Source organism: Carettochelys insculpta, chromosome 9 (genome assembly GCF_033958435.1).
Source record: "Carettochelys insculpta isolate YL-2023 chromosome 9, ASM3395843v1, whole genome shotgun sequence".
NCBI classification, from domain to species: Eukaryota; Metazoa; Chordata; order Testudines; family Carettochelyidae; genus Carettochelys; species Carettochelys insculpta.
In genome coordinates this window covers 52,043,422-52,620,137 of record NC_134145.1, presented here as the reverse complement: position 1 = coordinate 52,620,137, position 576,716 = coordinate 52,043,422, and the positions used below count along the sequence as shown (strand labels likewise).

The 576,716-nt window shown below is 42.3% G+C and overlaps 1 protein-coding gene across 2 annotated transcripts; it reads right to left on the bottom strand.

Annotated features, from left to right (window-relative positions):
• Window positions 1–111,864: 111,864 nt before the first annotated feature.
• BRINP3 (BMP/retinoic acid inducible neural specific 3) lies at window positions 111,865–362,191 on the bottom strand. Of its 2 annotated transcripts, XM_075003055.1 has the most exons (7): window positions 361,956–362,191; window positions 221,319–221,509; window positions 208,353–208,543; window positions 184,394–184,499; window positions 179,634–179,870; window positions 157,430–157,652; window positions 111,865–112,981 (listed from the first exon to the last, which is right to left on the bottom strand). In XM_075003055.1, exons 1-7 carry the CDS (start codon window positions 362,189–362,191, stop codon window positions 111,865–111,867), a joined length of 2,301 nt encoding a protein of 766 aa, XP_074859156.1. The 2 variants fall into 2 exon arrangements, with proteins under 2 accessions (XP_074859156.1, XP_074859157.1); XM_075003056.1 differs by lacking the exon at window positions 221,319–221,509 and having other exon boundaries at window positions 361,956–362,076.
• Window positions 362,192–576,716: the final 214,525 nt, after the last annotated feature.

Below are 576,716 nucleotides of genomic sequence, written 5' to 3'. Positions count from 1 at the left end.
TCTGGAGAGAGCGTCTCTCAACCCCCCCAGCTGATGGCACCATGGAGGACCCGGCAATTTCGACGTTGCGGGACACAGATCGTCTACACTGTCCCTACTTCGACGTTGAACATCGAAGTAGGGCGCTATTCCTATCTCCTCATGGGGTTAGCGACTTCAACGTCTCGCCGCCTAACGTTGAAGTTAACTTCGAAATAGCGCCTGACGAGTGTAGCCGCAATGGGCGCTATTTCGAAGTTAGTGCCGCTACTTCGAAGTAGCGTGCACGTGTAGACACAGCTTAAAAGTGCAATTTCAGTTAAATCATGAACATATATTTTCATCATATTAGTAATGTATATTATAACAATATATGCAGAAATATTTTTATGTGCTACTTTAGGAAGCAAGCCTGCATGTAATAAAACTCACTGTAAAACTAAAACTAAAAATAACGCATAGAAAGAACGTTCTTGTCTACAATTTTGCAAATGGTTACTGACCCAGTACACTTCTGAAACAAGGACTTTAATTTGAAATTCTGTGCCTATTTGCCAGTAAAAACAGCAATACAATTACCACAATAATGAAACAGTCTGTGAAATGACTCCAGGTACATCCTTACTAAAATGTATAATTTGAAATTATGTATCGCTATATTAGCAAGAACTACTGCACACTTAAAGTGAAATGGAAGGGCAGACTAACTGTATTAATATGGCATCAACAGACTGTACATGAATGTATCAAAGTGATGTTCTTAATGTAACTGAAAGGGTTGCAAAAGTAAGTAATTGAAATGGAAAATATTGGAAAGATAAGTAAAAAGTCACGTGAAGACAATGGAAAAGCGGTCACAGGTTGCAAGTACAAGCAAGAGGATGAGATAGATGATGGGTTCCCAAACTGGAGGCGCACTCCCCAAGGGTGATGGAGAAATTTGGGGAGGGACGAGGCGACTCAGCCTCCCTCCCTTTATTCCCCCCCACCCCAAGAAAGAGTCTGTTGTCAACCATGGACTCAACTGGCTAACTAGCAATTGAGTCCTTCTTCCTTCAGTGCTCAGGGGACCAATGAGCAGCCCCTGCCATTTTATGTGGGTGACCCTGCAGCTGCTATAAAAAGGAGGTAGCTGTGAAGGGGCACATGGTGTGCCCTTCTGCAAACTTGAGTGAGTGAGTGTGAGCTGGGGGAGGGGGAAGGGATGGAGAAGAAGGTGGAGGGGTTGGGGGTAGGGGGCTGGGGGAAGGGGGTGAGGCTCATGGTGCCTGGCTGGGGGAGAAGGAAGGGGGAAGCTCTGGCAGCTCGACCATGAATCCAGATGGCAGGCAGCTTGCACGGCATGGAGTGGCGGGGTATGGCATCTGGCATGCGGCAGGGGAAGTCTGGCTCGGCGGGCTCACGCATACGCCGGCCAAGGGGGAAGACTCTGGTTCAGGTGGCTGGTCCCAGCAGTGCGCAGCCCATAGCTCAGGCGGGCGGCTGGCCCACCGCTGGTGGGGGCTAGGGCCAGTAGTCCCGTGGCTTAAGTGGCTGGCCTGCAGCTCACAGGTCTTGGACGGCAGGCCTATGTCTGGTGGGCTCCAGTGGCTGGCCTCCAGCTTGTGGGGCTCAGGCTGGAGGATCACGGGGCTTGGGCAGCGGGCCGGCAGGACTCTGATGGTGGGCCAGTGGCTAGGATGGCTGGCCAGAGCTCAGGCAGCTCAGGCCTGTGGCTCGCAGGGCTCCAGTGGCTCGGATTGTGGTCCCATGGGCTGGGTGCCTGGCCAGGGCTCATCATCCTTTACATTAAAATGCAGCAGCATCCTTCACATTAAATTCATTTTGTTTCTGCCATTACATCACATTTTTATTAACTTTGGGGCCAAGAAAAACTATTTGTACTTACTTTTATTTTTAAATTAAATTTTTATCAATGTTTTGCGTTTCTTTTAAACTATGAATTGAATTATTTCTTAAAAGGAGGAATGGATAATGGTAAAGAAGAGGTGCGGGGTGTGTGTGTGAGGGTTTCTCAAGCATCAAAAGGTGGGCATGATGCCGAAAAGTTTGGGAGTCTCTAGCTACGTCTACATGTGAACGCTACATCGAAGTAGCTTATTTCGATGTAGAGACATCGAAATAGGCTATTTCGATGAACAACGTCTACACGTCCTCCAGGGCTGGCAACGTCGATGTTCAAGATCGACGTTGCGCAGCACCACATTGAAATAGGCGCAGCGAGGGAATGTCTACACGTCAAAGTAGCACACATCGAAGTAAGGGTGCCAGGAACAGCTGCAGACAGGGTTACAGGGTGGACTAGCGCTTCCGGGGCAACAGCTAGACGCTCCCTTAAAGGGCCCCTCCCAGGAACACGCAGCCTGAACAGCACGCAGTCTGCAGAGCCATAGGCATGCACACCTTGAGCGACGCAGTCATGGACCCCCAGCAGCAGCAGCAGCAGCAGCAGCAGCCAGAGGTCCACCCAGCCTCCCCTGTAGGAGCAGTGCTCGCCCTGCTCCATGCTATGCAGGAGGCAGCTGAGCACACCCTTGGCACAGAGGAGGAGCTGCCCGCAGGGGAGGAGAACTCAACCCCCAACCCTGCAGCACCTCGCCCCCGCCACACACGCCGCCGGCTGTGGAGCTACCCCACCAGCACTGACTGCTGGGAGCGGCTGGTGCTTGGAGAGTGGGATGATGACCACTGGCTCCGGAACTTTTGGATGAGCCGGCAGACATTTCTGGGGCTATACCAGTGGCTCACCCCCGCACTCAGGCACCAGGACACCGCCATGCGGTGTGCCCTAAGCGTGGAGAAACGGGTCGGCATCGCTGTCTGGAAGCTGGCCACTCCAGACAGCTACCGATCCGTGGGCCAGCAGTTTGGCATCGGCAAGGCCACCGTCGGGGCTGTCCTCATGGAGGTAAGAGGACCCACAGGGGAAGGAGGAGGCAGCCCTGGCAGGGGAGGGGAGGGGGGCCCTGGCAGGTGAGGGCCACACACACCCCTCATTGGTGCTGTCCCATGTGCTTCCCCTGCAGGTCGTCTGCGCCATCAATGCCCTGCTCCTCCACAGGCTCGTGGATGCTGCCATCGCGGGCTTTGCCACCCTGGGCTTCCCCAATTGCTTTGGGGCTCTGGATGGGACCCACATCCCCATCCGTGCCCCGGAACACAGTGGAGGACGCTACATAAACAGGAAGGGCTACCACTCAGTGGTCCTCCAGGGCTTGGTGGACAGCCGGGGCCGTTTCCTGGACATTTTGTGGGCTGGCCTGGCAGCACCCACAACGCCCGGGTTTTCTGGAACTCGGGCCTGTGCCACCGGCTGGAGGCGGGGACCTACATCCCCCAGTGGGAGATCCCTGTGGGGCACACCACCATGCCCCTCTGCGTCATTGCAGATGTGACATACCCCCTCCGGCCCTGGCTCATGTACCCGTACACGGGCCATCTGTCAGCCAGCCAGGAGCGGTTCAACCAGCACCTGAACCATGCGCGCCAAGTAGTGGAGCGCACATTTGGCTGCCTCAAAGGGAGCTAGAGATGTCTCCTCACCCGCCTTGATGCGGGCCTCACCAACATCCCCCAGATTGTGGGTGCATGCAGCGTCCTACACAACCTGGTGGAGAGCAAGGGGGAGGCCTTCTTACATGGCTGGGCTGTGGAGGCCGGTAGGGCTGATGTGCAGCCACCCACTGCCCCCAATCGCTAGGTGGACCGCGAAGAGACCCGCGTCCAGGAGGCCCTGCTGGCCCAGTTCGATGAGGCCGCGGGGCAAACGCTGGCAGGCCCCCCACTGCACCCCCCCATCCTCCACAACTCTCCCTGCCCCTACGCCCACACCACAAAGCACCCAAGAGCACCCCCCCCACACTTTTCTTTGAAAAATAAAAGCAGGCAGTTGTTTGTCAACTCAAACATTTTATTTACTACAACTCTTATACTATTAATATTATTATTATAAATATTCTGAACAAGACAACCTATGTACAGGGGAAATCAAACTGATAAATATATATGCATTATAAAAATCGGGATAACATGAAAGGGGAAGACAAGGAAGAGGAGAACTATTTACATGGGGGGGGTAAGTATCAGCAAAGTAATGGGTCACAAATACAAACTACAAGAAAAGAACAATAAACTGAGGGGAATATATACAAAGGGGGGGCACATCCTGGGCCCCAAGCCCCTACAGTCCAGTGCTGGGGGTGGGCGGCTGGGATCCCTGCCTCGGCTGCAGCCCTGGCCGGGGCTGGCTGGGGGCCGGGCGGACCGGGAGATACGGCCGGCGAGTGTCAGCTGGCCCCAGGTCCCCCTCGGCGGAATGGCCCTCGGTGGCAGGTGGCGGTGCAACAGCGGATGGCGCAGCGGCTGGAGCAGCGGGTGGAGCAGGAAGGGCAGGCGCTGCGGTGGCCGGCTCAGCCTGGGGGGCCAGGGAGTCCGCGATGCGGTTGAGGGTCCGCATGTAGGCCCCCCATGCCTCCTGGCGCCAGGCCAGCTCCTACTCCTGGAGGTGGAGGCGGCATTCCTCCACCCGCAGCCACTGCTCGGCGACCTCCAGCTGCCGACGGTGCAGTGCCAGCAGCTGGGGGTCCGTCACCGGCAGCTGGTGGTGCTGCGTCCGCTGTCTTCCCCGTCGTGGGGGCCGGTCGTTGCTCTGCCGAGGGGCTGGCCTGGAGTGATGGCCCCGGAGGGCTTTCCGGGACCACTGACGCCTCGCCAGCGCTCTCCGGTCCTTCCGATGGTGCAGCCGCAGAACACAGGAGGCGGGGAAGAAGAGTGGAGACAGCCATTAGTGTGGGCCCCGAGTCGTAGCCCTTGTCCCCGCAACCCTGTGCTGCAGGTTCCCCATCCCCGTCCCCGGGAGATGCTGCTGTGATGGGGTTCAGGGGTCCCCCTGCACTGCACCCCTTCAGCTGGCAGGAGTGACTCTCAACTCAGCAGGTACGACAGGAGGTTTATTAGGCAACAGATGCCCTGTTTCTCCCAGAAGCGACAGTACAGCAGTCAGAGACAGTCCTTCCAACCCGTCCTGGGGAGAAGACCCTGAGGGGTGCCCCTCTGGGGTGTAGATTTCCCCCTCCTCAGGCTGGCTGCCTTCCAGCTCTCCCTTCCCCTAGCCTCTAACTGCGGCCCCTGATTCAAACCCAACTCGGCTCCTCCCTCCTCTTTGTTCAGGGCAGAGTTGTAACCTGCCAGTTGTAGCCCCAGGATCATCCTTAGCCACTGGGAGCTATTCAGCTTGTTGCTCACATCTAGCCTGAGTCTCGCATTTGCACTCCCCCCACTCCATCACATGCTGCTGCTGCTACTGGGTGTCCCACCCCCTCCCCCCAGGGGACCCTAGAGGTTCTGCTCCCCCCAGCCCCGGGGATGGGGCATGGCACTGTCGTGCTGGGGGGGCCAGGGGCTGATGCACTCCTGTGAGGGACGTGGCACTGCTATCCTTGGGGCCATGGCCATCTGGGCATGTGGAGGGCCCTGGCCACATATCTATTACCCCCACCCCTCAACCCTGGGGGTGTACACCGGGGCGGTACATACCTGACGGTCCACTCCCACGGTTGGGGGACATCCGGGGGGGCAGACGCCCAGCTGGAGCTCCTCGAGGCCATGGTTATGTGCATCCCTCCGTCACTCGAGGAGGACTCCCCCTCCACCGGTGCCGCGGGGGTGGGCTCCTGGGGGGCCCCCGGGGTGCGAGGCTTGCCTCCGGGGCAGATTCCGCCTCCGGGGCCTGCTGGGGCTCCTCAGCAGAGGTTTCAAGAGTGGCCGGAGGGAAGGAGGTGTGCCGGGGGCCCAGGATGGCCCTGAGCTCCCTGTAAAAGGGGCTAGTGACGGGGGCAGCCCCAGATCGGCCGGCCGCATCCCGGGCCCGGGCATAACCCTGCCGCAGCGCCTTCACTTTACTCCGGACGTGATCCGGAGTGCGGGCAGGGTGACATCGCGTTCCGCCTCTTGCTCCCCATTACCTGGAGCACCTCCTCCTCGCTCCGAGCCCCAGCAGGTCCCGAAGTTTGGCCTCTGTCCAGGAGGGGCCCCGGTGCTGCTTCCCCGCCTGGCTGCTGGGCTGTGAGCCCTGGCTCCCCTTGAGGGGGGTGTCCCCTGGGGGTGCTGGGGGGGGCTGCCGGGCTGCCATCGTGTTGGGTGGGGGTGTGGGTGGCTGCGGAGGAGCGTGCAGGCTAGCCGCGTGTTACTTCTGCTGCCTGCACGCTCTCTCAGCTTCCTGCACAGGAAGGCAGGGAGTGGGGACCTTTAAGGGGCTGCTCCACATGGCCACCATTGAGCTGAGGGGCTGGCGAGAGTGTCTCTCAACCCCTCAGCTGATGGCTGCCATGGAGGACCCTGCAATTTCGATTTTACGGGACGCGCAACGACTACACGTTCCCTAGTTCGACATTGAACGTCAAAGTAGGGCGCTATTCCCATCCCCTCATGGGGTTAGCGGCTTCGACGTCTCACCGCCTAACGTCGATGTTAACTTCGAAATCGCGCCCAACATGTGTAGCCGTGACGGGCGCTATTTCGAAGTTGGTGCCGCTACTTTGAAGTAGCGTGCACGTGTAGTTGCGGCTTCTGAGATACATGATGGAGTGAGAGACTCCCAGTCCGGCATGTAGTTTTTAAAAAAAAGTATTTATCACACTGCCATGGACTGGTGAGCCATTGTCCAAAGTCACTCTTATATGTACCATGTGACATTTTTTCTTATTTGTTGTTTATTATTTCTATTTTGTGATAGTCAGTCATAATTTACCTATGTAAATTTTCAAAGAAGAAATCAGGGAGAGGAAACTGCACTGGTCACAAAAAACAGAGCCTTTTTTATCCAAAGAAGCCAATGTTAGTAAGTGGAAGATATACTTGTGAAACTCAGAAATGGTTTATTAATGATTCCATAACTAAGAAGCCTAAATTTGTCAGATATTATTGGATGTCTAGTAATTATCCTATTCTATAATCTCTTTTCATTGTATATATAAGCTACATCTACACGTCCTCCAGGGCTGGCAACATCGATGTTCAACATCGACATTGCGCAGCAGCACATCGAAATAGGCGCAGCGAGGGAACGTCTACATGCCAAAGTAGCACACATGGAAATAAGGGTGCCAGGCACAGCTGCAGACAGGGTCACAGGGCGGACTAGCACTTCCAGGGCAACAGCTAGCCGCTCCCTTAAAGGTCCCCTCCCAAACACATGCAGCCTGCACAGCACACGGTTTGCAGAGCCATAGGCATGCACACCTTGGGCGATGCAGTCATGATGGACCCCCAGCAGCAGCAGCAGCAGCAGCCAGAGGTCCACCCAGCCGCCCCTGCAGGAGCAGTGCTCGCCCTGCTCCATGCCATGCAGGAGGCAGCTGAGCACCTCCTTGCCACAGAGGAGGAGATGCCCACAGGGGAGGAGGACGCAACCCCCAACCCTGCAGCACCCCGACCCCCCCGCTGCCTCATACGCCACCGGATGTGGAGCTACACCACCAGCACCGACTGGTGGGAGCGGCTGGTGCTTGGGGAGTGGGATGACGACTGCTGGCTCAGGAACTTTCGCATGAGCCAGCAGACATTTATGTAGCTATGCCAGTGGCTCACCCGCGCACTCAGGCACCAGGACACCGCCATGCAGCATGCCCTCAGCGTGGAGAAACGGGTCGGCATCGCTGTCTGGAAGCTGGCCACTCCAGACAGCTACCGATCCATGGGACAGCAGTTTGGCGTCGGCAAGGCCACCGTCGGGGCTGTCCTCATGGAGGTAAGAGGACCCACGGGGGGAGGGGGGAAGGCAGCCCTGGCAGGGTAGGGCAGGGCAGGGGAGGGGAGGGGGGCCCTGGCAGGTGAGGGCCACACACACCCTGCACACCCCTCATTGGTGCTCTCCCATGTGCTTCCCCTGCAGGTCGTGCGCGCCATCAACGCCATGTTCCTCCACAGGCTCGTGAGGCTGGGGGACCCAGATGCCACCATCGCGGGCTTTGCCATCCTGGGCTTCCCCAATTGCTTAGGGGCTCTGGATGGGACTCACATTCTCATCCGCGCCCCGGAGCACAGTGGAGGACGCTACATCAACTGGAAGGGTACCACTCAGTGTTCCTCCAGGCCTTGGTGGACAGCCGGGGCCATTTCCAGGACATTTATGTGGACTGGCCTGGCAGCACCCACAACGCCCGGGTTTTCCGGAACTCGGGCCTGTGCCGCCGGCTGGAGGCGGGGACCTACATCCCCCAGTGGGAGATCCCTGTGGGGGACACCACCATGCCCCTCTGTGTCATTGCAGATGTGGCATACCCCCTCCGGCCCTGGCTCATGCACCCATACACGGGCCATCTCTCTGCCAGCCAGGAGTGCTTCAACCAGTGCCTGAACCATGCGCGCCAGGTGGTGGAGCGCTCATTTGGCCACCTCAAGGGGCGCTGGAGGTGTCTCCTCACCCGCCTTGATGCGGGCCCCACCAATATCCCCCAGATAGTGGGTGCGTGCAGCACCCTACACAATCTGGTGGAGAGCAAGGGGGAGGCCTTCTTTCAGGGCTTGGCTGTGGAGGCCGGCAGGGCCGATGTGCAGCCACCCGCTGCCCCCAGTCGCCAGGTGGACCCCGAAGGGACCCGGGTCCGGGAGGCCCTGCAGGCCCAGTTCGATGAGGCCGCGGGGTGAATGCTGGCAGGCCCCCCACTGCACCCCCCCATTCTCCACAACACTCCGTGCTCCTACGCTCACATCACGGAGCACCCAACAGCACACCCCCCCCACTTTTCTTGGACAAATAAAAGCAGACACTTGTTTGTGAAATCAAACTTCTTTACTGCAACACTTTTCTTACTAATAATAACTAAAGGAACTTCTAAGTAACTGAATATTATATATGTATGTATATATTAACCAAAAAAACCAGGGGTAACAAGGAAGGGGAGAACTATTTACATGGGGGGGGGGAAGGATCAGACTGTGAAAACGGGGGTCACAAATAAATAAATACAAACTATATACAAGGCCGAACAGCAAAGCAGTGGGGGGGAATATATACGCCGGGGGGGGCACATCCTGGGCCCCACGCCCCTATAGTCCAGCACCGGGGGTGGGCGGCCGGGATCCCCGCCTCAGCTGCATCCCTGGCCGGGGCTGGCTGGGGGCCGGGCGGACCAGAAGATACGGCCGGCGAGTGTCAGGTGGCCCCAGGTCTCCCTCGGCGGAATGGCCCTTGGTGGCAGGTCGCGGGGCGAAGGCGGACGGCATGGCAACAGGAGCAGCGGGTGACGCAGTGGGTCGAGCAGGCAGGGAGGGCGCAGTGGCAGCCGGCGCGGCATGGGGGCCAGGTAATCCGCTATGCGGTTGAATGTCTCCATGTAGGCCCCCCATGCCTATTGGCGCCAGGCCAGCGCCCGCTCCTGCAGGTGGAGGCGGCCTTGCTCCACCCACAGCCGCTGCTCCGCGACCTCCACCTGCCAGTGGTGGAGGGCCAGCAACTGGGGGTCCATCGCCGACGGCTGCTGCTGCTGGGTCCGCCGTCTTGCCCGCTGTCGGGTCGATCGGTCCTCCATCGAGGGGCTGGCCTGGAGCGATGGTCCAGAGGGGATTCTGGGACCACTGAAGCCTCGCCGGCGCTCTCCGGTCCTTCCGATGGTGCAGCTGTGGAACACAGGAGGGGGGGAAGAAGAGTGGAGACAGCCGTTAGTGTGGGCCCCGAGCCGTGGCCCTTGTCCCCCCACCCCTGTGCTGCAGGTTCCCCATCCCCGTCCCCGGGAGATGCTGCTGTGATGGGGTTCAAGGGTCCCCCTGCACTGCACCCCGTCCTCTGGCGGGAGTGACTCTCACTTCACTCAGCAGGTCTGACAGGAGAGTTTTCTTAGGCAACAGAGGCCCAGTTTCTCCCAGAAGCGACAGTATAGCAGTCAGAGACAGTCCTTCCAACCCGTCCTGGGGAGAAGACCCCGAGGGGTGCCCCTCTGGGGGTGTAGCTTTCCCCCTTCTCAGGCAGGCAGCCTTCTAGCTCTCCCTTCCCCTAGCCTCTAACTGCGCCCCCCGCTTCAAACCCATCTTGGCTCCTCCCTCCTCTTTGTTCAAGGCAGAGGTGTCACCTGCCAGTTGTAGCCCCAGGATCATCCTTAGCCACTGGGAGCTATTCAGCTTGTTGCTCACATCTAGCCTGAGTCTCGCATTTGCACTCCCCCCACTCCATCACATGCTGCTGCTGCTGCTGCTGCTGGGTGTCCCACCCCCTCCTCCCAGGGGAACCCTAGAGGTTCCTCTCCCCCCTGCTCCGGGGATGGGGCATGGCACTGTTGTGCTGGGCGGGGGGCAGGGGCTGATGCACTCCTGTGAGGGACATGCCACTGCTGTCCTTGGGGCCATGGTCATCTGGAGGGCCCTGGCCACATATCTATTACCCCTGCCCCTAAACCCCAGGGGTGTACACCACGGGGGGGTACATGCCTGTAGGTCCACTCCCACGGTCGGGGGACACCTGGAGGGCAGACGCCCGGCTGCTGCTCCGGGATGGCAGGAGGATCTGGAGCCTGGTGTCGGTGGAAGAGGAGTCCCCCTCCTCCTCCTCCTCCTGCTCCGGTGCCCTGGGGGTGGGCTCCAGGGGGGGCCCCCGGGGTGTGGGGCTTGCCTCCGGGGCGGACTCCGGCTCCAGGGCCTGCTAGGGCTCCTCAGCCGAGGTGTCAAGCGTGCCGGAGTTGAGGAGCTGTGCCGGGGGCCCAAGATGTCCCTGAGCTCCCTGTAAAAGGGGCAAGTGACGGGGGCGGCCCCAGATCGGCCAGCTGCAGACCGGGCCCGGGTGTAACCCTGCCGGAGCTCCTTGACTTTACTCTGGACATGGTCCGGAGTGCAGGCAGGGTGACCCCGGGCGGCCAGGCCCTTGGCCAGCTGAGCGTACGCATCCGCATTCCGCCTCTTGCTCCCCATTACCTGGAGCACCTCCTCCTCGCTCCAGAGCCCCAGCAGGTCCCTAAGCTCAGCCTCCATCCAGGAGGGGCTCCGCTGCCACTTCCCGGCCTGGCTCCTGCCCCGGCTCCCCTTCGGGGGGGTTCTCTGAGGGGGCTGGGGGGGCTGCTGGGCAGCCATGAGGTCCTTTGGGGGTCTGGGTGGCTGAAGAAGAGCGTGCAGGAGAGCTGCGTGTTATTGCTGCTGCCTGCACGCTCTCTCAGCTTCCTGCACAGAAAGGAAGGGGGTGGGGACCTTTAAGGGGCCGCTCCACGTGGCCACCATTGAGCTGAGGGGCTGGAGAGAGCATCTCTCAACCCCTCAGCTGATGGCTGCCATGGAGGACCCCGCAATTTTGAAGTTGCAGGATGCGCAACGACTACACGTTCCCTACTTCGACATTGAACATCGAAGTAGGGCGCTATTCCCATCCCCTCATGGGGTTAGCGGCTTCGACGTCTCACCGCCTAACGTCGAAGTTAACTTCGAAATAGCGCCCGACGCGTGTAGCCGCGACGGGCGCTATTTCGAAGTTAGTGCCGCTACTTCGAAGTAGCGTGCACGTGTAGACATGGCTATAATCTCTAACAGATATAAAGGTTGAAAATATTTTCTAGGTTTTTTTTATTCCTAATAATTCTATTCCACTGTTATGAATAGGGAACTTCAGAGAGCAGATTACTTATCCCATAGACAAACTGAAGAGTTGAATGTAGCTATAAAGATGCATAATTCTATTCTCACTTTCACTTAAGGGTTGAAGCTTGATGGAGTGAGTTGCTGTGATCTTCCCCCTATCCCAGAAGCAGAGGAATCCTCCTGCAGCCCGTGATGGGTGAAGCCACAGCACTCGTGCCCTGCCCCCATATTTTGACATACAAGACAGGAAGTGCCGGAGGTGGGGCACAGTGCTCATTAAAAGGGAAGCTTCTGAGCTGAACTGAGAACCCAGGCCAGGCTCTTGAGAGAAGAAGCTGAATTGCCCACACCAGGCCAGAAGACTGGCCAGACTGGTCAGCTCGCTGCCCTGACCTGACCCCAGAGGATCTTGCAGGCCTGCTACCCAGAAAGCCCCACCTACCTGAGGCCCTGGACCTACTGTGGACCCACTACCAGGAAGGTCCTGACTTGCCTGAGTCTGCAGACCTGTCATCTGCTTGCTACCTGGAGGATACAGACCTGCCCAACTGTCTGAACCTGCCACTTGCCTGCAACCCAGCAGATATAGACCTGCCTGACCTCCTGGAAGATTTTGAGTGGGGCCCCACAATGATGGAGGTAAGAAGCAGCCCAGGGAACACCCCACCAGAACTGTGTCTCTGTGTTGTGGCCTGGATCCCTGCTGACTGCTGCCCTAGGGTAAGGTGCTTACTCACTGTTTGTTTGCTCAGCCCTGCTGCAAGGAGCTGAGACTTGTGATGACTGCTGCCCCACTTTACCCCAGGGCAAGGTGTTTACTTACAGTTTACTGGCTCAGCTCTGCTCCAGCCTGCTCCAGGGTAAAGAACCAGTTCACTTTTTCTCTGCTCAGTCCTGTGGCACGGAGCTGAGCCTTGCACTGACTGCTGTGCTGCCCTGCTCAAGGCAAAGTGTCTACCTACTGTTGGTCTGCTGCAATTTATTTGCAAATTTGACTCCATTAACCACGGATTAAACAGAGACTGGGAGTGGCTTGCAGCTTACAAAGGCAGTTTCTCTGCTCTGGGTGCCAATAGCTCCCCATTAGACTCTGACTCATTAGGCTCATATCCCCCATCTGATCTGACTTGTTTTTCCTCTTTTGATAACTGCTGTTGATACTGGGCCATTTCCACCTTGCTGAATAGACCTTGTCAGCTCTGGCCCTCCCTCTTACTGGGACCCCACTCTTTAAATACCCCTCTGAAACCCCCCCCCCCCACTCATGCATCTGATGAAGTGGGTCTTTGCCCACGAAAGCTTATACTCCAAAATATCTGCTAGTCTATAAGGTGCCACAAGACTTCTTGTTGTTCGCTGAGCCACATAATGATTGGTGCCCCACCCTGAACCAGGGCGGCCCTCTGAGTGTAGTGAGGTGGTGTGGCCTTCTCTCACCCAGGAGAGGGTGAGCCTTTGACTTGTACTTCTACACTTGACAATAAGCTAACAACATGAAGAAATAAACTCCATCTCTAAATAGTTATAACATTTATTTTGGACATGAGTTTTTGTTGATTCTGGCTCCAAATAGTGAAGAATGACTCCTCAGTAAGAAAGCATTGTAACATGAGAAAGTCCATGAATGTCCCTTCTCTTTAACAAATCAAGTAATATACTTTCTTTTTGCAAATGCTTGTGCTGATGTCGACAAAACAAAATATGAAAAATGTTCACGGATAAGAATAATTAGTTTAATCAATGTACACTGAAACATGTAGGGTGTGTCTACCCTAGCCCTGTGTTTCAAAATCAATTTCAAAAGGGGACCCAATTTTGAAAGAGGCCATGCAGCATCCACACGCATAATGAACTCTTTCAAAATTGTTTTCAGCGAAAAGGGGTGAATATTTTGAAATTGCTCTTCCCATCCAATTTCAGGAAGAGTGGCCACTTTTGAAAATTAGTTTTGAAATATGGCATGTGTAGACACTCTGAGGCCGTTATTTCAAAATAGCTGGTCCTCCATGGCCACAGCTGCAGGGAGCACAGAGGTGCTCTAGCAAGTCTCAGCAGGGCTCTGTTGTCTTTGGGGCCAGCTTCTTAAAGCTGCACAGCCCCATAAACCCTGTGCAGGAAGCTGAGAGCGTGCCTAGAGCCTCAAGATCATGAGCTCTGCCTGGCATACGCTCCAGCAGCACAGACACTGCAGCCACACAGCCCACTAGCCAGACGGCGAGCCGCATGCTCCCAAGACTCCCAGGAGGCCCCCTCCTCCCAGCCTGAATGGTCACTGGAGGTAAGCCAGGGCCAGAAGAGGAGGGGCCCCTCCTGGACAGAGGCCAAGATTAAAGACCTCCTTGGCCTCTGGGCAGATGAGGACATGCTGTTGCACAGCACTGGACAGCCCCAAAATGCTGCAGCCTTTGATTGGCTGCCACTGGGGCTGTGGAAACAGGGCCACCCCCAGTGCACAGCCGATCAAGTAAGATCAAAGGTAAAGGAGCTAAGGCAGGCCTATAGCCAGGCTAGGGGCACCTGGAGGCAATTGGGGCAGGGGCTGCCATGAGGTGCCTGCATTACAATGAGCTGGACCAGCTCCTCAGCCTGAAGGATGCCCCCAAGCCAGTAGCTGTGGCTGACACAGCCAGCCCCTACTTCAGCCCCAATGGAGAGGCACATGACTGGTCAGGACCATCCGGCCAGACCAAGGTGGTGGAGACAGGAAGCAACTCAGGGGATGAAGACCCCTTCATCGTGGTCAGCTCTGGCTCCTTCAGCCATGCACCCTCATGGCAGGCATACCTGGATCTCTTCTCTGGAGCCCCATGTTGGTAACAGGCAGATAGGACAGCCGGAGAGGGGGCATCCTATTCTGCATCTCCTGACCTTGTCCTAGACCCAGGTGTGGTGACATGCAGCACCTGTGCCCAGGCACAGCACATTGACCCTCCCAATCAGGTAGGGATGAGGGGGCTGAACCGCAGACAGCAGATGCCTCATGGCTGTGGCCCCAGTGGCCACACAGGACTCCCTGGAAGGGTTGTGTGAGTGGACACAGTGTTGGGGATGGTCACGGATATTGGGGGAGGGGGTCTCTGGGGCCAGACAGCGCTACTGACGGGTAGCCCCTATTCCCCTTGTGTTTCCACAGTGTCATCGTCCAAAGACGTTTCCCCTTTTGAGATAGTGTAGTGCAGAGACAGCCACACTGTTTGCAGGAAAATTAAATCCATTCCCCTTTTGGAAAACTGTCATTACAAGTGTACCTACTCCAAACTCTCCTTTTATTAAAGTACTTCACAATGACAACCTAATTACATTCTAGTAAGGGAGAAGACGCCTAAGGCGTAGCTAGTTCTCCTCTAGCTTAAGTCTCATGAGACATGGTGACCTGCTGTAATTTTCTATCATGCTACAAGAAAGTGCTTTCTTTCCAGTAACACACCTTGTTTTATTTATTTAGGCTTTTTATGTCCCTTTAAAGCATGTCATAAATATGTTCTAATAATTTGCATGGTATTATTATTATTTAAGTATTGTGCAGTCTGTTTTGGGAAGGGTGTACAATGGAGGGAAGATACAACTTCAGTGTCCAGTGGCAATCTTGCCCTACATTTTCAAGAATGTATTGCTGGTGAAACCAAAGAAACTTCTCTTTTAATCCCTGAGAGAGGTTAAAAATGTCTAAAGCCGTCCATTATTATATGATTTGCAAGATATGGTAGTGAAAAACAGGAAATGTGATGAAAGCTAATATTCTGATTAAATTAAGTTAAATATAAAATGGAACTAAGAAGAAGTGATGGGGGCTTTACATAAACTCTTGTAAACTTTAATTACAGAAGGTGCAGAAGGTGTTCAGTCCCAGGTAGTCTTATATCGTCCTCTTTTTTTTTTTTTTTTTGAACTTGAGATATATGCTGTTATGGGGTTTGAAGACTCTTATTTCTTATTTCCAATTCTGTCCTCATAAGATCTTTGATCCAGGACCCAGCTTGTGTCCACTTCATTTATCTAGGTCTTTTTAGTCTCTTCCAAGTGATATCCAGTTTAAGGCTCCTGACCATCCATCACCTTGGATTATATAACCAGACTAGCTTCCCCTCTTTTAAAAATATGTAATTTTTTATTTTATCAGATGCTGTCTTCACATTTCCCCAGTGAATATGCACACTTTTTAGTGTTCGAGCGTAGGTTTCTCTGCACTCCAAATCTCTTTAAACCCCTCCAGGACAATTATACAAAAGGTTGACTGTGCTCCTGAGTTCATGCCCAAATATGTAAAATACTGCAGCCAAGTTAGGTTCCTAGGTATGGGTCTGATCTCTGCTATGTTGCTGGGGAAAGCCCCTGCCAAAGGTTCTACCATGTGCCAGAATCCAGCTACCAGTCCTGACAGATTGCGAGAGAGACAGACAATAATTCCTCTTCCCCAGTAACAGGCCAGTTCTGGGGCTGAGTTGGAATCACCACCGCAAACCTTCTCCACCTCCAGAAAGCTCCTTGGCTTTATTTTTTTATTTACATAATAGTAGGGGAAAAATAATTTCCTCAGCTGAAGAAAGACTTTGAATATAATCAGTCAAGAGTAGGTGACAATCTCAATGATTTAATTAAGGTCAAAATCAATTTCTTATAATTGAATAATAAACCCAATGATCTTTGATCCTTATAAACTAGATCCTCCTAGTCTTTGGAAACTTTAGTTACTGAAAATATACATTTATCAAAAATATTCATGAGATACTATTCAAATATTTCTAGTTTATTTCCATATCGGCCCATCCTAATTTACAGGTGTATTTTTTTAATGTATATATACGAAAGAGAGAGAGACAGACAGATAGACAGACAGAGACAGATAGACATAAGGACCACTTCTGACCATTGAGAGCATGGCATTAATATGACTTTGTGTCATCCCAGTGACAGTACTCAGAAAATAGTATGGTTTGGTCACATTGCCTTTCCTGCTCCATTCCTGTAGCGAGACTTTGGGAAAAATTTACTGCAAACTTCAAAAGGAGACAACCTTTTTCCTTCTGGCTTCCTAGCCAGTTCACTGGCTAGTATGCTACTGAAGCAAAGTGTTGATAGCATCCATTTCCTTTTCCTTTTAGCCTGTGTTCTCTGAAAAGGAAACACCAGCAATACAGTGATCTACAGTCAGGGATTGGATGTCCAGACACAGAGAAGGAAAAATGAGGGTAGCTTGACTCTCTGGCATAGATTCTATAGAGCTGGTGACAATCTATCCAAAAGTTGTTAAATATGATCACTTTTGTCGAATATAAGTTGTCATCAGTGTTTCTAATAGAACTGAATATGGAAGAATCAAGAGACTACCCATTTCAGACAATTTAAAACTAGAGAGGAGTCAGAAGGGTGTGATGAAAACAAATTTCACCCAATTAGTCTTGTAGAAACCAAATATTTCACTAAAAGTAAGTATTCATAAACACTTTGATACTGTATATCCAGTACTATAGTACATATTGTGATAAGGGCAGTCAGATCAATATCGATGACGTAACAGTGACCTTGAAGAGTGCTACACCACCACTCAGACACCTCAACATCAGAAATCAAATAATGAATTTGTATTTATAGTGTATATTTTCAGCATTAATGGGTGTTTTGCAAAGGCTAAATTAAGGCCACAAGAGGTAGATGGGAACGTTGCTTAGTTCTCTTGCCTCTGGTGGTTGTAAATTGGCAGAAGGTGGCTGGGTGAAGAATAGTGCTGCTTTCTTGGGCAGTGGGTGCTAGCTATGGCCACGTTCTCGGCAATGCCAGAGGTGCCAAGGATATCATAGATTCTGAGGTCAGCTGACTTCAGTGCTACTAAGGTAGATCTGGTTGGTGATCATTTCTTGTGGTCCGTTTCCCATGTCTCACCAAAGGACTCTCTTTTTAGAAGAGGCTTTACATTTGTGGAGCAGGACAGCAAAGAAGCCAAAGTAGTTTGCTCACTGGGATGTGAGGATTTTTCCATAAGTATTAGCCTCTGCCTCAGATCCCTGTGTCTTTGAGATCTAGCCTGGAGCTTGCTGCAGTGAGGGTATTTCTGGGGTACATATGACTCCCCAAGGCAGCAAATACATTGGGAGTGTTTTCAGATACTGGTATTGTGTCCTGTGGGAGGCACAGTGGTAAAATCCTGGGGAGCCTGGAATGAAGAAACCAACTGACAGGATACATGGCCATTTCAAATATTTGGGCTAGTGTAGACATAGCCATGGTGTTCTCAAACAGCCAGCACCAGGTGCCTTCCTGGCACATAGGCCTCCTCCTTTAGGGGCCTGCATAGCTTGCAACCACCTCCACCTCCCACTCCTCTCCTGCCCATCGGTAACATGGGGAGCAGAATCCAGCAGCTACCCCAGGAAGTGGTGCATCCCCAGTGATCCCCAGTGATGGATTGCCCAGGACAAGGCAGGCCTGCTGAGGTGCAGGATGCTCCAGCTGGTGTGGAGCTCTGGAGAACTCCATGAGCACTCTGAAGTGTGCAGGCATGCTGAAGCCGGAGGCAGCTGGACAGAAGTGCGCTGACTTCAGGGGAGGGGAGGAGCCCCACCATTCAGGGCAGGTGTGAAGAGAGCAGAAGCAGCAGGGTGAGGCCCCTCCATGGGCCAGCTGGGAAAAGGAGGCACCCGTGAAGGAGAAGGATAGTCTGGCAGTGCACCTGATGGTCAGAAGAGCTGCCACACCGGCCAAGCCACAAGCAGGAGGAGCTACTGCCCTCCACAAGGTGGAGAAGGAGGAGCCTAGGGAGATCACCGTACTGCAGAAGGAGCAGGACAAGAGCCCACTGCAGGCAGGCATGAAGCCACAATAGGGACCATCTGGTAATTGGAAAATCTGGAAACCTCCAGTTCCCAGGGTTGCTGTATATGAAAGAGTTTACTGTATAAGGGGAAAGTTATTTACACTGCAACAATTCAGAATGTATCAGATCTGTTTATGAAATGAAATGCAAATTTAATAAGAACCCTGGTGATTATTTCAATGAGCCTGAATCTAGCTGTTTTGAAGTCAAATTACATAATAATATTCTTTACACGGAAAACAGGATTTGTCATTTATAACTTGCACAGATAAACTCTGCAATATATTAATTAGGTATACCTTTTTAAGAATGTACTTTGTGGCAAAATTCATTTGAAGTCAAAAGGTCAACTATAAAGAAAAAATTGCATGAGAGACTGTAGACCACAAATTCACCATAGCCTCCTCAGAAAATTTCTAGACAAACATCACTGATTATTTTATAAGTATACCCTGGAGCAACAGAATTCAAATGAAGAAATTAATGACCAAATGCTTCAGGAAATCTTTAGGGTCAAAAAACTCAAAAATGACTTAGGCACTTAAGATCGTAAGTCTAATTAAAAACATTGGGGCTTAGGCATCTACTGCAATATTCAAACGTTCTTAGGCACCTATCTGCACCTTTTTAGGACCATGAATAACTTTAAATCTGGCTTTTAGGAGCTTAAGTCCCACCAGTTGCAAAGTAGTTAGACATTGATGTACTTTTGAAAATCCCATTGAGTGCCTATCTGAATACTTAAGCACATAATGCCTAGGTCACATTTGAAAATGAACCAAAGTGGAAAAATTATTTAGGTTCTTTTGGAAATGCCACCTGAGCAACATGATAAGGTTTAAGATTGGGTACAAGTTACATTGCAGAATTTACCTTCTGTATTTAATTGGGATGACACCACTGCCTTGAACATGAACCTAAGTGAGCAGGAGTATCACAATGTTCATGACAATCCTTAGGATGGTCCTGATGCAGTTTGGGAATCCCAGCCACATCTGTGTCCATTTCTCTCAGCCAGATAACACTCCACAGCAGGAAGGTGTTGCTTGCCATCACAATCTTCAGAGGGAGGGAACAAAACACACATACCAGGGATGGAGGAAGAGAGCCTCTGGGTTCCTGGGGACTCCCTGTCCCCTCCCATCCCCCTCCAAGCTCTTCAGGAACCCCTGAAGTCAGCCCCTTGCCCCAGAGGCAGGGCTGTGTGAGGCTGGGACAGCATGGTCCGCTGGGGCTGGGGCTGCCCCCCCCCATTCCCAAGTCCGCTCCTCACACACCCAATCACACTTCCTGAAGGGCCCACTTTAGTGTGTTCCACACCTCCCCTTGCAGGAAGTGCAGTCTGAGAGTGCCTTACCTCCATGAGGCGGGCCCTGACATGGACTTCCCCACACCAAAGTGGTTTCCCACTGAGTGGTAGTTGTTGGGGGTCGCAAGCTTCCAGAGGGCCATTGAGGCCTGCTTCTCCACAGGAATGGCAGGCTTCAGCCAGGTGTCCTGTCTCCAGAGCGTGGGAGCAAGCCAGGCACAGAGCTCCAGGATAGTGGCTTCTGCATGTAGATGTTCTAGAGCCACTGCTGGTCAGCCCACTGCCCCAGGACCAGCCAGTCCCCACCAGTTGGAACTGGGTCTGTGACTCCAGACCTGCCTGATCATCTGGGTGAGGGGAGGGGGTGTGACCATCTGGCAGCAATGGCAAGATCCTTAAATGTAACGTCAGGCTCACCCTCTGTGAGGAAGAGGAGAAAGAGAAGGACTGCCATCACGAGGTTGGCACCATGGCTTGCTGGAAAGAGTTGCATCTCCCAGAAAGCATCAAAGACCTGCTCTAGCATCTGTGTTGGACTCATGGAGATAGGCACCCCTCAGCATGGTCAGAAATATGTGTCCGGGAGTGGGGGGGGTCCTTTAAGGGCACATCTTGCTGGGGTGACCAAAAGGAAATGCTGACTTGTGAATTGTCTAATGTAGTTCTGTGTAGCTGTTTTATCAAGAGAGCAGCTGGACAGTCTGGCTGTTCTCTGTCAACAGAATGTATTGAAAGACTCTGCAGCCCGGACATGATCTGTCGACAGAGATTCTGACAAAAACTTTTGTCTCCAATCTAGAGGAAAGTTGTATTTGTACATACACCATAGCTTGGTTTCTTTACATGCGGTGTATGCTATTCATCTGTTCATTTTTTTCCCAGCATCATATTTTTCTTTAAAAGCATGTTAAATTGATTATTTTTTTCTGTTATCTCACTTTTTCTTCGTTTGACAGAATTTACATTATTTTAATTAAGTGCACTGGGAATTGTATGCTAGAGTGGAGAGGAAAAAATGAAAAGGATTAACATAAACAACAAAAATAAAAGACTCAACTGGAGAAATAAAAATAACTTTTCATGAATATCATTTTTTTCTGGCAGAATAATAATGTATTTCATGTAGTCATCACTTACAAGTTAACCTTTATCTGCTCATATGAATAAGATGTCTTGAAAGGTTTTGGGGATGTTGTTTTTTAGGTTGAAGTTTTGAATGTTGGGTTCCAGCTTTTTGTTTTGTTTTTACTTTGACTTTTGATCTGCAGACATTCTCATCATGAATATTTATTTTTTGTCTACTGTATGTATGTATCAGTAACAGAGATGCTATTCACACTACAGCTTCTTCTATGTATCATGGCAGTCATCAAATTTTACCCACAGGTTCTAATTCCTCCAGTCTGATTTTTATCAGAATCATAATATTTGTTTAAAACTGAACTGGATTTATCAGTGAGTTTATAAATAAAAAAGTCTGGAGAAAGTCATACTGCAAAATTAAATGACAAAGACATTCCAGAAATTGAAGTGTAGTAAGTCGTGATAGGTACAACTACACATATGTCCTTGAAGAAATAAATACTGCTGACTGATTATTTTAATTCATGCTCAGAATTTTTTTTCTTTTGAAAAAAAAAAAAAGGGGGGTTGTGTTTTGTAGCAGTCCATGACTCGAGTCTGCCTCTCTGGGTTGGAATGCTCCTGGCACCTGCTAAAGTCACACAGGAGAGTAAGCCCAGCCTGGACAATGATCCTTCAGTCTCACAGACCTTGGGAGGCAGGCCAGTCCTTGCCTACAGACAGCCTGCCAACCTTAAACAAATTTTCACCAGCAATTATAGACCAAGACACAGTAACTCTAAACCTGGAACCAATCCCTGCAACAAACCTCGGTGCCAACTCTGCTCACATGTCTACACCAGCGATAGCAGCACAGTACCTACCACATCAACCCCACCATCAGAGGCTCTTTCACCTGCACATCTACTAATATAATATATGCCATCATGTGCCAGCAATGCGCCACTGCAATTTACATTGGCCAAACTGGACAGTCTCTATGTAAAAGAATAAATGGACATAAATCAGACATCAGGAATGGTACCATATAAAAATCTATCAAAAGAAAAAAATCAGTCCAGTGGTACTTTAAAGACTAACAAAGTAATTTATTAGGTGGTGAGCTTGCGTGGGACAGACCCACTTCCTCATGGCTATCTCTTCACTTCTAGCAAGGCTATCTCTCTGTTACTATACAAAAATCTGTAGGAGAACACTTCAATCTCCCTGGACACTCAGGAACAGATTTAAAAGTAGCAGTCCTCCAACAACAACAAAACCTTCAAAAATAAACTGTAGTGCTGCAATTCACTTGCTAATTTGTTACTATCAACCAAGGACTGAACAGAGACTGGGAATGGTTGGCCCATGACAAAAGCAGTTCCTCTGCTCTTGACGTTCACACCTTCACATTAGCTACTGATAAAGGGCCACATCTGCTCTGAATGAACTGACCTGATTTCTCCCCTCTTGATGTTCACAACTCCACATTAACTGCTGATAATGGGCCACATCCTCCGTGACTGAACAGACCTTGTCAACCATGGACCTCCCCTTGACTGAGACTCTCTCTTTAAATTCTCCTCTGGAACTCCCCAGCTCAAGCAGCTGACGAAGCAGGTCTTTGCCCATGAAAGCTTATGCTCCAAAATGTGTGTTAGTCTATAAATTCTCTCCTCTCAATTTCCCCTGTTAGCCGTGCTGTTTGCAGCCCCCTGCTGGTCACAAGCTCCAGATTAATAATAATAGGCTATGTAGTGGAGGGGTAGCCATGTTAGTCTGGATCTGTAACAGCAACGAAGGGTCCTGTGGCACCTTATAGACTCACAGAAAAGTTTTGAGCATGAGCTTTCGTGAGCACATACTCACTTCATCAGATGCTGGTCCAGTAATAGGCTATGTTACTTCAAATGAAATAGACCTTTTACATCTAGGACTTTCCAAATGGATTTCCTCTTCTAAGTCCTATGGATGTTTTTAAATTCACATCTATGGGGAGTTAGGGAATGTCATTTAGACATGTTTGCCTACTATGGGCCACTTTGAAAAATCTCTTCTTTTTGACACTAATCAATAGAAACACAATGCGAACTGTAACAACTTAGAAGGCATAAAAAGTCCCTCCTTCTTTTTCACACTTTCATAAGAAGCTATTTCATAAGAAAATATTTAATCACAAGTACCTTATTTCTTCTAGAGACTATTAAAAATGTATTCAATCAAAGTGGCACCTGCTATCTTGTCTAGAAACAATGTCATTTTGATTTGTGTGATGTTCCTAGAATATGTCAGTGTATGTAATACCCATAATCGTGAAACGTTGCAAAGAAATGCTTGATTTACTGGGATCCTCAGGGAAAAAAGAAAAACATCACCTTATATTGGAACCTGTTACATGATAGGTACATGTAGTCTAATATCCTTGATGCATACTTTTCAGGTTTCCAAATTAAAGGCTATTTCATGACTGGCAGTGTGTCTGCTGTATATGAACAGCTGGTGGTTATAAAGCTTTAGGAGGTTGCAAAGCAAGATTACTATGCAAACAGTACATTATTTCTCTGTTTATTCTGGGAAGTACAGATACAGAACAGATATCTTTATTAAGAACTCAAAGCTAACTAAGTTATTGATTTTGATGGATTTTTGTGCCTATGATCATGTAGCTTGTTCCTGTGCATACCTACAATACAAAAGAAAAAAAAAATGTGGCTTTCCATCAGGTTAACAGGTTGTAAAACAATGGTGATAACATATTCAATTGGCTCAGAACAGCATGTTATAATAGTTAAGCACTACAAATTCTTTACCTTTCCCTGTTACATCATGTGATCTTTTAAATCACTGTGTAAGACATTTTAATGAAATTGGGGCAATAATAATGTTGTTGTTTAATAGTGACATTGGAATTTTTCCATCTTGGAAGCCAAGAATGACATCAGTCAGTTCTTCATAGAAATGTCCTGAAAGGAGAAATTACCGAAGCATTTACACATTATTCCAAAAAAGAGATGTAAGTTCAGAGAACAACTGAAAAGAGCTAAAGGTGCTAAATAGCACTGCAGAAAATGTTCTTTACTGCATACCATCAATTCCTAACATCCAATAAGTATTTTAATGAGCAAATAAGCACTGATAAGATGACTAGACAGAAAGCTTATTTGAATTGTCTTCTGTTTTGGAGCATCGGTCATTTTAGTACTAAATGCAAATGCTAATGCTATAAGGATGAGCAGTCCTTTAGTAATAGAATCTACTCCAAAATCTGAAGAAGTGGGTCTTTACCCATGAAAGTTCATTACCTAATATATAAACATATTACTCTTTAAGGTGCTACAGGTTTCTTTTTCTTTCTTTCTTTCTTTCTTTCTTTCTTTTTTTGTGAACTTACAGACTAACAAGGATACCCCTCGGAGACCATACAAGGATGCTTAGTTGAAGTTAAGCTGCGTTAACATCCTAATGAGAATTACTGTGCAAATCAAGTAGCCTTTGAAATCTTTAAATGGAATTCAGACCAATTATGTTTTATTCTGCTAAACTCCAATTCATGGTATGTGTCAGGGTCTTTAACTTCTCTTTAGCAAATTTTCTGAGTGGGTCAGTGATTATTAAAGGAATTTTGCATATGAGTATATTGAAAGAGAGAAATTATCTCTGAATATACTGAAAAAAATTTGATCCCTTCTGTTGTATTGGGAACATAAGAGTACTCAATTTTTATGCTCTGGAACATGGATGGCACGCTATTTGAATGAACTTTAGCTATAATATATCCCAGTGTATTCTGAGCCCCTAGGTACCTGACCTGAATATATCGGAATCTCAGAATATCCTTTTCTTCTAGAGCTAAACCTCTACTCTAAGTTGCTTAAAAGTCCAGAAATACTAAATTTGCATTCAAACATCACAGGGTTTTTGCCAAAGTGACTATTTCTTCTTAAAATCATGAGCCAAATCAAATCAGCTTTATCCATTTCCCTTTAGGATAACTTTGGCTTAGAAATTAACTTTTGATTTATTTTGAGACAAAAATCTAAATCCTGTTATTCATCAAAGCATCTGGTGCATTTAATATTCTGATGTTATTTGTGCTGCAGCTGATCATTACTATGTTTATTTGGAGTCAATACAAGGATATTCAATCCCAAAAAGTAACTTCCAAAAATAAACAGTAACAAACTCACCGTTTTCTAAATTACTAATGGTGTCTGTAGGCTCCATGCACACATAAATAAGTCAATTTGTTTTACTCCCTACTTGAATATCAAAGCAGATGCGATTGGCACACCTCACATCCTCTCCTATGGACTCATCCTTCATCACTAATTCTGAGTCCTGAGCATTAGGCTGTTCTGCAATACCAAATAATTTCAGCGAAGGTCAGTGATATTACTATATCATCAGTATAACTCGGTCATAAAAACTAACTCATATCTGATAACTAATAGAAAAAAAAAAACTTCAAGCCAATTACAGTATTGATCGTTTCTCCATACTGGGGTATTTTGGCAAAAGAAACATTTTTGTGGGGATTTTTCATTCTTTGAATTGGTTAGCACTTTCAGTTCCCAATGAACTACAAGTTCTCATAAACATGTAAAAGACATTCATCACCACACATGTTCAGGCCTTTTATCTGTCAGTTTCATAATTGCTGTGGAAGAAAAAAACATGTAAATAACGTAAAAACAACTGAGACAAGTGCTCAGTTAATAATATATAATTATTATTTTAAATTTTCAGTCTCTCTGGCTACATTTACACTACAGGGTTTGGTTGACAAAACCCGCATTTTGTTGACAAAACCCATGGAATGTGCATGCTAAAATTGCCTTCTGTTGATATATTGTCGACACAATGCATCACTTTTCTTGACAGCCTTCTGCCTCTCCCCCATGAGGCAGAATGACTTTCTCAAAGAATCTTTTGACATAAAATTAATGTGGATGGTCTGGGTGGCTCTCTGTTGACAGACAGGGCTTCCAGGTCACTGGGCAGCCCTGTCTGCTGCGCTTCCGGTTGGCCATTGTGTTGAGAGATCAGCCGGGCAGTCCAACCACCCTGTCAACAGAGTGGATCGACACAGCAATCCACTAACGTGTGTGGCAGCAATCTGTCAACAGATATTTTGTCGAAAGATATCTTCTGACAGTACCTTCTGTCTAAAGATCACTGTAGTATAGACATAGCCCCTGAGAGAAGGGAGGGCCATGCTGGTAGTACACATTGGACAAGAATTCAAGTACATGGTATTTGAATATAAACTAGCTCTCACAGCTTTGTTCCGGGGCTGTTACAGTATAAAGTATTCTATCTCACAAAATCTCTTGTTTCATTGGACAGCATGCAATTAGCAGATGTATTGTCTGGTGAGGAAAATACTTAATAGTTGAGTTACTTGAAACTCTTTCCAAACTATAAGTGATGCCTACACCAATTTTTGCTGAAGATGTTTGAAATTAATCCTGATTTACTCTTGTATTGAATACACAGAGGACTAGAGTAATCATGGATTTGGTACTAGCAACTAAATAATGTATTATATTACCGTTGGAATATCCCATATGTCTATATCTTCAGTATCTTTACATGTCATGGTCTCAGTTGCTAGGGGAAAACCAAGGAAGAACAGTGAAAAGTTGTATATATTAGGTTATTAAAGTAATTGTAAATGTTATAGCTTCACAATTATAATCTAAAAATGTAATCTAAATATAAATTCTAATCTAAATGTAATTCTAAATCCAACCATCCAGTGAAGAAGAAACACCTTCAATAATAATCTTGTTATATAAAGCTGTGTCTTGGAGAGCTGGAAAGCAATAGCTCACTCTTGCTCTTGTTTGTGGGTGTATTTTTTTTTAATATCTAATAATAGAATTAAGAAGCCATCTGAACCTTGTTTTTTGGCAAGCAATCCTGATTTCTGCATATACAACAAGCATTGTGGGTGGGGAGTTAAAAATAGACAAGCACTGTTGTTCAGGCTATGTTTATATATTTAACAGCTTGTAATGGTAATTGGCAAACAAAAAACAAAATGAAGGTAGAAGTGTTCTTTGGCTTTAGAAGTAATATTTGTTAGTTGTTTGCCAAGAGTAGGTAGCAGAGTATTATTCTGTGGATATTAAATGTGTAACTGAGCATTATCAGAGTTGTATAATTTGCCCTGTAGCCATCTGGACTCAGAAATTTATTTCTGGTAAATTACTCCATTACTATTTTTGCCTTGTCTTTTTCTACATGGGCAAGTTGATTTTCTGTCTGAGATAGAGGGTTTAGTAAGATCACACCTACATGCTGTTGGTATGTTCTTAACAAATAGAGGAGTTTTTCTGTGTAGAGGGTTTAGTAATATCTGGAAAGGCATCCCCTTCGGCTGAGTTCTTTGTTATGTTGAGCTTGGGGAGTTGGAGTTTTCATACTGCCCTTGAGGACTGCTGAAAAAATAAAGGCCAAATGCGAGTTTAATCTGTTAACCAGTATCTTCCCAACACCCATTTTAGTTACGGAATCCCCAAAGTTGAGAAAAAGTCTTTTTTTTTTTTTGTTCAGGACTGGTTGACTATAGCTCACACAAAGCAGAGGGCTATACTCCAACTCAGAGTACACACTAGGGCCAGGACTACATTAGGGGATAAATTTGATTTTTAGATACGCAATCCAGCTATGAGAATTGCATAGCTGTAGTCAACATATCTAAAATGTGATTTTTCGCCATCATCTCCACAGCAGGAGGTTGACAGGAGAAACTGTCCCATCGGCTTCCCTTACGCTCATAACTGCCAGGAATACTGGGATTGATGGTGGCACATGAGTTTGATTTTGCATGGCTGCCCTAGGCATGCCTAATTGAACCCCAGAAGATTGACGGCCAGCGTGTCCCGTAAGTGTAGATGTACCCTAACTCCAAGAAAGGTAGCATTTCCCTCAGTCAGTTATACATGCTATCTAGGGTCTAGGTTTATAAGCACAAAGTGGAGCTACTTTCCTGCTTACTCACTCTCTGTACTAGCCATATAGGGAACGGGGAGCAGGTTAAAGCCCTTATTTGGACTAGGCCTGAAGTAAGTTGTTACACCCAGAACTGTGAGGGCAGTTGGAGAGAAATCATGATTCAGAGTTCCAGAGGAGCATACTCTTGGACTTGTGCAGTTTGTGCATCACAACTTGCTTGGGACATACTGGAATGGAGTTCACTCACTAGAGTGGTTGCTTTTCTTGGCCATCGTGGGGATTAACTCTATGAGCTATTGAACTCTTGCCCACCACTTTCTTTGCCTGCAGATATGTATCAGCCCATGACCTGAAGCTTACTTTTCATGATTCAGCCTTCCTGCTTTGCCAAGATCTGCATTTTTTCCTCTTCAGGGGGAAGCATCCCTCTGTTCTATGGTCCACCCACTTCACAAGTTGCGAGTGGGAAGGGGGTTACCAGGGTCCACCCACTACTTGAAGTCCCAGCCCATGGATTCTGGGGCTAGTAGTCTTCTGTTGCTTCTTCCTAACTTCTTCATCAGTGCTGCTGCAATTTGCTAGCCCTCTTCCATGTAGCTCCTGAAACTTCTTTTCCTCCAGCCGACAAGTTCCAGTAGCTACCCAGGAGATCCCTCTTACTCCCCAGGTCACAGCTATTAACTGCTCTGTCCAGGGTGCTGCCTGCCAGTGGCTCACTAGGAAAATCATCCTTTCTCCTTGGGCTGCAACAAATGACCCAGTTCTGACCTGCTGCTCTATTTTTTGTGAGCTTACAGGACCCTGATTGGTTGACCCATGCAGCCCTGTTTGATGATTGGCTGATCCCTGCGCAGCCTCCCTTGGCTGCTTTTAGATCCTTCCTCTCTTGAGGGGGATGAATATATGATCACACATGCCTAAAGTCACAATCTATCCTATAATTTAAGTAAATCTCAGATGGGAAAATAAATACCAAATGTTTGGCCACACACTGATTTAAAAAAATAAATAAATAATAATCCATGCAGACAGTAGTTATACAGTCCTTATTATTTTAAAACATTTTGCCTGTAAAACATTATTTAGTTCTGTAAATAAGTGCAACAATATGTTCACACCGGCACAGGGCAATTTTTGCTTGAAGCAATTGTACACTATAATTAATATGGAAAGTGTTTGCTGCCAGCCATAATGAAATATCACCCTGACAAAGTAAACTATTTTCTGGGCTGTATTTCTGGACCATATTCTGATCTCATCTACCCAGTTCTTAATTCTAAATATATCTGTTGACTCAATGTTCAATAGTACTTCAGTAAGTTCCTGTCATACTTCCAATTGCCATGAGACAAGTATAATTCATTTTACATCATCCATTTGATGTTTTTTTAAAAGGTTGAGCATTTACTGTACTGGGAAAAAATATCTTGAAACAAGTAATGGGCCCATAACTTTTGACAATTTTTATTAAATGGCAGGAGTGCAAGAGCATTTTGAATGGTTTCTGAATTATAAATCCCATCCAAACCTGAGCACTTTTAATGAAGGTGAGAGAACACCACTGTCCTTTATGTAGCCAACATCTGTCTTTCTATTATACTAAAGGGATAGCTGCTTTCATTAAGGTTGCATAAAAGCTTTCATTTTATGTGTTGTTTTCATTTCTTCATAACTTATGAATTTTATTCAATTCACTGCTTCCCACAGAAAAATCATATGCACTCATAGTGACGCTGGAACCCTATCTTTTTATGGATTTTTTTTTGAATATGAATAGGTGTAATTCAAATATGCTTTATGCAGAATGGATCATGTGACATATCATTGGAGAGCTTGTAATCCTCTGAATGTGTATATTCTATTTGTGTGAAAGTATCATTCCTGTTTTTGATGTTAGATATGGGTAATATAAACTCTGTTTATTAATATATTAGGGCTAGTGTTAGCTATTCATGGTACTTAAGAAACTTAATGGCCCGATACTAAAGACAATGACCTGTGAGTAGTCTTTTTTCCTGTAAATTTGGACTATACCTCATCCAAACAATGGCTAGGTGGACTACGTCTCACTTGGGTGATAGTGGCAATTACCCACCAGGGTCAGGGAATCTGTGACCTGGGGGAGCTTTTTTAAGCAGAGTCTTTAAAGACAAGGTATTTTTAAGGTTTTTTATGAGCCCCCATCTTCTGTGTTCAGAATGCCAGAGTGCGGAGGCAGCCCTGCCATAGTGGCAGTGAAGGTGGGATCATTTTGACCCAGGAACATAGACCTCAGGATTTTAAAAGGTCAGACTTTTTCTTTTGGTGTTTGAAAGTTTGGGGATTTTTTTTTCCTTTCAGCTTGTATTTTTATTGCTGCCTGAGGGGGATCACAAAGAGGTCAATTATAAGAGAGTCCATACCTAACATTGTATTTTTTTTTCTAGCTTTCAGGACAACTGGATAGCTAGGGTGAAGCAGGGCAGAAAGCAGCCCAGTGCATGCATTTGTGCTCTGGCAAAATAGCCCTAGGGAAAACAATCTTCCCAAGGCAAAGAAAACCCCATACATGAGCCAATGACCCAATCCAGAAAGGACAGACTGGGCCTGCCTCAGTGAGGGCAGTGGGAAGTAACCCAATGGAGGAAGACAACGGGGGAATCACCCTATCCCTACCACAAAAGGAACTTCAGGTTGGGAGGCTGCCTTGCAGACAGGCCATCAGCTCAGTAAGGAGGAGCTGGAGTTCTAAGTAGAGATGTTATGTGCAGAGGGGAGGTACACAGAGGTTGAAACAGTGAAAAAGCAGACAGAAATTGAACTGGAGAAAACTAGGAAACAGGATGCTCAAGGGACACCGCCTGATTCCCTCGCCCCAGCTCCAATCATGATTCAGCACCCTGAAGTTCCACACGTACCACGTGGGAGATAACATAGAAGACTTCTTTGTAAATTTTGAGAGGGTTTCTCAAGGGTACAATATTCTCCCAGATCAGTACACAATCAAGATAAGATCCCAACTCACTGGGCCTTTAATAGGAGTGGCGGCGAAAATGCCTGTGGAAACATGAATGATTATGACCTCTTTAAACAGAAGGCCAAAATTAGAATGGGGGTCACTCCCAATGAGGCCTATCATGGGTTCAGAGCCCTAAGTAGGAGAGCTGATCTGCCCTTTGCAAAACATGACTGCAGTTTTGACACAAACAAAGAAGCGTGGGTAAAAGGAGAAGAGGCTACAACTTGGGAAGAGCTATTTTTCCTGGTGAAAATGGAACAGTTCTTGGAGGGTGTTACTACTGATGCCCAAAGATACATCCTAGATGAAAAGCATAAATCCATAGTAGAGGTAGGGGGGATTGGCACCTAGTGGGTGGAAATACCAAATCGAAACAAAGTTATCAGCAGTTTATGGGGGCACCAGGTGGGAGCACCTCAAAACTGGGTGCAATCCAAGAACCTTCCTTGCAAGGAAGGGCCCTATCCACCTCACGGGAGGCCACAGACACACGACCATCCCACCTCCCACCCCACACCCCCCCATTCTCCAATAACCCTCCTCACTCTAACGATATGCCAGTAGGGCACTGTTATAAATGTAATAAGCCAGGACACATAAAGGACAACTGTCCCAAGAACATCAGCAGAGTGCAGTTCATTGCACTGGGGTCAACCGACAGGCCTCAGGCCTAAATACCTCGCAGATACCCCCAGAGTGAAGGGTAAATATGAGTGTATAGGAAGAAGGTTATTGCATGGAGAGACACTGGAGCACAGGTGTCTGAGATCCACCAACCCCCAGTGGACCCCAAACACAATGATCCAGGGGCTCAAGTAACTGTTCAATCCTTCAGAGCAGACTCTTTTCCCCTTTCTACAGCCAATTTGCTTCTTACATACAAGGGTTGGTCAGGAATTTGGATTTTTGCAGTCCGATCCCTATGCTGGGGGATAAGACCTAATCACAAGAGACAAGCCCACAGGGTGAGAATGGTCATGCATAGCAGGGCTAGGCAGGTCTCCACACATAACCCAATTCCTGAAACTCCTACCAGGGACCAGTCTGTGCACCTAGACACTTCAAGACCAGAGATCCTGATGGAGGTGACAGAGCCAGACCCCAGACCAGAAATCCCAACTGCTGCAGGGAATCCTGTTCCTGAAATACAGGAGAAACCAACTTCAGAGCCAAAGTTGATGAATCAACCAGTGCCAGGACTGGTGTCAGCAGCAGACAGTGCCATGGAGCCTACAGCAGTGACTGAACCTGTGAAAGATGCCTCACCGGTGTCTGCAAAGCACTCCAGTACAACAGTGGAAAGTGGTTCCCAACCAGCAGAGATACTCACCTCCCCTGCATCGCTTCCAGAGAGACCAAGTCCAAGTCCACAAACCAATGAGGAGCTGACATCTCTGGCATCAAGAGAGCAGTTCCAGGAGGAGCAGAAAGCTAATGAAAGTCTCAATGGAGCATGGATGGTGGCCCGGAGCAACCTGTGGCCCCTCAGCTCTGCTAACACATCCAGGTTTGTTGTAGAAAGAGGGCTTCTATGTAAAAAGAGACTTTCTGGTGGATGCAAAGAGGACTGGCATTCTCAGAGACAGTAGTTCCAACTAAGTACAGGGAAAAACTCTTAAGCTTATTCCACAATCACCCTAGTGGCCATGAGGGGGTGAATAGAACACAAGACCTACTGGGAAACTCATTTCACTGGTCGGGGATGAGCAAGGAGGTGCCTAATTATATCCAGTCTTCTGAGGGGTTCCAGAGGTTTGGGAAGCCCCAGGCCAAGGTCAATGTACCTCTCCAGCCACTCCCTATAACAGAAGTTCCATTTTAGCATGTAGCTATGGATAGTATGAGTGCTTTCCCTAGAAAGACCCTTAGAGGAAAACAGCTCATACTGACTCTTTTGGATTTTGACACCCAATGGCCTGAAGCAATACCTCTAGGGAGCACTCTGTCCAGGACAGTGTGCCAGGCTCTGTCTGATATTTTTGCCAGGGTAGACTGGAACTCAGAGATCCTCACTGATTTAGAGACTAATTTCCTAGCAGAAACTACAAAATGTCTCTGGGAGGCTCATGGGGTGAAACACCAAGTTGCCACCCTGTACCACCATCAAACAAATGGCCTGGTGGAGAGATTTAATGGAACATTGTGGAACATGATGTGCACACTCATGAATGAGCACTCCAATCATTGGAACTTGGCAATAAACAGCTAGTGTTTACTGATAGAAATGTCCCACATCCCAGTTTGGGATTCTCACCATTCAAACTTGTGCATGGACTTGATGTTAAGGACCCTTGCAATTAGTAAAGAAGCAATGGGGGGGGGCTTCTCCAGAAGCTAACATTTCGGATTTTGTGCACAACCAACAAAATGCCACTAGTGATGCTTTAAACCTGTCTCAAAGAAATTTGCAGAATGCTTATCAAGAGCAGAAGACCTGGTGTGATAAACATGCCATAGAGTGCTCCTTCAAGTTACAGGAACAAGTTATGGTCCTGAAGGTGCTCCAGGCTAATAAGATTGGTCCATCCCAAGATGGTTCTTTCACAGTCCAAGAGTGCTTAGGTGCAGTTAATTACGTCATAGTTTTCCCAGACCCTGACCTTAAACCTAAGGTATATCATGCTAATTCTCTAAAGCCCTTTTATTGCCAAGGAGTCAAGGTTCTTCAGTTTACCTCCCAGGAAAAGGAAGATGCTGAATGTCTGCAAGGAGCCTACTACAATGGGAAAGACAAGGATGTAGTAGAAGATGTAACCTTGTTCATGAATCTTAGCCATGAGCAGAAACAGCAGACTGTGGAGCTGTGCACAGGTTTGCCCCAGTGTTCTCAGCCACCCTGGGTCAAAGAGAAAGGGTGTTCCATTCCACTAACACATGCAATGCTCACCCAGTCAGAGCCCAACCCTACCGAATGGCTCCTGTAGCCAAACATTTATTGAGAAGGAGATCAAGGACATGCTAGAGATGGGTGTAATTTGCCTGTATGAGAGTGCATGGGCTTCTCCAGTAGTCCTAGTTGCCAAACTGGATGGAGAAATCTGATTTTGTGTGGAATACTGTAAGCTAAATGCTGTAACTGTCTAAGACAACTATCAAATGCCACATACAGATGAGCTACTGGAGAAACTGGAATATGCCTGGTTCATCTCCACCTTAGACTTAACCAAGGGACACTGGCAACTACTTCTGGATGAATCCGCCAAGGAAAAGTCAGCCTTCCTTACTCCTGCAGCTCTGTATGAATTTACCGTTCTCCCTTTTGGGCTACACAATGCACCTACAACCTTTCCAAAACTTGTGGATAGTCTGCTAGCTGGTGTAGTAATGAAAGGGGCTGCTGTGAATCCTAAAAGCATAAGGCCTGAACAATAGTTAGCTTTGCTGTTTGTTAACAAATAATTAACAGGCCAAAACTGAAGCTAAAGTCTGAACAACATAGGGTTAACTAGGCTAACAGAAAAGATTGAACTGTGTGCAAAACCCAAGTCCTGCTTACAGGAATTTGGCAGAGACAAGACTGATCAGAACATTACCAAGAACTCAGTGATACACATAAACACATTCCAGTAAGGCAGGACATGTTGTATGGTACCAGGACCCTCCTCATAGATAAAAGCTTACCACCACGTACATTCAGACCCAGGCTGAGTACAGGTCAGAGTGACAACATGATGGATAGTGTTGTTTTGATGGCACCTTGTACAGTCTACAAGATAATGGGTAAGATCTAGTTACATTAAAGGGTGTCAACATATTACAGTTAGGAGAGGACCCTGGAAAATGTAATGTACACGTAAGTTGCTTGTACCTGGGTATAAAACTGTATTCCTCCCCCAATCAGTGTGTCTAGGCCATTTTCAATGCACATGCATGTACTAGCATTCAAGCTGGGAACACCACGTGTAAGGACAATAAACCTGGTTCCAGTTCCGTCATACCTTGCTTGATTTGTGGCTTTTGGGAGCTCCCAGATGTCTGTTGCATTGGCTAACTGCAAGAAGCCAATGCAGCAGTCCACAGGGAGCATACATGCAGTGAAAGTTTAGCAACACAGCCTGGAGCAGAACAGATGTTTGGCCCCCACACCAGTAACGGCGTCTGGCTATGGCTGGATTTGGTGAGTTTGCCATAGCCTGTGTGGATGGTATGGCCCGTATTCTCCGACTCATGGCCAGAACTCCTAGAGCACCTCAGTGTTGTCTTCCAGTGCATAAAGGAAGCAGGGCTGACTGTTAAGGCAAAAAATGTAAAATTGGCTAAAACAGGGTGACTTACCTTTAACACCAAGTGGGTCAAGGACCTAGCAACCCTCTACGTGCAAAAGCAGAAACTATCTACAATTGTCCGATACCAAAATCAGAGAGTAATCTGGAATAATGGACCCACAGAGCATTCTTGAAATTTTTCCAACATTGTACCAGGACAGAAAAAGTAATCTTTCCTGACCTTTTTTTTTGTTTGTTTGTTTGTTTCTTATTCTGAGGAGGCTAATGTCTCCTTTGGCACCCTAAAACACATGGGACATTTTGTGACTCACTAATAATTTTTTGCCTGGGACCCACCCAAAACTCATGTAGCCTGACTGGCTTTTAAATCATTGTGTGGCTTTAAAATCCAGGCACTGCTTTAAGAAGCCCACTCTGCAGCCACGCCCCCCTCCCCCTGGGCTGTCATCCACTGAGACACACGGCAGCCCTGCCCCGGCCAGTTGGTGATCAGACGATGCCTTGGTTCATACACATGCTTGCAATTACTATTAATAATGTTTTTAACCGCCTGGAGCAGCCTGCTTTAAAATCCAGGTACCGCTTTAAGAGCCCATACTGCAGCCATCCTCCTCCCCCATAGGGCTGGCAGCTGATCAGAAGCTGTCTTGTTGCAGGTGCATTCCTGAAATGATTTTTTTTTCACTCCTGGAGCAGCCTGCTTTAAAATACAGGCACTGCTGTAAGAAGCCCACAAGGCAGGCCCTCCCACCCCTGCAGGGATGGCAGGTGATCAGATGCTGCCTTGTCACACCTGTGTGCCTGCCATGACTTTAAATGTGTGTTTTTTTTGTTTTTTTTTTAAAAACTCCTGGAGCATTCTGGTTTAAAACCCAGGTTCTGCTTTAAGAAAAACCAAAGAATAGCCCCCGTCTTCACCTCTGGACCACACCGCTGGCTGATGAGACATACAGCAAACACACACACACCCTGAACAAGCCAGTAGCCGACTGGACACAGCCATTTTTCTTTCCTGTGAACCAAAGCTAGCTTACCATTGTGTTGAAAGTTAAAGGTCACCTGCAGAAGAGCTTAAATCATTCTACTTGGAATCAGTCTAAAGAGTCCATGGGGCGGGGGGTGGCCTTGCAGTTGCAGTATGTTCGTCCATAGAGCCAGACAACCATTCATTCTGTCAGTATACTCATTGTTCTGAGTAAAAATAAAAATGTTGCTATTGACAATGCCCTTAATATTGCAACATGCTTCCCCACCCCACCCCCAGGTCAAGAAATGACCTTGAAGCCAGAAGTAGAATCCCCAGTCCCTCCCCAAATGAGGTTGCCACAAAGACAGAGGGGGAAGAAGTCACATCAAGAAATGATGGAGAATTATTTTAAAGGGGCAGCAAAGGAAAAACATGGACTGAGTGAGAGGAGAAACAACACAGTGGACAGTCAAGCAAAGATGAATGGTTCAATTGTACCAACAAAAACAAGGCAGATTGAGCTCTTGGAAGCAATGCTTGAAAAATAAAAGCAACGAACTCTTCACCTCCTGCCCAAAACATGTCCCATTGCATGTCACCCTGTCCATACTCATTCCCCTCACCTGGTCTGGGCTCTATATTCCCCAGCCACCCCTCTTACATACCACCCTTACCACATTCATTCGCTTTCCTTTGTTGTGGCCCTGTGTCTCCCATACAATCTATATACCCTTCCATGCCAACTCCTCCACTCATTCCACCCACCTCCTCACATCAGGGACTCAGAACAAGGAAGAAGGGGCACAGAACTCCCTGCACGTTACTCTCATGGAATCACCCACCAGCAGAAGGCTAATATATGAACCAGGAGGTTATTACCCTTTTGTTTTCCCTATACTCACCATGCTACCTTTACGAGCCGCTAAATAAAAACATTGTAGCTTGGAAAAGAAAGCTTTTTTTGTTAACAAGCTTTACAGTCCATGCTTTGGTGTTGGGTGTGGTGGTGAGGGTTGTCATATGGTTGGAGGGTGTTTCATGAAGGGCAAGGAAACAGTATAGGTGTGCGTGGGGATGCTAGTTAACACCTTTCATGCTTGTTCATAAGCTTGGTTTTCAAGGCATCCCTGATTTTCATTGCCTCTTTCTGTGTGTAGGAAGAAAATTTCTGAGGCAGCCATATGAGAACCGAGACATGGCCACCTCTGCTGTGCTGGCCAGGCTGGTACTCAAAATAAATATGTTATTGATCTATGCTGCTACTGTCTTTTGCCTGAATCTTCGCGCTAAACACCCCGTATGTGCCTGTGTGAAGTCACCTTCATCCAATTAGCCACATAGATGTTGTTGCATGTCGACTTTGTTTTAATAACTTGTTAAGTAAAACCACCTGTATGAAGGATAAAATGTTCTATAAGCAAGGGGCAGGGATAGTAAGCAATCTTTTTAGATTATTGGCTTATTGTGCTCATAAAATTTTCTGTAAGCAAGGGGCAGGGATAGTAAGCAATCTTTTTAGATTATTGGCTTATTGTACTAATTTTTTTTTCCTGCTAGGAACTATCCAGGCTTGGGTGACACCAATGCTGTAGGTCCTCCCCCGCCCCCCGTCCCCTGCCCAGCAATAATCTACATAATCAATTGTAATCTATTGTCTGACAGTGATCACTGAGCCTAACATGCAAAGTGACACCCCACCAATGCTGTGTGTAATAAACCCTCCTGCTTGCTTCATATACGGTGTCCAGACTTTGTTCCAACACTGTGCTTTTCTGTTTGCCCTTTTGTTCAGTTACTAATAATTTCTTGCCAGAATCGCTGCCTCTGTCCCCCACACTGGCATGAAATTATCCCTGTTTGCCTCACAAATGTTCTGAAGAACACAGCACTCCTCAGTGACAAGGGTAGTGTTTTCTTCACTGAGGTCAAAGCACGTCAGGAAGTACGTGAACCTTGTGAATGGCACATTCTACCACCAGTCTGCACTTGCTCAGCTTGTAGTTGAAGAGCTCCTTACTGGTGTCCAGCATGGCTTCATGAGCCAAGGGAACAAGGGTTAGGCAGAGTCACCAAGAATCATTATGGGCATTTCCATTCCCCCAGTGTTAATTTTCTGGTCTGGGAAGAAAGTTTCTGTCTGGAGCCATGTAAACTGACCAGAATTCCAAACAAGTCATGTGTTATGCATCCTTCCCAACTACTACCCCACCCTGATGTCAGTGAAATCACCTTTGGGATCCACCAGTGCTTGCAATACCACTGATGGGGATGTGCATTCCATCCATGACCCCACCACAGTTCGGGAACCCCATTGCAGTAAACCTGTAAATGTTCAGCACATTTGCCAGAGTCACTGTCTTGCACAGGAGAAGTTTATTGATTGCCTTGGCTACCAGCATGACAACAGCCCCCACTGTAGATTTACCTGCTCCAAACTGAGTTCCCACTGACTGGCAGCTGGCTGGCATTACAAACTTCCACAGAGAAATTGCCGCATACTTCTCAACTGACAAAGCAGGTCTCATGCTGGTATTGCTGCACTTCAGAACAGGGGACAGCACCTCACAAAAGTCCATGGAAGTGACCTTACACATGTAGAAGTTTCTCAACCACTGATGATCATCCCATGACTGCAAAATGATGCAATCCCACCAGTCTGAGCTGGTTTCGTGGGCCAGAACCTGCGCTCTACATTGTGCAGTACTCCAGTGCTGCCACAAGTGCCACAGTGCTATTCTCCAGATCTTCACACCTGTTAGTGTCCCCCAAAGTCTGTTCACTTGTAGTGTGCGGGCATTACAATCAGAGTATACTGCATCACAGTGTGGGAAGTCATCACAAAACATTTTTTTAAAAAAATGTAAAAGTAACACGAAAATGCCCTTGTCCATTTCTTTTCAGTGGGAAGTTAGGGAAATGCAGTCTGGGATGATATCCAGAAACACTTTTTTTGTTCCGCACAAGACACTAGCACAGAATCTCAAAACACAACGGGGCTGCAGGAATTGTGGGGTAGGCTCCCACAATTCACTGCTGCCACAGTTGAACTTAGGCAATCTGGTGAGGACACATTAAGTCAACTTTGTGAGCAGCTCTGAACACTCAAATTCGACTTTATAAAATCTGGTATTCAACAGTCCTCTTCAGTAAATTCAAATTTATTCTGAAGTGTAGACGAACCCTAATAGAAGTCTCATATTGAAATAGTCTCACTGGAAAAGGAAAAACAAAAATTGATTTGGTGCTCATACATAAAGTTAAGATATTATTACCTAAACACATGTATTGTACTTCTCCTCAGTGGTGCTTTCTGCAAAATTACACGATCAATATTCTTTTAGGAACTCAGTTGGAAGTCGATTGAATTCCAAATCAAAATTCAACCTGATGGCACCCATTTAGCTTTGTTTTGAAAGCAGAATTAGCCATGCAAGCAATTATTACAGGACCTTCCCCCAATCACATTAGGTTAACTATTTTAAAATATTCCAGATTTATAGAATATCTTGTCTAGCTAATATAAACAATAATTTGTTCAAACTACCAATGAGTAGTATGGAACAAAATACATTCTAAAATATCAGTAGCTATATTGTTTTTCAGGTCCAACACGTCTCTTAATTTTGGCATACTGGAATAAACTAAAGTGTCATTTTTTGTAGACTTGTCCAAACCACCAAAGTGATTATTTTTCTCATTTTTTTCTTTTCTGTTTTCCTTTCAGGATGGATGCTATTAATCCTTCTGATTAAGGAGAAAAACAAATTAATTGATGAATGTTAAGATTTGTGTATATATTGTACAGTAAACTCTAATACTGTTGTCCAACAGACCTAATACTCTGACTATGATTAACAATTTCCATGTAGGCAAAGTTCAGTTGACATTGGACGGCCCATTGTATTATGCAAAGAGCATGAAAAGAATGAGTTTTTGCCCACATTATTTACAATCTAATTGGGCAGAAAAACAAGGGAAAGGGAGAATTATCATCTTCACTATTTTTACAACTAAATAACAAAGTTCAATTGTGAGTCTTTCTATTTGCTGATGCACAAAGGTGTGAGCACATAAAAAGTCCCCTATTTTCCTCTGGCGATTATTTGCATTACTGGACCTTGTAAGGACAGGCAACAACTTGTGACTCAGAATGTGTTTTTAAGGTAGTGCTGGGGCAGCACACTAATAAGCTGCCCTACACACTACAGGGATTTCAAGTTTCCAGTTAAGCCTAGATAGCTTTCAAATGTTGCACAGTCTGTGGCACAAGCCAGAAAGTGAACCCAGGTCTCCTGAACCCTTGATCGATGAGTTCCCTAAAAAAAAAAAAATTAAAATTGAAAAAAAAATCCTTCTTTTCTGTTGAAATCTGGCCTCTCACTGTTCTAATACACATACTCCATGAACGTAATTTCACTAACATAATCCTAACAATAAATCTGCTTTTGGATTAATACAATGTATGTATAACACATGTAATTTAGATTCCCAAATGAATATGCTCCATACAAATGAATTAACAATATATATGGAGTACGAATAAAACTGGATATGGATCCTGAGGCCCAGAGAATTATATTTTGAGTACTGTGATGAGACTCAGGTGTCAGAGTCACCTCTGATTTTTTGCTACCAAGCAGACCTGGTCATAAATTACAAAAATTTATTGCACTCTAATCTCTACTCATTACAGATTCTGCCCTGGCAATAAAATATCCAAATATTTTGTCATAAATGTATGGCTCCAGGATTTTAATACCTGCTGCATTGCAAATCATCACATTATGTTGTATATTCTGAAGTTTAATATTTCATACATTGATTAATTGGCAATTATGATTCTGATATCAGTTTTATGAGAGACAGTCCTAAATTAGCAGAAAGTGACTTCTATCCATTTTCAGGACTCTAGTGTCATTCCTGCTTTTATTTCATGCAGATCTGTCCTTAGGTAAATGAAATCTGTGCAGTGCCCCACTTTTCAAGGGAATCCTGTGCCTCAAAAATACTACAGGGGGTCCGCCAGTATACAAATGCAAGAATTATTCGTAATAGAGATTTCTGTCCCAGTACCTTCATTAGCAAAAGCTTTTCCAATATATACCACTTGCATTATTGCTGTAGCCATGTTGGTCCCATGATTTTAGACAGAACAAGAGGGTGAGGTAGAGAAGCATGCTTTCGATCTCAACAGGGCTCTTCTTCCAGTCTCTTTCCCTGACCTGAATAACAACTTTGGAGCTCCGAAGCTTGTATCTTTCACCAGTGAAAATCAGTCCAACAAAAGTCACCCACCTTATGTCTCTCTTAGGTCCTATATTATATTTTACATTTAGACTTCAAAGCACATTACAAAGGAGGTAAACTGTATCCTCATATTGCAACTAGGGAAAATGGAGGCATAGAAAGCGAAAATGACTTGTCCAGTCTCATATACCAAGGCACTAGTAGAAACAGAATAAGAATGTAAGGACTCCTACACTCTGAGGCATGAATAAGTTACTGTTTGTGCAATGTGAATTATGCCAATTTAAATGGCAGCATAGACAGAGGTAAGTGACTAGGAGAGTTTCTCCTGCTTACACAGCTACCACCTCTTTCAGTGGTGGTTTTATTATGCCAGATGAAGACCTTTTTCCCCTTTATGAGGTATCTTCCCCAGATGCCCTACATCTATAGAGGAGACTAGCCCTCAGCATCTCTGAGTACCTGTCTCCTACAGTCGCTGCCATTCTATGATAGACTGCAAAATTTTGATTACTGTTACTAATACCAGATGCTGACACTGAACATCATTTTTTTAAAGTACACTAATAGAGGTAACACAGGTAAGTAAGCAGCCAGTTGTCTGAAACCACTGGAAAATGGTAGAAAACTTACTTGTGACCCTTCCAAAGGGAACAGAGAAAGGTGTAAAAGGACTGTTGTTGCAGTACTATCTATCCATAAAGGAAAAGCTATATTAAAAACTGAGTCTAAAATGTAGAACAACCAAGAAGCCAGATATCACATATTCCTTTCATGTAACTTACATCTCAAAAGAATCTTACTGATCCAGGCATCTGTCTGTTAGTGCACAAATGACAGGTGTAAGAGGGGAAGTATTCACTTGAAAGTCTTATATTTGAATACAGCAAGAGAAAGAAGTAATGAGTCAATGGCATAAAGTGTAAACAAATTTTGCCATTTTCAACTGCTGTAAGCTTTGGGAACCAAATCATCAACTTGAATATACTGATTAAGGCCAGGTGAAGTTGTGTTGCTAGTGTTTAATATTAGTTTTAGTGTGTGACGGTGCAATGGTTTCTCAAGAACACTTTTAGAGTACTTGGTTTGAGATGTAAGATGTTCTAGATCGCTGAAGAATTTAGTAGAATCCTGTGGAGTTTTGTAGAATGTTGCAGAATTTTCCAGAATCTGGTGAGAAAAACATGGTAGAACCTTGCCCAGGCAGAAAGATGGATGGACACAGCAAAAATAATACATATGATATGTTGGTTCTAGAAGAAATCTATGGAATTAGTCTGCATTCCAATATACATCTTGGCTGGGTCTTCAGTATCCCAGGAAGCAGGACTCATGTAAAATAGATAGCTAAGAGTTCATCCTTTTCTAGTACTGTTGAGTTGAGGGAAAATAGCTGTGCCGATTGACTTTCCCAGTCAGACCAGATGGGCATCATCATCCTGACAGCTTATTAAAGGATGAATTAAAAACTTGCTTTGGCATGAAAAGAAAGAAAATATGGGCCTGTATTTAGAGACAATGGGTTAATTGACGTGCCAGCTATGCACAGTTACACAGCAATAAACCCTAGTGAGGTATGAGTATTTGCAATGCTGAACCTAAGCTTTTTGGTACACCCCATGCCCCCACACTCCAAAAAGCACATGAATAGCACTGCTTTAACTTTGCCTCTCTATGGCTATGTCTACACTAGCACACTACATTGAAGTAGCCTATTTTGAACTAAGAACATCGAAATAGGCTACTTCAACATGTATTGTCTACACATCCTCAAGGTCTAGTGCCGTTGACATTCATTGAAGTAGTGACAGGGAGCATCAAAAGGAGCTGCTCCGGAAGGAAATGCGGTGCATCCACACTCACACAAGTGCTCCCCATCGAAATAAGGGGCCAGCCAAGCCTGTGGATGGGGGTCACAGGCTGGACTAGCTCTTCTGGGGCAACAACAAGCTGCTCCCTTAAAGGGCCCCTCCCAGACACACTCAGCCTGCACAGCATGAGGTCTGCAGAGCCGACAACCAGTTGCAGACCCCATGCAAACAGCATGAAACCCCCAGCTCCAGCAGCAGCAGCAGCAGGAGCAACCAGAAGCCCTGGGCTAAGGGCCGCTGCACACGGTGACCACAGAGCCCCACAGGGGCTGGGCAGAGCATCTCTCAACCCCTCAGCTGATGGCCACCATGAAGGACCCCACTATTTCGATGTAGCAGGATGTGGATCGTCAACTCATGCCCTACTTCAACGTTGAATGTCGAAGTAGGGTGCTATTCCCATCTTCAGATAGGAATAGCGATTTCGACATCTCGCCACCTAATGTCAATTTCAATGTCAAAATAGCACATGGCCCGTGTAGAAGCGATGCGTGCTGTTTCGACATTGTGCCAGCTACTTTGAAGTAGCCAGCTAGTGTAGATGCACCCTATGTTTTTAAGGGTGAAAACAGATTCAATGGAACTCCAAAGAGTATTTCCAGGGAAGAACGCATGTGAGGTAAGAAATTATGCAAAAATTCCCTTGTTAATTTTGTACTATAACAGATAGGATTAAGTTTTCTTAGTGCTCTTCACTTCTTTCTACTTATTTTAGTCAATCTACCAAATGATGCTCTCATAGTTGCTAACGTGTATTCCAAAACATTAGCTAGTAGAAAAAACAAAGAATTGGAAAGTGGCTCAGTATGGTAGTAAAATCCCTGTTGGCAGTAAGCTTGAATTAAAACACATATTGCTTCATGAGCATTCAGCTATGGTTACACTGTGCCCTAAACTTGAAATAAGATACACAATTTCCACTATGCAAATTGCTTTTCCTATTTTGAGTTTATTTTAAAATAGGTTATTTCAGCATTTGGCACTATTTACACAAAACACTCTGCTATTTTGAGATATCCCTTACTCCTCCTTCAATGAGGTGCACAAGGATGCTGAACTAATAGTGCACTTATTATTTGAAAAAATATTTCCATATAACAGGCACACTTCATAGACACAAAATAGTATTTTGGGATGCATTAGTATCTCGAAGTAGCTCTATAGTGTCGGAACAGCCTTAGGGCTTGATCCACAGAAGTCAATGAAAAAAATTGCATTTACTTATTTGCCTTTGGATCAGGACAGGTTCTATGTATATAGGAAAATGAGAATGTAAGCTGTTAGCGTGGGCCAAGCATTTTATTGAATTGAATGCAAGTTTACTTCTCATATTGCTCAAATTCAATTTCCAAGGATTATTTTATTCATATAAATGATACATACTATATTGTAGGTTCCACTGAATGTGTAAAACATCCAAGAAGGACAAAAAATATTGTGGGGAAAGATAACTCTCCAACATCTTGTTCTTGATCTTTTAATAAACAAAACAAAATCCAGATTTTACAAAAGCAAAAGATTAAGCCATGAACTTTAAAGACCACAAAATTACTGTAAATTAGGAAATTACTTCAGGCAGAGTAGCTCCTTAGACATGCCCACTAAATATATCAATGGGCAATTTTATTTTTTTATAAATAATTTTCAGCTGTGTCTAGTACTATATAGATAACATCAGTTTGAAACCAGCTAGACATCAGCCAGGCTATTCAAAACTGAGAGAAAATATTAAGATAATTGTTCCATTTAAGTATATTCTCAAATATTTTCTATTTATATAGCTGTCCAACTTGCTGATGTTAAAATAAATTAAAGAGAGAAACTAAATTGTTTGTTTCGTAGTCCTGGAGTCTTCTCAGTATATGAAAGCAAAGGTAGCCAAATGTTTAAATACGAGTTTTGAAAGGCATTTATTTTAGCCCTTCTGCTTTTTTTTTCCCATGGATATACATCTTTTTAAACCATGTGTCCAAGGGGCAGGAGATTTTTTTTTTCATTTATCTAAATTAGTATCAGCTGAAGTCCATTGTAAGCAATCAGAAAATTGATCAAAATACATTTGATTTTTTTAAATGATTTGCCATCTATTACTGATAGAAGAGAGGAAAAAATTTATCTACTCTTTCAAAAAAATTAACTTTGCTGTTTTTAACCAAAAAATTAACTTATTTGCTGAAAGTATCCAAAAGTTATGTATTAGGTTATCTGTCAGGTTCTACTTTTCTATCGTTAAGTCATCTTGAACCAGAATATCCCTCCCAAAGTAAAAATCTCAACTATCCACAGTGATTGAACTCTGAAGCTTGAGTTGAAACCAAGAAATCTGTTCAAGGTCAGAACCATTTACAAATAGGTTCTAGTTCTGGTCCTGGTCAGTGGCCCGGATCCACAAAGGTCATAATTTTCACTGATTTCAAAATACATGATCTTGTGGATTTGGTCACAGGTTTCTTGTAACGCCTTACCATGGCAGTGCAGATCCCATGAAGCACTTCCCCTGGCTGTAAATCCCTCTGAAACCAGCTACTACAGAAGGTGCCACATGAGAAGAATAATACATATATCTCTTAGCTTTGAAGCGTGAATAAATTAATGCAATAATATAAGAAAAGAAGGGTCAGATTCTAAAGTAATCACCTTTGGTACACCGTTCAATGATAAAAGTTGGATATAAGCACTTTTAAAAAGTGTCAATTTTGTGTCATTGACCATTTAAAATATTTCTCCTCTGATAATATTATTAGCTTAATTTTGTTGTGAAGGCCGCTGGTTGGCTAATGATCAGGCATCAGCAACGAGGCCTTTTATAAATCCCTGTAATGGTTCCCTTACAGTAAATCCACGTGTCCCGAGGTTATAAATAAATACAATTGGCCTTTGGTATATTCAGAGTGCATGTTTAAGGAGCTACTCTGCCTGAAGTAGTTTCCTAATTTAGAGTAAGTTTGTGGTCTTTAAGGATCATGGCTTAATCTTTTGCTTTTTTAAAATCTGGATTTTGTTTTGTTTATTAAAAAATCAAGAACAAGATGTTGGAGACTTATCTTTCCCCACAATAATTTTTGTCCTTCTTGGCTCTTTTACGCATTTTCCTAACTGAAAATTTTAAAACATTATGGGCATTTCTGAGATGGGTGGCAGAAAAGAACTACTCTCAAAAAGAAAGAGAATTCAGATAATGATAGTCTTTTGTATATTCAATAAACTAATTTGAAAAATGGCTTCTCTCTTCAGAAAAGACTCATGCTACAGAAGAAAAAAGCATTTTCATATGCCTACTCAGGGAAATCTCCCATGACACCCTTTCAGGGTTTGAATTTTAATGGAAGAAAGCATTTTCGTTTTAAAAATTTAATTTTATAGGCATTTACTCCAATACACTAAGGCCTTAGAAACATTTCAGATATGTAAGCTTGAACTGTCTTGAACCAAATAATGCTCTGAGGCCATGCCCGCATGGCACCCTAAACTCAAAATAAGATATGCCATTTGCACTATGCAAATGTAGTATCTTATTTCAAGTTTATTTCTAAATAGTCTTTTTCAGTAGTTGGCAATGTCTAAACAGCATCAAATGTCAAACTAATGTGTTATTTCAAAGCTACTTCTCCTGCAATGAGGAATACAGAGAGGTTGAAATAGCACACCTATTATTTCAAAAAATATTTCAAAATAAGAGGCATGTTTCATAAATGCAGAGTACCGCAGTATCCTGAAAAAGCTCTGTCATGTAGACATAGCCTGAATCCTGCCCCCCGGCCCCCATCTAGTAAAAATGATAATCATAGAATCATAGAATACTAGGACTGGAACAGACCTCGAGAGGCCATCGAGTCCAGCCCCCTGCCCCAATGGCAGGACCAAGTACTGTCTAAACCAACCCGGATAGCCATCTATATAACCTATTCTTAAATATCTTCAGCGATGAAGATGCCACAACCTCCCTTGGCAATTTATTCCACTGTTTGACCACCCTGGCAGTTAGGAAAGTTTTCCTAATGTCCAACCTAAACCTCCCTTGCTGCAGTTTAAGTCCATTGCCATTCTAACCTTATGACACCCTTTTAGGAGGAGGGAGAAACTTGTTCTTCTTGTTAATTTGTCTTCTTCATGTTAATTTGTTTAATTTGATTTCCATTAATGTTGTTATAAAAGTAGCTGAGAGTCATTCCAAAGCTTTGAGTCATCAGAACAAACACAGCATATAAGAGAAAACATGCTCTTTCATGTTGTGAACCTATTTTGTGATACAAAGCTTGTATTAGCTATTCAAAGCTGGGTCCCTCATGATAGCCAATATTTGCAAAAGGGACAAACAGCTATAAATAACCAGTAGATAATTTTCCTGGTGTAGTGTTCTGGGTCCTGTATTGAGCATCTTCACACCATCTTGGCACTAGAAATGTTTTGGGGAATGTTAAGGGGCATTATTTCAGGCACAGGTGGGAAAAGGAATAGTTTCATTACACCTATGTTCCATAGACATTGGGGTCCATAAAAGACCCCTAAGAAAGGAGTAGGACTCAGAGATGCCTACCATGAGCCGAGGGTGACATCAGACCAGGGCTAGGTGAGTAGAATCAAAATCTGCCTCAATACCTTCCTTCTCGTGTCTGTGCTCTGTAATCAGCTCTAACAGCTCCCATGCAGGCAAGCATTTGAAGCAATAGCACACCCCAGTTCCCTGAGATGACACCATGAGACCACTCCACTCTTAGGCAGCCTGCAGGAATGAATTTTAATTTTAGGGGGGTGGGGCACATTCTGATTACCTATCTGTAGAACAGCAGAGTTCAGGCACTGGCCAGAGTGTCTACCTGGGCATGATGGGAAAGCCCCAGCAGTTCTCTAAGACTGACAATACCTGCTGTTTCGTATCCATTTCATGACTGGCCATAGTAAATGGTGTGTGAGGGACAAATGTCCCTCAGGGAAGTGGAAGTATTTTGTCACCAAACCTGGTCTTTTCTGGCAAATTTTATTGTGTAACTGTATGAATGCTCTCTGTGTTTTGTCACCAAAAACAGGTTTTTGGCGATAAAACTTCAGTGAACACACACTCTTAGAAGAATGATGAAAAGGTTTGTTATCTGTGTAGTTGTCTTTAAATCAAGAGGGTAGACATGGCCCAGGTAAAAGGATTTTGCTCTCAGAATTAAAAAAAATAGGTTTTATCTCTGTCTCTATTTTTTTTTACAAGAAACTATATTTTTGGGTAAGAATGGACTCAGAGGATATGTAGCCATTCTCTTCATGCTGGTATTAAATTGACTTCCTACACAATAGGGCAAAAAGCCTTTTTGGCAAGGGAAGTATCAGTCAAAAGTTTAGTGGTGAAAAGCAGCTTTTTTTTAACACAGCTATTGCTTTTTGTCAAGTTTTGATGGGCTCTGAATGATCACAGCTGTGTTTGGGCATTTAACAATGCCAGATAATTTCATGTTTAAACCTTGCAATTGTAATATGTAAATCAGAGGATCACTTATAGACCAACGGCATTGTTTATAATATTGATTCATTTTTGTGTCCTCTTACACATTCAGCGTACTACAAGCAATGATTCTTTCATGACCACAGAATACTGCTTATTAGCCTTCTAACTGTAAAGAGATTTTCCCCACTACATGTAAAAGACTGTAGCTATTGATTTAATATATTTTAGTATTTTTTTTATAAATTTGTCTACTTTACCAATGACCTAATGTCACAGTAGGAATGACGTTTTCTGATAATTTAAAATGGTTACTCACATAAAAATATTCTTCATCCCAGCACTTCCTGGCCTTCTCCAGAGACACTTCCTGACATAAGTAAATCATTCTTTTTGCACTACCTTTGAATAACTCATGAATGCAAATACTGTGAGCAATTTATTAATCCCACCTCCTACCATTGAAAAAACCTTGCAGACAAGCATGTATATTCAGGCTTACTGTAAATGGTTATCCCAAAGGAAATTTGCATTGAAATCCAAAGTAGTATATTCTAAAGCTAAGATTATGTATATCGTATTTAACCATAGTCTTACATGAATAAGATTCACCTAACGTGATTTTTTTCACACTTGCGTATACATTAAGACCTGATAGGAAGCTCACTAAGTCAAGGGGAGTCTTTTCACTAAATTTGGACCAAGCTTTTTTGCCTTTTGTAAAATGCTTTGAGATCTGCTGATAAAAATGTTTTCTAAAAACTAGGCATTATTTACTACTGTTATTATTATGTGTTTTTGTGTATCTTTGGATCACTTGCTGTCCTATAAATGTAATTGATTTTTGACTCGTTACATCTGGGTCCACTACATATCCAAACACAGAGCTATCCATTGTTTCTAATTCTCCTCCTCTGATTCTTCACTCTGTTGCCTTATACAAGTGGTCCATTCAGGCAATCTGAGTTGACAATTGTCGTTCTTCAGTGATATTCTCTAACGTATTTAGATATTTATGTTCAAATTTCCAGAAAGCAAAAGGAGGGAATGTTTGTGATGCATCTATCTTCAGACTTGAAATGTAGAAGGAATTAGGCAATCGTGACTGAAAAGGCATCTCCTGCTGCAGACAAGAAGAACTGTGCTGAGCTTCTTATTATGGACAGATTACAGATGACTATTTTAAATGAAGCTCTATCAAGGAGGCCTTGAACCCCCTGTTCACAGATCCCAGGACCCAGTCAGTGCCCTGCTGCAAACCCAGGATGGAGGGTTCCACCCCCATTCACACTAGACCCTGCCCAGGCCCCCTAGTGGGAAGTGGCTGGCAAGGAAGAGCGAGACCAAGGACAAGGGTTACGGTTGAAACAAAATAACAATGCTTTTATTGATACCACACTACTAAATTAACAAACTACAAAGACTAAACTGTTTCTAAACACTTATGCAGGACACTGTATCCATGTATTTTTGTTTTCTTTAAGTTTTATTTAACCGGAAGGCAAATCAATGGTAAGTCCGATTATGTGTTGAGGTAAAATTAAGTAGGGTAGGGTATATAAATCCCTTCTGTGTCATTATAGAGGAGGAGCAGGGGTGCTACTCCCACTACCAACCGGGGGCAGGGTGCTAATCCTGCCCGAAGTTGTGGGACCCTAGAGCCGGTCAAGGCTGTTCCTCTTTTTTGGGAGGCCTTCTGTCACTCCGTTTGTGTTTCCCACTATATTAGTGACTCCAGGAGGCAAATGGCTCTTCCTGGGTCAATTGAGGTACATGGGAACGGGAGGCAGGGCCTTCACCTGCAATATTTTGGGAAAAAGGTAGGATGGGAAAGAGGTTTTAGGGAGGTCTAGCCTTCCCAATAAACAATTATAACTTTAACACACTTTTACTAACTTTGTAATAAACCCCAATTAAGAAGAAGAAGAAGAAGAAGAAGAAGAAGAAGAAGAAGAAGAATTAACAGTATTAATTAATAATTAAATGTGCTGTTGTTGTGTAGATGTATATTAAACTCAAGCCTGGGCTTATAGGCCTGGCCCCAAGGGTCAGGCCCTCAGGTACTGTGCCCCCCCACCCCCGTCGGGGAAGCGCACCGCAGGGATGCAACCCCTAATCCCCCAATAGGGGTCTCGATGTCCCAGGCTACTGTAATTCTAGGTGTGTAGGGAATTTTACGTGTCTTGTCCAGTTGAATAGTCGAATCCAGTGGTTTGTCGATTCCAGTAAATTGACATAGTTTGAGTGAGGTGGTGGTTGGCGATGCTGATGTTCAAAATGGAGGCATCGCAGGTGGGGCGGTGACGCCGGAGGTATGATGGCGGCCTCAGGGTTCTGTGACTGGGTACGCAGTACCTTCCTTGCAGCAGGCCAGTTCACCACCCAGTCACTTCCCCTCTGAGGCCGCTTACTGCTCCTCAGTGGTGCAGGGAGACGCTGCTAGCATGCAATGGTGCCACGGTAACAGAGCGGCGCTGTGTGATTTGAGCTCTGCCCAGGTGAGATCAGCTCTGCTCTGATGAGTCTTCACAAAGCCTTCTCCTGAGCGGCTAGCCTAAAGGCTTGTGGATGCCACAAGTGGCCACCAGCTCCCCGTACAGGGTGACGGAATCCTGTCTGTCCGCAAGGGCCGCAGAGCGCTGTGCTGCACCTGCTTTTATTCTGTGTCCTCATACATTATTCATTAAGGAATTTAAATATTCATGATTCTACCTGTGGTTCTCAACCAGGTCCTCCGATCCGTGGAAGTTACTAGAAACTCCCACTTTCGCCCAGTCAGAGGCCTGGATTCTAAACCATTGATCATGAATTATTCATGAGTTCAGGTTGCTGGGGGAGCTAACTGACAAAAAGTGACCGTTGGTAATGCTGCCAAATGGCAGCCTGTGAGACTTTAGATTTTTCATGTGCCTGCACTGATTTTTCATAGCCAAAGGCGTGTATTCCCTGGCCCACGGGGACGATAATGTCCTTCGATGTTATAAAATCATGACAAACTGGAAGAAGAAATTTCAAAGCTAAGACTTGCAGAAAATAACAAAATTGATTTTTAAAAAAATACACAAAATTTGCTTACAGAATGTTTCACTGATGATGGCTTTAAGACTAAAGTTGGTCTTTCAGGGACTCCTCTCTCACTGATTTGATATGCAAAATGGTATAGCTTTGTTCAAAGCATGTGTATACGTACTTGCTAATCATCACTAGGGAAGATTATTTAGCTAATACCATCAGAGCTACTTGAATGCAGAGTTATAAGCTTGTAAGGCAGTCTTCAGAAAGATTGGAATTAGCTCAGATGCACTGGTACTTTCATAGTTGAATATTTTCAGGGCTCTTGATTACACTTTAGCTTTTTAGTTAATAGAGAAAACATTCAAGGTTCTCATTGCAGCACGCATTCTTTTTTTTCTGCAGGAAGTTAAAATAGTGAACTTGTTTCACATCAAACTTTTCTTTACACATGGATGTTCCATCAAATCATTCAAGGACAAACCATTTATTTAAATGTTTTTCACACCAAGGCATTGATTTCTAAGTGACATTGTTATTGTTATGCAATTACAGAAGCACTGCAGCAGGTGAGAGAATGAGTTAATCTCTTCTTTTTTAGAGTGAAAAACAAACTAAAACATGCCACCACCGATCAGGTACTGTACAACTGAGCTCAAGCAGCAGCAGTGCAGTGGCTTTGTCTTTGATCTTGCAGTTGGTGAAGCATTGCTTGTTCTACTTTAATTTAAATTGCTTTGAGATTATCCTTTTCTCAAGTTTCAGTTTACCTTTAGGAACTACAGATCTAATCCTTGAACACTGTAAAACAAGCGGGTTCATCTTCAACAGGAGTGGGTAATAATTTTTGATGGGGGCCACTCCAAGAATTTGGTAAGTGGTCAAAGGATTCATGCTTCCATGTTATTAATGCATGAGGTTTGTGGGCTCTGGGATGGAGGTAAAGTGCAGAAGGGAGCTTGGGATAACGCAATAGAGTAGAAGAGGGATGAAGGAGCTGGGAGGGAGGTTGGGTGTAGAAGGAGATCATTACTTGGGGCAAGGGACTGGGGTGCAGGAGGGGATTCAGGGACCGGAAGTAGGTATGGGTACAGGAGAGTGGGTATTGGAAGGAGTACAGGGTCTGGGAATGAGTTGTGACCTGGGTCCTGACGCCAGAAGGGAATGAAGGGATTTGTGACTGGCTCAACTTAACCATTATCTGGCTGATTACATAATCATGGTCTCTTCAAGGATTCAACTTGGATAAAGAAGTGACTCAGAGTCATGTGCTTGTTCTGGGCCAAACTCCTTAGCTGGGTCTACACGTGAGCGCCCTATTGAAAAAGTGAAAATCAAAGTTTGGCAATCGAAATAGCGGCCATTGAAAGGGAGCACCCGCTGCCATTATTGGATCAGCATTTTGATCTGCTCTTTTGAAGTGCCACCACGGGTCTTTCGAAAGAGAGTATGCACATGACTCCAAGCCCTCTTTTGAAAGAAGGGAGGCAGGAAACATCATGGACGGGGTCCCATAGCTGACAAGCCCTTCCAGGGCCGCAGCCAGCCACGCCCTTTAATGTGCCCCTCCCTCTTCCCTCCCCTCCGCATGCGCTGAGGGCTGCCCAGCCTTTTCCAGCCCAGCAGAGCCCACCCATGCCCACAATGGAGGCAGAGTGACAGCTTGTGAAGGAGGACACCCTCATTATGGCCACTCTGGTGGTAGTGCTGTGCACCCTCTCCGCAGCTGCACCCGATCTCATCAGGTGGTTGGGTGATCCCCCTGGGGCTGTGGGGTCTCCCCCAGCTAGGGACCTGCCAGGTGCCCTCCCCCGCGGGTGCCCCGACGCCTCTGGACCCACCCCAGCCACACCGACTGGTGGAAGCATCTGGTGTTGGGGAAGTGAGGTGAGGAAAGGTGGCTTCAGAACATCCGCATGTTCAGGCAAACCTTCGAGGAGACCTGCCACTGGCTTACCCCTGCACTCTGGCACCAGGACACCTGCATGTGGCCAGCCCTCACCCTGGATAAATGGGTCACGCTTGCCATCTGGAAGCTGGCCACCCTGGACTCCTACCGCTCCATTGGACAACAGTTCAGGGTGGGCAAGGCCACCATTGGGGCTATACTTATGGAGGGAAGGTGAGACTGGATCACGCATCCGCCATGGGTGGGTAGAGAGGCTGGAGCGAAGAGAACCCACTGCTGCAAGGAGTTGGATGGGACGGGGGCTGGATGGGATGGATGCTGGATGGAGGGGGACAGAATGGTCCCAGGGGGTGGGAGATGGCCACCACACCTGAAATAGAGCACGTGTTCCCCCTCCTCATCCGCGCCCCGCAGGTCATCAGGGCCATCAACGCAAAGCTGCTCCACAGGGTTGTCTGCTTGGGGGATCTGGACAACACTGTCACTGGCTTCCAGGACCTGGGCTTTCCGAAGTGCATCGGCACTTTGGATGTCACACACATCCCCGTCTGTGCCCCGCCACACAGCACCGGCCAGTACATCAACAGGAAGGGCCACCATTTGGTGGTGCTCCAGGCCCTGGTGAACACGAGCGGTCAGTTCACCGACATCTATGTGGGCTAGGCTGGCCGCACCCACAATGCCCAGGTCTTCCGAAATTCTGGCCTCTGCTGGCACATGGGGGCTGGCACATTTCTCCCCCAGTGGGAGATCCCAATGGTGGAGGACATCACCATGCCCCTCTACATGGTGGCAGATGCAGCATACCCCCTGCAGTTGTGGCTTATGCGGCCGTACACAGGACACCTTGCCCCCACCCAGGAGGCATTCAATCAGTGCCTCAATCACGACCACAACATGGTGGAGTGGGCCTTTGGGTGCTTAAAGGGGTGGTGGAGGTGCCTCCACACGTGGCTGGAGGTCGGGGTCCTCAACATGCCCCAGGTGTTGGGCACCTGTTGCATCCTCCACAATGTTGTGGAGGGAAAGGGGGGATACCTAGGTCCCCAGGGGTGGGAGCTCTGGCTGGCACTGTCTGTGAGCAGCCAAGCAGTGCTCCCATCCACCAAGCTCACACCAACATAGCCACCGCACCAGGGAAGCCCTTAGGCAGGCCTTTGCCAATGGCCACCTCTGACGCACATGCACACCCACATCACATGCACATCTGCCACCCACTGTCCCCGCCACTCCCACCAGCACCGCACCCACACATCCACCACTCATCATCCCCCTGAGGAGCACAGCACGGAGTGGTGAACATTAAAATAAACATTTATCTACACTAGTCTTGTTAACTATGTACAGGGGGTGAGAACCTAACTTGGAGCAGGGTGGGGTGCTCATTCCAGGGCAGGGGTGGTGGGCCACGAGCCCCATCAGTCCCTGGAGCCCCTGCCGCCTCAGGTACAGGGACCCTGGTGGGGAGGAGAGGGTGTGGGTAGCACCTGCAGGTAATGCCAGAAACTGGGCCTGGAGGGGGCGGGCTTGGTGGGGGTGGAGGGTGCATGCTTAGTGCGGGGAGATGCCAGGGGGCAGCGGGAGGAAGGCAATGGTGGCTGCATGGTCCCGGAGGGTGCAGCCAATGCCCTTGAGTCAGCAGCTTCTCCCAGGCTGCCCTCTGCTACTCCATCTCAGCCTGGGAAAGCCACAGGTGATGTTCAGCCACCTCGGCCTGGTGCTGGCTGGCTGGGTCCTCCTCGGCCCCACAGGGGGCCCTCTGGCCATGGCTCCAACAGCGCACCACAGCGGGGGTGGTGTCTGGACAGGAGGAAAGGATGATGGGGAGGTCCCCTTCCTCACTCAACCACTCCATGGTCCTCTTACCCTCCTGGGTCCTCGGTCCAGGCTACTCCTTCTCCTCTGGCTGCAGCTCCTGAGCCAAGGTGACCAGGAAAGATGGGGGTGGGGAGCTGTCCTGGGGTCCAGAAGAAGGGGCATGTGGCTGGAACTGTCCCAGAGCGGCTGGCCTGGTCTCTGACCTGGGCATAGCCCTGCCAAAGCTCCTTTACCTTGGAGCATACCTGCTCTGTGGTATGCTCTGGGTGGCCCCTGGTCTGGAGGCCCTGCGCCAGGCGGCCAAAGGCAGCAGCATTGCATCTCTTGACTCCCCAGCTCGTGCAAGACCTCCTTCTCCTTCCACAGGCTGAGGAGGTCCTGAAGCTCCCACTCTGACCAGGAGGGGGCCCTTTTTTTTCCTCCCCTTGGGAGTCCTGCGGGGGCTTGCGGGGTGGGGGGCATGGGCTCATGGGGGAGCTGGCTATGCTGCAGCGCTGGAGCATGTGTAGAGGCTGCTCCTAGCACACTCTCAGCTTCCTGCCATGGGTTTCCTGCATGCATGCAGCTTTAAGACAGCTAAATGCAGGGACCATACAGCCCTGCTGGCTGGAGCAGCCCTGTGTTCCAGCTAACTGGCGCCATGAGTCTGACCCATATTTTGAAAAAAAGCAGACTGTGGAGCATCTACACCTGTGCTCTTTCGATTTAGTATTTCGAAAGGGGCTGGTCTTCCTGATCTGGGATCGGGGTTCAGATTTCAATGGCTGCACCCTGTTCTTTCGGTTTCCTTTCAAAGGATGGTTTTTACATGTGTGGAGGCGCCTCCCGCTCTTTCGAAAAAGGGATGCTCATTTCAATATTTTGTGCACGTGTAGACATGGCTCTTATGATTTAGTAATTGCAAGAAAAAAATACCAAAAGAACCTTTTTGTGGGTTTCAAAACACTGTTGACTGATCAGAGACCTTGTTGGTGTTGTCTCCAGTAAGCATACAAGCATTCTTGAATGTCCCTTTTTTTTTTTTTTTGTTTTGTTTTAGTGTGTTTTCTCTGTAAAGCTTTTCTACTTCAAGGATAAATATGCTTCTTGGAAAGTATTAGCTAATAACTGTGATAATAAAACTGTTTATTGTCTCTGAATTCCCAGTATTTACAGGGAGCTGTGTATCCAGGTAGTACCCTGGTCAGGAGGGAGTGAGATGCTTATCTAGACTCCTCCAGGGAATAGTGGTGAATAGTGAACTAAACACCTACGTCCTCTTTGCAGAGCCACAGAAAAGGAATACAGGTTAGGTGTGTCTATACTTGCATTCCTCTTTCAAGAGGTATGCAAATGAGGTAAATCAAAAATGCAAATGATGTATACATTTGCATATTCAGCACCTCATTTGCATATTTTAATTTTAAAAGAGTTTCTTTCAGGAAAAAAGCCAGTGTAGATGCTTCTGTTTCGAAAACGGGGTTTACTTTCGAAAGAGCAGCGTCTACACTGGCTTTCTTCTTTCAAAAGAAGCTCTTTGGAAATTAGAATATGCAAATGATGTGCTGAATACGCAAATTCATACCTCGTTTGCATTTTCAATTTACCTCATTTGCGTACCTCTTTTGAAAGAAGAATGCAAGTGTAGACACACACGTTCAGTCACCCTGAACTTGAACGTTAACTGAATGTCTTATAATCTTTTGAAAAAAAGCGCTGCATTTTTTTTATTTACTTTTGACAGAATGCTTTTTGTGTGTAGACACTCTGCGGGATCTTTCGACAAACCCCCCCTTTTTCTGAAACATCTTTCCAAAGGACTCGCTACTGCGGATGCAGCCCTACACGGCAGCCTTATTTCAAAACAAGCTATTCCAGACTAGCTATTCCAAAACAGCTATTTCAAACCACTCAAAAATGGGGTCCGCCATGGCGGCCATCAGCTGAGGGGTTGAGAGACGCTCTCTCTCTCCAGCCCCTGCGGGGCTCTATGGTCACCGTGTGCTACACTCAAAAATGTATTTCAAAATAACTATTAAAAAAATAACCGACAGTAGCTTATGAACCTCTGAGGGGTAACAAGTTCAATAGTTAACTGGCAGGCTGGCAATTCCTGCCCATCCCAGAATAAAGGTGTGGTTTCAGAATGACTACAAAAGACTTGGTATGGTTAGGCAACGGGTGGAGTGTGACCTTTGCTTCTCACATTGCTGATTTTCTCCTTAAGCTTCCTCTTGCACAGTGCTTCCTAAACTGTTTAGTAACATGGCACACTTCAGTGAGACAAACAATTCCCTGGCACACCCACCTTTTCAGCTGAATCGACTGGTCATAAATGTTGCCCTTCCTGCCATCCCGTTGGAGCCAGCACACAGCATTAAACTGGGTTCCAGCTCCAACAGGCTCATGAACTCCCTTTCTCTTTGCTTACTACAGCAGGGAACAGACAGGCCTGACGTATGAGCCCCAGCTGGTGCAGGGTCATGAATATCCCTCTGTGGTGGCTCTGCAAAGAGCTGAGGTGAAAGGAAATTGATGAAGTTTCATGGCACACTTGGACAGTTCTTACAGCACACCAGTGTGTCACGGCACACAGCTTGAAAAGCTCTGTTCTCGCACATCTACATCTGTACTCTTAGGCTTAAGACATAAACGGTCCAGGGTAAGGACTATCTCTGTATAGTGCCTTGCAATGTAACTGTAGGCACAAAAACAAACAAAAATATATATAAACAAAATATTCATCTTGTATTTTCTGTCCCTTTCTCCTACTATTTATCTCTCTTTGCAACAGGGATTGCTGAACACTGTGTTTGCACTGGATCTAGCCCAATGGAGATCCATTTTCAGTTGGTCCTTAGGCACTTCTGTGATATGCAGGATCATTGTCAACCTGTTCATTTGCAATGGATGGGTCAGATGTTTTGAGAAATATGCGAGGAATGAACATTTTTATTCTCTATGGCAGTCTGTTATATTTGATCCTTTCTACATAATATGCAGAGTATTTAATATCACTGAATCCCCAAACAGCAATTTGAAAGGACAGGTTATGCATATAGGCAAGGGCCTACGGGTGGTCTGAGCTCTATTTGTCTTTTCCCAAGTAGCATTCACAGAGTAGTGGGTAATTTGTTCCACTGCAAGAAAATTTCAGTATTTGTGTTTCTATTCAACTGAAAACAATAGTATTCTGTGTAAGCCATTTCTTATTGTATTTAACTACAGTTAGAGGTCAATATGACATGCAAACAGAAATGTTAAGTTGTGGCATTGCTATACAGTGTCAGTGATGGTTATAAGTGCATGATATCATTGGCTTTAGTACATAGCCAAAGGATTAGAGAATAACAAACATAATTCTCAGTAAAGTGTTTCTATCTATATTTGCCATCTTATTATCTTGGTGCCTCTATGCCCCACTCACGCCTCGTCTACATGTGCACGCTACTTCGAAGTAGCGGCGCCAACTTCAAAATAGCGCCCGTCACGGCTACACGTGTTGGGCGCTATTTCAAAGTTGAAATCGACATTAGGCGGCGAGACGTCGAAGTCGCTAACCCCATAAGGGGATGGGAATAGTGCCCTACTTCGAAGGTGAACGTCGAAGTAGGGCACGTGTAGCCGATCTGCGTCCCACAACATCGAAATAGTGGGGTCCGCCATGGCGGCCATCAGCTGAGGGCTTGAGAGACACGCTCTCTCCAGCCCCTGCGGGGCTGTACGGTCATCGTGTGCAGCAGCCCTTAGCCCAGGGCTTCTGGCTGCTGCTGCTGCAGCTGGGGATCCATGCTGCATGCACAGGGTCTGCAACCAGTTGTCGGCTCTGTGGATCTTGTGTTGTTTAGTGCAACTGTGTCTGGGAGGGGCCCTTTAAGGGAGCGGCTTGCTGTTGAGTCCTCCCTGTGACCCTGTCTGCAGCTGTTCCTGGCACCCTTATTTCAATGTGTGCTACTTTGGCGTGTAGACGTTCCCTCGCAACGCCTATTTCGATGTGGTGCTGCCCAACGTTGAAGTTGAACGTCAACGTTGCCAGCCCTGGAGGATGTGTAGACGTTATTCATCGAAATAATATTTCTATGTCGTTACATTGAAATAAGCTATTTCGATGTAGCGTGCATGTGTAGATGTAGCCTCAGTGTAGTAAATGATTACCACTCCCCAGTATTTAAAAATAGAACTCACTTCCTCCTTTTCCAACCTCCAGGTAAAATAATTTTAATAATTTAGGCAGAAGAGGATTGTTGTTTTCTTGGTTATGACCTTGTGTGCATATGGATTTGTGGTTTTGTATGAAGACATTACTGCAAGAAATCTGTGTCAAAATGGATTACACATTTCATTATGAAAGTAGTGAGGTGCTTTGCCATAGTTATCTTTTATTTTAAAAAAGAACAAAAACCTTTTGGGATCAGTAACAGAGAGGGAGCTGTGCTAGATGATATACTATCAAAACAAAAAAGCAGTCAAGTAGCACTTTAAAGACTAACAAAATAATTTATTAGGTGAGCTCTTGTGGGACAGACCCACTTCTTCAGACCACAGCCAGACCAGAACAGACTCAATATTTAAGTCACAGAGAACCAAAAACAGTAATCAAAGTTGACAAATCAGAAAAAAAATTATCAAGGTGAGCAAATCAGAGAGCAAAGGTGTGGTGGGGGGAGTCAAGAATTAGAGTAAGCCAAGTATGCCAAAGATCCCTGGGATCAGATCCTCTGTGATGACCAAGGGTTGCTCTATGCATCCCAGGAAAGGGAAGCAAATGTGGCTTGTAACCAATATTCCCTCTAATCTTTTCCTTCCATCTGCAGAATATTTTTTCTAGGTGCACTGAAGAATGTGTACCGCTAACAGAAACACAAAACCCCAGTTGTGGACAGTCTGCTAGTCAGCTGGGCAACATTGGAATTTAACCAGAGCAGCTGTACAAACCCACAACTTCGAAGGAACACTGCTTGCAACTTCACATTATCCCTGGAATTGGTCCAATCTTTGCCATCAATTAGAAAAAAAACTGAGGACTGCTCTGAATGATGTTAGTTGCCAAGAGCTTCTGTGGGAACACCATCAGCTAAGGATCAGACAAATGATCAAGAGATCTCCTTTTTCTGGCCCTTGACAGCTGCTTCTAAAATTCTCCACCATTCATACATTCATCCTACTCTGGGAGGTCTTCCACTGGGCAGCTAAGTTGTCTAAAGAGTAGCTTTATACTGCAGAGATGCCCCAAATTTCATGAAGAAAGGGGCTTACAATATTTAAATTAGAAAAGAGAAGACCTACTTCAAGATTCAATATGGCATCAAAAATATTTGCCTTCCTAGTTTTGAAAGAGCAACAAGAAGCAAAATATAAGGATAAATTGCTGCTGGAAATGCTAAATAATAATTCTAAAAGGAGGCTTCCCTGAGTCAAGTATATTAGACTTTATCGGAATACCAACATGTACTACATAGCCTATGTCTTCAATAGAAGTTACTTTGTTAGGATCCTTACAGAAAAATTACTTTTGTGCTGTTAGGCAGGATATATGAAATTCTGCTTGAGACAAATGATAATAAATGTACAATAACTATTATGGAAAGGCTTTGAATATATTGCAGCTAAGATATCCTTGCTTTTGTTATCAGCTTCTATTACAAGCAGTGAACAGAAATATTGTTTTTGACTATACATGCATATACAAATTGAGGCTACCAATTACAGAGGAAACTTAGCCAGAAGTTCTCTCTTTTCTGTGTTTTTAAAGGTCCCAGTTCCAAACCTAATATGAGACCTTCAGGCAATACCATAACAGGAATATTTAATAGCGATGATGATGATAATAATAATAAAACTTGTACTAGCTGATGTAGGCAATATATTTCTGAAACAAAAGGAGCCCTCAAAGATGAAAGCAATATTCTGATTATTATTAAAATGAAATACAGAAAATTACATGAGCTACTAAGACAGTACAATTAGCAGAACTTAAGTGAAATATCCATTTTTACCAGCAAGGACTTGGAAGTGACCACAGATACTTGAAAATGAAAAAGGCCCATAATGCTCAGAAGGGAAGACAATTCTACAAGGAAGAAATGTTTCAGATCTTGATAATACCATGGATTGAGATAGCCCCACTGCCTTCCACTAATTGATGGTGCAAATAGATTTCTGAAACAAAAGGTTAAATTTTGAATGGGATTATTGAATGATACTAAAAGATGGACAAACTTCTTTAGGGTTATTGCTTTGGTTCAGATAAGCCCATAGTTTCTCAGAAATAAGATTTTCAAAGACACGTGGAACACCTGGACCCTCAGTTCTGTGAATGTTAATAGCAATTATCTCTAAGGCAGCATGCAGAATCTCCGCCCAGGTGCTTATTAAAGGATCAGAATCTGAATCATTTGAAATCACCAGTTTCCATTTGAAATCCTCCTCCAACTCTTTTTCAACATAAGCAGATTCTCCCTGAAGTCTGACCTGACCCACCGTTTTCTCTCTCCAAACCCAGATAGGCTCCTACCATTACATTCTCTTCTGTGGGCCTCTACGCCTTTAGCACGCATATGCAGAATACCCTTCTCATTGAACACCCTGTGCACTACTATAATGATGAGGTAATGAATAAAGTTTTTAAAAAGAAAAAGGTCTAATTTCTACCTTTGTATTCAGCCAAGGACTTGATTTTTTTTTGTAAGCTGTATTTTTTCTAAGTCTATAAATCTGTTCTTTGCTTGTGGTACAATGTGAGTCTTTGCAAATGCATTACAATAACATGGGAACCATTTCTGATTTCTGTTGCTTTGTAAAGACAACTTTGCACAAGAACAAAGCATATGCAGACACTCTGTTTGCAAAGTATTATCATCTGGAAGAAAGGATTCCCACAAGGATGACCACTGGATGATTACTGCTGCTATTGCACCTGATCATCTCCTCCCATACGCAGTGCTTGAGGGTAGGGTTACCATATGAAAAAGAGAACATCCTTGAGAGAGAGTGTAACTGTATCAGTACCCACCAACCAACCTTATATTAATATGTAATACACTAATACAACGTGAGTTAGTAGATACTGATACAGCTACACTTCCTCTCAGGGTTGTCCTCTTTTTTTGGAAGGTCAGATCTGGTTACCTTACTTGAGTGGGAGGGGGAATTTCTGATAAGATCTGTTTGCAGAGATCTCTTCAATAGCATCAGATTTGGATTCTCAGTACAGAACTTCTAGGGCAGTGGTTCCCAAACTTTTGGGCATCATGCCCACCCCCTTTTGATTGTTGACAAACCCTCAGGCCCCCACACCTTTTTTTTAACCTTAGGCCAGACACCCCAGCTGCCTGCCTGAGCCCCTCCCATCCACCACAACCAGCCCATCATCTAAACACATCCTCCTCGTCCCCCTACAACCCACACTCACTCACCTTTGCAGAAGGCAGCTATCTCCACGTGGGCCTTCACCAGCTGCCTGCTTTTTTACAGTGGCTGCACTGAGTCACCCATGTGAAATGGCAAGGACTGAGAGCCAGAAGCAAAGGCTGTCTTTCTTGGGGTGGGAGGAATGACCGGAGGGGGGGTCCTCCCCCAAAATTTCTTCATGCCCCCCCAGTTTGGGAAGCCATTCTGTAGGGTCTCATTTTTCCAGTTTCCTTCTTATCTCCAAGGAAATGATCAGGCAGAAACTCTTGAGGGTTTGCAATGCAGCATTCATATACCCTACACGGGAATAATTTGTGCCTAGAATGTATGTTTAAATTCCCTATGTCCTTTGTTAAGTCATTCCATTGGTTCATGTATAGCATAGAGGATTCATTTCCCTTAAGAACACTGATTACTGGGGGCATATGTATGTTCAAATACAGTATATCATCTGTCATGCTATTTTATGATTTGAGAGAGAGAGAGAGTAGACAAAGTTACTATCAATGCTCATTAGATGAAATGTATTAAAATAGGGGTTGTTAATCTAGTATAATCATGTCAAAATACAGATTTGCTTGCTTGATTTTTCCGTATGTTATGGTTAAAATTAATGGCAAGCTGCATACAAATAAGACCTTCTTGTTTCCTTTGTCATGGTTAATTACCTTTGTGTTAGCACTGGGTTGAATAGGGTCCTTTCATGGGACATCAGAAAGTAGCACTGAATTTAGTTATTGTTTAAATGCTGTATTGTCCGCTCTTAGGTAAAACCAACTAGAAGTCCTGTGGCACCTTATAGGCTAACAGATTTTTTGATGCATTTTTTGGTGAGCAAAGACTCACTTTGTCATATGCATCTGGACTTCTTATTTTTGAGGATACAGACTAACATGGATACCCCTCTGATACTTGCTCTTACGTGAGTTCATAATGAACTGCCCAATTGCAAACTTTTAAAAGATGGGACAAATAATTAAATTTGTGCCTCCAAATTGAACTGGTGTAGACAAATTTGAGACAGCCCAGTGGATGGTAATGAAAGTGATTAGGGGGCTTGAGCAAATGACTTATGAGGAAAGGGTGATGTATTTAGGCTTATTTAGTCTGCAGAAGAGAAGAATGAGGGGAAATTTTAAAGCAGCCTACCTAAAAGGGGGATGCAAAGAGGATGCGGTGGTGGAAGATAACAGAACAAGAAGCTATGGTCTCAAGTTCCATTGGTGAACATCTAGATAAGATATTAGGGAAATATTATTTCACTAGGATGATGGCAAAGCACTGGAAGGGTTGCTTAGGGAAGTGTTGAAATCTCCATCCTTTCAGATTTTTGAAGGTGAGGGCTTGACAAAGCCCTGGCTAGGATAATTTATTTTCAGGTGGTCCTGCTTTGAGCAGGGGGCTGAACTTAGGGTAAGTCTGTACAGCAAAGTTATTTCAAAATAACAGCCACTATAACTTTTGAGTATCTACACAACGCTACTGCTATTTTGAAATAATTTTAAAATAGTGGACGGCTGATTTTGAAATTGGTAAATCTCAAATAGGTATTTCAAAATAGGGGCTACATAGACAGGAAGTGGAGCCTATTTCAAAATAAAGCATGATGTGTACAATGGCTTTATTTCAAAATGTGTGTGGATGCTCTATTTTCTATTTCTGTGTTCTGTTATGTGTGGATGCTCTGTTTCAAAATAGACAAGCGCTATTTGGAAATGCATTCTGTGTGTAGCTGTGCTATTTCAAAATAAGCTGTTCTGGAAAAATCTGTTCCAGAATCGCTTATTTTGAAATAAAGCTGCTGTGTATGCGTAGCCTAACTGACTATGCGTAGCCTAACTGACCTCCTCCTAAATAAACTACAATGATCAGAATGTAAAAAATACAGCAATAATACTCCATGATTTAGAAAGTAGCCAAGGCTGTAAAATAATTACAAGGGAAGAAGAGAACTGTGGAAACACTGTTCTAAGTGCTGAGCTTGCTTTATGAGCTAAAAGGAAAGATAATGATGAATATGGTATTAGCAGTATCTTTACCTTCCATCTGCATTGTTATCACAGAAGTAAGCAAAGAGGCAAAAAGACTTGCGATGGCAAAGCAGAGAGCACTGAACATATGGCTGAGGCAATATGTGGTACATATTCCTAGCTCTGTTTTCTTTGCAGCTGAACAGGAGAACGATACAGCTAGTTTTTCTCCATTCATATTAAACAACCACATCCCCTGCAGACTGCAAAACCATCACCTTTCTCAGATTCGCAGTTGCTGCAGTACCTGAGTACACTGTGAAAAGAAGAAGATAGAAATAAGGAGGAGATGTATGCAGTAAGTCATTTTGATATCCTGAAGCAACATTTTTAAGGCCAACACACAGAGCCTAATCATTCCCTTTAGTGGTGACATCAGGGTGAGAGCTCAGAGGAATTGTGGAATTACCTCCTCATTCTCACCTGTCCAGAGAAGTCTGAATCCACATAGAAAGGAAAAAATGGTGTGGCCTTGTTGATTAAAATGCTTTTCATCTGCATTTCAATATCAAAGGAGATTTTCACGAATGTTAAGTCTATGTTTCAACCAGCTCTGAATGCAAAACAATCACAATGGCATAATCATAGTACCCTGCAAGGGCAACATGTGAGGGGTGCATAAGAGTTCAGATGTATCTCCAGTTCCCATTCTCCCCACTGCACTCACCCTCCATTCCATGTCAAATCGGGTGGGTGTGGGGGTGGTCCTGCCCCTTCTCTCTTCAATCAGGATGCACCATGATGGCTGGGATTGGGGGTGGGGGAGGCAGAAGGGTGGAAGGGACTGCACCTGCCCTGTCCAGAAGTGGTACAGCACTTCCAGAGGAAGAGGTAGAAAGAGGGGGGCAGGGGAGGGAGCAGCAGGGGGGTACCTAGGCAGTGCCCCCATGGAGTTCTTTCATCACTGATACCCTGAGATTTCCCAGATATCTGTTCCCATAGAACAAGCTCACAGGGAAGAATTTTGGGACCAAATTCTCAGCAAGATCTTCCCTGTCAGTGCAGAATTCCAGTGATTTTTATGGGCATGCACAATTTCATGGATGTATACCTATGTCTGCACTTTGCAGGGACTGTTGACTTTGCACACACTTTAAAAAGTCTGAACATTTGAAAGGATACAAGTGTTAAGATTTTGTATTCAGAAAACACAGTAGGACAAGTAGGTTACACAGGTTACTTAGTTTCACAGTTTCCCTTGGTCGGTGAAGTATAACATTTTTTGCAAGAAAACTAAAATTATTTTGAAATATATTTTAAATAATTCATTAGAAAATTGAGGGGGATAAGTCCATTGCAAATTGGATTGGAGATATAAGATTTAAAGTTAAGAGCAATATAATTTATTGATTCATTTTTCCTGCAACAGTAGAGCTCAAATATTCATCTCTTTCAGATTAATCCCATATATAAATAATATAAACTATAAAAGATACATTACATGGATTTGCATGAGATCTATAAAAATAAATAAAAATGCTATGTCAATTCTTGAGTATCATTGTGAGACACCAGTTGTCTTTGTGAAACTTGGTGTCCTTTAATATCCTGAACTTCATATGCCTTGAGGATGGCTATTTGCTATATATGATGGTTTGGTTACTTAGAGGGCTCACTCCCTCATCTTTTATTGTGGTGCCTTCTCTACTATGGCTATCTGTCATCTGGATGGATGATTGATTAGCTAATTGTCTCATTTCCTTCATAGTTAGCTGGATGTTCGGTTCCTACACCCTCCATTCAAGCTATACGTAGCTGTTACCTTGATTTGCCCTGCCTCCCTGTGCAGGAGGGAAGGGGGTTCATACACAAATCTAAACTGCTGAGAAGAAGTTTCTTGGTGTGTTATGCAAGTATGACCCCCCCCACCACAGACTTGTTGACACGTGGTACGGCAGGGCATTGGCTGACACCAGGCAGAGCACAAAAAAATAACAAGTGTACAGACTAAACCACGAACTCTCTGCAGGGCTATTTGATGAGCTGATGTGCTCACAGCGCTCATAGCAAAGAAAGAGAGAAAGACATTTCTCAGGCTCTCATACTAACATGAGCCAACAGCTATAGGCTCACTGTTCCCACTTGGAAATTCACAGTCTGCCTGTTACTGGAGAGCAGTGGCCATAGTGGAGCAGTGAGAGGGGCACTGTGGATTACATATGGGACACCTCTAGAGTCCAATAAATTCTATTTTAAGATGTGACACTTCCACACTGGCCTTTAATCGAACTTCTGAATTCGAGCTTAACACTATACCCATCATGTAAATGCAGTTTTGTAATCTCAACATTAGTGCACCCTAAATCGAGCTAATGGTATTTACACTGAATACAGTCACATGGTAATATCGAGCTAACTGCCTTAAATTTGAATTTATCTTGTAGGGTAGATGCAGCCTTAGTCAACCTAACAGCAATTTTCCTGTCTCTTGTTTTCCATTCTGAAGGTCAGTACAGAAACATTCCCCTTTGGCTCGCAACAGGGAATAGAAAAAATGTGTTTGCAGCATTGTTGTAAGTGTACTGATCTTAGAACATTAGAGAGACAAGGTGGGTATGATAATGTTTCATTGAATCAGCTTCTGCTTCCGAGAGACAAGCTTTTCATCTTACATAGCGCCGTTCAGGATTGCATTTGTACCTAAAAAACACAACTAAGATGCTAGCATTTGTTAGGTATACATAGTAAGAGACAGTCACCACTCTGAAAACATTAGAACCTAAGTAGATTAGACATCTATAGGTCAGGGAAGAGGAACAAGCATAACCCCCCCATTTTACAAACACAGAAGAAAAAGACAGACTAGTTAAGTGACTGAGAAAGTCTAGAATTGAAGTCACGGTCTCTTGCCTCATTATGGCCTTATACTCCTGCTTATCTTTCTCTGTTCCAATATTGCCTCTTCTATATTTAGACTGTAAGTTCTCTGTGTGCATGCATGTGTGTACTCAGTGCCTAGTGTAGGTGCTACTGCAATAGTAATAATTAAACAGAAGGGTATCTTTTCTGAATGCATCCTGCTTTTCCAATGGGAAACATAATTAGGCTTTTCTTTTTAAAGGGTGGGGGTATTATGGTTCACTGATCCATGTTCTTTGGAAATTCATGTGGGACCCTCTTTCTGCCTGCATATTTGCAGGATTCAGTGTTATTACAAAGAGTGATCTTTTATCTATCTAATACTTTTCACTAAAATGTTGTAGTTTTTTAGGTGGCAGGATATTATGCTTTAAGATACAGAAAGCATTCTAACTTTCTCCTTTTGAAAGCTGATCCTGGGCACACTTGCGTGCCCTATGAACTGTGCAAAACATCTGAGTTCTTGAAGCTCACACAGGAAGTTTGAGTGAAAATCGATACAATACACAGGAACAGTGCACACATCCAAGAAAAGAAACTGCACATGATCTTAGCCACAAAGGCCAACTGTCACTAGGAACTATTCCAAGAAACTGTGGGAAATATTACTGTTTTTAATATTAAGTATGAATCAAGAGCTTGTATTCCTTAATCATACAAAAACAAAAACAAACAAACAAACAAAAAACATTCAAGTCACTGGGAGTGTTGATTGAACAAGGATGGCATATCTATGCTGTTAGTGAATTCCAAACTTGCATAAGGACAGGTAAGCAATATTTTAAAGGCAGTGAGTTGTGGGTGATATTTTCTGGTTGTTTTCCCTGAACAGTAAATCACCAAGCTATTTTAAGACCTTGGAATAGTGAGAAAAAACTCAGTTGTTATTGTGACTATTCTACTGAGACATATGAAATTGTTGTCTTCTGCTGAATTTAACTAAAAAAACATTACTCACCTTCTAGTCAATTACACTGGATGAGGAAAAATCTCTGGAGCTCTGCTATCTCATTTCTGCACCTGCCAGATTTCCCAAAAGACTGGCAAAGCTTGGAAATTTTTATATTTTAATAAAGACTATGTATGTTCACACCATTTTATAGACAAACAATAGGCAGGGCTAAATGCTATAAAGTGTTTTAATCTAAGTACAGGCATAAATTGACAAGCAATGATGAACAGTTATGCGTGGAAGGGAGGACAAAAGTTACAATAATAAGATCACTGTCTTCAGTTAATGTTGCGCTATGCTTCCACTCTGATACTTCCACTCTTTCCTGCCATTTAATATGGTGGATGTATTCATTTGTCATAAGTAAAAGTTTTGAGGAGTGAGATCTTGCCAGATGATGGTGAAATGCTGGGGAGGGTGAGAGCTCAAGAATGCAAATGAAAGGGAGAGAATAAGTTGATGGATGAAAGAAAGCAAAGCTCACCATTCACATATATGGCCTGATGCACAGGGCACTGTAGTGGGATGTCAAGAGACCCATGTTAATTCGGTTACATGGTACAGACCTCCGGTGTGACTTTGGGCAAATCTCTCTATCTACGCGGAGACTCATTTTTCCATCTGTATAATGCAGACAATACTTCTATACCTCACTGGGTTGTTGTGAGGATGAAATCCAATTAGTGATCATGAATCCTTCAGATATTATAGTGGTGAGGTCCATATATTGTATGCCTATACATTTAGGAGCAAGAGCATAGGGCTATGTCTACACAGCCAAGTTATCTTGAAGTAACAGCAGGTATTTCAAAATAACTTTGGCAGTGTCTAAATGACACTATTTTGAAATAAATTGGAAATAGCAGATGAGGTATTTCAATTCTGGCAAACCTCATTTCCTGAGGAATGAGGCCTATTTCAAAATAAGCCAAAATAGGGTTCCAATGGCACTATTTCAAAATAGCACTGGGTGCTATTTTGAAATTCATTTTGGGTGTGGTTGCGTTATATCAAAACAAGCTCTTATTTTGAAATAGGGCTGTCGTGAGACGTAGCCTAGGAGTGCTGCCACACAGCCTGACTTGAAGTGGCTTCCAACATATTCAGGCTTTTCAGTTTATTTCAATGTCTCTAAGGATCCTAATTGTGCACCTCGGTTGAGCACCCTTGTCTATGCTGCAGGTAGACACTGGAGGCCAGCTCTTATCAGCTGAGTCAGCCTCATGAACTTGGGCTATGGAACTCTTTAATTGTGCTGTAGCCAGTCCAGCTCAGGATGCACCTGAGCTTTGGGAGTCTACCTTCTTGCAGGAACCTACAACCCTCTCCAGACCAAGCCCAGACATCTAAATAGCAATTATACTGCCCCATAGCGCAAGCCCCATGAGCTTGAGACATCCAACCATGACATCTCAGTTACAACATAGACATATCCATAGAGGCTTCAAAGCAGGAAGTAAGAGCAGAATGAAGTAGGGCAGACAAGAGGTCATGAATAGTGTGGGAATCAGTGATACAGATGACATTATCAGCATTCAGAGGTTTCAGGGAGGGTGGAGTCTAGAAATGACTGACTCTTGTCTCTCTGTTCTTACAGTCCCAATATATGGCTATAACTAAGGCCAATTTGTACACTGAAGGTTCTGACACTTCAGAATCTTAAAAGAAAGAGCACTGACAGAAGTTCTTATGAATTCTGTCATTGGCTTCTCTGGTGTGTGCTTACTGCCACCTCAGCATAAAGTGTCAGAATCAGTCATGAGAATAAATATAATTCTAACACAACAATAACTCTAACCTTAAACCCCTGTAGTATCATTGTAACACATACTACTGCTGTACACAGAATTGTGAACTCCAGAGAGTCAGGTGTACTGATGCTCTTGTCATCGGCAATTTAATTTAATTTGCACAGAAAACTTGGTTGTCTTTTTGCCACTGTTTTAGTCAGTTTTATCATAGGGTGACCTTGAACCAGCTTTTCAGGGAAACTAGTAAAAAGCATAATAAAATTCCCAGGACTAATAAATACATTTGCCAGCTATGGGCAAACTGCTAATCAGCTGGGAGCCATTTGAAGCTCTCCTGGGTGGAGGCCCAAGCACTCAGCATACAGGGATCTCTGCTTGTAGCTTTTAAACCACAACCTTATTTCATACCTTCTTTCAGTACCGCACTATATTGCACACAGAATAACCTTCCAATACCTCCTGTACACAGTATGCCATTACCACACCTTCCAGCCCACCACCCCTGTATACAACAGATCTACCTTCTAATACCCCACTCTGTAAGCAGTATTTTAAGATCTTGTGACTTATAAACCCCTATGAGCTACAGCCAGGCTTCCCAACCGGAGCAGGGGGAGGTAAATGGGGCAATTTCCCAGCAATGAGAGGTGCCCAGCTTCCTGGACACTGCTAGCGTGGCAACAGTGGCAGCCAGAGCCAGGTGTTCCACGCAGCTCAAAGGAGGGAGGGTGGGCACATGGTGCAGTCCAGGCTTCACTAAGGGTTGGCCGTACCTAGCTGTACCCTTTCTGGCTGAGCCCCCCCGAGCCACTTCTAGGGGTGCGGAGCCAAACCCACACGCACATCTTGTTCCAGGGCCTGTGGTCACTGTGGGCCTCATTGGGTACATCACTGAAAGGCTCAGAAAGACTCTTCCGTTGCCACCTCCTCTAGTCTCCCACTTGAAATCTCCATTGTGGATTTATCTCCTCCAAACAGTGACCTGACCTCTCATCTAACCCCTGGGCCCAGAAGCCCCTCACCACCTCAAAGATGACAGGTCCATCCCCAATGGTTCCTCTTTATTTTCTAGTTGTACTATGGGCCACCCCTGTCCACACCCTTCCCAGCTAGCATGTCCCTTTCACCCTAGTCCAGGCCCTGATTAAGGAAGGGGCTTTAGCCAACTGCAGCCCCAGCCCCCAGCTAAGGAATTTTGTAGTTCAGAAAATTATGCTTCTTGTTTGCTTCTGATCTGCACGCATAGCTCAGCTTTAAAACACTGAACAAATCTATGACTCAACTAGAAACAGTCATGCTCTCATTGCAAATATCAGTACAATATTTTCTCATACTGGAAATGGGTAATAAAGCAACATTCACGCTTCAAACAAACCCCAAAACAAACATACTGTAAATACAAAGGGAAGTAAAATATCAAGTAGTTGGTGACTGGATATTTTAAATGAGTGTTTAAGACCCATACTGTCCAAGGGTATGTGTGAATGTGTATGTGAGCATGTAAAACTACAATAGTCAGCAAAGAAGCCCTGCTTGCAAACAAGACTTTCATCATCCAAAATACCTAACACCACACTTGATACTTATGGCTCAATGGGAGCATGGAAGCATTCTGAAGAGCCGGAATAGTAAATAGCAAAGATCTGCCCTTAATGATTTACAGTATTTCTTCCTAAGCAAGTTGTAAAACAATTGGAAATCACTTGCCTGGATTCTAACTCTAAATCAAAAGCCACACAAATAAACAGAATCCAAGGTAAACTTTTTCCAGTTTTAACAATTTACCATATATAGGCTGAACCTCTCAAGCCCACCATTCTCTCATCTGGCAACATCTGTAATCTGGTATGATTTAGTTAGACAGATGACCACTTATCATGGGTGTGGCCAAGTTTCCTGTGGTCTCATAAAGTTTGTTCACAGACACCAGTCCTGGCTCTTGCTGTTCTGTGCTGTTATCTAGCTGTAATTTCCCCCTAAATGTCTCTCCCCCCCAAAAAAAAAGAGGTTCTGGTACTCACCATCTGGGGTGCCTATCAGCCACCCCCCTTTATCCTTGCCCTCACAGGATTCTGCTCCTCCTCCCGCATTCCAATCCCATTACCTGGCAGCATGGCAGGGAGAGGGGAACTCTGGCTCAGTCAGATAGATAGTCCTCTATCTTTTCCAGGCAACATGACCAGAAGCTGCCTGAGAGAATGCAGCATCTAGGCAGCCTGGCTTCTCTCTCTTGATCCCTTGTCCCGAACTCCACCCCAGGCATTGGGGTGCATGTGACCTTCCATGCCCCCACATATCACCTCCGATTGGAATAAGTGTTCATTTACTCTTCTGCACAGCTAATGAATGTAGCTAAAATCAATTTATCAGGAGTGACTTCCTGCCCTTGTGTAGATCAGGGCTCTTGGAGCGGGCTTGAGTCGTGATAGCGTGGAGTAGCAGGATTGACGGCTGAGCCCATAGAGATCGATTTTGCCACATCTTCACAGAAATCAAACACCAGAGGAACAATCGCAGTGCTTCGACCCCTCTTCCACTCAAGCATAGACATACCCTGAGAGACCTGGGTCTCTGAACACTGCTGGAGCTGAGCATGGTGCTGTGATTATTCACAGGGCTGGGGCACCAGCAACCCACACAACTATGGTGGCCGGGAATCTTGGCCCGCCCCACTTAGTATTTCTATCCTATTTCTTGCACCTACCTTCATCCACACACTTCACCTTGCACCTCCTCTCTGCAGGGTGCAGAAGGCACCTAACTAGAGGGGTGATGTCCACCTTCATTCTCTCATGCACAGCCGTGCACATGACGGGGAAGTATGGTGATGGTGGTTACTACAGACAAAAGCGCTAGGCCACACACAGGACCTCTTGTCCTTTCCCCTTTCTAGGTCTGTGTCAGCGATAGGAAGCTGCCTCAGGTAAGTGCACCACACTCCCACCTGCTGCCCCACCCTGAGCCCCTCCTACACCCTAACTCCCTCCCATGTCCTTCATCCCCACCTCCTGGGTTGAATTAAGAAAGGGAGTTTTGGAGCTCTAGCCTGGATCCCACTAAAAGATCTCTAGGTTGCCCAAAGTGCAAATCTTTTTTAAAGGTCCCTGTAAGGGATGGGAGGGAGGGTGGGATACAGCCACCAAAGCCCCTGCATTCTGATTCTCCCTGGTGGGAGGAGTGGGGAACTCAGCTCTGCACACTTCTCTCAGTCCTTTCCCTCACCTCCCATGGTTGGCTGAAGCACCACATGCTGGGAAGCTCCATCTGTACAGAGTCATCTGCTCCCTCATCTCTCACTCTGGGACATGAACCATCAAAAGAGAACTGCCCCAGCAGTGCCCCACATGCCAGTGCCCTACTCCAGCCCTCAGCCTCCTGCACCCTAACTCTCACCTGCCCCTGCACCCCACGCCTGACCCGAGTCCCCTCTCATACCCTAATTCCTGCCTAGACCCTGCAACCTACGCTAACCTCCTGCCTTGAGCACCCCCCCACACTAAAACTTACCTTCATCCCCACCCCACTCTGCCACACCTAGTGCCCCGAGCCTTCTTTTGTGCCATAAATCCTGCCTGGATTCTGCATCACAAACTCCTCCTGGGAGTATCCTCCTGCATCCAACACTTGCCTAACCCCACAGCCCCCTACTACACTCTGAATCCCCTCAGTTTTGGCCCCACACCAGAGCCCAGGGGAACCAACCTAAATATCTAATACCCCTGTTCCTCCAGAAGAGTTAATCTAGCCCTGGTTGCAGACAGATAATTTTAGTGACTTCCGGTGACTTCAGCAGAGTTACACCAATAAAAAGCTAATGCTACAGAATTGAAGTTAATTGTTCTATAATTTACAATAGCCATATCACATTATTCAACACAACATTCATACCCCTTCTCTCGAATGTGGCCTACAGATATTATGTTTCATGTGTATTCTTCTATTATCTAAGAAGACTGGTATGAGAACTGACCTGTGTCTTTGTCCATATGCAAAACTTTCTATCACAATTTAAAAAAATAGATTCTATTTCATAGTCAGTTCTCATGGTCAACACTTGACAAGTTCACTACTTCCAAGCTGCCTTAAGTTAATGATATAAGAGCTTTGAACACCAACACACAAAACAATCAATCCTGTGGTTCTCCCTGGGGTTTTCACAGGCTCTCCACTCTTATCAGGCATTATCCTTTCCCTGTAAGACTGTATTAGAGAAAAAGGATTCTGAGAGCCTTATCAAATAACTGATCAATTATTGTCACAAATATCTTATTTACACAATGAATCACAGATATTGCACATTCAAATTAATGGCTTTCTTGCTTGTACATACTAGGAAATCACCCCCTTTGTCCCTGTCTTGATATTCCAACAACACACATATATGGAATTTATTTTCTTCCATACAATTTCAGGGAAACCGTATGTGGTGTCTGTAGCAAGATAAGAGCAAGGTGGCATATTAAATCTGTTGATTAAACTAAATTCTGATGTGCAGACTGAAGTACTTGGTGACAGGCATGGTCTCGCTTAGCAGCAAAACATTTTGAGTCATTTTTGGCTTGTTTCTCTAAACTGAAGCAGATTGTAATCATTCCCTTTCATCTTATTTACTGTTAATTTCAGAGTAAACCACTTTCTCTCTGATCACATTTTGCCTCATCACTTAAAATTCACCCAGAGTGGCTAATGATCTGTGCAATTTTCTCATAGCCTAGTGCTGCATAAGTCTCTGCATCCATCAATGGGCAAAGAATTAAGTCGAAGACACTAACATTTATTTCCTACTGAGGAACTTGAAATAGTTTTAGTGTAGCTAATTGCATCATTATTTTTTTTCCAGTTCAGTTTCTTTATCCCTGAGATAAGCTCATATACGAATATTTTTAAATAAATGTAGGTTGGGGTTAGGTTTCTGACTGTTATCTTCCAAACATACACAACAAACCTCTGCTAGATGGCATCCATTGATATCCTTTCAGTTATGTCAATGCATCAAAGCCGGCAATGCAAACATTTAATTAAAATAGACTTTTCCCCTTCCCTTCTACATTTTTTCCTCCAACTTATCTATAAATCATAAGATATTAATTATAGAGAGTACAATAATAAGTAATAAAAGTATTTAAGGTTTGTACATCAGAAAATTCCATCACTGGCAAAAATTACACCAAATTTCTACTGGCGTTTATCTTAAGGGTACTCTATTCCTTTCAATGGATTTACATATTTTAGTTTCCTTGCTACAGAATCACTTAAAGGGAAAGATAGAACAATGGAACAAAATCAGTTTGTTGTCTGGTGTTTTGATAGACAAGAAAGAAATTGAAGAGAAACTTTTTTTCTGGGCAGGATAAGGGAAAACCATGAAAGGATATAATACTCTGCCAAAACCCTTATATATACATATTTTTTTTTTTCTTTTTATTTCTCATAGGAAGTGAAAGAGAATTTTTTTACATGCCTAGTTAGACACATAATTAACATAGGTTTGGTTTTAGACTCTTTACAAGAAGACCTATGGACTTGAATTTTTTACATAATTCAGTATAATCCATGACGGTACTGTATGCTTTCAACTGCAACACTAATAACCTCCGTGAAAATATATATGCATGTACAGTTTGTAAGAAAACAGCATTACAAACATTTTCTGGAAGAGAGTAGGAGTTGATATTGGATAAGTGAGCTGCACAGAGTAAATAAAGTTTCTCTTTGGGGGGAAAAATCATATTGGCCAGATGGGACAGGAGGAAGAGCTCAGCTTGTGCTGACAGAGCTCTTGCAAATCATTATTGATTTGCAGGAAAAAGGTTTGCTGTAGATTACATGAGTAATAAACCTAAATGGGATTTCTTTGCTCAGGACATTGCTCATGAGTAGCTAAACTGTGACTATAACTCCTGTCTTTAGTAGACCTGGCAAAGATATTCAGAAGTTGCAGCCTCTCCCAAAGGAAGACTAAATGCATTAGGAACTAAAATGTGGGATTTCTGATGTGCACAGCTTTTTGGTCATTTTATCTTGAAGCTATGTGTAATAATCCAAAATTGTGATTGATACAGTATATTGAAAGTGCTGCTGCCTGGAGCTTCCATTCACTTTACTTAGAGGTTAGAGATGTCATTCAGAACAGCTTGTTGCTGATTCTCACTGCTAATGGTAATACTTAGAAATAAAACCACTGCACTTTTTCAGCAACTTTACAGCCCTCTTTCAAGAGAAGTTATTCCCTAGGTAAGCTCAGCGAACACATACCTGGGGATTCAATTTTTAAATTTTATTTTTTGAATAATTTTCTGGTTATTTGAATGCATTATAACTTAGTCTCCGTAGCCGCATCTACACGTGCCGCCTACTTCAAAGTAGAGGCGCCAACTTCGAAATAGCGCCCGTCACGGCTACACGTGTTGGGCGCTATTTCGAAGTTAACATCGACGTTAGGCGGCGAGATGTCGAAGTCGCTAACCCCATGAGGGGATGGGAATAGCGCCCTACTTCAACGTTGAACATCGAAGTAGGGAACGTGTAGTCGTTGCGTGTCCCGCAACATCGAAATAGCGGGGTCCGCCATAGCGGCCATCAGGTGAGGGGTTGAGAGACGCTCTCTCCAGTCCCTGAGCTCGATGGTGGCCGCGTGGAGCGGCCCCTTAAAGCTCCCCGCACCCTGCCTTCCTGTGAAGGAAGCTGAGAGAGCGTGCAGGCAGCAGCATTGCCACGCGGCTAGCCTGCACGCTCCTCTGCAGCCACAGACACCCACACCCGACACAATGGCCGCCCGCCAGCCCCCCAAGTGCCCCCAGGGTACCCCCCTCCAAGGGTAGCCAGGGCTCCCAGCCCAGCAGCCAGGCAGGGAAGGGGCAGCAGGGCCCCTCCTGGACGGAGACCGAGCTTCGGGACCTGTTGGGGCTCTGGAGCGAGGAGGAGGTTCTCCAGGTAATGGGGAGCAAGAGGCGGAATGCGGATGCGTTCGCTCAGCTGGCCGAGGGCCTGGCCGCCCGGGGTCACCCTACTCGCACTCCGGATCATGTCCGGAGTAAAGTGAAGGAGCTGCGGCAGGGTTACGCCTGGGCCCAGGATGCAGCCGGGTGATCTGGGGCCGCCCCCATCACTTGCCCCTTTTACAGGGAGCTCAGGGATATCATGGGCCCCCAGCACACCTCCTCCCCTCCGGCCACTCTTGATACCTCGGCCGAGGAGCCCCAGCAGGCCCCGGAGGCGGAGTCCACCCCGGGGGCAAGCCCCGCACCCTGGGGGACCCCCCCCCAGGAGCACACCCCCAGGGCACCAGAGGAGGAGGGGGAGTCCTCCTCCAGCAACACTGGCCTCCAGATCGTCCTGCCATCCAGGAGCTCCAGCTGGGCATCCACCCCCCCCGGGTGTCCCCCGACCATGGGAGTGGACCGTCAGGTATGCACCCCCCCGGTGCACACCCCTGGAGTTGAGGGGCGGGGGTAATAGATATGACCAGGGCCCTCCACATGCCCAGGTGACCATGGCCCCAAGGACAGCAGTGGCATGTCCCTCAGAAGAGTGCATCAGCCCCTGCCCCCCACCAGCACGACAGTGCCATGCCCCATCCCTGGGGCTGGGGGGAGCGGAACCTCTAGGGTCCCCCGGGGGGAGGGGGTGGGACACCCAGCAGCAGCAGCAGCATGTGATGGAGTGGGGGGGGGTGCAAATGCGAGACTGAGGCTACATATGAGAAACAAGCAGAATAGCTCCCAGTGGCTAAGGATGACCCTGGGGCTACAACTGGCAGGTTACACCTCTGCCCTGAACAAAGAGGAGGGAGGAGCCAAGCTGGGTTTGAATCGGGGGCGGCAGTTAGAGGCTAGGGGAAGGGAGAGCTAGAAGGCAGCCAGCCTGAGGAGGGGGAAAGCTACACACCAGAGGGGCACCCCTCGGGGTCTTCTCCCCAGGGCGGGTTGGAAGGACTGTCTCTGACTGCTGTACTGTCGCTTCTGTGAAAAACTGGGCATCTGTTGCCAAATAAACCTCCTGTTGTACCTGCTGAGTGAGAGTCACTCCTGCCAGAGGACGGGGTGCAGTGCAGGGGGACCCCAGAACCCCATCACAGCAGCATCTCCCGGGGACGGGGATGGGGAACCTGCAGCAGAGGGGTTGGGGGACAAGGGCCACAGCTTGGGGCCCACACTTACAGCTGTCTCTACTCTTCTTCCCCCCTCCTGTGTTCCACAGCTGCACCATTGGAAGGACCGGAGAGCGCCGTCGAGGCTTCAGTGGTCCCAGACAGCCCCCCGGGGCCATCACTCCAGGCCAGCCCCTCGGCGGAGGACCGACCAGCCCCACAGCGGGGAAGACGGTGGACCCAGCACCACCACCCGACGGCGATGGACCCCCAGCTGCTGGCCCTCCACCTTCGGCAGCTGGAGGTTGCCGAGCAGCGGCTGCAGGTGGAGGAGCGCCGCCTCCAGCTGCAGAAGCGGGTGCTGGCCTGGCACCAGGAGGCATGGAGGGCCTTCATGCGGACCTTCAACTGTATCGCCGACTACCTGGCCCCCCATGCTGCGCTGGCTGCTGCTGCGCCCGCCCTGTCTGCTCCACCTTCTGCTCCACCCGCTGCTCCAGACGCTGCGCCGTCCGCCGTCGCACTGCCACCCGCCACCGAGGGCCTTTCCGCCAAGGGGGACCTGGGGCCAGCTGACACCCGCCGGCTGTATCTCCCAGTCTGCCCGGCCCCCAGCCAGCCCCGGCCAGGGCTGAGGCCGAGGCGGGGATCCCAGCTGCCCACCCCCAGCACTGGACATTAGGAGGTGTGGGGCCCAGGACGTGTCCCCCCTCCTCCCCCTTTGTATATATTCCCCCCAGTTTTAGGTTATTTTGTAAATAGTTTGTATATTTGACCCCTGTTACTATGCTGATCCTTGCCCCCCCATGTACATAGTTCTCCCCTTCCTTGTCTTCCCCTTTCATCTTATCCCTATTTATAATACATATAAGTTAGATTTTGCCTGTAAATAGTTAGTCTTGTTGATAATAATAAGAGTTCTATGGATATTTGATTTGATGAACAACTGTCTGCTTTTATTTACAAGAAAACTCGGGGGGGTGCTCTTGGGTGCTCTGTGGTGTGGGCGTAGGGGCAGGGAGTGTTGTGGAGGATAGGGGGGCAGTGAGGGGCCTGCCAGCGTTCACCCCGCGGCCTCATCGAACTGGGCCAGCACGGCCTTCCGGAGCCGGGTCCCTTCGGGGTCCACCTGCTGACTGGGGGCAGCGGGTGGCTGCACATCGGCCCTGCCGGCCTCCACAGCCCAGCCCTGAAAGAAGGCCTCCCCCTTGCTCTCCACGAGGTTGTGTAGGGCGCTGCATGCGCCCACAATCTGGGGGATGTTGGTGGGGCCCACATCCAGGTGGGTGAGGAGACACCTCCAGCGCCCTTTGATGCGCCCAAATGTGCACTCCACCACCTGGCGCGCGTGGTTCAGGCAGTGGTTGAAGCGCTCCTGGCTGGCAGACAGATGGCCCATATATGGGTGCATGAGCCAGGGCTGGAGGGGGTATGCCGCAGCTGCGATGATGCAGAGGGGCATGGTGGTGTCCCCCACAGGGATCTCCTGCTGGGGGATGTAGGTCCCCGCCTCCAGCCGGCGGCACAGGCCCGAGTTGCAGAATACCCGGGCGTTGTGGGTGCTGCCAGGCCAGCCCACATATATGTCCAGGAAACGGCCCCGGCTGTCCACCAAGGCCTGGAGGACCACTGAGTGGTAGCCCTTCCTGTTTAAGTAGCATCCTCCACTGTGTTCCAGGGCACGGATGGGGATGTGAGTACCATCCAGAGCCCCAAAGCAATTGGGGAAACCCAGGGTGGCAAAGCCCACGATGGCGGCATCCAGGTCCCCAAGCCTCACGAGCCTGTGGAGGAGCAGGGCATTGATGGCACGGATGACCTGCAGGGGAAGCACATAGGAGAGCACCAATGAGGGGTGTGTGTGGCCCTCCCCTGCCAGGGTCCCCCTCCCCTCCCCTCTCCTCCCTTGCCAGGGCCCCCCTCCCCTGCCAGGGCTGCCTCCCCCCCACTCCCCTGCCAGGGCTGCCTCCCCCTCCCCCCATGGGTCCTCTTACCTCCATGAGGACAGCCCCGACGGTGGCCTTGCTGATGCCAAACTGCTGGCCCATGGATCGGTAGCTGTCCAGAGTGGCCAGCTTCCAGACAGCGATGCCGACCCATTTCTCGACACTGAGGGCACGCCACATGGCGGTGTCCTGGTGCCTCAGTGAGGGGGTGAGCCACTGGCATAGCTCCAGAAATGTCTGCCTGCTCATGAGAAAGTTCTGGAGCCAGAGGTTGTCATCCCACTCTCCGAGCACCAGCTGCTCCCACCAGTCGGTGCTTGTGGGGTAGCTCCACAGCCGGCGGCGTGTGCTCCGGGGGGGGGAGAGGGCGGGGTGCTGCAGGGTTGGGGGTTGCATCCTTCTCCCCTGTGGGCATCTCCTCCTCTGTGGCAAGGAGGTGCTCAGCTGCCTCCTGCATGGCATGGAGCAGGGCGAGCACTGCTCCTGCAGGGACAGCTGTGTGGACCTCTGGCTTCTGCTACTGCTGGGGGTCCATGACTGCGTTGCTCAAGATGTGTGTGCCTATGGCTCTGCAGACCGCGTGCTGTGCAGGCTGAGTGTGTCTGGGAGGGCCCTTTAAGGGAGCGGCTAGCTGTTGCCCCAGAAGCGCTAGTCCTCCCTGTGACCCTGTCTGCAGCTGTTTCTGGCACCCTTATTTCGATGTGTGCTACTTTGGTGTGTAGACGTTCCCTCGCAGCGCCTATTTTGATGTGGTGCTGCCCAACGTCGACATTCAACGTCGACGTTGCCAGCCCTGGAGGACGTGTAGACGTTATTCATCGAAATAGGCTATTTCGATGTAGCGTTCACGTGTAGACATAGCCCGTGTGTGTTATGGTCATGTAGGGATGTCACCAATTCTTGGACTTCCTCAACCTCTGTGACTTCTGCAGCAGCCAGTACAGCTGACCCAGGGCAGCCCAAGCAACTGGGCCCAGGGAGAACTGCTTAACTGGACTTGAAGCTAAAGCACTGGCTGCCACTCAGGCAATCCCCAGGGTCAGACACATAGTATTGGTGCAGCTGGACCCCTGGAACTTCCGAGCAAAAATCAGTAAAGCTGGTCCCAGAGACACCCTAGGCAGCAGACTGTGGAGCACCCGGAGAAGCTGCTAGCAGCAGCCACCAATGTGGCAGTGGCCCCTAGCGGCTGGAGCTGCTGCTTCTTGTCTCCAGCAGTGGTGCAGTGGCCCTGGGCCCTCACTTAGCAGCAGCACCTGTCCCCTCCTCCGTAGCAGCCTCCAAAGATTTAATTAAGCGTATTTATAGTACAAGTCATGGACAGATCACAGGACATGAACTTTTGCTTATTGTCCCTGACATATCTATGACTTTGACTAAATCGTAGCCTTAATTATATCTTTCTAGAGTATACTCAGTTTTGTCCTTAGCTTTAGCTGAGAGCCCTAATCATTTCACTTCCTGAAGGTAAATGATTCCCCCACTGTATTGATGGCTCTTTTTTGATACACAGTGAGATGTTGTGTTATATTAGAGGGGAGAAGAGGCACAAAAAATATTCAAAGCTTCAAAATTTCTTACAGATACTGGTATAAATGGTCGGGGGGGGGAATCCTTACATAGATAATAAATATATCTTCAGTAAATGCTTCTGTGTATTAGAAATGTGAATTCTTTTTTGTCACAAGTCAGCCTGATTAATCATGTTTATTGTGACCAGTGGATGGGAAATCCCAGTCTCCATTAAAAGTCACTCTTTGTTTATTAGTAAGTGTAAAGACAAATGTTGAAAGGTCACTTATATACATCTAGCTTACACATTATCCAGAATTTGTGTTCAGACAACCATGTTTCCTCCATCTCCCCACGTTTCTAAAACACTGACTCTTACTTTTTGTCCATTTTTTGGCTGTCACCATTTTTCATTATTTCAGATTCGTCTCTTCTGGTTTCCCAGCTTCTGTCTCATTCCCACTTCACTCAGTCCAAAAAAGGTGCAGCTAAAATCTTCTCTCTCACCCATCAGTGAGATTTACCTCTCCGCTGCATACTGCGTTATGTTTTAACATTGTCCAGATCCAGAAAGTTCCAGAAATGCTGGGGGGGTTTATACCAGTGCAACTATGTTGCTGTAGCAGTTTTAGTGCCCTAACTTTGCTCTCTTGAGGTCAGTAGTAAAATTCCTATTGATGTCAAGGGAAGCAGTATCGTGTCAAGGTCAAGTAGTCTAGAAAAGCCCACAGGCAATGTTCAATGCACTTTGGTGACCAGGAAATATTGTAGCTAAAAGCTTTCTGTTCTTCACAGTGGGCACAAGTCAGTGTTATGGTTGCAATACATAGCCTGTCCATCAGGAAAGTCATAATGTTTCTTGGATCTTGCTAGCTTTTCATACTCATATCTTACTAATAATATGGTAGTGCAAATTTATGCCTTATAAAAGAGGTGTATTGTTTTTCTGTTCAGCGTGCAAAACATTTTATTACAAATAATTTGGCATGAGTGATTATCTGAATAATTGGTGAAATGACCATCAAATACCTCTGAGTTCTACTCAGAAAAGTTTCTCTTCAGATATTGCTTTGTGAAGTTCTGTGTCCCTGAACAAAACAGCTAAGTTAATAATTAAAAAAGAGCTGATTTTGGTCTCTCCGAACACTCCACGGGGAAACTGAAAGCCAGCAAAATTACAGTAAATCAAAAGAATCCAGTTTTTTTAGCCTTGCTGGCTCTGAAATAGTAACAACAGAACTAGCAATATCCTATCTTTTCACAAGATGGCCAGAATGTACACTTACTTACTGAGCATGGACACACAACTTAAATCTAGATGACCCCAGCCCCTAAATATTATGGTCTCAGAGACAGGCTTCTGTATTACCTGTTTACTCACTGTCTTTCAAATCTTTATTTTTGACATAAACCTGCTTTAGATGTGTGTGTGAAGATATATTATCTTGTTTTGAACCACCTAATTTAGGGATGATTGTATTTATCCAAGAAAGTATTTGAAATAAAAAAAAATTAAATAAAATTAAGGATTGCTGCATTTTCTCCATTTCTGTTGACTTTCCCATAAAACTGCCAGTAAAATCCAGAACAGAAAGCAACTTTAAAACCAGAATTTGTGATCTCCTAGTGAGAAGAGATGCTTGCAGAACCCCAGAACTTATACTCCTCTGCTTAAGCATACCCTACTTAATAAATATTTTAAACTCCTCTCTTCATCACTCCAGCTTCCATCCGGCACACACCACATGATCCATCACTTATAGTCGAGCCCTTAGATACAAACACATCTGCTCTGATCCCACTGATCAAAATCAAAATCTTCAAGCTCTCTAACAAGCATTTGTGAAACTTAATTACCCACTGGGAGAAGTTAAAAAAAAAAACAAAACAGCTGCTTCAAGATAGGCCCAAGATGATCAATAATTGAACACCACTTGTCATTCTCTAGAGTCCACAGTTCAACCCCCTGCAGTGCATCATCAAAAACCTACAGTCTATGCTGGAATATGATGCTACACTCCAAGAGGCCCTAGGTGAGATGCTTGCTCTCTCTTTTAGACAGCCGTCAAACCTCAGGAAAATCCTCACTAGCAACCACAGGCTGTACCACAGTAATACTGATCCTAGAACTTTTCCTTGCAATAAACCCGGTACCAACTTTGTCCACATATTTATGCTGGAGATACGATCATTGGACCTAACAAAGTTAATTAGAAGATCAGAGGCTCATTCTCCTCTACCTCTACCAATGTTATTATATGCCATCATGTGCCAGCAATGCCCCTCTGCTATGTATATTGGACAAAGTGGAAAAACACTTTGCCAAAAATATGGATGGGCACAGAGCAGACATTATGAATCTGAATACACATGCCTGTCAGTGAGCGTTTCAATGGAGTGGGCCATTCTGTTGAAGACTTGAGAACATGTATCCTACAACAAAGAGACTTTAACACCAGGTTATAAAGGGAGACGTGAACTGGAGTTCATGCTCAAATTCCATACATTGACTCTTGGCCTTAATAGAGACAGCAATTACCTCAAGCATTACAAAGACAGTCTCCCTACCTTTAATACTCATAATGAGCTCAGGCAGGACACTTAGGCTGTGGCCACGCTTGGCCAAAACTTTGAAATGGCCATTTTGAAGATTACTAATGAGGCACTGAATTGAATATTCAGTGCCTTACTAGTATGAGGACGCTTCTGGCCACAGCGCTTCGAAAGCGCCACTTTCGAAAGCGTGTAGCTCGGCACTGATACACAGGGGTCCTCTTCAAAAGGACCCTACACGTTTCAAAATCTCCTTATTCTTCTCAGCTGAAGAGAATAAGGGGATTTCAAAATGTGCAGGGTCCTTTCGAAAAGGACCCCCATGTAGCCATGGCAAGCTGCACACGTTCGAAAGTGGTGCTTTCTAAGCGCTGCGGCCAGAAGCATCCTAATGCTAATGAGGTGCTGAATATTTAATTCAGTGCCTCATTAGTAGTCTTTGAAATGGTTATTTGCATGGCCATTTTGAAGTTGTGGCCAAGTGTGGCCACAACCTTAGTATTTTGCACCCCTCACCCCTCTCCTTCACTTTTATGTATCTGATTTGTCAGCTTTTTACTCCAATTTTTTTGGATCTCTGTATTATAAAACCAACAATTCTGTACAGGAAATGTTATCTCTTGAGATCTGAAAAAGTGGGTCTGCCCCATGAAACCTCATCACCTAATGATTTTTTTTGATAGTCTTTAACATATTACATGACTTCTGGTTTCTCTTCATGCATTAAATGATCATCAAGAAATGGAAATTTCCAAAAGCTTTAAAACACAGACAGTAAAAGCTGAACTGATTTTAGTAACATCAGTATCCCAGGTTATCCAAAAACAGAAGTTTATTGCTGTGCCTCAGGCATTTCATCACTGATTCTTCAGTAATATCCTGCCTCAGGACAACAGAATCATCTCAAACAAATCAAGAAGAAAGAACAATAAATCCCATATCACACCTTTTGGGACAAATACTGTAAGAGGAGGAAATAAATATTCTAAGTACAGAACATGTCTTGAAAAACATTTTCTTTACATCAGCAGAGATTTCATGCATACATGGAATACATAACTATGTTTTGTACTGTAAAACAAATTACTCATTAAAAGTTATGATGTAATTTTATTTTGATACATTAAACAGTAAGTCATTTTATACACTTTTCAAACTTTACTGTCCTCTTGCCTAAAGTATAACAGAGATACTACAATTTATTTATCTCATGACAAATTTATTGCTGAGGTAAGCACGTAAAACTTCAATCAATGTATTCACACCAGAAAACAATATATCTGCATTCTCAAATTTGTACTAAAGTATTACAAATAACTTCACAGTGGAGTGAAATATGAGCATGCGGCTAAGTAGCTGGGTCTTTTTATCTCCCGCACAAACAGGTGAAATGAGTGCTATATATAGCTATGTTACTTTTAAAATTGAAGCCACAAACAGAGGTAGAAAGGAAAAATATTGCTATTCCATAGAAGTATTTTACATTTTTTCCCCATACCCCAATAGGAATGAAAAAGCAAAATCTTAGAAAAGTCTCAAAAAATCTATGAACTGATAAGCAGAAAAAAATCCATCTACAGCAAAAGAAAAGTTTCATTTAGATACATTTTTAAACATTTCACTTAAATTCCAAATCTTTTCAAAATGTTAGGTCACTTACATTGCTAAATGAAAAGTTGTTCAGAGCTAACAAAAGCTTTTTAAATATAGAAAATATCTAAATGGGATAGTTGGACCATTAAAATGTTTTTTTTCACAAGAAGTTTTCAATTAAGAGAGTCATCAAAACCAGCTCCTTCCCAGAATAGAAATATGAAGATGTTTTGCAGAGAGGTTGAATCTCTTGCTATCAACAAATGCACTTAATTTTATAAATAAGTGGCATATTCTTCTCTTGCTTAATAGGATCAGTACTTTTTTAGTTCTGGTACTTGTTGGTACTGAGTACCCACACCTCGGCACTACCAGCATGGGATTGGCTGGGGGTGGGGTATGGGGATCTAGCTGAGTACCAGTTCCTCTTCTTTTTTTTTTCTTTTTTTGAACAAAAAAGGCAGTGAATATGATTGTTCACTTTTTAACTTTTGTCTTGTGTGTACCACAGCCTATCCTTCCCAACTGGTTGCCTTTTGCATATTGTAGTCTGAGATGTATTATGGAGGTTAAAAAACTTGCTTAAGACTTTTACTGTCCTATAGACACCTACTACACTGACAAAAGGGTTTTGTTTCCCCCTTTGGTGTTGGTAATTTTCCTCTCAGAAAGGCATTAGATAGCTGTATACACAGTGGGAGTTAGATCGACCTAACTACATCAGCATGGCTTGTCCATACTTAACTGGAGGCTGACACTCTGAAGATCAATCACCAGGGTTGCAAGCTCAATACATGAAATGGGCCACTCATTATTCTCCCATTCACCTTGGTGTTCAATGGGGTTGTAATAGGTAAGGGAAGTCAAAACTCTTCCAACAACCTCCTGCTGTTAGGAGACCACAAAAATTTGTCTTAAGGTACATTGACTCCAGCTATGCTATTCACATAGATGGATTTGCATATCTTAAGTCAACTTTCTCCCTAAGTTTAGACCTGGCCACAGAGCATGAACTTCTTCACAGCCCAGCTTGATCTTAACTAGGTTGGCCTAATGTTTCCAATGCAGACCGTGTCTGTGTTTGCAGCTGCTGCTACAATATACTCTACAATCTCTGAGAGACTTATTTCCCTAAAAACAAGACATCAGCTGCAGAGGTTAAAACCAAGTCATTTTGATGTTTGCTTATTGGGTAAACTAAATAAGCCTACCAAACTTGGGGTTATGACCAACATTGAATGGCTACAACCATCTTTCCTATTTGTTGATGTTTTAAAATCACTTACTATTTGTTAAAAACTGTGACTGGCATTATACAAACAAACAATGCCCTAAGACTATTAGTTCTAAACCATGGTATTTAATACAATGGAGATCCTGAAAGAGTTCAGCCTCAGAGAATGTTTGTTTCTTTGGCTGCCTCTGCACATTTGTGACTCTCCCCATTTGTCATTTTTAAAATGCATAGTGAATTGTTTTTGTATTAAATTCAGTGATTGAAGGAGGAATGAGAAATTCAGATATGTACAGTAAGTACAGCACATGGAAAAAAACAACCCCTCCCCCTACCAAAACAATCCCAGAGGTGATTATGGTTGTCAGAGAGATACCTGAGACAGTTTGCTTCCTTGAAATTTAGTGGAAAAGACTGTTAAATAGTATTTCCCACAGAGACAGACTTTCAAATTGGTAGAATCCTGCAGAGCATCACAAAGGAATCTACATGACATGACATCTTTCTTGGAGGGAGCAACTCCACTGAAATTACAGGTTGTCATTGGAGACCTTTGAAATATTTTGAGCATGATAATGCTGAACATTTAAGGTTCTTTTAACCAGTTAAAAGTTACAGTAGGCAGTAGAATTACAATGTTGACAATATGCCTGTGGTAGATGAGCTAGTGGATGCACATTAATTTTCAAAGCTGTTTTTGGCAAAAGGACTTGGTTATCTGTAACATATCTCCAGCCTTCCAAGGATATATTTGGTAGACATCTGCCACAGATTTGATCCTGTGAAACAAGTTACTTAGAGAAAATACAGAAGTTGAGCATAAATACAGGTACATCCAGAGGTTCTGGAAAGTATGCTGTTTTGGTAGATACGCTTGTTTGTCAGCTGAAGACCCGTTGTTTAATTGTCAAGTCTTGAAAAACAAAACAAAAAACCCTGAAAGATTGGTAAGTAGCTCTGCTCCTACACTCCTTTGCTGCCTGCCTCGGGGCACCACTGAGCTCATAATCCCTTCTGAGAAGGTGGGATGACAGCGAGAAGTCAGAATCACCCCCTGCTCCTTCTGCACACTAGTCAGCACAGCTGAGCCAACGTAATTGAGGAAGTAAGCTTCTTCTGTAAAATGGCTGAGGCAATATGGTTCCCCATGGAGCCAAGCCACAATCACTTGTTAGTCCCCATGGGGTTATTTTTTTGCACTGGATTGCAAGGTACTTCTCCAGCCACAAATAAGATGGATTTGGTTCTCCATTGACCCTTCTGTAGTGGTTAACACCTGTGCAAGATTATATACCTACTTTGTATGATGTAAACCAATGTAAATGTCTTATCAGGCCACCATGGTAATGTCTTCAGCACATTTAAATATGGTTAAAAGCATCTAGATATTATACAGGGGTAATTAAATGTCTGTTCTCTGGGTGACAGCTGTATAAATCTAGCATAGTTAAATCTAAATCAAAATCACAGTTGAGCTGGGTGCCCTAGGCCAGATTGGTTTGCTTCTTATCTCATTTCTATTGTTTCTTTAGCTCTGTGCATCCTTCCATACCAGATTTACACTAGGTAACTGAGATCAGCATCTAAATCAACTCTTTGTAGCAGTCTTTTAAAATATCTAGTTCACGATAAGCGTATCATACCTATAAAGACAGAATGTGAGTCATTTCATTTGCAAGAGAGAGAGAAGGCCCGTTTGAGAGGTTAGAACAGGGATTCGGGGTGTTGTTCTCTCAGTAGCTAGTCATAGAGAAGTAGCACTCCCTTGGTAACAACGAGAATTCTTCATTTGACAGCAGAGCTGAAAAGGTGGACACAAAATAAACAGTGCTGCTAACAGAAGCTGTCACCATGATTAATGCTGATGAGCAGTAATTAATGTGGGTTCACTGAAGCAAGGCCTGCTTCAGACTCAGAGATCAGTGATTTGTAAACGGAAGGCACACGCACAAATTTTTAGTAAAAGATGATCTGACAACAGTATGCAGCTGCGATCCAGCAGTGACTGGTTCCATGGAGCAAGGATTAGATGTTAAAGGCAAAAGAAAATACTGTCCTTAGAGATGGGCCTGAATAATCTCTTTGTAACCCTTCACCTCCGGGCTACAGCTACACGAAAGGGCTTGTCAACAAAACCCGTGCAGTGTCTACACACAAAATGTGTTTTGTCAACAGCTTGTCAGCAAAACTCAGCACATCCACCAACAGCATTCTGCCTCTGCTGGTGTGCTGGGGTGGGGGATCCTGCTCACAATGGATGGGGGGCTGGCTCTTAGGGGCTGCATGGTGGGAATGACTCACTGTGTCTGATTCTCTGCTCCCGTACGGCTGCACCTTTGGAGGGTTAGGACAGCACCCCTGCACCACCAGGTCCAGCCAGTCCAGCACTAAAACCCACCGCAGCTGGAATGCAGATGCCACCACAACCAGGGGAGCAGGCCCACACACAACATTCCTGCTGCACCACCGGGGCGAAGGGCTGCACCTGCACATGGCCACACTGGTTTGCCAGAACCAGCTGCAGGAGCAGCCCCTGTGAGAGGACCAGGAGAGGTGGGAGTGGGCACTTGAGGAGTCGTAGGTGGACTGGGACCCGATGCTGGATGAGGTCCACAGAATCAGGACAGAGTGGGAGGACACCCATACTCACCCACTGATCCCACTGCCTCTGGTCACCCTCCCACTCCTTACCCCTGAATGCCCCTCCCTCAAACCCCAGCCCCCACCCATCCAATTCTTCCTCTCCCTGCCCCCGTGCTCCATCCAGCCCTGCCGGCCAGCCCATGTCCTTTCAGTCCCCATACCGGAGGCTATGCTACAGGCCGTGCAGCAGTGTTCAATGGCCATGGCCAGTGCACCAGTTGGCTAGGCTCCCGCTGCTGCTGCAGCTGACTCTGCTGTGCCTGGCTTGGCTCTGCAAGCCCTGTACCTCCCCATGTTCCCAGCCCCAACCCAGCCCTGATGGGTGCCTCAACCCTGTGGCAGGGGGAATCCCACAGCAGAAGCTGCTTGGGGGGTCCCAGTTCTCTTCAGGTTCATGGCCCTCCATCCTGTCCCTAGACTGAAGCACCCCATGTCACCCTTTCCAACCTCGCCCTCCAATATATAGTTTCCAAAAATTGTATATGGGACTTGATGTTTATTTTAACTCTCCCATATCCCCATGCCACACCCCACAAACCATGTTCAGATTCCTCCTCCTATTCCTCCATACTTAGCTACCCCTGATTGTCATTTGTAAATACTTTGAATCACTGATGTTTTTTATACGTGTTCTTATTTTTTAGTAAAATAAGTTTCTTGTGTCACCAACCCCATGACCCTCTTTATTGGGGTGGAGTCAGGGGTGAGGGGTCTCATGGAGGTGTTGAAGAGAGGAGAGTCATGGCAAGGTTGGGTGGGACTGTAGGCTCAAGGCCCCCATTGGGGGTACCTGGGGTGTCATTGGAAGAAGGTTACCTGTAGGGACTTCCTGATGTGGACTCTGTCCACATCCACCTGGTGTGCCTAGGCCATGGCCAGCTGCTCGTAGTCATGGTCCATGTGGATCCCCAACCTCTGGAGGAAGACTTTCCCTTTTCCTTCCACTAGATTGTGGAGGGTGCAGCAGGCGACCACCACCAGGGGGATGTGGTACTCCCCCATGTCTAGGCATGTGAGGAGGCAGTGAAACCTTACCTTCAGAAACCCAAAAGTGCACTCAAGCAGGGGGCAGGCCCGGTTCAGACAGGCATTGAAGAGCTCCTTTGTGTCATCCAGTTGGCCAAAGTATGGCCATATTAGCCATGGCATGAGGGAGTATATGGCATCCCTAATAATGCACAAGGGCATGCAGACATCTCCAATGGCCACATAATGCCGGTGGACTTACGTGTATGCCACCATCCTACGGCACAAGCCAGAGTTCTTGAAGACCCTGGCACCATGAGACCGTTCTGCCCACTAGAAATAGATGTCAGAGAACTGACCACAGTGGTCCACTAGGGCCTGAAAGATGACAGAGTGGTACCCCTTCCAGCATATGTAGCATGTTGTGCTGTTGTCTGTGGCATGGATTGGTATGTGCCTCCCATCAATTGCCCCAAAAGAGTTTGAGAAGCCCAGGCCACTGAATCCAGACACAGCTGCACCCAGGTCACTAATTCAGATGATCCTCCTCAGCAGGAGGCTGTTGACAGCCGTCACCACCTGGATGTGGAAGAAAGCAAATGCACAAATGAGGGAAGTGGTCCTTGGGCCCCAGTGGCCTCCCCCACCTCCTCCCATCCCCTGCCACCTCTCTCAAGGCCCTGCCTGTGTGGTGTCTCAGCCAAGGGACTCTCTCAGGGTGGGATGGCCTGGCACTCTGAGGATGGGGTGTCCCTGACCCTCCCCTCTCCTGCTTCCCAACATCCCCTCCTTAGCTGGGGCTCCATCCTTCTCAACCATACCAAGGCCACAGCCTGGGAATGGCTTACCTGAACCTGTATGACCCTGACAGTGCACTTCCCTCCCTCAAAGTAGTTCACCACCAAGCGGTAAATATCTGGTGTGATGAGCTTCCACAATTCAATGGTGACACAGTTCTCAGTTTGGGATAGTTGGCCACATTTGGGTTTCCTAGCACCGTAGTGCAGGGGTGACTCAGGTGCACAGCTTCCCTTCTAATTTGAAAGTTTTGGAGCCAATGGTGGTTGTCCCATTCCTGCATCACTAGGTGCTCCCACCATTCAGTGCTGGTGTTCTGTCACCACACTCACTGTGACATCCAGGGAGGCAAGGTCACATGGGGCATGAGGGCAGCAAGGTCATCCTCACCAGCCTTGGGTTCCCGAAGTTCTCCCCAGACAATGCAAAAGTAGCCCTGTATGACAGGGAGCAGGACCTGCTGCAGCTGCTGGCCAGAAAGGAGTCAGCCTGGGGTCTGCTTTTGGTCCATGCTCTGGCTGTGGCCTGTTTTTGATCCCTTAGGAGGACTGCACAGGCCTAGCCTCTGTGTGCCTCACAGTGGTTTGGGAGTCTCAGAATGGGCAGGCACTGGCTGTGGGGGGTGGGGCAGGGGGAGCTTAAGGGTGCACTTGGCCAGAGTGCTCAAAAGAGCTTCCCAGCCACAGAATCCTGTTTGCGGGGCTTCCAGGGCCTTAATATATATATATATATATATATATATATATTTAATTTTCTTAATATGTGGAGATATGCGTATCTCATAAAACTGGAAGAGACCTTGAGAGGTCATCAAGTCCAGTTTCCTGCCCTCACAGCAAGACCTATCACCCTGACAAATTTTTTTTTTTAATCTATTTGCCTCAGATCCCTAAATGACCCCTGAAGGATTGAACTCACAACCCTGGGTTTAGCAAGCCAATGCTCAAACTACTGAGGTATCCTTCCCCATTCTGTTGAGAAAATGGCCAGGAGAGCTGGCACTTTTCTGTTGACAGAGCGTAATGCTCTGTTCAGCCACTTTCGTGTATGGCCACAATCTGTCAACAAGGGTTTTGTCAGGAAATATCTCCCGACAGTGACCTCTGTCAGCAGATGATTGTAGTATAACTCTAGCCTTTATGCACTGGGAAAAGCTGTGGCATTGCTCTTTCAGGATACCTCTGTATCCTGAAATAGCACACAATCTAAACAAAGCCCCTATGATCGGGGTGTGCATTTCAGAAAAATGAAAAGAATATCAGACAATGCCCTTTCCATGGATGCATACAGCCAATGGCCAACTTGTGTGACATACCTTCAACTTGGCTGAGAGGCATGCCGTGTGTCATCAACTGCCCCAACTCCTAACTGCAACAAGTTGCAATTAAGTATTATCCAGGTATGTAATATCATTGGGAGCATTGTAGTTTAGGATTATGCTAGTAGGACATGAGAAACAAGGAGAGATATTACAAATGTTGTTTTCTGACAAGCTGACATATTAATGTGGCTGAAGTCGGTACAAAATACTTATCTCAGATCTGTGGCCAATGCACAGAAGTTTTTTTCGAATCAGAGCTTAAATTTGCCAAGTGTCTTTTGGGAAATATATCCATGCAGATGCTATATAAATGTAATAATATTACCATAATGCATTTTAAAAACCTGAGAATTTTTCCAAATGTGGACCATTCATGAACCCATTTTGAAATAAAATTGATGGCATTCCAAGCTCTCATCCTTTCACACCACTAGCCTTCGCTAGATACTTCTCATCTTTTGGCCAAAGAAAATCTCCAACCGTGACCTGCTCCAGAAATGCCACCAAGAGGACATGACCACTATCATCATGAGAAGGCACTGGAGATGGATAGGGCACTTGATGAGAAGGGAGGCAGATGCCATTGTAAAGATAATACTTCACTGGATGCCTGAAGGATGACAGAAACACGGGAGGCCCAAGACAACATGGCGACATACCGTTGAGGCAGACACGAAAAGAATGAGCTACAAGTGGGATACACTGGAGAAAATGGCCAAAGACAGACAGAAGTGGAGGACCTTCCTTACTGCCATACATGCCAGCAGGCATAACAGGCTTCAACTAACTCATTAACCTTAATTCTACCATAAGGAAAACACTGCAATCTCCATGATCATTCTTGGAGGTAATATCAATCAGTGTCATATCAGAAATCGGTTCTGAAAGCCTTTTGGACTTTGTTTTATTTATTTCATTTGATTTTGTTTTAACCTTTCTCCCCCACCATCCGTGGCAATTCCATTTTATTATACAGGTTGAACCTCTCTAGTGCAGCACTCTCTTGTTCGGCAACACATATAATCCAGCATGATTTCAGTTAGCCAGGTGTGGCCAAGTGATGTTATTGTCTCTGTGATGTTATTTAGCTCTAATTTACTTCTAAATGTCTTCTGAGAGCCCAGTAAGCAGTGAAATTGTTGGTAATGTTGCTGGACAATATTGACCTATCTCGTGGTCTTCTTCTCCAGCAGCGGTTAGGTCCTGAGAGTGCTGGACTAGAGAGGTTCAACCTGTAATACGACTGTGATGTAAAATACATTTTGTGTATGTCTGTATTCTTTTAGAAGGTTTATATTTGTTTATATTTGAAAATCATTGTATTGTTTTTTCCATTGAAAAATGAATATTTACTGTACCATAGAAACTATAGAATGAACTAGGATAACTCCATTAATATCAACAGAGATGTGCCAGTTTACACCATTAGAACATACACCGTAGTATTATGTGAACTAGGACAAATATAGGTGGTATGAGGTCACTCTCTTCCTAGCAATATTTTCTCCCTTTGCAGGGATAAAGAACATTACAACATACTACAACCCACTATTTGAACCTAAAAGTGACAACCACAAGTGAGTGTAAGGCAGAAAGGGGGCTATCATCTGCCAATGAGACAATAGCTTCCCAGCAAAGCAGGAAAAAAAAGAGAGATTTATCATATCTTCAGCCCAGCATTGCTAACCCCCAGACATTTGGAAATGAGTCATTCCCTCTTCAAATGATGAGATCCACTTATAAATAATAATTTAAAAGAGAAAAACATAAATGTGAAGGTTTATTTTAATTGACTTCTGAATTTTGAGCCTTTAAGATACATTTGTCATGTTTTCAACTTCATCCTGACCATAAGGGCTAAAAACCTACTGTTTCACTATAGAAAGCTGATGTTCTCACTTAAGCATGAGACTTCAAGAGCTGGAAAATCATGAAAATTGGCAACACTATCAACACTTCCCAAAGGAGTAAAACAGTAAAGTACTATTGAAAAAACTGAAAAAAATACCCCAAAACTGTTTTGATTATTTTTTCTGTTTGTGCCTTTGGCAAAATGTCAGTGTCTGATTGCTCTTTCTCTGTTTAGCACTCCCACCCCCATAGAACTAACTTCCCAAAGTGTTTCCTGGATTACTAATGATAATAGGTTCTCTCAGTGAAGTAGTTCATGCCTGGTGTGTAAAATTCAGCTTCTCACCCTCTCAATTTAAAGAGTTTAATAAAACTTAATGGGACATTTTTAAACTTAACAGAGCACTTTGAAAGTGCTAAACAAGGAATTCAACTCTTCCTACTAGGGAGCTGGAACGTCTGACTTGGAAGCATAAGAGTAGCTGAGGACTCTCAGTAAATTTTTAATGTACCTCTGATGTTAATGTGTTTATTTTCACGGTGGGAAGAAATGTGTACCCTGGAAACCTTTGTTGCTGTAAACCAAACCAAACCAAGCCACAATTTTATCAAAGAGAAATTGCCCACCTCAATTACATCCATGGTCAATCTAGTTCAATATCATACTTCCTGCCATGGACATTATCAGAAGTATGACATAATCCATCCTGCACATGTCTCTCACTACTATTGAATAGTCAGAGGTTGGCTTTTTTCCTTTGTAATATCGAGACCCCTAGAAACTCGATAGTCTTTACAAGGCATTTGCTCACTACATTATTAAAACAAGATTGAAACAAACCCAGGAGATGACATCACAAAGATCCACAAACCCCAAAGACTAGATTGTGACTGAACTACAAGCCCACCCAAAGAAGGAAGGAGAAGTAGAAACTTTTCTTATGTCATTGCATGGACAGCCCTGACTTTAGCACTGCTTGTGCAGGACTCCATAGGATACTGTGTGTCATTGGTGAGGGTGGAAAGAGGGGGTGAAGAATGGCTAGTTCCTTGGCTCCAGATCCCCCTGATTGCTTGCCAAATGCAGGAGACATATTTTGCCACAGGCCAGCTGCAAACAACCACCATCATAGACTAAGAAGGAAGCGGAGGAGTAGATAACAGCTGAGAGATGTGTTGCAGTGATTCATGGTGCTATTTGTGCAGTGAGGCATCTTATGCACCACTTAAGGCAGAAGCTATATTTAAAATCAGAAACTGGCCTAACATAATCATGAGGTAAATAAAGAATTAAGCAATGCTGAAAATACCTTTATGGCCCTTTCAGAATAAGAATTGAAATATCATTTGTTTTATTGTATGAAGGCCCAATCTAAAAAAGACCCATAAACTTTCAACATAAAAGTAGTCCAATTTGCTTGATAGGAAAACCTGAATGTTTTAATTTAAGCAGATGCTTAAGAGCCTTACTGACTTGAACCATAATGAGGAAGTGTTATTTAAAAAGGCAGCGAGGTATAAGAGACTTACCCGGTGCTTTTTTACAAGAGTTGTGTCTGGTCCTCCCTTTGTGCAGGGAGGCTTGTCCACCCACTTTTGTGCCGGTGGAGGAGGCGATAAGAATTAACATGTATTCTTTCCTAAGAATTCTTACAAGTGATCAAATTTTGTGGTGATAGACTGCATATTTATTACAAGCCCAGTTTACGCAATGGCATAAATCCCTCCTTGAGTCTCTGTTTGTTCCAAATACCTTTATTCTATACCATCAGCAAATTATTTCCTCATCCATTATGGCTTCTGCTGCCCTTGCAAGACCAAACATTAATTATGTTTGACTATGAGTCAAAGTTCTTCCATGTTCTTTGTCCATCTCATGACCCCTTGTTTTAGCTATCCTTCAATGCAAGGATAATGTCTGCCAAGGGGATTTATTGGTGGGTTTTAATATGTGTCCTGCAGATTTTCCCCACAGAAGTGACATATATAAGAGTGGGGGAGACCATTGTTGGCTGGACTTTTTTGCCCTTTTTTCCCTTCTGTATCAATTCTGTGTCTGAAGCACTTATCTGTTCTCTTCAAAGCAGGTTGTGTTTTGATGTGTGGTGTTGCACTGCCATGCTTTGTTCCACACTGAGTCCTCCCAGTTCATTGTGTTGATGCCTCCCTTTTAAGATGAAGTTTCAGTATGTATTTGAAGTGTCTTTGCTGCCTTTGTGAGACTTTCCCCTGATTTATTTGAAGAAAGAGTACTTGCTTTGGGAGGTGAGTGTCAGGCATACGTATACATGGCCAACCCAACAAAGATGGTGCTCATCATCTGTGCATCTATACTGCTGAAGCTGGCTTCACAGAGAACAATGATGTTAGAACATCAGTCTTCCTGGCTGATTCTGAAAAACCTGAGGCAACACTGCTGGAACCATTTGAGATGTTGTCTACTGGTTACCTAGGCTTCACACCCATAGAGAAGGGTGGGAATGACATCGGCTTTGTAAATCAAGATCTTGGTGCCTGTCTGTAGATCCCTATCATTAACCACTAGTTTAAGTAATTTTCCAAATGATGTGTTGGCACAGCAGACCCTGTGTTCAATTTCTGTGTCAAAGCTGGCTGTTTGAGAGCAGCTGCTGCCAAGCTGTGGAAAATGGTTCATATTTTCCAAAGGTTGCCACTAATGGTGTTTTGTGGAATATGAGGTTTGTGCAGGTGAGAGCTGGCAGAGTACCTTGGTTTTACCAATGTAGATAGACACACCCAGACTGTGATAGCCTGGGTTCAGGCCACTGTAAAGGCTGGTCACCCACTCTAGTATGTTGAGTGCAAAAGGTTGGGACCTGCAAGAACTTTTTAAGTACATTGTCACTAAAGACTATATTTGGTTTCTAGGTGTTACAAAGCAACTAAAAGATAGATTAAACATAGAGATTTGCTTCTCTGGGATTCAGTTTAAAATTTAGTGCATACAGTATAGAGCCTGAGAAGTCCTGCAAGCCAAAAACAACATTAAAAAAAATCGATCACACCTGATTAAAACTCTCCTTTCTACTCAGGTATCATTTGTTCCAAAGTTCCTTTATAGTTATAGATACTACTGGAATTTCCAGGCCTGGTTCCAGATTTAATCCATCTCAGTATCTTGTCCTCTAGCCACACAAAGGACTGTTGAAAGCAAATCACTGCTTCAGTTAAAAAAAAAAATCCCACGCTCTCCTCCCATTGACTCACCTGTGTTCTTGCCAACACTTCCTGGAGATTTTCAGGAACACATTATCTCTGGGTTTAACCCTTTACAGGAAATGTAGTTAACTTAAGAGAGGAATGTCTAGATAGGAGGTAGTAGCCATCCCATTCATCACAACTACTTTGCAGATCTGCTCCATCTGTGAAAGAATGCATCTGCATGCAGTGATGCCATGATCTTAGATTTTGTTTGGAGAGTCCATCAAGAAAGTGATCATGTATGAGAATCAGGATGATGTCAAAGTAAAGCGTGTTAGAGCAGTGACACAGCCTTTCTTGACACTAGTGCAAATGAGGACTGATTCAGTTTCTGAGCCACTGCACAAACGGTGGCAGTCTGATCATGGCATAGCTAGTTTGAGCTCATTTTGTGCTGTGACCTTTCTAATTTTGCCACTACATACTTTAGATATTAGTGTGCACTCATCCTTCGTAACTTGACACAGTTTCCAATATTTGTAGGATTCCTTTTTGATTTTTAGATCATTTGAGATCTCCTGGTTAAGCCATTGTGATTGATTGCCATACTTCTTATCTGCCCTATGCAGTGAAATAGTTTGTCCTTGCACCCATAATAAGGTCTCTTTGAAAAACTGCCAAATGTCTTCAATTGTTGTCATTCCTATTACTCTTGCTTCTTATGTGAACTTTCCCTGCCAGCTCCCTGGGTTTGCTAAAGTTTGCCACCGTGAAATCCATTGCCTTTATTTTCATCCTAACCTTCCTCAGAATAATGAACTCTGTTATGTCATGATCCCTTTCACGTAAGCTGCCTCTAAACTTCAAATTCTCAGTCAGTTCCTCCCTATTTTTTAAAATCAAATCTAGAGCAGCCTTCTCCAGAGTAGCTTTTTTATTTTTCCAGAAGATGACTGATCTCCAATGCATTCCAAGAACTTGTTGGATAATCTCTGAACTGCTGTGTTATTTTTCTAACAGATATCTGGATGGTTGAAGTACCGCATCCAAGTCTTCTGCTTTGGATGATGATGTCAGTTGTTCAAAAAGCCTCATCCACATGTTCTTCCTCTTGTTACGATATTCAAGAAAGGGCCAAATAACTGTGTGGGCGCTACAGAAATATTATCCTCATCTCCATTACAGAGAAAATCCTTGCCTGGATCCCACTAAACCTTTTCATCACCTTGCTGAGGAATTTCTCCCTGGATCCCATTGTGTCTTCAGGCAAAATGAATCTAGCACACATTCATTGATCTAACCAAGGCCTCTGACTCTATCAATTGAGGTGCCCTACAGAATGTGCTAGTTACAGAAGCCCATTTTTATCACCAGACTCTAAAGACATAATGGGTAACAAGAAAACATTCTACTAATATGTTAGAAACAAGAGGAAAACCAAGGCCGTGGTAGGACTGCTACTCGATAAGAAGGAAAAGTAATAACAGAAAATGGTGGAAATGGCATAGGTGCTTAAGATCTCTTTGTTTCGGTTTTCACCAAGAAGGCTGATAGAGATTGGATGCATATGCCGGTAAAAATGAGGTAGGTTCAGGAAATAAAATATGAAAATGAGTTAAAAATTAGTTTACCAAGTTACATGCCTTCAAGGCACCAGGGACTGGTTAAACACATCCTAGAATATTCAAGGATATGATTGAGGTGCTATCTTAGATATTAGCTTTTATGTTTGAAAAGTCATGGAAGATAGGAGAAATTCCAGAAGACTGGAAAAAGGAAAATATAGCTCCCATCTATAAAAAATAAAAGAGAAAAAAGGATAAATCAGTAAACTGTGGACCAATCAGATAAACCAGTACAAATGAATATAATAAGTAAATAATTAAGGACTCCATATGCAAATAGCTAGAAGATGATAATGTGGTAAGTAACAGTCAGCATGGATTTGTCAAGAACAAATCATGTCAAACAAACCTAATAGCTCTCTTTGATAGGATAACAATCCTTATGGATAAGGATGAAGTGTTAGATGTGATATACCTAGAGTTAAGAGAAAGCCTTTGATACAGTCTCACATGACCATCTCATGAATAAACTATGAGAATAAAATATACATGGGGATATTATAAGGTGGGTGGATAATTTGTTGAAAATCTGTTTCCAGAGAATAATGGTTCACAGTCATGCTGGAAGGGCATAACAAGTAGAGTTCCTCATGGATCAGGTTTGGTACTAGTTCTGTTCACCATCTTCCTCAGCCAATTAGATAATGGCATACAGGGTACACTTATAAAGTTTGTGGATATTACTAAGCTGGGAGGGGTAGCAAAATACTTTATAGAGTAAAATTATAACTCAGAACAATCTCACAAACTTGAGAAACACTTGCAGGTAAAGAAGATGAAAATTATTAAGGACAAATGCATAGTGGAACAATGTTCCAGCCTAAACTTTGCCAACTACTCAAAATCTGGACTTGCAAAGTAAGGAGCATTCAGTTTCACACATATGAAATGGGAAATGACTCTAGAAATGAGCACTGCAGAGAGGTGTCTAGAAGGTCATCATGGTCCACAAGTTAAATATGAGTCAACAGTGTGACGTTGCATAAAAGCAAACTTTCTGGGATGCGTTAACAGGAGTGTTGTAAACAAGACAAAAGGAGTGATTCTTCTCCTCTATTATATGCTGATTAGGCCTCAAATGGAGTACTGTGTCCAGTTCAGGACACCATACTTAAGGAAAGATGTAGACAAACTGGAGAAGGTCCAGAGGAAAGCAGCAAAAGTGATTAAAAGTCGAGAAAATATGACCTAGGAAGGAAAATAGAAAGAACTGGGTTTATTTTGTCAGAGAAGGGGGTTAAGATAACAATTTTCACATATTGAACAAAATTACAACAAGGAAGCAGTAGAAAATTTGTGTTCTTTAATTTCTGATGACAGGGGAAGAAGTAATGGGCTAAATTCCTTGGGGAAGTTCTAGAATTTTCATCATTGGAGATTTTTGAAAAGCAGGTTAGACAAGCACATACCAGGAATGGTCTAGATGGTGATTGGTCCTACCATGAGATTAGAGGCTGGCCTTGATGACCTTTTGAGTTTCCTTCCAGTCCATGAGCCGATGAATTTTGCATCCTTAAAATTACATAGCATATCTTTGAAAGTCCAGATTTTGTTGAGAAGTTGGCAAAGTTTGTGCTGGAGCATTGTTGTACCAGCTTCAAAAACTCTAGTTTGAAGGCTGTCTGGACCTAGAGTCTTGTGTGGTGTTTGCCTGGGTAATGGCATGCTGATCTTGGGTGGATGGGGGGTGGGCAGGGGAGATGGAGAATATGCAAGATTTTCCATTGCTGCACATTGTGAAATTGATTCGGTGATTTCCTCCAAAATTATGTATTCATGGGTTAGAAGGCTCCGAAAGCACTTGTTCCAGAATTAAAGGAAACATTGTTCTTGAGGACCTTGCAGCTATCCTGGGAATGTAAGGGGATTGGACTTTGGCGCTAGGCCCATGTATAGCTTTTGTTGATTGAAAGAAAGTTCTAATTTCATCCTGGTCTGTGAAACCCTGGAAATAGAGAGGTGAGGTTAGCAGGCATGAAGCACCTACTTACCTGAGTGTACCCAGGCACAAGCAGCAGGGCATCCAGATGTACGCGCAAGCACAGTTCTTTTCCCCTGATAAGTTCCTGGTTAGATGTGCAGCGAATCAAGCCCTTGGACATAATGTGGTATGGCAATGTGTCTTGCCATATAGAGACACTTCATATTGGCTGTGTCTACATTATCACCTTCCTTCGAAGGAAGGATGGTAATGAGGCTGTTCAGAGTTTACAAATGAAGTGCTGTCATGCATAGGCAGCATTTCATTAAGCAAACTCCCCCCAGCGGCAACTCCGAAGTTTTAAACTTCGAAGTACCGGCGCGCATCCAGCCGCTGCACTCCCGCCGGTACTTCAAAGTACTGGGGCATCTTCGAAGTCCCCTTATTCCTTTGAAGGAAGGTGGTAATGTAGACACAGCCATTGCTACATGACTATTCCTCACTTAGAGTTGCCACAGCAAGATTTAAGATATGCCCAGTCACAGTTTTATCCAATACTAAATGGCTGTGTTTATGATACCACATTTATCTCCATAGTTCATAACTGGGACTTGGATCACCTGAAGATAGGATATTTAAGACAAATGGTCTCTGAAGCATAAATGATCTCACTCAGTTCAATTTAATTTGAAGAAATTTCACAGCCTCTCTGATGAGAAATATTGATATTTCATGAGAGGCTTTAACACTTTTTTTTTCTAATGTGTTAAATATTTCTTCAGAGTCTGATTTAAATAATGTTACACTGAACTGTATCATGTTCAACTACAAACCCCACTGAAATTCAATCACTCAGAGGTGGTCAAATCAGGCCCTTAATAACTAGATGTATAGATAATATCTCTGAATATTAGGTTGTTATTTTCAAATTACAGTATTTGCTCAGCATGCATGGATTGCATGGACATGATTCTGTGCTGACTGAAGAGCTGAACCAATAGTTGACACAAGCTAGAGAGCCTCTGCCTCCTCACATCTGATATGTAAAAGCATAAAAACATGGGCTAGACGGGACCTTGAGGGATCATCTAGTCCATCCTCCTCTGCTGGGGCAGGCTCAAATATACTTAGGCCATCTTTGACAGGTGTTTAGCCAGTTGATAAAGATTCCACAGTTTCCTTTGGAAGTTTATTACAGTGCATAAATATTCTGAACATTAAAATGATCCTTTTTAACCTCAGGTTTACTGCAGACTATGTCAAATCCTTATTTTCCTACTTTCAGCAACTGTGGAGAAAATATCCTCCTCCTCTTAATTACAACCCTTAACATATCTGAAGACTGTTCTGAGGCCCTCCCCTTACACTTAATTTCTCAACTTTAAATATATCCCAGTTTTTAAACCTTTCTTCATATATCTGGTTTTCTAAAGCTTTTATTATCCTTATCTGGATTTCCTCCAACTTGTCAATGTCTTTCGTAAAGATTGAGACCCAAAAGGGGATATAAATACTCGAGCTGTTGCTTCAACAGTTCTGCATAGATAGAGTAGGACAATTAGCTCCCACATCTTAAATGCAATACTCCCATTAATACACCCCGGAATTGTTTTAGTCTTTTTCACAGCTGCATCTTATGGTTGACTCATTCTTTTTGTGATCGGCTATAACACCCTCATTTTTTTGTGGTATTAACAATTAGTTATTTTTAACTCCACTTTTGTGACAGAATATTTGATTTCTTCTTTAGTGTAGTGCTTAGCATTTACTTTCATTAAATATTATTTCATTGATTTCAGCATTCTTCATTTTTTTAGGTCATTTTGAAATTTAATTGTGTTCATATTAGCAGCATGTACAGTTTTATATTTCACCTTCTCTTCTTCACTTCCCCCACTTCACATCAATCTGGTTGTTTTGGACAGGCATTCTTAAATAGGAGGTTCTTTCAGAAAAATAGTCATACTTTGGACCACTTTTGAGGAAGCGCTTTCCTTTGCAACCGCTCCCCACCTTATAGTTAACCATTTTAGATCTGTCTTGCTAATGTTTCGTAGTGGGCATTATGGAAAGAGTTTGTCTAAGTTGTCATATCATGGACAGAGATCCAAATATTTGTGTAGATGTTTCCAGGGCTAACAATATATAATAATAACCACATTAACCTCCAGTAAAGTTTATTTAGCAATATTTCCATTTAGTATGTTAGCACTTTGGGTAACGTTCTGTAGTGAAGCCATGTATAATGGATGGATGCACTTCCCAAGAAAGACTTGTGGTCCATGATCTCAGAAACACATCAAGCAGGCCTAAATTTTTCCAAGGATACAGTTGCACTGAAAGAAGAACAGTAGCCTTCATGGGGTATGCATGCTGGACAACTTGCTCCATGCAGTGAGGTTAGAACATGTAGTGTCTACTCGTGAAGGTTCTATTTGCTGCTGTAGCATTCTTCTTTCCGCACCTCCCTCTTTCCCAATTGACTCCTGCTACAGTTGCTTGACCACTTTATTTTAAACCACTGGGCTTCCCAGTTTTCTCATCCTTCTCTGTTTCCTAACACACACCTATCTAGCATATGCTGGGTAGCTGGATCAGCATTTTCAGTGATGATACAGTGTCTGCATTTTTACATATAAATACTCATACCCATGGTGGTGAGAACACTTCCCCGCACATATTTGTGCAAACATATCAGTTGTGTGATTTTTGTGGTGAAGGAGAAATAAAAAGTGCCCTGAATATGATTGGACCAAGTCCCATTGCAAACTGTGACTATTTCCCCCCAAAATTCAGTAAAATATTATATTCCACCTTACTTCAGCATGAGCTTTTAACTGTTATTCAACTGCTCTCTGAAGTCACATATAACTACAAAATACGAGTTAAAAATAAAACACACAGGAAAGAGATTAAAAGGAGAAAGAGTGGGAGCTATATAGTTAAGAGATTAAAAATAGCATTTTTTTGCAAAAATCATACTCCAGTTTCTAAAATAATACTGGAAAAGACATCTATGAAGTTGTTCTTCATCTCAAGTCTGATTTCTGTCTCAGTAATGACAATGAGGTCTAAAACACACTCTGCACTAGAAGGAATATTATGTTTCCATTCCAGGCATTTAAACCTGGACCATCCCCATGTTATCCAAGTACAGTAGGTCCCTCACGTTTACTGGACAGAACCAAAAGGAGCATGTTTCACCCTGGGTGGCCATCTCTCATCTATAGATGCTTTGGACTGACAAAACTCACTGGCTTTCCCAGATTGGCTGCTGCAGTTTGATCCTTTCCGTCACTCCTCAAGGAGTCCAATCTCACAACAGAACATTCTGCATTTTATTTGGGCTCCTTTGTGTTGGACTACTGTCTGGGAATGCATTGCCTAATTTGGAAAACAAATCTTACAGAAATCGAATGGCAATTAGTTGCTCCTGGCATTTGGGGAAGGAGTCATATGTTACCATCATCGGTTTCATTATTACATTTATAGTCACAGGTTTGCCTCTGCTGGCATGGGTCTGTTGTATGTGCTACAATTTAGTCCTTCTGTTTATTTATTTTTTTATAATGACAGATATACCAACAGAGGCAGATGAGCTGGGAAGTGGTGGGCAGTACAGCAAAGAGCCAGGGGCATTAGCTTTTGAAAACTTAGGTTGAATTGCCACAGTAGGGGAAGTGAACCTGCAAGTACTGTTTGAAAGTGATTGTCTATAGAACATAGAATCAGAGAACACTAGAACTGGAAGGGACCTTGAGAGTTTATTGAGTCCATTCCCCTGCCCTCAAAGCAGGACCAAGCATCATCTAGACGATCCCTGATAGATGTCTATCTAACCTGCTCTTACGTATCTCCAGTGATGGAGATTACACCGCTTCCCAAGACAATTTATTCCAGCGTTTAACCACCCAGACAGGAGGTTTTTCCTAATGTCCAACCTAAACCTCCCTTGCGGCAGCTTCAGCCTGTTGCTCCTTATCTTATGCTCAGAGGCCAAGGAGAACAAATTTTAATTCCTACTCCCTGTAACCACCACCATGTCTCCTCTAAGTCTTCTCTTTTCTAAACTAAACAAGACCAGTTCTTTTAGTCTTCCCTCATAGCTCACATTCTCTATACCTTTAATCATTGTTGTTCTTCTCTGGACCGTCTCCAATTTCTCCACATCTTTCTTGAAATGTGGTGCCCAGAACAGGACACAGTACTCCAACTGAGACCTAATCTGAGTGGAGCGAAAGAATGACTTCTCATGTCTTGCCCACCAACTCCTGTCAATGCATTCCAGAATCATATTTGCTTTTTTTGCAATAGCATCAAATTGTTAACTTCTATTTAGCTTGTAGTCCACTATGACCCCAAGATCTTTTTCTATGGTACTCGTTCCTAGACAGTCCCTTCCCGTTCTGTGTGTATGAAGCTGATTGTTCCTTTGTTCATGGAGTACTTTGCATTTGGCCAGTATGGTGGCCATTCTATTGTACATCTCTGCATTTCTGCAGTGGGCCTTGGGGTCTGGAAGGCATTCCCCTCTGCCCACAAGTCCATGAGAGCCTGGATATCTGCTCCACTCCAGGAGGGGACATGACATTTGGACCCCCAGGGTGGGTCCTGGGACCCTCAGGCAGCTTCCTTGCAGGTCCTGGGGGATTTCAGAGGACCTCTGCCATAGCTGCTCACTGTGCATGTGCAGCTGTGTGAGTATGGGACACAGCAGATGATAACTCTGCTGTTCATATGCTCTCAGCTTCCTGCCACAGGGTTTCCCGGAGTTCCTGTGACTTTAAAAATGGCTGGAGGCAAGAAACATAGAGCACTGCTTGAGGTGGATAGGGTGTCCAATGGGGCACCTGCAAGTTGTCTGGGAGGCCTTTTCTCCTGATAGAACACCTCCCCCCCTCAATCAGGACATCCAGACTCAGCATTTTGTCAACTGATCTGAGTCCACGGTGGCGTTCTTCCTCATGGCAAACAGGGTAGAGCTCTTGACAAAAGCACTGCATTTTGTTCACTTACTGTCAACAGAACATGCTTTGCAATCTGGATGTTGGGGTTGTTGACAAAAGCCTTTAATCGAGTCATAGCCTAGGTTAAACTTCAAAAAAAATTGCCAAAACATAAAAAACAACCTGTCCTCACACAATAGAGCTTCTAAGCCTGGGTCTACATGGAACTCTGCTCAGTGCTGCTGGTGGCAGAGCTATGCCAAGTGAGCTTCTGGGGATTGCAAATGGCTGCATATTTGCATATTCCCAAACCTTATTACCATAGCCACACAAGAATTTAATGCCAGCAAAGCAGAGGAGGGATAGCTCAGTAGTTTGAGCATTGACCTGCTAAACCCAGCGTGGTGAGCTCAATCCTTGAGGAGGCCATTTAGGGCTCGGGGGCAAATAGATTAACAAAAAAAAAAATCTGTCAGGGATGGTGTTTAGCCCTGCCAAGAGGGCAGGCGACTAGACTCAATGACCTCCTGAGGTCCCTTACAGTTCCATGAGATATGTACCTTCTTTTTTTCTTGTAATAGTAAAATTATCTTATGGACCACCTCTCTCTTCATTTTTGACTTCACAGACCACTAGCTTTTCATTCCCAAAAGTTTTCTGTGGCAGATTGAGGACCTACTAACCTCAAAAATAATATTAGGAAATTATTTAGGTATCAACCTGTAGGTTTTAATTTTTTTTCTGTTCATTGGACCCCAACAAATTCAGTTGTGCTGATTGTGAAAAGACACCGTCCAAAAGATGCTAGGTACTACCTGATTCATTATACATTTGCTATACAAATAGATAATCAAAATAAATATTCTCAAGTTTTAACATGAGGGTTGTTGAGAAGAGAAATGTTAGAGTGAATCACTATTTAATCCCTAGTTTAAATGCTGTGGGTTCAGACTACAAAACAGTTACTGCCTGAAACAAGGATTGTGCCTATAATTCAGAAAAATGTGTACTTACTGTGTTTCACTTTAGGGTGTGAAGAAACCAGATCCAGCTGCTCATAGTTTGAATAAAAATCAGTTACAATTGTTATTGAAAGAACAATCCCCTTTCCTCTGGGTTTAGTGAACCTAAGAGTTGTCATGAGCATTACATAAATGTGAAATCACAAGAAAATTAGATTTTCATTTTAACCATAATGCCTTCCTTTTGTGTATGTAATCTAGTATATATTTTACAATTATCTGTTTTTCTGTCTGTTCAAGAACTGCTCCCAAATGGTAAGAGCTAGGACCACCAAATTCAGTACACAGATTCCTTTTATTGGCTATGTCTACACTAGCACCCCCCTTTTGAAAAGGGGATGCTAATGAGACATTTTGGGATATGCTAATGAGGCACTGCAATGTATTCCTCATTAGCATAATGGTGGCCACAGAACTTCAAAGGTGCTGCTTTCGATCACATGTGGCTTATCTACATGGTATCTGTTTTGAAAGGACCCTGCACACTTTGAAACCCCCTTATTCCTGTAAGCAAATAGGCAAAAGGGGATTTCAAAGTGTGCAGGGTCCTTACAAAAAGGACCTCATGTAGACAAGCTATGCACTATCGAAAGCGGTGTTTTGGAAGTGCTGCGGCTGCCATTGTGCTAGGGAGAGGCTGCAATGGATATGCAGCACCTCATTAGCATATCCCAAAGTGTCTCATAAGCACCATCCTTTCAAAAGGAGGGTGCTAATGTAGACACAGCCATTATAATTTAAAGCAATGCAAGAGGTTGCTTGTGCCAGGAAAATGGGATGTGCCTAGAATGCGATTGCATCTCATAAAAGCCAAACAGAAAAAAATAGCATTACCAGATCAAGTACAGTCCCCCAAATGGACATAACTGAGTGAATGTAGAACCAAGATGAGCCATAACAATGTATGAACCTGGAATAAAATTGTGTCTTCATAAACCTTACAGAAAAGAACTGCAACAGAGAAATTTGGAGTCATGCTTTGTTAAGGAACAGCTAAATCAATGTTTAAATATTAAAAATTAGAAGAAAATGTTATCAGGAGCAAAATTGACTATAGCCCTTTTTGTTAAAACATAGCAAATGATAAGAATTTATAGGATAAAAAGTACAATTGATGGAATTCCTATCTAAAAATACTCAAATAATTTTTAAATATCTTTTTGAAAAAATCTGAAATTTAAATTGACAATGAAAATAACACTGTATTTTTAAAAATACAATAATTTAAATAAAGCATGTATACTTTCCTTTTATTTGAGTTAAGGACCCAAGTGGTGCTGGGTAAATCTGCTAGTACATCACAAAATGGATGTTTGCTTGTAGTTCACTTTTCTTAATCCAAAATCATTTTGCTGTGTAAAAGGGAACACAGAGTGAACTATTTGAAGTAATTACAATATAACTGAGATCAAATTGACAAAGCCTCTTTCTTTATTGCACATGCCAGGAGAAAAAAATAGGAAGAAAAGTTTAAAAAATACTGATATACACTTGAAGGTGAGTCTTGTGAATCCAGAATGAGAAATATCTTACCAATACCAAGATTGAGACATAACTTTTGGTTTTCATGTTTAACAGAACATAGAGGTATTTGTTCTAACTGTCTCAATTAGAAAAGAAGCCAGGAACAGAGCCTACTAATTTTGAGTGACAGTGCTATGTAAATTATCTGCTACACTGCAACATTTCCAGTGTCTATCAATTGATCTTTTCTTTTTGGTTCTTTACTTGCATGACCACCAGTATTTTTTTTTACTTCTGTAATTGTTTCCATTTCATAAACCTGTTAACATTTCTATCAAACACCACTGAGAACAATTTGGTTTTGGAAAAAGTGGGTGCAGTGCAACTCATTTAAAATGAGTAGGGCTAAACACACCTTATGTTCTTGAAGTATTGTGAGGTACATCACTTATTAATAAACAAATTCCTTTTGACAAACTACAAAACGCTTGCTATTATTGCAGAATACAGAAAAATTTTCTTGTTGAAAAGCATTAGGTCCAGAGAAAAGTTCTATTTTAACTGCTATTATAGCAAGTCAATTTTAAATTAAGCCCTTTTTATTTTTAAGACTTTTGGGTTATATGTGTTTGAAAGACAGCAACTTTTCCACATTTCATTAATGGCATTTTCCCTACTGGTTGGCAATGTGCTTCAGTTTTTATAATATCTAAGATTTGTTAGTCTAACTGCATCCCTGGTGCAATGCCAGTGATGTCATTGTGGTTGCTTCAGAGTTGAACTTGGAAGCCCTCTGACAACAAACTACTTTTCCTTAATGCTAAAATCCCTTGCTTTTGGAGCTTAATTAAACAACTAATTCTTCTTTGCTATTTCACATTTTCTTCCAAAGAAGTTATAAAAGAACTCAGGTTCTGATTCTGACCCTCTCAGGGTATACATATCCCTTGTAACAGTAGTTTACAAAGAAACAGGATAATCAAATACACTTTCTCCTCATTAAACTAAATTTAAACTAGGCAGTTAGCTACATTTACAGAAAAAAATGCTTATATGGGTCCAAATCACTGCACTACAGGAGAACCCTGTATAACCATGAAGTAGAAAGCATGAATCTACCAAAGGCGAACATATTTGCAGAAAAAATGGGGGGAAAAGTTACCTGTATTAAAACCATCCACTTGGCAGTCTCAAGGAAGCTATTCAACCATTCAAAGACACTATGGCTGTGCATACAATAGTTAGTTTTTTTTTTTTTAAATGTACATTTTCCGAAGAACCCATGAGGCATCTACCTACAAAATGCACTCTTTTGATGTGAAATCGAAAGAACATAGCATTCTTTCCAGCAGCCCGCTTTCTCCCCCAGATGAGGAAGAGTGCCTTTTTCTGAAAGACTCCTTTGGGAAAAAAAAAATGTGTACATACCCCAGCCACCAGCCCCTTTATTTTAATCAGTCCCTATGGGGATGGATTTTTCTATCCCCAGCGCATTCTTACAAAAGAGTGGGGCTGTGTGGATGCTCTCTATTGAAAGAGCAGATTGATTTTTGATTCACTTTTTTATGTGGAGACTTGCTCTGTTGAAAGAAGTGTTTTTCGGAAGAGATCTTCCAAAAGAACTTCTTTTGAAGAATCACTGTAATATAGACGCAGCCTACATGTATGCCTGATACCCCCATTCAGATAGACTGAGACAGATAGCTCTAGATAAATAGTGAAAAAATGTAGATACGTATTACAAATGCACACACACCCCTACAGAGATTACAGATTATATGATGTTTCTTTTTAACGATTTTTCTCAATTAACATATAAGCAAATAAGATAATCATGGAAGCTGAACCTGTTCAGAGCGGAAAGGGATTTCTCTGCTACCAACTACTAAACAGTAGTAAGATAGCAGGCCTTTCCTATGCTTATATATCGTAACCAAGGCAACATTTGATTACTTTGTAGCCCACCAGTACTAGCCTCCTGTCCATCCAAAAATGGACAGTACTGGGAATCTGTATGCTACTGTAATATATTTTGAAAAAGTCATGCTCTTCGCATGTGTGTCCCAGGTTGCAGGGACAAATGACCCATCAACAACAGATATCAGTTTCCTGAGACATGAATATCCGGATTTGTGTCTCATTGGGAGGTGGAAGGATCTTAAATGTCTTACAGGAACTGTTGTATGTATTACAACCCCCCAGGAGGGGTATCTCTGGGCCAGGGGATGCATTTGGCTGTAGGAAGGCTTCAAGGATGGTGTGGAGGTGTATACAGTGTAGATGTCAGGGCAGGGGGTTGGGAAGTGGAGGACTCATGAAAGGGGATGAGGGGAATCAGGGAAGAGTCTGGGATGGGGTGGTCAGAGCAGTGGATGTGAGAAGGGATCTCAGGGGCAAGGAGATGACTGTGTGTGGAAGAGTTTAGGAGCTGGAGGGGAGTGAAGGTGTGTATGCCAGATGGCCCTGGGAGATATCGGAAGCCCAGCTGGAAGTGCACTACACTTCCTCCACAGGCAGCAAAGCACCTCAGTGCAATCTGGCTCCTCCTTACCAGAGCAGTGCACCAGGGCACATGGCCTTAATTTCATCTCTGTGTCTCTCTATAAAAACTATTTGTGGCTCTTCTCTCCCCACCTTCTTCTCCAATACACTGCACACACAACAGTATATTAAGGACATTACTTATTTTGAGGAGAGAAAAAAAAGAGAATCCCACAGCATTTCTTTTTAATAACTGTTCAGCTACAAAATTTTATTGGTATCCTTTTATGTTCCCTCTAGAGGATGTAATGCACAAAAGCATTGCCACGGAACATATAAAATTACAAATGAAATTTATTGTAAAAAGTATAAGGTCTTCAAGACTGGTGTCAGTATTTATTTCATTCATAAACCAAAACTGCAGGTATAATATATTCATTGTCAGCAAGTTCATGTGTGTAAATTGCCATCCAATGGTATTGACTGATATAAGACAGATATTGAAAAGACAATTTACATTTACTCTTCCAAACATAAGCGGTTCCACAAAAGCACTGTAAAAACTCCTTCAAGGTTTTGTGTTGTGCTTCACATTGATGGTTAACTACATAATTTGGTTGTGTCATAATCCACTGTGTTTGGCAATTTGGCATTAAAAGCCTGCAAAGCGGACTGAATCCTCACCACCTCACTGGTAGACAGTTTGAGTCTATGACGTAGTAAGCAAGAGAAAAGATCTAGACGACGCTGGCCAGGTGGGGAGAGTTTATTTACGCGGTCCCGTATCTCTAATAGCTGCAAAAGTGCTGAGTCCTGTGATCCCTGAGTATAGGGGTAGTCCAGCTGCAAAATTAAGTCCCGAATTGCTTCTGGGTCAAAGTGCATGCTGTAGCCAAACACTTGGATGTTGTTGATTTTCATGTAGCCTAGGTTCCGTGAAGGGTCAATAAATTCCAGAGGTTCATAGTAGATGCTTTCATTGCCATTTTGACCATTTGACTTAATTCGACTCCTCAAGTAGATATGCACAGTTTCAAAAAACGTCTTCCACTTGTTGCCTAGAGTCAGCGTCCAGTTATAACACTGAAGAGGTAAGTCCAGCTTAGTCCGCTCCCAGTCTGGGAAACTGTTTTCATTCACAGGCATGAACCAGCTCTCAGAGTGGCTGCCTCCAAAAGGGTTGACATAAACCGCTAGAACAGGTTCCAAGGTACTGTTTTTTGTGAGGCAAATTTGAAGAGAGAGACCCAGCATCATATGAACCAAGCTGGACTTGTATTTGTTACTCTTTAGGGTAAGGAGCATCCGTTTGCGCCAGGAGGGATCAAACCAGCTATTGAGGCGCATGTCATTGCTGATGAAAATGGCATGGACTTCAATCCTCCGATCTGTTTTTTGTAATAAATACTTCATCTCCAGGTCCTGAAGATCAGTCTCAAACCCAATGTAGTGCTCTGTGGAGTCTGCCACTTCTGGCTTGCAAAACCCTTGGCTCAGCATGTATCCAGTATTACAGTTTCCACAGCGGGTGCGGTTGTCAGTTGCACAGGTGAAACAGGCAGAGCCATCTCCCACAATGCAGGGAAGGAACCCATTGCAGGCAACCTGATCATTAGGGCAGGTACATGTATGAGTCTCTTCAGAAAAACTTCCCAGAAGACCATTTTCATTGCAGTACAGAAAAGACTGGATGCGGTTTAGCCAATAGATTGACGATCTGTCGAGTTAATAATAATCATCATCATCATCATCATAAATGAATACAAAGAAGGATTCAGAACCCAATCAATAAAACCTTGCAATTTTTTCACATTGGAAAATAAAAAGAAAACTGGCACTGACATTACAAGCATCTCTAAAATTTCAGAGACAGATATCTAGTATGGAATTTCCACGACAATGAAAAATCACACAGGAAAGTTCACTAATAAATTCACTGGCATAACGAGACTATTTGTTTATACTTTTCATCCATTGCACCCTGTCAAGTAAATAGCTAATTTTCTGCATCTGACTTCACTTTAGTACTAGATCCATAACGGATTTTTTTTCTTGTGTTATTTTTCTAATTACGTTATTATCTATGCATGTGGATGTCTACCACCTTTCATTTTTGTTATGTAGTCTTTATAAGTTTACATGATATCTTGAACTGTCCTGTTATTGAAAGGAATTGTTGTGATTTAAAATTTAAATTTAAAATTTATAGAGCAAAACATTTAGCTGAATTACCAAGCAGGAAAAAAATCATTAAAATAGATTCAGACATAATTATCTTTTTCACTCCTATTGTTAAGCATGGGTGAATGTGTCTTTCATTTTTTCCTGACTGGACTGGTAAGGCACAGTTGCCAGGAGAAAGACAACATGAACAAACAGAACCTGGAAATGGCTCAGAGCAAAAATAATCTTGACTGTTTTTATATTTTTCAGCTTTTATGCTTGCTAGTTCTTCTGATGCATTGCTGGGAAAGCACATTTAAGGTGCTGTTATACCAAATTCCACCCCTCCAGTATCTATAAAGATGTTCAACAATGCGTCTGTCCCTCTAATTATGCAGACATGAATGGTCTCAATATTTTGCATTGTAAAAGTGTCAGTCTGAAACACAATAAAACTACTTATCATGAACCTTGTGATTTTTTTTATTTATTGCATATCAATATTTACATGAATAACTCCTCTTTGTGCAAGAATTTTTTTTTAATAGGAGCATGGTTGCCTGTATGCATTCATTGTAATTTCTATCTAAGTTAAAGCAGGCAACAAGCAAGAACGTTATTACTAGGGCTGGTCAAGAACTGGAATGTCCATCTTGCTGAAAATGATATCTTTTGTTATTATCAAAATCAAGACACAAAGTGTATGACATGGAAAGTTACAAAATAATTTAATTTAGAAAGTCAAATTGTTTTGTTTGTCTTAGTTCACAATAGAACTGTGTTTGTGTAGGCTAGAGTGGTGCTTCATGTAAGTTGTAGTTTTGGTTAACCTGGCAAAGCTATTTTGTTTTATTTAACAAAATCAGAATGTTTTGTTTTCGAATCAGCATCAATTTGTGTTTGTCTGAGTTGTTCTGGTGTCTCATGAAAATAGCACTTAAGGTTACTTTTGTCCCAGTTTGCCCTATAAGGTGGGTACTTAGCCAGAGAATATCTTTCACAATGAATCATCGTGACGTATTGTGGCAGGCCAATCAGAGAAGAGACTGAGATGCCACAGGAAATGTTGTCCAGCCAAAGAGCTCAATCTGTAGAGGGGAATAGGAGCATGAGATAGCCAAACTACAGCTCCCATGAGTCATCTTAGCAGTTCAGGGGGACACAGCTTAATGTCAAATTGACCTAGACCTAATTATTTTGATTTAACAAACCAAAATGTTCTGATTTGGCTCAATCAGATGTCAAATTGAATATTTTGTTTAGATATACGTGAAAAGTGAAAAAACGCAAATTTGAAATTTTCATACAGAAACTATATGTCAGTGTAAAATTCTTGACCAGATGATGATGATGATTTTATTGTCTCAGAAGTAAACATGACAAAGCTTTGTAACATATTTACGATTAGTGCTGGATGGGACAGGATTTTCTTGCATTTTTTTAAACTGCCAGACAAAATTAAGACAAAAATATCTCAATTTTCATAAATTGACAATCCAATGGTAAATCAAAATGAAATGTCTTATTTAGATAATGTCTGTGTGCTTTGCTTCAATATTTTTAGTATAATTAGTTTAAATTTCATTGTTTAGACAATTCTGATTTTTTTCCCCATTTCCTACAACAAGAAATAGGTCAAAACTGACTCGCTGTGTCAACACTAGCTCCCACCTTTGAAGGGAGCATGATAAGTAGGGTGTTGGGAGATTATTAATGAAGTGATGTGGTGTATATGCAGCACTTCATTAAGCTAATTCTCCCCCGTGGCAACTTCAAAGTTGCAAACTTTTGAGGAGCAAAGGGACTTTGAAGTAGCCCGGGCACTTCGAAGTAAAGGCGGGTTAGCCACGGCTACAGGCAAGCCGGCACTTCAAAGTTTGCCACTTCTAAGTTGACACGGGGGAGAATTAGCTAAGTGAAGTGCTGCATATGGACCACAGCACTTCATTAATAATCTCCCGACACCCTACTTACCATGCTCCCTTTGAAGCTGGGAACTAGTGGAGACGCAGCCACTGTGTCCTGTAAAGTTTCAGTTAAGATGGATCAGCATTTTCCAACAACAAAAAACAAAAACAACAAAAAAACTGGCCAAAAATTCCCAGCCAGATCTAACTTTTCAACTATAGTCTCCAGATTCTGCCAGAACAGACCTACAGGTAAAGCTGCTAGACAATACTGACCTCCCATGGTTCAAGCAGATTCTCTGATTTGGCATAAGTCAGGCTCCAAGGACTAGAGAGGTACAACCTACACTGTGATAGTGTGCGGTTCCTCATAAGGATAGACAAAAATTAGCTTATTTTAAACATTTGGGTAATATAACATTTAAAAATGGTGGTAACAAATTGGTATACACCTTTTCAAGTATCCCAGATTAAAGTGAGGTCCTATTATAGAGAGAAAGGATGGCCTGGTGGTTAAGGCAACAGATGGGGACTCAGATTCATAGAATCATAGAACCCTAGGGCTGGAAGGGACCTTAGACAATCATCTAGTCCAGCCCCCTGCCTAAAGCAGAATCAACTCTAACTAAATCATCCCAGTCAGGACTTTGTCAAGCTGGGACTTAAACTTTAGGGATGGAGATTCCACCAACTCTCTAGGTAATGCATTCCAGTGTTTCACCACTCTCCTGGTGGAACAGTTTTTCCTAATACCCAACCTACCTCTTTCCCTCTGTAACTTGAGCCTATTGATCTTTGCCCTACCATCTGTCACTATGGAGAACAGCCTCTCTCCATCCTCTCTAGAGCCCCCCTTCAGGAAGTTGAAGGCTGCTATCAAATTGCCCCTCAATCTTCTCTTATGCAAAGTAAATAAGCCCAAATTACCCTCTCCTCATAGGTCATGTGCTCCAGCTCCCTAATCATTTTCATTACCCTCCATTGAACCCACTCCAATGTATCCACATTTTTTCTATACTTGGGGGGAGGTGGGCAGAACTGGACACAATACTCCAGACATGGCCTCACCAGTGCCGAATAGAGGGCAATAATAACTTCTCTAGACGTGCTAGAAATGCTTCTTCTAATGCACCCCAATATGCTGTTAACCTTCCTGGCTACAACTGTGCACTGTTGACTCATATCCGGCCTCTCATCCACTCTAATGGACAGTCTGGCTTCAATTCCCACCTTGGCTACCTAGCTTCTGTGTCAGCTTGGGCAAGTCTTGCAGTGAAAAACTCTGTCTTATAGGAGAAGGCTAACAACATTTTTCTAAACAAAAGGATAGAGTTCAAAATAAAGGCTGAACCACTCTAGTCTGCCAAAAAATTGACAAACCATGGGAAGTCAATATTATTTAGCATCATTACCAATACTTACACTGCTTAATGGTCTCTTAGACAGCATTTAGGGGTAAATTAGAGCTAAATAACAGCATACAACACCAAGACCCATGACTGGTGGCTGGAAACAAACTTTATAGGACTGTGGGAAACTTGGCCACACCCATGATTAATAAATATCAAGCTAACTAAAATCATGCCATACTACAGATGTTGTCAGATGAGAGAGTGTCAGGTTAGAGAAGTTCAACCTGTACTATTCTTCACCAAAGGGAGGAGTGGAATGGGGCAAATTTCCTCTTGAAAAGCCAATGGACACAGAATCTCAGAAGAAATAATTATTTTGACTTTTGATGTCATGTACACATAACCATACTGGGCTGTGCCTAGAGAGTGGGCCAGGTTTAACAAAAGTTGAAGGTCATCTAGGGAAGAGGCCTTTCAGAATATTATAAACGAACGAAATTGGGAGTAAAAGGCATCTGGTTGATGGGATGGGGAAAGTGAGCTGGTTTTTGGCCTGGTTGAGCTGGAGGATTTTCTGATCTCCAAATAAAGTCACTCTGAAAACTGAAGATGATTCTCTTGAAGAGAGAAAATGGATACCAAGCAGGGTTAAAAAAATTGACTAAGAATTTGACCATGATGATTTCAGCAATAAACAAAGCTTGGAAAGGAAATAAATAAAAGTTTGTAATTGTGAAACCCCTAATCAAAACAATAGGATTAGATGTGTGAAAGTAGCTAACTGGATTTTTAAAAAAACACAAGGGATATAGTAAGAGCCAGATGGTTGCAAGATGGTGACTTTTTAGTTGGATGTAAAGACAAATAACAAGCTGCTAAGCTGCTTAAAAACTAAACTACTAGGGGAAATTAAAATACTTTTCCAGTTACCAAAGTATTCTCTGGAAAATGAGATAACATATGTAGCACCAGGAGAACTGATCAGTGGTGAAATAGCAAAAGCATAGAAGAAGAGAAATAATTTATTAATGTCTAACAAACAAGGAAGAAAAAGCAAGCCATCTACAGCAATGCTGATTACCTTTCAGAGAGGGACTCTATATAAGGAAGATTTCAGATCTTTAGAACTAAGTCACATACCCCTCATCACCTCTAAGCCAATGTCACGGGCATGTAGCAAAAGCTTTTAATGAGAAAAATGAGATATTGTATGTGTGTGGGAAAGCATTCCTAAGACACTACATAGAAAGGGTGTAGGTCAAATGTGGCAACTGTGACGATAATCACAGTCAAAGGCCATGTGATTTCCAAGCAAGGTCTTTTGGAAAATCAGGCTCTTTTTCGAAAGAAAAACTGAAGCATCCACACACAAAATGAGCCCTTTCAGTCTGAAATTGAAAGAATGTGGTTCTTGTCCCAGAAGTCCTCTTCCGCTGCTGAATCAAGAAGAGCACCTCCTTTTGAAAGCTTGTTTCTAAAAAAAGCATTTATAGATGCTCTGTGGGCCACTTTTTTGAAAGAGCAGTGCTCATGGTGCCAGATTTTTTTTTCATCTCTGGCCAGTCCTTTAGAAAGAGCAGAGGCTGTGTGGATGTTCTCTATCGAAGAAGTGGATCAATCTTATGATCTGCTTTCTTGTGTGTGGATGCACTCTTTCGAAAGAAGATGTTCCAGAAGACCATCTTTTGAAAGACTGCTGTCGTTTAGACACATCCAAGCATAGAGTGCTTGTGTTATGGCAAGATGAACTAACGAAATAAAAAAATGTAAAAACTTTAATAATATATATTTATCTGGAAGCTATAACAAAACCCTCAAACATCAGGTGGAGAAGGAAAAGAAAATCAGCACAGGAAAAGGGAATTTGCACACACAACCTCACTCTAAAAATATAATAAACTGGACATAGCAGGTGATGGTGAACTAAAGGTGAAAAGAGACTAGAGGGAGTTTATTGCATGTATGATGTAAATGGTAAATTGCATATCATAAGCAGAGAAAAAATAGGGGAAAAAGAAAATTATATAGGGGGTACCAGAAAGCAATGTGTTTACTAACAAACATACAGATTTATCAATAGAGGGGATTCATGTGATTTGAAATTAGGTTATGGGTAAACTGGCTACTATGGGGGCCACAATCTTTTGTTGGAACACACACAGTCTTGTAGGACTCAAAAGAACTAAAAGAAAATATCCTGGAAATGAAAAATTAACCAGTTGTCCTATGAGTCCAGGAAACATAGCTGGTTTAAGACACTTCCCTTTAAAATTACAGGTTACTGAGACAAGACTGAAAACTAAGAAGAGGAGTCATTTATAACATACTAAAATTCAGAGCAGTAGAGAATGAAGAAATAATGGCAGGACTGCCAACAGGGTGGTGGGCAATAACATGGGTAATTCCGCAGGGCCCCAGGGGCCCTCTGGCTGCCACCACTAGTAATAGCAACTGTGAGACCTGAGGACCTTTATGTTGCCTGAGTGAATTGCAGGGCTCCTAGGCACACACCGTGGACTTTCAGTGCCTACTGTGGACTTCAGACCCTCCCTACAAAGCAGGTGGAACACAGTGCCAGGGCAGAAGTGGCTCAGGGTGGCCAGAGCGAGAGTCAGGACAATAGTCCACCAGCTGCGCTCATAAGGCAGAGCCAGGGGAGGAGCCAGGTCAGGAATTCTGCAACTTTGTAGCCATGTGAGTGAGCAGGGAGGGGAGATCCAGACTGGGAACAGTGGGGAAGCTAGCAGGGCTAGGAAGAGATGGAGGGAGCTGAGGTCTGGGGGGCAGAGCCAGATACAGGATTGTGAGGAACTGGGCTGGGAAGGGAAAAGTGCAGAGGAGTACGCACAGAGGTAGATAGGGATAGGTGGGAGAAAGGAGCTGAGTGGGAGGGGCACAGGACCTCTGGAGAGTAGAGCTGGTTGTGGGTGACTGGGGCAGAGAGCAAAAAAGCTGAGCTAAGCACAGGACCACTGGGGGACAGGGATAGACTGTGGGTGGTTGTTGGGTAAAGGGGAAGGATAAGAGTTGGGCAAAGGACTGCTGGGGATAGTCTGGAGATTGGACTCAGTATCCAGCAGACACTATTCAACATCTTCAGCAAAGCCACTAGCAGTATCCTGAGTGCTAGCTTTCCTGGGTCTCACCAGGGAAGAGAAGGGCATGGTGAGTTTGGGAATGGGAAGGCACCTTAGTGAAAACAGTGGGGGCGGGGGTTGAGGTTTGTTGGTGTAGGGCTGGTTCTTTGGTGCCATGTAGCTGATCCTGGGATTAGGAGTGGTATTTGGACATAGTTGGGGGTGATGGGATGGCTGAAGATTGGAGACTGGCATCTGGGGCATCCTCAGAGCTTCTTCCACACTCCAAATCATGTGACCCTATGCTAATGAGGCACTGGAAATTTATATCTGTGCCTCATTAGCATTTTTGGGACGTTTATTAGCGTTCTACTTTTGGAGAAAGTGGCATGTATAGAAATGGCCTAAGCTCCCTGACTTATGTTGATAGAAGGCCCCTTTTGAGAAAGTGGCATGTGCAGAAACGGCCTTAGGCTGGGTCTACGCTAGATAGTTTTATTGACAGAAGGGGCTTTCCATCAACAGAACTCGGGAGGCGTCTACACACTTAAAGCACTCTGTCGACTGTTTCTCCACAGAACTCTGCATTTGCCTCGACAAAAAATTGAGTCATAACAATCACTCAACAGAGTGCTGTCAACAGAAGTGCAGAGTAGACACTTCTGTCAACAGAGAGGACTTCTGTTGGCCGGGTAGCCCTCTTTGAACATCTGCCTTTCTGCTTTCTAGCACCAGTGAGCAGAGCAGTCTGACAGGTCCCTGTCGACAGAGTAAGTTATGTCTAGATGCAATCTGTTGACAGAAGGTCTGTCGAGATATCCCTGTCGACAGTAACTTGCTTTTAGTGTGGACATAGCCATTGTATCCTAGAAGTGCATATGTATTTCTGAAAGTACTTTTCACGCAGAGATGAAGGCTGGCCCTGGGGTACAGCAGTAGGAGTTCTGTGTTCAGTTCTCTGCCCTAGACTTCCTGACTCCTATGGCAGGAGAATTCTGTGGATGCTTGTGTGCTGGTCCTGATTCAGAGGCAGGAAGGAAATCACCATCTCTCTGGGCCACAATCTCCTATCTGTAAAATGAGGATAACAGTCTTTCCTTTGTTTGTCTTGCCTCTTTCAATTGTAGTCTCTGTACAGCACAGAACTGTGTGCATGAGTGTGTGCAGCACCCTGCGTAACAACACCCTGATCTCAGTTAGGGTTCCATAGGTGCTACTGTAATACAAATCCATAGATAATAACAGCTTTGCATCTGATGAAGCAGGTCTTTGCCCATGAAAGCTTATACTCCAAAATTTCTGTTAGTCTATAAGGTGCCACAGGACTTCTTGTTTTTGCAGACACAGACCAACACAGCTACTCTTCTGATGCTAATAATAGCTTTAATGCTTCCCCATTGGGAGCTGATTTAGGGCGTCTGCATGCTCAAACTGCTGCAGTGAATGAATAGTCACAGATGGGTTGTTGTGTTAGTCTGTAGCTTCACACATAACAAGCAGTCTTGTAGCACCTTAAAAACTAACAAATGTATTAGGCGATGAACTTCTGTTGGAAAGACCCACATCCTCAGATTATGAATGAATGGTTTTGTTAGTGGGAAAAAGCTGTGGCTGGCAGCACTAATACAGCCTCCGCTAAAAATAATCTATATAACTTTTTGGAATATCTCTTTAAAAGTAGTTCAAGATTTCCCGTGGATTTGTATGATCAACTATATGGAGAAGGAGTAACACCACCAACGTGCAAACATGTCATAGTAATTCCAAGGTGAAAACCGAGCAAACTATCCGGACAAGTGACATTATGTCCTGTTTAGGTAAAAATATAAAGAGAATAGTGAATGAAAGAATGATCATCAATTTGGAAAATTAAGGCATTCTAGCTAAGTTGTAGCCTGATTTGTGGACAGGAAGATGTTTCCATTGATCACATTACTAAATTAGAAATTCTAACCAAAATATGAGGCCCTAAAGGTTTCATGATCGTGTTCTTTCTAGATACTGAAAAAGCACATGGCATGAGATGGAAGAAAGGCTTGCACAAAATAGATGCAGTTAGGAATAAGGGAAAGAACGTAGGATAGGTTAGAGACTTTATTTGAGTAACAGGGCTTTTGAGATCAGAATTGGGAAAAGTGTCTTGACTATAGCTAATATTAAAAATTGGTATCCCACAGAAAAGCCTGGCCTTATTTAATATGATGAATGATCTCCCCAAACAAATAAATAGAGGGGTCAGTCTATTTTTAGATAATTGCAATTTCTGGATGAGGAGCAGGAATAAATGAGAATAAATAAAACATTACAAGAGACCACTGATTAGGGAAATGCATGAGCTGTCAAATTCTCCATTGCCAAAACAAATGACTGATCTTTACAAAGAGGAAAGTTACAAAGGAATTAAACTGTATCTGTACAGAGAACAAATAGATAATGTTAAGAGGTTTAAATTCCTGGGGGCACGGTTTGATGCTAAATGACTTCGCAAAGATCATATAGACTATGTTAGAGAGATATGTACAGGAAGGATTAAACCACTTGAAGGTCTTTCTGGGTTAATTGGAGAGTGGATGTGCAAACATTGCCGTTCAGCATAATCAGATCACTGCCAAGCTTTTGGATAACCATCAAAATCAGAACTTTAAATGTCTGGATCTAACTTTCTGGGCCAAAGTTAATGGAAATTGTACTCATGAAAGCTTCAAGAAAACACATGAAGACTGTTGAGAATTTGACCGGATTTTAGAACTGTATATACTATTTAAGTAAAGAGGGATACTGAAACTGAAAGAGAAGAGAAAGCTAAAAGGCATCAATATTTTTAGTCAAGGAATAATTTGACGTAGATGGGAAGTCATATATTCAAACAAGGATTTAGATTGTTATAAACTTAAGTATAATGGAGAGACAATGGGCATTAAAACTAATGTGTAACAGTATCTAAAGGAAAAGTGAAGTCAGTTCTGTCAAATATATGCAAATGGTTCCAAAGGCAAGAAAACAGGAATAGTGGAGATGCCATATTGTATCTCAAAATCTGGATTAAGTACATCTAAAGTCATACCAAATTTTGTAGATATCACAACAGACATACTAGTACCAATACACAAGCATGCAATTAGATCAGGCCTTTTGGTGATAAAAGAGGGGGTGTCAATATGCTTTTGTAATTTAATAAATTAAATTAAATCTGTTTCACTACTGAGGGGAAAAAGAAAGACAGAAAGAAAGAGAAAAGGGCTGTAGAGAAGAGAGGATGAACATCTGTAATCATTTTCTGGAACTGGAGAGCACCGAGATCATGAAGATAACCCTGGGGACAGATTTGGCCCTTGGTATCCCCTCATACATGGAGAAGTCTTGTAAGAGCCAGAAGAGAAACACAGTGACTGGGAATAAAGCAGGCTATCCAAAAGTAAGCAATTGTAGAGCCCTGGAAGGCATTTAATAGAAGCATGAAGAATGCTCAAAAGAGATGAAAGATGAAGCACAAGGAGAGAGGGTTCAACTTGGGTTTTATTTTTTATGTTGGGATTTTGTTCCGGGTAAGTTAAGGTAGGTCCAGCTCTGAAAGAAAAATTAACATAGAAAGTTTGTGAGGCAGAATGACTAAGAAAAGTTGGATAGAAAGAATTCTGGGAAGTAGCAGGAATGGGTTGGATGGAGCAGTCCTTGTCTGCTAATTACAGGATCCTTGGACTGGAACCTAGTGTAGATTATTGGGGCTGGGGTCACCTACTAGCAAAGACAGGTTGATGTGAAACCAAAAAGTCCTGAGACAATAGTGTGAGGACAGCGGGGTCTGCAGTTGGGGCCAAAAACTTTTTTTAAGGACATTTAGACTTTTATTTTTTGGACTGAAATCATGACCTGGATTTCTGGAGGACTGAGTTACAGTGAAATACACCCTTGCAGGGCCAAAGTGATCTTTGGCAGGGGGTATTAGAGATGAGAAACCATGATTCATCATTTCCAGACATGAGAAGATGCATTAGTGGACAGGGCCCCATATATCTTTGTCTCATCAGCAATCCAGGATTAAAATTGTGTGCTTCCTTATTTCATTAAATAAGACAAGTTCATGATAATACTGGATTTATGAAGTATGCAAGTTTTTTAATATCCTACACCTACTCCCACCCCAGCTTTTTCCATTAACTGAAAACTTGCCACACTTGACTTATGTTCCAAGAAAATATTACCATCTATATTATATGATGCTTTTCATAAATGTTAAAGTGAACAGCTCTGTTCAGGGGAAATTTAAGTATATGCCATAGGCTGTCTTTCCATTGCTTTATGTCCATGTTTGATTTTAAAAGGAAACAATTTTCTTTCCATCTTTAATAACTCTGTTGTAACCATTGTACCTGTGATGAATGTGGGAACCTATGCTGAATTTCAGTGTACTTAGAACATAGAGCAACACCAGAATATCACTTCATTCGGATAACTACTTTTCTTACCTATCATTCAGACAATACTACTTTGTACTGGATTCCTGCCATTGGTTTTCCCTTTGTCACAACTCTTTCCATATTTTTCGACCAATTTTTTTTCCCAGCTCAGCTCTAGCATGATTGTCGCTTGTGCCCTTCCCTGCATTGCCAGGGATGACAGCCCTAATGCTCCATTTCCCCTCTTCTCTCATTCATCATTTACTGATGCTAACTCCTCATGGAATGTCCTCCCAGGACCTGCTCACTAAAACACAATGCTCTTCACATCTCAGAGTGACTTCTTCAATCCTGCCCACCAGAAATGGAGAAAACATGCCATCAAATATAAAGCCTTTTTTCTTATCCCATTTTATTAATCTGTTGGAGGAAAATCTGACTCAACAACGGAAACAGAACTTAAGACAAAAACAGAAACTCTCCTTTGCATATTTGGAAACGGACCCATTCAGCCTTAGATTCTAATCTCTTCAGGACATGTTTATTTGTTTGCTTTGCTGTAGCTGCTCCCCTAAGCATTAATGCATCCCCACTGTTGTCCATCAGGATTTTTTTTAAAGCCTGTGACTGCACTACTGAGGTAGTATATGCAATTGCCCCAACTTATTCAGCAAACGGTATCATTCCCACTGGTAGATGTGGAACTATTCAACAAGTGACGACTTATTTATTCCTAGATTCCAAAACCAGAAGGGATCACTATAATCATATGGCCAGACCTCCTGTATAACCCAGGCTATAGATCTTCTCAATATAATTTCTAAAGTATAACTTTTAGAAAAAAAAAAGTGTATTTAAAAATGGCTAGTGAGGAGAAGCCACCATGACCCAATTGTTAATTAATCTCAGAGTAAAGCTGGGTCTACAATTACCTGTAGTGACAACAGCTTCATGGAAATGAGCAGTCTTGCACTTGCAAATGGCTGCTCATTGGTACAATCGTGTGGCTAATTAGCATAGCTGCACAAGGATCTCCCTGCCGGCAGAGACTTTGTTCTCACCCACAACTATTTCTGATCTGGGGACAAATTATATCTCCAGATTAGTGGCACTGCTATGGGCACCTCATGGCCCCACAATATGTTAATATATTTTTGGCTGACTTAGAACAACAGTTCCTCAGATCTTGTCCCCTATTACCCCTCCTTTACTTAGGATACATCAATGACCTCTTTACCATTTGGACCCATGGTGAAGACACTCTACAAGAGTTCCACAAAGACTTTAACAATCTGCATCCCACCATCAACTTCAGCCTTGACCACTCCAGATGAGATACACATTTCCTAAACACTATAGTACAAATCCCTGGTGGCCAGATCAATACTACTCTCTACGAGAAACCTACTGACTGCTACACTTACCTACATGCCTCTACCTTCCATCCTGTACACACCACATGATTCATCATTTACATTCAATCACTTCTGCTCTGATCCTACAACAAATACAAGATATCTACCAAATATTCATATACCTTAATTACCCACTGGGAGAAGTGAAAAACAAATTGACAGGGCCAGACGAATACCCAGAAACCCACGACTCCAAGATAGGCCCAACAAAACCAATAACAGAACACCACTTGTTATTACCTATAGCCCCCAACTCAAATCACTGCAACGCATCGTTAAAGACCTACAATCTATCTTAAATAATGATGCCACACTCTAGGAGGCCTGAGGTGACAGGCCTGTTCTCTCCTATAGAAAACCTCCTAATCTTATGAGAATTCTCACTATCAACCACAGGCTATACCACAATAATATTAATCCTGGAACTTTTCCTTGCAACAAGCCCCGCTGCCAGCTTTGTCCACATATCTATTCTGGAGATACCATCACTGGACCTAATCATGTTTATTATAGAATCATTGGCACATTCTCCTGTTCCTCAACTGACATCATATATGCCATCATGTGCCAACAATGCCCACACACCTTGTATATAGGACAGACTGCAAACACTCTTCATCAAGGAATGAATGTACATAGAGAAGACATCAAAAATGTCCAAATATGCAAACCTGTCAGCCAGCACTTTAATGGAGTGGGCCATTCTGTTAAAGATCTGAGAGTTTGTGTTCTGCAGGAAAGAGACTTTAATAACTGTCTACAGAGAGAATGTTCAGAACTAACATTCATATTCAAATTCGACACATTAACATGTGGTTTGAATAGGGATAGCAGTTACCTGACCCATTATAAGGACTCTTTTACATACTTTGATAGTTGACCTAACCCTTGCTTCCCACCCCCACCCACCTCTCTTGCTTTTCTATCTGATTTGTCAACTATGATAACAATTTTTCTGATTTGTCAACCCTCATAACATTTTTTGGATCTCTGTGCTTTATATATTGAGTCTGTTCTGGTAGGACTGTAAATCTGAAGAAGTGGATCTGCCCACAAAAGTTCATCACCCAATAAATGTTTTGTTAGTTTTTAAAGTGCTACATGACTGATTTTTTATTTTGATAGAATACAGACTAACACAACTATCTCTCTGTTACTATTCAGGGAGATCTTGTGTTGCTATGAAAATTAGCCACACAATTATGCTAATGAATAGCCATTAGCAATTGAGACACTGCTCATTTCCATGAATATTCCAGCACTCTAGGTCCACGTATACCCAGCCTCAGTGTATTCCTTCTTTACAGTCTGAATTTAGCTAGTAGCCACTGCTTAGTCATTTGACTGTATTATACTTGTGCTATATAGAAAAATCTGTTGTCAGTTATTTGTTCCCTATGTAGGTAGCATTACAGGTAATATAATCAAATCACTCCCTGTTTCCTAAACTAAAATATTAAGCTTCCTGAGTAGAATACAAACCATGACTTATAGTCCTTTAATCTTCCTGGCAGCCCTAGTCTAAAGCCTGACCAACTTATCCTGTGTTCAGAGTAGGAGTATCAGAGTCTGGTCCTTTATATCTTGTATTGTCCCAAGCATGCTGTCAGCACTTAATAGTTGTAATTATAAAGATAATTGGTACATTAGACAGCAGTGAAAGTGCTTTACAATATGCGGCACTACATTTTATGACAGGCTGTCATTACCATTTCAATCACAAGACGTGCTTTAGAAGTAATGTGTATTTTTGGTTTTCAAGTGTGAAAGTCAGGTAGTGAAATAATACCACTTTGATGCAGGACTTGATGAGCAAAGTTTACTGAAAACAATGGTCACCTTTCCATTGATTTTAATGAACTTTCAGATTAAGTTTCAAATGCACATATTCTCCCCAATTTGACCATTTCTGAATAATGATAGTTTGCAATAAAACATGAAAAAGAACTGTTGTTTACTGATCTACTTTTAAAAAATCCTAATTTTACTTTATTAAAATGTTTTAAGTTAAATTGAACATTTTTCTACAAATGACATTCTATTATGGTCATAAATTCATTTATTTTATTGAGAAGCTCTGCTACAATCTTGCTTTGTCATGTATGATACTATTTACCCAATCCTTTCAAATTTTAAAGTTGATTGTGACAAAACTGTATTTTTGGCATCTCCTTATGGAAATGATGTCTCTGAACCATTAGCTTGTGAGAAATGAAGTAGTTCTTTTAACTTCTGAATTCTTCACATTTAAAAACTTTTTGTTTCTCGGAATAGATTTAGTGAATTCTCAGACTTGTGTATTCTTCTCTTTGTGGAGAATATGTAGTGTGAGCATCATAATGCTTTTTAATGCTGTTTTATGTAAGTTTCATCACTGTCCAGCAATAAGAACTTCTAAGGATAACAAGAAGATTGAGTTAGTGCACTTATCATTTAACGTTTTCCTGGAAGGAGAAAAACAACAACATTCTTGCATTTGACAAAGCAGATCTTTGCCCACAAAAGCCTATGCTCCAAAATATTTGTTAGTCTATAAGGTGTCACAGGACTTCTTGTTGTTCTTAGAAGATCTGGGTAGGTAACCAGATACAGCTAGAATGTGATTTGATACTATCTAAGCTCTGTCCAGTGGATAAGCAGTAATAGCCTCTAAAATACTCAGGTTTTTCTCTCTCTCTTTCTCTCTAGGTCTACGTGCATAGAATCGACAAACCAACGCCATGGAAATAAAAATCCATGCATTTGCATATTTTAGTATGTAGGTGTTCAATGCAAGCAACAACAATATGGTTTCATCTTCCATTTTAGACATGATACCAAAATAGATGCTGGGCTGAAGTGGTACAGAAAGGTACAAACTACAGTTACCTGAAACAACAAGAATTGCTGGTTCCCATCACAGATTCATCTTAGGTCAAGAACAAGAAATAAATGAACACTCCTCTCCCCTTGAGTGTTTCACCAGGTACGATATTTTCAAATCACAGTCAGAACTCAGTAGCTTCTTTACTGATTGATGATGAGTGAAGGATGGACTAAACCGTAACTTTCCTCAGACTTCCATCCTTCCCCAAAGTGTGTCACCAACTTTTTAGGCTATTTGGGCTGGAGTGTGCCATCAAAGTTAACTTCCAGGAGGACCTTCTGTTTCTGGGTTCCTATGCAGTGTGCTACAGTGCTTTCAGTTAGGAAAACCAGATGCTGAATTTATGTCAGTGTGTATCTCACCAAACCCATGAGTGGGCTACAAAAGATTAGGGGACAGATGATCACCAGCATAAAAGAGGATAATTTCATTAAAGTAAAAAAAAAAAATTACACCAATTAACATCAACTTAGATTCTGTCCCAAGTAATCTTTATAGATGTCCCAGTGCAATTTACAAATATTTACTATTTGTACTTAGCAATTTAGTGACAAACAAATGAAATGACTGAATGTGAATTCATCTTGCACTCCACACTTATGAAATGTTTCCTTAATTATTTATTTTTCTATCATGTCTTAAAAATCAACAACTTGCTAAATATGTGTCTATGATATAAACATAAAATAAAGTTAGTTGGACAATAGCACTTGTAAAGTCTTAATGCTTTCCCAAAGCACATAGATATTAATGATAAAAATGAAAACACATGGTCTCTGTATGTAATAACCATAGCAAGTATTTAATCATTATGTGACACTTTTGCCTCCCTCTCTGCCTTGCTGAGTGCTTAACATCTGCTGTACATCAGATGGTTCACTAGCAGATGATGAGTGTTCAGTGAGGCAGATACTGAGTTAAAAAAATAACAGACAATTTAACAAGACATGTGGGCAGTAAAACACCCACTTTTGGGGAAAGGGGGAACTAAAATACAGTGGAAACTCACAGAACAAGAACAGTAAAAATAATTGCAGTACAAACTCTAAAATGTCCTAAACCTGATCTGCCTGGATGACCTCTATAAAAGATGAACATGGAAGTCTTCATGCCCTTTGTTTCTTCACTGAAGCTGCTGATAGGGAGATTAATTAGCAGTAAATTAAGGGTGGTCTTGAGATGTGGACTTTTGTTCTTTAGGAAGTAGACCGAGACTATCATTATAGCATATGCCCAAATAGGCCACCAGGTGATAATAAATGATAATTAACATCTTTAGTTGAATTTGCATTTGCAGAATAGAGGTGCAAGGCTAAGGGACCTCATCAATTCCCTAGGCAATTTGAAAGACCAGACATATGCTGGAGAGTTGCCTTTTTTTTTTTCTTCCAAAACTGAGGGAACATAGGTATAAATTTACAGCATGCTAATCATCAGGGTACTAATGGAATTTTCTGGAGCTGATAAATGTTGTACAATGTAATCAGGGATTGTAACTAGAAAATAACTAGATATACATTTTACACTCGAGGTAACAAAGTACGTGTGGATGACCAGGAGCAGCCACTTTTTTTGTCCCAGTGGAACGGCTTCTAATTGAGGGACGGCCAAGTTGGCTGTTTGGAAGAAGAGGACGTGCTTGGATATATAAAAATCTCAACTGGAAAAAAGGCAGCCAGCTGGATTCCTGCATAGTGCTTCTGCTTTGAATTGCTGGATATTCCAGAACACTCTGAATCCTGGTTTCATTTGATATTTAGAGCCTTCAGCTATATATCCATTCAAAAGGGAAGCACTATCTGAGAAGCACAAGATGTAGCTGGACTTTGGTGTAAAGTTGTAAATCAGAGTAGGAATAGGTCAAGTGGTTTGGAGATGAAGAAGGTCACAGGATCTGCAGTATGTTGGAGACATGCAGATGATCCTTTCAACCATTACTCTACACACTTTTCCTTATCCAACAGCTTTACTGAAATCCCTACCACGCTTCCTAGAACCCAATATCATACCACAAGCTGATCATGCACCCACCGTCCTGGGAGAGAGCTCAGAGGACTGCAAAAGGGCCTATGACTTCCTAAATCATTCCACATTCTCCTGTGAAAACATCTTTACAGTAATTTAAACTTTCATTGCACCCTATGTCCATTGTCCCTGACATAGGTGATGTGTGATAGATGAACAGTGGTCACATACACCCTCCCAACATCGCCCGCCGCCACACTCACCAGTCAGCTCTGGTCCCCAACTCATTTCCTCCATTTACACCTCACTTCATAACATATGCCCACTACCATTTCCCTGTGGATGTTCCCAGTGGCCTTAAAGATATTACAAAACACTAATTAAGTCTTTGTGTTGATAAGTACAAAGTAATACACATTGAAAAATATAATCCCAGTCACATCTCTAAAATGATCGGTTCCATCTTAACTATTACCTCAAGAAAGAGATCTTATTCTGGTAAAAGTTTAGCAGCATTTAAAATTGTTAGACTCCATTAAGAAAAATACAGAGAATGAAACTGATTCCAGTTGTGGTTGCCCCATATCAAAAGACCAATGGTACTGCAAAAAAATAACCTCAGAGAAGGTCAACAAAGATTATCAAGGATATGGAATGGCTTCTGTACAGTGCAAAATTAAAAAGGTCAAGATTGTAAGGCTTAGAAAAAAGACAAATAAGGGGGAAGATAATTGATTTCTATAACATAGGAAACAGGGTGGGAAAAGTGAGGAGAGACATATTATTTCCCCTTTTCCACAATGCAAAAAACAGGGGTCAATGATTGAATACAGTTCAAATACAAACATGAGTTGTACTTTTTCATCCAACTTACAATTAACCTGTACTACTCAGTGCCATGGGCTGCTGTGATGGTGAAAAGTATGACTATGTGGAAAAAAGGCTACAATAGAAAGAAAATAAGTCACAAATTATTGAGACAAATTAGATGTCTTTCTGTCAGCAAGACCTGATGAAATACATTCTAGAACATTTAAGGCTTAGCTTTAAAGATATTTGAGACATTAGTGATTATCTCTGAAAACTCATCAATGATGGGAGAATGCTCAGAGGACTAGAAAAGCAAATATAGTATTTATCTGTAAAAAGGGGCAATTTAGACAAGTGTACAGTCTAGGCACCCGGAAAGATAATGGGGCCAATAATATATCAATTGATCTGTAAGCACCTGGAAGAATGTAAAATAAGTTAAAACTTATTTGTTAAGAATAAATTTTTTCAAACCACCATAACATCCTCCTTTGACAGGGTAACACCTTGTGAATGGAGGGGACCCAGGAAGTGTTAAATAATTCAAATTCAGTAAGGTGTTTGATAGTGTCCTACATGACTTTTTCATAAACTAACTGGAGAAATACAGCCTAGATGAAACTACTATAGAAGTGGGTGCACAACTGGTAGGAAAACATACTTAGAGTGAAATTATTAATCAGTCATAATCAAGCTGGAAGGCCATATTGAGTAGAGTTCTGCAGGATTCTGTCCTGGAATCTGTTCTGTTAAATATTATCATAAGTGATTTGGACAATGACACAGAGGCTGCAAGGTGACTCTCAGCCCTGGAACCACAAGATCCATATCATCCTAGTGTATGTATGGGACTAGTGTATGTATGGGACTCATAAAGTCCATTAAATTCCACAGATACCCATTGACTTCAAAGGGCCTTGCATTATGCACTATATTTATAGCATAAATATTAGGCATCTGTATCCTACTTGAAAATAATCTAAAGGAATAAAACCTATTCCTATCCCTACAACATAACGATACCCATATGGATGGGCCAGTGATTAAGGTGCTGGACATGGACTTGGGATGTAGCTTCAATTCCTGATTCTATCATGGACTTTTTGTGACCTTGCTCAAGTCTCTTCATCTCTTTTTGTTTCATATTCATTCTTTTACTTTCTTAACCCTTCAAAAGTCTTATCTCATATGATTCTAAGATATTTAATTCAGAGGCTCGATCTTGTACTGCAGTTTTCACCTCTAGATGTTACTGTGATTCAAATAAAAAGAAGGTGTTACTTCCTATTGCACAATTAGCATCACCTGAAACAATTAATTTACCAATAAAGAGTCAGTTTCAATTACACAACATGGATGTCCATTCTGCATTCATTATTCAATATTTTTGATGCAAAAAAAATATATAAGGCTCGGGAATTAGTGAGGTTTTTCTCATCTTTGTGAAGATGAACTAATCAGAAAAATCACCTTATTTTCTCTTTTAATAGAACCCTAGCCAAATTCCGGGCACTAACTTACCATGAGTACATTGTATAGAAGCATTTTATACACAGCTGCCATGACATTCATCCAAAATTGGAAAGGATTGCCAAATCTTTTGTGAGATAAGCAGCAGAGGTTTCCTGAAACTGATATCATACTTTACTTCACAAAGGTGTTTGCTGACTCCCCAAAATACGGTAAGCATTAATGTGACTGACTGGCAGCTAATTTTAGAGCTGTATGATACCAAGCAGAAGTTTGTGAAGTTTCAGGAAGTCTTTATGTGGCAATGAACTCTACTGTTATATAAGCTGTACACAATGTTTTCTCTCTTTGAGCTCTCTTATTCGTCTTGCTAACCCCCACCCCCAAATGTACACTAATATTAAATTAAGAGTGGGATGTAATATCTAACATAGGTAAAATCTGCAAGCACCTAGGTGGTCGCGGAGTTTGAGTCCCTTGTAAAAAGGACTTATATCACTTTTTTGACAGGCTGTGTGGTGATGCATGTGAGATGTAGATATGCACAAAATGATCATCATCATATGTAGGGACTAGAGCATTACTCTATGATATCAAGATATCTTCTCTCCAAAGCAAAAGAATTATGATTTTGTTTAATTTCAACTGTATTTCTGAAGAGTACTCCTGTGGATTACTGCTCTTGCCATGTTATTAATGAATTCCAAAACCTCCCGTCACCAGCAGCACTGAGTTTTTCAATCAAGGCAGTTCAGGCCTCAGTTACAAGGATGCAAATGGAGCCAGCAAATGTGATGGGTCATAATACTTGCAGCCATGATGCATCTCAGTAACCCACCAGAAGTTCTTGTTGCAGGAGCAAATTTATCACAAGACATTGTTTAGCTATTGTTTAAGCTAGTCCATATCCTTCCCTCAACTCCAGGTCCTCCATCACACCCTTTCCCTCAAGCCTCTTCTGCCTGAGACTGAGAGGGTGGTGGAGCAGAGCAAGCTGCTGCATAGCTCTTCTTCCCTGCTGCTCATGCTAATGTGGTGTGTGTGTGTCTGTGTTGGGGGGCAACTCCAGCTGCTATCCCCATCCCACCAATGGCCCCTCAGGCTAACGTAAGTATGGAAGATCGTCACATCCATAAGAGCGTTGGGGCAGCCACCATGGGTCTCCCCAAAGCATAGGACCTGGGTCAGCTGTGCCAGACTGTCTAATGCACAGGAGGTCTCCTCACATGCCTGCACCAGGCCACAAGGGATATGTCGGCTGTGGTGCAGAGCTAGCAACCGGTAGCCATCTATCGCCTATTGCACTATTGGAGTGGTACAAGGGCCCTGGGGGGTGTTGTATTACACAGGAGTGGCAGCAGAGCCAGAAGATACACAGAACAGGGAGTGTATGGGCTGGCAGGTGAGGCTGGGAAATACAGGGAGGGGACAATGCATGGAGACTCTCTCCCTTGAGCCCTGCCGGGGGGGGTGCCTGCTGGCCCACTGGAAGGATTTGAGAACAGAGATTGGCCCCAAGATAAACTGAGTTTGAGGCCCTATAAGTAAATAGATTAGAGTGGATACCATTTTCAGCCAGAAAAAATAATTAAAGAATATTTTTTTTTCTGAAAATATGCAGATTACATTATACGGTGGTATACAGTCGTGTCCTGAAATAGCTGCCCACGTCTATACAATGTGCCTGTTCTCTTGAAACAGTTTTCGAGATAACAGGCATGTAATTTCAGCATCCTTGTACGCTTCATCACATAAAGAGTAAAGGGATGCCTTAAAGTAGGGCTTTAATTCGACATGTGGCATCGTTTAGAGGGTGCCATATGCTGAAATAGCCTATTTCAAAATCTAATCAAAATAAGCTATGTAATTTTTGTGGCACAAATTGCGTAGCCTGTTTTGAGGATACAGCACCATCTAGACATACCCTATGTGTCATAAGAGTGAACACATAGGCTGGGTCTACACTAAAGAGTTTTGTCCATAGAAGGTACCTTCTGTTAACATAACTCAGGGAACGTCTACACACTTAAAGCATTCTGTTGACAAAGTCTTGACAGAACTCTGCATTTTCCTCAACAGTATCACCCCTCAAAAATTTGAGGCATACAACTCTCTGGACAGGGTACATTCGACAAATTTGTGGTGTAGGCACCTCTGTCGACAGAGAAGACTTCCGTTTGCCGGGTAGCCCTCTTTGCAGTGCTGCTGTTCTGCTTTCTAGCACCAGAGAGCAGTGCTGTCAGGCATTTCTCTGTCAACAGAGCAAGTTGTGTGTAGATATGCAATCTGTTGACAGAGATTCTGTCGAGATTACTCTGTCAATAATAACGTCTGTCAACAGATGCTTCTAGTTTAGACATAGCCATATAGTTGCAAGAAAAGTTATTTTAATAGCTCTGTCATTTCTCTAATAAGCAATATAGGATACTAAAATGCCTAAGAGAATCATCCTGACCATGGTACCTTCAGTAAAACAATTCCCCCACAACAACCTGGACATTCTCTCAGAGTGTTTGTATATGTTCCCTTGAAAAAATCATCTAATAGATGTTATCAGATATTATCTCACAGAGAATATCTTTTCATCCAGCTCTGAAAACAAACAGTTCCCATCCATGTTGCTTCCTCCAGAAAAATATCCAAAATCCCAAACCCTGTGCCTTTCCCAGTAACATTAAAGGTGGAGATGGTTGAAATTGAGTGAAATCCATACTGATTACAACTAATGAAAATGATTGATAAAGTGGAAAATAAAGGAGGTGGTGACACAGAAATGGTCTAAAGTTTTCTGAACAAAAATAGTTTGAAAAGTACTGTGCTATGAGGTGAAATACTCTCCTGAGCAACTGCAATACAAACACCTGGTAACAGTGTGGAACTCCAGGAAGACAATATGTACAGTTAAAATTAACCTGCTAAGATGTCCATTTTATATTATCTTATTAAAAGAGGGCACTAGTGTGAAAGCTGTTCTGAAATATATATTAGACTTCTTATTTTGTGGGAGCTACCTCAATATTCTCCTCCACTACTCCAAAATGAAGTGTCACATATAGAAACTTATTCTCATTGGCTGTGTCTACACTACAAAAAATAACTTCGAAGTTGAGTATCTACACACACCCTACTTCAAAATTCAACTTCAGACATGGAGTAAAGACTTTGAAGTTGGGCTCCTTTACTTCTAAGTTAACTTTGAAATAAGGGAAAATGCATGTAGACTCTCTGCTGGTTATTGGAACTTGTGCCTAACTTCAAACTAAGTTCCTAATGTAGACATAGCCATTGTTTAATACACGTATGTATCTTGGAATCTATATACAGAACTATTTTTCCTATACACAATAGAAACACTGTCCATGTGTTTCAGTAATATCAAACCTTAACCAATAATGATCCAGAAGAGTTTAAGTCTCAAAGAGGTAGCCATATTAGCTTGTAGCTTCAGCAATAATAAGTGGTCCTGTGGCACCTTCAAGACTTCAAGTGGGTCATGAAAGTTTGTGACCTAATAAATTTGTTAGTCTCTGATGTGCTACAGGAGTGCTAAGATGAGTAATTTAATAGGTACCCATAATTCTTACTTTATGAATTACTTGTCTAACAGTAGAACTCATTGGCTCAAACTAGGATTGGGTTTGTCTTGTTCTAGGCTTGGTCCACACAGTGACCTGTGGCCAGGAGGGACCACAGCCTCACAAACAAATTGATAGCCTCTGCTTTAAAAGTCTTCTCATCTAAATAGACAAGATAAAAGGTATGGCTAAGAGATGACAGAAAGAGAGTAAGAAAGTTAGAGGGGTGATGATGAAGACTGGCAGTAGATAAATGCAAAGTACTGCTGAATAGCTAAAGAATCTTCCTTCAATTCCTTCTTGCTGGCAGAATATTTCCTGCTGTGCTGGGTGAATTCTACTAATTAACAATGAATTCTTACGTCTATATAACCGTTTTTTTTTTAAAAAGTCCTGAGGCATAACTCCCTTAACCATTAAGTTCTGAAACTCAGTTTATCAAAATAGGTTTGATATTGCAGTGACAGGTTTTTGGTAGAAAATAGTGCTCTACATTTATATTGAAAGAGCTTTTGCAGCTGAACCAGATATTTCACTTGGATTCTTTTCAGCCCATTTCTTATATTTTCTTCACTAAATTGTAATCCACTCTCACCCCATGTCAAGCAGCTACAGTTCTGTAGTACATCTGACTGGCAGCAAAGGTGAGCACTTAGTCACTGGAAAGGTAATGAGGAGGTAATATAAATACCTTCACCTTCATGCTTAATGATATTATCTCTTAAATACAATCATTCTCTACTGAAAATCTTAAATCCACTCATAATCCAGTGTTTTCCACAAGGCAGCTGGATGCTTCACTGCTAGACAAGTGGGACTGACATTACAAGAAGGTTAAAGGAAAAATGATCCTGTTCAAACACTGAATGCTTGATTAACTTGAAGTTAACCCTCTAAAATGAATACTCACTGAGTTAAATCGAAAACAAATTCAAGTATAGTTGGCTAATTCTATCATTTCTATTTGTTTTATGCATGGCAAAATAAAACAACTACTGTCTGCTGTTTGGATTAGCAATTGCCAAATTTTTGTCATTTATGAGTGCTTAACCACTGTGTTCTCGCAAGACAAAAGTTTGCCATTGGCAAGTGGCAGAGTAAACCACTCGTTGGCACAAACATTCTCCTGCCTACAACGTCAGCTGCATTTGTAGGGGGTGGAAATACTTCCTCAGCAAACTGCTGACAAACAGCTTTTATTCTGCCCAACATTTGGGAAAACAGTATAATTCCTAAAAGCTGTGTAGTGTGGACAATGATTAAAACTATACTGAAAGCAATGTAATCTTTTTGGGTGATTCAGAGCACTTCAGACTCTTTGTAGTGTCTAAGGGTCATCATTATCAACATTAAATAGTGTAATTAGCATTTCATCATTCTCTGAAAATCACTGAAGGTATAGGAGATAGGATGAATCTGCAGTGGCCCTTTGACACAGCCTGGAAGCTGCTCTTTGGAGTAAATCCCTAAGTTCAGCTTGCTTACTTGTTGTCTGCCTCTTTTGCATAGAAGTAGAGAGCAGAATATGCAACTGCATGACACGCTGGGCAGCATACTTGTTCTGGTTACTTTTTTTAATGAAGCGTAACCACAGGTAATTTATGTGAGCTACCTGACACTTCCTCTTTCCTTTTAAAAAACAAGGTATACAAATGTGCAAAGCTAAGAATTCTGTTAGCCAAGATTTTTTAACATAAATAATGTAAATAAACTGTGGAAAATGTTATTTTCTCTTCAGCTGTGTCTACACTTGCATTTCTCTTTGAAAAAAGGACTGCAAATGAGGTAAATCAAAAGGTGCAAGTGAGGCGCTGATTTACATATCTTGTGCTTCATTTGCATAATCTCTTTTTAGAAGAGATTCTTTTGCAAGAAAAAAAGCAGTGTAGATGGTGGTCTTTTGCAAATTAACCCCATCTTTGAAAAGACCATTCTTACTATTTTATTTCAGGAAGAAGAGTTCTTTCGAAGATGGGATGTACTTTCAAAAGAGCTCCATCTACACTGTTTTTTTTCCTTTCGAGAAAATCTCTTCTGAAAAGAGATTATGCAAATGAAGCCTGAGATATGTAAATCAGTGCCTCATTTGCATTTTCTATTTCCCTCATTTGAATTCCACTTTCAAAAGAGGAATGCAAGTGTAGACACAGACATCCACCTTTTAGCTTTTATTGCATTTGTTTATTATTATTCTTTGCTGAAGCTGGCAATGTAACAGAGCATGAAGTTACGCTATTCACTCTGCAACAATGAGACAAGAGGAATTAATGGACTTCAGACCGATAAGAAGCAATTTTTTTTCTCATTTAACAGATAATAGAGAGAACGTTTCACAAAGAAAAACTGCTAATCAAGGAAAATGCTAGTTTTGAACCAAATGGTTTCATTCTGCAAACCATTTGCCACCCAAGAATATTCACAGAAGATTATTCTACTACATTCATACTTCTTGTCAACAATCACACCTCATACGACAAGGTGGCAGAAATGGTGCTTTATCCTCACCGTCCTGGTTGGAAAACACTTTATATAACATACAATCAACAGTATACAATATGCATTTCATCTGAGCACATAATTAGGCTACAATTTAATTTCAATCCAATTTTGTTTCAGGAAGAAGGATTCTTTTGAAGATGGGGTTTACTTTTGAAAGAGCTGCGTCTACACTGCTTTTCTTTTGAAAGAAGAATATGCAAATGAGGCACCAGATATGTAAATATATGCCTTATTTGCATTTTGATTTCCCTCATTTGCATTCATCTTTCAAAAGAGGAATGCAGGTGTAGATACAGCCCCTTTGTTTGGGGGAATGTCAAAGGCAGAAATGGCATCTCAAGGCCAGATTTTTAAGAAGTATTTAGGTGCCTCTCTTCTAAGTAAAGCGATGAAAGCTGGACAGCTAAATACTTTTTAAAATCTGCCCCCAAACGCTTCACCCCCATTGAGTTTCAATGGTATTTAGGCAGGATGACACTATTTTTGCACTTCTTCTGCCACAAAATAGAAAAATCAATGCTGAAAGTCTGACACACTTGATTTCTCAGGATACATGGGCACCTCTCCCAATATCAGCTGCAGCTCTGCCAAGCTGCATTCACTAATTCTGACAGCATTCAATATACTACTTCCAATACAGTGAATGCAAGTGGAGAGCCTGTGGCAAAATGTCTGTATTCAGATCTGCAGAACACAAAACAAACAAGGCTCTCCAGTGTGGGGGAAGTGGACAGAGCCACAGCTCCACCCCGTCTAATGCCGCTGAAGCAGCCTCAGGGTGGAGAAAGTGTTTCATTTTGCAGTTGACCTAAGCCGTGCCCTGGTAGTTCACCAGGGAAAGGAGGGTGGAACGAAGGAACTGCTTTTCAGAGATGAGCACTCCGAGACACACTGCCTGAGACTTGGTTGGTATAATTTATGAATCATTCACAGTTAAAGTAACGAGGATTCAAATCTACAAATTGAGGCAGTTTTACTGAAATCCCTACATGGGAGTTTGGGCAACTGATATGTTCAAAGTTTTAAAAATGTTGTCCTAAACATGCTGGAAATACCTAGTTGAACAAATTGGTGTAGGCAGTTGCACAGAGTTTCAAGCATATTTTTTGAGGATCATTCCTAATTAAAATAAAATATATGTGCATCTTCGTATTTGTATCAGAGTTGGGCATCTGTGATACTGTCAGAATGATTTTCCTGCAATTTTTTTAAATCTCTTTAGCCCTGAGTCCATTAATTCATATATTAAAATGTTGGAACAGAAGCATATATTATGCAAACACTAGAAAGTCACCTTCCATTCTATTATTTTTCTGGGAATACAGCTAGACAAAAAGCTCCACCATTTCTCCCTCCACATCCTCAAAAATGTGAGAAAATTACAACAGTTATAGTTTTGCAAATGTAATTAAATAGGTGAAAATTGGCAAAAAATGTGAAGTTTATAGAATTTATAGTCAGAATTTCATGTCTCTATTCATCTGAAATTATCAGTAGACCTCTATACCCAGATAACTGTAAGCCATTCAACAGACCAAGCAGGCTAAGGAATTATATTTTGCCAAGATTCACAGGTGTCCAATGTAGAGAATGTCTTTGTAATACTTCCCCCACCCCCCAGCATTTCAGGACACTAATCTCTATTCACTAGATATAAAAACTTGCTTTATTTAAAGAAAGAGTCTATTTTGATTTCTCACGTTAATTCAAGTCCAAGTTGCAGCAACAATTATACATCCTCTCAAGCACAGATGCAGAAATTCTACATAGACTTCCTTTTAAATATTCATGGCTGGAAACCTGGCCCTCTTAATTCTACAATTTAAAGCTGAGGAGGATTCTCTGGCATTTCTAAATCCTTAGTTATCTCCTTACAACAAATAAAATAATGCTTCTCTCATTATGCTTCTGTCATTATCCAAATGGAGTGCACATGTGTAGCCTGAATACTGCACAGGGTGGAATCTTATATGAAAAAAGTGAATAATCTCATGCTGCCTTCAGGGTTTATTGGATCACATAGATTGGACTCAGCAAGACAAAAATGATAATCAAGTATATTGCAACATCCTGAAGTGGAATGAAACAGGAGAAAGCAATACTGCCTTCCAAACTGCTAAGTTTCCCTCTAGTCTGGGTTTCACTGACATTGTGTATAAAATTATTGCATATAATACAGTCAACAGGCTACCTACCTATTTCACAGTACAGGAGGAAACTCTCAAAAGCTATACTCTCCGATTTGGCTACATCCATGGTCTGGCAGGACCACAGATGTTTTTGGACCACAGAGTCCTGGTGAAGGGCTGGTGGCTGGGAGCCCGGCCAGGCCAGCAGCAAGTGAGCCAGTGGCTGAGCTCCTGGCCAGGCCAGCAGCAAAGGGGCTGGCAGCCCTACTGGAGCTGGTGGCTGAGAGCTGGGTGAGCTGGTACGGCAGCAAGCTGGCAGGGCCAGGAATCCAGTGTGGCAGTGGGGCTGGGAGATGGTTAGGGCTGGGAACCAAGTGGGCAGGCAAGGCCAGGAGCCCAGCAGTGCCATGAGCTTGGAAAGTGGAAAGGGAAGAGCCAGCAACTGAGCCAGGAGATGTTCTGAGTCAGGGGTGGAGGGAAGGGGCAGAAGTAGGGAGCAGAACTGAGCGCCCCAATCCAGCAATCTCCCTGGTCTGGGACTGGTCATGTTGCAAGAGTGCTGGAAGAGAGAGGTGCAACCTGCACCTCAGCTATATTTGTGCCATCTATTTGGTGTATATTTAGACTTTAATCTACCCATCACTCAAGGAATAATGTAAACTAATGCTCTTTTAGGCAGATAATACAATGATGAAAGCAGTCCCAATGTACAACTCTAAGTTTCCAGCTCAAATTAGAAAAAAACATTATTTTTTAGTTTTTTTCTATATCAAGGAAATAATGCCAAAAAGAATGTATGGAACAAACTCTCATTTTTCAAGGTCCTGCTGTTTTCTTAGGTCACACTGTGAAATACTGGGATTTCTAATTTTGTGAATTGCTCTGGGAATTATGTCTTCAGTCTGGACACTAATGGAGGATTTAAAAATATGACTTACACTATTTATTGATGTTTTCCTTAGATATAGAATAAGAAATGAAGCCGACCAAAGCAGCTATGCTTAACATTTCTACCTGGGTCATTGCATAAGTATGTTATGGATTGTAAACTTGAGGCCTTCTCAGAGTACGAGGACACTGGAATGAGTTTAAAATGATGCAAAAAATGAGCATTTGTGGTTCCAGATATCTGTCTGACTGCAGTGAAACCATTTCTGTGACACACAACCTGACTAGGAGCTGATTTTGACAGAAATTCTTCAGAAGATATATGGTTAAAGACTCAGATAATCAAATAAATAAACAAAGAAATAAATATTCTTTTTAACAAAGGAAAAAATGAAACCTTTTTATTTTGACAAAAGAACACATGAAAACATTTTTGTTTACTTCAAAAATTTGTCTGAAAAAATTGGAATAAGAAATGTTACTCTTTTTCTTCCTCTACATGTAAATTTAATGTATATTGTTATGACCTCAGGCCGAACCAAATGCACAATCTTGCTGTGGACTGAGCAAGAAGATTCTTCCAGATGTATTTCAGATTTTGTTTATTTGTTGGCTTAAGTACTGTATCTTGTTTTTTGATAGAAGTCAGTCATAAAAGATAATAAATGAGACTATAAGAATTGTCTGACTTGGTGACCAGAACACCTGCTTAATATTCATCCTCTCTGCTTCTAAATAAAAGCCACTAGATAACTATATCTACAGTTGGGTCTTTCTCCTGCCACATGAACAAGAACAAATTGTCTTCTGTACTCCAGTAGCTGATTTGTTTCATCATTTCCATCAGTTCTCTTTAATACCAATCTAGTTTGTTAATTATGTCCAATTTTAGGACTTATCATAAGCATATACTCAGAGAAACAGAGATGTCATGTTCTGAATCTGATTTCTCACATTCTTAGTAGACAACTAGAAAAAATGTTTAGTCACAGAAAAGTGAGGATATGGGGCCCTAGGTTATAAATTCCATTTTATTTCCTGTCCTGTTTTCTGCCAAGAGGCCATGTTGCCATCGCCTTCAGTGATGTGAAGGTCCAAGCCAGAGATGAGGGCATACATAGATGTCTTAGATAATTTTCTTCATTCCTTTTGACCTGTAGGTAGCACTCAGAGCTGGAAGATGTGAAGACCCCTCTTTAACTTCAAAACACTGGTCAAACTGCAACTGTGGAAAAAGGAAACAGGACAGAAATGGATTCTTGTTTTCACTTCAGATATGGTTTTAAGGCATTGGCCTCCTTTCACTTAGTTATGGAAGGCAAATAGAACTTCAGTTGCATCTCCATTGTTCTGAAACCTTTCTATTTCCATCCTATCAAAAAGACAGTAAAAGAGATTTAGGAAGAACTTCACTGTATAGCACGTCTTCTTCTCATACTTCCTGGCATTACTATGGCACCTTTCCAAGATAATGGAAGTCTGGGAAGAAACTCCTGCAAGCCTAATCTTCCTATTGGAAGGGATACACCTTTGCCTCCATTCTGCCTATTGATAACCTTCTGAAGGTAGTGAAGAGAAAGACTTCTGAGTGAAGATAGTATCTACCAAATGACAGTTGACTTTTTCCACAACATTGTGCAAAAGAGACAGATGATAGTATGGTTTTATCTCCTGAGATACTTATTTGCATCTGAACTCTTCACATACAGAGCAGGATAATGATTTCTCATATAGAATTATAACACTTCAAGGAAGGAAATGGTTGCATTAATAGTTCTACTATCAATAAAATGAAAAACCATCCTTACTCAGGTTATGTAGTGGCCTACTCTGGAAATAGACTCAGTGTAATCAATGATATTATTTGTGAATGATCAGTGAAAGAGGTAAGCTGTTGAGTGTGCTATTCAGTATTGTTTATGCAAATAGGATCTAGTTTATCTTTTTCAGTCCTTCACTAGGCAGGTACATTATAGAGCATTTTGCAATTTATATTTTAATTGCATATTTATTTTAAAAAAATCAAGTAGTTTCTTATGTTCTGTATATGGAACTTCAGCAGCAGACTTTTTTGGTATTTTTGTTCACAGATGAAGCTAACCTTGAGATTATCCATACAATTACATACCATAATGTTGGCTAAAATGACATTTTCAAAGCCATCAGGTATGCTTGTCTGCCTGTTGTACATTCCTTCCATCACTTTTCTTTGTTCTCATAATGGGAAGAAATCTTGGAGGATATATTATATACCATAATTGGAGAATCTGTTACATACTGTACACTCTTTAATGCTCTTGGTTTGTATGAGGTAAAATAGCTAATCCATAAAATGAAATGGCAAACTTTGAAGACAGTGCAATGGAACATCAAGAAACTGAATCCCATTTAGATAGTTTCTTGATTTGTCTGGGTCATACCTTCCAGACGGGAAACACTGCTGCATCAGCTATAAATGAATTAGAATTTATGATGGAATGAATTTGTTGTTTTCCATGTGCCAGAAGGAAGGTCAGGTTTTTATGGGGAAAAGAGAAAATAAAGATGAAAGGATGATAGTTTCAAAGGCAACGTGGTAGTACTTTTAAAATAAATCTTCAGTTCAAAAAGTGAAACTCGGCATCAGGAGGGATGGATCTAGCCATACCCCAGATTAATCTAATGACAAAGGTTCCGTCATTGGACTGTGACCCAATACACAGCTCAGAAGATTTGACTTTAGTGTCAGTTGTCCAGTATGAAAAGCTAACACTTTAGTTTTCCAGTGAGGTAATAATGTAATTGTATGTGGTATAAGATAGGACTAGAAGCAACTTGTTAGTGTGTATCTAATACCCACATCAATGCATATATCACAGCATTCTTTTATGATGATTAAATCAAAAAGTCCCGTGTGGGTTGTCCCCTGGTGTGCTGCTCATGCCACTGACATCCACATTCTTGCTATCTGGGCTCCCCATCACCCTGTTCTGCTGGGCCAGATTCTTTGGTCTCCTGCAGACAAGGCACCCAGAATTGGGTCTACCACCCCCCACTGCAGAGCAAAACAGATACTGAACCAGTTCTGATCTAGGAGGACACAGCTATAAGGGCTCAGCATCCAGGAAACCAACCCCAAATGGGACCAAAACATCATATAAATCTGTCTTACTGTGTGTAAAATTTTACAGAGAGAAAACTTATAAGGATGCCTGGCCACTTTTTAGCAATAAAATAGAGATATATACAGTAATTGCTGCCCCCCCCCCAATATATACCAGGTAACAATTATTTATATTGCGTTTGATAATAAACAAAAGTATTTTGATTAAATATAAAAATTTGGATTTAAATGGTTGTAAGAGAAAAGTCACAACAAAGTAAATTACGAAAAAATGAACAAAAAATTCCTGCGACTTCTAATCCACTAAGAAACCAGTTACATGCAACTTCTTACCCTAAACCACTATTCTTATCAGGTAAGGAGCTTCAAATCAGAGTTGATTTTTATTTTGACTTTGTTCCCCAGCTTCTTCTAAGGCATTTATGTCCCCTTTGGGTCAGCCAGGCAGTTTCAAAGGCCAGCAGCAGACAAAACTCAGATGGCTTCCCATTGCTTAAACAGACTTCCCCGCAGGGCAGGAACCCTTTGCACTACGTCCCACATACCCATGGAAAAATACAGGTTCAAGATGGATTCCTGTATCAAGTAGCATGGTTAAGTCTTTCTAGGATCAACCACAGCTTGGGCTTTTAAGACAAACACAATCATGCAGAAGTTGTCAGTTTGAGTATTGAGTCTTTAAGTACCAGAGAAACATAAATTGCTCCAATCAGCACATTTAAAACTATAAACAGATCCATACCTCATACTTCTAATGTCACATGTAAGAATGAGATGCACAAAGAGTAAGATGCACAGATTCAACAGTAAAATTGACATATTACATGAGCTGTTTTGCAGAAGGCATATTCAAGTTATGGATATTCATATCCATAATCCATTTTTCATAAAGCATGGATGGGGCCTACGACACCCTTCACTGAAGAATTGACTACATTTTGAGTAAGAGCCTAGAATAACCTGTTCTGACAGGTATGATTTGACAAGGAGAAATCTTTGTCAAAATGACAGGTATTGTCTGAAACGTGGGCATGCATGACAATGCTTTCTGCCCCCAACTTTAACCTTTATCTCCTTTTTCTTCCTCCATTCACGTCAAAGCTCTGTAGTTCACCATTAGACAATTGTTCCCATACACAAAGCATATTTGTATAAATTTCTTAAAATAGCACAACATGAGGATCAGAGAATTATTTAAATTACAGTAGCACCTACCAAACCTGACTGAGATCAGGGTCCTGTTATGCTAGATATCATTATCCCTATTTCACATAGGGGAACTGAGGCAGGGAAAGGACACGTCTGGCAGAGCTAGGAAGTGAATTCAGAGTTTTTGAGTCCTAGTCTAGTGCTTGAATGTCTAGATCATTGCCCCTCTTTCTAGGTCTCTTTTTGTCATGGCTTGTTTAGTAACCTACACAGCAAATAAGCTGAACTGCCTGTTTCGATGAGGTATATTTTGTGGGGCTTGCATGATTTTGAGACAGACACAACCTCAGTTTTGCATTCCATCTTTTCTTAGGCCTGAATAGCAAGACCCTGTAACCACCTCAGCAAATGTCCTGGATTTTGCACTGTTCTGGTGGAAATTTAGTTTAAAAACAGTAAAGCATTCATTTAATTAAAACTATGATTTCCTTAATTAAATATGTTGAATTTATTTTATGGTGGCCACACATTTGCAATGTTCAGTAGAGATATTTTCAGTGTTGTCAATGCCTAACTGAATCATAATTGTTATCATGAGGAAATTTAGAGGTTTGGGCAGCAGGATGGGTGACGAGCAGAGCTTTTGTCATCCCACTGGAACTGTAGAATAAACATATTCTTCACAGCAGCTTCAGAATGCAGCTGAAAGAGGTACAGCTGCACTGGAATTGAGAGGACAAAGTGTGGCCCAGCAAAGGCAAGCCTTAGCCCTCTAAATCCTGAACTGTGCAGGAGAGAGGTCTGTCCTCTGGGGATGCTTGGATCTGTGCAGCCTCCTTCCTCCCCACAGCCATGTTGCTTTTGGGAAAGAAACTGCATGACAGAGACAACCAGAGACTGAAGTCAGCAGTCCAAGCAAGGAATTTTGGACAATGATGATGTCAGATGAGCACTTTCTGCAGTTTTCACTGTGGGTATTCTCTCCCCTGTGTTGACTGGCTATTTGTTGTACCCCTCCTGCACATTCTCTTCCTTTGTCTTTCCATCTGACAAACACCCTCTGACCTGATTCTACTGAAAGGATTAAATAACAGTAATAAAAATCCCTACCCCAAAATCATAGCACTGACATGAAATTTACAATCGGTCACTCTATTTGTATACAATACACTTCTTCCTTATCCTGTGTCCTGTTTTACCTATTTAGATTGTAACCACTATGCATTTGATAGCCTCTGGCTACGTCTTCACTACCACTGAGATCAACGCTCCAGAGATAGATGCATCAGGTTTCAATTTAGTGTGTCTAGTGAGGTCCCACTAAATCAACTGTAGATTGCCTTCTAGTCGAACCCCATAATCTATCCCAGACTAGAAAATCTGACAAGAGTGTGACTCTCCAATCGACTCAGCATGGTGCATGTACCAAAGTAAATCAACTTCAGGTATGTTGACTTCAGCTACATTATTCACATAGCTGGGTTTTCAGCTTTTTATCTAAGAAAAGTTCCATTAATCTGAAGTATAACAGGTGATCACACAAAAGATATATAAATCCTGTTGAAATCCTAAGAAGTAGCAGGCCAGATTATCAGTTGTGAAATAGTATTACTGTGCTGAAGTCAAAATAATTTTGTCAGTTTACAATAGTTAAGGCTATGAGGAGTACTGTGGCACCTTCAAAACTAAGGGTAGGTCTACACAGCAAAGTTACATTGAAATAACTATGCTGAAGTCTACACAATGAAACTGTTATTTGAAAAGTTTGATATAGTGATGGTCTTATTTCAAAATTGGTAAACCTCATTTGATGAGGAATAGCACCTATTTTAAAATAAGCCATAGTGTGTCCAATGGCTTTAGTTTGAAATAGGCTGTACGTACATAGATGCTGCAATTGAAAACAGCTAAGTGCTATTTTGAGAGGCTTTTATGTGTGTGTGTTTGTGTGTGTATTTTTTCAAAATAAGCTATTTTAGAATAGCTATTCCAGAATAATTTACACTGGAATAAGGTTCCTGTGTAGACATACCCTAAAGCTACAGTTACTGAGGTTTCTATTTTGGGATACATGAGATACTCCATGGCCAAGGCTATTTCACATATGGTATTTTATTCCTGATACCCGTTGTTGTGAGAAGGATAGAAGGAAGTTCGAAATAGGCACTTATTTCAGACCTTGGTGCCATGTGGCTGGCACCAAATTCGAAATAAGTTACCTCAAAATGACTTACACAATTTGTGCAAAAGCTTATTTGGGCATAAGATTTTGTGGGTAAATACCCACTTTGGCTGAGGCAATCAATATATCATATCATATCTGTTTTAACTAACTCTAATCTCCAGGCCAATTAAAGGTATCACCACAAAGGTTACAAGTATGTTTCCTTGGAGAAATTTCCATGGAGACTTTCTATTGTATTAAATAAATCAAATAAATTGTATTAAATAAAAGCCTCACACAGCCAAACTGACCTTCATTTTATCTTTCATCCTTTCAACTAAGTATTGCATGCAGATTTCTAATGTGCACTTGATGAGTGAGGTAGGTAACTTTGATGTGTATTGAAAGTTCTCTTTTACCTTTTAAACCTGTAAACCCATTTTAATTCCCACATGCAATATCTTAATAAAGTGGATCAAAGAAAACTTTTTCCTTTTTGTTGTTCAAAGATATGTGTAACAGACACTTTTTCCTTCATTCCTAGGGCAATTTGTATTTGTTGTGTATTCTGTTCTAGAAACAAAGGAATTTGGTAATAAAAGAAATAAAAAAAGTATTAACTTTTAATATATTTTGTTTTTTTAGATGTTCTTCCAGAGCAGCACTTGATGAAGCTCTGTAGAGTGTGACCAGATGTCTCAATTTTATAGGGATAATACTGACATTTGGGGCTTTTTCTCATGCAGATGCTTATTTTTCCTCACCCCCTGCCCCAATTTTTCATTCTTGCTGTCTGGTCACCCTGTTTCAACGCCAGTCCATTCAATGAAAAGGGCTTTTGCTTGCTTCTTCTGTTTTGGTCTAAAGTAATGGTCAGTTGCTGTTTTCCTTCAGCTTAGTGATCTGCTGAATAAGGCTTTTTCATATGACAGGTTCTATAAATACCCTGTAAAAAGAAAAGGCCATCAATAGTGATTCAGTATCCTCTTCTGCATATTAAGATTTACTTTTTTGCTGGGAAACTTTATTCCTTGGTAATCTTGTAACCAGTGCACTAATCAACAATATTTTTAGTGATGTTTTCTAAGGTAAGAGTAATTAAATCTCAAACTTGTGTGTATCAGCAAGTTATGTAGTATTGCAATATGTCCCAGTTGTAGGGTCTCAGCCCAACTTTGAAGTATCCAGGGTCTGTGCATTAAGAAAAGCAGAGTACAAAACATTCTTTGCCAATCTGCTGATGATCTATGATAAAGTCCATTGCTCAGATTTCCCATGTCTGTTTTGCAAGTGTGTAATGAGGAGCGGAAGAAGAAAGGAGCCCCTTCACTCTATTTTGCTTCTACCATCAACCTAAAGAGATGTTAGATGAAAATATAAAATAACCTATTAAGATTTCAGTGCAACACTATTTTATGTCAGAAAAATTCCGAACAATGACGTGGAAGAACCCAAAACCAGAGGCGGGGGGCGGAGAATCTGCTTTGTAATGGCAAGAAGCACATCTTACCTCACCTTACTTAAGGATGGCTACTTCTAGGCTCAGGTTGCATGTTTTTGTACAGAGCTCTCTAGCCTGCAAGCAGGACCAGACGTGCTCCTTAGCATTTAGGGACAGACTAAAATATACATTTTTGAATATGCTACACTTGTAACTACCTTCGAGGCAGATAAGCACAACTAGGGTATATCTACGCAGCAGCATTATTCTGAAATAAGCTATTCTGGAAGAGATATTACTTTGAAACAACTCTGTTGCACACAAAATGCATTTTGAAATAATGCTCAGCTATTTTGAAATACAGTGTCAATACACAATAGGCCCTATTTTGAAACTGAGCCATCAGATGCATTATGGCTGGTTGTGAAATAGGTTCTGTTCCCTGTCTTAAGAGCACTTATTACATAATAGCTATTTTGGAATAGGCACTATTATCCACGTAATTAGGTTTACCAATTTCAAAATAAGCCAACCACTATTTCAAAATTGTTTCAAATAATGGTTGCATTGTGTAAATGCTAGAAATGTTATTTTGAAATAATCAATGTTATTTAATGATGGAACTCAAACTCTGCTCCTTCTGTTATATTGCTGGGGTACAAATATCCAAAAGGGAACAGAATGAAATGATGAGAAGAAAGCTGCATGGCTCTTTCTCCTTACATAGCAGCCAATAGAACTTTTGCTTCCTGGGACTCATGCTTTGAGGCACGTGTTCACTCTCCCTAACACTAAGCTGCACCTTGTGGACAGTGAACCCTGTTTCCCACACTAAAGGAGTCCTACATGTGGATGCACATGTTTTGGACAGGGTCTTCAAATTTATGGCTGAGACTATACAATAGATCAACAATGTGATTTATTTCTAAACTCTTTCAGAAAGAATAGCAAAATAGCTTGCTTGTTTTTCACACCTGGCTTTCAAGTTGCAGTGAATGTTGTGATAATGGGATAGAATTTTGCCCATTACATGCAACTGGAATAGATCCTAAGCTAGTGTTCATTGGACTAGCTTCTCTTACTTTGGAGGAGTCAATTCAATTTGCAGTAGGTGAGGATCAGGCCCAATGTTTTTTAGGTGCCTCTGCTACAAATTACAACATAAGATTAAACACAGACTTCAAAAATTCAAATACTGATGTTCTACCAATAAGGTGTGCTTCCCTGTACAAATTTTCTACATATATTTTTAAAACTGAAATTCATATTTACTCAAGCTGTTTAATTGTGCATTGCAATCTTTGCAATAGATTTCCATTTTGCTAACGTGACAAAATTATAATCTTTTTTTTTTGCTTAACTGCTATATTTACATTTTTCCCTTTGTCATATTTTATCCTTTTATTAGATGACAAATTATGCTATTCAGATTTGGCACAAAATAATGGCTTTTTATTAGAAAAAATTAAATTACTTACAAACTAGGTGATTGCAGCTCACGTCCATGATGTAATATTCTGTACCTCATGCATCCACTCAAACAAATTGCATGATAGCCTTGGAGTCATCATAAATGACATAGAAGTGTTAGCTGAAGTATTTACTACCTAGATATTTTCAAGCTGATTGCTACTTTGACATTCAATGTTACACGGGGATTGGGTACCAGGTCCCTTATCTTTGTTTTAATGAAGACATAGTCTTTTCCTTTAATGCTTCCTATAGTCAGAACACACTCTTTGTTATGGATCACTGTATTCTCTCATTGAAGTTAACAGAACCACTGCCCAAGCAGCCAAAGCAAGTTTGGACCTTTAATGTCAAGGGACTTAGTACCTGAACTCATCAGCCAATACCAGCGCTGGAAGTCCCATTTATGCCAAGAAAGAAGATTGGTGTTTCATGTTCCTATGATTTGCAGGTGCCCAGACTACAGCTATTAGAATATAAAAGGAGGTGTTGGTGCTATGATAATCCATAAAGACGAGCAGTGACAAAAAATGATTAGTCACCTTGGTGAGGAGCGAACTACAATGTCCTGTCATAAGTATTTCAAAGCTGACCCTGTTAAACATGGGCCATTTTCCCAAATAGGCCAAATTACCACAATGTTAAATTTGCATCAGTCAAATATTTTAGTTTCAGCTACAGCCCACATGGATTATCTGGAACAATAACATTTGGACCAGCATCCTAAAGTGGAACAAGGTTCAGAACCTGTGCTCCAGTTGGTGCTCCTCTGTACATTTCACTTTATCTGTGAAAGATGCTGCTACACCTAATAATTTCAAGTAACTATCAGTCTCACCCCATGCACCTATATGTATAAGACTTACAAGCTTCCATACACAGGCCAGTTTAAAACTCTTTCTCAACTCACAGTCCTTCTTTATACATGATTATCTTCCTACGAAAGCTCTCTGTCCACTGCAGCTAGTGTTTTGATACACAACATATTTTGCCATCTGCAGCATTGCTGTATCTTTGTGTTATATCAACTGTAGCAAGAGCTGGCCACCTAGTGGAATTCAAACTAACGCTGGCCCTGGTGCCAAGTCAATGAAAGAAAACACAAGAAATGGGTATGTGATGTCATATGATTCTTAAGGCAAATGTAACTGGTAATGTGTGAAAGCATTTTAGTGGTCATCCTTGACCCATTTGAAACAGCAGACCCCAAAGCCCTTGCAGAGGGTGTCTCATTCTGTGACATTTCACAGAAAATTATGAAATATTCTTTCATATTGTAACTTTTTCTTAACATGCTGCGAATGATTTGGATAATATCTATATTATAAAAGCTCATGCCTGTTACTTCTACAGTTATGATAACTTTTTATAAAATTCCAACTATCAAATCATAAGGAAATCTAACTTGTTTTCACATTCAATGTAAAGTGTCACTGTATCACTCACCAGATGGAAAACCCTTTGTCAAGGAGTCTCATGATATGTCTGAGAGGAAAAAGACTCTACACTATGATAAACCCTTTCCACAAAACTGTCTTAGAATGTATACTATATAACAAGTAGTAGCCAAGAAAAGCAATGATAAAGAAAGAAATGACACACAATACATTGGCAATTTGTTTACTTATCAGCGTATAACTAATTTCAGTACAATTGCCTGATGATAGCTCCACAAAAGCATTTCTCATGGGTGTGTTAAACATATTGGACTCTAGCCAATCACACTTGAGCACCAAAATATCTTACTGAAATGAAGTTCTTGGTGTGCAAGGAAGGCAGGTCCTAGTTTACACACTTCTACCTTTTGTTTACCTCAACTTTTCTATTTCTATATTACTAGTTAACTTGTTTATTTTCCTGAAATGATTTACCAAGAGTTGACACAACTGCTATGCAGAAAACAAACTTTTTTCTGACACTTCATCTTGCAGCAACAGGGATAGGGAAGTACATTATCCCACACCTCTCTACTGCGTGATTCTTACACCATCCTCGGTAGGGCAACCATATCTCTCTGTCCCAAATACGGGACCAGGAGATATGTGGCAGATGGGCAGCTCCTCCCAGCTCCACTAAGCCCCAGGGAGCTGGGAAGGAGCCGGCAGCTGTTAGCCCTCCTGGGGAACCCCAGGGAAGCCACAGTCCCCAGAGCTTGGGAAGCAGCAGCCCCTGGCCCTCCCCCAGAGTCCTGGGGAAGTGTCAGTCCCTAGCACTCCCCCAGACCCCCGGGGAAGTATCAGGTACACAGCAGCTGCCCACACTCCCCCTGCTTCCCTGAGGATTGGATAAGTGACTCCAGCCAGCAGCTGCACCTGCAGCAGCTGAAAAGGTCAATGGGAGAGTGCCCATACATGAGACAATTCGTCCCTTTTTAAAAATAAGTAGGGAAACATTTTTGGATCCAAACACAGGAGGGATGATCACCCTCTTTCTCTGAAACATTTGCAACTTGTCACCAATGGCTACAGGATAATGGACCAGAAGTACATGAGCTCTGATCTAGTCCGGCAACTCTTATGTTACTGTTTGATTTCGCATATTTATTCCCAAAAGTCTTTCTGTTGCTGAAATTAGCCTAGAAAATGAACTTCACTAATGAAGCAAATGCTTCTTTACTGACTTAGAGGATTTTAAAAGGTAAGAATAAATGACATCTAAACATTGTATAAAAAGCTTACTATTGACTTGCATAGTACATCTTAATGCAATTCTAATAACTGCATCATTAAATCGGACATTGAAATAATACCCTTTTTAACTTAAATTTACCTTAAAATCTAGAAAAAAAATCCAAAATTAGAAAAGAATTTACACTGAGAAGAGAGTGAAAATGGGATATTGTCCTTCGGTTTATGCTGAATCAGTTGTGACAGTATACAGAAGTATGAGGATTGTTACTTTTTTCTCATTATAATGTATTCTTTCTATGTTACGCTGCTTATAGTTTCTAAATTGTGAGAAGATAGCTTCTGCCGCTCAGGAGTCAATTAATTTCTGTTAAGAATGTTGAGGAAAATATATAAAGCTATTTGGGTTTGAAGACTATAAAAGGAATTACTTTAAATTGCTTGATTCTTTGCTACAATCCAGGGCCAGGGGTGGGGAATCAATTTCAATTAACTTTCTTTTTTCTTTTTCTTTGTTCCCAAATGAGGCATAGTTTTGAAACTTAGCAAAATGTGTACTCCATGTTAGGAAACAAGATGTAGGCCAAGGAAAGAAACTTGTGCTTTGTTTTTTTTCACAAGGAAGTTTTATAATAAATATTTATAGCTATCTTTTCTAACACTGACACAAAGATTTCTCACATGATTGCATTTTGCAATTCCTGCACTTTGGTAGTATAATTAATGAGCTCTTTCTAAATATTTAGGATATTCCTCCTGGCTTTCTACATGAGAAAACAAAGTCTAATCTTTAATCTATATTGTTATAATGTTACAGTCTGCTCATTTTCAGTCTGCCGCTGTTCATTAGTAGGGGGGTGAAACCTTCTACTGTTGTATCACAGAATCGCAGGACTGGAGGAGACCTCAAGGGGTTATCAAGTGCGGTCACCTGCACTCATGGAAAGTCTAAGCATTATCTAGAACATCCCTGATTGGCATTTGTCTAACCTGCTCATAAAAATGTCCAGTGATTGAGATTCCATAACCTCCCTAGGCAATTTATTCTAATTGTTAATCTCTTCGACAATTAGACTTTTTTTTCCTAATGTCTAACCTAATCCTCCTGTGCTGCAATTGAATCCCATTGCTTCTTGTCCTATCATCAAAGGTAAAGAACAACAATGTTTCTTCCTCCTTCTTGCAAAAACCATTTCTGTACTTGAAAGTTATGTCCCCTCTCACTCTTCTCTTTTCCAAACTAAACAAACCTATATTTTAATCTTCCCTTAAAGGTCATGTTTAATGACCTTTAGTGATTTTTGTTACTCTTCTCCAGAGCTTTACAGCTTTGTCCACATTTTCCTGATCTGTGATACCCTGAACTGGACACAGGACTCTGGTTGAGATCTCACAAGCACCTCTAATCAACAGCATGGAAGAATCACTTCTTGTGTCTTATTTAGTTCCCCCAAGCTCTGCCCCTGCTCTTTCCCCTCATATTCCCTCTGCACCTCTTCCTCCTACTCTCTCCCCCATTTGAGGTTTCCAGGGCAATTTTACAGGGAGGCTTGGGACTACTAGGAGGAGTCATGCCACCCTTGCACTCACCATGGCAGCCAGAAGTGGAATGACTGGCCTTCAGCTCACTGTACTCCACAATCCCAGCTTGCACAATGGGAATGGGATAGGGCACTCCACTTCCAACCACAGCAATGAAACACAGCCACCCAGCTGGGAGGTATCTGGCAGGCATCTGGATTGCTCAGCTTCCCACAGCTCCCACCACCACAGGCAAATCCCTCAAGCTGCTTTAGGCCCTGCACCATCCCACCAAAGTGCAGAGCCTGGGAAGTCTTCCATGAACTGATATATGGCTGGGATGGCTTTGACTCAATTATAGGTTGTTCCTGCATAAGACTTGCAAGAAGGACCTGATCAAATAATTGTAGCAGTCAGTGAAAGTCCTTCCATTGACTTCCTGAGGCACTAGCTGCAGGATAAAGAGTAGAATGAGTGTGTGTGGGTGGTGGTGGTGGTGAGGTGGGGAAGCAAGCCAGAAGATACAATCCTTTGGAAAACCCAGGGAAAATGGTCATCTGAATCAGGAAAAGATAGAATTCCAAGTTATCACTGATGAGCTACACCTGGGAAGCAGAGTCTTGTTACTGGTACATTACAAACACAGTTATGTTCTTTTCTTACAACAGGGAAACTTGGTTCATTTGGTTTTGTGCCAGTAGGAAATTACTGTTAAACATACTCTCTTTTTAATCAATTTAAAAATATTCTCCCTCAGAATATAAAGACATGAGAAAGTTAGCTCAATTGACTTTTTTTTTTGTTTTTTGTTTGTTTTTTCCTGTTCTTATTCCCACTAATAGTCTGATATGGGGAGGTATTCAATGGTGCTATTGCACATTTGTCGCATTAATATAGAAGCAGAGCACCTTGCAAAAATTCTTACTGTTAGTTATGGTAGTCTTGTTTTTAAGGAATCTCCCTCGGTCACTGGGAAAAGATAGTTTCCTGCATGGCTCAGATTGAACCATGTCTCAGGTACAGAGTTCACAATAAAAGTCATAAGCAACCAACACATTTGTTTATTTATTACGTAACCATTCTACCTGCAATCCTTTCTAAACAACAGATGAATCCAAGATAAATAAAAATGTCATATTACAAATGCAAGATCACTAAATCACAAAACATAGTTGTCCTAAACGAGTATGCCAGAAGTGGGGAAAAAGAACTGGGATTCTACTGCATCAAGCTGAGCAAGAAGAAAATATAATGTTCCTGTCTCTCCTTCTGCAGTAGGTGAGTGGCTGGATAGTGTTCCCCTGAAGACAGAAGGAAATAGCCTCATCTTCATTTTCAATAGCTTATGGCTGTTGGGCTGAGCTGAAAGGAGCAACACCTTTGCCATTCTATCAAATGTAGGAGCCCTAGAAATATGGGGTCTGTTTCAATATCTGGTCCCATGATCTTTTGTAGGAATTGGGTCAAGGCCATTATGCTTGCTGAGTATAGCAGCAGGTACCATGTCTCTAGGTAACCCCAACGCACTGTGTCTCTTAAGACAATTCTTACTCACAGACTGAGATGCAGCCCTTGACTCTAATCCCACATCAGTGTCATTCCAATAATTTTGGTAGAGCTGTTCCTCCTGAACATAATGTGAATGAGAGGGAAACCAAAGAATACATAGCTCACTTACATCTTAGAAATATGGATTTCATCAGTTTGGCCTCTGACGTACCATTCTCTCTTTCTGTGTTGCTAGGAAGGACAAACACAACCCCACCTCCACGCTTGTCTCCCACTCTTCCCCATCATTCATTTCAGTGTGCCACATCTTGAAATGGAAAGGAGAGCTCCAGCTCTAGGGATCTTATTAAAATAGTTCCAGCTTAAATGAGGGACAGATTTTACCTCAGTGGTGATGTGTGCACAGGTCACATGTTACACTGAGTTGTGGATTCCAAAAGTACATGGGAATACTCCCCTGTAGTCTGTGTTTTACTTTTCTTATTGTGGCATTATATTTGGGAAGGTCTGAACAGTACAATATTAATGACTTGATGACTCAAAAGCATTGCCTTGCTATTATGTCTTAAAAGCCACACACTGTACACATTTGCATACCTGTACTCTTAAGCAGGCTTCATTCTCAAAACAGTGTCCTGAGTATGTCAAGTTTTCACAGCATTTCTTACCTCTGCCTTGGCAAGCTGATGAGTGGCTGTTTATGGCACCTCTTACTGAGGCTAAAGAGCTTGTACACAATTTTCTGTGCCTTAAGGAAAAGTTGTTTCATGTTGCTTTCCAGTTGCTCATAGCGACGCTGAAAATTAGAATCCATTGTCCACAAATGCATAATGGTAGATGTGTTGAGGAAATAGTTCATGGGCAGCCTTTTCATAAAGAACTTGAATTCATCTGAAAAATGGCAAGATTCAATGTTTTGTAATTACGTATCTATGGTTATTTTTGGACACAAACTAAGTCACATTTTGCTGCAAAATGCATCATTTTAAAATATAAAAGTTGCATTAGCAATGAAGACTATATGACAATGATGCAATAATAGAAAATTACATAAATATTAAATTATAATTAATAAATACACATTAGCTGTATTCTTCAATTCTGTAACAAAGTTGCCTTTGTGTAAACAATAATCAGGCCTATGTATATTCAAATGTAGGACCTGGTTTTACAAACATGTCACTACACTATTTTACTGAGATGAGGTATGGAGATGGATAGCCAGTGATTAAGGCACTACCCTTAGACAAGAAATGTTTGAATCCAAAGCCTTGTTTTACCACAGACTTTCTGTGTCACCTTGGGAAAGTTACTTAGGGCCAGATCATTAACACCAATAGATACCTATTTGAAAATTAACTTTCAAAAATCCCGCTGTATGCTTATCTACCTTTTTAAGAAAGAATCCTTTTAAAAACCTGACTCTTTAGCGGTCTCAACTTCATTTCTCTTTCTCTAAAAGGATAATAGAATTTTCTTATGCCTCAAGAGTATTGTAATGATAAATACATTGAAGAGTGAAAGGTACAAACACTCCTAATGCTACAAAAACACCTGACAGTCGATACATTAAAATCCTCCAGACCATGCCCTCTGATAAGGAATGGGATAACTCCCCACAAAAAGTATTAAGTTCATGTGTTGGAGTGGTAAAGGGCTATCATCTTTTGTGAGTTTCCTCTTCATGTCTGTTTCATGGGGAAGAAGAAAATGTAACAAACCTCTGCATTGCTCCTTTGATTTCTTAGTCTTTTAAGCAGAATGTTCACGTAATAATTTTAAATCACACTGAAAAAAAATCTTTCTACTTATCCCTGGTATTTTGAATGCCGATTCCTAGCTATAAATAGTACACAGTTGATTTAGCTAATTTTGAGTTTGGAGACTTACTGGAACCTTTGCAGACTGTTTCACAATTCCACTGTGCAAAGAAACTCTATGCCATGCCAATATGAGAGGTGAATCAGGCACAAGGGGTTATTACTGGTGCAATAGACCAGAATCTGACACTGTCATGTAAATTCCATATATTCTGCTTCTAGTAAAGCTGAAAATACCATGAAATATCATTCCAAATGAAAGGTCCTACTCTTGATAAATTCGACAGCAGCTGAACTGTGTCCCCTAGTGTATGTCAAATTATCTCTTCTAAACTGTTCTTTGACAAAATCTTGCAGTATTCACCCTTTTATTCAGTACAGTAACACAACACAGAAGTATTGTGGGGTGGATAACTCTGGCCAAGTGCATAACTGAGTCTGAATTGAGGAACTTTGTTCCTCTTACATGGGTCTGTGAGTGGCACTCTCATATCCCACAGGTTCAGAGCCATATAATAAAAAAAATTGAACAGGGACAGGAGGAAGCATGTCACTCAGAAACAAAGTGCAATATTGAAGTCAAACATGTTAACTTTAGATATTTCAGCACTTAGTACTATACACAAGGTCATCATTTCCCCAAGTCATTAACTTGCCCTTTGCTATTTAAGTGTGGATTTATCTTGGTGTTATCTAGGGAAAGAAAAAAAGAATAAAGTATCTCTTCTCTTCTGCCTCCTCTTTGATCTGTATTAGTGTTTAAATTAGTATACATATGGTCTGTAGTATTGAGACAGGAGGATATAGATCCTCCCACAACTAAAGAACTATCCCCTCAGTTAAGGAGGATGAACCACTAAGTCCTGACTACTGGGGAGAAAACAGGAATAGACTGAGGTTGAAAGTATGAAGCAGCCAAACACAGAACCATGGAAAACACCCACCACTGCTCAAGACCATCCAAAGAATGAATCGGTCACTCATCAGAAGAACTCTATCCAGAGACATAAGCAGACAAGGGACCTGAAATAGGCTCCACAGTTCCAGACTACCTTTCACTTCCCATCCAGCTTCAACTTCCTGGATGGAAGGGTAGCCAGAAATCTTAGCCAGTCATAGGAAGAATTTGAAGGGGAGGTCCTGCAACTTTGATGGGGGCTACAAAGAGAATGTGAAAATAGCAGGAGATGTAGGGAAGAAATTTGCTCAAGAGCGAGAATATGTACAACACAAAGGGTAGGTGCAACGTGATAGTTGAATAAGGTGGCAGCGATTCATGCTTTAAATTAAAAAAGAAATTGGAGGGCAGCTGCTGATAAACTTAATTCACAGTAAAGGCAGCTCTGTAGACAAACGTACATCCCATTATATTTCTTTGTTAAATTATAAAAGGATAAAGCATCTTAACAACAATTTCAGTGCTCTGTTTTGTCACTTCTCAAAACATTGACACGTGTCTAAGAAAATGCTCTAAATAAGTAGAGAAAAGTGCTGAATAAAAACAGACAAAATGTGTGCAAAGGTTGGAATGTGCACTTATGCACTTTCTTTGTTTTCAGTTGATTGACAGTATTATCTTTAAGTATTGTCAAAAACATCTGTCCTTACTACATTTTGACATTAGAAGCAAGCAGTCCTGTACCACCTTCAAGACTAACAAATCAGTAGGTCATGAGCTTTTGTTCATAAGCCCCACTTCTTCAGATTTTCAGTTTGGAGTGGATAATAAGAATCATGGGTTTAGATAGCAGGGGAAGGAAGGAAGCAGAGAAAGATCAAGGGTGGGAGTTACCTGCCATTAGTAGGACCTGTGGAAGAAGTAAATTAAGTAGGATGTGTGCCGTTCCTGCAAATATCAAAGGTGAGGAAATTGCCTTTGTAATGTGGAAGATAATTGAGATCTCTGTTAAGCCTGAGGTTAAATGTGTCAAACTTGCAAATGAATTCCAGGTCAGATGTTTCCCTCTGTAATCTTATGATAAAATCCTGTTGTAGAAGAATGGCTTCTTTCAAATCCTTCATTGAATGTCCAGAGAGGTTAGAATGTTCAACTATAGGTTTACGTGTATTCCAGTTCTTGATGTTGGATTTATGTCAATTTACCCTTTGGTGCAGAGATGGTCCATTTAATCCAGTGCATATGGCAGAGGGACATTGCTGTCACATGGTAGCATATATCACATCAGTGATTGTGCATGTGTATGAGCCACTTATGGTGTGGCTGACATAGTTATGTCCAATAATGGTTTAACATAGATATGTGGACAGAGCTGGCAAAGGGGTTTGTTGCAGGCATAGGTCCCTGGGTTAGTGTTTCTGTGGCATATTGTGTGGCTGCTGGTGAGTATTTTCTTGAGGTTGGACGGCTGTCATCTTTGTCTTATCTCTTGGCTGGCTGATTAGCTCAGCAGTGAACCTCACTATGGGGGATGTCCTGCTCTGACACCATACAATATAGTGCAATCACTGAATTTAAAATGAGTTAGGAAGATTCAGTTGGTCCTTAATCTTGTCCTGGGTCAACTGGAGCAACCACTGAGATCTCAGTGAAGACAGACTTTGAGCTATGTCAGAGATCAGGGCAATTCAGCAGGAATATCCAAGTGGGACTGGACTTCCAAATTCAGTCCTTCCATGTGGTAGTGGTTATGGCAGCATCCATCTTTGAACAGAGATCCCGTGAAGATGGGCATCATACCCAAGCATTTGGGATCTTCCTGCATGGCAAATACCGGATATCCTCTGGATACTAAAAGGATAGCGTATATGTCAGTTATGTAGTACGACAAAAGATTTTGTAGATTCAAATGGCTGTTTAAGGAGCCATAAGCCAATTATCTTCTCCCTGACATTGGGAGCATGTCATGTTTGGCATGAACTCAAGTGCACAACATAATACTAATTGCCAGTTTGTTAATGGTAAGTGAGAAGATACATTCCAGATGTTCTTGTCAGCTCAGGCAGTCTGTAATCAGGTTGCTGCATGTTATCTTTCACCACTATAGGATTCCAGAAAAAAAAAAAACTCTGATCTGATCAGGAGGCTTTTGGTCTTCTGCTCAGTGCATCAATGAAAGGTCACTTTTACAAAGTTGTCTCTTCCATCCAGCATGGAAGGGTATTTCTGTATGTGAGCATATCAAAACTTCTGATGACTGATTCCTGGCAGATGTAAAAGATTCAAATGATTTGTGGCCCATGTGCTCTAATGGCTTTGACTGTGGCCTCATATTTATCCAGGGTGACTCAATTCTCTATTCTTTCTGTCGAACTCAGAATCCACCTTGGATTTGGCACTCATGACTGGGCTTCTCTACTTCATCTTCAACTGATTGTTGTCTCACCCTCATGGAACACTTCCTAAAGGTTATTGTAACACTAGAGATTTTTGTCCACAAAACACATGGAGTAACTATACTCAAAATATTTTGTTGACAGTGTTGACAAAACCCAGCACTTTTGCCTGCTCCAAAACTTTGAGACATAATGCTGCTGTTGACAGATTTCTGTCAACAAAACAGCCGTGTAAATGCCCCCGGGGGCCTCTCTCAAAAGACAGGGCATCCGCAACAAAGGGCAGCCCTGTCTGCTGTGCTTCCGGGTGTTTTGTGAAGAGGGCATCCAGGCAGTCTGGCTGCTCTACTGACAGAGTGGATCTCTCTTCCGATTTTCTTTTGTGTGTATGTGTGATCTGTCAACAGAGGTTTTGTTGGGAAGACTCTCCCCATGGTGAATTCTGTAGACAGATAACTGTAGTGTAACCATACTAGAAAAGGAATGGGCTGGACATGAAGGAGGGATTTGAATGAAGAAGGGACTTAGAATAAATGTTAAAAAATCATAGGATCAAGTTATTTGGTAAGATGTGTCCACTTTATGCAGCTCAGGAGTAGGTGGATTCATGCCAGAAGTATAGGGTGACAAACCATCCCATATTTGGGATGCCAAAAAAGCATCCCACTTATTGTTTAAAAGGGATGAATTATCCCATATTTAGTTCCTTGAATGCTGGGGGTGGGAGTGTCCACAGCCACTGCTTTCCTGCATCTCTGCACTGGGACCACTCATAGCCAGCAATCTCCTGGGGCTGAGGGGGCAAGGAGAGTGGAGAGCACCAGCTTCCTGGGGCTTAGGGCAGCTAAGAGGAGCTGCCCCTCCCCACCTTAGCTCCCTGTTCTGTATTTGAGACAGGGAGATACGGTTGCCCCACATAAATAGCCAGTGGGAAACTCCCTCCTGAGCATCACCTGGTCCGGGCAACGGTTCTGCTGGGAGCTCCTCCCCCAGCCCTACCTAAAGAAGAGAGCTGAAGACAGCAGCATAATTCTGGGAAAACAGCAGTGCTTAAAGAGGTGGCTGATTTCACAGCTGAAGTAGGTCATGAGGGAAAAGTCACAGAAGAGGATAGTGAATTAATTGATTGATTCCAGAAAGGTGGTTCCTGTGTAAGAGTCCATGTGGAAGAAAATGTGGAGGTGGTTGTGAAAGAGGATGAGAAACTGAGTTTTCAAGACTGATGTCATTGATGGAGTGGAGGGGACTTCGTAAGAGGGAGAAGCTAAGAGGAGAATAGCCTTGAAGAACTAAAGTATGAACCTTGAGTTTTCTCTTCTTCAGATGTTTAGTTGCCTTTTACTTGGGATAATAATGATTTACTTAAGTATTTTTCCTTCTCCTAGAAAACATTTGTTTGCACCATCTGACACTTATGGAAACAAAAATGAAGAAGCCACTTTAATGGGAACCGTCCTTCCAGCGAATTATGGACCAGTTTGACTCACCTCAGTCCCCAGAAAAATCATGGAGGAGATCCTCAAGGAATCCATTTTGGAGCACCTTGAAGAGAGGAAAGTGATCAAGAGCAGTCAACATGGATTCACCAAGGGCAAGTCATGCCTCACCAATCTGCTTAGATTCTATGATGAGGTAACTGGCTCTGTGGACATGGGGAAGCCAATGGATGTGATATACCTTGACTTTAGGAACGCTTTTGATACAGTCCCCCACAATATTCTTGCCCAAAACTTAAGGAAGTACGGATTGGATACAGTAAGATGGATAGAAAACTGGCTTGATGGATGGGCCCAACGGGTAATGGTCAATGGCTCAGTGTCTGGTTGGCATTTGTTTCAAGTGTAGTGCCCCAGGGATAAGTTCTTCTGTCCAACATCTTTACTAATGGTCTGGATGAGGGGATGGATTGCGCCTACAGCAAATTTGCAGATGACACTAAGGTAGGGGGTCAGGTATATATATTGGAAGGTAGGGATAGGGTCCAGAGTGACCTAGACAAATTGGAGGATTGGGTCAAAACAAATGTGATGAGGTTCAACTAGGAGAAGTGCAGAGTTCTGCGCTTGGGATGGAAGAATCACAAGCACTGTTACAGGCTGGGGACTGACTAGCTAAGTAGCAGGGCAACAGAAAAGGATCTATGGATTATAGTGGATGAGAGGCTTGATATGACTCAACAGTGTGTCCTTGTATTTAAGAAGTTCTAATGGTATATTGGGATGCATTAGGAAAAGCATTTCCGGCAGATATAGAGAAGTTATTATTCCCCTTTACTTGGCACTGGTGAGGCCACCTCTGGAGTATTGCATCCAATTCTGGGCTCCCCAGTACAGAAAGGATGTGGATGCATTGGAGAGGGTTCAGTGGAGCGCAACAAAAATGATTAGGGGGCTGGAGCACATAACCAAAGAGAAAAAAAAAGCAGTCAAGTAGTACTTTAAAGACTAGCAAAATAGTTTATTAGGTGAGCTTTCGTGGGACAGACCCACTTCTTCAGACCATAGCCAGACCAGAACAGACTCAATATTTAAGGCATTTGCTCACCTTGATTATCTTTTTCTGATTTGTCCTCCTTGCTTACTGTTTTTGGTTCTTTGTGCCTTAAATATTGAGTCTGTTCTGGGCTGGCTATGGTCTGAAGAAGTGGGTCTGTCCCACGAAAGCTCACCTAATAAACTATTTGGCTAGTCTTTAAAGTGCTACTTGACTGCTTTTTGTTTTGATGGTGTATAGACTAGCATGGCTTCCTCTCTGTTACTAATAACCCAAGAGGAGAGGCTGAGAGATTTGAGCTTATTTAGTTTGCAGAAGAGAAGACTGAAGGGTGATATGATAGTAGCCTTCAACTTCCTGAAAGGGGGCTCTAAAGAGGACCGAGAGAGACTGTTCTCAATGGTGTCAGATGGAAGAACAAGGAGTAATGGTCTGAAATTGAAGAGGGAGAGGTGTAGGTTAGATACTAGGAAAAACTACTTCACCAGGATGGTGGTGAAGCCTTGGAATGCGTTGCTTAGAGAGGTGGTGGATTCTCCAACCCTCAAGGTTTCTAGGTCCAGGCTTGACAAGGTCCTGGCTGGGATGACCTAGTGGGGATTGATCCTGCTTGAAGCAGGGGGCTAGAGTAGATGACGTCCTGAGGTCCCTTTCAGCCCTATGGTTCTACAATTCTATGATTCTTTGTGAAATGAAAGTATATTTAAAAAAATGACTCTGTAGTCCTGTGGTGTTGGTGCTTAGCCCAGGAATAGAGAGGGGCTGGTTCATATCCCCTTTCCTGTTGGTAAGTGGAAATTGGTAGCTTGCTTTCTTTATCCTTAGATGTTTTTATGTCCTGGGGAATAAGGAGATTTTGAAATGTGCGGGGTCCCTTCAAAAAGGACCCCTGTGTAGCTGCGCCGAGCCGCACATGTTCAAAAGCAGTGCTTTCAAAGCGCTGGGGCTGGAAGCGTGCAAATGCTAATGAGGTCTTTAATATTCTTCAATTTGGCCAGTAGCATGGCCATTTTGAAATTTTGTCTTAATGTAGACCCAGTCCAACTGAAAAAGAAGCTTATAGCATCTTTGGACCACTTTAAATGAAATCCTTCCAGCATTCTTAAATAGAATACTATAGTAAAGGAGATTACTGGTTATGTCATAGGCAAACATCAAAAGGTTTAACTCAAAAATGATCTCAAACATTTGGCAGCTTATTGGAGGTTAGGAAAACTCTCTCTTCCTGACCATAACTCTCTGAAAGAGTCCAGCCATCAGAAGGTGGTGGACTTGCTATCTGCACAAACAGATTCTAGTCAAAATAAAGGGAATGGTTATCTAAATTATTTCAGCCTTAAAAAAAAGATTTTTAGAATTTGGAATTGCTTGATTCATTTCAGGTCTTCAGACTATTAGCTCAATATTTGCATGTGTTGTGTTACGGTTGTTTTAGCATTTCCGCTGAAACAATATTTTATTCCTCAGAAAAAATGTAGATTCTACGTAATAGTTTCCCAGAGACAAATTCCATTTGATCTTTGTTTCATTTTTTTATTAAAAATAATACCTTTCTGTTTCGGTTTTGTTCAAACTGAATCCACACATCAGAGGCTGAACTGACTTGAAACTTTTCACATTAGTTCAATATTAAACAGCCTCTCTTTAAACTGTGCGGTTGTTTATGAGCTATAGTTCCAGTTCCCTATGCCACACCCACTTTCTCTGATAAACTATGTATCTTGGCCAGAGCACACCTCTCATAATACACCATAGTTTCTTTATAACTGTGCAATGTGCTGGATTATGGGAGTCACACAGTTACAGAGACATCACGGAATATATAATCTTTACAGGAAGCCTGAGCCATAGGAGAAAATGGGGAAATAGTGTAAGAAGAACTAAAACTTCCATGAGATACTGAAAGACACTGAACATCTTAAGATGTTGTTTAAAGAACTCACTCAGAGCAGTGTGCCTTGACTTAGTTCAATAAACCAAAACTAAATATTTTGCTGAAATTGTGTGTTTGATTTGGACGGGTAATAACAAAAATGAAATATTTCAACACTTCTCAAACAGATTTTTTGTAGAACTCTTCTTCAGTGACTATCTGTCTTCACTTTTTTGTCTCAATTTGGAATGAAAATGTGAAAATATCAGAATCCACTGAGGGATGGAAATTCTGATTTTTTTTCTCACCTCTTACAGGCCGCGTCTACACGTGTACGCTACTTCGAAGTAGCGGCGCCAACTTCGAAATAGCACCCGTCACGGCTACACGTGTTGGGTGGTATTTTGAAGTTGAAATCAACGTTAGGCGGCGAGACGTCGAAGTCGTTAACCCCATAAGGGGATGGGAATAGCGCCCTACTTCGAAGTTGAACGTCGAAGTAGGGCACATGTAGACGATCCGCGTCCCGCAACATCGAAATAGTGGGGTCCGCCATGGCGGCCATCATCTGAGGGGTTGAGAGACGCTCTCTCTCCAGCCCCTGCGGGGCTCTATGGTCACCGTGTGCAGCAGCCCTTAGCCTAGGGCTTCTGGCTGCTGCTGCTGCAGCTGGGGATCCATGCTGCATGCACAGGGTCTGCAACCAGTTGTCGGCTCTGTGGATCTTGTGTTGTTTAGTGCAACTGTGTCTGGGAGGGGCCCTTTAAGGGAGCGGCTTGCTGTTGAGTCCGCCCTGTGACCCTGTCTGCAGCTGTTCCTGGCACCCTTATTTCAATGTGTACTACTTTGGCGTGTAGACGTTCCCTTGCAGTGCCTATTTCAATGTGGTGCTGCCCAGCGTCGAAGTTGAACATGGACGTTGCCAGCCCTAGAGGACGTGTAGACGTTATTCATCAAAATAGCTTATTTCGATGTCGCTACATCGAAATAAGCTATTTCGATGTAGCGTGCATGTGTAGACGTAGCCACAGTCATCAAAATATAATTTCACCAAAACTGCAGGCTAATACACTGCTTAAAATAGAGACATAAGCTGATGCCTCAAAAAACAATTCAGATCTAAGGCCCCAAATACTACAGTGAGCATCATGTTGGCTGACTCCTCCAGTCTTTGTTTTAGGATTTGGGCCTAAATTAAACAAAGTAAACAAATGGAAAAGTTGTTCCAGAACAATAGTTCATGAAAAGGAAGGAGAGAATACCAAGGCAATAAAAAATGAGTCTTATGCACTGCAAAAGATTAAGAAATGACTAATCACAGGAGACAAACTCCATGAAGTGGTAAGAGAAGCCAGTACATCATCTTGTGTAAAACTGAGTTTGAGGCTGCCCTAATGGATTAGAATCATCCCAAGAGTGAGATTTGTTACCAGCTTTCAAAGATGCTATATATGTCCACATGTACAGGACAAATGTAGAGTCATACTGGATGAAACCTTCTTCTTCACCTTCATTACAATGTCATCCTACTTTAAGCATTAGCTGAGCAAACAACATCTTGCATAACTTTTAAGTAGATTTGCCAGGTGCTAAACTAGCAGGAGGCACATAATGCTTTTAGGTTTGAAAATGAGGCAATTATATTGCTGGCATCTGATTGGCTGTCCCTTCACTTTTGGAATATGAGATTAACAATTTGGAAATTAGCTCTCTGAAGAAATTCTGCACATTGCACCTGTTCACTTTATTAAAACACTGACACCTCTACAAGGTGAGGGGATAATATTGGTCACAGAAGCAGTGGCATCTGGGTCTATCTGTTCTTACTTTTGATTAAATTGCCTGACAACCACATGGGGAAGTTAATTACTGGGAGGCAAATTAACACCCTTGCAAAAGAATAAACAATAATTACATTAAAAACACAGGGTGCTTGAAGTGTCTCTCCTCCCTCCCCTTCCCCTGGAGCCTGAAGCTCTAAGTTTCATCTTAAAAAAAAAAAACTGTTATAAAGCTCTGGGGCAAATGGATTGAACCACACTGATTAATGTCTTTATTTACATTCTTTAAAAAGGAACTTCAGTGGTCAATGATTCAGTTCAGACTCTTCACAAGGAGTCTTTCAATTAAGCTTTAGAATAAAACTTTCCTGGCATAGCAACTGGATTCCAATCCCAATTTAGCAATTGGTTTGTTTTGATCAAAAGGGAGGCAATGGGTTCTGAGTGAATGATGCAAATAGTACAAGGTTATAGCTGTCTTGTTCACAGATTAAAGGTGTCCTTCACTTTCCATTTTTAATGTTATGTTTGATTTAGTAAGTTTATGCAGCATCTTCCATCCCAGTTAAGACATAGTAATTGAATACTAGTAATAGATCACCAAGCTGCTGAACAAAAGCACTTCTGTTTGAGAGGGAAAAAAAGTTTTTCTTTGCAAAAGGGTTGTGAGATTCCAAATGCATTGTCTTACTATTTCCAAGTAGCATTGTCTCATATTACATAAGGGGCTATATTTTGCTCTGACTATCAGAGCGGGAAACTCAATGTGTGATTTCAAAGCCAAGCTGCATACCTTTCTTTGCATCAGCACAGTAGAAAAATTCTGCCCATCAAAATATATTCATAGTGACACCAATGCAACTCCACTGTCCCTAAATTACATTGTCAGTAATGCTTCTACAACCTTGTTACCTTTTAATTCATGAGATAAGTGCAAATGAGGACATGTTTTACAATGGCGTTGCTTAAAACTTACTTCTGATACCATCCTAAATTCTCTCTCTCACTACTAGAGAAGCACAGGAAATAAGGAAAATATAAAGGTAATTTTAAAACACAGGTCAAACCCCTCTAGTCTGGTACACTTGGGACCAGACCAGTGCCAAATAAGAGAATTTGCCAAACCACAGAAGGTCAATATTGTCTTGCAACATTACCAAGACTTCCACTTCTGACTGGTCTCTTGGCAGACATTTAGGAGTAAATTAGTGCTAAATAACAGCTCAGAATCCTGAGTCAGGACTGGTGTCTGTAAACAAACTTTGTGGGACAGCAGGAATCTTGGCCAAACGCCCGATAATTGGATATCTGACTAACTAAAATCATGCCAGACTACAGATGTTGCTGGACAAGAGTGCCAGATTAGAGATTTTCAACAAGTAGTTTTTAACTAAAAGTTATCTGGAAATATATTAATCATGAATGCTTCACATTACAAAGAAATGAGGCTACATATGAACTATTGAGGGCATAATTTGGACATCAGGGTATCTCATTACCAGTGGTGATAAGGGAGAAAGAGCTGCATCACAGGTCAACTGCAGTGTTGGCACTACAGGAAAAATTAAAATATAAACTGTGCTAATTTGATTTTGAGTTATTGAGGCATTAAAATAAAATCCCATGGTCACCATTTTTCCTGAGAGTATTCTCAGAGATAACCACATACAAAGAAATAGCAAATATCAGTGGCTTATTGGGGTGAAGACAGTCTTTTAGTAAAAGACAAACAAATTTGTACTGGATTTTTCTAGGATATCAAGAGTGGTAACAGATAAACATTACGGGCCTAATTCAGCCTTGCTGTCACTTCACTAGAGTCATCCACCAGCAAGCATCTGACACCCAGTAATTACTCTAAAAAGTGTTTACTTAATGGGAAAGCAACACTTCAGGTTGTCCCCATTGTGTAATTTTCTACTGGAAGATTCTAAAATAATACTAGAAGGATGAAGGAAGGATAAATACCTTGCTAGAAAGAAGAAGGGTTTTGCCTATTGAAAGTTCACAAATCTTACTCCCCTAAACATAAACTTCCTCCATGTCATTATTCTGTCTTTTCTCCCCAAATCCTCCTATGTTGTGATAAGATTCAATATTCACACTTTCATTTCAAATTGAGAGTGTAAGTCACCTGCTTTCCTGGAGGTCACCAACAAGGCTGAAATTATATTTGCTTTTTATAAATTTAAGCAACATTTTATTATTACAATGATAAAATAGTTGCTAAAGTCAGGGTAACTGGCTTCATGAAAACACTCTACAAAGCTGTAGAAATACATGCTTTAAAATATGTTAGTATTATTTTGTAAACTATGGTGTTTGCAAGTATAAGTTAACTTCAAGGTTTCTGTAATAGGAAAGAAGATTTAAGGAGCAGATTTTCAAAGGCACAAATTCCAGTTATGTGTTTAACTTCACTGACTTTCAGTGAGTGCTCAAACTGCTACTTGAGCTTTTGAGACTCAACCCCTGAAAGCTTCTTTGCTGGTGATAGGTGAAACAGCAAATCCAAGACAGTGTCTGAAAATAACTGTGGAATTTTTGGTCCCCAAAATGCAGTGGACAAGTTCACCACACTATTAGTAGATAATCCCCTAAATCCTCCTCTGAAAAATATGACTAGATACTTCAGAGCTGTTCTCTTCTGTTGATTTATGTGGATTGTATATGGAACAAGATTATTTGAGATACAAACACTGTCCACAAAAAAGATACATTAACTTACCTAACATTTAATTCAATAAGTAGTTTGCACTTTCTACTAGAGTCTCCTAATCAATTTCCTTCTGACCTTTAAATCACATCCTTTTAGACAAGATGCTTTCAGGAAAAGAATGTTAAAAATTCAATCTACCCAAAGACATAAAAATACAGTTTCAGGCTTGATCATTGGTTGGTGTAAATCAGCACAGATCCACTGATTTCAGGAGAGTTCTTGTGCTTTACCTGCACAATACAATGGTCCTGATCCATTTAAGCAAAACCTTAATATGTAGCACACCTACCACCTCAATTAATTCAGTGGGGCTACTCACCATGTGTTCATTTAAGTATATTTCAGCAATGTCATTTCCTGAACACTTGAGAACAAGATGAGTAATAATATATCTATCCAGTTTGTCTGTACATGCACTACTTTTGCTTGCAGTATCTTGAGAGTTATAGCATGTTTCTATGGGCAAAGCTTTGCAGGGGTCTTTTTTCAAAGTGTCTTTGAAAATATGACTGATGGTATTTTTTAGAAACAGTAAAATGTAACTTAGAAACTGAAAAAAAGAGATCATTCAAAAATGTTTACTTAACATTTGATCTCTTACCTAAGTCTCTGTAATTCTTTACAGGCATCTTCTCCCTTTTTTATTCCCTCACATCCTTTTCAAAGCAAATATATTAAATGAAATTTGTTTCTTAAGGGGGAAATTCATCAGCAGCAGTCCCACATTCAAGAACTGACTAAATAAACAGAAAGCAAGCATTTCTTGCATATGCATAGCATGAAAATAAAATATCAGGATAAAGAAAAGGGTTCTCAGGAGTTGTTATTCATAAAAGTACATCTTTAGAAAGATTTGTTCCACTGTGCTTTTAGGGCAAAGCCTTTGCATCTTCCATGCTGAGCCCCAAAGATGAAACACTTGTCTGAGATAACAGCCCAGCTGCAACAGAGACCTTGAAGACTGTTGAAACTATGTTTGTTAAAACTGTAACCCTCCTGGATTCCATGGTCTTACAAGAAGTTGTTTTATTAAACTGCTACCTCTGCTTTGTTCTCCCTTTATCTATAGAATTAGTTCACTCCCCCTCTCATCTGTAAAAAGTAGGCCTTTCTCTCCCTCATCCTGGCCCCATACCTTTATACAAGATCCATTCCTTCTTGATCAAAGAACTGATAAAACTAACTGTAGGTTGTTTAATGATGTATGTAACCAATATATAAAGGAGTGTAGTGCTGGTAGGTTTTCTTGGAATCTGCTCGTCAAGCCCTCCCGATTATATTGCTCATAAACTGCTTAGTATTATCTGTGTGGCTGAAAAGAATTCCTTTGCTTAACAGTGTTAAGTGCCATAAAAATGTAGACAGACAAGCTCCTGCCCCAGTGATAAGGGTTTAGGCTTTCTACGATCACAATGTCTACCAGTGAGGCCAAATGTCCAAAAGAGCTCCCTGCTCCCATATAGGCAGCTCAGTGAAGTGGCTGGCTTTTCAGGGACACTAAGTGCACCCTAGGGTAGAATTAAAATACAGAAGTGCAGGATCCTGCCTCTCTCCCCCCTGCTCAGGTCTTTACATGTCACCTCTTTAGCCATTATGGAGGTAGGTATCAACTTACTGGTTCATATGTGCTATGAATAAAATCACCTTTGTGTGCTGAGGTGGGGAAGGGAGACTCAAACAGGTGCCAACACCATCCAAAACTGGGCAAAGAACCTGGAAGGGAAGTTTGTAGAGACGTCCTCAGACCTTCCCTCTAAAATGGCATAACACCATCCATGTACTCAAATTGCTACTGGGATTCTGTAGGTGTTTGTGTGCAGAGGATGGCGGTGCACTAAGCAAAGTGACTTGAGGATGAAACCACATATCTGCCAGGAGGTCAGGCAAAAGCAAACAATGCTTATTGCTGTATTAACTCTGAGTTCTGCCCATCAAATGGGATGATGTGGAAGAGGGCACAGCAGTGATCAGGTTGCTCAGTAAACCTTGCTGCCAAAGCAGGGGTTGCGGGACAAGTAGTAATGCACAGAGTTTAGCCCTTTATAAAAATTCACTGGCATTGGCAGGTGTCTCCATGGATTTTAGGGCAGACAGCAGCCTGTGTGTGTCCTTACAATAACCTCCCTATGGAAAGGGTGACTTTTCATGTACTCTACAGATCTAGTAGCTGATATAGCAGAATACTAACAATATTCTCTTCACATATGCAGTAATTTTTATTTTTGCTTAAGAGAGTCCAAAAAGCCTTTTAAAAGAGTAATGTAGCATTAACAATGTCATGTTCACAAATAATATTTGTTGTGCTGGTATGATAGTCAAACAGTAAGCTGAGTTTGCTTTTGATCATCTCAGTCCACAAAGCTCCAGGAACTGATTCAGCATTACTTAGAGCATCCGTCTGTGGACATCAGCATATATTGAATGGAGTCAATGGACACATGGGTGTCAATGAGATAGGCACAAACATAATTTTCAGCACAGAAGCTAAGTGCTTTCCTGAATATTACAATAAGTACAGGTGAGACTGGGAAAGTCAAACAGTTTTCAAATCCATTTGTAGCTGCTGTAACTTCATAGGCATAACACATACCAAAATAGGCACACTGTATTATATGTAATATGTGATAATCAAAATATAACTTTGTTTTGACCAAAAGCGTGCACACTTCCATTGCTAAAATAAAACTTCTCATGGAGGATCCTGCTTAAATATGAATTCAGTCACGGTCCTTGAAACACTAATGAAATGTACTAAGAATTTAGGACAAACAGTTTCAGCATTAATTTTTGATAGGAAAGTAGCTGCTGATCGTGCCAGATGGTAACTAAATCTGAAGGCCAGAAGATATGGCTGTGTGTATAAGATATGATAAGGAATAAGCAGATGGCTTAGAGTAAACAGTTCAAAATAGCTCTCTCAGGTCTTTAGGTGAAAACACAGTATGTTTTCTGATATTAAGAAGTTACTCAGAACTCAAAGAATTAACTATCTGTTGAGTTTCTCGAAGGAAACTACCATGATAAAGCCAGCTGAGCACACTTCGGGAAAAGTTATAAGGGGCTAGAAATGTTTGTTGCCCAAAATTGTGTCTAGAGTTCTTACAGTATGTCAGAAAAAAGTGTATTAAATTAAATCAACAAATAACAATGATATGGGCATTTCATGTTTGAATTTTGCTAGCCCACCAAATCTAGATTAATCATCATTGCACAAAAGGAGAAATTATTTCTAACTATGAATTGTTCATAGAAAATTCACTCACAGCTCAGAGCTTCCTATCCCTGATTTTTACAATGATGTGTACACTAATTGCTCACATAATTTGTATACAACAGTCTGTTATTTATGCATGTGAAACTGCAGTATGAATTTACAAATTTGGTTTTCAACCGTACTCAAACTGTGTCATACACATTTTGGTAAGTCAGGCCTTAAAATTCTAATTAAATAAACTGTCTACTTTTCTTTGGGAGAAGTGGAGATAAGAGAACTATTTAGAGGGTTTTTTTTGGTGGTTTGTTTTTTGGGGAGGGCATAGTTACTAGTACTTGAGATTCAGCAGGAGATTTCGAAGAACAGTTAGATACTAAACTGGTATTTCTGCTTCGAATATCTACCCCTTAGTTGTTTTGTCTGAAACAGACAAAATGAGAGAAGGTTGACAGTGGACAAAGATTCTTATAGAGAATGTTTGCAGTCATATTACCCAAGACAAATTTTGGTCATGGACATGTGTGCATGACCCCAAGTGAGCTCAACAGCAATGACAGATCTGTTACTCAAGACAGAGTTTCTCCACCTGAAAACACATGTTTTATATTTAAACTAAAGGGGAGCAGGAGAGTTAGAAAATTAGTAAATTCACATACTCATATTTAACTGGATTTGAGTTACATGAATTACACTGAACGAAATTAATTTTGTGTGCAGAAAGCCACCATGAGGATAATACACTGGGTTATGCTGAAAGGACCTGAGGTTTTAGCCTTTAATTCAACAATGATGCGTAGTATGACCTTGGACAACCCAGTACCCCTCGCACCATCATTGCCTTCTCTACAGTCCAGACTCAGAAAGACAACAAAAGGCCTCTGCATCCCCTATGCCCTTAAAAAAATTAAAATGGGATGTTGGTCTGAGGAAGGATGACAGGAATTTCCGTTATTTTGCTGCAGAGAAATGAAATGTCAACTGTTTAAAATGGCCTCTTCATTTATGACAGGTTTTTTTGTTTTTATTCTGAAATATGCTATTAACAAGTGTTAAGTAATATCTCCTGTTTCGGAATATCCAAAGCATTTATAATGTCTCATAATAACCAGTTTCATTAGAAAGTTCAGACATGAAATGACATTGCTGTTGGAAGGGCTTTTCAAACAGTAACGTGATTTATGCAGACTTTGTCATTCCCCATAGTAATGCTACTTTCTTCTGTCAAACATCATTTTTTTGCCGTCTCAATTCAGAACTGTACCAAATGCAGCACAAACATTTCACACTTATGTTGTCCTTGCTTTCAATGTATGTCTTTATACAAAACATTCTAAATGTATAAGGTGAAGATTTTCAGAGCTTGTCTAAAGTTACTGTTGCACTACAGTGATCTGTTGACAGAAGTCACTGTCAGAAGGGATTTCCCAAGAAAACTTCTGTCGACAGAGTACGGCCACATACAAAAGCCAATTGTGAGAGTGCTCCGCTCTGCTGACGGATTGACTGGACTGCCCGGCCACTTTCTCGACAACACAGGCATCTGGAAGCACAACAGACAGAAGGTTGTTGGTGGAAGGACCAACTTTTGTCAATTAACTGTCCGGCATATGGTGTGTAGATGTTCCACCAGTTTTGTCGGCCAGCAAAACCAGGGTTTTATCAGTAAAACTCGCTAGTGTAGCCATAGCCTAAGACTGTTAGACACTCAGATTGCATTATGGACTTTGCTTTTTCCCCACACTGGGCACATGTGCCGAATTGTCCAACCTTCTACTGTTACTGACTGTTGGAGCACTTGTGTGGGGCCCTCCTGCCACCGCTGTCAGTACTCCCGTAGGTTCTGAAGATGGTGCTATGAAAAGAAGCCACTGCCATCTGAGTTCTTCCTACCAATAATGCAGCTCAGTGTTTCCCACCATTAAGGGCTCTACTGGTCCTAAAAAGAAGGGAAGGAAGGGTTGGATGGTGGATATGCAAGTCCATCTCAAAGAACCTCAGCAACAAGTAAATAACCTTAATTTCTTCTTCAAGTGTCTTCTGCATATTCCCAATCTTTTGAAGGTTTAGTCAACTGATCAGACTAGGATTGGGGGAGGGGATTACAGAGCTTTATTTTATCTGATGCAGTTTAGATATATATTGCATAAAGCTCAGTAAAAACATTCATTGAGCTCTCGATGGATCTACCAATTTCAGCTAGTGGGACGTGCTTTAAATATTCAGGATCCAACAAGTAGACAATTGGACATGCCACTGACATGGCGATCTGCAACAGAGGTGATGCTTTGTCACATAAGAGAGCTATAGTTTTTTGAAGAGGGAAAGCATTAGCAAGGACCCATACGGTGAATCGCCCTTTTTTTCCCCCCTCATGAACAGGGAGAGATACTGCAAGATACTCTCTCTTCACTGCTTCATTTTCTCTTTTTGTCATGCACCTCCTCCCTTGCCTATGCAAAGATCCAACTGAATCTAAGGAGTGCAGATTAGAGTGAAATTGTTTAATTATTACTGCTGATAGAATAGTAACCAGATCCAACCACAGACATAAATCAATGATCAGTCAATGTCTTTGACTCCAGTCCCTGGAGTGCTTCAGCTCTGCAAACTCACGTGTCCTTTTAGTGATAAGTGTTTTGTTTTGGCTTTCTTTTCCTTCTTCAGATCTTTCAATATGGTTTCTCTGTCACAACCCAGTAACTGTCCATACCTGTTTCTGTCATAGACTTGTACCTTTTGGGAATCAAATCTGAGGCTTTAATTACACAAACCACATCTACACTTGTGAGATCTTTCAAAAAACCTGGGGTTCTTTTGACAGATTCTGTTGAGCATCGACATAAAATGCATCAGGAAGAACACCTCCTTTAGAAAGATTCTGTTGGGAAAAAAAAAATCATGTGTAGATGCTCTGTGGGCCACTCCTTCAAAGGACAGTCCTCCACGATGCCGAACACCCGGAGCCCAAAGACACCCTGTCCAGCACCCGCAGAGTTCTATGTTCTGTGTCCAGCTGCTTTTAAAGTGGCAGGGACACAGCAAGCCCACAGCAGGAAGTTGACAGCATGGCTGGAGCACAGACATGAGGTGCCAAGTGGATGCTCTCGCAGCCACCCCGTGCAGCCAAGAGATGCACCATAACAAGCAACTAGTCCCCCGCACAGCCTTCAGGGGGTCCCCACCAAGCTAGCCCAGGGGTCCTAGGAGCCAACCCAGCCACAAAGTGGAGTGCATCCTCCTGGAGACAGCCCGAGCTCGAGGACTTGCTGAGGTCCTGTGCACAACCAGGGCCTGGCTCCCACTTATGGCTACCTGGCCAGCGGGCTCTCCACTTGAGGCCACCCTGCCTGCACCTTGGAGCAAGTTCAGTCCAAGGTAGAAGAAGTGAGGCAGGGGTATGTGTGGGCCAGAGCCACTGCCAGGCACTTGGGGGCAGGATTGGCCACCTGCCACTATTATAGGGATCTCCGTGCCCTACTCGGGAATGAGGGCAGTTCCCCTCAACACATCCACCATCCTCAACTCAGCAGCAGAGGAACAGCAGGTAGTGGTGAGTGAGGAACAGCAGGGGCCATCTCCAGAGCAGCTTAGACACTTAGAAATCTCTGACTTGCAAGATTTAACTGATGAGATTTCCTGCACTAGGTAGGCTTGAAGGTTATTTTGCCTCCTGTTTCTAGCTTGTCCTGTAACATTTCTGCAGCTAGGAGAAAATGCTTCTCCAATAGACTTCAGACACAGAGAGGTGGTGGTCTTGAAACCACACTTCTTGTCTTTGATCAGCTATCAACCATCTAACTACAAACATTTAACAGTTAAAGTCTTAGAACATTTAGGGTAAGGCAAAATATGATGCATATGAATGCTCACATGCATTACAGGTAGAAGCTTCCACCATTCATTGACACCAGTCAGAACATATCTCATGAAGGAGCACACAAAGAAGTGAAGTCACATCTATATAACTTGCAGATAAAATGAGAATATTGTCAGATCGTAAGTTCTAGGTACTTGCCATTAAAACGTAGCTTCATATATCATTCCTTAATTGATAACCCAATATTGCCTCATATTCAAACAGCTAGGCAAAATTACATCTTGTCAGTATGTACAATGTTCTAAGTGAAGGTGTGATTTCAGATATGTTCAAAGGGTATCAAAACTGACTAACTGCAAAGAATTAGGCTTTCTAAAACTAAAACAAATGTGATTATTTAAATAACCATTGATTCTTGCCACCCTCTCAGAACACCACTCAGGGGCAGGACCAGTGCTAGGGCCCTGAGCTGGAATTTTCAAAGAAGCTTAAGACAATTAGGCATCCAAATTCTATTTAATATAAGTAGGAGGTGGATGGTTAATGGCTTTGGACATCTTTGAATTTCCCAGCCTCAATTAGTTTGTCGAAGAAAAATAAGGATTTTTAGTACAATATCGAGTATAGAAAACATAATACTTATAACAAACAGATAGGTAGCCTTCTTATAGTCTGTGTCCACAAAAATAATGAGAAGTCCCGTGATACCTTATAGACTAACATTTTTGGAGCATAAGATTTTGTGGGCAAAGACCCATTTCATCACATACACTAGTACTTATAGTACTTATAAATGTTTCCCCATTTACACTCAGGTGTTTTAGGGTTCAATCTTTTTCTTCCCTTGTTTCCTGTTCTTGCATCTGCTTTTTTATCTCCCAATCCTGCCACCTTCAGACTACATCTTTGTGTTCCATACGTTTGAATTTGTTTCACAGTTTCCACTTTTCCCTACTCATTCCTCAAATCCCTTCACTTTTATTTTTCTGCCTGATCTTTTTCCCCACCAAGCTCTCCTTTTTACTGCCAGCTGGCTAAACAGCTGTTCATGATCATACTGAGTGAATGAATTGTGAAAACAGTTGTTCAGAAGCCAATTTTACCTGCAATTTTCATTCTCTATGGGACTGAAAGTCCTGGGGATGAGAAGAAGGGAAATGGTGTGTGAAACAAACCTTGCTGTTTGTATGAAAGCCAGTGTGACACAGAATGTGGTGGGGGAATGAAGTTGAACTAATCCAGTTTAAACAGTCCTCATGAATTGTAGAGAAGCATGTGGGTACCAATTCTTACATGGAAGATTCACCCAGTCCATGTTACTTTAGGGACACATCCATTTCCCAGTGCTCAACTTAAATATGCCAGCATGGTACTGTGGATCTCTATAGGAGTGTGGGTGTAGAAAGTGTGGAAGAAATCCTCTATCCAAGGCTGCAAAGCCAAAGGTAAGTGGTAGCAGCAGCTGCCATGCTATAGTATTTCCACTGCAGAAGGAAAGATTTAGTATGTCTGTAACAACAAACTGGCCAACACTGATCTGCCTCCTCTCTTCCGCATATATCTGTTCAAACTATCATGGAAGGGCTACTCACAGAGCTGCAGATGAATCTTTTCTAAGCAGCTTGCCTATACCCAAGACAAATTCCACTGCCCTCACCACCTCTTGTAGGCTGGAATAATACTTGTTCTTTAGGGATCCTAAAGCTATAAAAGGTCCAGATCTAGCAACGCACTGATGCATTTGCTTACCTTTAAGCACATACATAGCCCCAGGGACTTCAGAAGGACTGTTTACCCCTCATTGTTAAGGAAATTCTGTGATGCTCAGTAACACAAATAGAAACATTTAAAAAGATCACACCTGACTCTTCAAATTCGCTGTTGTAAGCATTCCAGGTTTCACTTATGCGTAGCAGGGTTTCTTCCATGGCTTGAATGTCCATGTACGGACAGTTGCACTCTGGGAATTTGGGGCCACACTGACACCAGCAGTCATTATCTTTGCAGATAAACTCGCCTTCTGAATTGCAGGCAATATAACTTAAAGCTGCCTGCACAAAATGCTCCTGCAGATATTCAGGCAGGATGAGTTGAAGACCTTTAGAAAATAAAATAGGAATAATCTCATTGAAATGTGAATTAGGGTTGACCCAAGCAGATTCACCAATCTATATATCATAGTGACAAAGTAATACTTTAGGTACAGGAAACCAGCTGGGTTAATTAGCTCAACTTACTTAAGCTATAGCATTCACACAGTGTAGTATTCTTCCCCTTTCAAGTCTTAACCTCATGGCTGCATCTACACTACATTCTCCTTTCAGGAGGGGAATGCAAATGAGTGCGATTGGAAATGCAAACAAAGTGCTGATTTACAAATCTCGTGCTACGTTCGCATAATCTTACACGATGGCATTTCCAGAAGTGATTTAAAAAAAAAAACTGTTTTTTTTTTGTTTTGTTTTTTAAAGAGCTCTTCTTCCTGGAACAAAATTGGAAGAAGCATTCTTTAAAAAACAGGTTCTTGTTTTGTTTTGTTTTCTGAAGGAACACCATCCACACTGCTGTTTTTTCTTTTTTTTCTAAAAAAAAATCACTTCCAGAAATGTGATCACATGAGATTATACAAATGAAATGCAAGATTTGTAAATCAGTGCTTCATTTATATTTTCAATTTGTATCATTTGCATTGCCCTTCCAAAAGGGGAACGTAGTATAGATGCAGCCCACATGAATGCCTTATTTGCATCTGAATTCTGAATATCAATGCAAAAAACTTGTGCTCTCCAGATAGAGTAGTAATACCCTTTTGAAGGAGAGACTTAGGGGAAGGAAGTTTAAAAATCAACCACATATTGTTAAAAACTGATGAATAAATAGCTAAATAGCTGGAGGGAGTGGAGACAGTGAAACTCCAATCTTGATATTAGGAGTAAATGTAAACTTTGGAAAAATGCATGCAGGAAAACCAATTGTGAAGGGCACGGGCAAAGGGAAAGAATCAGGAAATAAAAGCAAGTAGTCACGTTCTATCTTTAGTAGAAGATCTTTGTTACTGCCATTTTAAAATGTGATGTCTCATATATCCCAGTTATCTGTCCATGAAACTGTGAAAACAAGTGAGGAAGAAAAGAAACTACAAGCTAACCCTCCCCATTTTTTAATTCCTATTTTTATGCTTTGTACATTAATAATTTTAATATAGGTGTTTAGTGTCTTAATACAGGTTGAACCTCTCTCATCTAGCACCCTTGGGACCTGATTGGTGCTGGACCAGAGAATTTGATGAACCACAGAAGGTCAATATTTTCTAGCCCATTACCAACACTTCCACTGCTTACAGTGCTCTTAGATGACATTTAGGGATAAATTTCAGCTAAATAACTGCACACAACACTGACAGGCAGGACTGATGGCTGTAAATAAACTTTATGGGACCTCTGGAAATGGCCTTATCCAGCTAACTAAAATCATGGCAGATTACAGATGTTATCAGACGTGCTATTTCTGCTTTAGAGAGGTTAAATCTGTAGTATGATGTTCAAATATATTCATGACAATTTGTGCGAACTGTATTTCTATGATGTGGCACAAAATAAAAATCAAAGATTTCCTATCTGATTTATTAAGTGCTGAAAACCCAATTTTCACTGAAGTGTCTCAAAGGAGCAAACTCAGCATCTTGCACATCCATAATTTCAGGAGTCATGTTAACTATGGGGGTATATTAGAACAGGAGCAAATAATGACCACAAAACTGGTTCGTAAATCTTAGAAGAGATTTTCAAAATGCCTAAGTGAGTTAAGAGTGCAATTCCTGCTGGATGTCATTTAGACTTGTAGGGCAGATTTTCACAGGCATAAATGGGAGCTAGGCCCCAAACTCTCACTGAAAGTCTAACTGACAGTCATTGGGGGTTGTGGGCTAAGGGCCCTTGAAAATGATCTCCCCATGCTTCTAACTCACTTTTGAGAACAGCACCCCTGTTCCAGAAAAGTGAAAATGTAATACACACTTTGACGGTTAAATATATTTTGGTTTTTTAATATACGTAATTAGCTAGAATTCTTGCAACTGGAAGTTAAGATCTACTATTATAATGACTGCATATTATTTGCATGATGCCAATAAATAGCATGAATTATTAGCAACAGCATTTACTAAATTCTAAATTAGTTATAGCTGTCAGTCATGCTAGTTACAATATTAAACAGGAACAACAAAGTACAACTGACTACTATATTAATATTTATCTTTTACAAAAGATTTGGGACCAGATTGTGGAGCAAATTGCTCTTCAGTTGAATAAGAGTAACCTAATCTAGTCCATAGATGATTTGTTACACATTCATCTGCTATATAGGAATTTGTTCAAGTTAACAGGGAAAAAATCCTTATTTTTAATACATTAATAACAATATTGTAAAATTTAAAAGTTGAAAGTTATACCATAATGGTTTGAGAATACTGATGTCACTGCTATTTACAGTTATCTTTGCACTGGTCCTCTAGCTCGCATCAAAATATGTAATTTTTTTTTTTTGTTACTTAGACTTGATTATAAACACATTGATGTACTTCTGAAAAGCCCTGAAGTTGCAAAGGGCAAAGAAAATCTCAGTAGGTAATACTGAGTCTGGGCTCACCATGACTGCATTAAAATATAAAATAGTTTAAGCAGCAGTAATATTGTGATTTTTAACTGTAAACCAATGGCATAGATCAAATCTGTCTTTGATGAACATAATAGCCACTTTTCTAACTATTGTATTGACAAATGTCAAAGAACATTCTAAAATGGCAAAATTATTTCTTTAGATACAATGGAAGAGGTGAGCCCCAATGAAAACATCATCAGACAAACTGTTTTAAAATTGTGATGTTTAATCTATTCACTCCTTAGTGTCCTCATAAACAGCTAGTGAGACAGGCACAGGTGAAAAAAGAACATGCACATATCCAAACAGGGACATGAAATAATCCTGATACTCTACCTTGACAACCAAAAAACCAAAACCACTTTTTAATATTATATACTGTCAATTCATTGCCTGATACGGAAATCATTTAATACAATAAATATTTGAGAATCTCAGCTGAACTCAGGGGTGTTATTTGGACATTAGCAGCAAGTGCTTGAAGGACTAAACTGCAATTTTCAAAACAAGTCAACTTTTGTTCCCTTTACACAACAGGTAATCCCATACATGTGACTAGGCCTACCCAAAAGGAGTAAAGCAACCACATTTAGATCTATTAGCCGCAATCATTATGACTGCTTCAGAAAAGGGCAACTAAAATGATTAAGGGTTTGTAACGGCTCCCATATGAGGAGAGGCTAGAGAGACTGGGCCTTTTCAGTCTAGAAAAGAGGAGACTGAAGGGTGATATGATAGAGGTATATAAAATAATGAATAGTGTGGAGAAAGTGAATACAGAAAAGTTATTTACTTGTTCCCATAATATAAGAACTAGAGGACACCAAATGAAATTAATAGGTAGCAGGTTCAAAATTAATAAAAGAAAGTTTTTCTTCACACAGTCAACCTGCGGAACTCCTTACCAGAGGACGCTGTGAAGGCCAGGACTCTAACAGAGTTTAAAAAAGAGCTTGATAAATATTTGGAGGTTAGGTCCATAGATGGCTATTAGCAAGGGGTAAGGTATGGTGACTAGCCTTTTGTCGAAGGTGGGAGATGGATGGCAGGAGACAAATTGCTTGATCATTGTCTTCACTTCACTGCCTCTGGGGCACCTGGCATTGGCTACTGTCGGACCTTTGGTCTGACCCAGTATGGCCGTTCTTATGTTCTTATGACTGTTTATACACAGTACCAATGGTAAAACTGAAATAAAAAATGATTAATGGCTAGATTCCGCCACTATTGTTGATGTGAGGTATTACACATGGATAGATTTTCCTCAACCCATTTAATCACTTCAAATGCACATAAGCACCTAATAAGATTTTCAAAAGTGCTTTTGCAGATGGATGTCTCAGTTTCCTAGGCAGTTAGGCACCTAACCTCCTCAGGTACTTTTTACTTTAGACAGCATGACCAACATTTTCAAAAGTATTTAAGCACCTAAAGATAAAGATAGGTACCCAGCTGGATTTTCAGAAGAGCCTCAACACATTAGGTACCTAACTCCCATTGATTTCAATTGTAGTTATGTGCCTAGCAAGCTTATTTTTATTTGAAAATTTCACTAGACACAAATATTTTTGAAAATCTGGCTCCAAGTAGCTCCCTCAGCATCTTTGAGCACATAAATACCTTTAAAAGTCTAGCCTTTACTCTTCAAATCATCACACCAATTTCAATCAGGACTACTCAGAGTGAGTCCAATTGAGTTTTGTCTCAGTTAAGAACGTGTATATGACTGATTGCCATAAAAGCTGTAAAATGTTAACAGCTTTACATTATTTTTTTATTATTATTATTATTCCAATGCAACCTGAATTACTGACATTTCCTTAATTTTTTTTTTCCAGAATTTACTTACTGTGCAAAAAATGAGGGAAATGAACTTGCATGAGGCAAACAAAGGTTGAAACAGAGAAAATAAAATATCCTTCTGTTCCATAAAAGAAAATTAACGGAATTGCACTTACTTACCTTGTAACTGAATCTTATTTTCAGGACTCTGAACCAGAACAGAGCTGACAGAATCTAGGTTGTCATAGTTACTGCAGCCGAGCGGTCCAGTCCGGGTTTCTGTTACCTGTTGGTAAGGGAATGGAAAACCGTTTGCTACGTTATACAAAGCAAGCTGTGGTGTTAACAGTTTAGTTCATGAAATTCCCATCCAGCTCAGTAGGTTGTATATTTTGTATGTTGTTTTTGCAACATTCTCTCATTTTATCAGCAAAATGTATCACTGCAAATAATTTACTGGTACAGCAATTTTTTTTCTGTCATTTCCATAACAAGTGATTCCTTCAAATAGGTTTTATCAGCTGAGGAACATAAGACACTTTATATTTCTTTATGACAGAGTTCAAGTGAATTCACTATAAATTAAAAAATAGTTTGCACCAAATTTAACTCTCACACAATAGTGCAAATCTACAGCAAACTCATCAGTAGCAATACAGGCTTTATGCTGATCTAACTCATTTCAGTCTTACACAAGACTAACTCCACTGGCTTGAGTGGTACATTACAGATTAATTTCAGTGTAACTTACAAAAAAAAGAAAAAAGGGTTTTTAGAACCTTGATGTTCCCTTTTGTGAAGTGCTCTTATAAAAGCTCCTGAACTTGCTGGATGTCTTTTAATTAGAAGCTGATCTAACATAAGGCTAGACCCCTATAGAAATTCAAGCTGTTTGTAATCAGACATGCCAGCGAAGCCTAAGTACAAAGTCAAATCACATCTGAACTGATCAAAGCAAAATAATTCCAGATGGAGCTGTGTGAGATCATATGACAGTCAGGCTCTGCAAGGAAAGAGATGGGACTGGGAACGAGAAGTTTATTACACACTTGATGCAACAACATGAAAATATAGTCTAAGTTTGTAAAATTATGCTAAGGGCTAGATCATGACATCAAGTGCACCACTAAGTAAAGAGTGGTATTTAAATTTGGTCCCCAGCAGCAGCCTTTGAAGCAAGGAGTTGCATCGTCCCACTCCCTCTTTGCAAACAGGAGCTGGTAATTTCTCTCAATTTTTATCAGCATCACTTGAACTTCTCCAGTGACTCCTGGCTCCCTGCCTGCCCCAGCCATAGAACAGGCTGCAACCTGATAATTGAGCCTTCAGTCTACAATTGAAGATGGGGATCTTGTGAAAAAGACTGTTCTTGTGATTTCTGCAGTATGTCTGAGACTATTCCCCTGGGTATTTCTACTTCCAATTCTATCTGATATCCTGATGCACATGAACTGTTAGCTTGTTCATTAAATTGAACTCTTTTTACCCAAAAGGGTGCTTTTTCAGTTTGAGCCAAAGAGTCAGGTTGTTTTATTTCCAACCTGTTTTGTCTGTTGCTAAACGGACGCTACCATTTTTAAAGACATTGGTGCATTTAATAGAGTTAATTCCAGCAATCAGGAGTTTGTTTGCTTAATTACTATCTGTCACCAGAGTCTGTGCCTGCTTTTCCCAGTCCTACAGCTTTGTCCTGACTCAGCAGAAAGAATAAGTTAAAACTGTGTAGTTCTGTTTTGCTTGGAGTTTTTTACAATGGTGATATTGTATTCACAGGTTAGGGACCCCATTAAAATAAAACAAAGTCAAAAAGCACAAAGCATAAAATAAACCAATCTGTATGCAGCTTAATTCATTACCAAGAGGAAGCCCCCTTTGTCAGTGCAAACCTGCCAACCCCTGTGTTGCAAGTGTAGGTGTAGTTGTTTCTGTGCCATTCTGCAACAAGAACTGTCCAGCAAGGAGGTGTGCTGTGCTTATGGGGTCATGGCTATTATGCTGCTTCACTACTGCTATTCTATTATTCTGAATTGGGCCAGAGAAGTTGTTGTGCTCTGGGTCTGAGACTGGGCAGCTTCTCAAGGTTCTCTAAGCTGCAAAGAAGACCAAAAGACCAAAGAAGCCACAAACACTTCTGGGATAGAGAAGGTTCAGGAGTTGAGTAAAGCTACCTTCTCCCCCATCCAAGTCCAGCTCCAGCACTGGAAAGAATACTTTTCTTTTTCTCTGTGGAAGTGTTCTAGGTACTAATATGTGGGACAGTTGCAGCAGTGAACTGGGCTCTGAATGTTATTTTGGCTTTCGATTTCAGAGCAGAGAGAAAGAGTAATAAGAAACTAGTAACAAAAGTAATACTAGCAACTTTTCTTGCCGTCTACCCCAGCTATATTACTTTAGGATAGGAGGCAAATTCAAATTACTTTAGATCAAAGGCAAATTCTTGTGCACTTCCAGCAACATTATATATGCCATTATGTGCCAACAATGCCTTGCCGCTATGTACATTGTACAGACTGAGCAAAATCTTCTCCAAAGAATAAATGGACACAGAGGAGACATCAAGAAACTCAATACTCATAAGCTCGTCAGGGGACACTTCAATGGAGTGCGCCATTCGGTTAAAGACCTCAAAATTTGCATCTGAGAGCAAAAAGAATTTCAAAGCAGATTACAGTGAAATATTTGTGAATTGGAATTCATATTCAAATTCAACGCATTAACATGTGGTATGAACAGAGACGTCAATTACCTCACACATTACAAGGACCGCTTCCCTTCCTTTGATGGTCATAATTATCTCAGGCAGGACAATTAACATCTCCCTGCCCCTCATCCCCCCCTTCAGTCCTATGTATTTGATTTATTAATTTTTACTGCATTTTTTTTAATTTGTTTGGTCCTCTGTGCTTATGCCACTCTGTATTGGAAATGAAATTGATCTGAAGAAGTGGGTCTGTCCCACAAAAGTTCATCACCGAATAAATCATTTTGTTAATCTTTGACGTGCTACAATTCTGCTGTTTTGTTAGTTGGCTTTAAGTTCATGCAATAGTGGTTCATGCACTAAGCTGCAGAGGTGCCAGGTTCAATTGCATCTCTTGGTGTTACAGATTAATTAGCTAAATCACTCATGCATCTGACGAGGCGGGGCTTTGCCCATGAAAGCCTATGTTCCAAAATATTGGTTAGTCTATAAGCTGCCACAGGACTTCTTGTTGTTTTAGATAAATCAGTTACATACTGTCAGTCAGTTCAGGTGCACTCTTAAGCAGGAGAAACATTGTATTTTAACATTTTTTTCTAAAAAATGAGGAATTATGAGGTTCTCTATAATATGTGTTTCTACATTTACATGCTGCTTCACACACCCATTCACACACTGCCACCTACAGAGCAGATAGGAATGTCTCATACCACCATGAGACAGACCAGAAAGGGATTGCACTTGATTATCCTTTGCCCTGAACCTCATTTAGACCTGTACAAAGTGAACATAAAAACACTGTAATTCTGATTTTTTAACTGCTGAAAGCAGGTTCAGTATATTCAGAACCACTCGGGGAATGCATGAACCATTGTGTCTCCACACTGCAACTAGCAGCATGCCTCTGTGCCTGGGTACAGACACATACTATTCTACTGAATCTACAACGCTAAACATAGCAGCATGGATGCGGTAGGCTAGCCACTGGTGTACAAGCACACCGAACTCCAGGGTGTGAATGCAGATGTGTAGTCTATGCCATCTGCTTACACTGCAAGAGCCCTGTGCTATTTTTAGCAGATCAGAAAACCATTCTTCTAGGGGCAGGGTAGAAATACCCTACTACACTTTTCAGCATGGTAGTGAGGCTAGGTCATGACCTCTCCATACCCCATCTGAGCTATCTATCACCAGGGATTGTGCCTGATTTTTCAAATCTTTTAGCTTCATCCTCAACCAGCACAAAGACTCCCCTTGACTTACATGGCCATGGAACAGGCCCAGGAAGCACAAGGTCTGGAGCAGTGAATGGTTCTTTGCTCCTTGTGTTCTTTTCCTGCTTCTGTGCTCAACTTCAAAGCTTAGAGACCGAGGCCCTGCTTTCTGTAAACTCTCTCTCATGTGAGTGTGACCACAGACAGGCAGCCTGGAACCTGAGACGGAGCTTAGTGCAGGATCCTCTACAGTTTGACCAAAAAGCCAGATGGCGCTCAGCTCCAGCTGTAGAAGAGACTCATTCTTTCTCTGTGTAAGTCTTCTAGGTGTCACTGCATGGGACAGTGAACCACAGCTAAGTGTGTGGGTTGAATACTTCCCCTAGCTGAGAAAGCACCTCTGGTGCTTCAGAGACCCAAGTGAAACCCCAAACAAGCCCCCACTCGTAACCGTCAACAGGCAGACACAAACCTGGGACTGCTAGAGCTTAGTGCATGAGCCTCTACAGTCCGAGCTAAAAGCCAGCTGGATCGCAGGTAGTCTATAGGGGAGAATCACTCTTCTCTCTCTCTGTGTAAGTGGTCTAGGTGCCACTACATGGGACTGTGAACCACACCGGTGCCTGGGTTACACAAACGAATCTTATCCATGTGAGCAGGCCTAATTCAACGAATGAAAATTATTCTGTGAGAAAAGATGGTTAATAATTTTGAACACCTTTTTCCATATTATGTTATTTTTAGCCTGCTGGGTTTGAGGTCATTTGTCTTGAAGTCAAGGTGACCACATAATGTAACGATAAAACTAGGATTTATGTGACAAAATGTATAATGCTTATTCATTCTCATTTACTGCTTGGATCTCCTGAGGTAACGGACTAAGTAAGATTAGTAATTAGCATCATTACAGGCTCTCCTTTTGTGCACACAGATTCATTTTTCTTTTAGATGGATGGTCCAAAGCAATTCAACATAGTTGGGTATGACTACTGACTTGATTATGGGAGCATCAGGAGCTGCTTTGCTGAGGTACGGGTGGGGAAGTGCAGAATGGTTATCCATAAATCACATCTGACTTCAGTGCTTATGATCAGTCACCAAACTATAAAACTATTAGTTTTCTTCTTATTCTTAACCCCTGCCCCTCCAAAACCTGTGTGTCTCCAAATAATTTTGTGCTTGGTTGTGGTTTGGGCTACAGACCTTTATAGGAGGGGTAAAGGGGAGTAGAGGTGAACATGCCATGTTCAAATGTGCAGCAAGCATAAGCTGGCAGAAACTACCACCACTTGGTTCCCCTCCCTAAAAAAAGGAACTGAGAATTCTGAAGGTAAACAGTAGAAGGTAGACCTATAAACAGTACAGGATAATGCATACAATATAATGTAAAGGGCCTACTACATGGCAACACTCATTCAAAAGTGGTGGCGGATGAAAGGAAAGTATCTTGGTTTCTCTATTGTTCTGAAAACACCAGACCCATCATCTGCAAAGAACACCAGCTCATGAAGTAAAAATATTACATAATAAAGCCGCTTAATAATCAAAAGCTCCTCAGTATCAAAAAAAGAAAGGTGCATAAACTAATCTGATGTGAGGCAGGCACTGGCAGGTTACTTTCAAGTGCCTTGTTTCCAAGGATTATCACAGTACAGGTTTCCATGGTCAGCGGGGCTTTTAGTTCCCAGAAATCAGCTGTAACATTTGGCATTAATGAGACAATTGCTTAAAGTTTTTGGTCAGTTAGGCGTCAGAACCATGGTGATAATGACCTGATTATAAGTGCACTGAGAACATATCTCATAGCTCTGTAGTCTGAGATGAATTCTGTGACATCAGTAGGAAGGTTTTTCCCCCTCTAGGAAAAGTGTACTTTTTTGTCAATGATAATTAAGCCTATTACAAAGCTTTCTTACCAAAAGGGAAACATATACAGAGGTTACTGAATCTTTGAAAATTTATGCTACACATTTTCCTACTTGGCTGTGGAAAGGCTGTGTCTCATCTTGCATGAAGAGCTATCCAATTGTGGATGTGTCTTTACAAATGTATTTGAATTCTAAGAAAGGTAACTAAGCCAGCACTAAGGAGAATGAGGCAGTACAATTTATCTATGATCTAGCTAAGTGCACATCCGTCTTGGTGTCCGTCAATACCATTTACCATTTTAAAGTTTAAATGAGTGGTCCCAAGAACAAACTCAGCACTTAAATTCCAGTTGTGACAAAAGTGTGTTATGCTTTGATTAGCACACAAAACTTGGCATCTGTCTCCAGGATTTAATAATACTAAATTAGGACACACACAGTTTCCTTGTTTATAATACTTCTCCTTCACTGTGGTAAGGTATTTAAATAATGCTTAGGAAGGACCAGGTTCTCTGCCACTGTCACTCATAATCAGGAATACTGGTCTGTCTGAGTGAGAATAGTACTGTGTGGTTCAAAGTGATTTGCATTCCTCTTATATAAGGGCAAAGCATTAGTTAATAAGGGGAAATTTCAGCCTGGATGCAAAAGGGCTTCCCTGCCCATTAAGCTCCTCTTAGGGACTGCACTTTGAGCCTGCTGGTGGAGTGAGTACACTTGGTGCTGCATCACAGAAAAAGTAATAGCTGGGTATGGAAGGCCAGAATAGAGATTGTAGCAGCTCCATGGAGAGGCTGCAAAATCACGTTTGCATCGTGGCATCAATACAACCACAGAAAAGGGGGCTGAAGTGGTTACTGAAGCTAATGTCAACTAGTGAGATGGCAGGAAGGTCTTTATAACAGCTCCTCACCCTTGCCATGGTTTGAGAGGTGGGCCTCACCTTCTGACAGTTCCACATTCCAGCCACATTGCAGAACGTGCGGGTGTACCTGCAGGCAAAAGCTAATGTGCCCTGAAAGGAAAATCAAATGAATATGAACTGTATCTATTTAAAGAAGTCTTAGGATCTTGCTTCCTTCCAAAGTCTATTCCTTCCACGTGACCCAAGCTTTTTCTGAGTTTATCATCTTTCCCAAGAGACTGTGGATCCCATTTTAACAAATGTACATGAGAGCTGTCCCATTATGATTGCATTATGATTACAATATTGCAAATAGCTGACCCTCTTAAGTCTCCTTAAATGTTTTAATTTAGCTCAACAGCTTGATGATTTTAGAAAATGCTCAACCTTTATCCTTCATAGCTCTCCATCCATTCAATATGTATCAATAGCCATTGACATTTCACCTATAATAGCTGAATAAACCATGATGCATTTCTTTTTAACTCTGAAGCACTATAGTGATTCATGAATATTGGGTAGCTCATCTATAACAAAAATAAATTTTTAATTTATAGTCTCCATATTTCATAAATTTTAAACCAGAAATTATGAACAAACACATCATATTGGAATCCAAGCCTTAAAATATTTCAGTAAGAATATTATAGGCTTTCTTGCTCACTAAAATATCTGTACTCTGATATTTATCACAGGAAAAAAATATGCACTGGCAAGGCTCACTGAATAGAGGGCTTAAAGGGCACATCTTCCCCAGTGCCTGGCAGTTCACAAGGGCCCAGGGCTGCTTGCCGCCAGTACTACTACTGTAGCATCAGTAGCAACTAGAACTCTAGGCCACTTAAATCACTGTCAGAACCCTGGGCAGCACACTGTGGGAACTAAAGGAGACAGCATCCGCCAGCCCTGCCCTTCCACCTGAAGCCCTGTATCTTCTATGTGCATGGAATGACCTTCCTATCTTACTCAGGGGCCTGGCATTTCTGTCAATCTTCCTGTCATCAGCTGTCAAATGTTATTCATGAGGAAAAAAAATATCTACCAACGCTTACCTCCCATATCACTAAGTAGTTTTCCTAAAGCTGACTAATAGCATTCCCAAAAAAAGTTCAGTGAAATTCCAGGGTCTCATCACTTAAACAATGCTGCTTGATGTAAACATATGTCTAATGCAGACTCTATTGGAAGTCTGTGCAAGTATGCTAACAATTTCAAAAGTGCCTGAATGACTTAGGATGTACTAAGTCACATTTTTAAAAGCATGACATAAATGAGGAGAATCCTAAGTCTCATTGGGAGATGAGAACTGCTAGCTGCTTTTGAAAATTTTACCCTTCATCTCAGTTCAAGATCTTCTCAGCCAGTATAAACTGATACATCTTCATTGATGTTAGTTGGCTTTGGAGGGATCACCCAATAATGTTCAAATTATTCTGCCAGGTGTTATACTTTATCCTTAAGTGTTGGGACAATGATTGTGTGACTGTAAAACTGTCAGGACTCATATTGGGAAGTTTGGTGCACAGTGGTTGGAAATAAAGAAATGTTTCACGCTTGGCTGTAGGAACAAATGTATTATACTTGATCATCCAAGGGAAACTGCCCACAATAAGCACCTTTCTCTCCCATCTGTCCTTCTTTCACAATAGGGTCTTCAGTCCACATCTGTGTAGAAAAGCTGCATACTTCAGACATAGCTTGGGAAAAAAACGTGTGGAAGAAGGCAAGGTTTTAGGATTCTCAACTGTGCAAGGATAGAAGAGCTTCTGGAAGCATGAGGTGAAGGTTAGGATTCCAGAGATCTTCTTTGCTAAGGTTAAGTTTGCAGAGCATACCGCATAGTTATATGCCACATAGCTCCAGCTGGGCCTCTACAGTTTCAGCCAGAATTAATTAGACTATTTTTTTTCTACAGGGAATTCTCTAATTCAGTTGTGTCTACACTGGAACAAAACTTTGAAATGGCCATGCAAATGGACATTTTGAAGATTCCTAATGAGGCGCTGAAATGCATATTTAGCGCCTCATTGGCATGCTGCTGGCCATGGCTCTTCGAAATTGCTGCGTTTCACTCCTGCTCGGTTCATGCAGATGAGGGTCCTTTTCAAAAGGAGATAGGAATAAAGGGATTTCAAAGTTGGCAGGGTCCTTTTGAAAAGGACCCCCATCTGAATGAGCTGCATGGGAGTGAAATGCGGCAATTTCGAAGAGCCGCAGATGGTGACAAGCTAATGAGGCTCTGAATATGCATTTAAGCACCTCATTAGTAATCTTCAAAATGGTCATTTGCATGAGTATTTTGAAGTTTTGCTCCTGTGTATACGTAGCTTTCGTGATTAGTGAGGTGATCAGTTTTATTTCAGTAAATAGTAATAGCAAAGCTTTATTAAAGCAAGACTAAGCAAGGAAATGAACATAGGGGAAAGCTGCAGGTTAAAAATCATCTCAAGAAACAAAATATGCGGGGACAGAAGGATCTATGCTTAAACCAAACTAACTACACTGTCTTTGGGCCTCACATCTTCCCCTTCATGTTCTTCAAGAGTAGAGTTTACCTCTAGGGCCATGCTGCTATAGTGAGGTGGAGGGTGGGTTGAAAAGTTATGCTGTGTGAACCTGTGTAGCATCAGGATCTAATGAGGTACAAACATCACATCACTTTTTGTTAATGGTCACCCCTTCCCGAAAAGATATTAAGAATGGGCAGCTCATTGTTGTTGACTCTGTTTTGAGTGAGAGTAACTGAGAGGTAAAATAATTTGCCTAAAGTCGCCTAGTGGGCCCATGCCAGAACTGGAAACAGAACTCTGCCCTAGTCACAAAATCATAAACATTTCTCCATTGCACTTCTTGAGCTGGATTACCAGACTGAATAATTAAGTAGAGTACATGTATTTTTGAGTATAATCTAACAGCAGTTAGTTACCACAGTGAACCTTAGAATAATATCAGATTAATAGCAATGTATTAACCAGATAAAATAGAAAAGGAAAAAAAAAAGGCCTAAAGACACAAAACACAGAATGTCAGTCTCACTCTTGTAAAATCTCCAAACTCCAAACATCCTGATGTACAAAATCCTTCATGGAAAGCGAATCTTAACCTCGTATCAACTGCAGGAGCTCTGTGGAAACAAATCAATCTATGTTGATTTACCCTAGGTGAGTTCTCTAGCCGATGAGTCCACAGTGCTGACATCTTCCAAGAATATACTGGTAAGGCTGCTTTATGTAGCTTAGCTACCAGCCTCTAATTCATCCCCCATCTAGCAAGGTAAATGAAAGAGCAACATTGCTACCCTTTGGAGAGTTCTGATAACAACTTAGTGCTTCTTGATATCTGTATTTCATGAACTAGACAAAAAGAACACATTTAATATAAACAAGGCTGCTCTTGGTATAAGGCTCAAGAGATAACACTAGTCAGGCAGACTATGTGCTCAACTGAAAAATCCTTCAAATCTTTTGATTCGCCCACTCCTGGAGCTCCACAGGCCTATCAAATTTTAAACCTATTTGTTAAGTGTTACTTGGATCTTTTGCAAGTGTGGACCTTGCATTAATCTTTTAAGGGTATTCAAAGCATGCAGGTTTCTGCCTGAATGTTTTTATTTTTAATCTCTCCTTGACTCTGTGACAAAAGTCAAACACTGTATAAAATCCTACAGTGATCACTGCTGCTTCATAATGACAGGTGCATTTTTTTCTTACTCCATCCAGTACAAAAGAGAGGTTGACAGGCTTCCCTGAGAATGGGGAAATACAACTGGGACAAAGAGACCCTACTAGGAAGAGACAGGTTTGAGGAGAAAAAGTCAAGCTATAGAATTTGGCACAGCTATCTGCCACCAATAAAACTGAACCCCAGGAAGGATTTGGATTACCCTCTGTTCAGAGACCTCCACTTTTCACAGGTTCATTTTGTCCCAATTAAATTACTTTTGAAGATAGAACATGGGTAGTTTTGTTGTGGTGAATTGGTAGGCTGTAGTTGCAGAGGAGGACTACCAACTTCCTCTCAAAATATTTTAGATTAGAAGCCCTAGACACAATTAACCATTGTATTACATGTTGCATTCCAACACTTGGAAACTGCACCAGCTGGACATCTTCCTTGATGTGTCTCTCAAACCTTTTCATTTTAGAACCACTGTTAGGTTAGATATGAGGAGACAGCCTTTGGTCCAAAATTTTGCTGTGTTTATATTTCATACAATTTAATCGTGCTTTTATTTCTAAATTAAGCTCCCTTATTCTTTAATTTTACAGTTATAAATAAATGTATACTTCACAAACTGCTTAGTTCCCTTTATGGTGACTTTTTACCTTATACTATAGATGTTCAGTACTATTTTTGAAGGAATCCAAGAGATGACTGTGATGCGGATGTTCCTTGTCACCAACTGGGAAAATGTTCATTGTTTTTTACAAGCAGCTACTTTCTCAGACCTGACAAACTCACTACAAACAATACACTATTTTCATGCCATTTATCCATCAACAGTCAAATGTGAGGTATCTACTGAAAGTCTGTAAATTATCAATATTCATAATAATTAGGATATGCTGGTATAGGTAATAATGAAGGAATAATACAGTTTTATAGAAAACTACACCTCATGGAGTAAAAAGGAATCCTATGTCACACAGATAGACCAATGAAGCAGGAAAGAGTCCTCATCCTTACTTTGTGAACCAGTGACTTCATGCCCAAGTCTTTCGTCTAAGCTTTTTCCATCTCTTAAGAGTCAATGGAAATCCATCAAAGACAACTAAAAACAATCAAAATCTCTTGGAGGTGAAAAGGAACATTATGGCATACAGGGGATTACCCTGTCTGTTACTACAGACTAAAGAATATTTGGCACAAGGTAGAGAAAGATACTTTTCATCCATTCACTTTTCTTTTTAAGTGCTCACAAGTGCATATTTATACTAGAACAGTAATTTAAGTCAAAAATGTCCAACTGGGGACCAGCCAATCCGGGGTTTCTGTAAGCAGCCAGTGTTGGGCGGATGATCACAGGAAAATGCTTCCAGGGGCTCACAGACTGGGGTGCACCTCTTGTTAACCTACTTACAAGTGAAGACCCAACTGCCATAGTACTGAAGGGAGTGCTTGAGTGGCTGACAAATCGGTGGTGTTTAGTATCTACCAAGGAGTTAACACCCCAGCTATCCAAGGCAAGACTTCCTTTTGCTGGAGGCAAATGAGTCACAGCCCTGGGCAGCCAAAGAATTATCACAATGATAGAATTTTGGAATGTAATCAGATGTTACAAATTGGGGAGAGTGATTCCTACCCACAGTTCCTCACAAAAAGCACCTTTCATTTGAAGATTGCAAAGTGCATTGCACACTTGAGGGAATTACATCACACAACTCCCATATGAGAGAAGCATTATCACTCCCATTTCAATTACAGGAGAAATTGGCACACCAAGAAGTGTGAATGACTTGCCAAAGGTCATATAATGAGCTAGGAATAAAGTCCAGAACTCTTGACTAGATCTCATTCCCTTGTTTTAGTATTATTACAACATTCTGTAGGATAAAGTATTCACAAGGGGCTATGGGCATAAAAACAAACTTCCGGAGTCAGAGCAAATAACTCTAACAGTTCTCTGAGGCAGTAGAGCTGTGTGAGGGAGGTGTCAGGGAATTACTCTTCACCTCTACAGAGCAACAAGAAATTTATCCTGATATGGGAAGGGAGACATAGTAAGACAAAAAAGCGTCTAGTATCTATATATGCTAAAGCTGGACTTTAGGTACAAAGTGCTGAAAAGGGTTTGTATGTAGAAAAAACATCTCCTTACAAAGCATTTTAATACCATGAAAGATCTTGACCTCTGAAATGAAAGCACTGAATGCTGGACATTAATTTGCATTTATGAGGGACTTCTTCCACTGAGGAAAACTGGACAAGCATTTCTTTATCTCTTCCCCATTATTTAGGCTGTGTGTTTTCCGTTCCCTCAGAAGTTGGCTTTTCTTATTTGAATCTATCATGAAGTTAGAATTACGTTTTTATTTGACATCACAATTTTATCCTATGGGGAAAAATGTTACTATATAACCAGTATTTTGAGACAGGGTTGAATAATAGAAAAGAATAGGTTTAAGCAATACTGGATCATAATGGCCTTGGAAACTACGAACTTGGGTCATTTGAAAGGGACGGTGCTTCTTAGATTGTGGTGTGGGAATCCTCCTGTGGCAGACTGGGCTGAAGGCTGATCACAGATGAGGAAGCAGCATAAAATATGTAAGCTCTACTGGTAGAAAACTGTGCTGCTGAATCTTTGTGCTGCTTTCCTTTTATTTTGACATATCGGTTTGATAGGAAAGAATTCAAATTACATATGCCCACTTCACTTGCTGAGCCACAATGCTGCAGAGTATCCATGAAGAGCTTTGACAGCATTTGAGAGATATATCATTCTATGCCGACGGTTAAGGGTACACTGCTGATGTTAAGCACACGCTTAAGTGTTTCGCTGGACTAGGATCATATTTCCTTAGTATCTGTCCCTTCTCCTAACTAAATGCATTTTGCTGTGTTTTCCAATATGCATTCCATTTGTTTAATTTAAAATGATCTATAAATACAAGAAACACCTTCTTCGTTATGTATTTTTCATTGCTGCTTATTTTTATTACACTAGAAAATCAATTTCTGTCTAAGAAAGACACCATGGCCAACTGAAGAACTAGGATGATAACATCAAAAGTAATGAGCGAAATTGAACAAACAAGGATTATTTTAGAAACATTTTTTTGCTGTTCTTTGTTAATATTGATTTAACTCAAATGACTGACAAACTCTTGAGAAAGTAAGTTCTTACTGAAAGATCTGAGCCCCAACTATGTAGGGTGGGAAAGCTTACAAGATAGTTTTATATTGTTTGCAAAGGCCTCCAGTAAAAACAGTGAAGACAACATGTTATTTTCTGGTACAGCTAAATTAAAAATGCCTTTAAAAAAGTCAACTATACAGGCCTCTTTTATAAATCATGAAGAAGTTTAAAAGGTCTATCATAACCCTAACCTTTCAGAAAAAAAAAGTTTTCCTAATTGCAAGATTAAATTTACCAAGTAAATTGACATAGGGTTTTGAATTTTCAAAAGCTTTAAAACATCAAAATTAATACAAGGGCATTTAGTTTCTTTTGTAGGTAGTAGTAGTAGTAGGCATCCTTCAGTCTGCATAGACTATGGATCGCACCCTTTATAGTTTCAATTGAGGACTTCATTTACAGCGTCTACTGCGACTATGAAGGCCCACACGAGAGTGACAGTCCTTGCTGCATCTCTTGCAGATGTGGTGGGTGTCTGGCAAGTCCTGATTGTGCTTTCTGTGCGCACGCTTCTCCTCTGCTAGCTGTCTGATCTTCATCTCACCCTTCTGAAGGCCCTTGTGTAACCCCTGCCTCCATCTGCTGCGGTCGTCTGCTAGTTCTTCCCAGTTGTCCAGCTCGATGTCTACCTCCCTGAGGTCCCTCTTGAAAACATCTTTGTAGCGCAACTGGGGGTGTCCGGGAGGTCTTTTGCCAGAGGCTAGCTCACCATACAGGATGTCTTTTGGAATCCTTCTATCACTCATCCTGTGGACGTAGCCAAGCCAGTGGAGTCAACGCTGCCTGAGGAGGGTGTGCATGGTTGGGATTCCAGCTTGCTCGAGGACGGCTGTGTTGGTCACTCTGTCCTTCCATGATATTCCAAGGATGCGCCTGAGGCATCGCAAGTGGAAGACGTTCAGCCTCTTTTCCTGGCGGGCATACAGGGTCCAAGTCTCGCTGCCATAAAGGAGGGTGCTGAGGATGCAGGCTCTGTAGACTTGCATTTTGGTGTGAGTGTACAGCTTGTTGTTATTCCACACTCTCTTGCTGAGCCTAGACAGAGTTGTGGCCGCTTTTCCGATCCTCCTATTTAGCTCAGTGTCCAACGACAGGGTGTCAGTGATGGTGGACCCGAGGTAAACGAACTCGTGGACGACCTCTAACGTATAGTTGTCAATGCTGATTGATGGGGATTCAGCAACATCCTGACCGAGTACGTTTGTCTTCTTTAGGCTGATGGTAAGCCCAAAGTCCTTGCACGCTTTGGAGAACTGATCCAGCAGTTTTTGAAGCTGGTCTTCTGCGTGAGACACTACAGCAGCAGCATCTGTGAACAGCATGTCTCTGATGAGGACTTCCCACACCTTAGACTTAGCTTTCAGCCATGCAAGGTTAAACAGTTTCCCATCAGATCTTGCGTGCAGCAAGATGCCCTCTGTTGAAGATCCAAAGGCATGCTTCAGGAGGAGTGCAAAGAGATCCCAAACAATGTCGGAGCAAGCACGCATCCTTGTTTGACGCCGCTCCAGATTCTGAAAGCATTCGATAAAGCGCCGTCACATTGGATGGTTCCTCTCATGTCTTCGTGGAACAACTGGATCATCTTGAGTAACCATGGAGGACAGCCTATCTTGTGGAGCAGTTTGAACAGACCATCCATGCTGACCAAGTCAATGGCCTTGGTCAGGTAGATGAAGGCTATGTAGAGTGGCTTCCTCTGCTCTCTGCTCTTCTCCTGCAGCTGCCTTAGAGAGAAGACCATGTGAACGGTAGAACTCTCTGTGCAGAATCCACACTACGATTCGGGGTACACCCTCTCAGCAATCTTCTGGAGTCTGCCAAGGACGATGCGAGCGAACAGTTTACCGGTGACACTTAGGAGGGACATTCCATGGTAATTGTTGCAGTTGCTTCTGTCTCCTTTGTTCTTATACAACGTTACAATGTTAGCGTCGCACATATCCTGTGGAACCTCACCCTCTTTCCAGCACAGGCACAGTAGCTCATGTAGGGGTTCCAGGAGTGTGTCCGCGGCACACTTGATTACCTCTGGTGGTATACCATCCTGGCCAGGGGCCTTTCCTGCTGCAATGCTGTCGATGGCTCTCTTCAGTTCATCCACAGTCGGTTCTTGATCCAGTTCCTCCATTACTGGTAGGAGCTCGACGACATCGAGGGCTGTGTCAACCACAACGTTCTCGCATGAGTACGGCTCGGACTAGTGCTCAACCCAGCGCTCCATCTGTTTGGCTTTGTCAGCGATGACTTCACCAGATTTGGATTTCAGAGGTGCCATCTTGTTCTGGGTGGGTCCTAATGCCTTCTTCATACCCTTGTACATTCCTCTAAGATCAGCAAAGTCAGCACAGGTCTGGATGCTGTTGCATAGCTGGAGCCAGTGGTTGTTGGCACAGCACCTGGCTGTCTGCTGTACTGTTCTTCTGGCCACTCTAAGCACTTGCTGGGTACTCTGGCTCGGTGAGCGTTTGTACTCCAGGAGTGCAGCGCGCTTCTTTTCAATGACTGGAATCATCTCATCAGAGTTAGCTTTGAACCAGTCATTCGTGTTTCTAGCTCTTCTTCCAAACACCGACAAGGCCGTGTTGTAAACTGTATCCCTCAGATACTGCCATTTGGATGTCGCATTGGTGCCCCCAGGGCCGCTGTGCAGATTTTCCTGGAGGGTCTCTCTGAACTTTTCAGCTTTCTCCGAATTTGCCGTCTTTCTGGCGTCAATGCAGGGCCTTCCAGCAGGTTTAGAGCGGTACAGCTTCTTGGGTCTCAGCTTGAGCTTGGAGCAAACTAGCGAGTGATCTGTATCACAGTCAGCACTATGATAGCTGCGTGTCAGAAGGACGTTTTTGAGGTTATTACTCCTAGTGATGACCACATCTAGTTGATGCCAGTGCTTCGAGCGTGGGTGTCTCCACGCCACTCTGTGTTGTGGCTTCATTTGGAAGAATGTGTTTGTGATGCACAGATTGTGGTACGTGCACAGTTCAAGGAGATGCTGTATTGTCATTCATTTTTTCCACACCGAAGTGTCCTAAGCAGGAAGGCCATCAGGCCCAGTCAGCTCCAACTCTTGCATTGAAGTCACCCAAGATATACAGTTGTTCACGAGCAGGTATTTGTGCTACAGCAGCACTAAGCACATCATAGAACTTGTCTTTTACTTCTGGTGTGGCGTACAGGGTTGGAGCATAAGCGCTGATCAGGTGGACGGGACCGGCACAAGTTTGAAGCGTGATCTGAAGAAGTCTTTCTGATCCGCCCATGACTAATTTCACCATTTGTAGAAGGGTGTTTCTGACAGCAAAGCCAACACCATGCTGTCTGGGTTCTTCTTGGGCTTTACCCTGCCAGAAAAAGGTGTAGTCCTTTTCCTTTAGAGATCCCAAATCTGCGAGTCGCTTCTCTTGCAGTGCAGCGATATCAACTTGGAGCCTCTTCAGTTCCTCATTGATGACAGCGGTCTTTCGGGTGTCACTGATGGCCTGAAGATCTTCAGTCAAGCCGGTCAGCATGGTCTGCACATTCCAGCAAGCAAGCTTAAATTGTTGATGTTTCTCATTTCTTGTTGATTTTCTTATTGGTTTGCCTGGTGCCCAAATTTCAGTCACCTGTCAGGTTCAGGAACCTTAAGCCTCACACACCCAGCGAGGCAGGTGAACTGTGGCGGGACAATACCCTATTGGCTGGGGGCTGCCCAGCTTGAGGCGGGCAGTGACTGTCCAGCGAGATGCAAGGATCTCTCCCACCGTCGAAGGCAACCCCTGGCGCTCGTTCTCTACGCCAATCGAGCAAGAGCTTATAACCGGTATCTTTGCCTCCCGTGTTGATGCAGCGCTGTTCAGCGATGCCGGAGTACCTCTCCGGGCGTGAGCCTGGGCACTTATTATGGAGACCCTGGGCTGCCCAGCACCAGTGTCCCCCTCTCGGCTTTACTGATATAGTCCAAAGGAGAGGAGTTATATACTAACTGAGAATGTAAATTACAATACTCAAATTAAAGAAAAGTAATATTTTTGTATGTATTCTACAGGGATCAATGTAACTCTGAATGATATATTTCATCTGGAGAGTTGGGTTCAGACTAAATTCCACTTACTAAGCCAAAATATGAAGGTGGAATGGGACTCTTCAAACTGTCTCCTCCATTATCTCCAACATTTGAGTAATCACTTATTGTTAATTCAAGACAGACAAGGAAGAATGATTTTTGCTATACTCTGGGTGCACCTTGAAAAGACAGCATTATTTGCCATTATAAATCTGCATACTAACTAGTCATTTGTATAGTAATGTTCTCTATTGGTATTACCATTGTATTGGAGTGTGATAGACTGACATAACTAAGTCACTCATGGTATGCCTTTATTTATTCAAGTAGAAAATAAAGAAATAAAATGTTAATTACCTACAAGGATATGAAGGATGTTAGTGCCAAGAAATGAGAGGTATTATTTAGTGTCGGCCAACCAAATGTTAGCTAAGAATGAAGGCTGAATGGAGGACACTGGTTTCAATGCCATAAATGTCAATCTGAGAAAACTTCATCCATTAAATTGGGGTTTTCTCTGTGTATAATTGAGATCAGAATATGTCATAAGACCACTGGAAAAATTATAGTTCATAGATCTGTATCTCTAGGATCTATTCCCAAATGAAAAATAGGTGATATTTAAAATTTAGTCTAGGGAATACACTGAACAATCAATATCACATAAAGATATAATACATAAGGCATATTAGTCAGTAGGTCTTTTCCATTTCTAACTTTTTGCATTCTACGTACAAATTATCATTGCTAGTGTGTTGCATGCGACAGAAATTGTAAATCTTACCAAAATACTACATGTATTCACAGCCTAGTAGGGGGGAAGTTAAGCAGTAAGAAAGTGCAGAGTCACTACATGGTCCTTAATGAATAAGGACTCACATTACCCCCTACAGGGAATTTCTACGCTTAGGCTGGAAAATATCTATTCTTGGGCATCTAGCCACTCCCACCATCCATGTTGCCATGGCTACACTTCTATTTTTAGCACACTACCTCAGTCAGAGCTGACACAGGTTTGTCTAGAAGTTAAACTTCCAATTCCAACATTGACATAGCCATGCTAATAATTAGAAGAGGGCCTCTAAAGAAAGAAGCTGAGAGGGCTCCAAAGACAATTGTCATAGGACTGAACACTAGCTGAGGGGACTTCTCTGTTCCTCTTTTGCTTACAGTAGCTTTCTTTGATTTCTAATATTATGATGAGATATTCACCAGTAGTAAACTACAGTATCTATATCAAAGTCAATATTAAAATTTCAATTTACATCAGCTGGAAGTCTGGCCCATGGAATATACACTTTGAGAGAAAGCATCTACTGACTGTAGCTAAATTTTGTTTCTGTAGAGTTGGTCCCACAGTTTTAAAGTGACATCCCTAGCCCACCACACAGTTAGGAGAGGAGAGGAGTTATCTCAGCATTGAAGGAGTTGCTAACCCACAAGCTAGTGTAAATTCCATAGCAAAAAGCATTTTAAGATGATTATACAAGCGGAAATCTGGAATACTTCAAACATGACAGGATGTACATTTATGCAAATGCATATGCAAATTAGATGCAGGCTTCTGGCAAGTTGCCAGTGAAGCCCTTGAGGCTGCAAACTGTTAATTCTAAACATTAATCTAACCACTTAACTCAAATGCATGCATTAAAATACTATTGAAATAATGTATGTATCAGACTCTTTTCAAATAAGGTAAATATTGATACAAGCTATAGCTAACACCCTTACACACTTGGCTTCTAGTTGGAAAATAAATATCACAAATGTTATGGCTTGATGATTTTTCACCTCCTTACTTGTAGAGAGTCACACTGACAATATTCTGTTGAGTTTTAATAGCAAGGCCTCAATCAATTCTGCACATAGTGTATTCAAGATTAATTGCATCACAATTAACAGACTTGATTAAATTCATCAGATACTCTGGCACCAGTCCCTCTTGCATTGTACGTTTTCATTCTTGAGAAAACACTGTACTACTTGAAATAACATTTTTTTACCCTACCTGATTAAAACTAAAGATTTAAAAGATAACTTCCCCCCACCTTTGATGACACATGTTAAGTGTGGGATAGAATAGCTGATAAATTAGCAGCCTAATGCATGAGAAATTCAGTTCTACTCCACCTCCAGTTCCATAAATTAGACATCAAGAATGGACAGAAAATATGATTTATCAGTATAATTTTCTTCTTGGGAATGTAACGCTGTTCAGATGATGTGATGAATCTATGTCAGTTCCTCATTTGTAAAATGGAATTAGGTTAGGAGACAAATAGGACTGATATGTACTGTACAAACCCCAGGAGCTGTGGAACTCCTGAAGTGGATCATAGCTGGCCCAATTCCTGCACACCTTACAAAGCCAAAAGTGGGCAAGGGTTTATAGGAGCCATTGCCTCAGCCCTTTATTATTGTTATTACATATGCAATCCTATATTCTATAGCAATTACTAATTGGAATTGGAAGTTTAACAGAACTGCTTCACAGGATGCACATGAAAGATAGGTCCGTGTGCTAAAAAACCAGATACGCTACAAAAGAAAGTTGTAGAAGAATAGATTAGAGATAGAACTGTGTGAACAATGCCTGGTAGTTGAAATGGTTTGTAGTCAATGATTTTTCAAAATGCGAACACTTTTTTGTAGATGATTCAGCAGGAATGAAATTTATAGTGTTATCTGAGTAAGGCTTAATAAACAGATTTTTGAAAGGGTGCTATTACCATAAAGGGAACCACCCAAGCATCCAAGTATCCTTTTCTTCGAATGTGTTGTCACTATGCTAAATTGCAGCTTCCTATCCCTTAGCCAGTTTGATAGCAGATCTATTCAAAGCAAGCTCGCTATTAGAGATGGTTGGAAATTTTGTGTCAAAACAGATTGCTATCAGAAGACACCACTGTCTTTGAATCATAGGGTTAGAAGAAGCCACACGTCATCTCCTCAACCTCCCTGCTAAGAAGCAGAAGTTGTGTCCAAATGGTTGGAGAGACACGGCTGTTCAGACGTCTTTTGAAAACCTACAATGAAGGAGCTTCCCCAGTCTCTTCAAGCAGTCTGTTCCATTGGCCTACTGTTTTTACTGTTAGGAAGTGTTCTCTCAGACCAATATGAATCTTCTGTGATGTTCTTTGAACCCGTTTACATATTGCGCTGACCACTGTGGCCAGAAAGAACTTTTCCATCTTCTTTTCCACACCAAACGTGCAGTTGCTTGAATATTTGCTCAAATGGCTTGCATCCTGTTGCTTTAATCAATTGACTCAATTGAGATTTTTTTGCAAAATTCTATCAATTTGTATTACAACTTGTTTAGGAAAAAAAACTAGCAAAAAGTTTCAAAAATGTCAAAATATCCTGGAACACAAAATTATTTTTTTTCATTTCAAATTATTTGCTTTCAAAATTGACTCTACCTTATTTTTTTTTTAAAAGGAGGAGGGCTAAGAATCAAAATTAAACATTTCAAATGCATTGCAACAACCTTTTTTTTTTTAATTGACCCAAAAGGACTTTAATGACTGCTGAGGGGCCTGCTGTTTTATATCCACTACAGAACAGGCATTATATGATGTAAAAATAACACATGTTCCTGTGATCACTGAAACACTTGAATCTTACTAAACTCCAAATCTTATATTCTGTGGCAAGAAAAGTTTTTGTATCTCAATCCTAATCATTGTTTATCTCTATTGCTAAAATAATATTTCATTTCTAAATTAAGTTTACATAAACTTAAAAAAATTATCTTTCAGTCTTAAAAATCACTGTTGCCAACTTTTCCCATTTTATTATGTATATATGAGTTTTTCTTTAAATGCCAGCATAATGAATTAATTATGCAAGAATCTCAGGGGCTGTGCAGTGTGCGCGCACGCGCACGCACTCACGCACGCACGCATGCACGCACACACACACACACACACACACACACACACACACACAGAGTGCGCGCTCTCTCTCTCTCTCTGTCAATATGTTTCTGGCCCCGCTGATAGCAGAGAAAATACTAATTATACTAATTTTAAAATCTGATGTGTATATAACAAACAAACAAAGAACCTGAAAACAGGGAAACTATGGCTGAATTTTCAAAGCTATCTCAGAGACTTGTATGCTGAATTCCCATTACATTTAATGTGAACAGTAAGTCTCTTATACTTCAGTAATCCATTTATTTATTTGACTCTTTCGCAACAAATCATATAAAACAAGGATTTTAGACACTTTTGAAAAAAATGTGGTGAAATGATCACCTGCTGCTCTAGTACCTGAACATTTATTAAATGTGCTAAAACATCATACAGGAGCCATAAATGCTCTGTGTGGAACAGTAGGCCCTATGTAAGATAATTATACTTCTGTCTTCAGATGACCGCGCCCCCAAAAATCCCTGGACTCAGAGGCTGTGTCTACACGTGCCCCAAACTTCGAAATGGCCATGCAAATGGCCATTTCGAAGTTTACTAATGAAGCGCTGACATGCATATTCAGCGCTTCATTAGCATGCGGGCGGCAGCGGCGCTTCGAAATTGACGAGCCTTGCCGCCGCGCGGCACGTCCAGACGGGGCTCCTTTTCGAAAGGACGCCACCTTCTTCGAAGTCCCCTTATTCCCATGAGCTCACGGGAATAAGGGGACTTCGAAGTAGGTGGCGTGCTTTCGAAAAGGAGCCCCGTCTGGATGCGTCATGCGGCGGCAAGGCTCGTCAATTTCGAAGCGCCACTGCCGCCCGCATGCTAATGAAGCGCTGAATATGCATGTCAGCGCTTCATTAGTAAACTTCGAAATGGCCATTTGCATGGCCATTTCGAAGTTTGGGGCACGTGTAGACGTAGCCAGAGAGTGGAGATTCTAAGCGATACTGTGCCCATAGCACACACCAGGGAATGTGTTGTAACTTAGACATGTTTAATTATTCAGGTTCTGGAGCACCGAGGATTAAAAGTACACAAAGCTGTTTAAAAGCCATCAAATCTACATTCTCTTTCTGAACAGTGACTCCTGTAGAATTTTACCCATGGCTGTGATTCTGGATGAAGTACCACGTTGCATGGAGCTGCCTATGGGGATTATTTTAACTATGATATCATCGCAATTTGTATAAATAAGACAGCTGAGATATAAGATCAAAACACAGGTGTGAAAAAACCAATTCTATTTGATACCCCTTTACTGTAAAAGAATCAAATGAAGTATTTTGAAAATTTGTCAAAATAATGAACATATGTCCTTCCTTTCAGTGCTTTTTCATTCCAAATTTCCATTACCATTAAAGATTTCTAGTGAATGAAACGTTCTAAAAAATGGAAAACCTTTTGGCATATGCTAACAAGTGCTCAATCAAAGTGATAGTACAACAAAGAATTTCATACATTCAAGTTGTCACATTTGACATGTTCTGTTTTCTAGAGGCCTGCTGTAACTAAATTGGTTATGTGCTATCTTGAATAACTTCTTCGTAGTTTACTGATGTGTTGATAAACTATACTTTCCATTTGTATGAGTCTCATTAATGGAGACAGGGCAGAGGGGAAACAGGTGATTTTGCTCCGTTTGCTAAAAACTTTGATAAAGGCTGGACTTCTCTGGGTCTGGCAACCTCCGGACCTGATAGTTCCCAAACCAGGGAGTTTGCTGGACCAGAGGAAGTCAATTGCTACTGGCCTGGCTCCATGCCTGAAATTGCTAAGTAAGGTCCTGATTCATCAACCACTCCAGTAAAGTGCGAGATTCCTATTAATTCTGGTAGATTCTGGAGTAAAAGCTTGAGATGAAAACACTTTCTATTAAAAGTGCAGTTCAATTTGCATCTCTGTGTCTCATATGAAAGCCTAACAGAGGCTACCTATTTCTGCAAAGTAAGCTCATGCTAAATATTTCCATCAAGGATGTTTATTATTTCTATACTTGTTTTAAAAGTACAAATGGGTAGCTGTACGAGTGCACAGTTATTGCTTCACAGAGCACACGCACCTATACAACTTGGCATGCTCCATCCCCAGGGAAATCCTAAGGCAAATGAATAAGCAGGGTAGGCAAACCGGTGTAACAGAAAAAAGGGTGCAGCCAAAACACTGTAATATGAAGTAAGCTAGATCTAAAATTCTCCAGACTTAGAACATAAAGTGATATCTTTTTTTTTCCAGAAATGAGTTTCTACATTCAATTTATTTTTATGATGACTGATAGATAATCACTGAAAAGTTGAATGGAAAAGTCTTTTTACACACAACTGCATAGTCAGCATATGCAAGTAACAGCTACATGTTTTTCAAATGTTAGTCTGAAAGGCTGACTACCTGCAGTAACATTAACTACCTGTATTTCTGAAATTATATACCTTGCCATCAACCAAAATGTATGTAATGCTTACTTTCCAACACCTGCACTTTAAATTAACTAAGATTAATTTCCTAACAAGTCTGTGTCATTAATGAAAGCCCAAGCCAGGCATGTCTGGTAAGGGGAGAACCTCTTCAAGCAGAGGACCTACTCAAGAGAAAATATTTGAAGTTTGTCTCCAGAGCAATTTCTCATACCTTGATGGCAGTTGAGGCAATTTGAATATGGTGAAGTCTACGAAGGGTACTATCCCTGTCAATGAAATAAGAGGCTGCCAGTTGGTGCAGAGTCTCCAGAGTCACAGAGGAACTGTTGGTGCTGGGATCACTTCCTTCTGATCGCTTACTCAGCTTCCGCTTGTCCACAAAAATTGTGAGTGATTCCTCTCCTGTATAAACAATAAATTAAAACAATCAATTACATCTTCCATTTTGATATGATCACTGTAAACTTTTATAGGAGATTTCCATAATGTTTATGTTTGTGTCTCACAGAGGACTTTTTTTTTTTAAATGATACATTATGATGAAAATCTTTGTTCCATCGAGTTCCCTGGGTCGAAGTTTCATGCTTACTTTTGTGATGAGTTTAAAAGAAATCATAAAATCTCACAGCATGCCTAACATCTAAAAAGACTGTTGTTTCCTCATTCCCAGAAGAGAGTCTGTCTCATAATAGAGTTGCTTGTACTAGTTACATTGTATACCCAGCTGTTATGGTGGCATTATGCCCACTCCCAAGAGGGTATGCCAGTTTCAAGTGGGCATATGTGCCAACAAATACAGCTAGAGAAGGATAACATGTGTGATGCAGAAAAACTGACAAATTCTTAAAGAATATATTGTTGGTGTAGCAATTCCAGATTAAGAACATGTTTCAGTGCAGGAGATCACTTCTGGTGACACTTCCAAAGATTATACAGTCAGCAAACATTTTTAACTGGAAATTTTGTTTCTAATTTTTCATTTGGAGAGAGAAAAATATTTTAATCTAAGGCGATCAATGGTCTTTATATTATATTTTCCTGAAGACCACTACCCTGGAAATTTGCATGCAATGGTAAACCTATTCTGCCAAAACTACCACAAATTGAAGGAGAGTTTTGACTGAGTTAAGATCAGCAAAGCTGGACCAAAAATTCTGGTTTTGCCAGGGAGCAGAATCTATCTACCTGATTTTCTGAAGTGGATCTACTTGACAGAATCTGCCAGAATTCAATATATTGTATTTATGCTATTCTTCCTGTAAATATCTGCAAGAGGGATTTTTGTACATAGCTTAGCATGCAAGGAAATGTGAATTCTCTTGGCCTCCATAGATACAAGGATTGTTCCCCTACATTTCCTGTCTCTCTGTTACTAGAATTACTTTAATTGCTACTACAAACTGCTCTACATGAGTATAAAGTGCTTGTGGGAAGGCTCAGCAAAGCCTACTGATTCTGCCTGGAATGTAAAAGAGATGAGAATATGGCCCCAATTTTTAGCAGATTCTGCCTCCAAACTACTTACTGTCAAGTTTCAAACATAGCTGTAAAATGATTTTACAAACCATGCCACAAAATAACCAGGTTAAATCCTTTACAAGATATGAAGTGACAGAACAAGTCAAGGTCTACGCCTCAACCTTTCACTTCATATAATTACTCTATGGATTTGTTAGTCCTTTTGTCTTCCATGTGACAACATCTTCATGCCATTTGCAAGGGACAGCAAGTACACAATACCTTGCTTGAGATAAGTAACTGTCAATGAGTAACCTGGAGTGGAGCATCCATCATAATGCATTGCAAAAAAGTACAAAAATTCCCTGTGTAAATTGGGAAATTTACCACAGATTTTTCACTTTCCTGCAATTTTCCATTACTCCTAATCAGGGGTTTTGTCTCTTAAAGTGACATCACAATGAGCTTGAGCATCTTTTCATCACAAGAAAGCTACCATCCCTTGCAAGATAAATGACAACATTCCCCACAGTAAAGAAAAATCCTTGCAAAACAGGAGACAATTCCTTTGATTTTTCTGCATATTTTGCAATTAAATATCTTTTCAGGATCCACTTTTAAAGCCTTAATTATTCTATGATAGTTATAACTAGGGCTCATTTATATTTTTTCTATCAAAAAAGCTTTTCATTGGAAAATTGGGTTTAAGACAGAATGAAACTTTTCACAAAGACTATGTCTATACTAGGAACTAACTTCAAAGTTAACTTCAAAGTTAGGCACTACATGGAAGTAGCCAGCAGAGAGTCTACACACATTTTCCCTTACTTAGAAGTTAACTTCAAAGTAGGGAGCCTAACTTAAAAGTCCTTACTCCATTTCCGGGAATAGAGTAGTGCCCTACTTCGAAGTTTAACCAACCCAATTTAACTTTGAAGTAGGGTGTGTTTAGATGCTCAGATTCGAAGTTGTTTACTGTGAAGTTATTTTGTAGTGTAGACACAGCCAAAGAGAGTCTGTTTTGCCCAGAAAGTTTATAGTTTTATAGCAATATTTCAGCAAAAATATGAGGAATTTCCTATGGATAATCTTGACAAAAATAATGGTTGCTCTTCTTTCCAAAATTTTTCTGTGGGAAAAATTTCCTTGGGGCTTGGTTCTAGTTAGCACATCATGCTATTGTCTATACCTTAATGTTCTCACCTACAGTCCAATTCCAACCATTTCAGGCTTACGTGAGGGATGAGGTGACATTTATCACGGCAAGAAAAACATTGTGTTCATCCATCTCTCTTTATGCTTCGTGTTCTGTTTCCTGAGAACTACACTTGGTTTCAGAGCCACTGTAACGAGCCTGGAAATAGCTGAATACTTTCACTGAATCAAATCAAACAAAATTATGTTTTGTGCAATGTTAAACTCCACCATGCATCTAGAAGAATATTGATTCAGGGGCATGCTGCAATGGTTTAGACAAGAGGCTCTAACAACATTTTTCTCCATTATCACATGAGAAACCAGATATAACTATGCATATTAAAATGTGTTTCTGTATATTGGCTGGGACTGTCAAAGAAGGCTTAAGGATTTAGGCTTAAAATTCTGCTCCCATTGAATTTTAGTGGGCTTGGCACATCTTGCTGCCATAAACTCCCTTAATAAGTCAAGCCATTATTATAATTATGTACATTTATATCCCAGCAGCACCAATAAAGTGGTTCTCAAACTGTGAGGTAGGAACCCAGAGTGAGTTGTGATCCCACTTTTATGGAGTTGCCTGGGTTAGTATTAGCCAGGCTAAGGCCCAAGGCTGAAGCCAAAATCTGAGACCCACTATGGCTAACAGGGCTCACCTTACAGATCTCCTGCATGGGGCTGAAGCCACTGAGCTTTTGATGTGCCCCCTCCTCAGACAGGGTGGCAGTACTCAGGCTTTGGTCAACCCTCCTGTGGTCATGAAGTAATTTTGTTGTCAGAAGAAGGTCCTGGTGTAATTAAGGTTGAGAACCATGACCTAGATGCTTCAAGCAGGTAAAGATATATAACCATTGGGTAGTCCTATATGAAATTTGTGGCAACTATATGAGGAAAAAGGTGCTCCACAACATGAGAAAGAGGATGGAGTAGAAATTTATCTTAAGAAAGGAGAAAATACTGCAAGATGAAGAAGCACTTTTCTGGAAATGTTTGTAACTGGTCATGAAATCTATGTTGTGTGCAATGATAAGTTAGCATAACATATGATATTACACACACACACACACCATGAAGTCTATGTGGCTATGGTTGCATTACAGCTCTCTGTTAACAGAAATCACTGTTGGAAGAGATTTCCTGACAAAACTTCTGTCAACATAGTGCGGCCACACACAAAAGCCGATCAGGAGAGCAATCTGCTCTGTTGACAGAGCAGCTGGACTGCCCAGCTGCTCTCCCAACAAAACTGACACCTGGAGCACAGCTGCCCATTTTTGGCTGTTGAGAGAAGGCTCCCCCCAGAGTGTCCATGAAGCTCTTTTGTTGACAGCCTCTGTCAACAGCAGTGTTATGCCTCATGGATGAGAGGCAGAATGCAGCCAGCAAAAGTGTTGTGTTTTGTTGACAAACTGTCAAAAATGCATTTTATATGTGGGACTTTCCACTAGTATAACCATAGTCTGTGTGTCTAGGGCAGAGTGAACATATTTTAAGAGAATCCAGGCCTATTTTTCCTCAAGAAATTTGGGATGGATATATAGTTACATGGCAGGTAAATGTCCATTTTAGGCCACTTTAGTGGTTAACATGACAAAGGGGTATATCTTATGAACACATCTCTCACAAGGCTGATTTGGTACTAGGCAGTGATAGGGAGAACCACACAGAAACACCACAGAATTTCTCAAATCTTTCTATTTATTTATTGATGTGGTTCCAGAATTGGGAGAAGAGGGCTCTGATCCACAGCAAATACCTGCAGCATTTTAAGAAAGTTTGAGTGAATTGAATCTAATACATGAGAAGTTAAATATTCTCTCTCTCACACACACACACACACCCACCCCCTCTGAATAGACTTCTCTGATCTATTTGAAACATGGATGAATGTTTCTTACCAGATGTAGTCTGCAACCATGAAATAGGCTAAGATGACATGTAAGCATTAGCTAAAAAATAGATGTGATTTAGAAAACTATTCAAGGTTATGAGTTTTAAGAACTCAAAAGGATTAATGACAGTGAATAATATTAGGAGGTTTTTTTAGTATTCAGCATTAGATGCACACAGCTGTGCTTCCTGGAATCTCTAAATGCAGTATTTTGTCTCAGGAGACAGATTGCTTCAGCTTCCTAAGGTTAAAAAAAAAGATGTATCAGAAAAATATATTTTTTTCCTGATCACGAAACAACTCCATATAGTCCAATAACTGGCTCAAGAGATCAGCATAGATGGTCTGTTAAGGCTTTATTAGCATATAGCTGCTGACATGAACAGATACCCATCAGTGTGCAGTAATTACAGACTGACCTTTTCGTGACATATTTTGATGTCCCTTTAAGTCCTGGTATTTAAAAAAAACTATTATTTAATCTAGATATTTAATTATTTTTAGGTTTATAAAAACATATTTTCCTAGATTTATATTTGAAATTTAAACTTTTGAACTGAAACAAATCTCTCAGAAAAAAATAGCTGCATAATAAGGGTGGCCATTTGAAAGTTAACACAGAGATCTATTCAATTTGTGGTCATTCAGCTGAGAAAAGGCTGTACAAAAGTATATAGAAGGAATTCAAAAGTAAAGAATTAAAGCTGTGTGGGTCTTAAGAATACCTTTTAAGATTTTTCCTTTTACATAACAAATGCAAATAGCCAGCACTGATTCAAGTGGACATAATATGGTAACAGCTGTAACTACATATACATGTCTGTGGCTAGGGAAAATGCCTTTTTTATAATGTGCAACAATATGATTAAAATACTTAGAACTATTATCTGCCTCAGGTCATCTAGATGTGTCTCTGAGCTGAAAGACTGTCTTCTTATATCCTCTTCCTGCTGGATCCTAAAGTTCAGGGTTTCAAATTATAGTTAATGTTATAAGTAAGAATTACGTGATACTGTCAATGTACAGGAAGATTAATGATCAAATTTACAGACCAGAATTTGTTTTTATTAATACTCATGTGTCCTTAATAATGATCAGTTCAGAGTTCTGTGTATGTGTGCTTCTTATATTAGGTGCAAATATTGTTGGTCTGTGACAAAAGTTCTCATTAAAGAGAAATCACAGGATAACTGTAACTTCATATTGTATGAAACACGAAAATGAACAAGTTAGGGTTATCTTCTGCCCCTTATCTTATGTTCAGTTCTTTCATTGATATTAATGCAATTTCCATTTCTGTAGGAACACCCCTTTTGAGTTTTATCACATGATTCTTCCCACTAGTAACACACACAACGGGAATGGCCATGTCCAAAATGTCAGTAAGCTAAGCCAAGAGTAGATGTGCCAACATTTCTGTGGTCATGCTAATTATCAGTGTTTTATTCCAAACATTTATGTATTAATTGCATAACATATTTGTATAGTAGAGTAGGACTGACAGTAAATTTTTTTTAGCAGAAACTGAAATTTTCTGTTATTGAATTGTACAGTGTTAAACACTGCAAAAAGAAAGTGAGTCTAATGAAAAACATCTGTTTTTCTCTCCCATGTCATACAAACTATATGGATCATTTAGGATCAGATTCTGCCTCTCAGATAAGTAGTACCTTTCCATGTAAAGTGTGTAATGGAAATCAAAACAAGATCATATTGTCATAGCTCAATTGAAATCAACGGACACCAGATACAGAGTTTTATGGTTGTCTGTATGTTCTCTGTGAACATGAGGTAAACTCTCTCCTTATTAATGACATTTTAACACAGTAAGAGTGTAAATGGTAAACCTACATATGAAGCTATAATTGAAAGAGAGGATAGTGGCAAGAAATTTGGATTAAGCTGAGCTAGCCATACCATATTGTGTGATGTAAAGATGAAATGTATCTTTCTCATTTGTTTTTCAGGGCCTGCAACACAAGTGAGATGATTTCTACCGGTGGGTATGAACATCATGCTTCTCAGTTACAGAATTCTAATTTCTGACTAGGATCAACACTGACAAGTTCTTCTCTACAGCAAGTAAACAAATCTCAAGCTCCTTTATAGATCTGGCCTATTACGCACTTCTGGCTGGCCCGAATTTTATTGCAAGCCCCTGGCTCCAGCAAACATCCTGCATTGTAGTTATCTTATCAACAATTCCTGTCAAAGTAGTTGCGGGGGGTGGGGGGGGGGAGAAGATCCTCTCTCTCTATGTATCTACTGTCCTCATCACAGAGTAGTACTGAGATAGGTGCTTCATCTCACTATTAGTAGAAATAGAGACTCTTCGCTTGTAAATGAACATTATGACTTACCCTCTCCAGGCCTATACCTTTGCTGAGTCATCTACGACCCACATTTCCAAGGATCAACATCGACCTTCACCTCCTTCATTGTGGCTCCTGAAGTATCACAGTCATTCCTAATTCCACAATAAAGGAAATACACCCATACTGGTTTATAATTGAGGCTGGACTCACTGTGCCCTTTATATATAGTAGTATGGAAATCTGAATTTTTGAGTCATTGTGTTTTGTTAAAAAAAATCAGTGGAAAAATGAGGTGACTTCTTGCATTGCATGGTGCAGAAAGGACAATCTTTGCATGTCTCAGGACTTTCATCCATTCTCGGCCAAAGCCTGCATGAAAGTTAAAAATAAAAACTCTTTCAGCATTCTCTTGCAGAGTGTCATGCTGAAGGGACGCAGGGGGTAATTGCCACTTTTCTTGTTTGGGGCTACTCTGTAACTTTACAATCCAGCCTGAATAAGGAGGATCTATGCTGTCCTAGGAGCTGGGCAGCGACCAGATTCCATTGCACAGACTGGCATAGGGCTAAAGAGAGGGTAACACTCGTCTCTACCCACACACCTTTGTGATGTTCCCTCACAACTTCTGGACATTCAGATGGCCCATGCAGGGACACAAAGGGGCATCTTACTCCTCTGCCAGATGCGCACAAGAACTCACAAATGTACCTCACTGATGCCAGGTGGGTTAGTGTAATATACCATCGCATCCTTCTCAACAAGTCTTGTACCTGGCGCTTTTCATTAGAATAGTTTACACTTTTCTTAGCCACTAGCAGCCACAATTTCTAAAAGAAATAAGAACAACTAGAAATTCTGTCTTCCATGTTATCTCTTAACAACATGAAATACTGGGTAACTTCACAGAGGTCTCATTTTAGAATACCCTTGAGGAGTATATTTCTATGTTTGTGAATAAAGAATTGAGAACATTTTACAGACAGCCATGTGCAAGCATTCCCTTTATGGTCAAAAAGGGATATTCCTGCATGCCAAATGGTCGCAGAGGCACACAAATCTTACCACAAGGTCAGTCATTTGCCAAGTTTTCTTTTATGATCATGAATACAAATGTTCTGGAGCACTATTAAATAAAAGAAATGTGCGTATTTGGCTTAGTCTTTTCTTATCTGAGAGTATGAAAGCAGGAGGTCTTTGAGAAGCCTAATTAAATGAAAGGTAAGAGTGGGATTATGTGAGGGAACTACTACATCTTTATGTTAATGAAATAGAGAAGTGCATGTTTTAAGATTTCTCATGTATGCTAATCCCCAAAGGAATTCCAGCTACAGAAAGGGAACTGTGCATATGATACTAGATGTCAACTGGCAGCCCTTAAAATTAGTAATTCCACAAATTTAGTTTACATGGCCTAATTTTCAAATATACTCAGGGGCTGTGTCTACACTAGCCCAAATCTTCACAATGGCCATGCAAAGGGCCATTTCAAAGATTACTAATGAGGCACTTAAATGTACATTCAGCACCTTATTAGCATGCCGCTGGCTGCGGCTCTTCAAAATTGCTGCTTTTCACCTCTGTGCGGCTCGTCCAGACAGGGGGTTCTTATTCCTATAAGGGGATTTCAAAGCTGACAGGGTCCTTTTGAAAAGGACCCCCATTTGGACGAGCCATGCAACAGCGAAAAGTGGCAATTTTGAAGAGCTGTGGCTGGCGGCATGCTAATGAGGCACTGAATATGTATTTCAGCGCCTCATTAGTAATCTTCAAGATGGCCATTTCCATGGCCATTTCAAAGATTTAGGCTAGTGTAGATGTAGCCAAGGACTGCTATAGGAGGCCCAGACATCCCCAGCAAATGCATCTATAAGGAACACACCCCCAAATGAAGTGACAGTGCTAGGAAGTAACACAGTATGGTGGGTTTGTGCTGGGAAGACCTGATGTCTAGTGTTTGACACACACAGGGCCCTGCACTGAGACTCAGTGGAGTGGGAGAGCCCAGGTTCCCTGACCCCATTGTCTAAAAGACTCAGGAACCTTGACCAGAGAAACTTGGGGCTCACGATCAGGCACACCAGCCGCCACTCTGCCTGATGCTCCATTCACCAGTGATATTACAGGCATCCTCCTCAAATGGTATTGAACAGAAGCAAATCATTTGTGATCCATGAGAGATACAGATGATCAGGTGGATCAAACCCTATCATTTTTACTTTATGGCTATGTCTATACTGGAAGCATCTGTCAACATAAATTACTGTCGACAGGGAAATCTCGACAGAACCTCTGTCAACAGATTGAATCCATACACAGCACACAACTTGCTCTGTCAACAAAGTGCCAGACTGCACCACTCTGTTGACAGACTGTTATGCTTCAAATTTTTGAGGGATAATGCTATCAAGGCAAATGCAGAGTTCCGTCGAGACCCCTTCTGTCGAAAAAACTCTCTAGTGTAGACAGCCTATATGAACAAGATTGTGGTGCCTGACCTGATGTTAAACACATATTAAAAAAACCTTTTTTCTCCACTCTGCAAAGCTTTCAGCTACAAAACTCCAGTAAAAGGAAGCAGAGGTCCCACACAAATTGGCTTTCCAGGATATGGACTTTTATGAATTTTATGGACATTTTGAATTTTTTTTTGAATCTTAATCAAAATATCTAGGGTTCCTCTGATCTCACTTTCATCAGTGGACTTTCTACCAGTGTATTGAATGGAGTCAGGATGCCCCCTCTAATGTCAAAGTATAGATCATATCCTGAAGAACTCCCTCTTAGCTCTGGGAAATTATCAGAAATTCTGAAGGTCTTGTACTAAATGAAGTGTCAGTAACAGATTGCTGATCAACATATATACAATTTGTGCTTAAACTTCCATTAAATTATTAGGTATTTGCCAGAGAAATTCTATTTTCTTAAAATAGTGATATAATTTAATGTTTTAAATTATTAAAATGGCACAGAAAGTCAATGTACTTCTGGAATGCTCTTTTCCAAAAATCACATTTTGATTGTTTTGGAACTGAGTTATCTGCCAAAGGAGAATAGGGTTACTGTCATTTTATTAATATATAGTTGGAATTCAGTTATGAAACATAGCAAAGAAAATCATTCCTCAGGTGAATAAGGGCTTTTGACAGGATTGCCCTGCAAGAAGAACACTCAATCACTGGAATTAACTTTATTATAATTACCCGCTAAGGAATAAAACTGCATCTCTAAAATGTCATTTCATTTTGTAATGTCTGGTTTGTAATCTTGTGTGCTAATTCTTTTTTATGGAGAAAAAATTTGCTCTGTAGGCCTCTATGATGGACTGTATAAGCTCCATATGCGTGATCCAAAGGTTAATTAACCACTTTGGGCCCAAAAGGCCTTGCCCAGATGCATCTGCTGGGCATACTCAGAGTAGTGGCAGACTTAAAGCATAGCTACTCTGCTCAGTCATGATGGATAGATCAAGGAGATAGTCCTATGCTGTTATCTCCAGCAGACAAGACAGAGCTATACACTGGAGCTCTTTGCTGCCTGGAACAGACCCTGCCTGTGTGCTTCCAAAGGTCATGGAGACCAGGAATGTTGGGCTACAATAAAAAGAAAAAAGCCCCTAGGCCAGAGTCGATAGGAACATAAGTGACCCTCTGTTGTGACTTTGGGGTGGGGAGGGGAATAAAGGCAACAGTAGGTGATGACCAAGGAGTAGGCTTAGTGGCATTTACCATGCAGGCCACATAGCCTACTTGCTAGTCAGAGGGCCCTGGGCTGGAACCTGCTGGAGCAGAGAGGCTTTGGGTTACCCTGTCACTAGCCACAGTCCTTCAACCCTGAGCAATACAGCTGGATTTAGAGCCAAATGCTCCTATCCTTGAGTTCTTCAATCTGTTGTGAAACTAGATCCAAATTATTTACTGAACCTTCAGATTCCAAAACATGATGCAGGGATTAGACACACAGGTTCCATTACTGTTAAAAGATATCAGGTTTAGGTACATACCTTGCCACTTCTGAAAATTTTCATTTGACAGACTAACTATAGCCTAATCTTCAGAAAAATGGAGCAATAATATGTAAAGCCTACAGCTGCTGAAGTAGCATAAATATGTTTCCTTGGTGGATATCCATTTGTTGATGGACTGCCTTGTGTTGATGATGAATCTTTTAGCTACAGTAGTGGGGCCAAATATTTGTATGAGTTGTAGTAAGGAGTTAAAAAATGTCATTCTGCTTAATGATTAAAAATCACAGCACAGACTTTCTGAGGTAAGTGGATGGCAGAGAACTTAGGCAGACCCCTGTTGTCTTAGCCATTGTGGGCTCTGTTCTCTTCCCTCACAATTGCAGAAAAAAGTGTCCTTTGTGTAGAGAGTTACTTATGGTCCCCATAAAAATGCGTGTTTGGGCAACATGATGGCTTGTGCTGACCCCTGCCTTTGATACCAAACACTTTTTCTTTGTAAAGACCTGCCCCAGAACACAATTATACAAAGCAGGGTGTGGGAATTACCTTGAGAGCTCATCAAGGCCAATGCTCTGAGGTGAGGCAGAGCCAAGAAAACCTAGACAGTCCCTGTCTTTGTCCAAAGTGTGCTTTTAAAAAAAAAAAAGAACCTCCAGTGACATGGATTCCATAGCTTCCATTGCAAGCTTATTCCAATGCTTAAAATCCCTATAATTAGCAAGAGCTTCCTAACAGAGCATATAATTCTATTTTGCTGTAGATTAAGACAATTTGTTCTTGTTCTACCCTTAGTGGACATGGAGAACAACTTATCACAGTCCTCAACGTATCTGGACACTTATCAGGTCACTTGTTCATCTCCTTTTCAAAACACTAAACACTTTTAAAAAAATCCTCATAGGTCAGGTTCTCTATTTTTTTTTTTTTTTTTTTTTTACTGTTTGCCTCTGAACTATGCAATGGAAGCTGCGTTGGCCCAACCCTCACCACTTCCCACAGCTCCCATTGTCCAGGAACAGCACAGTGCAGGCACTGGGAGCAGATGTGCATGTAGAAGCTTAGGCAAAAAAAGCATCTGTCAGCCTCCCAGCAACTACCATGATGAACTGTGTGCAGCCTGCAGGCCACAAGTGCCATGCTCCTGCTTATTGTTTAATAATTTGTTCCAGTATCTTGCCAGTTATCAAAGTATCATATCTGAGCTCAGGATGAGTGCAGTGAGAAATTGGGCCTCTGAAATTCATTGTTTCGTAAGCCAATTGTTTTTGTCCAATTTTCATGTTTTATAAAAAAAATTGGAAATGTTCATGACTAAAAATGCAAAATGTCAGGTCTTTGAATTTCTATGAAATGCTTTAAAATGTCCACATAAAATAGCTTTGTGGTGGTTGGTCAAACATAAGGTGAGTGAAATAATGGTTAAGGGTTGACATTTCAGGTGTTGGCAGTTGTCTCTTCTGATTTAAACTAATTCTAGGAAACATTAAATTATAATTATGGCCCAAGATGAAGTTCCCTGTATTCGTACTTGAGTGCTTGTTTGTAGTATCCATGCTATGTTAGTGAGCTTCTCTTTAGGCATTATTTTCTATTCCTCATGAAACAAGTTCTGGGTCTAGCTGGACCCTCTCAGAAAAAAAAAATGGTGGGAGGGGAGCAAGTGAAAAGAAATTCTTCATAAAATTCTCCATGCAGAATTTCTTTCACACTGTTCCATTGGAAGGTTCCCTTCCCTTCAGTAAAAAGGCCATAACACAAAAACAGCTACCTATACTCCCACTGCTTCTACAGTGGTTCTGTGTCCCTTATACTCCATCCACCAATCTTTGAGAGAGAAGAAAGAGTTTCTGCAGCCAGTGGCTGCACCCACAAGATTTCTGTCTTTAAGGGAGGGAGTTTTCTAACCACACAGTAGCGTCTGTGAAAAGACACTACAGTTTCTCTGTATTAATTTTCACAGAGACAGGGAGGGAACAATGAGCAACCCCCAAGTGTTATCATTCTCCTAACTTTCCTCCCATGGGAAAGGTACTGCCTAATTCCTCTCCTATACCAAATGAGACCCCACTCTCAGTCCAAGGGAAGAGGAGACTGATGCTACAGAGTTTCTTTCACATCATTCATCTGATTAAGTGAGTTGCAATTCACAAAAGTTTAGGTCGTAATAAAATGCTTTGTCTTTCAAGTGCCACTGGACTCCCTCTTGCTTCAACTAGAGAAGTTCGTTAAACAATTTAACTTTAATAGTACTGATAAAACAAGGTAGCAATTTATACCCATTCTGACTGTTTGTGGTCATTTTCAACACAGAGCTGCATGAATAATGAAGCTGTTCCATATCACTAACCATACCTCCCAGAGTAGCTGACAGTAAGAAATGTGTCCCATATTTCTTGATAAGGTTCTCTGTGATCTGCTGAAGGGTTGGGCGACGTCCTAGGAGTCTTATGTTCCGAAAGAATTCGGGTGCTAGAGGCAATGGGGAGCCAAGAAAATTTCTTCTTTCAACAGCTAGATTGTTTACTTTCCAGCGGCCAAACTCTCTGGAAAACAAAACAATTTGCATTCAGAAATGCATCATTCATACAAATGTTTTCATTAGCAAAGTACACCACTCTGTTGCCTTGCTGGGGGCAATGTGTAACAACAAGCTTTGCTTGGTGATCCTCTGTCATGTGTTTTAAACATAGGCCAAACAGCAAACATTATTTATTAGAAATGGAAGGAATACGCTATAACAAAATTGTCATCTGGAGAAAAAATAAATAAGCCACTTAGGATGCAGCAATTCCTGTTGCTTTTGTTCAGCCTGTGATATGACCTTAATTACAGAACCACTTGATTTTGTTAGGCACTGAATATAAATTCAGAATTATTCAAAATTCAGACAAAAGCAGTCTTATTTCTTAGCATTTTGTAAGGGAAATTTTTAAAAAAGTCCTTTCAAAAAGTAAAATTTCCTTTGCACAACAATCATGTCTACTTTAGCTCACTATTTTAAAGGCTTTAGAAAGACATAGTCAGACCACACAAGGCCAAGCAGAGCTCTTGCAGAAGTTTCTCGAGGTTTAGACCCTGCTTTTGAAACATTCTTCCAGCAGATCAGATTCTTCAAATAAGAATGCACTTTTTTTATTCAAAGATGAAGCTAAATAAATTCAAAACAGCATATGCAGCAGGCACCATCTCCTAATCCACCCCCTCCCAAAAAAAAAACAAACTCTGATAGCAAGGAAAGTAAACAAGTCAATTAAGCAGTAATAAATATATTTTATTCATTTACTTACCAATTAAGATTCAGCATAGAATTATTCACAAAAATATGTGTTGTCCTCAAAAGTCTAATCAAGGGACTATTTTTATTTCTCAGTGTCTGCAATAGCATTACCTTTATGAGGATCACTAGGCATTTGTCTTGCTTTATGGCTTGCTTCAGATTAAAGTCATGGTCTGATTGGTGGCTACTGCAGGGATATAATATATGGGACGGTTTTAAGGTAAAAGGATTATAACTTGGATGGATATGTCAATTATGGCTTCTCCACTTTTGAAATGGTATCATGTAAAAGAAAAGATTCATCTGAGTGTCTGACAGACAGAAGGTCTCTGATAAACAAACAGATGGTATATATTTTCATTAAAACGTCCAGAATGAAAGGCAAGAATAAACATTGAAGGCTCTAATATACATGGTTACCAATTAGAATGGCTGGGATAGGCCACGTGAAAAATAGCTCTCATTCTTTTTGTTTTTTGTTTTTTTTTATTTTATTTGGCAGATTATTTGGAGTCACTATCTTCTCCATCAGCAGAGTCGGCATAACCAAAGGGCCTATTGACCACAATTTAGAAATGACTGTTTTAACCCTGTGTTCATTTTTTAAAAAGATTGTCTCCCATAAATGCATTCTGAAGCAGACATGAGACAGCAGAACAAACCATTAAAAGTCCGGACTGCTCCTGCACAGCTAAAATGGATTGTGTTCCCTTTAAGTTAATACCAAAAGAAATTAAACAAAACATTTTTGTCATACAAAGGTTAGCAACCCATCTACTGAACAACTGAATACCCAAATATTACATACCACTTTGTTTTGCTTGGACAGAGATAACGATCTATTAACCTGATTTAATCAATAACTAAAACACAAAAAATGTTGGAAAAACCTTGATTATTACGTATTCTGTTATGTGTAGGTACAGTTGCGTGCTTTCATTTCAACTACATCAGTTATAGAACCTGGATGTAACATCAAGATAAAACTGTTTCAGAGCAAGATGACAATGCAAACTTGTAATTAAATATTCACATAAAATACATTTTACATCATTCTGGAATGTTTTCTTACAAATTCACTGTGTGGTTAATGATCTGCATCAAAACAGTTTAAAATGCATGGAAAATAATGAAAAAGAGGGAAAATATAAAAGATAGTTGACAACTTTTCCTAGGATTTTCAGTGTCTTTTTTTTTTTTTTTTTTTTTTTTTTTTTAAGATGGAAAAGATCATTAGGATCACATAGTCTGACTTCCCTCATTACACGGACCATAAAATGTCATCCAATGATTTCTATGTATATCACAACAACTTGTTTTTGAACAATAGTATGTTGGTTGGAGAGATAGACAAGCTTGATTCAAAGACACCAAGTAATAAACAATTTAAAAAATCTTAGTAGTCTGCTCTGATGATTAATTACTTTTAGCGTTAATTACTTTTAGCATTAACTTGAATTTTATTTACAAGTTGAACTTTTCTGACTTTAACTTCAAGCCCTTCGAGCTTGTAATGACCTTGTCAGCTAGATTAAATGGACCTCTAGTGTCAGATATCTTCTCTCCATATAAATAATTAAAGACCATAATTGAGTTGCCTCTTAACAGGCTCCTAGATACATATAATAAAATCCTTTAGAGTCTCATTGTAAGCCATATTTTCCAGACTACGAATCATTCTTGTTGCTCTTCACTGAATCATGTTCAATTATTTGTTTTTCAAATGTCAGTGCCAGAATTGGACACTGTATTCTACTTGGGCTCAACAGTGCCAGATTTAGAGACAAGATCACCTCCTTTATCTTTCTAAAAAGTCCTCTCTTTATACATTCAGATATTGTATTATTCTAACATAATATAAAATTCATTTGGTTTTATTATCCAAACTTGAGTTACTGTCTCTAACAGCAGTTCCAATGACCAGTGGGGTCTTATCTCTCTCTCTCTTTATACGTATCTAGATCCCATACAAAGAGATTGTTCCATAAATATAATGACAGGTCAATTTAAAACAATTAAATTGAAAGCGTATTTTTCATGAAGCAGGTAATCAGACTTTGGGGCATTCTTTGTTATAGATCATCAGGAAGCTAAACTTGTAAGCTGGATTCTAAAACTCTCTGGACTTGTTGAGCTTGGCCTGCTACAGGATTCAATGCCAGATCTGATTTTGGCTTGGTCTTCCTCCTAAACTGTAGTATTTGGAAAACAGAATGCAGACCTCATTTACTGAAAGACAGATAACCAATTCTCAGCAGGTAAAGGATCTTAAAGAAGCAAGAGTATGTTGTCCTGGACTTGGGGACTGACCAAGGACGAGCACTGATTCCTAGCTGAGGAGCAGTGGCAGCTGCTTAGAAGCCTCTTGATAGGAAAGTGTGAGAGGAGACTTATGAGACAACAAATTACTGACTTGGCAAGGGGGAATCTTGAGAGATCTCAGGCATCCTATCTGAGATACTGGCTACGTCTACACGTGAAGCCAACATCGAAATAGGCTATTTCGATGAATAACGTCTACACCTCCTCCAGGGCTGGCAACGTCGATGTTCAACTTCGACGTTGCGCGGCACCACATCGAAATAGGCTCTGCGAGGGTACGTCTACACGCCAAAGTAGCACACATCGAAATAAGGGTGCCAGGCACAGCTGCAGACAGGGTCACAGGGCGGACTCAACAGCAAGCCGCTCCCTTAAAGGGCCCCTCCCAGACACAGTTGCACTAAACAACACAAGATACACAGAGCTGAGAACTGGTTGCAGACCCTGTGCCTGCAGCATGGATCCCCAGCTGTGGCAGCAGCAGCCAGAAGCCCTGGGCTAAGGGCTGCTGTCCACGGTGACCATAGAGCCCCGCAGGGGCTGGAGAGAGACCATCTCTAAACCCCCCAGCTGATGGCCGCCATGGAGGACCCGGCAATTTCGACGTTGCGGGACGCAGATCGTCTACACGGTCCCTACTTCGACGTTGAACGTCGAAGTAGGGCGCTATTCCGATCCCCTCATGAGGTTAGCGACTTCGACGTCTCACCGCCTAACGTCGAAGTTAACTTCGAAATAGCGCCCGACGCATGTAGCCGCGACGGGCGCTATTTCGAAGTTAGTGCCGCTACTTCGAAGTAGCGTGCACGTGTAGACACAGCTACTGTGTGTTGATGTGAATTCAGATCCCAGAAGGAAAAAAATGTCACTATTTGAAACTTTCTTAAACCAGACTGAGGAGAGGCAAGACTGATTTGGAGTGTATTGGGGAAGAAAGAACCCCCTCTCTACAAAAGAGGGAGAAATTAAGGTTGCAACCCCATAATATTTGTAGATATAAATGCTAAGCTACATATAATCAAATATATATTTCATTGGCTCAGAAATTCAGGAAAAATCCCCTACCCTCAAAACACACACATAGCTTCCATTGAGTCATAACAGATGATGGATTAGTCATTCTGTCCATCTTACTCTCAAGAGTTGTTCCCTATTTTCTATTGTCTACTTATTTCTAGTGTGTCAAGTAATGGAATTTCCACAAACCTGGGTTATTGTAGAATTATAAAAATGTAGGACTGGAAGGAGCCTCATGAGATCATCTAGTCCAGTCTCCTGCACACAAGGAAGGACTAAGTATTATCCAGACCATTTGTGACAGCATTTAACTTGTTTTATAAACCTCCAGTGATCAAAATTGCAAAGCCTCCTTAGCAATTTGTTTCAGGGCTTAACTACCCTGACAAGCTTTTCCTAATGCCCAGCCTAAACCACCCTTGCTGCACTCTAGGACTACTGCTTCTTGTCCTCACCTCATAGATTAACAAAAACAATTTTTTCTCCCTCTTCCTTTTAACCACCTTTTCTGTCTTTAAAAACTGGTAGCACGTCCTGCTGTGAGTCTCCTCTCCTCCAGATCAAACAAACATTTATTTTTAATATCATAGGTCAAATTTCCTAGAATGTTGAGCATTTTCATTGGTCTCCTCTGGACTTTCTCCAATTTGTCTACATCTTTCCTGAACTGTGACACGCAGAACTTCACAAAATACTTCAGCTGAGAGCTTACCCGCACGGAGTGGAGTAGAAAAATTATTTCTTGTGTCTTGCTTAGAACAACTTCTGCTAATACATCCTGGGATGATGTTCGCTTTTTTTTTTTTTTTTAAACAGTGTTACGTTGTTGATGCATATTTAGGTTGTGATCCACTCAAACCCCACTGTCATGTTCCACAATAGCCCTTCCAAAGCAGTCATTTTGTACATGTGCAGTTAATTATTCCTTCCTTATTGGAATAACTTGCATTTGTTCTTTTTGAATTTCATCCTATTTACTTCAGACTATTTCTACAGTTCGAGCAGATCATTTTCATATTAATCTTATCTTCTGAAGCATCCTCACCCCTCCCAGCTTGGTATTGGGCTCAAACTTTATAAGTATATCTCTATGCTATTATGAAGATACTGAACAGAATTACACTGGGACTGATCCTGGTGAGAACCTGTTTGAGATGTCCTTCAAGCCTGACTAAAACAACAAGAAGTCCTGTGGTACCTTATAGACTAAGAGACTAAATCTACAGAAGATACAAACTAAAACAGCTACTCCTCTCATACAAGCCTGATCATAAATCACTGTATGGGATGCCAGACAGCACACAGAAGAAGCTTGTTTACTTCTGGAATTGTGCCGCTTTCTATTCTTTCTTAATGTTATTACTATGCAACATATATTTTTTCTTCCCTGATCTTTTATACCCTGAGTGTATTATCATGTCCCTGAATAGACATTACTTAGCCAAACTTGAATATATGGAATAATATAATCTTACAACCATTGTTTCTACTACAGTCTCTCCAGCCCTCAAACCATTTTTGTACTACATATGCATTACTCTTCCTCTGACATATGAAATATCCATTTTTGTCTACTGCCAGAGGCAGAAAACTGATATGAGACCTGAGAATTGTACCAGTCTTCTTCCTAATATGGTAATGCCTGTGTTCCAAAGTCAGTGGAGGTACCATTCATCAAAAGAATACTTCCCACAGCTAGCAGAGCATCAGTGTTGGCTCCCAGCCAAGAAAAATTGTGCCATGAATACAAACAGTGCAGCTATTAGATCCCTTCCTCTTCCATTGTTCAAGAGCCAAGACCAGCAGCATGTTTTGGAGTAAAGATTTAGCAGCAGGTGTTACCACCTTCACTGCTCATCTATTTTCAGTCCAAAACGTGTGTCAAGGAATAGATAAAGTTGCCTAAAATTCAGGACCAAGTCTCTTTTAGAAGAGCATGATGGCTTTGAGCTGGTTGGCTTGCAAGATAGAATAGAATTAGGCTATGTTTACATTGCCATGTTTTGTTGTCGGAAACTGCCTTTTGGTGACAAAACTTTGATGGCATATATACTGCTAAATGACTTGGTCATAAAAATACCCAGTTTTGGTGGCAAAATACTTCCACCTTCTGGAGGGACATTTTCCTTCCCCTTCCTTTTACTGTCAACAAACATTCACAGTGTGGACACCATGACGTCTTTAGGTCTTCTTTTTTTTTTTTTTGGTCATATTTATTTGACTCTGGGAAATATTCTGTAGTGTTGGTCAACATTTTGAACTCCATTGCCATGGAACCTGGTTCACAGCAATCTACACCTCCCCCTAACAGGCCCTGGGAACTTTAAGCTGCATTTTCATTTCTTGGTGGCTGACTCGGTGTGGAGTGGCATCTATCACTCCAAATGTTTTCCAGCTTGGATCACAGTGGTGCTTTTGGATCAAATCAGCATTTGTGAGGAGAAGAGTCTGTGTGATCCAAGATGTGAGTGATCCAAAGGAAGAGCGGCACATACAGACATAGTTTAAGAAGCTGGTGTGAAAAGGGCTGAATGGGACACTGAAGAGCAGAGTGAAGATAAAGGAGCAGAGGCAATCATACCATAAGATGAAGGGAGGAAACTGTCCTTCCAGTGCTGAACACAAGACCTGTCCTGTTGGTTCTATAAGATGCTGATTGCTATTCTGGGAGCAACTCCACCTCCAAAGCCAAGATCCCCATGGATACTGCAGAGGGCTTGGAATCACTGGAAAGAGGGCCTAAGCTGGAGGGTAAAGTTAGAGTTAGATGAGGATGTACGGCTCCCAGAAGGGCTCAAACTCTGCAGCCAAGCACTGTATCTCAGTGCTCCATCTCTGAGCAAGCATGTCACCCTCAGATTCACAGACATTATGCAAAAGTATTGCATATGGCCACAACCAAAGGCATATTATCCTCTGTAACAGCTAATTTTCTAAAGAGATACCTCCATATCCCCTTCAGTCTGCCAAAGGCACATTCCACAACCATGTGGCACTGGCTGTTAAAAATACTCCTTTCTGCTCTCTGGGTGCCCTGCGTAAGCTTTCATTAGCATGGCTGTAAGGGTTAAGCCAATTCTCCCAATATTACTATGGGCATTTCCACATCCCCCACTATAACCTTGTCCCTGCCTGCATCTTTATTTATAGGCTACCTTTCCTGAAGATCCGTGCATAATGCACCTTTCCAGACCACCCCGCGCTGATGTCTGTGAAATGCCCATAGTAATTCACAAGTGCGTACCGCACCATTAAGAAGTATCCCTTCCAGTTGCTTCACTGGCAAGGTTGGATGGTTCTAATATCAGAATACGTGTGGCATCCATTGCCCTCGCATTTTAAGAAAGCCCACCTCTTTCCCTGCTTCTTTACTGAGAAGGCGACTCTCACTCTGGTGTCCTTGTCCACAGTTTGGGAGGATAGCTCAGTACAGAGCTCCAGAAAGTTTGCTTTGTGCATCCTGTGGTCATTGCTGTTCACCCCAAACCTGCATAAGAGAGCGATCCCACCCTCCACTGATGGCTTCCTTAGCCCGAGAGCAACTGTCTACCTGGAACAGCTGCTCTATTCATGCCAAATGCAATGACAGGTTGCTGCTGCCCATCTCACACAGAACCTTGGCCACCAGTGAGTTGTCTTTGTCTGTCAGTGACTTCAAAAGTAGCTCTGCTGCAGTGTATGGTATTCTCATGCCACTGAACACATCACAAAAGAGAAGTGTGGATTCCAGGTTTTCTTATTGCAAATGCTGGCGAGCACAGCAAAGAATGGCAGGTGGGAGAATGGCATGAAAAGAAACCAGAAGACCCTTAGAGGGCTAGGAAACAAAGCAGTGTCTCATGGGTCATCTTCCATGGTCCCAAGATGCTTTGTGCTCCAGTCAGCATTCCTATAGTGTCTAGCAGTGCATTGCTCATGCAGCTGAAGCAGCTAAAAATGTAGACACAGTCTATCAACAGAGGGAGGAAATACAAACATGCTTTGGTCACTTTTGGGACGGGGCAACTTTTGCAAGTCAACTTGGCTTTTGGCAACTAAATTTTGTGGTGCAGACACAGTCTGAGTAACTCTAGTTCAGAGAACTGAGCCTCTTGTGGAAATTTGAGCAAAAGTTATGGTGAGAGCCAATCAGCACTATTCATTCATTCTTCTAAATAAAGCAACAATAGGTTTCTGTCACTTCCCTCCACAACAGGGTTGAAGACCTAGCCTGGGCTGGCTGCCTCAGGGTGGAACACCTGGCAGAAGCTGGTTGTGTGGGGCTGGCTGCACTGCAGGAGTTGGCAGAAGCACTCCCCTGCCTCCAGTCCTCAGGAGCGGTGCATATTTCTCCATGCAAATATGATTATCGGGCAATCCTTGTTCCCTAGCGATGGTAGATAATCAAGCTTTTACTGTACTGTTACCACACAAGGCTGTCCATGCTAGGTTTGTGGACAAGGTACTGATGGCATCATTGATACTAAGAAGTTCATATTACCTGAAGATTGGTAAATAATTCTAGAGCAGTAGGCATAGAAAGAATGCCTACATTTACCCAATTGAAGGCATTAGAGGTTTATATGTGTGTTTATACATACACACACACTCTGTATAGGTATCCTTACACTACAGACACCTGTCAACAGAAGTCACTGTCAGAAAAGATTTCCTGAAAACACTTCTGTTGACAGAGTGTGGCCACAAACAAAAGCCAATTGGAAGAATGCGCCACTGTTGATAGAGTGGCTGGACTGCCCAACCACTCTCTCAATAAAATAGGCACCCAGAAGCACAGCAGAAAGGGCTGTTCATTATCCTGGATGCCCTGTCTGCCGAGAGAAGGCCCACCAGAGTGTACACACAGATTTTTTGTCAACAGAATCTGTTGACAAAAGTCACTCTTCGTCATATGGAAGAGGCAGAAGGGTATTGGCAGAAATGTCAAACTTAGTCTAACAAAATGCATTTTGTGTGTGGATATTCCACCGCTTTTGTCAGCAGAACTTGCTAGTGTAGTTGTAGTCTATTTCTTTCAGAAGCTATACATAAAAAATCTAAGGTCACATTTTTATTTCATTTGTCTAGAAGTTGCCATGAATAGGAAAATATAAAAGCAGTGGGCCAAGAACATAGGCTCCAGTATGCATTGCAACGGAAGTGTGTGGGGTAGCTAACATGCTCAGAAAGAGTCCCACAGATATCCTCGCAGGCAGAACATTCTGTCTTCAGGCTTCAATTTCAAGCTCAGGTTGACAATAAGGAATTGGATGCATACAGGGGGTGAACAGGGCAGGCTGAAGGTTGTAATGAAACAGGTTTCTATTCTACTGAAAAAGGAGTTTAAAGATAGGCCATAAGAATTCCTTTTTTAAAGACACAGATAAAAACAAAATACCATCATACATGCTCTTAGTCATACCTCCACCATAAAAATTAATTTTATTAATGCTCAGTCAACAGAGTTAGAGCTGGATCCTCACCTGGTGTAAATTTGCAGATCTCTATTGTCCTCAACGGTGCTACAGCAATTTACATGTGCTGGGACACTGTCCCATAACGTACATTGAGGGTGTTCTGTCAAATGTGCACCACATGAGGTTTTAGCAAATGGTTATTACAATTGGGAATGCTAAACATGGAATATACTCTCTGATAAGTTCTTTCACAGCCTGTTTTAAGTCTTTGATATCCTGTACTTTGCACTTACCCTTCCCTTGACCAATAAATGATACTGTGTTCTACACTTGGCAGATCAAAAAAGTGAGTGCTGCTAATAGACTGAAGTGACAGTAGACACTAATAGACTTTAAGGTCAGAAGGTATCATCATGATCATTAGTCAGATATTGCCAGTTGCAGCACATCATCAGCAATCAGTGTTTCCCGAGCAGCTAGAAGTTAAGCTGTTGGTAGAACATGGAGGTAGTAAGAGTTACAATGTCACTCTGCCCTTCTCCAACATATCCCCATCTCACCCATTTTCTTTAGGTGCAGTTGGATTTGCTAATACTTGCAGCCATGCTTGTAGAATGCCAAGACAATGGAAAACGGAATCTCAACCACATTAAAATTCAGAAAGGAAAACCCAGTAAACCCTGACAAGTCTCAGAGGGGTAGATATGTTAGTATGTAGCTGCAGAAACAATGCAGAGTCCTGTGGCACCTCAAAGACTAACAGCTTTCTGTAGGCGTGAGCTTTTATTTGAGGAAGTAGGTTTTACCCACAAAACCTTATGCCCAAATAAAGCTATCAGTCTTTAAAGTGGCACATGACTTTTCAGTGGTTTCTCAATCATCACTGCTTTTGTATGAGATTCACAGCATGAACTGGTAAGTAGGCATATTTCTGATGAGCTGCCAGCTGCAAAGTGAACATGACCGACAAAATTATGATGGGTTCAGCTGTGCCTGGGCCTTAGTGGGTTGATGAAACCACCTACTAGATTTCTTCACTCCTGGTCTGAGCAGAAGTTAGGTACAAATGCAGTTCTTGGAATGGGAGCTGACTGTACAAGACCTAGGTGAGGCTAGCACTGCTTCATGTGTTAGTTCCTCTAGATGAGGGAGTGAACTGGCCCAGCACAGTGCACAATATATCACACAGACTCAAAATCCTACATTTCTAGACAATGCTCTAGAAAATTCCACAGCAGCATCTTTTAATGACTCTGTTTATTACCACAAGCTGAGGCTTAAAGGTATAGATGAGTCCAATAGGAGCAAAATCTTTGCTAGTGTAGTACAAAACTTTAATGTATTGGCTGTGGGGTCGGTGTACCGGGTGCCAGATGTCTGCCGGTGGAGGCCACACCACCCCATGCACCCTCCCTCGCCTTTCTGAGGAATGTATTTTTTGGACTGGGGTGAGGAACAACTTTAAACCTCCAGCAACTGCCTAGAGAGGCCACCCAGAAGCAGCTACCAGAACAGCCAATACAAGTTTGTTCTCCAGTGGTTAGAATGTTCATGGAGACACAGAAATCAACCAAGAGGCAACAGGCACTGTAAAAAGGGCTGGCTGGCTGCTGCCTTCCAGGAGCAGTTCTGGGTGAAGTCAAGACTAGGGCTGCTACTTGTTCAGGGCTGTTCTGTTTGTGTGGTAGTTTTGCTGAGAAAGCTGTAAAGCAGCTCACTACACAGCGTCCTCTGCAGTTTTATGGGCTCAGGTTCATGTTGCACGGCCGGCTTTTTTGTATCTCGGTATAGGCAACGCTGTCTAGAACAGGAAAAGAGGGGGCTTCCCTACCATAATCCAAATGCCCAGCCTGCTTAGGAGCTTAATTCAGATCATACCTCTGATGGGGGGGCGATGAATTCTGTTTTGTTTTATTCTGTGGAATTTAAGGCCTGGGGAGACACAGTGGGAATCAAAGCCTGCCACAGAGACAGTCTCCAGGCAACCTAAAGAGAGCAATTGTCCTGCAGTAGTCTGCTTAATTGGCCACACCATCCACTCATGTCAGCAGATCAGCTTTGGAGCAATTGAACAGCATTCGTTTGGTGGATGTAACAGCTCTCTTACCTCCTTATTCCTAGTGTTGATCTTGTCTGGCCTCTGAACAGGTAACTGGAGTCTAACCCTCAGCTCTGGTTCCTGCGTTTGGATCTGGTTCCTGTTCTGTCTCCTGACTCTGAACTCATAGAATCACAGAACTCTACGGGCACTTGCAAGTCATCAAGTCCAGACCCTGAGCACACGGCAGGACCAACCACCCTCTAGATCACACTGACTGGTGTTTTTCTAACCTGCCTTTCGATATCTCTAGTGAAGGAAATTCTGCAACCTCCCTAGGCAGTTTATTCCAGGGTTTAACCACCCTGACAGTTAGGAAGTTCTTCCTAATGTCCAACCTAAACCTCCCTTACTGCAATTTAGCCTATATGAATGTTAAAATGGGCATACCGTTTCGTGAGGCAGCTGTAACATGAGGTTGCTTATACATAAATAAGAGTACTGATTGTTCATTTTTTGTTATTCTCTGTTGAAAGAGTTTGTCACCAGTTAGGCTAGGGAGAAGAAGTAATACAGTTTGACCTAGATTACCAGTCAGACACTATGAATTACAGAACAGGCTATGTTTACATGAGAGAGTTTTGTCAGCAAAACTCATGGAGCATCTACACATAAAATGCGCTTTGTCGACTGTCTGTAAACAAAATTCGGCACTTCTGCCAACAGCATTCTGCCTCTCTGGGGTGAGGAATGGCAAACTTAGTTGACAAGATCTTTGACAAAAAGCCGTGTAGGTGCTCCAGGGGGTCTTCTGTTGACAGACAGGATTTTCAGTTCACTGGGCAGACTTGTTTGCTGAGCTTCCAGTTGGCTGTTCTGTTGGGAAAATGGCCAGGTAGTCTGGCTGCTCTCTGTTGACAAACTGGTTTGCTGTTTTGATCCACTTTTCTGCATGGACAAAATGTTGACAGAAGTTTTACCGGAACGTCTCTTCTGAGAGTAACTTCTGTGACAAATCACTGTAGTGTAGACGTAGCCACAGTGTACAGTAAAAGCAAGCACTGTGCAGACAGCATATAGTTTGAAACTTGTTTTCCTACCCCTAAACTAGTCAGTTAGTAATGATAAATGGTAAACTATCTATATTTTAAACAAATAATACAAACAGGTCTATAAACAACTATATTTTTCAACAGTTGGGTTTTCCTGTCTTCTCCTTCAGAATTCTATCTGAAATGATGAAAATTCTTGGATGCTTGGAAAAAGTTTCCAGCTGGTAATCTGGACAGTGTATTTGTTTAGCTGGGACTGGCTGTGCCCAGCTATGAATAACAAAATAGGAATTCTATTTTTTTTTAATTTTATGACAATAGCTATATGGGGCAATGGTCCGCAAGATAAGGTAATGGCAGTTTGGACTCATAATCAGGAAGCTATCCATCCAATCCATTATGAAACAGGCTAATTTGCCTTGGTTATGATTCTGGTCTGTGCCTTCATTCTGTACTGTGTGAAGAGTAATATTGATTTCAAGGCTACATAACCCACTGTAATAAAAGGTTGCTCACCTTTCATTTTAATTTCTGAGGCAGAGGTTTCAACAGTACACCAAAATTACTAAGAGAGATCCAGATTTTCTATGAAGTCTTGCCATGATTAAAATATTTCCATTTATCCGCTGTCATCTACTAGAAGTGGGGATACACTAGCTAGGTTCCATACTGACCAATTGCAAATATTAAAATGCATTTTAAAAGGTATGTGAAAATCAGCATTGATCATATCCATGAAGGCTCCAGAAATTCACCTCACCTTTTGCAAGACTCATGAAGCAAATGACTAGCAATATTGCTGAGATTCAGTTAGTATATATTCAGAGTTCATGCTTTTTTAATTTTGCCTATTCCAATCATTTAAAAGATGTGTAAGTTATTAAATATCAAATAAAGTGAAAAGCTATGGATTTCTTTACATAACCTGATATAACAATCCTTGGAATTATTTCATGCATATGTACAATACATAGAATATTTTCACCCTTGGGTTCCCAGCAGACGTAGCATGAGCAGATATCTGTAGGTATAGCTGATTCACTGGCGCTATTGTTAAATGTTAGACTCCTCCATTTTCTATATAGAAAAATCCTTTCCAATACCAAAAGGGAGAAACGCTATAAAGCAAGAAAAATAGAAAGTAACTGTATAGTCACTTCAGATAAAATTCATAACCAACTAACAATGGTGGCTCCATTGTGCTAGGTTCTGTATGTACACACAGGAAGAAACAGGCCCTGTCCAGAAGTATTTACATCTTTAATAGACAATAGGCAAGAGAACAAAATTAACTGGCATCTTTCTTGTGGGGGAAACAGATATACAGATACTGTCTTGTCCACGGTTATGTAGGAATTTACAAGAAGACAGATCTCCTGAGTCCCAAACCAATACCTTAGCAATAAAGCTAAGGGTCCGGGGTCTAAGCTAGATATTAGGAGAAAGTATTTCACCAGAAGGGTGGTGACAGTACTGGAAAGGGTTACCCAGGTAAGTGGTGAACTCCCTATCCTTACAAGGATTTTAAAGTCAAGTTTGACAATTCCCTGCTGGGATGATTTAGTAGGTGTTGTCCTGCTTTGAGCAGGAAGTTGGATTAGATGAGATTTTGGGGTATCTTCCAACTCTAATCTTCTGTGATTCTATAATAAAACTATTTTCACTCTCCAGGTTAGTGCCACTTCTTAAAACAATGAATGATATCTGAACAGTGTGTCTCGTATAGTACATAAATGTGAAATTTAAATATATAACTCAGCTGTAGTTCATCAGATTAGTTTTGGTGATTTCAGTGTAGCTATGTTGATTTATATTAGCTTAGAATTTAGCCTATGCCCCATATTGTTTACATATGACTTATTCTTTTCTGTTCCATGTCTAACACTTGACAAAGAAGAACTATATTTCAGAATTATTGTTTATGGTTATTTTATGGTTATGCAATTTTTATTGCTGAGGGTTTTACACTGTCAAGAATTTCATATTTGAAGATGGAATGCTCCTAGTGACATCAGATTTTCCTAGGTGTAACTCTTACAAAAATTGGCCTTCACACTCTGTTTTGACATTCTGGAATAACTTAATCCCCTCAAATACAATCTATTTGTAGGATGAATTGATTGGCAATATGGTAGTTACATAATCATCTGCAAATTCTCTGTGTGTATGTTCATTTATTTTACTAGTCTTTCTTTGTGGGGAATCTATGTCTGCTATTTTTTGCACTTAACTTATATACAATGATACAGGTATGCTCTGCTGTTCACACAGATGGTATTAAAAACATTGATTTCTAACTGCACAAAAATGTCAAGCAGTTTTCTTTTGCTATTTCCCTGTATTGTGTTTCTCACACACTTCAAAACTAGAGAAATAATTATTTCTAAAGCATTCAAAAAGAAACACAGAATCTGGTCTAAGTACAATGATATTGGTACACCTGCAGTGGTGTAAATCAGAAGTAACTCCATTGAAGTCAGTGAAATTATATGAGATCCAAAGTACAAAAATAGATGGTAAAGTGAAATTTAGGCTACATCTACACTGTATTCCACTTTCAAAAGTGGAATCCAAATGAGTGACATCAGAAATGCCAATGATGTGTGGATTTACATATCTCTTGCCTCATTTGTATATTCTCATATGATTTCGGTTCTGGAAGAGGCTTTTCTGGAAGCAAAACCAGCTGTGTAGACAGGGTTTCTTTGAAAACAAACCCAGTTTCTGAAACCTTCTTCTGATTCTGTCTCTAGAAGAGGGGTTCTTTCACGGTTTGTTTTCAGTGGGCACAGTTTGTTTTCAAAGGAACCCAACTACATGGCTGATTTTGCTTCTGGAAAAGCCTCTTCAGGAAGTGTGATAGTGCATGAATATGCAAATGAGGCATGAAATATGTAAATCCACACCTCATTTGCATTCTGCTTCTGAAAGCAGGATACTATATAGACGAGCCTTAGGTTGGTTTTTCAGAAGAGGATGAATAAATTAAACACTCAGATCCCATAGAGTTTCAGTAACAGTTCAGCACCTCGCTCCCTTAGGTTCTTGTAAAAAGTTACGTCTCAAAATATATATACTGGTTAGAGACTTTATATGAAAATGGGTCTGCAATGAGCTCTGGATAAAAACACCCAGATAGTTCATCTCTCTTCATGTTTCAACTATGGGATTCTTTTCAAAGCAGGTGTTGAATAAAGTAAACTTTTTAAAATTGCTTTACAACATATGCCTATTTTTTATTCATTTTGTTATATCGCACAAACTTTTCTTTAAAAGGTCCCTTAGCAGAACAATAATGACCAGCAAGTGTATGTTCAAATGAGATATATATACTGGCGAGTTCGATAAGGCACTTGTTAATTTAATTATACTACCACAGAATTTGCAATTGATTGGAAATGATCAAGACTTTTAATAATTGAATTGAACTCAGTGATGTTTTAGGGGAAAAAAGAATGAGTTACAGAGTCATAACGCACTGTACAAGCTCCGTAATTGAATACTGTGTCTTATTTTAATAAGTCTGATTTTTTTTTCTTCTTTTCACATGCATCCGGAATTGTAAGCAGATTACAATCATATATGCTGGTGTTCTGACACTGCTTCTGGAATTCTAGTCATAGACCACGGCCTGATTGTTCTAGCTGTTGTGCAAACACATAATCAAAAGGTGATACCTGCACCAAATAATTTACAATCTAAGTATAAAACAAGAGGTGAACTTAGAAAATGTTGGCTGTCAGGATAAAGTGTAGTCTCAGCCTGTTAACAATTTTCAGTTTTTTCTAATATGTATCGTGAGAGATTTGAAGGAGGACATGTTGTGGACAACTATACGGAGTTCCTCCAATGGATGAATGAGTGCATGGGGAAAAGAAGGAAAGTGCTTATTTAAAAACTTAACTAGTGGGGACTGGAAGCTGATATCATGAGCTGATCAGAGATGAGAGTCGACATTTCGATATTAAGTGAGAGGTGATGGATAGGGATAGGCCGTGAAAAGACTTCACGATGAAGACAAGTAGTTTACTTTTGTGATGTTGAAATGGGGGGTGGGTGTAGCCAGACAAAGTCTCCCCCTTACAAGCCAGCTTGCTCGCTGTCCCGGCCCCCCCCACTGAGAAGCACACAGGGCACAGAAACAGCTGCTGACAGCACAGTCTTTGATGCCCTCATTGAGGCCCAGATGTGCTAGCTCATCGTGACCCTAAGAAGCAGAAAGTACAGATAGAAGGCTAACAGGCCAAACTGTCAACAAGGGAGGGGGGGACCCTCAAGAAATCACCCCAGCTGGCACTGATGAATTTGATGACCACACACATACCATCCCAGAAGGGGAAATCTCCGCCCCCGCAAAAAGAATGTCCTGTACTCCCAAATTGCTTATCTCCTGTCTTACATGTGCAAATTAAGTAAGAATTGTCCTTGTAACAAACTGGCATCACAAAGACAGACCAGTGTGATCTGGCACCTTAGATAAGAAAGAGAATAAGTAACCTAAAAGGGGTATAAAAGATGGGCCCAGCAGAACTCTAACTTTGAGTGCATTCCACCAGCTACCTGCTGGTCGGGTCAGGTGATTGCCTCCCGAGGTCCACAACTGGGGATGCCCAACCTCATATTCGTCTTTCCGTGGAATTGAGTGACCGATCCAGCTTGGCTACGCTGGTATCGAGAGATGCAGAGAGGGTAAGATATACCCATGCTAGGTCTCCGTTCTTTTTTGTGCACAGCTAAAGAATTAGAGCTCTGTAACTAGACGTCATTGTATCAAGATATCATTGTGTTAGATGGTAACATATCTTTGTATTGGATTGTAACGTAACTTGTTAACACCTGTACTTTGCTAGCATATAAGAAGTAGACAATAGCCTTTTGTAACCACATGCTTGTAACTGTAGCTTAATAAACTTGTAACTAGTTAAGATCCAAGCCTGACCCTGTTATCCTTTTATCAATACAACACAGCCGGCACAACAAAAGAACTTTAACCATTTGGTTACTACAGCCTGGCCATAGGTGAGAGTGCTAGTAGCTCCCTGCTCTAACAGTAAAAAACTGGGTTGTTTAGGACCCAGGGGGGATACCTTACCGCACATTACCCAGCCACCGGCTAACAGTGGGGTGCAAAGTGATATCAACAAGCCAGAAAAGTGACCTTTCCAACCAGATTCTGAACAGATAAGAGCAGAGCGAGGCTGCGTTATTCAAAATCAGAGAAGAGGAGGTTGCAGGAGTTGAGATGTGACACAAGGAGAGCTGAGCTGGGAGTTTTAGCTGTGTGGTTGAAAGGAAAAGCCCACATTTTAGAAATATCATGGTGATTGGATGAGGGAGATTTACATAAGGGACCATATTTCCCCATGCTGAATATGGGACAGCTAGTAAATTGCTCAAATTCAAGTGAGTTCAATGGCAATCAGTCAAAACAGTGGTATCCTCCCTCAACCAGACTCAATCAGATGCAGGGGACAGAGGGGAGCAGAAAGCCATTTGACCTCGACCTCAAGCTTAAAGGGGGACTCAGATTTAGACACTTGTTAATTCTTTGGCATGTAATAGGTTAGAAAAGCATTTGTTAAATTAAAAAAAATAAAAACCTTATTCCAATCAAGTTTCACTCTTTTTGGAATCTTATTTTGTTTTCTGCGTCATCATTTTTATTTGTATTATGATGAGGGATCTCAAAATCTTGGAGTGGCCCAGGCTTCTTTGGACTTGTGAGAACCTCTGCTCCCAGCATGCTTTAAAAGCTCCAGAGTCCTTTGGGAAAGGGAGGCCATGAGGGCGTGGGCTGAAGGTGGGGCTTAGTTATAGGTGTAGTATGACCTTTGTTTTGGGGCAGGGCCCAGCAGGCTCAAGCCAGCTCCATGCGGCAGGACTAGGGAGGTAGTACCATCTCCACCCTATGCATGCCAGCGGCCACCCAGACTGGCTTGACTGTGGTGGATGAGGGAGGCTCAGCACAAAAAGTTTGAAAACAGCTCAGGATGTGGAGAGGGAAAGCTCAGGGTGTGGAAAGAGGAGTGGTCAGGGGCTGTGTGGGGGCAGGACATAGCTAGGGGCTGTAAGCGAGCAGCTCTGGGTTCAGGGAAGAGAAGCTAGGGGCTGGGTGTATATAGGCAGCTAGCTCAGAGTGCAGGCAGGGTTAGCGTAGGATGAAGGCAGGAGATAGCCTAGGGGACAGGCTGAGGGTATCTTGGAGCTATATGCAGCCAGAGGGTAGATCAGGGTACAGGGAGGAAGCAGTTAGAATGAGTGTGGGGACAAGGGGCAGTTCATACTGCAGGGAAGGGGTAGCTCGGGGCATTTGCAGACAGGGTAACCCTGGGTGCAGGCAGGAAGTAGCTAGGGGCTGTGGGCAGGTGGGCTTGGCAAGAGATTGTGTGTGGGCAGGAACGGGGTAACTAGGGGCTGTGTGCTAGGAGGGTTCTCCTGCAGCTCCTGTTCTCTGAGGGCTGTGCAACTATGGAACCAAGTTTCCCACCCCTTCAGTTCTTACTGTCTGTGTGAGAAAAGGGGGCTGGGAGCTGACCAGAGGCAGGAAAAGAAGAGAAGTGGGTCTGTCCCTGGGATTGCCCTGCACTGTTACTTAAGTTTGGATGAGGCAGACAGGCGTTGCCAGGGCTCAGGCATTCAGTCTCTCAGCTTCATCGGCGGGAGAGAGGGGGAATAAAAGGGATCAGGGCTCCAGCCTAGGGGGAGGAGCACACTGGGGATTGAGGACCCTCCTTTCCTGTCCTCAGCCCCATGGGGTCCGTAACTTGGGCATTCAGCGCTGCAGCTCTCAGCTTCACTGTGGGGAGAGGGGATGCCAGGGATTGGGGCTTTAGCCCCAGAGCCTGAAAGGGCTGGAAGACTCCCCTCCCCCTCCCATTGAGAAATGCTTCTTTAGGACACACAGGGGGAGGGGTGACACCCTCCACATACCCTAACCCTCCATTAACACATGCTGCCTCTCCTCCAATGGGCTTCGAGTCTGTCTGCCTCTGTGCCCTGCCTGACAGCACCACCTTCTGGCCTCAGTCTGCCCACAGTCTCCTGCCAACCACAAACAGGAGATTGCTACAGCTGCACTGACCACGGCTGCTCAGCATGAGGAGCACAGGAGCTGAAAACATGGGACAATTTGACTTTTTTTTTTTTTTTTTTTTTTTTTTTTTTTTTTTAAGTGGGGACGGTTGAAAGAGGCCTTAAATACAGGACAGTCATGTTAAAAACGGACTGGATGTAAGGGTCATGAGAAATTTCCAAGTCTAACATGATGCCGAGGTTACAGGCCTGAGCGAAAGAGACGACAGTAGAACTGTTCACAACAATTGAGAAAGAAACAATGAGAGGATTTGGTGAGAAGCATTAGGGGGTTCTAGATTTTGTCCATGTTGGGTTAAGTTTGACAGCTGTTGTGTTTCAGGTGCAAAGAATTCCATCCTGCTGAGCAACACTGCAAGCATTGCAACGTCACTATAATAACGTACATTCCAGTATCTTACTGATGTGAAATAAAATAAATTAAAGGCAAAATGAACGTATCAATCTTTTACCTAAGAATAAAGAACAATGTGTAAAAAACAGTTCTGTTCAACAAGCTATGGTAGAGACTGGGAGAACACAGAACACTGGTAGTGGATTATAAAATCTTCCCATTTCAGATAGTCAGATGTCAGCCTGGCTTGGTGATGATGAAATATTTCTACTAACTGATGGCTGTTTAGGGAGCAATGTGCTAGAAGCTGGTGGTCTCAGTCTAGCTCCTAGCGAATGTGTATCTCTTTTCCCACAATACACAATTAAAATGGATGCTAACTGGCATCTTGCTCTGACTGCTCTCACCACAAGAGACCAAGAATTATTGCTGGGGATACCCGTTATGTGTTTGTTTGTTTTTTTTTTATTACAAGAGGGGGTAACGGTAAACAAGGGATAGATCAGAATATTCAATGAGCCCTGCTTCACTGTTCCTTTACAATCTTCCCTGAATAAGGCTGCAAGTGTGCAGCCACACTGCACCAGCAGCAGGCCGGAGAGTCATAGCAGCAAAGGTGGGAACAACCCTCCCCACACGTTATTAACCAAAATAAGGCCCTGAAATGAATCAATCAAATGAAGACCATTTAAATGCTAACTTTAAGAGCCTCACAAAACAAAGGACCAGTCCTGTAGCACTTTAAAGACAAACTATATAATTTATTAGGTGATGAGCTTTCGTGGGACAGACCCACTTCTTCAGAATTTACAGATCTGAAGAAGTGGGTCTGGCCAACGAAAACTCATCCCCTAATAAATTATATAGTTTGCCTTTAAAATGCTACAGGACTGCTTGTTGGTTTTGTGAAGATACAGACTAACACGGCTGTCCTTCTGTGACTGTTAATAGCTTCAAATTTCTAACACAGAATCATCTTCTTGTAAAAAAAGAAGTAAGTTGAGGGAGAGCAGTAGTCTCTGACTGTTTTGTACAATGTAAGTTGCTTTTTCATGATAGCTTGTTATGTAACTATAAAGGTTGTGTCACCTTGTACAAATAAATACATCTATTAAAACTTGGGGACCAACAATTCTATCTTAACATGCAAAAAATGCAAAACGGAAGGTTCCTACAATGTTGGCAGTTCATCTACTTTTTCTTATATATATGAACATAGATATACTTATTCTTATATATATGAATTTTTATTCCTTTCTCTCTAGCTAAGTGCTTACACTATTGTGGGCAATGTTGGAAGGTAAATCATAGGGGATGTGCAGTCAGAATATTTACTTTTATAGTATTTTGTAATATTCTGCAAATATAAAACAACACTTTCATAATATGCTTGAAGAGAAGATGATTTAGCTGAACATAATTTACACTAGTGGATCACTACACCTCCCGGCAAGGGCCAAGATGTAAATGAAGCACTATGTTATGGGGTAGTTAAGCTCCAAGCCCAGTCAATTGCACATTTTGATCATGTGTATCCAGCCAAATCACCAATAAGTTTGAAGACTGTAATGAATCTTTGAATGGGACAGATCTGCTGATATGTCTGATTGCAGCACTGGAGACTAAATCTGATTAGTATCACTCATCAGGCCTTCCACTATTGTTTTGGTGCACTCCCCTGCCTCTCTACAGGCATTTGTCGTTGCTTGTCTTATACTTGAAATGTTTCCTGGGGCAGAGGGGTGACAGATGACAGAATGAGGAGCAATGGTTTCAAGATGCAGTGGGAGAGGTCTCATTTGAATATTCAGACAAACAATTTCACCAGGAGGGTGGTGAAACACTGGAATGTGCTACCTAGAGAGGTGATGGAATCTCCATCCCTAGAGGTTTTCTAAGTCCCAGCTTGAAAAAGTCCTGATTGGGATGATTTAGTTGGTGTTGCTCCTGCTTTAAGCAGGGAGATGGACTTGATGAGGTCTCTTCCAACCCTATGTTTCTATCATTCTATTACTCTACAGTGTTTGTACAATGTCTAGCACAATAGCTCAGTTGTGCACTACGGAAGGGCACATAGCCCCATGGCTACTGCATTGCGTTCCTGGACCCACTGCTGCCTGCAGCACTGTGCTCTTGGGCTCCAGCTATGGAGCTCTGAAACCACCTTGCCTCTTCCCTCAAGTGTTCCTCCCATCTCTGTTCCTCCCATCAATCCTTCCCTAAGACTGAGTGCCACAAATGAGCGATTTGAGATACTCCTGAAGCTCTGGAAGAAAGGGGGAGCAGTTGCTGAGCATGGGGCCCAATTTTTATGCATGATGCTCCAGCCCAGAAGCAGCAGCAGGGACGCCGGACCACCAATGTTGCCAAATGATGGAAGGCCAGAAAGAGAGCTCCAACCTGTATATACTTGTATCTGAGTGTATATGGCCTGATTATAATATTGACAAAAAAGAAAAGAATCAGATACTGGTAGAGTGGGGAGAGTAAATACAGATTTTTACCCCTTCCCATTGTCTCATAGAACTGCTTCTTGCCGTGAAATGTGGAAACCTGCAGATTCTCCCTTGCCAGTACAAAGGCATATTACCTTTCAAGCAGAATCAGGTGGAGGACAAGTCTGTGTATGGGTTCTGAGGATCAAACTCCCCGGCTCTGGCCACACTTGGCCAAAACTTCAAAATGGCCATGCAAGTGGCCATTTCGAAGATTAATAATGAGGCGCTGATTCATTAGCATTAGGATACTTCCCGCCGTGGCGCTTCGAAAGCACCGCTTTAGAATGCGCGCAGCTCGGTGCAGCTACATGGGGGTCCTTTTCAAAAGGACATCTCACATTTCAAACCCCCCTTATTCTTCTCAGCTGAGGAGAATAAGGGGATTTTGAAATGTGAGGGGTCCTTTCAAAAAGGACCCCCATGTAGCGGTGCTGAGCCGTGCGTGTTCAAAAGCAGCACTTTCGAAGCGCCATGGCTGGAAGCGTCCTAAAGCTAATAAGGCACTGAATATTTATTTCAGCGCCTCATTAGTAATCTTCAAAATGGCCATTTACATGACCATTTCAAAGTTTTGGCCAAGTGTGGCCACAGCCCCTGTTTGTTCTGTTCTGGAGGATAAATCAGAATCCCTGACTGACTGACCTGGGGAAACTGCCATGATTTGTTTTTTGTGGCAAAATTCCAGACGTACATTGTGGTCTTGCATTTCTAGGTGGTTGTTGACTTTTTGGATGCCTCAAAGGCTCACTGTGACCCTCTACACTGCCTGTTACCTCCTTCTAGAGACCAGGGTCACAGCTTACTGAGCCATCCTCATCATTAGCACAGTCAAAGGACTGGAGTGAAACCACTCCATAATCTCGGTTCCCCTTTCCAGCAGCTGACTTTTGGGGTGTGGGGAGGGCTGGTATCTTAGCAAATCTTCCCTTCTTGAGCACTAGCATTCTTTCCTTAGTTCTCCAGCAATGTGATTCTTCCTTTCAGTCCTTCACTCAACTCCTTCCACACTCCTTACCTGAGAGAAAACATTTTAAAGTAGCCAAGTGAGACCTAAATGGTTGTATGTGCTTGATTAGCTTCCTGCTCCAGGCTAGCTTTTAAGTAGCCTCAGGTGACTGGCTGCCTGGATTATGTAGCAGAAGTCTCTGACAATTTATTCAGAAAACAGAAGACCATTCACTCAGACCCCAGTATACCTGTCCTATACCAAACTATAGCAGTGCTTCACACACTCCATTTCCCCATACCCACTTTCTCGGTTCCTAATCAGACCAAATTATTTAGTCAGCTGCCATGGGTCTATCACAGTTTGCATGATGGAATTCCTCTTCCTTGACTGTATTTTGTGTAGGTTATGCTGATTCCTCACAATTGTTTACACTACTACTGCAATAACAGTAATTCTCAAATCCTAAAGCTGGTAATAGTGATACTTTTGAAGTCTAGGTCATTATTAAGCAAAGCTTTGTTATCTTTATTACTGCAGTTACAGTGATTATTATGAAATAACAAACAGAATTATAAAGACTTCAGGTGGAGCCTTTAGATAGCTGAACACTTAACAAAACATTTCTTTCTGATTCAATGGCCTTAGTAGGAAAGAGAGTATGAAAAAACCTTGCACCGTATATAGTAACAGAATTGTTTTCAAATAGGAAGTTTCCAAAGTTTTCCATATTACTCTTTCATTCTTTATTAAACTATCTATGCAGCAAAATCAATCCCTGGCTGCCCTTATCTACTGTAATTCAAATCTGCCTGTAACTAAGTGATGATGGCTATTTTGACAGCTGTAGATAGTATGACAAATAGCTCTCACAGGTGAGACAACAACATAATTGAAATGTGTTGTCAAAATGGATACAAGAAAGAAAATGCGTCAGTAGTCACAAAACACAAGTCCTGATTATACTAATACACCCTTTCTAGATTTTCTGGTTGGCTGTGGTAATTTTGATGCCATAGTCCTGAAAACAGATTAAACACATAAATTAACTATCTGCAAAGAGCAAATGCTAGCTCAGGGAAGGAAATGAAGTGCTGTAAACATGGTATAGGCTGGGAGAATGTCCAGCTTTTAGCACTTGAAATGACAAAATATTAGAAGTTTATATATGACACTGTCTTTGAGGAAATAGGGCTTTTTAAAATAAGTTTGCCTTTGTAGACTCACTGCTTGAAATCTGTATGCTTTGGCTTCATATGTTTCACCTTTGGGAATCAAACTAAAAAAACTGGGTGTGCATTCATGAAACAGGTATAGCTTGGTACTGTAAGAATATGGTTGGACCCCAGAAACTGAAAAAGTTTATCGCAGCCTTTATAAATGAACAGTCTTAATAGTTATGGAATAAGCTTATTTAAAAAAATTCTTAAATATGTACATTGCAACCTTGTTCAGTAGCTGCATTAATAGTTATATGTCCATATTCTAACCAGGGAAACTAACACATGGAGAAGTTGATTGATTTAACAATCGATCACTGATAGTTGATGATGCATGGGTGAAGAGTGAGGAGACCTTGAGTTCTACATGTCTTAAGTCAGGCACACAAGTTGAAGTTATTATCTTTCATCAACAACTTCATTGAACTGGTCATGTGGTTTGGATATCTGATTGGTGCCTCCCAAACAGATTCTGTTTTCTGAATTGGAGGAAGGATAGAGGAGCTTTGGGAGGGGCAGTGGAAGCAATATAAGGACATGCTGAAGGCACACAGGAAAAAAATGCAGCATTGGTGTTGACACTTGGAAGAATCTTGCCCAAGACAATCCCCAGTGGAGAATGGTAAACAGTGAGAGGGTGGCGTAAATTGAGAGGTCTTGCCACATTGCTGAAGAGGAGAGGTGGAGAAGAAAAGAACATCAAAAACTGCTATGCACAACTCCAATGGCAACTAACACCTGCCTCTTCTGTGATAAGATCTGCAGCTCCAGAACTGGGCTGATCAGACATCAATGAACTCACAAATAGGAGGGTGACATGAAGATGTCCTACTTGTTATCGAATGACTGACAAGACAGAAGTTATTTAACACTTTTGAAAATCTCTCTAAGACTTCTTTTCCTCATTTGGAAAATGATTCTATTAATTAAAGAAATATGACACAGATTATTATTATTATAACATGTATATAGGGCAAAAATTCTGCCCTATGAACTAGCACAGGCCTGCACTACAAAGAGAACAGAAAGATGAAAGGGGTTGTAAATGCACAAAAAGGCTGAACACATTTTACAGTAAAATATGAGTCCAAAAATGGTTTTTGTACCTCCCTTTTTAGGGTTCCAATGGCATATGTTTACATGCTCCATGTTTGGAGGGAGGGGAATCATCTTTCTTCTTGTTTTATGGGCATGATTCTATACAAACTCTGTGGTTCTTCTAGCTTGCCAAGAAGTGTATGAGAGGAGATTTCACTTCACCAAACCTGTATTATTTTGCAAAGTACAGTGGAAGAATGGAACTACATATAACTCAGAAAGTCTATAACTGAGAACCATGTTGCTTAGAGGAGAAATGAAGGCAGCTAGAAAAATAAGAAAAAAACAAAACAAAAATTGATAGTAATATAACTCAGGAGCTAAGAATGGTAGAAAATTGACTAGGAAAGCATACAGGCACATGGAGAGTTCTGTGGTCAGGAAAGTTAAAGGAAACAAGAGGCTTTTGAGGTTTGTTTCAAGCATACTTGGAACAAAAAATCCTAACACTACTATTTGTCTATCACTAGCTGGACATGATAGAATTGTCAATAATGCAAGAAAGATAAATGTGTTCAGTATTTGTTTGGTATTTGGAGATGCTGTAGTTACCAGTGATGACAAATAATTTTCCATTCTACCAACTACTAAACAGCAGCTACTGATGCTGGACATTTTTAACTCAGCAAAGCTGAATATGTTGCATCCCACAATTTTATAAGAGCTGGCTAAGGAGCTCTTCAGAAACTTAATTTTGCTTTTCAAGGTAGTTTGCAACAATGAGGAAGTTCCAGATGACTGGAAAAAACAAACAAACAAAACAAATGAAAAGCAGACATTGTGCCAATATTTTAAAAATGTAAATAGGATGTCCCAAATCATTACAGACCTGTTAGTCTGACATTTATTCAGGACAAATTAATGAAATGTGTGATACCAGTCTAGATTAATACAGAAAAGGAAGGTAATAAAATTGAGTCTGTCAATCTAACCTGGTATCTTCTTAAATGAGATTAAAAGTTTTGCTACTTGATGTGTTATACCTAAAATTCTGTAAGGAATTTAGTTTGCACCACATAGGAATTAGAATGATATAAAAGTAATATGACACACATTAAATGGATTAAACAATGGTTAACTGACAGATCTCAAAATGAAATTAATAACAGAAATAATCTTCAGACGGATATGTTTCTAGTGGGTCCAAAGGTATCCATCCTTGGCTCAGTGGAGTTTACCATTTTTTAATCTATTAACATGGAGAAAATTTAAAATCAGTAGTATTAAAGTTTGCAGGTGACACAAAGATTGGGGGAGTGGTGAATAAGGAAGCAGAAAGATCCCTACAGAGCGAAGTGTAAGGAAACAAATATGTTTTCATGCAGGCAAATGTGAAGTCACACATCTAGGAACAAAGAACGCAGGCCATAATTACAGATTGAGGAGCTCTATCCTGGGCAGGCTCACCTACAGAACAGGTGAGGGGAGGTTGAGGAGGGAGCTGTTGTCTCCTGGCCGAGCATTTCAAAGAGCCAGCCATGGAACCCTGCAGGGGCAGACTGGTGGCCCTAAACTCTTTCCCTCTCTTTTCCACTAGGTGCTTACTGGAGGGTGGGGCCAGGACACTTCTGCAGGATCAGGATCAGCTCATGGAATGCTTGTCCAGCTCTGCCCTGCCCTGCCCAGCACTCCTACTGGGGAACAGAGTTGGATTGTGATGACACACACAGATGATCCTGTCCCGTTAAATGCTGGAATAAAGTGCTTAGAAAGGTTGTGGAATCTCCATTACTGGAGATATTTCAGAACAGGTTAGACACCTATCAGGGATAATCTAGGGACTCTAGGTGGTGCTAGGTCCTGCTGTGAGGGCAGGGGACTTGACTTGACGACCTCTCGAGGTGCCTTCAATTTATAGTGTTCTATGATTCTATGATTCCTCCTAAGAGCAAGGCACTGTGAGATAGCTTGCTGCTGCCAAGGAGGGGACATGGATACACATAAAAGGTGGGGAGCAGATTGCACATTAGATTCACATTGTTTCCAGCAGAGGTGGATTGGATTCAGATCTACATTTTCACACCCATACAGGGTTCCACTTAGTGGCACAGAGATAGCTGTATTAGTCTGTAGTCTACCAAAACAAAAAAAGCAGTCATGTAGCGCATTAAAGACTCGCAAAATAATGTATTGGGTAATAATTATTTTGTGAGTCTTTAAAGTGCTACATGACTACTTTTTTTTATAGGGTTTTACTTAATATATGTTGCAATTCAGCATCACAATATGACAAGTGTAGATAAACTGAGTTGCAATAAAATGATCAAGAGAAATTAAATATCATGTTACATGATGTTTGCAAAAACATTTGTGTTTAACTAAAATGCATTTTACTTTTATCTTCATACATAGGACTCAAATAACTCATCATACTCCACAGAAAATGATTTTGGCTCTTTAAAAATTGTTGATCAAAGATAAGAAATTATGCCATAAGATTTCATAGTTTGGTATAAAGGAGAAATTCTATTGGGACAAGTGTGAAGGACTATTTGAATCAGAGAGTGATCTAAAAAATTAATTTCCAAAAATGAATTTTAAATATTGCAGTGACTAGTTTTAGGAATATGAGAAAAACTGTTATGCTCTAGCCAAATTAACAAATGAAAATGGGAGGAAAAAATATTACTTATCAAGATAGGATCAAAAAAGTATGTTTTGACAAGAAAATGATGTGTTTTAGCAGCCAGATAATGAGAGGGGATAGATTAGAAAACCATTTACTAAAAATTGCATTAACAAATTAAGAGTAATTAGTTACAATTTGGTAAGACTGACATATTTATCAAGATAGAGAACATTTGTAATACGTTTATAAGTTCCATGATTCTTAATCTAAGTACCATAGGTATCAAATGGATTTGTTACTAAAATAAAAAATGTGAATTCCATATTAATACCAAATACACGTTCTATTTTAAATAAATCTAACCTTTTCTGGCTCCGTTTGGCATTCTGTTTAGGTCAAATTTTATCCTTGTTAAAACTTCTATAATTGTTTTTAATTTCAAGGTTTTTAAAAGAAAACTCGTCAATAGCATCTACCATTACTACTTCTGCTGCACTAGCAACTGAGTCTGAAGGTACCAAACAGCAAGCATTTATCTTAGTGTACAACTACAAAGATATAGTTTGAAATACTTTTTAACATACTGTATATTAGTAATTATTTTAGCAAAATGTTCTGGCCCACATACTTGACCACACTGCTGACAATGGGGAGTTGATGCTCCTTTTACAATCTTTACAGAAATTTCCAATTATTTTGAAATGGTTCTTTATGTATACAACATGTGTAAATGAAAATGTGTATGGTCTTCAATTAAAATGTGAACAATAGTTAAGAATTTTAACAACATACATTTAAATAAAAATCAACTTAGAGAATTAAAATATAATTATTGATTGTCTGTGAAGTTGTATATCTATATCTGTGTATACATAATATTATTAGTGATATGAACTGTAAAAATGTATAGCCATAAATCAAAATAACTATATTAATCACAGATAGAAAAACCACTATATTATATATACTATTTTATAATAAACAAACCTCAACATCAAATTCTGTGAAAGAAGATGACAATTCTATGGGTTTACTGAACCTGATTGACTCTAATTCGAGGCCTGAACAGAATAAATAATCATAGTAGACAGGAATTAATTTACATATCAAGTTCCTATGGGCCTGCAGCTAGCTTATATATTTGGTATAACCATTGCAATAGAAAGTCTTAAATCATTGTTTTTACTAACAGAGCTGGACCTAAAGCCTAATGGGGTCAATCAAAGGCTAGTAAAATAAAACCCATGAGCCACTGTTTATTCAAAATTGTATTTTATATCTCCAGTATTGCAACAAACTTAAAACTTGAGCTAAGCATCTTATTCATAAGAAATACGTTGAATTATTTTGGCCTCTTTTTGCTCACAGAATGTTCTGCTGCAGATAAATATTTTCTGTATTTCATCCATTGTTTGAGTTTACCAAGAACATTTTTTCTTGATACAAAGACAGATTGTAAAGTCTGCTGCATGTACTCAGTGTAAGATATTTAACAGTCTGATTAATTATGATTGGTCAGAATATGATTATTTTTTCCTGTGCGCTGAATAGACTAGTATAACACATTATTAAGAATAGAGGCCACTGACATGAATATACACTTTAGAGTGAGAATATACTTGGACATGAATTTCAGACATGACTTCTTTGACCATCTTCATGAGTTAAACTTGATAGTTCAAATGTTTGTCTGAAATTGAGCACAAAACCTTTAAAATCTGTGCAAATACTCACATGGAATGTTATTCACAAGAACTATTTACCCACCACTAACAGAAAAGTACTTTTGGGCTCTTCTTGTTGGTTACAGTATTTGAACAGTTCCAGAGGGAAGCTCTGAAGAAATGATAAATGAGGATGTTCAAACAAGCCATCCAATTATCCATTACATTACTCATGAGCCTGTAAAACTAGTTTACATATTTGGTATCCAAGTGTTCTGAAAGAATTGGATCAGTGTAATGTTAGTAAAGTCAGCAGTCCAGACGGTGTTGACTGCAACCTACTAAAATTAGCTGTATCATTTTGGGCTCACTTATGTATTTAATTATGTCATTGATCTGTGTGAATTTCTGGCAAACTAGAAAACTACCAAAATTGTACCATTTAATAAGGTATGTGATTCAGGAGTTTGTTTGCTTGTTGGGTTTTTTTTTTATTGTTATGGGACATTATTGTAGTTCACTTTTGTTATATAAAACATTTAAAAAAATCACTTTTTAACCAACAACTTGCTTTTCGTAATGAAAACAATGTGTGCTTGTTAATGTCTTCTGAATAGAAACCTCAGTTTTTCCCTCACCAATCAAAATCTCAGTTAATTTTCACATAACAACTAATCACATTTCCTCCAATCCAATATATATGAGTCTCAGAGGCTTTGAACAAAGAAAATAAACCCATATTTCTTTTTCAGTGGTAACCCAGTGGCCTGAACCAGACTGTCAAGAATATTTTGCTACTTTAATAAAGAGGCCATGGGATAAAACTATCAAGTTTTGGTACAGTCTATATTAACAAGCTATTAAGTATAAAGACTTGTGACACCTTTCCAGACCAGTGTACCCTTTAAGACCAGGGTGGGGAACACCCAGTGTGCAAATGATATCTGGCCTGCAGTTTGTCTGGATTGGCCCCTCCCCAGCAATATCTCTGATTTTCTAAGGGCAAGAAGCTGTTGTGATTTATGGCACACTCTACAGAAAGCTAAGCCAAAAAATACTCTATGGTTGTGAACAAGTTAATAGTACTTTAGTTTCAATAGAAGCACATATGGCCAAAAAACCCAAATGGAGGAGTTCTAACAATGTTCCCTGATTTCATTGAATGTAATACAATGAATAATATATAGTGCATTTATAAAATGTATTATTGAGCCTCTTCTTTGTGGTGTTAAACTGCCCAGTGTTGATTGCAATTACTTTAGGCTTTAAAGTTTGCCAACAAACTAAGATTTAATGAAAGTAAAATTCAAAATGTCACTTGATTGACTGGACCAAGGCCTATATTTTAATTTTCCTATTCAAAACAATAAGATTAAAATTCGCATATTAAAATTAACAGGCAGACTGATTTAAAGTGATTAATGGTACAGCTACATATACCAGACTCAAAATGCTTAAGTAATGCTGATGTAATTTCGATGCAGTGGTAGAATTTGCCAAACTGTATGCAGCACAAGTCATATTTACACAAACTTAATGTTGTATGTGTGTGATAATGTAGTATATATTCTTATCCCCAAATTCCTCTTACAAAATGAACATACATTTACTATGAGCATAATGTGGCAAAACCCCTTCTGTGTATTCAGTTCTTTCAAGAAATAATAGCAAATGGATTGTGTTTGGTGTTAACTGCTATACTTGTGAGCATTTCTTTGTTAGACGTCCAAAACATAAAAGTTCAATAAATGACAAGAACAGATTATATTGTAATCTAAATGTTGATGCTCAATGGCAGCCCCAAATGAACATTGTAAATGAGAAGTTGCATCTCAGTTTATCTACTTGGCTAAAGGACTTTATATGAATATAACTTTTATTCAGCCTGAAACCCTGCGGTAGCTGCACTGAACATTGAAAAGAAATCAGGTATATGAGTTTTGTATGTTTCCAGCAGAAAGGAGGTGGCAAACACTTCTCCATCTTTTCTTTTTTGCCTCATCTATTTTCTCTCATCCGTAGATTTTTTTTGTTTTTCCTTCAGACTAGAAGGCAGCTGACATGAGCCCAGAGGCAGAGTTCTAAAATCAGGATCTGCTCCTGTGCATTCCTCTGTTCTCCCCTAATTGTCACAGATGTAAGAATGGAGCAAATATTGCCCTCCATTACATTTCCGTGGAAGTTCTGTCTTGAATGGAGAGAAAAACTAGATATGGTTTTTCCAGCACTCAATTTGAAAAGGGAAAGTTAGTTAATAGCAGTCACCCTCCTCCAAGCTATCATCTTAGCATTTCCCTGGTCCTATGCTCAGTAACCTCCTAAATGAGTGAATACATCTTCTCCTCTGTATGTCGTTTCTGTTATTTCGTGACTGTTGATGAAATACATTAAACTGTGTGCAGCCTTGGAAAATGGTGAGGGAGTGGTGGTGTGCTGAGATTGCTACATACTCTAAACAGGAGTGTCTAGAGTATATTGCTACATATTCTAAACAGGAGTCTCCCCATTTTTTTTTTTAGGACTGCACAGCTCCTTGACTTACACTGGTCAAACCCCAGCTATCTAGTCTGCCTAAATCCCAGCACCTGTGCCTTGCTATCTCAACCAGCATAGCACCAGCTGTTACAAAACAGTTCTTACTAATCAAGCATTTTAATTACAAAGAAAACCTATACAAAGCAATAAAAGTCCCTATATGAATGCTAAAAGCTTAGTACAGCTCGCACATCAGTTGTATGGAGCTCTAGGAGGTCACAGTACTCTTCTGCAAAGGTTGGGGAATCTCTTTGGACAGAAGGTCCTGTCCCTTTGCTGAGTTAGAAGGAAGACCCTGGGTCACTTCTCATTCATCCTTTTGAACCAATGGTCCTTTCTTTGTCTCCAAGGCTCTATCTACACAAACAAGTTCTTTTGAATGAATCCAGCCCCTTTCTGAAAGAACATTCAGAGTGTCTACACATAAAATGTGCTTTTTCCAGCTGAAATTGAAAGAACATGTCTCTTCTTCCAGAAGCCCTCTTATGCTCCTGGATAAGGAAGAGCACCTCCTTTCAAAAGATTATTTTGAAAGAAAGCATGTGTAGATGCTCCACGGGCCTTTCTTTTGAAAGAGAAGTCATCATGGAACTGGATTTTTCGATCCCTGGCCCATTCTTTCAAAAGAGCAGGGGCTCTGGGGATACACTCTATCAGAAGAGCAGATCGGTTTTTCTATCCACTGTTTCGTGTGTGAATGCAATCTTTCAAAAGGAGTTTTTTCAGAAGATCTCTTCTGGAAGAACTTCTTTTGAAGGATCGCTGTAGTGTAGACTTAGCCCTACCCTTTAGAAAACTCGTCTTGAACCAGGCTACACAAACCACTCGAGGGGCTGTATGTCAGTAGGGTCCCTTATTCTCAATAACAACATCCCACTGTTTTAATTCCTAAACAAACAGTGGTAACCCAGCCCCATGGTGGAGAATACAATAATACATGCATTTAATATCATATTGTCCTCAAAGATACTGTGTCTGTGATTGGGCATTTGCCCTGCACTGGCCTAGCAAGGGTTAAACCCAGCCCTGGCAGGGACCTGAGGCTATGGAGCCAGCAGCAGAGGCAATTAGCTGCCTATTAGTACCCAGGTGAGATTGCATAAATAGAGGCACCAGTGGATGAAGAGAGAAGGCTCTCTCTCAGGATCAGGGAAGACCTGGTTGCTAGGGAAGCTGTAGAGGCTCTCCCTCTGAGACAGATTATTGCTGCGTAGCTCTGGCCAGATCCTACTTCCATACTGAAAGGCCTGGGACAAGACTTGAAAGTGCTAAGGGTGCCAGGAGGCAGCAGATTCAATCTCTTGGAAATGAACAGTGACCACTTCAGCCTGTAGTTTACTCCTGAAGTAAGGGCTTAGTTGATGACTAGCAGTAGGTCACAGAGGTAAGGTGGGTATAGGGGTTTCTTGTTCCCTGGGAGGAAGCGTGGGGGCCACTGCAGCAGGGCAGTACCCTGAGGGAAGAGCTCTGTGATCCATGAGGGATGTAGGTCCAAACAAAAGGTGGTGGAATAAAAACAAGCAGATGGATAACAGTGGGAAAGATGGAGGCTGGAAGAGCTCATTCCCAAGTGACCGTAGGAGCTGTCACAGTGAGTCACAGCCTGTTACCAGTGTTACAGTCATATCTACAGACCAGGAAGCAATTGTCACATGGGCAACATGCCACAGGGATATGCTGTACAGTGCCCAGTGCTTTGGGATCCTCTTTGCAGCCTCTAACCACAACCGTAATATAAAGATCATTATTTTATTCCTCCTCCTCCCTCCCACCCCAATAGTCTCCAGCAGCCCAGAAAGTGGAAGACTAAAGTGCGCGTTTCTTAGTAATTCTACGCATTTTTATTTAAATACCCCTTTGTAAAAACAAAGCTAACAGCAACAATCATAGGAGCCAATATGGGTTTATTCTCCAGAAGACATTTCTATTAAAAAGAAATCCTATCTTTTGACCTGTTCATCTTATTTCACGCTGGTGACATTCACCATCAGGTTTTCTTTTGGAATTAAAGTCTTTCTTTTCTCCATCCCACAGAAAGCTTTCCGGGTAGGGAATTATTTTTCTTGTAATAGTCAATTCCTTCTCTCCCTAAGATATTGCACTGTGCAGAATTGACTTTGTGTGCTCTTTCCTCACTTTGCCAATCGGTTGGCATGGTGACACAACAGTACCTACAAATCACGGAAAAGCTGTTTAACACTGACATCTTAAAGAAGAGTTTGTGCTGAAGAAACCACTACATTTACAACCAAGACACTTATTCTCGAGCAGTTGATTTTGTGCCTGAAGCTATGCACAGAAAATATTTTGGAAGAGTTACAAATAATGGGTAAAAGGCAAACTGTGGGCAGGCTGCTCTTGCAAAGTATACAGAGCACAAAATGTTCCCATTGCAATGCACTGTTTGGACATCCACAATGCATGCACACACTGAGGTAATGCAAAGACTGAACGGCAACAGCCCCATCTTTAAACTTTCTTCCTTTTGCTTGTTTGCATCACATCTTTGATGTTACCTAGCCATAGATAAACCCAGGGCTGCATACAGATCTTCACTGTCGTAGAGAGGCCACTCACCATGTAAATCTTTGGCATTGTGATTATCCTAATCAAAATGCCTTTGAGAAATGGAAGGACTTCACAATACACTTGAGCAGACAGACATTCTTTAACAGGGTTCAAAAATCACTGCCCTTTGGTGGCCCTGGATAACAGCCAGTGCAGAGAGGGAGAGGTCACTTTGCTTTTTCACCCAGCACCTTTGCACTCCTTTACAGAGGTGGTGGTGATAGATTCCCCCAAGCCTTGCACTGTGAGATCATGGAGCCAGTGATTTTGATGACATTTGTGCACACACCATGAGGTCTTAGTTGTGCGGTGAGGTCCCTCACTGCAGCTGAAGATCAGGGTAACTGTACTTATTCTGATGTTAGATGGTCCTCTTTCTTTTTCCCTGAAGTTTATTTTCCCCCTCCACTACTTGTTTCCTGCTGTTTTTCAACCTATATTCCCTTGTATCCATCAGCTGCTTTTCACCCAAAATTAAACTTTATACAATATTTATTGCCCTGGTTATCTACACGTGATATTAACATAGCTTTAAAAAAATGATTCTTTAGATCTGGGCTTCAAAAAGAGGCAGGTAATTTTTTAAATAAATCACTATTTCTCCTTCACTGCCATCATGCCTGAATGTGATACTTATATGTGCTGATTTTCTGCTTAGAACACATTTTTGCAGATGAGCTATATCCTCATTAAAATGGGGTTTATAGAGGAAATGCTGACACATTATAGCAGTAAAACCAATGCCACTGAAATTATACAGAATTTAATATGAACCAGAAAGGCAAGCTGGAAATGAAACCACCATATGATCATGCAGGATATGTTCTCAGACAAATGATTTTCCTCCCATTTCTGTGATATGCTTGCCTTATACAGCAAGGAGAAGCTGATAGTCTTTGTTGTATTTATTGAAAATGTTCCACTGCACGCCTAGATGTATGTTTCATAGTTCCATTTCTCAGCAAGTCAGTGTCTTTTAGAAAGACTGTGAACACTATTGCCATAAGCCTATTAATCTCCTCCTGCCTACCTTTAAAAAAAAACAAAAAGAAATGTCTGGAGTCAGTTTGCAATAGGTATAATAATACCTCTCTCCTTAATATTTCCTTTAATCAAAGCACTTTAGAAAGGAGGCTAGGATTGTTGTCCTATTCCATATACAGGGAAAACTGAGGCAGACAGATGAAATGACTTGTCCAAGACCACCACTAAGCCAACAGCAAAGTTGGGAAGAAAATATAAGTCTCCAGTGTCTAGGTCTAGTGCTCTTTCTTCTCTTTGACACTCCACTGTTCCTTATTTCATGAATGCTGAAAAACTGACAGGATTCGAAACTAAACATTTCCGATCAATAGGAACATCAGATTTCCCAACCCTTGTGCCTTGCATCTGGCCCCAGCAAGGCAGCTGTATGGTCCATTTATAAGACCCGTCAGTCACTGGCTTTCCAACTGAGGCAGCCAACAAAGATAACGTGCACGAAAGGATGCAGCCCACTGGGTGCTGCAGTCTGAGATAACCAACTCACAAGTCATGTGGAAACACAGTGCATGTTTTACCATATCATAGCAGTGGGATCCCTAGCCCAGTATATTCTCACTGACAGTGACTAGCAACCAAAAATTTAGAGGTAGAATATGCTATGGTGTTTCATTGCAGCTGGTGTTTTGAAAACAAGAATAATTGACAAATGAGAGCCTTTGCAGTTAGCTTTCTGATCCATGCAGAGGGTCGTTCACCCATCCTGTATAAAAATTGTTTCTAAAAAAGATGATACATATTCTACTGATAAAAGGGCTTATTTTTGAAGTACCCTTCCCTTGTCAGTAACTGTGGATGTCCATTTATAGACTCTTTTTCACGCACTCCCACCCTTCATTCCCTCCAAGCACTCTCCCCTCGCATGTGTTTTGTTATTCCCTAGGAGATATTCTGAACTGCTGAACAGCTTGAATCATCTGGCTTGGGGCTGGAATTTTTTCAAACTTGGGAGAGAAATATTTCATTTTCTTTTCCAAGATGTGGCTTCTCATCCCCAGCTCCTCTGGAATACAGGGAGGTACAAATAAGGGATGGTCATGAAGAAGGATGACAGTCAGTTTGGGGCAAGGGACTGTGTGTAGCAGGGCACTGAAAGAAACTTTGATACATCTAACTAGTCTCTTTTGAAATGCATAGTCTGAGTAAAATGTGGTAAGAGGCAAAATATAAAACAGAGACCAAATCAGTAATTACAGTCATAGCATGATTGTGCCCAAAACAGGCTCAGGGCCTCTTTATGTTAAGTGCTACATAAACATAGGCAAGACATAAAGCTGATCCTGGAGGAATTATAATACACAGGAATACTTTTTTTTTTTTTCCTGGTGACAGAAAACTCTGAAAAGATAAAACCTGTATTTAAAAAAAAAAAAAAAACCCGAACTTGGATAAACTAGTGATTAATGCGAGAAAGCCTCAGTGTAAATTACTCTAGTAGTGTGTAAGAATCTTAAAGTGGTATAAATGCCACTCTTTCAACATATATTTTAAGATTCTTTTACAAAGCCGGGCAGTGTAAAGAGGTTTTAATGTGACTAAGAAACTATTTTCCTTAATTTCACTATTACCATTCTTTAAAATGGTGTTATTTTAATATCACTTTACAAAAAATTGGAATTATTTTTAATCTTCCTAAAAAGTGTACTTTAGCTGGGATGAAAATCTAGTAATTCCCACAATGTCGCTGCTGCTTCTGTGAGTAAAAATGAAATGAGGCAAATGCAAAGAAGTTAGCTCAGAAGGAGATTAAAGGCTTGTGTTCTAATGATACAGAAATTATGCAGGCTGGCATTTACTTGTTAGAGTTGCAGAATGTTTGTTGGCCTCAGAAAATCAAATCACATTTCTACGGCATGTCTAGTTAAGTTTAAATTACTTATAGAAGACTGAATGTTCACAATAAGTAGTCAAGGAAATCCTATTCAGTGATTCAGAGGAAAAAAATATGCACATTTCTTATATACATTTTTTCCACAAACAGACCTCACAATACTTTATAAAGGCAATTGATGCCATCATCCCCATTTTACAGATAGAGAAAATGAGGCATAGACAGATGACATGAGTTGCCCCAGATAACTCAGCAGGCCTATGGCAGTACTAACAGCAGGTCAGTATTCTCTCTGTCAGACCATACTGTTCTGAAGGAATATAATCCATTGCTCCACCCAAAGTCATGCTTAATAGAGAACAGTTGAGGAACAGTCATACCAAAATGTCACCAAATGGCAAAAACGTTTGACTAAACTAATAAATTGTTCAAATTGTCCCTTGCTTTAAACCTTATGATTTCTGTGATGTCTATATGCTGCTTGACAATGGCTAGGCCACAGGGGTCATATAATCATTGCTAGCTGTGCAAAACAGAACTGTCTCACTATAGGGTAGCCAGATAGCAAGCGTGACAAATTGAGATGCGGGAGGGAGGGAAATAGGTGCCTATAGAAGACAAATCCCCGAATATATGGAGTGTCCCCATAAGATCAAGATGTATGGTCATCGTACACTACTACCTGTATCTCCCCTCTCCTCCCTTCCCTGCCCCCATCCTAGTATTGTGTCCACCTGCTGTTTCTTGTCTTATGAATAGCTTGTATATCCTCCCTTTGGGGCTAGGGCAATCTTTGCTTCTGATGAGAGCCTAGTGCATTGCAAAATAGGACCCTGATTTCACTTTTCCAGGAGGCTGGCCTGTCTTACTTCAGGCCAGGATACCAATGGAAACAGCTGTCTTATGTTGTTCTCTTGCTCCCTCCTAACCCATTCAGCACCCCCCTTCACCAAGTCTAGGTCATGTCTGACAGTCACTGAAAGGAAAAGGAGGAGGAGATCCGGTGTTTATGCACTCCGACAGTGAGCTGTCTGTGCTATTGCAAAAGAGGACTAGGCAGTCCTCAAAGAACATTTGTAGTGTTGTTTAACAAACAATAGAAAAGTTTATGTTCAAAACTGCCAAAAAGACACTACAACTTTCTGAACAGAAAGATTCTAGAAAAGCAGAGAGGTCCAAACTACCTTCTATTTTTATTGCAATTAGCCAAATTGTTTTAGCATTATTTAATTTGCATAAATGTAAATTATTCAATTTATTTACTTATGTAAATACAACAATTATTTAAATTATATAAATTGTGGAACTGGCAGGCGGTCACCCCATTATATGAGGCACTGAACGGATTAAATGGCCACTTCTGCTGCAAGTTCTTTTTAGAGACGAGATAAGATGAGGATAAGAAAAAAAAATATATAGGCAAGGTACAGGGAGAGAGGAGGGGCAAACAGAAACAATAGAATGCATATCCCTCCTTAGAATGTCTGTGCTGTCTAATATAGCTCACCTCTTTTCAAATTATCTTTTTCTGTCTTGAAATGGAATGTTCCCACTCCAGCACGTGACCACGTGCAAGAGGAACAGAAATACACCCTCTTGTATGAGTACAGTCATGCAATTGTTATTAATTAATAATTAGCACGTTCCTAGCACTTTTCATCTTCAAAGCACTGCAAGCATTAACTTACCTAATCCTCATCATGCCCCAGTGACATAGATATCTTACGTCAGTGACAGAGATGTATTCTGGCATCCTAAATTCAGCTAACGTTACAGTCACCATTTGAATCAAATTATCCTTCAGCTATAATCACCCACATGTTAAATCAATAAAAGAAAGTGTGCATGGTGTCTGTGTAAAAGGCAATTAAATGATGTCTTTTCATAGCTAGAGCCTAAACTAAGCAGTTTGGCTAAATTCAGGTAAAGTGACATTTACCTTTAAAATATGAACAATCTTACAGCAGAAAGGAATCTAAACCAATATAAAAGAAAATAAAACCTTGACCCAATTTAGTGACTGAAGTCATTTTCAAATGGCCATTGATTTTGGGTGACTTCACCTACCTTGTTATACCAACATGAAAATGATTTTCCTAACAAATATCAGATATCTTGTGCCATTGAGGAGGACAGGTAGCAGTAATGATATTAATACTCTGCAAAAGCAGTTACACTAAGTAGCATTACTATTCTGTCAGCATGACAAAGAAAGCAAAAAAACCAAATCCACCAGTGCTAATTTCTCATTCTCTTCAGTGTCAGCATGAACATGACTGACATTACAGAAAGTGCTTCATTGAGGGGGGTCTTTCTCTATCAGCTGTTTAGGTCTCCTTAATCAGAGCCTATATGTTTTATATCATGCGTTCACTGAAAAATGAATATGAATTAAATGGGGAAATATAGTAACCTATATTACACAATGGTAGCATACCATTTTCCATGTATTCTTCCTAATCAGTAAGTTTACTTTGTTTTCTCCATGTCGCCTCTCCCAACTGTTCTGTAAGTAAAAGAGAATGTGATAGTCTGGGGGATATGTCCTGGCACTTATAAACACTATTTTGAACTGTTGTGGATTATGTCATCCATACTGTAGAAGGCGTTTGACACTTATGGGAAGACTATCTTGAAAGCTGTGACAGAGCAATCGTGGGCTATCCATATTGAAACCTGCCACAAAAATGGAGTTTCTGTAAGGAGCAGTGAAGTTTGCCTTTGAATAGACTGTTATCATAAATCTTGGTCTAAACTTGTGCTGGTCTAATTCAGACCACCAAATGCTTTTGAAGAGGTCCCAAAATCTTTTTATTTACTTACTTACTGTTTCTCTCTGGGGTCTGGATGCTGACTATTCTTTAAGCACAGGTCTGAGAGAGTTGAAATGTGACCATCTGAGCAGAAGGACAGATTCTGTTCTCTGAAAAAAGGAGTTGAATCTTCTGGAAACAGGAACCATTCCACCATTGGAAATGGAAGACACAGCTAGAGTGGAGGCAGGGAAAACTTAAGTCTCCCTTCATGGACTTTGCTAAGTACAGGGGGCCTCAAAGGGTGGGTGTTCACATGGTGGGTGGTATAATTTAGGAGTTTGTTTTCCAAAGGTATGCATCTCTCTTGCATTTTTAAAAAATAAAGAGAGAGAGAGAGAGAGAGTGTGTGTGTGTGTGTGTGTGTGTGTGTGTGTGTGTATAAGAAATCTTCACTATGATTCTGTTTCATTGCTTTACTGTCCCATTGCCCATGAAGGATTAAACACAAACTAGAGCTCCTAGGGACAGTGGTCTGTACGAAGGGTGTGTCTAAGCAACTGGGTGCTCAGGATGCTGAGGCACTAGTTCCAACTCTCTTCAGCCAGGCTGTGGGGTCCCATAGCTTAGGAAACGTGTGAGGCCTGTACCTAGACAGTGCTCCTGAGGAATCCAGAGCTTGGAACAGTGAACAGTTGCTATTCAAGGCCATTTAACAGCATGTGACGTTCAGTAGCTGTGGCTCACCACAACAGACATTTACTGTGGCTATGGATACTCTGTACCATAACTCGAAATAGCTTATGCAATTTGTACAAAGTAAATTATGTAAGTTATTTCAAGTTAATTGATTTTAAACTTGGCGCCATCCAAATAGCACCAAAGTGTCTATTTCAAAGTTTCTGCTACCCCTTTCTCAATGAGTAGCAGCGAAAATGGAAAACCATGCTCAAAATAGCCCTGCTATTACGAGTGCGTGGGGTTGCTATTTTGGCATATAAACGCTAGGCCTATCTCAAATAACTCACACAATTTCTGCTCTTCATATTGTGTAAATTATTTTAAGACATTTTATTTCAAACTTGGTGCCAGCTGCACTGCACCAGAGTTCAAAGTAAGTTTGTCTGTGAAATTACCCACTATTCCTCATACACCAAGGGGTAGCAGGAATGAAATACTGCACTCTAAATAGCTTTGCTATTTTGACTGTGGGGTTTGGCTACGGGGTTTCTATTTTGGGATACAAATGCATCCCAAAATAGAAATCACAGTGTAGCCTTAGCCTAAGATTGCAGGATGGACTGGGTTGTGACAGAAAGCATAGAGGGAGTTTGGACTGGAAGACTACGTCCAATCCAGAAGGTTTTGTTGACAAAAGCCAGGGAATGTCCAGATCCCCAAGGTGTTCTGTCTTAAACTGACAGTCAATTGATGGAGACCTCTTGACAGAAAGCCGGTGTGGATGTTCTGCGGAGCCCCTCTGCCAACAGACAGGTCTTCTGGAACATCGGGCAGCCCTGTCTGCTATGCTTCTGGTTGGCTCTTTTGTTGAGAGAGTGGCCAGGCAGTCCAGCTGCTCATTGTCTACTGCTTGGGAATTCGGCTGCAATCTGTTAACTGAAGTTTGCTGGGAGCTATCTTTCAACAAAAACTTCTGTTCACAAATCACTGTAATCTAGACATAGCCAAAGAGATGAACATGAAACTGGAGCTAACATACACCCTGCATTACAGCAGTACAATTGCAGGTGTGCAAGAGGGTAAATGAGCACAGAATTTTGTCTGGGAAATTGTGTTATATGTTGCAGCATCTTTATTGAACTACAGTTGAATCTGCATCTTTTCCTGAACTGGAGCTGAAGAACCCTATATAGCTTGAAAGCTTACCTTGTCCACTGACAGGGCTACAACATCACTACAAACCACCACACCTACGTCAGTCATAGCAAGTGTCTTTACAACAACACATCTACTCCTGTTTGGCCATGTCTGCACTAGCTCAAAACTTCGAAATGGCCATGCAAATGGCCATTTCAAAGTTTACTAATGAAGTGCTGAAATATATATTCAGTGCCTCACTAAAATGTCAGCAGCTGCGGCACTTTGAAATTGCCACGGCTCGCTGCTGCGTGGCTCGTCCAGACAGGGGGTCCTTTTTGAAAGGACCCTACCAACTTCAAAATCCCCTTATTCCTGTCAGCAGATAGGAATAAGGGGATTTTGAAGTTGGCAAGGTCCTATCAGAAGATAGGAATAAGGGGATTTCAAAGTTGGCAGGGTCCTTTCAAAAAGACCCCCCTTCTGGACGAGCCGAGCGGTAGCGAGCAGCAGCAATTTTGAAGTGCCGCAGACACTGGCATTCTGATGAGATGCTGAATATGTATTTCAGTGCTGCGTTAGGAAACTTCGAAATGGCCATTTTGACGTCTTGGGCTAGTGTAGACGTAGCCTTTGTGGGCTAGAGCAGTGTTAACACTGAAAGGCACGAGAAGTTTCATAACTTTTGTTGGAAAAATAGATACCTATTGTGGCAAACTGGGCGTACTGTCTGTCCCACTTCTGAACTGCATCATGAAATTACTGAGTCATGGAATGCCCTTCTTTAGGTGGATTCCCCCTTGAATTAACAGGATTGTACCTTATGTCAGCCAGGCCAGAGGGAAAAGTGAGTGATCTGCCCTCAGTGATCCTCTATTCAAAAGAAGCACCTGCAAATGATATTCTTACTCTAGCTGGGAGAAGACACATCCTTCTCTTGCATCTTGTACCAGACTAAGGTGAGGGGAGCTGCTGCTGGGATAGTGTGGGCAAGGGGATGGAGGCTTTTCACCCAGAACACAAGTCCCGGAGGACTTCCAAGAGTATGATAAGCCAATGATGGACACTGCTTTAAGGAAGTGTTATTGTTCTATATGTGCCCTACTTTTCTGTACTTTATCCATTAAATAAAGAGCATAAAGATGTTAAATTTGGTGATGTGTGTGATTGTGTGTGTGTGTATGTATGTGTGTAATGATTGTGTCACAAATATATGTATATGCAATGGGTCGGAATTCTAGCTTCTGTGTTTGCTATTAAAAATTGCCTCAGTACCTCTAGCTTCCTCAGTTGATTGTGAGGAACTCATTTCTGTAAAGTCTCTTGTTCAGTATCATTCATTTGCTGGTTTGATGTGGAAGTACAGGTCCCTTGGAAGTAATTGATTGATTGCCTGAGGTTTGATGTTAAGGTGCAGATCTCTGTAAGGTCAACAACTGCCGAGTGCTGGAATAATATCAAGGTTGCAGGCCTTAGCACATCTATTCCTTTGGACTGCTGTCAAATATTGGTTGCTGTCAGGTTCATGGAGTATGAGTTCTAGCTTACTGAGATGATGGCAGTGCCTAGACCGTTGACAGCTCAGACTGCAAATTAGACTCAGATAGAACAAGTGTTTACTATTTTAAACATTTCATTGTTAAAATAAATTTGTTGTATGTTGTCTGTTTACATGTACTGATAGGAAATAGGTATTATATACATTTAGTTAATTGATGGACCTATTTATTTACCAAAGTGATGTGCAGACACTTCTGGTTTGTATACTTCCAAGACATATTATTATCAATCTCTTTATAACTCTTGGGCTGTGTCTACACCAGCCCCCAACTTCGAAGGGTTCGTGGTAAGTAGGGTGTCAGGAGATTACTAATGAAGTGCTGTGGTGCATATGCAGCACTTCATTAAGCTAATTCTCCCCCACGGTGACTTTGAAACAGCAAACTTTGAAGTGCTGGCTCACGTGTAGCAGCAGCTAACCCGTGGGTACTTTGAAGGGCCTGGGCTATTTCAAAGTCCCTTTGCTCCTCAGAAGTTTTCCACTTCCAAGTTGCCGTAGGTGGGGGTGGGGGGCGGGAATTAGTTCAATGAAGTGCTGTATATGCACCACAGCACTTCATTAATAATCTTCTGACACCCTACTTACCATGCTCCCTTTGAAGTTGGGAGCTAGAGTAGACACAGCCTTGGAGTCCTAAAGCCTGTTGCAGTGTATTCAAAACTGAACATGTAGTCACAGCTTGTAGCAGTGGAAAGTGAGAGACATGGGGAAGAATCCCTGCAGGTGGAGTGCAGAAAACAGTCTGTGACAAATACCAAGAAAAAGGAAATTTTAAAATATGAATTTGTAAGGAAATATGATTAGGTCTAAAACCACAAAACATCTGATGGCAAAGCTTCTCTTTCTTTATTGTACATAGTGCCAACAAAGTCCTCAGCAGTAACCTGCCCTAAATAATTTCGTAAGTTACACAGCAAAAAGATGGCCGTAACTTTTCTGATTTATAATCAGAAATTAAACTTCCAAATCAAAGACTGTGGAAAAAATTATAAACTATTATATACTTTGGTACTAAATCAAGATATATAATAATAAAGAAAAGTTATTAAATTTGAATAGGTAATATATTATTTTATTTTCCATCTAGTATTATAGATCTCTTAGGCTGGATTTTTCTAAGTATAAGGGAGTTAGGCACCCAATTCCCATATAATTTTAATACATATATACAGTTTTGAAATCCTCATCCTTAAATTTTAAGAAACCAGTAACCAATATCCGTAATTGCAGTATTAGGAAAACCTTGTGAATAACTATGAGCACTTGGTATTTTTTTTTCTGGTTAGCAGTTCAACCAAAATATTTCAGCCATCATAATAGGATAACAAACAAACAAACAAACAACCCTCCATATGATCCAGCCTAAGACAGTTCATTTCTTAAAATCTCTTTTCATTGTTGCTTACATTAAAACCATTGAATGTCCATTGATGTCCCAAACACACTGTATATTATAAACTCAAATTATTTCTATGATTATTCCCTTACCTTCAGCAGGGCCAACAGGCATAGTGGGCCAAGGGACAAGACATGAAGGGGCTGGATCCAAGCCCAGGAAGGGGTGAAGCTTCAGGCAGAAGGAGCAGGGCCAAGGGCAGCCAGATGTTAGCAACAACTGGAGAAAGGTGCTGCCCACCCCCCCTCAGAAACCATGTGGAGCATTTCAAGAGGCCCATAGCTCCCAGCTGCCACCACCACTGCTGCTGCAGGAGTCACAGAAGCTGGGAGCTCTGGGCCCCTTTGGAATGCCAGGCCCCTGTGCATTTGCCACTGTATCCCGCTTTCAAGCAGTGGGCCTGCTTATCTCCCTATGTACAAAACTAATTATTTTACACTTTTCAAGATTTGTATCAGCTTAATTGCAATAATTAATAAAATGTCGCCTAATATTGAAAGGTACCAGAGGTTCTGCACATTCCCAAAGTTCTTGGGGAGATTAAAAGCAGGCATCAAAGAGCTCCCTCCCAGACATTTATTTAATTTCACACACAAAAATGAAAGGGAAATCTACAAGCTTCTTCACAGAAGTGGCAATGGTAATTTCTGCCATCACTCCATTAAGTAAATCTTGTACTCAGTGACTGCTTTGAAATAATACAAAAATATGAATACTGTAATCAAAGGATATTATGCTGTGCTCCTGTTCCCTAATATGTGGACTCATACAAATTATTGACAAAATTTTGGTACTGACTTTTCTAGAAAACAATAACAGGTAACTTTCTGTATCCTTTGTTTTTCTGTTCTACGCCCACTGGTCTCTTTTCTCCTTAGTATTATTAGTATTACTTTCAGTGTACATTCTTTCCAATTAGCTTTCCCCTCTCCCACCTTCCTTCACCTCTAATTTAGTCTCTTTCTTCCTTCCTCACTTTCCTCCCCTGGCAGCTACTCTGCCATTCCAATTCTTCGCATATTCTTACATGTGTTACTGATGCATCATAATTGTGTCCATGGACTGCAGCACTTAGATTCATTACAGCAGGGAGTGCTGGATAGGATCCCAGATACTCTGCTACAAAGTGACAGCTTTTTTTTTTTTTTTTAACTCAGCACTAGAATTGTTTAGAATTCACCATCTTCCACCTATTTGCCTGCAAAGAAAATTTTAACTTTCACCAAAAAAGTTTCTATTTTTAGTATTTACTATTTAACAAAAATGTTTCTATTTATTATCTATTTTAGTGAAACACTAATATTTTCTGAGGGGAAAAAAGGTACTTTCCATGAAAAAAAATCATTTAGGTTAAACCCCTGTTTTCAACAGGAAATATGTAACCCACCTCACTAGGCACTTGATGACATCCACTACTATTGAGGATTCAGAGCACTTGTGAAAACTTGGCCCATTTTGTACATGCTGGGACTTTCTGACTTTGTCTCTGATGCCATCTCCAGAGTCAGCTCAGATCTCTCTCCCCAAAACACCTCAAGGAGATATATAGTAGGTTTATTTTCAGATCAAGCTTCACTGAAGTTCCTTTCCCCTTTTCTTAGCATCACTCTGTAATCCTCAAACCATTAGAAAAGAGTTACTGCCCTTTCTATCTTTGTTTATACTATGTATAAAATAGGAGATTATCCTGATTCTAGTGCCCCTCTCTGCCTTATTAGGACTGTCTTCAAAACCTTAAATACCCTGTTCTTTTTTACTGCTGTCATTTCAAGATATCAGGGGGTAGGGGCCCACACCCCTGATGATACAATAAATGTTTTACATTTTTTAATATTTTGCAGACACTGACTTATACACATAACACAGTAACCTTGATAAATCAAAAGATTGTGTTTAAAAAAAAGAAAAGACTGTGATATTGTACCTTCTCCTTTAAAGCTTATTCCTTTTTTTCCAGCCAATGGACCTCAGAAGTATGCATGGCAAAAACATAATTAAAGATAATTTGGAGGTCAAACTTGATATGATTTAAGGTTTATCTGACAAAGCTTATGAGCATGCAACTGTTACTAATATTTTATTATTAATATTCACAAAAAGTTGCAGGCTCCCCAAAACACAACAAAAAACGGATGATACCATATAAAAAATTTCAGTTTATGAACAAATTCCAACACATACATGAGTTAACAAATAAAAATGAGCAAAGAAATGAATGATAACACAGCAGAGGCGAAAACACTCATTTTGAATGTAACTAAAACGGTGCAAGTATCATTAACAGAGGCTGAAGGTTCCAAATGGATGAAGACTTTCTGGTTTGCATTAGGACTGTTGATTTAACAGGCTCTATGGCTCCAGTATCATAACTCCTGTCACTGACATTATACTAGCAAGAAGAATAAACATGACAAGGAAGACAAGAGGATGAAACAGCTGCATAATTATATGCCTCTGAAAAAAGCCTTTAGATACATTTCTGAGTTTGTGAAGGGAGGGGTGAATATTTATAGAAGGTTCATGTAATAGGTTGAATGAATAAGAGTGCCGAAGGAGAAGTTGTTATCCTCCAAGCAAGAGAGAAGAAGAGAATTTCAGAACCCCAGGAGCAAATAAAATTATTTAGTGGATACAAAACAGCTACATAAAATACATGGCAAAAAAACTAAGTAAACATTTGATCTGTGGGAAAGCCTATTACAAACAACTGTGTCCTGGGCATGCCATGGTGTTGAATCAGAGAAAGGACCAAAAGATTGCTCAGTCTAGGAGCTAATCAGAAGTACAATGTATGAAGCAACCAGCAAAGTCTGAGGCTGGCATTGCATAAGCAAAAGGTATGCTAAAGTATCGTATGTTAATTGCTACTCCCCCCACTACACAGATCAGATCCTGTGGGTGCTGGCCCACAGTGCTGCCAACTCACTTATAAGCAGCTTACCATCTGTTCAGTGGTAATTTGTGCCTCTCCCAGACAGTCAATGCCTCCGCCCAATGAAAGCATAACCCATAACCAATCTCCCCTTACTGTGTAATCTGGCAGTGTTGTTCCTTCTCCCCACACCCACCAAAGGGTATTGTTGGGGACCAGGTTTTCAAAGTGTGGAGAAAATTAATTGTTGGGAGCAGAAGAAAGGATACTTTGTGGTGGTTGTGGGAAAATTGAGTGGATTTTCCTTTTTTCTGAAGGAAAAGGCAAATGGAATAGAGTTGAATACAAAAACGATCTTTGAAAGATGATCTGGTTGCTAAAAATTGCTGCTCATTTGGATTTTGGAACATGACAGAACTTCTGGCTATTGTGTTTGCAACCTAAAGTTCTCAAATGGAATTGCTTAAGACACCTCAGATAGGTCAGAGAGTTGAAATTGTCTTAGTCTTTTGCACTTTAAAGGAGAGTGAAGGAAACAAGATCAGTTTTTGTTCACAAAATTAAATGCCCTGGCCAACCTCTGAACAACAAAAACTGAGTGTTATTGTAAAAGGCAGGTTTGAGTTTGCAGGATGAAGTTGGGGGACACATTATCGTCTGTATGCTGAAATAATTTATTGTGTTATTAGTAAAGGCCTCTGAGAACATTGCTGGAGCTGAATCTCTGACAGGGGAAAGTTACTTCTGATGTACTAATGAAGATATTTTGTCTTTTCTCATTAGGGAATAATATGCGACAAAGTACAGCCCTACTACAGAAGAAGGGAAGGCTTTATTTTCCCATTCATCTACATTATCTGAAATACTGTAGACTAGTGAGGAGAGAATATTCGGTCAGAAACAGCATTTTATGTACACCAGACTTACAGTATACTGTTCACAACATGAGTGACATCGTTCTTCTTCCTTCTGAACAGAGCATCCACGAAACAGTAATTTTGAATGAACTAAGACAATCTTTCCTAAAGTCATTTGCTGTCACTCTCAGATTTTCATCTGAACACCCAGAAAAAAAAAAGAAAAAAAAATGGTAGTTTGAAGTTGACCTAATATTTCCTGGGCTGTTTCTTGGCTTTCCTAATCATCCTTAGTTGTTCCTGCACACCTGACTAAGTTGCCTATTCTCTCAATGAATGCTTTCCTGCCACAGAGTGGTAATATTTTTTAGTTCCCTGTGCTGCCATTTACTTCCCCATTACTTCATTTTTTTTTCTCACAGACCGTACACTCAGGCTCAGTCCTATGAGGTACAGACTACTCTCAGGCTAGAGCCAAACGTCAACCCTTCTGCTCCTTGTGAGAGGCAAGGAATAAGGAAGGTCAATGGGAGAACCACTCCCATAGACCTTCTGACATATGGACAGACTTGGAAGTCGACAGTGGATAAATCAAATTTAACTAAGCAATTGGTGTAACTAAAATTTCATACCGGCGGTCAACTTCTACGTCTAGTATAGACATAACTTAATTTCCCAAAGAAGTCATTCAGAACTGAGCTCTCTGAATGGGATGTTCATTTGCATGTTGTAAAATTGAGCCTCAAGTGAAATTTTCCAACTTACACCTAATTTTTCATGGAAACTACTGCACAGAGAGGAAAGGCAAAATAACAAGTTGTTCTTCCAGTTTTGACCTAACAACCTTTTACCTTCAGCCGATTTTGCTTGCACTGGTTGAAACTCAGGCATATTTATATAGCACCTGTCTACTCTGTATCTGGAAAAGTCAGAAATGGTGGAAATCAAGTTAAAAGAAAGATCTGTGCCTTGGAGATCAATGCGGCCTCAATTAAGGAGGCCCAAGAGAGGAGAAAGACAACCAGGATCCATTGCAGTCATTAGACAGTCCCGCAATAGTTAATATGAAAAAGAAAAAAACCTAAGCTTTTAGATATGAGCTTTGAGGAACTGGTGATTAATTTGCCATTTAACAAACTAATGAATGCAGTTAATTTTCTAGCTGTTTATTTCATTCCTGTCTTTACTGTTTGTCCTGACATCAATGGATAAACTATGATAAATGAATCCTAATTTGCTTTACACTTAGGATTGCATCGTTTCAAGTATGGTCAATGTCAAGAAGACATCTCTTAAGTGCAAACCGCTAAATCTCTGGGAGTGTTTTTTTTCATTTTGCTTTGAAATATCACAACACAGTAAGCAATGCAGAATAGCATTATAATGTACATTCATTTTAAAAAGCTGTGTTGGTCAGCTTTGACAAAATATTCTATTTAGGAAAAAATCAGCTTGTGCTTTATGTTCACTCATTCTTTATTAATGAGTGTATTTACATAAACAATCTTTGCTTCTCCTTTTGTGTCTGCTCCCTAAGGTTAGTCCCTACTTGAAATGATATAACTCTCAGTTTGTGGCATTACAAATGGCTTTTATGGAAAGATTTAGAATAGCACACATTTTTGGACAATATCCTCAGGTGATTAGTAAACAGCAGGAAAGGATGAACTCTTAGGAAACGAGCCTGCTTTTTATAGTGATTGGGGAGAAAATGTAGGAATAAAGGGACAATAAATTGATAAAATATACACAAAAGAGTTTCTAAATAATCTGGAGGTATTTTTTTTCTTACAAAGTTTTCAGTGAGATGCCAGCTTGAAGGGAGTGAGGCAGAGAGATATCTCTGAAGATCAAATAAAGAAAATGTACTAATAACAAATCTATATTTGTATACATCACACACACAAATGACATCCAAGTACCAGTGTCTCCAGCACTTCAAGTCTTGAATCCAGCCTGGGGGAGGGAAATTCTGCCAAGCCATGTCTTTACATTTTGTGCCAGTGTATGACAAGGTCAACTGTGGATCTTAGAGCTAATTCCCCACCATCAGAACCTATATCCACTGAAAGAGCAGGGCATTGGATGTCAGTGGGTAATTGATTGGACATCAGCTTTCCATTCCTGTACTACTCCTAGCCTGAGTGATCATTTGCTAGCCCTATTGCTGTTTGACTCTCTCAAACGTTGTGCTTGTCTATTGAGTCACTTAAATCAATGTAATTTACATTGCTCAAGTGTGTAAACTGACCCTCCTTCAAATGACGTATCTCACATCAACCTGTCTACACTGTGCTATGTCAGCGGCAGACGCCAGCCCATTGACATTGCTTTTACTTCTCACTGAGGTGGATTAATTGCATCAACAAGAGAGTGCTTTCCCATTGATGTATTGCATCTTCACCAGATCTGCTAAATTGATGAGCTGCAGTGGCACCAATTTAGTGTGGTAATGAATTCTAAATTCCTGTTTCTTCCTTCTACTGTGCCTCCTACTTTGCTCCTCCTACCATTCCTTGTTCCGGCTTCCTCACCTTGATCCTTGTTGCTGACTCTATCTTTGACCTTGGAGTGAATTCCGTCTCCAGCCTTAACCTTGCTGTGGCTCTAATTGTTACCCTGGTGTGACTTCTGACTCTGGACTGATTCCTGGAGTGGCTTTGGACTCTAACTTTTGGTTTAGTTGTTGGTGTGACTCCTGATTATTAACCCAATTTCATCTCTGGCTCTGAGTACGAGGTCTGATTGACTTGCTCTGTGGACTGAAAACTGACCTATTTTAGAACAGAAAAAGCCATGACCCAATGTCTGTGTACAACCACAGGTTAAATCATAGAATCTTAGGGCTGCACAGGACTTCCAGATGTCTTCGAGTCCAGCCCCTGTCTTCAAGCAGGATCAGCCCCAACTAAGTCATCCCAGGCAGGACTTTGTAAAGCCAGGACTTAAAAACCTCTAGGGATGGATGGAGATTCCACCACCTGTCTAGGCAATGCATTCAGTGCTTCACCACCCTCCTGGTGAAGTAATTTTTCCAAATATCGAACCTACTCCCCTCCTTCTGTAACTTTAGACCATTGCTCCTTGTTCTGCCATCTGTCACCACTGAGAACAGTTTCTCTCCATCCTCTTTAGAGCTCCCCTTCAGGAAGTTGCAAGCTGCTATTAAATCAACCTTCAGTCTTCTCTTCTGCAAACTAAATAACCCCGAATCCCTCAGCTCTCCTCATAGGTCATGTGATCCAGCACCTTAATTATTTTCATTGACCTCTGCTGAACCTGCTCCAGCACATCCACATCCTTTCTGTACGAGGAGTCCCAGAACTGGACACAATATACCAGATGTGGCCTCATCAACTTCTCTATATCTGCTTGAACTGCTCCTCCTAATGCACCCCAATATCCGGTTAGCCTTCTTTGATACAAGGGCACACTGTTGACTCATATCCAGACTTTCATCCACCATTATCCCCAGGTCCCTTTCCGCTGCTTAGGCAGTCAGTCCCCACCCTACAACAGTGCTTGGGATTCCTCTGTCCCAAGTGTAGGCCTCTACACTTTTCCTTCTTGAATCGCAGCAGATTTCTTTTGGGACAATCCTCCAATTTATCCAGGTCACTTTGGATCCTGTGTTTACCCTCCAGCATATCTGCCTCTTCCCCTAGCTTAGTGACATCCTTTAACTTGCTGAGGGTGCAAGCCAGTTCCTCATCCAGGTCATTAATAAAGATGTTGAACAACACCAGCCCCAGAACTGAGCCTTGGGGCAATCATATTGAAGCTGATCACCATCCAGAGATAGAGCCATTGACTACCTGTTGGGCCTGACTGTCCAGCCAGCTTTCTATCCTTTTTATAGTCCACGTATCCAATCCATACTTCCTCAACTTATGGGCAAGAATGTTATTGGAGACTGTATCAAAAGCTTTGCTGAAGTCAAGGTTGATCACATCCAATGACTTTCCTATGTCCACACAGCCTATTTCCTCATCATAGAAGCTCATCAGATTGGGCAGGTGTGACTTGACCTTAGTGAATCCATGTTGACTACTTTTGATCACTTTTCCCTTTTCCAAGTGCTCCAAAATGGATTATTTGAGGATCCCCTCCATTATTTTCCCAGGGACTGAGGTAAGGCTGATCACTCTATAGTTCCCTGGATTGTGCTTTCCTTTTTTAAAGATGGGCACTACATTTCCCTTTTTTCCAGTGTGACAAAGTCCCTTGTCAGCCCCTGTGGGTCCCTGCACTTCCTGGAGGTTCTCTGTTGTGCCTCAGAGACTCATGGAGACTCCTTATCAGCCCAGGCCTTTCCAGAGGCAGGAGTCTCTGCTTAGCGAGCCATCCTCATCATAGGCAAGTCCAGAATGGGGAGAATAAAGCCAGTCCCCTTGCAGGCCCGTGCCTGCTCCAGGGGAGTAATCAGTCTGGGGAAGGGTGGGGAGAGTCCAGACCTGCCCTCTACCCTGGACTCTGGCCCAGGGTCCATAAGAGGACAAGAAGCAACTGGCAGGGCCTTCACCCCTGCCCCAAAGTAGCAACCTCACCCTGGGCCACTTCGCCCACCGCTTCCCCGTGGTACCTTCTCGCTCACCCGCTTGATCACTCACTCACTCACTCACTCACTCACTCACTCTCTCTGCTGTGCTCCTCTGGTGCACCTTCCAAAACCTTCCCCCCTGCTACCAGATGGGGAGCCTCTTATAGGGAGCATAAGGCCTCAGCTGACCAATGAGTGCAGATTCCTAATGACATCACATCTGCCTATCCTAATTGGGCTTAATCTGGAAACAAAAAGACATTAGCCCAACATGTAGTATGCCTTCCTTCCAGAAGGTTCCTGCAGCTTCCAGGTAGGGGTCTGCCACACCAGTCATCTGGGATCTCTCCCAGTCTTCAAGAGTCTTCAAAGATAATGGCGAAAGATTCAACAATGACATCTGATAATTCCCTCACTACCCTTGGGTGCATTAAACGTAGACCCAGGGATTTGTGTACATCTAGTTTTTCTAGGTAGCTCTTAACTCATTCCTTCCCCACCAATGGCTGCCCTCCACCTTCCCATACTGCATGGTCTAGCACCATAGTGTGGGAGCTGTCCTTGCCCGTGAAGACTAAGGAAAAAAAATTGAGTACTTCAGTTTTTCTTACATCATCTGTCACTAGGATACCTCTCTCATTCAGTAACAGCCGCACACCTTCCCTGATAACCCTTTTATTGTTAACATGCCTGCAGAAACCCCTTTTGTTATCCTTCAAATCCCTTGCCAGCTACAGTTCCAATTGTGCTTTTGCTTTCCTGATTATTGACTGGCATTTTCCAGCCATATATTTACTCTCCTCAGTCAACTGTCCACGTTTCCACTACTTATATGCAGCCTTTTTGAGTTTAAGCTGACCAAGGATTTCCCTGTTAAGCTAAGCTGGTTGCCTACCATATTTGCATTTCTTACTGTGCAGCTGGATGGTTTGTTCCTGTACCTTCAGGAAGACTTCTTGAAAATACTCCCAGTTCTCCTGAACTCTTTTCCCCTTCCTTTTCATTTCCAAAGGGATCCTGTCCATCATTTCTCTCAGGGAGTTGAAGTCAGCTCTTTTGAAATCAAATCAAGGGTCTGTGTTTTACCGCTCACCTTTCTTGCTTTTATCAGGATCCTGAAATCTACCATCTCATGGTTGCTGCATTCCAGGTTGTCACCCACTTCTATTTATCCTACTACTTCTTCCCTGTTTGTGAACATCAGGTCAAGCTGTGCACAGCCCCTGGTTGGTTCCTTCAGCACTTATACCAGGACGTTATCCCCAACATTTTCCAAAATCTTCCCAGATTGTCTGCGTACTGCTGTATTGGTCTCCCAATAAATGTATGGATGATTAAAGTCTCCCATGAGAACCAGGGTCTGGGCTTTGGAAGCTTCTCTTAGCTGTCTGAAGAAATCCTCATCTACCTCATCTCCCTGATCTGGTGGTCTATTGCAGACATCAACTACAACTTCACCTCTGTTGCTTACTCCTCTAAGCTAAACCCAAAGACTTTCAGATGGCTTTTCTGCCTCCTTATATGCGAGTTCTGAGCAATCATACTTCTCCCTCATATTGAGAGTGACTCCTCCTGCTTTCCTCCCCATGTGTCTTTTTTGGTGTTCAAAGCTATCACAGTATTTTATAACGTGAAGGCTGTGTCTACACTAGCCCAAAACTTCGAAACGGCCATGCAAATGGCCATTTTGAAGTTTACTAATGAAGTGCTGAAATACATATTCAGTGCCTTATTAGCATGCCGGCAGCTGCGGCACTTGAAAATTGACGCGGCTCGCTGCTGCGTGGCTCGTCCAGATGGGGATCTTTTTCGAAAGGACCCCAGCAACTTCAAAATCCCCTTATTCCTATCTGCTGTTAGGAACAAGGGGATTTCGAAGTTGCTGGGGTCCTTTTGAAAAGGATCCCCGTCTGGACGATCCATGCGGCGGTGAGCCGCGTCAATTTCAAAGTGCCATGGCTGCCAGCATGCTAATGAGGTGCTGAATATGTATTTCAGCACTTCATTAGTAAACTTCGAAATGGCCATTTACATGGCTGTTTCGAAGTTTTGGGCTAGTGTAGATACAGCCTTCATGTTAGAAAATACTGTGATAGCTTTGAACACCAAAAAAGACACATGGGGAGGAAAGGAGGAGGAGTCGCTCTCTATGTGAGGGAGAAGTGTGATTGCTCAGAACTCATGTATGGCCATTTCGAAGTTTTGAGCTAGTGTAGACACAGCCGAAGTGTCATGTCTTGTGACTGATGGTTTATAAAGTACACTGTAATGATCATGATTCTATTTTTTGGTCTTGGCATGAAAGATTTGAAACAATGTACTTTGTTTATAGACCTGTGTCTTTGCAACAACTATGAAATATCTGCTCTCTGCATTTTTCAGGCTTATAGTGTTTTGGTCAACAGCTGACTCATTTCTAGTTCCATTTTGAACAGGTCTGAAAAGTTTGCCTATATTCAAAATCATGCTACCACTGAGATCCAACACAACAATCAATCATCATTGCCTGGAATTCCGTAGGACTACTTACAGTGCAAGTGTCCTTTGCCAGTTCTCCTGTCTGAATCAAAATCAAATGAAAGATTTACTGATCCTCATCTCTCTTGGTTCTTTCATATAGCTTTTAGAGGCATCAAAACAGTCTCTCTTAGTGCTGCCTTGAGCTCCTTAAGCTACTGTACAGTAGGCCACAAATTATCTTCACAAGGACTTCCTTAATGGGTAATGGATTGTATATTAATTTGTAATCAAAACAATGCAGTCTCTAAGACTCAGCCTCACTACAGTTCCCTTCTCTTGATGTCTCTATCTTTCAGATCACATGTCCTACTCAAGCTGAGTTTTTCATGCTGAGTCTGGGTGACGAAGTCAGCCAGATAAACACTATGTGACCTTTTCCCCTTGAGGTCCGATTGGCTCAAGTCAACAAGTTTCTGGGCTGAAGATGTATGAGGCCAACTGCCAACTGCTTGTCTTTAGTAATGCTAGGTTTCTGGACCATTTATAAGCTGAGCTCCCTGGCTTGCTTTCTGCTTATCTGCATAAAACAGTTGAGTACAACAGACTTTTCCCTTCTGTTTACAGTTTAGTTGTATATCTACATAGAATCTTCTACTGAAGTCATCATTCTGGTAATTGCTGCTCCTCTTTTCTCTGTGGTTTGAATGAAAACATAGTATAAAAAGATGTAGATGACACTACTTTTCATTGGTTTTGTTGTGTCTTCTTTACATTTATTCTGGAGTCGGAATGAATTCTGCCAGTTGTTGGCAGTGCATTTGTTAATGTATTTTTAAATGTGATTTTAAATTATGAAATGCACCAGAGACTTTTGGGGACAGGGGCTAGGGGAGGAGAAACAATTTATTATCTAAAAACTGTTGCATTTAAAAAAACCAATGTCAGCTGAAATGTTCTGAGTACTTTCAACAAAGCCCTTTTCAAATACTGCATTGACTCTAAGATGATGTGTTTGATCCCTTGAGTGAGATAAATGAGTATGAAAGTGACTTTAATTTTATTTTCATTCTGAGGTTTGGTGTTGACATGATTGCTGTCTAAATCAGCTACATTCTTGCTGCCATTTACTGCTGAGTATTGTTTAAGTGCATACGCAAATTGGAGAGGTAACCTCCATCTAGTCAGAGTTCCTGATATGGTGCAAGGGAGCATTCTAAAGGAGAATGTGTCTGTGTGTGCGCTTTTGTTGGCCAAATTGATACCAGAAGAGCTATGCAGTGTAATATGAATGAGACTTACACTGTAAATAATTTGGCTTTATTAGCATGGCTATTCATCTCTGAAGGAGTATATATTGGGTTTCAAAGATACTGATGTCTCCCAGTGGCAGCCCTGGGGCTGGAGTCCTTTTGGGGGGTTCACCCTGCATTCTCTAGAAAGAGCCACATTCCTGGCCAGCAGAGGTGCATGGTGTGGTGAGGAAGAAGATGAAGTCAAAGGAAGTTTTCTCAAATATAAGTGACCATGTAGAAGTGTCAGTTACAGAAACAGCTCCCTTCTTGCAACTCCTCCAGGTACAAGTTGCATGAAAGATTCAGGAAGACCTGGGTAATGATATCTCTTATGCTTCTTATATGTTGTACAGTATGATAGTAGCTGTTGTCATAAGTTGTTCTTTTTTAATTATTTGTATCGTAATTATGTCTAGGAACCCTATCCAAGGATCTACCCCACTGGTCTGTACAAACACAAGCAAAATATTACACCTCCCCCAAGGATAAAGCAAAGGACAAGTTTGTTTCCCCTGCCCTGTAATTCCAAAATAATTGTGTAACCATCAGCTGGAATTCTGACATCGACATGAGTGATCTGTGTGCTGCCAAAGGCTACCAGGGCCCCTCAAAGGCATCACCAGTCCTTACATTCCTAACTGCATCAGCTATTATGTTCTGTTCCCAATTGAGATCTATTTTGCATGACTAATTTAGTGAGAATTTTCAAGCAAGGTGTCTCACACAACCTTTATTCAGCCCAAAAACCTGTTTTCGTTTGGGGCTCTCATGTTCTGCAGCTCCACACGTAGGCGAATACAATTTGTGTGCAGGTCTGCTTTGTTTCATGAGGTTGGATGTTAGGGAAACATTTGATGCCAGAATGTTAAATTTACGTCATGCAGTAAGTTGGCCACTTGAATAAACAATTGCTCAAATCAAAGAAATGAAGAAAATTATAATATGTTAAAATACAGCAGGGTACCCAATCAATTATGGAAGTTAAGCAATGTCTGAGGGTGCATGACCTGCAGACTGATGTCACTCCAAATATGCCTCTTTGGAAATGAAGTATCTTTTCCAAATTCTAGCACTCTGAAACATGTAATAGCCATTTTTTATATAATGGGACATGGCGAAAGTGTTCTTTACCTAACAACATTTTTAATATATTACTCACGGGTGAGTCATGGTCAGTTTTGTAGTTACAAACAAGGTCTCATCGCAGTGTGTCCCGTAAGTGCTTCAAATCAACCAGCATGTCTCCACTGAGAACAGTAGCAGGGTTTGCAGACTCTGTCCTTATACTTACAGGACTCATCACAAAGCTTCTTCAAACTAGACTAAGTTTATTTTAATGAAAAAAAGAAGTCTATGCCTCCTTCTCTGTTTTCAAGAAATCAAGGCAATGATAAGTCTACAGATTTTTCTTGATGGGTCAGATAGCACAGAGCAGCATATCTCCACTGAACCTCTTGGAGCTATGCAGATGTACACATGCTGAAAATATATTCATGAGACCAAAATTGAATGATGGTAGCCAGAGAAATTGGTAGCACTGCATGAGACTGACAAGCACACTAAACTTGAAGAATAATTAATTTGTTCATGGGCTGTAGAAGTGAAGGGAGACTTCAAAGGCCAAAATGTAAACTCTATGACAAGATATTAACACAGAAATCTTCCTGTTGATCTCTACATCACGTCAAGACTGCATAGATTGCTAATGGCAGCTCACTACATTTGTATGCACCCAGCTATTCACAGGAAAGTGAGGAAAACTATGGATAAGAGATTACTTGGGGAGTTCAAAAAAAAAAAGATAATGCTCCAAAGGGTTATACGCTTCATGCTGGTGTTTCCATTGGTTTTGAATTTCATTGGCACTTTTAGCATTGAGATAATATTCAATATTCCATAGTTGAACAAAACCAGCTCTGGCTACTTATTTAGTATCAAGCTGAAAAGGAAATTATCTCAGCCAGCACAAGAATACTGTGAAACTTCTGTGCAAGTGTGACTTGAATGGAAATAACATGCACTGGCTGACCAAGAACTGAAAACCACTGTTCACAAGCTAATTGCATGAGCCGCTGAACTTAGGAAACCCCCGCTTTAGAGGAAGGAATGCTTTCTGTTATATATTAAAAATACATGTCATTTCACCCACCAATCTGCACTAACCATATCTGAAAGGGCTGAAATACTTTTATCTTGCCAAAAGCGCATCTATGATATTTCCAACTTGGCTATTTCAGACTCTCTAATGCCCCATCCAGCAGAGAAGAAAATATTTTACCTTTTTAGTAAAATTATACTTAGTATTTGATAATAAGAATATTATTTAGTATTACTATATTTTATTTACAAGCATTTATTTCTAGTTTTCAAATAAAAGATACCCTGGAGGCGTATTTCAAATACCCTGAAATAGATACAGGTCTTTTTGATTTTTTTTTGTTTCATAGTTTAGATTCAAACAGTTTTTATTTGTCTGAATCATTTTACAAAATATTTGTGACCACATTTGAATCTGCCAACTTATTCCATAAATGATGCAGGTTGGTTCAGCTCTCAGTTGCACTAAGTGCAAATCTGGAATGACTCAGTAAGTCACTGTTGGTACTTGGAATGTTTTTTCACTGGTAGATGAGAAAAAGAATTTGGTCCTAAAAAGAGGTGTATCAAATATCATTAATTGAAAATTGCAGGCTCTTAAATATAATCTATCAGTAAAAACAAAAAAATAATGAAAAAACCCAACAATTTTCTTCTTTCAATATGGATGTCTCAAAATATTGATATGCAGTTAAAGGTTTTTATCTGAGGTAGTTCTCACCAAGTGAGGTAAAGGAGAATATTTAGGGATGGATTTTCTGTTCTACTCTGGCTCCTTCACACGACTCCAACACCAAAAAATACCATATCTCACTGGTAGAAGCTGTACAGAAGAAATATCCCCAGAGTAGAAGGGTTCATCAGACTTCTGCATCTGCTATGTAACATTCCCAATGTAGTGGACATGTCTGGAAAAGGCGTATAGGAGGAATGGGATGCACTGTGCACTCTCTTAACTGTCAGAACAGCACTTTATGGTATTGCAATTGAGTGTCAATGCAAGCTGCCCAGAAGCTTCTCTGATTTGTTTCATGGGCCAGGTAGGCCTTTTGATAGCTGCAAAAAAAGGGGAACATGTAGAGGTAGTCTGAAAGCAATCTGTACTTCTTATACCAATCCTATGTCCCAGTCCCACATTAAGCTCAAAAGGAAAAGAGAATCTATCCTCTGCGTATATTGAACTATATCTATGCTAATACACAGCACACAAGGAAATTACAAATGACAATGAGAGACAGATTCCATCTAAAGGAATTTTCTTTTGACTGTAAAGCAATATTCCATGGTATAATTTGAGTAAATAGACATAGCAACCATGCCAAAAGGTTTGTAGCCATGCTAGCTGCACAAATATGAGTAAATGGCAAGTTCTTGTTAAGTGCATATAAATATTCTTCACTCCTTTCATAGAATGTAAACTTTTTGTTAGCTTATGTAGAATGCTCTTGGCAAGAAGACATAAGTAAAATATTAAGGCAGGTTGAAAACTGGTTGATGTCCAAAGTATTCGGCTGGGAGAAGGAGACCTGCTGTATTCATTTAGTTAGATTGTATGGACCAAAGGTGTTAAAACACTTCTGTCTAAATAGTGTTAAACACACAGGTGATCCATATTGGTTTCCAAGGGTATGTCTACATACCAAAGTTATTTTGAAATAACAGCCATTATTTTGAAATAACTTTGCTAGCATCTACAAGAAGCAACCACTATTTTGAAATAAATTTGAAATAGCAGGTGGCATGTTTCAAAATAGTTAAACCCCTTTCCACGAGGAATAGTGCCTATTTTGAAATAGCTATTTCAAAATAGGGGGTTGTGTAGATAAGGAATTTAGCCTATTTTGAAATAAACCATTGTGTTTCCAATGGTGCTATTTCAAAATAGGCTCTATTGGGTGTCCGTGGCAGAAGCCAGACAAATGACAGTACTGAGGAAAAAAAAGAATAAAAAAGAAAAAAGAAAGAAAACAGAGATTTTAGCCATAATAAAGTGTGATGTGAAATCTACCCTGAAAATGCCACCTCTACAGAGGAGGAAGTCATTCATTTTCCATGCAAGTTCAGCCCTTGGTTACTATAATGGGACTGTAAACATGGCTATCCGCTCTGTCCAGCGGTTGGTATATTTTGTTTGTTTTTGTTTGTTTGTTTGGTTTTTTTTTTAAAGAAGTGGATGCCTCTTCCTTTAGAAATGGAGTGAGATCATGAACTCCTTTCTTTCATATTGGCCATTTAACAGGTGACAATTTGAAGATCTTTCATGTTGTTGGGTTTCATCATTGAAGTCTGAAAAATGTATGGTAATTATAAAATATTGTACTTTGGACTGTTTTTCAGTGATATGATCAGTTGGGTGAAAGAGACCACTTTCAGGAAGATGCCTGTAATAAGAACACTAATTACAATTAAGCAAGAGGAACTTCTTAGGCTGGAAAACACTGTATTACTCAAAATACTGTAATTGGCTGTATTAATGGATTTACTCCAAAACTCTCATCTTCAAAGATCAGGATAGCAGTGGAATGTAAATGTAATGCAAATGTGTAGCAAACTCATTATGTGTTAAAATACACAGATCTGAAATATGGCATCATTCCTAGCAAAATCAACAACAAAGCTCCCATTGAATTCACGGGGAGTGAGCTTGGAAACTGTCCTATAACTAGGGAGCTTGCTCTTGAAAAATGGGTATCAGAGGTTTCAATTTTTTTTTATTTTGCTTGTTTTGTTATCCTGTATATTTTTGTTAAAGTTCCACATCCAATTATTTCAAAATAGATATGGATCAAAACTGGAATCATTTCTCTAAACTTCCTGAATCATAAAGCTTAAGTATAAAATAGGAAAACAAATCCTTATAACTCTGATTTGGCAAATACAAAACTTGACCACTGAGGCACTGTAAAATCAAAAGCCCTTCTCTGAGTGTAACCATTTCTGCTTGTTATACAGAAACATGCTGCTATACAAATTCATGAAATGAAAGAGTCTTTTTCAAAGCTAAAGTTCCCATCAAGGGTACATACTTCACGGAAAGTAACCATGTCTGCTATTGTGATTTTTTAAACTTTTGTACAAGATAAAAATTTAATTTACTTTTTTAATAATTTTAACAAGATTTTATGACATTTTTTCTGTGCAGATTTTCAGCCACTAAACAATATGTCATATTGCTAGTAAAACAGTGAATTCTATGCTTTTACAAGCAAAACAGATTATTGAAGAAAATATAACTTTAAACTGAGTTAGCTTGCCTAAAATGACTACTAAAATATTTTTGCTAATGTAACTGAAAAAAGATTCTATTGAAATCTGCACGTATCTTTTAAGTCTAAGATATTCTGCAACTTGTCTTCAGAAATGATCCCATCCCAACTCCCTTCAGTATTTCACATCTATTAAATTTTTAAATGCAGTCAAATGCAGTACACAAGCAGTTCCCTATCAAAGAAGAACTAACTTGAAAGCGATAGCCTATTTTCACAATTTCCAGAGGCCCTGAGTAGAGCCATTCCAAGGAGAGGGTGGGGCCTAGGGCAACCCACCCCCAAGTTTCCCAGGCCCTGAGCACTCCACCCCTGTCATGCTGTATGCCTCACCCCTTCCCGCTCTGTCCCGACCCTGATTCCTGGCCCCAGGTAATCCCTCTACCCAACCATGGGATAGCTGGAGTGGCCACCACAGATCCCTCAAAAGCAAGGGGCCTGCGGCAGCCGGCCCAACACTTCCTTTGGCCTTGGGGTAGGAAGGGTGTTCACTGTTTTGGTACCTTCTATTTCCAGACGCTACATCTACACTAGAGGATTTTGTTGAGAAAACCAGGGTTTTGTCAACAAAATTTGTGGAGCGTCTTCACACAAAATGTGTTTTGTCGATAGCCTGTCAACAAAACTCAACACTTCTGCCGACAGCGTTCTGCTTTTCCATGATGAGGAAGAACACCTGTGTCAACAGGTGCTGTCAACAAAAAGGCCGTTTGGACACATTGGTGGGCTTCTGCTGACAGACAGGGCTTCTGGGTCCCTGTATGCTGTGCTTCCAGATGGGCATTCTGTCAAGAGAGGGACGGGCAGTCTGGCTGCTCTGTCAACAGAGAGGATGCCATTTTTGATCTGTTTTTGCATATGGATGCATTCTGTTGGCAGAAGTTTTGTTGGAAGCTCTCTTCCAACTGTAACTTTGTCAACATACTGCTGTAGTGTAGTCGTAGTCAGAGATGGTAGGTGGAAACAGCATTGATCTAATGTGCTCACATGGTTCAAATATTTTTGTCTAGAAAGAATCCATCTGCAGTCAGGTACTTAGAGTAAGAAATACACAGGTTTGCATCCACAAGGCAGGAGCAAATTATGCCTGAGAAGTGTGTAATCACATGCAGTGTCTTTGGGGACCACTGTATTAAAGTTATAAATGCTCTGTGTATCACTCTTGGCAAAGAATTTTATTCAGTTCCATAGGGCAAGGCTACCACAGCTCCTCCAGCAGCAGGTTGTGCATAGTGGCTCAAAGCAGAGACTCAAGGAAACAAAGAAAGGCTGTGTGTGTAAAACACTGAGTTAAACCAGTTCAGGGCCTTCTTTCTGATCCAGCAAATGAACAGGGCCTTTTTTCAAAGCAGGCTGAGGGCTGAAAGTTGGAGTTACTTTGCTCTGTCAGAATTCTCCTCATGGAAGAATAGTGATTTCTGGTATGTTTCTTAGTATGTGTTTAAATCTTGGTATTGTTTTTAATGTTTGCTTATATAATTTTGGTCTCTGAGTAAACTCATTCTCCTTAAGAAGGCTGTCTGGTTAGTGGTAAGAAAAATACCATTGTCCTTGAAGAAAAACTAAGGGAAGTTTCTCAGAGCTATTTGGAACAATCACTGTAAAGTACACGGGCTGCAAACTGAAACCCTTCTCAGAGGGGCATGGGAAAAGACGCCTGCACAGAGTGAGATGAAAGCTAGAGGCCTGAGGCCATTTTTGAGCAGGGTTTGGAGAGCAGTTCAAGATGCAGTTGTCCTGACAAATGACAATGTCCACAGGAAAAGGGCAGTTCGTACCGAAGTCTGGCCAATGGAGAGGTCTCATGGTGCGAGTGAGAGGCTGAGAGTCAAGATTTCGAATTCTAGTCCTGAATTTCCTACTGACACATTTGCAATGGGTTCGGTTACAGAGATTCCCCCTTGTGACTGTTACTTGATGTGCTGACATACTACTGAGTCTGCCTTCCTGGGCACCACCTTTACCCTGTGCTGTTGAGCCAAGCCCCCCACACTCCTCCAGCATTGAGAAAGAGATAGGAGCATGGCCCCATGTAGCGCAATACAGACTAAGTAATACAGAGGAATACAAATCAGGTCAGCTCTGGGAAGCTCCAGTCAAAGGGATTTACCACAAGACCCAGGTGTCCAGCCACAGCGGGACCTGAACCCCAGATAAATCCATCTTACTCCATATAAAGTTTTATGCAGAGCAAGCTCATCTTGTCTGCTCTCTCTCTCTCTCTCTCTCTGTCTGCTCTCTTTCTTACCTAAAGAGAGATGTGCACAGTTGCTTCCTACTCCTCACCCCTGGTTGGGTAAAAATGATTTACACTGGATTTACTAATAAACAAATTGTTTTGTTAAGTATGAAAATAAGGATTTAAGTGGTTGTAAGTAATCGCATACAGAGCACAGTAAGTTATTAAACAAAATAAAACATTCCAATTAAGACTAATACACTAAGGCTACATTCATACGAGAAGCCTCTGTCGACAGAACTCACTGTCAGAAGGGATTTCCCAGCAAAACTTCTGTCGACTGATTTTGTCTACTAATAAAAGCAGATGGAAAGAACAATCTGCTCCATCAACAGAAAGAGGACACACTTCCCAGCTCTCTCTTAAAAAGGGCCAGCTGGAAGCTTTGTAAACAGGCCTGCCTGGTGAACCAGAAACCCTGGCTGTCAACAAAAGGGCCACAGAGCATCTATGCAGCTGTTTTGTCAACAGAATACTGCTGAGAGAGGCATTATACCTAAACGGGGAGAGGTATAACTCTGCAAATGGGTGTGCCAGGTTTTGTCGACCAACTGTCAACAAAACACATTTTGTGTGTAAGTGCCCCATGGTTTTTCCTGACAAAAGACCAGTTTTGCCAGGAGAAGTGTCTTATGTAGACATAGCCCATGAAACTTATTTTGTGCAAGATCTTACCCCAACAGTAGTTCTAATAATCTTTGCTTTTTCCCACAGGTTGGAAAGCCTCCTACCCTGGCTTTAATCCTTTTCCCTATTTTCTTAGCTGAATTGACATATCTAAAATCAATCTTATTTCCTATCGTAGACCTGGTCTAAATCTCCAGTATGAACTGTAAGTAGCACAACAGAACTGCAATAGCTGCACTACTATAACATCTCCTGTGTAAGATGCTCTATATGACCAGCAGACTCCTCCTACCAACATGTTGCTGTCTACTTCAGTGCTCGTTGATGACGTTTCTGCTTGTTTCACATCCCGACCAATGAATAATTGTTCAACAAAACTTCTAACCTGCGTGACGTGTTCTGTACTTGTCTTTACTCAATTTCCCCCTGTGGAATTCACACCATTTCTCCAGTGTGTCATAATCCTGTCCTTCAAAGTGTGTGCAAACACTTTGATCTCTGTTATAGCTGAAGTTCTTTCAAGCATATGCTCAACTCCTTTATCCAAGTGATTCATTAAGATATTGAATATTACTGACCCCTGTGGGACATGGCCTCCCAGTTTGACAGTGAATACTGATAACGACTCTTTGAATAAGGTCTTTCAACCAGTTGTGCACTCCCCTTCTAGTAATTTCATCTAGTCCACGTAAGAGATTGTCATTTGGAACTAAGCCAAAAACCTTACTAAAATCAAGATATATCACATTTACTTCTTCCCCTTTATGCACTAGGCCAGTGACATTGTCAAAGGAGGAAATTTGGTTAGTTTGGAATGACTTGTTCTTGACAAATATATGCTCGTTATTCATTTTTTTAAAATCTTGTAATTGCTTATAAACTGATTGTTTCATAACTTATTCCAGTGTATATTCAGCAGCTCTCAAAGATAATTGCCAATAGATCTGAAATTGCTTTAGCTAGCTTCTTAAGTACTTTACCATGAATTGCATCAGGGCCTGCTGACTTGAATATATCTACCTTGCTGAAATATTCTTTTGCCTGTTTTTTCATTATTTTGGCCAACGGGCAGATACTTACCCCTTCTGTTCCCCTGCATGAGTAGCACCTTACTCTGCAAGTAGTCCTATTGCAACCAGTGGGACTGACTACTTCTGAAGTAGGGTGATAATCAGCATGAATAGGGGTAGCAGGACCTAGACCTAAGTGAAAAATTGAACTTAAAATTTGAAGGAAGCTAAACCTAGTTAAATGAATTTCACCAAGAATGGTGTTCATGTATAAAAACAACAAGAAGTCCTTTGGCACTGTATGATCCAACATATCTGTAAGTCTATAAGCTTTCAAGCACAAAGACTGCTTTGTCAGATGTTCACATATGTTTATCAACCAATAAAAGCATGTGCATATGGAGCTATATTTTCGATTTAAATATATTCATTATATTTCACACTACAGTACCGAGAACTAAAATGTAAACAAGTTTCATAAAATGATTTAAGCTTATGCATTCCTGCATGACATTCTCCCATACCACCATTCAGATTGGATAAAGGCAGTGCTTTTTTTGAGCTGGTGCTTGCCAGTACTGAGTATCGGCACCTCGGCAGCCCCAGATGCTGGAACCCTGGCTAGAGGTATGGGGGAACTTCCAGCATCTCCCAGGTGGAAAGCTGGCTGTGGCACATAGCCCCACCCACAGCCCCAGCCATGAGAACCCCTGCGGGGAAAGACCGAGGAGCTGGCTGAGTACTGGTTCCTCTTACAAAAAAAAAAAAATCACTGGATAAAAGGTACTGCTTTTTTGGGAAAGCTAAAGCATACTTGTGTTTTACATTATGCTAAGGGAGCAGAAGACAGGAAATCAGTATCTAGTTACATTAAGCTCCTTTTTCTAAAATTACTCCCACCATTTATAGAATTCAAGAGTATAATCAATGTTTTGACAATTAGTTGATTTTATTTTGTGGAACACTGAAATTCTGAAGAGATGTTTATGAATTTTTTTTTAAACAGATTGTTTTGACCTTTTAGATTCCTGCTAAACTCAAGCTATCTGATAATTCTTTGTGACTCATTCCCCACCTGCTTTTTTTCAGGTATATCATCCAGGTCTATTAGAAGACTAAATCCATCCCTCATTATATGCAGGAAACCAACACATTTGAGGTATCAGAACTGACATCGGGAAGAATGGTTTCTTTCTTCCTATCTTAACGTTAATCATTCTTTTGTATGAAGCAGTGACAATTTATCAAAAATAACAAGAAACCACAGCTTGCTGATTCTCTTATTTGTGGTGAAAGATGAGTTGCTTTCACTAAGAGCAGATAATGAAGCATTTCTGTGCAGCTACTGCTGTTTCAGTTTCACTTGGTTTCGTCAGAGTCAGCATTACTAGATATGCCAATTTACGTCTATTTCCTATAATGTATTGTTCTAAATTATCCATTTTTGTGACTATCTAACTGGTGAGACAAACCAGTGACCATTATTTATATAAGAAAACATCTCTGGCAAGTAATGATCTTGGTTTCATATATTGCTTCTAATATTATTTGGAGTGTTATTTAGCATTTAATAAATATACATGACCTGTTTATACACCTTTCAAATGAGCATCTTTAAAACGGAGGATCACATGGCAGACAAGTGTGCCTCTTTTATACTAAAAACTTCATTGAACTTAGAAATACCTTGCTTCAGCATCTAGCATAGGACTGAGAGGGAAGAACTGTAGAGGTACTAAACAAGGATGCAGGAAATACAGCAGGGATGGGGAACCCCCAGCCCTTTGTATTGGCTGGGTCTAGATGCTGAGGCTCAGGGCTCCCCTCCATGCCACTTCCTCCACAGTGGAGTAGTGGATGCGGAGTCCCAAGCCTTGCATGCCAGATCAGGCAGGCCACCATCCTGATGAAGACCATGGGCTCTGCCAGGGGCAGGAGGCTGGGGGCAGGAAGTGCCTCTAGGCTCCGCTGCTGGTCACTGATGTTCTCCCAGCCTGAGGGAGCAGGAGTGGCCTGGACAACCTAGTCAGTCGCCTACTGCTGCTCTGATTCGTTTCTGTCCAGTCAGAGCAGTGAAAGAATGGTGCCTGGTAGCTGTGGGGAGTAGGTGCAGAGCCTTGTGCATCTGGGGGGCTGCAAAGGTAAGTGCACTCCCATTCCCCCTACCCTGAACTCCCACATCCAGACTCCCACTCCTACCCTACCCCTCCCACACCCCAAACCCTCCACCCCTCCTGCCCAGAGCCCACAACTCTTCCTGCACCTCCTCTTACACAGACTTCCCACCTACACCCTGCTTCTGCCCCCTCCCTCCCAGACCCCAATCCCCACCCTAACCCCTCCGTTCCAGAGGACCCCACACCCAAGTACTCCTGCACTCTTCTTTTTACTTAGATCTAATCCCACATATCTCCTACACCACCTCCCATCCAGATCCCAACCCCCACAGCTCACTCCTGCGCCCCACTGAGGCCCAGATCACCCACCTGCAAACCACTTCTAGACCCTCCCTTCGACCCAATCCTTGTAGCCCTGGCTTACCATCTAAATAGGCAAAACAGACAAAACTATGAGAAAGCAAGCATTACTGTACCCATTTTACAGATTGGTATATGAGGCACTTGTACCCATGGACACAGAGGACATCTCTGGCAGAATTAGAAATGGAACCCATACGTCAGAGGTGGGGAACCTTTTTCCAGTTGGTGACAAAGCAGCTGGGGCCCACTTCTCACATGTTGCTGCTCACTTCTGTGCCCCCCAATTGATTTGAATGAATATATACACATGCGCGTGCACACACTCACACACACGCTCTTACACTCAAGCCGGAGGCAGTGTGGGCCGGGACTGCGGATCTGGTGCAAAGAAAGATGTGCCACAGAAAGATGCAGGCAACAGGCCAGATTCTAGCACCAGTTATGAAACTCTTCATCCATGCCAGTGGTGATAAAGCATAACAACGCCGGCTTCCTCGGCCTGCTCAGGTGTCCACAAGTGACATACAGCCGACACCAGTTCTATGCTTCTCTTTTTCTTTGCCTCTAGCACAGTGCTTGGGATCAAGGAAAGAAGTTGTGGCCTAACTCTGGCTCTCATCTGACAAATCTCCAGAGGTTTGAATGGTCCCTTGAGGATCATCAGCACCTGGGAGCCTACTTAGAGAAGCAAGGAGACTGCGTTGAATTGTGGTGGGGCTGAACAAGTCCCATACTTTCCAAGGAAGTACTCCTACACGTAAAATGAGTAACTGTATTGGCCTGGACCTTCAGCTCAATAGGTACCACTCTCATGCACAGAATTAAGCACATGCTTAAGAGCTTGCACAATTTGAGCCTTGTGTCCTATCGTTCATAAGTAACATAAGCGGTCTTTGGATCAAATAAATGACACAAACTCTCTAGGTTATAAAGTCACACAGGTACTCTCTTTGATTAGTAAATCCAAAAGAAGCCAGGACACTGTTCTATTTTACACCTTTGCGGGGAGGGAAGGAAGGAGGAGACAGTACACAATCTCTAATCATTTTATTGGCTGCATGATTCTGTAAATTGCTGCCATTTGGCAGAAGGCAAGTGCTATGTCTAATTAAGTCTGTCTCCCAATTTCTACTTTAATCCAGTCACTGTTGCTAGCAACACAAAACCTTTTTCTAATTTTCCCTTGATACATAGATTCTTATAGGAACTACTCCTTTCCTTTCTAACGGGTACAGTCTTTTTCTTTGTACTGAAGATTTTTAGAGGCATTGCATAGTTTTGTTATCCTGTATTTTAGCTTTTTTAAAAAATTACAAGTGAAAGAAAACACGGCAGCAAGCAAGGAAAAATAAAAATGGATGGGCATTAACCTACTAGGCTCAGAGTTCAGCTTCCTGCTATATTTAAACAATCTGCTTCAGGAGATCAACCCGACATGTCAATTAGATATGATGATCAGACAGAAGGTAGCCAGTTTTCAACTTATTTACAATGTTGGCCAGAAGGTAACATATGGTTGCCCTCATTTTCCTGCAATTGACAAATTGCAACTGGAAGATGTAGAGGTTAGCACTCAAATACATTCCAACTACACATGTGACATCAAATGCTCTTTGTTTGCAAAGGTTTCACTTAAACTGACAAGTTCACATTTCAGAGTCAAAACTTAATGCTTCTCAAATCTTCTCATCCAACTTTGCTCTCACCCCACTGAATCTAAATTTCCTCAAATCCTTGTGCCAAAGCAGTCTGGCAGTTGGCCAATTGGCATTACAAGATAACTAGTCTTCCTAAGGGTATTGGTGGGCCTGACAGATAAAGTAAGAGACCTCTGCAATTAGGGTTGATATAATGCCCATAGAAGTCAGTAGAAAAAAAACATTTATTTCAATGAGCTTTGGATCAAGTCCTTACGCAATTTGCAATTTAGTTCCATAAATCTATCAGAAAGCTGCTTTTATTACAAATTCTAAAATTTCTTATTGCAGGTAGTCTGTTGGCAAAAATATGCCTTCTGCTGTCTACCAGATGAATATAACCCTCTATGTTTGTTATTCTGAAGTAGGTTGTGTTCAGGGATTCCTTCCTGAATCCCTTCATAGGCATACCCCAATGTCAAATCAAAACACACACTGTAAAAACAGTTTCACAATGCACAGAGCTGGTGTGCATTAATAATCATAGTGTATTTCACTTACTGCAGGGAAACTCTAATGGGTGAGTGATTAAAAAATGTGATGTCAGAGGACAAAGGTTTAAGCATTCAGCAATAAAGAAAAGTGAAAACTTTCTAGAATTTGAACAGTTGCCCTTTTAATTACAATAAATAAATAAAAGAACTTTTTGTAAGATCTTGGAAACTGAAAGGAAAAGTATCCATGTAATTGATCCCACTTTATATTAAAGTTTTATTTATAAACCATTATAAAAGGCTGGATAGCACAGTACACATGCACAATAGATGATCAAAAACCATCATAACAAACAAGCTTTTGACCTGTGGGCTTATGTAGCAATGGATTAAACATTTATTAACCCATCCATTAATTATTTATGAATTACTGATCATTATAATTATAATAAACTGTGGCAGATAGTCTAATCTATTTCTCTATTCATTCAAAAAACTTTTCATTAATATGTTCTTTAGCCTATACCATTTTAGCTTTAAGAAATGGGATTCTTGGTAGAGCTGTGGAAATGTCATAGAAGCTGGTATGTGCGGTGCTGTTAAGTAGAGCTACAAATTCTGTTGGTGGACAGATCCTCTCTTAAGCTTGAGCTGAAGTCTGCATTCAGTAGCCACTAAAATCTCAGGCAATTTCTGACTGCTTAATATTTGGATTAGTGCTGTCAGACCTCTGAAGTTCACGTGACTGCCTCAATTTATTTTTCCTTGCGTAAAATAAAATACAAATTAATTTGTTGCTTGGAATGATACATTTTGTATTGGTTCTGTGCAGAAATAATTCAAATTCCCAGAAAGCTTGATATCAATACAATACCCAATCATTCAAAACCTACCCTGAATATAAACAAATAAATAAATAAAATCTAAATGCTTGGCCAATTTTAGAAGGAATTCTTTATAGCATTTATTGTTAATATGTTTATAAGTATTTTCTGACATTTATTTCCTTATTGAGGTGTGAATTGAGTTCAGGCTGAATAGGAGAATCTGTTCCATTTCACCACATGCCAAAAGTAAGTCACCAGTCCCGTATGGTCTTTTTCATGAGCACGTGCAGTCTCTGCATGTTGGTACAGAAAGGATACTAAGCATGAGGTAGTGGGCAGTTTCAACTCTGCAACATATTCCCTTTTTCTATCAGCTGAGGAAGAGTCTGTCATTGACAGCTGTCACATTCCAGTTCTGTGTAGAACAGGAGAACAAGAATTTCCTCAGTTAACACTCCCCACATCCACTGTTAACCTCACAAGAAACTGTCCCTTTGTAATGTAGGTTGCAATAAGGATACTATTGTCCATTCTGTACTATAGCATCACTTCCAGGAGAGTCTTGAAGGCAGGGTGGTACAGGAGGCCTAGAAGTTTAGTTCCTGATGGAGCCATCTTGTATAGGTTGCTGTAGGAATAAGCTGTGGAGAACCAGTAATGGACATCTGCATGTACACCAATTGACTTTAGAGCTATCTCTAGATTTACATTGCATTGATAGATTGCAGTTGTAGAACTGGTGGAATGGACAGACTCCAGAATGAGTAGAAATGGACTTTCTTGCTTTGTAGCTGGCTTATTCTTATGCCCTTTCCATTGATCACTACCTTGCAATGGTGGAGAAGCATGCGTGTTTCAGTGACCTTGCAAGCCCATATAGGCATCTTACAGGTTTGGGAAAACACTTGCACAAGTCAAAAGTCTGTTGGCAATTGGTGAGTGGTGATGGGAACAGGTCAGCAAGATCCTGAAGTCCCTAATCACACAGAATGCATCTACACTACAGTGACCTTTTGAAACATGATCTTCCAGATGAGCTCTTGATCCTCATGAAAATTGAGAGGACCAGCCTCTGCTCTTTAGAAAGAACTCACCAGGGACTGAAAAATCCAGAGTCATGAGAACTGCTCTTTCAAAGGAAAAAAAAAAAAAGGCCTACTGAAAGTCAACACTTTTTTTTTTTTTTTAAGCTTTCAAAAGGAGGCACGCTTCCTGATCTGGGAGTGGAAGAGGGCTTCTGAAAAAAGCAACACATTCTTTCAATTTTGGACTGAAAGAATGCATTTTGTGTGTGGATGCCCCACATGTTCTTTTGAAAAAGGGCCTGATTTTTCCAAAGAACTTGTGAGTGGAGACATGGCCAGACTGACACACAGGTGGTGGATTTGTGATGCAGTCATCTTGCTCAAGGACTGAGGCAGGTCAAGCACTTTGGCAGCTGCATGCTTCTCTCTAAAGATTGAGCCACACTTCTAAAGGAATTATAAGAATTTCCAGATGTGAAGAAGTGGTCTGTCCCCTGAAAACTTATCACCTAATCAATTATTTTGTTAGTCTTTTAAGCACTACATGACTGCTTCCATGTTTGCAGATTAAATCCTTAAGTGAATTGCCCAACTTTCTCCTAGGGATGAGTTTGGAGATCCTCCCAGTTTTCATGAGGAACAACGAGACAGCAGGTCCAGATGGGAGCCCTGCTGGTATCTTTAAAAATGGAGGACCAGTGCTAATTCAGCAGCTTTCCCTGCTCATCCTTAAAATCTGGATAAAGTAGTGAAATGAGCGATGCCCTGATTGTCACCTTTTTCAAGAAAGGGGATAAAGTGGACTGTGGAAACTAACAAGTATCTCTTTCCTTGCCACTGCAGGCAAAGTTGTGGCATGAATCCTTGGAACTTGCCTTCGTCAGAAGGAATATTTACCAGAGTCACAGAGTGGAACTGTGGATGTGGTTTCCACAGCATGATAGCTACAAGAAAAGTGTTAGGAGCAAAGCCAACCACTTTATATGGCTTTCATTGATCTAACTAAAATCTTTGATTCAGGGAATCCCCATACCCTCTGGATTTTACTTTTGAAAAATGGATGTCCTAATAAATATATCTATGTCCTAAAGTTGCTTCATAACAACATGAAAGTGACTGTTCTGAATTGTTCTGGCTTCCAGAGTGAATCTTTTAAAGTACAAATAGGAGTCAAACAGGATTGCATCATTGTCCCAACCTTGTTTGTGATTTTATTGCCTTTACCTAATTGTTGGGAAGCTCCCAGATGGCACTGAAATCATTTACAGAATGGACAGAAAGTTGTTCAGGCTTAGCGGGCTGAAAGCTAAGAGTAAGATTTCCACCACATCTGTTGTGGAACTTCACTATGCTGATGACAACACAGTTTTTGCCCACTCTGAGAAAGACCTTCAAACTATCCTGAGTGTCTCAGAGGGTTTGCTGATGCCTACATATGTCTTGGTCTCACACTCAAAATCAAGAAAACCAAAGTGCTACATCAGTCCTCTCCAAATGAGGTACCATAAGCTCTATCAATTAAAATCAATGGAAAAACACTGAAGAATGCTAACCACTTCCTGTACCTTAGAAGTCATCTCTCATCCCAGGCAGATGTTGATGCAGAAATCTAATACCATCTGACCTGTGCCAGTGCAGCCTTTGCTCATTTATGGAACAGAGCTTTTGAAGATCATGATATTCAAACAGTCATGAAGCTTCTTGTTTATCAAGCTGTTATTCTCCCAACATTTTTGTGTGGGTCTAAAACCTGGATAATCCTCAGACTTCACATGAAAGTTCTTTAGATGCATCGCCAATGCTGCCCCCACACATCTTGAAGATCCAATGGGAAAACAGACACAACAACATTAGTGTTCTGGAAGAGGCAAAGACCACCAGTATCAAGGCAATGATCATCCTTCAGCAATTCCGCTAAACTGGTCACATTGCCCAGATGCCAGACCATCACCTCCCAAAAGAGGTCCTGTTCTCTCAGCTGAAAGGAGGCCAATGGACATATTGTAAGGACTTGCTGAAGGATAACTTAAAGAAGTGCAGTATTGACTTTGACACTTGGGATAAACTCATGCAGGATTACTCAAAATGGAGAGAAGTCCTATGCAATTGTGCCCTGCATGTTGAACTTGCCTGTTGACAAGCTGAGGAGTACAAAATGTGCAGAAGAAAGGAGAGACTGGCTTTCAATCATGGTCATCAGCCTCCTGCCATACCTGGAAACATCAGTCCTCACTGTAATAGAAATTTTGATTCAAGGATAGGCCTCATCAACCACCAGAGGATTCACTACTCCCATGGAAGGTGATCATACTCCGTAATGAGTGAGCACCATCATCATCATCATGATCAACATCATTCTTATGCACAGTAAAGGAAAGAGGTGTATGTAGCATTCAGATTTGTTATTCCTTTTTTCAGTCAAACTTCATAGGGTCAGAACCTCAACTGGTGCAAACTGATGTAACTTCACCAAAATAAATCAAACTATCGTTATCTATACCAGCTGGACATCTGAACCCAGATGTCTTCCATCATTTTTACATTAATTCAGGTTTTGCATCAGAGTAGCATCATTTCTCAACACCCTTTTACTAGCACAACATTTTCTAAAGCATTTTTGCTTACTCTTGTCCAAAGGCTCACTTTCTGGTGGAATACAGAGACTATAACATAGACAAGCTACATTGCTAATGCTCATACTTCACAGTTGGATGAAATTTTGACTTATGCATAAAGCCCTGCTTCTATAGAGTTGATTACATTTTTTTCAAGTTAGAGACTATAAAAAAGAAACTGTATTTTAATAACAATTCTTTTTGCATACTATAATTTTAAAAAAACCTATGAGTAGGAATAAACACACTAATAAGCAATAAATCAGTTTTGCCTTTGTCCTATTATTACTGATTGTGAGATAATTATATAGATTTCAGTTCTGGTGATTCATCATTTTCTGTCCATTATCCTTTGGGTAATTTGTTATGTTCATAATAACTGATTCTGAAATCCATTATATCAATACTGAGATATTTAATAGTTTATAAAATTGAAGGGGGAAAGAGAAAGGAAAAAAAAAAAACCCACCAACCCTGAATACCTAGCATTCAGCATTGGTAAAGTACAGACACAAGAATCAACTTCTTTGAATTTCAGAAGTAAAAACCAGTAAAAACAGTTACCTGCTGTATCAGTGCCATGGATGAGAGTGAAAGCAGATGTTACGACAGCTAACAGCAGAGCTCAGCTAAAAACTCCAAGCCAAGTCTTCTACCGGTTGCTGTTTCAGCTTTCACAACTTAAACGCATCAGCTCCGTTTGACACCTTTTTGTTATGTGAATACTTAATCAGCTTTACTACATGTATAGCTTTCTACATATATTACCCATACTGTTCTAACTTGTGTTTTGAAAATGTTGTTCTTGTACTGTTATGCCTAGCCTCATGTAACTTTACTTTGTACTGATCATTCAGTATGTTAAGGTGTTGAAAATCAAAGTGTCTTAAAAGAAACATGGATAATCCAGTTTAAAAGACTATTGACCAATGGGGCTATATCTTTTTTAAAATTGTCTGGAGGATTGCTAATATTAATGGGGAAATGAATTTCACACCAACCACAGTATCCAACTGCTCACCAAATGTGACTGGATAATTTCATTGTTTTCTATAGAGTGATGAGTCTCTTCTGCTAGGGAACACTACATTCTTAACATGAACCAAGCCATGCTAGACTCCTGGCTTCAGGTTTGTCTGTCTTTTATTTGAACTGCTACACACTGACACAAAAAATGGTTAGTCCCGTAGCATCTTAAAGATTAATAATTTTATTTAGTAGGTAATGAGCTTTTGTGGGTAAGCACTTATCCCAACAGCTCATTATCTAATAAATAAAACTGTTAGTCTTTATGATCCTACAGGACTGATTGTTTTTGTGAAGCTACAGACTAACAAGTCTACCCCTCTGAGACTGCTACAGATGGGTAGTTTGTCGCCTTTATAGTGGGAAAGTACTGGATGTTGCACTGTGGATTTTAAAAATAGGAGCATGGTTTGAGGGATTATAGCATATAGCACAACACTTGTCACTTTCAACCCTCTGGAATAAAAAGTGAACTGTATGGGTTCTGATATTTCCCTGATCTACCGCTATGGTGATGAAAACTACATACCACCCATTCATTTGTTACATAGGACAGATGGTTCAGTCACAATTTGTTCAATAATTTCAGTATGACCATTTACAGAACATGCACTAATCTATCTGAGTAAGGATACCAGCATCTGGCTCTAAATAAAGTGTTCTGAGACTTAGTCATATGTGGACTAATGATTTGGCAAGAATAATGTGCCAGGTAAGAACTTCCTTACAAATGAGCCTGTAAAGACTAAATAGCTGCTACGGAGAGGGATCAGCATGTTTGGTTAGAACAGAATTAATCTGGCATATCAGAGAAAGGCTGCTATGGAGTCCAATATTCAAACCAGGTGTTGATGACATAATAATATACTTCACATGAAAGAATACATTGTAATCTAAAACCCAGACAAAGCATGTGCGTGTAAAAGTAATAAATTTAGATGAGTTACATCAATGCTGAAGTCTATTTAAAGTCCTTTCTTTACCTGTATCGTTATGTATTACTCCAAAAAGGAGGAAAAGTAGTTGAACAGTTAACAGAAGAATACATTCTGAAAACGGTGAAAGGTATATGTAATACCGTCTTCAGTTAACACAAATGTCTGCTGCTACATACCTATGCATAGGTTATTTTTATTATTTTGACACTAGCAAACCAGTCAGCCAAATCCCAAGAAGTGCAAGCTGCGATACTGCATACATTAAAAGAATTGCTGGCTAGTATTATTACTGTTTCCAAGTTCTACATGGTCAAAAATTTAGCAGTGACAAGCCCTTGATGGCTATTTTAAATCCAAAATCACAGAAATTGCAGAATTAGTTGATGAATTATTCTTATTTGTCTGTACATTGATGATACTGAATATCGAAAATTAATAGACTAATCCCAACTACTTACTGAGACTACTCTGCATGCTGTGAAGAGAAGAAGATTTTCTCCCTTTTTGAAATATTGATAATTATTTTATGCTACAAAGATATATTTAGAAAGACCCAGACCTGCATGAAACATGGGAATACACAATTAGTTATCTAGCTAATTTTATCAATGGGGAAGCTTTTCAAGTGTACTCACTTAAAAAAAAATCAAAATTAACATGGTGGCTTATTATTAAGACTAACTTTCACAATTCCAATCATTGATGTCAGAGGAAATTTGGGGTGTCCTCAATCTTTTTTCAAATATGTAATTTTTTTTTAAAATTGTACAGGTTGAAACTCTCTTATCTGCAACTCTCTGATTTTTCAACATCCATAATCTGGCATGATTTAGGTCGATGGCCACTTACCATGGCAGTGTTCGAGTTTCCTGCAGTCCCATAAAGTTTTTTTCTTCCCCCAGCCACCAGTCCTGGCTCTCTGTGTTCTGTGCTGTTATTTAGCTGTAATTTACCCCTAAACGTCTTCTAAGAGCCCACTAAGCAGTGGAAGGGTTGGAAATATGCTAAAAATTATTGATCTCCTGTGACCTGCAAAATTCTCTTGTCTAGCACCAGTCGGGTCCCGAGGGTGCTAGATGAGAGAGGTTCAAACTGTAGTAATATGACAAATAATTTTTTTAAAAATGTATGTACATATTTAAAACACATTTTATTTTTATTGAAAATGTTTTTCATTTTGAAATTTCCTTTTATTTTTATTAAAATGCAGTTTAAAGCAAAAATGCTGGAAACCTAGGTGAATGATTGTGTGAGGTTAAATTAAATTTAACCTGAAATGATTTTTTGACTATTTGATTTGCTTTTTTTTTAAATAGTTTTTGTTTCAGCCTGAAGCATTTTTTTTAATTTAATTTTCAGAAGTTCCAACAATCTGAAACATTTGTCATTCATGCTACTCTATTACAATTCTACCATCCTGCTTCAAATAAAGGAGCTACAGAAGATTCAGTTCCTACATTGAGGGTGCATCTACACTAGCCCCCTCCTTCAAAGGGGGCATGCTAAGCAGGCAGGTCGGAGGAGGCTAATGAGGTGCTGTGATGCATATGCAGCACCTCATTAGCATAATGGCCACTGCAGGAACTTTGAAGGAAGTAAGGGAACTCGGAAGTTTGGTGCATACTTTGAAGTGCCTATGGCTACACTGCCTGTCAGTGCTTTGAAATTCACAGCTTCGAAGTTCCTGCAGTGACCATTATGCTAATAAGCTGCTGCATATGCATTGCAGCGCCTCATTAGCCTCCTCTTACCTTCCTGCTTAGTGTGCCCCCCTTTGAAGGAGGGGGCTAGCAGAGATTCACCCTTAGAAAAGCATTCACAAAAAAGTACCTTAGGCTGGAAAAGGAAAAGGAAAAGGATTTTCTTAGCTTTGCCCAGAACATATTTTTTAACTCATGGGGTGGTATATTTCACCCATTGTTTTCAGAGAAATCCTGGAGATAATTCCTGAAGTAAAAGTTAAGGGATACTTTAACCTTATCAGTTAAGAGCTGAAGCTAATCAAGAGAAGCCAAAAGTAATCAGGACCAAGACTATGTTAAACATTGGGAAATCTCATATAGGTGAGAAAGTGAAGTTCTGATTGGTGCAGGAGAAGGGAAAATGGGAATTGTGAACCATTGTAAAGAGGTTTTATCCTTTTTGTGTACAAGGTTCACATTGTATCTGGGGTATTCAGCTTACATAGACTCACAGATTCATAGGACAGGAAGGGACACCGAGAGATCATTTAGTCTAGTCTCCTGGTCTCGTGGCAGGACTAAGTATCATCTAGAATATCAGTCTACAGAGATCTCAAAAGATGCAATTTCCCAGAACTGGTTAAAAACTCTGAGCAAGATCTAGCACTGTTCACCTATCCTGAACACGTGGGAATTAATTCACCATGTGCACCTAACAGAAAACTATCTGATACTTACACAGTTTCAAGAGATGTGATTAGCCAACACCTGGATCCTATGGTATGATAGATCATGTTGTGCTGACAACTGTGAATGAACACTAACATTATGTAGAATGTAATGGAAACTAAAGACACACTGTCGGTCACAACTCTAAGTGCCAGTCTCTGAACAGACTATCAAAAAAGAAAGGCATAATCTCCAAACTGATTGTGTGTTCTATAATTATATTTCACCAGCCCGGTAATGAGCGTGAACTCTTGTCAGGCACTATAAGGCTACGTTTACACTACATTCCCCTTTCGGAGGAGAAATGCAAATGAAGGAAATTAAAAATGCAAGTGGAGTCCTGATTTACAAAACTCATGCCTCATTTTCATAATCTCTTCTGATCACATTTTCAGAAGAGATTTTTGGGGAAAAAAAGAAAACAGCAATGTACATGGGGTTCCTTCAAAAATAAACCTGTTTTGTTCCAGGAAGAATGGTTCTTTTGAAAACCGGGGTTTACTTTTGAAGGAACCCCGTCTACACTGTTTTTTCCCCAAAAAACAGCACTTCCAGAACACCAAGTGGCTGCCATCATGCAAATGAGGTGCACAATACGTAAATCAATGACTCATTTGTATTTTCAATATACCTCATTTGCATACCCCTTCCAAAAGGGGAGGCAATGTAGACACAGCATAACGGTTTTACCATGGAGTCCCTGTGTGCATGCCAATCTGTATTGCCACACGGGCAAACTAGACTATATGGCTGGTGTTAACTTTACACTAAAAATCACAACCCTTGCTTTCAGTCCCAAAAGACCAATTACTTATCCCAAGTCAACTGCTCTGATCTCAAAACAAAACAAGAGCAGCAGAGGTTTTGCCAATCTTTTAATAAAGTCACAAAAGACTTAATAAAGAAAAGAAATGCGAGTTATTTATGCAGTTTAAGCAGGAACCTTATACACAGAAATAAGTGAGCCTTGGATTTAAAAAGATAATATAAGCTTCAGAAACAAATAGCTCTATATGCATGGTATAGGGCTGACCCATGCTGGGCAGATTAAAGACCTCTTGCCTTACATTTAGGCATCTTTACCCCTTAGGCTATGGTTACACTGACCCAAACTGCCAGCAGCAGTATGCAAATGGGCAAATAGATGCTCATTTGCATATTTGCTTGCCAGCAGATGCTGCTGCCCACAGGAGAAAAAGCAGTATAAAAGTGGTTCTGCTGGTGAACCACCCCTTTGTCAACAGCCTCTTATGCCTGGAAAAAATAAAATTCCAAATAGAAGAAGTTGCCAACAAAAGCAGGGTTTCTCTAGCAGAGCCATGTTTATGCAGCCTTTTTTTCTGCCAGCAGCAGCCTCTGTGGGCAAGCGAATATGCAAATGAGCAGCCATTTGCATTTTTGAAACTTCCTATTTGCATACTGCTGCGGGCAGTTTGGGTCAGTGTAACCATAGTATTAGAATCCAGACAGCAAGAAGATCTCAGTTTCTCTTTGTAAGGGATTTTCAATCTTCTTCACCCTAGAATCCAAGCTAATGGGAACGTTCATGAGCACACCCTCTTTCCCTTGAAAGAATAAGCAACAGAGTCAGATGTCTCTTATCTTTTGATGCTGCACAATGCCTCATTTGCCTTCGAGGAGCCCTCTTGTGTGCAGGGCAAGCAGCTTGCTTTATTTAACTCTTGTTGCTGTTCGGTGAGTTAAACAATTTCAGAGGTTTACAAGGGAAACAATTAATATAACTTTATATCTCAGCTATTATAAGTAGGATTAATATGTGCAGCAGCCTGGAAGACTGTCAAAGTCTGAACACTAATCATGATCTTATAACACCGATACCTCCCCTCAACTTCAGAGGAGCCTCGGGGTTATAAAAGCCTGAAGAAGGGAGGTTATTTGTAACTCTGAAATGTTTGTAACTGAAGAAGAGATTGATTGTTCTTTTAAAAACTTTCAACTAAATATTGACTTATAATACAACTTTGAAGTGCCAGAATGCAGAGGAACAATGCTGCTTTTAACCATCTTAATTCAAATAAACCGAGCACTGAAACAGTTTCCTAACCTTATCAAATCTTTTTAACACTTCCTTTTTGCATTAGTGGTTTACCTTTAATATGGTACCATACAATATTTGCCTATTTTTTGCTTGTAATCTCTGCTGCTGTCTGATTGCATGCTTACAGTTCCAAATGATGTGTCTGGCTGACAGGTCAGTTTATTGATTTAAAAAATGCATATTTTAAAACCAACAGTAAGATCCTTCCTATTGCCTTGAGTCATAAAATTATATATTTTCATTTATTTTCAACTACAACTCCTCAGACAATGAAATACAATATCCTGTATAATACATGGTGATTTTTCTGATCACGTAAAGTAGAAGATGTATCTTCTGTTTAGTTTAATAGCATTATTGAAAAAACAAAAAGGAATACATATATGTTATTCAGTGAAGCTAGGTTTTAGATTTTTTCCACAAAAATATTTTTTCTAAACTATTTTTCCTAAAAATAAAATGATCTTAAAGCTATTATTAATATGATATTTATTATTCTGACTATTTATTTTGTTTGACAAAGCCAAAATACTTTGGGGAAAAAAAAGACACAATCTTGCTTTTTTGGCAAGAACTAAAATTCTGTAGAAAGTTATAGCATTTGTACCTCTTATCTTCCAGCACATTTTATTTCAAGCAAAGAATGCAAGACTGCCCTAGCAGAAACAGTGCTGTAGTAATAGTAACTGGAAGTCAAAAGCTGATATAAGAAAAAGCAAGACTCCAGAATTGACGAGTAAGGAAAATATTGCTATTTCTCATGAATGGATGGTGTCAATATGAAATGGAATATCTAATAAATAATATAAGATAGAGTTAGTCAGTATTTCTTAAGAAAGGGTATAAAGAAACTGTTTGAAAATGAAAGTGCTATGCAACTAATGGATTGTGATGGGTCTTCTGATTGTTTCATTTTTAGGCAGCTAAATCCTAACCACCTCAAAAGCTTGAGCAACATGAAAAATATTCAGATGATCAGGGGTTGGATTGTCGGAAATTTCGGATATTTTTATTGGATCCATGAATTCTCAGAACTGAAACTCACGTTTTCTAACAATGATGTGACAATTTAGGGAATCTATGTACAACTTATTAAAATTTGTTGATGTTATGAAATCGCTGTACCATCAAACACCTGACTGTAGCTATGTCTACATTAGCACACTACATCAAAGTAGCCTATTTCGACGTAAGAACATCGAAATAGGCTACTTCAACGTGTATCTTCTACACATCCTTCAGGGCTGGTGCCGTCGATGTTCAACGTCGAAGTAGCGACAGAGAACATCGAAAGGGCCGCCCCAGAAGGAAATGGGGAGCGTCCACACACACAAGTGCTTCCTGTCAAAATAAGGGGCCAGCAAAGCCCCCAGCCACTCCCTTAAAGGGCCTCTCCCGGACACACTCGGGCTGCACAGCATGAGATCCACAGAGCCAACAACCGTTGCAGATCCTGTGAATGCAGCATGGACCCCCAGCTGCAGCAGCAGCAACCACCAGAAGCCCTGGGCTAAGGGCTGCTGCATGTGGTGACCAGAGAGCCCCACAGGGGCTGGACAGAGTGTTTCTCAACCCCTCAGCTGATGGCTGCCATGGAGGACCCTGCTATTTCAAAGTAGCGGGACACGGATCATCTACACATGCCCTACTTCAACATTCAATGTCGAAGTAGGGTGCCATTCCCATCTTTGGATAGGAATTGTGATTTCGATGTCTAGCCGCCTAATGTCAATTTCAACGTCAAAATAGCACATGGCGCATGTAGACGTGACACGTGCTATTTCAACATTGTGCCGGATACTTCGAAGTACCTGGCTAGTGTAGACACACCCTGTATTTGGAATGCACCATCTACTATCAGGGCTGTGTCACATTCCTCTTGGTCTAAAGAGGGTGAAGGATTGTTAAACACTGATGCCTCACTCAAATGTAACAATATGGCCATTGTCTGGGTGAAATAATTTTTCTCCAACTTCTCTGCAGGAAGCTGGGGTTTGGAGAGTGGAAAATCTGCAAACAGGAGAGCAAGGATACCCAACAGACTCAGGGAGAACTCAAAGGGGCTCACTAGCTACGTCTACACTATCACACTACGTCAAAGTAGTCTATTTCGAAGTAAGAACATCAAAATAGGCTACTTCGATGCATATAATCCACAGGTCCTCCAGGGCTGGTGCCATCAACATTCAACATCGAAGTAGTGATGGGGAATGTCGAAAGGAGCTGCCCTGGAAGGAAATGTGGAGCGTCTACACACACAAGTGCTCCCTGTCGAAATAAGGGGCCAGCAAAGCCCCAAGCCACTTCCTTAAAGGGCCTCTCCCAGACACACTCATCCTGCATAGCATGAGATCCACAGAGCCGACAACTGGTTGCAGACCCTGTGCGCACAGCATATACCCCCAGCTGCACCAGCAACAGCAGCCAGAAGCCCTGGGCTAAGGGCTGCTGCATGTGGTGACCATAGAGCCCCGCAGGGGCTCGACAGTGCATCTTTCAACCCCTCAGATGATGGCCACCATGGAGGACCCCGCTATTTCGAAATAGCGGGATGTGGATCATCTACACACACCCTACTTTGACGCTGAACGTTGAAGTAGGGCGCTATTCCCACCTTCAGATGGGAATAGCGATTTTGACATCTCACTGCCTAACGTCGATTTCAACGTCAAAATAGCACACGGCGCATGTAGATGCGACGCGTGCTATTCAGTGTTGTGCTGTCTATTTCGAAGTAGCCAGCTAGTATAGACACACCCACTGATACAAAGGAAACTTGGACAAGAATGAGGAACAGAAGCTCAAGTTTTCAGACCATGGGGTCCCTTCTACCTGCAGAACAGCCAAGGAAAGTGGTGACTTACTGCAGGGGAGAGAGTAACTCCCAAGTCTGAAGGAGAAGCCATGTGCTGGAGAAGGGGTACTGGATTCCTCAGAGGACTCTGACTTAAGTCTAAAGAGCATTCCCAATGTGATGAGGAAACAAAGGCATGGAAATGTGTGCTTGTTTCATAGAGATTTATAGAATCTTTGTGCTAGCTAAAGTACAGTGTTATGGGTATTTGAAACCATTGCAATGTCTGTGCTCATTAGTTTTCAATGTTACAAGACCCTTAAAAGGTAACTACATACCGGGAATATCCCAAAGGCTGGACCTTGTGAAAAAGTATGCTTAAACTACTGAAGAGTGTGAGGGTCATCTGTGGTCCTGAGGTCCATAGGGCATTGCTACAAAGGGTGTAAGAGACAGAGGCCTGGTGTACATGACAACAGTAACTCAATTTGACTTCAGTTATGTGCATAACACTTAAGGTGTTTACACTGCACCATGTCGCCAGGAGACTCTGTCTGGCTGATTTCCTTTAAACTTCTTAGGGAGGTGAAGTAAACAAATCAATTGGAGAGTGATCACCCATTAAATTAGCATGTCTCCACTGGAGCCAATAAATCATCACTCACTGCACCAGCTTCAGCAGTACTGATCTCCTGGTAAGTGTAAACATGGCCACAAAGTCTGTGCTCTGGAAGTGTGTCACAGAACCCAACGAAAGGTAAACTGAGATACACTGTGGTATGACCCAAACACAGTAAGCTGGTGAGTCTCCAAAGGAGAATATTTACCAGGGTGGTGACATGGGCCAAATACTGCCTGCCATCACCAATGAAAGAATTTGAAGGAATTATGAGCTTGTTGTAGAAATTCTCTGATGAGGTTTTTATGGCCTGTGTTGTGTGGGTGGTCAAACTAGATGATCATAGTGGTCCCTTTTGGCCTAAAAAAATCAATGAATTATTGTTAGTAGTAGTATTTTGTATATTCCAATAGCATTTAGAAACTCCATGTAAGACTGGCAGCACATAAGTGTAATAAGGCTTTGTACAACACAGAAGCAGTCTCCAGCTGCTTGTGATATAAATAGCTATGACAGACAGGCACAGAGCCACACTCAACATCACACAACAGGTTATTGGTTGAGCCAGGATAGAATTCACATGTCCTGAATCACAGCCATCTGTGCTAGTCAACAGACTTTGCTGCCTCCTCAAGTAGACCTTATAGAGTTTTATTTACCTAAGCCCCATTCTACATGTTTTCTTGAGGGAAGGAGAGGTCTGCATCTTATTTCTTTTGCTTATTGAAATAAATGCCAAAGTCTGGTCTTATCAGTATTTGGTTGGTTGTTTCATTTAATGGGAAATAGATAATGGATGATGGAAACAATGTACCTTTTGGTTAAAAAAAAATAAGTTTCTCTGTTCGTTATGAATGTTTTGGGGTGTGGGTTGACAAAACATGTGGTTCCAGGTTGCCTACAGGAGTCCTAGTAGCTTGACTAAATTACTTTCAGTGCCTATGAGAGGCTGTTTAAGACAGCTAACATTCTCTGTAATTTACCTCCTCCCTTTGATGGAAATGGAAATTTATCTTTCTCATATATCATACCAGAAACCCAAATGCTTACTATTTGTTCATTTATATGTATTTGTATCTTGCATAGCTCTCTTCAATCTTATTAGAACAGGGACCACTTGTACTATACACTCTCTGGATTGGACAATATGGGGAAATCTTTCTCTCATCAGAACGGTCCCCCACAGCTAATGAAACAGGCATGTTTTGGCTGCAAAGTCGGTGGACAGAATTTGTAAATCCCCACGCTGGAGATGTGTATTAACATGAGGGCGCTGCATGAGCTAATGTGTTGTTTCCTGCTTGTTCAACAGGCTAGAGACCAAACAATGGACTAAACTAAACCAAGAACTAAAAATTTGAATGGCTACATTTCAAGTTAAAGAGCTGTGCCTTTGGAGATCAGGGCTGCAATAACTCATATTATCTGTGGAAGGGACACAGAGAACAACCTGTATAACATCCTTCCTCATGGGTTGTATTATCACACCAAGAAAGGAAGAGGTCGGGACAAAGTTGGAGTAGGGTCCAGGGCAAAAGCATGTGATTCCTGTCTGCAGGGCAATGGGAGTAGATTTATAAGAGAAGTACACTTATTGAGCAGCTAGTCGGAATTTGTCAGGTCCAACATCTGCATCTCAGAGTATCATTTTACATATTTAAATATCAGTTTCAAAAACAGGACAAACCCAAGTATGCAAAATTCATGATTTGGACCTCTAATTAAATTGGCTTTCAAATCATGATTCAAAATAAATCCGGGAACTTTTAATATGCCTGTGTGTTGCTGAAGCTTTGTGGATCACGCTGTCCAATTTTATCCTCAACCACAACGATTAACTTTTTTTTTTAATTATTATCAATAGGTGATATTCACCTATGATAACATAACCCCAAGACTACTGGGACTTCAGGACAACCACCAAATATCAGGAAAATGTCTAGTTAAAAAAAAAATCACAAGAATTGACAGCACTACATTCAGACCAATTTCCTCATGGGCAACATTAGAAGAATTTATTACAATGGACTCACTGTAAACAATATCATCTGAATAATCCTCTGTATAGATTTCCTTTGAGTAGCGTAAGTGCTTGCTTGCTTAATCAGATTCTCCCCGATGAAATATCCATGTGTGTTTATGATATGAATTGTCCAACTGCTTTTAATTAGCATCAAGACACCCAGAAAATACTCATGATCCCTTCCTTACAAGTACCCCATAGGATGCTGAATAGTAACAAAGAGGAACCCATGCTAGTCTATACACTATCAAAACAAAAAGCAGTCAAGTAGCACTTTAAAGACTAGAAAAATGGTTTAGTAGGTGAGCTTTCATGGGACAGACCCACTTCTTCAGACCTCTGTCCCATGAAAGCTCACCTAATAAACCATTTTGCTTGTCTTTAAAGTGCTACTTGACTGCTTTTTGTTCCCATAGGATGCATGTTGTATAGTTGCATTGAAGGGATTTTTGTGGATTGCCTTAGTGAAATATATATTTATTAAATATACTTTTCTCCTCTCTTGGATGAAGAATGGTAAATCAAACAATGATATATAAGAGAGTTCGCTTTCTCACCATGACAGTTTACTAGAAGGATGACTGTGGTGCGTGCAGCATTAGATGGACACCACAGTTCTGTCAAGGTGAAATAATAATATGTAAACAGCCACTGAAGTCGTTGGCTGTAGCAGCATGAATAGGGAGAATCTCTGATGAAGGGCTCAAACAAATATCATCTATACATGTAAGAGAAACAATCTCCTTTAAATTAGTCTTTTGTTATCATAAGCTCATTAAATGCCTATTCTGTGTCATAATTAAGCTGCAGTTTGGAAACAGGGTACAGTTGCAAAGGACAACCAATTTCTGGCTGCCCTCCACATTTTATTAGTCTAAAAAATAAACAAGAGCTTCTTTCAGAGTGAGACAATTCCTCCAAGTTGGGGACATTTTAAATACATATTAAAATTTTATTGGGTTCAGATGACTCATTACTGCAGTCTGAAATAAGCTGCAACTTTTAAAAAATGTAAACAGCAATTATCGATTTTAAAAATATAGTTGACTGAAAAAATCCTCATTGCTGGCCTATGTTTGAATCAAATGCCTTTTGAAATATAGCCATAGAAGTAATAGTCCCATTATTAAATCCACCACTACAATATGCAGTTGAGATGAAAAATCTCTTGGCACTGCAGTCCAATATTTTGGGTCAACCAGTCCTTCATTAACTTGTCCCATTGATTGACTTGGTTAGTGGTTGCACAACTGAAAACAAAGTCACCAGCTGAGTAATTAAATAATACTGAATCTTTTTAATGTGTACAGTTCATTTTAAGCCAAAACATCCTTAAGCACTAACAAGAATTTAAAGTTACAAGCAAGCTATATAAGTAGAAAATCATTACAGAGGAACTGTGTGTGGTGGGAAATATGGGAGAAATGCAAGAGTCTCCAGCATCAGTGCACTATGGCTTAAAGAAAGAAGTGAATAATAACTTCTCCATCTGTAAGATAGGAAGTATTACTTGAAATGGAAAGTGATCTGAGAACTGGGGTCACATCTTCCACCATGTAATACCCATTTAACTATTTCACATTTGGTGGGTTTTTTAAAGTCTGTGGAGATACAAGTCTTATTTCAAGAAGAATTGTACATCCTAATCCCTGTGTTGAGTGTTCTCGCCTCTAGTCCTTACTATAGACACTTATCCTGCTCACCTGTGAAAAGATAACAGCCTCTACCATTGTTCATGTCTGCTACTGGATCTACTTGTTGATACTCAGTTGATAGGAAGGTTTGAGCCATCTCATTGTGAATCAAACTTAAGCATTTATTCACTAGTCCAAATAGATGATGGTGCAGAACCATACCATCTCATGGTGAGCTGTTTGTGCCTCAGGTACAACCTCTCCTCTAGTTCTCCAGTGCACAGAAAGGCTGAACTCTCCTTCATAAAAATATAGCCTGCCCACTTTGTAGGTCAGCTGGGAGGAGGACAATTCCATAGTTCAATCTTTTTCCTACCCTCTTTAGGGGACCAGACTTTCCTCACACCACAATAACAAAGAAATGCCTGCACTCTTCCCAGTATAGAATGGCAGTTGACATTCCTTGTCAAGGCAAGTTTCCTTCCTTGCATCTCAATAAAGCCTTGTTACAGTCTGGCCCTATGGATCAGTTTGCTAGTCTTCTATCTGAAGATATGTGGCCACACTAGCCTCCTCCTTTTGGAAGGGGCATGTTAATGAGGGATATCGAAAGACTCTTTTGAGGTGCTGACATGAATATTCATTGCTTCATTAGCATAATGACAGCCACGCACAATTCAAAATTGCCGCTTTCAGAATGCACACCACCTGTGCAGACAGGGGCCTTTCGAAAGGACCCCCCTGACTTGGAAAGCACCTTATTCCTAAGACTAAATAGCTTATTTTGAAATAATGCTGCTACGTGCAAAAATATATTTTGAAATAACACTTAGATATTTCAAAATACAGCATGTACATACATAGAACCTATTGCAAAATAAAGCCATTGGATGCACCATGGCTTATTTCAAAATAGGATCAATTCGCTGCAGCTATGCATACACTACAGTGATCCTTCAAAAGATGTTCATCCAAAAGAGATCTTCCAAAAAAACTTCTTTCGAAAGATCACATCTACACACAAAAAAAAGCAGATTGAAATATCAATCTGCTCTTTCAACAGAGAGAACCCACACAGCCCTCACACTTTCGAAAGAATCGGCCAGGGATCAAAAAGCCCAGCACCATGAGAAATTTAGCAGACTTGACATTTATACTCTGGAGGATCTTTAGACATCTGCTTTGTTCATTCCCCTTTGGAATGTTTTCTTCAGTGTTTTCTTCAGCAAGTTCGACAGATTTATTTATGCCCAGAATATTTTCCCTTATCACCCTTTTAATGTAACTGACTGTTCTTGATCCATCGTTTACACTTCAAGTAAGCTCTTGATGTCTGTAGTGCTACACAGTGCACAAAATTGCATATGTGCGTCTAAGCCAGTCTAGAGCCTTAGCTCATAACCTCCTGAAGGCAGGACATGACTATCTGTACTGTAAAGTGCCATGCACAGCTGTAACTTTATATAGATGGCTGTTAATAATTTGAGTAACAAAATTATTCAAGAAGCTCCCAGAATTGGCAAAAATAAAAAAAAATGTGATCGCATTCGCGAATAAGCAGCTGACTCACTTGGAGGTAGTGGTGGAATTCTCACATGAAATTTTTAGCACCAAATTTGAGATTTATTATCTTATTCATAAAGCAAATATTTAAAATCAGAGCATGGGAAGGGGAGTTAATTCTGTCCACTGTAAGCAGTCAAATTGTCACCAGACTGTTATTACAATATTGTATCAACACTAAATAGATTTTTAGTCACAAGCAGATGAAGGCACATTGAAATATTCACAATATGTCAAAATAAAACTAAGCAAAGCATCCAATAACATATTATTTCCTATTTGAGGGAAATATCCTAAGAAAAGTTAGGCAAAATATTCACTGTTTCCCAGACTATCCACTGCCAATACTGCTTTTTTCCCCATGGTATTGCAAGAGTCAGATGGTTTTCTCAGTGCCTTCATGGACAATGGACTCTACCGAGATAGCTGTTTTCCTCTATATCCACAAGAAAACCTGCAGGCAATCTGGCACAGTTACTGATAAATAAAATCAGCTTACGATGATGCATGTTTAACTAGCATAGAATTCTCTGCTTGATTCAGAATATAAACTGAGAATTTAGGTTGCATTGGCTTTGCAAACAAAGAGCTCTGTTTCAGCTCTGAAACTGAGCCCTGATAATGAGGGGAGGGAAGGGGAAGAAGAGATGAAGGGCCCTAATAGCAGTAGTTGGAAGCGTTATACCTATGGAAGGCATAATGCCTCCACTGAGGCACGTGGATTTGCTATGTACATGGAATGAGCAACAAACTGTGGCTCCACTGGTACGCAGTGATAAAGACAATGGCTTGTGCTTCAGAAAGAGTCAGCAGAGTAATAAATGTTGTTGGCTATGTAAGCCACATTCCTGCTTCTGTTGAAGCAGGTATTTGCCCCCAAAAGCTTATACTCCAAAACATCTGCTAGTCTATAAGGTGCCACAAGACTTCTTGTTATTCCTGCTTTAGTTACCTACTTTGTGGCAGTTTCAAAGGGGCTAGAGCTAGAGCGCTTGCTATGTCCTTTCCTCCCCTGCAACAATGTCAGTTGGAAATATTTTGATTAATCAAGTTGATTTTGTTCCAGTGTTGCACTTCACAAAATCTTTCAAAGTTTATTTCTTAACCCAGTTTACCAATAATATCATCTCATCTGTTTCTCCATAATAGGTACAATTGTTTCCTCCCCAGTTCTACTTGTCCTTCTCCTGTATCTTCATTTTAAAAATTTTCTGCTTCAGATGGCATTTCATGCACAAAACCCTATTATCAGACTACAACATTCTCAAGATGTTATTTTGGAGCCTGGAATTTTCTCGTGTGTGCTTTAAACCAGAAGCATGGTAATACAGCTGGCTGTTTTATCTGCAGCTGCTTCATCCAATAAACAGGACATATATTCAAATCCAGATTATGAGTAGCTTTGCATTGGTATAGAAAAAGGGGAAGGGCCACGAAAAAGTTCTTCCTCCTCCTCACAATATCCTTGTGTATGTGGAAAGCACAATATGTCTTTGTGCTGCCTGCAGCATGGCCTGGGGATTTTGACAAAACACTGGAAGCCACAAAGAAAATGAAGCTGCAGCTGTATGCTCTCTACTTGTTGCCCAATAGAAACCCTCTGTACTGGCAGACCAGTTTACCCAGCTCATCTTCTCAACAACGTTAGCTTTATATATTCGAAAGTTTTGCTCACTTTTAGAAGTCTGGGTGAAAATAAGAGACTTTTTGTTGTGCAGTTTACTCCCTGTAGATTATCAAAAGTCATTTGTTAATTTTGTAATAGCGGGAGGCTCAATATTTACTGGGGAATTTTCGAGAGAATGCCTGAATGACTGAAGTCCTGTAGTGTCACCATTAAAAAAGTTAGAGAATTCAAAACATACTTCTAAAGGTGAAATAAGTAGTGTATGATCTGTCAATGTGAAACATTACAGAATATCTGCCGCAGTGGCCGGATCATAGTGCAACTGCTGAGGCACATAATTTTGCACATTGATGGAAAAAAATAAACTGTAGTCTCTAGGGAGCGTGAGAAACATTGCCACAGATTTTTGTAAGATGCTCAGGTATTGTGGAACACAGTATAAATGCTTAGCCAAGCAGCGAGGGAGCAACACGCTAAGTAGTAAATGCCACTACTCAGGTACTCCTGCAATGTTCCCACAGGTCTGATGGAAGCATGATGTGTTCTTGCATCCTCCAATGTCCACTATGATTATCTAGTCTGATGTCTGCATAACACCAGATATCAAATTCTACCAAGCAATTCCCCACTGGGGAGTATTTTTCTCTACTACAATCTTTATATACTTTGAGCCTGATCCTTGTTTATAGCCCTCCATCAGAACAGCACAGAAAGGAAATAGAATTTAAGGACACTTTAAAGGCCTTTTATATGGGCAGCCTAATATAAAGGGGCTTTGGGGCAAATGAGAATCAAGTGACAGTTAATTTTTTTTTCTCAGCACAGCTTTCTTGTTACCTGGCAATCTACAGTGCTCCCTAACTGTATGTCTACAATACAGCTGGGACCAAAGCTCCCAGAGCAGATAGACACACTTGTAGTAGTGGAGCTGAAACTAGCACACTAAAAAGAGCAGTGTAGATACTGAAGGTCCATCACCCAAGCTCAGAGTCAGGGAGTTGGGTGGACTTGACAACCTAAGTTGCCAGTTAAGCTGCTTTAGTGTTTTTTACTATTTTAGTGCACTCACTCAAACACTAACAGACTGCATCTGTCTGCCTAGCTCATTCCCAGCAGCAGAATAGATATACCCACGGTTCCCATTAGAGTCACTGCCCACCTGGGAACAGATCTCCATGCTGTAATCAGGGCCTCTATTCTTTGTTTCCAAATGTACGACCCTGGGCTAAACTGTATGCAAACTAGGTTTGACAGGGGCAGAGGAGCAAAGCCCACAGGTAAGTGGAGAACATGGAAACCCGGGAGATGAGTCAGAAATGGGAGGCAGCATGGGCAACAATATCAGAGTAAAAAGAGGGTCAGGGCAAAATAGGGAGGCAAGATCAAATCAATATCTTAGATTCCTATATACAAATGCAAGAAGTACGGGTCATAAGCAAGAAGAACTGGAAGTGCCAATAAATAAATACAACTATGACATCGTTGGCATCACAGAAACTTGGTGGGATAAATACATGATAGGAATGTTGGTATTGAAGGGCACAACCTGCTTAGGAAGGATAGATAAGGAAAAAAGGGGGGAGGTGTTGCCTTATATATTAAAAATGTACACACTTGGACTGAGGTGGAGATGGACATAGGAGATGAACGTGTTGAGAGTCTCTGGGTTAGACTTAGAGGGGTGAAAAGCAAGGGTGATGTCCTGCTAGGAGTCTACTACAGGCCGCTGACCCAGGCAGAAGAGGTGGATGACGCCTTTTTAAAACAGCTAACGAAGTCATGGAGGGCCCCAGATTTGGTGGTGATGGGGCACTTCAACTATCCAGATATATGTTGGGAAACCAATAAAGCAGGGTTTCTTACTTACTTACTTACTTACTATCCAGTAAGTTCTTGGATTGTATTGGACACAATTTTTTATTCCAAAAGGTTGAAAATCTACCGGGGGGAAGCTGTTCTAGATTTGATTTTAACAAATAGGGAGGAATCCGTAGAGAACATGAAAGTGGAAGGCAGCTTGGGTGAAAGTGATCATGAAATCATAGAGTTCACAATTCTAAGGAAGGGTAGAAGGGAAAATAGCAAAATAGAGATAATGGATTTCAGGAGGGCAGATTTTGGTAAACTCAGAGAGCTGGTAGGCAAGGTCCCATGGGAAGCAAAACTGAGGGGAAAAACAGCTGAGAAGAGTTAGCAGTTTTTCAAATGGACATTATTAAGGGCCCAAAAGCAAGCTATCCTGCCATGTAGTAAAGACAGAAAATATGGCAAAAGACCACCTTGGCTTAACCAGGAGATCTTGCATGATCTCAAAATAAAAAAGGAATCATATACAAATTGAAACAAGGACAAATGACAAAGGATGAATATAGGCAAACAACACAAGAATGCAGGAGAAAGATTAGAAAGGCTAAGGCACAAAATGAGCTCAAACTAGCTACAGGCATAAAGGGAAACAAGAAGGCTTTTTATAAATATATTAGAAACAAGAGGAAGACCAGGGACAGGGTAGGAGAAGCAGTAACAGGGAACTTGGAAATGGCAGAGATGGTTAATGACTTCTTTGTTTCCATCTTCACTGAGAAGTCTGATGAAGGAATGCCCAACACAGTGAATGCTAGTGGGAAAGGGGTAGGGTTAGAAGTTGAAATAAAAAAAGAACAAGTTAAAAATCACTTAGGAAAATTAGATGTCTGCAAGTCACCAGGACATGATGAAATGCATCCTAGAATACTCAAGGAGCTAATAAAGGAGGTATCTGAGTGTTTATCTATCATCTTTGGAAAATCATGGGAAACTGGAGAAATGGTCTGAGGTAAACAGGATGAAGTTTAATAAGGACAAATGCAAAGTGCTCCACTTGGGAAGAAACAATCAGTTTCACACATACAGAATGGGGAGAGACTGTCTAGGAATGGCTACAGCAGAAAGGGATCTAGGGGTTATAGTGGACCACAAGCTAAATATGAGTCAACAGTGTGATGCTGTTGCAAAAAAAGCAAACATGATTCTGGGATGCATTAACAGGTGTGTTGTGAACAAGACACAAGAAGTCATTCTTCCGCTCTACTCTACACTGGTTAGGCCTCAGTCGGAGTATTGTGTCCAGTTCTGGGCACCGCAGTTCAAGAAAGATGTGGAGAAATTCGAGAGAGTCCTGAAAAGAGCGACAAGAATGGTTGAAGGTCTAGCGAATGTGACCTATGAAGAAAAGCTGAAAGAACTGGGCTTGTTCAGTTTGGAAAAGAGAAGATAGAGGGGAGACATGATAGCAGTTTTCAGGTATCTAAAAGGGTGTCATAAGAAGGAGGGAGAAAACTTGTCCTTCTTGGCCTCTGAGGATAGAACAAGAGGCAATGGGCTTAAACTGCAGCAAGGGAGGTTTAGGTTGGACATTAGGAAAAAGTTTCTAACTGTCAGGGTGGTCAAACAGTGGAATAAATTGCCAAGGGAGGTTGTGGAATCTCCATGGCTGGAGGTATTTAAGAATAGGTTAGATAGATGTCTATCAGGGATGGTTTAGATAGTACTTGGTCCTGCCATTAGGGCAGGGGCCTGGACTCAATGGCCTCTCGAGGTCCCTTCCAGTCCTAGTATTCTTTGATTCTATGTGAAATTCGTTTACGAAATGATCCCGATCCCTGTTCGCTGTCATTGCTGTTCCTTTACTCACCATCTGTACTTTATGTGGCTAGTGTCTCCAAGCTATGATTTCACCCTTTTAGGGTGATGGAAATAAGGAATGAGTCCTGAATCCTTGTTCAATCCTACTTACTCGCTTGCCTTTTTCCTACAAACAACAAGGTGGAACATCTTGCAATGAAAATTGAGCCCACAATGTTATGATTTTTTGAAAACTGGGTTAAAGACAGACATGTTATTAGAGGGATAACAAAATGCAGAATACTGGTATCAGTCAACAATCCTCCCTTCCTGTTCAGATAAAGTAAACAAACACCTTTAAAAATAAAACTAAATATTTACAATTATTGTCTTCTCACATGACTTTGATCTTCACAGAATTCTATGGGGGAACAAACATAAAAATGTAGGCAGTAAACAATCCCCTTCATGACCATTTTAATCTTAAAAATAAGGCATAGCTCCCAATTAGTTTAATTACCATGTAGCTAAGAATATAAAATAATATATGAACATTACCAAATTACTGGTAGTAATCATTATAATAGCTTTTGTTTGAGATAAATTATTTCTATCTAGGTGCCTCAGTTTGGTAAGTCACAATGTATTGAAAAGGCAAACACCAATCAAGTTGCATGACAGAATGAGTTTATCCAGGCACGCAGCACAAAAGTAGTTCAAGTAACATTATCAGAAAGATGACAATCTAAATAGTTTGCTGTGCTTGTCAATTCCATCCCAGACTCTTCCCACACAGAGTAAACTACAATTATCCTATGACATGTTTTACACAAAAATATATTTTTTTCTATGAAAGAACAATTTCTGGACTTTGTTGACAGCAGAAGAAAATGGGCAAGATAACCCTAACCTAATTATAACTGTATTACAAAAACAAAATATCACACAGCAAGTTTGTAAGGTCATCTTGTCCAGTCCCCGGCTCAAAGCAGGACCAACCCCAACTAAATCACTGCAGCCAGGGCTTTGTCACGGCTGGCCTTAAAAACCTCAAAGGATGGAGATTCCATCACCTTTCTGGGTAACCCATTCCAGTGATTCACAAACCTCATAATGAAACAGTTTTCCTAATATCCACCCTACATTTCCTCCCCCACTGTAACTTGAAACCTCTGCTTCTTGTCCCGTCCTCCAGCACCACTAAAAATCTCCTGGCTCCATCCTCTTTGGAATCACAGTTGGGTAGTTGAAGACTGCTATCAAATCTGCCCTCTTGTCGTGAAGAATCTTGATGTGTTGACTAAATAATTATTTCCACAAAATCCATCAGCTTCTATGGGGAAATTTGATTTTTTTTTCCCTGAAGGTTGAATGCACAAAGCTGATGTGCTTTCATCTGAAAGCCAAATTTATTTTACCCCAAAAGTGAAGTGTTTCAATTTGGATATGCATGAATCTTAGCTTGGCTACCTTATATTTCCATTCTGCTCCAAGGGCTCAGTTCACTTGTCAGGATCAGTTCACCTGCCAGATTTCATCTCCCAAGATGAACTGTGGCCATTGGAATTCAATAATACAACAATAATAATTCAATAATACAACACCTACTCTCACCAAGAGGAGAGTGTGCCGTGTATCATGGGAGATATATCTTCCAATAAGAGAGCATGGCCACAACAGGATTCTCTCCCTCTTTAAAGCCCACAACATGGGTCTGCCCTGTCCTATTTATGAACTTGGGGCATATGATGAAAAGACAGAGCTTCCTGTCAAAATCCAGTTTGTGACTAAGGAAGCAGTAGGGAGTGGGAGCTTTCTGGGAGAGAATTTCTGGAAGAAACCTTGATATGGGAGGAGGAGACGGCCTTCATGGAAAAAGACATGGGAAGCAGTGATAACTTAAGAGTGCAAGGAAAAATTCTGCAGTAGACACAGAGAGGCAAACAGGAAAATTGCCGGGAAGCAGCAGACCAGAGTGGGCAGAGGAACTGTTTTCGTGGTTTTTGCTTATATTTCAACAAATGAACTGACGCTTTGCAGGCTGTGGACAAGTCAGTACATTTCACTCACTTAGAGAAACCAGGGAACATCAGGAACATACCTAAATAGTGACCCTATGAGATATTACACCGGCATAACTGAATATTTTTGTTTGTTTGTTTGCTTTGTTTTAACTTTTTTTTCTGCAGGGTACTGAAAGGTGGGGCAGAGGAATTTCTGACAAGCACTAACAATAATTCTAACACTTTCAATTTAACACTCAAAGATCTGTTTTGAAGATGTTCAAGATAATGATATAACAATATATTTTATAGATGCGTAATGCATCCTACCATGCATTAGTTAATGGAAGACTGTAAGTTGAATTGGAAAAAGTATGTATAACTAAACACCCAGTTCTGAGAGGTGGTAGATAGGCTATTGGAAAGGCCAGGACTACAAATACTATATATCAGAGATCATAAATAAATTATAAATATTTGGACAAAAGTTATTCATTAAAGGAACAAAGCACAATAGATAATTCCACATCAGGTGTTTATCTGCTGCAGCTCAGGACATGGGCTAATATTTCTGCATACAAACTCTCTTCTGAACCAGCAAAAAGCACCATACTAATATTGCAGCTTTCCATAATCACTTCAATTCCAGTCTGTCCCATGGCTCTTCATACAGATCAGAGCTGGTTTTTGTCCAGAAAGCTCAATGGAATTACACCTATTTCCATCAGCTGAGGGTCTGCCCTAGAATGTTTACTCACTACCAAGGTGGAATGAAGTAGCTCTTTGGAGACATTAGTCCCTGTATTCTGGCTAAGTTCCATGGTAGCCATTATATTCTGACTTCTTAAATGCATTGTATTACTCTTGCAAAAAGCGCCCTGGAATATTTAATGAGCAGGCGCAGTCAGGACCTCAGTTTTACTTCTCATCAAAATGATGGCCTCTCCAGCAGCAGAGTGCTCCCAAACAGAAGGCTGGGGAATTGGTTCAACACTGACTTATAGGACAGCTGCACATATTAATGAAGGTGAAGGATGGTGATGAGCAGTCTTTTAATCAGTAACTTAGGTGTAACATGCAGTGCTGAAGAAGTTTTTATTACAACATGTGGTTGCAGCATGCAAGGACAATGAATAAAACTCACAAAGGACAAAACAGACTGTATCTTACATGTGCATTGTATGGAACTAAAAAAAAAAAAATGGCTTTCAGCAGTGCCAGGAAAGAAATCAGACCAAGTATGTTTCTATTCTCTGTCTCCCAGAACCAACTCAGCCTCACTTCAACTGAGTGACACAGCTCTGGATTGATGTTACTTGTCAAATCATCAGAAAGGGATGATCCCAGGTCATCTTAGCACTTAGCCACAGGCATTCTTGGGGCCAATTGTAATGGTGTAGCCATGTAGCTAAATCCAGCCTTGTGCAATGTCGCTCAGTGTTCCCTGCTAGCCACTTTTTCTAACTGGCAGAAAGGAACAGCCTAGTATTGCTGGTAAATATGCATTAAGCAGGCTGTTTGTTATTAAGGCAGGCACAGACCAGAAGGTACCTCATGACTCACTCTGGTTACGCTTTTGCTCTTATGACTGCTTTCTTCTTTAATTTAGAAGTGTAAGAATGTTTTTCATATTATGAAAGATTTTGTAATCTTATTGGTTACTTTTACCTTAGACTATTTTGTACGAGATCTGTTTCTACAAAATCTCCTAAATAATCCTTGCTTGTGAGGTAATTATGTGGTTCTTGTTTGAGTGAATGAGAAATGTCAGTACTTAAATGCTGTGTCTACGAAGGGGGCATGGTAAACAGCCCGAGCAGGGAATACGAATGAGGGGCTGCAATGCATACACAGCACTTCATTAGGCTAATTCTTGCCGCGGCAACTTTGAAGTTGGCAACTTCAAAGCACTGGCAAGCTGTGTAGCTGTGGACAGTTCAAAGTACCCATGCAACCTCATTACTATTCTTCACTCGGGGCTGATTACCATGCCCCCTTTGAAGAAGGGGGCTAGTGTAGACAAGCCCAAAGAAGAATTAATTTGAAAGCCTAATCTAGATTTGGCCATCCAGATGGCCAAAGGAGGAGCCAGAGACTCGGGGGTGAAAAGGAATTTTTGAATGTGCCCATCCTATTCAGTGAGCGAAAGTGTTCCTTTCTGCCAGCTAGTGACCCTGAAAGTTAGAAGCAGTCATTCCTAATAGGTGAAGATAAAAAAAATCCCATTGAAATCAAGGTGGGGCATAACCTAGAAAACTCATTGACAGACTGATATTGAACAACAAGGAAAGCAATCTTCAAGTAAACATATGATGCAAAGTGACTAATTACAATATAACATAGCAAAATCCACATATTTGCATGAGAAGGGATTCTTGTAAAAGATGGAGTGTTTTGCATGGTCCTTTGAGTTCTGTCCAGCCAAGATTTGGAGCATCTGTCTGGATTGACAGAAAACCAGCTTCTTCTGTGTGTTAAGCTTAACTGGCCACTAGATTGATGCAAACAATAGGCTGTGAATTGTAACCACAATGACAAAACTATGTGTGTGTGTATTTTTTTTTAATTTTGTGTTCTCAGTAAACATGTTGTATTGCCTTTTCCCCTAAAAAGATTCCATGTGCTTCTTAAAAGCATAACAGTGGGAACCTCCAGGAGCAGCCTCTCAAGGACAAGACTAAGGCCTGCAGGTGAGGGCTAGGGTTACTTGCACTGCTAATGCCAGATCTCTACCTCTTCCATAGGTTAAATAAGTCAAGTGGAATGTCTATAGCCATAATATGTTAGATTCCAGAAGGACTACATTATTTTTAACGGAAGCAAGCATGAATGAGATTAGGAAAGAAGAGTAATGGTTGTAGGGCAATAGATGGAGTACAGGTCTGATCCTGCAAAGGCCAAGTGCCCTCAGCTCCCATTGATCAGGCTCATAAAACAATACTATATATAAAGTTTAAATCCAGTAGGACAGTGCAGACAATTACCAGTCACAGGAGGTCTAGGAAGATAAGAGATATTTTATAGACTTTTATCACACAGCAGATAAAATTGACTGACTGCAAATGGGGCCATTTGTATTCATCCAGCAAAGTAGAAGTTAAGGAATGTGTTAGAGTAATATCAGTTCCTACCCTTATTAAAGTGGCCTCCATTTTTAAAAAGGGCATTCCTTTAGCTGTTGCTGTTCCATCTGTATAAGGAAAATAAGTGATAAGAAGGAGATAGAAGAGGAAATTTCCATAACAAAGGAGCTAGATGAAAAAGTGGGATCTCTCTGGGGACTGACCTGATATCCACCAATTGTGAGTAAGGGATAGTTGAAATATGTAGCATATATGTGTGACAGAGGCCAGATGGGCAAGAAACATTCATTTTTATGTATCATGAGCCATGTCTACACGTGCACGCTACTTCGAAGTAGCGGCACTAACTTCGAAATAGCGCCCGTCATGGCTACACGCGTCGGACGCTATTTCGAAGATAACTTCGACGTTAGGCGGCGAGACGTCGAAGTCGCTAACCCCATGAGGGAATAGGATTAGCGCCCTACTTCGACGTTCAACGTCGAACTAGGGACCGTGTAGTCGTTGCGCGTCCCGCAACGTCGAAATTGCCGGGTCCTCCATGGCGGCCATCAGCTGAGGGGTTGAGAGACGCTCTCTCCAGCCCCTCAGCTCAATGGTGGCAGCATGGAGTGGCCCCTTAAAGGTCCCCTCCCCCTCCCTTCCTGTGCAGGAAGCTGAGGGAACGTGCAGGCGGCAGCCCAGACACGCGGCCAGCCTGCACATCCCTCAGCCAGCACAGCCACCCACCCAGCTGTGATGGCTGCCCGGCAGCCCCCCGCAGCGGACCCCCCCCCAAGGGGAGCCAGGGCAGCGAGCCCAGCTAGGCGGGCAGCCAGGCTGGCAGGCGGCAGCGGGGCCCCTCCTGGATGGAGGCCGAGCTGCGGGACCTGCTGGGGCTCTGGAGCGAGGAGGAGGTGCTCCAGGTAATGGGGAGCAAGAGGCAGAACGCAGATGCGGCTGGCCGACGGCCTGGCTGCCCGGGGTCACCCTGCCCGCACTCCTGATCACGTCAGGAGTAAGGTGAAGGAGCTGTGACAGGGTTACTCCCGGGCCCGGGATGCGGCCAGCCAATCTGGGGCCGCCCCCGTCGCTTGCCCCTTTTACAGGGAGCTCAGGGACATCCTGGGCCCCTGGCACACCTCCTCCCCTCCGGCCACCCTTGATACTTCAGCCGACGAGCCCCAGCAGGCCCTGCAGCCGGAGTGTGCCCTGGAGGTAAGCCCCACATCCCGGGGGCCCCCCTGGAGCCCACCCCGGGACATCGTGGCAGAAGGAGGAGGAGGAGGGGGGCTCCTCCTCCACAGAATCCGGGCTGCAGATCCTCCTCCTGCCATCCCGGAGCAGCAGCCAGGCCTCCGCCCCCCGGGGATCTCCAGACTGTGGGAGTGGACCGACAGGTATGTACCCCCCTCTGGTGTACACCCCTGGGCTTGAGGGGTGGGGGATAATAGATATGTGTCCAGGGCCCCCCACATGCTCACATGGCCATGGCCCCAAGGACAGCAGGGCCATGTCTGTCACAGCAGTGCATCAGCCCCTGCCCCCCCCACCCCGCACGACAGTGCCATGCCCCATCCCCGGGGCAGGGGGGAGCGGAACTTCTAGGGGCCCCCGGGAGGAGGGGGTGGGACACCCCACAGCAGCAGCAGCAGCAGCAGCTGCAGCATGTGATGGAGTGGGGGGAGTGCAAAAGGGAGACTCAGGCTACATATGAGCAACAAGAGCCGAATAGCTCCCAGGGGCAAAGGAGGATCCTGGGGCTACAGCTGGCAGGTGACACCTCTGCCCTGAACAAAGAGGAGGGAGGAGCCGAGCTGGCTTGGAATTGGGGGGGGAGGGCGGGGGCCACAGGAAGAGGCTAGGGGAAGGGAAAACTGGAAGGCAGCCAGCCTGAGGAGGGGGAAAGCTGCATCCCAGAGGGGCACCCCTTGGGGTCTTCTCCCCAGGACGGGTTGGAAGCACTGTCTCTTCCGAAAGCTGGTGCTGTCACTCCTGGGAGAAACTGGGCATCTGTGGCCTAAGAAACCTCTCCTGCTGTCAGACCCTGCGGAGTGAAGTGAGAGTCGCTCCCACCAGGGGACGGGGTGCAGTGCAGGGGGACCCCTGAACCCCATCCATCACAGCAGCATCTCCCAGGGACGGGGATGGGGAACCTGCAGCACAGGGCTGGGGGGACAAAGGCCACAGCTCGGGGCCCACACTAACGCCTGTCTCCATTCTTCTTCCCACCCTCCTCTCCTGTGTCCCGCACCTGCCCGATCAGAAGGACCGGAAGAGAGCTCCGGCGAGGCATCAGTGGTCCCGGACAGCCCTCCGGGACCATCGCTCCAGGCCAGCCCCTCGGCCAAGGACCGACCGGCCCCACGGCGGCCTAGACGGCGTACCCTGCACCACCAACAGCCGACGGCGACGGACCCCCAGCTGCTGGCCATCCACCGACGGCAGCTGGAGGTCACGGAGCAGCACCTGCAGCTGCAGGAGCGGGCGCTGGCCTGGCGCCAAGAGGCATAGGAGGCCTATAAGGAGACTTTCAACCGCCTGGTGGACTACCTGGCCCCCCATGCCGCGCCGGCCGCCGCAGCGCCTGGCGTGCCTGCTCTACCAGCCGCACCACCAGCTGCTCCGCCCGTCGCCGTCCCGTCCGCCGTCACCCCGCCACCCACCGCCGAGGGCCGGAGCGCTGAGGGACCCCTGGAGCCAGCTGAGACTCGCCGGGCATATCTTCCGGTCCAGCCCGCCCCCAGCCAGCCCTGGACAGGGCTGCGGCCGCGGCGGGGCTCCCGGCCGCCCACGCCCAGTGCCGGACTGTAGGGGCGAGGGGCCCAGGACATGGCCCCCCATATATAGTTTGAGGTTATTATTTTGTGCACCCCGTTTGCCCCGTGCCCCCCATGTAAATTGTTCTCCCCTTTATCCTCCCTAGTTTTCTTTTTATTAATGAGGACACTTGTTTCTTACGATTGTTTTATTTGTACATATTACTTTGTTTCCACATGTTGTATATAGTTTGTTCTTGTTTTATATATTTACAGTTAAAAAAAAAAGTTCTGAAAGAAAAAGAAGTTTAAGTTCAGCCACAAGTGCGTGCTGTCATTTGTCCAGGAAAAGTGGGAGGGGGGTGCGGTTGGGTGCTCCATGGTGTGGGCGTTGGGGCAGGAGTGTGGTGGAGGAAGGGGCGGGCAGTGGGGGGCCTGGGCAGAGTTCACCCCGCAGCCTCATCATCGAAGTGGGCCCGCAGAGCCTCCCGGACCCGGGTCCCTTCGGGGTCCACCTGCCGACTGGGGGCAGCAGGTGGCTGGACGTCGGCCCTGCTGGCCTCCACAGCCCAGCCCTGGAAAAAGGTGTCCCCCTTGCTCTCCACCAAATTGTGCAGGGCGCAGCAGGCACCCACAATCTGGGGGATGTTGTTGGGGCCCGCATCCAGGCGGGTCAGGAGACATCTCCAGCGTCCCTTCAGGCGGCCAAATGAGCGCTCCACCACCTGGCGAGCGTGGTTCAGGCACTCGTTGAAGCGCTCCTGGCTAGCAGAGAGATGGCCCGTGTACAGGTGCATGTGCCACGGCCGGAGGGGGTATGCCGCATCTGCGATGACGCAGAAGGGCATGGTGGTGTCCCCCAGAGGGATCTCCCGCTGGGGGATGTAGGTCCCCACCTCCAGCCGGCGGCACAGGCCCGAGTTCCGGAAAACCCGGGCGTCGTGGGTGCTGCCAGGCCAGCCCACAGAAATGTCCTGGAAACATCCCCGGCTGTCCACCAAGGCCTGGAGGACCACAGAATGGTAGCCCTTGAGATTCAGGTATCGTCCTCCACTGTGATGCGGGGCGCAGATAGGGATGTGAGTCCCATCCAGAGCCCCGAAGCAGTTGGGGAAGCCCAGGGTGGCAAAGGCCGCGATGGTGGCATGTGGGTCCCCCAGCCTCACGAGCCTGTGCAGGATCATGGCGTTGATGGCACGCACAACCTGCAGAGAAAGCACATGGGACAGCACCAATGAGGGGTGAGCAGGGTGTGCGTGGACCTGCCCTGCCCTGCCCTGCCCTCCTCTGCCCAAGCCCTCCTCCCCTCCCCTCCCCTCCCCTGCCCTCCCCCCGTGGGTTCTCTTACCTCCATGAGGACAGCCCCGACGGTGGCCTTGCCGACACCAAACTGCTGCCCCACGGATCGGTAGCTGTCGGGAGTGGCCAGCTTCCAGACAGCGATGCCGACCTGTTTCTCCACTGTGAGGGCACGCTGCATGGCGGTGTCCTGGTACCTGAGTGCGGGGGTGAGCCACTGGCACAGCTCCAGAAATGTCTGCCGGCTCATCCTGAAGTTCCTGAGCCAGCGGTCGTCATCTGACTCCCCAAGCACCAGCCGCTCCCACCAGTCGGTGCTGGTGGGGTAGCTCCACAGCCGCCGGCGTGTGAGGCGGGGGGCGGGGGCAGGGTGCTGCAGGGGTAGGGGTTGAGCCCTGTTGCCCTGGGGGAATCTCCTCCTCTGGGGCAAGGAGGGGCTCAGCTGCCTCCCGCATGGCACGGAGCAGGGCAAGCCCTGCTCCTGCCGGGAGGGCTGGGTGGACCTCTGGCTGCTGCTGCTGCTGCTGCTGCTGGGGGTCCACGACTGCGGCGCCCGGGGTCTGTGTGCCTATGGCTCCTCAGACCGCGTGCTGTGCAGGCTGAGTGTGTCTGGGAGCGGCCCTTCAAGGGAGCGGCTAGCTGTTGCCCCGGAAGCACTAGTCCGCCCTGTGACCCTGTCTGCAGCTGTGCCTGGCATCCCTATTTCGATGTCTGCTACTTTGGCGTGTAGACGTTCCCTCGCTGCGCCCATTTCGATATTGGGCTGCGCAATGTCGAAGTTGAACATCGACGTTGCTGGCCCTGGAGGATGTGTAGACGTTATTCATCGAAATAGACTATTTCGATGTCGCTACATCGAAATAAGCTATTTCTATGTAGGCTTCACATGTAGACGTAGCCATGCTGTCTCACAAGCAGAGGTACTGTCACTCTCATCCAAGCTTGCAGGATGAGTGAGATACTTGTTAATTGGAGTAACGGTCTGAACAGCTGTTTAATTATGTATGCCAACATATTAGAGTTCTTGAAGTGAATAATTTTTCCCTTCAGGAATACCCTGTGACCTCTTCAAAACTGTCAAGTCTCAGTCTAAATATCTGGTGATTGCAATTTGTAATCTGTGGCCAGATCAACAGCTCGCAGATGTCAATAGCTGAGAAAGAGGGCTCTAAACATTGAAGAAAAACTGTGGAGTATACGCTGCACATGTGTTAGTAGTGTCCCTACAACTTGGCTTGAACTTGAGTTAGAGGGTTTGGAGGTGGGTTGTTTGCTTTTTCCTTATCATAGTTGAATTTTACACTTCATAAATCAAACACCACACTTCGATCACATCAGATTATGAATTTATCTTGCAAGCTCTGAACAGTGATGATTTTTTGAAGTTCTGTTTTAAAGCAACATCCAGTACCCAGATGTTTTGCGTAGAAACTCATTTTGGGATTCTAGTCACTATTCCCTCTTGTTTAATGGGCAATGTTGTATGTTTTTACCTCCTGTGTTTGTTTTTTCATCTTTGTTTCATTGTGACTTTCAACAACTATTTCTGCCTGCACCTTTGGGATCAAGTTGTTTTATTAAAATTAAAGCAAGTAAATAAAGAAATGGTAACCGTTTATTTTCCTATCCAATTTAAGCTTTCTGTCTGGCTTTTGTTTATGTAACTTTATTTTTTAAATAGTAGGCAGGCTGCAGGGCAGATCCTTAGCAGGTGTCAACTGTCACACATGAAGCTTTCAATGCCAAGGTTTAGTTTATCTCCTGAATCAGAATGCTGTTTAATACGGGATGTATTAGGAAGCGATTATGACTTTATCATTGTCATGGTGAAGCCACTAGCAAAGTCCTTAGTGAACTCCTATGCCAGCCCAAGATTATGCAGTCCCTTACCTCATCTTCAGCCTTGGCATGCCCCCTACGTCATGCAAGCTGGGGAGAGTCCACAGTCACAGTCTCAGCAGTGTTATAGCCATGGGATCACAGCGTTTTTCTCCACCAAGATAATTCTGTAATGGGCACCAGCTTACAGATTGACAGCCCATTTCTAACCCCAATATTGTGTCACATCTCGCCTTTTATTCCTTATATGCACCATGGGCAGACGGAAATGTTTTCTATTGAAAAAGTTGTTACTGTGCTTTCATGAAATATTGGGAAGAGGAGTTGCATAATTAATTATTCAGTAGTAATAACAACAACAACAACAATTTGGATCACATTAAGCCCTAAAACTGTGGTGGGAAACCTGAATCCTGCATGCGGCCTGTTAGAGTAATCTGTAAGTAAATAGTAAATAAGCAGGCTGTGAGGTATTTTGCTGACATTGACCATCCCTCAGGCACCACCCTTGTCCTCCTGCCCTGCAACTCACAGGGGCTGTGGTTCTCTGTTCCAAGCCCATGAGAGCCGTGGGGGCAGCACCTGCACGCAATGGAACTTCAGGGATGCTGCCACTTCCCAAACTTTCCATTGCCCAGAAACAGAGGATCACAGCCACTGGGAGTCGTGGGGAGCAGTGCCTGCAGAAAGTCAATGAAAGCAAAAGAAAACACAAGCATGTTGATAGTTTGTGTACCAGGTTCCCATGCAATAGATTATACAGGCTGAAACTCTCTAATCAGGCACCGTTGGGACCTGACTGATGCTGATGAGAGAATTTGCCAGTCCATGGAAGGTCATTATTGTCTAGCAGCATTTTCAACACTTCCACTGATTACTGAGCTCTTAGAAGACTTTTAGGTGTAAATTACAGGAGACACTGAAGTTAGTTCAAGAGCGTTGAAAATCAGAAGAGATGTTTCCGAGAGCGTGGAACAGCTATATACAGTGAAATGCAATGAGGTAAGGAAAGCAGCCAGAAAGGATAAGAAGAAATGGTTAGAGGAGCAGTGTGACAATACAGAGAGATATTATGGTGAGTATGAGACCAGCAATGAGTAGAAAATAATTAGGAATATTGATAGGAAGTGGCAGCCAAATCAGATGGGGATCAAAGATGAGAACAACGAGGTACTCGTGAACGAGAAGGTTGTGCAGTGATGGATGAAATATTGTACCAATCTGTACAAAATACAGCTGAGCCCGAGTGTCTCAAATGGGCTGATCAAAGAACTGAAAGAGTTATTTCAACGGAGCATTGAGTCTGGATAAATTCATAGTTTGTGGAATTTTTTTTGTTTTGTTTTAATGTTACTTACAGTACCAGTAGCTATAAGGCACATAAATAAATAAATAAATAGATAGATAGATAGATAGATAAATAAAAGAAACAGGAGACAGCTCATTGATAAGAAGACAGTTATAAAAGTTCAACCAAAGCATTCTTCTCTTCACTGAAATCCTGTTCAAAGAAGAAAGTGCTCCAAACAATTTGACAAATGGCTTGTATCCCAAACAGAAACAACGTCAACCAAAACAAGAAAAAAACAGAATTGCTACTAGTTTCCCACTGGATAGCTTGTTACACTTATTTTTACCTTGTAATATGAAGAACAGCTATAATAATCAATGTGGCTGTCTGAGTCTTTAGCAATAAAAAGGAAATTTATTTTTATTTTTTTTTCCGGCAGGTATCTCTCCAGTGGTTTACTATGTGTCCTATTGGCAGACAGCTTGTTCCTTAGCACCTGGGGCCTGGCAAAAGGCATCGTCTTCTCAAAAGCCCCACGGCAATATACAGAAAATGAACACAGAAACTTGCACAATGACTTCGTTAATCCAACCACCTTAGCTGCAGTACTAATACCAATGCTCAACAGAACCAAGTCTACTTTATTTTTTCCCAAGGCACATAAAAGTCAGGTATGACTTGTAATTTCTCAGCTAGGTCATCACAAACCATGCTTTGTGATTCTTCCTTTTGCTTCCTATTATAAGACAGATTCTGGCTGCTTCTAGGTGGGCTAATTAATTTTGGGGAAAGGAAAGAGTGAGTAGGAACTTTCCTGCTTCCATTTGCATCAACGGAGAGGTGCTATGAGCAATTTTGTTCCCTCTTGTGGCAAGTGCACTGTGCAGGCCAGGAATAACAGTACCAGAAGCACTACAGAATGCACAGGGCAGTAGGGTGCTCTGGGGAAAGGAGTGATGTAAATAAGTTAATGGTGTGGAAAAGAAGAACTTGTGGACTCCTATTTACCATTTCCTATAACATAAAAACAAAGGGTCTTCTACCAAAGCAATGGAAAGTAATAAGGCTTAAAACACCTAAAATATGGGGGGATTTTTAAGTTGCAGACTCATAATTAGCTTATAGAAGTCACAGTCATCATATAAGACACAGAGCTAAATCTGATTCCAGACAAGATTACACATTACAATACAAGAACAGGCCTATTGGGTGAGACCAAATGTCCATCTAGCTCAGCATTCTGGCTTTCTACAGTGGGCAATGCCAGGTGCCCCAGAGGCAATGAACAGAACAGGAAATCAACAAGTTACAAAGAGGTAGACCTGTTAATCTGTACTCCAACAAAACAAAGCAGCAGAAATGTAGCACTTTAAAGACTGACAAAATGATTTATTCAATGAAGAGCTTTCATGGGACAGACCCATTTCTTCAGATCTTCACTTCTTTGGATCTGAGAAAGTAGGTCTTTCCCACTAAAGCTCATCACTGAATAAATCATTTTGTCAGTCTTTAAAGTGCTACAGTTCTGCTGCTTTGTTTTGTAGGAAATCAACAAGTGATTCACCCTCTATCACCATTCACAGCTTCTGACAAATTGAGGCAAGGGAAACCATTCCTGACCTTCCTGGCTAATAGCCATTGCTGGACCTATCCACCATGAATTTATTTAGCTCTTCCTTTAACCCTGTTATAGTATTGGACTTCATAACATCCTCGAGAAAAGAATTCCAGAGGCTGACTGTGCATTCTGCTGAGAAATACTTCCTTTTATTCATTTTAAACCTGCTACCTACCAATTTCCTTTGATGACCCCAAGTTCGTGTGTGATGGGAAGGAGTAAATAACTCTTTATTTATCTTTTTGCACGAGTCACAATTTTATTGGCCCCTGCCATGTTCCCAGCCCATATCTTTTCCAACCTGAGAAGTTGCAGTTTTATTAATTTCTCCTCATAAGGCAGACAATCCATACCCCTAATAATTTTTGTTGTCCTTTTCTGAACTTTTTCCAAAGCTGAGATAGCTTTCTGAGATGAGACTACACCTGCTTGCAGTATTCAAAATGTAGGCATACCATGGATTTATATGGAGGCAATGAGATATTCTCTGTCTTATTCTCTATCATTTTCTTAATGATTCCTAATATTTTGTTTGCCCTTTTTTTTTTTTGACTGCTGCTGCACATCGTGTGGCTGTTTTCAGAGAACTACCCACAATATCTTCAAGATCTCTCTCTTAAGTGGTAACAGCTAATTTAGTCATTATCAGTTTATATGTGCATTTGGGATTGTGTTTTCAATAGATTTGGCTTTGTATTTATCAACATTATATCAACAGTTTTAAGATTATGATCAAAAATAGGATGAAAAAAAGAATACAAAAGGCTCACACCATACCCTAGCCTTTTTCTCTCACTTTGTCTCCTATCAGTCTTTTCCTGCACCAACAATAACACCAGTACTCTCTTTTTTCCGATCAACACAGCTTATTTGCCAAGTCACACTCATTCAAATCCTAATAGCCAAGCCACTTTCAAAACTGAATTTGCATGTACACAAGTTCTATGCTTAATAAAACCCTTAAAGCTAGCTAATCCAGTACACGGTAATCCCATGGCCTTGATCATACCATTGTCCAGTACTCTATATTTCTTTCAATTTCTGCATTTTATTTAAAGCTAAGCCATAATGCTACCAGCTATTATGCATGAAATTTATTTTGCAGATGTTAATAGTCACTAGGCAGCAAAATATGGAAAGGAGGTGGGCAACCTTCACTGAGAAAAGAACAGGTTAAGAGCTATTTAGAAAAGCTAGATATGCACAAATCAATTACACCAGATCTAATGAATCCAAGAGTGGTGGAGGAGTTAGCTGATGTGATTGCAGAGCCATTGACCATTATCTCTGAAAACTCATGGTGATTAGGTGATGGGAAAAAAGCAAATGTAGTGCCCATCTTTTACAAAAACAGAAGAATCTGGGGAGCTATTGACTGCTCATCCTCATCTTAGTCCCCCAAAAAATCATAGAGGGGATCCCAAAGGAAACCGTTTGAAAAGCACTTGGAAGAGGGGAAGGTGATCAGGAATAATTAACATGAATTCACCAAGGCAAGTCATGCCTGACCAAAATGATTGCCTTCCATGACAAGGTCACTGATTCTGTGGATATGGGAAAGGCAGTGGACATGACATATCTTGATTTTAGCAGAGTCTTTGATAGCAGTCTAGCATAGTATACTGGCCAGCAAGTTAAAGTATGGATTGGATAAATGGACTGTAATGTGGATAGATAGCTGGGTGGAACATTGGGCCCAACAGATAGTGGTCAAGAGCTCAATGCCAGTTGGCAGTTAGTATAAAACAAAGTGCCCCAAGGGTCAGTTCTGGGGAAGGTTTTGTTTAATGCCTTTTTCAATGACTAGGATGGATGTCACCCTTGGTAAGGTGGTGGATGACACTAAACTAGGGGCAGAAGTAGATATACTGGAGGTAGCGATAGGGTCCAGAATGACCTAGACAAATTGGAGGATTTGGAAATCTGATGAGGTTCAAAGTCAAGTGCTGAGGCCTGCACTTGGGACAGAAGAATCCCAAGTATTACTAAAGTCTGGGATTGATTGGCTAGGCAGCAGTTTTGCAGAAAAGGCCATGGAGATTACAGTGGATGAGAAGCTGGATAGGAATCATCAATATGTCCTTGCAGCCAAGCAGGCTAATGGCATATGGGGATGCATTAGAAGAAGCATTGCCAGCAGATCTAGGAAAGTGATTATTCCCCTTTATTTGGCGCTGGTGAGGCCACATCTGATCATTACATCCAATTCTGAGCCCCACATTACAGAAAGGATGTAGATGCACTGGAGAGAGTCCAGCAGAGGGCAACAAAAATAATTTGAGGGCTGAAGGACATGACTTATAAGAAGAGGCTGGGGGATTTGGGCTTATTTAGCCTACAGAAGAGAAGAACAAGGGGGGTTTGATAGAAATCTTCAGCTACTTGAAGAGGGTTATGAGGAGGATGGAGGGAAACTATTCTCAGTGGTGACAAATGGCAAAGAGAGGAGCAATGGTCTAAAGTTGCAGTATGGGAGATCTAAGTTGGATATTAGGAAAAAAACCCTATTTTGTCAGGAGGGTGGTGTAGCACTGCAATGGGTCACCAAGACAGAGAGCAGAATCTCCATCCCTAGAGGGTTTTTTTCCTGTTTTTTTTTTAAATGTCCTGGCTTGAAAAAGTCCTGGCTGGGATGATTAGGTAGGCATTCCTCCTACTTTCAGCAGGGAGTTGAACTTGACCTCCTGAGATCTCTTCCAACCCTATAATTCTATGAATAATCTCATTCAACAGATCACACATCTGAGGCCAAATTATTTCCTAATGTAACCTCAGTGGCATCAGTGAAGGTATATCAGGACATTATTGCACAGATTTGGCTAGAAATGCCACTGCCACTTAGCTCTTCTTTAGGCACTAAAATAAAGGTGGAATTTTTAAAAGACCTCAGTTTTTAACATGATTAGTCTCTTGAAATTCAGCTCCTGATTTTATTTTAAGTTTCAACAAAGTTTGACTAAGAGACAAAAAAAAAAAAAAACCCACCCGTTTATATGATAAAATTCACATTACCCTAGTTTCTATTATACTTAGAGAAGACCTCAGCTAGTATATATCCATGTTCATGGGGAATGAATTTGCCTTTTTTATGAAAAGTAAAATTGGAACTTCAGCAGAAAGTTGAGTTTAATTTGGTGACTATGAACAACAATAGTGAGGATAACAGTATATTTTACACAGCAAATCTACTCATCTTCTTAGGTTTATTTGTGTAGCCTGAAATTGGATTTCATCAAAATGCCACATTTTTTCAGATTGTTGAGATTGAAGGTTTTATCTTTCCCTGCAGGCAATTTACATTAATCCATTTCTTTGCAAACACTGTACTGTTAAACTCCTTATAAAATGAGGCTATGTTTGTATCATAGTAACCTGAAAGCTGAGTTATAGATTTTAATGGTGTTTTTTATACATCAGAGATGCTTGCCTAGGAAAAAAAGAAATGACAAAAGTATATGATTATGGAACCTTTTCTGCTGCAAATTGGGTATGTATTGACAGCAACAGATGGCTTAGTATTTAATAGACTATCTACACTCAATATTTATAAGATATGGTGGGAGTCAGATTGTACTTTGTTTTCCTAGTTTATTATTTTACAGCAAAAAGAAGGATAAGCTAAAAATATGCATGACCTAAAACTTGCCAGGTGTGATACATCATAAATTTTATGCTATATCTTTCATCAAGGCTACATCTACTCTAGCACACTACGTTGAAGTAACCTATTTCGACATAAGAACATTGAAATAGGCTACTTCCATGCGCATCATCTACATATCCTCTGGGGCTGGTGCCACCGACATTAAGAACATAAGAACGTAAGAATGGCCATACTGGGTCAGACCAAAGGTCCATCCAGCCCAGCATCCCATCTGCTGACGGTGGCCAATGCCAGGTGCCCCAGAGAAGGAGAACAGAAGACAATGATCAAGTGATTTATCTCCTGCCATCCATCTCCTGCCCTTGTTCTGAAGGCTAGGGCACCATACTTTATCCCTGGCTAATAGCCATTTATGGACCTAACCTGCAAAAATTTATCAAGCTCTTTTTTAAACCCTAATAGAGTCCTGGCCTTCACAGCCTCCTCCGGCAAGGAGTTCCACAGGTTGACTGTGCACTGTGTGAAGAAAAATTTCCTTTTATTAGTTTTGAACCTACTACCCATCAATTTCATTTGGTGTCCCCTAGTTCTTGTATTATGGGAAAAGGTAAATATTTTTTCTATATTCACTTTCTCCACACCATTCATGATTTTATGTACCTCTATCATATCGCCCCTCAATCGCCTCTTTTGCAAACTGAAAAGTCCCAGTCTCTCTAGCCTCTCCCCATATGGGACCCGTTCCAAGCCCCTAATCATCTTAGTCGCCCTTTTCTGAACCTTTTCTAATGCCAATATATCTTTTTTGAGGTGAGGAGACCACATCTGCACTCAAGATGTGGGCGTACCGTAGTTTTATATAGGGGAAGTATGATATCTTTTGTCTTATTATCGATCCCTTTTTTAATAATTCCTAACATCCTATTTGCCTTACTAACTGCCGCTGCACACTGCGTGGATGTCTTCAGAGAACTATCCACTATAACTCCAAGATCCCTTTCCTGATCTGTCGTAGCTAAATTTGACCCCATCATGTAGTACGTGTAATTTGGGTTATTTTTTCCAACATGCATTACCTTACACTTACCCACATTAAATTTCATTTGCCATTTTGCTGCCCAGTCACTCAGTTTGCTGAGATCTTTTTGTAGTTCTTCACAATCTGTTTTGGTTTTGACTGTCCTGAACAACTTGGTGTCATCTGCAAACTTTGCCACCTTTGCCACCTCACTGCTTTGCCACCTCACTGCTTACCTCATTTTCTAGATCATTGATGAACAAGTTGAACAGGATCGGTCCCAGGACTGACCCCTGGGGAACACCACTAGTTACCCTCCTCCATTGTGAAAATTTACCATTTATTCCCACCCTTTGTTTTCTGTCTTTTAACCAATTCCCAATCCATGAAAGGATCTTTCCTCCTATCCCATGACTGCCTAATTTACATAAAAGCCTTTGGTGTGGGACCGTGTCAAAGGCTTTCTGGAAATCTAGGTATATTATGTCCACTGGGTGCCCCTTGTCCGCATGTTTATTAACCCCTTCAAAAAATTCTAATAGATTAGTTAGACACAACTTCCCTCTGCAGAAACCATGCTGACTTTTGCCCAACAATTCGTGCTCTTCTACGTGCCTTGCAATTTTATTCTTTACTAGTGTTTCTACTAATTTGCCTGGTACTGATGTTAAACTTATCGGTCTATAATTGCCAGGGTCTCCTCTAGAGCCTTTTTTAAATATTGGTGTTATATTGGCTGTCTTCCAGTCATTTGGTACCAAAGTGGATTTAAAGGATAGGTTACAAACCACTGTTAATAACTCCGCAATTTCACATTTGAGTTCTTTCAGAACCCTTGGGTGAATACCGTCTGGTCCTGGAGACTTGTTACTATTCAGCTTATCAATTAACTCCAAAACCTCCTCTAATGTCACTTCAATCTGAGTGAGTTCCTCAGATTTGTCACCTAAATTTGTCATTCAATGTTGAAGTAGCAACGGAGAATGTTGAAAGGAGATGCCCCGGAAGGAAATGTGGAGCATCCACACATACAAGCACTCCCTGTCAAAATAAGGGGCCGGCCAGCAAAGCCCCAAGCCGCTCCCTTAAAGGTCCTCTCCCAGACACCCACGGCCTGCACAGCACAAGATCCACAGAGCAGACAACCAGTTGCAGACCCCAGGCATGCAGCATGGACCCCCAGCTGCAGCAGCAGCAGCAAGCAGAAGCCCTGGGCTAAGGGCTGCTGCACGCAGTGACCACAAAGCCCCGCATGGGCTGGACACAGCATCTTTCAACCCCACAGCTGATGACCGCCATGGAGAACCATGCTATTTTGACGTAGCAGGATGTGGATTGTCTACACATGCCCTTCTTCGACAATGAACATTGAAATAGGGCGCTATTCCCATTTCCGGATAGAAATAGCGATTTCAACATCTCACCGCCTAACTTCGATTTCAACATCAAAATAGCTCACAGCACATGTAGACATGACACATACTATTTCGACATTGTGCCAGCTACTTCGAAGTAGCTGGTTAGTGTAGATGCACCCCAAGTGTCCTGCAATAACAGCTAAATATACAGCTTGGAAATTACACCATTTGTTTGTAAGTTTTTCTGCCATCTCAGATATAGGACATGATAGATTTCTAGGTATAAAGACAGGCTACCCAAAATAACAGTCTAGAATGATAGCCGAGTTTTTCAATTTTGGAGAATCAGAAGTAGATCAACACCTTGTTTAGCAGCATGAAGTGTGGGATTCTGCCTCCAGCAATAGCTAGTCTATTTATGATAATGCTGAAATGCAGCCAGGTCACTGCAGACTGTGGGGCTCTGGGAAGAAAAATGAAGGAGTTTGAAATGTAAGTTGTATTCTTATCCATCCTCCCTGTTGAAGGAAAAATCCCTGATACAGACCATGGAATTGTGGAGTTAAATGCATGGTTGCACAAGTGGTGCCAGACAGAGGCTTTGAATCATTCATCCATGGGATCTCTCTCCAGGAACATGATTTTCCAGGAAAAAATGGTATTCATCTAACAAAGTAGGCTTTCTAACCTAGTGATGAATGTTTAATCTAGGTTCTCTGGAGGCTGGTGACCTAAGTCTTGTGTTAAGTGAGAAGTGGGATACAGGGAGGAAACACGACGGAGCCTTCTGATTCATATTGCAAAAGTCAGCCAATTGACTAATTATTTTTTAGTACACAAACACAAGAACCCTGGGAATTATTAGAAGTCCTGACAGTCAAAAAACTATGATGTGATTAGAATAACAGAGACTTGTTGGAGTAACTTGCATGGCTGGAACACTGTCATGGATGACTATAAATTGCTCAGGAAGGAGAGAGAGCGCTGAGAGAGTTGGAAGAGTTGTACTGTATGTAAGAGAGAAGTAGGATTGCTCAGAAATCCAGTATGAAACTGGCTTAGAGCCTCTTGAGAGTCTTTGGGTTAAACAATAAGAGCAATGCTGTGATGGACATCTGCTACAGACTACAAAGCCAGGAAGATGAGGTAGACGAGACTTTCTTCAGACAAGCAACTGATGTTTCCTGATCACAGGCTCTGGTTGTCATGGGTTCTTCAATCATCCTGACCTTGGCTGAGAGAGCAATAAATCCATGCACAGAAAATCCAGGAAGGTTTTGTGGAATGTTGTGGACAAATTCCTGGTGCAAGAGCTAAAGAAAAGAACTAGGGATTATGCTTGTCTTGACCAGCTACACACAAATAGACTTATAGAAGGAAGAAGTAGGTGGCTACCTGGGCAGTAATGATGATGAGATGTTTGAGTTTAGAATCCTTACAAAAAGAATAAAGAAGAGCAGCAGAATACAGATCTAATATTAGTTTCAGCACCAGTTTTGTTCAAGTTTTGGAACAGATGGGGCTTTATATACTGTTCCTTGGGGTTAGGTTATCTATTTACAAATAAGATTGAACATACCACTTCATCACTCTCAAAAAATAGAAAACTATTTAGTTAAAGTCATTTCATATTCTTTGCTTTACTTTCTTCTGTAATTACAAATGGAATTACTTCACCTGAGCTGCTGGGTTTTGGAGCTGCAAAAGTGAATTTTCTGTTGATTCTTTGCTGTTATGGAATATAAAAGTGTTTATAACTTAATTGGATTTCAGGACACAGCTGTAGCCAAGGTGAAAATAAAGTACAGGTTGGACCTTCCTGGTCTTAGGATCTGAGTAGTCCCAAACAAAGGAGTTTGCTGGACCAGTGGAGGTCAGACCTCCAGCTTCTCCTAAAAAGTCAGCAGTCTGCTCACTGGGCTACTCTCCTGGCTGCTGGCCCCACTCTCTACACGCATGCTGTTGGTGGGTCTCCGCTCACAGCCAGACTCCTGACTGTGGGGCTGCCAGTGGAGTTTACTCCATGGCACTGGCCAGGCTCCCTGCTGCAGGGGTCCATTCCCAGCCTGCTGACCTGGCTCCCTCCCATAGGGCTGCAGGTCAGGATCTGGTCATGGCCCACCAGTTGAGCTCCCTGCCCTTCGCGAACTGGAGGGGCTCTGCTCCTGTCTTCCCAGCTCCCTGGACTGCACAGAACCAACTCTGCTCCAAGCCATCAGAACCTTCTTCTGTTGGGGCTCTCTGGTCTCCAACCAGAGAGGTTCAACCTGTAGTGCACTCTAGGAAATTAGTATAGGCATCTGTAATGTGTGGCCTTTTGTAGTACTCCAGTGTGTGATCTCAGTCTTGATTAAACAAGCACCACTTAATTGTGTGGCGAGAAAATAGTTGATGACTTGTTCACGGCAACCAGAAGAGTTAGTGGCCGTGTTTGTGGGTAGCAGCTGTATGTTGTGAACCAATGTTTCACTGCACATTTATTAAGACACTAAATGTTAGCTGAAATATTTAGCACTGTACTCAATTCACAAAGTCATAGATGCTAAGACTAGAAAGGATCCTTGTGATCATCCAGTCTATAGCACATACAATAAAGACTATAGCACTTCCAATAAATAATTCCCAAGGTCAGAGAGTTTAGGGAAAAATACTGTTCAATCTTGATTTAAACATTACCAATGACAGAGAATCCTATAATTCTGGATCAAGTGTTCAAATGGTTCATTTTTCTGACTATTAAAAATATGACTTATTTCCAGTCTTAATTTGTCTCACTTCAGTTTCCAGCCACTGGATCACGTATACCTCCCTCTGATAGACTGAAGAACTTACTATTAAATATTTGTTCACCATGTGGGTATTTACTGATTGAAATCAAGTCACCCCTTAATTGTCTCTTTGGAAAGATAAATAGCTTGAGCTCTTTGTGTCTATCCCTACAGGGCATGTTTTCATTCTCATTCCATATTCTCATAGGTCTTCTCTGAACCCTCTCCATTTATTAAAGTCCATCTTGAATTGTGGACATTAGAAATTATACAATTATGCATCCTAGGATCACATTAAGTTTTTTTTCACCACCATGACACACTCATGTTCAGTTGATTATCTACCATGACCTTTCCACCCTCACCCCAGAAAATCTTTTTCAGAGTCACTGCTTCTTAGGATTGACTCCCTAATTTTGTAAGCCTGGCCAACATTCACTCTTCCTTGCTACATGAACTTAACATTTAGTCAGAGTAAATGCATATTGCTTGCTTGCAACCCAACTTACCATTTGATCTAGAGCACTCTGTCTCAGTGACAAGGCCTCTTTGTTATTTACCAGTCCCCCAATTTTTTAGTCATCTGCAAAATTTATCAGATACAATGTTATGTTTTCTTACAAGGTTATACATAAAAATCTATCCCTGTAGGACCCCAGTGGAAACTGACCCACTCAGTGGCAATTTCCCATTTATAGTTACATTCTGAAAACTATGAGAAAGTCAGTTGTAAACCATTTAATGATGTTACTAAATTAACAATTTCCAATGTTAAAGATTCAGAGATTTTATTAACAGAAGTCACTATTAGATTAATTAGTCTGAACTCCTGTATAAAACAAGTTACAGAATTTCATGCAATTAACTCACATCTTGAGTCACTACAAGTTATGTAGTCTTGAATAATGAATGGAATAATATCCCTGGAGTAAAGTAATGGCACACATTGTCAGCTCACAATAACACAACTTCCAGGTTTAAAATCACAAATCCCCAAATACCTTGTTGTCTAGGTCATGTTGCACATCTCATATAATTTGTTGTGAACATTAATAACAGTTTATAACACTATAACTAGGTTTTCTTCTTCACACGCTATTAGGTATTCCCCAGGTAAATCTGAATAGAGATAGCATGTGCTGCAGAACTTTTTCTTATCTCCAGTTTCCTAAACAGACTTGAGAGTTCATCCCAGTATTTTTTCCTGCTTCCTAAAAGTCACAAGTCACTTCTTTCTCTGGAATATCTAAAGTCTGTCCCATGGAATGGAAGTATATTATTATATTTAAGTCTCTAGATTAGGACTTGGGAGCTCTTGATTTATTTCCTAGGACTGTCATTATAAGAACAACCATCCTGGGCCAGACCAAGGCTCCATCTAGCCCAGTATCCAGACTTCCAACAAAGGGACTGAACAGAACCGGTAGTCATCATGTGATTTTCTCTTGTCGTGCATCTCCAGCCTCTGGCAAACAAAAGCTAGGGACACCATTCCTACCCCTTTCTAGCTAATAAACATCTATGGACCTAACCTCCATGGATTTATCTACTTCCTTTTTAAACCCTGATAAAATCCTGGTCTTCAGACCATCTTCTGGCAAGGAGTTCCAGAGTTTGGCTGTGCATTGTGTGAATAGGTTATGGGAACAAGTACATAACTTTTCCTTATTCACTTTCTCCATCATAATTTTATGTACATCCATCACATCTTCCATTTTCTAAGCTAAAAAGTCCCAGCCTTCTGAATGAGGTCTCATGCCTTTGTGTTTTAGAACTTAAAAATGAAATGTTTGACAATTTTGAATTTATTTTCCAAAACAAAATTTTGAGTTGAAAGTCATTGTCGTCAATCCTTTCCAGTGTAAAGTTCATTGCTATGAAATATCATTTTCCCTGGAAAAAAACATTTTGGCAGGGGATTACTGACAAGCTCTAATTAAAACCTTGTTAGACAACACATTTATCTTAAAAAAGTATAGAATTATCTTTTGCTTGCCCTCCCTATCTAACCCTACCCAAATGCCTGTGAATAATCTCACCATTTGTTTTTTGTCCAGTTACTGTCTGGCTGTAAGGATGTGATTTTCTAGAATAACACCTTTTGGACTGTACTCTTTGTTAGCAGGCTTCAGGCTATTCTCACTCTCAACAGAATAGACAAAAAATGTGTTTAAGATACAACCGTCTTGTAAGCATAGTACACAATATTTTCAGACCAAGCTCTCTGTCACACATGTTCAAGTGTGGTTATAATCCAAAAAGTGACTACGTGCATACATCCCCTCAAAGAGATATGCTCCTAGGATGAATTCTGAGACCTAGTTGCTTACTTTGTTGAAATGCAATACATCTTTTTCATACTTCTCATTGAAATTAATATGACAGGGCTACTATATTTGAGAATGACCTGGATTTGATATGGGTTCACACATTACCAACTGTGGATCACTCTCCAGATTGTCACCTTGTCACAGTGAGTGGGCTTGTGTGTTAAAATGAACCTGAGAGTGATGCCGTAGGGGTTCTTGTACTCCCAGAAGGGTCACCCATGGTGCAAGGTCAAGGTCCAGACAAAGAACAATCCCAAAAAGTCCTCCATGGCACAACAGGTGGAGGATAGCAAGGGTAATGCTACAACAGCTGTGAAGGCAGATGAACACTGCAGCAGACAGGAGACTCCCAGTCATTGTAGATTCCATGCCATTGGAACTGAGACTTCTATCCATCAAGACCCCTATGGTGGCTACCGTGCCAATGTCCCTCCTTGTTAAGAGAAGTTATGCACAAGCACCTTCTGCTGTGTACTACCCCCCCTAAGCTTAAGCCCTATGATGACTAGTGAATAGTGATGGGAGCAGGGTTGTGAAATCTGCAAGCTTTTAGTCATGGATCAGCACATAGGTGGTGGATGTATGCATCAGTCATTCCATTTTGAGAACTGAGGTGGAAAAACAATCCACGACTGAGCAGCCTTATTTAGGATCCACTCTGCTCACCTCACATGGGGAGGGAAGCTAGAAAAGGTGCCTAAGCATAAGTTCACCTCCACCCCCCAGACTGGATAACTGCATCCAGTGGATTCACATCTAAAGGGGCTGAAATTGAATAGTAAACTTTGAAACATAGAATATTTGGACTCTATTGGACAATCCAGATAATGAGGGACCCCAAAGACACATGGTAATTATCACCTGTGAGCAGCAACAGTACAACATTGGTATAGCTGCCCTGGCAGAAGTGTATAAACGAGAAAGACAGCTAAGAGATAAAGGCAGAGCAGAAACATTTTCCTGGAAAGGAACCCCAAAAAAAAGGCAAAACGGAATATGATTTTCCACAAAAAACAAACTGGCAAAAATCCTATCTGAGGTCCCTGTTGGCATCATTGAGCATCTCATGACTCTCCACTTGAAGCTTGTCCGAAAAACAACAGGAAACTGTCATCAGTGCATATTCACCAACTCTAGATGTGGAGGATGACATAAAGGAGAAGTTCTACACTCAGCTGGACACAGCCCAGAAAGACATCCCCAAAAGAGAAGAAGATTCTATTGTGGGATTTCCATGCCAGGATCAGAAGACACACACACACACCTCTGGCAGACTACCACTGAGAAAGAAGTTGTTAGCAAAAGCAACTCCAGTGGAGTTCTCCCCCTTACAAAATGTGCAGAATGTGACCTCATCATCACAAACACCCTCTTCCACCAGTAAAATAAACTTAATTTAAATTTCACTCTAAGATATAAATGAATTTATCATAATTTTATAGATGGACAAACTGACACACGCAGGGGTTAAATGATTTGTCCAAAGTCATCCAAGGAGTCTGCTGTAAAGATGTCAGAGTTGTAGCCAAGATAGCCTGTATCTTCAAAAGCAACAAGAAGTCCTGCGGCACCCTATGGACTAACAGATATTTTGGAGCATAAGCTTTTGTGGGCAAAGACCCGCTTCATCAGATGAAGATCCATATCAAAATCCTAAATTACACCCTGGAAAATTATGTATTCATTTTGGAGCATATGGTCCCTGGTCTTAGCATGGGATGCTGAATTCTGTGCAGGCAAGAGATTGTTAGACATCTTCCATGGTATCCCTACATACAACATATTGCAATCACCTTGCCTGGTGATGCTGAAAAACTTAGGTAACTGAAACAAGGTATACTTCAGAGAGAAACATGTACCAAGTTCATACCAAAATGAGATAAAGAAAGGGTATTGTGATCAGTACTGCAAGGAACTTCAAGAGCTATCAGAGATCTAGAAATATCCCCAAATCTCATTGGCAAAGCTCCTCAGTTACAGGAGCAGACACATTCCAGAAACTACTTTCTGCAGTCCCTTAACATCCAGTATTCTTCCTGATGCTACATAGATGGAACACACACACACACAGACACACACACACACACACACACACAGAGTCTCTCTCCCTAAAATGGTGATATTTCACACTGACTGGGAGTGTGTAAATTGGTGCATGAGTGAACTAGAAAAATTTATTACAATAAATGTTTTCATTTTTCATATTCAATATGTCTAGTGCAATGCGCTTTAAAAGAAAAAAATAAGAGTAATTAATCTGGCCTCAGTATCATAAGATCTCACTACAGTATTTCTGTCTTTAAACCTCTTCTGAGAAAGAGGGAGATATTTGTATCAATTAAGAAATGATTCTGTATCAATATTTTCTTAGTGTACCGGTTTATCCAGTCACTGAATTTCTATTTTTGATATATAATTTGGTTTCATCTGGCTATGAAATTTATATGGATGATTCTTTAGTTATTAATGCCCTGTACTGTATTTTGGTTTTATTGTATAAAATCTACTGCAGGTGCTTTTTGAAAGGCTGACAATAAGTAGTTTGAATAAAACATTAAAGAAAATGGTCTATTATATGTATTACCACTATGGAGGGCTTCAAAAAAATAATGTATGAGATTTATGCACGTGTCCCCTGCTCCCGCCTTTTCTTCCCTTGATTACTTGGGAGCTGGCAACACTCATCTGTATGCCTGGACTCCTTGTGTTCTTGATATTAAAGGAGACTGAGTATTTCAGTGATAATATTGGATAGGTGGGAATTCTCCATCCACCCCTCCGCTACAGTCTCTTACTTCTATAGGTTGGCTACTGTACACACAATGGTTGGCCTTGGAAACATCCCAAAATAAACCCATTTTTAATAATAATCTGTGGCAGGAATCTAACTCCAAAATAACAATTACAAATGATATACACCTAAGGTACTTAAATTAGAATTAACACAACTTTACTTAACAATTTAAAGATATAGGGTTTAACAAACTACAGTTAAATATCGCTCCTAAATTAAAATATAAAATTTTATATAAATATATAAAATATATAAAATTTTATATAAATATAAAATCAGTTAATAGACAAAGTACAGCATAATTAGCTTCAGAGGAGTAGTCATGTTAGTCTGTAGCTTTGTGGGGAAAAAAGACAGTCCTGTAGCACCTTAAAGACTGAAACATTAATTTATTAGTTAATGAGCTTTGGTGGGTAAGAGCCACTTCACTAGAGTTCCAGATTTGGAGTAGACAATTAGAATCCAGGGTTGATACAGTGAGTGGTGAAGGGAGGGCAGGAGAGCAGAGGACTAACCTGCCACTACTAGAACCACTGGAAAAAGCAAATAAAGTGGGATGGGTGACATTCCTGCATATATCAAAGCTGGGGAAATTGCTTTTGTGATGTATAAGAAAACTGGGATCTCTGTTAAGCCCCAGGTTAAATGTGTCAAACTTGCAAATGAATTCCAATTCAGATGTGTCCCTCTGTAATCATGTGGTAAAATACTTTTGTAGAAGAATGGCTTCATTCACATCCTTTATTGAATGTCCTGGGAGGTTAAAATCTTCAGTGGTAGACTGGACTCCTATACTGAATGCCTCACAAATGCGCAGACTGACTTTATGCAAAATCAACATCACACAACACACAACCTCATCTCTGCTGAACACAATGCTATCCCAGAGCCTCAAAACAACTCTGACATTAAAGATAAATAGTCAAAATGGAAAACTGCTCTGACTCCTTCATAAGTTGACCCTATATTTCAACACTAGGAAAACACTGTATCCCAGACTGTCAGGATAAGCTGGAGCGTTTTATTTAACTGAAACATCAGCTGTCATGGAGCCCTGTAGCTCCCAGTGTCTGCAATTCACCATTCCCAGCTAGCTGGTGGCAGCAAGCACATCCCTCAGCCCACGCTGCTTCCTGCTGCTCCCATTGTCTAGGAACAAGTACAGGGAATTAATTGGATGTGTGCCTCCCAACACTCCAGGTAAAAAAATCCCCTTGATCACCAGCAGCTTACAGGTGGGAGCCGAAGTTTCCTGAACCCTGCTGCAGTTTCTTTTAAAAAGTGTTAAATTTTTATTTTTGGCCAAATTGCATATTTACTATTTTAGAACTGAGATAAAAAAAAAAGTACTACAGTGTATTAATATAAATAAAATGTATGGAAATCGATAATATCATTTATGCCCACATAAACAAAAGACTAAAAAAGAGTTTCCCTGAAGTTCAATTCATGATGACATAAACAAATCATTTTTAAAATATGCTTCCCTGAAGTTAAATTTTTTAGTGGTAGGTCTTTGCTTCTTCTAGTATCATTCTTCTACAAGACCAGCTTATAATTACCAGTACTTCTATAATATATACAGTACTTATATTGATTGTAAAATTTATTGGTGTCAATACTGCAGCCATTTAATGTTGCAAAGGCTTTCCTTAGTGGCGTAGATTGGTTTGAAATGAACACTAAAAGAGCGCTGCTCCAGATCTGAATGAAATTTGACCTGTGCATTTTTCAAAATGGTAGGCCTTACAAGCCAATCAGAAAAATACAATAAATGATAGTTCTATGACACTGTTTTCACTCTGCTATTGTGTAATTTGGTCTTTTCATGCATGTCAACCACTAGAGCACAAGTCTTGAGCAAATCTAAAAATATAGTGTCAATGGAATTTATAATAAAATTTAAATAGCCTGTTATCTCCACAGATGTGCCAATCCACAGGGATGCTTCAAAATGAACAAATAACAATAACAACAATGATAAAACAGGTAAATTCTACCATATCTATAACTAAATTATTTTCTAAGATTTTCATACTAGTATTTAAAATGAGTAATGGTAAAATCAAAAGAAAACAGCCTGCTTACGATGCAGCTTTCAAACTTAAAGTTCTTGAACATGCAGAAGCAAACAGTAATTGCACTTGTGTGTGTGAAATCTGCATCAATAAGAAGCAGGTAAATGAATGACAAAAAATAAAACAAAACTTGAGAGTCATGCCAAGAAAAAATAAAATATGTCCAAGGAGGTGTGTTTCATTTCCTCAGCAGGAGGAAGACCTCAATGACTGGGTTGTTGAATGTTGGTAAAATGGGTATCTTGTCACTATAACTGTAATTTGTCTGCATGATCTGCAAATGTCAAAAAACAACAAATACAAGAGAGAAAAACCACCAATGTTGGTTGCATCAGTGGGCTGATGTACTTGCTTCATAAACTGCCATGGTCTGCATCTTCATCAGCAAACAAAGATAGCACAAAAGTTGCCAAGAAATAGGGAAGACAAAACAATATTTCCAAAGGTTTGTAATAAAACATTGAAAGTAATATGCATTTGAGCTGTCATAAGTAAGAAATATGGATGAAACACCAATGACCTTTGATCTGCCCAGCAACAGAATGGTAAGTAGCATTGGTGAAAAAACAGTTTTAAATAAAACCCATGAAAAAAAATCAATTTTACATTGGCCAAACATGAGAAAACCAATGAGTCAAAGCTTCCTGCTGTTGTTATTTTTAAAAGGAAATATTTGCCTAAAACATGAAATTTCCTACAGAAGTCATTGTATATGCACATGAAAAAGAATGGGTGGATGAAAGTAGGACTCTTGAATGGATGGAAAAAAGTGTGGAATAAGAGACCAGGAGCACTTCTCAATAAACCTGCTATGCTTGCTTGGGACATTTCCAGGGCACACAAGACAGATGAAGAGAAATGTGGCCAAAAAGATGAAAAAAAACTTTGGCTGTAGTACTTGAAGGCTTAACTTCTGTTCTACAGCCACTTGATGTCTGCCTGAAGAAACCCTTTAAAGACAGGCCTGACTGGATGTGCTCAAGCATAGTGAAGGTGACAGAAAGTGGAAATCTTGTGAAGCCCAAAATCAATCTGGTCACCCAGTGGGTCAAGAATGAGTGGGTGTCCATTCCCTTGGAAATGATAGACAAATAATTTTGGAAATGCTGTATCAGCAATGTGCTCAATGGGTCAGAAGATAAGGCCATATTTGTTGATGACACTATATGAGGCCAATAATAAGGAATCTGAGTCTGAAGACAACATGGCTGACATCTATGATAACAATGCAGGAGCAGCTATGACTGAAGCCAAGTTTAATAAACAGTTTGGTGAACTGAAAAGTGATTCAGACTTTGAAGGGTTTTAGTGCTTTTCAAATAACTACATTAGAATGATATGAGACATTAAAATCAGTAAATGGATCTTTAAAACATTGACTAATTTGAAGGTATATGAATACCTATGTGTTCAGTTATTATAAACAGGGTTTTCATTAGATTACATTAAAATACATCTACTAAAACTTGTGTGTGTTTCTTTTAACTCTAAATTTTATAACACAGCAGGGCTGGTAAACATTAACTCCTAGCCTGTCAGTGTAGGCCGCTGCTGCACCTTGACATTGTGTGTGCCTGGAGTGTTGACAGGCATGGAGCTATTCAGCTTCCAATGGCTATAGTTTGCCAGTCCCAGCCATGTGAAAGCTGAAGAACATTCTGCCTGCCACTTCGTGCAACTCCCATTGGCTGGGATTGGTGAAGCACAGACACTGGGAACTGAAGAGCTTTATGCCTGCCAACGCCATAGGCACACAAAACATCCAGGTGTGCCAGCAGCCTACCCTGACAGTTTAGGAGCCAGGTACAGAGATTTTCTTTGAAATTATTGACTATGATATTTCTTGAAGTCTGTGATTCTATCAGTCTTTCAAATATTTGTTGAATATGGCTAGTGCTTCTGATTTTAAACTGTATTGCTACTGAATCAAAAATGTATGGCTATGTCTACACTACACTCTGCTTTCAAAAGGGGAATGAAAATGAGGCAAATCAGAAATGCAAATGAAGTGTCATTTACATATCTTGCTCTTCATTTGCATAATCACATTTTCCAAAGAGTCTTTCAAAAGAAAAACAACAGTGTAGAAGGGGTTCTTTTGAAATAAAACCCCATTTTGAAAGCACTCTTCTTCCTGCAAAAATTAGGAAGAAGAGTACTTTCGAAAATGGGGTTTTATTTGGAAAGAACCCTGTCTACACTGCTATTTTTCTTTCAAAAGACGCTCTTTCGAAAATGTGATTATGCAAATGAAGTACAAGATATGTAAATTAGTGTTTCATTTGCATTTCCAATTTGCCTCATTTGCATTCCCATTTCAAAAAGAGCATGTAGTGTAGAGGTAGCCTATATGTTTTGTTCTCCCTTCAATGCAAAGACAACTTGTATAAGAAGGTATATCGAGGTTTGAAGTCCTTGCTGATTTGGTAAACCTTCAAGAGAATGACTATGTAACAAACATTGGGAATCTGCTGTAAACCCAACAGCCAGTGAGCCCAAAGTCTCTTCTAAAAAATTGCTTTACTACACAAAGGCTTCTGCTGAAAGGACTTTGGTCTATCTATTAATGTTAATAGTTTTACTTGCACAGTGGATGCTACAGTCTAACACAGTTCATGACCAGCGTAATGATTAGCACATTCTTCAGAATCAATCAAACTCTAGAGATAACAACAATCTGAAGTCTGGGACATTGACCATCATTTTAAATCACTTATAGCAGGAGAAAACGATACCCAACATTTTCCTTTTGTGTTGGTTGTTTATCTATTTGTCCTTGTCATACACAGGAAGCTTACAAGTGCTTGTGTATGCTAAGAATAGCTCATACCTTCAAACCTATAACTGTGGCAACATAAAAATCTAAAAACAAGGCTGCTGCTGCTATATAGTTCTTTTTCTCATTGACAAAAATTACACCCTGTAAAATATGTCCTTAATCAAAGTATAAATATTGACACAATATAGAAAATCAGTATGTAACCATCACATATAACTAAAGAAATACCTGAAAATGACAGCAATTTAATATGGGAGCTGACCACTGCAATAAAGAATGATAAAAGCTGGCTAAGATAGAAATAGAGAGGAGTGAAGGCATATAATAAAAATCCTTTTTCAGACACCAAGATAAATACTACCAACTGTTATTTCATTTTCCTAAAATTATCATTTGTATTAACTTGTCTGCATCTTGACGACAAGAGGTAGACTAGACAAGGCATTGATAAAAAAATTAATATCAATGGCAAATGAGAGAACAAAGATGCAACTAACTGAAATCTTCAAGGAATTAATGATAAAGACCTGACTTCATTTCCAAGATCCTGGCAGTCCAGTCTGTTGAGTGGAGAATGAATCTATTATTGGTGTTAAATAGTTTTTGTGTTATTCTGGTGACTGCATGGACTGTTAAGTTAAAGCCTCTTTCATCTTTACATTTTTGGTGAACATAAATGCTTTCATAAATTCCCTAAGTGAAAATTATGAAACTAGATGTTCTCTGAATAAATCACACCTCAGTTTTAGGGTTAAAAATAGCCTAGATGCAATATTTATCTTTACGCAGAAAAATGGTGTTTTGAAATAACACTGTTGTGGAAGCAGATTATACCATTCTTTATTAAAGTTCGATTTTTGTTTTGTTTAGTCCCCTCACCCTGCATCTCAGCTGCACTTGTGATCTTGAAAATTGCTGTTGGTTCAAAAAAAAAAAAAAAAAAGGATTAAAACCTAAGAGAGAATTAACTTCAATTTGGTTTAATACTCCAAATAGGAATAAATAAAAGGAGGGATTGTCAAAACACACATCCGTCTGTGTATTAAAAAAAGACAGAAGGCAAGTTTGGCAGTGATGTTTTGTTTTGTTGCCAAGAAGAAACACACTAGTGCTCTTCTCAAACAAGCTGACTCCTGAAAACACTTGTAATACTGGCCTAGCTGACTTTACAGCCCATTGTATCCTATACATCATTAACACTTGTTCATCTCATTGAAAGGAAAACCCTTCCTTCTACATTCAGTGCCAATAATTTAAGGCAGTTTCCCAAAGGGTGTTCCATGGAACCCCTGGTTTCCATAAAGTGAAAATAGGGATTCCATGAGATAATTCCATTACAATAGATGACTCCTCTACAGCGCTCTATCCTGCCGCCGCTGAAACAGTTGAACTCAATTTAATTGGTTTAATGGCCAGCAGGGTAGCATGGGGAATCCAGCCATTAAAACAACTTAATTTGGTTCCATTATTTCAGTGGTGATAGGGCAGGGAACTAGCCACTCACTCACCCCGATACCCGAGTGGCCACATCCCTCTGGTGGGCATGCTCAGCTCACTCCCACCAGCAGGACATCTCCACACCAGCCTTCCTTCCACTGGGCACATATGGCTGCCTGGCATAGGCTCCCTAGCCAGCGCCATGGATGGGTTAATCCCATGGGCTGGTTTGGGCCTGAGGCAGGTTAATTCTAGGTGGGGGGGCGCAGGTGTGGGGCTGGAGAAGAGTTAAACCTGGGGATGGGGTGGCAAGTTTGAGGCTGGGGGGGGGGTTAAGCCTTGGCATGGTGGGTGGGTTTTCAGGATGGGGGGTAAGGTTTGGGAATGGGGGGATGGATTTGGTGGCTGAGGTGGGTAAGCCTGGAGGTAGGAGGTGGGTTTGGAAGCCAAAGGGGGTAAAGCCTGGAATGGGGTTCCACAACATTCTTTTGAGTTTAAAAGGATTCTAAGGTCAAATAAATGGAAATACTGATTTAAGGGCTTATCTACACAGCTAGTTACTAAAAGACAGGACACAAATCTTTCATGCATCAAACGCCTGTACAGTAAGATGAATGAGTTGTAATGAGTGGGAAGATCCAGAGGGCAGCTCAGCATAACAGTTTTTTGAAATAACAATATACTAAGGAACTTTTAATGAGCCCTTTTCCTTCTCTGTAGGGGTGCCCACACAGGACATTCCTGTGTGACAAGTAGGTGTGCTGTAGATTCACATATGGCTGTATAGAAAAGCCTTTAGACTCAGCCAGCATGATATAAAGCAAGGTGAAGAAGTTATGCTCCTTCCTGATTTAGCCCTGATCAGCACTGAGATCCAGATCTGGATGGAGGAGGATGAAACTGAATTTGGTAGGATTAGACCAATTTTTTTTTAGGATTCAGTCCTAGGAGATGCTGAGTATACTTATATACTTTGAAAGCAGCAGGAGCTGCAATTGAATTTGGTAGGATTATACCCACAGTTTTAGGATTCATTCCTATGAGATGCTGGGCATAACTTACTGCCTTTGAAATAAGCAGCAGCTGTAAGAGTTCAGCATTTTCCCAGAAGAAACACACTTATAGCATAGGGCTAGATTGTGGAATTACCAAATACCCTATACAAGAGACATACTGGGGACTGAACTCTCTCTCCAAGTGTCAGTTTTATCCATAGTTTCCACCTTATTCCAAAGGAAAATGAATAATACCAGCTGTTTACCTACAGCAGGCTATTTATTCCATTGGCTGTTGTACTGTGAGTGTAGAGCTAAAGTTCTGCATAGTCCTCACCCCCGCCCCCCGCCTCCACTGGAAGACAGAAGTAGAGGCCTCTCAGGATATGTCTACATGGAAAGCAGAAACTCTGGCAGTGAGTTTCAGAGCTTACAAAACCAGACTTTCAGGGCTCATGCTGTCATGCTAAAAACTAGGCGTATAGCTGTTCAGGCTGGAGCTCAGGTTCTGAATCACATCCCCCTCTATAAACAATGAGAGGTCATGTGGCACCTTATAAGCTAACAGATTTATCAGAGCATAAGGTGTCACAGACCTCTCATGGTTTTTACTGATGCAAACTAACATGACTACCCCTCGGATATGTATCCCCCTCCCTAAGTTTCAGAGCCTGAACTTCAGCCTGAGCCCAAACATCTACACAGATACTTTAAGCACCACACCATGATCCTTAGTCGGTAGACTTTGCTTCTGAGATCATTGCTGCAGGATCCTGCCTCCTGTGTAGACAGACAATGGGAGAATGCTGCCTGTCATACTGGGGAATGACGGACAATTCACATAGTTCACCCAGGTCTTTGAGGCTACCATTTGAATATTGTTGTTTGTGGTGCCAGACAGTCAGTTGTCCATGGAATTTGTGTACAGCTCACTATTTTTAATGCACAGTTTATTATTTCCACCTGGTGTCTTTGTAGCCTTTTTACTACAGGTCTGCATCCTGTAAAGTTTGCCCCAACAAATATATTGAGAAATGGTTTTTAGATAGATATGGTGATGGAAAGGAATAAAAGCTTTATTGGTTAATGTGCATAGTGTTAAAGGTTAAAAAAATTCAATGTTTCTTTGTGAAGGGAACATCTCATTTGAAAATGTCATTGGAAGTAGGACCAGGAAATACAATAATTGAGCTCCTGCAATCTTGTCTATCCAACTGGTACCTCTTCACAAGAATAGTCACACTGAAGTTAATAGTTTTACTCATTAAAATAAAGATCTTGGATCATGTCCCTATGGTCTGCTGTTTAAAACCATCCAAAACAAATAGAAGCAGAAGGTGTTCAGCACCTTTGAAATCGACTCATAATCTAGAAATTAACTATTTTGTTTCTTCAACGTCCAAAGATGTGCTCTGCCAGTCTCCATTTCTGTTGGTTACATATTTCAATACAAGAAGTATTTCTCCCTTAAGAATTTCATTCATATTAACCAGAGGTGCTCTTGGACCCACAATTTCAGATACACTACACAGGTGAAGAACAGCTGCAGGCTCACATTACTGTACAAGTGCACTGACAAAGAATGATATAACCCCAGGTTTATGAAAAGTCTTAGGACATTGGTTTCCACCTGACTACCAATCTACGCATCTATCCATCTATACAAGATTATTCTAAGTTGCTTTTCAGAGGGGTATTTCAGAGTCCAAAGTTTACTTCTACAGCAGTTTCTAATTACGCTGGATATGTGACTAACCACATGGAGCTTAAAAGAGAGAGCATTTTGAGTGAAATGTGCAAACTATTCTGCCATAAAGAAGATCCAAATAATGTTTAATTATTCTCTGTTTGTTCAGTGTTGTTCTTACTTGGCTTTGGTATGAGGTCTACTCCAAGGCCCTTAGGAAACAATGGGAGTATCTACTCATTTCTGTTCTGACAAATAGTTACATTTTTTCTTGTCTTTTACTTTTTCTCTATGCATTTGTGAAAAAGATTTATTTGTTAAAGATTAGCAAGTATCTCTGTCCAAAACAATGCACATTCTTAGGGCTCGGTGTTAGCTCATGGAATATTTTGGGCTTGACTTTGCAATACTTGCTCATGTTGAATTGAAGTTACACATGAAGTAATATCACTGAACTTAGCTCACTTACCTGCAATTTGTCTTTGTTTTGCCAAAGAGCAGTTTTGATAATGTTGGCGTAAGGGTGATGGGTAGTAATACTGGGTACTGAATGCACTGTCCATGGTTAGAGAATGCTGGGGAGCTGTACTACTCCAGAGAGAACAATGAGAGGCATTTATTCACAGTGCTCAAGCGTGCAGCGTTAATAAGGCCATCAGTTACATAGAGTGCCTACCCTGCATTCCCCATGACCCATTCCATAGGCTAGTGCATGCAAGAGAAACCTGGTTCTTTTGTTGTATTTTTCACTTTAGGTATTCAACCAAGTTCCCCCACCTCGCTCCTCCAAAAATATGAGCTGCTCTTTGTTCTCCTTCCCTGATCTATGAGCCAGTAAATTTAGGATGAGGAATTTGTGCATTCGGTAGACTGTTCTTTGGCACACCTACAGAGAATGATTTTCCCTTCCGAATGTTGCACTCTTTTGTCCATCAGGTTGAATGGAAAATTCCCTAAAGGAAATGGACCAATTATGATACAAGCCAAAAGTCATTTGCCAATGCAGATATACTCTGAGACAACAAGACTGGACTGTTTTTGTTGTTTATTCACCTTTGAAAGTGCATTTGTGGAGAATAAATGTGTTTTCCCTTCAGTACATTTATAATTTCAGTTCTCAGTGTCTAGCAATGACATTATGCATGCAGTGAGCGTTTCCACAGAAATGAAGTTGGAGGTTCCCTATTTTCCTAAAGCTGTGTATTGTATACTCATCTCTGAGTACAGTTCATTGTCCCTATAGTTCCAGTGTAATTATACACAGTTTTTCATCCCATCACATGCCTCATGCCTCTCACTAACAATCTGTTGGAATTTGCCCTGCATTCTGAAGATTTTTTTTCCCATTTCAAAGAATGATTTCTGACCCTTCTGATTAAGAAGAGGACAGTCACAGTAAAGCCTAACTAGGAGTAACAAAGTGTGGTAAAGTCTACAGTCTGGCAAACTGAAATAATAGCACCAAGGAAAGTGTAAAGTTACCTTAGTCATTTGAATGGGATGCTATCAAAAACTTCTCCATGTGTTCCAGCATGCTTAGGGCAGATTTGGATACGGTGTGTGTCCAAAACAATATGCTTCTTACAATTTATTATAGAATATTCCTATCCATTATTTAACATAGGTACAGGAATGAATTTCTCTCATCCCCCTAAAATCTCTGGCTCAACAGTTCAGGTCCATCACAGATTAATAAAAGCTCAAGGCTGTGCCTGTCTGATATTCATTGTAAGCTGCACAGGTTGAACATTTCTTGTCTGGTACCTTCTGGACCTGACCACGGCTGGACAAGATAATCTGGGAAGTCAATATTATCTAGCAGAATTATCAACACTTTCACTGCTTACTGGGCTCTTAGAAGGCATTTACAGGTAAATTACAGCCAGAACTGCTGTCTGTAAATAAACTTAATGGGACCCTAGGAAACTTGGCCACACCCATGATAAGTGGTCAACTGGCTAACTAAAATCATGCTGGATTACAGATGTTTCTAGATGAGAGACTTCCAGATTAGGGAGCTTCAAGCTGTATTGGTTTTACTCATGCACGTAGCGGTTAGGACATTATGGACAAGGATATGGAATCACCTTTTTCATATGGGGGTGAGTCACCCAGCTCAGTGTTCAGTTACATTGGTAAAGTGGTGGAAGACATCTTGATACTGCTAGTTGTGTAGTTGAATGATCACTCATAGATTAAGGCATTTGCAAGAGATCTGCTTTATTTTATTTGGGGGCGGGGGTCAGGGATGGAATGCTCTGAATTTCTATTGCTCATTTGAAGAGTTTATGCCCTTTTAGTCACTCTTCAGTTTAACAGGTTAATTCATATTTTAAATTTTCCCCCTCTGTTTCAATTGCCTGTTATTGCATTGTCATAAAAAAAGCCTTGTGCAATAAGTAGAAAAGAAAAAGAGGAAATAATTGCAGCAGATTCATCACAACTTTTGGAACGAAACCCTTAGATTGCAGTAGAAAAAAAAAATCACACAGATTCCTATTCAATTTAGCAAGAACCTGCATATGTCATTGATAAATATCTAGTCAGGTCCACAATACACAGTTGCAATGTTCTAAAAAATCCAAAAAAGCATTATCTTTACACCTGCTATCCCAATAACTGAGTCGCTCTTTCCACCCGTTATTTCCGTAATCTGCTTTTGTTTGGTTTTACAGATTAGAGGTTTTAGAGATCACTTCTCTGTCTGCTGATTTGCATTAGTAACACTATGGAGTATATGAGAATTCAATAGCAAAGTTTAACTGCTGGTGGGCAGACTCAAACCTGCAATCATTGCTGCTTAATGCATGCCCCTCTATGGTTTAAGCTAAAAGCCAGCCCATCGTCAGCTAAGGCTGTAGGGGAGATTCATTCTGTCTTTAAGTGGTCTAGGTGCTGCTACATGGCACAGAGAACCACACCCAGCCTGCGTTACAAAAGCATAAAGCTGAAATTCTTAAACAAAAAATATCTAACTTTTATTCAAAATAGAAAGAAAATTCCATAAGATAGCAGCATAACAATCTACCTAAGTTCTCAAGAATCAGTCCAGGTGCTTTTATGCCTAGCTTTCTCTGTAGATTAATTGCTGTGAAATCCACAACAAAAGAGAGGGAGAGACAGAGAGAGAGGTTCACCCCATACTGTGCAGTAGTTAAATCTGACCACGGCATGTGTGGAATTTCCTACTGGGAATTATACAGAACATCATACTACAGGGCAGAAAATGACTAGTTTTAGAGGCACAGTCTATAAGTTTAGTCACAATAATTTATTATTCTCTGGTTCCCAGGACCAACAGGAATACAACAAATTATATGTGTGCTACCTTCCAGCCCTGTCCTATTGTTGAGCTAGTTCAAAGTGCTCGGTACTTTTATAAAATCAGGTCGTTTCCCTATGTACACGGAGAGATAATTGCTCCTTTGTTAATGGACTAAAATATAACATGACCAAGCACTAACACTGTTGTTTCCTACTTCATGTACTTGCTTTATTTTCCCTGGCCACTATGTCTTCTAAAAGCTAAATAATCAGGTGGGAGAAATTACACTCTTTTTCTCCAAAAATGTACCTATTTTGCTTAGGTTAGGGACCTTCTATAAAAATGGGTTTAGTTAATAATCACCCCTCACACGGTACAAACCTGTGACTTCATTGCTGTGATTTATAACACAGTACTTTTCAAGGCAAAGTGAATACTTGTATATAGTGACAAAAGAGTGCTCATGCAACATGATTCATTCTTCTTTAGTACATGGATGTGCAAACAAAATTAGGTAACGGAAAAATTAGGAAAACCAGCAAGAATCTTGGTGTTTGTTTCTGTAGAATTTAGAGATTTTACTAAATGGTCTAGCCAAGAACATAACTTTCTAAAATGTAAGTGGGTTAGGTAGTTTGGGAACTTGAAGGGTAATGAAAAGTAGAGTAATAGGCACTCAGTGAAGCTCATTTGTATTGTGGGATTACACTTATGTCTAGACAGATGTGCTTGGATAAAACGTCTAATATTGATTTATCCTCTGACATGAGAACGATGATTTTCATACAAATCTAACTTGGCTAGTTACAATTAGACAATCTTTGTCAATTACTATTCTTGACTTCAATTCAATAACAATATTTATCAGACAGCCACCATATTCCTACAGAGCTCCATTCAGCATAGAGTTTATCACACTAGTCAGAGTAAAATCCAATTCTTTTTGGTATCTGACATTTCAGAAGTCTATCTTTTCGTCCTTATTTTAAGGAGTCTGTACTTTGGGGACATGATCTGTTCAAGTCAATGGTAAAATCTCCCCTTAACTTTAGCAGTATGGGATCATGGCTTTACCCTCTAGCATTTTACTGTCCTATAAATATGCATTAAATGGCTTTATTTAAAGATCAAAATGGGATAAAATGAACAATCTTGTTTTGTTCTGAATATGATTGTAATAGAGAATAGTACACAAACATAAAAAATGAGGAAATCAATTATTTAAATTGTGTTTGTATTTATTCTAAATTCTCAAAACATATCCTGAGGCTGCCAAAGCAAAAGTATTCCATGGGAAACAGAATAGAATTTTCATCATAGTATAATGCTTCTGTCTTTGGAAAACAAAAATAATGTACTGTGCACTCCTCCTGGTCAGCCACCACCCACAAGAAAAAAGAAGCTATGAACAATAAATTTTTGAAAAGTAGTTAAATTTGTCACAGAATGCAGATTTCTAGCAGCTGAAGACTTTTACTATGATTATTTCATTTCCATGTATTCATATGACCTTGTAGTCAGTCTTAGGCTGTTGTTTAGAAAATAGCTGAGTAGAGCAGCTGTGGTGTAAGGATGTGGGGTATCACTCTAGAGATCAAATGGGTCATTTTCCATATTTGGGGGTGCAGCTCTGCACTGCAGAGACAGACAATGAGCTGATTCCTGCCATAGCAAGGTCCATCCCTGCAATGCAGAAAACTATCTTCCAAAATATAGATTGACTTTTAGTCTCTGCCGATATTCCCCATATGTTCTGCACAATGCAGGAGAATTCTATTCCCCGCTTCTGTGGAAAGATCCACTGCAGGAAGTTTCTAGCAAGGGACAAACTTCGCAAAGAACATTTCAAACTGTTCAACCTAAATCACTCCACCTACTTTAGCACTGCTGTGTTATAAGGGCTATGCACACCAGCAAGTTCCTCACAACCTCCTCAATGAGGAGAGCCCCAGCATAGAAATGAATTATACATAGGGTGACCAGATAATAAGTGAGAAAAAGCACAAGCGGAAGTGGGTCAATAAAAACCTACATAAGACAAACCCCAAATATAGAACTATAGCATCACACGACTGAAAGGGACCCTAACAAGCCATCAAGTTCAGTCCTCTGTACTCATGGGTGGACAAAGCACCGTCTATCAGGACATCTGGTCACCCTAATCATGCGTTTAGTAATTCATTCACTCAGCAGATTTCATCCCCTCCCAAGCCATCATCAGCAAATCCCTGGAGAGTCTCTTGGGGCTGGTATGACTGAGATTTCATGAAGGCAACTGACACCTCCTTCCTGAAACCTAAAACATAGTTGGGGCTCATCCATGCAGGAAAATCAGAGGGTTGTTGTGCAGGGAGAAAAATACTAACCCAAATCTGAGAGAGTCCACATACTATTGATAATGATTAAAATTAAATGTTATTTTAAATTTTCTCCAATATTTAACACTGGTTCTATACCACGTATAAAGGGTGGGACATTCTCATAAGGATGCTTTATCATTTAGTTTCTTATCTGGAAAACTAATGTTCACAGGCTGCTGTTTCTTGTTGCTCAGCAGTAGCAATTCTTAGTGTTCTAGGTCTCTGTTTTGCCTGCTTGCATGTTTCTTGAGGGGACTGGGCATAGGATTAAAATATACGCAATTTCTGTTCTCTGCGGGATGGAGCAAGGCAAATATGCTGATAAGCTCAAACAAATTTGACAGATCTGATTACAGATGTGCCAAACTTGACAGTGTTTCTGTAATGATGGCTCAGAAGAGGGGGAAAAAGCCTCAAAAATACCTCCCCAACTTCTTGTAGTCTTGTAAAGGTGGTTGGACATAATACAGTCTATATGTCCTATTGAAAGGACTGAAAATAAAATACAGTTCTTTTGTTTTGTTGCAAAGATAATGTTAGTTCACTGTTGACTAATAATTATACAAATAAAATTCATTCTTTCAGACTTTATAATATTGGCTCTGATGGCTGGCTCTTAAAATGCAGTACATATTGCGTGCTACCATTCTGTTGAAATAGATTATTTCATCAGTGAACATTTCTGAATCACTTTTTATTGGCAAAATGTTTTGATATCCTCTTTCTCCTGCAAGAGATCCCACAGCAAAATTGACGTGCAATGCAGCGCCCTCTGTTGCATTCACAAAGAAAAGAAAAATAGGCAAGAGGTTTTCAGATACAAAATGTATCAGCTTCAAAATTCTAAGACTATTACAAGTTAGCAGCAATTTGATTGAGCACACTGGCAAATAAGTAAATCTTTTCCCTTTCTTTACTCCACTACTTACAAAACAGCTGGAAGCTACCAAAAAATAATCTATGCGAAATAGGTGGCTATCTGGGGTTTAATAGCTTAAGTGGAAACTGGGGGACTGCATTATGGCAGAAGTTGACAGCTGGCCTGTACTTATTGTCGAAGACTTTTGACTTGGCTGGTGAAGAAGAACTGTCTGGCTATATGCTTGTTAAGAGATAAATTGTCTCCTCTATCAGTCTTCCCTCCTTTTCCCTTTAGCCCAATTTTTCTCCTTTCCCTCTGCCCATAAACTCTCTTATCATCCAAATGTATTCACCTTCTACTTCCCATTTTCTTTGTAAAGACACATATTTACATCTTGGGTTGTTCATCTTGTCAGACTGGTATGAGGAATGTAGTTCTGACTCAGCAGAAGGGAGGGTGGGCAGGATCCAGACACTCAGCCAAGGCCGTTCTGCAGTGAAGCCTGAATTTTCAAACCTGGCCTCTAATTCTGGGTGTGTCTATTTTTTTTTCTGTTCAGTCATAATCAAGCCAACCAAATGCCTAATTTATTAAGCGCTGAACCCCCACAGCTTCGGTCAGTAATAGCTAAGTTGCTCTTCACTGTGGACAACCAGGTCCTAAGAAATGAACAAGTCCAAATTTAAGAGCTGCTTTGAAACCATGGACCTACCTATATCTAAAATCTTTAACACATTTTATGCTACCCATACTGGGTGAAATCCTGGCCTTGCTGAAGCCTACGTTTTGCCACTGGTTTCAGTCAATGGAACTATTCAAGGAGGAGATAATATTTCAGGTGAACACAAGTGCTGTCATCTGACCCTCAGACATTAGGGAAGAGAATGAACACCTAAAATATTACTTGGAGTTAATGTGACTTTGGAGGACAGCCCAACAATAGATGGCTGCTGTCAATTATTTCCAGATCAACTATATCAGTCACCAAAATTGCCTTACATATATTTTAGCAATTAATCTGACACTTTTCCTTTAAAAAAAGAAAAAAAAAGTAAACTTTAGATAAGTATACACAACTTCTAAGGATGATATCCCAGCCATTGCCTTCCCTTTGCTTCATACCTGTAAATCTTGTATCGTGTGCTAAATCCCTGTTGACTTCGATCCACAAAATCTGTATATTCCTGTGAGCGATGGAAGGGGCCCTTATCAGAGAGGAGCCAGTCGAAGGAGCTTGTGGCATGCTGATCTGAAGCAGCAGAAACCGCTAAAACCCAGCAATGAAGACTCAGTGCTATCCACTCCCATAGAGCCATCAGAGAGAACAATTCAGCACCAGCACTGCATCGCCATATCATGCTTCCAATGTGGACTTAGAGTCTTCATTCTCTTAGCTTTCCCTCAACACCTAGGCAAAAATACAGTCAGTTAGACAAGTATGTTCCTTGGAAATGGATACAAGTTTCCATTCTTCCAGCTTAAGAAGATAGTGGCATCTATTTATATTACGTTTTGTATAAGCAGAAACCCCCAAGGCTAGTTAACACCACATGGTTTAGTTTTTCAGTATTCTATAACACTAATTTGTTCTCACATCAGATGTCAAAAGTGGCTATTTTGCTGTTGCATGGAAATCTCCAACAAATGTGTGGTTGTTTCCAAAAACCCTACCAACATGCAAGGAGGAGTTTTTACCTCTTAACCCTGACATGCAATGTTCCAATACCACAGACTTTCTTTGTGACCATGGAAATGTCACTTAATCTTTGTGTGCCTCAACTCCACATCTGTGAACTGGAAAATGCCTCTTTTGCTGACTGAGTCGTCGTAAGCTGAAAACCATTCATGGGGATGATGTTCTCATAGCTATCACTGTGCTGAGGACAATAAAATACCTAGGATGAGGCGAGCAACCTTTCCGAGGCACAGTGCAGGAATTTGACCTGTGCTGGTGACACTTTTTAAAGTCACTAATAATCCTACTTACACCACCTTCATTAATAAATAAAGTGAGGTTCAGAGCCTTAGTGTTTAGGTGGTGATTAAGAGCATTAGCAGGTCTTTTGTTAATCCACAGGTGGCACAGCTTTGAGCAAGCTCCCAGCTGCATGGAGAAAGAGAGGCAAAGCTGAGCACCCATGTCACATGCCGATGAACATATGCTTTCATGACACTCTTGACATCTGTGCCTGGGGTTGCTGACCCCCGATCCAGTTTTACCCTCAGTTCATTCCAAAATAGCATGGAACTGAACAGAATTTGGTTCTGTTATGGTCTTCATTCTTTTTCAAGTGCATTCATTTACAAAGAAAGATGTCCCTTTAATTCACATTTAAACATGACAGCAGCTGTTGTAATCATTTTCACAAAGACCCCTGCTGTGAACTTTTTATCTTGCCCAGAAGTATTATGGTTGACACCAACACCTCTATCTACAAACAAACATTTCCTAAATGAAGTATATTTTCATATAAAACAGATGTATTGCAGTTACACTTTTTCTAATAATTAGTCCATTATTAAAGAGATGATCCATGCACTTATTCTAGATAGTACATTAATTATTCTAGGAAGTCCTGGGTCTGGATCATAAATGCATCAGCTGTTGTAGGAGCATGTAGAAATAGTGGATTTGACCACAGGATTCCTTACACAGTCTGCTGATAGAAGCATTACCCTGTTCATAGCCAAAGTAATAGTTAAGATTTATTATCCTTGTCTGAGGTATGAATATGGCTACTGACTATTTTGATCCTGATCCTGCAAGCACACATATGCTTCACTTTTAGCACGAGTGATTTCACTGAAGTAAATGAAACTATTTGCATATTTCAGAAAAAGATCTCCAAGCGGCCAAAAGTGCAGATCTTTGTGTAGCCTCCACCATCTCTCCAGCCCAGGACCACGGGATGCAGCCACCAAAGCCTCTGTGCTCCAGTCCTGTCTGTGGGGATAGGGGAGACACAGCACTACATGCTTCTGTTCCTGCTGTTATTAGGTTGGAGCTGAAACTACTGGGAGTTGCATCCACAGGGTTCCCTCATCTGCAGGCTGTGCGTCTATAGCTCCCATTGGCAGAGAATTCAAGCCAATGGTAGTGCCTGAAAGTGAGTGCTGGGCAGCACACAGAGCCACCTGCCTCCTTCCCTCTCTGGAGCCAAAGGGGAGCTATCCCAGGCAGCGATGCCATGAGACACTGTTGGCCCTGGAGAAAGGTGGGACTCCCCTGGGAAGTGGCTGGGTCAGAGGCAGAAGGTGTGGGGCCCAGGACATTCAGCTCTCAGTGCCAGCATAACGGTAGTGCTACCTCCTCCTTCCTCCCAGCCGTATGCAGCAGTGCTGCCACGGCAATTCACGGGGGGCTGGACAGACCCCTTTGAAATACTGGCCCCAGGGCAATCACCCCTTTTGTCCCCCTATCAGTGAGCCTGACCTAGGAAATTGACCTGCACCCCAATCCCCTTCCCCAGCCCTGAGCCCATCTCACACACTAACTCCTGACCAGACCCTGCAACCCCACCCTGACCTCCTGCCCCAAGCCCCCTCCCAACTCCAAACCCATAGGCCCTAGCCTGAAGCCCCCCTCCTAAACCCTCAACATCACATCCCAGCCCTCCTGCATGGTCTGCACCCCCACTGGATTTCTTGCTTTCTCTCACCCCTCAGACCAGAGTCCCCTCCTGCATTTGGGTTTCTTATATTTTGGCACCACCCCAGAGCATAGGGAGCCCACAAAATGTAGTAGACCTGGGTCTCTGAGGAGTTAATCCAGGATTGGGCAGAAGAAAGTGAAAAATTATATTGAAATGTTACATTTTAAAGCAATATTACCTTGACCATCCCACCCTGCATAAGCCGTTATGGTCATCTGACAGCTAGATGTTTTCCTGTTAACTCCTACTCCCAATTTAGGTTAAGCAAAAAAGCCATGATCAGTGTTCTATCAAGAAGGGTAATTTCCACAGAGATTGTCTGACCTCCCTATCTCCACAGAGCTGAAGTCTCACACGACTCCAAAGTGGAGAGTGAAGAACAGAATTATGGTGCATAGGCAGCTATGTTCCCTTCATCTGGAGGCCTAGGGCAATCTTCCATTGTAGACAGTTGCAAATGGGAGTAGGAAGGCTGATTTGTACTGCTAAATTCCCCTGACAATTTGCCACTAACAGTTAAGACACTGAATCCTTTTAAGTCAGCTTTTCATGAAAAAAATGTTTTAAATGGCTAGAAAGAAAGGCAAGAAGTTATAATGATCACTGCTTGAGTTCCTTTATCATATAGAAGCACCTGTAAAATAGGGGAGTTGTGAAGTTCCCAGACACTACAGAAATAGGGGTTGATTAGGTATGTATGCTAAATAGGAAAATTCACTTATTCAACCCAGGGCCTCAGGCCTTAATCTTTTCAATGTTAGCAATACTTTCCTGCCTCATACAGATGTTGGAGAATAAAATCCATTAATGATGTGAGGTTCTTAAATACTGCAATAATGACTACCTAAGCATCTGGTAGATAGAATGCAGTCAAATTATGGGAAAACTGTGTGTATACCAACCAATTTTTTTTTGGGAGGGAGGGTCATGTTTGCCAGGGTTGAATTGAAACTGAACCATCATATAACTTGCTATCTGATCTAGAGCCATGCAGCAAGTCTGAAAGCCCTATGGATCTGTATTTACACAAATTATAGGAGGCATAAAAGGCATGCCCGATTAAGTCTCTATTTAGCTTTCCATGCTCACAAGGGCACTGGGGATGTTGCTTGTATAAAAGCAATTCTTCACACCTCAGGTGTTTAAGCAACATGAGAGCTTTTTTCAGAAGTTACTGACCCTTTCACATGGAGTGAAAAGGTTCTGGTATCAAATGCAGGTGGAGAAGGTCTACTGAATCTCAGTTTCTGAACTGTCATCTCTAATATATATACACACACACACTCCAGGCATTGTGAGGCATATGAAATTATAACCATGCTTCAGAGTTTGGTGGCTGGTCGCTCCTGTGAAAAATCCTTCTCACCCTTGTAGAAAAACTTGCAAAGGGCTAGACCCTGCCATTTAGGCTCTGCTTCTGCAGAGCATGCAGAGTACAGTCATGCCACCAAAGGAGCTTGACCAACAAAAATGGTGACTCAGGCAATCACAAACCCTGCCCTTAGAGTTCTGCATGTGCTACACTCTGCAAGCTGGTTCCAGGAAAATGGGTTTCCTTGCCACCTCTACGCGGGAAGAAGTAATGAGCAGCTCCTGCCTACACACAAGATGTGCTACTGCATAGGTCTTTGTCCAGCTAAGGAAGGACAGAGGAAAAGGTCTCAATGCAGCTTCCTGTGTACCCATGCAAAGGACACTCCCAATCTGGCTCACACCTTTTAATTAAAGCTTCAAAAGGTATTGGGGGGGCTTAAGGTAGAAATGGCACCACCTCTCTTAGAAAAGGAGGCTAATAAGAACAAAACCAATGGCATCAAATGCAGACTAAGATGTAGCCAATGTTAGTATGATAAGCATTGCAACCCCATGCCACATCTTAGGGGACTGCTGTATTAAGTTTATCGGTGGGTCATGTGGGATTGTGTTGTAATTTATGGCTGTAGCAATTATGCCTGGAATTCTAAACAACTCCAAAGAAGCACCCTCTTCAGGGGTGTTTGTATATTCTAGTTTGGGTTGGGTTTTTCAGAGACTCAGACAAAGAAGCTTGGACTAATAGAGGGCTTTTCTTCCTGATCCAGAAAATGGGCAGATTTTCTGTCCAAAAGTGGGGGAGTGGAATGCACTTAAGCTTGAATCTTTGAGTCTTAGCACTCAACTACTATAGGGATAGCATCATAGAAAAATCATATGTAGACAGATGTTTTCATCCATTTGTTTTGTAGGACACCTGTTTTAACACCAAACTCAGGATGCTTTAGCTAGCTGGATGTCAATTATAAAAATGGGGAATACTCTCCATTGATTTTTTTTTCTTATTGGAAGTAATGTGCTGGAAGTTGACACAGACCTCAAAACTTTCCAGAGAAGATCCCACTCTAAATTAAGTGTTAAGGCTACTAGCAGAAGAGCATAGAAATCCTAGACCTAGTATCAACTTTATTCATAATCCTTTAGTCAGGGTCAAGCGTTTTCTGGCTCAATATGCTTACTGAGCATCACATATTTGTCAAAAGCACACCAACACAGACATAAGCATGGCTGTATGCAAGAAACCATACCACCAAGTAACAAAACAGTTTAACTACATCTACACTGCATTTCACTTTCAGAAGCAGAATGCAAATGAGCAAGATCTAAAATGCAACTGAAGTGCAGTTTTACATCTCTCAGCCTCATTTACATGTTCTTGCCCGATCGCACTTCCAGAAGAGGCTTTTCTGGAAGCAAAAACAGCCATGCAGATGGGGTTCCTTCAAAAACAAACCCAGTTTTTAAAAGAACCCTGCTGCCTATTTTGTTTCAAGAAGAAGGGTTCTTTCAAAATCAGGGTTTGTTTTCGAAGGAACCCCATCTACATGGCTGTTTTTGCTTCCAGGAAAGCCTCTTCTGGAAGCGTGATCATGTGGAAAATATGCAAATGAAGCACACATTATGTAAATCCATGCTTCGTTTGCATTTTCAATCTCACTCATTTGCTTTCTGCTTCCAAAAGCATAATGCAGTGTCAATGTAGCTTTTTGGTCTCTTTATTTGGAAAGATTTGCTCCACCCATGTTAATTTCTAAACTGAATGCTCAGTTTCAGATGAAGAATGTGTTCCCATCATCTGAAAGGGAGGAGCATATATAAAGTTCTGGTTCCACCTTTTTTACTCTAAAGACCTAATTTAAATCCCAACACACCCACAGGAAATGCTCTCAAAGACAGCAATAGGAATTGGATCAAGTCCTAGAGCAAAAAGCCTGGATGACAAATAGCTTTCCAAATATGGGCAAGTACCATCTGGAGGGGGGGAAGGAAAATGGTTGGAGGAGGCAGCTCCTGGGTTAGAGCCCAGTTCACTAATAGTCATTTTAGACAATTCCTTGACCCTTTATTTGACTTTCCCATACATAAAATCATAACACTTTTCTCAAAAGGAGTGTTCTGAGGCTTTACTCATTAAAGTCTGCAAAATACTTTTAGATTGTTAGATGAAAGAGGCTAAAATGCAATGTGAATGATGCTTAGGCTGTTGTTCACCCTAGTTCCAGAGGAACTATTTCACTCAATTTAAATTTCCTGTCTCTGGAGGTTCTGAGTCAAGCCCTAGGGCACGGAGGAAATCTATGCCTAACATAAAATAGAAGTTTTCTTGCTTGCTAATATGCTTTCATTCTTCCCAAAGTAATGGAGAGTGAAAGTAACACATGGGTGTTCTTTGGCTTCAGGAAGAGGGCCAAGTGTTTAGTGTACTCTTTAAGTATGTCTACACTACAGAGGTTATTTCAGAATTATTATTCCAAAATAAGATATTCTGGAACGATGCATCTACACTACAGGGAAGCTCCAAAATAGCAAAACTTGGTCTCTATTGTGCATGAGCACTATTTTGGATTAGAGCCCCTGGAAACACTGCTATGTCTACATAGCAACTTTATTTCTAAATAAACTTTTCTGGAATAACATATTTTGAAATAGCCTACATTCCTTGAAGGTGTCCACAGTAGCAAACTCTTTCAGAAAAATCAGGTCTTTTTCAAAGGAACATGTGAAGCTTCCACACACAAAGTGCTCTCTTTCAATCTGAAATCAAAAGGACTCAGCTCTTCTTTTGGAAGGCCTCTTTTGCTCCAGGATCAGAAAAAAGTCTCCCCTTTTTTTTGGGGGGGAAGCATGCGTAGATATTCTGCAGCCCGCCCACCCTCCCACCCACCCCTTTTTTTCCTCTCTTTCAGAAAAGTAGTCCTCATGTCAACAGATTTTTCAATCCCTGACCCATTCTTTTGAAAGAGAAGGGGGCTGTGTGGATGGTCTCTAATGAAAGAGTGGATCTATCTTCTGATCCATATTTTGTATATGGATGCATAATTTTGAAAGAAGATCTTCCAGAAGAGAAGCTTCCAAAAGATCACTGTAGTGTAGACACTGCCTCTGTTTACATAGCCCCTATTCTGAAATACCTATTCCACATGGAATGAGGTTTACCACTTTTGAAATAAGCCAACTCGTTGTGTAGATGATTGCAAAATTATTTCAAAATAGTGACCTCTATCTCATGTAATAAGATCATGTTTGTGTTCAAGCTTTCATTGGTGGCTGCCTGATACAGAACTCCCAAAGGCTCACTGATTTCAGTTTTTTTATTATTAATTATTATTATTATTATTATCATCATCATCAGAGTTGTTCAGTTTGATTCTCTGCTTGGAAAATTCTTGTGATATGGGGCAGGAAACTGACATCATCCTGTACTTTCATAGAGACATATTGCTCAAACTTTCAGTGTAGCTGGTTTCATTCTTAGGTGAGGCAGGTCTATCCCCGTCTCTCTCATAAGGCTTCACAATCAGCCACAAGTCCTCCACAATAGCACAGGTCTCAGTGATGCTTGCCTCATTTTGCTTTCACCACATTTCCCCCCACTCCATGTATATTAATTCTTTAAAGCCTGTTATTTTATGAACAAAAGGAAAGCAAAACTTTAAAAGATGGTAGTATCAAAAGAAAAACCTCGTATGTTTCATCCCAGTGGACTCCTGAGATTCACTACTTGACTATCCAGTTGTCTGCTGCAATAAAGGAATAGAACTCCATTAAAGTCAGGGGAATTGTACCCACTTGTATCTGCAGAAAATACGACTGAACAAGTCATATATCACTTAAAACCGAAGGCCAAATTTCTGCTGCTTCTTTACACCTTACATGATTCCTAGCCAGTCCTCATACTTAAAGGTCAATACTCTGAAAGGACAGCACGTATCATAACTCAATGAGACTCGGCACCCGGGCTTAGATTCACAAAGAAAATTGTGGATTGAGCCCTGAAGGTTGAAGTAGCTAGAGGAATTTCTGTCTTCCCTTGATTCATGAAACCTTTGATTTTAGACAAGACGCAGCCATCCAAATTCCTAAAGTGATGTAGGAACATTGGCACCTGGGGATCTTTTACTGTGAAAACTTCAGTAATAAATCAGTTTAGGTGCTTACTGAGTTTGGCAGCAGCTGAACAGGGTTTTAGGATCATTAACACCTAAATTTAGGATGATGGTGTCCAAAGTGGTTATTAGTGACTTTAGCTCCTTGTTTGTATGCCTGATTATGCCAGTAATCACTTTCATGATCTTGGGCAAGTCGCTTTAACTTCCCATGCCTCAGTTTCTCCAACTAAAAAAGGTAAAATTTAGTTCCTTTGTAAAAGTCCTTTGAGAGATATGGGGTTATTATGCAGGTATTAGTGTTTTGTAACTGCAAAATTTGTTTGAATTTCCAGAATTGTTTGTATTCCTTTTCATGGATTATTCACACTATCTAGCTGAAAGGTGGTTTTGTAAGTCTATAGCTAGTATATCGGTAATATACAGATGCTCTTAAATGTTCACATTATAGTTATTAATTTTTTATGGCTCTAAGCACGGGAACTTTATGGCTGACTGAGCAAAATTTCATATCTTAGCAAGTCAGCCTAGATTTAATTGCAGCTCAGGAGGATGATATACAATGCTTGATTGGAACTAATAATTATGTCATGTGAACTGGACAGTTTGTAATATATATATTATATCCAAAGTAATTCTAGATGCATGATATGTCTTGTTTCTAAAATCGTGTTTATCTGGTATTGTATTTTCTAATGGATTTGAATGATTTTGACTTATGAAAGGGAATCTTTTCTGTAGTGGCAGAAAAGGTGGGATTTAAATTCCATAATGTATCTGTAATGTGGTTATAAAGCTGTCTGTAGTTCAGCAATTTTACCAACCATAGTCTCATACACCCAGTACAAATGAAAGATTTTATTTACAAGTACAAATGGAAAGGAATTTACAGTTAATACTTGAAAGCTGATATTTCAGTTCTAAGCTTGCTAATGAAAAAAAAGAGACAAGAATTTATATTTTAGATAATTAAATGTCCCTGGCTGTATCCTGTATATGGGGTTGTCTTCATTATAGACTAGCACCTTTTTCTTTTGGAAACACTGTAATAAATTAGGGAGATTTTTCCTCCCTCTCAAGGACTTTGCTTATTAAGACAAACTTGCTTACAGAAGTTTATTTGACCTATCAATAACCATATAAATAAAAGAACAGACTTTGCTTCTCAAGTTCATGCAAGGGAAACTTAAAATATATTCAGTTGGATGGCTCAAAGAGTAGCTAATGAAATATAAAAGCACTCCCTCTCTCTTTCTGTCAAGACACTAATGGTTCAAGTGCACATCCTAGATAAATAGTAATCAATAAAGCCCTGAAAATCAACAGGTTTCTTTTTTATATCTGTGGGTATCTACATCCAAGGAGGTGGATGAAGATATCTCTGGCGCATTTTTGTGGCTATGGATATCCACTTTATACCTGGGGCTATCTGCATATCCACAGCTCACTTTTGCAGATGGATGTGGGTACGGGTACAAATTTCATATCTAGAACCAGGCAAATTTGTGGATATCCACAGATTAGTTTTGCAGATGCAAATTCCAAAGCAAATACAAATTTTGTATCCGTGCAGGGTTCTAGTGATAAAAGTAATTACTTCCCAGTGACTGTGTGTGAAAAAGGGAGTAGGCTTAGTCCATTCCCTAATGGACAGGTCTTTCATCAGATTAACAGTTACACAATTGACCCTAACTGATAATCTTATTAAAAGTCTCATCCTGATCTGATCCTAGGAAGCATCAACCACTTAGGTCTCTAACTGAAAAAAGGGATATATGCTTGATATTGAGGTTTAAGTGAGCCCTGCAGTTTAGGGATGAAGCACACTGGAGGAATGGTGAGCAGCATCTTGCACTGCTGTTGTATCTGTTCTGCAGATAAACAGATGTGCAGAGTGCTTGTCCATCCCATTTTCTGACTATGAAAGTAAATGTGTGTTTCAAAATATAATCACCACTCTTGCCTTTTTTTTTCCTTAAAGGACCTTCAAAAATTAAATTGAAGCTATAAGATTATCAGAATTATAAGTTTTCTGATATATAATCAAAAGGTCTGGTGATAAGTGATCAGACTTTTTTTTAAATGATTTAAAAGTTCCCAGGTTGACACCTCAACTGGTAATACTAGTATTCAGCACCGATTGTATAGAGCTTTGCAGTGGAAAACTTGGCTAACATTAATAATGGAAACACTATTATTCCTTTGTTTAAATTTAGAAACTATCTTGACAAGTATTCATTCAAGCTCAGTGTTCTTGGCCTAATTAGTAAATAAAGCTTTGTAAGTGTTGGTTTTAAAGAACAGTATATAAATTAGCCTCAGCTAATCTGACTTGCAATAATTCTTTTTAATGATGAATAAAATGAATTTAAAATGATTCAGTACTAATCTAGATAGTGCTGGATTTAAGGCCTTTATTCACTACATGAAATAAATATTGCAAAAAGAAGAATGATGTCAAAACTGATTTTCTCGTTATGCAAGTGGCTGGTAAGTCTGGCCACGAAGGTGTTACTGCAAATTTGCAGCATTTTCTAATCACCATTAATGTGGCTGCTTCAGCAAAGGTACATGACTGAGGAGCCATGGGATCTCACATCATTATAAGAGAAACCACTATGGTTTAATAATCTTAATTGAGCTAACAGTATATATCAAATGGTCAGTTTTCCTTTGAAGACGGAAAAAAAAAAATCTGTGGCCTTTGTGAAAACTGCATTAGTTAAACTCATAAAGACTCAACATTCCTATGAATGCCCTTGGCTCTTTCTGATAACAGGCTATATGGTGCTGCTGGATTGAAATACAATGCCTCAGTCACTTCAGGGGGGTATCTGTTTAAATGTGATGTCATGCTATAGCTCAGTGCATTAATATTTGCCTATTTATCTCAATTTCCGGAATAGAAAAACTTTTCCACTATTTTCAATGTCCCTTACAATGTAATGCCCTGATATTCAGCCCTCTTACTAGTGTGTATGCAACATGCAATACAATAGTGTGTCCAGAATATTTTTAATATTAAAATCCACTTTTTATTGCAAGTTATATCCTTGGGCTATGTCTACACTGGAAGCATTTGTCTACAGAAGTTACCGTCGGAAGAGATGTTCCAACAAAACTTCTGTCTACAGACCTTGTCTACACATAAAAGCAGATTGATCTTTTAATCTGCTCTGTTGAAAAAAAAACAAAACAAAAAAACAAACCCCCCCCACACACACACACACCACACCAGAGCATCTACACACTTTGTCTACAAAATGCATTTTCTGTGTAGACAATCTGCTAGTTCTCAAAAAACAAAAAACTAAACAAAACAAAAGACTCTCTACTGTAGATATGGCCATAGTAATTGATCCTGCCCTCAGTAAAATCAGTAACAAAACTTCTAATTAGTTTTAATGATACAAGACGAGGCCTTTTGTCAGAAGCGGACATGCTCAGTAAGACATCAAGTTCTAAAGAAGGAATGCTGTTAAAAATGTCAAAGACACAACAATACCATGTCAAAAAGTTTGGGATTGGGAAGGGGAGAAATATCAGTTTCCTAAAGTGAAGATACCTATCTCAGGAGTAACATGAGGTAAACGTTTTTAGCATGAACTTCCTGAAAGCATATTTCAGAAACATATGTGAAATTGTACTTCAGGTGACTTCACTCCCCAAAGAAGTTACCAGTACTTTGGGGAGACAAAAAAGAAAAAAAAAAAATCAGTGCCTCCCTCTGATTTGTAGAAAAATAAGTTTTTGTGGGAAATAAATTGGTGGGGGTGGGGGGGACACCCACAGGTTACATGTGATTGTGGATAAATATTGAATATTTTTAAGAACTACTATTCAGAAATTCTCACCCCTTTGTTTTCTGAATATAAACTACAATATTTCTGATCAGTTGAACTTGTTCCTGATGTTCTCTCAATTTTCCCTTAAACTCGCAAATTCTACTGGTAAAGCAAAACAAGCCTGTATTTCTTTTAGATAAACATTACTTCTTTCCATTGAATTAAAAAAAAAATAGACGTTTTTCTATACTGATCAAAGTCAAATAGGAAAACCTGATTTCAAACTATGCAAATGAAATCAACAATTTTGGTACCATAAAGCAACATGTATCTTCTATTTTGGGAGCAGTGAAAAGTCACTACTGTTTATATAAACAAAAACAAAAACAAAAAAAAGACTTCAAGCACAGGCTGGCCGATGTAATTAATTCTTCATTTTAGAACTTAGACACTCAGTAACAGAATATGAGAGGAATACAAAGTGGTTAGATTGCTCAAAAATTTTCAAATTGTTGAGGTTATTTGTTAGTTGGATAAATGCTGCCTTTTTCAGTGACATCTGTAAAATGTTAAGCATATGTTTGCCAAGTTAACATTTTTATTCTCGATGCTTCAACATTTCATAAATGAACACTCCAAATAAAGTAACTGTATTGAACTAAATGTATGTTACAGGATTTAGGTGTTCTCAATGCAGTTGGTTATAATGCTACAAGTGTAACATTGACTATTTCTCCCCTAAACTTACATAAAAGATTTAAAGAGAAAATGGTTCAATGGAAGGTTTTTTCACTTAGTCCATATATGAAACTGTGATTTCTCTGAAACAGAAAGCAATCCAACAGTCTGATTACTGCTCCCCTCCACTACGTTTTAAGCATTTCTGTTTTGGAATCAAGGTCTCTTCATATCATATACATAACTCAGCTATCAAGTATTTTTTTTTATAAATTGAATTGTGATACACTTTGAAGTTTCAGCATTGATAACACTACCTAAACTCCAAAATCTACACAGCCAGTGATGTTGAAGTTACTCTTTACACTATTAATGTACCTTTATCCACAAAAGCTTAATATGCCAGTTATACTTTCAAAAAATAGGGATTTTTAAAATCCCTTTCTCTTGTGCAATATTTGAAAGATGAGTGTGACATGAGAATTTCTAGCAAATAATATATTAGTTTCTTCTCTCAGTCTTGTGAGTCAGCTAAACAGCTCCGTGTCCTTAATTAACTGAGGGTGTACTAATGATTTCTTTTATTATAAGCCTTTTGATATAAGCTGGCCTTTTATTTGGTAAGGATCTGTGGTAAGGATGCTACATAGGGAATGTTTTTCACTCATCTCATCCATTATATTTTTTATGCCAGTCATGAATTACTTTACTGCACAAATACACTTTCCATACGCTTACTTCTTCTCTAAAGGAAGCCATTAACATTTAAAACATGCAGCCTTAAGAAACAACTCACCCACACTAAATTATATCATGTTACAGTTTTCCCCAGTTCCCCTTTTAGAAGAGTAACAATTTTATGGCACAATCAACCAAAACGAAATGGATGGAGTAGTTTATGAAGGAGTAATTCAGGACAGGATGCAATTAGACCCTTAATGAAATATACATGGAAAATGCACTTGAATGCAGAAATAAGACACAGTACAGATTGCTGGTAACAAAACCCTTACCTGCTAAAACTGCATGATGATTTGTAAGTGCACAGAGACCAGTAACCAAGACAGCCCAGACTCCTGAAATCCACTATGCTGTGACAATTTACACCCAATTTTCCTCACGTTGCTTTTTACACCATCCTACAGTTCATACCTCCTGTTGCCTGTGATTGGCTAGTAGAGCTATGAGGTACGCATAGGATTCATGCTGGAAGCAGCCTGCAATCTTTATTAACTCTTTCTGTTGAGCCCTATACAGTACCTCGGTACCCCGTACTCTCTCTCTCTCCCCGGATGCACGTAGATTTGGCGAGTTTACGCACAGTGACACATCCTCATCTTCTTGGGGGTGGGGAGAGACAGCAGGCAATAAATCGCCAGGATAATTCTCAAACAGGCTTTTTTTTCCAGAGGATGAGGTGGGTTGTACTCCTCAAACCAATGCAAACCAAAGCGACCTCTCAGGTGAGAGACTCAGAGGAAGAGGTCCCCAGCTGGCGGAGATCACAAGTCTGCCACCGCCTGGCTGCTAAAGCAACTCGCTCGCTCCACTCTGGGAAAACCTGCCCTCTGCCGGCAAAGGACTGACACTACCAGGGCTCCTCCTTCCAGTGCCCCCCCACAACCCCCAAAAGGCAAAACTCCCAAGAGTTAAGCAGAATTCACCGTACAAACTAATGGTCTCATCTACTTGCTCGTGAAACTGTGTTTCCAAAGGGGACCCCGCTCCCTGCAGAATCCTAGAAGGGACCTCAGGAAACCAGCAAGTCCAGTCTCCTGCCCTCAAAGCAGGACCCAGCACCATCTAAAGACCCCGCGGCCCCTGCGCCTATCGTTCCCAAGGGAAAGATTCAAGATCAGGTTGAGATCTGAACAGGAGCCGAACCCAGGATCCATGAAGCTACTGGGAGGAAATGCTGATGCCGATTGTCTTTAGCAGTGAAGGTAATTGAGGAAGGCTATTACGCAAACCAAGCTAGAGAGAGCAGGGTTTTTTTTTCCCCTCCTCCCTAGGGAGTTAATTTTATTTACGCACTATCGCTCCTTTAAAACGAAACAAGACGAGGGGGAAAGTGTCAGGCTGGTGAATGAGGCTACCCATTTCCTGAGTCATCTATCCTGATGGTGTGGTGAGCAGCGGGTTTCCTCTCCTTGGAACTGTTGAACGCTGGAAATGAAGCATTAAGGCTAATGTGAATCTTCTCTATTAAGCACGCCTCATGCTTGCTGGCTGCAAAGGCCCATTTAGACTACATTAATTGCATTGATTTATTGGGTGTTTGTATGCAAAGGATTTTTCATGCCCCCAGAAAAGTAGGAAAAAGCCACGCGGGCCAACCGATGTCAGCTTTTATTTCCCAGGCATTCCCACCACCCATCAACTCAACGTGACCTCCCCAAGTCAGCAGTCCTTGTGCTATACCCTCACGGGCGCCCAACCCCCTCGGAAGGCAGAGGAGGTGCTGCTCACCTGGGAAAGAGCAGGAGACGTGGCCTTGCCAGAGGGCAAACATTCAACCAAAGGCGGTGCACAAAGGAAATCCCCTCTCCTCATTGCGCCTTCCCGCACCGGCTTTGAGTTAATGCGTCGGTTGCTAGACGAGCAATTAGAGGGAGCCTCTGAAATGCACTTACTGCACCTTCGGGGTGGGGAAAGGAGCTTTCCTCTGACCCGCTTGGCAGTGGAGGGTCCCAGCTGCAGCAGCAGCAGGTGAGGAAGCTCAACTCATTAGCCCCTGTTGGGATCCGGTGACTTGCACAAGGCCGGGGTGCAGGGGTGAAGGAGAACGGTCCATGGGGAGCTCTCCCTTGGTTCCTCTAGAGGGAGGGAAGACTGAAGGGGAAAGACGCCCAGAGCTAGAGGAAAGGGGCTGGGCGGAGGGGCCCCGGGGGCAGCCAGTGGAAAGGAGCTTAAAGGAAAATGGACTTTCTCAGCTGGATCCCAGCGCGGAGAGGTTTTTTTTTATCCTAGAAGAGACCTCAGGAGGTCGCTGAGTCCAGCCCCCTGCCCAAAGCAGGACGAACCCCCACTTAATCATCCCTATCTACCGCCTCGCTGCGCAGATAAGCCCGACTTGAAGGAGAAGGAAGGGGGCTCTCCGGGGCAGGAGCACGGATTTTTAGCTGCTCCCCCGCCTCCAATAGAGCCTGTCAGACACCTATGCCTCCCTCCTTCCCATCTGCCTATTCAGGTTGCAAGCTGTGAGTCCCTCTCGTGATCCCTGTGAGTAACGTGCTAGGCATGAGCCCATGGCGCAAGCAGCTGGGTCTCAACTCCTCTGGATTTCCCTCCCCACCTCCTGCTGCTGAAGGAGGGGAGAGTCCGAGCGCTGATCCAAGATATAGGGATGTTAAAACGCGCTGCCACAAATGGCTCCGGGAAGACGGGCTCCTGAGATTTTTATTTCTATAGTAACTGCTCCCCTCACCCCCGCTGAAAAACTCCTCGGGTGGCTGCTCGCAAGACGGGCTTCCTTGCAAACGCGCGTACGTGGTAGTCAGAGCCCAGCCCAGCTGGGAAACACAGGTACCCAGCGGGAGGGGGGCAGAAATGGGCGTGCAGCGAGGGGGAAGAGAGCAGGGCTGCTCCCCAGGATTAATGCCAGGCCCAGGATTCCCTCCCGCTGTCCTGAGGGCAAAGGGAGGTGGCCCCAGGATGTGCCGACCTTGGCTTGCTAAACTCAGGGTTGCGAGTTCAGCCCTTAAGGGGAGCGTTTAGGGACCTGGGGCAAATTGATTTTTTTTTAGGGGATGGTGCTTGGGCCTGACCTGAGGGCAGGGGGCTGGACTCCACGACCTCCAGAGGTCCCTTCCAGCTCTCTGACACGTGTATCTCCCTGTCACCTGGCCACAGCCCCCAACGCCATGGACCTAAATGCCAGCCATCACCTTCAAGCCCTGCCCTGCAGCTCCAGCCAGGACGACCACGCAGGAGCCGGCCTGAAAATCTGACCCGCCTGACTTGAAAACCGCCTCCTAACCAACCCGAGCTCTCTCCTTCTGCGGGGAACAGAAAGTAACACACTTGCCCGGACACCGCCCTCTCCCCTCCTGGTCCTAGTCCCAGGGGATCATTCTCCTGGTCGTACAGAACTAGCGCGCCCCGCCAGAGCACGGTGCAGACGTGGGTGGAGGGGAGAAAGGGTTAATGAAGCCGGGGATGCAGCAGCTACAGGGTCGCTGCAAACGCTAATGCGATGTGATGAATGAGCGGCAGGTGCAAAAAGCCTGGAGCGTGGCCGTGCTGCGGGTTACAACTTGGTGCCCCTGGCTGAGAGTCCCATGAACGGGGAGGAGACGGCCAAGCTGGACCAGCGCGCGGGCAGCCAGGGAGCTGGGAAAGTAAAGGGTCCATTGCTGCACAGCCAGATCCAAACGCTTGTCTGGCTCAGTGCCCCTTCGGTGCAACCCCCCGCCGTGCCCGTGGGATGAACTCACTCACCGGCTGAAATGTCAGGAGGCGAGGGGACCGGGGGCGACACGCAGCCTGCAGCCAGCCAGACATCCCAGGCTCTTCGGCTCCGAGGGGAAAGAAGCGACCTGGCTTGAGGAATAAGCAGCGGGTCCCGGTGGCACAGCAGAAGCACCAAGTAACAGGAGGCTCTGTGTGTGGTGGGGGGCGGGGGTTGAGCAGAGGCACCGAGCCCCCAAAGGCGCAAACCAGCGCAGCAGCCAAAGCGCCCAGAGAAGGCGGGTGGGGGCCGGGGAGCGGGTGCTGCGATGGTCTCCAGGCGCTGACCCCGGCCCGGCCCGGCCCGGGAGGCGTCCTGCGGGTGCCAGAGGCTCTGGCCAGCCGGCTGCAGAGGACGGCGCGCCGGGGAATTCGCCCGGAGAAGTCCGAGGAGGGGGAGGCGGTGCAGACAGCGAGGCGGAGGGAGAACTGGCGAGCCGGGCTGGAGTCGCGCGGGTACATATAGCAGCGGGGATGGCTGAGGGCGCTGGGGAGGATCCAATGAGAATCCAAGAGGGGGCGACCTCCGAGCTGCTACCCGGATCTTCCCGGGGGGGCTCCTCCACAGCCCCTCCGGCCGCGGGGCAGGAGCCGGCGCCTTGGCTCCGAGCCCCTGGGAACAGGGCTGAGGAGGGGCGGAGGGAGCCGCGCACCCCGCGCACGGACTGTCTCCAGCGCTCCGAGCAAGCGAGCGGCGCGGCGCAGGGGGGTGGGGGGCGCAGGGGCCGGCTCCCGCCTTTGCAGCGGGGGGGCAGCGCTCTGGGCCGGCCCCCCTGGCGCCCCTCCGCCGGCTGCACCTGAGCAGCCACCGGGGAACACTCCGCTCCATCCCCCTTGATGACCCCGCCTGGCCTGGGAGCCCCGAGACTTCTCCCCCCACAGCCCCCAGCATCCTCTTCCCGCGGGGCGGGAGCTGGGGCGCCGAGCCCGGGTCACCCCGGCGCCCAGGGACCTTAGACCAGCAGCTCCAGGAAGCCCCGGGCCCTTCCGCCCCCAACGTGGGGCTCCCACCCTCTCCCGGGGCGGGGGTCAGAGCCGGAGACTGGGTGAGAGGAGGAGGCGGGTGACCAGGGAGGAAACGTTGCCCCTGGTGGAAAAGCTCTTCTCCCGGGACAGCGGCTCTTGGAGGGTAGTGAAGGGCCAGGAGTGCAGGGGTCCGCTCCATGCCCGCTCCCTCCCTGACTGTACAGTGGGTTGGTAATTTGGCCCGAAGGAAATGCAGGCTGAGTCCTGCCTGGTGCCTCTCCTGAGCTGCCCAGCAGCCCCCGCAGGAAGCGGTGGGACCCTCCAGTCAGGACAAGCCTAAATATTGCAATATCTGGAGATACCCAGCTCACAGTGCGGGACCTAACGCAGCCTGGCCCTGATCCCAGAGCTCAGATCGGCACTCCACATACTACCCGCCCCCACAGTGCCCCAGGCTGTCTGGCCAGCATGGCACTAGGGCTCTCTGCGGGATCCTACGTGTTGGACTATGTGGGCTCTGCACTAGGCAATTACTTTTGTTGAGGACTCAATTAATCACTCAGCTTGGCCTCCTCAGCTGTGTCTACACTAGGAGATAAAGTCAAATTTAGCTCCATTGTACCAAGGGACTGTCTTCACTGTAAAATCCATTTGCTTGGCTTAAGGAGCTCTAACATTTATATCATACTAGCCTCGGAAGTGGGTGGGTGTCGCATCAAGTTGGAATTTAACGGTTGGAATGAAAGCTAGAGTGGAAGCACCAAGTCTTTAAGTTGAATTCATTAGCTCCTGAGGCTGTTGCAGCTGGCTCCCAGTCACTTGTGGGAGTGGAATATAAAGACATATACCTATTTCACAGAGCTGGAAGGGAGGCAGAAGGCATTAAGTCCAGTCCCCTGTACTCACAACAGGACCTATCACCATCCTGGACAGGTTTTTTCAAAATCTGTTACCCCAGATCCCTAAATGGTCCCCTCAAGGATTGAGCTCATAACCCTCAATTTATCAGGCCTGTGCTTACACCTCTGAGTTGTCCCTCCCTATCTGAGGGCACTCAAAATGGAATTTATAAAACCCACAGATATAACATTAACTTTAATAAAATTGAATATATCTGACAGTATAGATGTAGCCTCTGTCACATGCGTTAACTCCACCATGATGTACGTGTGAACTTGTCAACACCTTTATCTGACATTCCCCGGGGCCTTTTTATAAGAGGATCCGTGGTTGCTGGGAAGTGCAAGATTCGCTTCTGCCACTTTTCTCCTTTCCTGATCACCTTGGCCACCTCCCCGCCTCCCGACACAAATGCTATGGGAAGGAAAGGTTACTTTGTTTATGTCAAGAGCATGAACAAAAATTGCTGTGCCTGCAACCTGCAGTGACTATCAAATAGACTTGTGGATTCAATGACTGTGATGAATGGGGAGGAGAGAAATACCCTTTTGTGGACATTCCAGCCATTGAATTAACTGAAGACATTCTTAGTAGTTAACTCTTAAGACCTAACTCCAACTGTTCTTCCTATAAGGCTTAAAACCATAGAAAGTGGGTCCTAGAGAGTCCCCAGAAATGCTAGGAAAGCCGAAAATAAATTTCAGGAGGCCAGGAGAGCCAATGGAAACAAAGCATGGGCTTTTGAACTGAGGGCAGTAGCTAGTGGGGCCAACAACCACCACCAGCCCCGGGACAAGGTGGGTGAAGGGTCAGTGTTCCCTGTAAGGTGAGTACTTAGGTGGCCCTGCAGGAGAGATTCAGCTGCTGTCCAGCTGATTAGCAGAGTGTCCACAGAACCCACAGTAAGCACCCTGTGTTTCTATTGGTGGTGCACACACATAACAAAAATTGTTCTGCCCATGGATAGAAAAAAATAGAGGGAACATTGGGGTGGGCAATTAGACAATTAGAGTTAGGTATTAAGAATTAACAACGGAAAAAGACATGAGTTAACAGAATGACCAGAAAGTCCAGAAAAGGGTATTAACCCCTCCACCATTCATCACAGGGGTATTGCCCGTTTTTTGGAAAGGTCAAATACCCAGGGAAACACCAGAGAAAGTCTGTGGGATAAATCAACAAGGCAAGATTGTGACAAGGTAGCAGTATCTTTTCTTTGTGCTATTAAGAACATTGACAAGCTCCTAGGGATACTTTTTAGATAAAAACATGGTAAAATGCTAATGCCTTTCTGTGCTTCTCTTTAGGTTTTGTGCTAACGCTAATGATGTCCTAGCCAGAACTGTTCTGAAGTCATCTTATTGATAAAGCAATAACCAGAAGGAAAATTGTAGGGTCTGGGATAAGGGCTGCTTTTGCAAAAGATGATGATTGAAGATTACTGTTTGAGAGGTTTTTGTTTAGGGCCTGCTCCAAAACCCAATATAATTAATGGAAAGACTTCTCAGAGCTTCAGATCAGACCCTTTAATCTTTTTTTCATAATTATAGTAATTTTAATTTCATTGCCATGCATTCCAAGATGCAGCAGACACAGAGTGATTTGATGTACATTTGAACTCTCATATTCAAAGCACATACATCCATGTTTTTAATATTCAAGGCAGTCCAGCTCTAATTGTTGTACTAGTGACACCTTACCTAACCTTTCTGAAATTAATATGCTTATTCCCTTTTTATATTTCATGTATGTTTTTCACAGATTTGGGAAAATGAAAGCAGAACACTCTCTGGATGAAATTCACCTGTGTCCAGAGGGTCAGCCCAAGACCTAGTGACCACTTCAGTTATGCTTGAACCCACAGAATAGCACTTCAGTAGTGTGAGAATTTTGCTCAGGAGTGCATTCACCATGAATGTTTACAACAGTGCTAATGTAAGGTTGCCAGGTATTAACCATTATGGGGCAGAATGCTGATATTTCAAGCCATTGAATTTGACTTAAATGAAAAAAAAAACACCCTCACTCAAATAAAGGTGTTATTAACATGAAGGATGCACATGAAATTTATATAAGCACATCAACAGCATATCACACCACAATTTGTTTCCACTGTTGATTTCTCTTTAAAATCATCTTTCTTTCAAAACCCCATATGAGTTTGTTTTTGCAGTTTTTGAGGCTGCATGTAATTTATTAAGCAAATTATTACACTTGCATTTAAATTGGTTTCTTGAAAAAAATCTTATATTTCTAACATTTTATGTGAGCAATACTGCCACCTTCTTCAAGTGCTTATGTACTAGCTATAAAAAATATTCTGCATCCTATTCTGCTGTAATTCTTCATCTAACTATTGCATACACTACATATTTAGTCAGAGGAAATTACTTGACTTTTGAAACATTTGGGAGGAGAAATCTGATAACCTACTAAGTGCCTTGCCCTTAACTGAAATTATGACAAAGTAATTAAAGTTAAAGCAAAAAGGACTAACCTCTTGACTCCTTATGTTGTCAGTGATTTTTGCATTAGTGATTTTTTTTAAAAAAGCTGTGATTTAAATGTCAAAAGACTGCATATTAAGCAAGAAAACCAAGAAGTGAATATGTACTCGTCCTCTATTTATACTGCATATAGTTTTCTCGTCACATTTCTCGGATTTGGAATGTGTCTTTTAGCCTGAAGTTTTTTGTAACACCTACAGTTATTAAACTACATTTGTAGGTGAATAGTAAGTTTGTACAATACAAAAAAAACCTGATCTTCTACAGTACTTTAGAATTTTATTTAATAGAAACAATAAGTTTGGCCTTGATATCTTGGCTTTAATAGATACATGGTTTTCCCCTACTGTACTGAGGTCCAGTAGCATGCTTCCTTGCCATTTCTGGAGAGCTCTTATTTTATTTTTCAACATTTCATTCACGTATAATGAGCTGCTTCAGTATATTTTCTTCCTCTATCCCTCAATTTAAAAGTTATTTGTTTATCTATGTGATCCCTGTACTCAGAGCATGTAATGCTGTATATGACTGTCTTCCAGAAAGAAAAAAAAATAATCCAGTAACACATCTAGGCCAGAAACTTCGTATCTTCATCAGCAAAAGAGATGGATAAGATTAGACTATCAAAAATACGGTTCATCAACTGTTAATTTTTCCTTTGTATTTATATACGGTGTTGACTGGAATGGGATAGGTGGCTTTTCTTGGTATGGCTGAAGTTATGCCTGGATATATGGACAAGGTTAAGTAAAGTAAAATGGCAATGAACTGCTAACCCCAAATGTTCAAAAATAAGGCAAGATATCCAACTAATGAGATTGTAAAAAACAGGAGATTTAAAAAAAATAAATAGAAATATTTGGTCTCTTCTTTATCTGCTGGTTTCTGACATATTAGGATACATCTTGGTCACATTTCCAAGTTTCTTCTCTGCAACTAGGACAGGCAGAACCTTTTTTAAAATAAAACTGAGCTCCCCTGGCTTTTATTTATCTCCAACAGCTGATGCTTTAGAAACTAATAAAATACTGTGCAATTTTCAATAAAGTCCCAAGAGATGGCCAAAAATGTATTATCTGAAGAAATTGGGGGCGGGAGTCTGGGAGAGAAAATTCTGGCTTTTAGCGGGTATTCTATCTTGAGGGGGATTCTATTACAGTTAGTCATCAATATAAGTTGCTCCAATATAAGTTGTTTCACACTTACACCATTTTGGAACATGATGTAATAATTCCTTGCATTGAAATCATTCTCTCCCAGCATCCTCTGCAACTCTCCTTTGTCTCATACTGCACATAGGGTAAAAATGGTTTAAAATATATTTTGGGGTAGGATCATTTTTTAAATGTTGACTAAGATGCTTTAAATGTATGGCATGGAAAGTGAATGGTGCATTAAGGTTTAAATGGTCACAGGCAACATTTATGCTCTTACCATCCCTGTCCCCCTCTATTTACATTATTTCTTATGGAGGAAAATTCCTCATTATACATCATTTTGCTTTAAGGCACAACTTTACGGTCTCTGTCCCTGATGTGTATTGAAGACCCCCTGTAGAGTTCTGACTGATTCAGACAGAATTTCTTGTGGGACTCTAGCAGCATCAGCTCAGCTATCCACTGATTTCATGCAACATGTGTTTTCATTGTTGGTGTGGGCTAATCAGAGTTGTTGGTCCTGCATTCTCCCCACCTCCACAAAAGGATTGCACATTAGTCCTGTGCAGGATTGTTTGCAATATGTTTAGGTTAGAGGCAAACTCACTGCCCCTTCCATTACCTCTCGCTCCCCTACCTCCTTAATGATCTCTCTGAGGGCTGGATAAAATCTAGCCCATTATTACTGTGTTACAGTCACTCCCACCAGAGAGTTCAGTCAGAAATATGGCCTTGTGCTAGGTGCTGCATAAACACAAGGAAAGCAGCAGTCCCTGTCCTCAAAAACTTAACAGTCTGAAATGTATTTGGATAAATGAAGGTCAATGTAAATGGGTGTAGAATTCTGTGTCTTGAGCGTGCCCCCTCCAGGGCGGGGAGAATCACAATACCTCATTCAAGTCTCCATGCTGCCTGGTTCATGTGGCTCAGTGGTCAATAAAAGGCTTGACAGCTTCGTCCAGACCAAGCAACTAACCCAACAGTACTCAATTCCTCTCACCCTGGGCAGGGCAGCAATTACTAAGGCTCAGTGTCTTGCAGCAGGGCTGAGCAGACACAGTATATAAGCCCTGGTCATGGGGTAAGGTAGGACAGCAGTTAATGAAGCTCAGTTCCTTGTGGCAAAGGACTGAGCAGATGCAAATGTTACTTGACCCCTGGCCCTGGGACAGGGTGGGACAGCTATTAATGAGCCTTAGCACCTTGGGGCAGGGCTGAGTAAGTACAAATAGCATACCAGCCCTGGCCCTGGGTCAGGGCAGGGCAACAGATAGTGAGGGTCAGATCCATTTTAGCAGGGTTGAGAATTCTAACAGTACCAGTAGTTTGCCCTGGCACAGGGTAGAGTCTCAGGCACACAACCAAGGCAGTGTGAGTTTGGAGAGGCAAGGGGTTACCTGCCCAGAGAGAGGGTTGGGGAGGTGCAGGCCCACCCGCCTCCACTGTGCCCCAGCCTGGGGCCCTAACAGCAACAGATGTTGGCTGAGAGTCAGTGGGGATCCAGGCTGCAACATACCAACATGGGATCTAATGAATCATTTCCTAGGTTATTTCCTACGTCTGTTGGCCTGGGGTCTCACTCTGGGTCCCCCGGGAGATAGGATACCTCCGTCCTCTGGATAAGAAGCCACAGGCAGGTCTGGAAACTCAGGATAGCTGGCAGCTGGCAGGCTCATAGGCTCGGACAGGTCTCAGACCTCTGGGCAGGGGGCTTGAAGACAGCCAGAGGGCCCAGGTAGAGCTGCGAATTCTGGGTAACAGGCCAGAGGCAGGCCCATCTGCCCATCTGGGCTTTGGGCAGAGCAAATGCATGCGCTCTTTGGCTCCTGCTTTCAGGACCCTGGCCAGCAGCTACTGCTCTGTTGTGCTCTGAGGCCACCCTTTCAGTGAGCCCCAGACCCTGCCTCTGTCACTTCCTGCTGCAGGCGTCACTCTGTGCAGGACAGGGCCCAGGTGATATGGGTCTGTGCGCCAAGACCTCCAGCAGGCTTCCTCTGCCACCATGTCAGGGGAAGGCCACTTCACCTCACTTCAGTGATGGATTTTTCAATATATATCAGTGATTCATGCAGAAAAATGATATAATTTCCAATAGATTCAATCAAATGAAGCTTGGCACAACAACCAGCTTTAGAAACATGTATAAAATTTTATAGCAAAAGACATTCAGTACAGACTGATGATGGAAGAAGCATTGATAAGAACCTGGCACAGCTGCATCCTTTCAATTCATGAGTATTTGCAACAATAAAATCTATTCAGTATGTTTAAATTAAGTTTATTGAGGCCTAAATATGAACCAAGGAATGAAAGGCTTCAGAAAATCTCTCCTGAAAAGTATCAAGAAACTGCAAAAATACAATGATGGTCTTTGGAAGGTGGTTTTGTGTTTCAAGCCCTAGGGCAGAGAGAGTGCGTGGGGAAAGTAATTTGTAGCAGGGAAAACATAATCTTTTACTGAGAGTGGTTCAAATGGCTAATCGTTTCCTAACATCTGGTGTATTATCTCAATGGATATGGTTACCCCCCTCCCCATAAAAATGAGCTGAACAGTCATATTACAGAAAAAAAATCTGTGGCAGAATGTAAAATACTCTTTGTTGTTATATGACATTATCCCGTAAGAATCAAAATACACGGGCCACTAATGATACGCCATTCTTAGAGCAATCTGTTCAATATATTCCACTCTCTAGTTCACACTTAAAGTAAGCAATATTACAAACATTTATCATTTGTCAGGGCCATGGGGCTAATGAGCTAGAAAGACAGTTAAAAGTTGAGACGAATGAACTATGTTTGCTTAATTTTGAACCCACTTGAACATAATAGATCCAAAATGAGGCAGTGGCTATATCTTTTTCAGAGTTCTCATCTGGCAACAGTCTGTGTTCTTGATTCTGAGGCTAATCATTCCCAAGCCTCTCAAACTTGGGGATAATGATGTTTTGAAATCCCAGGTATCTTCTTCAATCTCAGAGAAGAGAAGGGGGAAGAAAAGAAGGTACATTCCACATAATTGATTTTCCAGCCCAATGTATGGACATTTAGATGAGATGATTATAAGTCCTGTATTATAAGTAGGAATATCTCATTGTGACCTTCATTGATCAAAACACTCTAACATACCTAAGTGCTTTGCTGAACAGGAATGAATTTCAGCATCTGCTGAATTTAAGCAAGTATTTAAAGTCTTTGTTGTATTATGACACAGCATCAGGAAACTCCATATTTAGGCTACGTCTACATGTGAAGCCAACGTCGAAATAGCTTATTTCGATGTAGCAACATCGAAATAGGCTATTTCGATGAATAACGTCTACACGTCCTCCAGGGCTGGCAACGTCGATGTTCAACTTCGACGTTGCGCGGCACCACATCGAAATAGGTGCTGCGAGGGTACGTCTACATGCCAAAGTAGCACACATCAAAATAAGGGTGCCAGGCACAGCTGCAGACAGGGTCACAGGGCGGACTCAACAGCCAGCCGCTCCCTTAAAGGGCCCCTCCCAGACACACACACACTAGACAACACAAGATCCACAGAGCTGACAACTGGTTGCAGACCCTGTGCCTGCAGCATGGATTCCCAGCTGCAGCAGCAGCAGCCAGAAGCCCTGGGCTAAGGGCTGCTGCCCACGGTGACCATAGAGCCCCGCAGGGGCTGGAGAGACAGCGTCTCTCAACCCCCCAGCTGATGGCTGCCATGGAGGACCCCACAATTTCGACGTTGCGGGACGCGGATCGTCTACACGGTCCCTACTTCGACGTTGAACGTCGAAGTAGGGCGCTATTCCGATCCCCTCATGAGGTTAGCGACTTTGACGTCTCGCCGCCTAACGTTGAAGTTAACTTCGAAATAGCGCCCGACGAGTGTAGACGCGACGGGCGCTATTTCGAAGTTAGTGCCGCTACTTCGAAGTAGCGTGCACGTGTAGACACAGCTTTAAGGTGATATATGTGTTTCAATTCTTAACTCCAGCTTTTAGTTGGTTTTTGACACTTCCACCTTTCACACTTCATTTTTATAGACTTAGTTCCTGATACACCTAAATTCTTACATAGGTGAATAAATTTGAATTAAACATGTCTCTAAATTTGAATTAGCCATAGATTCAGTACTTTCAGGGCCAAATTTCTTTCCAGAAATTAATATTTTTTGTAAAGACTGAGCCAAATCACTAAGCTTTTTTTGAGTACAAGGAGGGTGAAAAATATATTTCCCCTGTGATTTTAAAGGAAGACATGAAAAGAGACACTCAGTAGAAACACACACACATAAAACAACTTTAATTCACCTGGCCAGTTATGTGGTTAGATGATATACCTTGAACTTCTCACTCAATGTTTGGTTACCAAAACCTACTGGAATATTTGGAAGGCAATAGTAGGAAACTCTCTGAGGCCATCAAAGCCACGTATTGGGAATTTCTTCCCTGGGTTTCAGTTTGGAAAGTTAGAGTATAAAGGGGTAGTTATATGTGCTCAACATAGACATATCAAACAAACTCAAAAATTAATACTACTACTACTACTACTACTACTACTACTACTACTAATAATAATAATAATAATAACCTGATTGTGGCTGACTAAACATTCCCTATTCTATACATATCCATAGTTTTAAGACTTATGTCTTCCCTAAGCATGGATGTTGCTGGATTCTCCATGCCTGGCTTTTTTCATGTCCCCCAGGCTCTGCTTTAGCCACAAAATAGGAACAGGAAGGCCACTGCTACCAATTCAAAACCCAACACTCTGTTCCCGTTACCTCACTTGACCTACTGCCAACTCACTCCTGATTCTCTAGCATTCTGTACTACCCACTTTCTGTGGTTTCTACCCCTACAGGCAAAACTATTAGGGCTAGTTTTTAAGAGTTAACTACTACTTAGAAAAGACTTTAGCTAACTGAGCCCACATCTACACTGACCACAGAAGATTGACTGCTCAGGTTCGATCTTCCAGGGTGCCATTTTGTACATGCATGCATGAAACAGTGCATTCTGGTGTTAATGGCAACCCTGGAACTACTTTCAAGCCACGAGGATTAAGGAAGGTTGACAGGAGGACCACTCTCGTTGACCTTCTTCCATGGAGACAGGCATAGAAGTCAACAGCTAAAAAGTTGATTTTAGGTATTCAACTGTCATACCTAAAATTGCATCTCAATTGTTGACCTTCAAAGTGAGTGTAGAGCCAGCCTGAATGACTGAATGTGTAGAAAATGGTGTCTCTCCCCACCCCTTCACCACAAAATCTATGCAGCTATCTCTGATTTTATATGATTTGCTGTATGGGGTGGGGTTGAGCATTTATGCAAAGGATAGAGGCCTAAATGAATAGGAAAGGAACATAAATTAGTGAAATGAGTTTGGTTTTGCACAGGAGATTTTAATTAACGGTGAGGGGAGTGCTTGGTGAGGATTTCTGGCTGGAATTAAATTTGCATAGAGAGGGTGGTCGAATTCTTGTAAATGTGCTTTAGTTAACTGAAAAAGAAATCCCACAGACAACTTGTTAGTATAATTGTTTTAATTTTACAGTGCTGCAATATGTTGCAGGTGATGATACCGTAATTACTGTGCAAAGAGCACATTAAGACACAGCATAATTCAAAATGACTTCTTTGTTCAAATTGCTGATTTGAGGATGCAAAATACTCCCAGTACTATTATAAATAGCAGAAACATTGGCAAACTTCACAGAAAAAAATGTGTGTGCCAATTTCACTGCTCTACAGGTAGCTAAATTGTTTAAATAAACCTTTGTAATATGTACCACACTTACCCACTGCTCACAGTATTATTTTCCTATTTATTAGGCACCTAGCCACTGTCTGATAGTTTAGGTGGACAGAATGGGGATGGACAAGTCTTCTAAATACTTTCCCTGCATGTAAATGAGGATGGAGGAGTGAGATTCTGGGCAAAGAGTTCTTTTCCCAAGCACAGCACTTCATTTGTCCAGTGGAAAAATCTCATCTTCCTCTACACACACCTGCAGAAGCACTTACAGGAAGGTGAAGAACTTATTTCTGATTACTCTACAAATAACACATTATAGCTACGTCTACATGTGAAGCCTATATCGAAGTAGCCTATTTCGATGTGGCGACATCGAAATAGGCTATTTCGATGAATAACGTCTACACGTCCTCCAGGGCTGGCAACGTCGATGTTCAACATCGACATTGCGCAGCACCACATCGAAATAGGCGCAGCGAGGGAACGTCTACATGCCAAAGTGGCACACATCGAAATAGGGGTGCCAGGCACAGCTGCAGACAGGGTCACAGGGCGGACTAGCGCTTCCGGGGCAACAGCTAGCCGCTCCCTTAAAGGGCCCCTCCCAGACACACTCAGCCTGCACAGCACACGGTCTGAGGAGCCATAGGCACACAGACCCCGGGCGATGCAGTCATGGACCCCCAGCAGCAGCAGCAGCAGCAGCAGCAGCAGCAGCAGCCAGAGGTCCACCCAGCCGCCCCTGCAGGAGCAGGGCTTGCCCTGCTCCATGCCATGCGGGAGGCAGCTGAGCACCTCCTTGCCACACAGGAGGAGGAGCGGCCTGCAGGGGAGGAGGACGCAACCCCCAACCCTGCAGCACCTCGACCCCCACGCCTCACACGCCGGCGGCTGTGGAGCTACCCCACCAGCACCGAGTGGTGGGAACGGCTGGTGCTTGGGGAGTGGGACGACGATCGCTGGCTCAGGAACTTTAGAATGAGCCTGCAGACATTTCTGGAGCTGTGCCAGAGGCTCACCCCCGCACTCAGGCACCAGGACACCGCCATGCGGCGTGCCCTCCCTGTGGAGAAACGAGTCGGCATCGCTGTCTGGAAGCTGGCCACTCCAAACAGCTACCGATCCGTGGGACAGTAGTTTGGTGTCGGCAAGGCCACCATCGGGGCTGTCCTCATGGAGGTAAGAGGACCCATGGTGGGAGGGGAGGGAGACAGACTTGGCAGGGCAGGGGGGCCCGGGCAGGGGAGGGGAGGGCAGGGGAGAGCAGGGGGGCCCGGGCAGGACAGGGCCACACACACCCTGCTCACCCCTCATTGGTGCTCTCCCATGTGCTTCCCCTGCAGGTCGTGCACGCCCTCAACGCCATGCTCCTCCAAAGGCTCGTGAGTCTGAGGGACCCGGATGCCACCATCGCGGGCTTTGCCACCCTAGGCTTCCCCAATTGCTTCAGGGCTCTGGATGGGACTCACATCCCCATCCGCGCCCCGGTGCAGAGTGGAGGATGCTACATAAACCGGAAGGGCTACCACTCAGTGGTCCTCCAGGCCTTGGTGGGCAGCCGGGGCCGTTTCCAGGACATTTATGTGGGCTGGCGTGGCAGCACCCATGACACCCGGGTTTTCCGGAACTCGGGCCTGTGCTGCCGGCTGGAGGCAGGGACCTACATCCCCCAGCGGGAGAGCCCTGTGGGGGACACCACCATGCCCCTCTGCGTCATCGCAGATGCGGCATACCCCCTCCGGCCCTGGCTCATGCACCCATACATGGGCCATCTCTCTGCCAGCCAGGAGTGCTTCAACCAGCGCCTGAACCACGTGTGCCAGGTGGCGGAGTGCTCATTTGGCCACCTCAAAGGGCACTAGAGATGTCTCCTAACCTGCCTGGATGCGGGCCCCACCAACATCCCCCAGATTGTGGGTGCGTGCAGCGCCCTACACAATCTGGTGGAGAGCAAGGGAGAGGCCTTTTTTCAGGGCTGGGCTGTGGAGGCCAGCAGGGCCAACGTGCAGCCATCCGCTGCCCCCAGTCGGCAGGTGGACCCCGAAGGGACCCGGGTCCGGGAGGCCCTGCGGGCCCACTTCGATGAGGCCGCAGGGTGAACGCTGCCAGGCCCCCCACTGCGCGCCCCCCATCCTCCACAACACTCCCTGCCCCTACGCCCACACCACGGAGCACCCAACAGCACACCCCCACCCCCCACTTTTCCTGCACAAATAAAAGCAGACACTTGTTTGTGAAATCAAACTGGTTTACTTTCAACTCTGTTCTATAACTAACTAATACAAACTATGTACAGGAACTTCTAACTAACTTAAATATGAAAAGTGTACGTATATATTAACAAAAAAACCAGGGATAAGAAGGAAGGGGAGAACTATTTACATGGGGGGGGGACTGGGCAAACGGGGGGCACAAATAAATAAATACCAACTATATACGGGGGGGGGCCATGTCCTGGGCCCCACGCCCCTATAGTCCGGCACTGGGGGTGGGCGGCCGGGAGCCCTGCCTTGGCTGCAGCCCTGTCCAGGGCTGGCTGGAGGCCGGGCGGACCGGCAGGTACATCCGGCGAGTGTCAGCTGGCCCCAGGTCTCCGTCGGCGGAACGGCCCTCGGTGGTGGGTGGCGGGGCGACGGCGGATGGCGCGGCGACGAGCGGAGCAGCGGGTGGCGCGGCGGGTGGAGCAGTCAGGGTGTGCGCAGCGGTGGCTGGCGCGGCATGGGGGGCCAGGTAGTCCGCTATGCGGCTGAATGTCTCCATGTAGGCCCCGCATGCCTCTTGGCGCCAGGCCAGCGCCCACTCCTGGAGGTGGAGCCAGCATTGCTCCACCCGCAGGCGCTGCTCCGCGACCTCCGCCTGCTGGCGGTGGAGGGCCAGCAGCTGGGGGTCCGTCGCCGGCGACTAGTTCTGGGTCCACTGTCTTGCCCGCCGTGGGGCCGGTCGGTCCTCCGCCGAGGGGCTGGCCTGGAGTGATGGCCCCGGAGGGGATTCCGGGACCACTGAAGCCTCGCCGGCGCTCTCCGGTCCTTCCGATGGTGCAGCTGTGGAACACAGGAGGGGGGGAAGAAGAGTGGAGACAGCCATTAGTGTGGGCCCCGAGCCGTGGCCCTTGTCCCCCCACCCCTGTGCTGCAGGTTCCCCATCCCCGTCCCTGGGAGATGCTGCTGTGATGGGGTTCAAGTGTCCCCCTGCACTGCACCCCGTCCCCCGGCAGGAGTGACTCTCACTTCACTCAGCAGGGTCTCTGACAGGAGAGGTTTCTTAGGCAACAGATGCCCAGTTTCTCCCAGAAGTGACAGTACAGCAGTCAGAGACAGTCCTTCCAACCCATCCTGGGGAGAAGACCCCGAGGGGTGCCCCTCTGGGGTGTAGCTTTCCCCCTTCTCAGGCTGGCTGCCTTCCAGCTCTCCCTTCCCCTAGCCTCTACCTGCGGCCCCCGATTCAAAGCCAGCTCGGCTCCTCCCTCCTCTTTGTCCAGGGCAGAGGTGTAACCTGCCAGTTGTAGCCCCAGGATCATCCTTAGCCACTGGGAGCTATTCACCTGGTTGCTTATATCTAGCCTGAGACTCGCATTTGCACTCCCCCCACTCCATCACATACTGCTGCTGCTGTGGCTGCTGCTGCTGCTGCTGCTGCGGGGTGTCCCACCCCCTCCTCCCGGGGGACCCTAGAGGTTCTGCTCCCCCCAGCCCCGGGGATGGGGCATGGCACTGTCGTGCTGGGGTGGGGGGGGCAGGGGCTGATGCACTCCTGTGAGGGACATGGCACTGCTATCCTTGGGGCCATGGCCATCTGGGCATGTGGAGGGCCCTGGCCACATATCTATTACCCCCACCCCTCAACCCTGGGGGTGTACACCAGGGCGGTACATACCTGTAGGTCCACTCCCACGATCAGGGGACACCCGGGGGGCGGACACCCGGCTGCTGCTCGGGGATGGCAGGAGGATGTGCAGGCCAGTGTCAGTAGAGGAGGAGTCCCCCTCCTCCTCCTCCTCCTCCTCCTGCTCCGGTGCCCTGGGGGTGGGCTCCGGGGGGGCCCCGGGGGTGCGGGGCTTACCTCCGTGGCGGACTCCGGCTCCGGGGCCTGCTGGGGCTCCTCAGCCGAGGTATCAAGCGTGGTCGGAGGGGAGGAGGTGTCCTGGGGGCCCAGGATGTCCCTGAGCTCCCTGTAAAAGGGGCAAATGACGGGGGCGGCCCCAGATCGGCCGGCCGCATCCCGGGCCCGGGCGTAACCCTGCCGCAGCTCCTCCACTTTACTGCGTATATGATCCGGAGTGCGGGCAGGGTGACCCCGGGTGGCCAGGCCCTCGGCCAGCCGAGCGAAAGCATCCGTGTTCTGCCTCTTGCTCCCCATTACCTGGAGCACCTCCTCCTCGCTCCAGAGCCCCAGCAGGTCCCGAAGCTTGGCCTCCGTCCAGGAGGGGCCCCGCTGCCACTTCCCGGCCTGGCTGCCAGCCTGGGAGCCCTGGCTGCCCTGGCTCCCCTTGGGGGGGGGTCCCCCAGGGGTGCTGGGGGGGCTGCCATGCAGCCATCACAGCTGGGGTGCGTGTCTGTGGCGTTCAGAGACGTGCAGGCTGGCCGCATGTCTGGGCTGCCGCCTGCACATTCTCTCAGCTTCCTGCACAGGAAGGGAGGGGGTGGGGACCTTTAAGGGGCCACTCCACGCGGCCACCATTGAGGTGAGGGGCTGGAGAGAGCATCTCTCAACCCCTCAGCTGATGGCCACCATGGAGGACCTCGCAATTTCGATGTTGCAGGATGCGCAATGACTACATGGTCCCTACTTTGACGTTGAACGTCAAAGTAGGGCGCTATTCCCATCCCCTCATGGGGTTAGCGGCTTCGACGTCTTGCCGCCTAACGTCGATGTTAACATTGAAATAGCACCCAACACGTGTAGACGTGACGGGCGCTATTTCGAAGTTAGTGCCGCTACTTTGAAGTAGCATGCATGTGTAGACAAGGCTTAAGTGACTGAAAATGGCAGTTACTGTATATTTGGAAACAATGCCACTTTGTGTAACAGCTGTTTTATTGAAATCCAGCTGATCCCCATTTGCCATAAGGGCTCCTGGGGTTTTGTAGTAGTGAGCGGGAGATAGAGCCCTGGCTACCTTTGTTTTCTACCATCAGAACATCTCAGCCTTTATAAAAAAAACACATACTGGCTACATCTACACTAGAAGTATCTCTCTATAGAAGTTATTGTTAGAAGAGATGTTCTGACAATACTTCTGTTGAGAGACTGTGTCTACATGTAAAAGCAGATTGATCTTTTGCTCCACTCTGTCAATAAAAGGGACCCTGGATCAACTACAAGGGTTTTTTTGGCCTACAGTTTCTGTCAACAAAACATATTTTGGCTGTGTCTACACTAGCCCAAAATTTCAAAACGGCCATGCAAATGGCCATTTCGAAGTTACTAATGAAGCACTGAAATACATATTCAGTGCCTCATTAGCATGCTGGCAGCCTCAGCACTTCGAAATTGACGCGGCTCACCGCTGCGTGGCTTGTCCAGACAGGGCTCCTTTTCGAAAGGACCCCAGCTACTTTGAAGTCCCCTTATTCCTATGAGCAGATAGGCATAAGGAAACTTCGAAGTAGGCGGGGTCCTTTCAAAAAGGAGCCCCGTCTGGACAAGCTGGGAAGTGGTGAGCCGCATCAATTTCGAAGTGGCATGCTGCCCACATGCTAATGAGGCACTGAATATGTATTTCAGTGCTTCATTAGTAAACTTCAAAATGGCCATTTGCATGGCCATTTCGAAGATTTTGGCTAGTGTAGACACAGCCTTTGTGTTCAGATGCTCTGCAAGTTTTGATAACAAACCCCAGATTTGTCTACAAAACTCTTTGGTCTAGACATAGCCACTCTGTTTTGTTTGAAAATGAACTCTCACTCAGTACTGCTGTTTCTTTTGGTGCCTTTTCTACTCCTTTGCTAAGTGTGGGTGTCTTCTGCAAATTTTTTTTAGCTGTACATTTTTGAAACAATGTTCTCTCTATTTTTTTCCAAACATGTGTGGAATAAATTTTGTTGCTATCTGTAGATGTGCACCCCTGGAAGAAACACATGCTGCGCTATGGGCACTGTGGCGGCTCTGCTAATTATCTGCCAACATTGCAAACTCTCCTGGGTAGCAGCCCATGTGCTCAGCTAACAGAGAACACAGCTTTGAAGAGATAAATGAGATATTTTAAGATGTACTGTGAAGAATTTATTGGAGTCTTGTTTCTATAATGTTTTGAGTTTATAAACATTTTTATTTGAAAAGACTATTACTTTGAAAAAAACCCCACATTTTCCTTTAGTGAAAAGTCAGTTTTTATGAGTCCACTAAATTCATTCTCTTTGTTTTTAACGTTCCTGTTTTTTAGAAGAAAAGCTATGCTGCTATGAAAGACGTGATTATTTTAGACAAATCTGTTAGATGTCTTTTTTGTTGTGTCTTCAAAGTGTGGGCTTTTCCATAAATTAGGATACTTTATTAGAAAAAAAAGATGAGTTTATCTATCATTCTAGAAATAGATGATTAATTTGTAAAATCAGAAATGTTAGTCTTTATTAAATTACTTACATTTATGAGGGGCTAAGATGCATTTTGCCTCGTTATTTTTTTTTATTTTCATTTTTTTTAAGAAAACACCTACTTTAGCTCAGGCTGTTATATCACTTAGTCACACAGGCAGATGGCATAACAGAGGCGCCCCCACTGTCATTTTGCTACTAACTCCCACCTCCAGAGCTACATGAACACAACTTGATTGTCCCAATGAATCTATACCTTTTGTCTTTAAAAGGACAGATGTTGCTTTTCGTGACCAATTCTCATTGTATTTATGATAACAAGTAACTTTCTGCCTTTTAGAAGTGACAGCATTATGCAAGTGTACAGAAATGCTGCATTATACTGTAATTTTATTATACCCTTATGTCAGTGTTGGCGCACAGGGCACAAACTGGGTTTCTTCCATTACTTTCTGCCTTTAGCTGGGGCTTACACTTGCTCGGCAGTGTTAAAATTACTCTGCCTTCCTTGAAAAGGGAATCTGTTCACTGACCTCATCTCCTCACAGCAGTGGGTTTCTACTTAACTGCTTTGTGCCTGTCTCTTGAAATCTGGAGTAGATGCCCCATGAATGTCCAACACTGTCATCTATTTCTAAAGGCGATGTCTACACTGGACAGTTGTTGACAAAACTGGCTTTTTATTGACAAAACTGGTGTTCAGCTGTTCCACCATGTGGCCAAATGCGTCTGTTGACAGATCTCTGAAGACAGAAAGCTGTCTGGATGCTGAGGCTAGTGCTACATTCACCCCTAGTGCTGGCAGCACTCACAGCCACACCAGCCAGCAGCATGACAGAGGCACAGGCGCCATGAGATCTACCTGGGCCCTCGGCAGAACAGCTGGAGTGGTCCCAGGAGTCACCCTGAGGCACCAGATGATGGGCCCCTTCCTGGACTGGGTCCAAGGTTCAGCATTTTCAGGGCATGCGGGCTAAGGAAGAGACCTTCCTTGACCCTGCATACATCTGGTTGGCCACTGGTCCACCCACACCATGGAATGGGCAAAAGTTAAAGAAATCCATCAAGGCTGCACCCAGCCCCACCATGCCAGGTGGAGGTCAGTGGTAGGACCTGCAACCTAACACTATTATGGGGAGCTGCACCAGCTTCTGTGGGCCAATGAAACTTCCCCTCCAGTGCCCTCATCAATACAGTAGAGGAGGCTCCCATGCCTGCAGCCACAGCCTGAGGAGGAGCAGCACCCCAGGACCCACCCCCTGCTGGTCCCAGAGATACACATGGAGTCTGAGGCCAGCAGCAGAACCCTCATCATCACCCTGGACTCAGTCCCCTTGAGCCAGGTCAGAGCTATTTGAAAGTCCCTCCAGTAAGTATCTCATGCGTCGTGCATGCCAGGGCTTGGGAGGTAGGTGCAGATAGGGTATGCTGTGAGGATCACCAGGCCAGGTTGGGCAGGACCTCACGCTGTGGTGCTGGTAGGGTAGAGTGCCCCACCTGGCCCCAACTGGCAGCCTCTGGAGATGGGACCCAGCCTGCTGCCATCCTCACAGGGGGCTGGATGAGCTCCAGGTACCAGGGGTGAGGGTGGGGCTGCCAGCTGCTGCCACAGCTGGAAGTGGACTAGCCATGCAGGCACTAACCCTACCCCAGACACCTCAAGGAGTGTGGCTCCTGGAATGCAGGCATTCTAACGGATGGGTTCAGCAACTGTTCCAGTGGACAATGCTGTGAGCCACGTGTGTGGATGGGCCCCCAGGAAAGAACCAGGCAGTGCCTGGCTCACCCGCCACCAATGACACTAGCCCATCGAATGCAGGGGGGCGACGAGGGCTGCAGCCATCAGCCTGGTCCCAGAGGCACTCTGTCAGGGCCCTCTGTGCAGGCCACACATGCCAGTGCTCACCGGACATTCTTGTCCTGTGGCCAGGGGGATGATGGTAGGTGCTGGGCTGTAGTGGCTGCTTTGCATGGATGACTCATTGTCTCCCCTCATTGTCTTCCTTACAGCTGGCTGACACCAAGAGAGGACCAAGCCAGCCCCACCTGCATGCCAGGGTGAGCCAGTTCACCCTCCCAAGAGGGTGGGCCTGTGTCTGGAAGGGCCATCGCTAGGCCAACAACAGCCTGCTGAGGGCCTACATTGCTGCCCTCTGGAGGCTGACCAACCAACTCACACAGCAACTGCAGGACACCTGGCAGTGGTGGTCATAGGACCAGAGTGGCAGGATCACTTTAATTTCATCACCAGCATCTGTCTGGACCCATTGGCCCAGCTGCCCATGGCTGCCACCCCCACTCCTCCAGCTGTTGCCACTCCCCCCTCCCCCGTCTCCCCTACCCACCACCAGCTGTCCCCCAAGGCTTCCTCGATTTTTGGCATTGGATAAGGGCCATGACCACCCTGTCATACCCCCCCAGGCCTCTCCCTGTTGACCCAGACCCCCGCCGCAGCCTGACCACCTCTGTACCTCCCCATGCTCCCAGCACAAACCCAACTTCCACAGGCACCCTGAACCCACAGTGGGAGGGGATCCCAAGTCTGATACCACTTGGGGTCAAGTTCCCCACAGGGTCAAGGCCCCCAACCCCCTCCATGGATTGATTCCCCCTCATGTCCCATCCAAGCTCTCCATCCAAGTTCTCTTGCTCCCACTCCCATCCCAAGGCTCCTCACCCCAAACTGTACATAGTTCCTGTGTTAGCAAATTGCAAATAGTTTTTTTTGTTTTGTTTTTAATGACAAGATTTATTTCCCACACATTGATCTTTGTTTAATTAAAGAAGTTGATTGATCACCACCTCCTGCCCCTCTTTGTTGGAGAGGGGTTGGGGATGGTGAATGGGCAAAGGGGAGGGTTGTGGTAGGGGTGTGGTAGGGCTGCAGGGCCAAGCTGTCCACTGGGGGTGCTCTGGGGAGGGTTATTTGGGGTCATGGGAGAAGCTCATCCTTAGTCTGAAGCCCATCCCCATGGGTTTGAAGGATGAGAGATGCACCCAGCTGCTCGTAGCCATGGCCAGCGTCTGCCCCACACCCTGGGAGGAAGGCCTCCCCCTTCTCCTCCACAATGTTGTGCAGTGTACAACACTCCATCACAGCCTGGGGGACATTGTGTTCCCCCCCATCCAGACGAGCAAGGAGGCACCCAAAGAGTTCCGTCAGGTGGCTGAAGGTGCACTCAGCCTGCATCTCTGCCCAGTTGAGTTGGGCATTAAAGAGTTCCTGCCTCGGGTCCTGATGCCCATGTAGGACTTCATAAGCCAGGGCATGAGGGGGTATGCAGCATCCCCCACAATGCACAATGGCATGTGCACATACATCCCTGACCACCAGCTCCCAGCAGGGGATGAAGGTGCCCACATCCATCCTCCAGCACAAGCGAGAGTTGTGGAACACCCACATATTTTGTGCCCGGCCCGACCACCCAACATAAACGTCGAGAAAGTGCCCGTGATAATTGACCAGGCCTGCAGTACGATGGAGAAATGTCCATTGTGGTTGATGAACTTGGCCTTGCTGTGGTCCGGGGCACGGATGGGGTTGTGAGTCCTGTCGCTAGCACCGAAAAGGAACCCCGGGTGGTGAATCTGGCCGTGACTGCTCCCATGTCTGCCAGATGGATGATCTTCTGCAGCAGGAGTGTGTTGATGGCCATCAGGATCTGCGAAGGTAGGGAACCAAACACACACATCAGGCTCTGGAGGAGGGATCCCCTGAGCTCAGGGGACTCCTTGTCTGCCTCTTGTCACCTCTCCAGTGGGATGGTGAGCCACAGCCAGATGTCCTGTCTCTGGAGGGTGGCGGTGAGCCACACACAGAGCTCCAGGAAGGTGTCCTGCTTGCGGAAGTTCTGGAACGCTGCTGGTTGTCCATTTGCCCCATGACTAGCCAGTCCCACCAGCTGGAACTGGTACTGTGCCTCCAGAGCAGCCTGAGTACTTTTGGGGGAAAGGGGAGGGTGAGCACAGGTGGGCCCATGTGGCAGCAATGGCATGCTCTTCAAAGGCGGCATCAGGCTCACCTTCACTGAACAAGAGGAGGATGTCCGTGATGAGGTGCAGCAGGTGCTGAAGCACCTCTGGGTGGGGCCAGTGCAAGCCCAGGGGCTGCTCTGGCACCATGGCTATCCAGAAAGCACTGTGTGTCTCTGAGCAAGCATGAAAGCCCTGCTGTAGCAGTAGTGCTGTCCCTCGTGATGGTAGGCAAGCCTCAGCATGGGCAGGGAACAGGGTTGGGGAGGTCCCTTTAGGGGCTTGCCTTGCCGGGGCTCCCAGAAGGGCTTTCCAGCCATGTGACCCTGTCTAATAGTGTTCTGGGGACTGTTCTGTTGAGAGAGTGGCCAGGCTGTCTCACTGCTCTCTGTCAACAGAGCAGATTGAAAGAGCAATCTACTTTGGTGTCTGGCTGCAAGCTGTTGACAGAAATTTTGTTGGAAGATATCTTCTCACTGTAACGTCTATCAACAGATTGTTGTAGTGTAGACATAGCCAAGGAGACAAACTGCTGCCTAATAGATTCTGGGCAACATATGGAGACACTTTCATAGAAAACTAAACGTATCTGAAAATATGAGCCTATTGAACTTTTTAATAGCTGTTCAGGACTCAAAACCATATGTTAGTGCTGAGTTAGGTTTACGGAACTGGTTTTCTCCTTTGATTTCCATATGCTGTTGAGTTTAGTGAATGCTGTGGATATCATTCTATCCTTGTCACTTTACTGAAATCTGTCAGTGTCATCCAGAAAAAAAATTGAATGTTCTATCTTCTTGGTACTTTTTTTTTCAGCATGTTACTACTTGATGTTTAGGGTACAATGATATTTGTCTTAGCTTAATTGATTGAGTCCTTCCTGGCCTGCTGCTCTTGCAAATGTTTCTGATCATAGCATTTCAAGGGTGTTTCACCAGAATGTGAAAATCAGTTTACCTAGAGACATAAAGGGTAACGAGAAAATAATTCTTCAAATATGTTAGAAAAAAAGAGGAGGACCAAGGACCTGATAAGTCACTTAAGAGGGAAAAATAGCAATAGAAAAAGTGGAAATGTCAAAGGACAACCGAAAGAATTAGGTTTGTTTAGTTTGAAAAAGAGAGGACTGAGAGAAGACATAACTGCCTTCAAGTACCTAGAAGTTTGTTTCAAGGAGGAAGGAGAAAAATTATTCTCCTTAACCTCTGAGGGCAGGAGAGAAGCAAATAGATTAAATTGAAGCAATGGAGGTTTGGGGTGGGCTTTAGGAAAACCTTCTAATTGTCTGAGTGCTTAAGCATTAGGTAAATTTCTTAGAGAGGTTGTGGAATCTCCAATGTTGTGGATATTTCAGAGCAGGTTAGACAAACATTTGTCAGGGATGATTTGGATGGTGCCTGGTCTTGCCATGAGTGCAGGGGACTGGACTCAATGATTTCTTGAGGTACCTTCCAGTTCTAATAATCTATGATTCTATAAAGCAGTATCAGAGAAGCTTGGATCTTCCGGGCATCTGCTATCTAATTAGTAACACACATGAAAATAGCATAATGATACACTTCATGATCCTGCCTATGGAAATGTCAAACAATGAAGATAGAAAGCAGCCCTATTTTCAGAGTAGTGAACATCCTGAACCATTCGGTCTGATTGTTCATCCTTACACCTTGCATTTCACAGCTATAATTAGGTATCAACTTTCAACAACCTCCCAAGTGGTGTGCAACTCCTCAGTTCTGTCTTAGGACCCACCGTTGCTCTGCCTTTCTCCCCATGCCCCATCAGTCTCCCACTTCTTCCCACCTCTGCTCTGCCATTTCTCTGAGGATATCCCATATGCAGTTAATGCCTCACCCTAATTGGAGGAGACATGACTTAAAGGGCAGGTCATGTGTCTCCCCCCCCACACACAGCACCCAGGCCTGATACCCCATGGTACACACAGGGGTGCTTTGTCCTCCTGCCACACTTGCTACCACTCCACTCTCCACAAGTTCTGCTGCTCTCCCTATCAGGGAGGACCCACAACAGGATGTAGAAGGGAGCCCCTTCGGGCCATTCACTAGCAGCCACCTGAGAAAGCTTGGTTAGGGAAGAGGCAGCTTTCACTCCCCACCCACGCTTGGCTGACAGGGCATCTAGCACCTGAGCCCAAGGACGAGAGCAGAAGTCACCTCCCCAGCCAGGCCCTCTCAGGCACTGGTCAGGGCTGCAGAGGATCAACTTAATGGCTAGAGGGGCTGGTTATGTCATGAATTGCCTAGGCCTGCCTTCTGTTCTTCCCCTCCTGCCTACTGCCATCAGCTCTTTGGCAGCATGCAAGAGGCACTGGCCGGGCTGAGGGGCCTGGCGGGAGGGGATGGGGAAAAGGATGAGCTGATCAGTGGGATGAGACACTGGTGGGAGGAGTGGAGAGACCTACTAGCTGATGCTCAGCAAACATCATCTTATTTCCATGTTTGCTTTAGCCCCGGAGAACCCATGGAATCAGTGCTTAAGGTGGCTATGCATAGCCTATGCAGTGGTGATTTAAGCTACATTCCATTAACCTGAAGAATATCCCTGTCACCCAGGAAGCCTCTGAATGTCAACTGAAATAGATCTGACACACACCATTGTCATAATATATATCTAAAAGGTGTCACATGAAAATTGTTAACACTGGACATTGATATTGTGTGATGCCTAAACATTTTAGATGTATGCTGGATATATACTGTATTCTTACAACATGTTTGGAAGACAGCCGTAAGCCCAGTGTGTCCTAGATGAAGGAATGTTGTTTCACAGGCTTGGCTGTGTCTCTAATATTAATTAAGCATGGTGTGGCCAAAGCAATGAAAAGCCCCCTGACATGCAAGGCCAGCAGAGAAGATGACCACTTAGTTGGCTCAGCATGGGATGAAGATTACACTCTGAGAAAAGTGTCCTGCTTCATGAAACAGTTGTATTATGGGAAGTTGTGAAAACAGGCAGAAAAGCTGTTTTGTTATCTGACATGTTAAGGATGAGGGGTGAGGTACATTTAGCATTTCTGCTTTGATTTAATCATCTGCCACTTCTTGTTTATAGCCTAAGCTTCTGAGATCCCTGTTGGGCTGATGCTGATGAGGTTCACATTTCATCGAATCCAGTGCTGAGGTACGTGGGGTTTGTTTGAGACATTTTTGAGATGCCCCACTTACTTGCACCTTTTTTAGTGAAGTTGTAAGCATTTTTCTTTGCTTACTTTCTTATTGGCTCACATCCTGATTTGAAATTTCCCTAAAGAATTTGAGTGACTTGATAAATAGCTCTTTGGTTTCCTACTATAGCAGGTACACCAGCAGCTAGGGTTTCAATATATCCCCATTTACCTTTCCTTACTAGTTTTTTCTTGCTTTCTTGTACTTCTCTATTTTGTCCCCAATATTTCATTGGTCTTTATTTTCAGAAGACTTACCATTTCTATGATTTTTTTTCTTTCCTCAATAAGACATCATATCTCTCATTCTGTCTATGCCGATATCCAACTGGGATTACATCATCTTGAATCACATTAGTCTCTTCATAGTCCTCTCTGGCAGTACCTCAGCACTGTTCTTTACTTCCAGTTACAATTTCTTGCAATACTCTTCTTCTTATTTTCCAGTTGTATACACTTGAGTTCCTTTGTCTCTTTCCCAGTTGCTCTTTCCCAGTTTTTCACTTCATCTCGGCAATGCAAAGACTGGTCATTGGTATAATCTACTACTTGATATGGCCTTTATTTTTTTCATAGAAAAAATACCTTGAGTTCATACAGATGTGGCTAATCATGGGTAGTTTTTTTCCATCTGGGGAATTTCCTATTTATATTTGTCTTTCAGGGTACTTGCAAAAAATAGGACTGGTCAGGAAGCTCCGTCAATGAGCTAATGATTTCCAACAATGCTTCCATGCTACTCTTCCTATTTTCATTCTTGCCACTTCCCCATCATTCCTTGGTAATCACTACTCTAGAGTTAAAGCTGCCCTCCAAAAACATAAAATTAGGTTGACTTAGTTGATGGCACAAAGGTTTGGTCAGATAAATGTCACAACTGGAACAGTGGTACAGAGGAATATCGCTTGTTCAGGAAGGATGCATAGAATGATTAAGGAAAGAGGTGTTGCATTATTCATTAGGAATACATGTGCTTTTTTGAGTCTCAGAATAAAGCAAAGGGCAGAGCAGTTTAAGTTTCTGGGAGAAGATACAAGGAAAAATGAAAATAAGGTGATCTCATGGAAGGCATCTACTACTGAATGCCAAATCAAAACATCAGAAATATGCAGAACACAAGTTCTGGTGGAAACAGTGCACCAGGTATGTTCGGTACGATGATATATAAAAATGCAATTCCCAATGAGTTCTTGGAGTGTATTGAGAACAGACCTTTATTTAAGAAGACAGAAGATTTAATCTGGCAGACAGCTGTTTTAGAGTCTATTCTGACCAATAGGGAGGGAATTGATAGCAGATCTGAAAGTGGGGGAAGTGCTTATGAATTAATATAGCACTTACAAGGAAAGGAAGGAATGAGTAGCAGAATAAGGACAAGTAAACTTTTAAATTCAGGCAACTGATAGGTAAAATCACATAGGAAGAAAATCTAAGGGAAAGAGAAGTTCTGGAGAACTGTTAGGTTTTTTAAAGCCAAAGACTGAATAGTAATAAAAGGTCAGTGATTATAAGAAGGCTGAGGTGTCTAGTATCTACTTCAGTGTTCACTAAAATATTCTACACAATTATCAAGAACAACAAGGAAGAAGGGACAGAAGCTAAAGTACAGAAATGATGGAGTAAAGAATATTTAGATAAATTAGATATATTCAGGTTGATAGGGCCTTATGAAATATGTGATAGGATACACAGGGAACTACCTTAGGCTATCTCTGAACTGTTAGCAATTGCCTTCATGAACACATGGAGATGGGTGAGGTCCCAGCAGATGAGAGAGAGGCAAACATAGTACTTAGAATTTTAACAAAAGAACAATGAGGCCATGGAAAATTATAGAGCAGTTAACAAAACTTCAATACCTGAAAAATAATGCTTACAAATTGATTGTTTACTAAGTTGTTCCTCAAGAAGACAATAGGCTTGTAAATAATCAACATGGGTTCGTCAAGAAAAAAATCATGTCAATCCAACCTAATTTCCTTCTTTGGCAGGAGTTAGTGTCCTAGTGGATTGGAGGCAGGGGACATGGAGGGTGGGGGGGCATGTTGGGGGTTGAACTGGATTTATCTTGACTTCTGCTAAGGCTGTTGAAACAGTTCCAATAAAAATCTCATAAGTAAACTAGGGAAATGTGATCTGAAATTACTGTAAGATGAGTGAAGAACCTGACAAATACCATACTCAAAATAGCTACGGATGTTTTCTGCCTAAGTAGTAAAGTGTACATACTGAGGACCCACACAAGTCAGTTGTGGGTTTGATACTATCAATATTCCCATTATTAACTTGGGTAGTAGAGTGGAGATCCTGCTTATAAAATTTGCAGATGACACCACTCTGGAAAGGGCAACAAACACTTTGGTGGGCTGGATTAGAATTCAAACCCACCTTGACAAATTGGAGAATTCATCTGGAATCAACAAGATGGAATTCAATAAGACAAGTGTAGAGTTGTTCATCTAGGCTACGTCTACACGTGAAGCCTACATCGAAGTAGCCTATTTCGATGTGGCGACATCGAAATAGGCTATTTCGATGAATAACGTCTACACGTCCTCCAGGGCTGGCAACGTCGATGTTCAACATCGACGTTGCGCAGCACCACATCGAAATAGGCGCTGCGAGGGAACGTCTACACGCCACAGTAGCACACATCGAAATAAGGGTGCCAGGCACAGCTGCAGACAGGGTCACAGGGCGGACTCAACAGCAAGCCGCTCCCTTAAAGGGCCCCTCCCAGACACACTTGCACTAAACAGCACAAGATACACAGAGCCGACAACGCGTTGCAGACCCTGTGCATGCAGCATGGATCCCCAGCTGCAGCAGCAGCAGCCAGAAGCCCTGGGATAAGGGCTGCTGCACACGGTGACCATACAGCCCCGCACGGGCTGGAGAGACAGCGTCTCTCAACCCCCCAGCTGATGGCTGCCATGGAGGACCCCACAATTTCGACGTTGCGGGACACGGATCGTCTACACGGTCCCTACTTCGACGTTGAACGTCGAAGTAGGGCGCTATTCCGATCCCCTCATGAGGTTAGCGACTTCGACGTCTCGCCGCCTAACGTCGAAGTTAACTTCGAAATAGCGCCCGACGCGTGTAGCCACGATGGGCGCTATTTCGATGTTAGTGCCACTACTTCGAAGTAGCGTGCACGTGTAGACACAGCTCTAGAAAGGAAACAAATCAAATGCTCAACCACAAAATGAGAAATAATTGGCTAGGTGGTAGTACTGCTGAAAGTGATATGGAGGTTATAATGGATTACAAATTGAATGACTCAAAAGCCTGATGCAGTTGCAAAAAAGGCTGATATTAATCTAGATGTATATTAACAGGAATTTTGTATATAAGCCACAGGAGATAATTTTTTCCACTCAACACTGGTGAGGCTTCAGATTGAGTTTGTGTCCAATTCTGAATGCTACATTTTACATTTGTGACTAAATTAGAGAGAATCCAGAGGAGAACAACAAAAATGGAAAAGGGTTTACCTGACCTACGAGGAAAGGTTTAAAAAAGTCACAGTTAGTTTTCAGAAAAGAAGCCTGAGGGAGAGGGGGACCTGCAAATGTATGTTAAGGGAGTTACAAAAAGTGGTGATCAGTTTTCCATGTCTGCTGAGGGTAGGATGAGAAGAAATGGGAGTTTCCAGGTTGGATATTAGGAAAAACCTTCTAAGTATAAGGGTAGTTAAAGCTCTGGAAATAGCTTCCAAGACAGGTTGTGGAACCCCCATCAATCTGTACGTGTGTGTGTGTGTGTGTGTATGTGCGCGCACACGCGCACACGTTCATTCATGCATATGTGCATTAAGAACAGTATAGGCAAACACCTGTCAAGGATATTGTAGGTATACATGGTCTTGCCTCAACAATCCGTGCTGGACTAGACGAAACCCTGAGGTCCATGACATGATTTGGTATTCTGTCTAACACACTTTAGAGACAATTATAGAACTTATTGTTGTCTTTGTTACTATGTTGCTCTGCTGGAGCAGAGTACCACGTGATTGCCATGCAGGGAATCTTGCACATATGGGCTACGTCTACACGTGCACGCTACATCGAAGTAGCTAATTTCGATGTAGCGACATCGAAAGAGGCTATTTTGATGAATAATGTCTACACGTCCTCCAGGGCCGGCAACGTAGATGTTCAACTTCGAAGTTGCGCAGCCCAACATCGAAATAGGCGCAGCGAGGGAACGTCTACACACCAAAGTAGCACACATCGAAATAGGGATGCCAGGCACAGCTGCAGACAGGGTCACAGGGCGGACTAGCACTTCCGGGGCAACAGCTAGCCGCTCCCTTAAAGGGCCCCTCCCAGACACACTCAGCCTGCACAGCACGCGGTCTGAGGAGCCATAGGCACACAGACCCCGGGCGCTGCAGTCATGGACCCCCAGCAGCAGCAGCAGCAGCAGCAGTAGCAGCAGCAGCAGCAGCCAGAGGTCCACCCAGCCCTCCCGGCAGGAGCAGGGCTTGCCCTGCTCCATGCCATGCGGGAGGCAGCTGAGCACCTCCTTGCCACACCAGAGGAGGAGCTGCCCCCAGGGCAGCAGGGCTCAACCCCTAACCCTGCAGCACCCCGCCCACCCCCACCTCACACGCCGGCGGCTGTGGAGCTACCCCACCAGCACCGAGTGGTGGGAGCGGCTGGTGCTTGGGGAGTGGGACGACAACCGCTGGCTCAGGAACTTCAGGATGAGCCAGCAGACATTTATGGAGCTGTGCCAGTGGCTCACCCCCGCACTCAGGCACCAGGACACCGCCATGCGGCGTGCCCTCCCTGTGGAGAAATGGGTCGGCATCACTGTCTGGAAGCTGGCCACTCCCGACAGCTACCGATCCGTGGGGCAGCAGTTTGGTGTTGGCAAGGCCACCATCGGGGCTGTCCTCATGGAGGTAACAGAACCCACGGGGGGAAGGCAGGGCAGGGGAGGGGGGCCCGGGCACAGGAGGGCAGGGGAGGGGAGGGGAGCTCAGGGCGGGGGAGGGCAGGGCAGGGCAGGGCCACGCACACCCTGCTCACCCCTCATTGGTGCTGTCCCCTGTGCTTTCTCTGCAGGTTGTGCGTGCCATCAACGCCATGCTCCTGCACAGGCTCGTGAGGCTGGGGGACCCACATGTCACCATCGCGGCCTTTGCCACCCTTGGCTTCCCCAACTGCTTCGGGGCTCTGGATGGGACTCACATCCCCATCCGTGCCCCGCATCACAGTGGAGGACGATACCTGAATCGCAAGGGCTACCATTCTGTGGTCCTCCAGGCCTTGGTGGACAGCCGGGGACGTTTCCAGGACATTTATGTGGGCTGGCCTGGCAGCACCCACGACGCCCGGGTTTTCCAGAACTCGGGCCTGTGCCGCCGGCTGGAGGCGGGGACCTACATTCCCCAGCGGGAGATCCCTCTGGGGGACACCACCATGCCCTTCTGCGTCATCGCAGATGCGGCCTACCCCCTCCGGCCGTGGCTCATGCACCCGTACACGGGCCATCTCTCCGCTAGCCAGGAGTGCTTCAATGAGCGCCTGAACCATGCGCGCCAGGTGGTGGAGCGCTCATTTGGCCGCCTGAAGGGACGCTGGAGATGTCTCCTGACCCGCCTGGATGCGGGCCCCAACAACATCCCCCAGATTGTGGGTGCCTGCTGCGCCCTGCACAATTTGGTGGAGAGCAAGGGGGACACCTTTTTCCAGGCCTGGGCTGCGGAGGCCGGCAGGGCAGACGTCCAGCCACCTGCTGCCCCCAGTCGGCAGGTGGACCCCGAAGGGACCCGGGTCCGGGAGGCCCTGCAGGCCCACTTCAATGAAGAGGCTGCGGGGTGAACTCTGCCCAGGCCCCCCACTGCCCGCCCCTTCCTCCACCACACTCGTGCCCCAACGCCCACACCATGGAGCACCCCACCGCACCCCCTCCCACTTTTCCTGGACAAATGACAGCACGCACTTGTGGCTGAACTTAAACTTCTTTTTCTTTCAGAACTTTTTTTTTTAACTGTAAATATATGAACCAAGAACAAACTATATACAAACATGTGGAAACAAACTAATATGTACAAAAATAAAACAATACTAACAAACAAGTGTCCTCAATAATAAAAAGAAAACCAGGGAGGATAAAGGGGAGAACTATTTACATGGGGGGGACAGGGCAAACGGGGGGCAACAAATAAGAGGGTCCAACTATATACAAGGGGGGGGCCACGTCCCGGGCCCCTCGCCCCTATAGCCTGGCACTGGGCGTGGCCGGCCGGGAGCCCCGCCGCGGCCGCAGCCCTGTCCGCGGCTGGCTGGGGGCGGGCCGGACTGGAAGATAGGATGCCCGGCGAATCTCAGGTGGCTCCAGGGGTCCCTCGGCTCTCCGGCCCTCGGCGGTGGGTGGCGGGGCGACGGCGGACGGGACGGCGACGGGCGGAGCAGCTGGTGGTGGGGCTGGTGGAGCAGGCAGGGCAGGCGCTGCAGCGGCCAGCGTGGCATGGGGGGCCAGGTAGTCCACCAGGCGGTTAAAAGTCTCCATGTAGGCCCCCCATGCCTCCTGGCGCCAGGCCAGCGCCCGCTTCTGCAGCTGCAGCTGCTGCTCCGCGACCTCCAGCTGCCGTGGGTGGATGGCCAGCAGCTGGGGGTCTGTCGCCGTCGGATGGTGGTGGTGTGGGGTCCGCCGTCTAGCCCGCCGTGGGGCCGGTCAGTCCTCGGCCGAGGGGCTGGCCTGGAGCGATGGTCCCGGAGGGCTCTCCGAGACGACTGAGGCCTCGCCGGCGCTCTCTTCCGGCCCTTCTGATGGTGCAGGTGCGGGACACAGGAGAGGAGGGGGGGAAGAAGAATGGAGACAGGCGTTAGTGTGGGCCCCGAGCCGTGGCCTTTGTCCCCCCAGCCCTGTGCTGCAGGTTCCCCATCCCCGTCCCCTGGAGATGCTGCTGTGATGGATGGGGTTCAGGGGTCCCCCTGCACTGCACCCCGTCCCCTGGTGGGAGCGACTCTCACTTCACCCCGCAGGGTCTGACAGCAGGAGAGGTTTCTTAGGCCACAGATGCCCAGTTTCTCCCAGGAGTGACAGCACCAGCTGTCGGAAGAGACAGTCCTTCCAACCCATCCTGGGGAGAAGACCCCAAGGGGGGCCTCTCTGGGATGCAGCTTTCCCCCTCCTCAGGCTGGCTGCCTTCCAGCTCTCCCTTCCCTTAGCCTCTACCTGTGGCCCCCGCTCTCTCCCCCCAATTCCAAGCCAGCTCAGCTCCTCCCTCCTCTTTGTTCAGGGCATAGGTGTCACCTGCCAGCTGTAGCCCCAGGATCCTCCTTTGCCCCTGGGAGCTATTCGGCTCTTGTTGCTCATATCTAGCCTGAGTCTCCCTTTGGCACTCCCCCCACTCCATCACATGCTGCTGCTGCGGGGTGTCCCACCCCCTCCTCCCGGGGGCCCCTCGAGGTTCCGCTCCTCCCTGCCCCGGGGATGGGGCATGGCACTGTCATGCGGTGTGGGGGGGGGCAGGGGCTGATGCACTGCTGTGAGGGCCATGGCCCTGCTGTCCTTGGGGCCATGGCCATGTGAGCATGTGGGGGAGCCCTGGACACTTATCTATTACCCCCCACTGCCCCTCAAGCCCAGGGGTGTACACCAGAGGGGGGTACCTACCTGTCGGTTCGCTCCCACGGTCCGGAGATCCCCGGGGAGCGGAGGCCCTGCTGCTGCTCCGGCATGGCAGGAGGAGGATCTGCAGCCCGGATTCTGCAGAGGAGGAGCCCCCCTCCTCCTCCTGCCGCGATGTCCTGGGGGTGGCCTCCGGGGGGGGCCCCTGGGGTGCGGGGCTTACCTCCGGGGCACACTCCGGCTGCAGGGCCTGCTGGGGCTCATCGGCTGAGGTGTCAAGGGTGGCCGGAGGGGAGGAGGTGTGCCGGGGGCCCAGGATGTCCCTGAGCTCCCTGTAAAAGGGGCAAGTGACGGGGTCGGCCCCAGATCGGCTGGCCGCATCCCGGGCCTGGGAGTAACCCTGCCGCAGCTCCTTCACCTTACTCCTGACGTGATCAGGAGTGTGGGCAGGGTGACCCCGGGCAGCCAGGCCGTCGGCCAGCCGAGGGAACGCATCCGCGTTCCGCCTCTTACTCCCCATTACCTGGAGCACCTCCTCCTCGCTCCAGAGCCCCAGCAGGTCCCGCAGCTCGGCCTCCGTCCAGGAGGGGCCCCGCTGCTGCTTGCCAACCTGGCTGCCCTTCTGGCTGGGCTGGCTGCCCTTGCTCCCCTTGGGGGGGGTCCCCTGGGGGCGCTGGGGGGGCTGCCGGGCAGCCATCGCAGCTGGGTGGGTGGCTGAGGGACGCGCAGGCTGGCCGCATGTGTGGGCTGCTGCCTGCACGATCCCTCCGCTTCCTGCACAGGAAGGGAGGGGGAGGGGACCTTTAAGGGGCCGCTCCATGCGGCCACCATTGAGCTGAGGGGCTGGAGAGAGCGTCTCTCAACCCCTCAGCTGATGGCCGCCATGGAGGACCCGGCAATTTCGACATTGCGGGACGCGCAACGACTACACGGTCCCTACTTCGATGTAGAACGTCGAAGTAGGGCGCTATTCCTATCCCTTCATGGGGTTAGCGACTTCGACGTCTCGCCGCCTAACGTCGAAGTTAACTTCAAAATAGCGCCCGACACGTGTAGCCGCGACGGGCGCTATTTCGAAGTTAGTGCCGCTACTTCGAAGTAGCGTGCACGTGTAGACGCGGCTATGATGTGTTTAGTGGTAAGTGATATATATTTCCTGAAAAAGACTGCTGTGAGAGCTACTCTGGGTGTATATTGTCAATCTGTCCTGAATAGATGAGATGCTTCAAGTGAGAGAAAATGTCTTATCCATCTCTATCAGTCTTCTGTCCCTAATGCAAGTCCATAGTTGTCTCTTCCATAATCAACAGGAAGTTTAAAATAAACATTGCTCTTATGTTCCAATAACTGACTCTGAAGTATTTCTTGGTACTGCTTTTAAATTCCTGCAGTTCCTAGCTTTCAGATACTCTTTGGTTAGTGCATGGCACACCAGCAATTCATTCTTGTTAGGTGCCTTCAGGGAGCATACAAGAATAAAAATGAATAATCGTAATATCCATAATTTACAACTACAAATATATATACTCATATGTATTGACAAAATCTGAGAAATCTTAAATACAGAAAGGTAAAAATCATATTTAAGACACCTTGTGAATATAAACAAACTGGTAGTTTTTCACATAGACTGTTTCTACACAAGCCACTTTCTCCGAAAGCAGCATGCTAATAAACAACCTGAAATATGCTAATGATGTGTGTATGTAAATTCTCAGCACCTCATTAGCATAAGGTCACATGATTTGGAGTCCGAAAGATGCTCTTCCAGACTCCAAAATGACGTGTAGAAGCTCGGCCCCCTGGGGGGGCTTCCGGAAGGAAGTCCTTCCAAAGGCCCCTTCTTCCCAAAAATTTTCAGGAAGAAGGGGACTCTGGAAGGAGGACTTCCTTCTGGAAGACCCACCGAGGGCCACATTTCTATATGCCATGTTCGAGTCTGGAAGAGCATCTTCTAGACTCCAAATCACATGACCTTATGTTAATGAGGCACCAGGAATTTACACGTGTGCCTCATTAGTATATTTCAGACTGTTTATTACCCTGCCTCTGCCATAGAAAATTGCATGTGTAGAAACAGCCATAGTGTTTAGAACTAAGTGGATGATACACATGTTAATTGTAGTAAAAAGAAATGAGACACAAAATGAACCAATCTGATTCATCAGCATCTACTGATAACATGATTATTAAAGTATTTATTGCTATATAAATTCAAACGGGTACAACTGGAAAACACAACATGTTAAAGATGAGGCTGTTTCCCATGAAAATTTCTCAAATGATGGTTTTCAAATCACATTGGATAAGTCTTAGTTACCAGCTCTTTCACTCACCAACTGTGTGGAGTGGATAATTTTTGAATTGCTGGACAGTTCTGAGGTACCACTATAAGGTCCTGAAGTTGAATAAGTTTACAATGCCATTCCTAATGAAGAGTGAGTGCCACTGCTAGCATCATGGACTCATGTGAGTGCAACTCTTAGCGTTTCTTCTGGATAAAAAGAGATTTTTACCATGAAACTATTTCAGAATTCTGCACATGGTTAATATGAGTTTGATGTTCATGGCTAAACTTATACCATTTCAAAAGACCTGTTCGGGTATGAGGTTCCCTTGATATATTTGTACGTCTCTTGACCATCTGTATTGAAGGTCAAGGCAACAGGTTGAATTTCTGTAGTCCAGCACCCTCAAAACCTGACAGGTGCAGAACAAAAGAATTTGGTGAACCATAAGGTCAGTGTTGTCTAGCAGCATTACCAACATTTCCGCTGCTTACTGGGCTATTAGAAAACATTTGGGGTAAATTATAGCTAAAGAACAGCACACAACACTGAGAACCAGGACTGGTGGCTTTAAACAAATTTTATGGGACTGTAAGAAACATTGTCACAACCATGATAAGTAGACATCTGACTAACTAAAATTGGACCATGCTGGACCATGGATGTTTCCAGACCAGAACATGCCAGACCAGAGAGGTTTGATCTGTCTAATCTGTTTAATAAATTTCCATCACTAAATGTTACAAGCAAGCAAGAAAATACAAGGGGACCCTATTCTATAAGGAAAGTGAAAATATTTTGAGGAAATAGCAAATATTGTTTTTTATATATTCTTAAAAGCGGTTTGTTTGAGCTCAGTGATGTTACCCTCTTACAAAATTGGTATTGGAGAAAATGTAAATTCTGTAATTATAAGAGATCCTAGATATACAAAGAGAGATATCGGTTAAGGAAAGCTTCCTTTTTGTCAACATTAAGCATGTGTTTATCTTTAAGCACACCATTTTGTTCTATTATGGATAAGAATCAACTTGCACATGAGCTTAAATGTGTTTTGCAACTGGTCCCAAATTCCACTGAAAACTAAACTATACAAGTTTCTAGTGTAGTTCACTTATATAAAATGTTAATCAAAAAAGAATTTTTTGGAAAATGACAGGTACATTCCATAAACTTTGAAGGAAATACAATACAATAAAATAAATACAAACTCTAGGGAGCAGTGTTCCTCTTCATGCCATCCCTTTAATGGTCTCTGAACAAAATTTCTCCTGCACTTTGCCCTTTTTTGTTCATTTTCTCCTATCTGTGGAGACAACATAAGAGCTCAATATGAGAGGATTCTTGCCACTCACAAATATGAAGTTGAAGTCAATTACTGTAACAAGACAAAGGGGTTAAACTGGTCAATTCAGTACTTTAAAGAGGTATTGGGGTTGCTGCAGCAGCAAAAGGATGCAGAGCATTTTTAAACCTTAGAATCACAGAACACAAGGACTGGAAGGGACCTCGAGAGGCCATCAAGTCCAGCCCTCTGCCCCAATGGCAGGACCAAGTACTATCTAAACCATCCCTAATAGACAGCTATCTAACCTGTTCTTAAATATCTCCAGCCATGGAGATTCCACAACCTCCCTTGGCAATTTATTCCACTGTTTGACCACCCTGACAGTTAGAAACTTTTTCCTAATGTCCAACCTAAAGCTCCCTTGTGGCAGTTTAGGCCTGTTGCCTCTTGTTCTATCCTCAGAGGCCAAGAAGAACAAGTTTTCTCCCTCCTCCTTATGACACGCTTTTGGATACCTGAAAACCGCTGTCATGTCTCCCCTCTATCTTCTCTTTTCCAAACTAAACAAGCCCAGTTCTTTTAGCCTTTTTTCATAGGTCACATTCTCTAGACCTTTAATCATTCTTATCGCTCTTTTCTGGACCCTCTCTAGTTTCTCCACATCTTTCTTGAACTGCAGTGCCCAGAACTGGACACAATACTCCAGCTGAGGCCTAACCAGTGCAGAGTAGAGCGGAAGAATGACTTCTCATGTCTTGTTCACAACACACCTGTTAATGCATCCCAGAATCATGTTTGCTTTTTTTGCAACAGCATCACACTGTTGACTCATATTTAGCTTGTGGTCCACTATAATCACTCCTAGCATGCTCTAGCATGAGTAATATTTTTTCTCCACACATAAAACAGCAGAAAAAGTTATTTTTCAGTGATCACCTGGAGTATTGCATCCTGTCCTGGGTGTCCCTTTCCAGAAAGCATGAGCATGCACTGGAAAGAATCCAGTGGAGGACAAAAATTGTTAGATTGCTAGAGCACATGACTTATGAGGAGAAGCTGAGAGATTTGGTCTTCTTTACTTCACAGAAGAGAAGATTGGGGGGGAGTGGATTTGATAGCAGCCATCAACTACCTCAAGTGGGGTTTCCAAAGAAAATGGAAAGGGGCTGTTCTTAGTGGTGACAGACAACAGAACATGGAGAAATGGCATCTAGCTGAGTTGCAGGTGAGGTCTAGGTTGGATATTAGGGAAAACTATTTCATTAGAAGAGTAGTGAGGCTCTGTAATGGGTTACCCAGGGAGGTGGTAGCATCTCCTTCCATAGAGGTCTTGGCTTGACAAATCTCTGGCTGGGAAGATGGGAGAAGCCCTGGGAGCTGTCCTGGGAGATGTCCTGCTTTCAGCAGGAGATTGGACTTGATGACCTCCTGAGGTCTCTTCCAATGCTATTATTCTAGATTATTTTATCTTCAGATTAAGAGAGGCAATGAAGAACTGCCATGAAGTCTAAGAAAAAGAGAAAAGAATAGTTTGGATCCTGTGTGTCTGTTTTGTTTTTCTCTGTGAGTACAAAGTCACACAGCAGTTGGGCATTGGCTTTAAGAGGAACAACACATGTCTGCACGCCTCAAGTGCTACAGAACCAATAGAGCAGCATCTATGCACAGCCCCCACCCCGCACTTTCTTTACTGAGACCTTTGTAAGGGATTGTCTAGGGAATTGGTGAACAGGAAGGACTTCCTTACATATTGCTGATCCCTGGCTGCTGGAAGGCTCACATGGCCCACAATCTAGAATCAGAGCTGCCCAAAGACCACCTTTGGACCTCTTACACATCTGAGAAGCCAAGTGTGTCTCTGGATTGTATTGGAGGATGTTAGTGGGCAATTAATTCTACAACTCAAAACAGTAGCTGCCTCACAGCTCCCTTGCAGGAGGAAGGGAGTCACACCCTTTAAAGGATGAAGTGCATATAAAAGTAACATTTTCCTGTCAAATATATAACCATCCCAGTGAGTCTGTCAAGCCCTAGTCAGCAGCAGCATCTAGGCAGCAAAGGGATTTTAAACTTTCAAAGGCTGCTTCCACATTCGCCCCCTCCTGTTGGAGGTGGCATGGTAATAAGGCAGTTAGAAGCAGGCTAATGAGGCACTAACGCGCACATTCAGTGACTCATTAGCATAATGGCAGCCATGTGAAATTCAAAGTGCAGACTTCGTATTGCAGATTGACAATCTAAATGTGGGCAGCTTCGAAATAAGTGCCCCACTTCAACATTACCTTACTCCCTTCTTCCTATTTTTTTCAGGAAGGAGACTGCTTTCAAAAACCAGGTTTTATTTCAAAAGAACCCCATCTATACTGCTGGTTTTCTTCCAAAACACTCTCTTTTGAAAATGCTATTATGCAAATGTAGTGTGAGATATGTAAATTGGCGCTTCATTTGCATTCCTGATTTGCCTTATTTGCATTCCCCTTCAGAAAGTGGAGTGTAGTGTAGATGCAGCCGCTGGATCTAGAATATATGTTATATTAAGCAATATAATAAATGCCAGGAAACAAAACCCAAACTTCTGTTCCTCTTAATTGTTCCTGATTTAGCTGTGGGCTTTCTCACAAGAAATTATTATATCCTTATCAGCTGGCTATATTGTATAGAGGTTTACATCCTCTCCTTCCAATCCCTCAGTTCAGACGGTGCGAGGAAATGGTTTTCTGGGACTAGCAGTATACTGAATAGAGCATGTGATGAAGTGTGCAAGAACACTGGGGAACCTTCCAGTTTAAATGCCCCTTGCCCTGATTTCTGCACAAATGCTTAACCATATCATCTTGTTAAATGATGATGATGATGATACCTATAGGCCATTAATGGCAGTGCAAAAATCCACAGTAAGTCTTGGGAGCAATAACTGACTTTTCAAATTGCAGACTAAGCATATGTCCTGCTATACAATCACAGGACAGGAAGGGACCTTGAAACATCAACTAGTACAGTATCCTACATCCTTGGCAGGGCTGGACAATCCCTGACAGATATTTGTCTAACCTGCACTTAAAAAATCTTCAATGATGGAGATTTCACAGCCCACTCAGGAAATGTGTTCCAGTGTTTACCCACCATGATAATTAGTAAGGTTTTTTTTCTTTTTTTTTTCCTTTAAACTGATGTTTAGCCTGAATAGCTCTTGCTGAAATGTAAGAACATCGCTTTTCCTCCTATCCTCAAAGGTTAGCAAGAGCAATATTTCTTCTTCATCTTTGTAGTATTTTAGGTTCTTGAAAATGGTCATGTTCCCCATATCTTCCGTCCCTCCCTCCCCTAGTTTTCTCTTCTCCAAAATAAACAGACCATTTTTTCCCAATCTTCCCTCATAGGTCATGTTTTCTAGACCTTTTATGATTTTGGTTTGCCTCCACTGGATTTTGTCCACTTGGTCAAGGTCTTTCTCCTAAAATGTGGTGCCTAGAGCTGGAAACAGCACCCCAGTTGGGTCTTAATCATGCAAAGTAGAGCAGAAGCATTAGTTCTTGTGTCTTGCTTACAACACTCCTGTAACATGTCTGAGAATATTTTCTTTTTTTGTAGAAGTATTACACTGTTGACCTGTCTATGTAGCTTGTGATACTCTATGACGCCAGATCCATTTTTGCAGTCCTCCTTCCTAGGCAGTCATTTCCCATTTTGTATGTGTGTATCTGATTGTTACTTCCTAAATGGATAATGGTATGAATAAAATTACTTAAGAGATTTTATTCTTCTCTACTTTAAATGACTTGTAGGTTTTAGTTTAAAATGCAATTGATTTGTAAATTGATGATGAATGCAAATTGTCAGTTTAAGACAGGAGTTCCTGAATGAGCTAAGGTAATAGAAGTCTTAAGATATCAGAACTGATGTAAAACAACTAATTATTAAAGGATGAAAAAATGTTTCTGTATGGTATAAGTGTTACAGGAATGGTATAAAATGAAATTAAATTTGAAAATGCATAGTAATCAAACACCCTAAGCCCATAATTTGGGTACTTCAGTGCATTAATTTCTTGCATTCAGCTCTCTCAACAAATTAACTGTGGCTGTTTTAGGCATTTGTCATTTTGGCTGACGGATCCAGTGGCTCATTAGCTTTAGGCATAAGGAGAAACGAAAATAAGAGAGCTACAGTCAAAAATACATAGCTACGACAATGATTGTCTCTCATTGCCGTTCTCAGTAGATATAGACGTACATTGTTGATTCCCACTGAGGATAGTGGGTCAGATCTTCAACCACAGAAAGGGTACATTCATTCATTTTTGTGTGTCAGTTCATAGGTCTACAGCAGATAGGCATCTGGCCCCTTGTTTGGCAGGGGTGGGAGGGAGCAAAACATGATATGAATTTATCAGAATATTGAAAATCCAAATTTAGCACACAGGAGGGCAAAAAAAAGCATTAAAAAGCTCTAAGGAGAAAAAAACAGTTGAAATCTGTGGCTTGAATGTCTAATTCACCATTGTTTATAAGTGGAAGAATAAGTCTCAGAATAGAGGGGAGATGATAGGGATTTTCTTTTTTTAAATGAGTTTCTATTTAAGACCTTTTTTAACCATCATTTATGTGGAGGGGAGGTGGTTAAAACTGGAACTTACAGAGAACAAAAGCATGGATGGATTGTGAATTCATGGTCTGGCTACACAAGAGATTTAGATCTCTTCCTTCCCTTTCCCCACACACCCTTGCTCTGACTCAAGGTGCACCTTCCATCCCAGTTTGACTAATTAAGTGGGCATACACTTTTGCCTTGGAGAAGGTGACTGGGGAACAGGTGGTAATGGCTGGAAATGAGTCCCTTTCATGCAGTCCACCATTCAGGAACATCAGTCCCTTCTCAGAACTACCATGAGTACGGTGTCACAGGAGACGCAAGCCTAAAAGAGGAGTTGAGGACAAAGTCTATTTTCCCTACTTGATCAGGTGGCTGCAAACAAACAGGATATATAGAACCTCCCACTCTCAGAAGAAGCAGATGGTGGTATAAGCAGAGTAGAAAAGCAGCTGTCTGGAAAAAGCTACATCAGCTGATTTAGGGCTGATGTGGTTCCATACAGAGGGGAATGAAGCTTGAGAGCTCTGTAACAGAAGCTGCTTGAGGAGGTCATGGAGGCAATCTTCTAAGACCAGCAGACAGAGTATTGATGTGATCTCAATGATGGTCTTCTAGAAAAGTCACTGGCAGCAGAACATGGGGAAGGTGCAGCAGAGAGTTTATGCAAGATGCTAGGGTGAAGGCCGAACAAAAGGAGGCAGAATTAGGAAGTGATCCTGAAAAGTGTGCAACAGAGAGCTGTTTTCGAGAATGAAGCTGCACAGCTTTCTAGTACATTACGTGATTCACTGCATATGTGTGTGTGTGAGAGAGAGAGAGTCACCCAATCCCGCCTTCTTAGCACCAGAATACCTACACTTCAATTGGTGTAGCCATGTAAAGATACTGGAAAGTAGCTTATTTCATAGGCCTGTGTTATATCAGTGGTGAGTTCAACACTTCTGAGGACTTTAGATAATCCTAAAGTCTTACTTTTGTTGCTCTCCAGACCAAGTGAATTTAAATTCTTGGAAGCAGGAGATCCACAACAGCAGTAAGGCTGGTGAGAACCACTTCCTCTTTCAACCAGATTTCCAAACTTGTGGCGATATTTCATATGCTTACATATGTATATTTCTCATCTTGGGCCAACTAAAGGGTATATGACCCTATGGCAAAATGGACAAGAACTGATTTCTCGTTGCTCATAACAGCCAGTGCTTTTCAATAATGGCTCAGAATGCGATCTTGTCTTAACACTACTGTGGTATTTGGGACCACTACAGTAACTATTCTACCTACTACCTAAGATCCACAAACCTGGAAATCCTGGACGCCCCATCATCTCGGGCATTGGCACTCTCACTGAAGGACTGTCTGGTTATGTGGACTCTCTCCTCAGACCGTATGCCATCAGCACTCCCAGCTATCTCCGAGACACCACTGACTTCCTGAGAAAACTGCAATACATTGATGACCTACCAGAAAACACTATCCTAGCCACCATGGATGTAGAGGCTCTCTATACCAACATCCCACACAAAGATGGAATAAATGCTGTCTGGAACAGTATCCCTGGTGATGCTACAGCACATCTGATTCTGAGCTCTGTAACTTTATTCTCACACACAACTATTTCAGATTTGGCAACGATATATACCTTCAAATCAGCGGCACAGCTATGCGTACCCGCATGGCTCCTCAATATGCCAATATTTTCATGGCTGACCTGGAACAGCCTTCCTTAGCTCTCGTCCACTAACACCCTGTCTGTACTCATGCTACATTGATGACATCATCATCATCTGGACCCATGGGAAGGAGACTCTGGAGGAATTCCACTGGGACTTCAACAACTTTCACCCCAACATCAACCTCAACCCGGAACAGTCCACACAGAAGATCCACTTCCTGGACACCACGGTGCTAATACATGATGGCCACATCAATACCACCCTGTACCGTAAACCCACTGACCACTACGCCTACCTTCATGCCTCCAGCTTCCATCCCAGACACACCACACGTTCCATTGTCTACAGCCAAGCACTAAGATATAACTGCATTTGCTCCAACCCCTCTGACAGAGACAAACACCTACAGGATCTCTACCAAGCATTCTTGAAACTGCAATACCCACCTGAGGAAGTGAAAACACAGATCAACAGAGCCAGACGTGTGCCACAAAGCCTCTCACTACAGGACAAGCCCAAGAGAGAAACCAACAAAACACCGCTAACCATCACCTACAGTCCTCAGCTAAAACCTCTACAGCGCATCATCAGGGATTTACAACCCATCCTGGACAATGATCACCCAATTTCACAGGCCTTGGGAGGCAGACCAGTCCTTGCCCACAGACAACCTGCCAACCTGAAGCAAATCCTAACCAGCAACTGTACACCATACCACAGCCACTCTAACTCAGGGACCCATCCATGCAACAAACCTCGTTGCCAGCTCTGCCCACATATTTACACCAGCAACACCATTACAGGACCTAACCAGATCAGCCACTATATCATGGGTTCATTCAGCTGCACATCTACCAATATAATTTATGCCATCATGTGCCAGCAATGCCCCTCTGCCATATACATCGGACAAACTGGACAGTCTCTACGTAAAAGAATAAACTCAGACAAATCAGATATCAGAAATGGCAATATACAAAAACCCATAGGAGAGCACTTCAATCTCCCAGGCCACACAGTAGCAGACTTAAAAGTAGCTATCCTACAGCAAAGAAATTTCAGGACCAGACTCTAAAGAGAAATTTCTGAGCTACAATTCATTTGCAAATTCGACGCCCTCAGCTCAGGATTAAACAAAGACTGTGAATGGCTGGCTAAATACAAAAGCAGCTTCCCCTCCCTTGGTGTTTACACCTCCAGATCAACTGCTGGTAGAAAGCCTCACCCTTGCTGACTGAGCTAACCTTGTTACCCCCACCCTTGCTCTGGCTTATTTATACCTGGCCCTGCAGATTTCCAGGACCAGCATCTGATGAAGTGAATCTGTGCTCACGAAATCTCATGCTCAAAACTTTTCTGTTAGTCTATAAGGTGCCACAGGACCCTTCGTTGCTGTTACAGATCCAGACTAACATGGCTACCCCCCGCCCCCGATACAGTAATGTTGTATCTTCTTTTTCTGAAGCTAATGGGAAATATGGTTGTTAAACCTTTTGCTCTTTTGTGCTATGCCACAGCTCACCTTTGCATCCGAGTAGATTTTTCCCTCCAATAATGGGCAGTAATCCCAACATATAAACCGTCATTTAGCATCTGATGTAATTGGGATTGATTGACAGATGCAATATGGAATTTCAGCATGGGTAATATAAAGGGCTTGGACAGACTAAGAAAAACTTATTAGGAAAGTGCAGGGGAAATGACATTTGGATGAACATAAGCCACTTATTTAATAATAAAAGGCTGTACAAACTTCAAAACATGTGCCTCCAAAATTAAGGGATGAGGAACCTGGTCCTCATTTCTCTGCTGATAACTGCAGTGCTAATAAATAGCCAGCATTGAAGTGGCACAGTCTGTCACATTCCTTTTTCCAGATTGGCATGGGTTCAAGTGATTCATCACTAAACACATGCTGATCACACATAATGCAGTGCTGCCATGGGGGTGTGTTGGCTTTAATGTGTGACAGTGAGCTAAGGTGATGAAAAAGGGAGCTAGAAGATCCCTGCTTTCTGAAAATACTGAGAGAATTTCGGTGTCTTGTTTAAAGACTGCTGGCAACATTTTCTCTCTGAGCAGGTGAGTATGAGCTATTGCTCAGTTCACAAGAGCTGCCATGAAGATTTATAAGTGACTAGGGTGAGTGAACAGCATCAGAATACAGCAAGAAGGAGGCACAACCCTCTAGAAACAAATCTATGTGAGCAAAGCAGGGAAGATCATTCCACCACACGATATCAACAGACCTTGGGACTAAGGTAGGAGATAGAGCTGCTGAAAAAGATTAGTGATTAGTGGAAGAAGGCCTTGTCTGTAGTATCCTTGGGCCAACATAACTACAATTACGCTGCACACAACCATTTTATTACAATTCAAAATTTCAGCCCTTGAGGCTAAATTTTTTAATTCCTTTGATAAGGTTGTCTGACAGGGGCTGTAGCCACACTAGCCCCTCCTTTTGGAAGGGTTGTGGTAATGTGACACTTTGGAATATGCTAATGAGGCACTTCTATGGATATGGAGCACCTTATTAGCATGCCTAAGTACTTTGAAACTGCCAGTTTCGAAATGCACGCTGCCCGTGTAGCCAGGGGGCCTTTTGATTTCCCATCTGGTTTTGGGAGGAAGGGCCTTTCGAAATTAGGGGAGTTTGTTTCAAAACGCCCCCACCTTCATGGGCAATGTGCATTTTGAAACTGGCAGTTTTAAAGCACGCACGACCACCATTATTCTAAGGAGGTGCTGCATATTCATAACAGTACCAAATTCGCATATTCCAAAGTACCACTTTACCATTGCCTTTCCAAAAGCGGGAGCTAGTGTGGCCACGGCCAGGGAGTCCCTTTCTCTCTTAAGCCCTTGCCTCTTCAAGTCTTTCCAGAAACCTCTTCCTAGCTGGTTCCTTCACAATGGGGAGTGAAAATGGAAAGTGAAGTTCTTATCTGATGCCTGGGAGCCCAGATAGTACCTCTGCCTCCTGGCACAAGCTCTCTGGAATAATTTGAGAAAAATACTTGATTTTAACCTCTTTTCTTCTTGTCCTGGGAGCTAAGCAGGGACAGAAGGTGGAGTTTAGACAGAAATCATTCCTGTGAAGCCATTATTTAATATCACATTATATCACGCAGATTTTTACTTGTCACTGCACTAGTCTAATCCACAAAATTAAACTTTGCTTTAAACTTACATCACATGGTCTTCCCCATAATTTCACTGGTTTCACTGAAAGAAAGAAAACTGTCTCCTAAAACATTTCAAAGTAATAGTTCAAATAATAGCATGTAGGTGGAACTCATCTGAAGTAATGAGGTTGTGAATGGATGATTTGTGTAAACCTTTGTGTGACCTAAAAGCTAAGACAGCTCCCATATTGTTCCTAAATGGCTTGTTTGGTTCTGTCTGAACAAAACTGGAGAAGCAAATCTCATCTCTGCTTTCTTCTGATATTCCTGGAACTTACAAAAATTGGATGTAGGTAAACAAGCTGCATATTGTAGGTTTTGGAACTCACTCTTCCTTTCTAGTGGTGCTTGTAAGAAACTGAAATATGTTTGGCCTCAGAAATAGGGAGGATCTAGTCATAAAGAACAGCAAAAAAACTTCAAACATGAACAATTTCTGTTCAGAGATAAATGGTTTTAAAATTCTCTAAGGCAAATCTTGGCCTATGGTGCATGCAGCACTGCTCATAGAGACATTGAAATGTATGTACTGAACCTAGGATGGAAATATGCACAAGATTATGCTCTTTGGCCATTTACTTAGTTCATGAAGAAGGGTGGGGAATCCACACTGACCTGGATCTACTATAGTTTCTTCACATGAGAAAAAAGTACAACCAGTGAAGAAACCACTACAAATATCTCTGCAGCCTCAAGAGGTTGTTATCTCTCAAATTTCTTGCACCCCAATTGAGTTGGGAGACAAGATTTTCCCCAATCTACATGTAGGAGTGGAGGAGAGAAAAAGTGACATGAAGACCACAACAACATAGTAATTGCAGCACCAATAAGAATATATCTACAAAAAAAGAACAGGGGAGACCCCTGAGGATGGTTCAGGGTTATAGCCATTTGCACAGTACCAGATACCAGCAAATAAAAAAAAGTAACGATGTTGAGCATGTACTAAGTAGTAGTTCTTAATGGTTCTCAATCCTGCTGGAAAAGTATAACAAGTGGGGTTCTGCAGGGAGTCTGTCTTAGGACCGGGTCTGTTCAATATCTTCATCAACAATTTAGATATTGGCATAGAAAGCATGCTTATTAATTTTGCAAATGATACCAAGCTGGGAGTGGTTGCAACTACTTTGGAGGATAGAGTCATAATTCAAAATGATCTGGATAAATTGGAGAAATGGTCTGAGGTAAACAGGATGAAGTTTAATAAGGACAAATGCAAAGTGCTCCACTTGGGAAGGAACAATCAGTTTTACACATACAGAATGGGGAGACACTGTCGAGGAACAACTACAGCAGAAAGGGATCTAGGGGTTATAGAGGACCACAAGCTAAATATGAGTCAACAGTGTGATGCTGTTGCAAAAAAAGCAAACATGATTCTCGGATGCATTAACAGGTGTGTTGTGAACAAGACACGAGAAGTCATTCTTCTGCTCTACTCTCCACTGGTTAGGCCTCAGCTGGAGTATTGTGTCCAGTTCTGGGCACCGCAGTTCAAAAAAGATGTGGAAAAACTAGAGAGGGTCCAGAAAAGAGCGATAAGAATGATTAAGGTCTAGAGAATGTGACCTATGAAGAAAGACTAAAAGAACTGGGCTTGTTTAGTTTAGAAAAGAGAAGATTGAAGGGAGACATGATAGCGGTTTTCAGGTATCTGAAAAGGTGTCATAAGGAGGAGGGAGAAAACTTGTTCTTTTTGGCCTCTGAGGATAGAACAAGAGGCAATGGACTTAAACTGCAGCAAGGGAGGTTTAGGTTGGATATTAGGAAAAAGTTCCTAACTGTCAGGGTGATCAAACAGTGGAATAAGTTGCCAAGGGAGGTTGTGGAATCTCCATGGCTGGAGCTATTTAAGAACAGGTTAGATAGATGTCTATCAGGGATGGTTTAGATAGTACTTGGTCCTGCCATTGGGGCTGGGGGCTGGACTTGATGGCCTCTCGAGGTCCCTTCCAGCCCTAGTATTCTATGATTCTTTGATTCTACTGTATCTGCAGCAGTGAGGAGTATAAATTGGCAGAAGTTGGTCTGTCATGGCACACTAGTAAATGTTGTGTGCTATTCTGGACAGTGTATTATATGACCGATGTTTGTCTACTCTGTTCTTAATGATCTGCAGTGATGGAAATTCCACAACTCCCTTGGGAAATTTATTCCAGTGCTTAACCTCCCTTGCTGAAATTTAAGCCTATTGCTTCTTGTCTTTTCATCAGAGCTTAAGGAGAATAATTTTAATTTCTCTTCCTTGTGACAACCTTATAGTACTTGAAATCTATTATATATATCCCATGTCAGGCTTCTCTTTTTCAAAATAAACAAACCCAGTTCTTTCTTCCTTCACAAGTCATATTTTCTAAATCTTTACTCATTTTTTATGCTGTTTGCTGGACCTTCTATAATATGTCCACGATTAGACACAGTTCTCTATTGAGGCTTAGTTAACTCAGAATAAAATGGAAGAATTACTTCTCAGTTTTTTGTAACTGTGTCATACTGTTGACTCATATTTAGCTTGTGTTCCACTATGACACCTAGATCTGTTTCTGCAGCACTCCTTCAAGATATCACTTCCCATTTTTTTATGTGTGAAACTGATTATTCCTTCCTAAGTGGGGTATTTTGCACTTGTCGGCATTTAATGTCACTCTATTTACCTCAGACCATTTCTTCAGTGTCCAGATCAATGTTGCCTGAACACTTCCTACAACAACCGTTGCGTCTGTTATAGGCAAGGAGCCAGAGGAGAGGCATAGGATTTAGACATAGGACTCACTGGCTAAGTAGAAGTTCAGCAGAAAAGGAGCCAGGAATTACAGTGGATGAGAGGTTGGATGTGAATCAGCAATATACCCTTGTAGCCAAGAACGCTAACGGCATATTGGGATGCCTTAAGGGGAGCATTTCCAGCAGTTGTAGAGAGATGAGGCTGAGGGATTTGGGCATTTTTTTTTGCAGAAGAGAAGAGTGAGGGGGGATTTGATAGCAGCCTTCAACTTCCTGAAGTGGGGCTCTAAAGATAAATGTCAGAAAAAGGAGCAATGGTGTCAAGTTACAGAGAAGAAGGTGTAGGTTGGATATTAGGAAAAAGTATTTTTCGCAGGACAGTGGTGAAGCACTGGAATTCATTAACTAGAGAGGTGGTAGAATCTCCATCCCTAGGAGTTTTTCAGTTCCAGTTTGACGAAGTCCTTGCTCGGGTGGTTTAGATAGGGCTGATCCTGCTTTAGGCTGGGGTCTGGACTCAATGACCTCCTGAGGTTACTTCCAGCCCTAGGATTCTATGATTCTATAATTGCTCTCCGTCAAATCTTTGAGCCAGAACTTTCCATGACCTGTGTCCATAGTGGGTCACAGAAAGCAAACCACAAGATGATCATAGGTGGCAACCTGGAGATATCATTTGCCTAGTAACTCTGAAGCAGAGCCAATGGGCTCTTATAGTGAGTTTGTAGACTGAGGCTGTAAGTCTCACTGCTACGTGTCCTATTTTGTTTTTTGCTCTGTAGATGTGTATTCAGACCTGCTTGTAGGAGTGCCTTACCCAATCAGGAAGCTCAGGTCTGAGCTGAAAATGGACCCTGAGATAATTTTCATAATTTTGGCGTGAAAAAACTACTTTTTTAATTCCAGTTTTAAATTAAAATAAATCTTGACACCTTGACAGTTACTTGAAAATACACCTGTCATTAGCTCCTTACAATGGGGTCAATTTGTTTTCTCTTCGTGTACTAATAAAGTCTATTTGTTCAGCTTTCTAAAATACAAGTACATTGAAGTGTCTTTATTGCACCTTCTTTTGCAATGAGTGACATGCTTCTCTGGGACTGAGCCAAGCTCAGGTGAGTGAAGAAGATTCTTCACCTGCACAACAGTGGCCTTTGGATCAGGCCACTAATCCTAGCAGCAAAAGTCTGGTTGTGTCACTTGCTGAATTACAATGGATACTCTTCAGCTGCACAAACATTTTCATGATTAATCAGTGTGTATTAATGCAGTGTTCAGTTCAAAACTAAGTCTACATTGGCTTGCATAGTATTTAACTTCAGCAGCATGCAGTGTGGCTGAAGCAAGCCCCAATAGTGGGTGAGGAGCAATTGATACACCTTCAGCCTAGCTCTGTCACCAAACTTAGCTCTGCCTTCAGCCTGTGTCCTGCAGCTGAGGAAGCCATAGCTGTGCAATAATGGAGGAGGGTGAGAGTTTGGAGAATGGGAAAGTTTCCATTAATGGGAAGGAGGGGGAATGAGTTGCAAATTTGTGCAATGCTGACAACTGAATAACACAATACATTGCTGAATTTAACCCTTATTCTGAGGCTTGCTAGCTCTATTTAAGGTGTGGGGTTTCTCCATTACGGAACCTAAAGCTGTCATTAACATGCCTGTATAACTTTTTAATGCCTTAACTACCTGATAAAATACACACCTCTTTTGAAATACCTGTCATTGAGAGTACTTTAAAATTTTGATGTGTTTGAGGGATTACTGGCTGGGCAGAAATGAAAGTTCAGACACTGTGCGAAAGTAGAGATTTTAGAATTGTCAGCAGTGCAAAATGCAATTCACAGCTAGTGGACATCACTAATCCCTGGTTTGCTTCAAAGTACTTATGGTTTTCTTCTTTTCTTTCTTTTGTGGGGCTGGGGGAGGGTTGATACAGCATACCAGCAGATGCTGTTTGGTTGATTTTCAAAAGATTTTTTTCCTGTTTTTAAATTTCAGCACATTCACTAAAGTCATTAAGAAACAAAGTGATTCTCCCTTTATTCCCTAAGTGTAAAACATCTCTTTGGTTGAAAATTAGAGGCCTTTACAACACAGAAAATGTCTCTTAGCTCTAGGGTTGCCAGCTCTATCAAAATCTGAGGGACAGTCCTTCATTTCAGTCAGAAGTCCCGTGTCCTGCATCTATCCAAAATGTCTCACAATAAATAATTTGAATTGTGGGATGTTTGATATCTCTGGAACTACTTAACTGGGTGTGATGCGGCAGCTAGAGTACAATGGAGTGATGCTGATGCCTAAAATGGATCACCTGACCTTGCTGTTGTCCAGCCATTGAGCAAGCAGTCTGCCATTAAGATAGTGTCAGTTATCAGCAGAGCTTGAAACTATCACAAACGGTAAGAGAAACAAATTGCTCATTGAAAATTTGGAAGCTGAACTTACGATGAAATAAAACTTTGCTATGATTTGTACTGAATTTCAGTTGTATTTGAAGTCTGAGGATGGAACTTCAATTTTGAAAAAAGTCAGAAGCAGTGAAAAATATGAATAATATTGGCAAGTTAATTGTTTTAAAATATTTTTCTTTTAAATATTTTAAATGTCCTGCATAAACATTCTGAAAATCTGGCAACCCTCCCTGGACTTAAAATACTTGTGAACCTGGGACAATCACAAATATTCCCGCTGTGAAGGAACAAAAATTTGACAGGAGGTAAGATTCTGGGAGTCCATTTCTGAAACCCTCCAAAAACAAACAACAACAAAAAACAACAAAAAACCCCAAACAAACAAAAAACAAAAAAAAATAAATAAAAACAAAAATCCCCTCTTCATACTCAGTAAGAAAGGGAGTCTGTAACATTGCTGAGTATGCAATCCAAACTGCTGCGTCTCCTTAACAGTCCAGCCCAGGGTGCCCTTTACAGGTGGAAAACAGCCTCACAGACTCGTCACACAGATAGCTATTAATGTGCAGAGCCACCCCCTGTTTCTCATGTCTGTATACACAATAATGCCCACAAATTTTTAGCCCAAGCTTTGGACAGTAGAAAACTGCATTTTTCAGGACCATCAAGCATTTAATACCGTCCTGGCCCTAAGATGGAGCTCCTCAATTTTTGCCTGCTGCAACCTCTGTGAAATGCCCACTACAAATGAATGTTCCTGCTGCTCCAGCTGAAATCATGGAGGATGGCGTATCCCACCCAGACACTGGTCAGCCCTCAGGGACGGTTAAGTGGGCCAAGTGACTGCTTTCAGAGCTATGTCTGTTATTCACTGCTGTACTGATCTGAGACCAGTGCAGTGGAAAGCTGTAGTGATATTATCAAGGAAGCACACTACTTACTGGAGAAAATGGGAGGACCTGTATAGCGTGTGTAAGGTGCAGGAAGAAAAAATTCTGTCCGTGGTGGGAATAGGGGTGGAAAGTTGGAAATTCATGACCCAGTACATGTCTTTTCCCATATTCATCCTGCAAACTGGCATAGGTAGAGGGCCATGATCCTTATAATGTGTGCATTTACCCAAACTCCTCAGGCATGCTAGATTGCTCTCTCTCAATGTACCTTGAGGCATGTGCTTCAAGGGTTTACACACAGGTAATAGAAGGGCTATGGTACAAGCTTTTGCATAGGCACTTCTACAATTGGTAGAATAGACATGTCCCTGGTGATGTCTTCAGGAAACTTTCCCCCTTCCCCTGCCATTGCATTCAATGGGGGTTAGTCACCTGTAGATCACACAGTTAATGATGACCAAGTCCTCTTTGCCTTTGTGAGCAGAAAGGTTTGTGTACTGTGGATTTCTTAGTGAAGAAGGGTAGAGGGATCCAGTACTCTGGCCTTCGCTACTTCCAACTTACGATGAAGGCTCTTTGGGAACAGAATGTGCACAATTCTAGGAATGAAGCTGTGATGAAATCTGGAGTTGGGAACCATGCATAGGTGACTCATTACAGTACAGTATTAGGTGAAGACATGTCAATAAAGCTGAAGTTTCCTTATAAACGTGGTTGAGCTCAGTTGGTGAAGGCATGTGTTGATTCTTAATCTCTAGAAGTTGTGAAGCAGTGTCAGAAGCAAGGAAATATTACTGTTGTGTTTTAAATTACAGTATCTTAGCACAATGGGAGGGGTAGAGGAAAAGAGGAGTCTCAGTGGACCTGAGCTACAATGTATAGTCTCTTGCCAAGTAAAACCGTTTTGTAAAATATAGTTTCAATATAACAGGAGCGCTCTCGTTCACTGATATTATGAGCTAAAGAAAGATTATGCATTATTATACATCAAGCTACTTCACCTGACATTGTAGAATTTTAGTGGAAGGTTTGCAACCGTATCTGAATTAAGATAGTTTAATACATGAATATTAAGACTTTCAACAACTTCCAGCATTTCAAAGGTGAAGCATAGATATTGGCAAGGATATCTATGTACTTATTGCTTTATCCATAAATAAGCTTTTAGAAATCTCTATATCTTAATATAAAAAGTGTGACAAAACACCGAAGTAATGAAGACATACTAGGACATTGAAAATATTGTCTATTACAATTCCTTTATGTAATAATGTGCATTAACCTTCCACAATAAACAATTATGCTACTGGAAATGGTGTTGGCTTTTTAAGGGAAACTGTCAAATATTTATGAACCAATATTTTTCTGTATGCACACAATATGTCAAACGAGATATCTAACATCCTCTGACAAAGTTGTAGATCTCATATTTCATTACATGCACACAGATTTTGGCACAAACCTTCAGAAGGCCTATGATTTTTAAAGTTATGTTGTAAATTTCTTCCCAGTGTGGAGTCTGAACACAAGAGGGTTTATGAAAAAAAAAAATTGGATGAGGCACTTGAAGAGTAGATGAGCTTCCAACATAAGAATGTTAAATGGGGGGTAATAAAGCTTGTAAATTATACCGGTCATTTATTAACTCTGAAAGCAGACAGCTATCTCTATTTCCTCCCAGACTGTCAGTACATAAGAAATTGAAAATAATCTGACACACCTGCATTCTTAAATACAATTTCAGAGTATATATTCTGACAGGTGCTACTTAGTGTGAGTAAAGCATTACTCTTCTACTTTTCCATAGTCAATGTGTCATGTGGAAATATCTAGTATTTAAGTTATGCATTGGAAAGTCATATCAAATAAAAGTTTGCTTGGATTTCATACATTGTCCTTAGTAAACAACTATAACAAATCTAGGACAGCCCAAGCAGATCTCATAGCAATTTGCCAACTGAACTTCTTTTTACAATGTGTTTCTTTTACAAAGAGGCATTAAGTAATTAGTTATTTAACTGCATTATTACCATGCCTATACTTGTTAAACCACCAGCGTTCTCTCAGTTATAGCGAGAAAATAATCTGAAATTAATTAGGTGGCCAAGAAATTCCATCTGAGCAGTAATGAACTGGGCTGGACTTATGAAGGTAGAAGTTGGCAGAAGAAGGAGACATCTGAGAAAAAACTGCAGTTGAAGGGAGTAGTACTTGGCAGCTATAAGGCCACAAATTCTGCAATTGCTACTAGGTTACTGGTGGTGTGGCTGGATAAAGCACGTAGACCCCACAGAAAGAAGAGGGAGTCTGAAGGTTAGGAAAGGACTCTGGAAAATGCATGAAAGTCCAGGGTGGAACCATCCTTGGTGGTTGAATAATATTTCCTGAGCTGGAAACTGCGGTACAGGGTTAGCCCACATTCTCTAGCCAGCCACAAGGGAAGTGGCACTGAGGGGATAGTGAAGGGGAAAACCATGTAGGACTGCAGGTGAATAAAAACTTCCCAACACTGGAAAGGGAACGAGTTGGTGACACTGGCTGTAGGGACAACTCAAGGAGGCAGAGAGACAGTGGGAAGGCTGCAGAACTGGAGAAATGTCATGATGATGTCCAATATTCCTTTTAATCTTTTCTATCCATGTGTGGAATCATTTTTTGTGCTCCAAGGCAGGTATGAATGTGCACTACGAGTAGAACCAGGAAACCTCGCTATGGGCACTGTGCTAATACATTGGGCAGCATTTCAGTCTCTCCTAAGCAGCCACATGAGTGCACAGCTGAAAGGAAACATTGGTGTTGACCTTGCATGCTATTCTGCAGAGCCACCAAGGGAAGGCACCATCCTAACAGTGAGTGGGCACCCTGTCACCAAATAAATAAACCAGTAAATAAAATAAAAAATAAAAGTTGATTTAAACAAAAAGTTCAAAATGTCAATTTTCCATTAATTTTAATTGTGACTAATTCTAGGTGGAATTTCCCACCCCTAATTTTCCAGTAGTATTAAAGAACTCTCATAGGCACCATTTATCACAGGCAGAAACTGGAACTGATTTTGAAGTATTGGGCTTGAATATTGTCTCTTAAAGTGCCCACTGAAATATTAACCCTACCCTGAGTTCCATCTGAGGGGGTTCAGTTCTATCTTGCTCTTACATAGACACTTGGTTAAATTGTCTGTGTATGGCTATCTGCCTCTTCATCTCGTATGCTTTGAACTTTGTGCGGTGGAGAAGGCAACATCTATTGTGCTGGGAGGGACAGTGCTTCAACTACAATGCTTAGTGTTAACTACTTTAACATAAAAAGCATTTTCTGCTAATACTGTGAGCCACTCCAGCACTTAGAAGCTCATGTCTGCATTATGCTTGCTTAGAAGAATGGCCTTTGCTATTAATATGCCAGCAACTTCAGTGATTTTTTTTAAAGAACATTTAGAGCCCAGAAGCATCACATAAGAGATATTGCTCTAATATCACTGAAATGGCATCTTCTTTAATAAAGCCTATTTCACTATCACAACTTCTACCCTCCAAAGCTATTAGCTTTTAGGCACTCACAAAGCATACGTGACATCATCAGATCTAGGCTGTTCAAAGGTGGGATTGAACAAGGGACTTTAGGCACTAAAGTCATGCGCTTCTACAGAATAAGCATACAACCACAGCTCAGAGGTAGCTGGCTTTTGATTAGACTTAAACTCCCTGGTCATCTTAGTGCTGCTGGGTTAAATGTATGTTTGTAACAATGAAGCAGCTCCAGTCACTGAATTTTCATAGGCATCTAGTACAAATGGTGCATTAACCTATGCCAACCTATCTAAACTTTTACATAACACCTTTTCCTGTCTCTGAAGCTCATAGCTGTCACTCAGGAATGAAGTGCCTGAGACTTTAATCATGGAGGTTCATTTTGTTTAGGGACTGATTTGGCAGCCTTTACACACATCAAAAACACTTACTCATGTATTACTCAGCTCCTTGTACTATAACCAAATTCATGCATCTTCACACCTGACCCTTTTCTGCCTGTGCCACCCATCGTTAGACATATCGTCTTGGAGCATTTGTTGCAGAGTCCAGTCCAGCTGTTTTGACATAAATAGTGCTGAAAGCTATGGGTTGATCACCTGTTTCCCTGTGTGGGATATCTACCTTGCTTTCCCCACCGACAGCAGTGAGACCTGGAATCCCTAGCACTGCTGCTTGGCTCCCAGTGCAGATGGATAGGTAGGCTAGCATGAGGAATGTGGACGTTTCTAATAGATAGAATGAAGTGTGAGCTCTCCAGAATTTCTCCTGCCCTCCCACCAGATTCCAGGCAAGCTAAATAAAATGAAATAAATTGTGACTCTTACAATCATCATTCTTTCCTGGGGCAAATGAAGCTTTGGACTCAGAACAGATGATATCACAATTAGGGCTGGTGCAAAATCTTCTCTCTAAACCACACTTCTGACAGAAAATGCTCTTGTGTTTAAGACACATATGACGAAATCAGTTGATAGAGAAACCCCATCATTTTGGTATGGAGAGCTACTCTTCTCTTCTTTCTTCCCCATTTTTGTGTAGAAGTGACTGGAATAAAAGTGAGTGCTCCTTTCCAAAATACTTAAAGCATTTCAATGGAAATTTAAACAAACATTTAAGAAGCCATCTGCAATTGTTTGCAAGATATGTCACCTTTTTCCACTTCTAGGGTGGGAACAAGATATGAAGCAGCAGTTTCTGCCACAGTTCCTGTAGAAAAGTCATTTGGGGCAGGATGTGGAGGGACAGAAAAATTAAAAGAAATGGCTTAAAACAAAGTGGGATTTCCATATTGTGTGTGTGCAGCCATTTAAAGAATGCCTTTTTCTGCACTTCGACATGTATTCAAACTGTTATGGTGATGTGAAGCAATTACATTTGCTTCCACTGCAAGTATCCTTTATAGGGACAGAGGTGGAAAAAGGCCTTTTTGAAAATGGAATTTAAGTCCACCAACACCCCTTTTGCTGGGGAAAAAATTCATTTCTATTCTTCGGTCTATCTTGATTTTAATCTGCAAGAGCTTTTCAGTCATCCATGAGGAAACTAGGAATGGGAGAGAAGGGAAAACACAGGAGAAAGATGAAGACAAAAAACTATATCAGACAGCTAATTTTCCACAGCACATCCAACTTTGCCATTTCACAATATTTTCCACAAAAAATGGTCTAAGGAGTAAATGTTTTGGTTTATTTCTTGGTACATGCTGCCTTGTGGACAGGGAACCAGATCACATTTTGTAAGAAAATATTTGAATTGATGGCATCATCCCAGTATTAAAGTGAAAGAAATTTTTCAGTACATATGGGACCGCAGAAACAAAGGTTAAGCTTTTCCAGAGCTGTTCTAGTAGTTTTCAGCCTGTATCTTCTCACCGTCTAAATCCTTCTTCTTTATTTTGAAAAACTGAAACAAAGAATTTCTATTCACTTTTTAGTATTTTGTTTTAAATCTTAAAACTTCCAGCAAGTGACGGACACTTCATGAATGTTTTGTTCAGTAGTACAACAGATATCAATATAGACATAAATAAATATTCTGAAACTTCTATTGTAGAAGTACCTATTCTGTTGAATTCTAGTTCTTAACATTTTTAGTCCTTTAGTTTTGGTATGTCTGACTAATTTTATAGCTTACCCTAAAGATTTTATAGACTACTTATTAACAAAGTGAATGTTGAACTCCAAAGCCTAGATTACTGGTTGTAGCCTGGCAAGTAACCCTACTCAGGAATTTTGTGTGTTAAACTATCTATAATAACCCTGGACACCTGTTTGTGTATAGAATTCCAGACAGTGTGAGAAACCATCCCCTAAACATACATAATGCCTACATAAGTGTATAGAAACATGGCACATTAGAGATAATTGTCACGGCAGAATGGGGAAGAAAAAAATCGACCAAAGTATACTGTCTTTAAGAACTGTTTGTCCTCTCCATTTAATTAATTATACCTTCACTCATGAATCTGCTAAACTACGAGTAAAAAGAAATGACTTCAAAACACTGACAAAGTGTTTTTATTTGTCTGAAAATTCTGTATAATAACAGGAGTGTGGGAACCTTATTTGGGGAAAGAATGTGCTGTGTATCTCCAGATACAGTAAAGGAGACAGAGATTCAGCCAGCTTTTTATAGTAGTCATCACATCAAGGGATGGTAATGTACCAACTCTTTCTGTAGCCTGTATTGTGCTGTTCGAATTTCTGAATGATGGGTTTTGATTAAATAATTCCAATTGAACCTGTTGTGACTATCTTAAATTGTCATTTATTCAAACATGCCATAAATTCCTTCTGTTGTTTAGACACAGTTGTTCTGGTTTGATAGTTTTGTGTTGATCATTCAGCCAATGGGTGGATGAACTGTGCACTAGCATACATACATCTAACACTAATGTATGACAAATCTGGTAAATCTGCCAATCGGACTTGCCAATTCTCATTGACAGACTGAAATCCACCTGAGTCGGAAATTTCCTGAAGATATATGAGGGGAGATTTCAGCAAACCAGTAACATGCTTGTACCACTGCTGTTTATTGCTAAAAACAGCCATGTTAACAGTAACAAAGTTGAAATGGACCTATGCAGCAGATTTAGCATGGCCAATCAGGAGGGGAGGGAGTGCATGCCACAGAAAGGGCAGTTTGACCCCTTGTCCTTCTCGCTGATAGATCTCTGTTGAAAATGCTGAGTTGCACATTTAGAAAACTGGAAGCTAGTCTGTGTGCCCTCAGGGATGTGTCTCCTGGGGCCTAAAGGCATGCAACTCTGAAAGAGCACATGTGGCTAATTGATGATCAAAAGGCAACCTCTTGCCTAGCCTCAAAACTACTTGCTTAATGAGTTTTCTTAGAATGACATGTTACTGTAATACTCATAAACAGATAGGGAAGAAAAGCTTGGGTAGTTGGACTCTTTGGGAGAGACCCTTCACAAACTTTCCCTTTGGACACATCTTGTGGTCCCTACCAGTAGATGGAATATTGGCCATTGGAAGACCGCTGCTCTGCAAGTCGAAAAGCCACACCCAACTGCAGTAGTTAGTGAGAGTTGGTGTGTTTTACTATCCTGTTGCAGATGTATGTGACTGCTTTAAGGAAAAGCACTCCTGTGTGTCCTGTTTGTGCCAGCCAGCTACTTGTCAGACAGCCATGTCTCCCTAGATTTATTTCCTGACATCACTTCACACAGAGTAAACTTATTAAGAGGTATAGGTAGGGAGAACCTTGAGCAAAATAGGTAGATTCTGCGGTGCACTTTTGCTGTGGTAGAGCCCTCCAAGACTGTAATGATGGAACAAATCTAATTCTCTGTAAATACCAGAGTAGGAAATCTGAACAGATTTAAGTGTTGTGCTGCTTCTAAGAAATGCTCAGCAGGCTGATTAGAAATGTCCATTGTTCCCTAGGTAACATACTCCTTGGCACAGCCTTCCCTAATGTTTTGTTTTGGTAGCCTTGTGCTTAGAATCCATTGATGTGAATAGGAAAACCTGAGAGGAAGTCTAAATTTCACATTTTCAGACCCTTGGGCCTCTGGAGCAAAACAAAGTGACCATAAAGGGGCAGTTAGGGATTCTTTGTCCAGAAGAGTCCTGGGCTGATGGAAAATCAGCACTGCCGGTTTTATGCCAGCATTTAATCCCCTTCTGTCAGGACCAGTGTAAGAAGTAGCATTGGTGGGCTAGGGGCTAGAGGGAGGGGCATGGCACTATTGGAACTAGACAGTGATGTTATCCACCAGTTTTTTCCTGGAGAATGTCTTGTTTGGCACAAATTAAAGCAACCCTATGGCTGCTTCAAGTTGCCAGGACGCTGTTATTTCTTGCTGCCACCAGCATCAGGGAAAGAATAAAGGCAGCTTTGGAGTCCCCTCGACCTCCCTATACCACAGCTGCATCGTTTGTTTTTCAGTTACTTGCTATTTCCATCAAATTGGTGATGACTGTGCACCTGGATTGTTGTATATGGTTTTACAGCATAACAGTGGATATATTAGATAAGATCAATAGTCCATCTAGCCCAGAAGTGGGCGATAGATGGTGCACCAACCAGACACGGTTTGCTGCTGGCGGGCCAATAGACACTTGGCTTACGTACACGGGTATGGCTGCCTGCAGCTTCCATTTGCAGTGGTTTGCCGTTCCTGACCAATGGGAGCTGTAGGATGCAGAGTCCCAGCAAACGTGGTGAAATCACCTAACTATTTTTTTAAACACATTTATACTTCTGGCCTTCTCAACATCCTGTGCAATGAGTTTCATAGGTGTGCTGTGTGAAGTTCTTCTTCAGGTTTGTTTGAAAACCAGCTGCTTGTTAATGAATGATGTAAATAGCATCTGAAGGAATGGTTGTCTGGCAGATGGAAGCAGGGAAAGACCCTAGGTGGGTGTATGTGAGTACAGTTTGTTCCTGCATTGCTGAGGTTTGCTAGCTATTCGGCAGAAGGACTGGCATTTTGTTCACCGTAATCAACTTAATTGACGACCGAACACCATCTATGTTTGTATTCAATGCAAAATGGCTGAAATAAGGTTACAAATATTAGTAATTATTGTGGGAATTCAGAAAAGTAGGACTGTGCTTAATCTGCTCCAAAGGCAAAGGGTCACGTTTCACATAAGGAACCTTGCTAAATAGGAGCTTGACCTTCAGAGCTTTATGAGAGTAGGAAAGTTGAGGGCAGGTTTCTCTGCTTAGGCGGCTGTATGTACCCTCTTTTGGAGTACTACCTGGCTTGGTATAACCTGTTTCCCACACTGTTCAATGACTAGAGCTAAATAGGCTTCATTAGGAGTCTCGAAAATTGTGTTTCTTCTACCCTGTCTGCTAAGGAAACAAAAAAGCTGTCATATATCACTTCAAAGACTAACAAAATAATTAGGTGATGAGCTTTCATGGGACAAACCCACTTAGCGTTAAAGTCACTGACAGCTGAAATCATTTGAGAGTGACGTGCAGAGGTCACAGCCAAGAGGTAAATGGCAGCAAATGGTGACTGACAGCCAGCAGGGAGTCAGTGAAAAGATGTGATGAATGATGAGCAGGGTGATGGAGGAGAGGTGCAATGGCTAGTGGAGCAGGTAAGATGTCTGTTTCCTTCCTACCAGGATGGGATGTGAATGCTGCAGATGCACCTCTTTGCTCTGGATCTGCACTGACCAAGGACAGAAGCTGTCAATGGGATGCAGACGCAGGCTGCCATGTGAAGGGGAAATTTAGGTTCTCGGACTTAAGAACCTGAGGGGGAAAAGAGAATCCCAGCCTACTTGGGCTGGGACTTTTATTCATGGTTTTTATCAACCCTGTTTGTGATGTTTTCCCAGATTAATGCCAAGTTACCTCCTCCTTTTATTAAAAATGTCTTTTCTCACTCAGACTATGTGCTTGCAAGTGGGGAAGTATTGCCCCTCAGAGGTACCCAGGGGTGGTGTGTGCATCTCCCAGGTTTTTCAGCTGGGTCTTGATCTGGTTCTGTATTAGCTCAATGGAAAGGAGCCGCTAGGTATTGAACCAGCCCTGGCTGCTGCTGGCTCCACATGAGGAAAAGGTTACAATTACATTGGCTGACTTCTGGTTCTTGTTATATGAAGGTCAATTACAATTCCTTATTCATTTTTTCTGCACCATTCATGATCTTATACACCTATAACAGATGCCCCTTTCTCAGTAATCGCTTTCCTTAGCTGCACAGTCTCAGTCTATTTTTTAACCTTTCCTTATGTGTAAACTGTTCCCTACTCATAATCATTTCTATTGCCCTTCTCTGTAATTTTTTCAAGTTTTAATATATTGGTTTTTTGAGATTGGGTAACCAGACCTTCATGAGGTATTGAAGGGGTGGGTGTAATATGGTTTTATATAGTGACATTGCATTTTCTGTCTTATCTATCCCAGTCCCAATGATTCCTAACATTGTTAGCATTTTTTAACTGCTTCTGCTGTATTTTATGCTCCTAAAATAAATAAAACATGATACATCTTCACTGAATGTATCTTACTCTTATGGCTGCATTGCTTCTGAAGTGGGTAAATAGAGACAAGTTAATTACTTCAATTGTCTTTAGGAAAATATACTGTTCTCTAGATGAACCGCTTTGTTCAAGTATAAGAACTGTTTCAGGATTGGAAGCTTTCTCTAAGGTGTATTTCTAATTAGTCACTGAGATGGACATAATTATTTGTTACTACTTTGAATTAGTATTTCACACTTAATTCGAAGTGTCAATTTGAATGACTAAATCTATCATAATCCCAAACTATTTTTTAAAAGAACCTCTTCTCAGATTTATTACAGTAGGATTTCCTCTCCCTCCCTACCCACCCCAAAAATCAGTGCGTTTCTACAGTATTTTAGCAACACTTTTATTAATTGGAGTTTAGAAAAATCTATCTTCTATATTTTTTCAACAGATTTTGCTCATGTTTTTACTTCTAACAGATAGATTCTGCTTGACTCTAAGGAAGGTAGACAGAACACCTAACCTAATCAATTCCCTGTCTTTTCAGGGATGTTGGGAACTGGTGGTATTTTTGGTCTCCTGAGGACCTAAAAGCTTAAATCCAGCTACTCTCTGGTCTTAATATATGGACATTTGGGTGAAAATTAATGACATGATATACTGGAGATCAGACTAGAGCTTCTAATGTACTCTTCTGATCCTAGAGCTTGCTATGTTATAACTATGTCCCCAGTGCAGCACTCAAGGGCTACACCTACACAGCAACCTAAACTCGAAATAAACTATGCAGTTTGCACTACGCAAATTTCATAGCATATTTAGAGTTTATTTCAAATTAGGTTATTTTGGCACTTGGCATGACCTAAACAGCACCAAATGTCAAAATAATTCGCTATTTTGGCACATTGCTTACTCTTCCTGCAACGAGGACTACAGGGACATCAAATTAGCACACTTATTTCAAAAACTATTTCAAAATGATGGGCATGTGTCAAAGACAGTAGCTATTGTGGCATACTTCAAGTATCCCAAAATAGTTCTGCCATGGAGATGTACCCAAAGTGTGAAATGCCAAAGTGAGGGACATAAATAAAAAAATGAGAGAATATGTAAAATTAGTTCTGTTAGTATAAATAGCTCCTGTTACATTATACATCTCATAGAGCTGGAATTAGTCCAGTCCCCCGACTTCTCACCAGGCATCACCATCCCTGACAGATTTTTTTTTTTTAAAAGCTGTTTGCCCTAGGTGGCCCTCTCAAGGATTGAATTTACAGCCCTAGGATTAATAGGCTAATGCGCAACCCCCTGAGCTATCAGAAGAATGTAGATTATTCCAGGTCTCAGATGCCTGATTCCATACAAAACTTGAGATGGAAGTAAACAGTGGGGCTAGGACATCATCTGGGCATCATTCTTTGGGTCAAAACTCCACTCTCACTGGCTCCACTGTAATAATTCACTGGAAATACTTCAGATTGATACCAGTGAAACCAAAAGCAGAAACTAGTTGTCGCATTCCAATTGGAGTTGTCTGTATTTTAGGAATGGAAAATATGAGTGATTTATAAAATCAGTATATGATCTGCATGCTTTAGAAATATTAAGAAAGGTGCCACAGGACTGCTTGTCATTTGTGAAACTATAAACAAAGATGGCAACTCCACTGAGACGGTTTCTAAAGTACTTCAGTATCCTTTGGCATGAAAACTACAGTGTAATTGCAAGCTTATTACTGTGGATGTAGCATAATTTATCTAATAGAAAGTACCTTTTCCGCTCTATGCCAACAGTGAAATATAATTATACTGAATTTTAAGTTAGTATAAACAAATTAAAGACAAATGAAAATTAGCCTGAAAATTAGCCATGACTAAAAAAGGGAGAAAGCATAATATTTCGTGTTTAATCCACTAGGTTCATATCCCTTTAAAAATGACCTAATTGACTTTTTTTTAACTGTATTCACCGTACACAGTTCACATAACTGACATGCTGCTTTTCTTCTCTTTATGAAGAGAAACTCTAAAAACATTTTCTATATAAACACATGAAATTGCTTTGTCACGGTAGCCACCTCTTATTTATGACTGGGGATCCAAGGCTATTGTAGTATAACCTGATATTGCTAATCAAATAAATAAAAGCCCTGTGGTTTCTTCTTTACTAAAGTTCTGATACAATCTTCAAAAGAACAGGGCAAAGAAGAAGTCATACATACTCGCATGCACCCCATAGAGAAGTAGAGCTAGGGCTATGGCTACTGCAAGATACCACAGAACTCCTCTCTGCACTGTGAATTTGGACAGTTGAAAATAAATATGCTAGGCCAAATCTCTCGAACATCTTAAGAACAAGAAAATCACAATGGCCACACCAGGTCAGCCCAAAGGTCCATCCAGCCCAGGATCCTGTCTGCTGATAGCAGCCAATGCCCAGTGCCCCAGAGGGAGAGAAATAACAGGGCAATGACCAAGTGAGCTCTCTCCTGCCATCCATCTCCAGCTTCTGATGAACAAGGGGACAGGGACCTCATTCCTTACCCATTCCGGGTAATAGCCATTAATGGACCTAACCTCCATGAATTCATCTAGCTCTTTTTAAAATCCAATTATAGTCCTAGCCTTCACAGCCTCCTCTGGCAAGGAGTTCCACAGGTCAACTCTGTGCTATGAGAAGAAAAATTTCCTTCTATTTGTGTTAAACCTGCCATCCATTGTTAGTTTGGTATCCTCTAGTTCTGATATTGGGCAAACAAGTAAATAATTTTTCCTTTCTCACTTTCTCCATACTACTCATAATTTTGTACACCTCTATCATATCCCCACACTTAGTCTCCTCTTTTGTGAAATGAAAAGTCCTGGTCTCTTTAATCTCTCTTCATATGGGACCTGTTCCAAACCCTTCATCATTTTAGCTGCCCTTTTCTAATGCCAATACATTTTTTTTGAGATCAGAAGACCACATCTGTACACAATATTCAAGATATGGGAGCACCATGGTTTTATATAAGGGCAATAAAATATTCTCCGTCTTATTCTCTATCCCTTTTTTTAACTTCCTGTTTGCTTTTTTTGACTGCTACAGCACACTGGATGTTTTCAGAGAATTATCCAAGATCTCTTTCCTGATTAGTTGCAATTAATTAGCCCCCATCACACTGTATGTATAGTTGGGAATATTTTTTCCAATGTGCATTACTTTACATTTATCCACATTAAATTTCATTTGCCATTTTATTGACCAGTCACTCAGTTTTGTGAGATGTTCTCGAAGTTCTTCACGGTCTGCTTTGGTCTTAACTATCTTGAGCTGTTCCATGTCATCTGAAAACTTTGCCACCTCACAGTTTACCCCTTTCTCCAGATCATTTATGAATAAGTTGAATAGGATTGGTCTGTGGACTGATCCTTGGGGAATGCCACTTGTTATTCCTTCCCATTCTGAAAAGTTACCATTTATTTCTACCCTCTGTTTCCTGTCTTTCACCCAGTTCTCAATCTATGAAAAGATCTTCCCTTTTATCCCGACACTTAATTTATGTAACAGCCTTTCGTGAAGGACCCTGTCAAAGGAAATCGAAGTACACTGTATCTACTGGATGCCCCATCCACATCTTCATGTAGGAATTGTGAAAGCAAACTTTTATTTTAGCCTTTATTAAAATTACTGAAGTATACATGAACAACAAGAAGTCCTGTGGCACCTTATAGACTAACAGATATTTTGGAGCATAAGCTTTCATGGGCAAAGACCCATTTCATCAGTTAAAATGGTTCATGTCTCCTCAGTATTGAGTATTCATTCCTTTCTCTCATTCACTTACTAACACCACATGAGTTTTTTAAAGTACTTGTTTGGATTGAGGGTGCTGTGCTTCCCTTAGTAATAGTTTGGACACTACTCCATGAATCAATGGGAAAGAATCAGTGATTTGCGTTGCTAGTCAGCCATTTCTCCAGAGACCCAGTAAATTATTTAAAAAAATATACTCTCTGAAAGTCTGACTGGTGTACTGAATTTGCTGTTACATTGGTATACCATAGCTTTTAAAATATTCTATATACTGAGCTGCATTACACATCTTAGCATGTAGATTGGGTTGTAGTGATATACGGTGTTTTTTCCTGTATAAAAAAAAAAAAGTAGCTAGTATGCTGGTATTCAGCCAGCTTCCTGCCCTCACTCCCTGGCCAATCCCATGGCTGGGGCTGCTGAGGCACCAGTACTCCGATCCGGCAAGTACCAGCACAAAAAAAGCACAGGTAATATAAGTGGATGCTACTTTTTCTGACATCTCTTGAGATCTGACTAGTATTATTCTTTAGGCAAGACTGAAATTTAAACCAAAATTGGGTTTGGATAGGACCCTAAATGAATAACTATAACAATCAATGTAAACAAAACCATGTGCAATAAGTGTCATGAGTTTATACAGAGAAACCTTATTACAAACAAACTGAGGGAGGGGGAGATGCTGTATGTGCAAAATCTGTTTTTCAGTAATTGAATACCATGTTCCTCAATCTTATTGAAAAAAAAATTAAATTAGATTGCATATAAACTGTCATGTAGATTGAAATTTTTCCAAGTAACCATCATAGGGATGGTCTCTGTAACAGACACTCGCCCCATCTTATGCGTTATGGAAAATGGGGAGTGAATATAAATGCATAATTCAGGACTGCTTTGGACAAAATACCTCTTGCAACTTATTGTTTTCTATGTTCTAATCTACTGGATCTGTAAATCCCATGTTTTTGCATGTATCATTTTTGTAGCTGAAGTTATAAGTATTGTCTACTGTGGTGGGGCCTCTAGGTCTGTGCCTTAGCTGAGGGCTTTCCTGTTGTCCTCAGGCCTCCGTGTCCTTAATTTGAGTCCCCCCAGTCAGGCCTCATGACCAGGTCAGGCTCCAAAGGTCTAGTCAATACTCATAGGCCTCAGCAGCTTAGTCAGGCCCCCCACGGCCTAGTTAGAGTTTGCAGGCCTCATGGTGTAGTCACATCTCAGTGGCCTGGTCAATATTCACAGGCCCCGCAACCTAGTGAGGTCTCAGCAGCCTAGTTGGTACTCCACCTTACTTGGAATCACAGAGATGGGGATAGGGGAGCTTGGGCCCTCCTGCTCCACCAAGCTCCAACTCAGGGCCCCATTGGTAGTGGGCATGTGGCCCCAGCCATCACTCAGCTGGGATTCCCACTAAAATGCACTGAGCCCCTGGATTTCATCCTGGTTCCCTGACCTAGGCTGCTTCCTACCCTGTCTCTGATTAGATGCACTGCCCTAGCTGCACCTCTTCAAAGTCTTGCTGCTCGGGTGGCAGTGGCATTACCACCACCAGCTACTATCAGGAGCTCTTTCCCTCCTGCTGGCCAGCCCCCACTGACTCACCTCTCTGCCTTTTATACTTGGGCAGCAGTTGCAGCATACCTAGCAGGGCTATTGGGGAGGGGCCTCATACACCCAGTGAGCGTGGCTGCCACCTTTCTGGTTAGTACCCCCCATCACATATATATATATATATATATATATATATATATATAAATTGGTGATTCAAACATTTGCCTCTGTGAAGACCTCAAAGGGAGGTGTGGCTACACTATTGTGGGAGCCTGGCTTGTGAGGGGATAACAGTACTTAGCCAACAGAGGGCCTTTAATGGCTGACATTCCACATTTGAGGAATTTGGTTGAAAACATGCAATCCAGCAGACTGACAATAGCTGATTGTCTAATAAGGACTTGGACAGATGATCTGCTCATGTTACAGTCACCATCTTGGAGACTGCTTTTACACTAAGAATAGACTAAAAGGACCAGGTAGAAGCATCTTAAATCTTTTGTTTGATTTCATTTAATTTCTGCTAAGGAATGCCACAGGGAGCTTGCTATTCTGAAAGAAGAGAAGGATTGAAGAAGAGCCTAGGAGGGGAAATATTAACTGGATGACTAGTATTGTGGTAGATGCTGTTTATCTAGTCATCAAACACCTGGAAGAAGTAGTCATTTTCTGACCTGGCAGGAAGGCTGAATCACTAGAAGAACTGGATCATCACTGAGCCTAGAGAGTGTTCAGAAAGCAGCATCTGAGGAGGAAGTCCTGTAGAGCAGCACCCAACACAAGGATATGAGCCAGCTGGTGAGTTACACTTTTGTCTTATCTTAATGGTATAAAGGTCTCAGTTATATCTTGCATTAATGCTCAGCTGTATGAGAGTTGATAGATCAGTTACAATCAGACCAGGGCACCATTTCAGGAGGTAGCAGCTGTGCATCCTGGGAGGTTGCTTGCTCTCCTTCATATTCCCCTGACTACCAGGGACCAAGGAGAAAGTACACTGATTGTGAATTACCCCTCTGTCCCCTCCCCTCACCAGCCAGTAGTTAGAGGCAATCACACAAGCTGTATACTTTTCCCCTGTTCTCTGATGGTCAGGGGAACAGGAAGAACAGCCAGCAGCTTCCTGGTACACCTGTCTGCTTCTCCACCCCTGCCTTCCCCAAATGGTGCTCTTATAATCAAACCAATGTGGGTATCTGACTTCCTCATACTTTCTCTGTAGCACAGAATGTCAATATTAATGAAAATATGTACCAAATTAGGTTACCTGTGATGCCTAAAATGGTAGAAAAACAGAGTTCTCTACCCAGTCTGTGTTAATATAATGGCTGAGTTATGACGTACTAGGTTTAAAAAAAAGTTTTCTACTTTCTATTCAGAATCTAAACAATGGCTTTGTGTACTGCCAATAAATTTAAGCTCCCCTTATTAACATGAACTGAAAAGCAACATGTTACAGTATAGCCCTTTATTTTTTCTTCTTCCTGTATGAGTAGGTGGCAAAGGAGGAGAATAATAATATCACACATGGAATCTCACTTTACATAAATACTCTTTTTCTCCAGTAGCTCATTACTCATTTCCATTTTTAAATTAGATTCCTAACAGGAGATGTAGCATCAGCATCAGAAAACTGCAAAACATTGATTATTGTTTATTCCAGCAAAATATAATGCTTATTGGCAGGTCATCTTAATTATTTACAATTAAACATTTCCAGTCATAAAATCACCTGATTGTCTGTGAAAAGCAAGTCAGCTTTTGTATTTAAAGTTGGTTCCAGAAAGGTCCAAACTGGCTGTGAGAATGATGGTAGGAAACAGATTCACCTTCTCTGTGATCCAAATCAATAGCATTAGATCAGGTTACAGGAGTCAAGCTGATGCCCTGGTAGGGAACTAATGAGAGAACAGATAAAACCTCCTGTGTAGTATTTTGTTTAGTTTCTTTTTCTGCTTCAGATGTGTAAAGCAACCACTTTTAATCTACATTGACAGTCCTGTTAGTATGTGAATGAAATGAACAATATGATATCTTTGCTGTCACCTAAATCTGAGCTTGGAAACTGGTTACAATTTAGAAGGCAGCTGAAGGATATAGATTTATAAATAACACTTTGTTAGTGTTTTTGAGACTGGAGCATTCCACACATTGCAGCCAGATTCATACATATATAATGGAAGCCAAAGTTTTATTAAAATTTGGGAAATTCCCATGGGTTAGGGGCCATAAAATGAAATCAATACCTAAAACAGTTAAGAAAATTATGCAAATGACTCTGTCAGGTTTCCTGTAGTTTAGTAGTATCTTTGACACAGAAAATGTTCATGCAGGAAAATAACTGTGGTGATTTATTTTAATGTATTTCATCCATTATTCTTGTAACTGACTTACAATTTATTTTCTATATTGTTTTCTGAGATGCTATGTCATGGAATAATTAACCACCTGAAAACTACATATTAGAACAAAATGACACCCTTATTGAACATCTCTTTCTTTGCAACAGATCCTTTTTTCAGCTTCAGCATCATTAATATACAATTTTGTTGCAACTGTACACAATTTGGTTTGCAGTAATGAAGGAACTGGTATACTGAGCTGCTGGGGTTATAGTGTACCACCATGCACGCCATAACGTTATTCCTCCCATTCTAAAATGTTTACTGCAACATCAATTACTTGGAAAGTATTTTAGTGACAAAGTGCTATTGTTGAAATCACCTTGGAGGTTATTTTATGAAGCTATAGGAAAATTGCGTGACTGCCATAGTTCTTTAAGAATCACTCAGCTGAACAGTGGATAATTGTGGAAATAAATAGCTTGAGCCCTGAACAGCTGTTGTTTATCCCACAACTGTTTTCCTTGTTCTTAAAAAGTTTAAATTTTTGGAGGCGAAGGCACATAAATCATCTTTATGCTTTAAGTTGTTGTCCAATAACTGGAATCAGGTGCATTTGTGTCCATGGAAGTTCTTTTACTGAAACTAGAGAAGATCTGCTACCTGCAAACAGTTCTAAGTAAAACCCACAGACTCATTTTCAACGCACAGACTCATTTTCATTCTCCAGGGAAAAAAACACACACACACACGACAATCTGCTGGGCAGGGAGAGCACCCTTATTCTCCCCTGCCCCACCCACCCATAAGCAGAACCAATGACTGAATGAAGGGCAAAAAGTGACCCTAGTGCTGAGGTTGCTAATGAGGTCTGTCCCACCAGAACAGCTACAGCACATCCGGGATGTGCACTCAGAGATGTTTTTTGGAGATGGGCCTTGGAAGTAGCCTACTGCAGAATAAGCATTAGAACAAGTGCTGGAGCTTGGTAAATTCCTGCTGCCATACTTGTACAGATGGGAGAGATTTCTGTTCTATGGGTCCATTAAGTGATTAAATAGAAGCTGTGTCTCTGGTGTGCTTGCTTTCAGGGCTCATCCCATGCCATTCCTCTAGTGCAGCGGTTCCCAAACTTTTTCCAGTTGTGGAACACTTGGATGTCATGGCACTCTCTGTGTAACACTATCTTTTTTTCATCATCATTCTAACTATGAGGAACATTACAAATGGAAAATATTTCATAACAATATTAATTAAATTATTGTACGATAAACGCAACTCAACACATAATAATTAAACCAGACATTAAAAAAAGCAAACATGGCACAGACAGATAAAACATAAGTAAAATCAGAATGCAGTAGGGTTCAGGCATTCATGAGGGCTCAGTGTTCAGAACGCTTGTGAATGTTGATTTTCATGAATACTGGGGGCTCAGAGCCCTGGGAAAGTGGCAGCCATGAGTGCTCCCAGCTCCAGAGACCCAGGAAAGTGGTTGCTGCCAGCCCTCCTGGCCCTGGAGCCCTGGGGAAGTGGCAGCCACCAGTGATTCTGGCCCCATGACCCCAGGGAGGTAGCAGCCACTAGTGCTCCTGGCCCCAGAGCCCAGGAGAAGTGGTGGCTGCAGGCGCTTCTCCACGGAGCCCCAGAGAAGCAGCTGGTGCTGGTGCTCCCTGCCTGGAGTCCCAGATAACCAGCAACCAATGGCAGTCCTGGCCCCAGAGCCACAGGAAAGTGGAGTTCACGAATAATTGAGTTTGCAAATGTCACACTCAAGAATGTTGCAACCTGTCTGTAATTACTTAATGAATTTAAACTATTAAAAAAGACAAGAAATTATTGAACTAAGTAAGCATTTGTTGCCTGTTAATAAACAGCAATGTTAAGAAAAATTGGTTATCATACAAGAAGAAGTCTTGTGGCACCTTATAGACTAACAGATATTTTGGAGCATAAGCTTTCATGGGCAAAGTCCCACTTCATCAGATGCGTGAGTGGGGGGTGGTTTCAGAGGGGTATTTAAAGAATGGGGTCCCAGAAAAAGGGAAGGCCAGAGCTGACAAGGTCTATTCTGCAAGGTGGAAATGGCCCATTATCAATAGTAGGTATCAAAAGAGTTAAAAACAAGTCAGATCAGACAGGGGGATATGAGCTATTGTCAGACTCTAATGAGGAGATCTTAACATCCAGGGCAGAAAAGCGGGCAGGCAGAGATGGTCCACACTGCCTTACCAATGATGGAACTCTTCCACAGGATACTCAATATAGAAAGACTTCAGAAAGCAATTGATATAAATAAAAAAGAATATTATCCACAGGTGCATTCGCTAAAAGAATGAAATTATGAGGGATAATAATTCATGTACTTAAAGCATACAGTAACTGAATAGACTACGAATAAATTTTCCTTTACAGCATATAGGGTAGAACTCTGCTCAGGACTAAATGTCCCATTGGTTTTTTGGTTCTGAAGTCTAAACCTGAGCTAGGAATGCTGGTCTATCTATAACTATCACTCATCTAATGTATTTAATGAAAGACTAGATTCCAAGAGGGGTAAAATGTTCACATTGCCTTCAGGGGAGAGTCAGGATTTTAGAGCATGATCTGTTTGGAATTTAGGCATCCTTCAGTCTGCGTAGACTATGGATCGCGCCCTTCGTAACTCCATTTAAGATCGTAATTCGCAACGTTGATTGTGACTGTGGAGGCCGACACGAGAGTGACAGTCCTTGCTACATCTGCTGCATATGTAGCGGGTGTCTGGCAGGTCCTTGCTGTCCTTTCTATGGGCTCGCTTCTCCTCTACCAGCTGTCTGATCTTCATCACGCCCTTCTGAAGGCCCTTGTGTAGTTCCTGCTTCCAGATGCTGCGGTTGTCTGCCAGTTCTTCCCAACTATCTGGGTCGATGTCTACCTCCTTGAGGTCCCTCTTACAGACATCTTTGTAATGCAATTGGGGTTGTCCAGGAGATCTTTTGCCAGAGGCTAGCTCGCCGTACAGGATGTCTTTTGGGATCCTTTCATCATTCATCCTGTGGACGTAGCCAAGCCAGTGGAGCCACCGCTGCCTGAGGAGGGTATGCATGGTTGGAATTCCAGCTTGCTTGAGGACAGTATTGTTGGGCACTTTGTCATTCCATGATATCCCAAGAATGTGCCTGAGGCAGCGCAGGTGGAAGACATTCAACCTCTTTTCCTGGCGGGCGTACAAGGTCCACGACTCGCTGCCATAGAGGACGGTGTTGAGGATGCAGGCTCTGTAGACTTGCATTTTGGTGTGTGTGTACAGCTTGTTGTTATTCGACGCTCTCTTGCTCAGTCTGAACAGAGTTATGGCTGCTTTTCTGATCCTTCTGTTTAGCTCATTCTCCAGTGACAGGGTGTCAGCATGTTTGGAATTGGGTCTTGGATAATAGAGATCAGTTTCTGTCTCCAACAAAATTCCAAAGTAACTTCACTGACTTCAATGCAGTAACTCTCAATATATACCAATATAACAGATTCAGAATATGCAGCCATATTCTTATTTCTTGTTTGTAAGGCACCATGTGCTCTACTGGTGCTATAGAAATTTTAATAAACTACAATAAAACAGCCCATGTTCAAAAATGTTAAGAACCTAATCTACTAGACCAATGATAAATATTTTGTAGCTAGAATGACATTAAAACAATACCAATACTGATTTCTTTAAAATCACTTGCAACAATAACAAATGAAGGAAGAAATTCCATGTAGGTAGTGAACTGTGCTTACTGACACTGATTATTTAAGCCTTGTGTATGCTGATAGTCTGCATAGAAACATATACGTTTTTGTTATCCTGTCCTCCCTCTTCCGTGGCATTTGTTTGTTTCATCCCACGTTTCTCTGCCATCTTGGACAGGCTTCAGGGGTGACTCAATTGTCCGAAGGAAAGAAGATATGCTTGTATTGCTCACAACTTCCCTACAACCAAAGTGGTTCTTAGGTATTGAGCTTGAGGCAAGCAAGCATTTGGTCAAGACTACACTGTAATTACAGTTCTTTGCAGGGCTGGAGTGAATTAGTGAATGCCAAAGAGGTTTGGTATACTGGAAATATGGAAAGTCTGGATATTCTAAGCAAGATTGTTTACTTATTGCTACAGATATGAGACGGACTGCGAAGGGAATGGTACCACAAGCTGTCTATTGGCAAACTGTGGGCCATCTGATTGTCATCTGTGGGCCATCTAATTCCATCTGTCTGGAAAGATTGGGAAAATCTAATGGAAGGACTTATTTGTTTTTAGGGCACAAACCTCTTTTAACTGAAGTTTGGAGTAGAACCTATATACGGTATCCTTATGTTCTCCTAGACTCATCTTTCTAGGATATTGAAAAGAGGTGCTCCTTTAAGTAGACCACTGAATATTTTATCATCTACAGAGAAAAAAGGAAACACAACATTTTATTTCCTGGATGGATCAGTGCTAAGTAGCAGATGCTCTTAGTAATTTTAAAAAATAGAATATTTTGATTATTATCTTCACCTGGACATAAGAGAATTCAAAGTACAGGCCGAACATCTCTAGTCTGGCACCCTCAGAACTTGACCAGTGTCAAATGAAAGAATTTGCTGGACCATGTGAGGTCAAAATTGCTTAGCGCATTGTCAATACTTCCACTGCTTACTGGGCTCTGAGAAGACATTTAGGAGTAAATTCCAGTTAAAAAACTGCACAGAATCCTAACAGCCAGTGCTGGTGCCTGTAAACAAACTTTACAGGACCATGGGAGACTTGGCCATACACAGGATAAATGGTCATCCAGCAAACTTTAACATGATGGATTAAGGAGGTTGCCAGATGAGAGAGTTTTTGATTACAGAGGTTCAACCTGTTTTGCCAGCTTGTTATCCAGATTTAACATTTCATTTCTGTGGGATTTTTTTTCTACAATCTAGTTTACTTGAAATAAATGCTTGTTAATATTTCACCTGAACAGAAGCAACATTCATATAATATTACCTTTAAGTATTTCTTTTTACACAGATTCTATTAGTTGCTCTGAAAAACTAGATTTACTATCCTAACTGTGTACAATGTGTCAAAACTGTAAATAATGACCAATACATTGTAACAGGAAATAGCTTTGCTGGAAGCTGTCCACCTTTTCATTTGTGCTCGTTACCGCCCTAACATAAATTCTTGGCATATAGGTTGAATGCAGATTTGTCAGAAGTGATATACAAAGGCACAATTGTTTGTTAGAATCACCCAGTCAAAATCTTCTGTCTATGGTATACTGAAAGAATAAGAAAAGGTGAGACTGCAGTTGGATTTCACGACGCAAGAGGGAACTTGACATGCTTGATCACAACTCCTCTCACTTTGCCCCTTCAGCATTTATCAATTCAACACATGGGACATGCACTTTCAGAGCTATAGGACTCTGGTCTACTCTTAGATATCATAGTGTGTGTGTGTGTGTGTGTGTGTGTCCACGTGCACACGCTCCAGTAAGTGAATTAAACAAGCTGTTTTAAGTTTACATCCCTGTCCTAATGCTCTTAGAGCTAATAAAAATAAAGAAGGGGAAACCACCAGTACAGAGGTATACTCATTCTGTATTAAAACAAAAAGCAGTCAAGTAGCACTTTAAAGACTAGCAAAATAGTTTATTAGGTGAGGTTTCGTGGGACAGACCCACTTCTTCAGACCATAGTCAAGTCTGTCCCATGAAAGCTCACCTAATAAACTATTTTGCTAGTCTTTAAAGTACTACTTGACTGCTTTTTGTTTTGATAGTGTATAGACTAGCACAGCTTCCTCTCTGTTACTATTCATTCTGTATTGTGTATTTTAACTGATACGCAAGAGCCAGAACATGAATTTACTTTATCCTTGACAATGAAAATACTTGGATCATTATAACAAAGAGGAAAAAAATAAAGTTAAAATGAATTTCAAAATAAATGATAATTAACAGTCATTTAAAGGGACACAGACAATTTAGGGCCTGATAGAAAACACATAAATCTTTCTGAAGACATAAGCTCAATCTGCTTCTGCTGAATATCTAAGAAGATGATGCAAGTAAAAAGTTGGCAGAGAGAAACTAGATTCATTAGCTTCAATAAAACTTACATTATTTAATTCCTGACTTGGGCTTCACACCTGCAACAATACTTTGTGGATAATGTATTTTAAGTTTCCTAAGTCTTCTGCTTTTGAACATCTGAGAAAAGACTGTGGTGGGATTTGTTCTCTTAAACCACTGGGGAACTATGTGAGATTTCATCCCGAAAGGAACATTCTTGCTCTTCTGTTGTACCCCATATAAATCAGTCCTGCTCCATGAGGTTGCATGTATTCTTCCATGCTGAGCTCATTGCGGGACTGGGGCCAAAGCTGAGTGAACAATTATTTAGTTATCTGTGATTTACTTTGAGATATTTTCAGATATTTAGAGATATTTTCAAAAATGTTGATTTTTACCCATCCACCCATAAATTCAACCACAGGTACTTAATTGCCTCAATATCCTCATTTTTCCAGCTCAAATAGCACTTAAAAATTAAGATATTCACTTTGCCAACATCCCATTATAAGGGGTGAAAGAGAGTCAGGAACAGATAAAGTGAGCATACTATTGTAAAACTGCTGAGCTGGAATTGGTATGGAAATTTGACTCCAATGGATGGGATCTCAATAGGAAGTGGAAATGGCTCTCCCATTACAGTAAGTAATTTACCACGTTTGGTATTTGCAACTTCTTCTCCACATGCACCTTGATTGAATTAACAACACTCCCATTTCTGTAGCTCTGCATCTGATTAAGTGAATTTCAACTCACAAACAATTACTCCATAATAAAATTAAGTCTTTGAGGTACCACAGGACTCCTTCTATCTTCCTAGTTGTTGCTTGACAAAAATGAGTTCTAAATTGACCAAATATGTAATGAACATATGCCTTGTAAAGTATTAAGAAATAAATTAACAAAATGAATTACAACTGAGATGTCAATCTTGTTCTAAAGAAAAAGCAGTCAAGTAGCATTTTAAAGACTAGCAAAATAGTTTGTTAGGTGAGCTTTTGTGGGACAGACCCACTTCTTCAGACCATAGCCAGACCAGAACAGACTCCATATTTAAGACACAGAGAACCAAAAACAGTAAGCTGTTTTTCTATCAGGCCCTAAACAGTAAGCTGTTTTTGGTTCTCTGTGTCTTAAATATGGAGTCTGTTCTGGTCTGGCTATGGTCTGAAGAAGTGGGTCTGTCCCATGAAAGCTCACCTAACAAACTATTTTGCTAGTCTTTAAAGTGCTATTTGACTGCTTTTTGTTTTGATAGTGTATAGACTAGCACGGCTTCCTCTCTGTTATTGTTCTAAAGAGAAATGAGTTACTGAAATACAAAAATGTTCCTTGATGACATACATTTATAAAGAAATAACTTAATATTGGGACAAGCGAGATACAAAGTCATAAAGATTGTTGGATAGTAGAACAAGTCAGATTTAAGATTATGGCTATGTCTACACTAGCCCCAAACTTCGAAATGGCCATGCAAATGGCCATTTTGAAGTTTACTAATGAAGCGCTGAAATACATATTCAACACCTCATTCGCTTGTGGGAGGCCACGGCGCTTCGAAATTGATGTGGCTCACCGCCGCGCAGCTCATTCAGATGGGGCTCCTTTTCGAAAGAACCCTGCCTACTTTGAAGTCCCCTTATTCCCATCTGCTCATAGGAATAAGGGGACTTCGCAGTAGGCGATGTCCTTTCGAAAAGGAGCCCCGTCTGAATGAGCCGCGCAGCAGCAAGCCGCATCAATTTCAAAGCACCGCAGCCGCCCGCATGCTAATGAGGCACTGAATGTGTATTTCAGCACTTCATTGGTAAACTTTGAAATAGCCATTTGCATGGCCATTTCACAGTTTGGGGGCTAGTGTAGACATAGCCATAATCTTAAATCTGATTTGTTCTACAATCCAACTATCTTTATGACTTTGTATCTTGCTTGTCCCAATATTCAGTTATTTCTTTATGAATGTATGTCTTCAAGGAACATTTTTGTATTTCAGTAACTCATTTCTCGGTGTCAATCTTCCAGGGTTTCATTTTGCACACTTGTGAAATGCCACTTTCAGGGGTCAAAATTGACCCTGGAACTCCCATTGACCTTCCTCCATACAGACATATGGATAATTCACATACCATGTGTTACTGAGGAAGAATTGTCGCACCGTTCTGGAAAGGGAAACAGCCGAGCTGACTTTTATATTGAAATTCGGCACATTAACACATGGTTTAAATCATGATGGGAACTTTTTGAGTCAGTATAGGGGCTCATCTGCATACTTGGCTCAATCTAATTCTTGACCTTCCCCCCCAGCCCTCCGCTCTCTGATTTGCTCACTTGATTATCTTTTTCTGATTTGTCCTCCTTGCTTACTGTGTTTGGTTCTCTGTGCCTTAAATATTGAGTCTGTTCTAGTCTGGCTATGGTCTGAAGAAGTGGGTCTGTCCCACGAAAGCTCACCTAATAAACTATTTTGCTAGTCTTTAAAGCGCTACTTGACTGCTTTTTGTTTTGATAGAGTAGCACGGCTTCCTCTCTGTTACTATTCAACGTGCAAGGCACTTGATTTAGCAATGCAATTGGCATACCTAAAGTTGTGTATCAGCAATCAACTTTTATGTCTAGAGTAGATTGAAGTTGAGATCTTGAATCCCACTCCAGTATTAATATCTTATGTTTTTTTAACAAATTTGATCCCGAATAAAAGTTATTATATAGCTCCATGGAAATCTGCCAATCGGCTTTACCTTGAAATGGAAATGCATTGTGTTTCTATTGCAAATGGCTCATGGGTTAGAGAATAAAAAGTATTTCATATCTCTAAAAAAACACATGCAGTAATTTTATTTACTGCTAGAAGCTTTCTTTTGTTGTATCCAAAACAGTGAGCAAAAGTAGATATCATTCTGTATTAAATGGATGGAAAAGGGACTACGGATATGTAGTACTGAAGAATTATAGCCAGAATTTGGCATATGGTTTACCTCTAATTCCCGTATACATTATTTTGTTAACTTACACAATAATGCAAGCGTAATTCATCCTAAAATAGAAATGTGAAGGAACTAGGCCAAAATGTAATAACAAAAAGAGAAACTTGGAACAGTGACAAATAGAAGCTGGGACATATGGCTACTACTCTAGTCCTTGATCATTACTGCAACTCAGGGATATGAACAGTGTGTTTGTTCAAAAGACAGGACTTCAGCCAGGATATCTGTGTTCCTGTGAAAGAGGTGTTTTCTGCTGGCTAAGTGAGGTGCTACCCCTGCAATGGGAATTGAAAAGTTTGCACTTGTGCTGGTGGGGGCAGGGGGCAGAGCTCCCTTGTTTTCCCTGTACACAGGAGCTGGAGTGGGGACATGCCGCCACTCCTGGGAACTGCATAGAGCCACAGCAGACAGGAAGCCTTCCTCATACCAGCTTTGCTACCACATGGACTTTTAATTGCCTGGTTAGCAGCGTTTATTCGAGCTGCCAGGATTACTTTTTGACCATACATTCCATAGAAAACCAAGTACCCTGCAACACAATTACACATATTGCTCAATAATCATGGTTAGAGTTGGGCCGTATTTAAGTGAATGCCCAAAAAGGTTCATATAATCTATGGAAAGTCTCTAGTACAAATTCAACCTCTCTAATCTGGAACTCTCTCATCTAGCAAAATCTATAATCTGGCATTGTTTTAGTTAGCTGGAAGAGTTTGTTTACAGGCACCAGTACTGGTTCTCAGTATTCCCTGCTGTTATTTAGCTGGAGTTTACCCCTAAAAAGTCTTCTAAAAGCCCAGTCAGCAGCGGAAGCATTGGTAATATGCTAAAAAATATTGACCTCCTGTAGTCTGCAAAATTCTCTCATCTGGCACCAGTTAGGTCCAGTGGTGCTGAATGAGAGAGGTTCAACCTGTATCTTGTTATTTCTGGTACGGGAGAGGATTTTATCAGAATAGACTCCAGTTATTTTTCCTTTAACCCATGGGGCCACCTTATCAAAGTGCCTAATGATTTCCAGAAGTGCTTAAACAAGTTAGCATCTTAATTCCCACTGATTGTAATAGGAGTTACACTCTGAAGTCTCTTTACTTTAAATTCTCACCCAATACAAATGTAAAGCCAAGAGATCCAAATCATTGGCAGGTGGCATTGAACTGAGGAATGGTAGGAGCGAAAAACACAAGCCTCTGTCATGTGAGCTGCCTCTTAGCTAACACAGAGCCAGTGGTTTCAAATATGACTGGGAAAGGAACAAAGAAAACAGTGAGCAACATGGAGCGGGGACCAGGATATGTGCATTATGCCAATATTAACATTTTAGTCTTCCTTCTGAATAGTCTCAGTGCCTCTTGGGGAAAAATAATAAACTTCTTCAAAACCAAACTGGTTCAAAAAATCTGAAATTTCCCCTTTTGTGATCGACATATGCGGTTTAGGGAGTCAATGGAAACAAAATTAGAAATGTCAAAATGCTAGGATAAAACAAGTCAATACCTTTTACGGATTTCCCATCTTTTACCCATGATATGTTTTTTTTTTCTTTTCTTTTGGGGAAAAATATACTTACACTGAGCTGTCTACATATTGCGAGGCATTTTTGGATATTATTGCTTTGTTTATGTAATTAAATATGGAATCTGACAAATCACAATGGTGTTCAGGACCAAATTCCATTTTGATTCCTGACACAGCTTTCTTGACAGACTCTAGTTCCTGTCAGAATTACAAATGGAACCAAAGGATTATGTGTGGTCATGTTCTGCTGACAGAGGTTCTGTTGGGAAATATCTAGCAACAGTGATTTCTGTTGACAGAACTCTGTAGTGCAGACACAGCTTTAAAGCCCAGTTTGTTTTCCCAGTGCAACCAAAGGATTTGTAATCTTTGACTTGAAATTGGGCAGGATCAAGCTTTACATATTGACAAAATTAATATCTTAAATATAAACAAAGTTAATTATGCTAATTGTGGACCTGATCATGCTCCCATTGTAGAATTATGTTAACTGCCTCTCATTTCCTAGCTATTATTTTGAGACAAGAGGGAGCATACATTGTAGTCATAGGTGCTCTAAAAATTCCATGCATGGAGTCACCGATTCTGTGGGAAATCAGCTTGTCTTCCTTTTAGAGCTTCCTTATTAGAGCTGGAGCTCCTTCCATGTAAGAAATGTTGCTGAACAGTCAACCGTCCTCAGGAAATCCATGGTTCTCTTTGTAAGTGAATTTCTGAATGTCTTTCCCACTATGACAGAGCATGCCATTAAAGATGTTTTTACAGTTATGCACATAGGACTTTTGTCTGTACACATGACTACTTGTGGGATGGCAGGTTGCAAGTTGCCTAACGTTGTGATTAAGACCTGACGTGCTCCATAAAAGCTTCTGTCTCTCACCAACAGAAGTTGACCTAGTAGTACCATGGCTAAGTCTACATTACAGCAATCTGTCGACAGAAGTTACTGTCAGAAGATATCTTCCGACAAAATGACCATTGACAGATTGCAGCTGCACATGAAAGCAGATCACTCTGTTGATCCACTCTGTCAATAGAGAGCGGTCAGACTGCCCGGCCACTCTCTCAACAGAACAGCCAACCAGAAGCACAGCAGACAGGGCTGCTCCATGTACTGAAAGCCCTGTCTGTTGACAGAGAGCCGCCGCAGAGCGTCCACACTGGCTTTCTGTCAACAGATTCTTTTGAGAAAGGCATTCTGCCTCCTGAGGGAATGGCAGAATCCTCCCAACAGAAGTGCTGTTTTCTGACAATTTACTGTGAACAGAACACATTTGTCATGTGGATGCTCTACAAGTTTTGTTCAGAGCTGGCTGGAAACAGTTTCTAGAGACCCCTGCAAATGTTTTCACACTACCGAGGACATATAAGGAACTGCAGACTACAGTTGTTGTCCACCATTGAGTCACATCCAGTTTCTCTGCATGCATACTGGGTTGGGACCTGAAGTTACATCTTTGACTTCACCACCAGTCAAAATTCTAGAAACTTACCTGAAACCCTTTTTCCTGCATATCATAAAGGACTAAGACAAGAACCTTGTCATTCGTTCAGGTTTGTTAATTTTCTGCTTCAGGAGTGAAGACCTGGATCCAATGGTCCTCTTGAAATCCTTGAACGGTCCATAATTTGCTGGCAATTTCCATTTGTGACAAATGACAGTAATCTGATTTTGGGCAAATTATTGTAATTTATATTTTGACCAAAGAAAAGAGTTTGGGGAATGGGTTTCACACCTGCTTCTCTGGAATCTACTCAGTTGGTTGCTAGTGCTTCTTACAGATTTATTCTATTATAACTCTATAATAGCTGTTTCTTTCCCCTTAATAAATCTGTTTTTTGGTTATTTCACTACAACATCGGAGGGAAGTATACACTTTTCAGTTTCCTGGGTGTTAGATGATGGAAGCGGGTCAAGGACTCACCAGGGGCTTTTGTTTTTGGTAACAATATGTCCCATGTCTCTTTTTTAGCAAACTCATACATTGCTCTGCAGTGTTTTCTGTATCTTATTGTTTTCCTAATTACAAAACTTCATTTCAGCTGTTTTCCACTGCTGTTGCAATAAATTATATGTACCTTGAAAACAACATTTATTTTTTCTTTGTTCTTCTCATTTAATTGCTTAATTTTAAACATTGAATTTTCCAGGCAATTCTTGGCTACGTCTACACGTGAAGCCTACATCGAAGTAGCTTATTTTGATGTAGCAACATCGAAATAGGCTATTTCGATGAATAACGTCTACACGTCCTCCAGGGCTGGCAACGTCGATGTTCAACTTCGACGTTGCTCAGCACCACATCGAAATAGGCGCTGCGAGGGAACGTCTACCCGCCAAAGTAGCACACATCGAAATAAGGGTGCCAGGAACAGCTGCAGACAGGGTCACAGGGCGGACTCAACAGCAAGCTGCTCCCTTAAAGGGCCCCTCCCAGACACACTTGCACTAAACAACACAAGATCCAAAGAGCCGACAACTGGTTGCAGACCCTGTGCATGCAGCATGGATCCCCAGCTGCAGCAGCAGCAGCCAGAAGCCCTGGGCTAAGGGCTGCTGCCCACGGTGACCATAGAGCCCCTCAGGGGCTGGAGAGAGAGCGTCTCTCAACCCCTCAGCTGATGGCCGCCATGGCGGACCCCGCTATTTCGAAGTTGGGGGACGCGCAATGACTACACGGTCCCTACTTCGACGTTGAACGTCGAAGTAGGGCACTATCCCCATCTCCTGATGAGGATAGCGACTTCGACGTCTCGCCGCCTAACGTCGAAGTTAACTTCGAAATAGCGCCAGACACGTGTAGCCGTGACGGGCGCTATTTCGAAGTTAGTGCCGCTACTTCGAAGTAGCGTGCACGTGTAGACACGGCTCTTCTGTGTAAACTCCTGACTTTTGGTCCTTTGAGAAGGTTCAAAAATAGCTAAGTTACTTAAGTTTTCCAGGTCCTTGTAGGCCAAATTTTCAGCTTCCATAAATCAGCATAGCTTTAATTGATTTGCACCAGCAGATGATTTGGTCCACTCTGTCTAACTCAAAAGGCTGGTGTTTGTCATTGGAGCTGTAATACAGAAAGTCTAAGTTAATGGTGAAATACAAACATAAAAAAGAAAATTACCAGTTGTCATTAGATTTCTGTGGCTGCTTTCTTTATGTGACCCTTCATGTATGTATGCAATATAACTTTCCTCTAACCCTGGAAGAATTTAACTGTTTCAACTGTTTAGTTCTTCAAATATATAAGGTAACAATATTTTTGTTTTCAGCAAAAGTTCTGGAAGGTTTTCTACTCATGGAATTGTGTCTCCTCTTGAAGAACAGGTAGGACTTAGAAGGCCATTTAATGCATAGGTTGTAACAGAAACGGGGAAAATGTTAGTATGGGGTCAAGTGGTTCATTTCCACTGAGGTCCTTGGGATCTCCAGCTGTCAGGTGATCAACAAGGGGAAAATGGCTGACGCAGCTTGTGCAGGCTAGTTCTGCAGCCTGTGTAGAAGATTCCCTCCTTCCACACCCCCCTCAGTATGCATGTGCCTTGTGTGTACAGAGAATGATGGCCAATTTGCCATAAAATGCCCAATCTAGTGAACTTTATGGCAATTGTCCATAAGCAGTTTATACACAAATGACAGATGAAGCTGTATTAGAAGCCACTGAATCAATTGATTCTGACCCTGCAGCGTAACATTTTGTAACCCTGATTTATGTAATGTGATTATGATGACGTAAACAACGTGTCTTCCAGAACTGCTGTGTCACATTCCTATTGCACATTAAGTAAGAGGAACCCATTTGTTAATCAAGTTGTCGCAGAAACTAGCTTCTTCTTCAGCAACTGTATGATAAAATACACTCCTGAAAGAGAACAAGTGTGGGAGAGACCCAAATGTTCCTTTTGCTCTTACTGACTTTATTGTGAGTCTATTTTGCCTGTGAAAGAAAAGCCTGTTGCAAGATTTGAAGTATGTGATATGTGTGGGTGTAAGTCTTTTATTTGTGTCTTTATTTTTTCCCTTCAAATTTCTAGCTTAGGGAATCAGCGCTATTTTCTTATTTTTAAGAAGTTTATGTCCCTCATCAGTTTCAGAGAGAAGCTTGAAAACATCACAACTTAAGACTCCCAACCCCTACAAAAATAAAAGTGAATCTTAAACGTACTTGTTTTCAAAAACAGAAGATTTTAAAACTCTCATGATTCTGAGGCCTGTCTTGTCTGTCTTGTATCATACACATAGATAGAAGGCCCATATGTCCTTACTCTTTTTATTTATCTGATGCAGCACACTTCTTATATGAGGGATAGCTGAGGCAGATTCAGCCTCAGGACATGACTAGAAGAATCTGGAAATGCACATGAATGTCAGCACTCACAACTTCACTACAAACATCTGAGAAGCATTGATGTCTCATGGCAAGAACATACTGGCTTTCAAAGACAGCTAAGCAATGACAGATTTGTCTCATCATCTTCTGTGCTTACCATATGATTTAACCGATTGAACTATTTGATTAATGATTTCCTAAAATATAATCTCTCAGGATTAACTCTCCCTATCAATACTGCAGAAAATATGCCCATTTCCTTTAATGTGTTACTAGGAGAATTATCTGTATTTGAAATAGTTAAAATTCACCACCTTTTGCAAAGAGATGTTTTTATTTTTGTTTTTTTGCTTGTTCCCTTTTCTTTCTGCACTTTTCCATTAAAAGGAAATATTACATTATCAATTGGTTAGGCAGAACAATCCTGAAATTACTACTACACTTTAGGCATTACTAGGATTAAGCGTCTGTCTCACTATTTTTAAAATTCAGTAGAAGCTGTTATCTAATTGTGAAAATATAACTATACGCAGGAAGTAATTTGGATTAAACAGTATCTGTCCCTTTTCTTTTGTCTCCTGAAAAATCGTGTTTAAAATATTAATTCAAATTTCTGAAAGATTAATCTGCTGCATACTATCCAAAAAAGAACGCCAATATATATGACTAAAGTGTTTACAATTGTGTTAGCCGATGGTCAGGTGAGATGCCACTATGCCCTTGTATTAATATGAGATTTCAACTGCCAGGGCAGAGCTCACTAGTGACCAGGCTGAGAGCTGCTGAAAAGTAGCTAGGTTCTCTGTTTTGTGTTCAGGTTTGCACAGTAACAGGAGGAGTCGGGTTACCACTTAATCAATTACTTTGTTTATTTATCTAACAAGTTAACCTCTTAGTGTTACAATGTTGCTTTGTTTGTTTACCTAGCAAGTTAAGCTCTTGTGGTTACAATTGTTACAAGGTTTATACTTTGATTACAAATGGCTAGCTTACACTCTAATTCATAGATCTATGCTTGTTAAATTCATAGATCTATACTTGTTGAATGCGCACAAAAGAAATGAAAAGTGAAATACCTAGCAGGTCTTATTCTTACCCCTGCATTACCAACATGGCTTGGCCAGTTTCTCTCTCTCAATCCCTTGGGAAAAAATCCTTTGTCCTTTTTTTCCAGGAGTCGAGCTTCCCTGGGGACCTGGGGAGACCCCCACTCTCCTGTCCAGCAGGAAAGATGATTGGAGCTCAAATAGGGGGTCTGCCAGACCCCTCTTTTATACCCATTGGGTCACGTAGGCTTCTTCCTTGGTTTAATTGAATTAAACTCTCTGATACTGGTTCTCACAGGGAGTTCAAGGGCGTAGTTCACACCTGTGAGATAGACAATTGAGGGCATTTGTGTCTTAATGGGCTGGAGATTTTTCCTGGTGTCTGGCACAAGTGTCCTGATGAATCAACTGATGGTAATTAGCCAAGGGCAGTCCGAGGCCTGGCTGTTAATTAGCCCATCGTTCTCAGCTTTGCTCCGGAGCTTCAAAGTCTGTGGCTAAGATAAGCCCATCTGCACTCTCAGGCATTCCAGGGCTGGGCTATTCCTTTTAACCCTTTTGTGCTCTGAAGCACCTAGGGAAGGCAAGATGGAGTAGAGCAAAAGCGGGGGGTTCTGTCTGGCTACAGACTGAGAAACCCAAAATGAAGTGACAATAGTTTTGTTTCAATCTTAACCAAAAAAACACCCTAGAACTCAAAAGTATATTATATCATTCTGTGAAAAGTCATTCAATAAGATTAACTCTTTAATGGAGGGAGATAGCCATTCTCCATCCCTGCCCCATTTGATGCAAACTGAAGTGCAGGAATCACCAGACAATACATTATGGAAGGTAAAGTTAGAAACTGCACATTTGAGGGACCTCTTACAAGTCACTTGTCTTGCATAAGCAAAGCTCAAGAGCAAAATGAATGGGCATTTTTGGAGTGGCCCCAGTGTGTTGTGCAGTTTCTTACATCTTGCTTGGTCCCCATATTAACATTCCCTGCATTTGGTTTGATTGAGTCATAGAGTCAGGGCTGACTTAAAATATATATCCTCAAAATGTACCACATACATGAGTAATGACAAGAAAAAGATGACAGTAGACCATAATTAGAGATTGTGTTAGTCATGGAAACCCGAGGAAACCACTAGATTGTGGGCTCAAAAATGGTTTATTTTGGGTCAGGTGAAGGCACACCTAGAGCTTATGCCTAGTAGCAGATGAGGAAAAGCAGCCCGTAACATTCTATTTGAATTTATTATGTGGAAAAATGCCAGCACCATCATAATCAGTCCAGATTGTTTCATATCACTTCACATATGGAGGACTTTCTGTCCTTGCAAATTGTCCTACATCCATAAAGAAAGAGGGAGTCCTGCCCCCACTGCTCTGTCCCCAAGTTTCCTTTGCCTTGCAGAGTAACCTCTGCCAGAGATATATGTTGGCGGAGCTCAATGGAGTTCAGGGAGAAGAAAGGGGTGAAAGCTGCAGAGATACTCTTGTCCCTGTGGTGTCACCACTTGCAGCCATCTCATGGATTTCCCTGTATAAACGCAGCTGGGTGGTAATATGGTTGGGATTTGTGGGTGGGTGGGTTGTTTCTTCTTTCTTGAGTTGGGCCTGTGAGTTTCACATGGTCTGCAGTGCTAAGCTCCAATCCTTAGGCAGTCATTCTGTGTGGTTCTACTCTGGAAGGAGATGAAGGAAGACAGGCCTGTCACCTAAGGGTGTACTTGAAGGACAAAAAGCTGTCTAGAGCATTGCTCATTTGTAACCAAGACAATATAATATCTGCCTAGATAGTTTGTGGGAAGAGTTGTAGCCTCCTGGAGCTTCAGATGTCTAATGTACAGTGGGGAGGGAAAAAGACATGTGGTTTGGGGGGAAGGGCACACAGAGAGACTGCAGGTGCATAGCCGTTATTTGGGAAACCACACTGTTTTGTGACTAGGGGCGGGTGGTAGGCTCCTCTCACAGCTGCTCCACCCAAGATGACAAAGATTCAATTACTGCTGTCAGTTTTAATGGACTACTACTTTAGCTCAACAGCTGGAGGCCTCTGTTTGTGGAATGGGAAAATTAAGTTTCTAGTATTAGCTCCATAACTCTTGTTTCTGTTATCCCAGATCCTTGCCCACTCTAAGCCTGCTTTGTATTGTTGCATTGAGATAAAACATATCTGCTTTAAGTAGCTGTTAGAGGCTCTCCTGGCAGAGGAATCATTCAGTGGTGCATTCCCCTGGTAGAAGGCCTGCATCAAAGGCAAAAATATGTGTCCAGAGATCCAGCATATTCTAGAAATCCCCAGACACTAGGGGATTAATAGTCTTGGGACTATTGGAGCAGCTAAGGCTGCTACAGTTTCTAGTGGATACAAAAATGTCTGATCCACAAAGGTAGCAAAAAGTGCACCTTTAATCTGCCCCCACCTGTCAGAGGATGACTGATTCCTCTGAGCAGACCTGGCCCAGTACACTTGCGACAGGGCAGTTGGGCCCAAATGAGCTGCAGTAGGGGTTTTAAAAAACTGTCAGAGTATCAGAACAGGCATTCATCTGCCTAGGGGAGAAAAACCACTGGGAAATAGAATTAATGCCTGTGGTAGGTTCCTGGAATAAGGGGCCAGGTGCTCCAAAAAGGAAGCAGAAATGACTAGAAATGGAAACATGTAAGTTAGGATCACCAGAGACTCATGGCAGGGGTGGTGGTAAAACCCAAAGATAAAAGGTGAGGTAAATAACTCTTTGTTTGTTTTACATGCTTGTGTTTGGATAATAAATTTTCTTAAGAGACTTACAAGGATAGCAAGTACTTGGAAGGTGTGGGAAAGCCCTTCACTGTGACACCATTCCAGGCCGGCATTGAACTACATAAAGATTTCCACTGGTTTCCTGTATTCACCAAACCACCTTACTCCCTATGAGCCATTAACTGCCTCTCCCTGATTTATAGTTGGAGCTTTTGTAGACATTACAATTGTGGGGTAATCCTTGCTCAGACAAACCTATTGACCTTGATGTATTTCTGCTTTGTCAGAAAACTGCATCTGAATCAGACTGATCTCAGACTGATCACAGACTGTAGGATTCTGTCCCACTCAGCCATACAGTGTCTTTCCTTGAGGGTGGGGAGCCCGTCAATTCATATGAAATGCTGGCCTATCTGTTGAACGTGGATATGCTAACTCTAGCATTGCAGATATTCTTTCAGACTAGGAAGAGAATAGGAAGAGAGGAAATTGTTCCTGGATTAGCTGCATGAGAATTTGATTAATAATATCAGAGTTTACTCTTGTGTTATCTCTCCTGCACACAAACCAGAGGATTGTTAGTAAAGCAAACACAGATATTTTCTGTATCATTATCTTTCTGAGTCTAGATAGTATATCACTTTTTTCAAAAGAAATACTACAGAGTCAGTGAAATGACAGTCCACATTTTCTAGCTGACATGTATAAATGAGCAAAGAACAATAGAAAAGTTGACATCCCATAGTTTGCTTCACTGGAGCAAGTTATATCCAGTGTATACTACAGAAATTTACAGACTGATTGCACTTGATAGTTTTTGCTGTTGGATATTATGAATCAGAGTAGAATAACAGCTCTAAACAATTGCAGATAGGTAGACAATTTTAAACACAGCATTAGAAAAAAGTGTTCCATATAGCATAATATGTTATCTCCTCCACTGACCAACATCAATGATACAGGGGAAAACATGAAGGTCTTATGATATCCTTCACTATGTAGTATTGAAACAGGGAAGCAGATATCTCCCTAAACCCATATGAAACCAGACTGTGAGCCATGGAATTCCACTAGTGAGGATTATATTGTCCCCCTGAGTCAATTTGAACGTGTAACTAATGTTCTATTGGTCCAAGTACTGGAGTCATAATTTAGCCATGATGATCATTTTATTCCATATCATGTGATGTTTGATGGCCCTTAAAGATTTTATCCTAGTCACTATAATGACAAGCCATTCTTTTATTAGTAATACAGGATTTTTTGTCATATTTTGATATCTGGACCCTCAGATTTATGTATGTTGATAAATGTTGATAAGAGAGGGGAGGCACCAAAGGGAGCTATTGAAATCTACTCCAAACAAAAATGCCTGCTGATAGGACTGTGTTGATGTTTGACAAAAATATAAAAGAAAAGCAGACACCAATGAATCAAAATTCACATATTTGGAGCTAGGCTTAACAGGTGGACAAAAAAAATGAGGGAAAGCAGTATTCTGCCCATCACTCCTTCTGGTGGTGGGGGGCCCTCAAAAAGAAAATATTTTGAAGGAAAATAAGGGAGAGGCTGCTCTGATGCTGATTGACTGAAAACAGAGAGGAAAGGAAAGACCAAGTGTCACTATCATCACATCCTGGGACCCCAGATCTTCTTCATCATAATCCCAGGAAATATCCAACCAGAACACAGAGAGAGGGCTAGATGACAACACAATTTCCACTGACTTCAGCTATATCCCAAATACCATTCTGATATTGGTCTGTCACCTCCCCAATGCCATGTTCTCTTTCTTCCCTCATATTATTTTATCCCTCTCTTCTTTTTTCTCATGTAAATCAGTGTTTCTCAACCAGTGATATAAATATACTTATGGGTACTTGCGAGCAGTCTGAGGGGTACTTCAACACAGTTGAAATTGGGAGAAAACTGATTTTTTTGTTGTCAGTTTTATGGCACTTTATTATTTTTGTACTTTTTTTTCATTTCCTGACCAGCCAGGATTAAGTTGTTTAAACAAACGTGTTACAATGGTATTAAAAAAAATGTGTGTCTGAAAACTGTAGATACTAGGAGTACTTCTAATTTTATCTTTTTAAAAATGGGTACTTGAATGTTTTTTTACAAAGGGGGTACTTTATTAAAAAAAAAGTTGAGAAACACTTGTGTATATGAAGTGTTTTGGCCAGCTTTCTCCCACCCATCTCCACAGTGTGTTTACCATGTCTTTTGTTTTCTTGAAAACAGGATTGGAACTTGAACAGCAGTAATTTCAGTTTGTCTACATCTGTCTTTTTCAAACAACAACAAATCCTAGTCCTGTGTTTAATAACATATAGGCTGTGTCTACACTAGCCCAAATGGCCATTTCAAAGATTACGAATGAAGCACTGAAACGCAAATTCAGCGCCTCATTAGCATGCCGCCAGCTGCAGCTCTTCGAAATTGCCTCTTTTCGCTGCTGCGCAGCTTGTCCACACAGGGGTCCTTTTCGAAAGGACCCCCACCAACTTTGAAATCCCCTTATTCCTATCTGCGCAGAAGCAAAAAGTGGTGATTTCGAAGAGCCGCAGCCAGCAGCATGCTAATGAGGTGCTGAATATGCATTTCAGTGCCTCATTAGTAATCTTCGAAATGGTCATTTGCACGCCCATTTTGAAGATTTGGGCTAGTGTAGACATGGCCATAAGGTTATCAGGTGAGGCAAGAGGCAGGGTCCATCCAAACTTTCTACAGCCAAAGGGAATGATAAACATAAAAGCTGTATTTAATTCACATATCAAATGTTTTAAATGTCTTTTTTCTTTTTTTTATATCTTTAAAACTATTTTAATATTGTTACTCCTGGTAATAATCTGGCTGAGATATCTGTATACCAAACCTTTTTAATGCTGTTTTTAACAATGGACCATGAGAAAATTAACAACTTTGACTCTGTCAAAAGTTCATAAAATCTAACTAAATTAATACAATACTTTCACGCTTGTAGTTCTATTACTCTTCTACAAAATGTGAGATAGTCCAGTTTCTCTATAGACATAGCCTTCTCATTTCAATATCTCCCAAACTCCTTCTGTTATGGAAAAGGTCAGGTAAGAGCGGTTGGGTTACGCAGTAGTCTGCTGGGATTGTCATGCATAGGAAAATTCTGTTGCTCTTAATCTGTAATGTGTGAAAATGTGTTCTACTGTGAATAAAATTATCAGACCAGTAGAGACATGAAAGCTTTCTAAATGAAGGCACATCCCCTTGAAGAATAGTTTAGGCTTTTTGAATAATAGCAACTACTGAAAACAAGTATAAATTCAGGGATAGGGATGCCAAGGAAGAAATCTGCTGCCTAAATTAATATGTTCCAGTCCAAGAGGAGGAAATATCATACTGAACTTTATTTCCCAAAGTGGTCAAAGTAGCTTACAGCTACTGACTGCTGGTTGCAAGATTCTATTTACCAATCAGGCATTCAATATTGGTAATTCTAAAGATAAATATATGTCTAATTAATTTTACTGTTCCATTTACATATAATAAAGACTGGGTAACTGTATGCAAATTGGAAACCATATTAGAGGAAGAAGAAGAGTGGGATGGGAATGAGGTGTTGTACAGGTTGAACTTCTGTAGTCCAGCACCCTTGGGATCTGACCAGTGCCAAGCGAGAGAATTTGCTGAACCACAGGTCACTGTTGTCTAGCACATTGCTAACACTTCCACTGCTTACTGTGCTGTTAGAAAATATTTAGTAATAATAATAATAATAATAATAATAATATTAGGAGATACACATCTCCTAGAACTGGAAGGAACCTTGGGAGGTCATCTAGTCCAGTCCCCTGCCCTCTTGGCAGGATCGAGCACTATCCCTGACTTCTATTTGCCCTAGTCCTTAAATAAACTCCTCAAGGTTTGCACTCACAACCCCGGGTTTAGCAGGCCAATGCTCAAACCACTGATAAGCAAACACCAAATAACAGCATGGAACACTGAGAGCCAGGACTGGTGGCTGTAAACAAACTTGATGGGACCACAGGAAACTTGGCCACACCTATGATGTGTGGTCATCTGGCTGTTCTAAATAATCCTGCATCGTGGATGTTGCTGGGTGAGAGAGTTCCAGGTTAGAGGGATTCAACCTGTGTTACATGGGGCCTGCTCAATACTTGCACTAATTTGGTAAGTGATTGCTATGAGAAATGAATTACACCAATGGAGCCTCAGCATCTGTCTGCCCCAGGAGCACAATAAAATAATCAGGAGCATTTTTATTTGTACTACAGTAATGTCAATAGGCCTCAGTCCCGTTGTGCTAAGCATGGTATTCGCATAAATAGTAACCTAAGAACAGGAGGATATCTCCTCCCTTTGGTGATGTAAAAAAGTCTTCATTTCCAGACAAGAATATAGACTTAGTCATTAAAAAGGGAGCATTTTGTTGTCCAGTGAATTCTGTTATGGGAGTACAAGTGAGTTCTTCTTTTGAGGTCTAGCTCAAAGCCCACCAAACCCCTGGATATGCACATGGAAGTTCAGTAGGGTAGAAATGAACATCTATTTCATGAACAGATCCTTGCATATCTTAAACAGCATCAAAGGGTACCCCAAAGCTCCAACCACAGGAGACACAGCCTTTTCCAGGAGTTGAGGGGAGTCCCTTTTTGTTGTCTGAATCATCATCCATCATGAGACTTGATCATGTGATATATTTAATATTGTCTCAATCGCTGTCAGGGGAGGAAGGATGTGTCTAATACACTGCACAGTAACACAGACAGTGGTTTCAAATATGACTGATTCACTTTGAGTCCACCTGTTGTGCATCCATTTCTTCTTTGAAAAATGGGACTAATGATATTTCCACACATTTTCTGTCTTGTCTATTTAAATTGTAAAGCCTTTAGGGCAAGGACTGTGCCTTGCTAATGGTACGGCTTCAAGCAAATTGAAATCCTCATCTTAGCTGTACCCTTCAGGCATTATTGTAATGTGACAGAGTTTTAGCTGTGTGAAACCAGTCTTCAGGCTTTGGAAAAAGAATGGCTTTTGTGATAGAAGTACAAATAGAATTTAAGTTGCATATAAGTGACTTTTGGAAATTGTAAAGAGACTTGTTCAAACTTGTAACAATAGAGTTTCACTGTGGTATCAAATTAATCTAGTCTGATGAAGTGTTCTGTCCTTTTTGTTTAGGGGAGGATTGTTTGTTTTTGAGTGTCATGAAACTTTCAAGATCTTTTTTCTCATTTATAGAATGAAAGACATTTTAATTAAACAAGAAATTTGGCAGTCACTTAAACATTAATCTTGTCAAGTGGTATTTATATACAAAATAGCTTCATACAGATAGAAAACTGTTAATAAATGACCTGCACATAGGGAAGTTTAATAGACCAAGTTACCACTGTCTTCAACGTAGTGGATGGATTTTTGAATATCTGGATTTTTCATAGCATTCCAATAGGATCCAGATTGACTATTAAGCATTTAAATATTTTGAAATTTTATGGATGAATGCTTATATCTTTTTTTTTCATAACTCAAAATAACTAGGTCCATTTTCGCCAAAGGTTTGAAATATGGAGATCATATATAACTTCAAATATTTGATAATCATTACATTTAATAAAAATTTTGTAAGGAAAAAGCAATAGTGTTCTGCAGAAAGTTAATAAGATTCTCAAAAAGCAATTTTTTTTTTTTGGCCCAGACCCAATGGATAGAGACTGTTTCTGTGTCTCTTCCCACACCAGCACTTTATGATTCTAGAGTTACACTGCTTTCCCCGGCTGAGTCATCCGCACACTCCTTGTGCAACTCATATTCCCAATGTAGCCAAAATTATCACCACAGTCACAACAGATGAGTGAGCCTTTCACATAAGATACATAAACCTGCTTTTGTTTGTTCCTTTCCCTTTCTGTTGCAGTTAGACTACTTTCCTTCACCCTGTGTAGAACTAGATAGCTGAAGCTGGTAATGAGAACTTGAGAAAATGCTGCTTCACAGATGGAGGGCTCTCTGCAGAGAAGGGGAAATGTTAGTGTAATGCACACATCCACTCTAGCACCTGGAGGAGAAGGAGTTTCTTCATGCTACTTGGGAGCTTGGCAGTAATAACTTTAATCACCTGAAGGATCAGGATGTCTCCCCATCCTATTTATTGGAAACCTCTGTTCACCATATGCTCTCCACAGATGTGTGTAGGAGCTCTGGATGTGCTAGGTCAAATTCTTTTCAGATTATTGTGTTCAGTTAGGTACCACAAAGGAGCTGTAATTTGGCTGCAGATGCTTAGCAAAGAATTTCTTTGATGTACACCAATTCCCTAGTGTTGCATCTTTGCTGCAGGAAGTTGATATGCTTCTGCCTCCTCTCTATGCAGAAGGTAGGGATTGAGGGCACTCTGATAAAGCATGGCTTATTTCCTTTCTTATACAAACAAAAAAGCAGTCATGGAGCACTTTCAACTCTAACAAAATAATTTATTAGGTGATGAGTTTTTGTGGGACATATCCACTTCTTCAGAGCTATAGCCTTTGCCAGAACAGACTCAATATATAAAGCACAGAGGTCCAAAAATTGTTATCAAGGTTGGCTAATCAGAAGAGCAGAGGGATGGTGGGTAGAGGGTTGTGGGGTGGGGAAGTTAAGAGTTAGATAAATCATCAAAGTGTGTAAAAGAGTCCTTATAATGGGTCAGGTAATTGCTCTCTCTGTGCAAACCGTGTGTTAATGTGTCAAATTTGAATTTTGTTTGAGTCTTCAGAAACTTCATCTGGTCCAGAATGGGGCTGACCAAGTTTTAACTAACACTCATTATGCACAGCACATTTGGCCTGTGCTCTGGCAGCTGAACTGGGTTCCAGTATGTTTCTGGGCACAATTTAAGGTATTGATTATGACTTATAAAGGCGTAAATGGGGTGGGTCCAAGATATTTAAAGGACTACATTTTCCCATATGAATCTGCCTGGGACTGAGGTCAGCTGGGGAGGCTCTGCTCACTTTTGTCCCACTTAGGAAGATAAGATTAACATCAACATGGAGCAGGGACCAGTGTATGTGCATTGTGCCAACATTAACATTGTTTTGGTGCCAGGTTAAAGCCACCCCTTTATTGTCTTATTAGTTTGTGTGTGTGCTCCTTCTTTTGAGATGTTTTAGTGGGTTTTATGTCCTTTTGGAGCTTTGTATTCCAACATATTCCTATATATTTATATCTTTAAAAATTGTAAGCCACCCCAAGTATTTTAATAAAGCAGCAGAGTACAAATAAATAAATAAATAAGACCACAAAGGATGAATATGAGCAAATAAGACTAATATGCAGGGGAGAAATTAGAAAGCTGGAGGCACTAAATGTTCTCAATCTAGCTAGAGATATAAAGGCATATATATAAATAGGTATAAAGACAAAAAATAAATCTACAACTACATTAGAAACAAAAGACAGACCAAGGACAGGTTAGGCCTAATGCTCAGTGAAGGAGAAAAAATAACAGAAAGTGTGAAATGGCAGAGATACTTAACAACCTCTTTGTTTCATCTTTTGCCAAGGAGGTTGATGGTGACTGTATGACCAACATAGTGAATCCAAGTGGAAATGTGGTGGGTTTAGAGGTTAAGTTTGGAAAAGAACAAGTAAAATATTTCTTAGATAAGTTAGACGTCTTCAATTCCCCAGGGCCTTATGAAATTCATCCTAGAATACTCAAGGAATTGATAGAGGAGATATCTGAGCCATTAGCTATCATCTTTCAAAAGTCAGCGAAGTCAGGAGAGATTCTAGAAAACTGCAAAGGATGAATGTAGTGCCTGTCTATAAAAAAGGGAAATAAGGACCAAGCAAACTACAAGCCAGTCAGCTTCTATGCCAGGCAAGATAATGGAGCAAATAATTAAAGAATTTATCTGGAATCTAATAATATGATGGGTAGCAGCTGGCATGGGTTTGTTGAGAATAATTCATGTCAAACCAACCTGAGAGCTTTCTCTGTATGATAATAAGTTCTGTGGATAAGGGGGAAATGGTAGATGTTGATACCTAGATTTATGTAAAGCATTTGTTACAGTTTATCATGACCTTCTAATCAATAAACCAGGGAAATGCCACATAGATGGGTGTACTGTAAGGTAGTGCATAGCTGGCTGAATTCTCAGAGGGTAGTTATTAATGGTTGACTGTCATGCTAGAAGGATATAACAAGTTGGGTCTGCAGGGATCAGTTTTGGAACCAGTTCTGTTCAATATCTTCATCAATTATTTAGAGAAGAGCACAGAGAGTACACTGATAAAGTTTTCAGATGATACCAAGAAAGGAGGTGTTACAAGTGTTTTGGAGGACATGGTCAGAATTCAAAATGATCTGGATAAAATGGAGAAATGGTCTCAGATAAGTAAGAATCAGTTTAAAAAGCATAAATGCATAGTACTCCACTTAGGAAAGAACAATGAGTTCCATGCACACAAAATGGGAAAGGACTATCTGGGAAACAATACTTCAGACAGGCATCTAGGGGTCATAGTGGACCACAAGCTAAATATGTGTCAGTGTGACACTTGCGAAAAAAGCAAACATGATTCTGGGATGCACTAACAGGAGTGTTGTGAGCAAGACACAAGAAGCAATTAATCTACTCTACTATGCACTGATTAGTCCACAGTTAGAGTAATGTGTCCATTTCTGGGCACTACATTTCAAGAAAGATGTGGAGAATTTGGAAAAGGTCTGGAGAAGAGCATCTAGAATGAATCATGGTCTAGAAAACATGACCTCTGATGGAATATTGAAAGAATTGGGTTTGTTTAGTTTGGAAAAAGAGAACACTGAGAGGGAACTTGATGGCATCTTTCATGTACCTAAAAGGGTGTTACAAGGAGGAGGAAGACAATTTGCTCTCCTTGACTTGTGATGATAGAACAAGAAGCAATTGGCTAAAATTACAGCAAGGGAGTTTAGGCTGGACATTAGAAAACATTTTCTAATTGTCAGGGTGGCTAAGCATTGGTATAAATTGCAAGAGAGATTGTGGAATCTCTATCACTGGAAATATTTAAGAGCAGGTTGGATAGGCATCTTCTGGGGACGATATATATGATGATTGGTCCTGCCACGAGTGCAGGGGACTGAACTTGATGATCATTTAACATCCCTTCCAGTTCTAATATTCTGTGATTCTATAATTTGGCAAATGCCTGCCTTTCCCCTCTCCCACCTACAAATAACAAAGCTAACAGGAAGTACTGCGTCCCAGCCTTAGGCATAGACATAGTGCTCTGCACAATGGCAGACTCCTGAACCAGGCTATGGACATTAGTCATATACACTTGAAACAAATGGAGACAAACCTGCCATACCCTGTCAAAGACCCTGTGACTCTTTCAACAGGCAGCAACAAAGACTATTCAACCATAAATCAAAACAATTATCACATTAGGATGCATCATGTAGGCTGTGGCCACACTAGCCCCTCCTTTTGGAGGGGCTACAGTAATGTGGCACTTTGGCATATGATAATGAGGCTCTTCAATGAATACGCAGTGCCTCATTAGCATAACAGCAGCTGTGCACACTTCAAAACTGCTGGTTTCGAAATGCAGTCACCCATGTAGCCCAGGGGCCTTTCAAAATGCACCCCTGATTTTAAAAGCCACTTATTCCCAAAACCGGATGGGAATACGGGTCTTTTGAAATCAGGGGGTCATTTCAAAAGGCCCCCTGGCTACATGGGCAGTTGTGTTTCAAAACCAGCAGTTTCAAAGAGTGTGCTGCCACCATTATGTTAACGAGGCACTGCATATTCATGGCAGTGCCTCATTAGCATATGCTGAAGTACCACATTACTGTAGCCCCTCTGGAAGGAGGGGCTAGTGTGGCTACTGCCATAGAGAGGCCAGGGTGAGCCATCCCTCCACTTCAAAACAACAATTTTGACATGTTGGTTGAGGTTCTGAATGACCTCTCCCCCCACCAGATTAATAGGTATCTCCCAATCATTTACTTGGTCACCATCTGCACACTTTTGCCAATCATGGCCCAATATTACATCAGACCTGTGGATCTTGGAGATCATCCAATTTGGATACTCTTCTGTTCCTATCCAGCTCTCCAACATTTCCTCCCTCCCTGTCTCTCTTCAGAGACTCCTCTCGCAAGTACTTTTTACAGCACCATCTCTAAATAGGACTGATAGAAGCAGTTCCAATTTCCTTACATCCCTTTACCAGGGGCAGGAGACAGATTCTTGATCTCAAAAGACTTGGCAAATTCATACACAATCAGAGGTTTAAGATGGTTCCCTTTGCCACAGTTATACCAGTGCTAGGCAAGGAAGACTGGTTCTCATCCCTCAATTTTCATGATATGTATTTTTGCATCACAATTCACCCAGCATAAAGAATCTTCCTCCACTTCTTGGTGGACTTCACACACTATCTGTACCACATACTACCATTTGGCCTTTCCACAGCTTTGAAAGGTTTTTTTTTGTTCTGTTTTGTTTTGTTTTGTTTTTTGTTGGCAGCATCTGATGAAGTGAGTCTGTGCTCACGAAAGCTCATGCTCAAAACTTTTCTGTTAGTCTATAAGGTGCCACAGGACCCTTCATTGCTGTTACAGATCCAAACTAACACGGCTACCCCTCCAGTACTTGTCAGTGGTTGTGGCTTTATTATCTTCATTGATAAAGGGAATAATATTCCCCTATCTCAATGATTTATAATCAAGGGTGCCATCATGTATCAAGAAATGCTAGATGTAGTGCACACAACAATAGCCCTCTTTCAATGCTTAGGTCTACAAATCAATCTTTTTTAAAAAAACAAACAAACAAAAACAAACAAACAAACGGACATTGCAACCTACTCAGACTTTAGAATTGATGGACCACTCCTAGATTCCAAACTGGCCAAAGAAACATTTTCTTGACACAGATTCAACACACTTACCAGTCTCGTTAACACAGTCCAGTTCAGCTCCTACACTACCGCAAGAACCTGCCTCCAAATCCTAGGACACATGGCAGCCACAGCATATGTGGGCAAACACACCAGACTCCTCATGAATTGCCTTCAGCTTTTGCTCACTATGGTATACTCCTTCACGTGATGGCCTAAATAAAAGAATATCACTCCTGCAACACATCCTCACCTCCCTTTATTGATGGACAAAAATGTAAAATGTACAACAGGGAGTCTTCTTCCATGAGCCACCACCCCAACATGTGTTATCATTATGAATGCCTCCCTCTTGAGATGGAGAGCTCATCTGGATAACCACATCATTCGAGGCTAGTGGTCCCTGAAAAAGTCTCAACTATATATTGACCTCCAAGAACTCAGAGTGTTTTGCAACGCTCGTCACCACTTTACCACTAACACAAAACAGAACCATAAGCATTTTAAGAGACAGTATCTTATTTATGTTCTGTATGAGTTAGGTGCAATCCCGTTTCCTTTGTATGGAAGCCCTCAAAATATGGAATTGGGGCAATCAATGCAATATGATGCAGCATCAGCCTGTCTACCAGTCCCAGAGAACACCACAGTTGAAAGTCTTAGCAGCCATTTCTTGCAGCAACATGAATGAGAGATGAACCCCACAGTCATTCAAATGATATTTCACAAGTGGGGATACCCACACATCAATTTCTGTGCAACTCACAAATCCCATCAATTCTGCTCCAGAACAGGATCCAGCACAGGTCACTCAAATATGCCTTTCTAATCACATGGAGCACTTCACTCCTATATGCCTTCACCCTCATACCACTCATTCCCCAGTAATTCAAAAGATGTGTGAAGACCAAGCACACATCATTCTCATATTATTAACCTTACCTCAAGTGACTGGCACGTCACAGTCCTCTCTCATCACCACAGAGACCACAATACCAGAGTTGGATATTGTACCCAAATCTAGCAATGTTTCATCTCAAAGCTTGGCTGCTTCATGGCTCCATCATGCAGAAGAGTCCTATTCCAACAAATTAACATACATATTAATAAACACTTGCCACCCTACAACCAGAAAGACTTATGTATATAAATAGAAATGATTCTCCACATAGTGCCACCACCAAATGTCACTTACGACTATGGTTCCCTTTTCCACAATACTCAAATATTTGCTGGACTTTAAGGAACCAGGTTTATATCTCTAGACTTTATTAAAGTCTAGGTACTATTAAAGAATCCCATGATCGGATAGATGGCTCTTTAATTTTTCTCACCCAATTCCTGGCATACCACGAAGTCTACAGATCACAAGCTACAGACATTCATAAGGAGATGCCCGAGTTATACCCTTTGCATCAAATCTCAAGACCATCACAAATGAGGAGCTTTGTAACAGAGAAGGACAAGAACCACCTGATGTTCAAATTAGGAGAAGAAAGTGAGGATGGCTAGGCTGTACTCTCAGAAGACCATCCTTCAGCATAGTCTGTGAAGCTCTCAAATGGAGCCCATGGGGAAAACACAACATAAGATGACTTTGGACAAAGAGAAGAAGATCTACTGAGATTGAAGGACAAAACTGGCGTACTTCTGGATCCAGTGAGAAGTTTTGTCCTGAGGCAGAGTGAAGTGGAAGAGATTCATACATACCTATGCTCCACTCAGAGTACAAGCTTTTTAAGTCAAGTAAGTCAGATCAATATAAGCCAGCTGATAGTAAATTTCTGGCCGTTTTCAGAAAACTGGTAGTGCCATAATATTTGATACTATGTTTGTAAGCTTCCTTTTTAGCCAATCATTAGAAAATGTTAAAAATCCAGGATTTCAAATAACTTTATAATACCATTATATTTTTTAAATAAATCATAATTATTTTAATGTTTTGCACTATCATTTTATTTGATCATTTAAGTAGAAAGGGTTTGGGGGGAAAAGTACCCATATGCATATGTCCTTATCCTTGAAGTTTCTATCTCAGTTCTTTCTCTGGAGGTGACACTACATTCCGCACAGTATTGTCTACTACTAGTGAGAAGATATCACAATAACATTGTCTCCTGATTCTTAAAACCCTTAATTACATTAACTAGTACTTGTTTATGTAAGTGGATTCTTTGAGACTTGTGGGTGCATGTCTATAAGTATTGGTCAATGGGACGGAAGATTGCAGAATGAGGCTCACATAATGTTAATTGTACCTGTACAGAAGTGCATAATATGAAAGGAGAGGAGTGAAACAGAGGAACTATGTTTGGTCAGACATCCCTGAAATTTATAGTGGTAATTTGAAGAGTAATCAAGGGAAAACTCTTCCAGAATATAGGAGGCTAGTTTCTAGTGGAGTTAAGACTATCCGGAAACAGGAGTGTGACATGAATCATGAATGTGATGGTAATAAACGTATCCATAAATATCTATGAAAAATTAAATATTCTTAATCAGAGAGACACAAGGGCTACATCTTTCTCTATAGAGTTGTAGAGCATCCACATTACAAATGTGTTCTGTTCACAGTAAATTGTCAGAACACAGCACTTCTGTTGACAGCATTCTTCCATTCCCCCAGGAGGCAGAATGCCTTTCTCAAAAGAATCTGTTGACAGAAAGCCAGTGTGGACGCTCCAGGGGGGGGGCCTTCTGTCAACATACAGGGCTTTCAGGACATGGAGCAGCCCTGTCTGCTGTGCTTCTGGTTGGCTGTTCTGTTGAGAGAGTGGCCGGGCTGTCTGACCACTCTCTATTGACAGAGTGGATCAACAGAGTGATCTGCTTTCATGTGCAGCTGCAATCTGTCAACGGTCATTTTTGTCAGAAGATATCTTCTGACAGTAACTTCTGTCAACAGATTGCTGTAATGTAGACTTAGCCATGGTGCTACTGGGTCAACTTCTGTTGGTGAGAGAGAGAAGCTATTATGGAGCACATCAGGTCTTAATCACAATGTTAGGCAACTTGCAACCTGCTATCCCACAAGTAGTCATATGTACAGACAAAAATCCTATGTGCATAACTGTAAAAACATCTTTAATGGCATGCTCTGTCATAGTGGGAAAGACATTCAGAAATTCACCTACAAAGAGAACCATGGAGTTCCTGAGGACGGTTGAGAAATACGGTTCACTGTTCAGCAACATTTCTTACATGGAAGGAGCTCTAGCTCTAATAAGGAAGCTCTAAAAGGAAGACAAGCTGATTTCCCACAGAATCGGTGAGTCCATGCATGGAATATTTAGAGCACCTATGACTACAATGTATGCTCCCTCTTGTCTCAAAATAATAGCTAGGAAATGAGAGGCAGTTAACATAATTCTACAATGGGAGCATGACCAGGCCCACAATTAGCATAATTAACTTTGTTCATATTTAAGATATTAAATTTTGTCAATATGTAAAGCTTGATCCTGCTCAATTTCAAGTCAAAGATTACAAATCCTTTGGTTGCACTGGGAAAACAAACTGGGCTTTAAAGCTGTGTCTACACTACAGAGTTCTGTCAACAGAAATCACTGTTGCTAGATATTTCCCAACAGAACCTCTGTCCACAGAACATGACCACACATAATACAGGCTTCCTCCGTCAACGCCCTCTGCCGAGAGAGAGCGGACAGACTGCCCAGCCCTCTCCCAACAGAGCAGCCAACCGGAGGCTCTGTAAACAGGGCAGGCCAGTGAACTGAAAGCCCACACTGTCGACAGAGGCTCCCCGGAACATCTATACTATTTTGTTGTCAACAGAATCTGTTGATAGAGGCGCTGTGCCTCGTACAGTCAAGACAGGACTTTGTTGGGAAAACTGCTGCATTCTGTCAACAGATTCTTAACAGAATGCATTTGTAGTGTGGACACTCCCTAGTTTTGTTGACAGAAGGCCCCCTCCCCACCACCACCTCAGCCGGCTGCATACCTTGCAGCTGGTCCCCTTCCGAACCGCGCCCAGACATCTTCTGTACGCGTTCGTGCTTCACACGCTCCACTTCCCCACCCTCGTGTCCCGCCCCAACCATAAATGGCGGGACCTCTTGCCACCGTCGGAGGGTGGGGAGCCCCGGTGGGCCAGCCTTTACTCCACCTTGGTTCCACGGCCCGCCGGGGATATCAGCTGGAGAATCCTCCATGGAGCGGTGAGCATGGGCGTGTACCTGGCGCGGTTCACCCCCATACCAGACACCTGCACCTTCTGCGGCATGAGGGAGAACCTGGCGCACATCTATGTCGAGTGCGCCAGGCTGCAGCCCCTCTTCCGGCTCCTCCAGAACCTCCTCTTGAGGTTCTGGCTGCACTTTTCCCCGCACCTCCTCATCCTGTCACACCCAATCTGCGGCCCCACAAAGTCGCGGGACCTCCTCGTCAGCCTCCTCCTGGCCATGGCCAAAATGGCCATCTACAAGACCAGGGAGAGGAGGCTGGCAGAGGGGGCGGCCTGCGACTGTGGGGCCTACTTCCGTTCCTCCCTTCGCTCACGAATCTGAGCGGAATTCCTCTGGGCGGAGTCCACCAACTCCCTGGACACCTTCGAGGAGCGGTGGGCGCTGTCCGGGGTCCTCTGCTCGGTATCCCCTTCCGGCTCCCTTATTTTAAACCTTTTTTTTTTTTCCTTTGTTGTCCCCCGCATCTATTTGGTGACTGGGTATTTTTAGTAGGCCCCACCCCGCTGTGAGTAACTCCAATATGAGCAGGAGGCCATACTGACTCACTACATTCGGGTATTCAAATCTTTTCCTCTGACTTTTCGCCTCTTTTTAAAGAAAACAAAAGCTCCTGCTCAGACGGTCAGACACATACATGCAGATGGAAAACACACTCTACCCCCAAAATAGATGCTGCTAAAATGTTTCTCAGGGGTGGTGGGTGAAGATCCCCAGACTGTGCCTCCACTCACATACTGCCCAAACCCTGCTCCTTGTCCACAGTCACCTTCTATTCTCTCCCTCTCTCTGCTAAGTCCTTCCAGGCAAATTACTGAACCCAAGTGTAATACATGACATTTGGAAAAAAAAAATCTAAAATTTCTTTCTAAAGAAAGTGGAGCATATTTTCCAAAGTATGCCCAATTGTGAAGACAGGGAATGTGAGACAGAACCTAATTAAAAGCACTAAATTTGGGAATAAAAATGTCACCGTTTTTTTTATGTATGTATCCTGAGACATGTTGGAGATTTATTTGCAAAATCCTCGTAGTAAGGGCAAATCAGCTCTCCTGCAGAAGACAACATTAGATATTATGGAATACATGATGCAGCTCTTCTGTTTTACATTTTCGTAAATGGAATTTCGAAGCTAATTTTATATTTTAATGTATTCTTAAGCTTTCATAAAGTAATCATTCCAGATTAATGGAAAATGTTTCAGTGGGTTAAATATCTAGTAATCAGTTGGAGCAGTTTAGTGTGTGCCTAACAAAGTTCATTGCTCTGAGAAAAGGAGAACAATAATTTATTTTGTGTGATCATCATAAAAATGGAATGTTTATGAAATTTCACTTTATGTTTGTAATTAAAATGTTCACAGAGATTTGAAGTAGAACAAAGGATTTTATATCTTATAAGTGTGACAAAGTCAGTCCTATTCCTTGGCCTCTGGCCTCTCCTCAGTCCATCGGGACCACTTAAGGCAAGGGCTGGTGTGCGGATAACCCCGCCCCCATCCATTTGTGCCAGGTTCCAGCCCAGGGACCCTGTGCAGCTGCCAGTGGGAGAAACTGACTCCCTTTGCCCTGGTACAGCAGCTCTCCTCCCTGGGCCACTTCCCCAGACAATTCCCACAGTACCTTCTCCCGCCCACAGCAGTCACGGGTCCCTACTCTTGATCAGTAGAAGCTCCCACTATCCCTCTATGATCTCAGGTATTCCTGCTGCTCCCCTCAGCTCCTCTCAAACCTGCTCTTTCCCACTATTTCTGTCCCTTGCATCTTTGTGCGCATCTCTCACTTTGTCCCCACCCTTCCACTGTGAAGGATTTTTAAAGGCCTCCTCTTGGCCCAGTCATTGGGGCCAGCTGGCCCCAGTTAGGCTGAGCCATCTCCCACCCAGCTGCCTGTGATTGTCCTGCAGGACCTTCCGTTTGTTTGGGCTCCCTCTGAGGGGCCCTCCACCCTGGCCCTGCCACATAAGTTACTGTTTTGGCAGGGGAGTTCTTTTAAAAAATAGTTTATGACGTAGTCAGAAAGCAAAGAGGGTGAAACAGATTTATCGAGCTATCTGGAATAAAAAAAAAAGAAAAAAGAAAAAAAATAGGAAGAAAGGAATGTCACATTTTAAAAGGTGTCCTTAATAGGGACTGAAAGGAGAGAAGGGATGAGTAGAAAGGACAAGAAGACTTTGGAAGCACGTTTTTACACTATAGTAAAATTCAAATGTATCTTTTAAAGGAGGATGGTCTTTTGAAGAATTTATTAAAATAACTATGAAGAGCCAAACTTTTACAGCTAAAGCTGAATATTCAGATTGTGCATCTCAAATCTATGCAAGGATTTTACAGAGATGTGATTTTATAAACTTCAGCAACAAACAAATGAAATATTTAAAGAAAAATTGAAACTAAGTTCCTGTATACATAGTAATGTGTAACTGTCAGTAAATTCAGGGTTGGCACATGCCACTTACTATCTTTTTCACATGTTCAATATTGTGCTAATAAGTCTGGCAAGCTGGCAGGCTTCTCACTTTTAAGTTAATGGATCCACTTCTGGGGGGCAGGGAAGACCTCACCAGTTTAAAATTGGCTACTGTGGGTACCTTCTGGAACAGTCAAAATAAGAATAGGTAGAGTGGAGAGGTTGAACAACACGACCCAGGGAAGGCATTGTCTCTGCTTGCCTGATATACCGTCTATGCATGGTATTTCTTTAAACATGCACTCCAGAATTAATGTTGCTGAGAGACTTTGGCTGCAGAATTGTTATAAAATATTTAGTCTATATTCAGAAATGTTTCTTGATAATTGAAATGTTTTTATTAGGAAAATATAATAATATAATATATTATTATAATATATGATAATAGTGTTAGAGAACTTCCTTATGTTCTCTGACTTCTAATATAGTGTTCTTATGAGAGTTTATTTTCAGAAGTTAATAATGTGTTAGTTTTATTATTTAGTTTAGCCATCACAAATAGACATTATTGGAAGGTGGAGGCTTTGCCCTTCACACTGAATTATGAAAATATATATTTACCTCTTCCTCTTTTTACTGTTTCAAGTTTAAAACCCTTTAGGGTAATGTACAGAAGCAAATGTAATGGAACTGAAATATTTCAGGTTCACCTATGATAAAGGAAAAATAGAGTATTCTGTGTCAATGTAATTTTAATATTTGAATCTCTCCAACCAGCTGGTAAAAACCTTAGTGAACAGGAACATCAAACTCTAAACAATTCAAGGACATTCTACTAATATAGATTTAAAAAAAAATTACAAGCTAATTATTTAAGAAGTATGAGGACATGATTGAGTAATAGGCTCTGCACCAAGAAATTCTTTTTTGATTAAATGGCTTACAAATGGCATTGTTCCAACATATTTCCCCTTTCTCTTTATTTCTGTTGCCAATAACATGTAAGCAAAACAAAGACCTGGAAAACATCCAGCCTCTGGGACACTTTAATAAAAGAAAAATAATGGTATAGTTTTCTGAAAGAAATGTTTGAGAATGGGTAAGATAGGTAACAGAAGCAAGGGGGAAAGCTTGAACAACACTTCTAACAGTGATTTAGAAAAATAAAACTCTGTTAATGGACTTATAACATATAGCTTAATCCTTTTCACAAGCTTTTAACATTGCCTAAGAAGGTGGAAGGCAGCAATATCTATTTACCAGGAAGCTCTATTTGCATTAGTCTAGGCTTTGAAGATGAAAGCGACAAAAATATCAATTCATGATTTTTTTTATAATAAAAGTGAACATCTGCTAGACAGAAAGACTGATGGCTACTTTAAAATAATTGCTGCTTGTACTCAGCTCGTTTCATAAGTTATGTGAAACATTTCACATGGCAGACATCGAATCCTAAATTTTGTTTTACTTTTTTACATAAAAATCTCAGTTCAGTATTTTTGAAACAATAAAACTCAGCTCTTGAATAGTCTCTTTGTCTCACAGAAAGCCAAAAAATCTGACAACATATAAAATAAATTACATATAAAAACAAACTGCTTACTTAAAATTTATTGGCTGAACTGTCATTTTAGTTGGGGGTGTTAGTTCTCTTTCTCTCTGCTGGCAAATGTGATCCAACGTTAGCTGAACTAATGAATGTCTACAACATGTAATGTCTGTTTTTGAATACAGAAGCTCCCAGGCTTTTGTTTGTTTTTCGAGGACTTGGAAATATTATCCCATGATAGTTGTCCTTGAAGAGAATGCTGCCAACAAAATGGAGAAATCAACCTTTTTTTTTTTTTTTCCTGAATAGCCCTATAACAGATGTCAAGGTAAAAAAGAGCTCAGTTATTTGTCAAACTTGCACAATGGTGCCAATTCTGACCAGATGAAAAAGGCAGTAGATATTTATGAAGGATACAGGTGCAGCTGCAGGTAATTGACTTTGCTTAGAAATTGAGCCATTCCACTCGAAATTCTTTTAGTGTTGCTAAACTCTGCAAGGTGTCTTTACTGGCAATGTACAAGGAAAAAGCAGCAAGGCACGAATTGGCATTGCTGGAGAAGCTGTTCCTACACAGATCATTGTCATATTTTCTACTCCCTATCACAGGGATTTGAATCAAGGTTTGGGGAGGCTATATCAGCTACTGCAGTAAAATGGCTTTAATGGAGCAGCTTTGTGAACACCCCATAGTATAAAGAAACAGGTTTCTCTTTGCCAGCCTCCTCAATCCTCTGCATCTATAAGGAATCAAACCCAGCTACAGTTGTGAACCACTGGGCTCAGGAAGGTGAAAGAGCCTTGCAGTTTGAAGCTGTGGAATAATCCATCTCCCACTTTTTGTCTTGAACCACAGGGTATATTTAACAACTATGATGTCTGTGACAAATGTCCAGCGACTAAAGAACAAAAGACTAAAGAACAGAGCAAAAGCAGATGAACAAAAAGAGGAAAAACTCAGTGAAACCAGAATAGACCTAGGCTCTGCTTCTGGAAGTGAGATCTCATGGGGATGCGCTAATGAGGTGCAAGATATTTTAATCTGCGCTTCATTATCATCTTCTGCTCCGCTCATTACCATGCCCCTTCTGGAAGGTGGGGATGAGTATAGAAGCAGTTTTAGTCTTTCAGGCTATGTCTAGATTGCTGAGAACTGTTGGCAAAAATATACAAATTGCACAATACATTTGTGTATCTTTTGCCAACAGTTCTGTTGGGAGAGGCCTTTCCGACATCTGGTCCATAGATATGGGACCAAATGTCAGGAAAAAAAACCACTATCAAGACATCCCTTCCTGCTTGTGGAATGAGGTGTACAGGGAAGGTGACAGAACACTCCTGACTGGCAGATCTCTTCTGACACATCTGCAGTCTGGATACATGCTCTGTCAACAAAACTTTAGTCGACATGAGTTTTGTCGTCAGAAGCCTGACATCTAGACATAGCCTCACAGAGCTCATCTGCTTTCCTTTCTTCTCTCCTCTTCCCCCATCTAGGAATTGTTGTGCCTAGACAACTAGCTACAGGAATCACCTGGGAACAAACTTACAAACACAAACTGGGGTAGCTATCTTCATCTAATAATACACTACACTAGCATCTCAGTTCTTTCACTTTGAGAGGGTAGCCACTGAGAAAAATGTAACACTACCAGCAGCATAGAGAATTTAATCTGGATTTCATTGGGCAAAACCAGGCCATAGCTAAAAACAAAATGTTTGGGACTTTTTCCCTCCGTGAGATGAAAATACTAAGTCTGAGGTCTTGTATACATCTTTGCACAGGCACAAATACTGATTTTTTTCCCTCAGTTCCTTATGAAGTTGGCTTTAACTACTTCAACTTTGACAACCTGATTCAGTCCACGAGGGATTTGTCTGAAAACATTTCCCCAGCTGATGCCCTATCCAGTAAAGATCAACTGAAAATCTCAGATTTCTGTGTTCATGGTGTAATCCACTTCAGCCAAGGATTTTCTTTCTTGACCATCATTTCACTCTCTTTTCCCATCCTTGAGCACTCTATACTTGGTCAACATAATTAGTATTGCACAAGTCTTAAAATAGTTGGCTACTTTCTCAAATGTGGTGCAAACGTATACAATTCAAAACTTCAGTAGGTGGCGTTCTGCACATTTTAAAAGATTTGCAATAATTTCAAAGATGTCAGCAAAGAAAGGAGTCTTCAATTCCTTTCTCATCTTCCTATAAAGATCCTTCCACAGCTCACACTCTTACCCAGAAGACTCACTCTGCTCCTTTCCATTGTCTTTACCTTGCTTAAAAAGTGCCATGTTTTACACTGTCTCTCCAAGCCCTCTTAGCTTAGGTGTAAAGGGTAGTGATTAAAATGACTGTTTGAATATGAGATCCTCCTTTCATGGACTTATAGATTTTAAAAAACAAACCAAACCAAAACAAAAAAAGTTAAGTCATTTAGTCCATCCCACTGGCAATGAAAATTGTTCCCTGAAGTATTTTATTACTATTACATTATTTGACCATTTTATAAGTCATTGTTTAAATATGTGGTTAAATTATGAAGAGGGAATAACTAGGTAGTTCTGAACAAACTCCCGAAGATAGGGCATTTGGAATATGGTTGAATAAATTATCTAAATCTTTCCATGCTCATCTGAAGTATGAATGAACTATTCAAATATCTTTGCACTGTAAGTCTCAGATTAATAGACTTCATTGAAAAGTTATCAGTAATTACGTGAATTCTGAGATCCAATATATCCTGCAAATTTAGACAAATGTATGAAAAAGGAAGAGGGAAGTATGTGTGAGAGAAAGGGAGGGAAGGAGAAATTAACAACATTTATTTGAACATCCTAAAGCTTTATTTGATATTTGGAAGTGAGGGTTGTGGTTTGGGTAAGGAATTTATTTTATCCAAAAGTGTTTGAAAGCCCTTAATACAAACAGAAAACAAGAATAAAGGATTGGAGTTAAAAAAAAACAGTACTTTAATTACTGCTCTTTACAAAGACATTGGAGCAGATCTTCAGCCAAGGGAGCTATGACAATTTACATGAAGAGCTTATCCATTGCTTTTAAAAGGTAATCATTCCCTTACCTTGGTCTGCGGGACAAAGGAACCCAGTTTAATTGAAAATATGTATGGAAATAAGCAAAAGCTGAATGAAGATGGCTTACTGCCACCAACTCATGATTTTTACTTTTGACCTTTTTCCTAACCATATAAGCAAGTTAACAGCAGAATAGACCTCACTGTCACAAATAAAATAAATTGAGACTCATCCTGCCCTTCATTTACTTAAGTACAAAGATCAGTCAGCTAATCCTCTGAAGTAGTGCCAAAAGGCAGAACAATAGTGCTGGGTTTACCAGGTTACCAGATAATTAAACACCAAATCAACAATCAGGAGTGCATGTATCACAGAATCACAGAGCCATAGGGCTCGAAGGGACCTCAGGAGGTTATCTAGTCCAGCCCCCTGCCTCAAGCAGGATCAACCCCCACTAAGTCATCACAGCCAGGACCTTGTCAAGCTGGGACTTAAAAACCTTGAGGGATGGAGAATCCACCACCTCTCTAGGGAACACTTTCCAATGCTTCACCACCCTCCTGGTGAAGTAGTTTTTCCTAATATCTAACCTACATCTTTACCTCTTCAACTTCAGACCATTACTCCTTGTTCTGCCATCTGACACCACTGAGAACAGATTCTCACCCTCCTCTTTAGACCTCCTCTTCGGGAAGTTGAAGGCTGCTATTAAATCACCCCTAAGTCTTCTCTTCTGTAAACTAAAGAAGCCCAAATCCTTCAGCCTATCGTCCTAGGTCTTGTGCTCCAGACCCTTAATCATTTTGTTGCTCTCTGTTGAACCTGCTCCAGCAAATCCACATCCTTTTTATACAGGGGGGTGGGGGCAAAACTGGACACAATATTCAAGATGTGGCCTCACCGGTGCTGAATAGGAGGGAATAACCACTTCTTTTGATCTGCTCAAAATGCTCCTTCTAATGCACCCTAGTATGCCGTTAGCCTTCTTGGCTACAAGGACACACTGTTTACTCAGTTAGACAGGTTTAAATGATGATCTAAAATAAAACAAATTGTTCATGGAGTGGGTACTGGGTGTATTTAAGATGACACCCTTATCTTCAGAACATGTAAATATGCACACGTCCTTCGGCAAAATTTTCGCTCTCAAGCTACGTCTAGATGAAAGCGATCTGTTGACAAAAGTTTCTGTCAAATGTTATCTTCCAAAATAACCTCTTTCGGGAGATCGTGGGCAGATGGCAAAGTGGATTGTCTTTTGATCCGCTCTGTGCCAGGGAGCAGCAAGACTGCCCATTGCACGCTCAACAGAACAGACTCCGGAACACCATCAGACATGGTTGCCTGGCCGGCAATCAATTCTGGGAGCCCTGAAAAGATGCGCCCTTAAAGGCCACTGACACCCAAGCCTGTTCTCTGCCTATGGGGAGGCTTGCCTGCCTCCACAAGGGGCAGCACAGCTGCTTCAGCAGGGCTACAATGCTTGCAGAGACAAGCATTTTCCAGCCAGCCATGGTGTCAGAGCAGCCGCCAGGCTTGCACTGGCCCCATCCAGAGGTGCTTCAGCAGCTGCTGCACTTCTTCACAGCCACCCTCCTCTTCCTCTGGGAGGGGAAGCCAGACACCAGCTTTGAGGAGCATGTTGTTGCTGCTGCATGGGCCCACCTGCACTTGCACTTCCTGGGTGCACAGGTGCATGTGGAGCACAACACCACTTCCGACTGATGGGACAAGCTGGTCAAGGGGCAGTGGGATGACCAGCAGCAGTTCCAGAATTTCTTTATGCAGGAGGACACCTTCTTGGACTTCTGTGCCTGGTTCATCCCCACCTTCCAGAGACAGGACACCCACCTGTGGCCCACTATCTTTGTGGAGAAGCAGGTTGCCATCACTTTCTCGAAGTCTGCAAGCCCCAACAGTTTCCACTCCATGGGAAACCAGTTTGGTGTGGGGAAGTCCACTGTTGGGGTCCTCTTCATGGAAGTCAGGCAGTCTGATGCTTCAGTCCCTTCATGGTGGGGGGAGATGTTTTGCTATAGGGGTCCCTTGGGATGGCAGAGTTCAGGGGTGTGAAGGGTGGGGTGGGAGATGCCCCATCTCCGAGGGACCATGCTGTCCCTCCCTCACACAACACTGCTGCCAGGGTGGGGGGTGGCCTTATAAGGGGGTTCCCAGAGAGCTTGTGGTGGTGGGGGGGTGGGTGAGAGAGGGAGATGGACTCCTTTCCTCAATCCCTGATGTGTGTGTTCAGACCCCTCCCTTTGCAGGTTATGATGGCCATCAACATGCTCATGCTCATGCTGTGGAAGGTCATCCTGGCAAATATGGACACTCTCATGGCTGGATTCACTGCCAGGGAGGCTGCAGAGGAGTTAGGAGTAGCATACAGAGAGACACCCACAGGGAACAAAGGATGCTGTGGGAAGGAACCCACTCTGATAGGGTTTTTAAGTAAAACCAGAAGACTTTAATATCCCAAAGGACAAAAAACATTCTTCAGATTTTATTTTATTTTTTTTAATCTTTCGATTACTCCAAAAAGGGGATTGAACTTTGTGACTTGGGTGGGAAACTGTTAAGACCTGGTAAGACTCAGTGAGCAAGAGGTTCAGGGGCCATTGGTGACATAAGGCACAAATGCAAACGAGTGATCCAAGGCTGAGTGTGCTCTGTTAGTCTCCTAATCATGATGACATCCATCTTTTGCCATGGTAAGGATGATAAAATTAGGGGCTAGATCTTCAATTGATATAAATTGGCATAGCTCTGGAATCACTGGTGCTGTGACAGTTTACACTGGCTTGGGATCTGGCCCCGTATATTTGAAATGGATCCATTTTAAATATGCAATATGCTTTTGCGTTCATTTGCTAATGAGTTTTACTCTTCTGGCAATTTAAACGCTAGCTGCATTATTGCAATCGTAAAGTCATTGATCATTCCAACTACTTCTGAGTCTACCAGAATGGAATACTAAATCAGAAATATTCATATTGGGTATTGGCATGTGGAAAAAAAATTGATGTTAGATAGGGACCAAAAGAATGGAATTTGCCCTACTTATTGCAGCTTTCAATACAATGTGCAACTACCCATATAAGTGTCGCATGCAATCTAACAACACATATATGGGGAAGCAGTTTCACATTCTGCACTCAGGCAGAAAACTGGATGTAGAAGATAAGATAACCTGTAATTTTGAAATCATTGTGTATCCAATCAGATTTCTGTGCCCCACATTGGACATAGTGGAAACAGCCCAGCCAGTTAAGATTAGGAATAATAACACATAAAAGTGCTAGGAGGCAAAATTCAATCCAAACTCTTGTGTGGCACAGCACTTCAAGGTAAAATTGCACAACCCGTCTCACATTTCACAGGGAAGCAATTAGGAAACCAAGAAGAAGGCATAATAAACCCCGTTGAAAGAAAGAGAATCTGCTTGGCTTTTATTTCTCTGCAGGCTTTATGGTATTCCTCAATAAAGTGACTGAGAACAGGATTTTTGTATCTCCTCTTGAGAGAGGAAAAATAAACCTTAAGAATCAATTTTGGTAGCTGTATAATTGTGATAAACTTCATGAGATCTCAAACGGCTGTCGGAAAAAAAAAGCCTGTCTGAATTGGTAGGGGTTAAGCGAAATAACATCTTTTATCTATTTTCTATGTTTCCATTGCCCTATGCCATTATTTTAAACCCACTGGATCCTCTGGGGAATTTTGTACATTTGACTAATCCATTACTTAAAAGCTTATTTTAATATTTCTCTGAAAATTGGACCATGTACTTAACCAAACCATTGAGAGGGGTTTTTTTATCATTAACATGTGGCCTTTTCCAAAACTCGTTGAAATCAGAGTGTTTTTTGACAACTGCTGTAGGCTGCGTGCCAGGATTTTGAGGACTAGGGTGGACCCTATTCTAAAAGTAATAGCATTTTGATTGTGAATCAGATTTTTTAATGAGTCCTTTACTTAGATGTCAGAGAAGGAGGAAGGGGACAGAACACAGAAACAGGTTAGATGTTCTAATTGTAGTTTACTTCATTTATGGGACAGAGATCAATACAGCCTAGTTCCATGAATATCTGTTAATGTGGAAAAAATAGTTGCAAACATTTAATGACCGTGAATCACTGTGACTTACACTCAAGAATTTTATCCTCTATATATTGAGATTATTTATGTACACAAGACATCATAAGATCCATTAAGTGAAACTGTTTATTACACTGAGTGAATCGAAGATACTTTTCCTTCTTGTGAGAACTCTATTTACTGAAATTATTGCTTATCTCTCTAAGCCCATCTATATTGTTACAAAGGAGTTGGAGTATGTTTATGTAAGTGGGTCTCATAAAAGTTATTCAGTTGAACGCTAATAGACTATTGAGGCTTACATAAATAAATCAAAAGTAGATATGGTCAAACCAGTTCAGGGAAAATAGAACTGGCCCCCAACTCTTACATATCCTGAATCAAATCTGAAATATTATGAGCCAGGAGGGGGAAAACAAACAAACACATAGCTTTTTTGAAGGTGTGTTCTGTTTCCTTCCCAAGCCACATCACAATATCACCAATATTTTGCCAATATCTCATAAAATTCATGATGGGATTACAGTAAATTTAGTAAACTTCTGATTTCTGATTTCCTAAAGACAAATTCTGCCACCTCCTGCATCAGGTAGTATCTTTGATTTTATTGTGCAGTTAAATACTGGTTTATGGCCGTATCTACACTAAGAGAAATCTTTGAAATAGCCATGCTAATGGCCATTTTGAAGATTATGAATGAGGCGCTGAAATGCATACTCAGCACCTCATTAGCATGCCGTCTGTTGCAGCACTTCAAAATTACTGCTCTTCACTGCTGCACAGCTCATCCAGATGGGGAGTCCTTTTCAAAAGGACCTCTGCCAATTTCAAAATACCCTTATTTATACCCAATGTTGAAGTGCTGTGGCCGGTGGCATTCTAACGAGGTGTTGAAGATACATTTCAGTGCCTCATTAGTATTCTTCGAAATGGTCATTAGCATGTCTATTTTGAAGATTTCTCTTAGTGTAGACATGGCCTGTGTGAGACTCAAAGAATTGATCCCTAATTACTTGGCTTTTTTGATGGAGTAGAGACTCACATACATATGGATAATACTGATCTGAAGGAGCCCCCGAGAGCAAATGCTCTGAACCATGCCTAGCTTTAGGGCAAAGCAAGCAAGGCAGTTGCAGTGGGCCCCACGACGTCAGGGCCGCATGTTCCAATTGACTATATCATCCACTGCCCATGCTCCACTGCCAGCATACTGACTTGGGCCCTGCCTACCAGCTGGACTCTGCCAGTCCAGCTCTGCTCTGTAGAGAGCAAGATATCTTGCATTCAACAGAAACACCATACTTGCAAAACTAATTACAATAATATTAGCAAAGGCAAAGAACATGATTTAAAAAAACTGAAATGAAAAAATTCCCAACTCTCAGGGTGGTTAAGCACTGGAATAAATTGCCTCGGGTGGTTGTTGAATCTTGATTTGAGAAATTCAAGAACAGGTTACATAACTATCTAACAGGAATGATACAGAAGGTTCTTGGTCCTGCCATGAGGGAAGGGGACTGGACTTGGTGACCTCTCAAGGTCCCTTCCAGTTCTTTGAAAGGTGAGACTGGGCACAGGAGGGAAAAACTGAATACAAAGATGGAAAACACCAGCTTTTGGATATAAAGGGCTCATTGGAGGTTTTGTATCTCCACTTCAGCAGTGTCTAATCATTAGAATATTTTTTGCTTTCAAATCTGCTTCCTTTTCTTTCTGGAAGCTCTCTTTGGGCACACTGAATGTTTCCAAACAAGTTAAGGAGTCTTACTTTTCTTTGAATTTAATGTAATTTATCTGAAGATAAAATTATTAATTAAATCATGTTAAGTCAGTTCTCACCCCATGACTACTTTTCTTATGTACAATCTTGTCACTATTTTATTTGCGTAAAAATAGATGAGAACACAATTTCTAATATAAATGCGATGGTAGCAATTATCATTAGGTTGTGGGGGTATCTGAGGATGTTCTATATAGCTTAATATAAGAAAGAAAATGATCCAGACATGGCTGGTCACCACCTACTAAAACATAAAATAGATTTAACCTTTTCTCCTACCTTCTACCTCCTGGTGAAGTTGTGGTGATCTTGAAGTCCATAATTACCTCAGTGAGCAATAACTTCACCATCCATGTATTTGTCTCCTCAGACAGTAGACTCCTTGGAATGGGGATGATGCTTTCTGTTGTTTTTGTGCAACACCCATTTCAGTATGGATGCCACTTAGAAAAATATTTGTATTGCACAAGTTCCTAAAGATCCAAGTCCTAGCCCAAGGATCAGCAGTATTTCTGATGCAGAGTGCTTTCTATCCGAGTGCCGGTGATACTTTTTAAAGTCACTAAAAGTCCTACTTACAACATTTTCATTAATAAATAAATCAAGATGCAGACCTTTACTGTTTTGGTCTTTAAATCTCCATCAGCCAGGTTTTTTTAAATATGTAAAGATTTCCAGGATTTTAATAAAGTTCAGACCTCTCTTATCCTGTATTCTCCAGTCTGGCAACATCCGTGGTCCAGCAGGTGACCCCAGATGGGTTTCCAGAAGGGGCTTCCAGAAGGGGCATGTTAATGAGTGGATCAGAAGAAGCAAAGCTGCCATGTAGACGGTGCTCCTTTGGAAGGGGGTTCTTCCGGATACATACTATGGCCCCTTTTCATCTTGAGAGATGGTGGTTAACAGTGGCAGTGACGATCTATGGACAATGTTTGAGTCTGCAGCTTCTCTCATAGCTTATCTATCCAACATTGTATTTGCATGGTTGATTGCAATAACCACATTAGTCTATATCTGAATTCTTGCATCTGAGAGTTTTTCCTTCTCAGACAAAGTTCTTTTGTGTGGCTTGAACACATGCTATCGAAGGATGATGTGCCCTGTTGTAGCAATTGTACCAGGTATTTCGATCTGATGATGTAGATTCCCAGGATTTTGGATTGATGTTGAATTTTTTCATGGCGTTTTTGCTTGTATCCTTGAATCTTAGCTTTGGTCTTCCTTTTGTCCTCAACTCACATGACAGTCCACTAAAGAGGATTTCGTGGGGAAGATGTTCTTCACCCACTCTTCTCACATGACTAAGCCATCGTAGTCTTCTTCTGTTGAGGATCGCTGTGAGGCTGGGTATGCCAGATCGTGACAGGACATGTGTATTTGAAACTTTCTCTTGCCAGCTGATATTCATAATTCTGCAGAGGCAGCAAAAATAGCTGTTCAATTTTTTTCTCCTTGTTCAAGTGGATGGTCCATGCCTCAGAATCGTATAGCAGGGTACTCAATACACATGCCTGGTAGATTAGTATCTTTGTTTTCACTATCAGCTTAGGATTGTTCCATGCCCATTTTGTAAGTCTGCCGAAAATAGTGGCTGCCTTCTCGATTCTGATGTTCAGTTCTTCATCCAGGTATAAGTTTGTGGTGACAGTAGATCCAGGTAACCGAACTGTTGCACCACATCTAATGGGCTGTTATATAGAATGACATTGAGTTGCTGAGGTATACCTTGAGTGAATACAACAGTTTTTTTCATGCTTATGTCAAGGGAAAACAACTTGTAGGCTCTGGATAGAGAATCCATCAGTGACCGCAGCATATCTTCATTATGAGCGACAAGATCTGCATCATCTGTGAAGAGGAGTTCCCTGATAAGGACTTTCTTGACCTTAGTTTTGGCCTTGAGTTTTGCCAGATTGTAGAAAGAGCCACCTAATCTTGTGTGGAGAAATACATCGCTGTATGAGTTTTAAAATGCACAATTTAGTAGAACTGAGAAGAATATGCTGAAGAGGGTAGGGGCAAGAACCCTTCATTGTTAGTTGCAAATGGTTCCAATGTAGATCCATCATATTGCACTGTTGCTTTTATGTTTTTGTGAAAGGATGTTATGAGCTTGAGCTTGAGCTAGGGTTGGTGGGCAGCCAATCTTGGTTAATACTCTGTATAGTTGTGATCTACAAACTGTGTCAAATGCCTTTGTTAAGTCCACAAATGCTATGAATAATGGCTTTTCTTGTTCTCCGTATTTTTCCTGAAGTTGTGGAGGTGAGAATATAATGTTGATTGTTCACTTGCCAGCCCTTTCATTCTAAAAAAATATATATATACTCACCAGAAGAGCTCTCTCCACCATTACTGGACCTGGAGCATCAGATGTCAATGAGGTGACTGGCTCCAGGATGATGAAAAGGTCCAGGCTGGCACAGTCAGCTTTCTTGGGCAACTGCTGACTGCTAGTGTCCTCCTTTTCATCTGACTCTGCCTCCTGCTCCCCCTTCTTGGATCTCACCAGAAATCTGAGGAAGATCTCCTGAAGCGTCCTTGCAAGCTTTAGGGACTGTGGTTGAGTACCTCCCAAGAATGTCATTGAACTGCTCATAGTAATGATATATCTTGGGAGATGACCCAGACCCCTCATTGGCTTCTCTCTCTTTGTGACAATTCTGCCAGAGCTCCTTTATTTTGACCTGGCATTGCTGAGATTTCCGGGTGTACCCTTTCTCAATCATGCTCCTTGAAATCTTCTCATAAATGTCTGCATTTTGCTTGCTGACTTGCAGTCTGCTCAGCATTGATTATTCACCCCACACAGAAATGAGATGCAGGATCTCATTGTGGCTGCATGCCGGAGTTCTTTTGCAACCCTGAGAACCCAGGTCAGAAGACCCATGATGGCTAGATGCAATGGCTAGGCATGATGTGATGGATGGCTCCTAATTCAACCTTTTTAATTTTGAACTTGACAGGGATGATGCATGGGATGGTTGACTCAAGTATGTCGACCTTGACAGCCCTTAAAATTGACCTAATGTCATTCACAGAGTCACGTTGTAAAATTGACTTTATGCTTTAGTGTAGACATAGCCTTAATCGGTTAGGCTTAATTGGCATGTTTTATTTATTTTGTCTTAGTAACTTAGTTTGATCTATTTTCACCTGCAAACACTTAAATCCTACTTTTTATACTTAATCAAAATATTTTTATTCTAAAACCTAGAGTAAATCAGTATTACCTGGTAGGGGAGGGCACAGGTGTGCACATATCTCTTTTGTTGATAAAGGAGGAGAATATTTTCATGAGCTTTCTGTGTGAAAAACTTTTGTTCAGCGTAAGATGGATTTATCTGACATTTTGGTCCCTTTGAGGGTTGTGCTGTTGGGTGCCAGCAGATCACTGTAGCTGAGCTCTCCCAGAGCTGAGCTGGTTCAATACATGTGTTATTCTGCTGTGGGGGCAGGGGAAACTTGTCTTGGGGAGACCAAAGCCTCTGGCACAGGGGGGGCAGGAGTGTGAGGCACTCCTGAGGGGAGGTAGGCAGGGTCAGTGGTATAATCAGAACACTGAGTGACAGTTCCAACATGACCTTTGCAATTAGACTTATCACATGCACCATTAAACATCCTCCTATGTCTATTATTCCAGTTTCCAGATCATCCCGACCATCCTGCATGATAGTTTGGTTCTCTTCCATATTGGCTATGCCTCAACTTTTTGTGTCACCTACACATATTCTTAGTGCACACTCACTTTTTGCACCAAGACCAGTAATAAAAATGTTAAAAAAGATTTAACATTTTAAGTTTCCACAACTACAGGAAAAATGCAGCCAACACTGAGCTCTAAGGATTTTTACTAGTAACGTCCCTCCAGTCTAACAGTTCAGTCGACACAACAATGACTCATACTGAATGATGAACTGTAAGGCTGGAGGGAAGTACAAGCATCTTAAATTGTGCTCTTTGACTTGTCACGCATTCCTTGCCTGACTGGGTATAGTCATTTTAGAATCAACATCACCTATCTTATTTCAGTATCGTCACTTCTCTCCTCTTAGGGTACATCTAAACAGAGCTGTTCTTATGGCAGCTGCGTGCGAATGAGCAGTCTCACAATTGCAAATGACTTCTTATTAACATAATCACACAGGTAAATAGCATAGGAGGTGGTGACAGAAAGGGGGTTTTAGCTGGCAGAGGCACATCCACACAGCCTGTTTACTGCCTGCAGCAGCCTCTGCCAGCAGAGAGATCTTGTGTGGCTATGCTAATTAGCCATGCAATTATGATCATAAGCAGCCATTTGCAATTGCAAGACTGTTCATCAGCATGGACCTGCCAGGAGAACAGCTCCACGTAGATGTTCCATTAATGTCCATTCTTCTACCTACTGTTGTTTCTTTCTCCATTCCTCTATCCTTTTTACCTGATTTTCTTCCTCCTCAATATATTCTAATCTGTGGTGTAGACATGGCCTAGATCTGTTACCATTGGTGGTGCTGTATCATCAATAGCAAGAATGGGAATCTAATGTGGAAAGTGTAGCATAGCTACATTCTTCAGTTATTTTGCCTAAATAAAGCAAGTAAGACTAAAGATAATTTTTGTACCTTCATGCGGCAAGCAAAAGCTCAGCTCCATTGTTCCACTGAAAATCAAGGCTTCTGGGTCAGCCGGGAGGAGTAATCTCAGACTCCAGCCCTACCAATGTAGAAACGTGAAATCTAAACTTCCCTTTTGTATTTGGCTTGTATTCTGCAGAGCATAATTAACAATTAGTGCATATAAATCTGTTGATTACAGCACGGCACTTTGTCTTGTAGCTTCATAATATCAAAAGAAAAATGGTTTAATATTATCTTTTCCTTACTTTATATTAAGCAATGTAAATATACTTTATATTAAGCAATGTGAATATAACGTTTGAAAGTACTCAGGATACTTAATTAGAATGTAAGATACTCTTACAAATCTCCTACAGCTTTACTGTATTTTAAATATTTATGATACAAATAGATTTTGTAGCTATATAAATTTCTGTCTGAAAAATGGAAATTAAAACCAAACTCTATTCAGAAGGTCCTCATAAGCCGTGTGAAGCAATTACTGAACTGTACACATCTAATGTATATTCAGCTTTGTACATATTATCTCTTCTCTGGTAGAAACTACCTGAAAGATATTTTAGGAATATGTATTTTCCAATGTTTTTAGAATGACAGTTCTATGATATTCTCAGGGTTTCAATCATGTAATTATTGATCTAAAAACAACACAGTCTGAAATCAACACAATCAAAATAATAAGGAATCTAATAAATTTCAAGCCTTTATTTGTATTTCTTAATTACCTGAATAACTATTACTCTTGCAGTGAAGCCCTCTCTTCTCAGTAGCTATGTCTACACTATACAGGTCTGTCAACAAACCTCATGGAGTGTCCACACTACAAATGCATTCTGTTGACAGTAAATCGATGGAACATGGCACTTTTCTTGACAGCCTCTACCCCATGAGGCAGAATGACTCTGTTGACAGAGTTTGACTGAAAACAAGTGTGGACACTCTGGGAGTGGAAGCGGGGGGACATTCTGTCAACAGATACGTCCTCCATGGAACTTCCCAGCTGTGTCTGGGAGATGCCTGTCCACAGAAATCACAGGTCTCTGCTCCCTGCCTCTGGCCATTCTTAAAGCTGCCAGGAGCCCAGGAAATCCTGAGGCAGGAAGCTGAGAGTGTGCAAACAGCAGAGCTACAAGCTGCTGTGCAACATGCCCTCACAGCCACTCCCTACATCCAATTCCACACCAATGGCTGAAAGCTAGCTGCCTCATGGCCCCTTCAGGGTCCTCCAGAGAGCTGCGGGCGGGGGCGGGGGTCTCAGTAGCCTTCCCGCTCCCAAAGCACAAAACGCTGGTCCCTGTCATAGACTGGGAGAGATCAAGGACCTCATCAGTTTCTGGAGGAGGACATTTTGTTGGACTCCTTGGCAAAGAGGCACAATGCCCTGGTATATGACTGGCTAGTCACCAGCCTCACAGACAGGGACAGGCAAAGGTGAAGGAGCTCTGACAGGGCTACATGTGGGCCCAGGAGAATCACTGGTAGTCAGGAGTAGGACCCACAACTTTCTCCTACTTCAAGGAGCTCCATCAGCTTCCTGAGAGGTGATGACAGGTCCCCCTGACTTCTGTTTTGGACACAGCTGAGGAGATCTCCTCACCACAGCTAGAGCGAGAGGAGGAGGAGCAGCCAAGGACCCAGCTGGAGCCAGATCTGGAGCTGGACACAAGGTCTAAAGACAGCAAGGGCACATTGGTGATCGCCTTGGGCTTGGGCCCCTCCAGCCAGGCCACATTCAGGGCATCCCCAGACTTCTTCAATGGACCCTCTGGTAAGTACACCATGCATCACACAGCCCAGGGCAAGAGGTGCTGGGATCAACAGGGGCACGTCACAAGGCTCACCAGGCCAACTCAGGTGGGACCTCATGCTGCAGTCCTCATACGTGCAACCATGTGCAGGGCGACATGTCCCACCCAGACCTAGCAGGCAGCCCCCGGGCATGGGTGCCAGCCCATTACCAGCCTCATGGGAGGCTGCACAAGCCCCAGGGCCTAGAGGAGAGGGGGACTGGAAGTGGACCAACCACCTAGGTGACAGCCCAACACCAGACACACTACCAAGGAGTGCAGCCTCCGACATGCAGGAATGCCTGCAGGTGGGAGTCAGCACCTGCTATTGTGGCCAGCACTGGCAGTTGCATGTGTATGGGAGGGCTCCAGGGAGTGCCAGGTTGTGCGCAGCCCACATGCCACGCATATGGGGACCTCTCTGGGCCTGGACAATCCCTTGGCTACTATGTCATTGGCAGGGCAGGGGCTGCTTATGGTGGGTTTGTGGCGAGGCCATAGGGATTGTGCTGGGGGAGTGACTCACCATCTCTCCTCCTCTTCTTTCCAGATGCACCACCTGAGGGCTGTGACAGCCCCACCCCCACACCAGGTCCAGACAGCCCTACCCTGGAACTGGTGTGAGCTAGCCTGGAACCATAACTGGAGAGAGCCAGCAGCCCACCACCATAGGGGCAGGCCCATGGATGGAAAGGACATTGCCTGCCAGACGAGGACTTTCCCCATGGCCACACTGCAGCCCTCTGGATGCTCACTGACTTCCTCGAGCTGATGGGAATAAGGGGACTTCGAAGTAGGCGGGGTCCTTTTGAAAAGGAGCCCTGTCTGGATGAGCCGTGCGGCGGCGAGGCGTGTCAATTTCGAAGTGACGCGGCCACCCGCATGCTAATGAAGCTCTGAATATGCATGAAGCATTTCAGCGCTTCATTAGTAAACTTTGAAATGGCCATTTGTGTGGCCATTTCGAAGTTTGGGGCATGTGTAGATGTAGCCTATATTAATATAAAAACCAATTTTTGTCCTGAGCTTGTCTCCAACCCCTAAATTAGAAAATATCCAGTTAGAACTCCCATAAATTCACTGTCTCCCTCTCTGCTCAAAACCCAAAGAGGGAGAACATGCCTTACTTCAGCTATAAGATTTTCCATCAGCACCTAGGGAGATAACAAAGCCCCACTGGTGTAAATGCCAGTAAACACATGGCAGGTGTATACACCCTTTATCATCTCCACATATGTGGATTGCTCACCTCAACCTTCTACATTGTTTGTTTGATTTGGAGTGAGCTACAGCCATCTGATTCTCAGCTGTATCCCAAAGACTGGTTAAGGCATTTAATACAGCCAGCTGCATTGGATAAAACAGGGCCTAGAGAGGGACTACTGGAGGCAACCAGTTAGAAAGGAACTCAGAAACCAGTCATGGTCTGGCAGGCTCATGTAGGAAGACAATTCCCCATTCTGTGCACAAGGACAGTTAAGTTCTTGAAACTAGGATTCATACACACCAGGCTGAATGGGGGCCCATCTCAGAGATGCAGTAGAAAATGCCGAAGACCGGCTCAAAAGGGAGTTAAGCAGCTAAATTTGGGCTGGAGATATCAAACTCTACTTGGGATTCTCAACCCTGAATCTTATCCTGGAGTTAGGGACTTAACCTTTTCCTCACACAAGAAGAATGACAGTGGCCAACACCACAGTTTTATAACCTTTACTTCATTGGTTAAAACATTCCCCCCAGAATGTGGGCTAACCAGACTAATAATTGCCCCCTCTGCCTGATGTGGGACTTGGATTTGAAACCAGCTCTCCTGCCTCTCAGATGAGTGGCCTAACAATTGGCTTATGTTATATTCTGTACTTTCCTATAAAAATGATCCACTTTATGTTGAATACATAATGAAATGAGTGTCTGATTATATCCCATTGTTTAGGGCATCACCTGGGAGGCAGGGAGATCAGTGTTCTTTGTAAGCTGACTGCTTGGGCATCCACCCAGGAGAGATTTAGATGCTGTTCAGATGATTGGCAGAGGCCTACTGGTGGCAATCCAAGTCCATGATCCAGTGACTATTTAAAATATATTTTAAAATGAATTGGATGAAATTAGGACTCACATTGTTGAAATAAAAAGCTCTTTCCTTTAAAAAAAAAAAAAAAGACAGCCAAGGATAGAGTACCCTGGAACTGTCAAATCAGGCCTAGAATCTGAGGAGCATTGATCAAGTGCAGCTTTGTTCAAGTCATTTTGACGAGAAGGGTTGTTCCATTCTTCACTAGTTTTTGTTATGTATTTTTTTATTTGTTGAGATAGTTTATAAGTGGTATCATAAAATTCTCTTTGAATGTGTTGGATTTAATGCTGTCCTTTTGGGGCATTTCTTGGAGGCAGATTAACAATGATTATCATTGCATATGTATAAATAGTCTGAATTTATTAGCAGGGCGAGCACAAGCATGTTTGAATCATAGGCCCAGACCCTGAGAAAAACAGTGTGTTATCTCAAACTAAACCAAGGAGGTAACCACTATTATGTGATTCCAGTAGTCCTTCAATGTTCCAGCTGCATTCTCTGAAAGAGCACGGAATAGATATGGTATCAAGCTATCGGGCAAAAAGACCCTGATAAAATTTATATAGTGCTTTCTTCCCAAGGTAGTTACAGACACAGAGATGATGTAGAGAATGATTCTTCTGTGACTTATGTCAGCATGACTCCAAATGAGATGCTCCTGACTCAAGATCAGAGTCAGATTCAATGCACTGACTCCTAGGCTATATCTACATGGAGCCATGCTGCCAGCAGCATGATGCAAAGGAGGGCTCTCGAAAATATAAATAACCACTCATTTGCAGAGTCATATGGTTAATTTGCATACTCCTGCAGGATCACCCATCCGGAAGAGGCTGCTGGCATAAGAAATGCACCATGTAGATGTGGCTCTGTTGGCAAAAGCCTCCTTTGTTAGCAGCTCCTCATCCCTAATTTTTTCCAGGGATAAGGGACTGCTGACCAAGGGGTTTTTTATTTACAGAACCATGTCTACAAGGTGCATGTTCTGAAAACAGCAATCTCTGCTGTTAGTGTGATCATGCAGGAGTATGCAAATTAGACATGTGACTACACAAATGAGCTGTCATTTGCATTTTCCAGAGCCTTCTTTGCATCATGCTGCCAGCAGCATGGCTCCATGTAGATGTAGCCATGGTGAACAGTACTTTATTCCAAGAGCAGGGCCATACACATTACAGACATATTTGGTATAAGGTGCTAATAAATGAAAGGGTGAAAAAATGAGGCTCTTCATCTTATTGAAGAGGAGAATTAGGCCTGGAACCTTACATACCCCTGAATTAGCTTTTTTGAAATTACCTGTACTTTGTTGGTGACCTGTAACATTAATTCATTTTAAAAGGCTCATGTGCCACTGGAATATATACTCTGCATAATTTTCTTTCAAGAAAATATATAGTTTAACAAAACCCTATTAGATTTTGTTGTTTGGACCGAAACTGACTTAGCTGTATACAGTTGAGTATATTTCTATACAATAGGAGTTATGCCAATGATGACAGTCCCTAAGGCATCCCATCATCTCACAACCTGATGGGGTTGGAAAACAAGATATTAAATGTTCAAAGTAATAAATTATAAGCCTTTTCTTGCTGTGTTTCTAATAAAGCTAATGTTTAGCATTTTAGTTCCCAATAAAAAAACAGCCTCGTAAATGATATTTGGACTTTAAAGCAGAAGGACTGTACATCCATATTCTTCCTGAAATGTCAGAAACCGCTTTTCAAAAGATAGCTTATGCCACGTGCTATTGCAATCCAGGCTGTATATCAAATGCACAAATACAAAGATAATTAAAAGTCAGGATAGCATTTCATTGTGACTTTTTTTTTTTGATAGTGACTTACACAGCTTCTGGAGACTAATTAGTTTAGTTTGCCTTGAACAGGAGCATGAGCTTATTGTTTATGACTTATCCCTTGTCCTGCAATTCATAATAACAAAACTCTCTCTGAAATGGAGAAGTCCAACAAATTAATGAAAGAGATGGTGCATCCAATTTTAGACCTTACACCAGATTATATAGGTTGGGGAGAGCACATTTGTTTGATTTCCAAGGGAGTCGTTTCAAACCACTGGTACATATATGAGTAGGGTGACTATCCATTCTGTTTCTTTTTTCTTTTTTAACAGGCCAGTCCCTTATTTAAGCTGTCTCACAGATATCCTGACTTTTTAAAGAAAATTGTCACATATTTTGTGGGGCTCCTGTTCCCCACCTACCAGTGTCTGCCTACCACAGGGCAGCTGTCTAGTTCCACAGCTCCCTGTGTGTTGGAGTGGCAGCCCTCACTGCCAGAGAGCTCCTCTGCAGGGTTGCTGCCTTGTTTCCTGACACCCTGTGTGCCAGGGTGACGGTTTCTGGTGCAAGGGATCTCTTCATAGAGGAGCAGTCCTATTCCACAGCACATCATGGTAGCAGCCCCCTCTACCAATGAGCTCAGCCACACAGAGGCTGCATCACTCCTAACGGTAGGACTGTGTGGACAGCTCAATGCAGTAACCAAAAGGCACTAGGCTACTCAAAGGCGTTCCACCAGTGGCAACAATCTGCCCCAGGTTTTACCCCGCAACCTGTCTCGATGTCTCCGGGGCCTAATCCAATGGAATTTTCAGGGTAGTGACGTGCTGCTTCCGTTCCAAGGAAAGGACGACAGACAATAGGGATAACTTAACCAAATAACTATTTATTGGGAGTAGAAGGATTCTTTTTAAAATTATATGCTTCTTTTTATATATTGAAGCGTATTCTATTTTTCTTTGTACTAAAAGCTACAACTAATTAATTCCCTTGTCTTCCTAGGCCTAGCACAGGATTATTCGCTTAGAGACTAATAGCCTTTAAATTAATGTAATACTGCAACAACAGCACTGTACTAATCCCTCCTACCACTTACTTGGGATCCGGAGGTACGCATATTACTCTTCTTCGTGTGCTGAAAATGGAAAAATTATAACAGAACTGTTTATTTATTATATTAATATCCCCGACTCTTCCTGAGGTTTGTCGGAGTCACTCAACCCTATGCCAAGTTACCTCGGGGAGCAGATCTTACAAAATAAATTTACCTATGCTAAGCTATAGGTTTTATATTTATATTAAGCGGTTTGCCCTGCTGGCCAGACAGGGGAGAGCCCGAAAAAATATGGCATTTCCTCAGAGGTACTTTCCCTTAAATATAATGGAGTTTTCCTTTTTAAAGGTTATCCCCTATTAATATGGTGGGGTTTCCTACTAGAGGTTTTCCCCTTACTAAATGGAACTGCCTATTTCGGCCACCTGACTACAGGTAGCCTTTTACTGCAGGACCAATTTACCCTTGAAGGGTTATGATGCTGGGGTTATCCCAGTTAGTGGGTTTGCCCTCAGCTGCTCTACCCCTGCTAAATAGCGGGGGAGCTAACAGTTCTGTATTAAATAATAATAATAATAGGCTATATCAAACTATCTAATCTTCTATATGGATGTATTGTTTTCAGGCTAGGTCAATAAGACCAGCCTCCTGTGCTTTACAATTGGCACTAGGAATAAAGGATTACAAAATCTAAGACGCGTCTACACTTGTTCTGAGTTTCTAACTCTACCATGGATATAACAACAACAAGGAATTACAATTGACAAAGTAACTACATGAACTAACATAGACAGCAAGAAAAATACATATCCTATTTCCATTCCTAATAACAATAAAGAAACTAACTATTCTAGATACTCATGTTACTAGAGGTTTGATGTTTTCTTTAAATACCTCTGCTATCCTGTTCTGTTAGTCCGGGCGCCGGGCCCACGGGTCTCTTCCCTTGAGGCTAGGAAAAGACGACCCTCATGACGCGCTTTTATGGCAGCCGCGGACAGGTCAGATAGAAAAGCACAGGGGAGGAAAGAAGCCAGGAGGAAAAGACCGGCTTGGTGAACAAAAACCTCCTGGATAAAGGCAGCCTGTGTTTCCACCGCCGGCCTGCAGGGGTCGGTGGCTGAAAAGGCAGGGCCGCTTCCGCGGCTCACCCGAGCAGGGCACCTACCGGCGCAGTCTGCCAGGTGAGCCCCCCAGATAAAAGCACTGGGGCCTTTAACAGTGATTTCAGTTCAGTTCTTCTTAAGGCTGGAGCTCTTCAAAAAGGCTTCATAGCCGGAGCTCTTCGAAAAGTCTTCTACGGCCCACGGCGGCTGGGGTGTGATGATTGACACGCCGCTCAGCTTCGGCCTTCTCCACCTGGAATGTTCAGCTACGGGTGAGAGTCCAGCTCTTGGCACAGTCTCTTTGATCTTCCGGTCTGCTCTCTTCTTCGTCCTCCGACGGACTGCCTGGCTGCGGGCTGCGCTCCGGAATTTATGGAGCCAGGGCTGACCTGGTTGGACACCTCCACGTGCCAGGTCCGCACCTGCGTTGCCCCGGCAACCAGGATGCATTCCATATTTGCATATTCATGAGCATCCTAACCCTACCTATCAGAACATAGAATTTTAAATCTTAACTCATGAATATGTATTACTCTCATAAGTATTCATTTTAACCGGCCTCTCTAACGGCCGTCCTATATCCCTTACACTATACCTATGTATATGAACACTTTAACACTACATTTTGAAGTAATTTTTTCTTTATTTTTATTTTATTTTCACACACATTGATAGAGAATAAAGTTAAAAGGACCAACATGTAGGTTTTTTATTTTTAAAATGCTCAGCTTCTCTAGGCTGCCTGGAAAAGGTAGTGGAAGACACACAAACCTCACAGCCCATGGCCAGGGACATATTCTCTTAAAAGAGGAATTTACAACAACTCCCGGATGTCCTAGGACTAGGAAAAGTAACTCCCACTGTCTGGGAGCTCTGTCATGTGGTTGCTGCCTCATTGAGCAGTACCCCATGACTCAGGGAGGCAGCTCCTCCTGTGGGGAAACTCCTCCTCAGTGCAGCTGCCCTGTTCCCCGCCCCACAGCCCCACCGGGAGGCTGAGAACCCCTTTTCTTGTCACCCCTGCCAAAAGGTTTCTGAGTGCCCCTCCTCCACTGGGAGGCTGTGGAGCCCCCAGCCCCAGTGCCTCACCATGGGGCAGCAGCCCCCATTGAGAGGCCAGTGCCTCATATTTGCCATAGGACTAAACGGTCACACTATGTATGAGAACTGGACTGTCTGACTTCCAGGCAGAGCTGCTTCAACAATAGCAAAAAGGATCTGTAACTTCTAAGTTTGCTTTGGTTTGTGATTTGCTGGGTCACATTATCTTTTACTGACAAATAGCCAGATACCTGTCAGGGAGTGTGCAAAAATACACAAGTCAGCAAAGTTTTTACAAACATTGGCACAAATATTTTTCCATGGGAAAATTCATGTAATAGGTATGTGATCCACTGAACAAACACTGAATGAACCTTTAAAAAAAAGAGTTTTCAGATTATCAACATTTTGGCTGAGAATTAGTCATACAATCTGCAAATGCTGACTGAATTATCAGAGCATATGACGGAAATCAGAATCAGTTTGTACAATTTGCTAAACAAAAAGATATTAAATTAACATTAATAATAACATCAGAAACCTTATGGTTCTGCTTTTTTACCTGAGACCCATTTTATAGGTCTCAATCTTATTGCCACTGAAGTCATCTTTTCTATTGGCTTTAGTAGAAGCAGGTTTGAACTCTTGATTTCAGGCTCTAAAACTGGACCCTATTTGAGACTACTGCTCATTTTATTTTCTTTGTGATCATGCAGTTGTCTTAAACTCCTTTATATATGCCACGTCTACACTAGCACACTACGTCGAAGTAGCCTATTTCGACGTAAGAACATTGAAATAGGCTACTTCGATGCATATCGTCTACACATCCTCCAGGGTTGGTGCCATCAACGTTCAACATTGAAGTAGCGACGGAGAACGCTGAAAGGAGCCACCCCAGAAGGAAATGGGGAGCGTCCACACACACAAGCACTCCCCATCAAAATAAGGGGCCAGCAAACCCCCAAGCCACTCCCTTAAAGGGCCCCTCCTTGACACACTTGGCCTGCACATCACAAGATCCACAGAGCCAACAGCCGGTTGCAGACCTTGTGCATGCAGCATGGACCCCCAGCTGCAGCAGAGCAGCAGCCCGAAGCCCTGGGCTAAGGGCTGCTGCACGTGGTGACCATAGAGCCCCACAGGGGCTGGACAGAGCATCTCTCAACCCCTCAGCTGATGGCCGCCATGGAGGACCCCGCTATTTCGACGTAGCAGAACACGGATTGTCTACACACTCCTTACTTCGATGTTGAACATCGAAGTAGGGTACTATTCCCATCTTCAGATAGGAATAACGATTTTGACATCTCACCTCCTAATGTCGATTTCAACATCGAAATAGCTCATGGCATGTCTAGACACGATGCGTACTATTTCAACATTGTGCCAGCTACTTCGAAGTAGCCGGCTAGTGTAGACGCACCCATGGAGATATGTATATCTCATAGCAGCCAAAATTTCAAAAGGGCCATGCTAATGGCCAACTTGGAGAATCCGAATGAGGCACTGAAATGAATATTCAGCGCCTCATTACCATGCTGCAGGCCATGGCACTTTGAACGTGCCACGTTTCAATTGCGCGTGTCCGTCTACACAGGGCCCTTTTTGCAATGACCCCACAAACATCAAAATCCCCTTTTTCCTTTCAGCTGGGGTTCAACACTTGTGGGGTCCTTTCAAAAAGAGTCCCATGTAGATGAGCCACAGGCAATGAAAATGTGTCACTTTTGAAGTGCTGCAGACAGCAGCGTGCTTATGAGGCTCTGAATATTCATTTCAGCACCTCATTAGTATTCTCTGATTTGGCAATTAGCATGGCCCTTTTAAAATTTTGGCCAAAGCCATAGAGCTGGAAGAGACCTGGAGAGGTCATTGAGTCCAGTCCCCTCCGCTCACAGCAGGACCTATATCACCATCCCTGACAGATTTTTTTAATCTATCTGCCCCAAAGGCCTAAACAGCCCCCCTCAAGGGGTGAGCTCACAACCTCAGGTTTACAAGGCCAATGTTCTACCCACTGATCTATCCCTCCCCACATTCAAGACAGTAAAATGAGAGGTGATGGCCACTTGGCTGTGTAGCCCAGAAAGTAGTCCGGTATGTTGACACAGTGACCAAAAAAAGCCGAAAATTTTCTTTAGAAACCAGGATGCAGTCTATGGCTGCATCTACACGTGCCCACTAATGAGGCAGTTCAGAAGATGCAAATGAGGCACTGACATGAATATGCAATGCCTTATTAGCATAATGGCAACTGCAAGCAATTTGAAAGTGCTAAAACCAAATAGGAAGAAGGGATGTTTGAAGTTGGGGGGTCCTTTTGAAAGGCCCCCTTCTACACAAGCAGCGTGGATTCCAAAAGTTGCACTTTCAAATCATGTGTGGCTATCATTATGCTAATAAGGTGCTGCATATTCATGTCAGTGCCTCATTAGCCTCTTTCAAACTGCCTCATCAACAAATCCCCTCTGAAAGGAGGGGGCATGTATTGATGCAGCCTATTTAAAAAAACACCACCTTTATTACCACAAAACAGGAGTTCCTGGACCTGAGTAACGGGAGTGCAACTCTATTAGGAATTGTGAATGAGTCACAGAACCTTTTCTGATCCACTGTTGCTTTGGAGGGAAACAAAAATTTCTTCATCCCCTTGTTGGAGGCACTTTAATCCCAGTTTATAAGAGGAAAGGTGGTTGTGGTTGAGTGGGGAATAGCAGAGGATCCAGCATTTGGTTCACTGCCTGCACATGTCACCAGGATTCTTTTCTTTGTGCAAGCAGGAGAATATAGGATTTGTAGTCCCTACTCCACTCCCCAACCAACATCCAGGTAGTCATGACAAGATCACAGAGAGGTAGTGAGGGAGCTCTTATTTTTCCCATGTAACAGTGTTAGAACTAGCTACAATTTAGCTCTTAATATCTTTCTTACTACTATTCAACATCCCAAATATCCCATTATAAAGAACCGTGACAAATTTTATGCCTACAAAATTTTTGGAGGCAAACTAACCAGCGCCCAACTGAGACAGGAGGGTTTATATTTTCATCTGAGAAAAGTTTAGCTGCATTTTGGAATGCAGAATAGGTAAAAAGGCTATCACTCTTAGGCTATGGCTCATTCAGAAGGGGCTCCTTTTCAAAAGGACCCTGGCTACTTCGAAGTCCCCTTATTCCCATCTGCTTGTAGGAATAAGGGGACTTCAAAGTAGTCAGGGTCCTTTTGAAAAGGAGCACCGTCTGGATGAGCCACGCAGCGGCAAACCATGTCATTTTCGAAGTGCCGTAGCTGTCCGCATGCTAATGAGGCGCTGAATATGTATTTCTGCACTTCATTAGTAAACTTCGAAATGGCCATTTGCATGTCCATTTCGAAGTTTTTGATTAGTGTAGACATAGCCTTAAAGGTAACAACTGGAAATCTTTACCTAGCCCAGCATGGCTTATTAAAGCCATTTGAATTCATTAAAAATTAACATGTTGAAGCTTTGTCAGGCCATTAAGAACACCTCTAATTGTTGTATCATGTCAGCTTCTGGTCGAAATGTTCTCCAACCTTTGGTTTTTATGTTTCTGTGATCTCAGATGTGAATATGGTGAGCTAAAGGGAAATGTAAGTTTTATATGGTTTCATACCCAATTTTGATTCTTGGCCTGTTTCTATAAAACTTATTATTTTAGTCTGAATTGCCCTGTAGCTGTATAAAACCTGTTTCTCTTTTGAAAGCAGCTAGTAGCTGAGATTTAATTTTATGAATGAATGCATTAAGAACTCTACTTCATTACTATAATTATGAAATATAGCTCAAGTTTTTTAGGATATTTTTTTCCTAATCTTTTTTTTTTCTACTACAAAGTTGTACTTCTACAGGACCTCTCTACAAAGTATGGAATACAAACTGAAGCATAATTAAAGTAAAGTGATCAGATGTTTATTTATTTTATAGAACCATAGAATCATTGGGCTGGAAGGGACCTCACGAGGTCATCAAGTTCAGCCCCTTGCTTCAAGCAGAATCAACCCCCACTAAGTCAACCCAGCCAGGACTTTGTCAAGCTGGGACTTAAAAACCTATAGGGATGGAGATTCAACCACCTCTCTAAGCAACACATTCTAGTATTTCACCACCCTCCTGGCGAAGCAGTTTTTCCTAACATCCAACCTCCCCCTCCCCCTTTGTAACTTCAGACCATTACTCCTTGTTCTGCCCTCTGACACCACTGAGAACAGATTCTATCCACCCTCTTTAGATCTCCCCTTCAGGAAGCTGAAGGCTGCTATTAAATCACTCCTCAGTCTTCTCTTCTGCAAACTAGATAAACCCAAATCCCTCAGCCTGTCCTCATCGGTTCTGTGCTCCAGGCCCTTAATCATTTTCATTGCCCTCCGCTGAACCTGCTCCAATACATGCACATCCTCTCTGTACTGGGGGGCCCAAAACTGAACGTAATTCTCCAGTGTGGCCTCACCAGTGCTGAATAGAAGGCAACAACAACTTGCCTAGGTCTACCTGAAATGGTCCTCCTAATGCACCCCAATATGCCTTTAGCATGCTTGGCTACAGTGGCACACTCTTTACTCATATCCAGCCTTTCATCCACCATAATCCCTAGATCTTTTTCTGCTGTACTGTTGCTTAGCCAGTCAGTCCCCAGCCTATAACAGAGCTTAGGACTCTTCCGTCCCAAATGCTGGACTCTACACTTCTCCTCATTGAACCACATCAGATTTCTTTTGGCTCAATCCTCCAATTTATCCAGGTCACTCTGGATCCTATCTCAACCCTCCAATGTATCTATCTCTCCCCCTATCTTAGTGTCATCTGCAAACTTGCTGAGGGTGCTATCCAGTCTCTCTGGTCCATATATACTTAGCTTATGGGCAAGAATGTTGTGAGAGACTGTATTTGAAAGTTTTACTGAAGTCAAGGTATATCACATCCACTGGCTTCCCCGAGTCCACAGCACCTGTTACCTCATCATGGAAGCTCATCAGATTGGTCAGACACGACTTGTCCTTGGTGAATCCATGTTGACTACTTTTGATCACTTTCCCCTTTTCCAAGTGCTTGAAAATGGATTTCTTGAGGATCCCCTCCCAGGAACTGAGGTAAGGCTGACCGATCTATAGTTCCCTGGATTGTTCCTCTTTCCTTTTTTAAAGATGGGCACTACAGTTGCCTTTTTCCAATCATCCAGGATCTCTCTGGATCTGCAAGAGTTCAAAGATAATAGCCAATGGCTCAGCAATGAGGTCTGCCAATTCCCGCCGTACACTTGGGTGCATTAAATCCAGACCCATGGATCTGTGTACATTTAGTTTTTCTAGGTAGCTCCCAACTTGTTCCTTCCCCACTGAGGGCACCCTCCACCTTCCCATACTGCATTGTGTAGTACTGTATTGGGGGAGTTGTCCTTGTCTGGGAAGACTGAGGCAAAAAAAGCATTGAGTACTTCAACTTTTCTTACATCATCTGTCACTAGGTTACCTCTTTCATCCAGTAATGGCTCCACACCTTCCCTGATTACCCTTTTATTGTTTATGCACCTGTAGAAAACCTTCTTGTTACCCTTCACATCCCTTTCCAGGTGCAGTGCCAATTGTGCTTTTGCTTTCCTGATTACTGTCTGGCATTCTCCAGACATATATTTATACTCCTCCTTAATCAACTGTCCATGCTCCCACTACTTATATGCAGCCTTTTTGAGTTTAAGCTGGCCCAGGATTTCTCTATTGAGCCAAGCTGGTTGCCTACCATATTTGCCTTTCTTACTATGCAGTGGAATGTTTTGTTCCTGTGCCTTAAGTAAGATTTCTTTAAATAGTGCTTGTTCCCCTGAACTCTTTTCCCTTTCATCTTCATTTCCCAAGGGATCCTGCCCATCAGCTCTCTCAGGAAGTCAAAGTCTGCTCTTTTGAAATCAAGGGTCTGTGTTTCACTGCTCACCTTTCTTCTTTTTGTCAGGATCCTAATGTCTACCATCCCATGATTGCTGCATCCCAAGTTGTCACCCACTTCTATTTATCCTATTACTTCTTCCCTGTTTGTGAGAAGCAGGTCAAGTTGTGCACAGCCTCTGGTGGGTTCCTTCAGCATTTGTACCAAGAAGTTATCCCCAACATTCTCCAAAAACTTGCTGGATTGTCTGTGTGCTGCTGTATGGGTCTACCAACAAATGTCTGGATGATTAAAGTCTCCCATGATAACCAGGGCCTAAGATTTGGAGGCTTCTCTTAGCTGTCTGAAAACATCGTCATCTACCTCATCTCCCTGATCTATAGCAGACATCAACTACAACATCGAATCTGTTGCTTCCACCTGTAAGTTGAATCCAAAGACACTCAACTGGCTTTTCTCTCTCCTTATACTGGAGCTCTGACCAATCATACCACTTCCTCACATAGAGTGCAACTCCTCCTCCTTTTTTCCCCGCCTGTCCTTCCCAAACAGTTTATAACCTTCCATGACAATGCTCCAATTATGCGAATCATCCCACCAAGTCTCTGTTATTCCAACCACCTCATACTTCAATTGTACCAAGGCACCTAATTCTTCCTGTTTGTTTCCCAAGCTTCTTGCATTTGTGTACAAGCACATGTAATGTTTCTGCTAGGTAGAACCAGCAGCAGCCAAGGCCAGGTTCAACATCTAGGGATTCCTCTCCATCCATCCAATGCAGAACTAGCTCCGACCCTGGGAAATTCATGCACCTCCCATGGCACCTCTGTCAGTCAGTGCTTCCCCACTTGCAAGCAGAGTTTGTGTGTATAAAAGAAGCTTTTAATAAAAAAACAAGGCGTTAATTTAGGAAAACACCACAAACAAATATCATAAATAAAACCATGAGTAAAAGTCCCTTCTCAAGAAGGCTGGACAATATCTTTTTCCTCTCAGGTTAAGTCCAGAAACCTAAATGTCCCCTTTACATGCCCAACCTTTCTCTGTACCCCACTCACTGCTGCTCCCCTTGGTCATGGCAGACCCGGAGTGTAGAAGTGCATTTGCAGGATTCACCACCCACTCTGAGCAGGGGAGGTAAAGAAGCAGCTTACTCACTTCACTGGTTACTTCCTGTCTGCCTGCTCACATCTCCTCAATGCTGCATGGCTGGCTGTGCATCACACCACCACTGCTTCGGTCCCCTACCGTCTGCTCCACGGGCTGCTCTGCCTATCTCTGCCACCCGCTCTGCTTCTCCAGCTGTCTGCACTGCCATCTGCTCGGCTGCTCCTGCTGGCTGCCCTGCTGCTCCCACTGGACACCTGTCTGGCTTCCCATTGCTGCTTCCCCCACTGCCAACTGCTTGCTGCTTCCACTAGCTTGTGGTGAATTCGGTTCTGGGCAAAGCCCCATGATTTTAGCTCTTAGAGATTTGAGATCTTGGTCCAAAGAACAGTTCAGCCACAAGAAATTTCAGCATACACTGGAGTAAATTAAAAATAATGAAAGAGACTCCTGAGGTAGCCTATATTTGCTCTATAATCGAAAGAGTGGGGAGAAGCAAATTGAACCCGTCCTACTGTGCATGCCTGGAGGGCATTTGATCTACTGATTCAGAGCCATGCCCTCCCCATTCATTTTCCAAGGTATAGCAGGGAATCCACTGTCCATCTGAGGCTTAAACAATATTCCTCTCCTTTTGAAATGTGTGAAGCAACAAATTAGTGTTCTAAGTGAGTAGAAGATACAATATTCATAATAAAACATATTCTTAGTTTCTAATGCATTATTATAGACTTGAAGTTACTTGACTTCAGGAAGTAACAAAATAATAAAATCTTGAACTATGGGAATAAGCCTGATGAAAATGTCACCTAAAAGAGTGCTTCAGGTCTCAGATTCCAATAATATGTCTCCTTGACAATTGGCTTCATTGAGGCTGTTATAAATATATTTTGAATTATGGAAAATGAACAAAAAGCCTTGATTGCAGGACATGAACAGAAATTAAATAACGTTAATGATATAACTAGAAATCCTGTTTAAAATTCCTTTCCTAGTTTTTTAGCATTGTTTTATGGCCTCAGAGATTTCCAAATTAATGAAAATTCAGCAACAATTATTTAGGTACTGTATAAGGTTGATGAATGTATTTTAAAAATACTTTAATTGAAGGTTTTCTTTGTCATTTTATTGACATTTTTTGTTTGTTTGCTTTCATTTCATGTTTTAGACAAGGTTCAATAAAAATAAGTAGAGCCTTCTGTTTCCAAAAATATCATTACCATTGTTATGTAAAATCCTCTCTATGAAAGAAATTGATACTTTCAGACTCAGAAATACTCTTTTTTTCATTCACTTAAATCGCATGAAGCCTTTACAATAAATATATCCAGAAAGCAGATGGCTTTTTTTCAGTATCTTTTAAATCTGTGAAAACGTTACTATTTTAAATACACCCCCACTCTGTATTCCCCCCCGCCCCCCCCGCAATAGTTTTAATAAATAGAACATTAAAGGAGAATTTTCCAGTTCTCAGCCTGTTTTCATTTGTGTAAGTGCAGGCTTGGAGTGGCACAAAAATTTGCACTCTGTGTTTGTGAATAACCACACAACAGAATTTATAAGCACATAACTCGTTTCTAGAAACAGGTGAAATCTGACACCTGTGAATGCATGTGAAAGAAATGCATGTATAATTTTTAGGTTCAAGGAAGGAGAGAGAATTTCAATATATGGTCCAACCTGTGCACAGATGAAGTTACATAGTGGATTGATTTTCTGTCTTCCTTCATTGTGGATATATATGGTATACACTGTAAACTTCCTTTAGAGTTGATTTGCACACATCTTCTTTCTTTGTTTACACTGAAGGGCTCTATCTGGCTGCCATTACTAGTGTAATAGCAAAAGTGTTTCCAAGGTCAAAATGACCCTATCTCTTGTTTTGTTTTGTTTTTCCCACTCCCTGGTATTTAAGAGAACCTACTTTTTTCCCCGTCAAGTCACATTATTAATCAGGAAAATTTTTGAAGGTGCTCAAACTTTTGTTTCATAGAATCCTAAAGCTGGAAGAGAAGTCAAGAGGTCATCAAGTCCAGTCCCCTGCCCAAATCAGGACCAACCCTAACTAGATCATCCCAGCGAGGACTTTGTCAAATTGCTGTGCTGGGGCCAGAACATGCAAGACCTTGCTAGACTGAATCCTAGCATTTTAATGTTTAATAAAAGAGCACTATGCAGTATAAAACTACTCTAGCCATTACAACCAAATGATTGCATCACAAGGATAGTTTGTTAAATGTCTGGACATCTATTTTACAAAAGATGCATTAGTTGTCTCAGTTGTTTTCCTTTATCTAATTCCATGTAGGATTTCAGACTCAGTTTGTGTTGTCCAGTGACGTAGAATCTGAGAATGGAACAGTTTCTTCTCAGCCTTGTATAATCTAAGGAGAATAAGTATTTTTTCCCTTCATGTGACTTTAGTCTGAGGTTGGTCTCATATTTCCAGCAAAAGTGAATCAAAATATGAAGAATAAAACCTTTATGGACTAGATCTTGACCTAAATTATATGGTCACAAAACTGAGTAAGAACTATTTAGGACTTGGCTACAAGTACATCGGATTTTGAAACTGAAGGCTCATTTGGATTAACTCTACCAGAAATCTCCAGCACAGGTCAATGCAATATAGTACAAGCAACAAATCATAAAACAATTTGTGGGTTGCTTTCTTAATCCAGTTGACCTTCCTCCTTTAGAATTCATTTCCTTGATACACGTATTCACAGAACAATATATAAAACAGATACAACTGGTATTTCTGAATAATACAGTGACCATATCTGAACTTTGAAAAAAGAGGACACCCTTGAGAGGGTATTAGTATCAACCATTCATGTTGTATTAATATAATGTACATGTATGTGTGTATATAAACAGCAAAACTGCATATCTTTATTTTTAGGGTTTATTACTGGCTCTGGCAAATTAGTATCCTTTCAGTTTTATCTGCAGTTTTATAACACTGCAATTTTAATTGGCTCTGCTTCTAAATATGCATAGAACTCTCAAAGACCTTGCTGAATTTTCCATTGCATTTTCAAACTTTCAGAGCTTTATGTAGAAAAAAGAGCTTGACAGTTTTGAGATGCCTCATATTGATTAATTACCCATCCAGAGAAAGATTAATCATGGCCTGTTATGTGTGTCTCCTATTAGTTTTGGCTCAAGAACACCACAGTTTTATAGCTCTGCCATTTGATATGATGACATGCAAGTTATTTAAGCTGAAATCTGGCTGTGGATTGAAGGAAATCTCAGTTACATTTGACCCTGGCTATCTGTCAATTGATGGTTTAATGTCTTCACCCAGATTGCAACCATTTTCATATTTCAGTAAGATGCTCACTAAATGCACCATTTTAAAATCAGATGCATTTAACTGACTCTTTCTATTACTTTAATGCATGTTTTTATTCCTAGCCAGGGTTATATATTGCTAATTGCTTGACCTGATACTGCCAACTGTATTATTATATACTGGAATCATTTGGTTTTACTAAATTGGTTTCCAATTTTTTTATAGCATATGATTTTGGATGAAAATCACTAAAACTAAAATCAAAATGACAATGGTAACTTTAATACACCTGTGTAACATACAGATACAGCTTCACTTCTAAAATGTATTTTATTATTAGTGTCTTAATCATGGCTACCTTAACAGGTTCATCTTCAAGGTCCCCATTACAACACTCTATGGAACAACAGGATGCAATTGTAAGAAAATAATCATTCAGAGCAAGTTCAGATCTTTATTATTTAGAAACCTCTTGTCTATAAACACTGGGTTTTGCTGTTTTAACTAAGATCTAGACAAATGTTAGGTTAGATCATTCTCATGACTCCACCAAGAGTAGCTGGAGGCTTTAGGTGTCAACAGCAGCAGGGCAGGATAGTATAATACCACTAGTGTTGGTATGGGAAGCATATTCTCTAGTACCAGCTCCCATGACTCTTCTGCTGGTGCACACTGTACTCCCACCAACTGCTACTCTGTAGTTGAAAGCAAGAAAGGTCATGGTCCCACCCACTTCAAACACACATAGATGACCCATGAGTTCTTGAGAACTGCCAGCAAGCTCTAGTTTAACTAAAGTATTTGCATGAAATCTCACAGCAGGATTGCCTCAGTGTCTCATAAACTTTAGTATATTCATCCTCCCCAAAAACCCTGTGAGGGAGGGAAATGTTATTATTCCATTTGACAGTAGGGGGACTGAGGAGCAGAATTAAGAATCGGCTTTTCCCAAATCCCAGGCTGGCACCCAAGATCATCCTTCCACCCTACTGTGAACCCTGAGAGCACAGGCACCCCAACAGCATGGGGAGAAAAAAGGGATTCTGTGTCCTCACCTCCCACGCTCACCTGTGCAGATATAAGCTGATAGTGAAATATCAACTGATTCCTAGTTTTCCTCTTGTGAATTAGGCAACTGACAACTAAACACACAAACAAATAAAAATGGTGTGAGCCTGGTGCAGCTACAACTCAATATTTGTTCCTTTGGCTGCCTTACTAACGAAGATCTAGTGGGTTAAGGAGGGTAGTCACCAAAATGTTAGGGGGCAATGTCAAGACTCCCATCTTGAATCAGGTAAAAGGGGACCAAGCCCCAAGGCTGTATCTACACTTGCATTCCTCTTTCAAAATAGGCATGTAAATGAGGGGAATCAAAATGCAAATTAGATGCAGATTTACATATCTGGCAACTCGTTTGCATATTCTTCTTTCAAAAGAAGAAAAGCAGTGTAGATGTGTCTCTTTTGAAAATAAACTGCATCTTCGAAGGAACTCTTCTTCCCTCTCCTGTAGAAAGCAAATGGACATTTGTGCAAAAATCTAGTGTACATTTAGTGTAAATATTCTACAGTAAAGATACTATTCTACATATAAATATAACAACGTTTTTATGAAACTTGCTTTATTTCTCAAACCCTTAATTTCTTTTATCGGTACTAAATTGTACAGGACTTTCCACACCCATTTGCATTGCCATCAACTGCCCATTGAGCATTATAAACAGTGTTAAAAAAGGCAGACATTCTAGTACAGTATTGGCTTCTGAAAAGTAAGGCTTGATCTGTGTAATTATACAAGTTGTGGTCAATAAAACTGAAATGTAGGACTTAATCATTTCTGGCATTCAGGCAGTAAAGGCAGTAACATTGCAAAACTAGCCTTGTAAATACGTTTGTCCTCTCTCAAACATTTTTTTCTCCTCTCATGAATAAACAGATTCAGACAAAGAAACAGACAGCATAGAAAATGCAGTCTTTGCTTGTCTTGAACCCGTCAGTAATCTTTAACAATTGGTTATGACAGTCATGGGTATTATGATTGTTTGCAGTGGTGATGTTGTAGCTGTGTCGGTATGAAACTGACAAGGTGGCTAAGTTATCATCTTTTACTGGGCCAACTTCTGCTGGTGAAAGAGATAGATTGTTAAACTTCATAGAGCTCTTTGGTAGGTCAATTATTGAATCTTGGTGAAGCTCAAATTCTTTCTCCTTTCACCTACAGAAGGGTGGTCTAACAAAGTATCGTATCTCACCTATCTCATACATTTTAAGTACACTATAACAGGAGACTGAAAATGACCTCCTATTTTCACAAAGCACGATGAAAATTTCCCACACCTCATTAGAATATGGGTACATGATTCGGAGTCCAGAAGAAGCTCTTCCAGACTCCAAAACACATGTGCGGTTGCGTGGCCCATGGGGATCTGGAAGGAAACCCTCCTTCCAGAAGCCCCCTCCTTTGGAAGATCCCCATGAGCTGCGTATCCACACGTGTATTTTGGAGTCTGGAAGAGATTCTCCTGGACTCTGAATTACTTGCCCATATGCTAATAAGGTGTGCGAAATTTACATCCATGCCTCATTACCATCTTCTGGATGGATCATTACCATGCCACTTCAGGAAGAAGTGGCATGTGTAGATGCAGCCTTTGAGACCAATAGGTACCATATCACCAAAGGGATTTCAGCAGCATACTGTTGATACTGCTTGGATTATAAAGCAGTGAAATTGAATAAACTCATTCCCTCAAATGTCCATATACACTCCCAAATAAAGGGTCTGATATTCCATGGGTATGCTGAGTGATAGAGGATGTTTCCTCATTGTTTCAGAACTATGGGCTGCATAGCTATAGGCATTGATGATTTAAATCCTGCAAACTCCCTTTGATATGAATTGAGTTAAAATAGTACATAATTTGACACATTAGCCGTGTCTACACGTGCACGCTACTTCGAAGTAGTGGCACTAACTTTGAAATAGCGCCCGTCACGGCTACATGTGTTGGGCGCTATTTCGATGTTAACTTCGACATTAGGCGGCGAGACGTCAAAGCCGCTATCCTCATCAGGAGATAGGAATAGCGCCCTACTTCGACGTTCAACATCGAAGTAGGGACCGTGTAGACGTTGCGCGTCCCGCAACGTCGAAATTGCGGGGTCCTCCATGGCAGCCATCAGCTGAGGGGTTGAGAGACGCTCTCTCCAGCCCCTCAGCTCAATGGTGGCCGCGTGGAGCGGCCCCTTAAAGGTCTCCTCCCCCTCCCTTCCTGTGCAGGAAACTGAGGGAACGTGCAGGCAGCAGCTTAGACACGCGGCCAGCCTGCATGTCCCTCAGCAGCCACAGGACCCTCAATGGCCACCCGGCAGCCCCCCCAGTGCCCCCAGGGGACCCCCCCAAGGGGAGCCAGGGCAGCCAGCCCAGCCAGGTGGGCAGCCAGGCTGGCAAGCGGCAGCGGGGCCCCTCCTGGACAGAGGCCGAGCTGCGGGACCTGCTGGGGCTCTGGAGCGAGTAGGAGGTGCTCCAGGTAATGGGGAGCAAGAGGCAGAACGCAGATGAGGCTGGCCGACGGCCTGGCTGCCCAGGGTCACCCTGCCTGCACTCCTGATCACGTCAGGAGTAAGTTGAAGGAGCTGCGGCAGGGTTGTGCCTGGGCCCGGGATGCGTCCGGCCGATCTGGGGCCGCCCCCGTCACTTGCCCCTTTTACAGGGAGCTCAGGGACATCCTGGGCCCCCAGGACACCTCCTCCCCTCCGGCCACCCTTGATACTTCGGCCGACGAGCCCCAGCAGGCCCTTCAGCCGGAGTCCGCCCCGGAGGTAAGCCCCGCACCCCGGGGGCCCCCCCCCCGGAGCCCACCCCTGGGACGTCGCAGCAGGAGGAGGAGGAGGAGGGGGCTCCTCCTCCGCAGAATCCAGCCTGAAGATCCTCCTCCTGCCATCCTGGAGCAGCAGCTGGGCCTCCACCCCCTGGGGATCTCCGGACCGTGGGAGTGGACCGACAGGTATGTACCCCCCTCTGGTGTACACCCCTGGGCTTCGCAGGCGGGGCTAATAGATATGTGTCCAGGGCACCCGACATGCTCACATGGCCATGGCCCCAAGGACACCAGGGCCATGGCCCTCACAGCAGTGCATCAGCCCCTGCCCCCCCGCCACCCCGCACGACAGTGCCATGCCCCATCCCCGGGGCAGGGGGGGAGCGGAACCTTGAGGGGCCCCTGGGAGGAGGGGGTGGGACACCCCGCAGAAGCAGAAGCAGCAGCATGTGATGGAGTGGGGGGAGTGCAAAAGGGAGACTCAGGCTACATATGAGCAACAAGAGCCGAATAGCTCCCAGGGGCAAAGGAGGATCCTGGGGCTACAGCTGGCAGGTGACACCTCTGCCCTGAACAAAGAGGAGGGAGGAGCTGAGCTGGCTTTAAATCGGGGGGGGGGGCCGCAGGTAGAGGCTAGGGGAAGGGAGAGCTGGAAGGCAGCCAGCCTGAGGAGGGGGAAAGCTGCATCCCAGAGGGGCACCCCTTGGGGTCTTCTCCCCAGAATGGGTTGGAAGGACTGTCTCTTCTGACAGCTGGTGCTGTCACTCCTGGGAGAAACTGGGCATCTGTGGCCTAAGAAACCTTTACTGTCAGACCCTGAGGAGTGAAGTGAGAGTCGCTCCCACCAGGGGATGGGGTGCAGTGCAGGGGGACCCCTGAACCCCATCCATCACAGCAGCATCTCCAGGGGACGGGGATGGGAAACCTGCAGCACAGGGCTGGGGGGACAAAGTCCACAGCTCGGGGCCCACACTAACGCCTGTCTCCATTCTTCTTCCCCCCCCCCCTCCTGTGTCCCACACCTGCACCATTGGAAGGGCCGGAAGAGAGCACCGGCGAGGCATCAGTGGTCCCGGAGAGCCCTCCGGGGCCATCGCTCCAGGCCAGCCCCTCGGCCGAGGACCGACCGGCCCCACGGCGGGCTAGACAGCGGACCCCGCGCCACCAACAGCCGATGGCGACGGACTCCCTGCTGCTGGCCATCCACCATTGGCAGCTGGAGGTGGCGGAGCAGCTCCTGCGGGTGGAGCAACGCCGCCTCGAACTGCAGGAGCAGGCGCTGGCCTGGCGCCAAGAATCATGGGGGGCCTACATGGACACTTTCAACCACCTGGTGGACTACCTGGCCCCCCATGCCGCGCCGGCCGCCACAGCACCCGCCCTGCCTCCTCCACCCACCGCACCACCAGATGCTCTGCACGTCGCCGTCCCGTCCACCATCGCCCCGCCACCCACCACCGAGGGCCAGAGCGCCGAGGGACCCCTGGAGCCACCTGAGACTCGCCGGGCATATCTTCCGGTCCGCCTCGACCCCAGCCAGCCCCAGACAGGGCTGCGGCCGCGGCGAGGCTCCCGGCTGCCCATGCCCAGTGCCGGACTTTAGGGGCGAGGGGCCCGGAACGTAGCCTCCCCACTTGTATATAGTTGTGACATTAATTTGTGCCCCCCGTTTACCCCGTCCCCCCCATGTAAATAGTTCTGCCCTTTATCATCCCTGGTTTTCTTTTTATTAGTGAACAAACTTTTTTATTACTATTGTTTTATTTGTACACATTACTTTTGTTGCACACATGTTGTATATAATTTGTTCTTGTTTTATTTATAGTTAAAAAAAAAAAAGTTCTAAAAGAAAAAGCAGTTTAAGTTCAGCCACAAGTGCATGCTGTCATTTGTCCAGGAAAAGTGTGTGTGGGGGGTGCGGTTGGGTGCTCCATGGTGGGGGTGTTGGGGCAGGGAGTGTTCTGGAGGAAGTGGTGGGCAGTGGGTGGCCTGGCAGAGTTCACCCCGTGGCCTCATCATTGAAGTGGGCCCGCAGGGCCTCCCGGATCCGGGTCCCTTCGGGATCCACCTGCCGACTGGGGGCAGCGGGTGGCTGAACGTCTGCCCTGCCAGCCTCCACAGCCCAGCCCTGGAAAAAGGCCTCCCCCTTGCTCTCCACCAAATTGTGCAGGGTGCAGCAGGCACCCACAATCAGGGGGATGTTGTTGGGGCCTGCATCCAGGCGGGTCAGGAGACATCTCCAGCGTCCTTTGAGGCGGCCAAATGAGCGCTTCACCACCTGGCGTGCGTGGTTCAGGCGCTGGTTGAAGCGCTCCTGGCTAGCAGAGAGATGGCCTGTGTACAGGTGCATGAGCCAGGGCCGGAGGGGGTATGCCGCATCTGCGATGACGCAGAGGGGCATGGTGGTGTCCCCCACAGGGATCTCCCGCTGGGGGATGTAGGTCCCCGCCTCCAGCCGGCGGCACAGGCCCAAGTTCCGGAAAACCCGGGCGTCATGGGTGCTGCCAGGCCAGCCCACATAAATGTCCTGGAAATGGCCCCGGCTGTCCACCAAGGCTTGGAGGACCACAGAATGGTAGCCCTTGCGATTGATGTAGCGTCCTCCACTGTGATGTGGGGCGCAGATGGGGATGTGAGTCCCATCCAGAGCCCCGAAGCAATTGGGGAAGCCCAGGGTGGCAAAGCCCCCGATGGTGGCATTTGGGTTCCCCAGCCTCAAGAGCCGGTGCAGGATCATGGCGTTGATGGCATGCACAACCTGCAGGGAAAGCACATGGGAGGGCACCAATGAGGGGTGAGCAGGGTGTGCGTGGCCCTGCCCTGCCCTGCCCTCCCCCGTGGGTCCTCTTACCTCCATGAGGACAGCCCCAACGGTGGCCTTGCCGACACCAAACTGCTGTCCCACGGATCAGTCGCTGTCTGGAGTGGCCAGCTTTCAGACAGTGATGCCGACCCATTTCTCCACAGGGAGGGCACGCCGCATGGCAGTGTCCTGGTGCCTGAGTGCGGGGGTGAGCCACTGGCACAGCTCCATAAATGTCTGCCGGCTCATCCTGAAGTTCTTGAGCCAGCGGTCCTCGTCCCACTCCTCAAGCACCAGCCGCTCCCACCAGTCGGTGCTGGTGGGGTAGCTCCACAGCCACCGGCGTGTGAGGCGGGGGGCGGGGCGGGGTGCTGCAGGGTTGGGGGTTGAGCCCTGCTGCCCTGGGGGCAGCTCCTCCTCCGGTGTAGCAAGGAGGTGCTCAGCTGCCTCCCGGGAGGGCTGGGTGGACCTCTGGGTGCTGCTGCTGCTGCTGCTGCTGCTGCTGCTGCTGCTGCTGCTGCTGTTGCTGGGGGTCCATGCCTGCGTCGCCCGGGGTCTGTGTGCCTATGGTTCCTCAGACCGCGTGCTGTGCAGGCTGAGTGTGTCTGGGAGGGGCCCTTTAAGGGAGCGGCTAGCTGTTGCCCCGGAAGCGCTAGTCCGCCCTGTGACCCTGTCTGCAGCTGTGCCTGGCATCCCTATTTCGATGTGTGCTACTTTGGCGTGTAGACATTCCCTCGCAGCGCCTATTTCGATGTGGTGCTGCGCAATGTCGAAGTTGAACATCGACGTTGCCAGCCCTGGAGGACGTGTAGACTTTATTCATCGAAATAGCCTATTTCGATGTTGCTTCATTGAAATAAGCTATTTCAATGTAGGCTTCACGTGTAGACGTAGCCATTGACACTCAAGGCTTAATCCAATGTCCGTTTAAACCAACAGAATGGCTCCCAGCCATAACAGTGCCAGGAAAAGTAATGGTCAGCTCCTGTGAGAGTGTATGACACCTTGCCCCTTGCTTGAGTTGCATGCAAAAGGAACGGTCAAATCCTTACTTACAATAGTTATAAAAATTAAAATGTGATTATATATTAGCCAGGTATTATATAAGGTATGCAAAAATTAATTGAAGTGCTATAGATAGGTAGGATTTTTTATATATTATTTGCAACTCTGTAACAAGTTCCACCTAAGAATTTCAGTCCTTTACTAGCAATTAATATTGTAATTGGAGATTCACATCTCTGAGAAGTGGAAGGGACCTTGGGATGTCTTCTAGTCCAGTCCCCCGCCCCCTCAGCAGGGCCAAGCACCATTCCTGACATCTATTTGCCCCAATCCCTAAATGGCCTCCTAAGGATTGGACTCATAACTCAGGATTTAGCAGGCCAATGCTCAAACCACTGAGCTATCCCTCCCCCGAGTTCTGAATTATAATTCAGTGCCTGTGAAAGAAGGAGTAAACTGAGGCCTAGCTAGGAAAAGTGATTCTGTCAGTGTCACTGAGAACTCCACAACATGAGTTGGCGTAGAACCCAGACCACTCCTAGTCTTATAAAATATTCCCAACGTGACCAGACCCATAAAATCACCAATACTATCCAGGCTAGTAATCCTTATTATTCTTCCAAAGTTGTTTTATTTTCAGCTTGCAGAAAATCACGGAAGTCAAACAAACAAACCCACAAGGGAAAATTATTTGAGGTTTTGTTGCTTTCTGATAGTATAAAAATATTTCTGTTCTTTCAAAAATTCTTTAAATTGATTTTGTTTATGGCTCTTTAGTAATAGCTGTCGATTTCCTGTAGGAATACAAACTGAACACTTAATAAAATCATTTGATCGCTCAGAAATGCTTCTTTCCCTTGACTCTCTGGTTCTAATCCTTAGGGTGACATGACTGTATTTGCCAATGCAGCAGCTGGTTCAAATTCACTGAAGATATACCACTTTTGTGTAACTGTCATACTTTGTTTTCTCATGAGCATCTGCTTCCAATTTAAGCCAGTAAAGATGAGACCAATATCTAGAATGTTAAATGTTGCAACAATACACATTTTCCTTATATGTTATCCCTTCTGTTTATTGTGGAGGACACATTTATTGTATTTTCCTCTACTACATTTATCTTCTGTTAAGAATTGTTTCATTGAATTGGACAAAAGCACAGCTGCCGACATGATTCAAGACTCTTTCATAGTCTGTCTCTGGAAAAAAACAGTTAGATATTTCCTTTACTTTTACTTTACCCTAACCTTTTCCTTTTACTCTATGGTTCAGCCATTGTTGGCTGACTGAACATCTATGAGCCACAGCTCAGACCTCCATGGTTTGAGAGAGGCGTCTTTTGCTATACTTTTGTTATGTCACATTTCTGTTACAGAGACCAACCAGTTTGGGGTGACATTATGCTACATCTAGGTAAATATAGTAACTGACAGTCCATGTCCCATGCAGTTTGCAATCTCAAGCAGCTCAAGGTTTAATGAGCTTTCCCCCATCACACCTATCGGCCGTGTCTACACAAGCCCCAAACTTCGAAATGGCCACACAAATGGCCATTTCAAAGTTTACTAATGAAGTGCTGAAATGCATATTCAACGCTTCATTAGCATGCGGACGGCCACGGCACTTCGAAATTGACGTGGTTTGCCTCTGCACGTCTAGTCCAGATGGGGCTCTGTTTCGAAAGGACCCCGCCTACTTAGAAGTCCCCTTATTCCCATCAGCTCATGGGAATAAGGGGACTTCGAAGTAGGCAGGGTCCTTTCGAAAAGGAGCCCCATCTGGACGAGACGTGCGGAGGCAAACCGCGTCAATTTCGAAGTGCCGCAGCAGCTCGCATACTAATGAAGCGCTGAATATGCATTTCAGCGCTTCATTAGTAAACTTCGAAATGGCCATTTGTGTGGCCATTTCGAAGTTTGGGGCTTGTGTAGACGTAGCTATAGTGATGAAAAAGATGTGGGGCTGACAGCTAATCTTCTGACTGCCCGATCTGCGGTTGTTCAATGCTGAGATAGCAAACTCTCCCTTCTACTTTCTTGTGTGCTGGAAACAAATGACAGTTATTTCTAGAAGAAATACTCTAGAAGGTAGAACTCCTCCTTCATTTCCATTCGTTACATCTAAACTTGGTTTGCTGAGTTGAGAAAATGAAGGGGCACAGCAGGCAGCAACTGAAGGAGGGAGGGAAGAGAAGAAAGTCCATCAGTCCTATTAGAAAAGGGAAGAGTTAATGAAGCTACCTAGAATTCAGGGCCTCAGGACCAGACACAACTTGTGAGGAAAAAAAAAAGGAAGAGGACTAGAAGAGGACTAGGAACCAGAAGGAAAAACAAAAAGGTTAGAGAATCACATCATCACAAAGAAAGAACAGATCTACATGTTTGGGGGCTCCCTTCTAAGAAGAACAGGCAAACCCACCGCCAGAGCTGATCCAGAGAACAGAAGAGTGTGCTGTCTATGGAATGTGAAGCTGAAACTGAAGAGTACCCTAGCAAGAGCAGGAAAGAATCCATTGATTGTCCATCACATGGGAACATGTGATACAGCTAGATTCTCACTAGACTACACCAGAGTAGTCTATACCTGGTTGGGGAAAAGACTTAAGGAATGGAGGCTCAGGTGAACTTCAGTGACATTCTACTGTTCCTAGAAAAAGTGAACGAAGGCAAGTCAAGACTGTTGTGATCAACAGATAGCTCAGACACTGGTTCTATATGGAGGTTTGGGCGATGTTTGAGTATGGATGGAAGACTGATAGAAATGCCTTTCCAGTTTTTATTAAATAAATACTTTCACGTGATTATGGGAGACTTCAACTTCCCAGAGGCAGATTGGATGACAAGTGCTACTAATGACAAGCTCAGTTTTTCCCAGCTGCAATAGCTGACAGATTGCTTCACCAAACAGTAATGGAACCAACAAGAAGTGATGCAAGTGATTTTCCTGAGTACTGAGGACCTCATAGAAGAGATGACTGTAAAGGACAACCTTGATTTGAGTGATGAGGAGTTAATTTGCTTTAAAGTAAATGAACAGATTAAAAAACAGACCTGCAAGTAAGGTCCTTCATTTTCAAAAGGATAGCCTTATAATAATTAAGGGAACTAGGGCAATGGACTAGACTGAAAAATTCGAGGAAGGATCTGAATATGAACAAGGCTTGGAATTATTTCATCATAGTTCAGAATTGGAAGCCTTCACCCTAAACAAGTAGAAAATGTTATAGGGGAGCATTGCAGACCAAGATGGAGGTGTAAGCATAGCAGTTGAATACAAGAGAGTAGAAAGCTTACAGGAAATGCAAGTTGGGCTACAGCAGCAAAGAAAGCTAACTCTGCGAGGCTGGCAAGTGTAAGGGAAGAATAAGAACTGCCAAAACCCAAGCAGAATTGGATCTTGCAGAGGGAATTAAAACCAACAGTAAAAGGTTCTATAACCATATACATAATAAGAAAACAAGGAAAGAGGAAGTTGGGCTGCTAAATATTGAGAATGGGATGGAGAAGGAATATAATTTTATTTTTAGGTGGCTCAACACCTAAGCACATACATTGACTTAGCTTTTAATAAGTCTAATTAGAAGAAGTATAAATACTACATCTGAGATAAAATTAAAATTTGAACAGCTTAATAAAATTCTAAATCAGGGAGTGGTGGGGAGGTGTCCAGACAATCCCTTTCCACTAATATTAAAGGAAGTGGCACATGAAATTGCAAGTCCAATTACTAATAAACTTCTTATTTTTGTCTGCATCTAGATTCAGTCTGGCTGCCAGCAGCATAATGCAAATGATGGTTCATGAAATTGCAAATGACCACCCCTTTGCATGTTCACAACAGAAAACACGCAGTGTAGACATGGTTCAGCCAGCAAAAAAGAAAAAACCCTCTGTTGCCAGCCCCTTAACCCTGAAAAAAATCTTGAGGGTGTGGCACCTCCACCTCTTTTCTGTAGTGAAGTCTGTCACTCTCTGTCCTGTGTCCCCCTCCAAGTTAAGATGCCTGACCCCCATCCCATATGACCCCATGTATGTAGTTTCCCAAATATTAACCTTCTACATAATTCATAGTACAATTTATCTTGCTCATGATTCTTTTAGTTTAAAGTAAGGTGGAAGGGTCAGGGGACTGGGCAAAGGTAGAGGTCATGGTGGGGATGGGGTATGGCTGCAGTCCCAAGGTCCCCTTTGGGGCTGCCCTGGGTGGGGGTGGGGTATTGGAGTCTTTGGGAAAAGGTCTCCCTTGGGGCCTCCAAGACTGGCAGCCAATCCTGATGGGTCTGGCACATGGGGGCTGTGCCAGGCTGTTCATAGTCATGGCCGGCAGCCAGACTCTACACCAGGAGCAAGGACTCCACTTTCCCCTCCACAACATGCCATGAGGCATCTGAAGGCACACTCCACCTGGCTGCATGCCTACTTGAGGTGGGCATTAAACAGTTCCTGGGTGGGGTCCCAGTGTCCAATGTATGGCCTCATGAGCCAGGACAGGAGGGAGTAGGTGGCATCCCCCACAATGCAGAGTGGCATGTCCACATCCTCAGTGGCAGGTTCCCGGCGGGGGATGAAGGTGCCCACCTACATCCTCTGGAGCAGGCCAGAGTTGCAGAATACCTTCTAGTCATGTGCCTGGCCTGCCCTGGCCTGCCCTACCAATGTACTTGTCTACGGAGTGTCCCCTGTGGTTGAGCGGGATCTGCAGCATTATGGAATTATACTCTTCCCTGTTGAAAAACAATGTAATGCTGTCATCCAGGGCACCGATGAGGATGTGGGTCCTTCTGATGGCCCCAAATCAGTTGGGAAACCCCAGGGTATCAAATCCAACCACGGCCACACCTGTCAGCCAGAAAGACAAGTTTCTGCAGCAGGAACGAGTTGATGGCCATCATGACCTGCGAAGGGAGGAGGGGGAGGTATGGGTAAGGGACTGGGGGTTAACTTGGCCTGTGGGGGTGGTTCCATATCCCCCTTCTGTCACTCCCATGAGCTGTTTAGGAGCCCCCTCCCCCATGAGGCTGCCTCCCTCCCCCAAACAGCAGAACTGTATAAGCATGGGACAGCATGGTCCCCTGGGGATGGGGCTCCCCTATTCCCACATCGTTCACCACCACTGACCCCACTCACCACAGATCCCCCTTGGGCAGGACCCTCCCCCTCCCCCTGTGCAGGTTATGCAGCCTCAGAATGCCTTACCTGCATGAGGACAGCACCTATGGTAGATCTGCCCAAGCCAAACTGGATCCCCATGGGGTGGAAGCTGTCGGGGGTTGGCCAACTCCCAGAGGACAATTGTGACCCTCTTCTCCAGGGGTATGGAAGGCTGCAGGTAGGTGTCCTGTCACCAGAGGGCAGGGGCAAGCCAGGCACAGAGCCCCAGGAAGGTCTCCCTCCTCATGTGGAAGTTCTGAAGCCACTGCTCGTTGTCCCACTGCCCCAAAACCAGAGTCCCACCAGTCAGAATCCGTGGTGTATCTCCAGACCCACCTGATCACCTGAGGGTATGTGTGCTGGCAGTGCCCTGAGGCAGCAAATGTGTCCTCCTCAAGGGTGTGTCAGCATCGCCCCTCCAGCAGAGGAGGAGAAGATGCACCAGAAGCTGCTGCAGCTGAGCGTGTGGCCAAAGGAATTGTAGGGGATGCTTGGGCAGCATTGCACACTCAAATGGTAAACTCTCACAGAAAGTGTGAGAGCACTGCACTAGCTTTGGTGTCCCTGCAGGAGGTAGACAAACCTCCGCATGGGCAGAAAATGGGGCTGTGGGGGGGCCTTTAAGGGTACACCGGGCTGAGGCTCCAGGAAGGGCTTGGCATCCACGTGAGCCTGTCTTCCAGGTCTCGGGATCCCTTTCTGTTGAGAAAACAACCGGAGCGTGTGGCCCCTCTCTGTTGACAGAGCATGTCAACCGTGTTAGTTGCTCTTGTGTGCAGACACAGTCAACAGGAGTTTTGTCAGAAGAGCTCTTCCGACAATGACTCCTTTTGACAGATCACTGCAGTGTAGATGTAGCTTTATTGTGTACAATTTCTGTCACTCATAAATCAAAATAAAGTTATGGATTTAACCAAATTGGTCCCTGAAAAGGGCTTTCAGTTATCTGGCAAATATTTTCTTAAAACAGTAATCTAAAACACAAGGGGGAAAAGAAAAATAATCAGCTAGAATGAGAAAAAAGTAAAAATCTAAGCTTCATCAATCATTCAAATGAGGAGACAGTCAGTAACTGGGTGGAGCTCAAATATCAAAGGCCAGTTCCTGGTCTTTAACAAGCAAACATAGGCATCATTTTACAGGAGGGATACTGAATTTTAGAGCCATGTACTAGAAATCAAAATGTAATAGGTTCAAAGGCAGGAAGGGACTGGTAGGATGTAGTCTGACCTCCTGTGTTACAGACAACTTCCCCAACATAATGCCTAGAGTATAATTTTTGGAAAACATATAATCATTCATTTTTTACTATAAGGGTTGGGGAATGCACAGGATCATTGATAAATTGGTCTAATACTTAATTGCTCTCACAGGTAAAAATATGCACTTTATAATTTGCTTCATAGTATTGAAGCTTTCCCATATATCGTTATTCAAAAAAACCAACAACAGACACTAATACTTAACACACTGGAAAGGAAAGACTTGTCTAATCTATTTTTTCAATTCAAAAGTAAATAATTATGTAATGGCTACAAAAATCATTCTCTATCACATGCATATTAAAATTGGGCACATACATACTCCTGACTAGTACATTTGCAAGGTAATTTTATTGCAGAAAATTTGACTTGGGAAAGCACTACATATTCCTGAATTTATTTTAAAATGTATTTTACTGTATTTAAGGAAAATGCATATATCAATTGCTATAAAAACATTCAGCTCACCGGACATATATATGCGCTGCACAAGCTTGTTCAAAGAGAGCTTTGCATGAAATGGAAGAGGTATTTCAGTACTTAATAACTTAACTCTGGCCCCATTGTGCCGACTATCATAGGGTTAGTCTGTAGCCACAAAAACTATAAGGAACCCTGTGGTACTTTAGGTGTGTCTACACTACAGAGTCATTCTGAACAGTTTATTCTGGCATTATTATTCCAAAATAAAATATTCCAGAATAATATATCCACACTACAGTAAAGCCCTTGCATAAGCAAAATTTATTCTGAAGTAAGTGTGTCCACACGCAATAGATCCCATTTTGGTTTAGCACCCCCAAGAGCATTCCAGGGAGGCTTCCAAGCCGGGTACTTCTTGTGGCTGCTTGGTCAGGGAAGCTGCTTTGAATGGCCATCTCACAAGTCACTCCACCACTGCCTCTGTCTCTTGGGACATAAAGGGAACGCACTGCTCAGGTGCAGCCTAGTGCTCTGTTTGCCCTAGTGGATGCCACAGCACTCATATCACAGAGCTGGAATGGCTGCAAACTACTGCGTGGCTCCTGGGCTTTTCTGTTGCATCTCATGGCACACTGCCTCCAAGTTGCCTGCATGCTGCTCTAGAGGGACAATGAGGACCAGCTGGGCCCTTTACCCGGGTCCTGATGCTCCAGCTGCTGCATGCTACTTCAGTCCACTGCACACTGTGCCGTGCTGCTTCTGATGGCATGACACCAGCTCCAAATGGTGGGAACACATCATTCTGCAAGGAGGGGACAATCAGAAGTGGCTGAGGAACTTCTGTCTGGCAAAGGCCGCCTTTCAGGAGAGTGGCAAAGGGCTCATCTCTGGCTTCAGGTGACAGGACACCTTCAGGTGACCTGAAATCCCCCTGCAGAAGTGTGTAATCATTGCTTTGTGGAAACTCACCATGCTGTACAGCTACCACTCTGGCAGGAACCAGTTTGGTGTAGTGAAATCCACCATCAGGGTCATGCTACTGCAAGTTGTCCACACAGTCAACCAGGTGCTGCTGCACATGGCTGTTACTCTGAGAAATGTGGCTGGCTTTGCTGCCATGGGCTTCCCCAACTCTGAGGGACCCGTACATACCATGCACATCCCCATCCTGTCCCCTGCCCACTGAGATGCGGACTCTGTCATCTAATCCATGGAATACTTCTCCATGATGCTGCATATTTCCCCATGGTGTGCAGGTTCTTATGGACCACACATCTGTGTGGGATGGCCAGGAAAGGCTCACAACTCCTGCTTCTTCCAGAAGATGTATGCCAGCACCTTCTTCTTTGACTACACCCACAGAGTCATGGTGGTAGACATACCATTTGTCCTTCTGAGCAGCACAGCCTACCCTTGATCCCCTGGCTCATGAAGCCCTGCAAGGGCAGCCTGAACTCCAGAAAGCAGGACATCAAGGTCAGGATGAGCAGGTGTCACATGGTAGTGGAATGCATGTTTAGCGACCTCATGAGGTTTCCATGTCTCCTCATCTGCCTATTGCTCAGCAAATGCAATATCCCTTTTGTGGTGGTGGTCTGTTGTGTGTGCGAGAAAGTGGGGCCTTCCTGACAGTGTGGGGGATTGAGGCGGAATATCTGGTCAGGGTCTATGAGCAGCCAGATGCTGGTGCCATATGCAGACCGCATCAAGGGGCTGTGCTCATCCAGGAGGCCTTGAAGGACAGTTTTCTGCAGGATGACTTCAGATACTCTCTCCCCTGCCCCTCCACAAGTGGCCCTGATTTCCCATGTGTGCCTTTCATCTTCCACCTCTCCCTTTCCTTGTCCTCCCTTCACACCATCCCTCTCTCTCCTGTAGAACAAACAATAAAGAACACTTTCTGGAACAAAATGGAGTGTTCATTTGGGGAACATACAATGGGGAGGGAAGGATACAGGAAACTGGAATGCAGGAGGAGGGAGGGGAGCTCAGGGATGCAGCTGCAAGTGCTGCCTGCCTCCAGGTGGTTGGGAGGCTGTGCCATGTTCTGGAGCCCTAGTGGCCCCTGTGGAGACTGGGAGGGGAAGGTTGGGCAGGCACATGTCTGGTGGCCTGATCCACACAGGACACTAGGGCCGTGTCTACACGTGCCCCAAACTTCGAAATGGCCACGCAAATGGCCATTTCAAAGTTTACTGATGAAGCGCTGAAATGCATATTCAGCGTTTCATTAGCATGCGGGTGGCCGCGGAGCTTCGAAATTGACGCGGCTTGCCGCCGCGCATCTAGTCCAGACGGGGCTCCTTTTCGAAAGGACCCCGCCTACTTCGAAGTCCCCTTATTCCCATGAGGACTTCGAAGTAGGTGGGGTCCTTTCGAAAAGGAGCCCCGTCTGGATGAGATGCGCAGCGGCAAGCCGTGTCAATTTCGAAGCACCGCAGGCGCCCGCATGCTAATGAAGTGCTGAATATGCATTTCAGCGCTTCATTAGTAAACTTCGAAACAGCAATTTGGGGCACGTGTAGATGTAGCCTAGGTGCTCCATTGCCATGGTGTCTTACTGGCAGACCAGGTGGTCCCAGACAGGCCACAGGTGGTCCCAGTCTGCTTGGCATTCAGCCCTCTTCTCCTCCAGTCCCTCCATGATGATCCACAGGCAGTCCATCTGCTCCCGGAACAGGTCATCCCAAGAACACTTCCTCCTGTGTATCCCACGAGGGCAGGTGGATGGTGTGGGAGGTGTAAGACATGCCGGGCTCACAGCTGGCCTAGCTGTGAAGAGACGATATGAGGACTGTCCTCATGGGAGCTATTCTGTGTATGATGTCCAGCCCCCATTCCTGAGCCAATACTGAAGGTCTTGTTTCAGACACTGGTGATGTTCTTCTAGCAAGTGACACTTTCCAGTGGGGACACAGACATCCCAGAGGAGCATTAAAACACCCAGGACCTGCAGACAAACATGTACAGGAACATGCCAGCCAGGCTATGGGCCTGGAGACAGGAAGGGAGACTGGGTGGCTTGCCTTCCACTCAAGTCCTGCGCATCCCATGCTGGGCATTTGCAGTGTCCCCCACAGAAGGGAGCCCTATAACCATCTTGAAATAGGTGCTTACGCCTCCCAAAACCAGAACAAAATTATTTTGAAATAATCCCTCTAGTGTAGATCAGGGGTAAGAGGATGACAGATATGTTTGGGCATAAGCTTTCATGGGTAAAACTCCACTTCATCAGATTCAGCAAAAAGAGAATTACATACATTATACCTGACAAACTGGGATTTTACCCATGAAAACTTATGCTCAAACAAACCTGTTAGTCTTTAAGGTACCACAGGACTCACCGTTGTTTCCGCTCCCATTGACTCAGTGGAAGCAGACTTAGGCCAACACTGAGTACTTCTGAAACTCGCATATTATAAAAAAGGACTGAGATTTCTTCCAAGCTGCTGAGGGATTTGAACACCAACTTTCATTTAAAAATTAATAAGAAGAAAGCCCCTAATTAGTGGTATAAGCCACAATAGTACATTTCTTTACGTGTCCTTTTAATAATCCTTCTTTGGGCAAGGATATATTTTTAAAGGCTTCTCCCCCCACACCCATGCCTTTTTGGGACTGGCCCTTTAAATTTGGCAGTGGTAACCTACGGTTGCTCTCCAGTGACCATCTCGTAACTTATTTCTGCTTACTATGTTACCTGTTCTTCCCAGTATTAAGTGTTCTTAAATCCTATGTTATTTTCCCTTTGTTTTTCCTATCTTCTTCCTGAAGAGATGGTAGATTAATGTATATCTACCACACATCTATCATCCTGTGTGCACTTGGAGTATTATTTCCTGCAGTGGAGAACTAACATTTTCATAGAACTTTATGTATTAAAACAATGATGGAAAAACCCTTTTAAAAACTCAGTTAACAATCAACTGAAGAAGAAGCAGTAAAAGTGCGAAGAGCATTTAATCCCCAACATTAATTTACCATGAGAATATACTACAGATGCATCAGGAAAAATGCTATATCATACTTTTCCACTTTGAAGAGCCCTTTGGGGACCTTTAGGCTATATCTACACGGTACTCCACCCAGCGCCGCTGCCAGCAGAGCTGTGCAAAATGAGCTTCTCAGGATTGCAAATGGTGTACCATTTGCATACTCCCAAAGCTCATTACCATAGCCCTGCAAGCATTGGGCGTCAGCAGAAGGGGTTGCAGGCACTGTAGAGGCTGTGTGAATGTGCCTCTGACAGCTAAACGTCCCTCTGTTGATGATCTCTTATGCCTCATTTGCAATGCCGAGAAGCTCATTTTGCATAGCTCTGCCAGAAGCGGCAGTGGGTGGAGTGCCATTTAGACCCAGACTTGATATCTTGCCAATACGTGTAATTTTATCACAAATCTCATGATATTTAGTGGCTTTTCTAAAGGTTCTACCTTTTAGAGTTAATGTTGTCTCATCATCCTGGGGCTTCCTGACTCTATTTATGAAGTGTAAAAGGTGCGGCATAGTTTCCTGACCCTTACCCAGCCAGCCAGGCCTGTTGACAGCTGTGTAGGAGAGTCATGACTCTGCCTCCTCTTCAGAATGCTGCCTCTTTTTGATCATAGCTCCTGTTTTTGCCAGACCACAGGGACTGTAATCTTGACTGGCCTATATAAGACCACTCATAATGGAGAACAGGAGCCTTTATATCCCCTCCCTATGCAGTCACATATGAGTTAAATCCAGCCTAACCCCTAGTGAATTTTGCAGTAACATGAATTATTAGCAAAGCTTTTAGTGGAGGTTGCTGTAAAGCAGCCCACCACTTATCAATAAAAATCCAGATTTGGAGAAACGTACGTCTCCCTCGTCTGCATTTGTCAGCCTTTCCATCTCTTGGACAGATGCAGTAGTTTGAAGTTATATGCCAAGTTATATGATGTCAAGCATTTAGCCATAGTCTTTACAGCATATCAATCTGCCATTAGCAGGTACATTGCTGGCTTTGCTCTAAATTTTCCTACCCTAAGAGAAGCATACTAGCAGACAGCAAAGTATTGCACAAAGTTTATGATGTTCAAAATCCTAACAAAGTTAAGCTAACCTGTTACCCATAGATTCCTCAGCAACACCTAAGCCAGATCTCCATCTGGGCTATGTCTACACCAGTCCCAGAACTTCGAAAGGGGCATGGTAACGAACTTAATTGAAAGATGCTAAAGAGGCACTTCCATGAATATGAAGAACCTCATTAGCATAATAGTAGCTGTGGCACTTCAAAAGTGCTGCTTTTTATCATGCATGGCTTGTCTATATGGGGTCCTTTTTGAAACACTATTTGGTTATAGGAGCAAGGGGATTTTGAAGTGTGTGGGGTCCTTTAGAAAAGGACCCCATATAGATGAACTTCAAGTGATCGAAAATGGCACTTTCGAAGTGCCATGGCCACCATTATTCTAATGAGGTGCTGCATATTCATTAGAACACCTCATTAGCATCTTTTGTTTAGGTTCATTATCATGCCCCTTTCAAAGTTCTGGGGCTAGTGTAGACATATCCCTGGCTGCAGAAGTTTTCCCTAGTTGAACTCTTTGCATAATCAGATCCCAATATTACCTCAACAAAAAATTACTAAAGTGATAATAAACCTTATCTGTTTGCTCTAAAACATGTTGGGGTTAGGATGACTCAGGCAGCTACAAATGCATTTCACCCCTGTGGTTTAAATCCTTCTCAGGTTGACAATAACTAAATATTGTTGTCATCTACTGTCTGTTTGATATTTTTTGGTCATCTCAGTTTAGTTTCCCAGTGGTCAGATTATTGGTATCGCAGCAGACACTAACTGGAATTCCCATTTTGAACAATAATTGATTGGACATGGAAACTACTTTCTTGCATTTGGGGTGATTGTATGCAGGTTCCAATAGAGACACTTAGTCTGGATAATGTGGAAAAAGTTTGTATATACTATTTCTAGTACATAAATAGAGGAATTCAGTCTCTGTGGTACAATTAACAAGTGCTAACTTAATTTAAAAGATATATATGCAGAATTATAGGCACTGCTATGTCTAAAATTAAATACAAACAAAAGAAAAGGATGCTATAGTAATGGCATGCTTTTCTGGGAGACTAAATCATGGAAATATATTTTCATTTGTTTATGACAATTTTTGTAAGATAAAAACTAACATGTGGTTGAAATGCTGACCAACTAAGCTCCTGAAAGGTTAGTTCATTTATTTAAAAGAATCAACAAGAAATTGTAAATGTTACAAATCCTGACCTTTTAGTTAATGCTCAGGTTGTTCCTGTTAAGGAGTATGTGAGTGCATATTAGTCTACATCTGGAACAATTTCTAAATGTTGATGTCCCTATGACATTGTTCCCAGTGGTGTCCAATCACCAGGGAACTGGCAAGCAAACTTACACTAGTGGGTTAATTCAAGACACACAGCTATGTGCAGCACTCTTTGTTCTTCACTATCCCAGTCCCCAACTTCACTCCAAACCCCAGCTGCACCTCCACTCTCGTCCTTACTCTGCTCTCAGCCTATTGTCTTCATTACCTCTCTGCTGCCAGTCCAATCCCATCTCCAGTCCCCGCTCCTCCTTATCCCCAATACTGTCCCTGCTCCCCTCACCAGCTTTGCTTTCAGCCCAAGTTCTTTTGCTGAGCTATTTGTACAGTAATGACGGGGACAAAATGAGCAAGAGAGAGAGTGAGTTGGGTATCACTGCACGAGAAGATCAGAATTCCTACTTTAAACTGCTGATTACCTGGGATTCACCCATACCGTTTTTTCTCCTCCCTCAAAAGTGATGCAACTCTTTGCATAATGCTTTGAAAAAGCAGGTTTAGTGAATTCTTTGAAGAAAGCTTTTCTTTCCAAGGTCAGACTTTGTTTACTGTCAGGATTTTTAGGGACTTTGAAGGAAGCATATCAAGAAGAAGTTATTCAGTTTAGTGCTATGTAAGCAGTTATTTTATGAATTGCCACTGGTTGTATTTTGTGTAATTCCTTATCTGTGGCAGGAAAGGCTCTTTTCTTTTCTACTGCTTTATCTTCACTCATGTTTGTTGTTTCTTGCAACTAAGTATTGCAATTATGCTTCTTTAAGGCTATTGTATTATTATCAAGAACCTAACATCTTTACTAACTAAGGTTCATAAAGCTGAAGAGAGAAATCAGCTATGTTAATTACAAGTTTGGTGTTAGACAGCGAAGTACTAATAATTTTATTGTTAATTTATACCTAATGGTTTTCTATTCTCTATATTACTATAATCCTCTAGAGCTGGAAAAGTTGTACAAACTCCACAGGGTTTTAGGAGGAGCAGTGACCATAATACCAGGCTGTGAGATGGAGTAATCTTAATACTCAAGGACTTTCCCACAGTTTTTTTTGTGATGTGTTGAGGCATTCATCCCAAATTACCTCTTCAGATGGTGAATATAGCTCAGGAGGGGTAAGGAACCTACTAGGCTGCAGCTGGGAGAAGAGTTTAGCTAGACTGACAAGTATTAATTGAAGATAAGCTCAATCTGGGTTTGAGGTGGGCAGGGAAAGTGAGAGAAGTAATTGAATACTAGGACTGGAAGGGACCTCAAGAGATCATCATATATAGTCCCCTGCACCTTCCCTGTTGGATAGTTGTCCAACCTGTTCTTAAATATTTCCAATAATGGAGATTCCCCAATCACCCTAGGCAATTCATTCCAATATTTAACCACCCTGACTGTTAGGAGGTTTTTCCTAATGTTGAACCTAAGCCTCCTTTTCTATAATTTAAAGCCCATTCCTTCTTGTCCTTCCCTCAGAGGCTAAGGGGAATTTTTTATTCCCTCCTCCTTGTAACACCCTTTTAGGTACTTGAAAGCTGATATCATGTCCCCTCTCAGCCTTCCCTTTTCAAAACTAAAGAAACCTCAATTATTTTAACCTTCACTCATAGGTCATATTTTCTAGACCTTTAATCATTTTAGTTGTTCTTCTCTGGAGCCTTTCCAGTTTTTCTATATCTTTCTTGAAAAGTGGTGCCCAGAAATGGACACAATACTCTAATTAGAGCAGGTTAATTACTTCCTGTGTCTTGCTCACCACACACCTGTTAATGCATCCCAGAATCACGTTTGCTTTGTTTTCAGAAATGTCACACCATTGACTCATATTTAGCTTGCGATCCAGTATGACCCATAGATCCCTTTCTGCAGTACTCCTTCCTAGATAGTAATTTCCCATTTTGTATATGTGAAACTCATTGTTCCTTACAAAGTGGAAGACTTTGAATTTGTCCTTATTAAACTTCATCCTATTTTCCTCAGACAATTTCTTCAGATCCTTTTGAATTCTGACCCTTTCCTCCAAAGTACATGCAACCCCTCCCAGTTTGGTATCTGAAAATTTGATGAGTACTCTCTGTGCCATCATCTAAATAATTGATGCAGATATTGAACAGAACTACCTGCAATACTGATCCCTGTGGAACTCCACTTGCTATTCCCTTCCAGCATGATTGAGAACAGTTAATAACTACTTTCAGAGCTTTTTTTCTCCAGGAACACCCCAGAATAGCATTCGTGCACCTTTTTTCAAAAGCCATCTGGGCAGCTGCAGCCAAGCCATATCTGGCACTTTAAGAGCCAATATAGCTCTGGACATAGCTGCCTTGGCTGACTCCTCCTCTGCTCACCCCCTTTCCTGAGATGCTGGCACTCCCATGGAGGAAGCAGAAAAAAGTACCAGAAGTTGGAGGTGAAGTAGGGGGGTAGGGGCTGTGTAGGGGGGTGACTTGGGGCCCTGCCAGGAGGTTAAGCTGCTGGGAAAGGGTTGGGTCTCAGGGAGTTAGGGAGGGTAGCTTAGGGCTTGAGTTCTGCCACCTTTTTTTCCCTAGAAAAAGAGCACTGACTACTCTCTGTGAACAGTTACCCAACCAGTTACACACCCACCTGATAGCAACTTCATGTTGCATTGTCCTTGTTTCCTGATAAAGTCATGTGATATGGTAGTAGTAGTAGGCATCCTTCAGTCTGCACAGACTATGGATCGCGCCCTTTAAAGTTTCAATTTAAGACTTCATTTACAGCGTCTATTGTGACTATAAAGACCCACACGAGAGTGACAGTCCTTGCTGCATCTCTTGCAGATGTAGTGGGTGTCTGGCAAGTCCTTATTGTGCTTTCTGTGTGCTCGCTTCTCCTCTGCTAGCTGTCTGATCTTCAACTCGCCCTTCTGAAGGCCCTTGTGTAACCCCTGCCTCCATCTGCCGTGGTCGTCTGCTAGTTCTTCCCAGTTGTCCAGCTCGATGTCTACCTCTCTGAGGTCTCTCTTGCAGACATCTTTGTAACGCAACTGGGGGTGTCCGGGGGGTCTTTTGCCAGAGGCTAGCTCACCATACATGATGTCTTTTGGAATCCTTCCATCGTTCATCCTGTGGACATGGCCAAGCCAGCGGAGCCGACACTGCCTGAGGAGGGTGTGCATGGTTGGGATTCCAGCTTGCTTGAGGACGGCTGTGTTGGTAACTCTGTCCTTCCATGATATTCCAAGGATGTGCCTGAGGCAGCGCAAGTGGAAGACGTTCAGTCTCTTTTCCTGGCGGGCATACAGAGTCCAAGTCTCGCTGCCATAAAGGAGGGTGCTGAGGATGCAGGCTCTGTAGACTTGCATTTTGGTGTGAGTGTACAGCTTGTTGTTATTCCACACTCTCTTGCTGAGTCTGGACAGAGTTGTGGCCGCTTTTCCGATCCTCCTATTTAGCTCAGTGTCCAACGACAGGGTGTCAGTGATGGTGGACCCGAGGTAAACGAACTCGTGGACAACCTCTAACGTATAGTTGTCAATGCTGATTGATGGGGATTCAGCAACATCTTGACCAAGTACATTTGTCTTCTTTAGGCTGATGGTAAGCCCAAAGTCCTTGCACGCTTTGGAGAACTGATCCAGCAGTTTTTGAAGCTGGTCTTCTGTGTGAGACACTACAGCATCAAATGCTTTACTAGAAAACTGTTGCAACCACTGTGGGGGCACAGTGAGAAGAGGAGGAGGAAAACTAGCATGTGAATAGACTTCTTGGGATCCTGACCCTGAGAGAACAGTTTTCCCAGAGGGATGCTGGAGAAGGAAGCTGGCAGAGGATGGAATAGAAAGAAGGCCAGGGAACAGCCAGCAAGGGTTGAGATAGTGTGGGTCCTAGAACCTGGAGTCATGGCCCAGCCTGGGATCTCCTACCAGCCCCTGGTTGAGGGTATCAGTCTTGAACTGCAAGAGCATGTGTGGGGGGAAAGACACCTGGTCATCTGATCTATTACAGTTATTGGGGTTGGTGCGGTTGCAAACATTTTGTTGGTGCCCAGAACCCACACCCATCCCCCACTCAAATTCCCGTCCCCTTCCTCTAGATATCTAAGTCTTTGGGAGGGAATCTGGGTGAGGAAGGGGCAAAGGCTCTGAGATGGAGGCAGATTGGGGAGGGGTGTGGAACTTAGGCTAGCCAATCCCCTTTGGCAGCAGCTCCTGGAGAGGGCTAGGTGGAGGGTCTCTGTGCACTGCTGCCCACAGGCCCCATCCCTGCAGCTTCCCAATGGCTGCAATGATGCTTAGGATGCGGGGAGCGAATAAACACCTTCCCCCATCACTGCAGGGATGGAATTATCAGCAGCTGCATGGAGCAGGCATCCAGAAGCTGTTCTAACCCTATTGCGCTGCCGTAATGGTAGTGGATCTCCCCCAGGTTGTTTAAATGGTCCCAGGGTGGCCAAGGTGCTGGGAGAGAAACCCAGACCTGAACTTTGGTGGAGCTGAGCCCTGGTCCTGAAAAGCCATGGGCTCCTAGAACTTGCCACCAATGACAGAGGTGCTGTTTAGGCAATAGATGTTTGCAAGTTGTCATGCAAATTCTTCTATAGGGATTGATATTTGGTTAGAAAGGAAAGTATGGAAGATAGTATGTTTCATCTGAAACCTGTTGCTCTTCTTCCTAGCATTTCCTGATGTTGAAGGATTGTACTTCATAGGCTATGATGAAGCTCCATTAGAGTGGCTTTGTATTAAGGCAGGGCTTTCTGGAAGTATCGCTGTAACAAATTGATTGTAATAACAGAAAAGCAAATTTGGTGCTTCCGAATGGTAGCCTAGACAAGGCCCCATTAAGGTATTCCATTTTGATTTCATTTTAACATTATTTGCATGTAACTTTCATAGCTGATTTTAAATGGCAGACATTTATAGTCTAGCGTTATGTTTAATAGGATTATGTCATGGGTGCTGAGCTTCCGAGTAGCTGCGTATGGAACATGATTTGTTTATGAGCAATTTACTCCCTTGGTTTTATATAATGAAGGAATTTGCAGGATAGATTAGATTCACTGGCCATTTCTTATTCTTATCAAAATGGTGATGTCTGGATTTCACTTTATTATCATTAGTGACACAGGTGAGTCTATTGAACTCACTTGGTAGGTGCTGTCTTTGCCTGATGGAGCACTTTAGCTTCCAGTTAGTGAGATTTCATTCAATCGATATGTATTGCTGAGATGACATATCCTGTTTCAAATTGTGCAGGGTATTTTAAAATATTCTTCTGTAATGTTCAATGTCAGAGTATGAAAGTGATATATTTAAATTTAAAAATGCCTTACTGGCTTCCAGTGCAATAAATTTACCTTTTCTGAGTGATAATTATAAGTTTGACTTTACAAAAGTTTGGCAAAGTCTTTCTTTTCTTCCAGAAAAAAATTTAAGTGAGCTGCTTTTTCTTTAATAGCCCATTTCTGTGCAATCTTCTTAGCTGTTTCCAGCAAGTCAGCAGTGGATGTCAGAGTTCAGTTTTTATCCTTGTAAACAAGCTGCTATCTGACTATTACAAAAGTTCTTTGCATTTCATAATGAAAAGGTTCCGCAGGCAAACTTATTGAGGTTTATTCCTTCTAAATTGAGCCAAGCTGTTAAATACGAATTACCCTGTCTCCCCATCTCCATCATCACACAGGATTTCACTAAGTAAACTGACATATCAGTGAGATCAAAAGGAAATGGGTCAATAGCCAAAAACTATTAAGGTTTAGATGGGGGTGGCTGTTAATTTAATTTCCAGACTGGGTTATAAAGAAGAGAGTGCTCCTAGTTGTCGCTTCCGTCATTTTTAAACTTGGACTGAAAATGATTGATTGGGAGTAAATATTAGGGAAAGGACAACTATAGGTAATGTCATGGGACAGTTCAGAGAATTGGTCGGTCAGATTCTTGGTTCTGGCCAATATCTGCTTAATGTGGGAACCAAAGAACATTATCAGCCTATTTGTGAGACAACAGGGAGTCAGTTCACCTCCCCACATAATTTGAAAGAACTTCAAGGCTGCTGCCTCTGGTCATGCCAACTGTTAACTGTCTCTTAGGCCACATTTACACTGTATCCCTATTTTAAAATAGGCTATTCCAGAATAGCCAGTCTTAAACCGCTTATTTGAAAATAACACAGCTACATACACAGGCTGTAGCTACATCACACCTCCCTTTTGGAATGGGCAGCTAAATTATGGCAGACGAAAAATGCAAATGAGGTGCTGATATGAATATTCAGTGCCTCATTTGCATAATGGAGTCCTCAGCCAGGTGAAAGTGCTGATTTCAAATTAAAAATAGCTGTGAGGCTGGGTTTCATTCCCAAGTGTGCTTTTGAACTTGGGGCACCCTTTTGAAGGAACCTCAGCTACACAGCTATTTTCAGTTCGGAATCAGCACTTTCAAAGGGCTGAGTGGTTGACATTATGCAAATGCAGTACTGAATATTCATATCAGCATCTAATTTGCATTTTGAATGGCTGTAATTTACATACCTCTTCCAAAAGGGAGGGATAGTGTAGCCCTGGCCAAAGTATTTTGAAATAGCACCAAGCACAGCTGGAGCCCATTATGGCTTATTTTCAAAATGTGCTATTCCGTGTCTTTAAAATGTTTATTTGAAAACAGGCATTATTCCTCCTTCAGTGAGGTTTGATGATTTCAAAATATTGCAACTGCTATTTCAGTTTTATTTTGAAATAATATGGTCATACTGTAGGGGTGTGTCTACATGCACCCCCCCCCTTCTGAAGGGGTATGTTAGTGAGGGAGTTCTAAAGTTATTAATGAGGTGCCTCCATGAATATGCAGTGCCTCATTAGCATAATGGAAGCCATGGCTATTCGAAAGTGCCACTTCCAAATCACGTGCCCACCCATGTAGTCGGGGGCCTTTCGAAATGACCATCAGGACTCCAAAAGCCCATTCTTCCCATTTGTTTGGGAAGAAGGGGCTGTCGAAGGCTGTGGGGTCATTTCAAAATGCCCCCGGCTACATGGGTGGCATGTGATTTGAAAGTGGCACTTTCGAATAGCCATGGCTGCTGTTATGCTAATGAGGCACTGCATTTTCATGGCAGCACATCATTAGTAACTTTTGATCTCCTTCATTAACATGCCCCTTCTGAAAGGAGGGGGCTTGTGTACACACAGCCTAGATGCTTGCAAATTTATTTTGAAATCCTGGCTGTTGATTTCAAAATAACTCTCTAGAGTAGATATGGCCTTAGAGGCTCTTTCAAAAAATCCCACAGAGCATCTGCACACAATGGCTGTGTCTACACTTGCATCCTCTTTTGAAAGAGGTATGCAGATTAAGGAAATTGCAAATGCAAATGAAATGCAGATTTGCCTATCTGGCTCCTCATTTGCATATTTCAAAAGAGCTTCTTTTGAAAGAAGAAAACCAGTGTAGACACTGCTCTTTTGACAGTAAACCATATCTTTGAAAGAATCCTTCATCCCTTTTTTTATAGAAAGAAGGAATCTTTCAAAGATGGGGTTTAATTTTGAAAGAACAGTGTCTGTACAGGCTTTCTTTTTTTGAAAGAAGCTCTTTTGAAATAAGAATATGCCTTTTCAATTTCCCTAATTTGCATACCTCTTTCAAAAGAGCAATGGAAGTATAGACACAGCCAATGGGTTCTTTCAATATTAAATTGGAAGAATGCAGCCCATTTTTCTGGTGGCCCTCTTCCACTTCCAGATGAGGAAGAACACTTTTTCTGAAAAATTATTTCAGAGAAAAACATGTACTTGCCCTGGGGGCCCTTTTTTCAAAAGTGTAGTCCTCATCCCACCTGATTTTTGATCCCTGACCCATTCTTCAGAAAGAACGAGGGCTGTATGGATGCTCTTCATCAAAAGAATGGATGGATTTTTTTCTATCAGCTTTTTGTGTGAGGATGCACTTTTTTGAAAGAAGTTGTTTTTCAGAAGAGATCTTCTGAAAGGACTTCTTTCGAAGGATCATTGTAGCGTAGATGTAGGCAGCGAGTACTGCACTTGTATAGGAATTCTGGAATGAAAAGTGGTTGGGCCACACTCTCAAGATGTACCTTGAACATTATCTATGCCTAAAAACAGGAGGACAGTACCTGGTAGAGTAGACCTGGTTTGCTGGCTTTAGGCTGTCTGGAGAATCTCTAGTAGGCTATGAAGCTTCCTTTCGGCCACAAGAGCAACACAGAAGTTGAAATAAAATCAAGAACTTAGCCAAGTGTTAAATAGCAGGAGCTCTTGTTTAGGCAGATGATGTTATACTGTAAGCAGAGTTTCAGCATCAGTGCTCTTGCATCATATGTTACAAGGAAAAAAAAATACAAGCTTCACAATCCTCATCTGTGCTTGTTGAATGAGACAGACTTATATATAAAACATTTTCCACACTTCAAGAGAACACCTTGAAGGGTATTTATTCTAGGAAGTGGTGCACAGCAAGTACATTGTCATTCTGCATTGATGACATTTCACCTGTTTTTTTTTTAAGTAGTGAAATGTCTGTCAGTTTTCTAAAAAGTTTATCCATTAATTCCAGCCCAGGCGAAGGAGGGTGATGAGTTTTCTTTTTCTTAACATGTTAAAGGTGTACTTTTGCTCATATTGTATATTGCTCCTTGACTGGCAATTTTAGAACTCCTTCATTGTGCTTAACTTGAGCATTTTCCCCAGCAGTTGCTGTTGGAAATAATGTTTTCAGAGGATTTAAGGGCCAGTCTACTCCATCGCAGTAAGTCATACCTGACCAAGCTAATTGCCTTCTGCAGATATGGGGAAAAGAGTGGATATGGTAGATCTTAACTTTAGCAAAGACAAGAATGCTGGCAATGTCATTGGCCTCAATGAGTAGTGATAAAGGGTTCAATGTCCAGTTGGCAGCCAGTATAAAGTGGTGCACTCCATGGAGTAGCCCTGGGGCCACTTTTGTTCAACATCTTCATTTATAATCTGGATAATGGGCTGGTTTTCAGCCTCAGAAAGTTACCTCCAGTCACCATTGTTGATTTAGGCCATTACAAGTCTGATTAGTGGTGCAGTGTGGTTAACACAGGCTCCACACCTGCCAATGCTCCATGCCTCAGAAACTGCTGGTAATTCCCTCCAGCTCCTAGATGGAGACATAACCATGGGATGAGACCTCCCCCAAACACTATCCACAGCTGCCATTAGTTGGTCCTGTGGCTGGGATCGAGCCATGGGAGCATTGTATGCTAGCTTCACCCAGGAGCTGGAAGGAAATGCAGGCCACTTCCAGGAGCTGCCTGAGTTAAGCATCAATGGGAGTCTGCACCCACATCCTGCTTCACTGATGACCCTCCTCTTGTACCCAGAACTTGCACCCCCCCACACACACACTCTTGAATCCCAGGTACAGCTTTCGCCACTCTTCCCCAGCTGCTCCCAAGAGCCCTTATCTCCTGGACCCCAACTCCTGCCCCAAATCAGAGTCTCTCTGCACCGTGACCCCCTTGTTTCTAGCGTTGGCCGAAAGACCACATCCCAGCATTGTGCCCAGAACAATGAAAATGAGTGAATGAGGGTCAGGAACAGCAAGCGATGGAGGGATGGAGTGAGTGAGGGGAAAGGGACTTTTTGAAGGGGTAGTGTCTCAGAAAGGGGCAGGGCAGAGGTGGGACAAAGGTGTTCAGTTTTCTGTGTTCAGAAAGTTTGCTACCCTAGAAGACTGATAGTGAGGTTGAAAACCACTGGTTTGCACTACTAGATTCTTCTTGTGTGCTGGCTCAGCTCAGCCCATGCCCCTTTCTGCATGTTCCCTAACCATCTCCAGCTGATAGACCAACACAAATCACTTTTCTCCCTTCTGGTTGATTCAGATGCAGAAATCCCATGCTGAGGAAAAAGTACACACCATTAGTAATAGAAATAGTGTTTTTCCGATTGTTCTGTCACTTCTCTTTTAGTCCATTCATGAAACATAGTATATGAGATGGGGCTTTCTTATGTTTTAATCAGAAGCAGTGATGCTCTGTTGGGCCTACACATGAAGTCGGTGTAGCTGAAAGGAAGCCAGTGGCAGTTTTGTCCTTAATATGTTTATAACAACAGCAGTAGGTTCTAAAAAACCATGTCTACCTACAATAATCTACCTTCAATTTTATGCCTTAAAGCCATGTGACTTTAGATCTGAACTTATCCCATAATGTTTTGTAAAAGTACAACCACTTAATCGCTTCAGGCTTTGCTTGTTTCCAATAAAATCTTATAAATTATACGAGGAGCTGCAATCACCAGCATTCTCGATGTCTAGCACATTGCATTGTTACGATTCTACTTAATTGTTTGGAGTGAAAGGTTCCATGTTGTTTGCCTCATGCTGATTTTTTTTTGTGGTCTTTTGTTTTTAACTTCAACCAAAATCATTCAGGTGTTTCCGAGAACAAGATTCATTACAATATGTCGTTCAGCACAAATTAAAAAAAAATCTGATGGCCCTTTATTTGAAAAGCTCTAGCACTACCTGTATACAGAAGGTTGGTTTTTGTGTCAAAGACATGCCTCTTGAAGCTCCTGTGAAAACCTGTTGATGGTATAAGCCTCTGAATAAACATAGTTTGCACATGCTCAGTAGACATATTTTAGCAACTACATTTCCTGACGATTCTTATGTTTCTGGACATGAGCCATCCTGGGGCAGAATAAGACTTTTCCCTGTAATTGTAAAGTTGGGTTGCTGCAAGGAGGGTGGTATCAGAGTTGGGGCACCTGAACTGAGAGCAAGGGGATAACCTCTTAGATGTGAATCCTACTGCTAAGCACAGGCAGTATAGAGAAGGAAGTTTTTCTGATTAGAATGTTGCAGAAACAAGAGCTGCCCTTTTGAATGGGTGTGGGCAGGAGGAGTAGAGTTCTGTGATCGGAGGCTGCTGGAAAGTAAAGATGGGTCTATGCTACACAGTTCTGTCAACATGAGACCTTCTGTTGACTAATCTAGTGTGCGTCCACAGGTCAAATGCATTGTGCCAAGAATCTGTTAACCAAATGCAATAGTTTTCCCACCCAAGTTCTGTCTTGACATAATCTGTTGACAGAGGCATAATGCATCGATGATCAACAAAAGAACAGAATAGATACTTCAGGGGACCCCTCTATTGACAGAAAGGGTTTCCATTTCACCAGAAAGCCCTGTTTGCAGAGCTTCTGGTTGGCTGCTCTGTCAACAGAGTCCTGAGTAATCTAGCTGCTCTCTGTTGACAGAGGGTGTTGACAGGGGAGTCTGTATCAGGTGTGGATATGTTTTGTAGACAGAGGTTCTGTTGGGAAATATCTGTTGACAATGACTTCTGTGTAGTGTAGACACAGCAGAAGAGTGGGGAAAAAGACTGAGTCAGGGTGATGAGGCTAGACCTGGATGGACACAGGGATTAGGGCTATAATCTGTTTAGGGGGTGGCTGTAAAGAGGAGACTGCATTTCATAATTCTGTAATTTCCCAACTTTTGAATAGTTGTGTTCTTTTAACGTTGCATATTTCTATACAATACGTGTAATTTGGTAGAGAACATCCATTTTGATTAAGGCAAAGTTATTAAATGTGACTTTTTTATTTGTTCTCTAAGAAAAAAAAACCTACATGTGTGCACAAGCACACACACAGACCAAGGAAACTATGACTGACTTGAGAATGGTAAGACTTTCAGAGTATTAAAATAAACTGAATATTTTTCTCAGAAAGTTCCTGTTCTCTTCATAGCAATACATTTTGAAAAACTCTTCAGTTTTAAGAAGATCCTGTTGATAAATCGTAAAGAATGGCTTTAATTCTTATCTCATCCCTTTTAGGTTCTGGTTTTGCTGAGTTAATAGAGAAACCCATGCAGTTTACAATCATATATCCCTATTTGCCCTTGAACATGTTTGAATTAAGTTTGAAGAATGACTAGTATGTCCATATATTCCTTATGGGCTACATCTACACTAGCTGGCTGCTTCGAAGTAGCCGGCACAACGTCGAAATAGCACGCATTGCGTCTACACGTGCCGTGTGCTATTTCAATGTTCAAATCGAAGTTAAGTGGCGAGACGTCGAAATCGCTATTCCCATCAGAAGATGGGAATAGCACCCTACTTCAATGTTGAACGTCGAAGTAGGGTGTGTGTAGATGATCCGCGTCCCACTACTTTGAAATAGCGGAGTCCTCCATGGCGGCAATCAGCTGAGGGGTTGACACTCTCTGTCCAGCCCCTGCGGGGCTCTATGATCTCTGCACTCAGCGGCTCTTAAAGCCGCAGGGACCCGGAAACCCCATAGCAGGAAGCTGACAGCGTGCGTGCAGCAGCCCTGCCATGAGGTGCCCCTGCACAGCCAGAGGGACACCATCATGGTGGCCAGCCAGCCTCAGGAGTACCCCCAGAGCTCCCCCTCTGTGCCATCCCAGGGATCCCAGGCCTCCAGCTGGTGGGGTAGGAAGCAGGACCCCTCCTGGACTGACCCTGAAATCCGAAACCTGCTGGGGTTCTGTGGGGAGAAGGAGGTGCTGCACGTCATGGGGAGCAAGCGGTGGAATGCGGAGGCATTTGCCCGGCTGGCCGAGGGCCTGGCTGCCCGGGGTCACCCTGCCTGCACTCCTGACCACAGCAGGAGTAAAGTCAAGGAGTTGCGGCAGGGTTAAGCCCGGGCCTCGGACTTGGCCAGCCAGTCTGGGGCTGCCCCCGCCACTTGCCCCTATTACCAGGAGCTCAGGGCTATCCTGGGGCCCCGGGACACCACCTCCCCCCCAGCCAACCTTGACACCACGGCCGATGAGCCCCAGCCGGCCTTGGAGACAGGGTCAGGTCCAGAGGCCAGCCCTGCCTCCCCACGGCTAGAGCCAGGACCCTCCACCCCAGCCACTGAGTGGTCCAGCAAGGAGGGGGAGCTGGTGCTGGATGTCCCATCCCGAAGCTCCAGTCGGTTGTTCGCTGCATGGGCATCTCCGGAGCCTGGCAGTGCACTGTCAGGTACGTACCCCACAGGGCACAGACCCCCTGAGCATGGGGCGGGAACACCACTTGACCAGGGGCCCCACACATCCCCACAACACCCCATCCTGACATGGCCTGGGCAATCCACAGCACAGGGACAATGCCACAGCCACCAGTGACCAGCAGCACCTCCACCCATGGACAGTGCCATGCCCCACCCCCGGTGGGAGGGGAGGGGGTGGACCACTGGAGGGGACCACCCACAGGATCACTGCACGCACCAATGGGGGATGGATGGGGGGGACATAGGCCCTTGGGGGGTTAGGGAGTGGGCCACGGGTCAAGGCTGGGTACTCACGGCCTCCCTTTTCCCCTATTTCTGCAGCCGCACCATCTGTGGTCCCCGACAGCCCTCCCAGACCACCGGAGAACCACCTCCGGGGTCACCACCTGCCCCAGTATGGGCCCACCCCTGCCCAGGACACTGCCGCACCACCACCACCTATGACCCGGAGGTGGCTGCGGCCCTCTGGCGCCAGGCAGCCCTCATGGAGTGGAGGCTCCAATTTGAGAAGTGTGAGGCTGCCTGGCATTGGGAAGCCTGGCGGGAATTCATGGCCACATTCAACCGGGTGGCCAATGCGTTTCAGGAGCTGGTGGCCTGTCTGCCTCTCCCCGCTGTCCCACCCGCTACCTCCTCAGAGCAAGAGCCACCCGGGGCCAAGGAGCTGGCTCGGCCATACCTCCCCATGCTCCCGGTCCCCAGTCGGCCTCGCCGGGGACCCCAGCTGACAGGGGAACTGGCCAGCCGAATGCGGTGGGGCTCGCGCCCGTCCACTCCCACCCCAGAATGATGGGCTGATGTGGCGTGCCTATGTCTCCCCCTTGTACATAGTTGTCCCCACCCCTGTATACAGTTATTTATAGTTGACCCCCCCATAATAGTTTTTAAATATGTCCCCAATTGTATATTCATTATTATTTTCATTGAATCTGTTTTATTTTTGCTAAATATTATTTGTATGCCAAAAAGAGGCGATGTTTTTGTTGTTGTAAATAATGATAGTTTTATTTTTCCAAAAACCTGTGTCCCCTGTGCTTTTGGTGAGGGTGAGGTGTGGGTGCTGGCGAAGGGTGCAGGGATGGCTGGGGGTGTCACTCACTGGGCCCCCTGGTCAAAATACTCCATTAGGGCCTCCCGGACCCAGACCCCATCCTGGTCAGCCTGGCAGCTTGGGGCGGCAGCTGGCTGGGGGTAGGCTGTTGCAGCCTCCTGTGCCCAGCCCTGCACGAAGGCCTCCCCCTTGCTTTCCACCAGGTTGTGGAGTGTGCAGCAGGCCCCCACAACCTGGGGCATGTTTGGGAGGCCCAGGTCTAGGCGTGCCAGAAGGCAACACCAGCAGCCTTTCAGGCGCCCGAAGGCTCGCTCGACCACTTGTCGGCCATGGTTGAGTCGGGCGTTGTAGCGCTCCTGGCTATTGGAGAGGTGGCCTGTATAGGGCCGTATAAGCCAGGGCTGGAGGGGGTATGCCGCATCCCCCACAAGGCAGAGGGGTATGGTGGTGGTATCCCCCAGAGGGATCTCCCTTTGGGGAATGTAGGTCCCCGCCTGCAGTCAGCGGCATAGTCCTGAATTCCGGAAAATGCAGGCGTCATGGGTAGAGACGGGCCAGCCCAAGTAGATGTTCTGGAAGCGGGCATGGCTGTCGACCATGGCCTGCAGGACCACAGAGTGGTAGCCCTTCCTGTTGACGTAGTGGCCACCACTGTGGTCTGGGACATGGATGGGGATGTGGGTCCCATCAAGGGCTCCAAAGCAGTTGGGGAATCCCATGGCAGCGAATCCCTCGACGGCTGCGTCCAGGTCCCCAACTCAGACGACCCTCTTCAGCAGGGCATTGAGTGCATGCACCACCTGTGGGGCGGGAACATGGGTGCCTGTGAGGGTTTGCATAGTGTGACCCCCCCCCACCCAGGCCCCCTTCCCAGGCCCCACTCACCCAGGCCCCCCACCGCAGCAGGGGGTTCAGCCCCAGGCCTCCTTACCTCCATGAGGACAGTCCTGACTGTGGCCTTTCCCACTCCAAACTGCTGTCCCACGGAGTGGTAGCTGTCTGGAGTGGCCAGCTTCCAGACAGCTATTGCGACCCTCTTCTCGACGGGGAGGGCGCACCGCATTCGGGTGTCATGATGCCTGAGTGCGGGGGTGACCCACTGGCAGAGCTCCATGAAGGTCTGCCGGCTCATGCGGAAGTTCCACAGCCACTGGTCATCATTCCATTCCCCCATAACCAGGTGCTCCCACCACTCGGTGCTGGAGGGGTAGCTCCAGCATCGGCGGGGCACCCGGCAGGGGAGGGTGAGGAGGGCCCAATGGTCGGGGGTGTCTCCTGGTGCTTCTGGGGAGGGCTCCCATTGCAGAAGCTGCTGGGCGGCTGCCTGGGCAGCATCTAGAAGGACGTCTGCTCCGCAGGAGGCAGCTTGTAGGGCTTCCAGCTGCTGCTGGATGTCCGTGTCTGCGGGCTCGAGGTCTGTGAGGCCAGTATCACGAATGCAGGGCTGCTCGTGCAGTGCAGACTGAGTGTGTCTGGGAGGGGCCCTTTAAGGGAGCAGCTTGCAGCTGCCCCAGAAGGGCTAGTGTTCTCTGTGACCCGGTCCGTGGGCTTTCCTGGCCCCTTATTTTGAAAGAGGGGGCTTGTGTGTGTGGACGCGCCACGTTTCCTTCCAGGGCGGCTCTTTTCGATATTCTCTGAGGCTACTTCGATGTTCAACGTTGAAGTTGCCAGCCCTGGAGGACGTATAGACGATTATCATCGAAGTAGCCTATTTCGATGTTCTTACTTTGAAATAGGCTACTTCGACATTGTCTCCTAGTGTAGACATAGCCATGGAGAAATAAAATGTGTTGGGGGTGGGAGAATGTTTATGCAGGAGCTTATAACATGAACAGTAATAGGGCCATTTGGGCTCTAGTAAAATATTCATACTGGAAGTGTTTGATATCCCATTTTAATCTCTCTATAAAGCTCCCTGTTGTGTTTTTTTTTTGTTTTTTTTGTTTTGTAAGTAATTTTTCTGTATGTGCACTTTGAATAGAGACACTAAATTCATAGGTCAGAAATTTGTTGAATTTGGACAAATGTTTTCACTTGTGCATGGAGCAAAAATCATCTTGACCTCATTGTCTGCTTCTGGGGGTTCGCACAGGTAAATCAGTGTTTTGTGCATTAGAGTTCAACGCCTTGGAAAAACAGGAAGATGCTACCAGGGAAGCCAGAGTCTGCATGAGAGCATCTTTTTTTTTTATTTTTTTTGCTCACACAGAAAAAATACCAGCAAAACTTCTGCAAAACTTCCCACCCCTGCTAGCACTCAAAAATTTTGCTTCAGTTTACTAATGTCGTTAAATGACTAAACAGAGAAACAGTTTGCCATTGCTCGTGTTAACAGCTTTGTTATTGCTCTCCTTCTTGGTTCCAGTGACCTTTTAAAGTCCCTAAGTAATTATGTCAAACTTTATTTTCCAGCTCTAATGTATTGTTGTCAGAACTTTTGAAGGAAGAGTAGTATTCTTTGGTAAATTTGGTGAAAGAAGGAAAGTGATTCAGGCTTCCCATTACGATGTACAGGAGCCCACTTGCAAGTCTGTGAATCTTTTGTAGGAACAAAGGAATCTCTCTTGATTCAAAGATCAGGCTTAGGAGATTTAAGGACTGTATAAATTTTGTGTGTGGGAGGAGAATTTACTTTGCCCAGTGATCATGCTTCCATAATTAAAAGCATTACATAATGAGAATAAGAAGTAAAATCTTTACTACCCATAGCAGACTTGAGGTGTTGTCTCTTCTGATAGGTTTAATATATTAAATTTGAATTAGGAAGCAGAACAGTAAAAGCTTGATTTTACAGAAGAGTAAGATTGAGAGTGGATGAATAATGCCTTTGCTCTTACAAACTTTCTCTGAATTTCCCATATTTGTTCGAATTTCACAATTCGCTTTCCCTCAGTTCTTTTTAATTTACTTTGGTATTGGTGCTGTAAAAGAGGCAAGGAGATGAAGAGAGTGGTCCATTTTATCTTCTCCAACAGCAGCTATAGTGTGTTCAGAAGGGCACAGGTTACTCAGGAAGGAGAAGTTGGTTGCGGGGGGGGGATGTAAAGATTAAAAATGTAAACATTTCTACTGATGAGATCAAAACAGGACACAGACTTGTTGAGAATCTATGGATAATGTTAAAAATGGGGGGGAGGCAGGGGAGAAACAATGGTGACGCCATAATTGGGGGTCTACTACAGACCACCTAATTAGGAAGAATGGGTGGATGAAGTCTGTGGTTTAAAGCAGTAAAAGCATCTCAAATGCATGTTTTCCACCTTCAGCATCCCCCTTTTTAAAGATTGTTCCATCATTACTGTTTTCAAGAATGGTTTGTGTACTGATTTTAATAGACAAAATATCACCTTCTTGAAAAAATAAACAGAACAGTGGAAAAAAAATATTTTCACATCTAAGAGAGCTAAGTCATGCTCTGAACATGTTAGCTTTTAAATAAATAAATGCTATCTGGAATTACTGGTGGGCACACTATGACTTCAAAATGTGCTGCTTTAGTAGGGTATTTATAAAGTTAACACTTTTTATAAAAAAGATTGCTTCATATCCCCTGAAGTGATTCTTGGAAGTGAGACTGGGAATAAGAGACAAACTACCATCTCATAACACTAAAGATGATAGTACATTTTATTGATATGGCACCAAAGTACCTAAATGTTCCTAGACTGTTATAGAAACATAACACTGTTAAATCTCTAACATTAAAGTGTGTCAGAACTTCATCAAATTAAGGGCTTCAGGCCTGTCTAGGAAGTTAATTCTATGACATTAAGAAAAGGTATTCCAGAGGCCAAGGGCTGTGAAGGCCAAAATATCTGCAGAATCAATTCTGCCACAATCCTTAGTTGCAGACCTAGAAGTTGAATTCTGTCCAGCTGAAGAGAATGAGATGATAGGTAACGAATGCTACACTGTAAGATACTGACAGTGAGATTTTCAAGGTGATGTAGGGATTTTAGATGTCTGACTTTCACTATTTTCAAGTAAAGCTGTCTTAACTCCTCTTCCCCTTTCTCCCACTCTCGACCCACGCCTACTACAACCCCAATCACTTTGAAAATCTTGATCCTGGTGTACAGATCCGTTGGGTCTTCCTGAACTTCCATCTGAAATATTCCAATTCCTTCAATATTTCAAAATCTAGGTGCAGATGAAAAACTGGCAGCTATATTAAAAGAAGCTGTTGCATCATCTGAAAAAAAATATATGCGCACATGCTGCATTGGCAGTAAGACATCTTGGGTAAACTAGGGATACCATTTAAAAAAGAGGACACCCCTGAGAGAGAGTATCTACCAACTCACCTTGTATTAATGTTAGTGTGTGTGTGTATACATAGTACATTAATATAACATGAGTTGGTAGATGCTGATAGAGATGCACTCCCTCATGAGGGTGTCCTCTTTTATGAAAGGTCAAATATGGTACCTGTAAGGCTATGTCTATAGTAGAATGATCTGTTGACAGACATTTCTGTCAGAAGGTATCTTCTGACAAAACTTCTGTTGACACATCGCGACCAAACTGCCAAGCGGATCACGAGTGATCTGATCTGTCAATAGAGTGGCTGGACTGCTGGCTGCTCTCTCAACAAAATAACCAACCAGAAGAACAGCAGACATGGCTGTGCAGTGTCCCAGAAGCCCTCACCATCGACAGAAATCTCCCTGAAATGTCCAGACCAGCTTTCTGTCAACTGAATCTGTTGACAGAGGCATTCTTCCTCATGGGGGTGTGGCAGAACATTGTGGACAGAAGTTCTGACAACAGTAAATCAACAGAGTAAGGAACACCCTTGGAATGTGGACATTCTGGTGGTTTTTAGATAAAAGGCCAGTTTTGCTGACAAAACTCTCTAGTGTAGACAAAGCCTAAGTAAATAGACTTTTCCTCCTTGATTAAGTAGAAAATAGTGGATTTTGTTTTCAAAATATTAATCCTTTGAATGAACTGAAATGAAAATGTCAAAGGAAAAATCTTTCCTGAGTTAGATTAGCCTAATTTTAGAAGACTATGGTTTATTTCTTAATACAAGGCTGGGCTAATTTTTGGCATATTTAATTCGGCAAAATATACGTCTTGAAGTAAGGAACATTTGGGTGATTTTAAAACAAAGCATTTTTAGACATGCAGGGATAAATGAGTAAAAATCTTTCTCTAGCATGAGACTTCTATACCCTTCAGTTTAAAACAAGAAAAGAAGAGAATTTGAATCTTAAGTAGTAATTAGCCAAACTAGGAGTACTTGCTTATTAAATGATGTACCCCTGGATTGTGCCATGCAGTTTCCCTTTCTTTTGTCAAGCATAGCCTTGAATTTAATTGTTAGTTGTAATTGCACATCTTTCCTTTTGAATTTCCTTAATTATTCCTGTAATTCTCTTATTCTGAGCACAAGCATTCTTCAGAAACTCATTATTATTGATGGTGCAATTAGAAGATTTTTTTTTAATTTTATTTTGTTTCTACTTGTAAATAGCTAAATAGCTTATGCTCAGTTTAGTGTGGGTTGGGGTGTAGTTTGTGGGAGGGAGAGGACAGACCAACTTCTTTTTAAAAAAAAAGTGCTATAAGCTATATTTTAAACAACAAAAGGCCCAACTTATACTTCTGGATGCATTTATAGTCTTTCAAATAGAGTACTACAATGACAATGCACCTTATGCAAAAACTGGAGATTCAGTTGAAGGTTAATGGCTAGCATTGCAGGAACACCAGTGTATAGGCTGTAATTAGGAGAGGCTGATGGATGCTCGCAGTATAATATAAACAGAAAACATCTGCATGTTCATGATAATGACTGTCTCCATCTTTTTTCATACCATTTTTTGTGCTTTAATAGCATGTTTATCACTAAATCTTAGTTTCTCATTAAATCTCAAGCTATAGGGAAAAATAAGTTGAAATTGCAGTTAAGTAAATGGAGAGCTATGGCTTTTTTATGTCCTTTTCACTAGTAGCTAAACGGCACTAATGCATTTTGCTCTTCACATTGCAGTATACAAGTGTGCTCTGAATATGGAGGACTTCTATTTTTAACAGAGGTATGGGTACATTTCAGTATGTATGGAGATAATAGTGAATAAAAACCTGAGTGCATTTATCTGTGAGTTTCCTTTCCTTATCGAACTTAAATATAACTGAGATCAGTTAACCACAGACTGGCCTAGATCATTAGCTAGTGTTGATATGCCATAACTCCATGGCAACTACTCCAGGTAACTCAAGGGGTATGTCTGCACGGAATGCTGCTGCTGGCAGGGTCATGCAAATATGGGCACTCAAATGAAGTTCTAATTTACAAATTGTGTGCCTTGTTTGCATACTCATGTGATCACTGTCTGGGCAGAGTCTTCGGTCACCACAAAACAAGCCATGTTGGTGGGGTTCTGTCACCAAAATCCCCCTTGTTGGCAGCCCCCTATCCCTGTTTTGTCAGGGCTAAGGGACTGTTGAAGGGGGTGGGGGGTGACAGAACTCCATCCACATGGCTTGTTTTGTGGTAACTAAAGCCTCTGCCAGGACCGCGATCACACAAGACTATGCAAATAAGGTACGTGATTTGCAATTGAGCACCTCATTTGCATTACCAAGAGCCCTCACTTGCATGACCCTGGCAGCAGCAGCACACCATGTAGACATGATCACATCTTCATCTAGGCTATCTTAGGTGCCAAGTAGAACTCAAACTGTGTTGGATTCTTATTTATTTTTAGAAACTTTTTTTTTAATCTGGGAAGCACAATGGTGCAGACTTGTTTCGTGCCACAGGTTCTGACTTCCCCGCCCCGCCCCACCCCCCCCAGATGGGGAGGACAGGTGCTCAGCACCCCCACGCCCTGCCCTACCTCTTCCTTTCCTGGCACCAGCTCCATTCCTACTCTTCTGGAGCTTCCTGAATCCCCAAATCAGTTCTTTATGGAACTGGAGGATGGGAATAGATCAATGGGACCACCAGTGGAAGATGTGTAGGAGGCAGGGGAGGAACTTGGCTGTCGGTGGGTGTTCTGCATCCACTATTTTTCCTCCTATTGGGTCTCCAGCCCTAGAGCACTGGCAGAATTAGTACCTGTAGTTCATGCTATAAAACTTGAGCTTCAGGAAAATTAAGCCATTGTTGAATTTAGCCAATGAGGAAATGAATACTGCTGTGACAAACAATGGCCCAAATAACTCCCCTCATGTGAGCCCAGTGAAGTCAATGGGCTAGTTCCTAGAATGAATTTTTCCATTTTTTTTCACTTCCTGATAAGTGATTTTTCTCTGTACACATTAACATTCACTGTGGTTCAGACAATGGTGATGAAAATCACACTTTGTTCTAATTGGATCCCAGGGTTTGGAAAATCTAGAGATGGTGTTTTATAAAACAATCATGTAAGCCATTTGGTAACTTAGGCATTTACCAGTCATGTAAGGCATTTGGTAACTTAGGAATACATCAGGAAGTTAGAATTCGAATATAGAGGCATAAATTATCAAAACAGAGTAGTAATTTCAGTGCCTCAATTTGTTTGCTCAGCATGAAACATTTGAGGAATTTGAGCTTGAGAAACTATTAACTCTAATATGTCCCAAGTTGAGCACTCAAAGTCATCAACTGATTTGGTTTTTTTTTTTGAAATCAGGTCTCCTCCTCTTTTTATGAGACGGATTCATTTTCTGTCATCTACCATGTATTTCAGGGAGTTTCTGTTTTGTTCCAGTTCCTTCCAAAATGGTAAAAGCTAGGACCACCAAATTTGGCGTATAGCTTCCTCTTATCATAAGTTAAAGCAGTCTAAGGCTACGTCTACACGTGAAGCCAACATCGAAATAGCTTATTTCGATGTAGCAACATCAAAATAGGCTATTTCGATGAATGACATCTACACGGCCTCCAGGGCTGGCAACGTCGATGTTCAACTTCGACGTTGTGCAGCACCACATCGAAATAGGTGCTGCGAGGGTACGTCTACACGCCAAAGTAGCACACATCGAAATAAGGGTGCCAGGCACAGCTGCAGACAGGGTCACAGGGCGGACTCAACAGCAAGCCGCTCCCTTAAAGGGCCCCTCCCAGACACAGTTGCACTAAACAACACAATATACACAGAGCTGACAACTGGTTGCAGACCCTGTGCCTGCAGCATGGATCCCCAGCTGCCGCAGCAGCGGCCAGAAGCCCTGGGCTAAGGGCTGCTGCCCACGGTGACCATAGAGCCCCGCAGGGGCTGGAGAGAGAGCATCTCTCAACCCCCCAGCTGATGGCTGCCATGGAGGACCCGGCAATTTCGACGTTGCGGGACGTGGATCGTCTACACGGTCCCTACTTCGACGTTGAACGTCGAAGTAGGGCGCTATTCCGATCCCCTCATGAGGTTAGCGACTTCGACGTCTCGCCGCCTAACGTCGAAGTTAACTTCGAAATAGCGCACGACGCGTGTAGCCGCGACGGGTGCTATTTCGAAGTTAGTGCCGCTACTTTGAAGTAGCGTGCACGTGTAGACACAGCTTAAGTGTTTGGTTGTGCCAGGAAAATAGGATGTGCCTGAATGGGATTTCTGATAAACAAACAGAAAAGAAACAATGACCACATGAAGTACAGTCCTCAGAATTGTCATAAGGGAGTGAATGTTGAACAAGACAGAACCAAGGTAAGCCAGGGAAATAGGATGAACCTGGAATAGAATTTACACATTTTGTTTCAAATTTATTAAATGGGAAATGCCAAGTAAATTTTTTTTTTTAAATGTTGTGCATAACCTTTGTAAATTTAACCTATTAATATACTTGTAAATGCTAATATTTGTCAACAGTCACTTGTTCAGCTTTGTTTTCTGAGAAGTATAACACAGAGGAACATGAAAATCACATGCCCAATCCAAAATTTTTTTTTTGTGTTAAGATTTTGGGGAAAAGTCTAGTGTTTTTTTAATTTTTTTGTTTTATGAAGAAAACATTACACTATGAATACATTTTCAAAAATGGATGACCATACTTTAGTCTCTGAATTCCACATTTTGCAGATCTAAATAAGTGTCTTGATTTTTCCATTTTCAACAGAGATTTTTGACTGGGTCTGGGTCTGTGAGGAGTAGTTACCAAGGTGTTTTTTATTAAGCTGGTGTTGCCATCTGATTTCAACTTATAATTGGTATCAGTTATTGTTCTGCTCTTGGGCTGATTAACAATTAGCGTTTTGGACTCCTAGCCCTGTTTGTACCAAATTCTCTTGTCAGGGACCTGCCTCTTGCTCAGAGTTTAGCTTTGCTTTATGTTAACCATGTTTTGTCCACTGTTCGCTAGGCGTCAGGCCTCAAACCAGGCCTGTGCTGCATGGGCTTAGGCCTTCATCTTACTACAGACATCTTGTGTAGTTTCTCTGCAAACATTTTGCACAACTCCACATACAGTACTGCCATTTGTGGTGCTAGTACATTGATATAAACTTAAATAAAACCTCATGTTTTCATTGCATTTCCCTTTTTCTCTTTCTTTGGTCAAACATGTCGTGTGGGGAGGAAAGTTTGTTCTGTCCTCTCAAGTAAAATGCAACATTTAACACCACTTTATTTTTACAGCAAATTGTGACTGTGTTTCAGCAATAGCCATCTTTTTTTTCTCCTTTTGTCTATACTGCCTGGACAGTATTCAGGGAGCTTTCTTAATGAAAGTCACTTCATATATAGCAGTCATTATTATTATTTCATTGTACTACATTAATGATCTCTTTGAACACAGGACCTAGCTACCTCAGTGAATGGATATCAATCTACTTCTTGCGAATAAGAGACAGCAGCAAACCAGTGCAACGCAACAATGTGAAAGTAGAGGATGCTATAGGAGTTAAAATTCTGACGCTCCTATGGACAAGAGTCCCAAGCACTCAGCCCCTCTGAATATATCTAACAGGATATAAACTTGTTGCGGAAAAAAAAATATTGTCATGATTATGCAGGCTGACCATTGTGATGATCAAATGAGTTGGAGTCAGATATGTTGATACTTGAGAGTAAGTAGAACCTGACGTGAAAAGGTCACCATTAAACATCTGTTCTAGTGGTTCTCAACCTTTTTATCATTGAGATACACATAGGAGTCTCACAATGTGGCATGTTGGCTCTCAGTTGAGAACCACAGTATTCCTCCCGTCTAGAGACTCCATCACAGAGCAGGATCAGGGATAGAGCCCTGGTTGCAAGGCCAGGTGTCTGGGATCCCTACATGAGGTGTCAGGCAGCGTCTCCAAAAATTTCTGAAGTTATGTCTACACTGTCAAGTTTCGTTGCTTGCCTTTTGGTGACAATACAGTGGGAGGGTTCATACTTCTGTGTGACTTTTGTTGGGAGAAACACTCATTTTTGGCAACAAGAAGTTTCTTCCCTTACAAGAAACTTTTTTGTTTTCTTTTTCCCTCCTATTGGTGTCGACAAAGAGCCAGTATAAACACTGCTGTTTGTTTTGTCAACAGAACTGGCCTCCACCAGTATCCCACAAAGCCTGCCCTGATGGCTTTGCTCACTGTTGTGATTTCTGCAGGTATGCGCCCCTCCCCTTTCAAAGCTCTGGGAAGTATCTGACAACTGACTAAGCTATTCTATTTTGAGAACAAAGGAAGAGCAAATCATTGGAAAGCTCCTCGGCCAAGGCAGGGAGGTGGACAGGTTGCTGTGCTGCTTTGACATGCAGAAACACGAATAGCCACAGAGCTACCACTGATGCTGCTCCCAGCATCTGAGGATGCTGTGGGAGAACTCGGAGGGAATCCCAATATGTGCAAGGGTCAGCTCTGCCTTCTCATAACACTGTACTGTAGGATTCATATCCACAGTGCATTGCTCAATTGATGATGGTGCTCCCAATGTGGACATGATATGTCAACAGAAGGAAAAAGGGTGTAAAAATCTGCTGAAAGGTTTTTGTTTTGTTTTTTGACTTTTGGATGACAACATAAGTTCGTCAATAATACTTAGTAGAGTACACATTCCCTAGTTCCCAGTACCCCTTGCTTCCCAGAGGGCCCAACACCCAGAACAAACCTATCAAGAGCCTCAGGCTCTGGCACCCTGCACCTTATGGCACTCCGGCAGGCTGCAAGATGCTGGTTTTGGTTGATGGAAAAATGTAATTACAACATTAAATCCAAATTTTTTTTGTTTAATATTTGAAAGTGCTCATTGAAAAGCAGTGCAAATTTCCCACTTCGAAATAAGTGCCCTATTTTGACATTCCCTTACTCTCATCTAATTCTTTGGGAGAAAGGGAATGTAAAGCGTAGTGTTTATTTTGAAGCTACCCCCACCTTCACTGTCAATCTGCAGTTCGAAGTCTGTTAATGCTGCCCCCGTTATGCTAATAAGGTTCTGAATATGCACATTAGTGCCTCATTAGCCTGCTTCAAATTGCCTCATTACCATGGCACCTCCAACAGGAGAACGGTAGTGTAGCAGCAGCCTTAATATCTGTTCTTTTCATTGAAGCTTATAGCAGTCGCTCTTCAACTTGTTTGTTAAGCTAAATAGACTAAGAGCTCACTGTAAGACACATTTCTAATAATTTTTATGCCTTTTCTCCGAATTCTTTTGAATTCGTGAACATTTTTTTAAATTGTGGGCACCAGAACTGGACAGAATTTTCTAGCAGCATTTGACCAGTGCCAAATATAGAAGTAAAATAACTTTCTATATCTACTTAAGATTTCCCATGAAGGGATGATTTCAGGTTTTCTTCCAGGGTCGCTAACAAAAATATTAAAAAGTGCAGTGTCAAAAACTTATCCTGGCAGGCAGGTGCCCCCTCCCTTCTCCAGGAACATATCTATTTGACTTATGACCCCCTATTGATAGTTAGATTTTGATACCTTTCAATTTTATCTTAATTTAACAAGTAATGTTAATATTGTTTAGTTATAAAGTGGTACCAAGTTAAATATGTAGTCTAAGTATTCCCACCAATATTATTATTTAATCAACAAAAATTGCATTCTTAAATATTGTACCCAAGGTCATATAAGTATTGAGGCTGCCTCCTTTAAGAATTTTAACAGTTTTTGGTATATCTAAAGAACTTAACTTTCTGCACTCCCTACCACCCATTTTCTTAGGGATATTTTAACAGGCATGATTGTCTTGAGATAACTCGGCTACTGAATCATGTTATCCTTCAGGAGTTATTTTTATTTAAAAATTGTTTCCTTTGACATATGCTGTTGGAATGTGGGCTGTTCTCACAACTCTCTGAATCCCTCACATTTTTCCCCACATTGGCATTACTGACTAAAGCATCATAAATACCTTGTCTTTAAATATCACCATTTCACCTGTGACAGCCTAAAAACAATCAAGTGGAATTATAGTGACACCAGCGGATACACGTTTGAGTGCTGTAAGATTTGGAATAATCTTTGTATCCAAAAGGGGTGTAATTGTTACTGGAGACCAATATTTCAGTGAAAGTTAAGGTAGAAAATTCCCTCTCTAGCTTATTAACCATTTTCAGGTAACAGATGTGAATGTGAATAATGTTTACAATGTAGGATTCAGAGGAACACTGTTTTATTATTATTATTATTATTATTATTATTATTGGGCAAAATAATAAAAGGAAAAAGCCCAGCAAAAACAACTACATTTTGAAAAGTGACCTGGCCTCTGTTTTAAAGGGGATTTGTGGTTGTTCCAAACACCATTCCAACATCTAGGTGAGTTCGGAATCCATGTCATTTTCAAAAGTGACTTAGGCAGTGAGCAGAACAATGCTTAAATAACTCTAAAAATCTGAGCATGGAGCACTTTGGAGATAATGGCCTTTGTAATGGCAGTGGGGTGCCCAACACATATCAAAGCAAAGGGGATTGGGCCCCCAACTGCCCTTTGTATATACCCTCCTAGACTAGTGGCTCCCAGCCACCACTAATTTTGGATTTCATTTAATCAGAGTCTGTGGCAAGCTCCTGTGTACCATCTCTTCAATCACTACATGCTTAATCATGATCAAAACCTGTTCCGCTCTTGTTTGGAGAAACTACAGTTATAAGCTCTACTTGTAACTGATGAAGCTGTGGTAAGAGCAGACTTCCTCATCTGTTAGAAATTGACAGTTTCGAATGACTTGACATTTCCTGTTATGGGTGTCTGACAAAAAGCAGAGAACAATCACTCTAAATAAACAAAACCTTTGAGTATTTAGAGACTTTAATCTCTGACCCTAATTCAGTTCAAAGACATTTTTCAAAAGGGACCAAGCAACTTTCTCCTAGCTCGATATAGTCAAACCCCTGTGTACAAACATTCTTGGTCATGATGGCAATGATCAGAAGACTTGGTGATCTCTTTATGTAGTTCTTTCCCCAGTAAGTGTCACACTGGGACTCATCTGCCACACATTTTATGGTCCAGAGAGGATTATGCTCCATTTGATTCTTGCATGTTTGGAGAAGTTGGAAGCACATACTACACATGCATAAGCAACAGAGAAATCCTGTGTACCTGGTAGATTAGGCCTCTGTGGAAGGTTGCTGGGGTCAATTACTTTTGCCGATAGCATAGACACCATGTTTTTGGAATGCCCAAACAAGGTGGCATTGAAAATCTGTGACACTTGGGAGTAATTGGACCTTTTTGAAAGCAGAAATATTGTATAAAGACTAGCAAAACGTTCTTCAAGATTTCATCATCCCTAATATTTCAGGCTTGCCCATTACTGTAGTTCTAATTCTGAACAGTGCCAATTGCTCAGTCGTGCTCATTTTAGGAACTGCAGTTCCTGTCTGCCTACCCCTACGTAACATCAGCATGTATTGTGCACATTTTCTACTCCCATTATGTGCATCTTTACTTGATGGGCCACTCCTCGGATTGTAAAAAATACGTAGTTAATGGATCTGTGCTACTGTTTATACCAGTTAAGGATGAATTAGACTGTAACAGGTGCAAAAAAGAGCTATTAGGACGATCAAAAGAATGGAGATTCCACATTATGAGAGGGGCTTTTGAGGAGTTTGGACTGTTTAGCCTAACTAAATGAAGGATGAGGGGACATGGGGGAGTGACTGAAGTTACGGTCTAGTGTTGTCACAGGAATGGATATAAACTGGCCATTAGCAAGTTTCAGCTTGCAATTAGAGAGTTTGTTTGTTTGTTTTTTCCCAGTACTGCTCCTCTTGGAAAGTCATTCAAGAACTTCACTCCTCTGATAATCAGAAACTGAACTTATTTCAGAACTGAGCTTGTTAAGTTTATGGAGTCAATCATATGAAACAATCAGGAAAACAACCCTCCACGTCTACATCCTCAGCCAGAGATGATACACTGTACAGTGAGGGCCCTGAGATACTAGGTGGAATTTTTACAGGTGTCTAGCTGATTGTTGTCACACAGGTGCTGAGGGGCTAGTTTATTGCCATATTTGGAGATGGGAAGGAATTTTCTCCGAAGTCAGATTGGCAGAGATTCTGAGGGGTTTTAATCTTCCACTGTGGCATGGTTACTTGCTGATTTAAAATAAAGTAAATGGTGGGTTCTCTGTAACTAGAAATCTTTAAATCAAGATTTGGGGTCTTCGGTAACAGCCAGAGTTATGTTCTTATTGCAGGAATGGATGAATGAGGTACTTTGGGCTGCCATGTGCAGGATATTAGACAAGATCTTGATGATTGTGCCTTCTTTTCTTGAGCTGATAAGGATTTAGCTCTCTATTTTTAAAATTCAAGTTGCCGCCTTCTGCCGCAGATGCTATCACTGACACTAAAGGCGGTAAAAGGAGATTCTTTCAAATGTCACTTCTGGCATGAAGAAACAGAATGTGCCATTCAGGGCTAAGAGGATAAGTTGAAGGTATTTTTAAACAAGTGTTTTTTGTTTTTTTTTCATATTGTGGCAGACTGCTGCCTGTAGGCTACAGGATCCTACACCTATTGGAAAGCCGGGCAGGTGGGGGGAATGCTTTCCTGTTCCCGGAGTAAACCCAATTAAGACAGACAGACAGCGGGGGACCTCATTAAGAATTAGCCACAGCTGAGTCTAATCAGCACTTGCTGAGGCCGTGCATGCCCTATAAAAAGCTCCCTGCCTGGTAGCAGCGGGGAAGGTTTTGGAAGGTGCACTGGAGAGCAGGAGCAGAAGTAGGTGCAGAGCAGAGCAAGAAGGTACCATGGGGAAGCAGTGGCCGAAGTGGCTCATGTGAGGTTGCCGCACTGGGGAAGGGCGAAGGCCATGCCAGCTGCCTCTTGTCCTCTTAGGGACCCTGGGCTGGAGACCAGGGCAGAGGGTGGGTCTGGACTCCTCCCCACCTTTCCCCAGAGGGTTACTCCACTGGAGCAGGTGCGGGCCTACAAGGGGACTGGCTTTATCCTCCCCATTTGGGACTTGCCTATGATGAGGATGGCTCGCTAAGCGTAGACATCTGCCTCTGGAAAGGCCTGGGCAGAATAGGGGTCTCTGTGAGTCTCTGAAGCACAACAGAGAACCACCAGGAAGTGCAGAGACCCACAGGGGCTGACAAGGGAAATTGTCACAATATATATAAGTTGAATTTTTAATTCTTCATGTAAATAATTTATGCTGGAGTGGAGTCTTACACAGTACTTTGAATTTATTAAAATAATTCACTATGAAAATAGAATGTCTGCTATTAAACTGCAATATTTCAGACCCAGAATGTGAACTAAGTTATAGCCACCTAGCTTAGAGAGTTACATAGGTTCTCCAGGGTATTTCACATTAGTACAAATGTTTGTATTTTTATTACTAAAGTATGAGCTTGTGTTAAGTATAGTAACAGCATCCATAGGGCTAGATCTCCCAAGAGAATGTGACAGGGAACAATACGATGGAGAATCTGGCCTCTTATGAAAAGAATAAGGATATTTGCATTCTCTTCAAATGCAGAACTGCACGAAGTAGTTGGCATCTGGGGGCGTATCACCAGTGTATTAAGAATAAGATGTGACAGAAATTTTGGATAACCATGCCTATGTTCCTTTGTAAGTCATTCTAATGCCTGCTTGTTTTTTTTTTGTTAATTATGCAAGTTTCTCTTGAGAAGTTCTTCAGTGCCAGCATGTGGCATTTCGCATTCCAGTATTTATATTTTGATGCATAATGTGCACAAGGGGAAGGCCAAATTTGTGGATAATATTTTTATATAACTGTTAATCCATCTCAGATCTTCTCTCAAAGAGCATTCTGCCTTTGAGCTGTTCCTATGTATTTTCTTCTAGATCTATTGAACACTCATGGTTACTGTTCACAAGTGGTTTCTTTCAGGATTAATGGTACCTGTTGTTGCTTTCCACTTGCATGTAACAGAGTTCAAGGTATTATGTGAACTTTTAGCAACTAATATATTCCAATTGTCACTGAGTCATAGTGAGCTTGAACAGTGAATCCAGGTAACATTTTGTGTGCAGATGACCAAGCTTAGTTCTGTAATCTGTTTGCAGACTGCTCTGTGTGTGTGTGTGTGTGTGTGTGTGTGTGTGTTCCTCCTTTCCTGGTGAATAGCTTAATGGGTATTAAGGATCATCACTCTACCAATAGTGTATAAACCCAAATGAAATAAGGGGTTTGTAGCTTTAATCTGAGCAGAAGACAGAAACGGCATGCTGTTCAGACACTTGTGGATAAAATACCTTTTTTTTCCATGGTGGCAAACTTTAAATTTACATAAACATTCCCCTAGAAAATGCTTGCCATAGGAATAATGATGTTCTTTCCTTGAAATGCAACGCGCATTTTTAATGCTAAGTATATGATAGCTCTGTGGGGGGCGAGGGGCAGAGTTAGAAAGGCTAAAGCACAAATGAGGCTGGACGAACATGAGACATAAAGGATAACAAGAAAACAATGCACCCACAAAGAGACCACGGACTGAACAGGTTTGTTAAACTGCATCTACACTAGCAAACGCTTTCAGAAAATCCAGCCCTTTTTCAAAAGAACACACAACATCCACACACACAAAAAGTGCTCTTTCAAAAGTAAATCACAAGATGCATCTCTTCTTCCAGAAGCCCTCTTCCACCCCCCAGATCAAAAATGAAAAAAAGCATGTAGACATTCCACAGGCCCTTTTTTTTGAAAGAGCAGTCCTTGTGGTACTGGATTTTTCAATCCCTGCCCAGTTTTCTCTAAGAGTGGGGGCTGTGTGGATGCTCTCTATCAAAAGAGCAGATCAGTCTTTCAATCTACCTTTTTGTGTGTGGGCGTGATCTTTAGAAAGAGAAGTTATGTGGGAATATCTCTTCTGGAAGATCTTTTTTCAAAAGATTGAAGTAACGTAGACATAATGTTACTGAAAGAGGTGTGGGGGGCATAATAGATTGTGAAAATGGCAGAAGTGCTAAATCATATGTTTGTTTTTCATAAAAAGGTTAGGATTCATAGGATATCTATCACAGAGACTGCCAGGGAAATCAGGTGGGATTAGAGGCTATAGTAGAGAAAGAACAAATGAAAAATTACCTAAACTGAGTTAGATATCTTCAAGTGACAAGGGCTTGATGATCCTACAGTATTCACAGAGCTGTCTGAGAAGATACCTGAGCCATTAGTGATTATTTTTGAAAAAAAGATCATAAATGATGGGGGGTGTCCCAGAGGCAGGGAAGAGGGCAAATGTACTGCCCATCTATAAAAGAGGGAATAAATACAAATTAAGAAATTCTAGACGAGCAAGCTTAACGTCCGTACCCAGGAAGATAATGGAGAAAATAATTAAGCAAGGAATTTTCAGATTCCTAGAAAATAAGAAAGTGATACATAACATGGATTTGATCAAACTAACCTGATGTCTTTGGATTAGTAACTGGATACAAGGTAGGACGCGGAAACACAGAATAGGAATAAATGGTCAGTTTTCAGCATGAAGTGGGATAAATAGTGGTGTCCTACAGAGGTCTGTTCAAGGATCAGTCCTATTCAACACATTCATAAATTCTCTTGAAAAGAGAGAAACAGCGACATGGCAAAATTTTATATGTGAAACAAAATTGCTCAAGACATGTAATTCCAAATAAGATGCAAAGTGGAACAAAATGATCTGACAGAACTGGGTGACTGGGCAACAAAATGGCATATCAAATTTAATATTTATAAATGAAGAGTAATACACACTGGAGAACATCCCAACTATACATATAAAATTGTGTGGGCTAAAATAGCTGTTTCCACTCGACAGATATCTTGGCTTAATTGTCAATTAGTTCTCTGAAAACATCTACTCAATGTGCAGGTTTAAGAGCAAAAACAATTATTTCTCCACACAATGCCCTATCAACCTGTGGAACTCCTTGCCAAAATATGTTGGGACAGCCAGACTATAACAGGGTTCAAAAATAATGAGGGATAACTGTAAAAAATGGATGGGCATGGGTGGTGCTCCTGTTCTCTGTTTAACAGAAGCTGTCAATGCACAAGAAATGGTTTGCTTAACAGTTTTCATTACCCCTTTGGTACCTGCCACTGTCAGAAAGCAGGATTCTGGGCTAGATGGTCTTACCCATTATGACCATTCTTATGTTCTTTCGTTGAGAGAATAACAAGCCTTGTGAACAAGAGGCAAGTGGTAGATATGGTATACCTCGACTTTAGGTATTGTCTCACATGGCCTTCCATAAAGTAGGAAATACAGTCTAAATGGAGCTCCTGTATGATAGCTGTTCCCCCAAAAGCAGCTATAACTGATTGACAGCCTAGCTGGAAGGGCATATACTGTGATATCCAATGGGGATCAGTTCTGGGTTTGGTTGTCTTTACAAATTTTGATCAATTATTTCAATACTGGCATAGTACACCTAAAAAATTTGTGGATGATAGTGAGGATTGGATTATAATTGGAGGATAGGATTATAATTCAAAATGATCTGTAGAGACTGAAGAAAGGATCTGAAGTAAATAAGGTGAAATTAAAGGAGGAAAATTGCAGTGTACTCCATTTACAAAGGGATACTCAATTGTACATATGCCAAATGGGAAACAGTGGCTTGTCAAGGCATACTACAACAAGGGACCTAGAGGTCAAAAAATGATCAGAAGCTAAATGAGACAACGACACTACCCTTTTGCAAAACTAACTGTATATCATCCTAGGATGCAACAGCAGGAGCGTTGTAAACAAGCCACAAGAGGTTGTATTAGATTCTGGGTGACAGATTTCAGGAAGGATATGGGCAAGGGAAAAAAAAGTTCAGAGGGGAGCAACAAAAATTCTAAACACTCTAGAAAACATGATCTAGGATGCAAGATTAACAACCCCAAATTTTTTAATAGTCTGTAGGACAGAAAACTGGAGGGGAATCAGTTTTCCAGTTCATAAATATTGTTACAAGGAAGCAAAAGAAAAATTGTTGTTCTTAATCACTGCAGATAAGTCAAAAAGCAATGGGCTTAAATTGCAAGGAATGGAGGTTTAGGTTGGAATATAGGAAAAAAAATCTTAACTGTCAGAGTAATTAAGCTCTATAATAAATTGCCTACAGTGGTTATGGAGTCTCTATCAGAACTTTTTAAGAGCAGGTTAGACCAACAACTGTCAGGCAAAGTCTAGATAATAACTTAGCCCTCCCTTGCATGTAGGGGGCTGAACTAGAAGTTTTCTTGAGGTCCCTTCCAGTTCTACAATTCTATTAAAGTTGCTGAAATACCAAACGGTTGTACCTGAAACTTTTATATTGTGAAAGTGAATGATAATGGAGGCTGCTTCTGGCAATCCAATTAAGAGTCAATGGTCTTCAGGAGTAGTGTCCTGGGAGGCCCTCTCCATTCCAGTCTACAGCCAAAGTAAGAAAGAGCTTGTGGTTTCTGGACATGGCTCAGTTAGCATGTCTCATCAGCGATTCTCTGTATTTGCTTCCTGCTCAGTCCTCTGTAAGCCCCAAACAGCTGTGACCTCTGCTTTGATGTCCAGCTATCACTCCCTATTTTACACATGGCTCTGAATCCATTCCTGCTTCTTGCTCACTTGGCCAGAAAAAAGGGTTATGCAATGGGGTGAGGACTGATGGGAGTTGTAACCCCCTGCTTAACAGATGTAGCACCCTACTTTCTCATCACTGAATGAAAACCCAGTGTTCAAATTTTGTCAGTCCTTCTATGCATTTTAATCTAGATCAGTAGTTCTCAACCTTTTCACTGGTGTAGACACCCATAACCCCACAAACCATTCATGTACCCCCATCACAGCCAATTCCAGCCACACATTTTTCAGACAACAATTAATAACGTTACTGGAAGACATTAAATTTAAAAATAGATTGAACTTTGTAATTTATGTAAAACTTATTTTCTATGATCATTTTTATGTATCTCTTCTTTTTTCCATGGACCCCCTGTAATATGCTTGGATCACAGGCTGGGAATGACTGATCTAGATACATCACAGTAAAAAGTATGTATAAATCAAGTGTGGCAATACTTACACGAATTGCAATAAAATACACCCTATGGACAATGCTTTAAATATTTCAAAAAAACTGAGATTAAAATAAATTGATCAGTCAGCAGACTTCTAATGGCAAGGGTGAAAGGCATAAAATAATATTTAAAGAGAACTTACAACAGCTTATTAAAAATGATTGCTCACTAACATGAAGTAAACATTCCTACTGTATGGCAGAAGACCTAGCAATACAATGCTTTGGTGTAGCTACTTACATGTGTAAAAATAATCAAGAGCAAATACAACATGGAAAGGTCTGAAAGAGCATTTCTATTGATTAAGGTTTTCTACTTTCCTCAATCTGGAATGTTTTCTACTTAAAGAAACTAAAGAAAAAGTGAAGCCTGTGATAATGAGTAGCACAGCATTGCTATGGTAGATGAAAAATTAATATTATGTCACCAATTCATCATAGGAAACAGGCTCACAAATCAAGAAACTGATCATAAAGGTCATATGGCCACTTTGACTTTGGAGGATTGCATAATTGGTCACCAACTCTATAAAAACACTTTTATTTGCTATACAGTCATGTAGGCAGTAAAAGATTTTTGAAATTATCCTGCTGACTATAGACATATAAGAATTAAACTTTTTATTGCTTTGGCAGCAAAGACTTCCATTAGCAATTCAGTAGGTTTGGGTATTGTTTTCTAGTCACATTCATGACACTGGATCAGCAACGAAGGGTCCTGTGGCACCTTATAGACTAACAGAAAAGTTTAGAGCATGAGCTTTCGTGAGTTAACTCACTTCATCTGAAGAAGTAATCTTCAGATGAAGTGAGTTAACTCACGAAAGCTCATGCTCTAAACTTTTCTGTTAGTCTATAAGGTGCCACAGGACCCTTCGTTGCTGATACAGATCCAGACTAACATGGCTACCCCTCTGATACTTGACATTCATGACACTGTTTCCCTACTACAACCATCAACACATTTGTTTTGACTACACACTAGCACTTTTGTAAGACAGGGGATACATGTGTGTATAATGGTGGTTTGGGGAAAATGATCATACACCATCTTGTTTTTTGCCCCATGAAGGATGTCTAGCACATAGAATACATCATAAATTTCTCAGCAGCTGACCTTGCTCATCCAGTGCAGATGCCTCTACCCTTTTAAGAATCCTCTAGGATCATCAGGATTCCAGACAGGTGGGAGATTCCCATCCCCTCTGTTTGGGACTCTGAAGGGAACATTGTAGAATTGTCTTTCCTTGGACCTTCATGATAGCTTTTTCTTACCCTCTAGGTCAGTGTACATCATGTATCTTGCCTACACCCTAACCCCCAACAACTGGCCAGTTTGCAGGCTGTGACATGATTATCAGTAAAAACACATGACTCTTTAGCTCTGCAACTCCCTAGTTTTAATCTCTGATGTTGGCCATAATGGAAGCCACCATGTTTTTATCAGAGAGAGAGAGAGAGAGAGCATTAGTCTGACACCAAGAAAATGAAAATGAGCTCTTTTCCCACTATTGCAAAATCTATATTTGACATACATCATGCTATGCAATGGATATTGCCCAGTTGCTTCCAGAAAGTCCAGTATGAGTCCTGTTTCCTGGTAGTTTTGAGAGGTGGAGTGAGAGAGAGTATGCCTGCTATAGATGCTTTTATTCCTTTTTAGTGATAACGTTTGCTAGCATCCAGTATGTTATCTCAGTGTAACATTCTTCATGTTTAAATTTTGTGTTCATTTTTCTGCTTTGTGACTGTGCTCATAACGATGAATGACAAACAGCATTGTCAATAATCAGGCACAATATAAAATTCTCCATTCAACTGCAGCCTGAAACACATTGACTAACTGTAACCCAAACACAATAGCGACTTCAGTCTTTGGTTCTTATGTTTTATTTTCTCATCAGCAGGAAAATATGTATTTTCTCACTCTTGATTACCTATTTCAGATGAAGAAAAATGACAAAGTGGTTTCATAGAGAGACTTGGATAGAGAACACAGTGACTCATTCTTTTAGAAAATCATGTTGGTACCTGAAACACAGTGGTATGATATCAGACATTTAAAGGTATAGCACATAGAAAAAAAATTCTCATAGGTACATTTAATTTGTGTTATGGGGAGGGCAGGAAGCTAACTGCATTAGTAAATCCCCTTCAGTTTGTACAGATAACTTATTCAAGTACCATCTTCTAATAAATGTAATTGTTCTAAGGTATTCTATCATGGTGGAAAGCTGCTAATATTTCAGAATTTAAATCTAATATTTTTATAAGTTTATATTCTGAGTATATAAAACACCATAGGTATTCTCTAAAAATCTTAAGCCTTTTCTCAGAATTATCACTTGACGTTTATTACAATGGTGCCCATAGACAGCCAAGAATTGGGCCCCATTATGTTGATAGCTACTGGTGTCACTAAACCAAGCTAATAATACTGTTGTCCATTGGCTGGCAGTAAGCTTGCAGACAGGAAACCATTAATTCACTTGCTCCATTAAGACGTCTTTTTGAATATGTTTCTTAAAAACCCAACCAATAGTATGTGATGCAAGCTGCAATGTTAAAGGCCTTGCCATCACTTACATAAACCAATAAACTTTGGCACTACCTTCAATGACTCTAAAAAATGTACATATTCCCTGGCATTTATCAAAGGAGAGACTGAATGAAATAGCCCCGTTCTCATTTAGCAGTATAGTCCAAGTCTCCATGAGTTCTCTTATTCTGAGCAAAAACACTGCCACATACACCTCCAAGGCCAATATCTGGCTTGTTAATGTGGAGAACTTTGAGAAGTCTTGAGTCTGGGAGAGCTGCTGTATATTTTTTCTTTTAGATCTGTTAAATCAACACCAGCTTCCAGAAAGCACCATTTCAAAATTCTTGACCATTCACGAAGCAGAGGCAACATAAATTCTTATGCAAAATATGATTTTTTTGGTGAA

Bases quoted from the DNA above. Each gene is read 5' to 3' on its own strand.
- BRINP3 (XM_075003055.1), bottom strand. From the start codon at position 362,191: ATGATATGGCGATGCAGTGCTGGTGCTGAATTGTTCTCTCTGATGGCT. The intron at 184,500-208,352 runs GTATGAGAAATT...CCTTACCAACAG, and splicing joins TTGCCTCAACTGCCATCAAG to GTAACAGAAACCCGGACTGG. The intron at 112,982-157,429 runs GTAAGAAATGCT...TTAACTCGACAG, and splicing joins ATCAGCTTGCCAAGGCAGAG to ATCGTCAATCTATTGGCTAA.